Source organism: Drosophila gunungcola, chromosome 3R, assembly GCF_025200985.1.
Source record: "Drosophila gunungcola strain Sukarami chromosome 3R, Dgunungcola_SK_2, whole genome shotgun sequence".
Lineage (NCBI taxonomy): Eukaryota > Metazoa > Arthropoda > Insecta > Diptera > Drosophilidae > Drosophila > Drosophila gunungcola.
In genome coordinates this window covers 6,335,113-6,761,377 of record NC_069139.1, presented here as the reverse complement: position 1 = coordinate 6,761,377, position 426,265 = coordinate 6,335,113, and the positions used below count along the sequence as shown (strand labels likewise).

The 426,265-nt window shown below is 40.0% G+C and overlaps 59 protein-coding genes and 3 long non-coding RNA genes across 123 annotated transcripts; 25 read left to right on the top strand and 37 right to left on the bottom strand.

Moving 5' to 3' along the window:
- Positions 1–2,589: 2,589 nt before the first annotated feature.
- On the bottom strand, positions 2,590–3,125 carry LOC128252860 (uncharacterized). Of its 2 annotated transcripts, none has more exons than XM_052981010.1 (2): positions 2,833–3,125; positions 2,590–2,785 (listed from the first exon to the last, which is right to left on the bottom strand). In XM_052981010.1, the coding sequence occupies exons 1-2, from the start codon at positions 2,978–2,980 to the stop codon at positions 2,724–2,726; spliced, it is 210 nt and encodes a 69-aa protein (XP_052836970.1). In that variant the 5' UTR covers positions 2,981–3,125; the 3' UTR covers positions 2,590–2,723. The 2 variants fall into 2 exon arrangements, with proteins under 2 accessions (XP_052836970.1, XP_052836978.1); XM_052981018.1 differs by having other exon boundaries at positions 2,590–2,772.
- A 2-nt stretch (positions 3,126–3,127) lies between these two features.
- LOC128252760 (uncharacterized) lies at positions 3,128–7,151 on the bottom strand. 2 transcript variants are annotated; one of them, XR_008267336.1, is made up of 3 exons: positions 5,490–7,151; positions 5,184–5,248; positions 3,134–3,264 (listed from the first exon to the last, which is right to left on the bottom strand). XR_008267336.1 is itself a non-coding variant. In XM_052980808.1 (2 exons), exon 1 carries the CDS (start codon positions 6,628–6,630, stop codon positions 5,515–5,517), a length of 1,116 nt encoding a protein of 371 aa, XP_052836768.1. In that variant the 5' UTR covers positions 6,631–7,151; the 3' UTR covers positions 3,128–3,264; positions 5,490–5,514. The 2 variants fall into 2 exon arrangements, 1 of the variants encoding a protein (XP_052836768.1); XM_052980808.1 differs by lacking the exon at positions 5,184–5,248 and having other exon boundaries at positions 3,128–3,264.
- A 112-nt stretch (positions 7,152–7,263) lies between these two features.
- Positions 7,264–7,978, bottom strand: LOC128252850 (thyroid transcription factor 1-associated protein 26). Its single transcript, XM_052980981.1, has 2 exons — positions 7,795–7,978; positions 7,264–7,728 (listed from the first exon to the last, which is right to left on the bottom strand). The coding sequence occupies exons 1-2, from the start codon at positions 7,915–7,917 to the stop codon at positions 7,495–7,497; spliced, it is 357 nt and encodes a 118-aa protein (XP_052836941.1). The 5' UTR covers positions 7,918–7,978; the 3' UTR covers positions 7,264–7,494.
- A 46-nt stretch (positions 7,979–8,024) lies between these two features.
- Positions 8,025–8,639, top strand: LOC128252833 (28S ribosomal protein S18c, mitochondrial). Its single transcript, XM_052980942.1, has 2 exons — positions 8,025–8,128; positions 8,184–8,639. The coding sequence occupies exons 1-2, from the start codon at positions 8,095–8,097 to the stop codon at positions 8,570–8,572; spliced, it is 423 nt and encodes a 140-aa protein (XP_052836902.1). The 5' UTR covers positions 8,025–8,094; the 3' UTR covers positions 8,573–8,639.
- LOC128252819 (uncharacterized) lies at positions 8,571–9,396 on the bottom strand. The gene has a single exon (XM_052980917.1). The coding sequence runs from the start codon at positions 9,245–9,247 to the stop codon at positions 8,663–8,665; it is 585 nt and encodes a 194-aa protein (XP_052836877.1). The 5' UTR covers positions 9,248–9,396; the 3' UTR covers positions 8,571–8,662.
- Positions 9,397–9,826: 430 nt separating this feature from the next.
- Positions 9,827–12,665, bottom strand: LOC128252742 (RING finger protein 37). The gene is made up of 3 exons (XM_052980734.1): positions 12,388–12,665; positions 11,606–12,327; positions 9,827–10,971 (listed from the first exon to the last, which is right to left on the bottom strand). The coding sequence occupies exons 2-3, from the start codon at positions 12,308–12,310 to the stop codon at positions 10,213–10,215; spliced, it is 1,464 nt and encodes a 487-aa protein (XP_052836694.1). The 5' UTR covers positions 12,311–12,327; positions 12,388–12,665; the 3' UTR covers positions 9,827–10,212.
- Positions 12,666–13,609: 944 nt separating this feature from the next.
- LOC128252728 (sphingomyelin phosphodiesterase) lies at positions 13,610–16,300 on the top strand. Its single transcript, XM_052980708.1, has 4 exons — positions 13,610–14,673; positions 14,997–15,717; positions 15,850–15,999; positions 16,061–16,300. The coding sequence occupies exons 1-4, from the start codon at positions 13,637–13,639 to the stop codon at positions 16,193–16,195; spliced, it is 2,043 nt and encodes a 680-aa protein (XP_052836668.1). The 5' UTR covers positions 13,610–13,636; the 3' UTR covers positions 16,196–16,300.
- Positions 16,301–17,029: 729 nt separating this feature from the next.
- On the top strand, positions 17,030–20,168 carry LOC128252733 (sphingomyelin phosphodiesterase 1). Its single transcript, XM_052980720.1, has 4 exons — positions 17,030–17,156; positions 17,519–18,410; positions 18,985–19,852; positions 19,909–20,168. The coding sequence occupies exons 1-4, from the start codon at positions 17,030–17,032 to the stop codon at positions 20,026–20,028; spliced, it is 2,007 nt and encodes a 668-aa protein (XP_052836680.1). The 3' UTR covers positions 20,029–20,168.
- Positions 20,169–20,225: 57 nt separating this feature from the next.
- Positions 20,226–30,530, bottom strand: LOC128252783 (corticotropin-releasing factor-binding protein). Its single transcript, XM_052980830.1, has 7 exons — positions 30,127–30,530; positions 24,312–24,387; positions 21,676–22,010; positions 21,511–21,617; positions 21,329–21,447; positions 20,697–20,860; positions 20,226–20,638 (listed from the first exon to the last, which is right to left on the bottom strand). Exons 1-7 carry the CDS (start codon positions 30,175–30,177, stop codon positions 20,396–20,398), a joined length of 1,095 nt encoding a protein of 364 aa, XP_052836790.1. The 5' UTR covers positions 30,178–30,530; the 3' UTR covers positions 20,226–20,395.
- A 664-nt stretch (positions 30,531–31,194) lies between these two features.
- On the bottom strand, positions 31,195–32,439 carry LOC128252801 (uncharacterized). Of its 2 annotated transcripts, none has more exons than XM_052980854.1 (3): positions 31,700–32,439; positions 31,440–31,642; positions 31,195–31,376 (listed from the first exon to the last, which is right to left on the bottom strand). In XM_052980854.1, the coding sequence occupies exons 1-3, from the start codon at positions 32,115–32,117 to the stop codon at positions 31,230–31,232; spliced, it is 768 nt and encodes a 255-aa protein (XP_052836814.1). In that variant the 5' UTR covers positions 32,118–32,439; the 3' UTR covers positions 31,195–31,229. The 2 variants fall into 2 exon arrangements, with proteins under 2 accessions (XP_052836814.1, XP_052836825.1); XM_052980865.1 differs by having other exon boundaries at positions 31,703–32,439.
- Positions 32,440–32,636: 197 nt separating this feature from the next.
- LOC128252719 (calcium-binding mitochondrial carrier protein Aralar1) lies at positions 32,637–44,481 on the bottom strand. 3 transcript variants are annotated; one of them, XM_052980673.1, is made up of 10 exons: positions 44,113–44,481; positions 37,404–37,556; positions 36,418–36,580; positions 36,265–36,356; positions 36,004–36,198; positions 35,717–35,940; positions 34,522–34,688; positions 34,339–34,457; positions 33,669–34,278; positions 32,637–33,507 (listed from the first exon to the last, which is right to left on the bottom strand). In XM_052980673.1, the coding sequence occupies exons 1-10, from the start codon at positions 44,176–44,178 to the stop codon at positions 33,209–33,211; spliced, it is 2,088 nt and encodes a 695-aa protein (XP_052836633.1). In that variant the 5' UTR covers positions 44,179–44,481; the 3' UTR covers positions 32,637–33,208. The 3 variants fall into 3 exon arrangements, with proteins under 3 accessions (XP_052836633.1, XP_052836652.1, XP_052836643.1); XM_052980692.1 differs by lacking the exon at positions 44,113–44,481 and adding an exon at positions 41,607–42,022; XM_052980683.1 differs by lacking the exon at positions 44,113–44,481 and adding an exon at positions 37,817–38,030.
- Positions 44,482–45,056: 575 nt separating this feature from the next.
- LOC128252752 (STAM-binding protein-like A) lies at positions 45,057–48,032 on the bottom strand. Its single transcript, XM_052980777.1, has 5 exons — positions 47,540–48,032; positions 46,872–47,426; positions 46,047–46,362; positions 45,878–45,990; positions 45,057–45,811 (listed from the first exon to the last, which is right to left on the bottom strand). The coding sequence occupies exons 1-5, from the start codon at positions 47,653–47,655 to the stop codon at positions 45,646–45,648; spliced, it is 1,266 nt and encodes a 421-aa protein (XP_052836737.1). The 5' UTR covers positions 47,656–48,032; the 3' UTR covers positions 45,057–45,645.
- A 476-nt stretch (positions 48,033–48,508) lies between these two features.
- LOC128252687 (neutral ceramidase) lies at positions 48,509–55,254 on the top strand. 5 transcript variants are annotated; one of them, XM_052980631.1, is made up of 6 exons: positions 48,509–48,608; positions 52,250–52,405; positions 52,469–52,792; positions 52,856–53,722; positions 54,213–54,823; positions 54,883–55,254. In XM_052980631.1, the coding sequence occupies exons 1-6, from the start codon at positions 48,522–48,524 to the stop codon at positions 55,064–55,066; spliced, it is 2,229 nt and encodes a 742-aa protein (XP_052836591.1). In that variant the 5' UTR covers positions 48,509–48,521; the 3' UTR covers positions 55,067–55,254. The 5 variants fall into 5 exon arrangements, with proteins under 5 accessions (XP_052836591.1, XP_052836620.1, XP_052836613.1 ...); XM_052980660.1 differs by lacking the exon at positions 48,509–48,608 and adding an exon at positions 49,097–49,858; XM_052980653.1 differs by lacking the exon at positions 48,509–48,608 and adding an exon at positions 49,097–50,047.
- A 442-nt stretch (positions 55,255–55,696) lies between these two features.
- On the top strand, positions 55,697–75,409 carry LOC128260561 (prolyl 4-hydroxylase subunit alpha-2). Its single transcript, XM_052993689.1, has 9 exons — positions 55,697–56,039; positions 64,472–64,664; positions 70,972–71,280; positions 71,409–71,596; positions 73,565–73,734; positions 73,791–74,273; positions 74,341–74,406; positions 74,858–75,023; positions 75,087–75,409. The coding sequence occupies exons 2-9, from the start codon at positions 64,480–64,482 to the stop codon at positions 75,170–75,172; spliced, it is 1,653 nt and encodes a 550-aa protein (XP_052849649.1). The 5' UTR covers positions 55,697–56,039; positions 64,472–64,479; the 3' UTR covers positions 75,173–75,409.
- Positions 64,673–70,539, top strand: LOC128260558 (probable basic-leucine zipper transcription factor R). Its single transcript, XM_052993675.1, has 2 exons — positions 64,673–69,755; positions 69,919–70,539. Exons 1-2 carry the CDS (start codon positions 68,352–68,354, stop codon positions 70,252–70,254), a joined length of 1,740 nt encoding a protein of 579 aa, XP_052849635.1. The 5' UTR covers positions 64,673–68,351; the 3' UTR covers positions 70,255–70,539.
- A 923-nt stretch (positions 75,410–76,332) lies between the features above and the next one.
- LOC128251921 (serine protease 1-like) lies at positions 76,333–76,568 on the top strand. Its single transcript, XM_052979181.1, has one exon. The coding sequence runs from the start codon at positions 76,365–76,367 to the stop codon at positions 76,566–76,568; it is 204 nt and encodes a 67-aa protein (XP_052835141.1). The 5' UTR covers positions 76,333–76,364.
- A 514-nt stretch (positions 76,569–77,082) lies between these two features.
- LOC128264372 (C-type lectin domain family 4 member M-like) lies at positions 77,083–78,157 on the top strand. The gene has a single exon (XM_052999817.1). It carries the CDS (start codon positions 77,100–77,102, stop codon positions 78,093–78,095), a length of 996 nt encoding a protein of 331 aa, XP_052855777.1. The 5' UTR covers positions 77,083–77,099; the 3' UTR covers positions 78,096–78,157.
- A 682-nt stretch (positions 78,158–78,839) lies between these two features.
- Positions 78,840–79,735, bottom strand: LOC128266508 (serine protease 1-like). The gene has a single exon (XM_053003080.1). The coding sequence runs from the start codon at positions 79,704–79,706 to the stop codon at positions 78,900–78,902; it is 807 nt and encodes a 268-aa protein (XP_052859040.1). The 5' UTR covers positions 79,707–79,735; the 3' UTR covers positions 78,840–78,899.
- Positions 79,736–80,749: 1,014 nt separating this feature from the next.
- LOC128266395 (serine protease 1-like) lies at positions 80,750–81,637 on the top strand. The gene has a single exon (XM_053002887.1). The coding sequence runs from the start codon at positions 80,790–80,792 to the stop codon at positions 81,594–81,596; it is 807 nt and encodes a 268-aa protein (XP_052858847.1). The 5' UTR covers positions 80,750–80,789; the 3' UTR covers positions 81,597–81,637.
- Positions 81,638–82,286: 649 nt separating this feature from the next.
- LOC128251920 (prolyl 4-hydroxylase subunit alpha-1) lies at positions 82,287–84,135 on the top strand. The gene is made up of 5 exons (XM_052979180.1): positions 82,287–82,474; positions 82,546–82,709; positions 82,772–83,742; positions 83,798–83,963; positions 84,035–84,135. The coding sequence occupies exons 1-5, from the start codon at positions 82,287–82,289 to the stop codon at positions 84,133–84,135; spliced, it is 1,590 nt and encodes a 529-aa protein (XP_052835140.1).
- On the bottom strand, positions 84,118–88,963 carry LOC128266206 (prolyl 4-hydroxylase subunit alpha-2). The gene is made up of 6 exons (XM_053002556.1): positions 88,703–88,963; positions 86,194–86,348; positions 85,979–86,135; positions 84,612–85,467; positions 84,375–84,540; positions 84,118–84,319 (listed from the first exon to the last, which is right to left on the bottom strand). Exons 1-6 carry the CDS (start codon positions 88,873–88,875, stop codon positions 84,219–84,221), a joined length of 1,608 nt encoding a protein of 535 aa, XP_052858516.1. The 5' UTR covers positions 88,876–88,963; the 3' UTR covers positions 84,118–84,218.
- Positions 88,964–89,581: 618 nt separating this feature from the next.
- On the bottom strand, positions 89,582–94,122 carry LOC128266350 (prolyl 4-hydroxylase subunit alpha-1). Its single transcript, XM_053002816.1, has 8 exons — positions 93,838–94,122; positions 92,765–92,919; positions 92,559–92,706; positions 91,769–91,986; positions 91,544–91,692; positions 90,609–91,112; positions 90,380–90,545; positions 89,582–89,693 (listed from the first exon to the last, which is right to left on the bottom strand). The coding sequence occupies exons 1-8, from the start codon at positions 94,014–94,016 to the stop codon at positions 89,593–89,595; spliced, it is 1,620 nt and encodes a 539-aa protein (XP_052858776.1). The 5' UTR covers positions 94,017–94,122; the 3' UTR covers positions 89,582–89,592.
- An 845-nt stretch (positions 94,123–94,967) lies between these two features.
- LOC128266351 (prolyl 4-hydroxylase subunit alpha-1) lies at positions 94,968–97,447 on the bottom strand. The gene is made up of 6 exons (XM_053002817.1): positions 96,966–97,447; positions 96,704–96,894; positions 96,472–96,632; positions 95,771–96,193; positions 95,518–95,692; positions 94,968–95,090 (listed from the first exon to the last, which is right to left on the bottom strand). The coding sequence occupies exons 1-6, from the start codon at positions 97,445–97,447 to the stop codon at positions 95,068–95,070; spliced, it is 1,455 nt and encodes a 484-aa protein (XP_052858777.1). The 3' UTR covers positions 94,968–95,067.
- A 257-nt stretch (positions 97,448–97,704) lies between these two features.
- On the bottom strand, positions 97,705–100,469 carry LOC128266349 (prolyl 4-hydroxylase subunit alpha-1). Its single transcript, XM_053002814.1, has 6 exons — positions 100,068–100,469; positions 99,338–100,013; positions 98,837–99,286; positions 98,721–98,780; positions 97,948–98,113; positions 97,705–97,890 (listed from the first exon to the last, which is right to left on the bottom strand). The coding sequence occupies exons 1-6, from the start codon at positions 100,256–100,258 to the stop codon at positions 97,793–97,795; spliced, it is 1,641 nt and encodes a 546-aa protein (XP_052858774.1). The 5' UTR covers positions 100,259–100,469; the 3' UTR covers positions 97,705–97,792.
- A 119-nt stretch (positions 100,470–100,588) lies between these two features.
- Positions 100,589–102,633, top strand: LOC128266542 (prolyl 4-hydroxylase subunit alpha-1). The gene is made up of 9 exons (XM_053003131.1): positions 100,589–100,788; positions 100,842–100,975; positions 101,032–101,182; positions 101,242–101,441; positions 101,498–101,625; positions 101,682–102,125; positions 102,178–102,222; positions 102,286–102,451; positions 102,507–102,633. Exons 1-9 carry the CDS (start codon positions 100,589–100,591, stop codon positions 102,569–102,571), a joined length of 1,533 nt encoding a protein of 510 aa, XP_052859091.1. The 3' UTR covers positions 102,572–102,633.
- A 34-nt stretch (positions 102,634–102,667) lies between these two features.
- LOC128266545 (uncharacterized) lies at positions 102,668–103,625 on the top strand. The gene is made up of 4 exons (XM_053003133.1): positions 102,668–102,882; positions 102,940–103,091; positions 103,149–103,287; positions 103,335–103,625. Exons 1-4 carry the CDS (start codon positions 102,668–102,670, stop codon positions 103,546–103,548), a joined length of 720 nt encoding a protein of 239 aa, XP_052859093.1. The 3' UTR covers positions 103,549–103,625.
- Positions 103,602–104,883, top strand: LOC128266543 (prolyl 4-hydroxylase subunit alpha-2-like). The gene is made up of 5 exons (XM_053003132.1): positions 103,602–103,896; positions 103,946–104,097; positions 104,147–104,297; positions 104,348–104,547; positions 104,606–104,883. The coding sequence occupies exons 1-5, from the start codon at positions 103,691–103,693 to the stop codon at positions 104,881–104,883; spliced, it is 987 nt and encodes a 328-aa protein (XP_052859092.1). The 5' UTR covers positions 103,602–103,690.
- LOC128266541 (prolyl 4-hydroxylase subunit alpha-1-like) lies at positions 104,778–106,972 on the bottom strand. The gene is made up of 8 exons (XM_053003130.1): positions 106,672–106,972; positions 106,461–106,615; positions 106,259–106,409; positions 106,005–106,204; positions 105,352–105,956; positions 105,255–105,302; positions 105,037–105,202; positions 104,778–104,977 (listed from the first exon to the last, which is right to left on the bottom strand). Exons 1-8 carry the CDS (start codon positions 106,878–106,880, stop codon positions 104,916–104,918), a joined length of 1,596 nt encoding a protein of 531 aa, XP_052859090.1. The 5' UTR covers positions 106,881–106,972; the 3' UTR covers positions 104,778–104,915.
- A 64-nt stretch (positions 106,973–107,036) lies between these two features.
- Positions 107,037–109,046, bottom strand: LOC128266540 (prolyl 4-hydroxylase subunit alpha-1-like). 4 transcript variants are annotated; one of them, XM_053003126.1, is made up of 7 exons: positions 108,847–109,046; positions 108,636–108,787; positions 108,429–108,579; positions 108,178–108,377; positions 107,485–108,119; positions 107,256–107,421; positions 107,037–107,202 (listed from the first exon to the last, which is right to left on the bottom strand). In XM_053003126.1, the coding sequence occupies exons 1-7, from the start codon at positions 109,044–109,046 to the stop codon at positions 107,096–107,098; spliced, it is 1,611 nt and encodes a 536-aa protein (XP_052859086.1). In that variant the 3' UTR covers positions 107,037–107,095. The 4 variants fall into 4 exon arrangements, with proteins under 4 accessions (XP_052859086.1, XP_052859087.1, XP_052859088.1 ...); XM_053003127.1 differs by having other exon boundaries at positions 108,429–108,576; XM_053003128.1 differs by lacking the exon at positions 108,847–109,046 and having other exon boundaries at positions 108,429–108,592; positions 108,636–108,713.
- A 250-nt stretch (positions 109,047–109,296) lies between these two features.
- On the bottom strand, positions 109,297–111,410 carry LOC128256192 (prolyl 4-hydroxylase subunit alpha-2-like). Of its 3 annotated transcripts, none has more exons than XM_052986378.1 (7): positions 111,182–111,410; positions 110,974–111,122; positions 110,769–110,916; positions 110,523–110,713; positions 109,788–110,464; positions 109,565–109,730; positions 109,297–109,513 (listed from the first exon to the last, which is right to left on the bottom strand). In XM_052986378.1, exons 1-7 carry the CDS (start codon positions 111,379–111,381, stop codon positions 109,407–109,409), a joined length of 1,638 nt encoding a protein of 545 aa, XP_052842338.1. In that variant the 5' UTR covers positions 111,382–111,410; the 3' UTR covers positions 109,297–109,406. The 3 variants fall into 3 exon arrangements, with proteins under 3 accessions (XP_052842338.1, XP_052842327.1, XP_052842348.1); XM_052986367.1 differs by having other exon boundaries at positions 109,299–109,513; positions 110,769–110,919; XM_052986388.1 differs by having other exon boundaries at positions 109,399–109,506; positions 110,769–110,919.
- Positions 111,411–111,448: 38 nt separating this feature from the next.
- LOC128251919 (prolyl 4-hydroxylase subunit alpha-2) lies at positions 111,449–114,106 on the top strand. The gene is made up of 9 exons (XM_052979179.1): positions 111,449–112,021; positions 112,085–112,236; positions 112,301–112,457; positions 112,515–112,842; positions 112,898–113,374; positions 113,437–113,499; positions 113,667–113,742; positions 113,801–113,890; positions 113,952–114,106. Exons 1-9 carry the CDS (start codon positions 111,837–111,839, stop codon positions 114,104–114,106), a joined length of 1,683 nt encoding a protein of 560 aa, XP_052835139.1. The 5' UTR covers positions 111,449–111,836.
- Positions 114,107–114,300: 194 nt separating this feature from the next.
- Positions 114,301–125,175, bottom strand: LOC128263504 (J domain-containing protein). 4 transcript variants are annotated; one of them, XM_052998594.1, is made up of 5 exons: positions 125,110–125,175; positions 124,244–124,376; positions 120,671–120,772; positions 116,912–117,067; positions 114,301–115,841 (listed from the first exon to the last, which is right to left on the bottom strand). In XM_052998594.1, the coding sequence occupies exons 2-5, from the start codon at positions 124,328–124,330 to the stop codon at positions 115,599–115,601; spliced, it is 588 nt and encodes a 195-aa protein (XP_052854554.1). In that variant the 5' UTR covers positions 124,331–124,376; positions 125,110–125,175; the 3' UTR covers positions 114,301–115,598. The 4 variants fall into 4 exon arrangements, with proteins under 4 accessions (XP_052854554.1, XP_052854563.1, XP_052854547.1 ...); XM_052998603.1 differs by having other exon boundaries at positions 125,011–125,133; XM_052998587.1 differs by lacking the exon at positions 125,110–125,175 and adding an exon at positions 124,632–124,650.
- Positions 125,176–126,585: 1,410 nt separating this feature from the next.
- LOC128252246 (uncharacterized) lies at positions 126,586–131,280 on the bottom strand. Of its 5 annotated transcripts, none has more exons than XR_008267294.1 (5): positions 131,092–131,280; positions 128,492–128,978; positions 127,286–128,113; positions 126,889–127,022; positions 126,586–126,742 (listed from the first exon to the last, which is right to left on the bottom strand). It is a non-coding gene; the product is annotated as an uncharacterized LOC128252246 (long non-coding RNA). The 5 variants fall into 5 exon arrangements; XR_008267291.1 differs by having other exon boundaries at positions 126,915–127,022; XR_008267295.1 differs by having other exon boundaries at positions 126,915–127,017.
- A 126-nt stretch (positions 131,281–131,406) lies between these two features.
- Positions 131,407–183,997, top strand: LOC128252244 (tropomodulin). 16 transcript variants are annotated; one of them, XM_052979818.1, is made up of 10 exons: positions 131,407–131,519; positions 132,000–132,386; positions 175,881–176,033; positions 176,103–176,615; positions 176,683–176,934; positions 177,297–177,444; positions 177,605–177,948; positions 181,365–181,593; positions 181,955–182,352; positions 183,182–183,997. In XM_052979818.1, exons 2-7 carry the CDS (start codon positions 132,165–132,167, stop codon positions 177,934–177,936), a joined length of 1,620 nt encoding a protein of 539 aa, XP_052835778.1. In that variant the 5' UTR covers positions 131,407–131,519; positions 132,000–132,164; the 3' UTR covers positions 177,937–177,948; positions 181,365–181,593; positions 181,955–182,352; positions 183,182–183,997. The 16 variants fall into 16 exon arrangements, with proteins under 16 accessions (XP_052835778.1, XP_052835777.1, XP_052835779.1 ...); XM_052979817.1 differs by lacking the exon at positions 131,407–131,519 and adding an exon at positions 131,714–131,858; XM_052979819.1 differs by lacking the exons at positions 131,407–131,519; positions 177,605–177,948 and adding exons at positions 131,715–131,870; positions 178,760–179,045.
- On the bottom strand, positions 156,650–161,729 carry LOC128252245 (uncharacterized). Its single transcript, XM_052979833.1, has 2 exons — positions 161,331–161,729; positions 156,650–157,555 (listed from the first exon to the last, which is right to left on the bottom strand). The coding sequence occupies exon 2, from the start codon at positions 157,344–157,346 to the stop codon at positions 157,203–157,205; it is 144 nt and encodes a 47-aa protein (XP_052835793.1). The 5' UTR covers positions 157,347–157,555; positions 161,331–161,729; the 3' UTR covers positions 156,650–157,202.
- Positions 183,998–185,590: 1,593 nt separating the features above from the next.
- LOC128263376 (sodium-independent sulfate anion transporter) lies at positions 185,591–189,614 on the top strand. Its single transcript, XM_052998406.1, has 3 exons — positions 185,591–186,431; positions 187,845–188,934; positions 188,985–189,614. The coding sequence occupies exons 1-3, from the start codon at positions 186,066–186,068 to the stop codon at positions 189,557–189,559; spliced, it is 2,031 nt and encodes a 676-aa protein (XP_052854366.1). The 5' UTR covers positions 185,591–186,065; the 3' UTR covers positions 189,560–189,614.
- On the bottom strand, positions 186,541–187,828 carry LOC128263403 (uncharacterized). Its single transcript, XR_008268439.1, has 3 exons — positions 187,386–187,828; positions 187,280–187,321; positions 186,541–187,152 (listed from the first exon to the last, which is right to left on the bottom strand). It is a non-coding gene; the product is annotated as an uncharacterized LOC128263403 (long non-coding RNA).
- Positions 189,615–189,757: 143 nt separating the features above from the next.
- On the bottom strand, positions 189,758–191,232 carry LOC128263387 (26S proteasome regulatory subunit 8). 2 transcript variants are annotated; one of them, XM_052998426.1, is made up of 3 exons: positions 191,129–191,232; positions 190,876–191,032; positions 189,758–190,817 (listed from the first exon to the last, which is right to left on the bottom strand). In XM_052998426.1, the coding sequence occupies exons 2-3, from the start codon at positions 191,030–191,032 to the stop codon at positions 189,766–189,768; spliced, it is 1,209 nt and encodes a 402-aa protein (XP_052854386.1). In that variant the 5' UTR covers positions 191,129–191,232; the 3' UTR covers positions 189,758–189,765. The 2 variants fall into 2 exon arrangements, with proteins under 2 accessions (XP_052854386.1, XP_052854380.1); XM_052998420.1 differs by having other exon boundaries at positions 191,095–191,231.
- Positions 191,233–192,004: 772 nt separating this feature from the next.
- LOC128265194 (sodium-independent sulfate anion transporter) lies at positions 192,005–195,741 on the bottom strand. Its single transcript, XM_053001059.1, has 4 exons — positions 194,381–195,741; positions 193,420–193,722; positions 193,207–193,352; positions 192,005–192,755 (listed from the first exon to the last, which is right to left on the bottom strand). The coding sequence occupies exons 1-4, from the start codon at positions 195,510–195,512 to the stop codon at positions 192,423–192,425; spliced, it is 1,914 nt and encodes a 637-aa protein (XP_052857019.1). The 5' UTR covers positions 195,513–195,741; the 3' UTR covers positions 192,005–192,422.
- A 6,303-nt stretch (positions 195,742–202,044) lies between these two features.
- On the bottom strand, positions 202,045–212,038 carry LOC128252168 (phosphoribosyl pyrophosphate synthase-associated protein 2). Of its 13 annotated transcripts, none has more exons than XM_052979728.1 (8): positions 211,943–212,038; positions 204,753–204,989; positions 204,403–204,691; positions 204,177–204,343; positions 203,221–203,277; positions 202,805–202,949; positions 202,581–202,727; positions 202,045–202,513 (listed from the first exon to the last, which is right to left on the bottom strand). In XM_052979728.1, exons 2-8 carry the CDS (start codon positions 204,947–204,949, stop codon positions 202,355–202,357), a joined length of 1,161 nt encoding a protein of 386 aa, XP_052835688.1. In that variant the 5' UTR covers positions 204,950–204,989; positions 211,943–212,038; the 3' UTR covers positions 202,045–202,354. The 13 variants fall into 13 exon arrangements, with proteins under 13 accessions (XP_052835688.1, XP_052835706.1, XP_052835636.1 ...); XM_052979746.1 differs by lacking the exon at positions 211,943–212,038 and adding an exon at positions 211,914–211,932; XM_052979676.1 differs by lacking the exon at positions 211,943–212,038 and adding an exon at positions 211,753–211,907.
- On the top strand, positions 206,350–210,437 carry LOC128252150 (cytosolic carboxypeptidase 6). Its single transcript, XM_052979652.1, has 5 exons — positions 206,350–206,619; positions 207,039–207,604; positions 207,666–208,040; positions 208,518–208,833; positions 208,887–210,437. The coding sequence occupies exons 1-5, from the start codon at positions 206,559–206,561 to the stop codon at positions 209,498–209,500; spliced, it is 1,932 nt and encodes a 643-aa protein (XP_052835612.1). The 5' UTR covers positions 206,350–206,558; the 3' UTR covers positions 209,501–210,437.
- Positions 212,039–212,442: 404 nt separating the features above from the next.
- On the bottom strand, positions 212,443–214,656 carry LOC128252141 (uncharacterized). Its single transcript, XM_052979640.1, has 2 exons — positions 214,581–214,656; positions 212,443–214,523 (listed from the first exon to the last, which is right to left on the bottom strand). Exons 1-2 carry the CDS (start codon positions 214,595–214,597, stop codon positions 212,576–212,578), a joined length of 1,965 nt encoding a protein of 654 aa, XP_052835600.1. The 5' UTR covers positions 214,598–214,656; the 3' UTR covers positions 212,443–212,575.
- A 672-nt stretch (positions 214,657–215,328) lies between these two features.
- LOC128252160 (prolyl 4-hydroxylase subunit alpha-1) lies at positions 215,329–217,271 on the top strand. The gene is made up of 7 exons (XM_052979664.1): positions 215,329–215,517; positions 215,584–215,877; positions 215,931–216,130; positions 216,192–216,739; positions 216,825–216,881; positions 216,940–217,084; positions 217,146–217,271. Exons 1-7 carry the CDS (start codon positions 215,348–215,350, stop codon positions 217,178–217,180), a joined length of 1,449 nt encoding a protein of 482 aa, XP_052835624.1. The 5' UTR covers positions 215,329–215,347; the 3' UTR covers positions 217,181–217,271.
- Positions 217,272–217,471: 200 nt separating this feature from the next.
- LOC128257971 (prolyl 4-hydroxylase subunit alpha-1) lies at positions 217,472–219,562 on the top strand. Its single transcript, XM_052989310.1, has 7 exons — positions 217,472–217,664; positions 217,723–217,874; positions 217,933–218,083; positions 218,139–218,332; positions 218,437–219,056; positions 219,125–219,293; positions 219,348–219,562. The coding sequence occupies exons 1-7, from the start codon at positions 217,528–217,530 to the stop codon at positions 219,428–219,430; spliced, it is 1,506 nt and encodes a 501-aa protein (XP_052845270.1). The 5' UTR covers positions 217,472–217,527; the 3' UTR covers positions 219,431–219,562.
- A 148-nt stretch (positions 219,563–219,710) lies between these two features.
- On the top strand, positions 219,711–221,741 carry LOC128257955 (prolyl 4-hydroxylase subunit alpha-2). 3 transcript variants are annotated; one of them, XM_052989280.1, is made up of 7 exons: positions 219,711–219,930; positions 219,987–220,138; positions 220,190–220,340; positions 220,398–220,591; positions 220,648–221,294; positions 221,353–221,521; positions 221,581–221,741. In XM_052989280.1, exons 1-7 carry the CDS (start codon positions 219,734–219,736, stop codon positions 221,676–221,678), a joined length of 1,608 nt encoding a protein of 535 aa, XP_052845240.1. In that variant the 5' UTR covers positions 219,711–219,733; the 3' UTR covers positions 221,679–221,741. The 3 variants fall into 3 exon arrangements, with proteins under 3 accessions (XP_052845240.1, XP_052845248.1, XP_052845257.1); XM_052989288.1 differs by having other exon boundaries at positions 219,791–219,930; positions 219,987–220,124; XM_052989297.1 differs by lacking the exon at positions 219,711–219,930 and having other exon boundaries at positions 220,002–220,128.
- Positions 221,742–233,688: 11,947 nt separating this feature from the next.
- LOC128251910 (uncharacterized) lies at positions 233,689–233,953 on the bottom strand. The gene is given in 3 exon segments (XM_052979168.1): positions 233,689–233,768; positions 233,822–233,863; positions 233,866–233,953. Coding segments are annotated over 3 exon segments (210 nt in total).
- A 9,497-nt stretch (positions 233,954–243,450) lies between these two features.
- Positions 243,451–244,840, bottom strand: LOC128254349 (uncharacterized). 4 transcript variants are annotated; one of them, XM_052983424.1, is made up of 2 exons: positions 244,606–244,840; positions 243,451–244,557 (listed from the first exon to the last, which is right to left on the bottom strand). In XM_052983424.1, the coding sequence occupies exons 1-2, from the start codon at positions 244,642–244,644 to the stop codon at positions 243,493–243,495; spliced, it is 1,104 nt and encodes a 367-aa protein (XP_052839384.1). In that variant the 5' UTR covers positions 244,645–244,840; the 3' UTR covers positions 243,451–243,492. The 4 variants fall into 4 exon arrangements, with proteins under 4 accessions (XP_052839384.1, XP_052839392.1, XP_052839368.1 ...); XM_052983432.1 differs by having other exon boundaries at positions 243,451–244,540; XM_052983408.1 differs by having other exon boundaries at positions 244,610–244,840.
- A 16,473-nt stretch (positions 244,841–261,313) lies between these two features.
- On the bottom strand, positions 261,314–265,897 carry LOC128251909 (uncharacterized). Its single transcript, XM_052979167.1, has 14 exons — positions 265,629–265,897; positions 265,272–265,574; positions 265,017–265,210; positions 264,443–264,966; positions 264,257–264,385; positions 264,031–264,196; positions 263,919–263,969; positions 263,410–263,674; positions 263,051–263,353; positions 262,798–262,985; positions 262,237–262,748; positions 262,047–262,181; positions 261,822–261,987; positions 261,314–261,758 (listed from the first exon to the last, which is right to left on the bottom strand). The coding sequence occupies exons 1-14, from the start codon at positions 265,832–265,834 to the stop codon at positions 261,658–261,660; spliced, it is 3,243 nt and encodes a 1,080-aa protein (XP_052835127.1). The 5' UTR covers positions 265,835–265,897; the 3' UTR covers positions 261,314–261,657.
- A 700-nt stretch (positions 265,898–266,597) lies between these two features.
- LOC128257513 (prolyl 4-hydroxylase subunit alpha-2) lies at positions 266,598–269,214 on the bottom strand. The gene is made up of 8 exons (XM_052988558.1): positions 268,774–269,214; positions 268,149–268,451; positions 267,903–268,090; positions 267,718–267,848; positions 267,184–267,645; positions 267,072–267,125; positions 266,798–266,963; positions 266,598–266,735 (listed from the first exon to the last, which is right to left on the bottom strand). Exons 1-8 carry the CDS (start codon positions 268,965–268,967, stop codon positions 266,674–266,676), a joined length of 1,560 nt encoding a protein of 519 aa, XP_052844518.1. The 5' UTR covers positions 268,968–269,214; the 3' UTR covers positions 266,598–266,673.
- A 277-nt stretch (positions 269,215–269,491) lies between these two features.
- On the top strand, positions 269,492–270,278 carry LOC128261445 (uncharacterized). Its single transcript, XM_052995157.1, has one exon. It carries the CDS (start codon positions 269,569–269,571, stop codon positions 270,253–270,255), a length of 687 nt encoding a protein of 228 aa, XP_052851117.1. The 5' UTR covers positions 269,492–269,568; the 3' UTR covers positions 270,256–270,278.
- Positions 270,279–293,163: 22,885 nt separating this feature from the next.
- LOC128257002 (serine protease 7) lies at positions 293,164–294,956 on the bottom strand. The gene is made up of 3 exons (XM_052987791.1): positions 294,822–294,956; positions 293,861–294,392; positions 293,164–293,802 (listed from the first exon to the last, which is right to left on the bottom strand). Exons 1-3 carry the CDS (start codon positions 294,880–294,882, stop codon positions 293,217–293,219), a joined length of 1,179 nt encoding a protein of 392 aa, XP_052843751.1. The 5' UTR covers positions 294,883–294,956; the 3' UTR covers positions 293,164–293,216.
- A 15,724-nt stretch (positions 294,957–310,680) lies between these two features.
- On the top strand, positions 310,681–313,383 carry LOC128263460 (uncharacterized). The gene is made up of 2 exons (XM_052998517.1): positions 310,681–311,878; positions 312,417–313,383. The coding sequence occupies exons 1-2, from the start codon at positions 310,772–310,774 to the stop codon at positions 313,263–313,265; spliced, it is 1,956 nt and encodes a 651-aa protein (XP_052854477.1). The 5' UTR covers positions 310,681–310,771; the 3' UTR covers positions 313,266–313,383.
- Positions 313,384–314,713: 1,330 nt separating this feature from the next.
- Positions 314,714–316,619, bottom strand: LOC128263489 (cAMP-dependent protein kinase catalytic subunit 2). Of its 2 annotated transcripts, XM_052998576.1 has the most exons (5): positions 316,213–316,351; positions 316,064–316,142; positions 315,418–315,583; positions 315,081–315,358; positions 314,714–315,018 (listed from the first exon to the last, which is right to left on the bottom strand). In XM_052998576.1, exons 3-5 carry the CDS (start codon positions 315,466–315,468, stop codon positions 314,805–314,807), a joined length of 543 nt encoding a protein of 180 aa, XP_052854536.1. In that variant the 5' UTR covers positions 315,469–315,583; positions 316,064–316,142; positions 316,213–316,351; the 3' UTR covers positions 314,714–314,804. The 2 variants fall into 2 exon arrangements, with proteins under 2 accessions (XP_052854536.1, XP_052854527.1); XM_052998567.1 differs by having other exon boundaries at positions 316,064–316,619.
- A 165-nt stretch (positions 316,620–316,784) lies between these two features.
- Positions 316,785–318,887, bottom strand: LOC128263468 (cAMP-dependent protein kinase catalytic subunit 2). 4 transcript variants are annotated; one of them, XM_052998529.1, is made up of 5 exons: positions 318,501–318,887; positions 317,707–317,936; positions 317,476–317,641; positions 317,152–317,429; positions 316,785–317,085 (listed from the first exon to the last, which is right to left on the bottom strand). In XM_052998529.1, exons 1-5 carry the CDS (start codon positions 318,675–318,677, stop codon positions 316,830–316,832), a joined length of 1,107 nt encoding a protein of 368 aa, XP_052854489.1. In that variant the 5' UTR covers positions 318,678–318,887; the 3' UTR covers positions 316,785–316,829. The 4 variants fall into 4 exon arrangements, with proteins under 4 accessions (XP_052854489.1, XP_052854497.1, XP_052854515.1 ...); XM_052998537.1 differs by having other exon boundaries at positions 316,786–317,090; XM_052998555.1 differs by having other exon boundaries at positions 316,953–317,090; positions 317,142–317,429.
- An 8,877-nt stretch (positions 318,888–327,764) lies between these two features.
- LOC128256126 (uncharacterized) lies at positions 327,765–329,283 on the bottom strand. Its single transcript, XM_052986245.1, has one exon. It carries the CDS (start codon positions 329,148–329,150, stop codon positions 328,152–328,154), a length of 999 nt encoding a protein of 332 aa, XP_052842205.1. The 5' UTR covers positions 329,151–329,283; the 3' UTR covers positions 327,765–328,151.
- Positions 329,284–342,038: 12,755 nt separating this feature from the next.
- Positions 342,039–344,215, bottom strand: LOC128252505 (neprilysin-4-like). The gene is made up of 2 exons (XM_052980277.1): positions 343,131–344,215; positions 342,039–343,061 (listed from the first exon to the last, which is right to left on the bottom strand). The coding sequence occupies exons 1-2, from the start codon at positions 344,136–344,138 to the stop codon at positions 342,129–342,131; spliced, it is 1,941 nt and encodes a 646-aa protein (XP_052836237.1). The 5' UTR covers positions 344,139–344,215; the 3' UTR covers positions 342,039–342,128.
- A 2,647-nt stretch (positions 344,216–346,862) lies between these two features.
- LOC128252511 (uncharacterized) lies at positions 346,863–421,121 on the bottom strand. Of its 3 annotated transcripts, XR_008267310.1 has the most exons (6): positions 420,992–421,121; positions 420,592–420,918; positions 418,860–419,093; positions 418,539–418,801; positions 417,932–418,107; positions 346,863–346,999 (listed from the first exon to the last, which is right to left on the bottom strand). It is a non-coding gene; the product is annotated as an uncharacterized LOC128252511 (long non-coding RNA). The 3 variants fall into 3 exon arrangements; XR_008267311.1 differs by lacking the exon at positions 420,992–421,121 and having other exon boundaries at positions 418,860–419,078; positions 420,592–420,695; XR_008267312.1 differs by lacking the exons at positions 346,863–346,999; positions 420,992–421,121 and adding an exon at positions 414,803–415,335 and having other exon boundaries at positions 420,592–420,728.
- Positions 355,841–357,991, top strand: LOC128252506 (protein qua-1). Its single transcript, XM_052980278.1, has 2 exons — positions 355,841–356,843; positions 357,146–357,991. The coding sequence occupies exons 1-2, from the start codon at positions 356,011–356,013 to the stop codon at positions 357,687–357,689; spliced, it is 1,377 nt and encodes a 458-aa protein (XP_052836238.1). The 5' UTR covers positions 355,841–356,010; the 3' UTR covers positions 357,690–357,991.
- LOC128252507 (uncharacterized) lies at positions 373,378–374,696 on the top strand. The gene has a single exon (XM_052980279.1). It carries the CDS (start codon positions 373,493–373,495, stop codon positions 374,363–374,365), a length of 873 nt encoding a protein of 290 aa, XP_052836239.1. The 5' UTR covers positions 373,378–373,492; the 3' UTR covers positions 374,366–374,696.
- Positions 375,278–376,186, bottom strand: LOC128252510 (MD-2-related lipid-recognition protein-like). The gene has a single exon (XM_052980281.1). It carries the CDS (start codon positions 376,141–376,143, stop codon positions 375,670–375,672), a length of 474 nt encoding a protein of 157 aa, XP_052836241.1. The 5' UTR covers positions 376,144–376,186; the 3' UTR covers positions 375,278–375,669.
- On the bottom strand, positions 376,870–377,481 carry LOC128252508 (MD-2-related lipid-recognition protein). Its single transcript, XM_052980280.1, has one exon. The coding sequence runs from the start codon at positions 377,460–377,462 to the stop codon at positions 376,959–376,961; it is 504 nt and encodes a 167-aa protein (XP_052836240.1). The 5' UTR covers positions 377,463–377,481; the 3' UTR covers positions 376,870–376,958.
- On the top strand, positions 401,436–425,223 carry LOC128252504 (zinc finger protein 1). Of its 2 annotated transcripts, XM_052980275.1 has the most exons (5): positions 401,436–401,969; positions 410,039–410,199; positions 410,494–411,258; positions 421,368–423,333; positions 423,402–425,223. In XM_052980275.1, exons 1-5 carry the CDS (start codon positions 401,876–401,878, stop codon positions 423,593–423,595), a joined length of 3,180 nt encoding a protein of 1,059 aa, XP_052836235.1. In that variant the 5' UTR covers positions 401,436–401,875; the 3' UTR covers positions 423,596–425,223. The 2 variants fall into 2 exon arrangements, with proteins under 2 accessions (XP_052836235.1, XP_052836236.1); XM_052980276.1 differs by lacking the exons at positions 401,436–401,969; positions 410,039–410,199; positions 410,494–411,258 and adding an exon at positions 420,946–421,107.
- Positions 425,224–426,265: the final 1,042 nt, after the last annotated feature.

Below are 426,265 nucleotides of genomic sequence, written 5' to 3'. Positions count from 1 at the left end.
TATAACGGTTAAATCTCAATTAAATTTATATTGATCGTTCACATTTTGTAATGCCGTTTTATAAGAGCCCATAATAACAAAACAAAAGTATTTATTATTATTTTAAAATAATCACCCCTCATTGTCCTTGGTTCATCTCAAAACTATTATCCCCTTTCAAACAGTGTAGAACACAACAAATTCAGGACAGTTTTTCAATAAACCCATCAAAAGGTACTAGTGCTGACGCTTTGAACCCTCAACCATGTAAGTTACCCCCCTCCCCAAAATTTCCACCGCCGATGCCCTCTGGCCAAAATCATTGTAAACGCAATTTGATTTATGGACAATGTGGAAATTGAAAATTGTCGCATGGTCACTTTAATTTGAGAGTTATGCGACTTTAAACAAAGTTATTTGGGGGATGTCCCTTGCTGATGATGCGGCAGGAAGTGAATTATGTCATGGCTCATTGTGAGGTTATGTAGCGATGACACGAGTACAGTCCCGCCCCCAGAAAACTATGGTTTAATAAGGACAACTGTACTTGAGCCTGGTTGCGTGTGAAAACAGGACGTGGCACGCGTCGCTTGTTAACCGCTCGCTGTTGCAAGTTAAAGAGCAATTTTGGATGGGACAGGGGTGACCAGTCACCCTCTTTGTCTTATTTTTTTAGGGGTTGGGGTTTATATTTGATGTTTCCTATTCAGTGTTTACCGCTAGCTGCTGAAGTGCCTCAATGGTTTAGTGTCAGCTTATAGTTTTGACATTTGTCGCCGGTCTAAAGCTGATTGCAGATGAATATCGGAAGTGAAAGTCCTGGCCAAGAGTATGATGGATGTCCTGGGTCTCACTTGCGATCTGCTGAAGTGTGAAATATGTCATTGAGTAGCCTCTGTCCACTTCAGAGCTTACTATAATCTTAAGCCTTTTTGAATTAACAATTTTCTCTTCACTTTTTAGTCTTAGAGATTAAATACTTATATTTACTTAGTTGAAAAAAATTTTGATCCTTGGAGATTGAAAAAAAAAACCTAATACGAAAAATATAATACTTAAAAAAAACATTAACAACCTTTCGGTAGAATGAAAAAACAATTAAATCAATTATTTACACGTATACTGAACTATATTTTCTAAATTATTGTCTTTCAACTTTTAAACATTTTGTTTAAGCTACAATTTGTTTAAAAACGTTCATGTTTTTGGCGAATTACCTTAGTAATAATGAAAAGTAGTATGTAGATTAGGTGCTTAATAAATGTCAATAAAATTTAAGATTACTAAAGGCAATGATTCATTTCACAGACAGTGATGGATGTCCAGTTCGTATTCCCCAATCGATGAAGTGTGAAATCCACCACGAGTGTTCACTATTCACTCTACTGAAATTCCTCGAGGGCATTTAAACCCTTTTGTTCATTTTTCTGGGGGTGCTTGACAAAGTTTCACTTATTCTGCAATTATTGGAAATATTTTCGAGTTTTAATTGAAATACTGGTGGCTCTGTCCCCCTGATTTTCTGGACCACTTTCATGCATGCCTGCACCTGCTGCTATCCACAATTAAAATTGCCTCCCATCGAATAACTTTTCATGGTTATCACTACGCTCCTGTGGGGGATTTTATTTTTCATGGCTTTTCAATTTTAATTGAAATTTATGTGCCAGAACTCAAAGGATTCAGTTCACACTACCCCCTGCCAATTTTTATGGTCACGTGTACGACAAAAGTAAAAATTGTTGAAAATTTCAAAATTTACAAGGACAATTCGCCGGGAGAAAAACAAAATAAAACAGAAAGGGGTGATGAGGCGGAGTTCCGTGATTTACAGCCCGCACTTTCGTAATTTATGAGCCAACAGCACTTGAAAAACAAAGCCAAAAACCGAACCGAACTGAAACAAACAAACGCCCGAAACACGAAAAGTGCATGCAAAACATTTTGTGGCGCCATTTTTATTGTCCTTCGGCTTGTTCATGTGTAAAATTTGAAATTGTTGTAAATAATTACCCTAATGGCTGCCGCCGCCCCATCATTGCCATGTCCTTATCCCCCGGAAAATTCAAGGACCTCGCAGTTAATTCGGAATCCCCGGCATCGTCGCCATTTGTAATTAAGCCTAAACCGTTAATATTTCAGCCAGATAAGAGCAACTGCATCCCCATCTCCATGCCCAAAATGCCCATAAATTCACAGCAAAAAGTTGGTCCTTCCTCCGCACAGGATCAGGTCGAAATTGTTGGGGAAACATTTTACGGTTCGGGTGTTAATTTCCAAGCAGATTTTTTCTTATCTCAGCCTAGTGAAAGTGAAAATCCCCCGCATCCTTTGGGGCCACTTGTTTTTCTTGCCTGCATTGGCAAGAATTTAATTAGCATACCGAATCGTTAACAAGATTGGAAAGCCAGTGAGTTATGCACAAGTTTTGCACTTAAATATCAGGACAAGAAGAGTTAAATTAGTTCTCTAGATATAAGGAAAGCTGAATGCAGATAAAGACACAAAAAGTGGCAATCTAAATTTGCAATACACACAGTGGTTAAGCTTAAAAAGAAGCAATCAAAACATTCTTATCAAAAAGAATATTCAAATAAATAAATATATAGCTATGTTTTGATAATAGAAACGACCATGATTATTATTTCAATTGTTTTGTTGAGTATTGTTTAATAAGTTAGCTTAAGTATTTTTTAAGGGACCATATAATGGCGACACATATAACTAAAATAATGTAACAGCGACTACACTACAGCTTGTTTAATTGAATCCAACGCTATCCGATGTGGATGTCTGAAAATATAATCTATTTTTAGGTTAATCTTCTATACAGAAACTCAATTTAATACTTACTATTATGATGAATATTTATGTTAATTTTTGGAAGTTTCGGAAGATGGATTTTTGGCTTGGCTTTTCGTTTTGGGGCCGCCTCAGCGTTTTGCGAACAGATGAAGAGCACCACAACGATGAGTAGCCAGTAGAACTTGAAGTATTTCATGCTGATAATAATATTGTCCGATGGAATTGTTGTTGAGCAGAGAGTTTAATTACGACTGAAGCTATGGCGGGAATGGCTCTTAAATAAGTACGTTATCATGACATCAGTGTGGCTCATATCAGCTTGGATTTTACCATAGTCATAGCTCAGCTAGTCGTTCAATCGAAAAGGGAACCCCGGCAGCTCTATGAAAAACCCAAAACAGCTGAACCGGCGTTGCAATGATCATTCATAAGTCATTATTAAACTGAGGCGATGTCGTAGAATTAAAACAACGGGGAATGCTAAAATTTTAAATACAAATACCATTTAAGAAGGGTTAATGAGTGGACTCAGTTAATAAATAAAACATCTTGTTATTGTTGTATATAAATGTTTATTTTATATTGTTTTGTGGTAAAGCAGGCAAACTGAAAATATTTCACAGTATTTTTGTGGGTATTGTTGTTCTTTCTGGGAAACCACCTGAAATCAATGAAATATGTTGTCTTGAAATTGTTCAACTCACCTATGGATTAGATTGGATTGGATTGGATTCTATCAACGGGCGTGTTTTCCTCAATAAAATGGAAAGTAAAATATGGTAAGCCCTTAACCCATTGTCACCCCAAAACACTCCATAACTACTCGAACATAAACATGCATAAATTGCATTATAAGCGACCCAAACAAAGCATTACAATCGGATCCCCTCGAAGCAGCCATAACTATTCATTATCGACGCATAAACGACCCTTTGAGCACTCATAACTTCAAATTTTTATTAAATAAACAGAACAAAGCAATGGCCGGAAAAATGTCACACACTAGGCTATACCATATATGGCGAAGAAAGGGATGTGGATGTGCCATATCCTTCTGACCCACTAAATTGAATCTGCGAATTGCAGGAGAACCCTTTCCCTTCCCTTCAAATCCCTCCCTCATCCGGTGTAATTCAATATTTGACTAGATGAGATTTATGGCCACAGGGCGCAGAGACTTCCTGCGAGGCATCCTTTCGCTATATTTGTGCAAAGTATAATTTTTGATTTAGTGCGATTTGTGTCAACGGGTTGTGCAGCCCAATAGTTTGCCAATATCGCATAAGTGAAAGTTTTGCCGGATTTTGTTTGCTTTTCCAGCGGATATGAGACCGCATGCTGATTGTCAATCTGAAGTGAAGGGTGGATGGAGTTGGAGTTGGAGCGGAGGTGGCAAAAGTCTTCCCCCCTTTTCAAGTCGGAAACGGATGTTCTGCCAACGGAATTCGCATAAAACTTTACTATTATGTTGAATATTTTGGCGAAAATTGAATCGCGTGGCTGCAGCAGCAAATTGCTTTGTTCGCCAAATCGCGAGGGAATCGGAGGATCTACGAGGGTGACTGTACAGCAGGTACAGGATTCAGAACTCAGGATGCTAAGGATGATAAGGCTGAATGGCAGCAGGCCAATTTGCCGCCAAAATTTGCATAGCCGGCCGTCGAAAAAAGGGTTGTTTTGCACGACCGGAAAGGCGCGACAAGCGAATTTATTACAGGTTGCATTAGATTTAATTATCCAGAGGAGCGTGCACGGAAAAGTTAATATTCAAAACACCCAAGAGAGCTCAAGTGTCACAGTATAGCTTGATTTTAGAGGCACACATTTCCCCCATCATCATCATTTTGGTATTCCATTTATGGATGAGTTTACTATGTATAGCTTCCAATCCTAACGTTCTTTAAAAAATTATAATGATATGCGACACTTTGAAGAGAGAATTGATTGCATAAAATTTTAGTTTTTCAGTGGGAAAACCTGAATACATGATAGTATAATAATAAAATTTAAAAACCATCTGAAAGCAAACATGATAAAAACACGTTAAGCTATTGGGAATATAGAACCATTATTCTATAAATTCCAAACCAAGAGATTCTAACTTACAAAGTTTTGATTATGGTTACCCTTGAATGTCTTTTTATGTAACCAGTGTTATTGTGCCACATGCTGTAAGCCAAGTCAATTTGATCCATTTGTGTAACCAGTGTTACGGTATTTATGTGTCTTGACCTAAATTCTCCTTAAAACTTTGAATCCTTTAGTGTAACCAGTGTCACTGTATCAAATGCTGTAAGCAAAATCATTTTAAGTAGTGCGTAGTCTTAGAATCAATATTGAATTTGGTGGAAGTTGAATGAGTCCTGTATAAATGTCTACTCATTAAAAACTCTAAATACCTCTTTTTCTCGAGATCTCAATAGAAATTTACCGATCTCTGCTGAACTTTTTTGAAATGAAATTCCTGAAAATAAAGCTCGTTAGTGGATAATATTTGTAAATACACTGATAAAAAATGCTAAAGTAAAATTAATTAAATGTGTCTATTGAATTCACAGTTAACTTAAACTAAATTAAAAAAATAAATAAAAAGTCAAAAACTAACTAAAAACCGTATAGGATAAAAATCAAACCAAAAAATAATTAAATTTAAATTGAGAACAAAATATTGGAATTTACTACGTTTTTTCTACCAGTGAACTTACATGATTTGTATTGGACCCTTTTTCATTAGTTATCTCCATGCCAAGGTGGTCGTCCGGTCAGCCATCTATCTGTTCCAGTCCAAAACGCAGGTCCCAAAAAGTTTGAAGGACCCTCCCTGGGATTAGGTGGACCATACCTGAAGTTTGGTGGATGATCCCATCGGATCCATTGATTATCGTAGGGATTCCATGGGCCATTACAATTGTTCCATGGACCATTATTGCAGTTCCATGGACTGTAATTTCTCATTACTGGTTCTTCAACTACAGGCGCACCACTTTGGATTGAAGGAACTTTCCCCGGGGTTTGGCGTTCGGTTGGTGTTTTATCTTTTGCTTTTATCAATTTGTTACGATCTGTCAATCCTTTCATACTCAGTTTTAAACGCCCAAATCGGAAGGATATTATTCCATCTAGCTCCACCAGTTTCTTCTGCGATTCATTGTCAACTGCCATGACAAGGAGCAAAAGTTCTCCATGAATAAGCCTATTAATAACCCTCCATTCCCTGGTGGACACCGGATTTTGAGCCTCTATAATATCCAGGACCTTTTTATTGGTGGTTGGTAGGCTGTCTGGAAAGTAGCCACGGATCACATTTTTCCTCGGCAGTTCCTCCTCTGTCATTAGCTTGAGTTGAAGGGCTACTTTGGTCTGGATGTGACATAAATTGCCTATGAGCCACTGGGCTGTGGAGAAGTTGGCACAGATAACCATGAGCCAACCTCTTCGAGCCAAACAAGCTTCGAACTGGGGCATTTCGCTACCTGAGTGCTCCACGGTGACATCAATTATGGCCTCCTTTATCCTGGACATTTGATCGGTTGTGAGGAGAGTCCCATCAGACTCCGAGGCAAAACCGAGTTTTACACTTTTATCTAAACTAGAGTTGGGCCTATTGGTCGGGTTTACTATCTCTTTAATTCCACAAGGAGCTGGTAAAAGTCCTCTAACAACAGGAGTAGCTTGTACTATTCTTAAAGCCCTTGCCCTGGTTATGCCTTCACGAAGAGCCTTTCTCAGTAATTTTTTCTGCTTGGTTTTCAGCCTGACAAAGCCTGGACCCGAATCCACTTCAGGATTCTGGATTGGTGATGCTTTGGGAGCAGCATCTGACTCTGAAACTATAAAACTATTCATTTGATTCCCACGAGTGCACGGGAAAGGAGGTCGCCCACGCCAGAGCCCGAGGTGCCGCAGGAAGTCTGGATTGAAACTGCGTGTCGACAGGTGCGCAGAGTTCGCCCACTAAGAACCGAGCTCCCCCTCGGCCACGCATCCTTCGACGCCGGCTGTTCCGTCTTGGATTGGGGTGATCTTCAAGAGTTGTCTTCTCTGCGCCCGACTACCATTCGCCAGCATTCCTCGGCAGAGACATGACCTTGCCGAAGGACCTGTTTCCAGCCGCCCTCACGTGGAGAGTGTAGTCGCACTTCCGGGTGTACAGACAGTTACGGCACGTCCACTTGGGAACTAGGTCCTGAATGGTACGCGTTGGTCCCCCTGTCCATCACCCAGCTGACGGCCATTATATGCATGGGTTAAACTAATTAAGTCTTTGTATTTCCCCCTATTCAGTAAGGTTATGATGGTCTTATTCAGCCAGGCTCTTAAATTTCTTGCAGTTTATCGATAAAATTAGAAAATCGTGACATCTAAGTGACCATTGAAAAATAGGTCTACTGAGTTACACAAAAATATTAAATTTCTTTGGAATTAATTTTGAAAAAATATTTATTAGGGCTTGGTCCTTTAAATTGTTTCAAACGAAAATAGTTTTTGAAATCAATTTATTTAAATTAAGAATAAAGTAAGCCTACTCTAAAAATAAACAAATCTTCGTTCGCCTGAAGGAAAGCCCCTCTTAACCAATGAAACAATATTAAGTTTAGTGTCAAAGTGGTTCTTGGGGTGTTTAGATTCTGCCGAGTTCAATGGGGATATAATCCCTACTCAGAGGATGTGCAAGTGTTCATTGGGTGGTATATTTGTCCTTTGACTCACTTAGTGGCGCTTCATCTCCTCGATTTGTTTCAGGAGCAACTGCATCCGATCCTTCATTAAAGGCTGCCCTTTTTGGGTTTTCTTGCTGATGGCCTTGGTTTTCTCCAAGCGCTTGTGTTTATAGGCTTTTATTCGTGCATCCCGTTCTGCCCGAACTTTCTCCCTTTCCGCCGCCTCCTGGGAAGCTTTCTCCTGGCGTTTCAAGTTACGGATCTCGGGTTTATTTGGCTTATCCTGAAAATATTGGGAAAAACATGTGTGTGTACCTACTGAGTAAATGTACTTCGATTATTCACTTACCGTCTTTGGGTTTTGCTGGTTTTTGTTTTTAAAATACGGCTTTTGATTGTGGGCCACCTTGCCAGGACCTTTGCTAGGTCTTCCATTGGGTTTTCCTTGAGTTTTCTGGGATCTTGGTTTCATTTTTGTGTTTTTAATAATTTAAGGCAGCAGAGCAATAAAGGTGGAGAAACATTGGTTTCCCATCTCTAATTTGATACCTGCGGAGGATATCGATATATCGATTGCCAAACACATGTTACATACAAGCATTTACCAACACTGAACAAAGACTGTTGTTTTTTGGCATACAAATAAAAAATGTTGAAACTAGGTAAATTTCTGGCGCAAAATGGTGAGTTAAAAAATCGGGATACACATTAAAATTGTACTAAATATGCCTTTTTAAGCCACGTTGGTCAGCCTAGTGGGCAGACAGCAATTGGGCTCCACCAGCCGTTTTTATTCGGCTTCCCCTAAATCTGCCGATTCGGATCTTCCAATTGACATAACGAATCCTTATGAAAAGGACCCCCAACAGTGCATCCTGTGCAAGCACAGCATCGAACCGCACTACAAGAATGTGAAGCTCCTTTCGCAATTCCAATCCCCGTACACAGGCCGCATTTATGGGCGTCACATCACCGGATTATGCAAGCGCCGGCAGGAGCAAGTGGAGCAGGCCATCCTCCGGGCACAGCAGTGTCTGCTGATGCCAGGCTATCACAAGGACCTCGATTTCCTGCAGGACCCCAAGCTCTTTGATCCCGAGAGGCCCGTGCGCCCACACAAGTACTAGTTTGTCTTTCAGTTTGAGTTTCCCTTCTTTGTTGAAAGGAAATACAGTTTCTTAATGTTAAATCTTATGGAAAACTATGTTTAACTCAAGTTATTCCTCCTCTAGGTAGCGCAGCATGCTAAGGGGAATACCCAGTTGGGCGAGGAGGTCATTTTTCGAGAGTCCTGGCTCCACCATCGTTAGAAGATCGTCCACAGAAGCTATAAACGCCTGGCGCCAGATTTCTATATCACCCTTGAGCTCTGTGATTTTGCTACTTTTTGGACTATCCTGCAGCTCACTTTTCTTAAGATCCTGTTTCTCGTCCAGGTTCACTTTATCCTCCACCTTATTGCATTCCTCTTGAGAACCCTTCTTCCTTTTATTCGACTTGATAGCTTCCTTTTTTGACGATTTCTTCACATTATGATGCTCCTCATCTTTGAATTCTTGCGTCACAGCAAACTCCAACTTCTTTTTGGTCAACTCTGTTCGGTTTTTAGACAATCCTATCCTTCGGGCGCTCAGTGATAAAGCCAAAGTTTTCGGGGTCTCTTCGTTTTCATATTTGGGTGTATTTACAGAAGATTCCGCTTTTTGGAGTCTCATCAAAGGCGCGGATTGACAACCACGCCTACCAATTCCAAGTCGCGGTCTCCGCCCGGACTGGGGCGTGATATTTGCATCCCCGGGCATCTAAATTCCATAAATATGAAGAAATGCCTGTTTTAAAATGCCCATAAAAAAACCCGGAATGAAAACAGCTTGTTATCCACTCGCGCTATCGTTATCGATAGCACACAAAAAAATCGACATATTTGAAATATGCCGTCAGGGGCGCCACTATGTAAATAATCAGCACTAAATGTAGACAATTCAAAATCAAATGTAAAATGTTAATTCTAAATATTTATTGAAGAAAACTATTAGAATTATTAATTCTAACAAGTACAAACAAAGGGGTTAAGAAAAATTGGAAATTTAAAGAACACCATTGTAACACAAATCAATGTCGTATAAGATATTTTTTATTGAGAGGTAATAAAGTAAATTAAACACAATAAAAAGTATAATAATAATAAAAGTCAGCTTATTGTGCAAAGTAAGCGATAAACTTAAATAAATAATTGCATTTAATATATACTCAATAGAAATTGAACAAAAAGTATATCTAACAAAATTTAGACTTGCATTAAAATGTATAATTTGAACTAAGCAAAAATGAATATTATAAATTTGCTGACATCGCCACTCTCCACTGATTTCACAATCGACTTTAGTTTTTATTGTACTTTATTCTAGGTATAATTGGTATGAATATATAAACTCGCGCTGAACGGTCCTGTCTTTTGGGGACTGTATATAAAGTGTCTACAAAAACTATGCGCGCACTCTCTATATGCTAATCGGTAATCCGTAATCTGCTCTATGACTAAACGGTGACCTGATACTGATACATACTGCCGAATCCGGAAAGACTCGCGCGTGTACACATTTGGCTTCTCTGCGACCAGACCGACTCTGATATGACTATAAACTAACGTAGCCTAGGGGCTAAAGCGATTGACTGGCTTACAAACTGAACAAAAGGGGGGGGGAGGACCAAACTTATTGCAACGATCGATTTTAGGGCGGCGATCGGGAAAAGTACGGGGAAGCTCTTAAGGATCCAGCTTGTGGTACCGCTCAACATCGGCGCCGCGGAAGAAAACCTTGCAGACGCACTGCTGATCTCGCGAGAGGAGCACCAGGCATTCCCGGCAGACCAGATGGCGGCAGGTGCGTATCTCGTAGCCGAACTGGGCACTCCTGCAGTTTATGCAGCTGGCAGGAGCACCACCTGCTGATCCCGATCCCGCGCTGGAGTTTGCTGCGAGCTGGCTGAAGCGCGTGACCTTCTGCAACGCCTGCTGGATGGCCTGATCGATGGAGGTTGTGGCCGAGGTCACGGTGGCGCAGGCGCTGCCATGGTGGCTGTGCCTCGCTCTCTTGGCCGCCGGCGGCGAGTGTGGGGAGCCCCCAAAGGATGCCGCTGTCGAGGAGGATGTGGCCGTGGCGGTGGCCCTGCTCTTCCGCTGCTGCTGCTTGTAGGCGTTGCTTAGTGCTGAATAGGTCCCGGCAGCCGGACTGAACTGTCCCGGCTGGCAAGTGCTGCTGGCGAACTGAGAGGCATGGCGGCGGCGCAGGCGGGATGTGCCCAACGAACGCGGCACCGCCTTAAAGTGCTCCGAGTGCTCCATGAGGAACTTCTCTATGCGCGCTTTTAGGGCCAGGTTTAGGATCGCCTTGCGCTGCAAATTGTACTCCAGGCCTGTGAACGGATCCGAGGGCTGACGACCCCACTTGGTCTCCTCCTCGGCGTGCTTGTCAATGGTGGACTGGTCCACCACTTTTCCAGAGGGCAGCACGGTGGGAAAGATCTGGATAGAGGAGGTTAAGCATTAGAAGATTGATAAAAGACACTAGCCTAGGGAGAACTACAGAACTACTACTAAATAAAACACCTTATATTTAATATAGGAAAACGATCAACCACAATATTTTATATCATATCTTTAAATGAATCATGTTACTAAATGATTTATCAACTGATATTTCTTGCTTAAATGAATGACGACTCTAATATTTCTTTGCAAAATATTGATAATGAAACGATTTCAACATTTGGGACAATGATACAGAAAATTTATAAAGAATTATATGTTCAGTCAAAATCACTCTTTCTACCATGTGACTTTAATAAACGTAAAGAGGATTTGGTCAGGTTAAAAAAAATATATAGATAGAGACAAAAAATATTTGTACTCAAACTGACATATTTTAACAACATTTTATAGCCTAGAAAACAAAGGCAATGTTTTCGTTTTAATTGTACATTATTTATGCGAAATTAAATTGACCTTGCAATGATGTTCTTGCGGAAGTGGAATCGACAAAATGGCTGACGCTGATTCATGGTTATGTATTCAGTCGCATAAGATCAACAACTCAAGAAGCAAGGAAGTTTCTCCTGCTCGCCTGCAAGGATGTGTTAAACTCAAAGGACTTCATTACCATTAGCTCCCAGGTGATGGAGTCGAGGAACTCCTCGGGAATGGAGAGTGTGGACTGCTCCCGCAGCTCTGGAACATGTCGCGGCGGGGACCTCTGACCCGTGGGCGTCTGGGCGGCATCCCTCTGCCCGTAAGGATCACTAATCTCGCTCCAGATGCTCTTGACCAGCTCTCGATCCGCTTTGTCCAGGGAACGGGCAGGTAAGCCCCACATTTGCACTTTGCGTAGAACCGGAGGACACCTCTCCGTGGCCCGGATCACCACTTTCACGCTATTGGTGCTGGCCAGGATCTTGTGGGCGGACTTGAAGAAGAACACCTTCTCGCTCTGCTCGGAATTGGAGCTGCTGCGCGAATTGTAGTCGCTCTGGTAGCAGAAGGTCACCGAATCCACGCCGCGTCCCAAGTCCCGGACAAAGGCCACTCGCTCCCAGATGCCATCATGTCGTCCGTGGAGCTCGAAGGCGGTGGATCTTAGGGCACCGCAGGAGGGCCACAGCTTGATGACCTTCATGTCCACCGCCTTGGGAAAGTCGAACACGATTTCAATGGGTGGCTTGCACACGGCGAAGCACATGAATCCGCGTTCCAGCTGCTCGACATCGTCCGCTATGAGATTGGCTGCAGTGTATCCATCCTCGCAGACCGCATCGCTCTCCACGGAGGGCTTCAGTTTCGGATTGAGGAAGTTGATCAGGCTGCTCATTCTGGCTGGCTGGCTGGCTGCTTTTTCCAACGGCTATTACACGGGTTTATCTCGTATATCTTTTGTGTGTGCCCCACCTGCTCGTTATTCGCACAGAAAATGGCGTCACTTCTCGGGAGTCTTTTGTTGTTGCCTCTGGCCCTGAACTCTGCTAATCCTGCCTCGCAAATCCTTCTGCTAATCCTGCGCTGCGCTACTTCCAGTTCTCTGCTGCCGATCCCGAACACCTCACAGCCTGTCCTGGACTCCGGCTGGCATTTTATGACGCTGCAATGGTGACAATTATCGCCCTGCCTTTTGGAATATTTATAAATCACTCGTTTGGGGGGGGCAGTGTGACCGTGCGCAGGGTGAGACAGTGGGACCAGGCAGGGTGGCCGGATAAAGCTGGTGTTTGCCGGGTACTCGAGCATGGTCACATTTTCTCCCTGAAGCGCCATAAATATTTCATTTCAAACGTTAAGTACATACATTTATATGTTTACTTAAGTTAACTTAAATTTTTTTACTTTTTAAGATTTTTATTAATGTTAATATTGAGTAACTAATATTTTATATTAAATTATCTGGTAAACATGGTATCTTTTACATGGTGAATTTAATTTCAACCATTAATAGTTTAGCTGCACATTAAACATTATTTAATATTAAGCAGGTTATGTGGAATTAAAATCCTTATTTTCCTTTATTAAAAATATCAAATTAAATTAGCCAAATAAGTGTCTAAAATAAAGCACAATATATAAAATTAAATATAAGCTTTGTAAATTTGTTAAACATTAAAGCAAATTTTTCAAACATTTAAATACCAAACATAAATAAATTAATAGTTATTAAAAGTTAGCATTTTTGATTAAGAATGCCAACGTCCTAATCTTGCATACCTAAATAAGCAAAAATTATATGATAAGGTGTTTTTTCTTCTACGAAAACACATGTTCATTTTCATGTGATGTCCTGATAATTAGTTTTGAAAACGAGGTTAAAAAGTAGGTACAGGAAGAACACATTGATCCTTAATCGGCAGCTTAATAGAACATTAGAAATCCTAGAACTGACTCTGCCAATTTGTGGTGAGTTGCCAAATTAGCCGTGTTTACGATGTGTTACTAAGAATTCAGCAATCTGCCCCACCGAAGGCAGATTATGGCCACTTCTTGGGCGGAATATAAAAATCTAAAAGCTCCAATATTGGTGATTAGGCTAATCTCTTTGGTGGTTGGGTTTTTCCGCTCTTGTCAATGGATTGGCCAGCTGGTGGAGAGATAACCCTAGGCTATAAGTGGCCTCACCGACGATGGTTACGCTCCAGTTGCCCTGCGAACCATGAGGGGAATCGGAATTCTGCTGTCGGTGGCTTTGACCTGCGGGTTCCTGGTGGTTTCCGCCGTAAACCTGCCCGGAGTACCCGTCGACTTCGATGTGGACGACAAGATCCTGTCCGCCATCGCGGATGACATATCCGAGCGTCTGGCCACGGAGTACATAACCTTTTTGAAGACCGGAGTTGAGACCCCAGAGTTCCTGAAGCTCACCAACCAGCTGGCCAAGTCGCACAGCCCCAGGGATATATTCACAAAGAATATGCCCGATCTGGAGCCCAGGGATAGCTTCTTTATGTGCGTGGCCTGTCGATCGGTGATGCGGGTGCTCATCCGCACCATTCGCGAGGAGGAGGGCGAACTTCACGGGGAGAATAGTTCCGCCCTGATGAAGGGCTTTGCCATGGATGTGTGCCGCCGACTGAACCTGCAAACGGAGGAGGTCTGCAAGGGCTTTATCGACTCCTATCAGCCGACCGTGGAGTACATTATGCGGAATTCGGAGAGCGATTCCCAGAGCTTCTGCTCCCTGTTCATGGAGTATAGCTTCTGCAACACCGGTTCCAATGTGGATTACAACTGGACCTTACCTGTGGATAATTCTGGAGCGGCTTTGAGTGGACCCAAGTCCGACACTCCTCGCTACAGCGAGGATGACATCAGGATCTGCCAATTCTCCGACATTCACCACGATCCCTTGTACGTTCCCGGCAGTCTGGCCACCTGTGCGGAACCCATGTGCTGCCAGAGGCACAAGGATACGGCTGAGGGCACAAGTGAGGCGGCTGGCTACTGGGGTGACTACAGGGACTGTGATCTGCCCTGGCATGCCTTTGAATCTGCCCTGGATAGCGCAGTGGCCAACTCGAAGTGCGATTATGTGTACCAGACTGGAGACATTGTCGACCATATGGGGTGGTCCACTTCCGTAGAGAAGAATACTGGTGTCCTGACCAAGGTCAGTCAGCGCATTAACCAGGCCTTCGGAGATGTTCCCGTCTATCCCTGCATTGGAAACCATGAGCCGCATCCCCTGAACCTGTAAGTAATCATACATTTTTATAAGCGTAGAATTTCAATTTCAAAATTACAAGAATTGTAAATCTAACTCTTAGATTAGCTCAGAATTAAAAGGCTCTATTAAATCCATATCTTGGATTTCCTTTCCCGTATCACCAAATAATTTATAATGTTTTGACCGCTTTCACTACACAATCTACATCGAAACAAATTGCAAGACTAAAAATATAAATCTGACTATTAAATTTAAAATTGTATGTTAAATATTAAAATTAAAGGGAACATTTTTGGATTTACTACGTTTTTATAACCAGTATAATCTCCAATCGACTTTTTAATTCCAGTTTCAGTCCCGAGGGAGTTCCAGATGACATCAGCACCACGTGGCTGTACGAGCATTTGTACAATGACTGGTCAAAGTGGCTGCCGGTGGAAACCAAGGAGACGATCCTGAAGGGAGGATATTATACAGTGGTGCCCAAGAAGGGATTCCGTATCATCGCTCTGAACAGCAACGAGTGCTACACGGACAACTTCTGGCTGTACCACAGTGGCACAGACAAGATTCCCCAGCTCCAGTGGTTCCATGACACCCTCTTGAAGGCCGAGAAGGCCGGGGAGTACGTGCATGTGCTGACCCACATCCCTTCGGGCGTTGGATCCTGCTGGTCCGTGTGGGCCCGTGAATTCAACCGCTGCATCACCCGCTTCAGCGCCACAATCAGTGGCATCTTCACAGGACACACGCACAAGGACGAGATGTTCGTTTACTATTCGGAGGACGAGGGACATGCCACTGCGGTGGCCTGGACCGGAGGTGCTGTGACCACCTACTCCAATAAGAATCCCAACTACAGGGAGTATGCCGTGAATTCCGAAACCTATACCGTGAGCAACCATTGGACCTGGATGTACAACCTGACGGCAGCCAATCTGCATCCAGATGAACAGCCCGAGTGGTTCCTGGAGTACGAGTTCATCAAGGAGTTCACCGAGGACTTGAGTCCTGCCGGCATTGACAAGCTGCTCGACGAGCTGGCCGAGAATCCCACGTTGATGAGAAAGGTAAGTTAAGATTTTCAAGACTCTTTCTTTAAAATATTAGCTTCGATAGGATAAAAAGAAATACCAAGTTAATGAAAAGTTGGAATTTGTTTTGGTTTTTTTCCACCCATATAACACACATTTTTCTTTCAGTACTGGCGCTTCCGTGTGACCTCAGCTGATCCCCAGGTGAATGAAGGATGCGATCGCAACTGTTTGGCAGGATCTCTGTGCCGTGCTGCTGTGACCATCAATACTCAGCGAGGACGTTGCGAGGAACTCCGGGCTAAGCTGTTTGCCTCTGTAAGTTACTTCTAATAATAGGCTTTACAATCAAAAATAACTTATAAATCTTCCCCTTCAGCTGGACAATGAGGAAAGTAGCAGCACCACTCCTGGTGACGATAATGACGACGAAGATGGAGGAGCCTCCACGTTGGGACTTCTCAGCATTGGCTCCTTGCTGGCCATAGTCCTCTCCATCCGCCTTAGCTTCTAGAAACGCTCATCTTGTACTCCCTAAGTTATATAAGGCGATTGGATTCCATTTTGAATGTGACCACTCCCAAGTGGCAAATATAAGTGTTTGCTTATCCCAATCTAAGTTAATCAAGCATGTTTATTTCGGGGGGACTTTGTTTTCTTGGCGATTGCCTTATCGACTAATGCCGATTAGCGAAAATTAGCCAATTGAATCGTGCTGGCTATAAAACATGCAGTTGGCTACAGGTTTATGGCCAAGTCAATTGCTGATTCTCAACGCACGGATAAATGTAAGCACGTGCAAAAGAGTTTTAGTTTGGGAATGATTTTCGAGTGGAGAAGTGGAGAATCATGTCATAAGTTGACTTACTTATAATTACACTAGCAAATATGAGCCATATAAATATAGTAATAAAAAAAGAAAGTAAAGTAAAGTACTTTGGTAAATTTTTTTTTTTATTTCTTTGAAAAGTAAAATAAAAACAATTTCTTTTAAAGGGTAAAGGAAGTAAATATTATTCATATCAGTACTTTAAAAACAAAGTTTATTTGAAATTTAGTTTCCCTTTTGCCATTAGTGGTAGTATGATAGAATTGAACATTAAATAAAATGCTTAAATAGTAGTAGTAGTGGTGTGAAAATCGTAGCCTTTTGAGGGATGCCAATAAAAGCTACCCTTAACCGATTAGCGGGTAAGGAAATCTGCCCCCGAACTTAAATTAGTATGGTCTGTTGACCGCTGGCATTTCGTTTAGGCGATATCACCACATCTGATAAGCGGCTAAAGTGATTGTGGTTATATTAGCCTATAAATAGGGGCCCGTTTCCAATCCTGGGCCCAGTTCCGTCATGAAGTCGATCTGGAGCACACTTCTTTTGGCGATCGCCATCCTGATCGTCGGATGTGGTGCCTTTAGCCTGCCCAATGTTCCCGATTATCTTACGAAGGAACAGCGTTCCGCAGCCATTGTGTCGGGTAAGTGGATGTAATCAAAGTTAATGTTCGGATAAATCAATTAATTCAGGCCATAAAATGTTTTGCAGTAAGAAATAGCTTTCTTTTATATTATCTCAACCAAAAGATTCATAGAAAATTTTAAAAATCGAATTATTATAGAGTAAAATACTATGCAATTGATTTAAATAAAAATACTAAGTGGATGGTATCCACCGTATTTGTTATGAACTATCACACATATCATTATATGAATGAACTGGTTTCGGTAGTCAGATAGTCAGTAAGTCGAAATTGATTGGAGTACTCCCACAGATAACTTCCAAATGACAGCTTTGAGTGCAGATATTGACATCCGTTATTGCGTTTTTGCGTTTTTGCAGCTAGTGTGGTGGAAGCGATAAGCCGTGAGTACCTGAAGTACCACCGGACTGGCATCGAAACGGAGAGACTTCAGCAACTGGGACAGGATCTGCGGAACAGTCACAGCAAAAAGGCCATTTTCACGGAATCCCTGGCTGATCTGACCTCCACGGATCAGTACTTCGTGTGCACCCTGTGCAGATCTACCATAAATGTATTTGCCAGAACTTTCACCGACGGTGAATTGAGTGGTCCTCAGAGGGATGAAGAGGCCAGGAAATTGATGTTGGGTTTGTGTGATTACTTTGATATTACCACTAAAGAAGTGTGCTCTGGATTGTTCGATCTTAACTGGCCCATTTTCGACTTTATCCTCAACGAAACTGTGGCCGATTCGCAATCGTTCTGCGGAATGCTGCCCATTCCCATTTGCCAGGTAAAGCAGGATGAGTTCAATCTTACTTTGACCATCCGGGGCGATTCACCCACCGAGTCAAATGCGAATTTACCCGCCAAGAGCTCTGATGATATTCTCATTCTGCACCTCACCGATATCCATTATGATCCGGAGTATGCCGTTGGCAGCAATGCGGCTTGCGATGAGCCCATGTGCTGCCGCAATCCTTTGGCCGAAGGATCTGATTCCTCGGCAGCAGCTGGCTACTGGTCCGATTACCGTGACTGCGATGCCCCCAAACATCTGATCTTGAGTGCCTTTAACCACATCAAGGAAAACCACAAGATCGAGTGGATATATCACACCGGAGATGTGCCGCCCCACAATACCTGGTCCACCACCAAACAGGGAAATATGGACATGCTGTCCGAAATCGATGGACTTCTGGCCGAGCACTTTCCGAACACGCCCATCTACCCTTGCCTCGGAAATCACGAACCCCATCCAACAAACGTGTGAGTACCCGTAATTTGCCGGCCCTCAAATGTTATTAAGCTAATGACACAGAAAAGAAGAAAGTTCAAAGAAACGTATCCGCAATTGGGTTGAATTGGGGTAAAAAGAAGTTATTGGGTTATGCTTTGCATGGAAGAAGATTTAAATATTATTACTTACGCAAAAATACCAATGAGGTCATGCAGATACTACGCACTTTTACTCAGGTTACCATTAAAAGTAACAAATAATGCATACATGCATCTAAATGAGCTAATGTTCTGTCTGAGCACAATATTAACAATATATAACGTCCCTTTTAATAAAATGTTATGCAAAAACGATTTGAGGACTTCTGTTTTTTCCGACAATATAAAGTTTATTGTAAGATTTTCGTACAGCAAAGCCAATTAAGTGTGATACGGACACTAGTAAATATTTACTACTGCTTATTAAAACAACTTTGAATAAATGAATTTTATAGCTCGGCAGTGTTTTATACCTTTACGATATATGACTATGTTTATTAATATTTAATTTCTAGTATCTTTTATTGATGTATAAACAAACTACAATATTTATTCCATCTTAAAGTTTCGGCAATGATGAGGTGCCCACGGCTTTGAAAGTTGACTGGCTGTACGAACACGTATGGAGTTTGTGGTCCAAGTGGTTGCCCGCTCAGGCGAAGGATACTGTCCTTCGAGGTGGTTATTACACTTTATCGCCGAGCGAAGGACATCGGATTGTGGCCCTGAACAGCATGGACTGTTACCTGTACAACTGGTGGCTGTTCTACAATGCCTCCTTGATTCAGGAGCAGCTGCAGTGGTTCCACGATACTCTTTTATCTGCAGAGCAGAATGGTGAATCGGTCCACATCCTCACCCATATTCCCGCTGGCGACGGCGATTGCTGGAGCAGTTGGTCCAAGGAATACAATAGGGTGCTGACTCGTTTCAATGGCATCATAACTGGAGTGTTCAGTGGTCACACCCACAAGGACGAGATGAACCTCCATTACTCCGAGGAGGGTTATGCCACGGTGGTCAACTGGAATGGTGGTAGCTTGACCTCCTATTCGAACAAGAATCCCAACTACCGGCTGTATGAACTTAATCCTAATAACTGGCAGGTGCTGGAGCACTTTACCTACAAGTTCAATCTGACAGAGGCAAATTTGAAACCCGATGAGCAGCCACAATGGGAATTGGAGTACCAGTTTACCAAGGAATACACAGAGGATACTAGTCCTGCGGGCATCGATCGTCTGTTGGTGGAAATGGCTGAGAAACCCGATTTGCTGCGAAAGTTCTGGCGAAATAAGTTCACTAACTCGGATCCCAAATTGGCAGGAGGTTGTGATAATAGTTGTCTGAGTAAGACAATTTGTAGAATTGCCACTAGTAATTACCAGGAAAGGACTCGTTGCAAGGAACTGCAGGCTATTCTGGAGGAGAGTGTAAGTTAGCTACAAGATTCCCTTACAAACTTACCTCTAATCTGAAATCCTTTCAGCTGGAAAATGAACAAGAAACGGATACAGATGATAATGGTGATGGAGGAGCTTCCGGATTGACTGCCATTAGTTTGGCAACTTTGCTGGCAGTCATGACTGCATTGAAAGTCCTTGGATAAGTCTTATCAATGCCCCCCGTCTATTCTTGAACCATATGATTAAAAGCGATAATCAAGCTCATAAAACGGGTTATAAAACTACTAAAGAACAACCCGAAACCCCTGGAGATAAATATAAACGAACAATAAACACACACGATTCTTGTAGTCAACACTCAGAATGTTCGATATACATGTATATATATATATGTGTTACCTAAGATGCCTCTCGGGTAGCGAATACTTTGCGAATTAGCTGGATTAAGTTAAGAGTTAAGTTTTAAGCACTACGATGGAGTCCGGGGAGGTGTCGTCCGCTGCTCTGGATTCGTTTACCTTTTTTTTTTTTACAAACATATACATTTTCGGACAGAGTCCCGCTCGCCACTTAGAGCGCACAGATGAGCGTGGCGATGTCGATGTCCTGCTCCTCGGCCTTTCGCAGGACGATGGCCGCCTGGTTCTGGTACCTCCCGGATGAAACCAGTCGCACGGTGCTCACCCCGCAGAACATCGCCTGCTCCGGTCCCAACTCGCTGGAGGCTCCGCACACGGCACTGGCCTGCTCCATGCCGATGGAGTCCAGGCCAGCAGATCCTCCAATCTCCAGGCGATCGCTGGGCAATTGACACTAGGTGGGGGTTAAGGAAATTAGCTGGGCACCGCGGGACACTCAGGATTATACCCACATCGTAGTTGACCTTTTGCTGAGCTCTCACACTCTTTCCGCCAATCCGCAAACTGGCCAAGGAAACCACGGCCGGAAAAAGCGCCGAGATGGTACAGTTACGAGCCTGGCCAAAGTTGGTCATCTTGTACATAGCAGCCGTGTCCTGGACCAAAACATTGCAGGCTGAAATTATAAAAAAAAGAAAAACTTGAGATCTGATATCCTTTATTAAAATATTATATAATACCTGAATAAAAATAAAGTAAAGTTGTCGATAATGAATTGATTTTGTAAGGAAAATTTTTTTCTTTTATTAAAATATCTTTTAATATTAAAATTCTTCAAAAATTATTCTAGTTGGATTTTCGAATTGTTCAACCTAATTATGATATTAAGAGAACTAATATCTTTACTTCAACTTTTGTTAAAATAAATATTTTAAAATTAAGTATTTATTAAATGATAAGTATTTTAAATTGAGTATTTATTTAATAAATATTTATTTAAATTCTTAAAATTGTAATTATCTAAAATTATTGTTTAGAGTGCAGTTTTTTTTCTTAACGGCACTAGCTTGAACTAAACATTGTTTGTTACTTTCTAAAAACTGGGCTACAAAAATATTATATTTTTAAAGAGTTCTATACTCACGTTGCGTGATCTTGTGGAATCGCACATTGGCCACAAAGGAGCCGCGAACAGGAATGCGGTACTGCAGCAAAGCGGCATTCTGACTCGACCGGAAGAACTTCTTATTACTGACACGGGGCCTATACAAAAATAAGGATAATCCCCATATAAACAATATATATTAAGATGTAATCTGTACCCACCATTGTCTGTAGTTGTTGCAAAACTCGTAAACACGCTCCTCCAACGGTCGATGGTGATCCTTTATGCCCGGAAAGTACTCGCCATTCAGCTCCCAGCCATCAACAAACTATCCCGGAAAATGGGTCACACTTGGGCATAATTTAGTGACACTTTGGAGCACTTACCGCCATTAGGGCTCCTGTCTCGCAGTTCGCATCGTAGTGTTTCATTGTAATCTCCACAATCGTGTCTGGCTCCCCAATCACATAAAGCCCACAGACTTCGGGCTGCAGCTCCTGGACATTTGCCCCGCTACCTGTTCCTGTTCCTGCTCCTTCTCCCTCTCCTGGAACCACTTCGACTCCTGTTCCCACTCCCACTCCCAATCCTCCTCCTGCTCCAGCAGCAGCTGCTGCCGCCTCCAGCTCGAGCAGAGCTACCTCTCGATTGAGGGCCGAACTCAGGGGGTTGAGCTTCTTGAAGATATAGTCACCTGCCTCGGAGGCCACATGCATGCAATCTGGGGAAGGGGTGAGAGTACGGGGTGAGACTTAATGGCATTGCACAGGGGGAAAAATTTTCATGAAATTTTCTTCAGACAAGAAGATATATTCATACAGTTTGGGAATTGAACTAGATTTTCATTGATTGTAAGGATGATTTCAAAACTAAAGAGGGTACCACCGAAAATACTTAGGTTTGAAACTCATTTATAAAGGTGTCTAAAAGTATGCATTAAAAAGTAGAACAATGTTTTCTAAAATAAATATATCGGACTTTCGGACTAAAAATTATGTGTTGCATACTTTTTGGCATATATCTACGAGATTGCACTATCCTATTGATTTTTTTGGCACTCCTTAAAATATATGTGTTTCAAAGTATCAAAGTATCATATAAATAGGTGACAAAGTGTGGGATACTCAAAAATTACTTTAAACTTATGATGGAAATAAAATCTAAAAGAAAGTTTTATAGTCAAACAGATTTTAAAATTGTTTTTTGTTTGTACAAGCTTAGGACAAATTTCAATAAAACAATTTTAAATCATCAACCTCTATAGCCAAATATAATTTATTTTATAACCAAAATGCATTTTCTCTTGTTTTTCCTATTTAATAACTATTTTTCATAGTGTGCCGAATGCACTTGACGCCCTGGAGCACTACGAAGCGCACAAAACCGTATCCGCAACCGAATTCGAAACCAATTTGCCTTGCCAAATTTCCTCGCGTTGCAGGAGAGGTCGAGAGATAAGGGGAAGGCAATTGAAAGCCCCTTTGATTGTTTCTAGCTTGGCTTCTGGGCAACAATTAATTTATCATGCGCATCCACTTAATGCCGGCCATCGTTGGCTGATTTATGGCCAGCATTATTAGCCGTGGCACCCACATGCTGTACGATATGTGGTCTGCTTTTTATGACCTCTCGCCTTGTGGTTGTGGCTTTTGCCAAGCCCGGCCGAAAAACAATTAAACTACTGTTTGACTTATTTTTTGACATGCATGTCACATACTGGCAATGTACCCGTGTGGGCTTCGCCATGAACGTGAATCCCTTGATGGGGGAATACTCCTCTGGAAGGATGAGGAAATGGGGAACTCGAGACCAACTCCTGTCACTTGGCGCCAATTTGTTTATGACACTCGCTAATTGCTTTCAAGTGGCGGCTTTTTCGGCCTTTAACATTTCTGTTTATTGCAGCTGACAATTAAAATGGCACTATTCATAATTGAAGAGGCATAATGGTTTAATAATCATAATCGGAGTGGCTGGCAGTTAACGAGAATTCATTAAATATTAAGCTATTTTATTTACCTTGTTTAAAATTAAGTCGACGGAAAAAATTATATAAATAATTGTACATTTTATTAATATTATTTTGAAAAAATAAAATATAATAATGTTTTTCTAAAGAAAACTAAGACATATTATACAACATACCAAAATATGATTAAAAAATTAATATAGGTATAAGTTTTAGTATCAATAAATAACTTAGACTTTAGCTTGTCTTTGTAACTAAAAATTTTTTTTTGAACTGCAAAATATCGATACGACATTGTTTATTCCCTTGATTAGAGTGGTTCTCCGTTTGTCCTTCGATTCGGAATTTCAATTTCTGGTAGTTACGTCACAAAGCTGACCCACCACCCGAAAAACCATCCTTTCCCTGTTGTCCTGGCTATAAATAAAAGCAATTATAAATCGGCATAGCCACAGATTTGTTTATGTTTCACCTGATGCTGATTGTAAGACTGATGCAACTTTACATTTCCTCTGACCTGACATGCGGTTGCTTTGACGATTTCTTCTTGGGGGATGGGGAAATGGTTGGAAAAATTTGGTGGTTGGGGGTCTGAGGGATTAAGTCAATTGAAGTTGGCTTGAGTTGCCAGCCACCCATAAAATTTATTAAGTTTTCGTTCCTTGGAATCAGAGTATTTTTGCTGTATGACCACTGAGTGACCACAAGTTTGTTATCATTCATTTCCATTTGGACAGTTTGGGTCACTTTTGCAGTGCAGAGGGGGAAATATGGCAAGTGGGGTGCACTCTGATTTGAATTTTAATGGGCAATAAATTCGTGTTGCTTGGCTGTAAAAACTGCGCATACGTCCCCCGGTTTCCATGGCGGAGATGAGATGCTTCAAGAAGCGCTCACAACTTATGCAGAAATCAATTTGAGAGACAAGTAAACAAGGTTTTGAAAGCGCTTTAAACTTGTCGCTACCGCCAAAGTGCATTTTCCATTTTCAGCCGGGGGCACTTGACTCAAAAGTTTCCCCTTCACGTTGCATATGAGTGCAGCTTAACTTACCTGAGACCGTGTGCACATTGTGCGGCACCGCTGGGTTGGGAAAGAGCTCAAAGGACCGTTTCACACTGGGCCAGGCCTGAAAAAAAATTACGAAGAACGTAAGGCAGTGCACTCGAAGAAAAGTTGTGGTGATATTTCGTAGAAATATTTTAATTCAGCGTTTTGTACAAAGAAACTTAAGGCATAGCTGTTACTTTTAAAAACATTAAGTGAAATCGCTACAGGAAGTCACATGATTTATTGGAGTTTCTTAATTAGCTTGATAAAATCTATTGAGAAATTAGCGATTCCATCAAAGATATTCAAAATAAAGCTTATATTATACAATTTTTCCTTTTCCAATATATCTTTTTTTTATGAGGGTTTAAATTTATTTTTAAATCCACTGAGAAATTAGCCACCCCCATAAAGATAATCACGTATATTAAAAATTGTTTTTTTTTTTTTTTTCAACATATATTTCACTTTTATTTGTGAGGTTTTTAATTTGTTTAGTTATTTATTAAATATAATGTGTTAACAAATATTTGATTTCTATGTACAGTTTTAAGCTTCGTTTAAAAAAAGTAGTACAAACAATTTTTTTTGGCGTAGACTTTGTTGTGGCTTTCTTTAACAATATACATTTTTAATAAAACTTGTTCCGAATATTATGTTTTTAGGCATTCCCCCGGGCTGTTTGCAATTGAAAGTGGCAGTACTCCTGCTAAACAATCCGCACAAAAGACAGACATTCAGACCTGGAGCAAGGGGAATCCCTGGATGGGGCATGTCCTAGCCCCCGGATCAGCGGGATGTCCTTCGCGGCTAATGCCCGCCGACTTCTGTAGTTGTATCCAAAGAAAGAAATCATCGTGGGGGGCAGCTAATGCGGCACTTAAGGCTCAGCCCACAATGCAACTGCAGAGGATTGGCAAGGGGGACCAGAGGTCATCCGGGACAGAGGACAATAGCAGGTTTTAATTAAACTACCACACACGATTCTACAATAAACAGGAATCGAGCAGATGACGCTCTGAACGTGCTCAGCTATGGAGATATATATATGTATAAAATCTAGAAAGTCAGGAAAATTTTAAGCATGACAAATCGGGGGCAAAGTTAAAACTTTTTATTAAGAAAAGCAACTCAGCCTTCGACCCCATTTTTTTTTTTTGTGGCCAGTTTTTTCTCTTTTTATGATTGATTAGAGGTAATTTTTTCAGATTTTCCCGTTAATTGAAATCGCACCCAGCCTGCTGGGAGGTTGATAAATGGTGACGCATTGGCCGCGGGCTCAAATAATTGAGTTAAGGCCAAAAAGTTTTTGGCTTTCTTAATTCGGCTTTTGGGACATTTGTTTGCGCAACACTCGAGCTTTGGCTTTAACGAGTCGTCGGGGCGTTATGAAACTGTCAATTAGTGGCGGTTTAGGCCAAAGCAACTTTAATCCTCAGCTCACAAAAAAAAAAAAACTCTACAAAAAATACCGATTGCCGCCCCTGACGTCACAAAACTTAGTCAAGAATCGGCGGATTCGAGAGAGAGAAAGAGTCTGGATAAACTGTCAACAGGCTGTAAATAAATAATAAACATGATCCCTTTGAACACACTTGGCGCTGCCTCATTTGCATAATCACAATGCCTGGCATCGGATTTTGGATTTGTGAGGGGTGAAAAGTGGGCAAAAAAAAAGCGCTGGACGCCTTTTGTCAAAGCAAGCGAGGCGCAGGATGCGCCAGCTGCTCCATCAAAAGGTTCCATTGGGACCAGGATTGCTATCCGAAAGTTGCCACGGAGATCCAAGCATTCAGGCTATTGAAAGTAGCTAAAACTTTGTGGGCGATGGGGTGGCATCAGAAATAGAAAAGTTCTGGGGGCATTGTGACTATATATCGCAGAATCCCCGTAAGTTAACGCCTTTCACTTCTACTGAACTTGCATTTCTGCATTTATTGCCTATTGAATGGAGGGTTTTTTTTCAGTATTCTCCTTGAGGTACAATTTCAAACACTTCTAAAATTTAATGCCTTTTGAGTATTTGTTGTATTTGCTTAATTTAAAATTTAAGTTAAATATTAATATGTGTTAATAATGTTTTTTAACTCTTTACAAAAATGTCTTAAACAATAAGACAATCAACAATAATTGAAAGATTTTAAGATTTTTTTTTTAATTTTTTGTCTTTGAAGGTTTATTGATTTGATAAAGAAAATGTAAATTAGCTACTTATTACAAAATTGTTGTTTATTTTGTGAAAAATTCGCTGGTCAACTTGGTTTTTGGCTTGGTAATTTTAGACAAAGGAATTCTTTTGAAAGCTTGGCTTGAATTTTAAACGAAATAATTAATAGAATGCTGTCTTTAAAAAGTGGAATATTCAACTTTGGCTTGTTCTATTTTAAAATGTTCATTCATATTTTGGCAGCCTGGAGTTCGGGTGAATTGATTAATGAACCTGTTGTTCACAGAGCAAATTCAGGAACGGGAACGAGAATCAAGGTCGTCGAGGCGTAGGATTTCTTTGTTCCTGTCACTCCAGCAGCCGCTAATTAGCCGGGGATATGCGAATCAGGTCTTCACATGCCACTGCCGGGAATTAAGCTGCCAGAAATATTTGTGACTTGATTAAAAGTTCGCTTGCCAGATGAAGGCGACACCTAAACGGGCTTTTTGGTGGGGGAAAGACCTGAAACATCTCACGAAATTCGAATCCTTTTTTGGGGATCAGGTAAATATTGACTTTCGGCACTGAGGCAGGAGATCCGGTGGTAATCCTTCAGCTAAAGCAAACAATTACAATTGGAGAGGGAATCTTTGGTGGCGGAATGACTAAGTTATGAGACAGCTTCAAAGGATACGGCTTTAAGAAAGAACTTGGCACATTCCTGGCCATAAATAAGTGATGCACTCGCTGGAGTCCAGTGGAGCAACAGGCTGCCATTGAATTTTGTTGACCATCAAATATTTAGACGTCTTTATGGCTGGCGTAAATTTCACTGAAAGAGTCGTCCTAAAAGGATTCGTCTCACAGAGTGATTATGGCTCAAATATGCGCATAATGCCGGAAGCTCAAGAAATATTGCCATCTAAGCATTGCTTGAGTTGGAATTAAGTCAAATGAATTGCCGCAAAATGAGCAGAGAACGGAAGGACTCAAGAAGAAAAAGGATTCCCTGGAGACTCCTCAGAAAATTGAGTTAAATTACCTCTCTTTCTATTTATTTTCAATTTTTTTGGCCAGTCTGGCAATCGCATAATTTGTGTCAGCAATTTATTCAACTTTACAATTAAAAGTTAAGCTAGACGATTGTCAGAGCTCATTGTCGTCAATCCAAGGATTAACGAAGAATGGCGCAAATAAATTCGATTACGCATACGCACTGTTGCACGAACAGCAAGTGGCGTGGTTGGCATTAATCAGCTAATTAATTTAACGCAACCGCAAATGGACTGTAAAATGCAATCTGGCGAACTTTTATTTTTGCCCCGTCATTTTGAGTTTACATATATGTTAGCTGCAATGAGAATGTAAAAATGGTAAGATGAGTGTTTCCAGCACGGAAATTAGTTCTGCCTTAAATGCTTCGGCTTCCTCTGCTTCCCGATATTTACTGAACATATTGCATCGGAGATTTATGCAAGAGTTCCGCCATAACGGAATTGAATAGACGGCATAAATTTCGCGCGGCTGCTGCTACATGACGAAAGCAATTTATGGAAATTGGAGGGATCCTAGAACCATATTTCGGTGCCGATGGAAAATTCATCTATTTAACATAAGATATGGTTAACTTTCCATATGTGGCGGTCTCAATAACTCTTTGGAAGAAAGAAAATCAATTTAAGGCCATCAAAATGGGAAGCAGTTTTATAAGAATAAATCAAATAAATACCGAAAAATGTATACACATGTCTCTCAATATAAAAACACTAAATGCATTAAACTGCAATATTCCTTCTTTCAGTGTAGCCATTTTAGATTATTTAGGGAAATAAAGGGTGTAAAGCAATATGTCCCACCTAGATCCACCTAAGCCAACCATTTATGGCTGCTGCAATTAGAGGTCACCTCTGATATTAAAAGCTTATCACTCATGTTTTTCTCGCCTCACAGCTCCTTAGCACCCTATTGCACCCGTTGACATTCATGGTTTAATTGTTGTCGTTCTCACACGTTGCCAGAGTGAAAAACGAAGCTTCGCGGCGGGGAAATCGAGGAAAACAGGAAAATGCGAACGGAAATGGGACAGCAGGGGTGTGGCTGTCATGTCCTGGCTTAAATGGCTGTAAAGTGCCAAAGCGTCGGTGTCACCATTAAGCGCACATCAAGTGCAGGACTCTCTGGAAATCGAGCAGGAAGTGGATTTGTGGGCGGAAAGGGGGGCAAAAGGCTGGAAAACATGAGCAAATCTCGTCCATGTCCAAAGTGAGTGACCACACAAGAAATGAGTCAGTTGCAGTTTGCAGTTTCATTGCGATTGCCCTGCCCATAACACCTTCGAATCGTTTGGTATTTCTGCTCTGGTTTTGCTTGCCAGTGACTGTTGGTTTTCCCAACGCCCACGGCTCAATGGCAGGTGCGAAATTTACATTTATCCTTGTCCATTGAAGTGGATTCCTGGTGTCCTGGCTTTCTGGCTTCCTGACTTTGCCCACAATGTTGCCATTAAGCAAACAGATCGGAGCTATGCATGTGATGGATGGCAGCAACATAGAATGAGAAATAGTACCCTAATCGGCTACAATTTTCGATTATTTTCATACCGAAATGGCTGCTGTCTGTTCGCAGGCCAACATGACTTATGGTGGTGTTTTAATAAATTTAAATGTCTTTGCCCAAAGAAAACTAAATATCTGTTTAAGTCACACTTACTTTTTACAGAGTTAAATATAAGGAAAAGTAAAGTTTTTATCTAAATCAATATAATTTTATTAGAAAGGATTGTGCAGTAATAAAAAGCAATGGTACAAATCGATTTAAATAAAAAACAATTGTTACTTTTCCTGTGTCAGCACCCTTCCCATTTCAACTCTAACCTTTTCCGGGGAAGATGGATTCGATTGGTTATTTTTGGCGGCTGCTATCTTATCTGACTTGGAAGCGTTTTTATCATAATTAGCTGATTTGTCACCACGAGTTAAATTTATGTTTCCCTTGCAACCAAATGTCACGGGAAACTTTTGTCGGATTGGACCATTACCATCCACAAACTTTGACCCGTTGACCCGTTGTGACTTTCATAAATTGATTACTAGCCAAGTCTGCAAGGCGAGCCTAATGAAGGTAATCAGTTCTAGCATAAGCCAGAACTGAAAGGCTGCCAAAAAGTTTGGCAATAACACCAAAGACAGCTAGAATCAATCAATCAGGGTAAAAATCTCGGCCGAAAAAAAACTTGATCAAGTCATTAGGAAATCATGGAAACAAAAGTTGGCCCAACTTGTTGATCAAATTACAAGGAATTACACGCGTGACTTTGTCACCTATTGCTGCACAGAGAAAAAAAATATTTTCTTACTTAAAATTGGTTTTTATTTTAGGGTTCAAAGAAATCGCTTCAGCCTTTGATTTAATTTATTTTAAAAATCTCTACAAAAATCAATAGAAATCATAAACATATCATTTTATAAACTTAAAAAAAAATGTTTAATAAGTTTACTTTTTAACCCAAATAAATAATTAAAAACAATTTAGGATAGACTAATTGTATTGGAATTTACACAAGCCACATGATTGGGCATATAATTCTTAAACTTTTAAATTTTGCTATGTATAACTCATTTCGGTCAATAAAACTCCTTAAAAAAATGTATCCTTTTTGACGACACTCACCTGAACGCCCAGAATAATCATGGACAAATAGAGATAAACGACAAGCTTCATCGCGACTTTTGATTTTCGAAACCGAAGATTAAAATAGCCAATCCCCGCGGGGATATTGAGATTCAGAATTTGGAGGGTGAGGCGACTTTTCAATTATCCCGCGAGTTCCGGAGCGCCTTCGTTTGATCCTTGGCCTGTCCAGAGATTAACGCAGGAATCACGCACCCAATAACTTCATTAGAGCGTGGAATTAGCGACGGAGGCACGCGATTCTTATTTGGCACTCGATGCGTATACTTGATGCGGGTTTGAAATTGCGCCGGGGAAACCGTTCTTATTATTACAGGGTGAAAGAAATCAAGAAACCGTTGCAGGACGAAGACGAGGACGATGCGTCAACGCTGCCGCACGACGACCGAGTGTTGGCCCTTATCAGCGCCGCATTTCCTTTTATAGCCAGTCAGTCGTCCTTGTTCAGAGTTCTTAGTTTTCCTCTAACTTTTCTGGGCGGTTTTCCCTCAAGATATTGATAACCGTGTTGTTTGCTAGTGTCCTAAGTTTTCTATAACGTTTTCCTGCAATCTTTTCTTCATCATCATTTTCCTTGTTTGTAATTTAACATTAATGCTTTTGTATTTCCATTGCACTTTTTTGAAATACTTGCCGCTGTTCGGTTGTTAACTACCATAAGCTTTTTGGTGAATTCTCTTAAGGCACTGCCAACACAAATAGCTTAGGAAAAGCTTAGGGGAAAAGCTCATTCAAACAGAAGACAGTTTTTGTTTATATAAACTTAAGTGTTTTTTAATCTTAAAAAAGTAATCTAAATCTAAAGTCAAACGGAACTTTAAGTTGTGCTCTTTTTGTTTTCAGTGATTTTATGAAGGCACTTTATTGATAAATATATAAATATTCTTAGAGTTAAATATTCCTAAAAATGTTACAAATTGTTTTTTAGAAAAGAAGTTTAGAAGTTTTACTAATGAAAAAAATTCAAAGCTTACATTAAAAATAATTATTTTTATAAATTGAATTTTAATGCGCACAAACTTGTGCTGCATATAAAGGTTTTACAAATATAAAAGTTCTTCCCACCTTCTTCAAAAGTGATCCTATTTCAATCCCATATCCAAAGTTGGTGCAACAGCCACCGGAATAGGCACATTTCTAGGGTGGTTTACATCCCCTCTGTCATAGTAACCTCCTAAATGCTCTCCTGGTACATGGTAAAGTCCATAATGTAGTCCATTGTTGGCCACCTATAAAACGTTTTCGGAGAAATATTAAAATAGAGTCAACTAAATATTTTGAAGTTTATATACCCTTTTTAATCCATTAATGGAAGCTAAGAGCAGGGCCATCTTGGCCAACAATAGTGCTTTACCGCTCACTATAGACAGCATTTGGAAGCCCATGGGTACCAAAATAGCTCCCAAAGCGGTAACACCAAACATCATCGTGATAATCATGTTATAACGATGTCGTCTCAGTCGGGCACTTCCCACAGGATCGGTGTCAGAAGTCTCTAAAATAGAAGATATTCAATGTACCGAGAAAGAGGTATAAATTGTCGAAGACCCACCACTATTTAGATATCGCTCAGTAAGTTTGCCCAAGTTCACTTGCAATGTGTGGGTGGTTAAACCCTTGGCCAAACTCACAGCTAGCTGATCAAACCAGGTAAGATGCTTTAGATCCTTCCGCTCATCTTGGGGTCTTGAAGAGTTATCAGTGACATTGGGTGCAGATACCAGACGTACTCCATCGTATAAGGAAATCTCTGGAGCAGACATTACGTCCTCGAAGATGTGTAAGCTTTTTGAGCGGAAACAAGACCACAGGCTTTGATTGACTTCAGATTGATAGCAGTTGCGTAGATCACTGCGCAGTTTCTTCAGCTGGAATATCCATGATTTATCCGTATGATCCTTTCCACTCACAAAACGATCACTTAGGATCGCTCCAAGTAGGAATAACACCAAGCCCGCCTGCACTCGCATTGTTCTCCCTTTGAAATCCGAAATGAAACTGCAGCAAATATGATCGCATCGATGCAGTTTTTATAGCCCATAGCTGATCAGTGATCGGCGACCGATCTCGTCCAGTGCACCCGGTCAATGGGGCAGATGTGGAGACCCTCTTCTCGGATCTCTAACGGTTTCTTTTAGCGGTCATGGTCGGCAGACAGTTGTTGACTTTGAAAACGAGTGTGGGCAACCCAGAAAATCAAATGGGCTGTGCCTAAAATTAACTTGTCAACATCGATTTGCAAGTGGCCACGATCGCTTAATTCTAATCAGATCCGTTTCGACCCTGTTTACTCTCAACAGGCCATGAATTAGACGCTCGATTGCGTTGGTAAGCAGCATTCATGGGGCGTAGACTGTCATCTGTAGGTTAATTCGAATGAGTTCAGGTAAAATGGGCTTGGCTTCGATTTGTAAGTCATTGTTTAAGATGATTCCAAAGGAAGCATTAAAAGATTTGGTTTAAAGTCAATTAACGGATTGATTGAAATATGATTGTTTTAAACATTGAGTTTTATTTTAATTTATTCTTTATTAGCTAAGAGGTCATTCATTGCATTTCCTTTGCTTGATAATTGTTTTGAACAAATTCGTACTAACATTAAAAGGTTTTCGCTTTAATAGTTACAATGAGTGCAAAAGTTGACGTTCAGTGATTGGTTGTTGCTCTAGACTTTAAACTAGTTAACAAAGTTTACAAAAAACAGTTCTACACTTGCCTAAATATATATGCAACCGCCAAAATCGATTCTATAATTTTTAGAGGGATTTCACAATTTTTTGTTTTTTTTTTTTTTGGTTTTGAGTGTGGTAAAAACAGTTGCTCAGAGCCGGGTGCCCAGAATTCGAAAGCCCTGCTCTTCAGATACAATAGTACTATAGATACGGCGCTGCTCCTCCCTGATTCTCGTTAGAAATATCCTCAGTGCTTCTGTGTGTATTTTGTGTAAACGCGTCCTAGCAAAAAATATATCTCATCTCATGTGATTTGGAACCCCCAATCCTGCCTCCATTTCGCTTCTCCTTGACTATGTGGCGCTTGGCAGGCGGTGGCGCCAGTACAATCAGGATCCCGTGGCCGTCGAGGGCGTGGCAGCGGCTACTCCGCGTCCGAATCGTGGCAGGTACAACCCGAACTTGGACTCCACGCCGGCCAGAAGAGGAACTGCCGCCTTGTAGCCACCGATGTGGTCCAGGTTCTCGGTGCTCACCGACGCCGCCGCCTTCTCCAGCGGAGTGGTGATCTTGTGCGCCTCCGATCCCTTGGGATGGCTGCCTCCGAAGTCCACGTAGAAGAGCCGCTGCAGCAGCTCGTAGGTCACCAGGGTCACGCCGAACTGCGGCGAGGAGCGGAACACACGAGCTGTGGGAAAAGGTGATAGATATTAGTACAAATTTACTTTTAAGATATATTGCCAAGAAACTAATAATGCTCAAATAGCCTTAAGAGGTTAGAAATCAAAATCAAAATAAATCATGAAAATTCAAAATGAATAGATAACTCCTAGGTTTATTCCGACTTACCTGCAGTGCCTTTCCAGAAAGCCCTAGGTCCCTCTTCCGCCATGATCTTCTTGGTGGCATCCCAGACGCCATTATAGGTGGTCTGGCCGGAGCGGGCCACCACCTGCAGGCGGGTCTTGATGACGTCGGCGGGCGTGACGAGGGAGGCGGCCGGAACACCGGCAATTGCGCCGGCGGCCAACAAAGTGAGTGGGTGGTTGTAGCCGTCCTTGTCGGCCATCAGGGCCTTGGTGTGGGCGTAGGTCGGGAAGTAGATGGCCGAGAAGGGCACATCGCGGAGAAGGCAGGCCCTGGCTCCCTTGTAGAGGCCGAATAGCCCCAGTTCCCGCACCACCGACCAGGCACGGATCTTGCTCCCCGTTGCGATTTCTCCCGCCACTTGAAGACGGATCTTGACAATCTCCAGGGGATTGGTGAACACCACTTGCGAGGCACCTGCACATCCTCCGGCCAACACCTCTGCCCAGGTGGGAATGTTGCCCTTCTTGTCGGTGAGTTTGTCCCTCACCAAATCGTTAACCGTCAACTTGATGGCTTTCTCGGGTGCCACGCCCATTAACTGGGGCAGCAGACCTCTGTACAGGCCCATGAAACCCTCGTGACGGACAACCTGACGGTTTAAATTGATAGGATTAGGATTATTATAAACAAAATATTTGAGCACAATCACCTTTTTGAAGCAATCCAACGAGTTCCGGTAGGCAACTTCACCAATATAGGAGCCCGCGCGCTGGTTCTGCATTCGAGTCTTGACTAGATCGATGGGGTAGACCACAGTGGCACCAACAGCTATGGATAAATTAAAAGTTAGTGAGTAAAGTTATTGTAAGGAAAATCGGGATAGTGAACTTACCGCCCGCAAAGGATCCCAGAGTGAAGCGGTAAGAGCTCTCCAGAAGCATTATAAAGGCAGATCGGTCGGCAGGACTCTCCACCGCCTTGATATCCGCCAGACGATGTGTCATATGTTTTGTATAATGTTCGGGGGCGATGTTGCTCAGGTCACTGTAGTCGATGCGGCTGAGGAACCAGAGTATAACAATCAGTATTTATTTCCATTAAATATATATATATATAAAAGGGTAACTAAGAGACACCAACTGGGTTAGGTTTTTGGGTTTTTCGGGAATTCTTGGAGGGGGATATATAAACAAATAAAGAAGCGGAACTCAGGCCAAGGAAGGACGAGATCACTTGCCTACTCGGAGTTATCTTTCTCCTGCGCTTCCACCAGCTTGAAATTGCAATTGCGAGTGCAGCGCAGAGAAATTGTGAAATAAAGAGAAACACAGAGAGAAAAGATACAAACAAGCAACAGTTAGCACAAAACATTTGACATTTGTTTTGGGAAATTCCCTGGGAAACTCATGCACTTTCTAGGAAATGTATAACGTAACAAAAAAATCGGACAGACTTAAGCAGTATTGCCAACTTTACTGAAACTAGTTACGATCAGTAAAATATATTTCAGTATACTGAATTCTTTATTATTGTCATAAATAATATTAAATTCCCGGAAACTGTCTAATTAAGTCAAAATTTGTTTCACACTTGTGCATTTCAGAGCCCTCATAAATAACACATTAAATACACGTCGTATGTTACAATCAAAACTACGTTTAAAATAACAATTATATTAAATTAGATCATCACTAATAGAAGGCTTCTGTAAATATATATTTTTGAATACTTAATAACACAATTAGTCATATTAAAGGCCTCGAATGTAATGTTTGTGAAGTGAGCTATTTATGTGAACTGTTATTATAGTAAAAACTGCAAAATAAGAGCCTCAAATGTATATTTCCTAAAAATCTATAATTTTCTACTTTTAAATGCAAAATCAGTAAATATCCAAAGCACTAAAATTTGAAGTACAGAAAAACTATAACTGAAGTTCATAAGGAATCATTATAAAACAAGTAAATGTAACTTATCCAGCAAAAAAAATGACATTCAAAATTAAACAATTATATTTTATAGTTTTGCTAATTTATGTCCAAAGTTGGCAACACTGAACCCGAAGGCGTTTGTTTCATTTAACTCACCCTGCTTGATGGACGGCGCCCGCCAGATGGAACAGGATATCGATTTCCAGAGGCGTGATCTGACTCATCGTCTGGGCAGCGTACAGGATCTGGTCCTTGGTGATCATGTCCGTGCGACTGCCTTCGGTTGCGTACAGGTATACTTGTTTGATCAGTTCCATGTTATTCAGCAGCGAGGTAAATGCGATGAAATACGGGAAGCTCACTTTGTGACCCTCAGTGACCTAAAGATATTAAAAACAATTTTCAGTAAGGGCAATCAGATCAAAGAAACCACGGATAGCTACCGAAACTAGGTTGTCCTTGACGCCGGGGGTCAGTAAATGCCGCTTAACATTAACGATTATGTCCTGGAAGTCCAAGGGGGAGATGAATCCAGTGCCAGCTGGATCCTTGCTGCGGAACGCCTCCATCGCGTGCTCCTCGTGGAAGTCGTGCAGCAGTTGCGTAAACTCAGCATAGTTGATAAGGCGTTGCTTCTTCTGTAAGTCGGGAAGATGTTTAGCTTATTAAACATATTAAAATACATGAGATTGCAATGCACTTACATCACCAAAGTAGCGCTTGATAAAGGGGCCGTCTAAGCTAAAAGGTATCTTTGAGTGCAGTTCAGTTTTTTGTACGACATCAGCAAAGTCAGCTGGAATGGGTACGAATTATATTAAAATTAGATTATGAATTAAAGTTGTTTTCTTTCTCACCATAGGAAACGGTGCCGTTGCCATTGCGGTCGAACAGCTGGAAAGCGGTTCTGTAGAGGGCGTCGGGAGTACAGAGCAGACCCTCGAAAGCCTGGAACTCCGAAAACGAAATAAGTCCATCCTTGCTCGTGTCCGCAATGTTTGCCAGCAGGCGGACCGATTCCTGTTAAAGTAATATTGTTGTTAAACAGAATTTTATTTGAATGATTGTAAACTTATTTTTGTAGATTTTTAAAAAGAATTTTTAAGGGTTGTCTGTTTTTAAATGATTCATTAAGTGCAGATTCATTATATTACTTATGCGGTTACAAGATTAAATTATTTATTAATATTTCAATGAGCATTGACTATATGTTTTTTAAATTACAATTTTTGAAACAATGTGTTGAGTCGAAGAAACCCTATAAAACTATAGATAAGATATCAGAATAATTAGTTTGCAATTTAAAATTGAGTCTGTCAAACACCTTTGGGACCCAAATATAGTAAATGATTAATAAACAATTTTACATTTTTTTTCCAGTGACAGGTTAATCTCTTTTAATTGAACATTAGACCCAGTAGTCACTCTCAAATAAGATGAGATAAACGCGGGCCGTAAAAGAAATTGCCCCCATAGACTTTGGCACCCGTTTGAATCAGTTCCAATATGCGGGGGCACCTACGATCAGGTTCAATTCGGTTCTCAGATCATAAAAAACTGATAAGGAGGCCCATTAAAGTTTAATCTGTGACGTTGGCCGTTAGACACGAGGCAGCCAAGTGATTGCCGGGTTATTTTGTTTATGATGTGTTTGCGGGTGGGTCAAGGTCAACCCGTGAATCAGAGTGGCAAAGTTGTGGCACCGATTTATGTTTATAAGTTTAGTGTGTGGCGCCGCTCAGGCATGAGTTATCTAGCGATAAGATATGGCCAGTCTTATCGGGCAGACTATGCAAAATAACCTTGCAATGACCCGCGAGTGCAGCAAATGCTCGATACTTACGTCATTAAATGCAGATTCCGAAAAGAGTCCCAGGAACTTGCGCACGAAATCCTCGCTGGTCATATAATGCTCGCCATTCTTTTGGATGGAGGCGTACTTCAGGAACACCTCTCGCAACTTTTCCGTGCCGGCGCGCTTTAAAAGCGTCGGAGACTGCAAAAAGAATTGCAGAGAAAACAAATAGTTGAATTAGTTGGGATATGATAAAATCCATTATAAAACTTTCATTTCACGGGTGGTTGATAAACATTTTTAGCACGTCAATGTATGTATTTATTATGCATTTTTTAAGTGGCTGCGAAATTCAACCCCCTTTTATCCGCCACTGTCTCACTCTCTTTCAACTCTCCCGTTGAAGCTCAAAGGCAAAAGCAACACGTGTCAGCCGCTCAAGAATCCCAATTCAAACTCACATTTGGCAAACTCTTGGTCAGAGGCATTCCTGTTTTTTAGCTGTGTCTACTTCTGTTTCAATGTTATTTCCGCGATCAATTGCGGCATCTAATTAGCTCATCAATGCAAACCGATCTAATCCACAGCGCACCGCCAGACTGCTGCGCTACGTTTTTTTTCCGCGATTAACTGCGAGTGGTGCGGAATTGGCGAGCACCACCAGCAGAACCATAACCACTGGGAGAGAATCTCTGGGAGAACAACAAAAAGAGAGGGCAAGAGCGGTAATTTTACCTTGGCCGCCACTCTTAGTTTTCTGGCTCATTATCAATGTCAATGACGTCTCTTAAAACAGTTCTCTTTATAATTGGTGTATAAGGTAAACACTACATAGTAATTGTATATTTATTGTAGGATTACAGGGGAGAGCCAAATTCTCAAGACATCATAGAAATTTTTAAATCATAATATATTTGTATACATTTAATAATGAGGTACACTAAATGAAATCTTGTTGTAAAGGGTATTTTAATAAAGTATCTTTAAAAAATTGCTCAAACAAATTGTCAGAATTTTGAATGGTAAAACATGAGTATTTTATAAAATCTTTAGAATATGTCTCTTGCTGTTTTTAAAGGTCACAGAATTTTAAATGAATATTCTTTTTAGCTTAAAAAATATATGAAATTAAAAACACCAAAATTGTTTTCCACCCCCTTTTAAAAATATTAATGTCTAATATTTCTAGGTGTAAAAAAGTTTTGTTGATGACAAAATGCGAAGGATATTCATATGTTGGAGTTGATCACCCCATGCTATGGGGTTGTAACACATTTTAACATCGATTGTGATGGCTTACAATCTTTAAGTAATTACTTCGAGCTTTATTTTCGCATAGCTTGTTTGAATTGAGGATCTCATACCCTATTTCATGTCATTACCACTTGTTTACTAGCTTACTTCGACGGTTCGATGCACAATTCAGCTTGAACAACAATCGCCTAAAGGTCAGCAGCTCCGTCAACAAGTTCAACATCGATGACAATGCGCCCGATTCGATTGCCTAGCGTTTATCAATTGGCTCATTGACGTAATACGATTAGCACGCGATGAAATTGTAATTTTCCTCTCTCGTTTTTTGCTGGGGGTCCCTCTACGTTCTCTGATTCGCTTGTTTGTGCCAGAAAATTGCTAAAAACAATACCAGATTTCATAATAAAATCAGCGAAAACACGAAAATATTTATGGACCCAACACTCATGAAATGTTTGCAAAAATAATTAAGTTAATGCTGCGCTGGCAGCATCGTTTGATGGGTTATCAAAGTCAGATAGCTTTCGGTTAAAATTGATTATAATATGGACTAAAATAAGAGCAAAAAAAGAAGGAGTGAAATCCCTTATGACTGGTTCGGATTCAAAAATATACTGAAAGAAACTTGTGTTTACAAGTTCCTCTTATAAATGAGTATAAATCTTTATAACCAAATAAATCGAATTGGAATGTAACAACATTACAGCCATGTATGTATGTATAAATGTTAGGTCACAAAAAAAGCTTAAATGTGCATTCTACATTTAAGTTAACTCTCGTTTCGTTCACTGTTGTTGTGGTTTAGCTTAGTTGGAATTGGATTTAAAGGATTGGGTTTTTGTACCCCCTGCTTGTTAGTGTCTGTTGGATCCATCAAAGTGTCGCATTGACCTTTCCCAATCGATTGGCTGTGGCAATAAATGAATTTGTTCGTCGGCAATTTGCTGCACAATTTGCGATGCCATCAAGAATTCATGGGCGGCAGCGAAACTACGAAAATTGAATTGTCCCTTTGATGAGGATTTATATATATATCATATTGATGCTGGGACAGGGATGTGCAATTTCGCTTTATCAGAAACTAATTAAATCACCATGTTTGTAATGTGATTTTCAATTAACATGCATTGTTTTTCTATTAATTTGGGAAGCATGTAGATTTGCTCTGATATGATGGGAAATAAAATATTTATACGAAATTAACTTGAATTAATTAAATTTCAGTTAATATACTTCAAGTATATACGTTAATATACTGATTAGCATTGGCTTATTTGTTTAAAAATATTATATTTGCAAAACAACTCCCGTTATTTTCTTTTTCAATTTTTACATTACAATTTTCCTCTGGAAAATTTAAGCTTTGTCCGATTCAGTGGGCATGAAATAATCCAATCCGAATATAAGCCCGATTCAACTTGATGCCATTGCACACTGAACTTGTAAAACCCCCGAATGTACTTTCTATTCATGCCCAGTAGAAACGGTTTTTTTATCTTCCTTTTTATTCGGGCAGTGCCAACAAGCGGAAAATGTTACACATACGACCCGTGTGACGCCACACAAGAGCGATTTGTTTGTTTGTTTGCTTGGGTTGTGTGTCTCTCTCAATGTTTGTCCACCCCGCTTCGCGACTTCTGCCTTGTTGCATTTGCATAATGAGTTCTTCTTGGCCATGGTCGTCGGCCCTGCCTTTCGCCAGTCAAAGGTTGCAGGCCCAGGCCGCTTTCCCTCCCATTTTCCCCTGGTTTTCCTGCCTTTCATACCGCTAAGCTGCCTGCAGCGTGTGGTTGTCACTGTTATTGTTCATATTGGTGAATACATATAAAAAGGATGAATCAGATCATGAAATGCAAGTTGGAATTTTAATTCCGGTAAGAAAGTGAATTGACTTTACAAAAAATATTAATGTTGACTTTAAGGACTACAAATATGATATCTAAATCGTTAAGATTTATTCATGTATAAAACTATTTTTATGATAACTTATAAATCAAAATTAATAAAATTGCCAAGAAGAGTTTTTTTTCGGATGGGTTGTATGAGATTTTTATCAGCATTATGCCATTAAAATTATCGGACTGTATTGTAAATAGCAAAAGCTGGCGCATGTGTAATTTGTTGATTTAAATCTGATATAAAAAGTTAAGCTTATATTTTTTTTACATTTTTCTCTGTGTTGCTTCCAAGGAAATTTGTTGCACGAGCGGCCAAGTTTTGTTATTGTTTGCAATATCCGTCAAGGTCAGACCGGCTGTTCATTATCGCTGTGGTTGTCATTGTTGCTGGGATTGGATGGGGTAATTTTTGCCCACCCCCACTAACTGAAGTCAAACAGGAAAATGAACAACTGGAAGCTCGAGGAATTCCACCCAAAGCAATCAGCCAAAAATGTTATGAATTTCTATGACTCCATTCAGTAAATTTACTTTATACAAGCTGCCAATAATTAAAAAAAATTAAGGGAAAGGGTGAATTGCTGGGAATTTAGCAACAACTGCACCACTGGCACATTACGTATACGCAGGTTGAGCCATGGGACCACAGTCAGCTGGCTAATTGACGACAGCAAACGAAATCGAGAGAATCCAAAAGCTAGAGAGGTATCTATATAATAAGAGATTTTAAAAAACAAGCGGCTGGAATGATCGGTAACTGCAAACTGAGAACTGCAAACTGAGATTCTCCACATGAGAATAGCGGTGACTTTTCCAAAGTCGTGAGCAGAGAAAACTGGCCACAAATCCGTTGGGTTTGAAGGTGATACGCTGGATGTGCGGAAAGCTCTCGCTTAGAATGATATTGTTTTATTTCTTTATATAATTGTTTGGACTGTGAGCTTTCCGAGATATAAAATATTTATCTTTCGACTATTTCGTAATGTTCTCTATCGCATCCAGATGCGGGTTCCTTATTGATATTAATTAGTCGAGGCACTTCCTTGATCGGTCAGTTATCAGTCCAAATAGTTAATTAGTTTCCTGAACTGAACGTTACCTCATCCTTATCTGGCATATTCACTAATTTGTATGAACACAATCGAAAAGTCTTTTGGATCTCCGCGAACTTCAGGCACGTTCGCGTTATCTGGTTATGTGGACGTTAAACTTATGTGTCAGATTAACCGTAGGTTTAACTAGTAGTTTAAAGGGTTTTTATGCAGATACTGGTAATATTATGCTGGTTTCTGATTTTTGATAGTCGCTCGAGAGGTTTTTATGTTTTGTTTAATACTTCGAGGGTTTTCACTTATTAAATTTGGTTAATCGAATAATTTTCCAATCTTCTAGACGGATATATATATTGCTAAGCGTAGCAATTTTCGAAATCGTCTCGTGATGTTGTTTTTCAGAGAGACGCGCGCGATTTTCTCGATTTGTCATCCGCTGGCGTCGCGCTGCTTTTCCATTCTGAACTGTCGGAATTATAGAATCAAGAGCTTTTCCGCTTTCAGTAACTGCGGCAGCAACGTCGACCGAGCGAGAGAGCCGCAAATAAAATACAAATAATAAATAAAGAGAACCCCTCGGCGATTGCATTTCAGATTCATATTAATTTGGAATCTCATTTTGGTTGGCTTTCGTTCTGTGCCCGGGACGTGCGCTTTTTCTTGCCAGTGCAATTTTACAATAAACAATAACATCGACTATCAACTGCAAAAGCCATAAGCAGGGGGTCTAATCAGGGTGGTGTGATGTGGGCTAAAAGAAGTGTTTTTCTAAGCCCAAACAATACCTATTTGATAATATAAAAGTGCACAACGATCCATGTGTGCAATGTTTTCACGGAAGTAATTTCCTTCTAAGTGGCCTCAAGGTGCGAGCAATCGCTCTTCTTCTCTCTATCACACTTTTCACAAATGCGACTAAGATTTTAAGAATTAAAAATTTGGATAAACATATTTTATACAAATTTGTAACGTTTTGAACTTTTGAAGCCATCTAGCTAGTTAAAAAAAAATCTTTCTGAACCTACCAGAATCTTAAAATGCATTGTAAATTTATAAATTGAATTTTCAATTTCCATTAACCTTAACAGTTGCTAAACATGTGACCCCAGCTGTTTTTTCACATGCATGGCTGGCAAGGTCACCAATTTCGAGCGTGCCAAGTGGTTGACGATTTCACGTTGTGAAAATTTCTTAAATCTAGTTGCATTCATTCACAGCTGCTCGAGTTTCTCTGTTTACAATGTAAACACGTGCTGGGTGAAATTACACGAGAAAAGACCGAAAGAGAGCGGTTTTTTTTTTGTTAGAGAGGGTGTGAGACGAAAGAAAGCGCCAGAGACATTGCGTATACGCATCGTTGGCCATCTGCTGAGGGCACGTGAATGAAGCGTGTTTCGGCGCGTATAAAAATAGACAAGCGGGCGAGATAATTTCGTTGTTATTTTAACGATATTCTGGGCCAGAGAAATGCCATCTCCGCCCTCTAAAGAGTTTTTAACAAGGACGTCGCATTTTTCGTTTTTTGGAGGGGTGGAGTTCGTTGTTCGTTAAATAAAATGAACAATTACGAGCACCAATCATAAGCAGCAAGCTGCACGAAACGACAGACTTTAGTTATGAAGGTTAGCCAAATGTCAGTTCAGTTTTCCCACTCCCCGACATGGGTGTCCTTTTTGTGGCACGACTGGCACCAGCTCAGGGATTCACAAACACAATCGCAGCTCCGTTTTCCCTTTGTCCCTTACAAAGGCTTCTGTAGTTTAACACTACTTTTTCTATACTTTTCAGTTGAAGAGTGATGGATGAAGGGTACCAAATGCACAGTCAGCTGTTATCAATTTGTATCTGTCCATCGCGTTATCCTTGCTCTTTTCGATTAAGAACCCTTTTACCTTTTAGGTATTTCTATAAAACATTTCTCTATTGCCTTCCTTTTGCACCTCAGGGAAAGATTATCTATATATGTTCAAACGGACTTGTTAATTGTTCTTGATTTCATTTACAACGCACAAGTTAAAGTACTATCTACATACTAAATGCTCTTTCTTTTTGAAAAACATCATTTGTCTGTCCTTTAAAATACCAATTACTGCTTTTATTAATTAATTATTAAATTGATAATTTTAAGTCCCTATTTGGACTAAGAAGACACTTATGATAGATGAATATAAGTTCTAGTAAATTAAGAGCATAGAAAATTATTAAAGTATACTTTTAAAAACAATATTGTACATTTAAATCTAAAAATTTAAAATATATTTTTTGAGATAATTCTTTTGAAAGGTATTTTATAATTATCTGAATAAGCCACATATGCCTTCCCAGCTTATTTATACTGTATATAGTTAGTCGGCACTTTTGCTCTTTCGTTTCCTTTTCAGAAGCACTTATTTTTAGATCCGAGCACCTAATCCGCCGCCTCTCTTGGTGGCCAGAGGGATGGTTTCCCCAAAGGGGTGGCTTTGGTAATTAAAGCGCAAACTGGCGCCCACTTGATGCAGAGGGTAGGGATTCTACGGAAGACAAAGGCTAAGCTCCAGCGAGTGCACTTACTTCTTGGCATCGGACGGCTGGCAGTGCGGGTATCCAATTAAACGGAAACGGGATGTGCATTGACATTATCAGCGGCTCAGCGGGTGGGTTTAACTAGAAAGCGCTGACTTTTGGCGCTTTGGCTTCAGCAAATCCAGTGGGGATTATGGGGCTGGTTTCCACCTGACCCCAGGTGGGTGGTTTTAAGGAGCTGCTCTTTTATCGATTTTTACGCACTTAATTCCGCCTATCTGGCGGGTAATTCGATTCACTGCCACTCGGATTATCACTTGGATTTAACTCTCGATAGGTTCCTGTTCCTTGAATGCACCCAGAAATGAAAGGCGACAGCTGCTGCACTGGGGACACCTTGGAGAACAGGACCGTGCCAGTCAGTCGAGGAATCGCGCTAAACTGGATGACAACATGGAAAACATGTCTTAACAGGGGCCCCAAAAGGTGGTTGTGGAGGGAAATGTTAGAAGTCGAGCAAAATGTTAAGTTTTCCAACCCCTAAGTCTCTGAGAAAATAATATAAACTTGTTAAAATTGCAAACTGTTATATCTAAATTTCATAAGTTTTGTAGTATTATATATGTAAATGAACTTTTTGTAAATTTTGTTTTAAAAAATATGCTTTGCTAACAGCTGTAGTTTATGTAAAGCGGAAAATGTGGTAATTTTACAAAGGGAAATTTCCCAGCTGAGCAGCTCGGAAAGTCGAAGCGCCATCTTGTGCCTTGAGTTTTCATTTTTAAAAGCATTTGGTAACGTTTAATATATTTGACTGAAAATATAAAATCATTACAGGTCTTAAATTATAACTCTTAAATGTTGAAAATCAAAATCAATAAAAAACACCAAGAATATATTGAAATCAAATTTTTACTTCCCTTATTGGACCTCCTAAACAAGACTTTTTTAAGCTCCAATCTTGGTTAGAAGTAACCATTAAAAGTGAAAAATATGGTCAGCCATAAACCAGTAGTCATAAATATTTATTTGTTTTAGTACAATAGGTAAGCATGCACAGTTTAATAATAGCATTTCATGATGATTCGTCTTTGAACAACAGGTTATTGCAAGTAGTAAGCAGTAGAAGGACACGACTCCTTTTTGGAGCGTCCCGAATAATTTGCACTGAAGCTGCATGGGTGAGTGTGTGTGTGCCTGTGTCCGAGAGTGTGTGTGTGTGGGTATGTGAGTGCCGGGTATTGCCCGACAACTGCCTAACATATTAAATATATAGTAGATAGTAACGAACGCAAGGGTTAGCCACAATTGAAAATCACATAGGGTTCTTAAGTGAAATAATGCAACAAACGGATAGGCCGGAACGCAATAAATAACAACAAATGCCGCCGAGTGCTTAATGTGATGTGTCGACGATCCTCGGGGATCAACAGCTTGCAAAAATACATATCTCTCTCTGTATGCCGAAAATAGTTACTTTCTCTAACTGCCTAAATCTCTGTAATTTCCATGGTTAATCACTCTTTGACACCCGAAATTGGAGCTATTGCTGGATCTGCGGAATTCGGTGCATTTAAGTGACTATCTGCGCAGATCGATGACCTTGATCTTGGCCTGGTTGTCCATCCGTATGTGCTGGGCCTCCATGAAAAGCGGCGGATCATTTGGATGCGGATGAAAGCCCGACTGCCGACACTGCGCAATGTAGTCCAGTCCGTATTGTGGCGTGAGTATAAAGAAACCAGTGCTGTCGGAGGAAGATATGGTAACAAGATAAGCAGGTGCTATCCAAAAAGACTCATGAATGACTCACGTGTTGTACTTGGGGGCGCACACGATGGCCAACGCTTCGGGCATCATAATTTGATAGGAGCAATGCGTGTGCAGGTCAACGGAGGACAAGAACGCAGTCTGGGTGGGATGGGTCTGAAGAAGGGCAGACAATAAACAAAAAGTTTACAATAAAGACATTTAATACCCACATGTATCCATCCCAGCGTAATCAATTGCATCTGATCCTGCACATCGAATATCTGCTCCTCGTGCATCGTGTTGCAACTATCCGGAGTTCCCTGCTGTTGCGGCGTGATGATGTGCGTGATGTTCAACTGGTTCTGCGACAGATGACCAGCCAACACTCCGCATGTCTCAATGTTCTTCGAGGTGTTGGCAAGGGCCAGTTTTAGGAACACCTCCATCGTATCACCGGGAACATGAACCAGTCGCAAAGAGCCCGCCAGCAGAGAATCCGTACGGTTGTACGACGGCTTCTGGTTGCGATCGAAGCTTGGCTTGGAGCTGAAACAAAGAAACGAAGTTTCAGAATTGCAGTCTATTGAAAAATGAATTATTTCTTTGGTTAATTAAGCTACTCAATAATTGGAAAACAAAAACCCAATCCTAAATATTATTGTTAAAGTCGTAAAGATTATGCAGTCCAACTGTTTGACGAAAGTATCAGTTTAATGGGCCTGACAGTATTCTTATCAAGTTTAATTAAAGTGGGATCGTTTTATCGTTTTATCGACCATCGTTCGATAAGCCAGCCTAGGTCTTATGTTTGTTTGAGGTGTCCTATTTCAAACCTCAAACCAGGGGAATGCAGATTGTAAACAGCAAATTTACAAAGCAGTGCAATTATACTGCGTTGTCGGGAAGGCTACTGTCGACGTTGCTTACAGAAATTCTTGGGTTCTCATATTTTGAAAATCAAATAGGAGATGACTAATTCTGGATAACTAGACTGAACAAGGGATTTCTTTGTGCATGAATTAGATAACTAAGCTAGAATCTTCTTTGAATCTCACTTGGCTGTCTTGTCGGCGGCTGCTTCATTGGCAGCGGGCAGCAGGAGTCCCGATCCCGGCAGACTGCGATTGGCGCCCGTGGGGAAGTCATTGGGATAGACGACCTGGTCGAGCAGGTCCAAGTCCGGGGCCGATGGCTGGTTGCCCTCGTCGATGAGCACATGCAGGTTGGCCGGTATGAGAGACGGCACACCGCTAGCTCCTCCGGCCTTCTCCCTTTCCTTTTGCCGCTGGCGCTCCTTTTCCCGCTCACGTTCCCGCTCCAGCTCCCTCACCCGCTCCGCCTCCTTGCTGGCCAGGAACTGCTCGTACTCCCGCTGGTAGTGGGTCAGCAGCTTGGTGCGCAGCTTCTCCGTCGTGGGCATTATCTCGTCCTTAATCTTCTTGTTGATGTCCCGCACCTCGGCCTTGACACTGCCATAATCCGGATGCTGGCGGATCTTCTCGATGAAGAGGGTCATGTAGCGCAAATAGAGGATGAAGGCGTTCTCGTGGTTGCCCTCCCGCAGGTAAACATTGGCCATGCGCAGCATCTCGGTGCCAGAGCGATAGTACCTGCAAGGACATGGCGAGTGAGTAACTGAGAACCCCAGAGTCCTTGGCCACACAAGGTCGCAGCCTTGGTGGAATTGACCGTGGAAACGAACGCCTTAAATCGAAGGACTCACCGCGTAACGGGTATGTTCTTGTCCACCTCAATGAGATTGCCACAATGCGACAAGTGCTTCATTCGCTCCTGCGGCTCCACGACGCCCATGCTCATGTTGTTCACAGCCTTGGACATGGTTTCACTAGCTCCTCCTGCTGTTCCAGCTCCTTGTCTGTGCTCCCACTGCCTGTCTCCCTTTCGAGTCCTTCAACTTTTGTCTTGGGTTACTGCTGGCATCGATTTAGACGCACGATTCCAATGCTATTCCTCAATCTTCTTGGGTGGAGAATTACTCATAATTACGCAGGTGGCGTCTTTTGAAAAACAGCTGTTCTTTCGTAGTCAGCTGTGGAGGGGTAGAAACATCGATGACAACATCGAAGTCATCGATACTTCCCACCTCTAACCTATCGATACTATCGATGCTAATAGAAGTGCGAGGGGTGGCGACCTTTGCGAACGTTACTTTTGAATTTGAAGTTAAAAAAGTAATTTGAGTGTTATAGCTTGGACACTACAGGTAAGGTTTGCTGATTTCGAAACAGTGGGAATTCATTATAAAAACCTATACTGACATTATAGGCGTATTAATTATAATTCAATTGTGATCTAAAGAAGTCTAAAGATTCCAACTGTTTTGTTTAAATTTTTGCAATGTTTTTGTGCCTTCGCGCGTGCCGAAACATAAAGAAAAGACTTGCTTCAGGTGTTTAAACAAAAGAATAAGCAACTTAATTTTCCATTTTAGAGAATGACCAGCTAAAAATACAAATAACATTATAATATAAAAGATTTGACATTGAAGTTTTCTTAAATTAAAGTTTTCTAATTGTACGTTGCAAATTTGTATTTCTAAAAAGCAAACCGTAGAATCCCAATGGAATTGCACATTCCTAATCCGTATCGCCAGCAATATAAAACACGGGCTAATCTAGGCAATTCTCTTAAGTTTTCGCGATAGCTGCTTTTATCAATTGGTAATTTTAAGACCCCTCAGCTGGATGGATTGTGAACAATCTTTGAGCGTTTATTCAGTAGTAGCTAGTGGGTTGATCCCTAAAGAAGTCGACAGGAAACTTATTTCTGGGGTAAGCCAAATAAAAAATTCGAAACAATTACTGGTGCAAATATCGTTTGCTGGGGTCAAAGTGCACACTTGTTTACCCAAGTATATTAGCACTAAGTGGCCCAATCTAATACCCCTGATCTGCGGAAACTAACGAGGCGATATGATAAGCTATCGGTGGATTATTTAAAGCAAGCAGATCGGGCAAAACCAACAGTGCAGGTGGGATAAATGGGCAGAGTTAAAGGAGATTGCGTTATAAGATAAATACTAATCTAGGAACAATAAAAGTGATAAACGAATTTAAATTTCCAAAATAGTCTGTAGATTGAAAAATACATATTAATCTTTACTAAACAAGTTTTTAGCTTTATTTTAAATAACTAAATATTATTTAAATACTATTTTGATTGCCGTATTGAGTGGCACTATTAGAATTATGGATAATTAAGAATGTAAGGTTGACAATACTCTTTTTACTCTCTTTTATAATGTGAGTTAATAAAAGCTTAATACTTGATATAGTTTTTGCCAATTCGTGCGCGATAGCTATCAAACATGTATTTGTATGAACGAAAATGTATTGAGAGGCCCCTTGTTTGATTGACCGCTTGAGCGACTGACCAACTGACTGATGGATGGCACGTACGCCCCCAAAGCGTCCAAAAAAATAAAAACCGAGACCCGAAAACCCATTCACAGAAGCAAGCGCCGAAAGCCGAGGTCCCCGATTCGGGTTCGGCTTGAAACTGAGTTTGGCTTCCAGCCGAAATGGTTGGCTCGATCAGTCGAGTGCCAGCTTGGGCGCAAAACGGGCCACAATCCACGGATCTCGGTTTTAATTCGAGATAGTTTCGTTTTGTACATGTTTCGAGGGGAGGGGACACAAAAAAAAATAAAAAAAAATAAATAAATAAACTGTCGCGTTCGTGGAAAGATAAATAAATCGAAAAAAAGTGGGGCCCAGCGTGTTTTGAAATCGGCTCTTGGCATCGACAAACACCGAACTGCAACTGAAAACGCTGCACATTATCCATTAATTGAGGGGATAAAAAGCGTGTGATAAGCGCAGATTAATTATATCAATTATTTTAGCACTAATAAAAGGCCCAGCCAAGTTTAAACCATAAATGACAGTGTCAGTGTTAATAAGCCCTGGACAGTTGCAGTGAATACAGTGCCAGTTTAACACAAAGGAAAAGGAGTTCACATTGCATAAACCTCAAAAACAAAAACAAAAAAACAAGTCCAAGCATCCCTAAATCAGTGCAAGTAAGCACCTCAGTGAGAGATACACATATATCGTATATACTTATCTTATAAAAGGCCCATCAAACGAAATCTTCTGTAATTTGCTCAATTGGCGCGTTTGTCCGGCGATCAGCGTTTGGCGGCCCGTATCCAAGAGATACTTTTGCAGTATCTTTATGGTATATACAATTTGATTGCTCTCTTTTTCGAGTTAGCGTGTAAGTAAGTGTGTGCGTTACACTTTTGAGCCTCCAGGCGATTGCAAAAGTATCTGAAATCGAAATCCGCACAAAAGATACATGTGTTTGCCGGGCCATTTGTATCTGTATCTTGTGCGATGGCCCTGCAGCTGATAGTCGCTGTTTTATCGTCGAGCATATTTATTTAATTTTCGTTTTCAATGTCAGGCCCGTTGTGTTTAAATTATGCAAAGTCTACGGACTAATGGGGGTCGGGTGGTCGGTTGCTCAGGTGGCTGAGCCACTGGCACTGCTTTACATTCACGGCAATTACTCACTCGATTTCCTACTTAACGCCTTTTGCGGGAATCCAGGAAAGAAACAGAGAGTTCTATATGGAACCCAGTGCGCATACAAAAGAAGTCGATTCATCATTTAATTCGAAACAATAGCAAGCGGAAAGAGTAGGAAAAAAACGAGGGAAGAGAGGGGTGGTGCTAATGCGCGGGAGTGGAAAACCCCAACTACTTTTGGTTTCGAGATATACAATGGCGGTCAACATAAAAGTATATACTCTACTACATGTGCTCAATACGATGATATGAACAATAAAAATCAAACAATATTAAAAAATATATTTTGAATATTAATAATAGTATTATCTAATATTGTTGTTATCTTTAACTGAAATCGCCATGTATTTTGACAATCCATACTTCCTGAAATTACATATATTTTGTATACTAACAATGATATTTGAAAACAAAATTGCATAATATAATAATTTATGTAGGTCAGAATATAAAAAAAGATTTAAATAATAATAAATAAGATTTATGGATCAAAGATATTACAAATTTATTAAGCAGTTCTATTGTGTTGACCGCCTCTGTAGCAACCATTGAGCCACTGAAGAAGCCGCTTGTGTTTCGCAACTGATAAAAACCGGTTCCGAAGACGGGCATTGATATTGCTATTGATAAGAGATCCCTCGCCTGTCATCTTACAACTGCGGGTCGGTTGTTTGTTTTGTTATTATCATTATTACTGTTATTGTTATTGTAATTGTTATTGTTATTGCAGTTCGGCTTGTTATTGTTATTGTTATTGTTAATGCCATTGTCGATGGGTCTGCTGGAGGTCACACCCGCCCAATCTTAGCCCCATTCGAAGTGCGATTGCCAACGACCGCGGGGGGAATTTGCATTTGTCCGCTTTATCTATAGGCGACTGATAGATGAGGGCCGGATGGATCGTTTTGGATCCAGCTGTCCGGTAGTCCGACTGTCCGACTGTCAATCGATTATCGCTTTCGTCACCATGTCGTTTTGTTGCAGATATTTGCAATCTACGAGCGGATTGCCAAACACGAGCGCGGTCTTTTGATTTACGCGTTTCTGAGTTGCTATAGAAATGATTATAGAGCGGAAAGATTACAGATACTTATATTGCAATTACACTGGTTTTTTCATTGATCAGAACTTAAAGGAAGTGATTGAATTAACAGTGATTTCAGTAATAAAAATTCACTTAAAAGAGTAAACGTTATACTAAATAAATTAAAAACACTTTTATATTATCTAATATTTGATTGGCGTTTAGTTTTCGGCAATCTTAAATGCGGTCTGAACAAAATTTGATTTACAAATTGTTTATGGTTATGAATTAACATCTTTAAAATCTGCCGTTAATTTTATTGGATCTTGGCTAGAGGTCTATTTGCTTTCTGCTAATTTGACTAATTAATTGATGTTTAGGGTATAGTTTGTTATCTACTCTCATTAAAAACCAATAAATATTTATGACTCATTTGTGGCCATTACTTACTAATTGCAGAATAATGTAGTTAAAATTTGTATAATTTCAATTACAGCCATAGAACTGTAGATACATTTTTCAGCATTTTAAATTGTAAATATTTATGTCAAAGATAAGGTTCTCTAATTGCATAGCGTATCTATTTATTTAGGTAACTATACTGATCACGAAAGGCTAGCTTTTGGTATTAAACATGCCTTTACATATTACTATATATTTTGCTTTAAATTAATGGAAGTTAAACAAATAAGGAAAGGTTAAGCTGCTGCTAAATAGTGTTTTGGCTTAACTTTTTCTTAAATATATTTATATATATATATATATATATATATATATATATATATATATATATATATATATATATATATATATTTATATATATATATTTTTTTTTTTTTAATACCTATATTTTTAGATCAAAGTCAAGTGCCACAACCCGAATATGGACATTAGCAAACTAGCTTTCCTGTCCCTTCTGGCCCTGAGTTCACTGTGCGGATTGGCCAGTGCCACCTACAAAGTGGGCGTGGGCCGAGCGGACATCACGGGACCGCCAGTGGAGATCAATTTTGTGAGTATCTCCCCATAGCATTTTTGATTTCCATAGATTTAATTCGTTAATCTGCTCTGATAGATGGGCTATGCCAACATCAAGCAGGTGGGTCGTGGCATCCACACCCGAGTGTTTGCCCGTGCTTTTGTGGTGGAGGATGGGAAGGGCAACAGAGTGGCCTTCGTAAGTGCAGATGCCGGGATGATGGGCTTCGGCCTGAAGAGGGAGGTGATTAAGCGTCTGCAGGCACGCTATGGCAATGTCTATCATACTGACAACGTGGCCATAAGTGGCACCCACACCCACGGAGCACCGGGTGGATTCCTGATGCACCTGCTCTACGACATCTCCATTCTGGGCTTTGTTCCCCAGACCTTTGAGGTCATGTCCCAGGGGATTTATTTGGTGAGTGTGTAATATATATTATATAATAACATAAATTAGCTATTGCAATTTCTATTCCCACAGGCCATTAAACGTGCCACCGACAACCTGGTGGATGGTCGCATCTTTCTGTCCAAGACCACTGTGCTGAATGTCAACATCAATCGTTCGCCCACATCCTACCTGAGAAATCCCGCCGAGGAGCGGGCCCAATACGAACACGACACGGACAAGACACTGACCCAGCTGAGATTTGTGGATTTGGAGAACAATCTGCTGGGTGCTTTCAACTGGTATGCAGTCCATGCCACATCGATGAACAATACCAACCAGCTGGTGACCAGCGATAATGTGGGCTATGCTGCTCTCCTCCTCGAAAAGGAGTACAATCCGAACAAGATGCCTGGAAAGGGTAAATTTGTGGGCGCGTTCTGCTCCTCGAACCTTGGAGATGTTTCCCCCAACATAATGGGTCCCAAGTGCTCCATTTCTGGCAATGAATGCGACCTGCTGACCTCCCGTTGTCCCGCTGGCGAGGGCGAATGTTTTGCCTCCGGACCGGGAAAGGATATGTTCGAGAGCACCCAGATTTTGGGCCAAAGGTTGTCGGATGCTGCACTGGGATTGCTCAACGAACAGAGCCAGGAATCCACTGCTCGGGAGGTGACTGGAGACGTGAGGTTCATCCACCAGTTTGTGGATATGCCCAATTACAATGGTAGCACCTACAATCCGCTGACCAGGAAGATCGACAAGGTCAGAGGTTGCCAACCCGCCATGGGCTACAGTTTCGCTGCCGGCACCACCGATGGACCAGGAGCCTTCAGCTTCGAGCAGGGAACCACCACGGACAACGCCATGTGGAACTTTGTGCGCGACTTCATTGCCGCTCCCACGCAGGAGGACATCAAGTGCCATGAGCCGAAGCCCATTCTTTTGGCCACCGGCAGAGTGAGTACCCCAAAAAAGATACACATATGGAAGTTCTAATATATATTATATATAAATTATATATAAATGTATGAACTTATAAAACTAACATTTTAAACTTGAAATATTCAAAATGGTTATATCTTAAATATTTAGTTTCATAATATTTTTTCGATCTGATTACGGCTACTACATATTCTATCAAATGACTTCTAATGCTTTTATCATTACTATGTATATGTCTTCCCATAAAATGTAAGCTGGAATTAATGAAGGCATCCATTTTTATGATGTTGCTAGCACAATTAATGACTTATGTTATGACTGACTGAATTTAGCTAACATTAAGTACAGAGCAGTGGTCAGACAATAAATCACTAGGTTATTGGGTCATTTATTCCTACTTGTCATTATTCAGAATGTACTTAGAATGCTTTCTACTTACATGTTATTATTAGCCTGAGTGTTTTGCAAGCCCATTAAATCTTTATTGATTTAATTGCCATTTTAGGCCACCTTCCCCTATGAGTGGCAGCCAAAGATTGTCTCAGATCAGCTGCTGAAAATTGGAGATGTAATTATTGCAGCCGTGCCCTGCGAGTTCACAACGATGGCAGGACGACGACTCCGAAATCAAATCCGTGCCGCAGCCTCCGCCGCTGGAGGCATTGATACCGAGGTGATCATCGCCGGACTGACCAACATCTATACCAGTTACACAGTGACCCCGGAGGAGTACCAGGCCCAGCGTTACGAGGCAGCCTCCACGATCTTCGGGCCCCACACCCACTCAATTTACATGGACGTATTCGAGCGACTGACCAAGGCAATGATGCGGAACGAGACCGTGGATGCGGGTCCGAGTCCGCCGTACATGAACGATGTGATGCTGTCGCTGAATACCGGAGTGCTCTTCGACGGACACCCCATAAACACGGACTTTGGCTACGTGAAATCACAGCCCAACAAGGAGTACGGCATTAACGAGACCGTGAAGGTCACCTACATATCCGGAAATCCGCGAAACAACCTGTTTACCGAGAAAACTTACTTCACCGTGGAGCGAAAGATTAACGAGGACCGCTGGAAAGTGGCCTACACGGATGCCAGTTGGGAGACCAAGTGAGTTTTAGCTGGCTCAATCAGAAACCTAGTTATTAACCTTATGTATTTCCTTTCAGGATGGTCTGGCACCGCACCAACACGATCCTGGGCTTCAGCGAACTGGACATCTATTGGAACATAAGTCCGCAAACGCTTCCCGGGGAATATCGCATCCGACACTCCGGAGAGTACAAGTACATCCTGGGCGGAAAGTATCCCTATGAGGGCCTCACGCACTCCTTTGCGGTCAAAGAGGATTAGGTGACTTGCACCGAGACATCCCCATGGAGTGATCCTATAAATATTCCTGGCCAGGCAATTGTCGGGTCCATCAAACGCAAGAACCAACACTGAATCCATGTATTTATTTACCATTTGTAAGTGACGAAGGAAAAGCTTTATTTTTGCTAAACGCGAATAAAATAGATGCCAAATTTTGTTGAAACTAAGCATTGCGTTTTTGATTATATTTATTTATTTCATAAAAAAAAAAGATTTAAAAAGAATCAAGCTGCTTGACTTTGTGGGTTACCTTTAGTAAAAATAACTAATCGATATATCATTTGATTGCCCTATATCTCCGCTAAAATTACTCTAGTTTGTAAAGAAAATAAATATTAATTTAATAGTTTGAATCGCCCGCCAAAACTTCGGTCAACAGCTGATTGCATGTTATTCAACAGAGACTTAACAGATCTGAGCCAAATCAACCACAGCGCCATCTATGTGGCGTTGCGTGGTACTTTAAAGTACGTAGTAAAAAATACGGCATTCTCTGTCCGCTCTCTGCCTCAACAGAGATGTTGGGAATGATTTAACATTTCTGTTAAAATGAATGGGAATGAAACGGTTTTTGGTTTTTGTTTTCGTTTTTCGCCGTCTGTACTGACAAAGCTGTTTTCGCCGTTTCGCCGTTCGGTCGTGCTGCCTCTGCGCGCTCGTGAAGAGAAACAAATAAAACCTAAGATATAGTAATATTCCAGAAAAGAGAGGCACCTGCTACTCGAGACAAAATAAATCAATCCTGCAAACATAAACTAAAATATCTGAAAGATACGTGTACTGAGTACTCCGAGTGTGCTGTTCCCAGTTACCAGTGGAAATGTATCTATAAGATACGAGGTGCGGGCGTGCGATGCAATCGAGGTGTTCCCCAAGAATTGTAAACAAAGAAGGCGGCCGGATTCATTGACATCCATCGAGATCCAGCAACAAGTTCATAGCAAATACCAAAGTGAGTAAAATCAATCCCCCAGATACGATTTCCAGAACTTCTGACGTGTTCCTGTCGGCTTCCGACGTGCACTGATAACAATAATGGGGTCTTTACGGAATGTGGGCCAGCTAAGCTGAATATTCGATTTTGATTAGAGAGAAATGCTGTGCTGCGACAGAAACTGAACTGATTTTGTGTGTACATATATGCATTTGTTGTCACCACATGGTCGGCGATTCAATTGACCGCTCGGTGCCCCCACATATTTCCCACTTCCTACTGACGCTCCTCCTCTCTCCGCTGGCGGCGATAAGCGTCTAAATATCTGGACTCGAAAAAGTCTGTCGTCCATAGACACATATGGTATTTTTACGACAGTCTGGGTGTGTTTATGTAATGGGGGCTGGATGGACTTGGGGGGCAAAAAGAAGGAAGCTGCCGCTGTCACGTAGTCAATTGTCGGCATTTGTTTTGGTTGCGTTTCTTTCTTCAGCCTCATCGCTTTGCTCTCTGTTGTGGTGCGCCTTTTCGCTGGAAATCTATGAAATTCAACCCCTAAATGGGAATGGAACCAGTCCTGGAACTAGTTCGCTGGATGAATTGCCAACCATTTAAGAAAAGGATGTTTTCGGGCCATAAACCTTTTCTCAGATTTAAAGAATTTCGTAGTTTATTTCAAAATGTTAAAAGTATTTTAAAAATCTATATTTAAAAATATTTTGGAGATTGCAGATAAAAAGGAACTAGTGCAAAGGATGTGATTATAATTTGGTTTAAGAAAAGGATAATTTCCTTTTTAAAGGGAAATAAAAGACCACGTTTTAAACAGACAAAAACCTTGCACAGATATTGTCCGCAAATAAATGTTTTATGGAACTTCGACGAGTTAGAATTTTAATTTAATAAAATAAGTCTTTTATCAGAATTGTATAAAGGGGAACAAATACTTATATTTTCAAATAGCAAATATTTTTTTTTTATATTGGATTTAATTACCATTTAAACGTTTTTATTATTATTTTGCCATTAGATTAAAGTAACGTTTTAGGACACTAAATTTCCCTTAATGACAAGTCCCTGTTTCTTATTTCCCCTACTTACTCCGGACACAAACCTTGTTTAGCGACTCCCATTAGCGGATTTTGCTTATCTAATTGGAAACACCTCACCAATTAGAGTCTGGTTTGGCTGATTAATGCGTATGCGTATTTTTAAAAACACAATCGGCGAACGGCTTCAGTGGCTACAATTAACTTACGACTTAGGTGTGTTAATTTATGATTTTTATAATTTAGCCACGTTCTCGTTCGTTGCTCTCCGCTCGCGTGATTTGGCTTTTCGGCTTTAAAGTATACCCATTCGATCAGTATTTGTTTGCTAATTAGTCCGGCAATGACAACCGGCTGGCAATAATAGAGATGGATGCGAAATCGAAAGTCTCTGTTCGGACCGATTCGCATCCAAATCCAGATGGGGAATGCAATGAAAGTGATGGCAGTGAGGTCTACTTCCTTGTCTGGTCATTTTTTTCCTATTTTTCCCAGCTCATCTTTCGCTTTAATGATGTTCAGCATAGACTTTGAACCGGTTTGATATTGCGATTTCCACCTGCTACGCCGTTTATGCTTACATTTCAAGGTGAATTGTAAAATTTATGTGTGCACACGCTTCATGACGGCATCTGTCTGGCATTGCCATGGGTTAACAAGGTGGCCAACGGGGTGTTAAGGGGGCGGGGGCTGTGCTGTGAAGAATTGTCATTCATTACTAATTACCAAACTCGCTGAATGCACTTGAATTACTTTCCCCCAAGTCCCTCTATCCTGTCCAATGAATATTTAATGTGCACTCCGTTTTCCCGGCACAGAAAGAAATTAATAATCCAAAATTAGCATTTATTCAATATATTTAAAGACATAATATAAGCTAAGCAATATTAAAGCTTCTTTATTTTGATTACTAAACCACTTATCAATAGTGCTTTCGATGATTCTAGTGATTTAGAATGTTTTAAACGGCTGTGCGATAATATAAATTATATGTATATAATTACAAATATTTATTAGTTTGCCAGTATTCTTACATATTAATATATTTAAATTATACTACATTTACCATAAGTGTACAAACAAGCTTCTTATATATAACTGTTTGCTAGACTTACAAATCCCTCAACAAATTTCAAGGTTATTCTGGTTCTCTTCCATTTGATTTAAGTTTCGAAACGAAAATTGTCTAATTTGCTTAGCCTTTTTCAGCAGTGTTTGTTCTGTCTTGGGGTCGTGGGGTTAGACAAAGTTGTGGCAATCAAATTAACGCTTATGGAACTGAAAAGTTTATGCTCGGATGTCGTTCGGCTGTGAGCAGAACTTTTGCAAGCAGACAAATCAAATTACCCCCGACTTGGACTTCAGTTCGGGGTCGGGATCCAATCTCTTGGAGGAACTGCAACATGTGGCCTAGAAGCTGCCACGCGCTCTTGGCCACCCGGCCAACTCAATTACACTTAACCAAATTGTTTGCATAAATTGCACTAACTAGGCAGGCAGTCCGAGACCATGATTTCCCCACTCGGAACTATTTTTCCATGTTTATGTTCTCAGTGACTGCAAAGTGGCGGCGAGACCTCATTCGGTGGTTAGGGCAAAGTTTGTGCTGCTGATGATGATATTAAAGCCAATGATGATGATTAAGTGGTTATGGCGAGGCGCGTCTAACGAGGTCCATTAAGTCAGTGAATTAAAGAAAAGCTCGGAATCAAATTACAGTGCCAACGATGAACGATGAAATCGACGATTCGATGCGATTTTAATTATGCATTCGATCGACGAGAAGAGCCACGCAAATTGGCCAAAAATGAATGGGCAAGGGGCCATAAAAGGGGGGGGGGGGGGGGGGGGGGGTTTCGTTGAGGAAGCCGTACCCTCAGTGGATTCCGAATGGGCAAATGTCACAGCAGACATGGGAAATAGAGAAGAAGTCGCCGTGTGGAAGGTCAGTTAGCGGGGCTGGGGGCCTGACATTTAGCACTTTTCAGAGGGAGCAGTTTGGCGACTTCGTGCCACATTAACAGCAACTGGCCCAAAGAGACAATGTGGCCAACAGAGCTCCACAATTTCCATCAGCTTGCCACCAAATGCGCAAATGCCAGGGCCCAAAGAGCAGCCACAGTGAGAAAAGCCATATTTAATATACATACATATAATTTAAATTAAATATATACGTAGACCCATATTCAAACCAAAGATAAATCTGCAAGCATATCTTCTCTGAAAGTCTTAATTAGTTAGCAACATCTCTTCATTATTTTCATATACAAAAATTTTAACATTAATTGTTGTTTTATTAGCCTCTTAATAATATTGCAACAGTAATAAAGAAACAATCAATTTAAAGTTAAAAAAGCTCCACCCAAGAATGAATCAAGTTTTGTGTTTAGCTTTATTAATTCAAGAAAACTAGTTTCCTAATAATCTCCAAAGAGGAGGTAGAAAAGTCGAAGACATTGCCAAATTGTGATAAATGTTTGGATTAAATATTATTTAACTAGACAAATTAATGCTTGGTTTTTAAACGTTTCAAGTTCCATTTATTTATATCACACAGTTATTAATTTCATGCAATATTAAGAAATAATTAATTGTTGACCCCCAAAACGGAAGAAGTGTTCCAATGAAACATTTTGCATTCACAATATTTAGTCAGTTTTATTAAGCGTAAGAGATAAATATTTATAGAATTAAATATGCTTTAACTAAGATTAAGTCGAACGTCATTAGGAAAACTTGTTTTAAAATAACGTCTTATTTAAATAACAAGAATGCGCAAGCTTACATTCAAATGCAAAATCGTTATTCGTCTCAAAATGTGTCACTTCATGTCAGTTATTAGTATTTTTCTCTGTGTATGCTAAGTTCAAAATTGGCGGCGGATGCACAGTAATGGTTTCGCTTTTGGTGGCTCATAAATGTCAGTGGTGCTACTGGGCTACTGGTGGATAAGTTATGGCTTTGGCCCTGTCCATCTCGAAATCGCTTCAGCAGCTACCTCGACTTCTCCGCTCATAAAATTGATGGACGACATTGTGGGGCCACGACAGACAGACAGACCAACCACCTGCCAGTCGGCCTTGCCAATGTTGCCAACGCTTCACACCCATCCACCCACTCAGGTGGGGGAGTACCCGTAGCATTTGCACCTGCACACAAATTGTCCCGTTGCATTTTATAGAATTGCTGCCGTTTGCTGACAGCTTGATTTGAACGAAAGTGACGCAGATCTGCGGGAAAATGTAGTGCAGCTCCCCAGGAAACAGGTGAATATGCTGCTTTCGATGGCACAGTAAATTGTCCTCGAAGTGGACAAATGCTCTGACAAGAGGGTGACAGTGATAAGAAGGGTACTAGTCGCTTACCCTAAAAGGGTGCTGAATTTCAAAACTTTAATAGAATGCTTACAGAATATTCTAAGAAGTCATAACCTTTTTGTGAATAATGAAAAACTAAATTCTTAAAGGTATTTAAAGACGCAATTCGTTAAAAATTATAAATAAATAAAGATATAAATTAAATTGCAAAGGATACCTAGCTGAAATTTGTTTTAAGTAATCTTTGAGATCAAATATGCCAAACGATTTGAAACGGTATACTTCGTGTACGTATATGTTTGCTAAAAATCAGTTTTTTCATTTAATAAGAGATATCAGATGTATCTGATGTGAGATATCATATCATATCAACAAATATTATACTAAAAAAAGAATTAAAGTAAGAAGATTTCAAACAGAAACATCACTGCCTTAAGTCGATATACTATAGCCATACCAGTTCGCCATTTGACACTTTTCCACTGTGGCAGCAAGGACACATTTTTTTTTGCCAGGTAGGAAATTGTTGCTGACTGCTAGTAATGCTAGTTCGCTGTCACCCGGCATAAAAGTATCTGCGTATCTGTAGCCGTGGAGCAACCAACCATTTCCATTTCCATTGCCCATTCCATCTCCATTTTCATTTCGCTCGCCGCTTTTCGCAGTCAGTCAGTGGGTCGCTCAATGAGCTTAGTCAGCGCTTTGCACACAAAATATTTCATAACTTAATAGTTGCCGGGCAAGAGATAACATACTTTGTCGAACAAAAACTGACTCCAAATTTCATTTTCATTTTCTCCCTTACTTTTCTTCGGAAAAGTGCAGTGAAATCATAAAAAAAAAAGTAGCGGAGGCATCGACAAATGTTGGCGGATTGCATAAGGCACAGAATGCACGCAAGCCAAAAAATTGCCGAGTTAGCTTTTCTGTTGCGTTTTTGATGTTGTTGTTGTTGTTGTTGTTGCCTTCACTACCTCTCGGGGGGCGGACTGCGAAATAGAGGCGTGGTCGGTGTGGAAAATGCAATCCGGTGATGACGAAAGTCCATTTTATTACACCGCAATGCGCGGCACAAGATGTGCAAAAAGTGTTGATGATGAAGCGTGAATCGAAATTGATTGGGAGATTAGTTTACCCAACTAACCAGAAAAGAAGATGTGATGAAAGTGTACGAAGAGCAACATCTTGGCTTGGTTTGAAATCGAATTATCCCCAGCCAGGCATTCATTTCCGTAACCATATCAACTTGCTGCTCTTTTCCACTCGACTGCAGTTTGTAATTTGCTTGCAATTAGTTTTGCGTAAATCGAATTTCAGCTTTGTCCAAAGTATTTCCTCTGAAACTTTCTTTCAAGCCCAATCTATGGTAATTAAAGCTGCCTGACATTTTGCAGTCATTTATCCCTGCTCTCCGTTAAATATTGATAATTTTGCATATTCTGAATATGCGGTTCATTTGTATTCCACTCTGACTTTATTGGCCCATCAGTTTGATCGACCAGAAATCAGTGAGCAATCCCGTGTTGAGCGTTTCACACAACTTGGCAGGTGCTTCTGCACAAAAAAAATATATATATAGATTGTTTTATTACCTTTTCTTGTTTGCCTCGATAAGTAGTACATAAGCTCGATCGCCACTCGTAAATTGTATATTTTACTGAATGGAATTGAATTTAATGTCCCCTCATTCAAACAATTTTTTTAGCATAGTCATAAAGATGTTATATTTAATACGGCCAAATTATTGCTAATACGCTGACAGTTATATTTAAGATTACTTCGAAAGCCGACACAATATGACAACCGTCTTAAGCCTGCTTAAATTGAGTTTTGCTTTTAGGATTTTAGTATCTGATACTTATAAGTTTCTTTAGCGAAACCAAAATGGCAATTTTGTTTAGCAAGAATTTATAGTACAATACATTTTGAGTTTATGTTAATAAGGTAGTTTTTGTAGTTGTTCCATAAAGAGTAAAATATTCATTACTTGGTAATGCCCACTCTTAATCAAAAAGCGCACCTTTCTTCAGCCATTTCTGCATGGGTGGTCGCTTTTTCGGGCTGTTTTAAATTCCTTGGCTTTAATTGTGCAACTCATTGCAGCAAACATTGCCTCTAAAAATTTCAATCCATTGCACTGGAATTCTTGTAAATTAAAGCAAATCATTTGGTCCACACTACTATATATATGTGGAGAGCAAAGTTCGCTGAACTTGTCGAAAGCAGAAATTCATCATCACGAAGCACGAACTGCAGATGGATGTCAGTGGATTGAATGGCGGTTCTCTGGATGAAATAATATTTGCATTTCAATAAGTTTGATTGTGTAACGCGGATTGTTGGCCAGGGGATGGGGAGTACCGTTAAAGGTTTGGTCATCATCACTCACTCACAACGAAAGGTTTCTGTTGTGTTTCTGTTTCTGTTAGGTTCACCGCTGCAGCGACGCGTATCTGTGAGATACATTTGCATATATAACGGAGTTCTTTGAACCCCAATTAATTAGCCGTAGAGATGCAGGGCCAAATAAGACTGAAATACAGTATCTAGCATCAGGAACATCAGTCTAAAACTGGAAAGTTAAATGGAATTGAATGACCGGGTCGTAAAATTTAATGGCTGTTGCCCTCGTTCTGATCACAGTTTCGAAACTCCCCAACTATAAATGGAAATCATAGAACAAAACCGGTCTGGGCGAGATTATTTAATATTTGGTGACAGGCGGGTCCGCTTTTAACACATGTCAACTGACATAAATCGCCTTTGGCTCGGATCATCCATAATTCCGGCCAGAAGTGGCCGAGAGTGTTGGCCAAAATGCCGCATATTAATAACAGATCTTATCTTGCGAGTGAGTGATTGATGTGACCAATTACCTGCTCAAGTACGACTCTGTCTTGACTTTGCCGAATTAATTACTGCTGATTAATTATTCAACCCTCATTCCCTTGAAGGGCATACATCAGCATCAGACGTAATTTGTCCTTGCGGTTTTATGGAGGACTTTTCGGGCGGCCAACCATTGCAAACAAACCTCTTCAATATGCAAATCGAGTGGCAGTGCGGCAAAAACATAGCCAGCGCTCGTTTATCTTAAAGATGCGAATTAACAGCGCGCGGCTAATTAATATCAATTAAAATTTATTGGCTCGCTAACTAAGCCGCAATCTATGTAGTCCCGCCCCGAAAAACGGAACTGGAAACAAACTTGAATTCGCTGTTCCTGTCAGGTGAGACTGATGGCGGTACATTGGCTTAGACAAACATGTATGAAACTTGATACATCTCTCGGTGGAAAGGCTAAAGGCGGTTTCCAAAGGTGAATTTACAAGTGATTAAGTGCTTGAACGGGTTGGTTTATAGGATATTTACTTGTTAATATTTTATGGGACTTAACAAATTAATTATCTGAATGATTGCTGTTCAAATAGCCAAAATTACTTAAAGATGGGAAAACTTAAAACAAGCTGACTAAGTATCTTCCATCAACAAATTGATAATATAATTACCATAATGATTTTATGATTAAAAGCTAATTGTTGTAAATTCTTCTTTAACAACCCAAATTGCAACTTAATATTGATTGTAAGTGAAATACAAGTCAAAATATATTTGCATTGTAGCAAGCCAAAGCTTCTCTTATTTTTTGTGCCACTTCTGACTGCTACAAATTGTAGTAATGAAAATATTCTAGAGGCAATAAGGGCGACATATAAATTGCAAATTGTGTCCGGCAAAGGAAACACTGGCACTTAAAGAGCATCTCCCCGTTCAGTGGAGTGGGAGGGCAGTAAAGCAATCGCCATAAAACAATTCGTTCGATGGCAGGTCAAATTAAAAAACGCTCATTAAAATAAATTGCCAACTGCCCAAACTCAAGCAACAGCTGCCTTCTTTTCGTACAAAAAGTCTGTGTTGCGGCTAGGTCGGTAGTGATATTAATCAATAACAAAGTCGATTTCGAGTTCAGTGAGCTTAGCGCTTCGACTTTACACATGGCCGGAGATTTAAGGGCAAAAACTCCTACCAATTTCCTATTCTATATATATTCTAACACGTTTCAAGTTACTATATTTATTTGCAGACTTTAAAATGGCAGCGGACTGGCGATTAATGTTCCTGCTCGGAATCCTGCTTTTTGTGGGTGTGCCTGTAAATGGGGAGGTCTACACGGCCTTGGCTGAGATGGAGGAACTTCTTGAGACTGAATCCGTACTGATTACCAACCTGGAGGGCTATATTCGAGTGCAGGAGAACAAGCTGAATTTCCTTAAAAAGTGAGTATGCATTACACGAACTGACTGGCGTTAATTGGTTTTATATAACATACAAACCAATTGGGAAACCATACTATTAAAAAAAGTGTATAAATATACTGACAGGCGAACAGTAAATAAACTAAGCTTGCAGCAAAATTTATGAAATCCCACAGCCCAAAACATAATTAAATTGGAAAATGAGCAACAAAATTTTTTGTTATTGCATATACTTATTTTGTAATTGACCTATTGAGAGCGGTTAATATTTTTCCCATTTGCCAATAGCTTAAAAACACAAATACAATTAGTAATTAGTTGCTTTGTTTACCAGTAGGCAGCAAAACGTTCCCTTTCTATTTAATTGTCTCTAATGAATGTGGCCTTTCAATTTGAAACTTATTGTTGCAGCCTTGTTTAAATAGTTACCTTTTAATTTAATAAATTCAAAGCAGTAGCTGTAATTATGCCGAAACAGTTGAAGAGGTGCTCCAATTAAATTTATTTGTATATTCAGGGTGAGTGGATAGAGCTAACTGAGGGCTCACTTTTCGCGATGATAAGTATTAATTGAAATATATTATTTCATGAGCAGCGGTCATAATTGTGAGGAACTGTTTTCTTGTAATATTTAACGAATACTTTTTTAAAAGCATCAGGCAGAAATATTTACATAGGTGGTTGATACACAATTGTTTTTTTTTTTTACATTTTCTACAATTTGTGTTTATTATAGGAGCATGCTGAGATAATGAAAAACTCTTGTATTTAAATGTATTAATATGTTTTGGTCAAATAGAAAGGGCTTTCTTAAGACTTACTTTTCATGTTTAAATGCCTTTTAACATTTTACAATCGTAAGTTTAAGTCTATAATGCAGCTGGCCTTGATATTATAAAATCGTTTGAAAGGTGTTGCAATTAGAGGAATTTTCACAGTCACGGTGAATTTAAAGAGTTTACTTTGTATAGAGAGACTTTTGCTTGTAAACATAATAACAACATTTAAAAATAGTCATTTTTTATTTAAAAGCAGCAGGCATAATTATGATGAAAGTTTTTCCACGGAAAATTGTTAGGAGATTAATTGAGATTTTATTTTCCTTCACCTAATTTATACTTTTAAAAGTTGAATTTCAATATATTTAGAAACGCAGTCATAATAATGCTGCTAGTCTTAAAATATTGTTGGAATCAGTGAATGGTGAGGAGAAAATAAAACCTCCAGTCTGGTTTAATTTAAAGGTCTGAGCTATTTAATTTGAATCTTATGGGGGAACTACAAGCCCTAGGATCTGAAAGACCAAACCCGAAGATGTTTAGCATAACTACTTTTTATGCAAATGGTGCCAAGATGTTGCTAGTTCGTTGATGGGGGGACTACAAAAGAGGTTCAGGTAACCGCCTGCATTCTGGTAATTACTTTTGCCACGTGCGAAGGGGCAGCTGTTGCACGCAGCACCTATCCACCACTATGTGTAGATGTACTATATCTGCATTTGTATCTGCATTTGTATCTGTATCTGTAGCTGAGGTGGCGCCCCTTACACACAGGACAGCAGATACATATCTTTTGCTTATATACGAAGGGGATCTATGTACTATATACCATATACTTAATGTGTGGCAACTGGTAGCGGAAATAAAATGGGGGAGAGGAAAGGAATGGAATGGGGGGGAGAGGAGGGGAGGGGAGAGGTGCAGGATGCGGTGAGACAACTCCCCTAATCAAATAATGCCAGTCGCATTCAGGATCTATCTTGTGCGGCTGTTTCTGGTTCTGGTTCTGTCTCTGTTTCTGTTTCTGTTTCTGTTTCTGTTTCTGTTTCTGCACTTCTACCTTGGCTTTGTCACAACAAAGGACGAGACAGGATCCTCGCAAACAGCTGACAGCTGTGTGCCTCCTGTCTCAGTCTCTGTCCCTACTTCCAAATGCGATATCCTTGTGCGCTGTCATTGCCCTGCCTTTGAGTATCCTTCGGATGCAGCAGACTCATCATCTCCATCCCACTCATCATCTGCATGTGTCGCGTGCCGTCTGCCGGCGTTTAAGTTTTACTGCCGCTTAAATTTGTCCCCTGCCCAGCTGCTGTTGGTGCCTCCAGTTTTCGGCTAATCCGCTTGCCAGTTGCCCTCTGGTTGCTCTGATTTGCTTTTGGCTTTTGGCCAAAATGCAATTAAATTTGGACACCACAGCGGGACAAAGGACATCCCATCTGCGAGGCTCAGAGGCATTCAGTATGCATGTGGGAGATCCGGAATCGGGATCCACGTACATAGCGTTTGGCTCCGCTTTCCTCTGGCAACCAAATTGTAACGGTCGCTTGGGCAGCAAAAAGTAGGGGAGCGGCTGCCTTTAGGGAGGGTTTTCGGTCCTCACAAACAACCAAGTTGAACAAGTATGAATTTAAAAGGGAAGGGATCGACAATAAAATACCCAGCGATTTAATTAAAGAAATTTCATGTGTGAGGCATTCAATTAGAAATCAAGAAGTCAAATGACAAATGACAGCACAAACAAAAAATAAAACAATTACTTCTTTTAGGCTTTTAATGCCTGTGGAGCTTATTTACTATTGAAATCATTTAAAATGTGATTCAGGTCGCTGATTTTAGCTATTCTGGTGTCTAATTTTACTTTTGCTTTCCCAAGCTAATGATATGAATCCAAACAATCAAAACAGCAAACAATCTAAAAGTTTATTATTTAATTTTTTTACTGAAAGAAGGTTGAACAAAATATGAATGAAAAACTAGAAATGCTTTGGACTTTGCAAGCTCTAGTTTATGACTTGGCACATTAATGGCAAGAATATGTGCATATTTAACTAAAATGTTCTCTAAAACTAAGCATTTCAAGTTTATTTGATGTGATGCAAGCATTTTTAAACAAAAACTTGATAGCTAAACAAATAATATTGAAAGTTTAGAAATAAATACTTTTAGCTAATTATGCATAAAATTAAGCAACAAATTCTACTGAGTTCTAGAAAAAAATCATACTATGTTAATATTGTCATCTTTCTGGTGGCGACAGTGTGCTGATATGATCTAGTCTGCACTGGCCAACACATAATCTTATGTGGACTTAAATATCACTAAACAGCACACATCATAGCCTACCCTAACTTCGCTTCTAAGTGGCATCGAAACGGAATTAAAGCCACGAGGGAGCGTTATGAGTTGGTAAATAAGAATTAAAAACGCTGATAAAGCGCACCGAATGAAACGCCGGCTGCTCCTGCAATTCGACAGGGGTTTTTAGGTTTTTAGGTTTTTAGTTTTGGTCGCAGTTGAAATGTCTCAGTTGGCAGTGCGTTTCAACCCTCATTTCGATGGCTGATCAGGAGCAGATGTTTCTGTGCGTTCCGTGTTTCTGTTTTACCGGCTCAATGGAACGCGCCAAACACAGTCGGTCATTGTACGGGTGTCTTATGTACAAGTAAATGGTGTTTGTGTTTTATGGGGTTGGGGTACCGCGGCGCAGCACGATCCACTCGACTGCGCGTCGGCGCAGGAAGTGGAGGAAGTTGAGGAGCTGCCGTCTGGAACGACTCTTCAGATCAGTTGAGTCGCAGTTGCCGAGGCGAGCGGATCGCAGATCTACAAAGCGCAGTACAGTGAAAAGTGTGTAGAAAACCCAAAGAACACCCGAAGAACACCCCTCAAAGGTTGTGGAATAACCAACAGTACAGTACACAGTGCCAGCATGTCGCAGCATAACTATACGAACCCGGCATTTTGCCAAAACAGCGAGTTTTATCCGGTGCCCAGCAGCAACAACTCCTCGCGAGTGGACTCCATTTACAATCGGAGTCTTCAGATGAATTTCGGGGCAGCTGCTCCGCGTTCTGGACATGCCACGCCCACTCGAGATCCCCGCGAAGGTCCCCTGCGTATGCAGCGTAGCATGTCCACGCGATCGGTGACGCGGAAACAACATCAGCAGCAGCAACAGCAGCAGCAACAGCAGCAGCAACATCAGGCACATCAGCAACATCTGGCCAAACAGCAGCAATATCAGCCGAATCAGCAGCCATCATCTAGTGGCCGCTATGCTTTGGTTCCTCTGGAGGAACTGAACAGCAGTAGGGCCAGCAGATATGCCATAGTTCCTGGCCAGGCTGCCCAGAGATTGGCCAGATCGCAGGATAACCTGGATCGCTACAGTTCCCGGCATGGCTTGCATGAGGAAGAGGAGCCGCACTCCTTCCACGAAGAGCCCCATCAGGAGACCCAGTTTGCCAGCTTGCCGCCCACATTGAACCTGCCACCCAAGCCCAGGAGCCATACTAATAATAATAATAATAGCAACAAGCCAAATGCCAATCAAACGCAGATAAAGCATGCCTTTAGCAGTGATTTCGGCAGCAAGACCTTTCTGATAGTGGATAAGAATAGCAACCAGCGGTACCAGATGGTGCCCACCGCCGAGGATGAGGAACTGGTGGACGAGAATCAGGAGATCATACAGATGCACAACGGCAGGGCCCATCGCTATGCCATGGTGCCCACGGACGCAGATGAGGATGATGATTTGGAGCAGGACCAGCAGGATCAGCAGGAAACCTGCCTCAGCAACATGGAGTTGAGTCAGCAATATGCGGCCAGAACTTCAACGCCGCAGCAGAGGAATGCAGCTGCTGCCACGAGGGCGCTGCATGAGCTGCTGACCACGCCCAGGAAAATGCAGCCGCCCCCGAGATTGGCCCACTCCACGCCCCGCAATGCCGCCCATCATGAGCAGTTGCAGATGGAGCGTAGACTGGAGATCTACAAGAGCCAGCAGATCTACCAAAGCCAGCAGGTGGCACCAGCTTTGCCCCTCCGACCGAACCGACTTTCCCCCCAGAGACTCCACTACGAAACGGTGAAGCCCCTGCCCATGCAGATGGCCGATCGGTCCATGGCCGTGATAAGTCCCAGGGTTCAGGAGCAGGAGCAGGAGCACGACCGAGAACAGGACATGAGCAGCATCCAGGGAAAGGGAAAGGACAAGAACTCCTACCCGCAGAAAATGGCCAATGCCACCATCACCTTGGCCATCGTCTCCCTGATGCTCGTCTTGGGCAGCACCACCAATGCCGGACTCATCATCTACATGATATCACGAGTAAGTACCTAAAAAATATTTTTAAACTCGCTCCAAAACTAAAAAAACTATCATTGAAGTGTTAAAAGAAAATAATTTAATAGTTTTCAAAATCTTCAGTATGTTTTTCTGTACCTATTTATTATGACAACACATTTTAATGACCTCTTTTTCTCCTCTTCAGCTTGGTAAATCTTTTTACCTGCAGTTTGGCCTGGTGGCCTCCTTTTGTGGAATGGGACTCGGCTTCCTGGGATTCAAATCGCGCCAGTGTGACTGGTTGCCGAATCGGAGCTATAGTTCCGGATATGTTCTGGTGACCGTGTTTTGCCTCTTCAAGTCCTGCGGTCTGCTGGTGATTCTGGTAATGGATCCCTTTCCGGGATTTCCTGTCCACGATGTGACCACTGGAATTATCCTAGGACTCTCCACCTTCACCATGTTTTTCATCGGATTGGGAGTGATGGGAAGTCTGTGGTGCCACCGACCACCGCCGGATAACCGCGTCAATGTGGTGTAATCCAAAAATAGTAGTTAACTTTTAGTCTTAGTCTCTAATTAGTTGTACACCATCCACTTCGACATCAAGAACTTGACACACCGAACGGCTAAAAGACCAAAAACCATGCATTAGATTTATAATCAGAGGAAGATCATCATCCCCCAAAACGACTGTATATAATAAGTGGGTTGTACTTATTTCTAGATCATAGTTTGTTTAACTTATTGTTCACCCTTAGAATAAGTGTGTTTCGGTATAAGAATAAAATAAAGGCACTTCAATACCAACTTGTATGAATTTGTTCTAAAGGGAAATGGTAAAAGCATAAGTCACAACTGAAAACTTAATGAGTTTTACTTAGTAAACGATTTTTAAATTGGGTCAACGCTATCAGCAAAAACACTTTTCTTAGGATGTAAACAATTTTTGCAGTGAACAAGGTCACTAGTTAAGCAATCCATTAAACTCAATACATTTTTAAGTGGAACAGTAGGCAAACATTGCAACTTTCTCTACTTTAACTTATTGTTTTTGCATTTACGTATTGATAAGCATAAAAGTTACGCCGTCTTGTTTGAGCTGAAGCTTATTTTTGCCACAGGACTTGTGATGTTCTTTCTGGCCAAGTTCAAGCTTCAGCTTTCCCTGCCACGAGTTTGTAATGCAATTTGCCTGCTCGCGAAAAGCACTTAGCGAACTGTCTGGTAACTTTTTGCCACTGCCTTTTAATTCCAGTAAAATGGACGAGTACCAGCGGGAACACTCAGATGCCTCCAGTGACATTACGGCCTATGTATCCAACCCAATTAATGCCTATTTGCTGACCAAACGGCTGACCACCGATTGGCGCCAGGTGGAGAACCTCATGGAGCACGATGTGGGCACGGACTTTCTGCAGAACATAACTCAATATCGCAGCGTTCTGAAGTTTCCCTCCGACGAGGATCTCAATGGAGCGGCGGTGGCCCTGCTCCGCCTGCAGGACACCTACCAACTGGACACTTCAAGTGTGGCAAGGGGAAAACTCAATGGGATTCAGTACAGGTGCGTTTCAATTAGTTTAGATCAAATAGTTTTCCTTATATTAAATAATTGCAAATACCAAACAATAAACAACTTCGAATGGCAACAACAGCCCTGGCATTTCACCTGACCAATTTATTCTCCCACAGCACGGAAATGTCCTCGGACGACTGTTTTGAGCTGGGCAGACAGTCGTACGTGAACCACGACTACTACCACACGGTGCTCTGGATGAACGAGGCGATGGCCCGAATGCTGGAGGAGCCGACCAACCACACCCAGAGTTTCACCAAGGCCGACATCCTCGAGTACCTGGCCTTCTCCACCTACAAGGAGGGTGAGTGCACTGGCCATTTTTTGTTTTATTTTTCCGTCCCCAGAGTGCTTGGTTGCACTTGCAAAAATCACTGGTATTTGAATGCATTTAAAAGATGGAAAAGCCTTTAAGAAATTCCTTTAATATCAGTGCCATAAGCATTTAACTTAAGATCAAGACAGATCCGACAAGAAACATATGCTCAATGCAGCGGCTTAGATTAAATAAAGTCAATTCAAATTAAACAATAATGCTTCACTTAAAAACACAAAAATGCGGAAAGTTTATAAACTAAAATTTTTTATTTGCCATTGTTTTCCATCCTTGAAATGCGTGTTTTCAAATATCCGTATTTCCATCAAATTCAATCGAATCTAAGAAGAAGTATTTATTTTGAATACTAGTCCACAGGTGTAAAGTAGCTGAATTCTTCTACAGATCTATAGCAATTGCCAAATTAAAATCATTTTTATTTGCTTTCCAAGAACATGAATATATATTTTCCATAACTAAAAGAGCATAAGCTTGCTCCATAAATTATAAGCAACAATTTCAGAATAGGTATTAAGGCATACTGAAACAAGATATTGTCCTTAAATTTCGGTAATTAAATTCTCAGAGTGTGTTTTCTGTCCCATCTCGCTGTTGTCCTATCTCGTTTGCATGGCACTTTCGAGGTCCATTTAGCTGCAGGAAATTGCACTCTTTCCCCGGCCACTTGCCTTCTGCCCCTCTGCTTTTCCTACAATTTCCACAGTTTCCACACTTTCCACCCGGAGCCGCTCATAGGGTGCTCCATTAAGTGCGAGAAAGTGTTGGCCATCTGCAGCCGGTGCGACAATGTTGTGGCCAAGAGGAGCAATCACGTAGAGTCAGCCAGGATGGGCAAAGCACGTCCTTTTTGCCAGGTAGCCGTGTGCTTTATTAACGTCTTATTACCCCGGTAAGCGTCGCCGTCCGTTGATGAAAGAGCAGTGTCTGTCTCTAGTGGGTGCTCCTTAGTTCTAGGAGATTCTGGCTCAAAACACAATCTATGGACGTGCCCCAGGGGGCGTGGCAGGAAGTGCCGCCATATTGTGTTGAGGAACGACACCAAAAAAAAAAAAAAAAACACACCCAACACAAATGGGGCCGCCGTCGAGGCAAGTGACAGGCTTTCTGTCAGCCCAACACTCAGATCCCGCCCCCCCTTTTCCACACACACACATGTGACGGGAGATGCAAATTTAAATTCCTGTCGCCGACAGGACCTCAAAAGTTGGATTCCCAAGGTTGAAGGCTGTAGGTTAAAGCCAGAGTCCTTAGCAAACTGGCGGGCAAACTTATTACTGGGGGTTAGGGATAAATGACTGGCTGGACCTGGACGCAAATGAATAAATAAGTGCATAGCCGGCAAACTTTGGCAACAATCCAATCGACTTTCAGGTCTCGGGTCTCTGGAAGTTCGAGGTCAGGCGGCAAAACTTTCAAAGAAACTGTGGCATACTTTCGGGCGGAGCCATGTTTACTGAGTGGGAACTTGGACCCTGATGAATTAATTGTACGGTTCGCCTAAGTGCTAAACTCTTGGCCTTAAATAAGTATTTCACTAAGGTGCTGGTTATATATTCATGTTATTAAAGGTCACTTAATGGACGGCTCGCTTTGATGTTTTTAAGGCTAGTAGATGCAGAGTTAATATTAAATTATTCTGGGTTGCTTTAAAGAAGAACGTTTAAGAACATAATTTTCCAAACCGAAATTAAGGCCTTCATTTTTAATGACCTAAAGGAAAATGCTTTGATAAACAACGCAGCAGTTAACATTTTATCGAGCTCAAAACCTTGAAGTAATTATGATAGGTTTACAAGTCTACTGAAAAGAACAAAAAACTTAAAAAAGACTTTTAAACGGTATGAAAGTAAGGATAATTATAATAATAAAATAATAATAAATAACAAATATATAAAAATTAGTTAATCTAACGATTTTATTGACCTCTCTTTTTAGGCAATATTGAGAGTGCTCTGACCATGACCAACGAGCTACTCCAACTTCTGCCACATCACGAGCGGGCCAATGGAAACAAGCGTTTCTATGAAAAAGAGATTGCCAGCCAGCTGCAATTGAAGAAGATGAAGGGCGACGACGGCACCGACGAGATGCCCATGTCCGATTTGGTAAGATAATGGCTGAAAAATCAAAAATCTTTCAATACTTGATATCCCATTTGTAGCCCGTGGCCAAAAGTGATCCCTCGGTTTTCGATATGACTGAACGCAGGGCCTACGAAATGTTATGCCGGGGCGAACTGAAACCATCTCCGTCGGACTTGAGGCCCCTGCGATGTCGTTATGTCACCAACAATGTGCCCTTCTTGCGATTGGGCCCCTTAAAGCTGGAGGAGGCCCACATGGACCCCTATTTGGTTATCTATCACGATGCCATGTACGACAGCGAAATCGAACTAATCAAGCGGATGGCACGGCCACGATTCCGCAGGGCTACGGTCCAAAATTCCGTAACCGGAGCCTTGGAGACGGCCAACTACAGGATCAGCAAGTCCGCTTGGCTGAAAACGGAGGAGGATCGGGTGATTGAGACCGTGGTTCAGCGCACGGCGGATATGACCGGATTGGACATGGAGTCGGCCGAGGAGTTGCAGGTCGTTAACTACGGCATTGGAGGTCATTACGAGCCGCACTTTGACTTTGCCAGGGTGGGTATTTGCCCCACGAATTATCCAATTATCCAACGTTACCATTTTGCCCCACCACTGTTTTTAGAAAGAGGAGCAACGCGCCTTTGAGGGTCTTAATCTGGGCAACCGCATTGCCACCGTTTTATTCTACGTAAGTTGGTTTTAACTGAATAATCCGAAACATGCGTTTGAATATTAATTTTCCGTATTTTAACGCACGCGCACGTCCTACACAAATTTCTGTAAAGCTTAAAAACTACTCTTTATTTGCACAAGCCAATAGAATCATTAGTAGGGCTTTTATTTATAAATAGAGATGCGTAGGTTGCAATGCCATGGAATTCCATTCACTTCCTGGCTGTGGATGCAAATTGGCAGAAAAACAGATACTAAAAGCAAAGCATTCTTGGAAATGTGGTTTGCTGTTGTCTATAGGATCCTTTCTTGTTGGCCAAGTTATTGTTAGACAATTGTGGGCTTTGAAGTTTATAAACTAGTTAGTTTAAAGCTGCAGCTATTATTTGTTTTATTAAATCTTTGTTTTAGCTTAATATTACAATTGTTAAATCTATTGATTGTCTTTAAATTTTCAATTCGAATAGATGAGCGATGTGAAGCAGGGCGGAGCCACTGTTTTTACTTCCCTTCATACAGCTATTTTTCCCAGAAAAGGTACGGCTGCCTTTTGGATGAATTTGCATCGAGATGGAGAAGGCGACGTAAGGACTCGTCATGCAGCGTGTCCTGTACTAACGGGCACCAAGTGGGGTGAGTCCTTAAAAACTTATTAGGTTTTCACAAGATGTATTAACTTAAATCCACATGAAACAGTGTCCAACAAGTGGATCCACGAACGGGGTCAGGAGTTCCGCAGACCCTGCTCCTTGGACGAGGACCACGGCGAGTTCGCCATCTAAGCCGGAGTCTAGTTAGTGAATGCAACGAATCTTAACAGCGGAATCTCATCTTTCGACATTGGCCATCGACTTCCTATTGTAAATAAAGCATTCAGCCCGATTAAGGTCGCATCTGTTCTACTTATCGGTTCTACATGTGGAGCCACATCTACCTAGCTATACCTTAGAGCTGTATAAAGTTTATCTACTTTTGTATATTTGCCTAGTTTAAGTAGTAGAAAAAAATTGCAATAAAATCTGAAATTAAAAGCAAAATAAGGAATTTTATATGGTATGCGGAATTACAATTCACAAGATAGGTATACAAAAAGTGGAATTGCTTGCACTAAATACTTAAACAATTTTCTAAAATCTATCTGCTACAAGTACATACTTAACAATTTTAAATAGTGCAAAAGTGGCGCTGAAACGAATTGAAATAGAAGCGTCGACAGGGAGGCACTCTGATGTTCGATTAGTGGGTGGCGATCCATCAGCCGGAGGGCTCATCCATCAAATGTGGTAAGTGAAACTACTGCTGTATCAGCTGATAGCCGATACGAGTGTTTGAGGGTGTGCGTGACTGTGTATCTGTGTGTTTGCCCGGTTGAGTGGATACAAATCGGCTTATCCTTGCTGCACTCGCCGCATTGCGTTGCATACTTTGCGGCGCCCGGAGAAATTCAATCGAATTTGGCCTGCAATGCAAAAAGAGGAGGTGATAGGTGACAAATATCCAGCCGAATTGCACTCGACAGAGCCATAGAACAGGGCTTGGAGATATTAAATTTTAAGCATATATTTATACAGAACAAATTTTATATGAACATGTAAACAGGTAGGGGAAATTCATATATTGGGCTTGAAAGCGCAGGACGATATTTCTGGTCGAAAAAAATGTGTAGCATGCTTCACTTTCCATAGTAATGCAGAATAATAGCTGAAAGTATTGAATGAAAACTGCTATCTGCTCCGGATGTCCAAGTTCTATACTGTTTTTCTAGTAAAACATTGTTATCAGCGGAGATACGCATGTATTTATGGTGGCTCTCAACTGATACGCCAGTACATTAATAATCATAACGCGTAGGTATTTTAAGTGCATTAAATTTAATCGAATAGATTTAAATCTGTGTTGCACAAGATATAAATAAAGAGTAAGTATTGCTTTGAATAGGGCGACTGCAGCCGCACCTGGTCCCTGCACGAATTCATGATCTGCATCAACACCGCCGGGGGCAAGTCCACCTGCGGAGGCGACTCCGGTGGTCCCCTGGTCACACACGAGGGCAACCGCCTAGTCGGAGTGACCTCCTTCGTCTCCTCCACCGGCTGCCAGTCCGGAGCTCCCGCCGTCTTCACCCGCGTCACCGGGTACCTGGACTGGATTCGCGACAACACCGGCATCTCCTACTAGAGTTCAATGTTTTCCCTTGCATTTTTTAATAAAAGCGTAAATACCATTGTTAATGTTATAAATGATAAACTCTTATATCGCTTGAATTTCATAAAATCGATCTGACACAAATATTTATATATACAGCTTAGAATATACCTGCAATCTAAGCTTGCTGTAATCTGTGGCTGATATTGGTGCTTACTGCCAGAAGCCAGGTCAGCCAATTATAAGTTTACAATTTTGAGAGTAGAATACAAATAACTATCTTTTAGGGCTCCAACCGTTTATACGGAAAGTTATATTTCAAGTTTATAAGGACGACTTTCCTGGAATGGAAGTGAATGCGAATGCGTACAATCACCATTTGACCCCTAAACCCGGGTTTTTTCCCTATTCGGTTATTCCCAATTCCGTTTCCGAGAATCTTTTGTTATGCTGCAAATCTACTACCGCTTATCAGCATCGCTTGAGTCTTCATCATTTAGTCACCAAATTTATAAGATGCAGTATAGACCAAACGTTGGTCGTGATCAGTTGAACTTATCCAAAATGTTTAAGTGGGCTTCCTATTTTTTGTGCAGCTTTGCTGTTCTGGCTTCCAAAGGTTCATGGGCAACCTTGCAGGATAATAACCAAACCGTGTGTATATTAAAAGACGCTCCCAATCAATGTGGAAGTTTCTGCCTCAGTGCTCTAGACCCGATGCAGACTAATCTGGATGCGATCGAACGCAAACAAGGTGTTATAACAAGTCAACTTTGGGCGTTAATATCCAGGCAGGATGTCCAGCAGAAATCCCTACCCAGCCTGGATTACGAATTGAGGAGGCACACAGAGATGCAAGAAAAACATATTTCTCATCTGCTGGCAGTACAATCTGAAATGCAGGCACTACAGAAAGAAATGCTGCACAGTATCCTGGATGTTTACAAAAAGCTGAACGCCCATCAAACCCTTGTTCAGGAATCCCTTGACAAGAGCATCACAAAAGAAGTCTTCGAGAATCGACTGGAAGGTGTGGATAAACAACTTTTGACGATTGGGTCCACAATGGCCATTTTAATGAGCAGAAGCGTGGACCAACCTCATACGGTGCAAAATCAATCACTGCAAAGCCCACAAGCGAGTCTTCAAGAATCCCTTTCGGAAATTGGTTCGGAGCCACCCCAGTTCGAGCAAATAGGTTCTCGCCACTTCTTCATCGAACATAATCTTAGGCTGAATTGGACAATGGCTGCACAGAGGTGTCGACAGATCGGAGGTCATCTTGCTTCATTCCAAAACAGACTGGAATTTAATGCCGTGACAGCAAAACTTCTAACAGGCGATGTCTATTACTGGATCGGCATGAATGATCTGGGCCAAGAGGGTCAGTTCGTTTCTGTGGCTTCCGGGAATCCAGTAGCATTCTTTGATTGGGGCTACGGCGAACCGGACAACCTTGGAGGCAATCACGACTGCGTTGATATCGCACATGCAAAAATGTGGGACTCTAAGTGTGCGGATGAAGAACGTTTCATTTGTCAATCGGATAATGAAGTGTAAAGAGCTTAATATTATATAAAAGCAGTAAATAAATTGATGTAAAGATATTAGCTCAAGAACTCTATTAAATAATTGTCTTTTCGACTTGGAGATCAGGGTCTTAATATGGAACATATTTCGTATTTAGAAAGTACAGATGTTTATGTCACCTTAAGGGCAAACACGTCGTTTAGCTAAGGGAACTATTAGCCAAGTAAAATGTGGAAAGCAAAAATTTTTAACCAAAATCGACCGGTCTAGACTATCATTTATAGTAGTAATCTTGGCAGCTGATTAACTTTCATTCATAAATTGTTGGACATTCCAGAAAGTACTACGATCTGAATCGACGAAACTTATCAGTAATTTCAAATACTATTATTGTAGGCTACCTGCTGAGAAGGCAACAAATTAAACTGATAGTCGGTAATATAAATTTACTTTTCTTATGTCAAATTAAAAAATATATTAATCTGTATATATGTCTATATAACATTCACAGAAATCTAGAACAGATTTATATTAACTTAAGTTAAGGGGAAAAGTTTTAAAGGCCAGAAAAGGGCAATGTTCGTTATTTTGTCTTTCTTATGTGGACCATGTTGTGCCATTTATTTGTTACACCCGATTATAGTAATTTTAAATATCATAAAAAAAACAATGATGTTCACCTCAATGTTTTTCTTACTCGAAAATACAACATCAAAACGCGATGGTCGAGTCCCTTCAACCGTTCTGAATTTTTCAATTATAAGAAAGAATTAATTCATTTACTTGAAACTTTTATTGATAACACCCATTAAAACATGTGAAAAGACTGAACTCTTAGTAGGCGATGCCGGTGTTGTCGCGGATCCAGTCCAGGTACCCGGTGACGCGGGTGAAGACGGCGGGAGCTCCGGACTGGCAGCCGGCGGCGGAGACGAAGGAGGTCACTCCGACCAGGCGGTTGCCCTCGTGTGTGACCAGGGGACCACCGGAGTCGCCTCCGCAGGTGGACTTGCCCCCGGCGGTGTTGATGCAGATCATGAATTCGTGCAGGGACCAGGTGCGGCTGCAGTCGCCCTGGGACATGATCTGGACATCGATGGCCTGGAGCCAGTCGGGCAGTGGGCTGCCGTCGTAGATGCCGCCCCATCCGGAGGCCAGGGCCCACCAGCCGGCGTAGTCCTGGTAGCGGTCGTTGTAGCTGGGCAGCTCCACCTTGTTGACCAGGTGCCAGAAGTCGACGTGCGGGGTGCGGATCAGGGAGATGTCGTTGTGCAGGTTGCCGCTGTTGTAGTGGTGGTGCTGGACGAAGTTACCGCTGCCCACCCAGTGGGTGTACTGGGGCTGGGTGCGGATGCTGGCTCCGTAGTGGATGGTCACTCCGCCGGCTCCGTTGGTGCAGTGAGCAGCCGTCAGGACCCAGCTGTTGCCGATGATGGAGCCACCGCACCACCAGTTTCCGTTGCCGTTGAACAGCAGACCCACGATGTAGGGCACCTTGCCCTCGTAGGCTGGGTAGCCGTTGGTGATGCGACCCTGGATGTCCTTCACCGGAACGGGGGTCAGCTTCTGATCCTTCTGCTCGGGTGCAGGGATGGCAGTGGCTGCGGCCACGGCCAGAGCCAGGAATACGAACAACTTCATCTTGGCTAAGTCTTGCAACTTGTGCTGTTTGCCGAAACTGAGCAGCCTTTTATACTAGTCCCTTATCAATTTCAAGAGTTCTTGTCGCGTGTCAGCAAAATTCGCTGACCATATATTTTGCCAACTTTCTGGAACGAAATGTTAAGCCATTCGATAAGACCTAACTTATAGCCTGCCCTTCACAATTGATGTGTGGAATGTTTTCCATAAGTGTGCTACCTGAATCTAGCAACCCATTATCCTCTAGAAAATACTAATCATTTGAAATTGAAAGGCACAAAATCTCTGGCCGGGTAAATTGCGAATTAAAGAAATAAGACAAAAATAAATCCTCATAAACCACAAACTCTTAATCTTATCATATCAGTTTATAATCGAATATATTTATTATAATATATTACACTTGCGAAAGCTCCTAGAATACATCTGCACAATAGAATGATGTTTTAAATTAATCTCGTTTCCTTTAAACATTCCAACTGTAATATATTGAATACTATAAATATTTTTAATAAGCGGAATTTGTTTTCAAAAATACACGTAGTGAAGTACAACGCCGTAAAATACATATAAAATACATATATAAAATGTTTGATCTACTACTTCCAGAATTCTTATGCTAGTTCTATCAACCGTGACTTTGAAGTCCCTTATCATTTTACTTTGTTGTATTGTACTGTAAACTACACAACTGATTTATGGTAATTAATGTAGGTACTTGATTTGCTGATCATAAATGAATTAGTTTCTTTTTTGAATGCCTGATTGTGGCGTTCCTTCTTCATTTTTTTAAAACTTTCAGATTAAACTACATTTTTTTATATTTGCACTATTCTTTTTGGTTAATTTTTAAGCCATAAGCTTATTAAAATAATTTCAAATTTAACAAATCGTAGATGCAAGTCATAGTTTCAGTAAGGAACCACTTCCTCCAAGCTTATCATGCTTGTCTTACTTGGCCATAATATACAGCCGGCGAAATTTCGGACCCAAGAACCGTTCTCAGGGCTGATAAGGCAGTGGTTTCCGTATAAAAAGACGGTCTGCTTCTGGAAAAACCATGAGTTGCAAGACTTAGCCAAGATGAAGTTGTTCGTATTCCTGGCTCTGGCCGTGGCCGCAGCCACTGCCATCCCTGCACCCGAGCAGAAGGATCAGAAGCTGACCCCCGTTCCGGTGAAGGACATCCAGGGTCGCATCACCAACGGCTACCCAGCCTACGAGGGCAAGGTGCCCTACATCGTGGGTCTGCTGTTCAACGGCAACGGAAACTGGTGGTGCGGTGGCTCCATCATCGGCAACAGCTGGGTCCTGACGGCTGCTCACTGCACCAACGGAGCCGGCGGAGTGACCATCCACTACGGAGCCAGCATCCGCACCCAGCCCCAGTACACCCACTGGGTGGGCAGCGGTAACTTCGTCCAGCACCACCACTACAACAGCGGCAACCTGCACAACGACATCTCCCTGATCCGCACCCCGCACGTCGACTTCTGGCACCTGGTCAACAAGGTGGAGCTGCCCAGCTACAACGACCGCTACCAGGACTACGCCGGCTGGTGGGCCCTGGCCTCCGGATGGGGCGGCATCTACGACGGCAGCCCACTGCCCGACTGGCTCCAGGCCATCGATGTCCAGATCATGTCCCAGGGCGACTGCAGCCGCACCTGGTCCCTGCACGAATTCATGATCTGCATCAACACCGCCGGGGGCAAGTCCACCTGCGGAGGCGACTCCGGTGGTCCCCTGGTCACACACGAGGGCAACCGCCTGGTCGGAGTGACCTCCTTCGTCTCCGCCGCCGGCTGCCAGTCCGGAGCTCCCGCCGTCTTCACCCGCGTCACCGGGTACCTGGACTGGATTCGCGACAACACCGGCATCGCCTACTAAATGTGGAAACGTAAAACAATTGTTTAATTTCAATAAAATTGTCTAGCAAAAGTTGTCTGCAGTTTCAGTGGGGTATGACTAGCGCTTTTACTTTATTTTAAGGCAATTCGAATTCCTATGTATGTTTTTTTTTGTTTCCCGATAGTTGCTTATAAAAACTTAAAATTCTCACATGTTTTCACGTCGTCTAAATTTTAAATTTATTCGAAAAGCCTTTTTTTTAGACTGTTGGCATTTAGTCGAATTTTTAAAAAAAATATTAATTTTGTTACCTAAACTTGGTTTACCAAGGAAATATTGAACATTTTTTTTATATGGAGATTATTATTACCATTACAAAACATTTAGCTCTTCTTTTGCTGGGAACCGATTAATGTCAAAATTAAATTAAGTTTCTACGAATACTGAGCTATGATAGTACATAGCTGCTATAAAATGTCCATCTGCACATGTCTAAAATTTTGGGGCAAGAGAGGGAGAGATTTGGAGAAAGAACGAATTGTTTATTTATTAGCATTTGTGTGTGTTTCTGCGTTTGACACCTTTGTTTGCACAGCGTTTTTGTCTGGATACGTGACAGTTTTCAGATGGAATATCGTTCTATTTTGCCCAATCCCATTTAGATGCGAAGCTACCTTTGCCCGAAGCAGTACCCATCAGTCAGACTTGATTCCCAGTTCCCAATATACAATGTCGCCTCGAAGTTGGTACTTGGTTTATGGGATTTTCCTGCATGTGATTTGGAGTGGAGCAGCCAAGGTGGAGTTTTACTCATCGGTGGACAGTATGCAGGATTTGGCACAAGTGGAGCAGGAGCTCCTAAATGCCACGCGTTCGTATTTGGAAACCCAGCAACAGCAGCTCAACTTTTATCGCAGGTTATACAATTTAATACCTAAGTACTTATTAAAACAAAATACATCTAAAAAGTATATCTAAAATTTTACAGATATGTGGATCAAATAAAACGGGAACATGAATGGGCCGTGGGCCAATTAAAACTGGATGAGTATCTAGGTCATCCATTGCACGCTTTCAGGTTGATCAAGCGATTGGTTCAGGATTGGGATGCACTTATCTTTGAACCCATACTCACCAACCAACCCAGAGAAGGTAAATTGTATTATACTTTAAAAGGGTTATAAGTTATGCAAAATAAATCCCATTTTCCGCAGACTTTCGCCAGTTTTCAGATGTACTGACAAGGGATTTGGGCTACCCCGATCAGTCGGAGCTGCAAGGAGCCATCAAAGGTTTGGCCAGGCTACAGAGGGTCTATAATCTTTCGACCTCGGATCTGGCTGGCGGCGTTATTAATGGATTTTCTTACGACTCGGAGTTACAATGGCGTGAGTGCTATGAAATAGGTGCACAACTATTCGATCTTGGGGAATACCAAAGATCACTGGAATGGCTTCAGGTGGCACATGTACTCCTCCGAAATCTAGAGGACGAGAAAGACAAGACTCACTACCTATCAGATATACGTGAATATGCAGCTATGGCCAACTTTGAGTTGGGTAACACCAAAAGAGCTGGAAGACTTCTAAATCAGATCCTCAAGCCCGAACCCACACATACCGCTCAGCAAACTCGGAAGTATTTGGAAAACCATGAGCCAGGAAAGAAAATCCAAGAGAAGAATCCCTCGTGGTATGGCAATTACACCAGGCTATGCCAGGGCAAAAGATTACCAGAGGAGAGTAGTGGTAGCCCCTTGAAATGCTATCTGGATGGAAAGAGACATGCATACTTTACCTTGGCGCCACTTCAAGTGGAACCCGTACACCTGGATCCGGATATTAGTGTCTATCACGGAATGCTTAACTCCCAACAGATTCTGTCGATCTTCGAGGAGGCGGACAAGGAGGAGATGGTGCGATCAGCCGTAGCTGGCGAAGGTGGCAAACGCACTGTGAGAGATCTCCGGGTAAGTCAGCAAACCTGGCTGGACTACACAACTCCCATAATGGAGTCTGTGAGCCGGATAATTCAGTTTGTGTCTGGATTCGATATGGCCGGAGCCGAGCACATGCAGGTGGCAAACTACGGAGTTGGTGGGCAGTACGAACCGCATCCGGATTACTTTGAGGTCAATTTGCCATCTCAATTCGAGGGGGATCGGATCTCCACAAGCATGTTTTATGTAAGTTTTATACTAGATTTGTAGCTGGATATATTTTTAAAAAATATTTTTGCAGCTCTCTGATGTGGAACAAGGTGGCTATACTGTCTTTACCAAACTTAATGTTTTTCTGCCTCCTGTTAAGGGAGCCCTAGTCATGTGGCACAACCTTCATCGATCCTTGGATGTGGATGTGCGCACCTTACATGCTGGCTGTCCAGTTATTGTGGGTTCGAAGCGAAGTAAGTACACTTAGGGTCAATATATGAATAGCTTACTACTTGTTGCTTATCACTTTTTGTTTTATTTGCAGTTGGCAACATTTGGATGCACTCTGGCTACCAGGAGTTCCGGCGGCCCTGCAACCTTACCTCTGATAGCTACAAGTCCGCAGCCTATCGAAAATCAGTGTAGATTATACTTTTAATAAATTAATGTCTTACTTTAGTGATGTAAATGTAATGTTGTAATGGTTGCTTAATTTATATACAAGTGCATCAGTCAAAGTCCCTGTAAGGCAATGAGATTTCTTGGTTCCTTTGCAAATCACAGGGTCTCACTTGATCCTGATGGCGTTCTCGCACCCAGACATTGGCAACTGCAGATAAAAAGTCATTTAAAATAGGTTATTTTTAGGAATAAGTATAACTTACTCCACTTGCTGCCCTGAAGAACAGGACAAGCGGCATGCTTAGTTCGATAATCCTGATCACCAGAAGGATGAAGATTGTACCAGAAGAGCAGACTACCTCTTTCTGGGGTCACCAGAAGGGGCAAAAAGGGAAATGCGGTACCGCCACCAGCTTCAACATCGGAGAGCTAAAAACAAATAAATTGGGGCATAACAATATAGTGTTATTTATATAAAGAAAGTTGTATAGGAAACTCACGTAATATATGCCCGTGGCAATTCGATTTCCAGCATCATCCCCCTCTTGGTAAATGTGGTTTTCCGGAAAGCTGTCCCAGTGTGGTTCATAGTGACCACCGATGCCATAGTTGGCCACCTGCAGATCCTCGCTGTATTCCATTTCCAGGCCTGATAAGTCACCCACATGCTGGCCTAGCAGTTTGGCTACTGCATTCCTGGAGTAGTTGAAGGAGGCCCCTTGGCTGGTGCGAAAAGCGGCTGCAGTTGATGCTCCATTTCCGCTTAGCGAGTATACAGTGGATCTTTTAATCCTGGGTCTGGCAGTCCTTTGCAGGTATTCCGAATCTTTGGAGCTAACCACCTGATGCAGCTGCACCACTGGCGGATCCAAGTGCAGTTCCTCCAACTTAAATGGAGCATAGCCGAAGCGACTTTTCCTCAGGCGACAACGGAGTTGTCGTTGTTTGGAAGGCAGTGGACCCAGCTCACCACGACACACCTGTTCGTACATACGAAACTCCCGGGACTCATGGTAGTCCCCAGGTCTTCGTGCTGTCACATGAAGCAATCCATTTTTGTCTCCATCGGTGATTAGTTCCTCCAAACGCCGACGAGATTCTAGAAGATGACTCCTTTGGTCTGGTTCAATGGACAGCACGTGGTTCACCAGGCTCAAAGCACTCTCGTGGGCACCCATCTCCCGGTGATAGTCCACCACCGCCTCCATGAAGTCCAGGGATGCGGATTCCGTGCCATAGGACTGTTCCCCGAGCAACTGCATCGACTGCTGCAGCCACGGCACCGTGTGATTGTAATCCCTCAAAGCGTACAAGTGCTGGCCGAGCACAAAGCAATCCTGCCAGGACATGGCCGTTCTGGAAAAGAAAAACAGGTTTAAGCAGACACAGAAATAACAGTGAAAATAAAAATCGTTTTAATCTTTTATTATACAAGTATTTTGTATAATACTGTATGCTGCCCCACTTTATAACAATTCGTTTAAGTTGAACAACTTTTTGGGTCATTTCCTTTCCCACTTATGGGTATTAACAAACATTTCGCAGTCTTAAATTCACATAATCAGTGTGCTCCCGGAAGAGAAAAAGATAATTGCTGCTTTGTTATGATATGACACAATGTTAAATGCACTTAAACCTCAACTTTTTTAATAACCACTGTGCTAACAATTAACTTAAAGTAACTTACTAGCATTTGTTCAGAACAATTCTGCATTCTGTTAAAACAAAAGTTGAACCTACGTTTTTAATTTTGTATTTAATTAAGAACATTCGTGTTTTTGGGATACAACTATTACAGATCTAAGAACTCTACTATGGAATTCTTATTTAAAAATACATACAAGTGGCTTTATATACAAGTCCTTACCCATATTTAACGCCGTTTAGAATTCCACTGGCCAATTCGGCCACATCCAGTTGGTATGTCTGCTGAAGTCGAGTTAAAGCGATTGCCGATCCCACGAAATCATCCTGTGAAGGATAGCTCAGATTCTCCTTATGTCCGGCCATGGCTTCGAGATAGTCTGTAACGAAATGGATTAAGATTGTATCTAATGGATAATAGTTCAATTGTTAACTAACTTGAGCGACTTGAGTCTGATGATACACTGCCCTCGAAGGTCTCCCAGTCGCTGTGGAGGCGTTTAATCAGTCGGAACGCGTTCACCGGATTGTTGAGGTATTCATCGATGCCCTCGGCGGCATTCAGGTGCTCCACGCGGATAGCATCGATCTCACTGAGATTATAAACAAAGTAATCATTAATCAGACTCATAACTAAAGGAATTTGCATAAATTAAGTTTTTTTTGGGTGGACAAACTAAAACTAAATATTCTCTAATCTTTATACACTGATAAAATAGAACGTAGGCTAGGGAGTGAAATTAATTGGTTGTTTTAAGGGAACAAAATTGTGTAGGAAATATTTTTGAGCTAGAAGGCGACTTTTTAAAAAGATCAGAACCAGAGAATAGAAATAACTGCACTAAACCAAATATTTTATTTTATGTTAGTACCTTTTGTTTTCGGTTGCTTATATTTTTCAATATTCAAATTTAAACAAAATTATTCGAAACTCATTTTTCCGCAGTGTTTAAACCTTAAAGCACCTGCTGATTGAAACCATTTTTCAGAATTATGGTAAAAAAATTGCTTTAAAATATACAGAACTTCCAAAAAAAATTAAGCAAATAGAGGTTTATCGGTGGGTTACCTGTTTTGTATAATTAACGCATTTATTTTCACGCCTGTCGCCTGCATTGCGGCTCATTTAAAAGTCATTAAGTTGGGAGCGTAACCATAATCTAAATCTAGAAGCGAGTCACAACTAATTTGAGTTCAAGTCTTTTGTTGGAAACGGTGCTGTCTTGATGATTAAGTGGTAGCACTTGTACCCAATAAATCTATTTTATTATATTTTCAAGTGGACGCCATGCCCAATGACTAAGCCAAAGAAATTCAATTGTTTCGTTTCTTACACAATTCGAAAATAAAAAGACCAGTTTTCGCAGACAGCTGATTCAGAAAGGTATAAATATTATACTTTACAATTTGTTAACGGTTTCTTATTAGAAAGAAAGGAATCCGGTTTGCAAAATGCGCATGATAAAACAAAATAACCGCACACGTTACTGTATAATATGCATATCCGAGGCGATGATTGCACCATATTTTAGACTTCTAAATCTGCCAAGCCGATGACACTTATTTCTGAACAACAAAATAAACTAGCGGCAATTGTTTCTTAGATCCGGCGATCGATATCGGTGCTGGTAGCAATCGATTTTGTCGCAGATAATTAAATGCAAGGTTTCGAAATGTTACTGAAAGTGGTTGGCCAGCGATTTGTGCTTTATACGAGCCATTAATTAGTATAATAACCGGCGCAAATAAATCAAGCCCAAAAATTGGAGAAATTAGCAGACCATAAAATAAATAGCACCCAGCACAACCAAACAAATAGCATCGGTTAGGGAATCAAGCAATCTCCAATCGGGGACAAATCGATGGGTTGCCATTCACTTTTATGGCAACCGGTCCAATGAGATGGCAGAAATCTGCATAATTGTAATAAAACTAACTGAAGCTAACTAGAATTTAATATCTCGATGTGCCATCTCTCCCACAACAGACTTTAATTAGTCAACAAGCAGCCAACAGTTGAAAATCTGCCCACCCGAGTTCCATGTTAATTTTCAATTAACGTGGGCGGTCATCCACGCATATGAAATGAAAAGTTCATAATCGGATTCCCACCGACATATGTCAATTGATTTTTATATTATTGTTTCACGGATTGTGTGACAATCTCAAAAATAATATGCCTGGGAAATTTGATGGCCTCTGCGAATTCCGATTGGCCTGTGCGCGAAATGAGTTTCTCATTTGCATCTAATTAAAACTAACCATCTGGGTATTAGCAAAAACCAGCATGGATTAGTAGGCTCGGTTAGAACCTGAAAAACTTTCCATTTTAATATGGCTTTTGCTAGCTTGTCCATAGGGGAAGAATGTCCACTAACACTTTAAATTCTTTAAGTGAGTTCAATCAACTCTGAAAATAATATTTACATATATTTAATAGAAGTTTTATGAGCTGCTCTTATTTTCTTCAAAATGTCTTTTTTATGAGCTTGTTATATCACCATAAATAACACATAAAAATCTTTTTTAAAATGTATTAATATCGGCTGCACGGAATTTCAGATTTTTAGCTTGATTTTTTTTTTTTATTTGTATTTAAAGAGTTAGAAAATTTCTTATTTAAAGTCTGTTCTGAACCGATTCTTCATACATTAAATTTTAGCTACAGAAATTTGTAATACTATTTCTTATACCTTCTAATTTTTTTGAAAGATCAAGTTCATATGAATAGAAAATACTGAACTAGTCCAAAAATTATATTATAATTTAATGTTATTCTATTATAATTTTGAAAATTAAAATTATTTTTTTGCAATTTAAAATTAAAAAGTTTATATATAAGTATAGACAAGCAAAATCACTAACTTCAAGACTTTTTTATTTGAGAGTGGGGTATACACTACATTTTCGAAATTAATGTGCTGGCTTAAATTTAAATCACTTTTACCTCTGCAGTGCTTCTGCATGCTGATTAATTTCATTCACATAATTTTGCAGCTCTGCCAGGAGCACAACCTCCGTTTGGAACAACTTCTCCAGACCCGAGGTGGAACTGAAGAACTCGCCACGGCAGGATAATATCTGCAGCAACAAAAAAAGGACACACTTGGCCAAAAACATTTCACCCAACCGAAAACGTCACCGGCTTTCAAGATTGCGTATCGCGGTTTTTAGCTTGCTGTTCCAGCCGCGATTCGTTATAAACTGTTTTCAGTCGGCGGCCAAAGCGTCGATCTTTGGATGATCTGATGAAAAAAAGCTCGGGGCGTTTGCGGCTGCGCGATACAGCGGGTGTTGATCGAGCAGTTCCAGCTTTGGATTCTAATGGCATGGAATCTCTGGTCAAAGAACTGCCCGCGGGGGAGTCAGGTACTGCTTGAATAGGCCGCATTAAGAGAAGTACCCACTTCAGCGAAGTTCAATAAACTGAAACTGAATGTACATATGTACATTTACATAAGACAGAAGTTCTGGCAATTGTGGCAGGAATAGTAACTAAACGTTAAACAAATCTACCTAACTTTTCCAGCCGGCAGACTGAATTTTTCCCCACTAATTACTTTCACTTTGCTGCTCGCAGCAGTTGTCATTTCACAGGCCCAGATATTCAAATCAAATCCCACTGAAACTTTGCCCGTGAACTTGTTTATGCAAATAAAGCCGGCAAATGAATACGCAACTGGCTTTCGGCTCATCTCAAAGCTGGTCCGCTCCGTTCGTTTTGAGTGAGTCTGCAAGGCACTCAAAACACTCAAAACACTCAAACCGCACTTAACCCACTGAGCTCGTTCGAGCCAAAAAAGAGACACAATATTGGTAGCTTTACTATCACATTCTTTATTTGATTATCTCGTAGCCCAGCGAAACCTCGTGATCCCGGAAAACGTCGCAGGGGCGGGCAAAGGTCTGCGTCACCTCGTGTATCCAAACGTTGCCAACTGCAAAGATCAAGCCGAAAATAATTACATTAATTGCAGAGGTCAACTCGAGAGCAGGTGGAGATGGCTGATGGCTCCAGTTAAGCGCATTAAATCAAATTAACAGTCATTTTCGTATACCTGCTGAGCTTTAAGCGGCTTGGTAAAGAGTTAAGTTATTAAGTTGTCTTTAAAAACTGCTGGCACTTATCTTTAATTTGTATATTTATTTAAGCAAGCAGGTGAATTTAATTTAAAAATTTAATTTTATTTGGAGTATATGAAATTGCTGGCTATCGAGAAAGTGAAAAATATTTCTTTAAGTTCTATTATTTTACAATATTTTTCTGTTCAGCGAATTGCTATTATGGACTATTATAAAAATGTACGTTCTAGGAAAAAGATGATAATTTTTTTTTTTTTTTGAATATGAACGACAAATAATATTTAATGATATGAAAATATCAAGTTGCTATTTTGGAGGAATTTTAGGTTATAATTTTTTATTTTAAAGCTCATTTAATATTGTGACATTTCAAACTTTTAATGAAATCTCACTTTTTAGGATACGTATAATTTTGTTTGAAATATTAACTACAAATAAAATGTAATAATATTGAACATAATAATTTCTTAACAACTTAGCTATATAAGATACCAGTAATTACATAATTATCCCCATTAATCCCCCCTTGGATATAACTTACTCCACTTGCTGCCCTTGAGGACTGGACAACCGGCGTGCTTGGTGCGGTAGTCCATGTCCAGGGAGCGATGCAGATTGTACCAAAAAAGGACGTTGCCCAGCTGCGGCCTGACGACGATGTCCAGGAAGGGAAAGGCGGTGGCTCCGCCCTGCTCCACATCGGATAGCTGCGTGGGGAGAATAATTACTTTCACTAAATCATACGAGGGATTGGGACCATGTCCACTCACATAAAATATGGCAGTGGCAATGCGGTTGCCCTCCTCCGCAGGATAATGGCTGGGGTCCCGGAAGAAGTCCCAGTGCGGTTCGTAGTGCCCACCCACGCCGTAGTTGGCCACTTGAAGCTGCTCGCAGAAGGTGGTATCGAGTCCAGTGGCATCTCTCAGATCCTGCAGCATGCCCACCATAGTGGGATGCGATTCGTACTCCAGCCAGGCATTTTTGCTCACGCGAAAGGAGGACTTCTTTTTCTGACCCCCCGGCAGGGGATTTACGGTAGAGCGACTCATCCTTGGCACAGCCATTTCCCGGAGTTGGGCAATCTTTTGCGTGCTCAGCATGTCGTGGAAGGTCACCACATAGGGATCCAGGCTGTGCTCCTCCAGCTTAAGTGGCGCCAATAGGCGATATGGATGGCGTCCTTGGCTATAGCGACAGCGTAATTCCTGGCGGGGAGTGGAATTCACCTCCCCTCGGCACACCTTCTCGTATTGGGCAAACTCCTGCGATAGCTGGGGGTACAAAATTCGAAATTAGTTGCAATAAATATATATATATATATATGCTACATATTAATTTGTATATTATTTGCAATAAGGTTCTAAGAAACCACAGAAATCACTTAGGCTTAGAAACTAATTATGAAGGTGTGTAAGAGTATGCAACAAAATATTTAAAAACTTGAAAACAAATTAAATTTATTCCGGGAGAAGGCTTTAATTATTTTTTTTACTACTTTTTATGTGATTTCAATACCCTATTTCCTCCAACAATATGTACACTTTCCTATAACCTTAAGCACTTATGAGTTCGGTAAGTTACAAATGAAAATTAACCGGTTATCTATTTTATATTTTCATAGATTAAGTTTCAAGACCTAATCCAATTCCAGTTAATGCTTGCCAAATTTCACCTCAAACACTTTAAACACTTTCATACTCACGTTATACGAATCTGAATGTTTTGGTAAGCTATCGTTTTCGGTGTCCTCTGGAGGAGCAGCTCCTTTGTCGCCCAGATGCCAGTTTCTTATGCGTTTCGGATCGAATTGGAGCACCCGTTGGCTCAGCTCGTAAGCCGTATCGAAGTCGCCTAAAAATCGTTTGAATGAGTATCCTTAAAGTTGGCCCATAAATCCAACCCCCCTTCCCCCAAGTTCTTTGCTCACCCAATTGGAACAAACTCTTGGCCGTCGCCTCCATTTTGTTGAGGGTAACGGTATCCGGTCCGCTTGTGGGCGGTGAGTGGGCATGGGCGTGGGCGGGGCTGCTGTGACGTCGCAAACGTTCCATCGACTCCCGCAGCCAGACCTTGGTGTTGTTGTAGTCCTCCATTTCAAAGAGTTGTTGACCCAGCTCGAAGCAATCCTGCCAGCTCATGTCCGAACTAAAAATAGAAGCTTGAAATGCTATAATGGATTTTTTCGATTTTGATATGCCCTTATTTTGATATTGTTAGCCTTTTTCGAAAAATAAAATAGGCAAATTTAAGACAGTAAATTAATATTCATGTTGTTATGTCTTTAAAATTATTGGGTTTACAGATTTATAAGCTGAAATTAAAAATTCCATTGACGCACGAGGGGGCGATTTTATTCAAAATAATTATAATCAGGAAACTGATAATATTGAATATTTTGCAGTTCTGTTTCACAAGCAAAGTTTATGGTAGCTGACTTGATGTTTAATGGATCTGCATAACTGCATTGCTTAAAATGATTTTATACATATTTATTTTTGATGGTACTGTAACTTGACATTTCCCATAGACAATAAGTAACATATTTGCCTTAAAGTCAATATACTTTTCAAATCAGCCATTACAATGCCATCGATTGGGGCTCAGTAAGAAGGGGAGCAACACGTTTGCACTGGGATTAGACGGAATAGCTCTGTATTTTAAGCCTGGCTGGTTATTGCTTATTCGCTTCCGCCACCTAACCCACTTTGTGGTCTCACCCGTATTTAATGCCATTCAGGATGCCAGCGGCCACCTGGGCCACGTCCAATTTGTAGGTGCTCTGCAGGCGAACGAGGGCCAGGGCAGCCCCCTCCACGTCCTCCTGGCTGGGAAAACTCAGTCCATACTCCCTGGTTGCATTGAAATCTGCCAAAGAGAAATCGTTGAAACTAACTTTGTTTGAAAGGGCCAGTCTCCAACTCACTCATGTCCTCGGCTATCAGCTGAATTCGAGCCTCCATGAGGGACCAGTCCGTGTGGAGGCGCTTCATCAGGCGGTACACGTTCACCGGATTGGTCAGGTAGTTCTCCGTATCCGCCGCTGCCATAGAATGCTCCTTCTCAATAGAGGACAGTTCGCTGCGGATTGAACGAGTCTCGGATTAGAGTTGCCTACCAGTTTATCCGTTTCATGGGTCTTGTGTCGTCATAGGAGCTGACTTTGCAAGCCCATACTCGTCTTTCGGCTTAATTAATTCTAATTTATGTGTGATTCTATATTCATAATAGTTTTTATGATCGTTGCGATAACAAAAACGAGGCGAAATGAAATAAAACGAAAGCGAAATGCCAAAAATAAAGTCGAAACCTGATAACCAATATTTGATGATCCAACTGTCCAACTGTCAATAATAATCCAATATCTGTGGCTAATACTTGCGGCGTCTAACTACTCTATTTTGAGTGAAAGGTGGGCATTAATGATAATACCAAATTGAGATCACTGGCACTTCGCACATATAAAGCAGACATAAAGTCTGGCACCTCGTGAGTCGGTGACTCTCTGTAAACTAGTTCTCGAAAGGGGCAGTAAAACTTTAATGGACTTGCTAACGACAATAGGCTGTAATTAAATTAGCATTATTTCGAATATCGTGATATGGCTTAAAACTATTCTCTTTTCCTATTCCTCAAGGTTCGACTGTTAAATATCCTTTAATGCTTACTATATTCCATATACAATTTAGGAATATGACAAAGTATTCCAGTTCATTGATATTTTTTTTAATATTTACTCTCTGGCTAATTGGATCTATTCATCTGAAGGCGTGACTTAATAAAATGTATAAGTTAAATGTATAAATACGGGTTAACTACAATTTCAGGTTAAGCTGTATGTTCTAGAAATCTTTTAAATACGGCTATGTATATTAATGAAAACGTGAATTAAACCTTATCGTTTTAGGTAGTAATTTTTTAAATTTTGATTTAGCTACCTACTCTATTTAAGATTTTAAATTGATTATTGGATTGCATTTCATTACACTTGTTCCTCACCCCTCCAATTGTTGCAGAGAACTCCTGATTCCATTGACCTTAGACCTTAGTTCCTTTGTGAGATATTCTTCCGTATGCAGAAGTTCCTCCAGACCGGTAATGGATGAAAAGTAATCCGAGGCCAGAGATTCCTGACCCAAAAAGGACATAAGTCCTACCAGTAATATATATCCTCGCATTGCACCTTCTCAGTAGTGTTTTGTTTATGTAAATAATCCTTGTTTAAGTTCAAATCCTTGCTATGTCCAGTTTTCCCTCCCAGACCTTCAAGTCCGCCACCGTTCGCGTCTCGTGGCGAACTGATCTTCGGGTGAATCTTTGAGAGATCTCGATTCTGAGACATCCCATCCCATGATGCGGAGAGCAAACCGGCGGCGAGAATTAATTTCGCGTGTGCGAAGTCGAAAACTAGTTGCGGTGGCCTATGATTTGAAGAAAACTGTTTTATTAGCCAGTTCTGTGCATGTTCCGATGCGGAGAGCAGCGTACGGGTTTTGGCGGCCCGGCGTGTTTTATGGCTTGTTTTGCGCTGATTTACTGATGCTTATCGGCCGAGCTCGTTTCGAATTCTGAATTCGATCCGGGCCCAGATCGCACTCGGCTATTGTCTTTAGCTTGGGATTAGACCAGCCCGGCATATTAATACGGACTAATTGGCCGTTAGCTGTTTGATATTTAGGACTGCAGTGCGACTATTTAGCAGTTTTGGCTAGGGCCACCATCACGTCGTATTATGCCCAATTAACATTTCACATCCGACCGGTGCGACATTTCATATTGGCTTATTGGTTTATGGACTATTGGCTATTGTTTATGGATTCCCCTGGGGCCGCCAATTTGGAGCAATGATTTGTTAATGGGCTGACCACCATAACTCACACTGTTTTGATCCGCAATCGCTGCTGATTTATCGACTTCAGAGGCGGCCAACACACTTGTTTTATGACCCAATGTTTGACTCGCGGGTTTTCTATTAATGGCAAACAAACAAACAAACAGAAAACCGCAGCTTGAGCGCAGTTATGATTCGCAATGAAGCCTCCCATTTAAGCCTTTGTTTGCCAGACCCATTCACACCGGCCACTCCCAACGGGAAATAACGTAATAAAAGGCTGATTTTTAATCAAACGCCAAGGTCAACTTTATTTGATTCCCCCGCTGGCAATTAAAGCATTTGTATGTAGCACGAATCGGAAAAAGCATGGAAGTACATCAGTTTCGCTGTTCACGTCAATTGAGTCCTGACCACGCGGCTGCATGCGAAATTGAGATGAATAAGAATGGAAATTATTTAAGAGATGGTGGTAGTCGACTATAAGATACCCTATGCTAATATAAACTTTGATCAAGTTATGGTTTTAAAATAATTAATTTTTACCCTTTAAAGATAGGGTCTAGAAAGTTTGGTTTGTTGTATGTAATTTGCTGTTAAACAATCATTTCAAATGTTTCAAATAAAATACAATTTATATTGCAAAATGAGTTTTCAGTATGTAATACAATGGCATAATCCTATCGACTTTCTTTTTAGACTCACATAATTAATGTTTTAAAAAGGCGCAATGAAATCAAAATTTGACTACATCCAGCACTACGTTATACTATCTCTCAGCATGTTAAATTGACTGCGTTGGGTTGCAAAACTGAATCCCGGCACGCTCCACCCACTCCTCAACTTACACATTTGGACGCCCAGGAGCACGGGACAGACTGCCACTCCAGTGCGATAGTCCCACTCCGATGATGAGCCTCCGGCGGAGCGTGTGTGCCAGTGGAGCACCGAACCTCGGGGGACATTCACGCCGAGCTCCAGCTGCGGAAAAACCACGGCGCCGCCCATTCCGGGTGACTGCAACTAAACCGCGGTGATGGACCGAAATTTAATTAGTGACACACTACTCAATTAATTAGGGTTTGTTGGTTGGCCACGTACATTCAACATGGCACGTGCCGCATGTTTAAGTTCCGCGTTATCCTCCAACTTGGTGGTGTGCTCGTGGCCATAGCGACGTGCCATCCACGGATCCTGGTCCCCAGCCTCGTAGCCCAGGAGATTGGGAATCCTTCTCAGCTTCTTTTGCCCCATTTTGGATAGCTTTAATGGCTGATAGGTAACTCCCTTCAAACCCTCCACCTCATCAATAAGTTCCAGCATCTGATCGACTTGCTTTGGCGTCAGCACATTGTGATGCAGTACTATATGTGGGTCCGAGCTCAGGAACTCCAACCTTGCAGGTTGAAGAAGCGACCAGGGCGTACTTCCTTCCAAATGGCAGTGGTTGAAACGACTTCCTGTAGTAGTTTCCTGAGTAGCACCGCGGCAAAGCTCCTCTATTAGCAACTGCTCCGTGGATTTCTTAAGGGGTTGAAGAAATGATTACAGATTTGTTGGTATACTTAAGATTAAGTCAAGCCCTTTTTTAAAGAAATTTTGCCACTTATTAAACATGTGTTGAAAAAATTTAAATATTTATACATTATATACTGATGCCAGGGTATTCAAGGCTTTGCACTAATAAATCACTTCATAAATATCACTTGTTCGTTGAAATGGCATCACCTCCGGCTTGGAATGCTTTTCATTTTTTATTTTCCAGCCCAGACTCATCAGCTAAATTAGAAATTTTATCCGCCACTTACTTTTGTCTTTGTCTTCGACTTTTGGCCCTTGCCCTTGGGCAATTCCTTTTTGGCCAAGGCTTTTTCAATCTTTCTCTTGGCCTTTTGAACATTTTGGTTCATTGGCAGCAATAACAGAAGCTGCTCGGCAGTTTCCAAGGCTCGGGAAAGATCCCCTAACAAAATAAAAGGTGGTTACATTTCATAAGGCTGATGGATATTTGCACTTAATACCAAGCAAACCTACCAGCGCGGTATTCAATGTTGAGCGTTGCCTCTAGAATCTGCACCCGACCACTTTCACGTTCCCTGTGCGATTCTGTGGAGTTTTCGGAGGCGGAGGGCAGCTTTTCCAGGGCTGTTTCTAACCAAAATCTAGCCACCGAAAAGTCCGACTTGCGAGCCACTTCCAAGCAGTCGCCCCAGGACATGGCAGAGCTATAAGTATGTAAACAATTTTTGATTGCTTTGGTTTCTCATTTTCTGCCGGTTTCGGTTTTCTGCCTTACCCCAACTTTAAACCATTGACCACGCCCAACGAAAGGCTGGCGGATTCTAGTTCATAAACCGACTGGAGATGCAGCAGTTGGGAAAGGGATTCCTCGTAGTCCTCTTCCGTTGGCAATGTTATACCCCTATCAGAGAAACCTTCTCCCAAGTCAAACAAATAGGTGGCATTGGCCTGCTGTTCCAATCTGGGCCACACACTCTCAAATCGCTTAAGAATAGTCAGAACATTGAGAGGATTACCCATGTACTCCTCCACATTATCAACTTGACTGTGTATCTCCTCGATGGCCGAGGTTTCCCTTTGGATCTCCTCGAGTTGAAGTTCCAAACGTTCGATGTAATCACGCAACTCATCAATGAGTTGCGTTTCGGTGTCCAGAAGAGCCTCCAGTTTCTCCTCTACCCTGGCGAAATTAGCTCCAACCAACGAGCCCGTCACCAGAAGCAGCCACAAAACACTAACAGCCACCGGCATTTGCATAATTAGATGTCTCCGTTGCTTTTTCAGTCTTTTGCTCTTGGCCCTCGGGTCAATGACTAGAGATTTTTTCTATATTATGTATTGGAAGATTGAACCGAACGGAGAATGTTTGACTGACCGGCTTGAATAGTGGAGCTAAACTGAGGCCAAGGCCTCTTTTTCCCATTTAGCCTAAGAAAGTGTTGAATTTACTTTTTTAGTCATTCTGTTGAACTTTGTGCTTATACTATAAGTTATATAACTTGTGGTGAATTTAAAGAACTAGTTTGTTTTTCCCTGGATAAATATTTGTTTTGTGTTTTTTACAATAGGTGTATTTTTATTTAATTAAATCATTTGTTAGCCTCATTTGTGCTTCAAGTCAAGGAACTTTCCCTCATCGCTAATGAGCCCACAGGGTCGCTTAAACTCCTGGGCACCCACATGGAACCATTCATTGCATACTAAAAGAAATACAGCTTTAAGATATTGAATAATTTTAGTTATTTAAGTGAACTCACTCCACTTAGATCCTTTGAGAACAGGACAACCAGCATGCTTTGTTCGAAAGTCCTTGTGTGTGGAGCGGTGCAGGTTGTACCAGATCAGAAGACTGCCCTTCACAGGGGGAACAGCCAACCGGAGAAAGGGAAAGGCGGTGGCGCCCCCCAGAGGAACATCATTTAGCTAAAAAAATAAAAAAAGTGAATTTTTTGAGAATTTCTGAATGGTTACTTTATCGCAATTCGACCCCAAGTCAAATGAAACACGTTTTTGGATAGCTCAGCATCTAAGCAAGTTACGACTATCACTTTGTTGGTTAATTCAAATAATATAATTTTTACCATTTTGACGATTTTTTTATAAGGGGTAACATCACCTTTTTTTGCTTAAATTTTTAAAAAATAAAAATTTTGAAATTTGAATGCAGATTTATTTAGATATTCTTTGCGAGTTTAAGAAAGTATTACTTGGTAATTGTTTGGGTTGATTACTGATTGTTTATTGCGAAAATTAAGAATTTTTACTGGGATTTTGGTCAAAATATTTTTTTTTTTGAGTGATCCTTACCTGTAACTAAACCAAAATGAGACACAATTGTTTTGGTCTTTCTTTACAAGACCATCGAGATTAAACATTCAATATCTTAACTAAAATTTGGGAATTTGGATTTTTCTATGTGATTTTAATTTAATTCGAGTTCTTGATAACTTCATTTTAAATTAAAACTTTTGAGCGAGTTCAACTTATTTCAATTTTGTAATGTATAAACTTAGAAACTAAGAAAACTCACATAGAACAGTGCGGTCAATAGACGGTTACCCTTCCAGCCAAAGACAGAACTATTATCGTTCTGGGGAATAAATAGAGCATTGTAAACTGTTAATCCAAATTACTAGATGAACTCACCTCCACAAAGTCAAAATGCGGCTCGTACTGCCCTCCAATGCCATAGTTCACCAGCTGCAGTGGCTCCGCACTTTCCGTGCTCAATCCGGTGACGTCCTCCAGGCGCTGTTTGATTTTGGAAAGCCAAGGATTCGCATCGTACCACAGCCAGGTGTTTTGACTTGTACGGATTTCGGTTGTGGTGGAGTTCTCAGACTGACCCACTTTCGAACGCTCCATTTGACCCTTGCCATTCTCCATGATCAGTTCCATTTCGCTGTCCCTCAAAACTTCATGAACATAGGCCACATAGGGATCCAGATTAAGTTGTTCCACTTTGAAGGGTGAAAGGCGGTGGTATGGAACTCCCTGGTGGCTAAGCCAGCATTTAAGATTCCGTTGCTCTCGGGGAGATTGGCGAAGTTCTCCTTGGCAGACCCGTTTATACAGCTGGAAACTCTCCTTTTGTTCCTAATAAAATAACTTTTTTTAAATTTGAGTTTGGTGGCAGTAGCTACTTACTCTTTCTGTCAACTTTGGCAGTTCCACCTTTCTTGGTCTTAGACTTCGCTCCTTTGCCAGTTGACTCTCATACAAAATCTTATTCTTCAGAGCTTCCTCATGATCGGACTCCTTGTCCAATATTTCATTATTAAGTTTGTGAGCCAGTTTTAGATTGCCCAATCCGTTGAAAGCCGGTGAAAGGTGCTCAAGAATCTGGACATCGCTCACATTGGGTGAGATAAAGCCCAAAGGCATACCATGCAATCTTTTTCTAGCCTCCAGTAGCCACTCGGAGCCATAGGAGTACTCCTTAATCTGACAGAGATTTTTACCCAACTCAAAACAGTCACTGGCACTCAGCGAAGTGTCCAGTTCATTTTTATCGCCAGGAAGGAGGACTCCATTCGCCAACTGATCCGTGTGTAAATGGTAGATATTCTGCAGTCGGAGAAGACCCCTAGTGGCTCCATGTAGATCCTCCTGAGTGGGTCCTTTAAACTTGACTTTCTCCAGAGATTCACTAAGAGCACTCTTGTAGGTCTCGAAATTGCTTGTATCAAAGACAGGATCAAACACATTAAATTTCCAGTCGTGAACAAGTCGTCTTATGGTTGTGAAGGCGTTTAAGGGATTGCCAAAGTAATCCTCAAGATCGTCACGATCGATTTGCAAATCCTCAACCTGCTTTAAAAATCTAAAAAAAACAATGTACTTGACTTTTAAATTATAATTACCATTTAAAACAAACCTTTTAATATTTTCCTGATCTTGCTGAGCCCTTTCAAGATATTTATCGAACTTTTCTACTATAAAAGCCTCCACGTCAAGCAGTCGCTCCAGCTCACTTATGGCTGAATAGTAATCACCATTAACTGAAATAATGCAGAGTACTGAAAAAACTACACCAAGCCGACACATTTTCACTGCTCTGAGTTCCATTTGTTACTGTTCTGGGTTTCAGATAGACGAATTCGAAGACTGTCTGTCCACGATGAGTGCAGCTAAGCAAACATTGACACAGTTGGGTAATTTTCGGCATTTCTAAAGTGAAGTGTGGCTAACAAAAAGTAGGTGGCTCTAAAGATGCTAGAGAGGTACACGCTTATTGTCGATAACTCTAATATAAAGAAAAATGTTTACTTTAAGCTGACATAAAAATAAAATTATATCACGGCATGAAAAATCAATTTTCACTGCAACAAATTAAATCGAAAGTAAATGATGGGCTCTTTTTACTTGATGTGCTCCAGTTTACACAAGCATCTCGAAATGCCAAAAGCTAGCTCTTTAATTTCGCTATTATGCGTGTTAGTTTTAGCAACGAGCCATGCCAAAGCAAATATAGTAGAAAATAACTATGCCATATCCATATACGACATGGGAAAGTTAATTTCCCATGAGCATTACCTACTGAATATATTGGAGAACTTTACGGATCTACTGCAAAACAAAGTGGATACAATTGAAAAGTAAGTAGACAACTTTGTTCTATGAGTAATGAACATATTTGGCATCATTATAGCTATTTGGAAATGATGAACTATGAAGAAGATGAGAAGCCTCCGAACAATGCCGCTGAATATTTTCGTCTTATACGTCGATTGCACTTGGATTATTTGAATTGGGTGTGGTATTTGGAGCAGCAGCCTTGGGAGGGTAGGTAATTCCTCTGAGCAAGTCCTTTAAGAATCTAAATCATCCATTTTGATTAGTTCTTGTTGCGCATATAATTGCAATTGCTCCGCACATGCCCTCAGCGAAGGACATCCAGGAGGCTACCAGAGCAATACATCTCATCCAGATTGTGTATTCGCTTCCGACTGATAAAATGGTCGAGGGAATTTTAATGGACGTTCAATACAAGTAAGACTCCAATTTTTGATATTCATATTATATTATATAAACCTAATAATTTTTCAAAGTGCTTCGCTCAACCCAATGGAGTGTTATACCATTGCCAATGAATTGTTTAAGGATAGGGAATATGCAGCTGCCATGGAGTGGTTAAGCTCGGGTGTGGATATGTACAATGCGGAAACGGACAAAGAGGAACTTTATACACAACTGGGAGTGCCCTTGTCCAATTTCTACGAACTTTTTGTGAAGATACAAGATGCACAAGGTAGGATTTTGTAATCAAATGTTTTGTTACTCTGATAAAGACTAAAAACATTGCAGGTGGGAGAGGTTATGCCATGACTGAGCTGAAAACGGCCATGAAGACTTGGCCAGAACAGGTCAGTTTCAGACGGGCTCATTCTCGCTTAAAGATGAACATTCGCATCGACAAGGAGCCAAATACAGAGGTAGGTACTGAAATTTTTGAACATAGATTAAACTTTTAACTATTTGTGGCATGTAGAAAGCAAGGCCAGAGTTTGTGTATGCGCACTGTTGCACTCACGAGTGCCGTCCGACTTCAAAACTGTTTTGCCTGTACAACAGCACCACATCTTCGTTCCTCCGATTGGCCCCACTCAAAATGGAACTTCTGTCCCTCGATCCATATGTGGTGCTCTACCATGATGTGGTTTCCGAAGAGGATGTCGAAAGGATTAAGATCCTGGCACAGGAAGATCTCACCCGAGCCACGACCGTTCATGAGGATCAAGTTCTGAGGGAAGACCCATACCGCACCACCAAGGCCAAATGGCTAAACGACACCGATGAAGTGACGCAGAGGGTGTCCAGACTGATACAAGATATGACCAATTTCGACCTCAGTGGCTCTGATATGTTCCAGGTTATGAACTACGGAATAGGCGGATACTACGGCAACCATTATGACTTCTTAAGAAATGCGAAAGTAAGACTTTTATATTCACTTAATTAGTCTTTTAATATCGATTATGCTACAGAGCCCAAAGAACTTTGTGGATCGCATAGCAACCACCATGTTTTATGTAAGTTGTTTAATTTTTTGATTAATTAATATTATTATTAATTCATGGAGTAATCGTTTGAAGCTGAGCGACGTGCCTCTGGGAGGAGCCACAGTATTTCCAGTACTGAAATTGTCAGTTTTTCCAAAAAAGGGCTCAGCACTTATGTGGTACAATCTTCATCACTCAGGTGAAGGCGATAAAAGGACATTCCACTCAGCTTGTCCCACCATTGTTGGCTCCAGATGGGGTAAGAAGTAAAAAAAACAATTAGATCAGCTCCATTTATTTATTTTATTTCACAGTCATGACCAGGTGGATAAGAGAAATTCAGCAACTGTTTAGGAGACCATGCTTAACGCAAATTTAGAGAAATAATTTTGAATAAACACAAATTGATATCTTCACGGTATAAATATATTTCAGAGGAATTCATTGCCATAAACAGTAAAAAATTAAGTTTTTCATGCTACTTTGTTTTTATACCTTGTCAAAGCATTATTTTTTCAATTCAGCCATGTGGTTTGCTCTGCAACTTTCTCTTTTTTTGATTTACTTAAGTTTTCCCAAATGGGTCTGCACATCAAAGCTAAAAAATTATTTAGATCTTGACTTGCGGCTTATGACACAACTGAAAAGCTATTCTGAGGACCTGCAGGGCCAAATAGAAGTGTTGAACAAGTAAGTGATTTTGTTTAAATTACATTTCTAGAAATTTTGTTCTTTTTTTGTAAGTAGTTATATATATGAAAGAAGAGCCAAGCTAGCTGAAGCTGAGAACGATCGCGAAAGCTTCTTAGGAAATCCTTTTAATAGCTACTCATTACTTCACCATATGCACTTTGATTGGCAGTCTTGGCGAATGCTCATGGAGGAGCCCTTGGCTGAAGGTAATTCAATTACCATAAAAATAAAGAATAAACGCCAAAATTTTTTATCCATCCTAGAGCAAATCGACGAGATTCGTGACATGCTCACCCACATCCCAACAAAAGGTGAATTCATGAATTCCATTAAAGGAGCTATAGATTTCCAGAGTGGAGAAAACCCCAACTCACAAACAAATCGCGAAGATTTAAAATTAAAGTAAGTAAGAAATGCGAAAATAGCAATAACTGATTTTTTCAATAAAGATTTAGCCCACTGGAAACCCTGGAAATCGCTCAGTACGTATACGATCAAGAAAACTTTGAACAGGCAGAAATGTGGCTAAATCGTACTCTTAAGGGCTATAAAGAGTTTGGTCCCCAACAAAAGAAGCTGTATGAAGTAATAAGCCCTGTCAGTGAGAGTCAGGTGCAGGATCTTTATGAAAAAGTTTTGCAACTAAGAAAAAGTGTTGCTTAACATTTTTTTTTTTAAATTAAGTTATACAGTTTAAAATGTCTAGACAAATAAAAGCTTTAATTCTGTTCATGGCTTCAGCGTGTCGAATTCATTATTCAAAAAATAATTTTACTAAGTAGTGCAATATTGGCATTCTTAAACTATGTTCGTAGACATGAAGATTGTCCTTACGTTTTCATTTGGCTGGGTTATTGCTTATATATCTCTTTCAAAAGCTGAGACTCAAGAAAAAATGAAAGATGATCGTATCTTTAAATTTACAAATCTCTGGCAGCTTAATGTAAATTTGGTGGACCACTTAGAAAACTATATTAAAGCTCTAGATACAAAATTACAAATAATCAATGAGTAAGTTGTTCCTACTTACATTTCTTGTAGTCTGATCAATTTTTCTTAGAGCTCTTATCGACATGGCAACGTATCATATTCAGCACGAATCAGATAATATGAGTATTGTCTCTAGTCCTGTGGGTAGTTTCTCGTTAATTCGTCATATGCAGTCGGACTGGACTCATTGGCAGCTTTTCCTGCAGGAGGATCCAGGAAAAGGTAGTTAAATTTATAAAAAAATTTCTTTACTACAAAAATGGTGTTGCAGACGAAATGGAATCCCTAATTTCAAAAAATTCGTATTTACCCACTAAAGAAGACATTTCAGAGGTCTGCAAGAACATTTCCAGCATAATAAAAGCGTATGATTTACATCCCCAGGACTTTGCAAGACGTTTTCTTTCAGGAGTTCAGCTCAAGTGAGTCATCAAAATACAATATAAATTTCGTTAATGTTTCTCCTTCTCAGCTCCATGTTGTCTCCTCGCGATTGCCTGCAGTTGGCAGATCACAGCATAACTAATAAAGATTTCAATATGTCTGTGCAGTGGCTACAGGTTGCTATTTCCATGCTGGATAATCATAGCAATCAAGATCGAATCCACCCGCTTTTTCATTTAAATACTGCTGATTTATACTTAAAACTAGCTGAAGTCTACGTGAAGCAATGTAAGTAACGTAAACTTAAATGAAAATATTATAACTGTAATTTAAAATAATCCAACAGCTTTGTGGCCTCTTGCACTTCAAACTTTAGATACTGCTTTGAAGTCGCAGCCTTGGAATGCAAAACTACTCACAATGCAAGAGCATTTGAGCTCTCAGATTTTACTCGATCCCCCATCGTCTCCAGACTTAAGTATTAGATCCAACCAATATAAGTTGCAAGGAAACAGACGACTTTATTGTTTTTATCAACGCAAGAAAGAATATCCTTTTTTATTGTTTGCCCCCTTCAAGGCAGAGATTATCTTCCTCAAACCATTAATTGTGCTAAGCCACTAAGTTTACAGAAGTTCATAAATTACATAAATAAATCACAGTTCAACACAAGGCCTTCTAAACTCCTGTCCTAGATCATTTATCCACTTGCTCATAACTGAAAAAGTTAAAAGCCTTACAAATCAGACTTAAAACCTAAATTTTAATATCACTTACCCCATTTCGAACCCACGATGACAGGACAGCCGACGTGATGCGTCATTAGATCCTCATTGCCCTTGTTGTCCAGATTGTACCAGAAGAGAACAGATCCTGGCTGAGGGAATACAGTAAGGTTGAGACCTGGAAACACGGTGGCACCGCCTTGGGGGACATCACTCAGCTGCAGAATTATGCAAATCAGACAAGAATAATGGAGGAACACATATACCAACATAATAAAGCAGGGTGGCTATCCTGTCTTCGGTTCCATTAAAGCGATCCTGGGGAATACATTAATGAGGCAGTGAATTGGCCATCCCAAACACTTACCTCATCCCTTAGTAGCGTGTCAAAATGGACCTCAAAGACCCCGCCAACGCCATAGTTTATCACCTGGAACATCTCCGAATAGTTCATATCCAGACCAGTTGCCTCCTCCATCACATTGGTTAGCTTCTGGCTCAGGTTGTTTGAATTCGATTGGATCCAAACCGACTTTGAAGTGCGCGTAGTTTCAATCTGATATGTACCCGAGGTCATATTAAAGGTGCTGGACGCTATTAGGTAATTTTTGCTTCCCTTTCGAATACGCTTACGTTCCTCGAAGGAGACAATGTCGTGAAAAATAACTATATGGGGGTCTTTTGAAAGGATCTCCACTTTCAAAGGAGCAAGGCGATAGAAAGGAGAGGAAGTGGTATTATAAACACAGTATAGCCGAAGTTTTCTGTCCACCGGACAATGACCATTACAGCAGCGGGTGTACAACAAGTTATCCTGTTTGATTGACTCTTCTAGTTTGGAAAAGTTTAGATGTATTCCTGGTTTAGTTAGAACCATTGTTTCAGCGAACTGAAACTCTTTAAACAATTCCGCATCGTGAGGACTCTCTCCTAAGGCAGCTTGATAGGCTGACAAGCCTTCTTGAAGTTTATCTGGAATTTAAATGTAATATAATGTAACAGCCGTGAACGAATACTCACTCTGCCTTAGTTTATTTTTCGCCAGAGTCCTGTATAACAAAGATTTTTTTGGTGCTCCAAACAAATGCATCTCCGATTTAGTATCTGCCCGATCTAGAGCTGCAAGACCTGCATAAATCCACTCCTCAGATTCCAACCATCGGAAGTCATTCATTAGATATAGACCCAATTCCAGACATTCGCGAGCTGTTAAGGAGGAACTAATATTGAAATTCGTTAAAAGTTGTCCCCTTATTACAAGTATTAACACACACTTATATTGCACTCCATTTAGCAAACCCTTTGCCATGTCCTTTGTTGACATCCCGTATACTTCTTGCATCCTTCGAATGCCCTTAGCTGCATCCTCAAAGTCCCATTTCTGAGGCAAAGAGGGTTTCATGGACTCTAGATAAGTAATTTTGTCTGAAAAGGAGATTATTAATCAATGAAGATACTAACTAAAGATTTACCAACCCAAACCCACTGGCTTTTCCATGTAGATGCTCCAGAAACTCCAGTCTGACTGCATATGACGAATGAGGGCGTAACTATTTAAAGGGCTAGACCAAAATTTTTCTGATCTTCCTTGGTCCAAATGCAAGTGCCTATTCATCATCTGGTTAATACCCCTTTACAGTGGCATTAATAAATAAATGAAATTGGTGAACCTAATAAACTAACTCACTTGTTAATGGTATGAGCTTTCTCGGCCAAATCAGACGCATACTTTTCCAAGTTAAGGGCCAGTTCTTCGTTCAATTGCAGCAGCTCATCCATATTCACCACTGATCTAGCAAATCGCTTGTGAACTGTGAAATTGTAATGATCGGCCAATTGGGCTTGACTAAAACCCAAGGATAAAAGGATAACGATTAGCAAGCCAAAAGTATCCATTGTTAAGTATTAAAGTTCTAAAAAAGAAATAAGGTTCCTAAATCATGGTCACACTAGTAATCAACTTAACTTAACAATTAGTTCAGCAGCATATAATGAAGCGTGTACTAATAAAATTTGCATTTATACATTTCATTCGAACCTTTTTTATATCGATAAGTTCCAACATTTCATTGATTAATGTTAAAAATTGTAAGTCAAAATCGGATTCAGAACTATAATATAATTTTTTCAATAGATAAAGTATCCTTAACGTTTAAATTTGAACCAATGCAGGGTCTTCTAAACTCTTGTCCTCTATCGTATATCCACTTGCTCACAACTGTAAAGAAAACTCTTAACAATAAAACCAATTTGAGTAGTGATATTACTAACCCCATTTAGAACCCACGATGACTGGACAGCCGGTATGGATAGTGCGCATTTTCGCATTACCCTTGGTGTTAAAGCTGTACCAAAAAAGGGCCGATCCGGACTTTGGAAAAACCGTCAGGTTGAGTTTTGGGAATAAGGTAGCGCCGCCTTGAAGAACATCACTTAGCTGTAGAACAAAAGGTAATCATACAAGTATAACAAAGCTAATAGCCAAACTCGGTAAACTTACATAAAATAGTGTGGTGGCCATTCGTTCCGGTTTCCCTTTGAAACGGTCCTTTTTTGGAAGCATCAAGTCCATATGCGTCTCGAAGAAGCCCCCCAATCCATAGTTCATGACCTGAAATAACTCCGTACAGTTCATATCCAGACCAGTCGCATCCCCCAAGCGCTCAGTTATCTTCAGGGTCGCCTCGTTAAAACTGTTATTATATAAAACAGACTTTGACAAGCGGACAGAGCTGACCTCTAAACTTTTGCTCGCGACACTGTATACGGATGGCATCATGTTCTTTTTGCTAGAAGAACGTAGTAGCGCGCTTTCTTTTGGGGATACCATGTCATGTAGTACAACGATAAACGGATCAACCGAGAGCATTTCAGTTTTGATGGGGGCCAAACGTAGGAATGGTGCGGTGACATAGTTGTACAAACAATACAGTTTTCTTAGTTTTCGGGGAACTTCACACTGACCACTGCAGCACGATGGCAGATGTGAACGAACAAAAGCCTCTTCTTCAGCATTTTGCATATTAATTAGCTGTTCGGTTTCTGGAGAATTAAGAACATCTCTATCCATTTCTGAATCGTGGGGAGAGTAATTTAGGGCAGCTTGATAAGCCTCCAAGGCATCCTGATGATTTCCTAAAGACAATGGAAGCTTGTCTTATCATCAAACCCAACCAATGCAGTTGCTACTCACTTAGCTCCCTCCACACTTGACCCAGGGTCCTATAAAGTTCAGCTTTTTTTGGTCCCCTTAGCAATTGCATTTCCTTCTGATTACTTGACCGATCATACACTTCAATTCCTGCTAAAATCCATTGCTCCGCAGAAGTCAAATGTGTTTGATCCATCTGATCGCGACCCAATTCCAGACAATCAATGGCTGCCAGCGAAGAGCTAATTAAAGTCGGCAAATGCTTGAGCTTTATTGAAATCTACGATACTCACTTGTATTGCATTCCATCCAGCAAACCATTGGCTATATCACTCGCTAACAGTTGGTAAGTCCCTTGCATTCTTGTAATTCCATCAGCAGCGTCAAAAAAGTCATTTTCATTTGGCATCGTGGAATTTTTTGCTGCAATATAAGCCAATTCTTCTGCACAAAGAGGCTATCAAAAGTCATAAGAAAACCCAATAAATGGAAAAACGAACCGAGACCTATTGGCCTTTCCAAATACTGTTGCCACATCAACCAATCCGATTGCATATGACGGATGAGCGAATAACTGCTGAACGGGCTGGCCCAAAATTCCGATAATCCCGTAGTTATCTTATGGTGCACTTCTTCCGTCTGCTGAATACCCCTTTAAAACATACTGTTTCTTGACTAAAATCATAGTATTTAAAGCTCAGTTGAACTTACCATCTAATGGTTTTGGCTTTCTGAGAGAGCAGATCAACGAACTTTTCCAAATTGCGGACTAGATCGTCTTCCATTTTCAGTAGGTCGTCCATATTGACCACGGATCTTGTATACCGCTTTTCGGAGCCCAATTCAAACATTTGGCTGCGACTCAGACTCAAAAATAGAATACCCACGAGCAGCAGTCTATAGTTGAGCATTCTGAATCCCATAAACTTAAACTAAGACTAGGAACAGGATATATATATATATATATGTATATATATTTATTAGTATAATTACATTTATGAGGCTATTAGTTACACCTTTAAATTCAGCCTGACCTAAAGTTACTTAGCGCTGTGCACAAAAAAAAAAACAATAGAAAATCTAGTTTTAAAAAATCTTTACTTTAAGTTTTTTAAATATTCGATTTTAATATAAATGTAGTTTTAGACTCTAATAGGTAAAAGCATTTTATTTTTACAATAAGCCTTCTGAATTTGCTCCAATATTTTGGCTAATATATAATTCGATATATTAAAAATTATTTTAATGGTACATCACAAAGTAAAAATTGATTAGATTATAAGTCTTTCAATAGACAAAAATTGTTTAGCATTTGAATTCGATTCGATGCAGGGTCTTCTGAACTCTTGTCCTTTATAGTTTACCCACTTGCTGACAACTGCGGAGGATGAAGTAACTTTTAAGGTATAAACTGATCTATTCTACTTACCCCACTTGGAACCAACGATAACAGGGCAACCGGTGTGAAGGGTTCGCACTTGATCGTTGCCCTTCGTGTCCAAATTATACCAAAAGAGGGCCGACCCGGACTTTGGGAATACCGTGATGTTTAGTCCCGGGAAATAGGTGCCGCCTCCTTGAGGTACTTCATTCAGCTGGAGGATAGACATAAATAGGATAATAAAGATGCCAACCATATTTTAAATACCTACATAGAACAATGTGGTAGCCACACGATCATCATTTCCGTTGTGTCGGTTCTTATCCGAATGCAACATGTCATAATGCGTTTGGAAGAAACCTGCTAGTCCGTAGTTGATGGTTTGAAATGCCTCCGCATAGTTCAAATCGAGACCAGTGGCATCTCCCAAACGTTCAGTTATCTTCAGGGTCGCCTCGTTGAAGTCATTATGATACCACACAGACTTTGAAGTGCGGAAGGTAGCGATGTTGTAGTTATCCGACGTTTCGTCGACGTCAACTGTCGCGGATGGCAACATGTACTGTTTGCTAATAGATCGTATTAAAGCGTTCTCCTTTGGCGAGACCATTTCATGTAGAATAATAACGAAGGGATCAATCGAAAGGATCTCCGTTTTGATGGGGGCCAATCGCAGGAATGGTGCGGTCACGTGGTTAAACACACAATATAGTTTCTTAAGTTCTCTGGGAACTTTACATCGACCACTGCAGCAGGGCGGCAATTGCACATTGTCATCGGAATCGTCGGTATCGACGGAATCGTCAGAGTACTTCGACTCCTCAACGTTGTTTCCAGGGAAAGTAAAAATGGTTTTTTCCAAGCTTTGATACTCCTGAAAGGTTTTTGAATCGTGGGGCGAGTGTTTCAGGGCGATTTGATAGGCTTGCAAGGCACCCTCATGATTTCCTACAATCGAAAGATGCTTACCCATTTATTAAACCAGGTGCGCTCACTCATTACTCACCCTGCTGTGTCCTAACTTGTGACAGTATCCTAAACAGATGAGCCGTATTTGGCCCTCGAAGCAACTGCATTTCCGTCTGGGGATTCTTGGCTTCAATACCTGCAAGAATCCATTGCTCTGCAACTGTCCAACGCGATTGATTGATCAGATGATGACCCATAGCAAGGCAATCAACAGAGCCCAGCGAAGAGCTAACATTAAAATCCGTTAAAGAAGTTCTTGGTTTAAAAGGATCTCGATTGGTACTTGTATTGTACTCCATCCAGCAAGCCATTGGTTATATCACTGGCTAACATCTCGTATGTCGCTTGCATGCTTCTAATCCCGTCAGCAGCGTCGAACATGTCATACTTCCTAGGCAAGGTAGACTTCTTTAACTCCAAATAAGCCAATTCTTCTGCAAAAGTAGGAATTTAACCAATCAAATGATATCAACAATGTGAAAACGAACCCAAACCAACGGCCTCTTCCAAAAACACTTGCCACATCAACCAGTCAGCTTGCATGTGCCGAATGAGGGAATAAGTGTCGAAAGGGCTGATTCCAAATTTCGATGATGCTCCATACTTCTGGTGCCTTTCCTTCATCTGGTGGATACCCCTTTAAAACTACCAGTGCCTTAAGTATTCTTGATTGATAAGATAGACGGGCAGACTCACAATCTAATTGTCTTGGCTTTCTGGAAAAGCCGTATCGCGTACTTTTCCAGATTGAGGGCCAGATCAACCTCCATTTTCAGTAGATCGTCCATATTCACAACGGATCTAGCATAGCGCTGTTGGGTACTTTCCTCCAGAATCTGTCCCAAGCTCCTGCTAAGGAAGAGAATACCTACCAGTAACAACCCACAGATCAGCATTCTGACTTTCTCTAGCTCAAACTGAAACTAAAGTCTCTCAACTTTCAGACCTTGACGTAAAGTAATTTAATTTGTGCGGCTATTAGTTTCAAATTAATATTCAACTTAAACGACTAATGTTTATATACATACTAAAGTCTACTAAAGCCTCTAAATTTACTAAATAATAACCAAAGTTGTTTCCTATAATTGGGCTATCTAATACCATTTTTACTGATCACCAAGCTATGAGCTTCTGCTTTTTTCGCCATTTCCATATAAGACACACATTAGTTATTATCTAAGCAAAACCAGTTGCCGGCTCAACGAACTCGGCACTTTCCTTGGGTGCGTGTGAGAACAGGTTTAGGCACGACTGAATCCCCTGACTTCTTATAGCTTATGTAATGTTGTGAGGGGTCAAATGCCGGGATCAGTTGGAATCAAAGAGCTCTCTAGAGCGGATCTCTGAAAGAATGATGTTCCCGGTGTTTTCGGTAGTTCTGTTGGTACTACACCAACTGTTTGGATCCATTTCTGGAGCTGAATTTTTCTCCTCCGTATACGAGATGACCAAAGTTTTCGGTTATGAACAGAAAATGCTGCTGCATATGCAAAAGTTCTTAGCTGATAATCAGGAAAAATTGGATTTCCTCAAAGCGTAAGAAAAGTGGTGAACTTAAATGTGTTTCTCAATGTTAATATATTTAATTTTTAAAAATAGGAGACTGCGGGAGTTCGAAAATGAACGAAATGAGGCCCGTGAATGGGGTGCAGCGTATTTTGATAGTCCTTTAAACAAATATTTGCTTAACAAAAGACTGACGGTTGATTGGCAGCGAGTGGAGAACCTCATGGAGACATCAACAGGCGAAAGTGGGTAAAAAACAAATCGATTAATATACATTATTTAATAAATTCTAACTATTTTTCCTAACAGAAGCACTGAATCGTTTGAAAAAGCTCAGAAATCGAGAGATAATGCCAAATAAAGGTGAACTTAATGGTGCCATAGATGGCCTTCTTCGATTGCAGTATGTTTACCGGCTGGAGGCCAAAGATATCGCCAGGGGAATATTGGATGGCGTGGATTACGGGTGATTAAAGCTAACTATTTATTATGGTATTCTTAATAGAAATTTAATGCATTTTAGAAACCAACTTAATTCTGAGCTCTGTGTGGATATAGCCAAGTTAGCTCTAAGGGATCAGCATCCACGTTTGGCTCATTCCTGGCTAATTGAGGCTAATGATCGTTTGGCAGAAGGAGAAAAGGATAAAGAACTAAAGCCACAAATATTGGCGCTTCTTGTACAAGCCAAGGCGGAGTTGAAAGACTTCCGGGGTCTTAATGATACCTACCAGGAGCTTATCAAGATTCAACCAGCTAGTGAAGAGCATGCCAAGAATTACGAAAGTTTTTTGAAGTCTCTAGGAGAAAATGCTTTACTCAATGATTCGAAGCCAATACTAGAACATGCAGTAAGTGTTCTTCATTAAAATATTTCAAACTGGTTTTTATAACATAATATTTTAGCCCATTCCTGAGGAGGGTGAGCCTGTGGGCGAGTTCCAAGCCTTCAGCCTCACTTGCAGTGGTCACTGGAGACTCACTCCCAAGGAGCAGCGTCATCTTCGATGTGGCTACGTGACCGAAACACATCCTTTCCTGTGGATAGCTCCCCTCAAAGCGGAGGAACTTTTCCAGGATCCCCTGCTCGTCCTGTACCACGACGTCATATACCAAAGCGAAATCGATGTCATACGGGAACTAACCAAAAACAAACTAACTCGGGCCACCATAACTGGTATCAATGAGGCGGTGGTATCCAATGTTCGCACCAGCCAGTTCAGTTTTATCCCAGCCACAATGCACAAGGTGTTGGCCACCATCGATCAAAGGGTAGCGGATATGACCAACATGAACATGAAATATGCGGAGGACCACCAGTTTGCTAACTACGGAATCGGTGGACATTACGGACAGCACATGGACTGGTTCCACCAGACAGCCGTGAGTTGGGGATATTATTAAAATATTTTATTTCACTTTAATTCTATTATTTTACTTTACAGATTGATGCTGGTTTGGTTACCTCTCCTGAAATGGGGAACCGCATTGCCACAGTTCTTTTTTATGTGAGTATGCTAAATATAATATTGAGATTCGTAATATAACCCTGTTAATATATTTACAAATAGGACTAGTCCCAGATCGTTTAAAAAAATACCCTTAGTTTAGCAAGCTTTAGATCTAAGAAATACTTTTCATAACAAAAATGTAAAAGTTTTTAAATTATCCACAGCTTTCGGATGTAGCTCAAGGGGGAGGCACCGCGTTTCCCCAGCTGAAGCAACTTTTAAAGCCGAAAAAATATGCAGGTATTTCTCAACGCAATTTTGTTCCTTTTCCCTTAGTTAAACTTTTATAACACTCTAGCTGCCTTTTGGCACAATCTGCATGCCTCTGGAGTGGGCGATGTTCGTACTCAACATGGCGCTTGTCCCATTATTGCTGGTTCTAAGTGGGGTATGTTCTAAATGTTCTTCTTCGACAAACGTGACCAAGTTTTAATTTTGCTATTTTATAGTGCAAAATCGTTGGATCCGTGAGAATGATCAATCAGATCGCCGACCTTGCGAAATCTGGGATGATTCCTTGGTCACCTATGACCAGATTTTGGAGCTAAACAAACAAAATGAGGCTGCTTCTAAAAAAGTTGAGCAAAATGAATACTCCGAATAAGCTTAAGTTTTAGGTAATAACTTTATACAAATAAAGAATGTGATAACAAAAATTTTAAGAAATTAAGATGGGAGCTCATTTATTGTCCAAATATTAAATATACTTACTTTCCCGCTTTTATTGTCCAAATATTAAATATACTTACTTTCCCGTTTTGGGCTTCCGAGCCGATCCCCGTAGTAAATACACATGAATGAATACCTGAGGTTCCGCCAGGAGTGGAAACCCCTTTCAAAAAGTTGCTTTATTTGTGATCTGTTCGCTTGCTGCTTGTAACATTCGCCAGCTAAGTTAGAACCAACACTAATTAATTGCATACTTGCTAGTATTAGCTGAAGCCCCGGCTGCCTGCCCCTTCTTAAAGGTCAGGGTTCACACGGGGTCATGCCTTTGGCTTGCAGCTGTTCCTATCTGATCTGGATCTGGTCTGCTCTATCCGCAATATGTGTGTATTTGAATAAATTCAATTGAATATGTCTTAAAACAAACATTCATATGTAGTTGTATAAGTTATGCATTTAAATCCAGCAACAACATTTATGTAGTAATTAATTTCTGTGCTCTGCGCATAATAGTACAATAATAATGACAATAATTTTCTGCTATATGTATAAGTTTGAAAAGTTCACCGCTCTATCCATCAAAAACATTTATATAAATTTCTCTTCTTTTTTTTTTTGATTTTCTTTTGACATTTTCTCGTTTTGTTTTTTGTTTTTGTACATTTTTTTGGGAAAAATGTTTTTTATTTAGGTAAAATAGTTGAGTTTGGAGATTTTATCGCAACTCTGCATTTTAAAAGGACACCGAGTGAAAGTTTTTTGACTATGCAAATGTGTCATGTGTATAAAGGTTTAAATTCGCTAAATTATGTCATTCCATATGCTTTTATCCTCTGGTTGGTGGTGGGTGATTTGCTAGACTGTCACTAGTTTAGTAATATAGTTTAGTTTCAGTTACAGTTACAGCTTTAGCTTAGTTTTGTTTGTTGCCAAGGGATTGTCTTGGGGGTACATTCATGGTACGTTGAAACATCGATATACAAATACACTGGTTACATAAATATATAGAATATGGTGTGTATATTCTCATATGCATGACTGCGTTTAAAATTTGACTAAGTTACTTCAACTTAAAATTCTTGCCGCTCCGCCTGGGATTTTCTTTGGGGGAGTTTATTGAAATTACAGTTTCTTTCTCTTAAATATACGTTAGTTAATTACCATTTTTCTAGATATATATTTTTTTGTACACCTATAAACATCTATATAAGAGTATCTGTGCTCTGTAGTTCGCAACGCTTAATATACACATCAATAATAAGTTTGTTTCCCTTTCTGAATATTTTTGATATAATTGCATAACTTTTGAAAGTATCCTACCGATGGATACTCTCTATTTCATCTGCTCCCTCTTCGGCTCGACTTTTCATATGCTTGTGCAAATGTTTTTTTTTTTAAATTTAAACTTTTATCTGAGGCCAACTTTTGCCTTAGATCTCGTAGTTGCGGAACTTGTTGGCCACATCGGTGTTTTCACCGCCCCATTCGGCCTTGCGACTGCCGTAGTATAGGGCCGCCCCGCCCTCCGAGGCCCGCCGGTGGGCGGGGTTGGGCGAGGCTGCGGTCAGGCCACCGCTGCTGCATCCTGCTCCGGATCCGGGTCCTTGGGCAGCTGCTCCTCCGGCCTCCGGCAGCATGCGATCCTTGGTCTTGGGAGTCACCCAGTGCATGGACTTTGATTGGTTGGCAAAGAGGGGGTACAAAGGTATTAAATACGATTAAATTCCCGCGGTTGTGGTCGAGGACCAAGGCATTTTACAGCCCGCCGGATGCATTGGTCCCCCCTTTACGCATGCAGAAACACACACGGATACACATAGAGTTTTGGATGAAGAGGTACATTCAATAGAGGTTTACATTTGGTGGAGTTCGTCGGGCACTCAGGAGCGGGCTTATGGAAAGACACAGAGAAATAGGACAAACAGGGGGCTTGAACTGGGTATACTAATTACTAGTGGAATAAACACAGAATATTAAAGGAATTCATTCCATAGCTGAGGAGTCATTGTTGATTAAGAAAAATAATAATTTGATAATCCCATAGTTTAAAATTCTAGATAAGAGTAGTTTAATTTTAACTAAAGTTTGGTTGTCTTAATTTAAGCAGCGGTCAAAATAATTGTAGATGTGAAGCTTATGTTAATATAAATCAACAGAAAGATTGACAATAAAAATACAAAAAAGCAGATGCAGATTGCTAAAAAAATCTATACTGTAGTGTTTTGAAAAGTAGATTTTTAGACATTATCAAAATTTTTCAATCTCTTTTTAATTTCTTTCTTAAATTTGTTGAATTAAGAGGGAGTATTTCCGAGTTAGAGAACGTATTCACAGTGAAGTTTCAGCCAGGTGCCCGGGCTGCAAATTAGAAATGCAATGCGGATTTGGTGCGGTCATAGATGGATGGGCGACAACTTCCGCTGGGGCCGTCAACGGAAATTAACATCGAGCTCATGGTTTGGGAAAATGGGTGGCCGGGTAATGAATAATCGCGTTAATTGTGCTACAACAAAGGCGAACTCCGACTTGGCTTACAAATGTCATTAGGAGCGCGACAAACAAACCAATGAAAGAAACTTAAAACTGGGACGGGACAAGTGTTGACGCAATGCAGCGGAGAAAAGGATACAAACAAAGGATCAGAGCTCCCTTTGTGCCGGAGAAAGTGAGAGGGCTAGAAATAATAGTAGGGTCGGGACGACTACTTCTCTGGTTCGCTGAGTTCCTGGCCCATAACGCATACCTCTTTATCCACTTTCTCGGCAATCGTGTATCTTCTCACCTGACCGACATGTTCCTTCATGCCCAGCCACTGTTTGTAGCTCATCGAGATGCCGCTGTTGCGCCACTTGTCGTAAACGGCCCTTTTTTCAGGGTCACACAATGTCTCCTTGGCCTCCTGTGAAAATATATTTTAAAAAGTACATTTTTAAGAAAATTCGTGTAAAAAAAATTCTTTAACTCAACTTTAACCACTTTAAGTTCATGTTATTTTGTTGTATTATTTTTGTATTGAAGTATTCAAGCCAGAAGGGGCAATAAATTTTACTTAAAAATGTAAAAGCCCTAGTCCAAATAAAATAACATTTACAACCAAGGTCTGAATATCTTGGAAATAGCTTTTCCGGTGACCCTGTCTTTGGTATTTAATTTCTTGTTGTTGTTTTCCGAATTTTGGTTCCTTCTCATGAATAATCTGTGCCACAAATTCTGTGAAACTTCTCATTTTGCAACGCGTGTGTAAGGAAAAGCAAACTTTAATATATTTGGCTCGCAACCGAACATGAAAGGGGCACACAAAGCAGAAATCCCCCTTCACACCCCTTATAAAAGCCGATGAGCCCCATGAAAGTCAGGATTCGAATTTGCTCAAGTGCAAAATCAACAGCTGCACAGGTTTCGGATGCCAACCCATCCCCAAGATTCCTATTTTTCTGCCTTGGTCTCGCCAGCATGTTAATCAATTTCATGTGCCCCTTTATAGCACACTTATTGGCATGTATACACACACACATACACACACAGGCATAAGGGGAATACCCGCACACTCATACACACTCATCTGCAGAGAGGCCCTCACATATTTGCTCGCTCAAGTGATTTTGATAGCCTCGGCTGGAGCTTGATATATATCTTGACTACTTTTACGTCCAGACCCACAACACACACACATTACCACAGCGATAGACACCGACACACTTGGCGGCTGTTTAATACCCACAGAAGGAAAGCAAATCTTATCCTGAACTAATGTTACTTTAAGACCTTAATATATAGGTTGCAAAAGAGTTAACAAATTTAAAAATCCTAAAAATCCGAACATATTATGGTGGAAATTTTATAATAAATCCTTTCAAACAACGCTTAAAAACCAAAATAAGTAAAAAATTCAAAGAGAGTTTATAGAGAATATTCCACTTGGATATGAACTAAGCTAAATAAAATACAAATTGATAACATCGATATTGAAGCCTTTTTAAGCTGCTTTCGTACGGAAACGAATCGCTTTCGAATAAGTACGTATTTTTCTAAATCTATAATTATTTCTAAAGATTTCTGTTTAAATGCTTTGCTCAGTGTAGATACCCAGATAGACAGACACCCATTTATACACATGCACAATTGGCGCTCTGAGATTTTATCGTTGGCTTGCTGTTTTATTGCGCCGACTGCTTTTTGGGTCCTGTTTACATGATAATCAATTATTTCACTAGCCACTGATTATGTGGGTCAGCAAACAAGGCTCATACCGGCCGAAGAACTGAGGAACTGGATAACCTGGCTTGTTTGTCTTCAATTAGGGCAAACGTTTGGTTGCTTTTTGTGGAAATAATTCAAGACCCTTGGCGAATGGCAATTAACAGCTCGGAAGCGGTTCATCTGAACCTGAAAAGAATCAAATTGCAATTTTATATTCCGATCCTGTGCTAAGCCTTTCGTTATTATAGCATCCCCTGACGACCCGGGGGATTTAACGGGACAGCTTGACAACTGCAAATCGTGTTGTAAGTTTTTAGTCAAATAACATGATGATGAAGTCCCGACTCATTTGCATACTCCTCGGGGAACGCTGTGGAATTTGGCTAGGAAGCCGCAACCCTTCCTGGCCTTCGTTGAAAATCTCAACATTTCATTTTAAACGCTACATGGGCTCACACACAGGTTTTGTTTTATGGCCAACCATAAAGGTAAGTCCTCTTGCATATTCCGACATATTTACGAGCTGCGCACACATGCACGTCCAATTTTACGAGCCGTAAATTGTACGGCACATTCCCTCTCCGCCGGACAGCGGCACGAGCTTCCGAACAGACATAAGTATGATTACGACTCGGATGGGAAATTGCCTTAGTCCAGAACCAAGGACCAAGGACCCTCATGCATTTTTAAGGACGGGAATTCACGTTTCCCCTTAATTTGGCCTTTTGTTATTACAGAGTGTTAAAACTTCAGGTACGCGGGCGAATGGGAAAATATAAAAACAACAACCTGTAGAAAGCAACAATGAACAGAATCGCTGGGCTTATCCAACTAGTCAATATACTGAAAAACAATGAAATGCATTTCTCAGAAAAGCTTAGTTCTTGCGAAGTCCATTAAATTCATATATCTACTGCTCCTACATTTTTAATTCAAAAACCTTGCTGTGTTTAGTTGGAGATATTTAGTGGCGATACATTTTATTTAATCAATTAAAAATATTAATTTAAATTCAAATAGGAAGAAAGGTACATTTGTTTAAGCACTTTATTTTCCATGCCTAATTCTAACAAACTCTTAGGCCAAAAAATAATGTGATCCATTAAAGGGGGAATGCTTTAAAATTGTAACATTTTAGTTACTAAAAGGCTCGAGGAAAATCATCCCCAATGAAACAGGCGTTTTAACCTTAGGTATCCATCATTTTTCACCCACATTAATTTGATTTTGTTTTTAGCCACACATTAATAAGTTGTCAGGTTGCGACACGCCTTTTTTCCACCCTCTTACCCCAACCGCCCTTTAGGCTTTGACATGGAAAATCAATAAACGTTTTAAAAAAAATATATTTCGTATGGGTAATATATTTTATCTCATCGTTGCCGCCTTGTTTTTCTTTTGTCGCTTGGAAAATTCAATTTGAGGTCGGAGTGCGAGTGTGTGTGTGTTTGAGCCACTGAATAGTGAGTGTGGGTAAGTGGGTTAAGTACATGAGTGTGCGTGTGTAAAGGGCAGCCATTGTTTAATGCAGCTTATAACTTTAACCAACTGACAGACAAGATTTTGAATAGATGCGTGCGGTTGAGTGGTCCGTGAGCTAATTATAGAGACTATCAAGGGGAATGGTGGTTTTCAAGGAAAATCCTCTCCACAGAGTCAAGCAACTTATCAAGATAGGAAACAGAAAGTTCTGAACTGAACTTGATTTGTACGGATCCAAAAGACGACCAACTTCCACGGAGCTCAACTTTTAACACCGCTCGCCATTTATGTTTAAAGTGGCTTTCCTAGAATTCATCTTGATTGCAAATATGTTCTTGAATATGGGTTTTATCATATTAAAATGTTTTTTTTTATTGAGTTTGTCATCAAAGCAAGAAAATCATACAAATAATGTTTTTTCTTTTTAATTCCGGATAAAGAGCATCTCAGTTTGCCGATTAAATGTTTTCGATTGAAATCTCCTTAAAGAGTGGCTCTCATATTCCAACGATAAATGAAAGATATAAATTTCGCCCGAGGTACCCGACCACGTTCGAAGTTCTTCGCCTCCTGCCAGGATGTTTAAGCAGAATAAGTATCAGGTTTAAACAACTTTTAATTTTAAGCTCGCTGCGGTAACTTTCATCTCGAACATATTGCCCCACAGGCTGTCAAATTTACAGCACGCCACCCCATTCCCCCAAAAACATCCGCACCCCTGGAAACTTCATTAAATATGTAAAATGACGATACGCTTGCCTTTTTCTTTATTTCAGGCTGTTGTTCCCTTGGATCTTTTGCGTGTTTTCCTTTTGCCTACCTTTAGCTGCTGGAACTTGGCCTCCGCCTCCTTGTCGCCGGAATTCTTGTCGGGATGGTATTGGAGGGCCAGCACTTTGTACTCGGCCTGGATCTGCTCGGGCTGAAAAGGGAAAAAAAACGGAGAGTAAAAACGCACAAATTAGTTGGCCAAGTTAAGTGAATTGCGATGATGAATTCTGTTTGCCTCAAATTAACTAAGTATTTTATGGCATCAATTTTTAAAATGCCAACATCTTTTGTGACATAATGGTTGCGCACACAAGGATATAAGTGATGTGTGTACGTCTCCTGCGGCTTGCAGATTTCCAAGGAGACCGCAGCTCAGGTGAAGCTGTCACTTACAGTGAATCCCCCGCAAAATGGAGGGCTTAAGTCCCCAACCACCAAGCCCTACCACCGACCGAATAACGAAATAACAATAAGCAAACATTAAAACTTGACGAGCAAAAACGTTCGTGCGCAGTTGAGCACCACTTAAAGTAATAGAAAAGCTGTCGCATTATGCCATTATTGCGGCGACGGGGGAAAAACTACCATGGCAAAGTGCTTGCGGGGAAATGTGAATGAAAACTTTGAGGGTTTCAAATGCTGTTGCCAAATTAATTCACTCGTCAGTGTCCTTGACGCCGTCAAAAGGCTTTTGACACTTGCCAAACAATTGATATTAATTAAGCCGGAGTGTCTTTCGGGCAAAAGCAACAAGTTGACAGCAACCAGCGAGGATCTGATACTGACTTTTCCCGGGACCAGAAAAAAAATAATGATGGCGCTGATGCTGACAGTGCACACTAAGCGAAAAAGGTGGTTTTCTAGCTTGTATCTGGTCTTTTTTTCTTTGAAATTTATATATTATATTTGCTTAAGACAACATGTTTCTTTTGGTACGACTAGCGGATGACAAACTTACTCCAATTATATTCTTAACTAAAATATAAACAATAACATATTTATATTAAATACCATTTATTGTTAGCAGAGGGCTTATTGTGAACTTGGTAAATAAAATAATGTAAAAGGATTCAATAACATAACATTGTACTAGTAAGCAGTAGAAGTTTATAAAAAAATAGGTAAATAAGGCTTAAAGGCTATAAATTCTTCTTAATTTTTTACATTCTATAAGTGTTGTAACCTTTGTAACATTAGTGGCTTAAATATGACCAAAACTAAACCATTTTCCACAGTGGACTCCACACAAAGCTACTTGTTTATTGTCTTGTAAATGGAAATGGCTTTTCGCGCACCATCGGTCAGCTCACAAAGGACCAAAGCAGCCGCAGTGAGATGAGAATGAACAGCATGGGTCCCATTTTATTCCATTCGTTTTCGAGTCTATTGTTTGCGGGGGAAACGTCAAAAAGCATCTGCCATATAGCAAACATATTTGGGTCACCATGGTATTCGGAAAAATATATGTATCCCTGTTATGTTGACTAGTGAATTGATCGTTCTGATTCCCCGCTGATGTTTCTGGGACGCAGCCATCTCTTCCAGCAGCCGAAAGTGGATTAGTTGCATTCAGTGCGCTGAGCTTCATTTGCTGTGCCAACCGCACTGCAACGGTGCGTATAATTAATTTCAAAGAAATTAATATTGCTTATACGTCAGCGTGTACGTGGTCTAAGCAGCCGCAGCCTTGGGGTACACACACTGAGGTTGCTATTATTAGACAAATGAAATCTGCTCTACAGGCTTTTGTTGATTTTCGTGATCCTGTTACTCCGCATACCTTCAATGAAATGTGATTTCTAAGGGAAGATATACTCTGCTTCGCATCCACATCTATTACACAATTAAATGGGCTCAATTAATGCATAGAAAGCCAATTAATTTGCACCACAGTCGCAGCATCTTCATCGTCAGCCAAGCCAATTTTCATTTCCAATTCATTAATTCCCCCCATCAGATTGCACCCGGCCAATTAAAACGGCTAGAATCGTTTGGAGATCTCTGTAAATTAGTACTAAAACATTTGAAGTTTGTGCTGCTCTGGTTAGTGGATTGTTTGGCTTGCGTATGCAAATTCCCACAAACTAATCTGCATGAGAATAGAATGGCTGCATTCTCAAGTGGGGATGCCAAGTCGAGATAATTGTCGGGGCAATAGAGATAGTCGGCAATATGGGGCAAACAATGACAGCAGCGGGTTAGGGGGTCAGTAGCTACAGCTACGTGATAAAGGCCCGGCCATAATGCTTAGGCCCCCTCCGCACGGATTCTCTGCAAATATTTGATTTTGTTTACATGCCCAGCAAAATCGATTCAGGTCCTAGGTCCTCTGCCCTGAATCTCCTGCATAATTCAATAGATTCCCCACTCAAGCCAATGCAATCGACAGCTCGCAAACTGTGTGCCGCTCTGAACATTTTCCGGGCCAATAAATTTGATTACAGCAGGCTCATCCACCACCTCCTGCCCATTGGCAGCAACTGAACCCGAAAATGTGACAACTCAAGACGAATGTCAGGAGCTCGAGCTCGAGCTCAAGAGTCGAGAGTCGAGACTGCTGATGGGTAAATGCCATTAAGCCGCCCGAGATTGCCTGCCAAGCCGAGCTCGTTAATTCCGTTCAGACAGGAGTATACAAACTTCAACAATCGGTTGGCTTAGGAGGGCTCTCAACTTTGCCTTGTGTGGGCAAGTATCTGAGCCTCTGAACCTCTGACTCAGAGCTGCTCGAACTGCAACTGCAGCTGCGGCGGATCAACGCCAATTCTGCCAATCTACGATGGCTGACTGAGTAATTGAAACTAATTCTCAAAGCAAACCTCTCACCTTCGAGGCATACTGACAGAAAAAAGTGTAAAGCGAAGAATGGTAGAGAGCCTTTGGCAAAGATTTTACAGAAAATTCATTTAATTTAAACATAAAATGTCTTTGAACATGTAATAATTATTGACGAGCATCATCGATATGTCTGTATGGCCGAAATTGTAAGTTGTCTTGAAAAGTGTAAATAATATAAAAAAAACCTGATATCAAATTTTAGTTGCCTACTATAATATTTGCTAGCCAAAAGTTTGCTATACAAAAATAGCATTCGCGAATTTTAAAAACTCAATGGAAGAATGAACTTGATTCATAAGATAACACTATATTGAAATGGGTTTTTCACACCAAAACGAATAATAATAAAAATGTATTATGAACAAAACGAACCACCAACTACACTTATAATAAATTTGTTCTGCTGATCAAAGAGGATTTTAGTTCATGGGTTTCGTACACTTTTTCTCTCAGTGCCAAGTCACCACATAAATTGTATCTGATTTCATGCTAAGGTTTATATTGCATGCACGAACATTTAATAAAAACTTGGACTTTAAGGCTTACAAAAGCTGTCAATTTAAACCACCACATCTCAAAACTGGTCCAACCTAAAGGCCCCAATTCGATTAGTAGCACTTTTGCAAGCCGCAATTCAATTAGTATCTAATTAAATTCGTTGTAAAGTTTGATGAGCCAAGTGAGTTTGGCAGACGAGATTAGCAAAAGTTGAGGCCAACATTTTGGGTGAAGTTAATGTAAAGGGACAGTTTGGAAAAGATGACTGGTCAAAAGGTAAACTTACCGATGAGTTTTCATCGCAGTGGAGCAGACCGTAGAAGTCCTCGTTGGGACTGCGCTTGTAATTGATTATGGCATCAACGGCGCTCATTGCGTCAGTTTTTCGTGGGATCGGTCGGGAATATATATGTGTTTTTCTATATTCAGAGGAATTGGCACAAGGTCAAGGTTGGCGATTAATTTAAAGAAATTTATGACATTTTAAATAAAATGGTTAAGTTTGTTTCTAAATGTATATGATGTGTCGTAGTTGTGGGTCTTTCAGAAATGTATTCCTGCACATTAGATTTTTCCACAATGCATGTTTGTTTCATTTTAGAAATTTAAAGATTATTAAGTATTGTTTTATATGAGTCTATAATACAGAAAAATTAAATAAACTTTATATTCACTTTAATGTTTTTCAATAATTTAAACCTCTGTTTTTTCTAGGTTTAATTGGAGGATCCACAAGAAATTGGTAAGTCAGATTATTAGAAACTAAATCAAAATCAAGGCAAACGAAGGGGATCGCGTGACCTTCGATTTGGAACAATTGGCAGCTAAAAATAAGTTAATCACAAATGCACAAAAACGAAATCGCTTAGTAATCAGTTGAAAGATCTGGTTTTGTTTTGGTTTTGGTGTTTCATTTGTTTTGCTACGGTTGGTAGAAGCACTTTCACTTGTTGTTTTTCTAGAGCTCAAACTGAATGTTGATGGAGGGAAAACCGCTGTTTACTAAATGCACACCGCTCAAAATCAAATCAAATAAACTAAACGTAAACTTGCTTGCACTCAAACACTCTGTGTGATTTTCTCAGGTTCTCTAACTCCCACTCTCTGAGAATCCCACTCAGTAAAACATATATATATTTATTGGCTATATACTTTGGGTTAAGCGGTGCTCACGATGTTTCTGGCGCGCGTCGAAAGTCGAACTGATGGTATCGCCACCTCGCGCACTGGAAGAGCTTTAAGATTGGAGAAAGTTCTCTCTCGCAAAGCCCCCAGCCTCCCAATCACAGCACAAATGAGCTTTTTGGCTTGTCTGAGCGGGGGTTTCAAAACTTAGTTTTCTTGGAATCAAGTTCAAGAACTGGTTGACGAGGGAATTCAAAACACAGTTTGAATGACTCAACATGGCACTTCGGAGTCGGGAATCCCCTTACAATGTAAATTAACCAAAATCGCAAAATTTATTTTTACAATTTCAATTCACCACTTTATAATAGCAACATTTGTAAGTAAAAAATGTGTTGTAAACGTTTTTCAACATTTTATTTAATTGTAACCAAGTTTGTTTCCAGTAAGCCTTTCATTATTAAATTTTTTTTTATTTAAGCAATAAATATTTATTTTTCCAAATAAAACAATTCCTATTGTATAGTCGTGATTTTTTTCAGTTCATAATTTCTCAGTTCTGAATTATTGACTGCATTTAAAGCTTCTTAATTTTGGTTCTTGTCTTCACAAGTGCATCCAAGCTTAAAGCCTTTTCAAAAGCTTTGTGAACAAAGCTTCTGCCATAAAAATGACTTACCATAAAACCACAAACTCACGCCCACTTGTTGCTCTCAATCCCCCGACCACCAAAATTTTTGCCGCCTCCAAACAAGTTCTGCCGAATTTGTTAAAGGGAAATTAATGCTCCACCCGAAAAAGAAAAACTCATCAATCAGAGGCCAGCTGCTCGGCAAAAACTTTTCCCCAAATGAAGTCAAATCGAACAGCGAACTTAACCGAACTGAAAATAACCGAACCAGGGAAGCATTGGTTTTCAAATTAAAAGAGCCAGCCGAGTGTGAAGGGAAGTTTGCAGCAAACAGAAACGAAATTGAAAACTGTTGCATACTTTTGGGCGGAGTAGGTCCTTGAAAACGAGGTCTAGACCGAGAACCACCCACTTAACCACCCACTTTTACAGCCCAGAAAAGACGCACTGGGCGAAAAATGATTTCCGTTCATAAATCATCATAATGGCGAAGTGGGACCGGGCTTATGTATGTCTGGTCAGAAAAACAGAACCTGAACCAAATGAAGATGAAACCATTTGACCAACTGAATGAGGTGGGTTTTCCAGGGGGGCGGTGAAAAAGTGGGAGGGCTTGCGGAAAAGTGCGCCCGTACGTTTGTCCGCCACGCACACTAAGAAAAGAGAAAAACGAAACCAGTAGATCGATGGACGCGAATATATCGACTGCCAGATATCTAATACTTGAGGATACTTCTGATGTCAATTATATAATATAAATAGATTGAACCCTAAAAGTATAGAACATGATATATATTTACTTTACGACTGAAGATTGATAAAAATCTATATTGAATCATAATTGGTATTAAAACGTATAAAATCGCGATTTGTTGAAGCTTTAAAGAATAATTAAATATTTTAATGCTTATAGTGAATTAAATGGACATTTCTTCCATAAACTCATTATACCCCTGAGTCCTTCGAGTAATGGATGCTTACTCACACACACACACACGTGTGTTGTGCGTGTGACGTCAACAAATGGAGCTGGAACGAAATGAAACGTTTTAATTAGACAAAAGAGCAAGGCAACTATTTATTTCCATTTCTGCTTCAACTGTTTACTGTCCACAGCCCGCAGCATAGCTGCAGATACAGATACGACTACTAGCATAGATACAAATACGCAATACTTAGCAACTATTCCGGTAGAACCCACTTTTTTCGCCTGGGGCCTGCAGCTGATGATAAACCTCCTTGGCCAGAACAGTTGCAATGCCAACCATTTCCATTATTTCTAGCGAATCCTTTCTAAGTCGTTGCTACACTGGGAAAAATAAAATAAAAAAATATAAGGACCCATTTAAAAAAAAAAATTGAAATAATAAATACATTTCAAAATTGAACGAATTTAATTACTTTATTGCTAATAAAACCGTTTTTATTGTTTAAAACACGAGAAAGAAATAGTGTAATATTTAATTTGTTTCTTAAAGCATTTATTTCCTTTATTGTCCCTTTAGTATTAAAACTATAGTTTTTATAAAATGTATTTATTTAAAATGCAATTCAGAAAATGTTGCCTCTTACAAGTCGCTTTTAAGTTTAATTTTATTCCAGTTGCAATCAGAAAACAAAGCAGTATTTAATGGACAATGTAGTCTTGTTGTTTGGCCAGTGTACTTTTGCGGTGAGTGTTGAGACCCACTTGAATTCCGATAAGCGAACATATTACGCAGCATGCTGGCGAGGGAAAACATTGGCAATGGCCAAAGAATTGCTGGGAAATTGCTCATTCGCCGGGTGTACGGGGAAGACAGTCCTTCCCGAGAGTATTCGCCACTGCAGATTTATGCATTGCAGCGTTGTAGTACCTACCAGATTAGAGACATTCCAGCACACCCTGCCAAGCTGCACCCAAAAGTATGCTGTACGAATACCTCGTATTTGCAGTTTCCGTTTTGGTTTTCCGAGAACTGCATTCCACCCACCCATCAGCCCATCTGAGTGTTTGTCTGTTCCTTCATTTTCTGGCTGCTGCTGCTAACTGCATTTCGGTTGAGTTTAAAGGAAAATCGCAAGTCAAACATGTCGAGTTGCTGTGTGTGTGTGTCAGCAAGCAATCTGAACTTTTCAATGGTCGATTGCCAGCTGGTTTTCACAGATTTTCCACATTTTCCCTGCTTGCCCCCCGACAACCCAATTAATGGACGGTGGGCAATGAAAATTCTCCAGAAGTTGACAGAAATCGTTTTCGGGCCTTCCGCTTTGGCATGCCGGGACTTTCAAGACTGAAGTGAAACTTTTGTTCATTTCCCAGAATCATCTACACATGAATCTTGGCAAGACTGCGTTTTCCCCTCACATTGCAGTTCCCATGGTTTTATTTTCCCTCTAGGTCAGCGAGAGTCAACGACACTTGGCAAACGATGGCGCATTCAAAGAAAAGTCGAGATAAAGGAGCGGGAGAGGAGGGTTACACAAAGAACAAAATATTAAAATTCGTTAATCAATTTGTTGTTTATTTATACAAAGTAAACAACAGAGTACACTATGAGAACTTATTTTTTGTTAAACATAACGTTTATTTGTATATATCAATTTTATAAGTATTTAAATAAATAATGATGAACATAAAAATATACAATTGCATGACAATCTTAAGCAACAATCTTCTTTTGTGTATGATAAATTTTTACTGGGTAAGAATTTTAGTTGGCAAAGATCCTTTTTCTCTCTGTGTTAAATTCAGGCTACGTTAGCTTGTTGGCTTATAATAAAAAGTACTTCATTTACTTTGTGCAATTTACAACTGTGAAATAAACAGGGAAACGCCAAGGCCAAGGAGCTCTGAAAAGAGGCTAGGCGAAGTGGATACAGGGGAGTGCGTATATAAGCCTGGAAAAAAAGGAAGTGCGGTCACGCCCCGGCTGCACATGTCACCCCTTTGTATCTTTGTATCTTTGTATCTTTGCTGTCGTCGCTTTGTTTTATTACCCGTTCGCTGCCATTCAGAGCAGTACATCTCCTGCCAGTTTGTTTTTCTTTGCCTCTGCCCTATAATTTATTTATGCATGTATTTTATTAAAGATTTCCATGGCGTCGTTCCGTTCTTGTTGTCGTTATCGCCGCGGCCGTCATCTGAGGCCATCCCCAGTCTGTTGTTGACAAAGAAATTACTTATTAATCATATTTGAGCGCTGATTTCTCGACGCCAAAAGGATCACGAGCAGCTGTGATGGGATATATGCGTGCTCCAACAAATGGTGGCAAAATTGTAGCACTGCAAAATAAATAAATACGAATTATATAATTTAAAAAATGATATGGTCATAGAAATTTTAATTTTTAAATTTTTATTTTCTAATATTTTGATACATTGCTGGAAAAATAAAATTTTTATAAATTGAGTTTCCTTTTTAACCTAAATATTTAAATTCAGCAATACAGCAAAATGGGACTATTAAAAATATTACCAAGAGATACGCTTTGCATAGTAGGCTACTTTGAAAGAAATATAATTTTGATTTCAAATTTGATTGCACTACATTGTATTTAACTGAACTTTTTAACCTCTGCTGTGTGGGCGTGTGGGTGTTTGAGTGGATTTGAATGTGTTATCTCATGTTATCCTTTGGCTTTCGTTGCTGTGGCTTGTCTGTCATCAGCGTGGTTTTCCACATGCAAAACACACAATCGGTTACCGAGGGGGAATACGAAAGAAGTTCCTGCTCTATATTTTGTTGGCTCTCTTCATTAGCCAGCACCCCAACGCCCCTTCTCACCATCAGAACAACCCTAACAAATTTCACATAATTGCATTTGCTCATCAGAGACTCACATCCATTGGATGTATCTATATACAGTCATTTGTCCCGCATCATGTCGCTGCGTTTGCCAAGCTAAAAAGACATTTTCGAAAAATAATTTTAGAACATTTCGTCTTGCGTGAGCTTGGCGCTTTGTTTACACAGCGGTCGGGGGACAGAATCGGGGGGCAGAATCGGGGGGTATTCGAAACACTTGTCTTTCATATATCTTGCAGTCCGCGATGCGATACAGGAAGTCCGCACATCGCTGTCAAAACTAAAGCCCCCAAATGCCAGCAATTGAAAGCGTTCGCTAATCAAAATCTAAATCGGAATCAGCACAAAAAATCAGAAATCTGAAATCGAACAGAAGGCAGAAGGTGAAATCACTTGAGATAGGCGTCTTCCGACAGATGCCCCTGCCACAAGGCACCCTGTACGGGACCCATTGGATTTGATGCACAGCCTCCACTCAGCTGTCGAACGCCGGCCAAGCCAAAGGGAACAGAAGAAAAAATAAAAAGGAGCAAAATGTGAAAAAAGCAAAGAAAAGCGCATGAAAAAGGAAAAGACAACACCAAATGCCGTCCGGCCAAATGGCCATTCGGATCGGCCCAATATATTCCGCTCGATTCAGAGAATAGGGTATCGATGGAAAGACATGATTTACTGGACACAAGGGTGGGGTAAAAATGAGTAAATAACAAAGATGAATCAATAAACTCATGAATAAACACATTAACCTAAAGGTGTCTAAGGCAAAATTAATTGCAGGGATATTACTACTTACAAATATAAACTTAAGGACTAAGCACTTATAACAATGAAAATACCCTTAAAACTATAACTTAATGGTTCAAATAAAACATTGCATACTTTTTGGTGGACTTTAAAATGTTTTTATACCCCTAAGATTTTAATGATTTGAAGTAAGTAAATGTATTGATTAATTTAATTAAGTCTTTTAAAAGTTGTTGACCTTCAATGATTTGTTGGGCTTAACATTGAACAAGTTACACTAGTCGAATACTTAATATTTAAAATGGTGTATGAGCTTTTAATATCGATTGGATATCTACCATTTATTTTAGGTATTTTCAGGTCTAGAGAGTTTGTTTTTTATCATCATCATCCGTCTCTCTCTTTCTGGCTATTGTTGAATCTACCAAAAATAGCTCCACGCATATTGACAAGGAGAGTGTGTGAGTCTTTGACGGGGAGTATGGCAAGTATGGGGAGTAGGGATGTATAGGAGATAGCAAAAGAGGGGTGGTGGCAGTGCCACGGCAGAGTTTCACATTTTGACGGGCCTCAGACGTCCGGCAGCCGCACTAATTGCGCTCGCTTGGCCAAACGAAGAAATTGCAACAGGCGGACAATTAGCAAGCGAACTCATTTGCATTCATATTTCACATTCGCTCAAAGATAGAAAAACAACTACAACAAAAGCAACAGAACAACACAGAGAAAAATTGTATAGAAGGAAAAGGCTTTTAAAAGTGTTTAAGTATGCTAAGTTATGTTACAAATCCAGAAATCTTAGGATAACTCCCTAAAGATGGAGTTCTGTTCACATTAGGCACACACAGTTCCATTCTAAACTAGTTCCAAATTTATGTCCTATTTAGGTAACATTTTTCACAGTGTAAAGACAGAACAGCACAGAACGGAAAGCAACAACAATTTTGAAATGAGACGAAGATCAACATTCAAAATTGAGCATACGTCAGCAGTGGCAGAATATCGGAAGAGAAGAGAGTGAAGAGCAAGTGAGAGTGGATAGAGTGTGGAGAATGTTCTCTCCCAAATAATCAGGTCTCTAACTGTCCTGCTTGCACTTGTGCTTGCCGCACTTGGGGCCTCTGCCCCACTCATTCCTCCGGGACACAGGCCATCCCGCTCTGCTCTCCGGCGTCGGTTCCGGTGGCAGACAGATGAATTCTAACTAGGAGAATTAGAAGAAGCTAAAACAGAGGCAGCAAGTAGAAGACCCGTGATCGTGTAATTCGCCTCGTGTGCGTTCCTTTATTCCGTAATTATTCCGGATTTGTTTGCGAAACAGGCTGAAGTGATGGGTTTTTGATAGCTACATGCTTTAATTTGTTTCGCTTTCTCCCGCTTTTGTCATTACGGCTCTACGTTGTTCCGTTGTCCCATTGTTCCGTTATTCCCTAGTCTCATTGTTCCGTAATTCCCGTATTCTCGTTCTCCGTTGTTATCGTGTCTTTCATCGCCGCTGGTCGACGTTACGCTTTTACAGTTTGAAAATCAAGCACTTCCCGAGAGGATCGCAGGCTCTAGCCCTGCGTAAAGCCCAAAGGATCTATAAAAGCCCATAGCAATAACGCTATAAAGTCGGAATACAAGTTACTAAACAGCCAGCGCGCCGTGAAATTCAACTTGTTTATATAATAATCTGCGGCTGCCAAGAGAGCCCAACAGAATATACAAAATATATTAAATTTTTCTGGCTTCGGTCGTTTATATTTTTTCAGGCTAAAAAAAAGGAAAAAAATACAATAATTTCTGCGTGTTATGTGTTATTGTTGTGATCAGTGATCAGTGGAACGAACCAAGTGAAAGTGAACACAAGAACGAAAGAGAAAGCTAAGTGAATCAATTTGGGTCCTACCAAAGAAAAGGAATATAAATCAAAGATAATGTCGGACATTGAGGATGTTTTCGGTGGCTCCGCCGAGGAGACCAAGCCCGAACCCGATGCCCAAAGCAAAAGCAGTGTGGTCACCGAGCAAACCGAGGAGGTAATTCCCGGGGAGACCGAGAAAATGGTCACAGAGACCATCGATGAGGACGGCGATGTCGTGGAGGAAACCACGGAAGTTACCCGGAAAACGGTGAAGCGGACTATGAAGATCACTGAGGTGAGTAATTGGGTTTATTTATAAACGGAAAATCTATAGTACCTCAAATTGAATTTTAGAAATTGTATGGAGTAAATATCCCTATAAAATGTATAAGTTTCGCCTATTGATAAACAAATTATTAATTAATCAGAGTCATCTATGAAAATGAATTTTCAAAAATGGAAAAGCTATTGATAAAAAACATATATAATTTTTGCTGTTACAATGATTGTATTAGGTTTGCATTGACTGTTGTTTATGAAAAGTTTTCAAACTAATTGTTTTGTATTTTGAAGAATGTTTATTTTATTACATTTTTCGGCTTTAAAAAGACAAAATTTTTTAAAACTTCTGAAAGAATTCAATTAGCTTTAAAAACACTTGAGAAATTATAATCTAAAGTAGAGATTCACAAAGCTTTAGAAAAACAGTTCACAAATGATTTTTTAAGAACATTGAAATTTTCATAAAAACGTTTTTCTTACGATTGTTGTATACGTTGTTTATAGTAAAATATAATTATCTTAGAAACTTAGAAAAAGTAGTTTGTTCGATTAGTTTAATTGAGTTTTTAATATTTGCGAGAAAACCTAAAAATAAAACATCGATTTTTGACCTTTTTCCTGTTGCTAAAATAAGACTTTGGGAAATATAAATAATGGTTTTTGAAAAGGAAACGCCAAGTATAGAATGATTTCCTCAAAAATGTGCCACCCTTGAAGCGTTTCTCTTATGAAACACAATAAATCATTCTTCACATGTGCCAAAGGGATCTTCGCTTGTGAAATTGGCCAAAAACATGGCGAAGTCCGGCTATATTATTTATACCAAATGCCATTTCTCTATGTGCGTCTTAACAAATTGTTTATACGGTCCCACGAATATTATAAATCTTCCCTTACATTATACATCACACACACTTGGACACAAATATAGTCGGATATATAAGCGATTATATATATATGTACCTCTGGTTCGGCCACACTTTCTATAGGCGACGTAGTCAAAGAAAAGCCAACAAAAAACACAAAAAGAAAGGAAAGGAAAACAAATTTTGCAGCTGTTTGATTTCTGCGCAAATTATCACAAAAGATTTCGCATTTTTAGTCGCATAAAAAAGCAAGCAAATTAAATTATTATTAAGCAGAAATCACTTAAATACTCGATTCTGAATGATGCCACAAAATTCCCAAATCTCTGAGAAGAAATGGCAACAAAATTAAATGCAATAAATTCGGTGCCGCCAACAAATGCAGAAGGCAAAAAACAAATATTGGAAAACAACAGAAAAATAATATGCTTGTATGTTTCTTAAAAAAAGTAATAAACAGCAAAAAATAAATATTGAGGTTTCCGTGTCTTGCGGTCTGGCGCGCACTAAGGATGGAGGGGTAGTGCATCGTGGTGCGCGGTGGTGCAGGCTGGTGGTGCAAGTGGCTGCCTGCTGGTGAGGCAGCAATTAATTGCCACAAATCGTTGCACAAAATTACAAATTTGCATTTCCGGCTTGGCGCGGCAGCCAGGCATACAGTTCTCCCCGCCACCCATTTTTCCTCTCCCCCCCGGAAGAAATTCGATTTTCCCGCTACTGTTTTACGACTGTCTGGCTCTCACCCCAACACAAAAAAAAAAAAAACACCGCCCGTTTTTCTTTCGTCGAGTTTTATGGCAGCCAAATTAAATTTGCATTGCAACTTGCTTTTATTTTGGGTCGGTCTTTCGGCCTTTTTTTCGTTTTTATGGGCTCGAAATGGAAATGAAAACGCATGAACTGTGTAAGCCAGAGTCCTGTGGATAAGGATAAAGATATGCCGGGTCCCGGGCACACATATGTCCGTATATATATAGGATGCGTATGTGCTCCGCCCGGAGCAGCTTGCCGAACTAATTGCGCTGGTGAAGTCCGGGTCTGTTGCTGAACTCATGAACTTATGAACTACTGAACTTCCCACTCTCAATTTCACCGTCCGACTTTCCCCCGCCGGCTTTTCCTGGCTGAAAACCGGCTAATGAGTCACGTAGCGTTTTTGTCATTTTTATGCGCTTAACAGGTCAGAGTTCCAGCCGCAGAGCTACGTGACCAGAGTCGACTTCGAATTGAAAATGCAAAATTAGTTAAATAAAGTCAGAGCTCTGCTGGTGACTTTCCTGCTTTCCACTCCCATTTTCTTATCCAAAATTCAAGCTAACCGGAAAACTGTCATAAATTTCACAGTTGATTTAACCGTTGTCCGTTTGTTTGCTCATTTGATTTGCTCATTACACGCGGTTATTTCTGCGGTACAGGGTATGGTACATTATTCAGGATGTTTGTGGTCGGGATATTTATAAAATGTACTTATCTGTGAAACCTTCGCTCAGAAAAGTGTTTAACTGTTTAAAGAGACAGAATTATAAAACATTTTTACATTTGTTGGATAAAATGTATAAAATTTAAAATATATTTTAATATCCCAAATATAGACTAACAGACTTATAAAGTATTACAATAATCAATATGGGAATATAAAACGGATCTGTCTCAGATTTATATTTAAATTCCAGGAATATCAAGAATCAAGAAACTTAATGATAATAATTGACAAAGAACTTCATCAAAAACGAATTTTATGAAATTTGTATTTAGTTAATAAACCTTATAACGAGTAGTTTGTGGTCGGCTACTTTGTCCATATCATTCCTCCGGACTTCGGAATGTATTTAAGCAAATCTTTGCTCAGCTCCGCCGACCTGCTCAAATGGGGCATGCTAATTTGTGCAACAAGCCGTGAACTCACATAACCAGGCAGCACATACCTATTAGTCCGCATACGGACTTTGAGGGACAGTCAGGGATAATGGAATTTCCTGTGGCCTCCGAGGCTCGTTGTCCTGCTGTCTCGTGCAGGATTCTCTTGATTAGACATCATAATATTGAACAGAGATTAATTGGAAATCCACGAGGGGCCAGCTCAGCACCAAAGGGATTTAGATGCGGATGTTGGGGCTATTTCATGGGAAAACCATTCAGACTTTTCCGAGCGATTAGCCGGGCCACGAATCAATATCGTAGACCACATCGATTTCCCCGATGATTTCATTGTGCTCGCTGGCATATTAAATTGTTTTGAATTTTGCAAGCGCATGCCGCAAACTGCGGAAAGCCGCAGCGCTAATCAGAGCAGGGACAGCTGTCTCTGCACAAACCCCCTGCTGCACCACTAAATCACCCATCCACTACCCGAACAAGCTCCCATCGCCCTTCACCCCCTTTTCATTGACAGCTGTCAACGCGGTGGCGCCTCTTGAAGTCCAAACAAATATTTTACTGGTAGCCATTGAAACGTGCTTTGCAAGTGTGTCTGTTTCTGTTGTATATGAGTAAACTGGAAGAAAAAAATTATTATATATTCCTTTTAATTTTATATTTAATTTATATAAATCCAAGAACTTTAAAAGTGTCTTCGATATTGTAAATGTTTTTTATTTTATTTTGCTTTTATTCTATTCGTATTCGATGTTTCATGGGACAAAAAATATAAAGTGAATTTAAAACGTCCAAATAAAAAAGTATTAATTAAAAAATGTACTATAAAAAATAACAATAAGTTAATTTATAATCCCCTGAAAATTCTTTGGCTGATTTAAATTTAAAAGATTTGGACAAATTTAAATACAATTTTTGTTGCGGCGTACAGTTGCATGTCCTAAATGTGTGTTGGTTTTTTTGAAAGGCATGACAAAACACAAGACAGACAGTTCAATGTCAAGCGTCTCTTGGCCTTTGACGCTCGCTTAGCTTCCATTCACTTGTTGCAGTTCCCAAGGAGATTTCACCCTTCACCACCCCATAATAACCAAAGAAATAGCCCACATCTATTCCAAATTTCGAGTACATTTGGTCAGTTATTTATGCGCTTCGCTTTCATTTCATTTCGTTTGCGTTTCATTTCGTTTCGCCTTGTTCGTGGCTCTGGGTTTTATTTATTTGTGCCTTTGGCTGTTCAAACAATTTATAATTTTAATGCACACACTGGCCCCCGCCACTGAATACAATCGAAATATGTTTATATAATTGAAAAGCAAACGTTTTGCCTGAAAACATAAGGCGAATATGTGTGGGATATATGGTATAGCACTCATGCTGGGGTATATAAATAAAGCTGCCAAATTGTGTACACGGGGCGTATGATGAACGTGCCATTTATTTCGCTGAGCGATTTGCCATCCCTCGCTCTCCCTTTCTCTCTCCCTCTCTCAGTATATCTCTCTGGTAAAAATCCGCCTATGACTGGCATATATTTAATTCTCGAACACTTTTGCCGTTATTTATTTATCCAGATCAAATCGAGAATCGCTCCTTCGATTTCTTTGACCTGCCGCAACGGAAATTCGCCCATTGCTCAGGGTCTTGAAACCCCCTGGATTTTGCAGAGCGTTACATCTCAGCTAGAGCAACAAACAAATAATTTCATTGCCTGCCATAAGCTTCCGCCAACTTCGGGCGGATATTCTATTGAAAATTTATTTCAATTACATTTGAGCGCGCCGCAAAAATCTGAACGAATAAAATTCAATTTACAAAATGTTTTGCGTAGTTTTCTGCGTGCCGAGCCAAGAAAAGGAAAGGGGGTCAGTGGGGGTTAGAGAACATTGTTGTCTGTTGGCAATTCGATGAGGAAATTTTGCAGATTTTCTCGAGTACTTGTAAGCATCAGACAAAGGATTTCAAAGCCTCCATGTTGGAGAAGTCCAAATGCAAATGAAAACAAGGCAATTAGCTGAATATTGGCTGGCGTAAAGAGGTACAGGGATCAGTCTGATTAAATTGAAGGTAACGCTTCAGGTTATTAGCATTTCCCTTCAATTAATAGATATAGAGCCTGCGAACGCAATTTGCAAATTATTTCAGCTGAACAAACGTTTGCCTAACCCAATTCGACAATAAATTAACAACAGCTCGACGACTGCAAACTGACATTTGCTTGTTTACGCAAAATCATCTTGTGGTTTCTATTTTCCACTTGCAGCAAATAAATAATCCCCATAAATTTGTATTTCCATTTTGATGATGACCAAAGCAAGCGCACACCCACTGACCCCTAATCCGGTCCATAATTCCATATGCCGAAAATTGACATTCGGCCATGCCCTCAATTGACTTTGTTTTTCGTTAGTGCAGCGCAGAAAATATATTTATTTGAGTTCAAATTGACTATAACGCCCTTTGGCAAAATTTTGTCCACATAAAGTAGCTTTTCATAACCATAAGTCGGTTGAAAACGTATTTTAATTTACTGAAAGTAACTTTATGCAATAATAGTCCAAATTTAAGACTAAATTTTATAGTCTTCATTGGGCATCCAAAACATATGTGCCTTTAAATTCTTGCAGTTTATGTCATCGCCTTTTTAGGCAAGTTTTAAGATTTTACAAACTTAATTTTTCGCTCTTTTTAACAATAATTAATTTGAAAAAAAATTTTGTAAGCCTTATAATACCAAATTTAAGTTTTACCTTTTAATTAATTAAATATTTTGTTAATTCGCATACTTTCCAAAACGAAACGCGGTTTTTGCATAAATTATTCAGCCATCGTATTTCGTTTTTCATTATATGTTGTACTTTTTCGTGCACTGCAAATTAACGAATGTAATTATTGCAGTCTATCAGCAATTTGCGGTTAAATTGCCCATTAATATTCAAACGAAACGGGCTTTAATTGCTGCCAAGTGGCCATAAGTTCGAATTAAGAGCCAATCACTTGGCCCTGACAACGGCTGCCATTTCCGCTCGACAGCAAAAAAATAAATAAAAAAAAGAATGTGAAAAGCCCGCGAGGAATATTAGCGAGAATGCCAGGAATTTGTCAACAGCGAAAAATCGAAAGTTAACCCCACACATACACAGATATATATATATATACCTACCGATATATATATAGCGCAATAATATAGAAACAGCAGATACTCGACGTCAATTGGCACTTTGATTGCATTTCGATGCAGTTTCCGACTTGAATTTGCCTTTGCATTCAGTAGCATCGCAAAAGCCCCAAAACAAAGCAGCGCGCATCGACGCATCAATCGCATCGCAATCGGACCGAAACTATTGATTTATAGCCCCAGCTGGAATGGAATGAATTGACCAGTCCAGTCAGACAAATAAATAGATTAGTTTCGGGGCTCCCTCGGTCAATATTCCTCCCGCGATTCACCTTCTTGCATAGTTCGTGACGCGCGATCTTGTTCACCGGAGTGTGTGTGCGTGTGTGTGCCAGTGAGATCCAAAATATATATACACTGTTTACTATATATATTTTACCATTCAGTGCAGAACAGGAAAATTTCAATTGAATTTCAGCGCAATAGCCAAGATTGCCCCATTCAAGTTAATTTCGATTTTGGCTTAAGCGGATTAGACCCCCAGTTTCCACACTCACTCACCATCCGGAACAAAGAGAATACCACCCGAAATCCACCAGGAAGCCAAACGGTAGCCATGGCCATCACAGACGCTGCGGTAAGTCGCTCACGAGGAGGCACAGGACCGGGTCCGGATTTCGAGAGGTTCACCTATTGTTCTCGGGCTTTTCATATTTGAATATACATGTAGTGTTCATTGGCAATTGCGGGCTCAGGGGTATCCTCATGTGTATGCAGTTTTTATTAGAAAATTGATTCTATCGGGGATTTATATTGATGTGAAAAACGGGCTTCACCTTTTGTTCTTTGGGAGTTATTTGGATATATTGGTGATATTAGGGATTTATATGGTTGAGTTGGCTACTTTTACTCCAAAATTTTAATTAAGAAATTTCAAAAGAAGTTACTTTTTTGCAAAAAGGTCTATCACTTCAAAAAAAAAACATTTTAAGTATGGAGTTCCTAAATTTGGAACTTAAAAAACCCCTAAAACAATTACTTTAATGACTGAACAACTTCCATTTTAAGAGTTGCACCTTCTATGATAAATGGCATTTTAAAAGGTAAACTCCTCAATCATTTATCTAATGAATTACCTCACTCAGATTTCTCTAGTTTCCCTATTAGAAACTAACTATATATTTTGCCTTCCCCTTTCCCATCAACTCTTAAAGTTTTCCCACTCAATCATTCGATCAAATTCTGCAACTGGTCAACTTTTCTCTGGCCACCGCCACTCAACAAATTAAATCTGCACCAGGGTGAGAAAATCTATCGACTTAGCTAACTGAGCCACACGAACAATGCCCCAAACAATTTCCTCCAACAAAATTTCCAAAAAATAACCGAAAGAGATGGGTTTTCAGAGGGGGAGGCCAAAAAAACTCAAAACTTTTCCCTGTTCACGTTCTTGTTGTTGTTGCTGCTTTTGTGTGTTTTCCTGCGCTTGCCACTTAGGTGTGAAAATCACTTGTCAATCTTTTATGTAAAGAAGTCGCCGTCGTCGACGCTTTTGTCACCTGCCTCCCTGACACGCCCCCCCGCTCATCGCCGCCTCTCGTTTCGGTTGCTTGGCTCGTAAAATTTTGTCGTCTGCTTCCGTTTTCTCAGCACTTAATTGTGTCTGATTTGCACTTGAAAAAAATTCTTGATTAAGGAAAAACAAGCTTATTAATTTATAAATAATTCTTACCTAAGCAATTAAACGTAGTTGTAGATTTAATTATAAATCGATTCGAATATATTGCAAATAAAACTAAGTCTAAAAATAATATAATTTAATATATTAAATATATATAAAGCCTATTCTTTCTGCTACAATTTTTAAAAGTATTTTTTAAGTCAAAAACTTTTTAATTTTCGTAAGTGTAGTTGGACTGCGTTTGTGCGTGCGGTGTTGGATCGAGTTGTTTCTGGCGTTGTTGTGGTTCAAGGTGAGCCGACATCGACAACGACAACGACGCCTCGACGCATCTTTCAATCAGATATCCTACGCCTCGGCCCGCCCCCTTTTTGGGCCCCCGGGCGGGCAACCCGTTGAGTTGGGGCGAACATTTTGCCACTGCCAAGGACTTCGCTTCGGTCTCCCGCTTTTCTTTTTCCCTCTCTTTGATTTCGTGTCTTGGCTTTGGTCTGTTTATTTTGGCTGCGGGTTATTTTCTGCCTTCGTATTTTTCACTTAATAAAATTGTTTTCATTCGCTGCGCTTGCCTTCGACCGATGCCTTAACTTAACCGCTTCTTCTTGCCTTTTCAATATGTTTAAAAATAAACGTTGACTGCCTGCCTGCCGCTCTCGCTTAATCTCTTTCCCGCTCGGAGTTTTTCCTTATTACTTGTACTCTGAGCTGCTATCGACACACTTTTATATCTGCTCTGGGCCTTTGTTACTTCATCCGCCCTTTGCCCTTTTGCCCCGATCTTGTTATTTGTGCTTTGTGTTGGTTTATTAGCAATTTTGCTAAGCAGTTTGCGGTCTCCTTCGCAGTGTACCGCTTAAGCAGCTCAGAATCACATTAAAAAAAATATTCAAAAATATTTAAGATCCTCAAGAGCCTTTTAAAAATAACAAGAAGTTGAACAATATGTCCTGCACACTTAAGAGCTATTTAAATATTTATTATTTTTTTTAAAACACAATAAAAAAGGTAAAATAAAAAGGACTAATTCAATTTAAAATATTGGCATAAATCTATTTTTAAAGGTTTTCCTAAAAAGGGCATTTGTTTCATTTTTCATAACATTTTTTTCTGTTTCTAACAAACTGTTCTCCTTGAATTTCTCTAATGAACATCCGGCAAATATTTGTATCTAGCGCAGCTCTTTTTGTTCTTTTCCTTACTCTTTCATTTCAATTTTTAGTTTTATTGCTCCATCTTCTAACCTGTCTTTAATCAAGAAATGTAAAACTTTTTTTAGAATTACTTTTGAGCTGCTGCACACCATCTTAATCCCTCATTTTGCCTGCCTTTTGGCCTTGTTTTAATTTAATAAGTGCCCCCGTGCGAGCAATTGGGATTTGGAGGTGTTAATTTGATGAGTGCTCCCCGATGACTAGAGGATATTTTGGGGGTTTTGGAACCGCATGCATTAGATTGATTAAATGCAGACACCGGTCACTGCAAACTCCCACAAATTGGACAGATTTTCACACGCAACAAACTACTTTTCACCCACGGCCACCCACAGCTGCAGCTGTCATGAATATTTTCCCCCCGATTCTTTGGTCCCGTTCGTTGATTTGAACATTTCGGAAAATCATTTCCCAGCGCCATTTCCCCATTGTCTTATTCAGCTTGCAGCATTCGCGCAATCAATCAAAATGCGAAGTGCAGATGAGAAAGGGGTAGTAAAAAAATAGAACACGGAAACATAAACATAAACTTGTTCATATGCAACCAAACGACAATTTTATGCTCCTATACTCAGATATTTAAACATAAAACATAAAAACATTATATCAAACTCATTTAGGACACAAAGAGATCTATGTATATTGTTGAGAGTTTTAAAATTGAATTGAACTATTTGAATTCGTTACTTTATAAATATAGAAAAAATTGATTTCCATTTTTTCACTATGAAATTTTGTATGCATTTTAATTATTTGATACTTTTGATTTTAATGCGGTGATTTAATTCAATGAGTTATTTATTTAATTTAATTGAATGAAGCTTATAAATTCCATTTCAACCAATCGTTGACTGGTGGTTAACTTTATTAATTTCCAAGCCACTGCATTTTTATTTATTTATTTCTGATGACATGTGACATTGGTGATCCTGAAAGTATGCAATAAACAGGATCTTAATTTATAATAACCAATGGAAGTGCATTATGGAAAATTTATAGAATTTTCTTAGTCTTGCCCCTTGTTGTTTTCCATTTCTATTTTCTCAGCTTTCCACGCCTCCGCTCCTCTGCCTTTTGACTCCAAGTAGAACAAACAAAGCCAAGTCAGCGAATACTGTGGATATGCATAGAAATCGGAGGAAACGGCAAACAGGGAAAAAGCAAACAAACACCCACATATATGCATGTACTACAAACACAGAGATGGCTGACAGCTGAAAACGCTCGCAATCTATCACAACCTACAAAATATGTTCCAAGAGATTTTCAATTTATTTTCACTAAAACGATTTTCCCTGTTACCCCGACGATGGCAAATGCATTCGGCGATATTGTTGATGGTTTTGCAATAGAGAAAAACCGAGAGCATTGTGAACAGAAAATCAATGAAATGAAATAAAATTGAAATGCGCGACCAACTGCAAGTCCCATAGAAGTTGATCGCCACATGTGGCTCTCTAATTAGTTGCTTGCCTCAAAAAAAGAGGGGAAAAAGTGGGCGGGGAAAATGGGGTGGGGAGGTGGAAAAACAGGCAGAAAGAAAGAAAAACTGATCCCGGAAGTGGGCGACGACATTTAAACGCTAAGACATGTGAACAACTACAGTTTGATTACTAAATCGGTTCTGCCCCGTTATTCTGGGAACATTGGGAACACACATCTTCAATTCCGGGAGCGTTTAACAGGGCGTATGATTGATATTCGACGCACCGCTCGCTTACAAAACATTTTTCGAAATATTGTAAATATATGCAATACATTGGCAATACAAAACAGAAGGGAACTTTTTTTTTTATGAAAGCCTTTAACATTTTAGTTAAACAAATTGTATATAAACAAAAACATACGAATTTAATATTTTTAAACGATGATTTGCAAACTCTTTTCAGAGTTTAACGTATGATTAATATGCGGCCCACTGGTTGAGAACTATTAGCCACAATCAGAAATGCATATAACCAGGGACACAAACATCCATAAAAATGTCACATGGCTTTATATCTCATGCCCATAAATCAACTGCCCATTAGCAGGGACCAAATAAAATGGTAAAATTATAAATTTACACGAACAACAACATACAAGAACAACAGATGCAGGGAAAACCACTCGAACAGCTCGTTAAATGCAAATTGAATATTAGAAGTCGAAGCTGTATCTTTCTTCTCTTTCATTTTCCCAATCTCTGTCTCGTTTTTATGGCTGTCATCGTTTGATGATCATTTTATGGGCATATTTCTAATGGACTCTATAGATAATCCATTGCCTGGTGGATACTTGTTTGTAGGGGCTTATACAAACTATCAGATGTACACTTATAAAGATGCATGCTAATAGAAAAAAAGTGAACCCAGAAATTATGAAAAAAATGGTATTTTCACGAGTTCAATGAACCCGCCCAGTTGGTTTTTTTGCATTTGCAACTCATAATGTCTTTTAATATAGATTTTAATTTTATTAAACCAAACCAACTGAACAGATAACGCTTATATCTCGAGGTTTTTATAAATATGTTAATGCATAAACTACAAAATACACAAACATCAAGACTTTACTGAAAATTTTATGCCAGAAATAAGAACACTTTTTTAGATTAAAAACAATTTTTTTTATGAAAATAAATATTAGTAATGTCTGAACTGAGAATTTAGTCCAAAGCGTTACTCATTACAGAAATTAATTCGTTGATGGAATTTTGTAGGCCCAAGCTCATAATCCCTGAACTTGTTGGTTGGTCACCCCTCTGCTTTATTTGAAGACCCATCAACACACTTTGACAATAACAAAATCTATAAATATTCTGCATAACACTCTTCTCTCGCTGCGTGTTTTTTTTTTTGGGAGGGCGACCCCAGACGAGGTGAAATTCTTAAGCAACATTCTGCCTTCCATTTGATGTTTCGTTCGCTCTCTCGTTGGCGTTCTTTGTGTTTGATTATTTAAATTATAACCTACATAATTTTAATGGCTCGGAAAGAAACATATATAAAATTAAATAATATTTATGGGGCGTAGACAGGCACATGGTCAGGCGAGCCAAACATTCCTCTGCAGAATCGGATAATGAGGGGATTTGTGTGGGCAGGGGAAGTCTTGGGAATCTCTTTGTATCATAACCATTATTTGGCTTTAAGCACAAGCGAACCTTCTTACTTGGATTTCAGTTGTGGATGCTTTGAATGATTATACTTATACTGTATAGAATAATAAAAGGTATTAAAAACGAAAAACAATGTTGTTTTTGTGACTTCGTAAAAAAAAGAATCTAAATACTTTAACGAATTAAAAAAAAAAAATTCGAAAGTAGAATAAATTATAAAATGACGTTTTAATCTTAGAAGTTTTCACGAAAATCTGCTTTTATTAAAGTTTCCTAACGGCTGAAAATTGCAGAATTGTTTTTTTTTTTTAAATTTAAACTTCAAAACTCACCTCACCCGCGGTTAACTCACCTCCTCCATGCCGAAATTGGAATTGATTTACCTTGAAAGCAACGCGGTCACTCAGATAGAACTATGAATCAGGTGGGAGTGAGACGGGCACACCCAAACACTCACAAGCACATACACACTTAAAAGCCAAATAAAAATAAATAGAAATAAAAATAAAAAGAAATAAAAGAAAAGGCCACAGGGAAAGAAGAAGCAACAGTTTGCTCACCTCAAGCTCTTCAATTTTTTGTTGGCAGGAGCAGCAGGTGTGTGCGTGCCAAAAGAGCTTATTATCGAAGAGAAAGTTGCTCTTCGCGCACCTGCAACTCTTTAATTGTATATATGAGAGTGTGTGCGCGAGAGTTTTCGTTTGCGTATGTGTGCGTGTAGAACACCTTCAGTGCGACAATGTCAATGATCATTTCTGACATGAGGCGGTGGGCGGCCAAAGAAAATGAGGGGAAAAACTCACCTTGACTCACCTCGCCAGTGGCTCTCAAACTGCTAGTAAATTTTCCTATCTGTCGCATTTTCCCCCATTTTTCGGATCACGGGGTTAAAGCCCTTTAACGCCTGTCACACCCTTTCCTCCTCCGCTGATTTATTTTGCACCTATTGTTTGTAAACATCGATTCGAAAATGCCAGACTGCAGCCGTTTTCCCCCATTAATGCTTCCCATTTATCTAGCCTGAAATTTACCTTGCAGTTTTGTGTACTTTTCCCCCATTTTTTTAGCGCTGCATTTGCATCTGTGATTTTTACATCAACATGCTGCAAATCCAGCTGCGAATTGGAAATTCAAAAATCATTTCTCTGCATATTGATACACACACACACACACACACACACACACACACTCACTGCCTTGGGCTATAAATAATATTTTATTTTCTCGCTTTTTTGGGTGGAAATATCCGAGCGTCTTATTTTTAGCAGGCGTTGTGCCTACAAATCGTTTGTTGTTGTTTATTTATATGCCCCAGCTGGAGGGGACGGGCAACACAACTTTGTAGCCCCGAAAGAAGAAAAACTTTCTGGAGAGGGAGTGGAAAAAAGTAAAAGGCGAAACAATTAATTACACGGGTAAAAGGACAGCTGGGGATTTGAGATAAAGTCTTCCCTTATAAAGGAAAACCCAATCAATGCTATTTAAATTAAATGAAAATTTTTGTTTAATTAAAAGCAAACAACTCATTAGCCGACATTTGGCAAGAGTTGCCCCTTTCGGTGTCCGCCATTTGGGGCCTTAATTTTCTGACTGATTGCGAGATAAATCTTGGGTAGACTAAAATATCTTCCTGGTACACTGCAACGCAATTTGTCCACAGGCTTCTAAAAATACTTTTATTCAAAAACGCAATATGCACGCGACAAGGATGATCGGCAATCAGAAGGGGTGGGAAAACAAACGGGGGTTGACTGATTAACACCCGGGGAAATATCAAAACAAAAGGTGAGACAAAGACCAACAAAGAAGGCAAAGTAATCTCCAATTGAAAAGTATGATTCCCCCAGTCAGTTGGCCACCAAAGGCAGTCGCATCCACACCCCGAGATCGAGGCAGCCAAAAATCAAAATTCAAATAGGAAACTACATTTTTAAGTGCGAATATAATTCAGCAATTGGCTTTATTTATTTTTCGTGTTCGGAAAAATTGTGTTCACCTGTTTTGGGAAGTTCGCGAACAGCGAGAGAGTGAGAATGAGAAAAGTGGCATACAAACCGCCATATTACCCATACGAACCGTTGACAAGAGCCTCAAAGGGTGGCAAGCGAAATAAGCAAAAACAAATAAAAATATGATAAAAATTGAAGGCAAAATGTGGCAACAGACAAGATTTTTGCACACACATAAAACAAACAATAAAAAAAAGAAGACAAAAAATATTTAACATATAAGAGAGCGGGATGTGGCTTTTCATTTTAAAGATGATGAGCGAATTGTGGAATTTTTCAGCTCCCCGCGGCCACATTAAGTGTTGATTGTGTGCGCCGCTCTATTAGCCAGTTCTCTTTCCTTCAGTGAAAAACCTCACCCCGCTTTTCCCCGGATTTTTCACATATTTCTACTGGCAGCGGGCTAGGAAATTTCGGGCTAACTCAGTTCGTTCGACGCGCGTCTGTGGCTGAGGCTGAAATACTGTGCCCGACAAATGTTGTTCCACTTAAAAATTTGCATGCCAGCAGATTCAGCCAATAATGCCATAATACCCCTCTGAAAACCCCAGGGAGCCCACGCGCTATCAATGCAAATCGAAGCCGAAACAAAAACAGGCACAAAACACCATACAAATACAAAAACACCACAAAACGAAACCCAAAAAAGTGCAACACGCCACAGAAACATGCAACCCAAATCAAACAAATAATAATTTAACACACACCACAAAAAAACAACATCAACAACAGTGATACTAGAAACAATTCAATGCAAACAAATGATTTTCAGCGCCATTCATGCCAGCTGTCCATAAAAGTGCATTTAAATAAAAATGCTTTTGATATAATACACTTTTCACCACAAAAACTGTCACGAATTTAAGACCCCCTGAACACAATTCAAACAATTAAAACACCAAAAAACTAAAGCACGCGTATAAACAAAAGCCATCTGTTAATTGAACATTTTAATTCAAGAACTTTTACCACTCAACCAAAAATATTTCTCCAGCCAAAAGTTTATATATTTCACTTTGCATTTAGTGAGAATTTTAAGCCACTCCTTTTATTACACCAAATGACTCTGCACACAATTTTCGGATACCAAAAAGGAAAACTTTCTTGCGCAACCAAATTTAACCACAAGTTTATTGCCTTAGAAATAAAATTTTAAATGCCGAGACAAAAGCATTTATTTTACTTCAGATGCCTAAGATATTTGTCAAGTGAATAGAAAATACATTTTATTTTAAAATAGCTTGCTAACTATTTAAAAATATTTTTGTGGACTTAAACTCATCTCGTAACTTAAACAACAGATTTTCAAAACAATAAAAATGTAAAAGGATTAACATTTAACAATATTAAATAAACCCTTGTGAATATAAATGATTTAAATCTTATTTCTTTGCCTTTAATTTGTGTTTGAATCATAGCTGCTGTATTCGCGAACCTACAATTCCATTTAATGGCAATTTGGGATTTAAAAATTTCTTTACAAAATTGAGTAAAATTAAGTAAATTACTTCTACTTAATTATAGACAAAGTTTTCACTTAAAACCCACAAAATTGGTGCCCTGAAAAAAGGATCGATTCAGAGAAGGGTAAACACCGAGGAGGGGTGCTTATCCATAATTCATGAATGTCAAATTCGTATTTAATTTATGGATAAATCCCCCACGCCTCTGTCGGATTTATAAGTTCATAAATCTGCCTCCATTGCCGTTTATTTACAAATAATTACAGAACTTAATTGCCGGCCAAGTTTGGCGCACAAATTTGCACTCAAAATGGTTGTTGATGTTGGTGGTGAACGCGTTTAATTAATTATAGCCAAGAATTTCACTTTTCAAGGCAGCTGCAGCTATAAATTCGCACCGGAGAAAGAGAGATTTGCGAAAGAATAACAAAAATCAGCGGTCGAATCAAATAAATAAATAATAAATTATATTTTATTCATATTCATGCGCAGATATCAAAATAATAATCTAATGTGTTTCCAGTGAAAATGAGTGAGAAAAGATGTTCGTGAGTCACTCGAAGCGAAAGAAAAAATTCAAGAAAATTATACGATAATATTTGTGAAGAGAAGAGTGAGAAAAAAGCATTTATGCAAAGTATTTGGGACTAGAAAGGATTACAGCACTCTTAAAAACACACACTTACCATGGCAGACACTGCCAAAGACAAGGACGTTATCGAGGAGGAGGTGGAGGAGGAGTCCACCACCACGACCACGACGACCAAGAAAACCTCCCAGTGGCACAAAACCCGCACCACCAAGGTATGAAAGTGGAAGTGGAAACCTGTCAAACTGACAAATGCCCGACGGATTGAAAGTTTTACTCATCGTTGATATTTCCGAGAGAGCGACAGTGTGTCGCTGAAAATTCTTTATATTTTTTTAGTCCACGGTAGCGGAAAATGTCTCAAGACAAGCATTGTATAAATTGCTGTTTTATTGAGATTTCTGTGAGATCTCTTGGGGATAAGGTCACGAGATTTTATGTCAACAACTTATAGTTATTTTTGTATTGCAACACAAACTTAAAAACATTACTTTCAGTAATAGGATGCAGCTTATCAAAAACAATAAATACTTATGTGGTATAACTTCAAAGCGATGAAAATCACCTTTCCAAGAAAAATGTATTTTGCATTTAATTTCTAAACAGATTTTGTAACTATATTATCCTATTTTATAATTTCATATAATTATAACTTATAATTAAAGTTTTACCTAAATCAAAATTATAATTCATGGCAAAGTTTCGATACTCCTTTGGTTTATTCATCGATGGCTAATTAACTGAAGCATTTAGTGACGCTTTTGCGCCTGGCTGAGTACCCCAAAAATAAACAAAAACCGAGACACATTAATCACCATCGGAGGCAGTAAATTTCCCCCAGGTCTCGACTAATGTATGCACATACTTTTCGGTGGAGAAGAAAATTCTGGGAAGGAACTGTTCGACCACTAAAAGGGTTTCAGATTTGAAAAGGGAAGGAAGACGAAGCATTTCCAGGTCGATGGGCTTGAGAAGGATACAAGCGGGGATTGGGGAAAGTGGGGCGATAATCTTTCGGGGGGTGGGGCGGAAAATGGCCACCCCGCAATTGCCAGTTTGATTGTAGTTAGCCACATGGGATCCAATCTGGTGGTTTCGCTTGCTTTCCTTTCGAGGCTACGCATAAATTACGAGCGGGATATATATAAGGAGGGTAATTTGCGAGAGCTACTTAGATGTAAGAGATTCTGGCCCACCACCTGTCGCTCCCGGAATTCAAAATGTTGAAGGAGCAATCAATCAAGCTGTAAAGTATTTATTAAACGATATTATGAGGCTTACCTTGTGGGGGATAAAATGCAGAAAATTGAATGAGGAAAATCACCTATCCACTTTGCACCCATACATACATCGAATAAGAGGGAGCTTACATATTTTTTTTAATAGCTTCATTGTTTCGCCTAACAGGATTTCATTTCACTTAATATACCAACACTCTCACACACGCTTGTGGGTCCTTTCCATCACACCCATACCTATTTCCCGCCCAAGCCCCTCACCTTAGAGTTTGCTTGCCTGGCTGGCTTGTTTTCCCTGTGCCCAAAGGCATTTTGGCGCTGCTTTTCTCAAATCATCAAAAAAATAGGGAAAAGAACCGGAAAAGCAGAGGAAAAATGAAAAGGGAAGGATGAAAGGAAAAATAACATTCTCCAACCGACTCCAGCTGGCACTGAGCAGTCCTATATATGAGCATTCTTACCGACTAGCATTTATAAGCACACTTAAAACAATTATTTCGTTCTTGAGCCTGAAAGTTGCTTTTATATTATTTTATAAATATAAATACAAAAACTGATAGTAATGTTTCCAAATTAAGATATATTTTTGTCAAAGTAAAATACGTGTTATCCGTTTTAAAGACTCGTTTTATTATGCATTAAATTTGTATTAATATTTTTTATGTCGACTTGAGACTAAACAACAAATTTATAAAAATATATGTTGAATCTTAAGTCGATCATAAAAATTGGAATAAAATATACATTTTTTAGTATTTTATAACTATTTATATTTTATTTTTTACTTTCTGTGTACATCCCGAATAGTTGACTTTTTATCCGCAGGTTTTCATGGCAGGCAGCAATCAAGGTGCAACAATAACAACAGCTACAGCAATCCACACACACACTTCCGCTCTGTCGCTCTCTGACTTTTCTTTTTTTTCCCCATTTCACCTTTTTTCCTGACTTTCATCTCTGGGCTTTCCTTTGCCAACACCGGGCAGAGTTTATCAGAGGAGTGGAAGCAAGGCAGTCAATGCAGTCTGCGGATCGATTCAGTAGTTTAAAAAATGCAGTAAACAGGAATTCACAAAAGCAGAGGTAGAAGTGAAATCCGGGATGAGCAGGATAGTGATACAAACATCCGTTAAAGGAAGCCATTAAATAGGATTTTTAAAGTGCCACAGGTTTTTATTTGTCATTAAAGCATATTATATCATCAAATATTAGTCATTGAATGTGTGTTATTATTATTTCAAATTATGATGAAACTTCTTGTACATATTATAATTATTTAGGACATACAAAGCTTTCCATTTAAATAAGACCTCAAACTGGTTAAATGTTTTTATTGAGTTAAATTAAACATTGAAATTTATTTCATATTAAAAAGCATTTTAGTTTGATTTAGCTCAACTATCTTTAATATTATTTTAGTTAAAGTTCGTGATTAAAACCTCTATATCAAGGTTATTTAAATTTTGCACTCCTCTTTAATAACAAAATGTTGTAATTTGATTCTTAAAGTTTATTGCACTACAGATGGAATTTTATCATGATTAACATATTGTATTAAATTAAATTGTAATTGATTCAAGAGGTTTTTAAGCTTTTATTTCTCACACTTATTACAGTTTTCCATCTGGTCCTTTATTTTCCCTATCTCGTCCTGCGGCTCAGTTGCCACTTTGGCTGGAATTTCCCCTTGCCTCTCTGTGTGTGTGTTAATTTCTTTAACAGTTTCTCGTTCTTCGCTTTATGCGTTTTGACGCGTCACCTCCAAAGGCGCATTACCCCCGCCCCAACCTACCACGCCCCCGCCTCACTCACCTCGTAAACTGTTGGACAGGGAATTTTTATCTTTTAATTAAAAGTGATGCGACTCCTCCTCTGCCTTTTCCTGCGACACTTTTACCGGGGAAACCCGACTCCCGAACAGGACTGACTGCCCCTCTTTTGCACCTTCTCGCTTGTAGGTGGGCATTAATTAAGTACTTTACGATTGTATCCCATGTGAAACAAAAGCCAAGGGCCACAATGAAAATCCGAACCAGAAACATAATGTGGAGCCTCCTCAGCAATTTTGTTTTATTTGCCGACTCTAATATATAAATGTTTATATATGTAATAAAATAAATTATATGTTCTTCAAGTGGCTCCTCGGCGCCTGGCGGCAGCTGCTTTTCACTCATTTTGTGCAATTAACTTGGTCAGAAGAGAGAAGAAAGGGGCTGTCTGGGAATCATTAGGGTTCAGTCAAGAGGCTAATTGACTTTGCGCTGTTTTTGGCCTTTGAGGGTGCACATTTTCAATGGGCGAAATAATCAGATAATAAAACGTTTTATTAACCAAAAAAAAACGATATTGATGATTATAAAACGCATATATTTGTCCATGTTTTTTGGCAACTAATTTGCAAATTTTCGGTTCTATGCGTTTGCCTTATTCACATGGTCAGCTTTGTTATTGTTTTCCTTACCAGCATCAATTTTTGCATATAAATTGCGTTCATTTGAATTAAACGTGGGAAGAGACGCAGTATCAAGCGACATTAAAGTATAATAAATCAAGATTAATTTATGTAAGCTATATCTTTTATGGATCTTTGTGTGCGACTTTATATTTCTGTCAATCAGTTCGCTTATATATTAAGTGTACAAGTACGAAATTGATTTTAATAAACAACTATGTCGAAACTTCAAATATTTTTCTCGTGACAATTATTTTCATGTTTATTTCATATTCCCGCATAAAATAGGCTAGACAAACGAATTATTTAAATATTTTTTAATTGGGTTACGCGATATTTGCCGGTGTGGTTTTCAATAGATTTTATCAAATTATTTCTTTTGTAAGCACTTTAAACGCTGAAAGCAATTAATTTGTTTTAAGCTATTTATTGAGTCTTATATTTCCTTACTTCTTGATTAATATTAATTTTTGGAGGACAGATTTCCTCTAAATGTTTCTAAATTGGTTCTATCAGTATCTATTTATCAATTTAATTTTTTTGGCAACTAACGTGACCAAATTGGTTGTTAAATTCTCGAATTCAAGAATTTTAATTAGGCCTAAAAATATTTTAATAGCTATTTATCAATTTAATTATTTGTTTATTGGTGCAGCCATTCATCCATACAATGTATATATTTTATATATCGATATAAATAATCAACTAATTTTCGCTCTTTTCTTTGCCATCTCTTTGCAGGTAAGCAATTTTCTTCATATGATTATATCCACGCCCAAACTGTAGAATTCCCGAGTAAGTTTGGTATTCATTCATTTAAATGAACAAAGCGTTTATCCATTCATATGCTTGCTCTATTCTACTCCAACTCGATTCCAACTGATCAGATGGAAATATTTAGATTTTACTTATACACATTTCTGCTGGCCAAGTTAACACAGCTGGGAAAAGAGCAAAGAGCGATTCGTTTCGAAAATAAGACACAGACACTTGTACATATAGTCGCCGATCCTAATGTATTTGTGATTGTGCATGAACAAGCAGTTATAAATAATTTCTGGCAAAAAATCAGCAACTTTTTCCGTTGATCTCCAAGTATAGAGCGTTGGCACGATGCCAAAGCGAATTGCGCATACGCCGTGTGGTCCATTCCTAATTCGCTGTCAGTGTGTGAGTGTTGATAATATGTATGCGTGTTTTAATTTATATGTGTCTGTATTTATTCTCTCCCTAATTTTCTCTCTGGAGAATTTACTCTTTAGTTCGATTTATAAATTTAAGGGATCTACAATAAATACTTCTCTTTTGTTTGTTGGTTTATTATCATAGTCCACCTCAGCTGAAAGGTCAGGGAAGTGGGTGGTTCAGAAGGTGGGAAAATACCTCCTCCCCCTTTAGCTGTCCACGCTGCCAAATTGTTTGTCAGCTTCTCACATTTTCACATCGCATTTTCATCACATTTGTTTTTCTTCTCGTAGCGGCTGATGATATTCTTGGTGATTCTGTTGTGGCATGGCTCATTAATTTGCGTCTAATTAGTTTTGATTTTCGTTTGTCAATTGGTTGGAACAAGGACTCATTTTCCTTTTCCCTTTGTCCGCCCCCTCAATTTCCGCGAATCATTTTCCTCAGCTGACTTGACTTTGGCAAAGAACTTGTCGCTGCACAGATCAAAGTGGGCAGGCGAATGACACAAAATAAATATTAAATAAATACTGTGAGTTGTTGTCCATTTGGCCATACAGGCGTTGTGATTTTTCCCGCACCACTCTTGTGAATTGTTCCCCAACCTTCGACAGCTGTCGGCCAATGCCAAGTGAAAAATTGACTGTCGGCTGCCTTAAGCGATTTTCGATGGGAGATCTCGCCATAAGTCCAACTCATATTTTGGTTCTGCTTGCTCGATTATATATATGTCCGAATTTGTTTTTATTTTATTTATCTATGTACTATATTCAAAAATGGCCAATGCTTTATTTATTTTGAATGAAAACAGTCTGTAACTAAATTTGTTAATGCATATAATTAATTTTGATTATAAAAAAATTTTAATTTTGAAAATGGTGTTTGTTTGAATTTTTTTCTGTGCACATTTGTTTGCCCCAATTTCCCATTCATTTCATTTCATTTGTTGACCAAATTTGGTCAAGGCGCAGTTCATTGTAATGCAATAAAATTCAGCCAACGAGACCAGCGAGCATAACAATAACAAAAACCCATTTCGGTGGCATTTCAGCCTCCGCCACGGGTCTTTGTTTTTGTTGCTCATCATGTCCGTTGGTCTTTTAAAAGCTCAGACATCTTGGCATGCAATAAAAACAAACCACAGTGGCAAAAAGGGAAAATGCACCGGACCCAGGAAAATTTAAGTGGAGCGGATGGGATGGGTGAAAAAGAGGGCGGCACAAGCTTGTTGCATACAAAGAAAATTAAACAGATGGGGCGGGGCGGGCAGCTTTTCATTTGCATTTTGGCCGAGAGCCAAAAGTTTTGTCCGAGGACTCAGTGACATGACAAGCGATTTCTGCCGCTTCCCTCGCTCCTTTCAGCTAAATGGCTGAAATAATGTATTCATTTCTGCTCATGCCAATTGCCCAGTGCCATTTAACACTTCCTCAAGGGGCTGCAAAATGTAAATGGCGAGCGTTAATGGACTGGTCACTCAATTTTGAAAAAATTGCCAAGCCCATGGGGGTTAAGCTAAGGCGGGGCTAAGTGGGGTTAACCTCAATTATGGATGCTGAAAGAGTCAGAGGGAATCCCAGATGCTCCTCCAGGATGACTGCATTTCAAATTAGATGCAACTCTTAGCCTTTCTTCATTTATTATTCAACCCTCATTTCAATTATTTAAATTTGTAAGTAAAAATTAAATGAATGGCTCAGAGGCGTCTGGTGACTTTCCCTGTGGTAACCGCAAGTTATTGGTTAATATTTCTTTCTGGTGTCACATAAAAGCATTTAATTTTTTGGGCTTGCTATTTGGATTTATTGTCTTAAAAAATAGTGGCTTTGGGAAATTCTATGGGCTTGAAAGTTTTTTAACTTGTAATGTATTTTCTCCCCCCAAATAAAACTCTTGGTTACTCTCTTTTTCTCCAAAGAACATTTATTCGGTTTATTTAATTTATTTCGATTACTTCGATTTCTTTGATTTTATTGTTCAGATCTAGCTACAATATCGATACAATTGTATGGTTCGTTTTCTTTTTTTTGGGCTGCTTAGCACTTATCGATCGACGACTAATACTATTATTGTTCGAATGTATATATCATATATCTAAGTATGTATAGTAGAGTATATAACCGTACTCATAAAATGTTCCTCTATATTTAGTTTCCTTTTTAATGTAAAACGTTATATTTTTCGATTAATACATTTTGATTCTCCTTCGATATGGGGGTGTGTGTGTGTTGGCTGTGCGGCTTTTCTGCTTTAATTTCTTTTTTAAATTTTCAGCGGCGCCACTCGAAAAACTCTTGGTAAACTTGGCCCACATCCGCTTAGAGAGCTTAGAGCGTTTGATGAAACTTTAATTTCCATTTGGACACACTGACAGCAATCAAGTTAAACCTCCTCGCCAAGAGTTAAATGCCCGGCCACGCCTCCTCAGCTGCCCCCTTTTTTCCAGGGCCCATTGTAAAGTTTCAATGCTCGTTTTCAAACGGGGTCAAGTGTGTGTATGCCCCTCGAGGACTGAAGTGCTCAGGCTTAAAAGAAAACAATAAAACGCGCTTAAAAGAAAACAATAAAACGCGCTGCGGCGTGCCAAAAGGAAAAACAACCGAAAAATATGAAAGCGCAACAAAATATATATAGAAAGAAAAACAGCCATTGAACAAAAAGCAACCCAAAAGAGCTGAAATACAGCCGCCTCGAGTGGGGCTAGAAATCGATAAAGAACAAATACAAAACTCCGCCCAACACTTTTCAATTCTTGCGAATTAAAACGCCCCATTTAAAGCCTGCCCAGAAAGTAGGCAGTAAAAATTTTAAATGAAAATTTCTCGGTGTCACATTCAATCAATTACTTTAACAGCAGAATGTGAATTAATTTTATATACTGCTGCTGCTGCTGGCAAAAACAAAGAAAAAACGAGTATAATAATGAAAGACAAACAAGGTGGTGGCAACAAAGTGTTCAATGAAAAATGCAAAAAATTATGAAATTAATTTGTGCTTTTTTCGCGATGGAAACTTCACTAAATTCTTTAGCTCCGGCTGGTGGGAGTTTTTCAGTGGCTTTTCTTTGCCGTTACCCTGTGGACTTTTCACTGTGAAAAACTATCCTTGTGTATGCAATGAAAACCAACATAACAGTATCAGTTTCTTAAGAATTTTTAAAGAAACAATTCAATTTAATCGTTTAAAATTTAATTATGTTTTTAAAAAATTAAAATATCCATAAGAAATCTTCGGTATTAATGAAATTCTGATGTTTAACATTCTAAAATATATATGACCCATTTTTATGATATTTTCTTTCAGTGAAAGTGTGTGTTTCTGTGTGTTTTGTGTGCAGTGGTGTGTGGTGCGTATTGTGCACTCCTAAGACTACCGTTACTAATTAGCGCGCAACCTAGTTTAACAGTTCTTCGAGGGTTTATCTTCCTCCTGCGGTGATCCCCCCTTTGATCTCCGCCCCACCCCATAATTCCCCACCATTTTCCTCGACATTTTCCCCCTCGTTCCCTGCGCTTTTTCCTACTTTTCTCACTTGAACCCAGTTGAGTTCCTTTTCTTATTAAATGGAAACCACCGCGGCTTGACTTGTAGCCTTTGCTTTTGTAGCGTCTTCATTTTTCAACCTCTTTTTTATGTCCTCAAAGGTGCACTGAAAAAAGGAGAAAGTGTTGGACCTATTGCTTAAAACTAATATATTTTGTCAAGTTAGTTATGTCTTATTGGTAATTTTGTCTATTATAGTACTATGCCTATGAGAAAAAATAGTTTTTTAAATAATTAAAAATTACTTTCTGCGTACCTATTCTAATTTTGAAAGTTTGAAAACAATAATTAAATGGAAATTAGATGTATGCATATTCTATATGGTTGAATGGAAGATACAGTCTCCAATTTGTTCTAAAAACTTTTAACTCTTTATTGTTTGGCAATAAATGACTATGATTTTGTGACTTTTTTGTATCAGTTCAACTTTCCATTGAAAAATTCTTTCTTGAAACATTATTTTCTGTGTCTTTTGGGTGGTTCTCTGGTTGGTGCCTTGCTAGACAAATATAATTTCATTGCGCTCCGCTTTGTGGGGCGACGGCTGGCGTTGGAACGCGTAAACGTTGACGATTAACTGCGCCATGAAAATGAAGCAAAATAAAACGATTAGAACTAAATACAGAAAGATATCCCGCAGCATTGCTTGGAAGGAGGTTTTCACTCGGGCAGAGGCCAAAGCTCCAGACTCCGGCAGACTCCAGATGTCATGGCTCCGCTGCTGATTTTCCCGCTGTTGCTGATGCTGTTGCTGTTGCTTTTCCGGCTGCCCCTCGTCTCATTGCCTCATTACGGTCGTGCAAATGGGAAATGGGAAATGGGCAACGGAGGTGGAGATTATGCGGAGACCAGCTGCAATGAAAAGCAGAACGGGGAGTCGTGAGTAAAAAGCAGATGGAAATAACGCGCAGATTATTCATATCCCTCCATCACGCACGTCAGGGAAGGGGGAAAAATATCAGTGCAAGAACCAAAGCCAGAAAAAAAAACCCAGAAGATGGAAACATATTTTGAAAAGGCGAAAAAATAGAGTAAGGTACACGTCAAATCGACCTAACTAACACCAAATTACCTAAATAACACCATTAACACAAACTTCTTTACATCAATTATAATCTTAAGACAATAAAACAAAGTTATTTTAATTAAATTGTTCAATTTTCAAAATATTTTAAATTAATATCATAACTACATTTAAATTTTTAATTTGTTTTGTTAGACCCTTTTTATATGGATTTCAAAAACAAATAAAATAATAAATTAAAAATTGTTGTAATAGATAGTAAAGATGGGATGTTTCTACAGTACCAAACTAACCCTTTAGTTGACTTTTTCATGTTTTATAACACTGAAGCTCTAGTTTCCATAGAAACATAATATAATTAGAGGCAGACAAGGAACCCATACCTTGCACAATAAAAACAAAAAATATATATTTAATGTAGCGTATACAGTACAGTGATTTATCCAAATTATGGGAACAAGGTTACATGAAAAAATCGCAGGGAAACACAAAAAAGAAGCCTGGACAAAGGATTATCTCTGGCCGACGAGAATTCCGTTGCCTGGTTTCTGTTCCTCCTGCTCCCGGGTGAATTACATGCTGGGCTTAATCTTTCTTTTTCCCCAGCTGCCTTTTGGCAACACGAAAAGTTCTCGCCTGCTATTTTCCCTCCCGCGACTTTTGCGACATGGGGAACAGAACACAAATTTCGCATACGCCGCGTGGGCCATCGAAAAGAAAGGGAGAGAGAGGGGAGAGAACTGAAGACGTCCAACTACCAAGGATTCCCACATGCACGAATGTGTTGCACAATTGCATTTCTTGTTGGCAGATGCCACTGATGTTTTTTACTTTACTCTTTTCCCAACCCTTCATTCCGCTGCCATTGTTGCACATTTGCTCCTCATGTTGCCCAATATGTTGGCCAAGAAGAAAAAGGGCTCGGAATGGGAGTACGTGGCAAGGAAATTAAACAAATGAAATTTAAGCTGAGCGGGAACTGAACAGCCCACAAGCGGAATTAGATTCCCAGATTTAAATGGAAAAAGGCGGAGCTTTCCACATGAGCAACATGTGCTCGGAATGCATGCCACTCGACCTGACTCTTTGACGTGCCCCTCGAACTTCTACTTTTTCGGGGGCCTTCGCTCTGCATTCTCAACTTCCACTCGAATCCACTCGAACCGCTTTCAATTAGTAGGGGAATAATTTAAATAAAATTGCATCCCAGTTGGGGAAAAAAAACGAACCAAACTCACGAATAAAACTCAACAAAAAATACCCAAAAACACCTGAAATAATTGGACCATTTCCATTACATTTTATCTGGTCTTTTTCAAAAACCTTAATTGGGCTGTCCGGAAAATAATTCAAAAATAATTTGTTTGATATGCTAAAAGATATATTTTTTTTATGCTTTTATGTATATTTTTCTTGTATTTTTTTCTTTTTATTTTAACATGACCATTTCATGGCTATTTTCAAATTAACAACCTGTCACATTCAAAATTTAAATTTCTTTAAAATAACTATTCATTCTTTTTCGCTTTTTCGTATCATCCATTAATTGTTTGCTTTTATTTCAATAAAAAGGCCAGTTGCTACTTTGTTTTTGGTTTTTTTTTAGCTTTTAATTAGTTTGCCTTCAGGAATTTTACAAAATTTGAAATTCCTGTAAATTTATCCTGAGTGTAAGCCCATATTAAACGGTTCCAGCTTTAGTTAAAAAAAAGAACTATGCGGTCATGAGTTTACTAGCAGGTCAAAGGTTTTGCCATCTGCATTCGGGGATTAAAATGCAAACTGCCAAGTGCAATCATCAGGCATCCGGCGACCTGGAACGGACATCGCAGGGGGAAGCTTTTTTGCGCACCAAAAATCATGGAGCCGCTTTCAATTAAACGCTTATCGCAGCCGTAACACTCGCTGAATAAGTCTTGGTCCTCGACCCCGGGCTCTTCTACCCTATGTCCTATGTCCTAATGCCATCCCCCCTATACTCCCATCCCCTCCAGAGAAAAAAAACAATTTTCAAAAGGCCGTTCTGCCACATTCCATGGCTAGCACATCATTAGTCCGACTTTCGAAAGGGGCGGGGTTTTGAAACAAAGCGAAGCGCATCAAAGATTATGAAACTCATTAAAAAAGTTTCGGCGGGGCAACAAATCTAAGAAGCTGAAGAATGTGACCCAGCTGCCACGCCCCCACGCTTCCTCCTTTTCCCCATAACTAAAGGTCAACAGAAAACATAAAAAAAAAAGGGCATGGAGGTGAAAGTAAATGGGAGAGTTGGTAGCAAATGGTCAGTGGGATTTGCTTTTTTCCTTAAGCTCTTTATTTTTAGCTTTAGCAAAAAATGGAAGTAATAACAAAGTTAAGAGCATACATTTCCGATTTTTAAAGACTGCAAATATATGGAAACTTTTGAGTAGTTTAAAAACATTTTTTCAAGACTTTAACTGTTTCTGTTACATTAACTTTTAAATTTCAACAAATTGTAAAAATCAAACAATAAACTGAATTTTCTTATTCAAAATGAGGGAAACATTAAGTAAGTTTTGTCAGAGCAAACCTTGAATATTAAATACATGGTGCATAAGTATATAACATTTTTACATGTAATTTTTTGTTAATTTTTTATTTAAATTTGAGCAGGCTGAAGATGTTATTTACAGTTTTGCATTATTAGTTTATAAAGCCTTAATTAATTTTAGGGAATTTAAAAAAAGGAATTTATAAAATACTTATAATTCACTCAATCAGCATTTAGAATTGTATATTGTCCTCTGTTCCCATGATATTAAACTTATACAACATCACTTTTATTCCAACAGCGGTAGTAAATAAAACTAAACGACTACGTGATACCCCCTAATAAACGAGTCTCCAGAGAAAACTTGCAGCCTGTTGCTTGGAGCGGAAATGTGTGCCTGGGTTGGATTCGAGAACGCTTCATAAATTAGATGTCAAAGCCGAAGGATCAGACACCCATGGCAACACGCACATCTGGGCACACGTGTGTGTGGAAAAGGGTCAAAGGTTGTCAAAGGAGTTGGGCCAAGAATTCTTGCCTCGGGCAAAAGTTTGCGGCGTTTGGCAAACTTATTAAAGAGTTCGAAGCCAAAACAAATTGGCAGGGCGAGAAAGGAAAACTTGCCAGGGCATTGCGGCCATTAATTTTCACTGGCGGCGCACACGAAATGCAAATGAAACTTTGCGCCGGAATGTTGACAGTCAGTCAGTCAGTGCGTCAAAAAGGGGGCCACAAAAGTCAATGAAGTGTTAAATGTCCTGCGGTGTTTCGGGGATTATCCTTACGCCTCATGCCGCAGCGCACACACATGTCCAATTTTCTGCGGCTTTCCATTTGCATTTATGCGTGCTTGGCTTTCATAAATGCCCACATCAAAGTGGAAAGTTTTCGCAGTCATATAATTAAAGCAACAATGCCAAACAAACTCGCGGCATAAATCACTGGAAGTATTCCCTGGCTTTTCCCCAGCTTCATTCATGAGTTTTTCGGCTGGGATTCCATTCATGGTCAAATACTCTGCGTTCACGCACATTTATGAGAAATATTCTTCCCCTCCACGCCAACCAAAAAAAAAAGGATATACACGTTACCAATTTATGCTGAGCCGCTCGTAAACTGCCCAAAAAGGCAACAAAAAATTTCGCTAACGAGCCAAGGCGGTAAACTTTGTTTCCTTTATTTTTTATTTTATTTTTTCGTATCACTTCACTTGCAATTCTTTTCGGTTCAACGCGGCGTATGCGTTATATTTCGTTGTTTAGGCTTCGATTGTGGGCTCTTGCGGCCAATCGCGTTGTTTTCAGTTCGACGTTGCTGACGCGACTCCGGTTTTTGGCCGATGGAGGCCGCTTCTTATAGCAGCCGCCGTTCGTGGCTCCTGCTTCGTCCTTTATCCTTCGTCCTTAATCGGACGAGCCTCACCAGTTGAACCTTTGCTTCGGTTGAGCACTCGGCATTCGGTTCGTTATTTTTGTGCCGGAAATTGTTGTTCAACAAATGCAAAGAGTTCTCAGTCAACAGGCAGAAAAACAAGAAAGAAGTGAGCAGTGGGTGGTGGGCGGTGGAAAGCGCATTGCACATCCTGGTAGATCCTTGAGCAATCAGTGGAATTCACTAATGGTGATCTTATCAAAATTGCAGTTCGAAATTTCTGGTTTAAAGGGATGATTTTCATAATATAATCATACAAAAAAGCTGACAATTTTATACAATTGCAATGATCAAATACAAAGAATATAAACTTTTAATAATGTTTCTGTTTCTATAGTTATTATAATTTAATTTGGATATATTAAAGTATACAGACTTGAAAAATCTTCTGTTACTCTGTTATTCCTTATCGATCTGACAGTTCATGAAGGTCCTGCCCAAACTTGTTCCACCAAAATCCACAACCATCAATTTTTCTTGTTTGCACCGCCTTCCGCCATGTCATGTTTATATTTTCAGCCGCATCATAAGGCAAACATTTTAATTTGCCATAGCCTGTAGTGCCACGCCCCCACACAAATACCGCCCACGCACAGGAGGCGCACAAATATTGACACTCAACTAAGCCGGCAGGCAAACGCTGACCAAAGTCAACGTTGACACCCCCTGGATATCTTTTTGCAGATCCTTCGCTGATGACGCCAATCATGTACTTGTGTGCCAACCCCTCCCTTTTAAAAGGGAAAACAGGGGCGTGGGCCAAGGGGGTTGCTTCCCTGCCGTCAGTTGGCGTGACAAGCAAGACTTTCGACTTACAGGAAGCTGAGTGAAGAAGGGGAGGGGAGGGGAAGGCTCGGCAGACATCGGCACAGTTTGTTATTATTTAAATCAGGAAGTCGACGAAATTTCCTGTTCCAGTCGGCATGGCCAACAAATTGGCAGCTGACTTCCGCAGTCGAGTCAATTAAATTTTCCCTTTAAGTGATTTCTGTCGCCATCAAATGTCGCAGCTTTCCATCTCCTTTGGCCACCTTTCCCTCGGTTTCCTTTTCCTTTCCTCTAATGAGAAATCGATGTGTTGTAATTTGTTTAAATCCAATTTCGAAGTACGTAAACCGTAGTTTGGAGTCTAAAGTCCGGACGGCACACCTGGCACCCAATCGTCACTGAATCCTGCGCGTACACAGGGAAATGCCTACATTTTATTTAAAACTAAATTCCATTTATAAATAAAATACACAAATTTCAATTATGGTTTAAATTCAATTAAGTAAATAAATCTAAAAAGCAGAAACTAATATAGTTTTTATATACATTTCTGGGTGTTCAGTACTTCAAACATTACAAATTGAATTTTTAAGCTAAAATTGTGGCACACACATTGTAATACTTTTAACTTTTTTAATTACTTTTTAGAAGGTATAAATTTTGTAAAGGCACGACAATAGTAAATACAGATAGTAAATAATTTTTTTTGTACCTTTTATACATATTTTTTCTCAATACATTCCCACCCCCTTTCCCCTGTTTTGGGGGCTCGTTTTAATGAGTTTTTATTGCGCTTCAGGTGCTTTGATTGCGATTTTTAACTTGATTTACACGAGTTTAGTGAGAGGGTGTGAGGTTAAAGCCCACTATTGATTTTTCAATTAAGCTGGACTCCCCCTCAATCAAAACCGCTACCTCTCTTCACCCCTCCTCTGATCCCAATGCATTTTGCATGTTTTTCGCGTGTTGCCAACATTGGTTTTGTGAGAAAGCCACCGAGGAAGGACTGTCTTTTGTAGCAAGTTTTATGCGCCGCATCCTGTGCACAAAAAGCATAAAGCAAAGAGGGGTATACTAAAGGGGGGTGCTCACTGTAGAGGGGTGTGACGGGACGCGCCATACCGCGTTGTAGCGCAATTTATGCGGTAATTGCTTTTTTAAGCGCTTCGCATTTATCTTTTCGACACAAGTGAAATGAGTTTCTGCCTCCTTTGCGTGCCTTTTGTCGATTTGCCAGAGCAGCAACAACAGCAATAAGGATAACAGCCTGCTAGGATATCAACAACAACAACAACTAACGATGGCAAAAACAACGAAAAAACACAGAAACCGCCTGTCACAATGCCAACAAAAGCCAAAAAAAGAAAGCTCAACTACTTACAATGGCATTTTTATGACGTCTTCTATTTGTCTGCTCATCACGTTTTGCCCTTGCTGCCACGCCTCCTGACCTACACTACAAAAAAAAAAAATGTATTTTTTATATTCTAATACAAAGTGTTAATTTTAGTATTGACTTTGGTTCAAAGTTGAAAATCTCAAGTATCTTTTGATATGAACAAATTATAAAAATGGTTTTTAAATTTTACATAAGAGCTTTTTACCATTTTTTGAATTTTAAAATTTGATTTGTGTCCTTTTTTTTTGTTAATATATTTATTTTTAAAGTCTAGCTCGAAATCGAAGAACAATTTATTCCGAATAAAATAAAAAACTCTTTTATTTTATTGCTCTCATAGCCTAAGATTCTGATATCAATACTGACATTTTATGTAAGTAATATTCTTCTGAAAATTATTGCCCTCCATTTTTTCCAGTGTTGTTAACCCACTACCGCCCGCCATTTCCTCTTGAAAAGTATGCAGCACCTCCTGTTATTGTTTTCCTTGCCCTTTCACCGCTCCTGGCCCCCCTCTTCCAGTACCCTAATTAATTTAACGCAATTCGCTCAAAAATAACACAAGAAAAATTGATAAAATGAAATGAGAATGAATATGATATGCAGGACGGAAAATGGTCGCATTTGGATTCTTGGGACGAGCCGCTTGATTTATAGCCTGCATTCTGGATAATTTTAATTTTATGTTGTGCCCATAAAAATTACCCGTATGGAAAATTTGTCATTTTAGGTTTAAGCGAAATTGAGACTTCTGGGTAGCAGGTAATGGGTTTTCGGGCTTACGTGTATGAGTTATAATTATGATATTTTGTAACTCAAATTTAATAAAACTTTCGAAATCAATAGCACATTGATAACATTCAAAATTTAAATTTATTTTTTTACCCAAATTTAGTTTTTTATCCTTTTTTTAAATAATGATTTTGAATTTTCAGTGGCAGTAGAACTTTGGCGGTCATTAAAAAATAGTAGCTCTCAAACTGTAAACTCCAGATCATACAAACTCTCCGTTGTTTCTCTTAAACTCTCTTTATCTTTTTCTCTCTCTCACCTAAACATCAACCGCCAGCAACAACAATTCATCTTATTAAAATTTAATTACATAAAAATACCAAGATTAACTTGATGAAAAATTAAAGTTTATAAAGTATATACAATGAAATTAATGTTAAATCCAAATTTATTGTTTTGTTTTCTTACAAGGTTCAAATTTATGATTTAAAAGTCTGCTGGTTTTGAAAACTGCGGTCACATTGCTGAGCTTGGTTTGAGCAAGAGCCGCAAGTGTGACCGTACGACGATAACGGTGAAATAACACCGCTCTCAACCTTTTAGACAGTTTTTTATTATCACAGTGCAACGGTCACATATAGATATATCCATTATTTTGCAAAATTAAGTTTGTTCGTCAGTTAGCATTTAACTACTAGCAATTAAACAATTGCGCTGGCTGCGAATTGTTAGTGTGCTTCAGGAGATAAACATATTTCCAAACACGCGGGTTTCTGTCAGTAAAAGCAGTTTTCAATCGGTGTTTCTCGTGTGTCACGCCCAAAAAATCAAAAGCAAAAAAATTCTAGTGCGTGTCGAAAAACCAAAAACAGTGCAATAACAACAACAAAGGGCAGCTAACGGTGAACCAAACGCTCAAACAAAGTCACAAAAACAAAACAGCAACAACAATGGAGGTTAGTGGTGTAGTAATAGTTGTTGCCGCTCAAGTGTTTAAATTGTTTTTTCATTGATGTTTTTTTTGGGCTGTTTGCCTTGAATGATTTCATTTCATTAAATTATTTTGTTTGCTGGTGTTTTCTCTCTCACTCTCTATCTCCGCCGAACGATTACGTCAGTTTTGTCTCTCTCTTTTGAGTTCTGGAGTTTGCGCTCTCCGCTCTCTTTGTATCTCTCTTCGTCATCAAACATTTTTTTTGACATTCAACTTCAACCCCATTTTTACCTCATATTCCCCCTTATTTATTGATTCCCTCACCCATTCATTAACTCACTAATTTTAATAGCTTTATTATGTCATCGCACAGCTTTCTTTTCTTTGTGTCTTTTGTTTTGTGTCTCAATTTAAGCATATTTAGCATTTTTATATAATATCGGGGTAAATTTCCTTATCGTGCTGAAACAGCTGTTTTATGTTCGTTTACCGACATATTGCGACCTTATCTCGCATATCGAGTTACTCATTTCCCAGCAATGACGTTATAGATATCGGCATACCCACATTTAAGATTATAAACCCTTTAGAAACTTGTTGTGAGAGATTAGCGTTCTTTACGGCTGGCCATGTATTATATCTTTTATACAACAGAGTTATCATCTAATTACTTTAATATTTCATTAGAAGAAGGGCATTTAATCTAATGAATTACATACATATGTTGATCTAAGCACTAAGTAACTAAGTTATGCTTATTATGTTTATGTTTATTAAAAAGTTTTAAAATTTTCCAAAACTTCTTTGCTATTTAAAAACATATTACTTTCAATCGAAAAAGATCGGACTCTGTAAAAACAAATTTCGTGTTTGCGAATTTGTTTTTATTATTTTTTGAATAAAAACAGTACAATATTTCTGGATTAAATATTGTAAAAACTGGTACCGTCCAAAATAGTCCTTTCCTTTTTCGTTGCTGAAACAAATTCACACTTCAATTCAATAATGAGAGGCCACCAAAAGTTGATTAATAACTAAGCATATTTGATGTTCCATTTCAAGATATTCTTCAGGATATAGCCACAAGAGATCAAAATGTCCTGCAAATTAACACACCTTTTAATGACACTAGATTGCAATTAATAAACATAAAGCCACCCTTTTGTAACTTAAACCGCATTGTGAGGTTGTAAAGCAAGTTGTAAAATATGGTTAAGTCCGAGGGATTTAATTTTGGTAGGTAGGGCTTATTTCCCGTGGTCCGCTTATGAATTTGTGATTTCCCTAATTAAGTTTTCCTCTCGAACGTTGGCCCTTTACCTAAACGCGTGGGATGATCCCAGTTCTCATTTGCCCCCAATTAAACTGAGTTCTACCCTTTAAACCCTTTTACCTTCTTCGATACAATATATAAAACCGGAAGAAAAACCGCGTGGGCGTCAAAAGCACATTTAACTTCGCTGAGCTGAGTAATTAATCGCCTTTCCTCTGCTTAGGGCTTACTCTTTTTGGACGGATCGACAGCCTTCAAAGCAGACATGAAAAGCTTTTTTTCTCAGCCCCGGAATAGGGGCACGAATACAAAAATAACAAAAAAAACCAAAACAGCAAAGTCGGCCAACATAAAATTGCTCATTTCCGTCGTTTAATTGACGCCAAACACATGAAAATTGTCGAAAGAAAAAACCATCAGTAGCCACAAAGCGGGAAAAAAAGATTAAACTTGTTTGCCCATCGAGAAATCCACAACAAAGTGCTTATCTACAGTCCGTTTCGGTAGTGTAAAAGGGGTAAGGCCTCAAGGGTTAATTTTTATTTTGTAATAAAATATGAATGGGAGTTTATAAACATAAATTGAATTATTTTTAATTGATTTAAATTGTGTTAGTTTTCATAAGTATGGTTTGGAATTGCAAGTTTTCACAATAATTAAAATGAAAATGGTAAAAAGATAGATAAGCAATTTATTACTAAATTTATTAATGAAAAAAAAAAAATACGATCAGTTTTATCTTTGTTCGTATAATAAAATTTGCATTGTATAAAAGGTTTTGAATGACAAGCTTACTCATAAAACAAAATTATTATCAGTACATTCAAGTACAATAAATGTACACCTGATAAACTCACCCTTTGTTTACTTTTATCGATTCAATGAGCATCCGTTGTTATGCTGAATCGCTTATCAAATAAAAATTTATATTTACAACGGACTTGACAATAAAGAAACTTACTGTGTGCTTATAAATAGAAGACTGAAAGATGACATATAAAACGGTTGAGTTTTAAATCATAAAAAATAAGTGTTGTGCTAATACTTTGATTTCTCCTCCGTTCTGTGTATGCCCACACAATCGGCGAATTAAACCAAGCGAAATCGTACTGCTCTGTTCAATTAGCACCCCATCGTTTCTATATACTTAAATATGTGTATAGGGGTTTATATCTAAGTGCTGAGCGCCAAAGTTGATAATATCGTCGCCTAACGATTAAAGCTTTTTAAAATTGCTGTCCCTCAAACTGTCAGGCAAAGTTTTCGGAAAAGTTGTTGCCCACTTAGATTTTGGTTGTTAACAGGAAGGAAAAACAGACTTGTGGGTTTTTCGCCGTCTTAAAACTTCTGAGTTCCGTGGAAGTGCAGCTGGCAAAGACCACCGGCCCACATTTATTACCCTGGCATTACGCTTTTTCATAAATTTCCACTTACTCATCTGAGACAGGATGTCTGGGAGTCTGGGGGAGTGTGTCTCTGGCCTTATAACACGCTCCGTTAACCGTTTCTGGCTTGGATGGGCATTACTTCATCATTCGGCTGAAACTTTGCATAATTTTCATTTATTACCGCAACCGTTTTTTTTTTTTTTATTTTATGCGCCCTTGTATCTCTCCAATCTCGCATCAAAATCTGCCCCAGCAGAAGAGCAGGCATATATATTTATTATGATTCCCTGGGAAGTGACTGTCACGACAAGACCTGCCCGCCACTCCAATTTATCTTACAAATTTAATCTTTTCACATAATTTTCTCTGCGTGGCTTTCATGTAATTACCTCGGCCTCACTCCTCGATTTTTGTCCTGTATTGTTACTGTGTTACCTCTCTTCTGGGAAAGTTTTCAGCTGCCGCATTTTATCTGCTCACAATATACATAAATCTGACATTGCCTTTTTTGTTTACGACCAAAGTTTTCCCCTTTCACTTAATAATGCATTTTGTTCTTCTCGCTTTTTAATTGCAGGTGAGTTCGATGCGGCAGGTAGATGACCATCTGAAGGATGGGCAGTACATATATGGGAGTTTAAAGTGCTTGAAAAAGAGCGGTAATGTATGTGGGGAATGTTAAGGGAATTATTCTGACGAGTAATTCAATTAAACCACAAAAAACGAATAATGTAATTATATCGAATTAATTTATTAAACTTGATATAACATGTTTTAATTAGTTTGGATGGTATTAAATATTTTGTATTATCTAAATCTAATTTAAACTAAACTTATAAACGTTTTCCAAATAAATTTAACTATTAAAATTAAGCTTTAATAATTATCTTCAGATTTTCTCATGAATACCAAGCTATTAAAAATAAATGAAAACATGTATTCAGATGTAGTGTAATCAAATGCAGCTCATAACAGATATATGAATAGCTAAAGTTTGACATGTGTGGGAATTTCATATCTTACGTAACGCGATAAATTTCATCAGCAATTTTAATTTGACACTGTTTATTACATGCTGACTAACTGACTTGGTAATTTATTTATATATATATACTGTTGCATGCCACACTGGATGGGCCACGCCCACTTAAATGTGGGATTTGTGGTGGTAGAGTTTTTAGTCGCCCAGAAATCGCGTGCTCCCTGGCGACAAAAATCGCATGCAATCTACATTTAGTGAATTTTCTAATTTGGAAAACTACCACATAGTGGAAATTCTGATTCAAGAGTCACCGAACTCGCTGCACTTATAACTGATTGTTTAAACTATTCCCAGGGAGTGTGTAAACAAATGGTAATTATGGCCACCTTCCCAGCGCTTAGATATACACAAAGTCAAAGACCCCAAACCAGGGAAACCGAGTGAGAAAGGGAAAATTTACATGAATTTTTAATTAATTTACATCCAAATTTGTCTACCACTCAACTTTCACTGGCTGACGCTCATGATGACAGTTTGTCACATTACCCCTCCCCAAATATAACGCCCCGAAGTTGGGAAATGGGGAGGGGTTTCCCTATTATTTACAACATTCCGGGGCACAAAAACATTCGCCGAAACGTGACCCAGTGCAAAAGGCATTTTTAAAATTCAAAGTCAAATGTAAACTACATAAATTTGCGTACTTTTTAAGGGGACTAAGTGGACGGACTGAAGACCATAATTTATTATTATTTTGGCTGGATGGGAGGCTGGCTTATTTGGGCATCTTATTGATGTTTGGGGCTCAGTCTCCAACTGAGAATGCGACGCACGTTTCTCATTTTGTCTAAATGCGTCTGCTACTCAAATTTCACTTTTTCCCTCTGCAACTCTGGCGACATCTGTGCATTATGTGCGGATTCAATTTAGATCGGGAAAGTTGCCTGCACTGCAGCCAAGTTTTCTATGTTTTCTATGGCCATGCCAACTGTCAGTTTCTGCCAGCACCCCAGTGCTTCCTACTCTTTACTTTATTCCCCCCCTCTTAACCGCTTTGATATCGGAGATTTCTGGTTGCAACGATGCGGCAGAGACTTCGGTCTATACCCTGTATATAAAGAGAAATTGGGTATATTGGGTTCTGATGGTATAAGAAGTTTTTTCGGTGCAACTACCAAAAATTAGTCGGCCAAATACTATAATATATTTAGAATCTTTTGGTTTAATACCAGAGAGAAAAAATTGAAGAAATGTCAATAAATGTATTTTGAAAAGCCAACAATAATATATGTATATAAGTGTAAAGAAAAGTGTTTGATTGCTGTTTTGTATATAATTTCAATTTCGAGAGTATATATCAGTCGAAACTCTTGCTTTTCAGCCAAGTTCACTTGTTTTAAATGCAAGTGCATTGAGACGGAACTATCGACGTCTCAGTTTTCAGCAGTTGAAACGGCTGACTGAAGGCAGAACCAGAATATTCGCACTGACCAACCGAGGTCTCAACTTTCACGAGGTCGACTACCCCATCCGCACCCCGGTTTCCCCTTTTCCTTTTATGCAGCCTGCTGGTGGCATGCAAATTGCATAAAATATTGCCATATAAAAAGCATATTCGTGTTCACTGAATATGCAATTGACTGGCACTGGGAATTGGCTTAGAGGGAAGAACTTATTTTCCATCTTACCAGAGGCTGCACTTTGGGGACCGCCGCCGGGAGAATATGCAATAAAACATTTTTCACCCTTAAGGAATAAAACGTATGGGAATAAAGTTATGTGGCTTACAAAGCTGACAATCTATCAATGGCTAAGCAAATGGATTGTGGTTGGGATGTGCCATCGGGAAAACAGGTAAAACTGATAAATGAAAATGCGTTTACTTAAAAACCCATTCCCAAAGCTAATATACTTATCTTGAAGCAAACTTAAAAACAGTTTTATGATGTATGAAATACTTCAGCTTTTCGGAAAACGTACATAATTTTAAAGATCGCCCATTTATATGAGTACAATTGCGATAACAAAATGCAAGTGCTTTTGCTACTTTTTCCTATCCGAGATGTAATTTCCCCAGCTACGCATTTTTGCTTGACACTCGACGGTCATTTTCATCGGACGCATCTTTTCACCTTTGGTTTCTGGTTTTCCACGCGACTAATTGTCGGAATCGGATGGCCATAAAAGCAAGCTTGGTCGAAAATGTAATTAACGTTTCTTGCTCGAAATTTCCTGCTCGCGAAGTGCAATTTCCCTGCCTGTTACCCTCGCTTCCTACGCGAATTTCCACCAGTTGGTCATTAGCCGGGTCCATTTTCCTACCTGCTTTTGGGACGTGTCCGACCAACTTTTCATGTACAAAACTTTTGTATGCGAGCGCTTCTGTTGGTTTTCCACAGTTTTTCCGCTCCGCGGGCAATGTGAAATTTTTCGCTGTAAACGTGACCATTGCTGTTTGTCGCCGCTGGAAATCTGTGTTGTTGTTTGCCGCCTAATTAAATCGTCTAAGCACCTTGACCGTTTTCGCATTCAGTGACCACCAACCACCAACTACCGCCCATCCGTCAGATACAAGATACATTTGTGCAAATCACCGAAAAACATGTTTCACATTTCGCACAGCCGCTCACGGGCCCAATTTTGTGGGTCACACATGGCCAGGAGCAGTTGTTGTGTAGCCTTAAGCCGGATTTATTCCTGTTTGGGTTTCGGTTTTAACGGTATTCTATTGTCGGAGTAGATTTTTATATATTTGTACCCAAGCCGAAAGCTGGTACCTGAAATGTGTGACTTTAAATTATAGTAAAACGAATTGAAAACTTATACTCACTCAACTACCATACAAAGTTAATAGTGGATTTTATAAAATGCTGTTACATTTCAAATTAAATTATATTTTAAGACTAATAGACTTTTTGTGTCACTGTTTGAAATTGCCAAAAATAAATTAATAAGACCAAAACCAGTTAGAAATAGTACAAAGATGTTTTTCAATAATAAATTTAATATTAAATCATTTTTTTTTTATTTTTGTATGTATATACAAATGTTAACCATCTCTTTTGCTTTTTAAAATAGAGCTTTAGATTTTCCAACTTAAATAAATTAAAACTGACATGTATGGCAATAAACCATAAACATCTCAAAGTAAGCAAAGATGAATAATTCAATTTATGTTTTATGGTAACAACTTCCTTTCCATTATGTTGGGTCGAAAACCCAATAGATTTATTAAATATACTTAATATAATTTCAAACTAGACTTTAGTTACCATTGAATTGTTTTACTCAACCATTTCTGACTTAATGAAAAACTTCAAGATATATTTTTAATGCAACTGCATTAAGAAAGCTTGAGTGTATCTGAAGATGTTTTTGACGGAACCTTCAGATTGTTGCCAAAGCAAAGAAGCCGTTTTCTATTCATTTCAAACTTTTTTCTTGGCAAACACTTACTTTGTAATTGCATAAAATCGGATGACAGAGGGCGGTAAATCTGGAGTGCTACTCGTAAGTTAGTTTATTTCGAACTACCGTTTCAAAGGCCCGTTGCACTTAATGAGCCTGCCACTCCATTACTTCGAATCTCTAGGCTTACAGTTTATGCGCATCAAAACTTCTAATTGGCTCTCAGCTCAAAACACTGACAGATGCACGCCAGTTAACAGTTTTAAGAGTTTAATGTGTTGACGATTCGTATCTGACAGATACATTTCGGCTGGCGGCAATTTCCCGCCTAGTTTTCTGTGCGAATTTGCATGGTGGGCTGACTTTGGCATCAAGAACAGGTCTACTTTGGGGCACTCTTTTTCAAGAGGAGAATATTAAATCAGGAGACACCTTAAACTAAACTAAAATACTATATTATATTAATATTAAATCCAAAAAAAATACCAATATTTTTGCAAGATTAAAATTGGAAAAGTATTTAAGAAACTTAAAAACATGTACATAAATAAAAAGTTGTATGCATTTATGAAAACTTTTTCTCGACAGTTGATAAGTTTGAATTGAATGCTGTCTTAGGTCAAACAACTTTATTAAAACTATTAAATAGTAATAATAAAATTTTGTTTTACTAATGTTATTTTAGAGTGAATCACTTAATCCACTTGAACTAAGTGAACGCCACACTTCGACTATCTAAAATATGGACTTCATTTCTTGTTTTGGCTTGAATTTATTTGCTTGGCTCTCTAGCGTTTCGGAGTGTCTCCGGAGTGCCGTGAACTCAATTATTTTTGCAATTACTTTTTATGATTCTAGAGTTTACACTTGCTCCACCTCCAGAGGCCTTCCAGCAGCTCGATTGGATTGGATTCGAGTCGAGTTGTGGCATGGAGTGGACTCTCTGCGTTGCTGTGTCATTGCGGGTGTTTGTTCTGCCTGGGCCATGAATCAAGCTGCCCCCAATTGAAATGTCAACAATTGACTCCAACTTAAAGCGTTAGAAGCTGACATAATCGCAGCAGCTAGTGGTTGGTGGCCCGTCCCCGTTGACGAATCGCAGCGGAGAGTTGCAGAGGAGCACCACTCGGAAGTGGGTCAGTGGCTGGCATTTAGCTGGGTAGCTGTATCTATCAGATACACGTACAATATCTGGGAGCGTCATCTGCGCGGCCAAACTTGGCCATTTGTGGGTTTGTTTTGCTAGTACTTGCTGGTCGAGATGGTGGCTTAGCTGTACCTATTGTGGCCGAAACCGGTTTCCTGTTAAAAGCACTAAGTAAACGGCCGGGCAAAGTGGAGTTTAAGCCCCGCTTTTATGGCCATTGTCCGTCGCGGTTCCTTGGCACTCTTCTGCCCTCCGGTGGAAACCAGTTTTCAATCGGCTCTTGATTTGCCTGCACTAAATACCCCTTCTACTCGGTCACGCTTAGGTAGAACATCTATTCCGCCCTCCAAGTTTCGAGTCTTACAATTGCCCTATGTAAATCTATTTGACTGTTTTCCCTCCGTGTCTAATGTCGATTTCGTGGCCTTTCGACAACTTCCGCCCGGCTTGTTTATGGGCCACAATTTGTTGACTTATTTATTTGAAATCTGGCAGAGTTGCACAACAATTTCCCACTGAGAAGTCGTTTAAGTGCAGACACCACCGCGGAGAAGTCATGCCACAGTTGGCTGCCTCTGTCCCCCGCCGACTGCACCGGAAAAAATTTATATATTTCATAAGAAAATATAAAAAACCTTTAAATAATACATTAAGCCCTTAGTTAAATAAAAACTGATATAAGTTAGAAACAGGTAAATTTGTTTAAAAGATTTTCTCACTATTAGAACAACTTATTTTTGGGAAATTGTAATAAATTTTCTCCATAATAGTTATTAGTTGTGTGGGAAATATTAAAAAGATTAAACGCCTATATATTTTTTAATTATCGTTACAAGTTACAATATATTACATCCAAGCGATTTGAAAGTAAAATATTGAAAGTTGGAATTGTGAAAAAGATTTAATTGTGTTTTTCGTTGCCTTAGATTTTGCCTGTGTGCCTAATTTACATTGGCAACTCTACGGGCCAACTGGCTGAGTGACTCGACTTAACTTGGCCCGAACTGAGCTGAACTGAACGCCTGACTCACTGACTAACTGACTGAATGACTGAGTGGCTGGCTGGGCCTGAGCGATTGCAGCCTGTCTTTGGCTTGGCTTGAGCTCGAGCAAATGTTGCACGACTCTCGCTTCTGCTGCTTTCGATGTGGTTGCCGTTGTCTCGCCTTAATTCGGTGGTCTGGTGGTGCGGTGGTCTGGCGTTTCGGTGGGTCTCTCTTGCCAGTCAGTCGGTGGTGGAACGCAGACCCAGTCCCAAGTCGCAAAAGTCTCCGGCTGAAAGCTGTATAGCTGCTGCAAGTCGCCTCGGTGCATTCATAATTGGATTTGCCATATTCCGCATCTTGTCATATTCCGTGGTATTCCGTATCGATTGGCAGTTGTGACAAAAGCAGACCACATAATGGAGAGTGCCCTGCCGGTGGCCGAGTTCCAGCAGATAAAGCTGCGTCCGGTGCCAAAGGTCAAGCGCCGTGCTCCGCAGCCACCTGTGAGCCTACGGCTCAAGCAGAAAAATGTGCGAAAAGTAGCCTTAAGTACCTCGAAAGTTCCATTTTTCCAGACCTCGTAATCCCCTGAACTTTCGCTCTCAAACGAAAAGCGAGGAACTGAAAAGTGAAAAGTGCAAAAGTGAAAACAATGGCTTGTACTCCAAGGAAAAGGAGAGCAAAAGCATGGGAAGATTGCCCTGCGATTAAAGTGCAATCGTAACCGATCCTCACGTGTGAATATTTTCTTGGGAAACCAACCTGCATCTTGTGGGAATCAAACTAAATGTGCTTCGATTAAATTGAACAATTAAATAGTTAATTACAGTTTGGCTGGATGATTTCCACTTATCTGTAATGGGGCATTTAGATATAATAAATAAATAAATAGTATTTAGAGATAATATTAATTAAAAAGAAATTGAAATGATTTATTTCAATTTATTTTATTATTATTTCTTTACAAAAACTGATTTTTAGAGTCATTGTTGTATTTTATTTAAAATAAACGTTAATTACAATGATTTTAGAATAACGGATAACCAATCCTTCATTTTTTTTTGTAAATTAATTAATGACTTATTAATGACTTCTTATGTTGTTTTTACTCAAACAAATTTGTAATAACAAACTGCATAAAATGAATACCATTTTAAATGACAACTAAAATGTTTTAATTTACTTCCTTGCAGACTTCAGCCACCACAAAGACAACTACGCTCACCACCCCGGCCAAACTTTATGGCAAGGACCTGAGTGAGTACGACGATGTGGATGTGGAGAGCCTGCTGGCCCAGCTCTCGCCTGAAGAGATAACTATACTGGCCAAAGAAGTGGATCCCGATGTGAGTATCCTTTTGCGAAATATTTCAAAAAATCCCTAGCTCATTGTTCCTTTAATATTATTTTGATAGGACAACTTCCTGCCGCCAGACCAGCGCAACAGCTACGAGTGCACCAAGGAAGCCACTGGGCCATTAAACCGCAAGCAGCTGATCGAACACATCAACAAGCAGGCGATCGAGACGCCCGATCAGCCGGAATTCGAGCCTTTTGTCCAGGGCACAGTGCGCGGCAAGAAGTGGGTGCCGCCGCCAAGGGATGCCCGCGAGATCGAGGCCGAGGAACAGATCGCCATCGACATGGGCGAGGAGTACGAGCACGCCCTGAACGATGCCACGCAGGAGGAGATCATCGATCTGGCCGCCATCCTGGGCTTCCACTCGATGATGAACCAGGACCAGTACCACGCCTCGCTGCTCAACAAGGGACAGCCCGTTGGCCTCGGATGGGATGGCATCACAAAGTCCACCCAGCAGAAGCTCTTCCCCATGGATCCGCCAAACAGCACAGATGTGGAGGAGTCCATCAAGCGGGTCAAGGACGATGACTCCAAGCTGATTGACCTCAACTTGAACAACATTAAGGTTTTGCCCTTGGATTTGAAGCATTATTCTGTAACCTCACTAACGCATTTTTTTTCTACTTACTCAGAACATCTCGGACGAGAAGCTCGAGCAACTGTTTGCCGCACTGCCTCAGAACGAACATCTGGAAGTCCTCTCGCTGACAAATGTCGGCCTCACCGACAAGACAGCCCTCCTTTTAGCCGAGGCCATCGAGAAGAGCAAAACCCTGAGAGTATTAAACGTCGAGACCAACTTCATCAGTCCGCCCGTGATCGTTAAGTTGGTGCAAGCCCTGCTCAAGTGCCACACCATCGAGGAGTTCAGGGCCTCCAATCAGGTGAGTGGGCTCTTCAGTTGCCCCATAATGTGTTGCCCTTAGCTGGAGCGTGACTAATAGAAACTGTATGGTTCATTAAAAAAGATTTCAATGCCATAGCTGTAGGTGAAATATAAGATAATGGTTAATTAAACTTGGATTCACGATAACGATGGCATTAAATAGTTACTGCTCATCAAAAAGTAATATCAGATTTACACATTTACGAAAAGTTTTATTGTAAAGTTTCATAACAAATGATTTAAAATTAGTAAAATCTTAATTAAATATGAAATCGGAATTGGATTTACTAGTTTACCCAGCAAATGGCATTGCATAGTTATCATAAGCTTACCTAACACTTGTATTTTCTTTTCCACCAGCGATCTGCGGTGCTGGGCAACAAGATCGAGATGGAGATCACCGACCTGGTGGAGAAGAACTCGTCGCTGCTGCGCCTCGGATTGCACCTGGAGTTCAACGACGCCCGCCACCGAGTGGCCGCTCACCTGCAGCGCAACATCGACAGAAGTAAGTTGACCCCTGGGATTGACAGCCCGACCCGCCGGTTACTTCCACTCCCAGCGATCTGCAGCCGATCAGCGTTGGTTCCACTCGTCGTTCCACTCCTCCTCCCCTCGATAGGATTAGGTATTTCTTATTGACTGAGTTGCCTCACTCGCGCGTTTAGGTGAATTGCAACAAGGTATGTTAGCCAGCATCATCATGACCACCGCCGATACCACCACCACCACCACTGCTTCGCCATCGTCACAAACATCATCCAGCAATCAAACGCCAATCCATCCAGACCATTCTGCCGCGGCAGCCAAGGAAATCTCGCCCACGAGATTGAAGAGCCTGGCTGCCTTCGAGCAGTTCATCAAGGCGCGCACCTGGACCGATCCGGCAGATACTGTAATCCATAACTTGCCATCTTCAGGTCGTTTAGTGCGCAATCTTCAGGCAGAGGCATCTGCAGTCGCTTCCACGTCCGGAACTGGAGCTGAGAAGAAGATTTGAGGGCCGCATTTGGTAACCGAGCTCTACGTTCTTGTTGCGTCCTCCCCAGTCCCACTCTTCACTCACTTTCTCTATCTATTTTTCTTGTGTCTGGTAACCAGGTAATCCGTTCTCGGCCTTCATCAGCCTCATCGTCACTCCAGATCAGTCCAGTTCAGTCTTAACCCCATCGTGCCACATTCTCACATCGTCTCACCAGCCTTCGTTGCGTTATCGTTATCGTTCACGTTTCGTTATCACGTTATCGTTCGTTTTCACCTGTCGTTATCGTTCACTGGTTATCGTTTTGGGTTGGGCATCGCAAAAGATATTTTTAAATCGAATTATTTTATAGGCCAAATAATAGCACTGAAAAAGGGAATTTCATAAAATAGATTCTAAATTTAGCTTTAATAATTTACAGAAAATGTTTTTATTTAGAAAATGGAATTGTAATGAGTAGTAGTCTATTTTTAATGAAATGTCTAATTTTTTTATAATAACATTTAATTATTTATGTTCCTACATTTTTAGTGCTATTATTTACTACATTTTAATTTACATATATTAATTATGGTTAAAGGGTTCAGTACATATATCATTCTTCCATGTCAATTCAATGCTAACCCATGTGTTACCCTTTTAGACTAGAGAAAGGATCTCGCTAGTAGAGATCGTCAAACCTTTGTAATATTCTGTGCCTCCACCTCGTTTCTCTCTCGTCTCCCGTTTCTTGTAATTACCATAGACTGTAAAAGTGTCTGCGCCAAGAAGAACATTAACAAATATCCACTTGTCTGTTGTAAATTTGCAACGCTACTCTCAAACTCAAAACACCATACAGTCTTCCGCGTTCAGAAACTCAAGCCGAATCTGCCGAAGTTGATCCTGCCCGGCAATACAGAGATTGAGCGTGATCTGGTTGCCTATAACCGATCGGCCACGCCCTCTCCGTCGCCCTCGCCGCAGCCTCCAGTGGATTATGATGTGGAAGTGGATCCGGATAATATGGTAATCCGGGGCGGCGGCGATGCCTTCGATCCGGAGATCGACCCCGACAACATGGTGGTGCCGGGCAGTCGGTCCGTGACACCGAACTACGACGATGAGGGTGTCTACCAAGCGCACACGTGAGTGAGAGGCCGAGCAGCCACTGCAGCCGCACCACCGGAGCCACTGAAAAAACCACTGAATGCCACAGAATACCACAGCAAACCACAGCAACCACAAGTTCGAGCCATGTACAGACAGTCATTCGATCCACTCGCGCCTTTCCCTTTTCTGTCTCATTGGTTACGTAACCCCTCGATGTTGTCGTTGTCGTTGCCCAAAAAAATACACACCCGAACACTCTGGACTCTGGATGCAGTCCATCGATCTTGCTGACCAAGAACTTGTACATACCCCACAATGAATACCTTGCGGAGAAATACCAGAAAAATATCAGTTCCTAATTGCCATCGTCGCTTTTTCGTAGCAATATGGCTCTAAGTATTAAAAACAAATTAATATGTAAATTAGCTTAAATACAATACAATTTGAAGAATCAATTTAATGAGCCATTTTGAGACGAAAAAGTATCGATTTTTTGTACTGTGCAGAAACCGGAAACTGAATCCAGCACAAAACCTCTTTGTTTTTCATGTCGTCGTTGTCAGCCGCTTTTTCCATTTGAAATCGATCCGTGTATATAATCCAGCCACGATCCTATGTCATTCAGATCAGATGCGTGCTATTAACCCACACCCAAGCACACCCATACACACTCCCATCGCAGCACTCTGTGTTTTGTATCTCTGTGTCTTTCTATCTCCCAAAAAACAGACGAAATCAGATATATCAGCCAATAAACGATTCAGAAACTCAGTTTTCGAGACAGTCAAAGACTCATGATTATAATTTCTTCTCCTTGTTTTGTGACCCGTCTTTATCACCTTTTGTTTATGTGTTCTATTCTCTCTCTTCCCCTCTCTCTCTCTCTCTGTTTCTCGTTTTCAGTAAGAAAAGATCTTGAGTTGCGACTGCAGTTCAGATTTTTCAATAATCTGCATAGAAAGTCGACAAGAATTCAATAAGCAGACCAGAAAGCAAGCAACTAAACCATTTTTAAAGCGTTTTGTAATCTAAACCCAAAGAACCGAAGAAAAACAGAAGCACATAACAACGAAAGAACGTGTATAATATAATATATATAAAGAAGAAGGAAGCAGGAGCAGAAGTTTAAGCTAAAGATAAAGCAGCCGCAGAGCTTGCCAAAAAAAATATCTATATACTCTAGAGACTTTAACTAAGCAAAGCAAACTGAAACCAAAGAAACGAAGTGAAATATCAAACTAAATACATTATACCATATATATATATCGATAAAGCGCAGATCGAACAGGCTCATGAGGCATGGGTGATTGGGTAAAACCAATACTTATGTGCCATGAGTTGTGTTCGAAGTCGAGGCAGAAGTCTTCTATAATCCAGCAGAAATCGTTTAGGCGTCACGTGTATAATTTTCTCTAACGCTTAACACAGGTATCTATGAACACGGATTCTCCCTTCACTTCTTCTGCTAACTTGCAAGAACTGCCAAATAACCAAAGCCCCCACTAGCAACCAGCATTCTGCTATATATAGCTTTCAGATATATAGTTTATAACTAGCTTTCGCTGATTTTAAGATTAGAGAGAGCAACCTGAAAGTGCATTTGGCTGATTGTTTGCACAACTCAACAGCAGTATCGAATGATCACAGTAAACTAAACAAAGATCTTTTCATACTCTTGCAAAAAAAAGAACGTTTAGATTATTTATTGCACTTTAAATAATTTCAAATAAATACAGATATAGTTTTATTTACCAGGTTTTCAACTACATAAAGATTTCCGTTTTTCTGCAAAATTTGTGAATTCAAATAAATGTTGCCAGTTATAAGAGCCAAAAGTAATCATATTTTAAGGCAAAAAGTTTATATTTAAAATTTTCAGGCAAAAGGCAAAAAGTTGATATAGAAAATTGGTCAGGAATAAGCTTGTTTACTGTTTTAGAAATTCCTATTTTTTTTACAAAACATAAGAAAAGGATATTCTTAAATTTGTTTGGTCAACGTGTTAAGTTATGACTTCTACGTTTTCCTTATTTTATTTACAAAACATTTTATATGCAAGGGTATTTGCAGCTTCGGATATTCGAAGTTAGAGTTTCCTCTTATGTGTCTGTACTACTGATCAGTCATGAACACTAGCACCCCGCATTCTTTGTAACCGTTTATATTGATTTGTTTACTACTTAAGTTAACCATACATTGCATGTTTTTGCTTTTTACCCACCGTCTTGGCATGGTTTTTCCTCGGCCGAACCATTTGCATGCTATATGTGATCAAATCAGAACACGATCCACACATCAGACAAATATTCGCAGTGAGCTTATATTGCGGCTCTAATGAAGTTCTCTTCGTATAGGAATTAAACTGCGATGTATGATCTAAGTGAGTCCCCCAGATCCGAGTCAAAGTAAAACGATAATTGCAGAAACCCATAACAAACATAGTTTTGAGACACGATTATGATTCAATAAGAACCAACAACTAACAGCAGAAATGATAAATGAAGCACCACCGACAAGCAGAGCCATGAAAAAATCTACAAATATATATAAAACACGATGCATAATATGTGAAACAGATGAAAAGTTGGTACCATTCTGTCTAAGTAATTGTTGTTTGATCTGCGGCCGAAAGAATACCAACTAACCCTGAACAATATAACCCCAAAAGCTTCCACCTAATCGAAAGTTAATCTTAAGGACCCTTGCCCGATATAAAGCCCAGAAAACGTGGGCCAACTTGAATGTTGTACCTGCTACTTGATTGACTGTTTTATATTGATTGATTGAAGTTCGAAACTAACCCGAAAACTAAATTGTTGAATCCTTTCTATATATTTTTCACTCTTTGTTGCCACCACTTGACTAATGCCAATTTATTTGTTTCTTCTCTTCCGTCCCGCCCACGCACAAACACACTCTCGTTATCCTGTATCTGTGTTTCCAGTACGTGTGAAACGCCTGAACCAGCGTAAATAAAAAGACAAAAAACGAAATATATAGCAGCAACCAACCAACAACAACATGCCACCAACCCAAGAACAACAATCAACCAGAAAGCCATCTATATGTGTGTGTGTGTGTGTTTGTTTGTCCAACTCTTGATTTGATTTGATTACCAATTAACAAGCAAACCCAGCAAGACAACCACCAAACCAACAACACCACCAGCAAGCCACAACAACAACAACGAGAACATGAGCAATCACGGCAACAAGAACAACTGATCTATGTTAATCCAAACTTACCCCACCAACCGACCTCTGTACTCCCCGAAACCAATCCACCAAAAGAATCCAACCAACCAGCTGTGAACTAACACCGAAGAATGATGTGTGACATGAAGTACGTAAAGTATCTATTGGATAATACATATGCAAATAAATATTGTATGAATTTCACAAGCTAAGGTAATTTAGGAATTACTTAAGGTATTTTTCCGTAGTCAGGTTCTATTTGTAAAAAAAAAAGCTAAAGTGAATAGGAAAGTTTTTAGCATGACTGGTTTTTCACAAAAAGAGTTAAATATTATTTGATTTCTTATTGTATTAGTTCCAACTTTTAAACAATCCACTTGTCAAAAAATAAAAACAAATGTATACAATTTTAAACTGCCAAACAAATCGATTTAAAAGTGAATATTTTTCCTATTTCACCAAATGTAAAATCAAATTGGATAAATAAAAATTTAGACCAAAGCTAAAGATAAAATAAATGTACTTTTGATTATTGTTAGTTATAGATTTTATTTTATTATTTTTTGTCATTGAACATTTAGTTATAGAGTAGTCTAATTCAACTCACCTTGTAAGTAGAATTAAAAGTTAATGGGTACATCACTTAATATGATTTCACCAGATCAATTGAAGCATCATAAGTTAGCACCTAAGAAACCCTGGTGACCCCGTCATCAGAAAAGCGTAAATTTTAGCGCTATCAGCCGAGATTGGTCCGAAGTAAACTTTAACTGTTATGGTAAATATTAACGGAATAGGAAATCTGATTAGCGACTCTCTTTAGGTTAGTCTTAAGTCAACAACGGCAACGTTTTTGTTCAACTGTTGTGCGTCATGCTTCGTCTTGACCGAAATAGCTTAGCGTTTTTGGTGTTGCTTTTTTGGTAAAAGGAATTTATTGAGAATATTTCTAATCCTGTTTTACGAATGTCTTCCAGTTGGACGTCAGCGTCGCATGGGACACCTGAGCAGGAACTACACCATTGGCGTCTGGCAGTAGGATTCATTGAAATATGGAGTCCACATTTTAATCCCGAAACAAAAAATGAAATAGCCCAAACGTAGTGTTGTCATACTTGTTGTTGTTCTCACGCGGAGCATTGTTTTATTGTTTTGTTTAATGTTTGTTGCGTTCTTCAGATTGATGACTTCGGTTCGAGTTTGTGTTCGGTTCACCATATATAAGCATAATCATTTGTTTGTTACGAGTAAGACGAATGTTCATTGTCACCCACACACACACAGGCAGATCAAGGATTAACTTTCTATCTGGCAGCTCTAAAATAATACTTTCCTTAAGCAAAATCTTCACATTTACGCTGCAGCTACACACACGCCTTTTGCGTCGATCACTTTGTTTATTTTATTTTATTTTATTTACCTTCCATTCTGTCCCTGTCGTTTTTTTAGCCCCTAGATGGGGCCATGTTTCACAATTTTTAGTTTTAGTCGTGTTTATATCCACACATGCACACACACATGATACAAACACATACATAATACTTATATACACTTTATATATATGATACATATATAGCCATGGTCTCTGAAACAATTTACTGCTATTGAATTATGAAAATGCTTAAACATAAATTTAACTTATGGTTAAACACACAAATGAAAAACAAACAATTGTATAATGTAATGATATATCTTACTTTATATGACATAATGCAATGCTTTTAAAATACAATTTTTAAAAATCATGTAAAAACTATAAAATTAAATAAAAAAAAAATACAAAAAATATTTAACAGGTTTTGTTTCTGATTTACGAGTGGAGGATTCTTCTTAACTTGAAATAATGTACTTTCCAAAAATGGCTTTGCAGAACAGCGACCTATTATCAGCACTTCTAAGGCCATAACTTATCTTGCAGATATCCGATTTTGAAAAGGCAGGGCTCTATGGGTTTGTGGTTTTATGCTCTGAAAATCTGCATTTAAATGTTGGATTGTAATTTTGGGTCGATTTTCTTTTCTTTCAATTTTTCCAAAAATGGCTTTGCAGAAAAGTGACCTAATATCATCACTTCTAAGGCCATAACTTATCTTGCAGATATCCGATTTTGAAAAGGCATGGCTCTATATGTTTGTGTTTTTATGCTCTGAAAATCTGCATTTAAATGTTGGTTTGAAATTTTGGGTCCATTTTCTTGAAATTTTAATGATGGTACCCCTTAGCTTTTTTTCGAAAAATGGCTTTGCAGAAAAGTGACCTTATATCAGCACTTCTAAGGCCATAACTTTTCTAACAGATATCCGATTTTGAAAAGGCATGGCTCTATAGGTTTGTGGTTTTATGCTCTGAAAATCTGCATTTAAATGTTGGTTTGAAATTTTGGGTCCATTTTCTTGAAATTTTAATGATGGTACCCCTTAGCTTTTTTTCGAAAAATGGCTTTGCAGTAAAGTGACCTCATATCAGCACTTCTAAGGCCATAACTTTTCTTACAGATATCCGATTTTGAAAAGGCATAGCTTTATAAGTTTGTGGTTTTAAGCTCTGAAAATCTGCATTTAAATGTTGGTTTGAAATTTTGGGTCCATTTTCTTGAAATTTTAATGATGGTACCCCTTAGCTTTTTTTCGAAAAATGACTTTGCAGAAAAGTGACTATATATCAGCATTTTAAAAGCCATAACTTTTCTGACAGATATCCGATTTTGAAAAGGCATAGCTTTATAAATTTGTGGTTTTAAGCTCTGAAAATCTGCATTTAAGTTTTCTTTTGTAAATTTGGGTCGATTTTGTTAAAATTTGAATGATGTTACCCCCTTCCTTTTTTTCCAAAAATGGCTTTGCAGAAAATTTACCTATTATCAGCACTTCTAAGACCATAACTTTTCTTACAGATATCCGAATTTATAAAGGCATAGATCTATAGGTTTGAGGTTTTACGCTCTGAAAATCTGCTTTTAAATGTTGGTTTGAAATTTTGGGTCGATTTTAATTTAATTTTTTCGTAAAATAACTTTGTAGAAAAGCGACCTAAAACCAGTACTTCTAAGTCTATAAGATTGCTCGTAGAAATGCGATTTTGAAAAGCCACACCACTTAAATTTGTAGTTCAATTTTTTAAGAATCTGAATGTTATTGTTGTGGCGATTTTCTGGTCGGTTTAATAAAATAGAAAAAAAAATGAAATAGATAAAAAAATTGCTTTCAGAAAAGTGGTATAAAACCAGCACTTTACTTTTGCCTTTTATACGCAAATTGCTTTTGTCAACAAGTATAATTTAGTTAAAAATAGTAAGACATCCTTTCCGCCTTATAATCTTTAATTGCTCTATAAGATAAGTAAAGAGTAGACAGTATACGACTGGTACTAGATAATATTAAACATCTAAAATCCACCTTGCTGCTCTGTATGTCTTCACTTTCGATTATTAAGCTGTCGTTTAACCCGAGAAGCTAGCGCTCTAATTAAAGCTGGATAACTGTGAACATCAATATTTACCTGGCGAACAAGTAGTGCACACTTGATGATCGATTCCCAATAGATCGCTCTTGATTAATGGAAAAATTCCGATTATCAATAGGGGACAGTTGTGCCAGTTGGCAGGCCAGTTGACAATTCCAAGGCAAACATAGAAAAGGGGCGTATGCAATGGGGGTTTGTCATGAGCGATTTGGTGGGCTTACGGAACCGCTGTGGATCCAACTGAAAGATACAACCTGTATCCCGCTTCCACACACGACACGCGTCGAGGTCTGGGCAAACAGCCTCCGGAGATAAGAGCGCGTGACGCAGCCCCTTGGATCATCAGGTTGCGGCGGCGTGTCGTCCGGCCCATCAGTTAACGCAGAGATCTCGGCCAGAATGTCCACGCTGGAGAACGAGGTGACCTTCCGCAAGCAGGCGGAGGTCAATCAGAATCTGGAGGCGCAGTTCGACAGCTCCTCCACGGACTTTATCCTGATCACCGACCACCGCACTTCGAAGAGCAAGAGTTTGGAGCAGCTGGAGGCCTCCAAGGAGACGGAAAATGCCGAGTCCTGCTGTTCGCGTTCCGCCCGGAGTGTTTTCCGGATGAAGACCCTCAGGAGACGGCTGCCATTCCTCACCTGGCTGCCGCACTATAACACCAAAGACTGTATCGGCGATTTGATTGCCGGATTCACCGTGGGCCTGACCGTGATTCCCCAGGGATTGGCCTACTCGGGCGTGGTCGGTCTGCCGCCGGAGGTGAGTATCTCTACAAACAAAAAATATGTTTCTTTTGATATTCAAACCAATAATCTAAAGATATTTATTTAAAAATACATTGGTTAATCGAAGTCTTGTAAAATTTTGTTGCGTGTACCAATTGCGATTGGTCAATTAAGATGTTATCATGTTTTTCCATCTTATTAACAAGTTGAGGACAGCGGAAAAGCACCGAGATAAGTTTGAGGTGATTTCTCGATCATTGATCTTAAGTGCGTCTCAGGTGAAGCTGGTCTTCGCAGAGAAATTTGATTTGTATATATTATCCTTTTTTAAGATGATCAAAGATCCTTAAAAAATTATAAGGTGAAATTTTGAAACTTAAAAACAGTGGAAGTTCAATAACTAAAGAAAATCCTGCAATTAAAATACAAAAAAAATCAAGAATGACCCAAGAAGTTTTAGATCGCAATAGCTCTTTATTAGTTATAAAATTTCATGAGTAACCACTGGGTTTTTTTCCAGAAGTGAGGTCAATTATTCACAAACGGACTTATATTTACATGGTCTGATGAAATTTTTCGCTGGTAAACCTTCGTTATGAAAATAAGTTCCAAAACCAATTTTTTTGAGCATTTTCCATTTGTCTGTTCACTCGAATCCGTGGCTTCTTTCTTGTTCTTGGTTTACCCTTGTGATCGTAATATAGTTTTCCACCTAAGCTACTTCTTTTGAAACGCTTTTCCTTAGGCATACTTTCCTAATAATATGGATTAAAATTAGCATTATAAAACACTTAAAAAAATAATAAATTCATGGGAACATATTTTTAATCGTCGTTTTTAGTTGAAAAAATATGTAATGTGAATTACGAAGGGTATACAAACCTGTGGAAGACGAATGGGAGTTCCTAAAACTGCATAAAGTTGCTGGGAAAAAAGTGAACTATTATATTAGCAGGTACTCCTTTACCAAGTCTATCAAAAGATTTACCTTATAAGAATTATCAATTAATGGTGTTCCAAAGTGTTTTAATTGAGGATTAGTATTGTGCTCGTTATATTGTCCCTTGACTAGGAGCACTTCGTTTATGATGAAGAATATCAGGGAGTAGGTTCTCATTCTATCCGTCGTATTTGAGTTCCAAACTGGTAATGATGTTACTTACGTTAAAATTTGTGATGTCTCATGACTCTTACTCATGGGGAATGCGGTTATTGTTTTTTTTTCGTACTTGTTGCGTCAAAAAAATGTATACTCTAAGGATCTTTACCATTAAGTAGGGTCTTTGGCCTTACTTGACTTTGTTATTAAGGAAGTGTTAGAAAAGTGTGACTCGATACAGCATCATCAGATGAGTATTACTGTTGGATTTAGATCAGAAAAACCCAATTCACACTTTACTAAAATGTATTCAATTTGTAATATAGCTTTTCTATATCCCTTCCACAGTATGGCCTTTATGGAGCTTTTATGGGCTGTTTCGTCTATGTCCTTCTGGGCACCTGCAAGGACAGCACAATTGGCAGCACGGCGGTGGCCTCACTCATGACCTTTCAGTTTGCCCAGGGCTCCTGGCAGAGATCTGTACTCCTCACCTTCCTCACCGGCATAATTGAGATTCTGATGGCCATTTTTAAGCTGGGATGTCTGGTGGAGTTTGTATCTGGACCAGTGAGTGCGGGTTTTACAAGTGCCGTGGCCCTGATTGTGTCCACCTCCCAAATGCGATCGATGCTGGGTGTGAAGAGCGATGGTGGGTCCTTTTTGGAAACCTGGATAAGCATGTTCCGGGATATCGAAAATGTGAGGGTTGCCGACACCTGCTTGGGTTTTGGATGCGTTTTCCTGCTTCTAGCCATGAGAAGTTTTGGCAAGTTGACTATTGGTCCGAAAGATGGGACAAGGCGAAATAGATTCCAGCGGGTTGTCAATCAAGTTATCAAATTCGTATCCACCTCGCGAAATGCTTCCGTAGTGATTTTGTTTACCGTGATCACTATGTACTTGGATGCCAATGGAACAAATCCTTTTCGACTTACTGGAAACATACCAAAAGGAATGCCTGCGCCATCACTGCCTCCGTTCTCAATTGAAGCCCAGCCGGGAAATGAAACTGCTGGCATTCCGCCGGTGCCAGGTCAGAATTTCCTGGAAATGGTGCAGAGTATGGGATATGGACTCCTGATCGTTCCCTTGATGGCTCTACTGGAGACCATGTCGGTTTGCAAGGCCTTCGCCAAGGGAAAACAGATAGATATCACCCAGGAAATGATTGCCTGTGGTGTGGGTAACATAGCAACCTCTATTTTCTCCGGATATCGATGCAATGGTGGACTGGCCCGATCGGCAGTGAATAATGCCAGTGGATGTCGCACAAATATGTCCAATTTATACATTGGAGTGATTGTTGTGCTGGCCCTGAATTTCCTTACCGACTACTTTGCGTTTATTCCCAAGGCGGTGCTGGCGGCAATTATTATCTCCGCTGTGATCTTCCAGGTCCAATACCAGGTGGTAACACCCATGTGGCGCAGTAAACGTAAGTGTTACCCACCTAGTCAATCCCAATCTGACTCTTATTCTCCATAGGTTCCGATCTAGTGCCTGGAATCCTGGCCTTTGTCACCTGTCTGGTGCTGCCTCTGGAAATCGGCATCATGGTGGCCATTGGAGTGAACCTACTCTTTATCCTGTACTATGCAGCCAGGCCAAAGGTTACCCTAGAACAATTGGAGACTCAACAGGGCATCCGATTCGTTAAGATTACCCCCGATAGGTGCCTGATCTTCCCATCGGTGGAGTTTGTGCGAAATATGGTGCTCAAGTTGGGCAGCAAATCCACTTTACCGGTGGTCATCGATTGCACCTATATCTATGCCGCAGATTATACAGCCGCCAAGGTTATATCCTCCATTGTGGAAGACTTTCGTCGGCGGCAGCAGAAGATCATATTCTTCAACTTAAAGCCCAGTGTAGTGAGTGTCTTTGAGGGATTGAACACAAGGCTGGTGCTCTGCTACAACACCCATGCCCTCAATCAGGAACTTCGACCCGATGAGCCGGATCTTTCGAGATCTGTGGACTCCCTTGATCATGCTGAATCCGGTAATGGAGCCAGTGAATGCGTCAGCATGGCCAGCACTCTTTCCCTGGCTAGAAGTTAGTCCTATTATGATCTAAATAAAGTTAGCTTAGTTATCTATCATATTGCAAAACTTATTCTACTATGTTTCGCTTACTAAAACCAAAAACAATGATATTTGATAGTCCATTTACTTAAGAAATTTGTTGGAGAAACTACAAGTTTCCTTAATAATAATACCCTTAACATTTTAGAAAATGGAATATCTATTTTCTATTTATGGGCAAACTACTTCCAGAACTTTTTAATAGACATATTCTTTTCCGAGTCTTTCATCATCACCTTGGACACGGCCATTTCAAAGTCCTCCTGGGTGACATGGACGCGTCTCTCCCTCAAGGCATACATTCCAGCCTCGGTGCAAACGCCCTTTACTTCTGCTCCCGAAGCCCCAGGCATTAGCTCTGCAATCCTGCGGAGGTCTATGCCCCTGGTGAGGTTCATCTTGCGTGAATGTATCTTCAAGATATCCAATCTTGCCTCTTCGTTCGGCGGTGGAAACTCAATCTTACGATCAATACGACCCGGACGGAGTAGAGCCTGATCCAAAACATCAATGCGATTGGTGGCCATGATAACCTTGATGTTTTTGGTGGCCTCGAATCCATCCAGTTGGTTGAGAAGCTCCAGCATAGTACGTTGCACCTCTGAGTCGCCAGTTCCCGTTTCCAATCGGGCCGAGCCAATGGAATCGATCTCGTCCATGAAGATTATGGAGGGAGCATGTTCCCTGGCCATCACGAAGAGCTCCCTCACCATCCGTGATCCTTCGCCGATGAACTTCTGCACCAATTCGGAACCCGAGACCCGGATGAAAGTGCACTCCGTGTGGTGGGCTACAGCTCGGGCCAAAAGGGTTTTTCCAGTGCCAGGTGGTCCGTAGAGTAGTACTCCCTTCGGCTGGGCAATACCCAAGGCATCAAATAATTCTGGGTGCTTGACAGGCAGCTCGATCACCTCCTTGATCTCCTGGATTTGTTTGTCCAGGCCACCAACCATTTCGTAGGTGGAATCCGGAACCTTTTCCACCAACATAAGCGACACCAATGGGTCAACTTTGTTGGGGAGAATTTTGTGAAGAGTGTAGCTTTCATTTCGCAAGGCCACTCGGCTGCTGGGAGTCACATCCTTGATATTGATGGCCTTGTCCACATCCACCACGTACTTGCCCTCCGGATGGACCTTCACCAGAACCTTGTTTTTGTCCATTTGCTTTACAACCTCACCAATATAGCTTCCCTGATCCTGAAGCAGCAGCAACTCCTCACGCAGCAAGCGAACTAGGGTTTCCAGAAAAAAATCTTACGAAGGATATCAAAGATAATTGAAGGACCTTACCCTTGGAGTTTAGTTCATTCCTTTGAGCCTGCAAGCGGAGCAAATTTTTCTGGCGCTCGGTCACAGTAAACTGCAGCTCGGATATTTTCTGTGTAAAATATGAATGGAAACCGGGACCATTTTCATCATTCTCTGGAACTCCCACGTCGATGTTCATCTGCAAAAATAAATAAAAGCATTAATAGCGAAGAGGCTATTTATAAATTAAAGAAGGTTTACCTTTTATTAATCCAATATGATTATTTTCGGCAACCTTAAACTTTGATCTCCCTTCTCCAAAAAAATTTCACAATTGTTGAAATAATTTTGTTTATTTTTTAAACGAAATAAAAGCGGGCTGACTTGCTGAGCTTTTCGACAAAACAAGGGATGGAAAGTTGATTTCTCCGATAAGAAGAGCGGGAAAAAAAGGTTTTTGAACAGGCTAATTGTTTTTGAGGTATATGCTATCTTGTCATCACTGTTTAAACCACTCTGTTTTCACCTAAAATATATGCTTTAAATATTAATAATATACTTTACCACAAAACACAATAAACAACACCTATTAACACACAATTGTACAAGGGAAGTTAATATTATCCAAATGTCGAACGTTTAGACAAACCTATACTTTAAATAAAAGTATGTCTATCCATAAAATATTTCTTTCGCAAATTTAGCCCTATAATTGACATTATTTCAGACAGTTGTTAATTGGGCTCAAGTTTTTAGATGTCATTAACTTATCTTATCTTATTTGTTTTGTTAATGATGCATTCGCGGCCAAAGATTTACAGCCCACGCGAAGCGCCAAATTAAATCATAGCACGTCTTTAGGTTGAAGGTGGCCTCAAATCTTGGCCAAAATCGATTAGATATTTAATCTTGCTGAGTAGGCAATCAGGGACTCGAAAAATAGCCACACCATAATTTGTTCCAATAAATAATCTTCGGGATTGGGCCAAATTATTAATGGAGGAATTGGTAACAACTTTCCAGAAATTATTTTTTCTATAGCTAAAAACTTTTACTTTTAAAGTTTACAAATTTATCAAAACATCTAAATCATAATAAAAGAAATGAAAAGCAAACGTGAGGTAATTGCTCTTCTTTAAACTACATGAATTAAACTATTAAAACACTTGAATATTTTATATTTACTTGATTTATTTAAGTACTTATGCTAATACTCTTCGTTCGGTATTGGTAAATAATACTATGGATAGCGGCAAACTCGCGGGTGGGAGGAACTCTGGCTCTGATATTTCGCTCAGCGAAATTCACAGCTTTAGAGGCCGAATAAATATTGTGCAGACATCTGCGGATGGTCGAAGATGGCCGCAACTTAAATGCTAATTAAGGTGAGCTAGCCACATGGAATGGTACCTTCCACTAAGGCGATGAGCGTGGGCAGCCCAACAATTTAGTCGCTGGCCTCGGTGGGCAAAACTAAGCTAATACTAATTTAGAGCTTAAGTTTAAACAGAGACTTAGGGCGAGATTAGATTAAGACTATCGCATGACGAGGTTGCAGCGTTGATCTCCCTCCGGTTTCTTTGGATCCCTCAGTTCGACGACTTCTCCGAAAGTTTCGCATGCAGAGTGGTGATGTCGTAAATGACCACCAAATCCTTGTTGAGTCCTTCGAAAACCTGAGCCACCCGAGGCTGCAGGTTGTAGAAGAACAATGGCTGCTCGCGCAGCTTGAAGTCCATGACCATGGTCGAAATAACCTTGGCGGCTGTGAAATCCGCTCCATAAATGTGGGTGCAATCGATGACCACTGGCAGAGTGGACTTCTGACCCTGCTTGTTGATCACCTTGCGCACAAACTCCATCGAGGGGAAGATCAGGCAGCGATCGGGCGTTAGCATAAGGTATTTCAGGCCAGTAGTTGTCTGTAATAAAAAGGAAATTCTTAGTAATGTGAATTTATATTCTTTAGCTATTAAACTTAGTTTAAATTTTCAGCTACCATTAAATGTAAAATTAAATTGTCAACGCAAAAATTTTAACAAAATTGATTACCAAAATAGTTTGTTAGTTACATTATTTGCTATTAAAATATATTTATATAATGTTTAATGCTTTACTACTGGTATAAGAATTTTACATCCAAAGAAAATTATTTTTGAACTATTATCGATCTTAATTAATTAACTAAAACGTAACTATTTAAATAGATTTAAGCAAATTTGAGAAATTCAGTTTCAAATACCATTAAAACCATTTACTAACATCCTTATTTGTAAGGTTCTATAGCATACTTTTAGATGCAAACGTTATTCTTGAGATACTTGAAAATAAGATACAAAAGACCTTCTTATCAACTTAAGTGGGATGACTCACCGCCAGTGTTTCGATGCGCAGCTTGGGCCTGGCTGCCTGATAGAGAATAAAGACGACGTTGATGCCGATCCCCACGAGTATTCCCAGTTGCAGGGGCAGCACCAAACAGGCAAAAAAGGCGCCCAGGCCGGGAATGAGATCCGTCTCTGTTGGCAGGAAAATCACATAGTCACAAACCACTTCATTTTATAAATTGGTCTATTTTTAACTCACTCTTACTGTGCCACATGGGCTTGATCACTCGGTACTGGACCATGAAGATCACCGCCGCTATAATAATAGAGGCCAGTGCCGCCTTAGGAATGTAGTAAAAGCAGGGCGTGAGGTAGAGCAGTGCGATGATCACGATCACACTGGTGTACAGATTGGACAGCTGGGTCCTCACTCCACTGGCATTAAGGATCGCTCCTCTGGCAATGCCTCCGTTGCTCCTAAGTCCCTGGACAAAGGAGTTGGCCACATTGCAGACCCCGGAGGCTATCAGCTCCTGGGTGGCATCCGTGGGTTTTCCATCGGCTGTAGGGAAAAAACAAGCAAAGAAGAAACTATTATAAAGTCAAAATAAATATAAATAAATGTATAATTAAGGGACTAAAAACATGACTACATTTTAAATGACGAAGCACCCAATTCGCAGTTTGGATCACAATCTTAATTGTTATATTAATTATGATCGGTTTTAATTACAAAAGTGTGACTGCCGTCACGTTTTATTTATTAGCTTGGCGTCATAAATTTAATTTATTATTAAAAAAAAATTAAAAAAAAAATTACATATTTAAATAATTTTTTACAGAAAAACTACAAATAATAAAATTAAAGTAAAAAACACACACCCAAATATTTTCTTGAAAAAATCGATAAGGACATATTATAAGTTTCTTTCAAAATCCCAACCATTTAATCAATTCAAAGCGCATTTGAATAAAATTCGCACATGCCGTTAAAATGTTGACACTAATCGTGAACTACAAGCTCTGAGGGTTTAAACTAAAACACGTTGTTTTCGTCAGTCTGTTTTAAAAACAAGCTCTTAATGAAAACTAATTAAAGATGATTCATTTCCTACTCGAATTTTTAAGATGCTTGAACTTGTTGGGGAAGAACCAGATCAGAATCGCATTTTTATGAAAATGTATTTTCCAAATAAACCACAAATTGAAGTATAACTCACCAAAAGCTTGAACAACAGCCATCGTTTCCAGAAGGGCAATCAGGGGGACCACAATGAGTCCGGATCCCAAGGTACTGACCATGTCCCAGAAGCTCTGGGCCTCTTGAAGGATCTCTCCAGTGGTCTCGTTGATCACAGCATCCATGTGGAAGGGTGGTGGTTGGAAGGAGGGCAACCCCTTGGGCACGAATCCAACTGTCCTCACAAGATTCTCCTTGCCGTTGACAAACAACCAGTAGCCAAGTCCAGCAGTTCCACAAACCAACAGAGCATTTCGGGCCGTACCAATGGTCCAGAAAATGCCAGTTAGTAGTCTTTGGGTGGCGCTTTTTCCCTCCTTGGGACCCAAACTGAAGCTGGCTAAGGCTCTTAAACTCAGCAACAGGGTAATACAAATAAGACCCAGTATAAAGTCGGGCCAGCTGATGTTGTGTATATCATTTACAATACTAATCCACACTTGCAGGAAGGTATTTCCACTGGTTTTAATGCCTAAGAAATCCTTCATCTGGGAGCTGAAGATAATCAAGGATACGGCACTGGTGAATCCCGCTCCCACAGGTCCGGATACGAAGTCAATGAGGAATCCCAGCCGAAAGACACCCATCAGGATCTCTATGAGTCCTGTGAGAAAGGTCAGCAATGTGGCCACCTGCCAACTGCCTCCGGCAATTTGAAAGGATAACAAAGCCGATATAGCCGTGGGACCTATGGGCACATCCTTGCTGGATCCAATGAATATGTATATGAAGCAGCCCAGGAAGCAGGCATACAACCCATATTGCAGATCCAATCCTGCTATGCCAGCATAGGCCAGAGCCTGGGGAATCACAGTCAAGGCCACCGATATGCCAGCCACAATATCGCCGAATATGTAATCCTTTTTATACTGCGGCAGCCACACAAGAATGGGGAATCGCTTGTACAGCGTTTTCTTCCTGAAGATATTGGACCAGAGATTCGAGCAGCAGCTCTGAGTGCCCTCCAGGCAGCTCTCGTTCGGACCCTGCTCCTCCTGAACTATGCAATCCCTGGAGGTGTGATACAGCGTATTGGTGGGTATATCCAGGGACACCTCTGAGCCGCCATTAAAGCCACTGTTCGTGTGACCGCTGTCACCTCTTTGGCTCATTTTCAATCGCTTGTTAAAACTGTATTTGTGCGTCCTATGTTTATTTGTGGGATTTCCTTAGTTTCTAAGGCTTCATCACACTCTCACTCGCAGCGACACTGACACTGAACCTTAGTCTGAATCTGAATCTGAATCTGAGTCTGAACTGGGAAACCGATACGCTGACACCAAACACCGAACCGATCGCGTGGCCATCCACTGAGGGAATGATTTGAAGCCGCAGAAAGAGCAGCACTAACACCGCCCGCCTGCTGGGCACCGATTATATAGTAAATAGGCATCGTCGTGGGTCGCCGCGAAATTCGCGATTCGCTGGCAGCGCATTCGAGACTATCCGCCGGCTTTCGTTATGAGAAATCTTCGCTTCTCTCCGCTTCGCTCCACTCTCGATCAAAACCGAAACCGAAACCGGCTCTCCAACGATCACCACCAGCACCTCGGACCGGGGGCTTTTCATCTCGGCGGGCCAGTCGTGTAACCGCCCAAAGAAATGGAAATGACGCGGGCTGATCGGTAGCCCGCCGAGTGGGAGGAACATGGGACAGGCCCAGCATGTGAGACAAGAGGTTTGTGGGAGGTCTATATGGGTACAGATAAAAATGTTGGGTTTGGGTGCAGATATAAAGACAGCCGAAGTATTAGCAAAACATACACAAAATCCCCCTTTAATAAAAATAACTATAAACAAATAACAAAACAGTATAAGGGTACTTCCCATAATGGGAAACTACCTAGATAATTTATATTCTAACTATAATTTTTTTATGAAGTTAACTCAGGTATTTATAATACCTCTCTAATATGTATTTCAATAATTATTTCATTGTTAAACTTTCGTGGAAAAATGTAAAAGATCAACATTCCAGAAGATAATTAGGAATATTTCCGAATGCAGTTATCCACCTAAGTAAACTTATATCTCACTTTAATCTCATTATCAACAATATCTACTAGGCTTCTTGAGTAATTAGCTTCGAATGTACTTATGCATTTTATACTCCAATGAAAGCAAGTTGTTAATATTTTTATGGTTGTTTATCTGGCTAGAAGTAATCCTTCGATGTAAGATTCATATTTGATATCTACCTTGTAGATAAATGACACTGCCAATAAACATTAAAAAATTAAATAAATATTAATAAATATAATTCTTCCTGCCTTTCTTACAAATTCCAAACTTGAATATTTAGTAATGAAATCAAAAATATAATACATTTGTTATTTAAAGATGTTTAAAACATATATTTTATTATTATTTATACAGGGTATTTTCAAAGTCATCACGCCTTTGGTAGCTTTTTGCTTTGGAAAATCAACATTCTGTGTTGTGATTTTTCCGCACGTGCTGGCACTGAACATGGGAACCACAATGGAACGCAGCATTACGATTCCAGAAACGTATTTTTTTGCATGCTAATAAATCGGATTTTCACACCCTGGATTTCTTGTTAACCGATGGAGGCCAGGCTTAAAGGTTTCTTGGTCTGTTTTAATCTTCCCATGAGATTTGCAAATTTCTCAGGCTTTTTAGCACTTGCAATAAACAAATCGAATGAATATTAATGAAAAATGGAAATGCAAATCTCGTTGTGATTGAGCGGTTGTCAATGTGATTTTTACTTATTTTCAACAGATGTAAAAAGTCGAAGTATGGCAAAAAAAGTGGCCCAACTTCTTAACCCCCTATATCTTTATGGGCGCCTACAATCGCGTGCTACTGGCGTCTATCGTTTTTCGGCACGGGAAATCAATCAGTCATTGGTACACAGCGCATATAAATCAGTTGGAAGAGTGCGCTCCATAAATCAAGTATACGGCCGAGATAATGGCCGGAATTTGCCGGGAGCTCTCGAGTGCTCCACTCCGCCCTGAGCAGTTAAGATATTGACTATTTTGGCATCACATCGAACCGGTTAGCCTGTCAATCTGTCCATCAACTGTTGGTCGCATAAGTCATCAATCAATTAGCTTTGTACTGTAAGTTTGCCGTAGATATGTATGAGAAAACCCCTTCAAAGAGTCTTGTTTCCTGACTGGTTTTATCTGCGCGACACTTCTGGCTTGGATCGACCCCATTTGCATGCGAGGAGTTTTTCTGCAGAATCCAAAACTTGGGGAATCCAAATGTGGGGGTTTTTTCGTATGGGATTTTCCTCAACGACACGCTCTGGCTGCATGCCATCTGCTGTTTGTCTGGGTCAGTCTGGAAGCCCTCAAAAAGTGCTGCTTAAAGCCTGGCTGGTTATCAATCACTTATAACTAGTCACTTTGAAGTCCCGAGCACAGCCTTCTCCCCAAATGCAAGCACGCGTCAGGCGGCTGATCGATGGCGCAGAATCGAAAACGACTAAGTAACGAACTATGATCCAAACAGACTAATAAAAATTCAAATAAATCAAAATAAAAAAAAAAATTAATTCGAAGGTCGAAGAATGGTTGCCCTTCTCGTGGGAATTTCACACTGAACCTTCTCTTTTCAGTGTAACAATTCTTTTCGAGATTCCTCCTCCTGGGAATTTATAATACAACACACAATTAAGGAGAAAAAATTGGTGCTTCCATGTTTCAACACTTTTTTTTATTATTGTATCTTTTTTACGATTATTAACAATGAACCCTGTTACAATAAATTATCCATTTTCACTTTTTGGAAAATATTGCTTTGTCATTTGGCACAGACATTAAGTCTAGTCTGATGAAAAATTTGTACTTAATAGCAATATCATTAAAAATTAGGTAAAAGTGAACAAGCTTAAACTATCATCAATCAATTGAATTTAATTGAGCTTAAATTGCCTATGAAAGATTATATACAATAATCAGTCATGATAATTAATTGAATTTAAGGGGCACCATATTTTAACTGAAATATGAGCCTATATTTTATGTACAAAAAGAAAGCGTACATTTTAGAGATATCGCTTTGACCGCAACTGTATATCGGTCTGGCGTAACAATTGATCTCTGCCAGATCGGCATTGCTGGGATACTTTCGCGGCATTTGTTATGAATATTTATAGGTCGCTGACTTGTTCAGGTGATTGTGATTGGGCGGTGATTATGTGTCGCAGTGGGATATGTAACACTTGTGCGGTCAATTTGCATTACTCATACGCAGCGTAAGCCCCCCGAAGGGAAACGGTGAGCAAAAACACATTAGGCAACAATTAAATGTACATAGCTAACCCGCCAGCAAGTCAATTATAATTTTGAACAAATTTAATTTGCTTTTAATTTCGCTGGCGTGCGGATAATTGTGTGTTTAACGTTGAGCTGTCTCCCCGTTGTTTTCTCTTCTATCATCTTGAAAAACAAATAGATTCCGCACAGGTTTGAGGCCTCTTCTTGGGTCTTTGGACCTCCTCATAAATCTTCTCTGCGCGTGGGCGGCCTACTTAAGGTGAGATTATATATATGTATATCTGTATATATGTAATTGGGCGGCCCTTGAGCATGGCCAGATTTCGGCAGTTATCTGGCCGGTGAAATCTCAAGGTGTGCGGGTATGGGTATTATGATAAGGGGAAACTCATCTCTCCTTGAGGTCACATGTCGGAAAGGCTTGTCCATTTGTATGCACTGCTTAGGGCTCACAATCAAACATGGACAACACGTAGGTTAACTGTACTCGTACAGAGAGAAAAATCGTTACAATGTATATTCCCGATGGTCAGTAAATTGTTTTAGCATTTTATTTGTAGACTAAACATATTCAATAAGAGCAAACAAAATAATTTTGACACTAAAATACAATACTAACTACAAATGCGGTTTTCTTTGTTTGGATGAGCAATATATTTTTGAACAAAGAATCTAATGATTTTACATCATGATTAAAATCCAAAACCCAAGACAAAAAAGCTACAAAAATAAATGCATCACATAGAATATATTTGGATAGGAATGTAATCATTATTAGCGACATTTAAAAAATTTACAAATTTTATTAATTTTGCTCAGAAAAAATGATTTTTTTTAGTATTACTATATTTACTTTATTTATTAAAAATAAACAAATAATTTCTTTATTCTTGACTAATTCTTCCCTGTGCATCGGTATCTTTGGATCTGAGACTGCATTGACAGGCGGGTAAACAAAGTTTAAGTTAAGCTCAAACAATTGCAATGAATGACAATCGCTGCTTAAATAAAACTGTTAATTATGCATTCAGTTAATTGTAAAAGATCCCAAACATTACGCAATCCCCGACCCCCTTGCCATGGGCAGCGGACTGCATTGAAGCGTGTAAAGTACCCGACGTAAGGCTCCACGTGACTCAAACCCGTCGATCGGGTAACCAAATTCATGATCGGTCTGAGTTAACGAGACATTCTGAGGTCAGCCTGCGCAGCTTTCGGAGCATTTCGGATGGAGGAAGCCGACGGAAAGTGTGTCACGGACCAAGTTCAATGACGACCAGAGATCGGGGGCTAATCCTGGCCAAGACTGGACCCAGGAATCCCCGCCAGAATGACCAATCCATTTCCATATTGGTTGCACATCTCCTCACGTGATCCGAACCGCTTTGATCCGGTGAGCAGTTTGGGGGAGTGGAAAGAAGAGGCGTAGCTCGTTTATTTTTTATCACGGCATTAACCGCAGTGGCAACGAAACTGAATTAATTTGGTCACATGACCGAGCCAGAAGAAAACAACATGTAGATATATACCTCAGCAAATAAAATAAACAAAAACACATGGGCATCTGGCACTCGTATATTTTTATCCATAACACACACTCATCAGGGGTACTCAAAAGCTATGGCGAAAGTTGCTCGACTGTAACTTAACAATGGGAAGAGGAACACTAAATAAATGTTGTCAATAAACCAATATTAATATTTGCTTTTAAATAGTCTTTCATAGTTTTTAATAACGAATGTTTGGTTTTCAATTATTTGCTCAACCCACAAGCTGAATAAATCAATTTTAATTCATTAGAACTAAATTTGTTAAGTCCAAAACAATTAACTGACAGAACCCAAAAAATACACATTAAATTCTAGAAAAAACCCAAATATGATTTCTTAGAATTTTGAACTAAACCGAAAGACCTTTCCCGCATTGAGTAACCCCAGCGGCGATTATTTAAATGTAAAGCATATTTCATATCATCAAAATGGTAATTATGAATGGCCAGGTCGTGTGACTAGTTTGTTTTTGCCGCTCCATTCGAGTTTATTCGTTCTGCCAGACAGAACGCAAATCATCGGCATATTTGGGGAATACAATTCCCCCCGCAGGCATCCAATAATCATTATGGGCAGTACAGCCACACACAGGAGCCATCGGAGCGTGCAATCCAGATTATGACCCATTATATTTTAGACAATTGAGAGGTGCTAAAGCGTTCGCGTTCGAGCCAATCAATTTATGGGCCCAAAGTGTCGTGCTAATGAGCTGCCAACAAGCCGGGCAAATTAACAAATCAATTTCGGGGTGATAAACAAAGAGTCAAACAAGAGAAACAAAAAGCGGAAACAACAAACGGAGTCAACGGTTATCGGGTACAAACAATTGGCATTGCAATTGGAATGCTGTGCGAATGATAAAACAAATTAGCCGACAGACTCTATTAAATGTAAAATGTGATGGACTGTTAATGAGTGGTGTAGGTATAAATACAAAAAAAAAAAAAAAAATCCCCTGACGGAAGTCGGTTCAATGCACGCCAAAGCAAAGCAAAGCAAAGCAGGGCTAACATGGCGTATGCGCAATGCGGCTGCTTCACGTGACTCGTCGTAGGCGGCTGAGAAATTCAAATGGGAACGAGATACCCCTTCGATCTCAACTAGTGCTTGGTTTGCATTTGTTTATGCCACTCAATTCAATTCAAATCCAGCAGGTGCCTGTAATTTGTGGGATAAGCTTGGGCTTTACAATGTTTTTGTTTGCGACATTTAAAAAAAACGCTAAAAAACTGTAGCACAATTTCTGTTTGACTTTCTGGCGGGCAAACAGCTCGCAGTTTATCGCACTTGGCCTAGGCAGAGACCTGACAAATATGCGCCAATGGGCCGGCCCAAATATTGGGTCTATGAATCCCATCCAATCTCGTCACCGCCGCCAGAAACCGCATTCTTCAGTAGTCCCTCTCGAGGCATTTAGCAATGCAAATTTACCGACTTCGAGGTGCTGTAAGATAGGGACTGACATATCTGATGCTTGATTAATGGACCATGATTTATGTATGAGCCACTTGCCTAAGCGGGATTCTCCGGTTTTCTTGTCACGAGGAATTGCACGGCGATGGATGCGCTATCTTATCTGCGCTGCACTCGTTTCCGCAACAATATTTGTCAAATAAGACCGATGCGAGACATCTGTCTGGTACTTTATTTGCCGAACAGGCCAGCGCAGAATGCAAAGCGGGTGAATTTACAGCTGCAACTTGCGTCCGTCCATATGATGATTTACGACCTGGACGGGGCTACTCAATTAAGAGGTTTCCATTTCGACGAGTGCCATAAATTCAGACAAGCGTCAAGTGCTGCCCGATGGCACCTTTATGAGGCCACAAAACTTTCCACAGTTGAGTACAATCAGCTTTTATTTGGACAAAGTTGTGGGATCTTTGACTTAATAACTAGAAGAAAGTGATTAACCTTCGATGAACGCACAGTGTAGAGTATAGTGTGGGGCCTATAAGTATGCTACAGTATGTTGGATCATTCATTTTGGTTTTATTTGAGCAAACGCCCGCTGGGCGCACTTTCCAATGATGGTCTAAAAGCGATAAACAAACAAAAACCGGCCCATGACGGAGCCGGTTGCAACACTATTTTTGTGACTTCAAGCGGTGAACTAGGGGCTGTGAGTGTTTGTGTGTGTGGATATGCGTCCTAATCCTCCAGCGTTACGTTGCGGAAGAGATAGGACATCGACTCCTTGTTGTGGATGCGGCGTATGGCCTCAGCAATCAGAATGGAGATGTCGATCGTCTTGATCTTATGGCACTGCAGCTTCTGGATCTCGTGTGGAATGGTATTGGTGACAACGATCTATGATGGGATGCAATATAAAATCAGATATAAATGAGGAAACAGGCTTATTAACCCCCGGACCCACCTCATCAATAGGCGACTCATCCAGCTGACGCGGTGCATCCGAACTAAGCAGACCATGCGTGGCCAGCACGTAGATCTTGCAGGCTCCGTGCTCCTTTAGCATCTCGGCGGCGGCCACAAAGGCCTGGACATCGTCGATCAGGTCATCCTGGGATCGTAAAGGTAGGAATTAATAACGAAACCCTTAAGAAGCCATACATATTCCATAAGGAAACAAATACTCACCACCATGATGGCGATGCGTCCGCTGACGTCTCCCACAATGGTCAGTGGTGGCTTCACCTTGACAATGTGCTCCGGAACACCCACCGACACCGAGGTGGTTCGCTGCCGGGTGCTGCTGGTTGGGGCGTGTTGTGGAGTAGAGTTTCTAGTGGTTAGTGTGCGGCAGTTTCACGGGGATTGTGGTTCGAGTGGTGCAATGTGGTGCATTGTGGTACATTGTGGGTTGGTTTTTGTACAAGTGGTGGTGCATTTCATTGGTCGAATCGTTATCGAAACCAAAAAAGAAAAGAATCATGTGGGTGGGTGGGGAAATTTGGTGGAGTGGCGCGTGGTTGTTGGGAAAAAAAGTACAAATGGCAGTATTGATTAAAAAATTATAATTTAACTAAAATTAAACAATAGTTAAAAATACGAACCTAGGCGTCGCTGGTAAGCACATTTCAACTGAATTTCCTAATAAATTGCTATACGCACTGCATAACACAAATAAAGAGAAATTTCGATTGTTTTTCTGTTTCTTTGGATTTGAAATTTTGACAAGTGGACTGCTCCCCATGCCCTCAAAAAAGTTTCGAGGTTTTTGTGTGGCATGTATGGAGCTTAAAAATAAAACAATAACATTTCCAAAACGCAAAATACGAAAACACCTCAAAAGTCAATAAAGCGGTCGAATAGGATCTATCGGATATAGCAAGGAAGCCTACAGATTAAGTGTCTGCCTTGGCTGTGAAGTACGAACGGAAGCCACTGACAGAAGCTGCAACTATTATGTCAAAGGGATTGTGATTTGATGGTAACGTGCATTTTTAAATAATAGGCAAGTATGGGTACAAATAAACGCAAAATTAATAATAACAAGTTTAAAATAAGACTTCTTATCAAACTAATTAGCTTAGCAATTCATTAGCGGTCTTACAACAACAGCTAATAAAGATTATTTTAATCAATCAATATTATGTTACTCATTAAATTGAGGCAGTGACATATGTATTAATCAGATTAGATTAAATGCGTTTGCAAATTGTAGACATTACAAAAAATCTTGAGTCATTAATGCTCTATTTTTATTTTATATGTTTTAAAACGTGTCAATGTGGATAAAATATGGGTGATATATAATACTGAGTGAGGAATGGATGGTCGACATTCGAGTGCTCTTTAATAAACGAAACAGAATCTAGTGCAAAATGCAGGATATTTTATATCAAGGTCTTTCAGCTTCAGTCATAGAAATAAGCTTTAGGAACACAGAAAGCTAACAGCAAATCAAAACTAAATAGCTACTAGATCAAACAAAAGCCTTTAAAAAATTAACCAACTTGAATACATAATCAGCGAGGCCTGCTTTTAAGATTAGGGGAAGGCAACTTACCTGGTCGGTGGAGGGGAGTACCGACCGTCGACCTCATCGGCATCCGTCTCCTTCTGTTCTCCGTGAATGACGGCCAGGCCAAGACGCAGTCGCTCCGCATAGGAGTTGGCCTTTTTGGCCACGCCCGGATTGCGGGCCACAATCACCGAGTTGCGATAGTCAGGAATCTTGAACGAGTCTTAAGTTTAATTTCATTCGAAGTAATAAGTACCCAAAGAGTACTCACGCTCTCCTGAATGTATTGGAGCAGAAAAGGCGATGCCCTCAGATTGTCCACGGGTATGTCGAAGAATCCCTGGATCTCCTTCTGGTGCAGATCCATGGTGATGATGTGCGTCAGTCCCGAGGTGCACATCATCTTGGCCAGCAGCTTGGACACGATGCAGCCGCGCTTGCGCATCTTGCACTGCTTGGAATATGGCAAGTATGGAATCACTCCCACAATCGAACGGGCCGAGGAAGTCTTGCAGGCATAGGCCATAATCAGCAGCTCCATGATGTTATTGTTGGCATCCCTTTGATACAAAAAAGAAGGATAGTTAAACTAACGATAAGTATCAGTCGCATATTGCTTACTTAGTGCCCGTTTGGATTATGTAGATGTCCTTGCCTCTTACGGAATCACTTATCTCCACAATTGTCTCCCGATTGGACTTGTGGAACACGGAACATCCACCGTTCTTAATGCCCATACGCTCGGCCACCATGTTGGCCAGATCCGGATGCGAGTTGCCATTGATGATGACAATGTCAGAGGTGGAGGTGTTGTCCATGTCGCTCCTGCAACGCTTTGGTGGCCTTACGCTGCCTAATCTGTTAGGGATTAAGATGATTAATAAAATTTAAAACAATGAAAGCACAAATCAAAACCATAACAAAACATTAACAAGGGGTTAAGGGGTTAAGCTACCTGCGTTTGGACATGCTGTCTAGGCCTTTTTTTTTTGGGTTAAGACTTAAGCAAATGGGGTGTTGCCGGGTTCATTCACTGACATAATCGTTAAAGTAACACACACGCAGTCGTTACGGTGCCCACGTTGCGATGTGCGACCGTATCGATTAGCCCCAGTGAACCAAATAGCCCCCGGTTGAACGCAATTGGTCCTGCTGCCGCTCCTCTTGGCTGCCCAGCTCTGGGAACTGCTCTCGCTGCGGCGGAACCGAAAACCGCAGGCGAACCAAAGCCCCTAGCCGGAAACTACTGCGAATTATCGACCAAACAGCGGGCGACACACGTGAGTGGCGTGGCAACGTCAAAGTGCCAACATGCGAATCACGGTTCCGGAATCCGCAGCCCGGATTCCAAGGCAGTCAGTGCGGTGCGGAGGAAGCGGCGAGGACCGACCAGGAGCTGCCCAGGATTAGCAGATAGAGATCGACCTTTAGCGCCAAGACCTCGCACGCGACTTCCTCGTCTGGAAGTGCCCCACTCGAGCACTCGAGAAAAGTGAAAGGCCAGGTCGGAGCTCTAAGCCGGCGGTGGTTAATTGAATTTCTATTTTTGATCCTGCCCCGGGTCACTGAGCTGACACTCCAAGGAAATCAGCCTCAAAGCAAAGAGAAGTTTATGGGTTGAGGTGGAGGCGTCGAAATGGGCGATTCAGGTAAGTGAAATGGCCATAAATGTGCGCCAGCGATAAGGAGTTTGAAGGGATTCCGCCAGCAGAACGAGGATTAAATGCACTAAAGTGAATCATAACCTATCATATGTTTATGTCAATTACTCAAGTAAAATAAAAGCTAAATTTACGAAGCTAAGCAAAGAATTATTATGGATTGCTTCCAAGTAAAGTATGTGATTATTTTAAATTGAAAAAAAATTAATATGCAGCAGAAAGAATAAGAAATAAGTTTTTTAGAATTAAAGATTTTCCAAACAATATTAATTTAATTTTTACCGAGCCATGAGGTGTTTTTTTATCAATACATTGACTTGACCCCAAGTTAGAGTAAAATGAAGCTATTTCAAGACCTTTCAAACCTCGAGACATTCACCACCGGCGGCTCAACTCAGAATTGGTTTGGTTTTAGTCTGGGGGCCGACGCAACCGCGAGGCGACTATTCAATTTTAGACGTTTGACGTCTCGAGTTGTTCGAAGCTCAACTAAAAGGCGTTGGCAGGTGCAGCGAATGCAACGGAAACTTGCGGCACGCATATGTGGCACAATGAAGGTAGCAGCGGGATGAGGAGCAGATGCCTTGGTTTAAAGATAGCAGCTGGGTGGGATTTAGGAGGACTGGGCTCCCCAGGCCAAGAAAGTTATGACAGGCCAAGCTAAGGCAAAAACCTCGAAGGATTAGGGCCACTTTACTCGACTCAGTTGCATTAGAAGAACATAGATTTTTGCCAGAGAAAGACGCATTAGCGGAGAAGAATCATCATGTTGGGAATAGCCTGCGATCCACTGCAGCACACGAGCATGTACGAACGCGGCTCAGATGGTACTAAAAGTGATCAAAGTTTAGAAATTTATTGATGCGAGCTCCAAAAGTGGTAGTCGCATAGATTACAAAGGCTAAGATCAAGAACAAATTCGTATTTTCGGAAATACACTATCAGTTTAGTTTTTGATACTTATCAACAAGTTGAAAATAGAATATGGCAAAAGTTCTAAAATCAGAATGTATACATATTGAAATTTTAGACTGTTTGTGCTTAGAGAACTGATTAAGATTTCCAAATTCTTAAATTTGGAAATACCCTATCAATTTTGTTTTTGATTCTTATCAACAAGTTCTATAATCAGAATGTGTACATATTGGAATTTTAGACTTTTAGTGCTCAGTTTCTCTTTCTGAATTTTATTTTCATTATGAAGAATTCCCATATCTTATTCCTTTGAGTTTATGTTCCTTTACAGATAGTGAAGACAGCGATGGAGAGGGCGGCCTGGGCAACGTTTCCCGGGTTATCATCCGACCGCCCGGCCAAAGCGGCAAGGCCAAGAGAGGTCATCTCTGTTTCGATGCGGCTTTTGAAACGGGAAACCTGGGGAAAGCGGAGCTGGTGGGAGAATTCGAGTACGATTTGTTCCTGAGACCCGACACCTGTAATCCACGCTTTCGCTTCTGGTTCAACTTCACCGTGGACAATGTGAAACAAGATCAGCGAGTGCTCTTCCACATTGTAAACATCAGCAAGAGCAGGAATCTGTTTTCATCCGGACTGACTCCGTTGGTTAAAAGTTCCAGTAGACCCAAATGGCAAAGGCTGTCCAAGCGGCAGGTGTTCTTTTACCGGTCGGCCATGCATCAAGGGCACTATGTGCTAAGCTTTGCTTTCATTTTCGACAAGGAGGAGGATGTCTACCAGTTTGCATTGGCTTGGCCATATAGCTACTCCCGTTTGCAGTCGTATTTGAATGTAATTGATGCCAGACAGGGAGCAGATAAGCGGTTCACTCGGAGTGTGCTAATTAAATCGTTGGTGAGTCCTAAGATGATCTTGCTTAAATTGATTCCCAAGATTTATAATTGTGTTGTGCTAGCAAAATCGCAACGTGGACCTGCTGACCATCGACCATGTGACCTCCAAACAGCGCTCCACAAATCGCTTGGATCGCAGCTTTATCCGTGTGATTGTTATCCTATGCAGAACGCATTCCAGTGAAGCTCCAGCCTCCCATGTGTGCCAGGGTTTGATCGAGTTCCTTGTGGGCAACCACCCCATTGCCGGGGTATTGAGGGATAACTTCGTCTTCAAGATTGTGCCCATGGTGAATCCGGATGGGGTGTTCCTCGGCAACAATCGCTGCAATCTGATGGGCCAGGACATGAATCGCAATTGGCACATTGGGTCAGAATTCACGCAGCCGGAATTGCACGCGGTGAAGGGCATGCTGAAGGAGTTGGATAATTCAGATGTGAGTTTAAAATTTAAGGGCAGTATTTCAAGTAGTCTCGTGATACTGGTTGTAGCATAACGAAATTATCAGCCTAATACTAATTAGTCATCAGCTTGAAACTTTACAACGTTATCGTCGCACCAAAATGATAGCCATGGCTTGTGACATGTTTTAAATTATCAAACAAAATTCTTTAATAAAATATTAGGTATTTTGTGAATAAATGAATACTTTTTACTATCAAATCGACAAGTTAATTTTGTAATACTTCCCAGTTCGTTTTAAGTTTGTTTTTTGAAACGCGGTTAAATTGTTTAAACCATATTTTAATTTAGATAAAAAAAAAACAAATTAATTTGTTAATCTAGCTATGTTCAGTTATAGAACCAAAAAAATTGTCTTGTTGATTTGAAATACTATTAAAGTTTTTTTTAGTCCAGTATCACAAGGTTATCAACGTACTCACACAATCTAACTTTTTGACCATTGTTTCAGACCTATCAGATTGATTTTGTGATCGATCTGCACGCTAATAGCAGCATGCATGGCTGCTTTATTTATGGGAACACTTACGAGGATGTCTACAGGTACGAGAGGCACCTGGTGTTCCCGCGACTCTTTGCCAGCAATGCTCCGGATTACGTGGCGGATCACACGATGTTCAATGCGGATGAACGAAAGGCGGGCAGTATGCGGAGATTTAGTTGCGAGAGACTCAGTGATACGGTGAATGCCTACACTTTGGAGGTCTCCATGGCGGGTCACTTCCTCAAAGATGGCAAGACCATATCCCTGTACAACGAGGATGGATGTGAGTATATGTCGGGGAAATGTTCTACCAAATAAAACCCTTTCGGCTTCCAGATTACCGAGTTGGCAGAAATCTGGCAAGGACACTGCTGCAGTACTACCGCTTTATCAATATCCTGCCCATGCCGATAGTGACTGAGGTCCGGGGCAAACGTCGGGGGCGGAACCGGCATGCCCACCACTCGAGATCCCGCTCGAAAACCCGCTACGAGGTGAAGCCCCGACCAAAAACCCCGCGATGCCACGCCCCCATTGCCTACACCAACCTCAGTATCTGCTACGATTCAGGGGGCGGCGGTGGCGGAGGAGGAGGAGGAGGAGGTGGTTCCTCTGACGAGGGAGGCTTCTCACCCGCTCGACCTTTGGCCCCCGGCAGCAGCTGTTTCAGTGGCTATCGAAATTACAGAAGGGCGGCCACAGCAAGTTGCTCCCAACATCCTGGACACGATCAGTACTCCCCCTTCGCCTTGGGAGCCCTAAAAACGGGGAGTGATCATGGAGGGGGAGGTGTGGTGAAAGGCAAGAGGTCAGCAGCGGTCACCATCGAAGTTCCTTTGCCCGTGAATGTACCTCCCAAACCATATCTGTCCATCATCGATTTAAATCAACTAACCAGGGGAAGCCTGAAACTAAAGTCCAATAGTTTTGATGCCGCGGACAGAAGATAGGGTGAGTGGTGATATTGGACAAGGGTTAGTGATCGTTCCATCGTTAAGGATCCGAAATGGGTGATAAGTTGTTTTAGATATATTCAAGTCTTTTTTATGCCTCTAGCTTGTTTTTCTAAATTAAAAGTTATAACAATAAATCCATAGACAATTGTAATTGAAATGGCCTGTTGTTGGGTAGGATCATAATATCTTAAATATTAATAGGAGTTCTTTTGGGATATGTAATGATTTTCATTAACCTGGTTAAAATGTTTTTCTTTCGAATAAAATCTGACCAACTTTGAGATTTCAATCACAAGCTAATCTTGTACTAAGACAAGTAAAATTAAAACCAACAACGCGTAGGCAAAAATAAGAAGATATTTTTATTTATTTACAAACAGATCGCCTTCATCAAATAGCAATGAATGGAAATTTCTGTAATATTTAAACAAATATTTTGTTTTATTATACAGCAATCGCAACAGTACTGCAATAGGTTGTGTTTATAAATAAATATCTTCAATTTATAAATTCACAAACCAATTCCTTAGGTTCTACCAATTCCATAAAATCGATCAAAGTAAAGAAGTGTCCATTCCTTCCTTAAATGACCGCTTTACATTAGTACAGGTTTATTTAATATACTCGACAAGAATTCACGCAAGTAAACAGAATGATGGGATTAAAGTCTCGTTTTTAAATGCAATCAAAATTAATTCACCCTCTCCTTTGTGTCCTTCTAAACAAACAGTTATGCGACCACTTTTCACTCGGAAGAGCGAAGGGCAACAAGTCGGGCGATTGAGTGATACATTTGAGTGATTTCGCTTATCTCCACTAGCTTTGTTGTTGTTGCCTATTCTTAATCTGGCTCGAGACCAAAAAACAATAAACACATATTGCACTCAATTGGCTACATGTGAGCTTTTATCACACAATTTAGTTATTTAGTTACATACATAGTTACAGCGAACAAAGAACAGTGAGGCAATTGAGTGATCCTAAATTCCACTCGCAGCGCACGTGAGTGTGGAAGTGTCTTAGTCAATCACTCAACGCTAATTAGATGGATTAGCGGTCATTTTTATCTTATCTTTTATCAAACACGATATTTTTATAACCTCCTTGAAAATGGAAATGCAGTATACAGCAGATTCACTCACGCAGGGAAAACACGCGCGAAAAGTGTTGATAAGAGCGCAACTCGCTGGCGACTGACCAAAAGTGAGCTTCCCGACTGATTAACGCTTTTAATTAACACCGATTCGGAACCCGAATCAATAAAAAAGCCAGTGCGACGGCACTTTTTTACACTTCTTTTTCTTATAAATAAAAGCGAATGACTGTGGGCAGCGTGGAGCGCAAAAAGCGAGGGCTGTACAGCGTTGCCAGATCGCTGGAGTGAGGTGGCGATGGTGGGAAACAGCTGGTTGCCGTTTTGAGTGGAAACTAGCAAGTAACTGTATAAATTACTGAGCAATTGGAAGTACTAAAAAGTAAACAAAATATATTTAGTTTTATTTTAAGTTATTTAAAGGGTACTCTTATGTTAGCAACTATTTTGTTGTAATAGGGGATAGTCGAAACGTGGGCATTAGAAAATACAGAACAAAACAAAAAGCAATGAAGAGTGTATTCTCTCTTCTAGTTTTGTAAGCATTTGTGAGATATTGAAAAGAACGCTGACAAGCACTTAAAAATTACTTAAAGCAAATTGTACCATTTATTATTGATGTATATACAAATTATAATCATATAGGATGGCGTACAAAATGATAAAAAAATAAATTAAGAAACATCTTTCGGTGTACTCTCTTTCTAAACACAGAGAAGAGAGAGAGAGAGAGAGAGAGAGAGAACAGAAAATGGAGAGCAAAACAAAGGGGAGAGACAAAAGGCGATGAAGTAACGAAAACGAGAACGGCAAAAACAACAACAAAAGCGAGGCTAAAAATAAAATGCAAACACAAATTCCAGTAGAAAAAGTACAAAAAGGGGTTGAGGTTTATATCTCTTGTTAGCACGCAATTGATAAAAAATTGGTTAGACAAACAGAACATGTAATTGAAATCCATCAACCTGGTTAAAATCTTCGCGGGCACTGGAAAAATACGGAAAACAGGTTAAAAACAAAGTTACGAGGAGAATAAAGAAATAGAAATAAATAGGAGGCAGACACACGCAAACAGCGGGACACTAATTAAATTACTCATGGAACACACAGAAATAAAAGGAAAAGCTAAGAATTAGCCGCTTTTAAGTTTTACTTGTTCCGCTGCAGCAGCATGTTGTATTTTTTCTGTCGATTTCACTGTACTTTAGCGTTTATTATGTTATGTTAATGTTTTTTTTTCCTTGTATCCTGTTTTTAACTGTTTCTAGCCGGCAGTAAAAAAGTATAGAGAAAAAGAGAGGCACAATCACACACTCGCTATCAACTAGAATAATAGTAATTACTCTTTTTTGCACGACACTTCCGAAAACGTTAAAAAAATGTTTGCGAATAATTCGGTTAGATTTTATCGATTAGACAGCTGTTTTTTCATCGATACCTCAAGATTTGTTCAGTGATGGCCAAACGAAAGCCGCGTTAATATCGTATTAGGTATGCTTACAACCCCTTCACACTGAAGCGCTTCGACTGTCATTTATAATATTGTGTATATCATTAAATAAAATATATGTTTACATTAACGATAATTAACATTATAAGCAATGTAGATTTCAGTTTAATTTTGCAGATTTTGAAGCAACTAAAATTTGGAAAAATCCAATATCTGCAGGCACTGGGAATGATGTGTTTTTTAATAAAAAAAATCCAAGCCCTCATTATTAAAAGCAACAAAAAAGTAAGTAAAGATAATTTCTTTAAATACTTTTTCGATAAATTATACATTATATAAAACTCGGGCAAAGGATACAACTAAAGCTGTCATAGGAACGATAGGGTCAAACTAGGTTACTTCAGTTGTTAATCAATAAAATTGCGTAAAAAGTAAAAGTTATTTATTGCCGACTTATGTATATTTTTATTAAATTGGTAAGACTATGTCAACGTAAAGAAATTAATAAAAATATAAAGCACACATATTATTCATCAATATCTTCTTCATCACTACTTCCAGAAAAGTCAATTGCATTTTCACTGTCCTCAGCCTTGGGAGTTTCTTTTAACAATTTTAAAGCCGATTTCGGCACTTGACGACTTTGCTTTTGAGCTTTCCAACAAAAGCTTGAGAGTAAAGGATCTGAGCTCATGAGCAACCTATTAAAAACATCCATATTTCGTGCTTCCTGGGCTTCTTCAGTTAGTTGTCCAATTGGTAGCAATGCATAGTTAATTACTTCTGTTCCATGAATGAGCAATTTGTGCAGAGTCAGTGGCATATAATACCACGGATAGAGTGTAACAAAATTGCTAGCAGTTTCCAACGCATATTGTCCGAATTTTTCCTCATCAATATCCTGATCAACGACGATCAACACAGTGTGCATTCTTTTAATAAGGTCAATATCTAAGTGCGTGATTTCTGCTGACAATTCAGGGCTTTGAAAAAATTTTCTGGAAGTATTGCCATCACTAGTACTAACAAATCCAGGCTTCGGATCATCAACTAGTAATCCTAATTTTTCCTTAAATTCCTTTTGAATACGTTTTTTGTTGTTATTAACAATATCTTTGTCCTCGGCCGATTTAACTTGCCATTTTTGAATGGGCAATTTATAGGCCACTTGCAAGAGACATTCAAAAAACCGTATCCACAAATGTAAGGTTGAAAGTCCAAACCGCAAATTGTTGGTGCTCACAGGTCGTTTCAACACTTTAACAATATTATTGAATTGCTTGCTATTTGATCCGCATATGTAACAGGTTCGTGTGGAAGTTGTTTCGGTCAACGCATTGCAAACTCTCCCGTCAATCATTAAAAGCATCAGTTGATGGCTTACTTCAACCACATCACCTAATATCTGAACAACAGTCTTAGTTAGCTCACGAATTTCTTCCGCTACTCGGTTACTTTCCTTTGGCGCAACACTGGAATTTTCCTTTGTAAATTCAATTCTCAAAGGTCTACAAAATCGAGCTGAGCCAGGGCAAGGATTTTTCCATATTACGCGGTTTTCGCATGTCATTTTAATGGGCACTATAGAAGTGACAAATACAGACGAATCGCTGGCTTCTGAACTGTGATCGGTGCTTCCATTAAATCCCCACTTTGTAAAAAGACAAACTTTTTTCATCAGGCTCGGGCTCAAGGTGTCGATATTTTTGCCTTCTAAATGAACTATACGCATAGCAGTATGATCGAGAAGAGCTTGAAGAGAAATTTGTGAAAATGTCTCACCTACAACAATACTGTCTGCAGGTGGATAACACTCTTTTTTCGCCGATTGGATAGCATTGTATGATGGGAACCTGTCGGGAGCAGAATTCCTAACCACTTGGTATTGGAATCGAGAAAGTCGACCCTCGACCAAAACGGCCAGCGCTTCGGCCTTTGACATTTTGGTATCGACCGGTGGGTCGACTTCTCCTTTCCTTCTGTGGCTTCGCATATGTCTCTGGAGAGTTACTTTCAGGATAAAAGCCTTCGGGCAGAAGGTACATTCGAACGGTCGTTCACCAGTGTGGATTCGCAAGTGTGTCTTGAGTTTAAAGTTTTGTGAAAATGCCTTTGGGCAGTAGGTGCACTTGAACGGTCGCTCGCCTGTGTGGGTTCGCAAGTGTCGGCTTAGGCAAGATTTCTTTGGAAAAATTTTAGCACAATAAGGGCACTGTTTATCGTTGCCGGTTGGCTCGTAATTATCACCATAGTCATTGTCTGACTGTAATTCATCTCCATCATCATATCTATCTCCTTCTACGACGGTTTCCGTTGCCTCAACCTTCACTTGGTCATCATAGGCTGGTTCTAATTCGGAAATATAGAACACCTCTTCTTGAATTGGTTCGCTCTTCACCAGAATTACTTCTTGCTTAACGTCGTCGTCCGAAACGTTGCACACTTCCTCCTGGAGCAAGTCCTCGTCCATTGCACTGCAATACATTACAAATATGAAAAATCCTTACTGTGTTCTAATTTTACTGCCTTACAATCGAGTCTGAGACATATTTTCGAGATATTCCGCGATGTTCGGCTTGTTTACTTCATTAGAGATGTGAGTGTTGTACTGGCGAAGGAACATCGATGTTTTCAAAATATCGTTTCTATTGGTGTTCGACAGAGACTATCGATATGTACCCGTTTCCTACGATATTTTCTTGCTTATCCATTTTGGCGGGAAAATTGAATTTTGTTTTTTCTTCTTTTTCTTCTTTTAAGGTCTGGCAGCACTGTTTGGGAAGATAGCTCCGCTAACCAAATGGTTAGGTTCGTGTCTCTGCTAGGTGGACTACGCACTGAACAACAATATAATTGTTTACGAAACCCCGAACATTTAATTAGTCGGGTGCTAAAATATTGGTGTTACCCTCTTAAAAAATTAAACTCCCTGTGCGGGGCTCTACTTTTCACTATTTAGCTCAACAGTTTTGTATTTAAATATCATAAAAAAAAAGCATTGTTAATTGTTTTGGGTTTTTCGATCGCCAAAATTGGATACGAACTTGATCATTAAAATGTTTTACAAGAACATACAATCTATACATTTTTTCAGTGTTTTGTAACCACATTGTTAAAAAAGAGCTGAAACGAATAATGTACCTCATTACAGTTTTAACTTTCTTGCTTTTTAAAGACTATACATGTATGAACATAAAACGTTTAGTCACAGATATTAGGCTTACGCTGGTTCATTAAGTTCCTACACAGGTGTTTTTTTTTCTTTCCATATCAGTTTAGCTTGGAACACCTTATCGTCATGGCTGTACCACTTGCGCCACTTATTCTGCTACTCATCCTGGGTTGTCCCACTTGCAAGGCCTTCGATGAGAAGCGGGTTCTAGGAATGCTGAATTTAGAACGCGATCTCCTGCAGATTCTGCGTGACTATGCCGAAAAGCTGGAGGAAAAGATAAGCCTTATAAACAAGTGAGTTTGTAAATAAAACTGAGAGCTAATTATACTGATAAGAAAATAATCATGTTATTTACTCAGTTCTTTGGAAGAGTACATCGAAGATATAGACGAGGCCAACCATTATCCAGAAGAGTACCTTTCCAATCCGCTAAATGCCTTTCGATTGATTAGACACATGCATCAGGACTGGGTCAGTTGGCAGGTTTATATGGAGGAGCAGGTGGGCGCCGAGCAAATAGCCAAAATGGAGCTACTACTACCGCAACTCCCTAAAAAGTTGGCCTTTAAGGAAGCGGCCAAGGACGTCAATAGTTTGAGCCAGTTCTACGACTTTGAACCCGCTGATCTAGTAGAACAAAATGAATTCAAGAGGTTTGAAATCCATGCTGAAATATTCAATTGACTGAAAATTCTTTTTCTTAAAGTCCCCTGCATCTTTCGCCTTTGGACTGCTATCACTTGGGATTGGAGCTGTATGAGGAGCATGATTACCTGGGGGCAGCCAAATGGCTCGAAGTGGCTGCCCATAACTTTACCCACTCAAGGTACAGTGATCTGTACGATCTACTGGGAGCACCACGCTGGCAGGTCTATCGAGATCTGGCAAGGACCCTGTTCAAACTGAGTAAGTATATTTTATTTGATATTTATTGAACGAAATATTAAACCTTGCCAATCAATTGCAGATCGAGAAGGCGTATATGATGCTTATGGATCAGCACTGTATTTGAACTCCCAGAATGTGCATCTGATACAGGAGTTTAGCCAGATGGAGTTGTTTAGTCTGAGGGACCCCATGGAACCCATACTCCATCCTGAACAAGATCCCACCGGTCTGGAGAGCCATTGTCGTGGCGAATTTTACGCCCACAAGGCCGAGTTGCTGTGCGAATATAATAACTGGGTTGATCCATTCCTGGCATATGCTCCCTTAAAGTACGAAATGCTTGCCCGGGATCCCTACACCATCATTTATCCGGACAGCATTTTCGAAACGGAAATACAGCACGTGGAGAACGCCTACGAACGCTGTCCACGAAATGTCCAGTTCGAGCTTCAAAAGGGCGTCGTCGGGTGTTCCATCTCCGATGGATACAGTCCGGTGATGAAGCGCATCAAAGAGCGAGTCTTGGACATGACGGGAATGGAAAATTTTTGGGAAACCTTTTACATAGTCGAATACGACCAGTTGAAGACATTCGAAGTCTTCAATCTCTTCCGGAACACCAACAAGGTAATAAAACAAAAAACTATAGGTTCTTTAAATTTTGATTGATTTGACTTCATCATTGACATGTACTTTCCTTTCCAATGTTTAGTTTCCCAAACTCAAAGTTTTCGATTTGGAGGATGTTGAGGCGACTGTAATGATATTTGTAAGTAGAGCTGACATATGTTTTAAGCGATCTTCATAATTTTGCACTTGTTGTACAGCTTAAAGACGTTCCTTTGGGTGGGGCCATAACCATGCCAAATGAAGGCATTTTTGTGGAACCCAAAAGGGGAAGCGTGTTGATCACACTGGATCATAAGGAACATTCAACTACGGTGTGTCCAAATATCATAGGCAAAGGATTAGGTAAATTCCGTAAATAAACCTATTAATTGTCTTATTCTTACATTCTTATCTTTCTTTTCAGTTATGATAAAGTTTATTTTAAAGAAAGATGAATGAGCGATTGCGCTTTTGGAGCTGGGGAGACATTTCACTTATATATAGTGCATAAAATTGCCCTTATAAGGCTCAATAAATACTTTAAACCATCTGCAAACATGGATAACTTTTTAAAATCCTGAATAAATCGTTAGATTTTTGGAATAATTAGATTCGTGGATGTTAACCCCCTTTTCCTTTGCTTATTTCTTTTTTAACAGAAAATTAAACATTAGCTACACTTCTAATGCATTAAACATGCTTTAAAAGCCCTTTTACTGTCCGATATCATTAGTTTCAAAATGACGCTGCTCGAAGGTGTTCACATTTTCATATTTTTGCTATTGTGTTGGAAAAGTCATGGCTTCATGGAGTTAGATAATCGCAAGGAGTTCCTCATCACAGAATCAGCGAAAATGGATTTGATGCAATTGGACACCGAATTGATCAGCAATTTAAAGAAATATGCCGAACAAGTCGAGGAAAAGGTGGAAAAACTACAGAGGTAAGTTAAAGCAAGTATATCTTTGAGATACAAAATTGGTAATTGCATTTTTTAACAGGATTGTTCGGGAGATAAGACAGCCACTGGAGGCAGCAAGAGGTATAGAAGAGGAGTATATGGGAAATCCTCTTAACAGTTTTCCTCTTATTCGACATATGTATCAGGACTGGAAGTATCTGGAAGAGTTTATGAAAAAGCCAGTGGGGGAAGGTAGGAAAGAAAACATATAAAGATTCAAAATTACCTTTCTATCTCGCTTTGTTTGCAGAACAAATCGATTTTCTAAAAAAGAAACTACCAGAATTACCCTGGCAGGCGGATACAGATGAAGCGACTGCCGCCATGTTCCGAATAGCAGAAACCTATGGAATGGAGCCTTGGGAAATGGCTAAAGGTCTTGTCGATAACGTTCAGTACAAGTAAGTCCCTAAGTAGATATCGTTATATATTATCTAATATCCGATCAATCCATAGATCTACACTTTCAGCTTTGGACTGCTTCCAAATTGCAGGAATGTACTTCAAGTGGGGGTATTTTAAAAAGTCATTTGAGTGGTTGAAAAACACAAAAAGTCGGATGAAGAAACTGTATTCAGATGTCCATGAAGTTCTGGGAGTGACTCATAAGGACGTAGCCTTGCTGCAGACACGATGTTTAGTGGAATTAGGTAATTGTATCTTTATTTAAGGCCCTTAGGCTGTCATATCAATAATGCTCTTAGTAATGCCAGTATATTATTAAAAATTACCTTTCAAATTGTTGCTTTCTTAGGTCTGAAAGATCAAGCTAAAGAAGTGCTGTTGAAGCAGCCCGATCTCGCAGAGAATGCAACTGACTTGCTGGCCCAGTTCGAATCTAATCCCTTCAAGGCAAATGATTTGTCGCCCATTTTGCTAGATTACTACAAAGAGCTGTGTCGTTCCTCGTTTGCACCAAAGCCTTCGAGGCTCCACTGTCGATATAATACCACCACATCACCGTTTCTAATCTTAGCTCCGCTTAAAATGGAGGAGATCTCCCTGGAACCGTATATAGTCGTATACCATGACATTCTGCCTGATAAAGATATAGAGCAGTTAAAGCGCTTGGCGGAACCGAAACTGAAGCCCACCCAGGTGTTTAAAAATGAAATAGGTACAGTGAGCAGCGGACGCACCGCTTTGGGAGTCTTTCTGCCATACAAAAATATGGATCCAAATAGTGGACCTGTGTTAGATCGCCTCACCCAGAGGTTACGTGATATCACTGGCTTGAAAATCCACGACAGATTTCCTGTGAATATCATCAAGTACGGGTTTGGGGCTCACTACGCTTCACACTATGACTATTACAACGAGTCGAACTCGGATACTAAAGTCTTAGGTAATAGGATCGCCACAGCTATCTTTTATGTGAGTTCATCATCGAGCTAGTCATTTGCAAACCATTTATTTAAAGTCATTCCTTTTTCTTGTTTTAGCTTAATGATGTCCCACATGGTGGTGCCACCATTTTTCCGTGGGTAAAAATTAAAATACCAGCAGAGCGAGGTAAGGTTTTGTTCTGGTATAATTTAAATGGAGAAACGCACGATGTGGAACAGAAGACTTTACATGCCGCTTGTCCCATTTTCGGTGGCTCCAAATGGGGTAAGTACATAAAATTGTATTTAATATCTGGCTAATAATGTAATTTATTTTTAGCCATGGCAGCCTGGATACACGAATGGGATCAGATGTTTATTCAACCCGTATATCGGAAAGGAAATCAAACATTTGTGGAATAGATTTTACACTTTTTTCAATTTAATTATAAGCGAATATCAAGTCCTGTGTGAAAAGTGGGATCTAGTAAGATCTTATCTACAGTCTGGATACCAACATAAATATATTGTGAAATCATTTACCTTTCATTTGTACATATATAACCTATTCTGGATTTTGTTCACCTACCATTTCATCTCATTATTTTCATTCTCCACAGAAAATCAGACATTTGTCACACTTTAATCGCTTTAAACATGCAGCTTAAACCCTGTTACCGACCGAATTCATAAGGCTCTAGATGTTGCTGCTCATGATACCTAGAAATGATAAGGAGTAACCTTCTGTTTATGGTTCCTATCATCCTTGGACTAACCTCGATGGCTGTGGGATATAAAGGACGCATAAACTACGTAACTTCAGCGGAGGCGAAAATGGAATTGCTGGAAAAGGATAAAAAACTTATTATCCTACTAAATAGTTATGCGGTGAAGCTGCAAGACAAAATCAACGTGCTGAAAAGGTGGGGAAAATTATGAATGTAACGAATAAATAAATAAATTTATTTATTTTTTGTAGGATAGCTAAGGAGTTCAGAAAGCCTTTGAAAGCAGCCAAGGGCAGGGAAGAGGTGTACCTGTTCAATCCTTTAAACCACTTATCCCTCATCCGTCAAATGCATGAGGATTGGGAGCCGGTGGAGAAGTTCATGCAGCAGTCAGTGGGTCAAGGTAAAATCTGTGATCTTTCATCAGCTAATTTAAAGTTTTTATAAAATTCAGGACAAATTGCGTCAATTGAGAAACTGCGTAGGGATCTTCCATCGCAGAATGATTTGGATGAGGCTAGTCAGGCCATGTTTCGCATAGTTGATGCGTATGGCTTAGAACCTAAGAAGGTGGCCAGAGGATTGGTTGATGGAGTGCAATACAGGTTGGTTACCCCAAATTATTTGCTAGAAACCATTAAATCAAGAAATTTATTATATAGTGGCCACCTATCCGCTAGTGATTGCTATGCCTTGGCAAAGTTCTCTTTTAAGGCGGGTAAATACCAAATAGCCTCCAGTTGGCTAAATACGGCCAACAACTTCTTGTTAAAACAACCGCGTAAATACAATGAGGTTATTGGGGTCAGCAACATGGATATTACTTTGCTGCTTGCTCGCTCTCTAGTTGCCAATGGTGGGTATTTTAAATTGAGAAGGGATTATTCCAATCTATATATACATTTTCTTCAGGAAACGTATCCATCGCTCGTGAAATGCTGGTGAATGATTCCAATTTTGGAGAAGCTGGTAATGCTCTTGCTCGGCACTTCTATGAAAATACCCCAAAAACAACTGTCAGCTTGGAGTCTTGCGAATCAGGAGGAGTATTTAATAAACTCTGTCGCTCTGGGAGCAGAAGACAGTTGAATGAATCAAAAACCACGAGGCTTCACTGTCGTTACAATGCAACCACTTCGCCATTTCTGAGACTAGCTCCTCTTCGGATCGAAGAACTATCGCTAGATCCTTATGTAGTGCTCTATCACAATGTTTTAAGCGATGCAGAGATCGAAAAACTGGTGCGGATGAGTGGGCCATTCCTTGAGAGGACAATGGTCTTTCGAGTCGAAAACAGAACGGAGCAAATTGCCTCCAGTCGAACAGCCGATGGGGTGTGGCTTCCTCATAAGTACACGGAATACTATGATCAGGAGGTTTTAAGACGCATTAATCAAAGAGTTGGTGACATTACGGGTCTTAATATGCGCAGTGCCAAAAAAATGCAGTTTATGAAGTACGGATTTGGGGGTCATTTCGTGCCACATCATGACTTTTTCGACCTCAAGACCTCGTACTTGGAGGCCGTTGGCGATCGCTTTGCCACTGTTCTGTTTTATGTAAGTTAGAAGAACGACTTTTAACTTTTTGGCTTTAAAATAGAATTTTAATTAACAGCTAAATAATGTGGAGCACGGTGGAGCTACTGTATTTCCCAAAATTAATCTCATTGTGCAACCTCAGAAGGGATCGGCTTTATTTTGGCACAACCTGGATGGCGAGTCCTACGACTATGACAAACGGACCCTTCATGGCGCTTGTCCTCTAATATCTGGCAACAAGTTGGGTAAGCTTGGCAAATAAGTAATTCTTTAATATAGCATATTGAATACTAATTTCTTGCAGTTATGACACGTTGGATTTACGAACTAGATCAGATGTTCCTACTTCCCGCCGTGCTTCCTCCTCGAAGACGTAACTTCAGCAAAACGATTTCAAACTAAACATAAATTAAACAAACACAAGAAGTGGAACGAACTAAATTAAAGCCAATATATAAAATATTTCAATTTATTGTGTACTATTATTAAAGCTTGCTTACTCATCTTTATTTATTAGTTTTTTTCTTCCCATCTCTTATTAGTTTTCCTCTTAAGTTTTGCTCCATACCTTGACTTCATTTGGCAATTCGATTCGTTTTCTTGGCTGGCATTGGTCATCAGCTCATTGCACCATTAAGTGGGCAATTAAATTCAATTAGCCGCAACTTCCCTGTGGTTCACCGCTTTGCCATTTATCACGCCTGGCTGAAAGTAATCTTCCCTTTGCCCCAAAATCTGCTCCCATTCTCTTCGAAAGTTCCTTTCAAGTTTGCACTTCGATTTCGATTGGCGCTGCTAATAATTTCGCAGATTTATTGTTTGCTCGCTTCCTGTTTGCTTGGCTCTATAAAGGAAAGTTTTCCAATTCCATTGCCGTTGCCGACTTGGGTTTCAATTAAGATTAATGGCGTGCACTTCTCTCCTTGAAGAGTGCAATGCATTTGTCTTGATTTCACCTTCCCGGATTGAGTCCTTTCATCTGCCAGACAACATATGTATGCAGGTTTTTCGCCCGACAACTGTTGGCCAAAAGGTAACGGCGGCAATTTATCAAAATTTGCGCACACCCTGCGGATGAGTGATGGGCGCAAAGGGCAGGAAGATGGCTAAAATTGGCATGCGTGTGCCACTGTTCGCGTTCATCTGTGTGTTTTCTTGCTTAAAGTGGGGGGAAAGGAAGTGTGTTTGCAAGGTACTATTTTAGGTGATTTATTTAGTGAAAAAGTACCATTCTTAAAATTAACGGAAGGCCTTTATATAGCTTGTTGGTTTCTAATTAAGGTTAGCTATAAATTGATAGTATTTTATGATTTAATAAAAAATGGCATGTTTGATTTCGCCAAAATTTATATTTAGTAGTTTGGTAGAAAATGTATTAATACATTTAAATTATGTAGCCGTGATAGGCTAAAAAGTACTCCAAATTTGGTTCCAAAATAAATCTCCAAAATCAGTTCAGTACTGATTTCCAACTACCTACCTAGCGAGTATACCATGTACTTCTTCCTACAGCTCTGTTCATGACTTAAATTGCTTTTTTCAATGCCAACGGCTGCTCCTGTACTTGTTGTACCTCCTGCCCTTCGTGTTCCTTCACATGCTGTCACATGCGGAGCCAAATGTCATTTCAGCAAAATCCCTCAAGTCGTTCGTCTGCCCTTTTTGCTCCTGTGTGCGTACGAAAACATTGTGCAAAATATGTTGGCAACATTTTTCTGCGGCTGCTTAAATTGCATTGGGAAATCGGTTGGGGAGCTGTACAAAAGACAATGAGCTTCTGTTTCTGTGGTGAAAGGTGCATTCGTTACATCCGGGGAATTCCTGCTTATCATTTTGGGCATCTGAAATTTTAGACATAATTTATATGTCGAGTAAAATCCCTGTCAAGTAAGAATCTAGTAATTTCAAATAATAAACCGAATTTGCATATGAGTTTTGATACTAAGTACTTTAGTTAAATATGTGTAAGCCTATAAAGCCAAGTGATTCCCCTTAATTGCTTCTGTATCGTCTATCTCAGAGCTAGATCTTCAATTTAAAATCCTTTAAGGGATTTTCTTATGATGCTTGTTGCTCCTGTTCTAATAAAATTAAAATGCCAACCATTTGCACTCGACGGCGTCTCCCCTGAAATGCGATACAATCTCCGTCTTCGTTGACTGTTAAAAAATTAGCAACAATTTTTCAGCATCGCATCAAAACGCGCCCGACTGTCAACCGCATCCCGGGATGAATCCACCCCCAGCCAGTGCCCACTTATCAAGGAGCTGACTTACTTTGGGCTACACCTTGTTACACCCCCATCCTCCGGAAACCACGCACTTTGTCATCTGGTTCCATCTCCTCTTCCAGCTGCGGGGTAATTTGATATGCTGTGGCTTACATTTTTTATCCGCCATTACCACAAAACGATTTACTTCCGCGTAGCAATTTGCTTTAAATTTTTATTTAAACAACAATTTGCTCAAGCGCAGATTGAGATTTCCGCTGAAAGATTTTTCCACAATGTGGTGGGATGGAAAAGGAAGGGGGAAATAGTAGATGGGGAGGATGGGGAAAATAGGAAAATCTTTTCCACATTGCCAACTCATTGATGCACCTTCAGAGTGGCCTTCGTTTCAAGGCTCTCTGGCTGCAACGGACACTCGACAAATTAATTTGCTCTAGACTGTTGAGACAGCTGGGCGTGGTCCTGTCCTTGCTCCTTGATGAGTGTCCTTCGAGTGTCTAGGGTTCTATCTCCCCTTTCTATACTCTTCTGGAGCGGATTTATGAATTTATTGTAAGCTTGGAATTGCATTAACGAAATAAGTTTAGAAAATATTTATACGATTTTATTTGAATCACAAAAATCATTATTTAATTGAATTTATTTAATGAAATAGCCCAGCTCTGCAATCATATGATTAATCAATTAATTTAAATCTTATACTTAAAAGTTAAAATTACAGATTTATATATTTTGTAAATTAAAATAAAATTACCTTTAAGGGTTCATTATTGTGTTGTAGTTTTTTTCGTTTTGAAACCTTAACCATGTTAAACTTAAAATGAATCGATTACACAATAAAGACATTCATTTTAAAGAGTATATATTTTTGGGTTATATAAACCAGGCTTTTAATGACTGTCTTTTTTTTGTTTTTCTTCAACTTAAATTGGTTTCGTGTTCGCTGGTGTTTTTGTGTGAAACCGACCCAATTGGGAGGGGAGTTTACCAAAAATATATTCAATCTTCAAGGTGGAGTCACACCCTCTTTTTTATTGTTCGTTGTTGATTTCTTCGCTGTTTTCTGCGGTTTTTAATTTAATTTCTTGCACCTTGGCTAATTGACAATTGGATGCGCTGATGTTGCTGACAGTTTCCACTCAAGCATTTTCACCGCCCCGAATTTAAGCGCTTTAAATTATCCCCAAGGAAATGCGGAGGGGGCGAAGAGAGGGCGGTGGCTGGTCCGAGCTCCTGGCGTTAATGGCTCTTTTATGGCCGCCACTGTGCGGTCCCCGCTTTTGTGGCAGCTGCAAATATTTCGCCACTGCACGGGGATCGTGGATTCCCGGAGAGGCAGAGAGGCGGACAGGGGGGCGTGGCCGGGTGCCCGGGTGGCGGCAGCCTGCTTCAGCTGAAATCTAATCTATGCAAGTCCCGCCACACATCCCTCGCATACCGCTCCATCAAGCGAGACAACTATTTTTTTCGCTTGATTTTTCACTTTTTTGCTGTCGCTGTTTGCAAGCTTAACAGTTAATTGCCCCTTGAAGAATACCGCTCCGGAGCTTCAGAGCTCCACTGTATCGGAGTGGACTACGTTGCGACTACCTATGCATACACAAAAGGACACGGCCGGACAATGGAGCTGAGGTCCTGTCTGTGCACTTGTTGTACCCTCTACTCACTTAAAGTTTAAATTAGGGGTATGCTGAACACTTTTTTTTCTTAACAACTTAAATTTATGTGAATAGAAATCTTTTCCAAAAATATCACATAATACATTTTGTACCTTTATGTTCATTTTCAACATTTTAGTCATATATCTACGAGAAGGGTTTTACAAAATTTCTGTACCTCTTGCAATTCCGAATATTTTTCTATTGTTATAATCATCTTATTGAGCTTGTGACATTTTTTATCTCACTTCTATTCATTTCAGCTTATATTTGGCTACCAACCCAAATGTTCTTTTAAATGGGTATCTCCTAGTCTGAAGCATAACTTATCCATCCGGACTTGTCTGTCCCTAACCCCGTGCGTGTGTTTTAATCGGTTTGACTTTGTTGCCTGAACTGCGTGAATTCAGTGAAAAGGGGATGTGGGCATGAATGGGGCTGTAATTGGGGTGGGATGGGGTCATAGGATAACAACAACAAGGACAAATAACGTAGCCAGTGTTGCCCGCAGCAGCAGATTGAATCCTAATCGAGGTTTTGACTTTGGTTACGTTGCGTAAACACGCAACAACCGGCGGACGGAACAACACTCACACTCACTACTCCCCTTAAAACAGTGCATCCTGGTTCAAGGATATTCTATGGGTAGACCTCTTAAGTGCTGTCCCTTGTCGCAGGCCTTACTGTACCTAGTGCAGTACAGTTTATTGTAGCATACTTGCAGGCAGCTGTTGTTTGCTTGTCCTTGGGGCTATTCTATGGTGTGGTCGGAGAAGGTGATTAGAGGCAGTTTAAACCTTTTTATCCTAAAGTTTTTACATGGGAGTAGAAAGTTTTATTTTTATTCCACGTATAGTTATGTGTCATTTAGTTAAACCAACTGAATTGCAATATTTTCTCCGGTGTGAAAATCAAAATTGTAATCAAAGAGCTAAGCGCTTAAGGTGAGCTTCCAATAAAACAGAGAATGCAATTCCTTGTGGCTAAGCGGCTTTCTCTCCCCTTAACACCACATTCTGCACCCTTTAACCTTTTATCACCCCCTATTTTCACGGCTTTTAATGCGCTTTTAATAGCCGAGTTGTTGGCCAGAAAGTTGAATCAATATTGAACTGCATTTGAGGAGCAGCTGTTGACAGGCGGCCAAATGTGGAAGCCTCACGTATAGACAGAGACGGGTGGAGGAGGGGAGATAGAGATGGGTGCAAACAGCTAGAAAGAGATGGCCAAACTTTTGACAGTTTTAAGTTTGACTAGGGAACTCCTCGTGGAGTCGGGAAATATGTGTTGGCAACTTGTGACACAAAGGCGCCGTCTCCATCTTCATTTTCACAGCCCTTCCCTTTGGAGTTTTCCCGTTTTCCAGGCTTTTCTTTACATATGCAACAATGCGCTGACTTGACTTGTCCAACTCCTCCTTGCTTTTTCCTCCCCTAACCTCCCTGCGACCTTCACACAAAACTTAAACATCACGTAAGCATTTTCCAATCCCCCCTTACAAAAGAGTGTTCCCTCCCTTTTGCAACGGACCCCGCACATTTGTACATACATCAAAAATTTTGTTATGTCTTCGTGCGATTTTGCTTAAATTTTGCTTTTACTTTTCAACTTCTGCTGCTGAAAAGGTCAGACATTGTCAGTTAAGTGTCCATGTCCAAGTCGGAAAAGTGTTGTCCAAGATTTCGAGTGCTTTTCAGAATTTTTTAGAGCCAACCCATGGCTCCTTCCAATTTTTTCTCCGCCTTGTCTTTTGGCTCTTATTGAACGCCTTTCGGTTAGGTGTCAATGTGCAAAGCAGAATTATGGCAAATGGTATTGGAAAACTTTGCCAGCTCTTGTAGTAAATGGATATTACAATTCTGCTCAACTAAGATGAGAGTAAGGGCGGACGTTGTGGATTTAGGTAGTGCAATATGTGTGGAAATTGGATGCATAAAAAACGTTAAGGAAAAGATATAGATTTTTTCAAAGAAATCCAATATTAAAAAGGAAAACCTGTATGATCTTAAGTTGCTTGGAAACAGTTTATTTAAATACTTTTGATTTTTGTAATGGTAACGAAACTTTCTAATTTATCAGGATAGCAATTTTTAAAGTGAACTCTTGCTCAATTAACTTTCCCAATTTGAACTTTTGCCTTATCAGAAACCCAAAACACAAAGCAAAACCACCGTGACATAAATCAGAAAATCAACAACTAACACAAAACGGTATAAAAATCAAGTTATGGGGGCGAGCAATACATATTTTGATTTATTGGCTGCTGGCGTGACTCTTTATCTGTACCACCAAACCCCTTATGGGTATATACACCAAACCCCCTAAGTAGACAGCTCAAAGGCCTAAACGAAGCGAAGCCAACAAGAAGAACATGCGAAAACAAAAACATACAGAGTGGAACCAAAACCGAAGCCAAACAATGGCGAGCATTTTGATTTGTGACTTGCGACTTTTCACGTAGCATTCTCACAACCTCACAACCTCACATCCTCACACACACGCACCGGGAAAATCTCCATAAAAAATATGAAAATAAAAATCACGCAACAGGATATTGAAACGTCACACATATGCCACAAGTGCGAGACCTTGGGAGTGGGTGGTGGGAGGTGGTTGGGGGGTGTGGAAAAAAGGGGGAGTGGCTGGGCAGACAGGACTTCATTCGGCATTAAAACTGTCAGTGGCGCAGATTGCCTGCGGTGGCTAAGGACACCTTCGCACATGATTTATTTGCAGCTGCATTTATTTGTTATTTGGATGTGGATGTGAAAGTGAAATGGAGCAAAAAACTGCGCGAATTTCCCGTAAACAGTTGCAGTTTTCTTCGCCTTATTTCGTTCCCCCCAGCAAGCACGTGCCGCTGCGGAATGGGCGAATGTCCTGAGTGTCCTGGCCAATTGTCAGCCAGACGGCAAAAGGCACGACTGATTGGAACTTTGAGCCTGCAGCTTCTGGCTGCGAGGACGTGCAGCGAAAGTTTAAATAAACACGACCAGCAATGCGAATTGGTGGGTGAATTTTCCAAACAGAGTGGGAAAACAAATTAAAGTTGCTCAGAAAGTCAAGCATTAGCTTCAAGTGCAAACGCAACTTAAGCTAGGAAAAATGTAGAGCAAAATTGGAAACGATTTGGAGATTTCTAGGATAAATGGGATCTTTTTTGTAGATTCAATTTGATCGATGTGGATAGATGGATTAAGTTTTGTAGTGTATAAAGGACTCCCAAAACCCAAATATATTTAAAATTTTTAAAAAACGTTCTCTGCCTTAAAATGCAATTCCTATAAACTTATATAATAACTTAACGTAATAAACTCATAGAGCTGTACTTTTTGGACAACCACATCTTTAAGGATCTTTACATGTGCTGTGAGTAAACAAAGCAATGCCCTTTCCTCCGATTTCGTTCCACCTCCTCCGACCTTATCGTGTGTGCCTAGCCTGAAAGCATATCCATTTCACGCCCAAGTGCCGTAGATGCCTGGGAACCGTGTGTCAAATCCATTAACCTTCTGTTTACTTTTCTACGTCCAGTGGCCGCAGTAGCAGGGAAAAAATCAAAAGGAAGCTGGCGATGCCGTGGTGAAAGTGTTTTGTGGAAGAAATTTGATACTTTCACCAAATTGCGTTGCACACTTGAGGTCCTTTGAGTCAAGAAATGACTACACTCCCCCACACTCCCATAAATCTTACCTAGGCGTTTCGAGTGGTGCGAGAAATGGAGCAGCAAATCAACCTCACTGGACCACCCATTCGGCATACCCAGCTCCCCATTCACACACATATCCTTGGAGCAGCCGAAAAACTCTTGCCCAGAAATGAGTATTAAGTTGACGTAAATTGCGGTCCATTACATTAACCATAGAAGGAGGGACTCTGAAATTGGGGAGTGAAGGTCGGGGGCTGCCAATTAACCTCGTGTGTTTGTTAATTGCTTTTGTAGTTTCGCTTACAATTGAACAAACATCGATGGCTTATTTATGGGGGTAGCAATTGATAACAAAAGTTATACGTCAAATAAACATGTAATATTTCAGTGTTTTATGCTTCTTTTATATTGGGTTAGCATTGGTTGTTTAGTGGGTACATGGATTCCAAGTACCAAATATCCAAAAAAAAAAAAAACATGAATATTTCAACGAAAAATATTTTCAAGCTATATTTTTTAAACAAATCTTGGGGCGAAAACTGCACTTTTATGTATTCTTTCACAGATGGCTTAACATTCTTAAACGTTTTTTTTTTAAATTGCCTTTACTCCGTTTTAGTTTACCGTCATTACCGCTGATGGTAATCTTAATCTTCACCTCAGAAAAATACGATCTAATGGAATTAAAAAACATAAATCCGCATTTGAATCTTGCGTTAAAACAAAAACTCAACGCAAGCATTAAGCAAATGAAAACCACACCGAAGAAAAAATAAAGAAAAGGCAAGGAAAACGTAAATGATTTAAGAACTTTATCGGCCATCAGCGACCAGCAGGAAAAAAGTGGCCAGAAAACAAGGAGCTACGGGGATGGAGAGCAAAGGACACTTGCCAGGAGCTTAAATAGAACGCTTGTAGGTGATTATGCAGCACATAATTTATGCAGGCAGCCAGGAGTCAGGACAACAGAACAATGACCATCCTGCAAAAGTGGGGGAAAAAAGAAGTTGGCGACCTGCGACGGGCGAAACTGATTTAATTAAGCAGGTGATTAAAGTTGATGCCGGTTATTTGTAGCAGCCAAAAGAGCAACAAGGAAAGTTCACTCTGCGTCCTGTTGCTCCGTTTTCCATCGACGGCCCTAAAAAGAAGCGTGAAAAGTGCGAGCAAAGTTTTCATTTGGTCTCCTCCCAAAAGGGACAACAATGCAAATTTGGTTGGCTTGTTGCGGGGCAAAATGGCGTATGCAAAACTTTTCTGTTCTCTCTTTTCGGAGAAAGGTCAACAAGTGCCATCAATAGAAATTAAAATTCGATTAGAGGAAACAGTTTTTTGCGACAGAGGAAGTTTAATGTTATGAATGTATAATTATTTTGTTTATATTTGGTAATTTATTAATTTGGTAAATTATCACAAACAATAAAGAACTGTCTTAAACCAAAAATCAAAAACATCATAAATTGACGTTAACAAAATTCATGGATTAAGGATAAAATGCCACAATATAAAACTGACCCTTTTCTTGTACACTGCCTTACTTTTGTGCACTTCGAGTGGATGGCGTGACCCTTTAATTTTCTCCGCTCCCTGGACAAATGCTTTATCATCAGTTTTGGCACTTATATTTTACACAAAATCGATTCGGCTAAGGACAAGGCCAGAACGCACTCGACAATAAAATGCAAGAATCAACAATTATGTTAATTTCCTTTGTGGGTCAATGTCTCCAAGAGTGTGAGTGTGTGTGGGTTGTATTTTATGGCCATATCTTGGGCCAACTGTCAGGCGAAGACAGCTGCAGTGGCTAAAATAAATTAACATTATTTATGAATTTTTCTTTTGCATTTTCGCACACGATATGGGGCCATGTTAATAGCTGCCCCTGAATTTCCCCTGCTGTTAGTTAACAGCGAAAGTTTTTCCGTATGTCGAAAGAGAGTTTGGCACTGCGCATGTCCTTTGCTCACACCTCAGAGAATGTCTCGACACGTGCTTGAAGTCTGGCTGAGATATATATAATGTACCTTACGCATCCACCAATCTACCTGCGTCAGGAGCCCCCCCCCTCCCCTCGCTCCCCATTTGTGTGTATATATGTGTCTATATGTACCTGCTTTAGGTGTTGGCCCATCGTCTTCGTTTTGGCCTCGTTGTCGTCGTTTTGGCTAGAAGAGTGCGGCATGCCTAGATGTAGGTGCCAGCTGCGCTGTTACCTCTCTCTCTTACCTGTGTGAAAGCCCCCATCCCTAAATTTTCCACCCCCTTCCCAAGATTTTCCAGCCCCCCTTTGAGTTACCCAGCTGCAACCTCAACCGCAAGTTACAGTTGTTATTCGTCGTGCGTTTTTCGTTCGTTAGCTTCGCTCTCACAGATACAATCACACACACAGCCACACACATACACACAGATATTCTGGCCAACACACACACAATCACAGCCAGGTTGTTGCCTGTCCTGCTGTCTCGCTTGCACTCAGTGCCATATATGGCCGTGCTACCTACGCTTTTTAAGGTGAGCACGAAAATGTTGGCAGCCAACCAAAGCTAAGCACCTTCGAGGGGTTTTCCACTTGGGGGTGGGGCTCCATGTGTTTTTCCGACGGCCAAAAGAAAATCATAGCTGCAAATTTTCTCTGTGATTTATGCCACTATAAAACTATAACCCTTTTCTTGATTTCTCCGAATAAAAAACGTATTACCCTTTGGTTTGATTTTACGATTTTTCATTATTTACCCCGGTTTTATTTTAATGTTTTCTTTAGCTTCAGCTGGCCACTATTTATTTCCCATATTGTACTTATTTTGCTATATTTCTCCCGCACTTTCCTCTGTTCTTCCCCCATCTTGCTTTATTTTTCCCATCAACGTCATCGTCATTTTCCCTCGTCGTGTGCTCGTCAACGTCGCCTGTTCTCATCTGGTGGCTCGGCTTTCACCTTTTCCCTGCCGCTTTTCCTCTGCCTCCTCTCCGCCGCTTTTCCTCCTCCGCTTTTCCCAGTGTGCGTGAGTGTTTGTGAGGTGCTCTCAGCTCGTCTGGAGTTTTTGTGTAGCGCAGGTTTAGGTGCGCAGCTTTTGCTCGTTAGGTACTCGGTTTTTTGCCAGCTTTTCCTTTTCCTTTTTTTTTATATCCACTTTTCCACTGCTGTCTTAGGTAAATACAAATGAGAAAGCGGGAGAAAGAGAAAGAGAGAGAGAGAGAAAGCCGAGAGAGCGAAGCAGGTGCGCCGGGAAACTCGAGCTAACTAGAACCCAGCCCCTGCTCCTCTCCACAAATGAAGGTGTGTCTCTCCGAGTGCGTTAGGTGCTCCGCTTCGTCAGGAGGAAAATGCTGGGAAATGCGGAAAATGGGGGGCCGGGGGTAACTGTGATTTATGCCAGCCAATGGTTGAGCTCCTGGCTACGTGTGGTAGGTAAGTAGGTGTGACACCAGCGTCGCTCCGTCTCCGTCGCTCATACGCCACGTGGGCTAAAAAATGGCGACTCGGCTACTCGCACCTATGAGCGCGAAGCTACTCGCCCGAATGGAAAGGGGAAAACTTTTCTAATTAGCCAGTGGCCAAAGGGATGAGAAGCAGGGAGGGAGCGGAAAAATAGGAGGCCACACACAAAAGGAGCAAGGGAAAAACTTTTCTTTTCGGCCCCTCGCAGACGCGCCTCTTTATGGATTTTTCGACTGCCCGCTGCTTTATTTTTCCCCTGTTTCTTTTCTTTGCTTTCCCTCCGCTTTGCCCCTCACACTTCCCTCCCATTTTCTCGGCGGTGTCAGTGTCCTCGTTAGGATGCTGTAGCATTTTCTTGTGCGCAGCGATTTTCCTTCTCTCATTGTTGCAGATAAAATCGATAGCACTTTATGGCAATTTAATATGACCTTCGTGGTTTACTTATACACATAAATTCTGTACTTTTGCTAGGCTCTTTATGGCCCTCCTCTCTTCTCTTTTCTCCACGTAGGCTGTTTTTGTTTATAATTCTGCGTTTTTATTCGCTTCTTTTGGGGCTTTTTGCAACTGCGACTTTCGACTGTTTCAACAGGTCGTATGCGCAATCTGTTGCCACCCATTTTTGGCCATCCTCTACCAGAGGTCAGCGATTTGACATTGAACTCGAATCATCATTCCTTCGGCTGCTATTGAACTCTTTCTTTGTGGCCTGAAATCGACGCGACCATCATAAACAGATATCTCAAGCTATCATCAATGTTTCGGATAGATCGAAGATTAGGGGCGTTATTGTTTCGATGCCTTTCTTCGGTCGGGTTCTTGACTCGAACTCCTCAAGGAATGTTCAGAAACGCAATAAATTTTGCTAAAGTTTGTTATTGAAATTGTTACTACAATTGTAAAAATAAAATGCAACTATTAATTGCGTTATTTCATATTTGCACTTATTTGGCTACCCCATTTTACAAATTAAACTGTGTAAATTAATATCATATAAGCTTATGAGTTCGATGTTTTAGGCATTTTAATCGAAAAGTGTTTTTGCAGACGGTTTTTCCTTTAACTATTTATTAATCTATGTAAGAAAGTCATAAAAAAATGATTTTCTAGGCCCAAAACTTGATCAACTAAAACTTAAAATATTGGTATTTAAGTTCAATCATTTTTATTTCAAATGTCTGACAAAAATTGGTTATTTTCTTAAGTTTTAAATGATACAACTCTCGTAATGAAAGTTTTGATTAATTTTTACAAATTATTCTTTAAGGCTTCTATAGAACTGCATGGTACTCAATCAACTGATGTGTGAAAGGCTTAACATTCCCCAATCTAAATCTATTTACTCCAATTATAATGTTCTGAAGATATTAAATATTAAGCCTTACAAATATAAGACCGTCGCATGGCAAACACCCTCCTTAAAAGACTGACCCTGGTTATGGCTGCAGAACCCGCTTTGAGGTTTGTCTGTTGGCACAAGAACATGTCCCACACTCACTCATTCCAATCCTTTCCCCTAAGTTCAACAATAAGTCAGGGCATTAGTCGCTTGAGAAATTGTCTGTTTACCTTGTTGGCCAGTCGCCGTTGTCGTTGCCGTTTCCAGTTTGCAGTTTGCCAAATGGCACTCAAAGCGTTGAAATATGAAAAATGAGACGCAGGAAGCGAAATTACAAGTCATGGCCAGGAGTATCCTGCCATGCAGGCGATCCGGCAATTCTGCAGCACCTCGAGTCGCCGGGAAAACCCACAGAGTGGAGAGACCCAAATGAAAAGTTGAAGTAATAATTGTGCGGCGGTGGCGACGACGACTTCGCCAAGGGGCAGCCTTACACATTTTCATTTGGTCATGTCCGGTGGTGTCCGACGATGGGTAATGTTTGTCCAGACGACCCCAAGTAGCCCAACACACGTCTCCACGACCACTGACTCATTCAGCTGCTTCTCCTGGCATTTTATACTTGGTAATGGAGGTATATAAGGGTATATTGGAACCTTAATAACTAAATTTAAAGAAAACAGTGTGAAAATAAAAGAAATAAGAAATTCAAGAATTTGGTAAATTTAAGACTGAGCAATAAAACCAAGTTCAAAAATTCACCTTTAAATTGGAAAGGCTGAAAATTGAAGTAGTAAAAATGTATTTTAAAGAATTTTTACAAAAAGGTTTGAATTAGTTAAACAAATTTTACAACTTCAGGAGCTGAAAAGAAATATTTACTTAAGAGTTTAGATAAAAAAAAATCTTGGAGTAATTTAATTTAAATTTTTTCCCAGACGATCATGTACCAGGTATTTACATATTCGATGTCCATAATTTTATTGCTCTTTCGCATTTTTTCCACTCTACGCTTTCCATCTTCGTGTTCCTGCACTCTGTCAACGGCAAATGTTGCCAGGCCTTGCTGACCACTGTCCATGCGAGGAGGAGCAGGGAAATGGAAAATGAGCAGGAAAAGCCAAAGGGAAAACGGGGGAGGAACGACGAGAAAGGACACCTCTAAGTGGGCTTCATCAGTTGCGCTTCGCTGGGCGCCGGCAGCGTCATAATCGTTCTGTCCTGCTCATCATCTTCTCGCCAATTCTTCCTCTGCGTCTTTGGTTTGTTTGCTGCCTTTTGCGGTTGATGTTTTTGGGGTCAAAGTTCAGGTTTGGCTCTGAAAAGTCCTCCGGTCTTTATTTATCTTTAAGATTTTCAACTCAGTGCACAGGTTTTTTATCCACACGCTGACTTATGACCACAACAATGCGTCAGTCTGGCTGCTTGAATGGTCTTAAATGTGCACTGGCAGAAAATAAAGAGGAGGTGCTTACAAAAAAGGGTTATTTGATAAATGCAAGTCAACTGGAATAGAACTAATACCTGAAGATTTATTTGTCATAAAAGAATGTAATTTAGCTTATGAAAACATTTTTATCCTTAAGTAAATAATGCTTTAAAATGTAAGCACAAGTCACAATGTCTTATACATTTTTAAAGACACTTAACCTTTATGAATAAAGTGTGATTGAAAATTACGGGGTATTTAAATGCTTAATGATTTGAAAGATTTGAATTTATGCTAGTAAATATAAAACTTAGAAACAAGTTCACTCATTATTTAATAGCACTTACAGCCTCAACTATATCATATCCTTTTAAAATAAATCTCTGTTAAATGATTCAATATCTTTTAAAAAGAACTTTTGCAGTTCCTTTTAAATTTTTTCAGTGCATTTTGCCCGAGGTTTTTGTCACTGTCCACTCGCAGCTGCCACTAACAGTGTATCCTGGCCGGCGTGTGTGAGTGTGTGGCGCTGGACTTGGACCAGCGCTAAGTGGAAACTGTAGTTTTTCTTACTTATGTCCTGGCAGGAGAGCGCGGCTCATAAAGATTTGTGTCTGCGCTCTAATGTCATAAGTCAAGTGCTGGTCGCAGTTCAAGAACTCACGTGTTCGAAGGAGTAAGACCACCTCCATGACCCCATATCCTACCACTTTTTCCTTGGTCCTCCCTTGAAAACAAACTCCTTTCTGGAGTTTAATTGAGAGAGGGCATTAAGCAATTACTGCAACTACCTCTGGTGGACTTTTGGCTTTAATTTAATTTGTCACACTTTGCGAGTGCAGACAACTTTATACTCTGGCCACAGCAAAGTAGAGCAGCTGGCAGGATCTCCAGGGAAAAGGGGGAAATGGGGATTGTGGTCTGGCGAAGCCATTTTCAATTTGACTATGCCGGAAGTTACCTGCTGGTGCCAACATCTTACACACACACACACATAGAGGGTCCGACACTGAAGTCATTTCCTGTGCACAGGACACTCTCACGTTCCCTGGGTCGTGAAGTCCTGCCAGTGGCTTTACGAGCAAGTGTCCCATGTGGCCAACAGGGACTAGATTAAATTGGCATCTTTTGTTGTGTAGTGACTTTGTTCTCGCAAATGAGAATGTGAGCAAATTAAAAGTTCGCCAACTAGGGAGTAGGTAAAGTATAATAAGTGGCAGCACAGCCTTTCTCGGTGCTTCTCACTTTGTCGAAAAGGTCAAGCCATCCATCAAGTGAACTCTTATTAATGCCTCGCATTTGCAGACTTTTCCGGCGATTAATGAAATATTTACAAGCTCAATTGGGCAGGCAATGAATGCTAATTAATTTGCCGACTGGATTTCTTATCTTCACGGTTGAGGAAAGCTCGAAAATTGATTGAAATTAATGCTCGAATGCCCGAATTTAACCCTTTGTTGGGCGAAGAAAATATCCAAGTATAATTGAAAAAGTTTACACCCAAAAATAGTTGTCAAAAAGATGGGAAACAATTCGATAAATGCTCGTCTCAGTTGCACTTGTACATTTCGTAGATGCGGTTTATGTTCGAGCTTCAACTTTTCTTACGAGCTAAAGTTTCCTGTGGCTTGTAGGCCTTGGATAATGCAATTTGGGGTTTGGCTCAATCTGATTTCGGTCGGTGGTGGTGGGTCAGCAATTTATGATACGCACACTTTCAATTTCCCTTTCGATTTTTCTGGCCCACACTAATTGTCCGATACGCTTGGCATACTATATGAATCGAGTTGAGAGGCAGACGGAACAAAACAAGTTAATTAAACGCTTCCGTTTTCCTTTCGGGTTTTTTTCATGTTATCATAGCCCTGGCATCGCTGGGTCCTTTAATTACGGAGATTTGTATGCCGCTGCGGACTTTCACTTCTCTGCATGTCTCAGTTTGCGTCTCACATGCTTTTGGGGACGATTTTATATGTAAATTTATTATTTATTAACATTAATTATGGTGGTCAGTCGTGTAATTGAAGAAGCCCCTTGGTTTTAGTTGGTAATTCAGGGTTGTCATCGGGTTTCAGCTGCTGATGTCAGCGCCCAAATTAACTGGCCATTTGTGTGCCACACACTCTTCGACTTTTGAACGCATAATAAGAATAGCCACATTGATATGCTTAGCATAGCTGAAACTTCATTTGAATGCTTCATAGATGGGGGATTAACTACTGAGATTTATAAACAGCATTATTTTATTTCACTCAAGATAGAGTTATTACTTGAGCTTGTTAATCCCATTTTTATATTTTATGTTTCTTGGTGATACAAAATCCAATATGTTTAACTAAAACTTTAGAGTACTGATATTTTTTCTTTTTTCTAAAGATAGTCAAAACTAAAATTTTCCTGCATTATATTCTTAAGATGAAATCGATAGCATTTAAAAAATTTTTTTGGACCAGAATTGTTTAATTTATTGAAATTTCTTTACATAATTTGAATGCTCAACAGATCCTATATCTCAATCCTAAATTACTTCGCTGAAAAGTAGGCAACGCTTTGAGTGTTCTAAATTTGCTCACGCATTAAACGATTTCTCACGCAATTAACACGTTTAAGCTTGCATACGCACTTGTTGTCGTACGTGTTAATAAAACTAATTTGATTAGCTAACTAGTGTAAGTAGCGGTTTCCACTTGTCTGTTTGCCGACGCCAGCCACTAAAACTCGAACCCCCGCCTATTTCAAACCCATCTGCCGTACATCCTGTGTGTTTTGCGATACCTAAAACAACAAGCGAGTTGTGTTTTGGTGGGCTTTCTGGGGTTAAGAGTGCGTAGACGGGGGTATGTGTGTGTCGCACACGTTTGGCATTAATTTAATCCTTCCGCAGAATAAAGTGATATCGCCACTAACAAGGCAAACACATTAAATATTTATGCAGACATCAGCATACTTGGATACACATGTATATGTGAAATTAGTCCTTTAAGGCGTGCTTGTGTGTGTGTGTGTACTGTGCTTGTGTGTGAGAGACTTTTAATTGCTGTCGTCAAAGGCTGAGGTAAGAATAATTGCAAGATTGGGAATAATATGTTAAGTTGACTGATGTGAGGCGGTGGCTGATTACATCAAAGAGCCGCCACACAGATACTCACGCAGACAGTCGCACTTTGAAGTGTCAACAGGCAAAGGACGAAACCAAAAAGGAGGCGACAAAAACAACAACATCGCCTGTTATCCATCATGGGATCTTTCACTTTTGTCAGCGAAATAACAATGGCCTCTTAATTACACCACTGTGTGCCGCCCTCCCTAGATGTGTGGGTATTTTTTTTTGTAAGTATGGGTGTAAGATATTAAACACTGAGCAAAATATACAATAAAATTCAAGAGATGGTATATTATTTCGGTGCTTAAGGTTGTTAGAAAATTATGTTTTCATTTTCTATTTTAGTACATATTAACACAAAATATCTTATTTATTTTAATCAATCTAAACTATGCTAATCTCAACATGAATTATTTTCTTTGTGAATTCTCCAGGCTAAATATATTTAAAGCTTCAAGGCAATAGTTTGAAAAGCCTCTAATTTATTATTATAATATTGACATTTAAACAAGTCATCAATAGTTTAAATATTACTAATGGTAGCTATTCATCAATATTAGGTAAAACACTTTTCTCCTACTGTATTATGCAGGCATGTGATAGTGTTTGTTTAGTCAGATGTTTGCTTGACACTTTCCTTTGGCTTTGTCTTTGGTTGCCGGCTTTGCTTTTGGCCAGCACTTGTTGGCAAGTATTTCTTTTGGCCTTTTTTGTCGTCGGCTGCCGTTTCCTTTTCTTTCCTTTTCGGTCTTTGACTTTGACTTCGCCTGGTTTGGTATAATGAGCACACATCTCGGAGGAGAGTCCGCATGTGAGGATCCTGCGACAGGATGTTAATTTCAATTTAAATGCCGGCCAGCTCCTTGAGAGCTCACTCAATGGTCCTTGGGCCGCAGGCGAATGTCTCAAGCAACTTTGCTCCAACCAGCTTGGGTCAACTTCCTTGGCTCACTTTTGACTGCCACTCTTGACCGCCCTGCAATTGCATTGACCAAAAGTCGAGAGCCTGCGGCCTTGGCCAGTGACTTTAATTGGATTCTTTGTGCTGGTTTATTACTGCTCCAAGTTGAGATGAATTCATTTTGTGTATTGACTCAATTTGGCTTCCTGGAAATAAGCCCATTGCTGATCTTTGGCTACTCATTTTGCTAATTAAAATGGCACGAACAAACAGAAGCTCATCCATTTACATTTATAAGTTATCGGTTCGAATTTAGCACACCGTCATGCCACGCCCCCACACTTCTCTGACAGCTCATAATTCACACATCGAACTGGGGGTTACGGGCTAAATCTTGGAACAGCCGCGGAAATCACGTACAGCCAGGGCCAAAGTTGCCGGATCCTTGGCATTATTGTCTTTTAAGCTAACCCAGTTTCCCATCCCCATCGACCACAACAGCTAATTAACGTTAATTTATTAAATCAGTGAGCAAGTAAAACATCCGAGCAACTTTCCTCCAAAGGGGCACCGAGGATTGGGGCAGAGACAGCTCCAGCGGCAAGAGCTGCCAGAGATAAAAGTTGCACACGACTTCGCTCGGATCCAAGCTCAGGCTTAAGCACTTTGGGTTTTTTCTATACCCAGCAGTTGAGGAGTTAAATGGTATATTGTGTTGATTCAAATATATGGATATGACAGAAAGGATCTTCTTAATTTATGGTACTTTTATTTATTTATTTATTCTCCAATAAATAAATCCTTATCTGGCTATCAGCTTAAACTTAACTTAAAACTAAGTATTAATTAAAAAATATTCCCCTTAGTAATTGCCTAAGCACATGCTTCTTGGATATACAAGATACCAGATACCAGATATAGAAGTTCTAATAGTAGTTCGAGCTTATACATTTGGTAAACGGACATATTTAATTATAATACACATTTTAATAACGACTTTTTAAATCGTTGATTTTTATTTTATTATTTTTTTTTTTTAATTTTTTAGGAAAGTTTTCTTGGGTAACCCATTGTCGATACGCTTCGTAAGCCATGCCAGGCATTCTTACTTGTCTTAGCTGGAAAAGCATGAAAACCACACGCAGCAATTATTAATTCAATTATTTTAGCGCAAACAGCCACCTCAGACTAGGAGCGAGAATCCAAGAATCCAAGAATACGAGAGTCCAGGACCAAGACACAGGAAGCTGTATGGCATAAATGAGTTCTCTTTTTTGTTTGAGTGGATGAAATAGAGTAGCACAAACACAATTAAGACGGCACTGTGAATGGAGTGAGAAAATGAGGAAAAGAAAGAAAGGAGGGCAAATAAAGTGGCAAATTTAATTAGGAATCAGCAGAGAAAGCAGAAGTGCAGCACTTCGAGTCGAGTCGGGGAATACCTGATGATAGCCCACATCAGTTGCCGGACATGTGAATTAATAACAGCATCCGTTTCCGGTCAAAAATGGAGCCAACCCGCAGCAGGAAAAGGCGGATTCAGTGGCACTGGAATAATAATAATAATAATAATAATAATAATAATGTTTATAATGAGTGGCCAAAAAAACAGACGGCGGACAGCGTGTCCGTAACAACTTCCGGCATGAAGTTGGCCGTTTTATTGTCGCAGGAAAAGTTTCCCCTGGGGAACAGCGTAAATGTAGGTAAATTGTAAATTGTAAATTGTAAAATGCAAAAGTTTCCAAAGTTGAAGTCACCTGCTCGGGTTCCCAAACTACTGAAAGGGCGGGAGAAATCGAAATAAAGTCCCTTTTGTTTCAATTCACGTCCAGGACAATTGGCCAAGATCCAGACAGGAAGGCCAGGAGACCAAAACCGAAGCTCATCAGGCATCAAGGTATAATTTGGCCGGGGACTATTTCATTTTACGGCCAAAGTGGCGCATTTGCATAAAGTTTTATTTTCTTTGACCCGCACTTGGGGATTTCTTTGACTGCGTCTTCGTCCTTTTCCTGGCTGATTTCCATTTCGTCTACTTTGTCGCCAGGAAGTGATTTCCTGCAGCTGCAGCTATTGAAATTCAATATCTTTTGCCACCGAGGGTGGTGAACAGCCCCAGAGGGAGTATGAACATTTTTTAAAGCCTCGGATCAGCTTTAACAAGTGTTTGCACCACATTACATCGTCACATCGTCACAACGTCACACATCAGTCAGCCAACCCAATATCCTTGGAAGGTAATTTGAAAATCAAACAAGCAGGCAGCGACTCCCTCGCAAATCCTTTCAATTGCTGCAATTTACTGGATAAATAGGATCAAAATCGAATTTAAATGGCAAACAAATTTTTCCTGATTTCGATTTTGTTGACAGAACTTTTCACTTATGCTGCTGAATAAGCAGATTATGCCGACAAGGGTAGTCTACTAGATATATCGCACACCTCCAGCCCACAAGAAAGTAAACAAATCCTGGCGCCGAATTTCAAATATGGAAATGTAGCGGTACGGGCGCGTTTTTAAACGCCTCAGAAATATTTTAATTAAATTTCGCATTTGCACTTGAATGCTTATCCCTGTGGCAGGCAAAACTATTTACGTGCTTGGAACAAAAGTGAAATCAATCGATTTTATTTATTTTCACTCGAAACTGAAAACTTTTCTCCACTTTCCTCTTGCCCCCTCCCCCCTCCGCTGAAAAGAAAACTTGCGCAAAAAGGCAACCGAAAACTTTTAGAGAAAACTTTCTTGGCTCTCTCCTCTTCCACAAACATAAACAAGATTAATTTCACATGTTTTCCAGGGGTGGTGAGCGGTTTTTTTTGGGAGAGGGCGCAAAAGCTGCTCGAGTTATTACTTTGATTATGTTTATTCTAGTCATGAAATCCAAATGCCCGTTTCATGTGCACTTCATTTAATAAACCCATGCTCCCAAGTGAAAGCGCGAAATGATTTCCATGGCATTTTTGTTTGCGACATGCAAGTTTTCTCCAGTTTGTGTGATTAGCCAAGTGAAAAAACATGAGATTAGTCAACTATTTCCAACTTCATTTGCCTATGGATAATTCGCGTGTGTGGGAATTATCATACCTCATTACTTTCTCATTTTCAAATGTAATGATGTGAGATACGCGTCTGGCTTAATTTTAGAAGTATTATAAATGAAGAAAGTATTTTATAAGAATTATGACAGAATGATATTAATATCACTGAGCTACCTTTCAATACCTTTGAGCTGGTATAAAAGCTAAAATCGGATTTGTATTCTGTGTATCTTGATTTGATGTGATTTTTCTACAGGAAAAATGGAGGCCCAAGGCAAAGCGCTTTAATATAGCCACTAATCTAGACACTGTCTGTGATCTTTCCACTATCTGCCAATTGCTTGGCAAATTTGGCCGCCATCCAATGTATTTTTCACCATTATGCCTTCACTCATCCTCTTGGCCTTATCTATATCTCAGTCGGTGCGATCTGTGGCGACTCTTAAGTGCTTTTAATTATGTCCACTTAAGTCTCAATATCGTCAGCTTCCGAAGCACGCAAATCACACAAAACCACACGCATCGGCAATGCGATGGTTCAGGAAACTGGGGAGTCGTGGAGGGATCTCGGTGGAAATGCTCTTCCAACAAACGCTCGGCGCACTCTAAATAAAGCATAACAATTTATGAAATTGTAATTTTTACACTTAATAACACGTCAAGTTATGGGCGCGCCAAGTGAAACGGGCCAAGCGAATTCGCCAGTGAATGTGGGCAAAAGAGGCGGGCTGAGAAATGGCTCGGGGGAACTTTCTTATAGAGACATCAATGTGAGACGACCGGGCAGGTGGTCCGGGAGTGGGACGAACTGCGGTGCAACTTGTGTGGCAATGCCGCAGACGTTGGGCGCAATTAGAGTCGCTCGATGCCCGCTATATTTGGCACCGATGGACTCGCGGATTATGCCATAAGTCGACGTGTCTCACGTTTAGAAAATTCACCGAAAATAGTGCTGCAATCCAAAACTGGAAAAGGCTATTTCAATTTTTAAAGTTTGGTATAAATTAAACATTTCTCCATCAGCTTAGACCATCTAAATATATGTTGACCAATACTTTGATTTAAGAAAAGTTACAAGCAACTAAATAAAAATCCATCCAAAAATATTTGTAAAAATTATTATTAAAATACAAGACTAGGGGGACATCTTAGATATACACAGATTTCTGAAATACTGACATACACTTGTCGCAACCCAAAAAATACATTAATTTCTTGCACAAACTGAAGTAAACTCTCCATTCAGTTCGAAATGCTCCAGTCAAGAATTTTCAATTTCAATTAATGAGCGAAGAAAATTGAAAACTCTTGGCAGAAGATTATGTAATATGATTCCCCCGTCTGTTTCTGTTCCTCAGTTTTTCTCTAAGTGCACTCCCGGAACGTTTAAATTTTGATATATTTTCTGCGGTCTTTGGATCAATTATGGCTGCAATTGCTGGGGCTGTCCATTGGAGATCTCGATGGCTTGGTTAAGATCACCGAGCATTTGGGCCATAAGTCCCTGTTGCTCCTCTCGAAATTTGGCCTTTAGACGCTGATTTTCCACAGACTGCCGGAAGACCAGAGATTCAAGAAGGTTCTTCTGTTGCTGGAGGTCTGGCTCCACACACCCAGGACGTCTGTGGGCAGCCACTGGAGTACTGATGCTTTTTGGCTCGTTTAATTTGGTGGTTTTTGCTGGGGGCTTTCTGTTTGCAGGCGTGGCCTCAGTTTTCTTGGTCAAGTTCATGCGTTTTGGGGCCACTTTTACATCACCGTTACCTTGCCTTTGTACAGGAGTCCGAGTTTTGGCCAAATTAGGCGAACTGGGCACATTTGGAACAGTGATCCCCTGACAGGGAATCAGTTTGGGAATTAGGCTGGGACCCTTGCCCTTAGACGCCCTATTGCTTTCAGTCCTGGTAATCTGTGGGTCACTTTTAACAGCCAAGGTAAGCTGCAGAGTTGAATTCTGTATGGGGACTCTACGCCAGAGTTGGCGGTGCAGCCTGAAAAAATCAGGACTTGTGGTGCAGCGCTGCAGTGGCTCTGTGACTAACTCCCTTGATGGGGTACTTTTAGTCCTTGGTGGATCCAATTTGGCTACCCATCCGTTCTCCGAGGTGGCTAACTTTACGGGTGTAATTTTGATAACAGCTCGCTGTGGTGGAGTTTGTGGAGCATCCTCCAACACCAGCTGGGAAGTCTTCAAAATTGGCAAATTTCTAGGGGCCGAAATCTGTATTACCTTATTGGCAGTGTGGTCATAGATCATGGTCTCCGATTGCTCTAACTTTTGATGAAGGCGACCTAACACAACCAAAGATGTATTTTCGTGAAACATTTGAGTACTGGTTGATGCATCCTTTTGTTCAGTTTTTGGCGCCGTTATTAGGCACTTAACTGATTTATGCGGACTACATAACATGTTTCCCATGAGAATCATATGATTGGCCATGACGCCCAATTGATGGCCTACCATTTCATTGCTGTTCGAGCAGGTGATCTATAAGGTTTTTAAATAATAAAAAATATTATTTTGAAAGAAAATTACCCACAACCGGAGACTCAAATTCACGACCGCCAATACCATCCAGATCACATTCGGGGATCAGCTGTTGTAGTTCTTTGTCCATTTGCAGCAAATTTCGTGAAGAAATTTCAGTTCTCGAAAGATATGTGTTTTCTATCAAGAAATATTTTCAAGAATTTATTTGTTGTGTTATGTGTAGAGTAAAGGAATGGAATGAACGAGAAACGGAATGTGAGTTAAACCAACAGTTGACAGTTGTGGAATGAGTTTGTTTGCTACGCATACCTTTCCGCACTTGAAGGGCGGTAAAATACAGTTAAATACAAAATATCGAGCTACCTACGCTGAACTACTTCCGGATATTATAAAAAAACAACTAAATAGTTAGAAATTTAACAAAATACAAATATAATTTACATTTTTATATTCCTTCAATAGAGAAGCAATTCGTTAAAGTAACAGACCTTAACATGTCGTATTATTTAACTTTTACCCAAATGTTCTTTAATTTTTCTCCGAGTGCACACCACATGCAATCCCCCATACATTTTTCAGTCTGTCCGTACTTTTGTGTCCCAATCCGGACGGAGTCTGACAAATGCGCCGCTCGTCGCCGGAGCGTGCCGCAAAAGGTACGGGCAGTCGAGCGTAGAGCGACAAACAAGGAGCCCAAATAAAGTCCACTCCATTACCGACAGGACGTTAGTCCTGGCCTTACAAACACATACACATATATACCGTCTGGAAATTTGTCTTGGCCGGTTGTAGGTGTGATTTGTTTTTTAAATTTTGCACTGCCTTCGGGTTCGCTGTGCTCCAGAAGCTGGCCAATTTGTCTCCCCCATTTGGTTGACTTTTTATTTGCAACGGAGTCACGTAGCATTTTCACTTGCATACTCGTATTTGGCCAGCGACATGCGGCAATTTTCCACTAAATTTGGCATGTCAAACATATTTGGGACGAACCTGCTGCTCCTTGGCTCATAAAGAATTCAAATTAATACATTAACAACTTCAGATAAGCGACCTTCGGGGAGGAAAGTGGGCGTGGGACTCGGTGTTCTCGGCCGACAGGTAATAAACGCCGAGTTGTTCGTGCCAAAGTCTCGAAAGTTCTGCTCCAAGGCAATTTGCTTCAAGTGGCAATTCGGGAGCGTGCCAAGTGCCTTGGTAACGGTAACAGCCCACGGATTAAAAAAACACGTCAGCGGGGTGGGCCCCAGTGGGTTAAGGCGGGGCACTCTACGGTTAACCGCCAGCACCACAAAAGGTATTTATCTCATTGTGCGCAGATTAAGAGCTACTCTCAAATTAGGTGAGTGTCGTCACGTGACACAAGACGAGATCTAGATAGAGATGAGGTTGGCAAGGAATGTAAGATAGGTGAACAATGAAGGGGGCTACTTGGTTTGAAATGATACTACAGTAAAATGCTTTAACTTGTACTCCAAATTCAGCAAGCTTTAAAACTGTCCTAACTGTTGTATTGATAGATTTATTTTTTACATTCCATTCCATTCCATTCCAAATACAGGTTTTTACGACTGTGTTTTTACTCCTAATTGGCTAAAATATAAGATTAAAATTTTTCCAAAAAAACGATACGATTTTTTTTTAGTTTTTAGGTTTTAATTTGGGTATAAGAACTCATCAAAGTAATGCAACTTTAAGGGGTGTCACAAAAACCTGTAGTTCTTCAATAAATTCAACTAAAGCCCTCGGAATTTCACATCCACCTTTGGTTATGCAAAGCTTAACCCTACTCCGTTCTTTGTTCACAAACCGAGCCAGACTCCTCTCCGGTTACACTTCATAAATTTAAAGAATTATGAGCCGTGACCCAGACGGAAGCGGAATGCAACCGCAATGGCAGCACGTCCATCGCCAAGTGGCCAGGACACAATGAGTGCCCCAAGGAGGTGGAGGTCAACAGGTAATAACGGTTGCACGATTGGTTGGTCCTGACAATTTCTGTTAAATTTACAGCCCCCGTGGGCTGGGGCAGATATCAGAGTATTATCCCCCATATTGGACTACAACCATACTTTTTTTTTTTATATCCCCGTTTTATGGGCGGACAATCGATGAAAGTTGATCATTGATTTTCGCTGATTCTGTGGGAAGTTCAAGAGTCACAGGCTAAAGTTCAAAGCGTTGGCATTCGCTTTAATTGAGTTGCCTCGAGCTCATGCATATGCAGGGCTCAATTAAAAGTGCGCCAAGAAAAACCCAGAAAGACAAACACAGGCAGTAGGAAAACTCCTTGGAGGGGTGAAAAATGTCTGCAAGTGACTCAAGTCGAGTCGAGTCTCCTGTCTGTTGACATTTCGCGGTATGGAAAAAATTAAATTAAAATGCAAATTAGGCATTCCCGAGGAGTCTGGCCTGCAGTCTGCGATTTCCCCTTTTTGCGTACTTACTTTTTTTACTTCAACGTCTTGAGCAAAAGTGACAAATTGTGGTAAACACAGCAAGTTACGTATACGCCTCGTGGGACCTCGACTGTCACCTACGAAAATGTGGGGCTGGGGCTCAAGAGGACGAAAAGAGAGAGCTTTACCTATTGTATACATATTTTAACACAGCCAAGAAGTCCCGACTTAGGGCCAAGATGAATGTTTTTATTTCTGCGCCTTTCGCCGTCCTTCTTTTTCTGCGGTAAATTATGCAAAGTAGTTGCGTAATGCTCTTGTTACAATAATTTAATCTTGTAATCTGTTTCTGTTCGACTCCCGGCAAGTGCCATAAATAATTCAGCTGGCCTGCTGCAGATGCCGCCGAAAGCCAGCGAAGGAAATATCTTTGAAGGAATCTTTGCATTTTTAATTTCAAGGTAAACAAGCGCAGATAACTTCGCCGCCAGAAACGGAATCCTAATGAGCCTCTTCTCAAGGTGACTTCACCCACTGCCTTTAGTACTTTCGATTGACATTTCAGCGGGGCTGAGCCAGTTAATTCAATTTCCGCAAGCTGAAACAAAAATAAAAGAAGAACGCACAAAGTTTATCCAGGCAACCCCTTTTTTGGATTCTTTTGCTGTGGGGAATGGGGCGCTAACGAACCCCATTTGCGGCAGGCTAATTATGCCATGAACATCCTTTGAAGAGCTCTTTAAAGAGCAAAGGTTAATATTTCCACATAAGAGAGAAATGTATTTGGTAATACGATTTTCTTCAATTCAAGTTTTTTCATAAGCTAGGTTATTAACGATTTTTTCAGATAATTACCCCGTCGCATCCTTTGTGAAGCTCTTTAAGGATCCCACGTCAGGCCATAAATCAGCTGTCACAAAATGTAAATCTACCGGCAAAAAAAGAAATCGCAGACAATATAAAATTTCAATAACATTCCCGGCGTGTCTTGTCCTTTGGCACAAGGTGCACGGCGCACACAGAAGCAATAACATCACGAGGATACGTTTTTTTTTTGGGAAAAGGAAGGAGCTGGAAAACAGGATCCGAGCGGAAGCAATACACGTTGACACGTCGCACGGATACAAAATGTGGCGCTGTTAGTTCCGCAGTTTCGCTGGAGACAAAGGACATCGGCGTAATGTAACGGAAACTCTATTGAATTGCGATAAAAATCGCGTTTGCCAGCGAGCACCCTTTGAACCCCCGCCCAGCCTCCTTTTCGTCCTTGGGCTGCTGGAGACACGGGTTTAGCCGCTTTAAAGCATACTTTGCGGCTTGTCAACAGGCGGCAAAATTTATTGCAAATGTACGCCAAAAGAGTTGCACGAAGCTAAAGTCGTTTGTGTATCTAGTCGTGTGGTTGCACTATCCTATATAAGTTTATTATATAAAATATACAAGTAAGGATGCGTCTACAAAAATAATACAACTCTGATACTTTTACATAACAATATTAACTTATAAAGAGAAGTACAACTCTTCGAATTAGTGTAGAAAATTTAAAGAATTAAATTTAAAGCCAACTAATTTGTATATTATTTTAATTGTCTGCAACCTATTGTATCGTTTGTAATATTTGGATAAGTCTTCTATTTTCTTAGCTGTTAGCTTAATAAATAAATGCATTTAGCTTTAGGCAAATCAAATTATAAGTATATGTCTTTTCATACAAGAATTTGAATAAGTGGTTTTTTTAAGAGTAACTAATATTCGATGACTTTTGCATTGACTTTCCATCTCCACTTTGGAATGCCTTTCCTGCTGACAATGTTATCGTTACGGTTATTGATTGAAATTTTTTACACTTGCTTGTTGCCACATTTCCTTCCCCTTAGCCCCCTGTCACCCAAAGGGGCAAGGGTTAAGAGAAAGCGACAGCTGTTGCCAAAGGTATCTACTTGTTCGGTTTTTGTCTCGATTTCCAGCCGAGTGAAAAACCCAAGGAGCAGTCATCATATGGGGCAGGTCCTAGTCCATTCCCCTTTGAATCCATATGGTTCCGTTCTGGCTTACACGCACATCCTGTCACTGGCAGGACCTTCGCCCAAGTATCCTTCACATCACCTACACAATGAGAGCGGAGACGCACAATGGCCACATCAATTGTGCATTTCATTTAACTTGCCACGCCCGTGTGACTTTTAAGTGTTGCCGTGTACGGTGGACTAACCCCCCTGAAAATCTCCCTTTGACCCCCTTTTCCCGGGATTCCCCGAGTGCTGGACATGACAGCTTCTGCATGAGCAACTCGCTCTCCAAAACTGCCCCTATGGCAAACATGTTGCTGCCAAAAGGCCGAAAGCCAAAGCCCGTTGTCTGTAGGTTTTTAGGTGTGTTTAGGTATTATCTTGTGCTGGGTGTGATGAGAGGGAGGGGGGTGGTGCTGGTGGTGAGCATGTGGCATTTAGCCCCACCCACAACCCACCCACCGCCCACAGCAAACTTTGTGTGCGTTTGTGTCATTGTTAAATTTTGCGCTCGAACGATCTGCAACGGATGACATCCGTATGGCAGGCAAGTTACTTTTTGATTTACAGTATGCTACTTTTTATACTCCTTGCTTAGAGGCAGCAGGGGTATATCGATTTTGGGATGAAAATTAAAGCAATATAATAAACAAGCAGTAATACAAAACTAATCAAAGGCATGTCACATTTCTTAATGTAGTGTTTTCGTTATCCACAAAAACTATAAACTCAAAAAAAAAAATAGAAAAATAATATTTAATTTTTTATTTTTGACTGAAAGCATCTTTTGGTGTGGTGTATTGTTCTTTATTTTTTTAGGCAGCTAAGCTTTTAAAATTTTTTAATCATTTTTAAAAGTTTGTATGAGTTTGAATGAGAAATCAAACAAAATATTGAAATAGTAATGAAAAATATTTTAAGTGTTAATAGAATACTTTGTATACAGTTTTTAAAGTTTTAAAATATTTTAGTCCCTATACTATCTGATAAAAAATTAAGAAGCTGATTAATGGGTATCTAAATGGCATCAAAATTCTTTACAAATTTCTAACTTGTTGTTCATCAAACGCCTGGCTGCCCCGCCTGACCTTTGACCTCCAGAGCAGCATCCTGACCCCGCCATCCGAACCCCGAAAATTCGCCCTGTCCAAGGTGCAGCAAAGGTTGTCACAAGTCGCCCGCCTGTCGTTTGCTGGTTGTTGGCTGTCGGTTGTTGGCTGTCGTTAGCATTTGGTTTAAATTGCGCAAAATGCGTGTAATTGCTGGAACTGACGATTGAATGAGCCCGTGTATTAGAATGAGTTGCAGACCGAGATGGCAGTTGGAAGCCAGTCCTGACCCGTCCAAGATTTAAAGTTTCTGATTTGATTTGAGGCTGAGCTCTATTTTCATCTGTATCCTGAGTCCTGAGTCCTGAAACCAGAATCCCCTTCCCCGATCAAACGGCTGACTGTAGTAATTATGAGCGCATTGTTGTGCGAAAAATTGAGTTTCAGTTTCGGAGTTTTCGAGTTTGTTTAGCTCTAAACTTGTGCCGCACTACTTGGGATTGAGGTTTGCTGGAGATGGGGTTGGTCTCCATCTGGAAGTGGACTCTGGCAGATGTTTCCGTTTCCGTTTCGAGCTGGCTACAAAGTGAAAGTGTCCGGAAGGCCAGAGAAAAGGGATGAGAAACTAGTGAAACTTAAGAAAATTGATAAATTGCTTAGAATGGGCTACCGAATGAAAACATGACTCATGGCTAAGTAATTTCATAAATTTAAGAAGTAACAGACTAAGTTTTGTATTGGGCTTACGTTTTTAAATAAGCTTCTTGCTTCTAGAAAACTTTAAATTAACAACTTAAAAAGAAATATATATTATTTATTTAAATCTAATAACTTTATTAATTTTGTATACCTCTACTAACATCATGTTTTTTGACTTCATGTATTTTTCCTTTCAAATATTAACCTTTATAATGTAACCTTCTCCCCATTTTCGTTTTCACTTCATGCTCAAGTAGGCGCAATTAAAAAACTCCTTTCCCTGCACTTTCCATTTTTGCATTTCCATTTGCATTTGCAATGCCTGTTATTATTGCTGTTGATAAAAGATTGCACAATGTTTACTCGCACCACCCACATCTCCCCAACCCCCAATTTAAACCATCGCATTGCAACATTTTTCGCAGTGTGCAATGCAAATTTGCGGCCGATGCGGTAATTGCCGCTCATTATGGTCAGGCAAATGTGGCCATTGCCATTGCCATTGCCATTGCCATCGCCATCGCCATTTGCCAGTTGGCTGCGAAAAACTGGGAATATGGCCCGAACCGAGCTGATAAGACAAATGCAGTTCCACCTGCCACGCCCACTCGGCACAAAACGCCCCCCTCGCTGCACTCGCATTTAATGCAATTTTTACATTTCGCCCTCGCAAAAGAGGAGCTGGCCAGGAATCGGTCCATAAGTCACTTTAATGGGCTTTCAATGAGGTGTGCCCCGGGAAATGGGATGGGGCTCAAACATTACCCAAATGCATTAATGGCATTTTAATGTTGAGGTATTCGTCTAGGCCTGCTGCTGTGTCACCCCCACACCCAGGTAAGGGTTAAAGGCTAGCACCCAATTTTCAGTAATTTAACCAAAATTACAAAAAAAAGAACACAAACTTTAAATGACCATAAAACAGTTTGACAAAACTTGAAGCCACAAAAAGGTAGTTGTCGTCCCAGGAAAATGATAAATTATTTCTAGCCAAGGCCGCAGGAATTTTCTGCTTGCCAAGTGAAAAGTTAAAAAGCCTAAAAGTGTGTGCGCGCTAGTGTTAGGTATGAAATTCGGGAATCGTTTCCCAAGAGATTTATTGGGGGCTTCGGTTAACCGAGGTTCGTTGGAATTTATGCGACTGCGTTTGTCATCTCGCCAGGGCAAAAGGAATTCCAAGGATTCACACCTCCAAAAAATATGCATATGCCTTAAAAATTCTTACCCAAACCACATGTCCGATTTAATTTGCTGGAAAATTTAAACAATGAAAACGGGGGAAGGCATAGGAATTAATTCCCAGCCACGGAATGAACTTTGACACCTCGTGCAGCAATTTTGTGGTGGACAAACCTTTTTGGGACTTTGCAACTTTTATGCTTCTGCTGTTTTTTTTTTTCGTTCGTTTGTTGGGATTTAATGAGCCCGGACCGATGTCGACAGCAACATTATTATTCCAAATAAAAGCGCATTATGCTGGATTATCAACTCAAGTCCGGAGTGGAAATAGAGCGGGTCCCATATGGCGAGAAAGGTAGGAAATGCGAAAACTTAATTTCCAGCTGGCACGCCATGTATGAGGCAGTCGCATTCCACTGCCCTGGATAAAGGACATTGGACACTGGACACTGGACACGAGACACGGGACACTTGACCATTCCCACCCCCTTCAGAGGGTTTTGGCTTAATGAATGTGCCGAGTCGTCCTTTCCACATTTTCCTGTCCCTGGCCACATTTTCCTATCCTGTCCTCCCCGCTTTGCAATTAAATGTGAAAATGTTGAAAATAATTTGCATTACGTCCCTGGCTTATCGCCTGCAATTAAGGTAGTTTCTGGAAGGGTTCTATTTACTCCATGGGAGGGGGGAATGATTTTTTGGGGAATTTAATTACTGCAAGGATTTAATTATGTCATCCCCGGTGGAGCTTAGTCCCACATGTCAGGGAAATAAAATTAAAAACGTAAAAAATCAAAAAAGTAGAAAGAGACCAGGGACCAGAGAATCTGGCAAATTGTTCAATGAGTCGTCAAGTATTTTTTACTGCCGACAAATTTGCTTGATCTGGTGGCCAGAGGACAAAGCCCGAAATCCACACTCAATTTACCTGCATTGTCCTGGATGCACTGACTCCAACCCTGGATTTCATTGGGTCCATTCGCACTTGAGATTGCGTTTTTCATGGCCTCTGTGTGTTCGCTTATTTTAAATGCAATGCAAAAAATCGCGTGCTGACAATGAGCGGAAATGAATTATGTTTGAGGCTCGACACCTCGTCCCCGGCTCAAAAAAACCAGTCCTTTTGCCCATTTTTGAACCACCGCTGAGGTGGCGGCCATTGTGCTGCATTGTGCGAGTGCATTTCGCGCTGCACAGTCCCAGTTTATTGTTGCCACGCGGAGGCAGACAAATAAATCAATGACAGCGCGACTTTATTGTTTCGCTCACAGAAATATTGCCTTTATAATATAAAACAGCGGACAGGCGCAACTCCTCCCGATCGTGCCTGGCTGATAAATAATAAAATACCTATAGGGAGTATCCCCGCGGGAGGTGGGGATCGCCTGCCGAACCGGGCTCCCTTTATATAAATTAAATGGTCTGCGGTCTGGCCATCTATTGACAAATTTTGAATGATGTACTGCAATAAAAATCCATTAATTGTGGCGTGCCGAAAGAGAGCTGAACCTGATTTCCTCATGGGACTTGAAAAAGTTCTAAAATATGTTATAAATCAATAAGCTTCATAAAGTAAAATTGTCAAATATAAACGTTAAGTTTTAAGCTAAAATTATAATAATATTTTGGACAATATTCTAATAAACATCTTTAGGGGCTTACATATTTTTGTAAAATTTGGTTACTAAAATTTTAGATATTCTAGGGCATGTACGATCAAAAGTTAATTTTAACTTGTTAAAGCTTAGCCTGATTTACTAAAAACAATTGAACTAAATTGTATTGTATTCAAAATAATTAACTTAAATTGTTAAAAACATACTATAAAGTAATAAAGCGTTTGCCAAATCCCTATTCCGAAAATCATTTTAAATTGTTCCACTTCCCTGAGCTTCTTTGCTTTAACTAGACAAAACCGAAACCTCAAGCAGATCTCGGCCTTAATCTAACTAATACGACTCAATTTAAACACCGCTAAATCAACAACTGCCACTCAGGAGAAGTCGGGGAAAAATGCGGAGAAAGTACCAAGGAAATCCCTTTCCAAATTCCAGCTCCGAAGATTGAATAAACTGTGAGTAAAATTAAAAGTGCCACAAGGAGCGGACGGAGGGAGCTTCGGTCGAAGGACGAAAACGAAGGCAGCTGAAGTACAAACTCGTACACCTACAGGACATCCTCCCACGATTTTGAACAAGTTCCGTCAGAGTGCGCAACATTTTTACGCTTCTTTTGGTTCATTTTCAATGCATTTAACTTGAGTGACTCTTTAATCCTTGTAAGTATCTTAGCGGGAATATACGTGAGGGGTGCGCAGGGGGTGGACCTTCTTTTCCTTTTTCCCCACCCCCTCCCTTGCCCCTGGCATCTTTAGCTACAATATTTATTTACCTTGCGCCTTTTGTGCCCACGTGCAGTTTCCTTGGGTTTCGTCTTCGCTTTTTCCTTCATCTATAGTATATTGCCCGACTCCGCTTCCTTTCCCAATTTTGCTGTCGTCGCTTTGCAGCTACGTGTCCTGAGTCCTTGAGGAAAGTCGGAAAAGGGGGTGGGGCTGTCTGCCACTTGGCATATTTTAAATACATTTCATGCGCTCCTGAGCTCGGTTTTCCACTGCCGAAGCTGCTGCTTTTCCTGCTCGAGGATATTTACTTCTTGAAAATATGTTTACTCGTGTTGTGCATATTTTAATCGTTTACTTTGCCACAGACTTTTCGGCAGTGCCTTCCTTCCCCGTTTTCCCAGCGTCTTTTATATGTATTTTTCCTGTTTGAGTTACGTTTAAGTTAAATAAGCCATGCGAGTCCTTTTCCTGCTCCCATTTCCTACTTGACTAATTTGGGCTGGGATTTAAGCTTATTGGAAAAATAAGTCGTTTAATTGTTGGTTTTTGGCATTTTTTTTTTTGGCCAGTTATAAAGTAAAATTAAAAGAAGCGAAAAGTTTCAGGTGTTCTAGCTAACAAATATATGATAAAAATAATATAATAATGTTTTTAGTTAACTTTTAAGATGAACACCATAGAAGTAAACTGTATAAATAACTTGAAAAAAAATATTGTTTACTTTAAAAATTTCCTTTAGCACATTTTTTATTATCTAACATTTTAGTTGTTTTTTAATTTTTTCCAGCAAATTGCTATCCATCCAAAGAAAACAGAAAATGAACCTCACAAACAGGTGTTTATTATTTATCTGCCCTGGTTATTCGTTTCCTGTGGCTGGCTGGGAATTTTATAATGAATTCTAATGAGCTGCAGCAAATACGAGTATCGCACTTTAATTCCAGGAGTCTCGAGGCGGTTTGTTAGCTCACGAGATGCGCTTCGACGCGTTTTATCCGCGAGGTGAGCATTGGCTGTTGTTTAGACGGAAAGGAGGTAGGGGCTTTAAAGCGGACAAAGTTTGGCTCACAAATAGCCAAAGGCTCCCTTGAGTTGTCTGCCAAAGTTTGCCCTTAAATGTCTTCAAATGGAATGGAATGGAATGAGATGGAAACGAGACTTGAAGAGAACTGCGGGAGGAATTGACATGTGTATATCTTTTGGCAGCCCTCACTTCATTGATACTTATCGAATATTAAAGGTAATTCCCATACTCATATACTGAAAATCTTCACCCCTTTGGCGATTTCTCTTTGATTGCTCAGTTTGTCGTAAAACTTTGGGCTCTTTTGCCACTCCCACCCTCTAAAAGCTTTGATTCCCGGCGAACGCCTGCCGAAATTATTTCAATTAAGTTTCTTACAAACCAACCACTCCTTCCAAGGACTCCGTTACGAACCCCCTTTTGGAAACCTTCCGGGCAGACTTTCTTTCATTAGTTGCGCTTGTTTTTGTTTCGCCCCGAGAATTTATTGTCAGGTTCGATGGCTGGCAAAGTTTTTATTGCACGCGCACGGAGTTTGTCTCTTGTTTGTTGGCTTTTGATTATTCAAATTAAGCTTAATTGTTAAGGTGGCCTGAGTTTCATTGGGGGCCGATGGGCCATAAAAGTAGTCATTGAGTTGGCTTAGATTGTTAGGCGATTATGATCGTTATTGGGGCCGAGCACTTCGGTTTAGTTTTCGCTGGAGAATTGATTCCGCTGGGATCGATTGTTCGGCCAACTAAGTTCGGTTTGAAATCCACTTGCTCCTGTTTGCAGTTGGAAGCCCCAAAGAGCGGAAACGTTTTCAGTGCCAAATATTTTTTTGCTTTTGCCTCCAGCATTTTGCGGTGTACCTTTTTGTGACACTCCCCTTTCCGGTGGCCACTCTCAAATGAGCACACAAAAAAAGGATTGTTGTTGGTTGAGTTTTAAGACTAGAGAATACCCTTCGTTCTAAATATGTATTCTATTTTTTTTTTTGCAAGACATGTTATATTTTTGAGAATATCTTTTAAGGCAAACGCATTAAAAAAATAGAACTAATAATTCGCTAATCGAAATGGAAAGCTATAAGGCAGCCACTTTACCTTGAATAGTTTATATAAATCCCCTTGGTCAAAAGGTCACTTGAAGATAAAATGTGTATTTAATGATTTTTAAATGTCTTAACACTTTAAAGTAACTAAAATTGGCGATGTCTTCAGCTTTTGTTTTCGGACTATGATATTCCAAATTTCTTTTCCAACTGTACTTTCACCTTCAAATATTACAGTAAGCCCTCAGTTTCCCACAAAAATCTAGGGTATTTCAAAATGCAGCCCAAAACACAAACACACACTCGCTCACAAAGTTGACCATCGGGAATGGCGCGAAATTCGTACATTAAATGGAGTGAACTTCCGGTTGGTGAAAGCTGCGGCATCGAGTGCCTTCTCCTCCATCGCGGGTATTTCTGGTCAGAACTCGGGATAGATGGAATCAACTGCTGAATTTATGCCCACTGGCCAATAATCCATTTTTAGGGCCATCAACCAAACCGAAATATTGGCTCATCCATTGTTTCCGTGCTAATTGTTTGGGACTACTTTTGCCAGCAATTTGCCAGTGAAAATCCGTATTTGATTCTGCCTTTTTTCCCCACTCACAGTACCACCCACTTTTCTATACTTTTTTTTTTTTTTGGGAATAGGGGAAGGAAGGTGGATGGATTTGCGGGCACAGCTGCTGCGAAGGCTTGCAATTATTTTGCAAACAATGAAATTGTTGCTGCGTGTGCAAACATAAAATCAAATTGTGTGTAGGTGTGTGCAGCTGTTGCGGCACAGATACGGATACAAAGACCGAAAACAGACGCAGTTACAGTTACAGATACAGATACAAAGATACAAAGATACACTCGAGAAGGTGTCGCATCTGCGGGCAAGCATTTGCCTTGATTTGATTTTACCCTGTTTTACCTATTTTGGGGGAGTCCATAGTCCATAGATATGCAAATTACTTGTCGGGCGGATGGCAGGTGATGACTCCATAAAAACCGTAATCAATATGTCGCCCAAGAAAATCGGGGGAAACGTGTGCCATTACACTCACATTTACTTGGCAGTTGGGCAAATGAATTTAAATAAGCGCATTCAGCAGGCTGAGATTTGCTAACAAAGTGCAAATCGAGCGAAATAAATCACGGGCCCGCGACACGGAGCCACAAAAACTCCACGATCTGGCTAAATTAATCACGTGGCCATACATCAAAACAAACAGATCATGACAAATGCAGAGCGCAAATCGAGCAGCGACTTTCCCGTCCCCCGACCACAACTCCTTTTTATTCTTTGCCGGGGAAGGCACCTCGTTCATTGTCCGTCGCCTCAACTCTTTCGTTTTGATACTCTATAGGGAAAAGGGTATCCTTAAGTTGTCAAGAAAGCAGCACTCAGTTTTGTTAACAACATATCTATAATATTGACAGAATATGTATTTTATAAAATTATAGATTTAAAAAAGAACTTGTTCCTTATTTTTAATATTAGTTAACATCTATTTGTTGTGTCATATATATAAAAATAAATATTCATAACTTGAGAAAATATTTCGAAATTTATTGAAGCTCTATTTACAGCTGTGAAAAATATTTTAAAAATTGTGGTAAAAATTGTCTTTTGTGGTATATTTTAGGTGATTTTTTTTGCTTTTAATTTTATTGGAGTAGAAATGTTTCTTATTTAGTTAATAGAGTTAATAAGATATTTGAAATTAAATGAGTTCAACCGCACAAATATTCAATATTAATTAACCCTTAGAAGAGCACTTCCTATTCGACTTTCTTTTAATATCTTCCCTTTTACTGCTGCTGCTTTAATTAAAATAATTTTTACGTTTGCTGGCTGTGCTTTTTCCACGTGAAATTCCTCCACAGAACAAAGAGGAGACCCAGACGACATAGTCGCTGTCATGTTCGCTTGTCTAGAAATGTGTCCGCTGGCCAGGTTTTTCATTGCATCCAACACCAACTCCATTACCAGCCATTCCCTGTAAAGTGCCCAGTCCCTCCGGCCAATGCCAACGCATAAATTATGCTTCGTTGTCGTTGCGGGAAAAAGTAGAAGTAGAAGTCGAGTCGAGTCGAGTTGAGTCTGAGGTGACAAAAGGTACCGAGTACTGAGACCAAGAAATGGGAGACTTGCTGCGGGAAATTTCTTGGCAGGCAGAAAATAGATTTCCCTTAGCGACTGACTGCCTGCCTGGTTGGCTACATTGTCCGAGGCGCAATGGAGTTTTAATTGTCCAACGGGGCCACATAAATTTTGGCTGCGCGATTTAAGATTTTCTAAGACATTTGAAGTCAATCTATCGCAGCCCCTTAATGGTCAGCCAGGTGCCAAAAGCAGGAGCAGGGGCAGCCCAGACATGACCGCAACAGAAGGGCAGAAGACACAATGTTTTGCTGCTTCAGCAAAAAAGCAGAAAACATAAACTTTTGGCCAACAGCCAGGCCAGACGATGGCGATGTCGGGACAGGAAAACTCTTAAAGTGTCGCCGCCCATGGAACCAAAACTGTTACTCGGAATGGGCAAATGTTTTGCATTTCAAATTGCATTTTAATCGCATTTCAACCTGAAATGCCATTAGACATAATTCGTTTAGCTGCATTTGTCATTGGCCCTGCTCTCTGTTGCTCTGGCCAAATCATTTCGATATGGCCATAGTTGGGGGTTTTCGGCACTGTTTCGCTCCAGCGGAGGACAATTGACGTCCGCACACGTAAATCAACTTTGGCATTGATTTCCACTGGCTGACTGCCTGACTGGCTGGCTTTACGTCCCAGGATGATTGCGATTTGTATGCAACTGTCCAGATTATGCAATCACTCCCCCATGTCAAATTCGTCCTGCCGTAATTGATTGTGAGCCGTCGCCCGTCCACTGGCATTTAATCAATTTATGCCCGGTGCCCAAATCGGTATTCGAGGGTGCCGAATGAGTCCGTCGAGCATCGAGCATCGAGTATCGAGTCGATCGATGCCGGTGCACTGCACCTGATGCTCTGCCTTGGCACCTGTCACCACCTCCGATCGAATCATCAATCTGCACTGCACCAAAAATAGTGCCAACGAGATGGGTGGAATGAACACAATGTTGAACACCAGGGGCTAATTTGTCACTTCTTCCACTAGTTTTGTATCTGACATTGGGTATGGGGTATATTATTGATTGCTCAAATTTAGTTTTCATATTAAAATGTATTTTAAAATAAATGTGCTTAATTCTTTGTAAGGAACTACTATCCCAAAAGAAATTACACTTAAAATACGAAAAAATATAAATTTAAAAACCACTAAATTCTCATAAAAAAAAATTTAAATTTTAAATGCTGCCTCAGAAAAGATTTGAAAAATGTTATATTGGATATATCGGCTTTGTATCACTGTTGGTTGTCTTTACAATTTATTTAAATATTTAAACAAACTAAACAAAAGGTATTTTGCACCACGAATAGCGGGGGCAATGTCTTTTTTTTTTCTGTGACTTTTTCAGGTATAAATAGACCACTCACCTTGCCGATGAAGGTGTTGAAAGGCAGGTCCATCGATTGATCGACCGATCGGTGGCATATCTAGATTTAAATTTAAATTAGCTCGACGCAACTTATCGATTTACCCATGCTGACCCTGAGTTTGGCAGAGATATGAATTTCTTTCTTTTACATTATTTTCTTTTTTTTGTGCCCGGCCAGCTGCTAGAAAAACTCAATTTCCTGCGCGAAGACTGGGGAACCCATCAAATGCTTTACGACGGCAGACCGCAACTTGAAATTTAACACACGTTGCACACACACAGAGTCGGTTTTGACCCCTTCGGTCTGTCTGGGCTGTGCGCTGCTACTTTTTCATTTTTCGCATGTAATGTGTGTAATCAAAGTAACAAAATCCAAATCATATTTCCTTCATTGACCACAAAATGTGGGCGGCCAACCCTTTTTCCCTGCCTCACCCAACCTAGCCATTCATCTTCGGTGCGCATATAAAACATTTTACTAGATTTATACAATCAATGCTCTCCGCTTCGGAACATTTCTTAACCTTGTTAGATACGTTTTTTCCTCTTTGGGCTGTGGGCAAAATTATTGGTCTGCGCATATGTAATCATCTCTGTGGAAAAGTGGAGGTTGGTTGGGCCGAGGACACACCATAAAGTGCACACAATCAAATCGAAATTCGTTTTTAGGTACAACTCCTTTGAGGCTGCGGCTATATGCGACTGCCTTGGGTTCGCTTTAGGGTTATTCCTCTATCATCCTTGATTTCCTGTACAGGACACTCTAAATTCTCACAGGCCGACTGGGTTTGCATTTGGCCACTTGATAGGATAGCAAGACTTTTTCGCATATGTCGGCAATTTTTTATTTATTGACATTGCGCTTTATTAAAAGGTGTTGGACGGCCAACCTTTTGGCATCCCCCACCATAATTTTGCCTTAAAAGATTTTGTTAAAGTCATTGATGTATTCGGTTTTTGCAGAATATTTATTTTTTTCCCCAGGGGAAACCTTAAATTAAGTAGATGTTACAGCGACGAACTTATGCACATGCAAATAACTCAAACAAAAGGTGACTTAGGGAATGGGATACGTTTGGTTTAACTAACAAAACTGCCGAGTCAACTGGTTTAAAGGTTGGGGGCTAAAGGTCTGACACCAACACGTCGCTTGGCGGTGGGCGAGAGTTCATTATTAAAAGTTTTTAAAAGCAGATAAGTGCACAGACTGATAGAGATATACTCGTATCCAAGCTTGGCAAACACACCCAAATACACAAGCAAAAATTAAGTAACACTGAACGAAAACGTCTAGTATTTTACCTACATTTTGTAAAATGACAAATAGCTTTTATTTTATTTTGTCTTCTATAAAAATAATGTTGAGAGCGGTGGGCTAAAAGATTGTTTGAAAATATAGCTCTAATGAAATAAGAGACAACAATTTCTTGTATTTCAAAGTAAAGGTAATACAAAAGGTAATAATAATTTCAAAAATTGTAATTAGTAGTTTATCGCAGTGCAGTGAAGCGATAACGATAGCCTCTGCTCGGGCGCCACTTCACCTCTAATTGAAACATTAAGTTGCACATCACGTACGCGGTGTCAGACACTAGACGCCATCGAGGAATCGGGGAAGGAGTTCGCCTAGGAGTATGCTAAAATGCGGCTGCGGTGGCCTTTGGTTTTACCTTGGTCCTGGAGCAGCAGATGCCGCTCCTTATCCTTGTCCCCCGGACTATCAGAGACTATCAACCACTCAGCACTTTATTTTTTCCGTGTTGGCATTTTAAAAAGGCATTTAAGCTGAGCTGGGTGGGTTTTTGTTAAGTGTGCAAAGTGATTATGCCGGAAATTTGTTTGTCTATGATTTCGTTCTGTTCAGTTTCGAAGAGGTTCCCTTGGCGCGGGGCAAACAGGGTCTGATAAACATTTGCCGCCATTCGCGTATCCACTCGGTCATCACTGTCATGAGTGTAGGGGTTAAGCGAGGTTTATGTTCGGGTTAATCAATGGCACGGAACTCACCCCATTTGGAGCCCACAATCACTGGGCAGGCGGCATGTCGAGTGCGGGGATCACCGTACCCATTCGTATTCAAGTTGAACCAAAAGATGGCTCTGCCAGCACGCGGATATACGGCATATCCTGTTTTCTCGAAGACCGTGGCGCCACCCTGCTCAACGTCAGTCAACTGCAAGGGCGGGGGAAAATTGAAGGATCTATAAAGAACTATTAACTATATCTCCTCACATAGAAAAGCACTGTGGCAATGCGATCACCCAAAACAGTTCCCTGGCGATTACGATTTCCCGTAAAATTAGCTGAGGCAAAGTTAAAGTAATCCGAGTGCGTGTGAAAGTGTCCACCAATGCCATAGTTAATAACCTGAAAAAGATTATGATAATTACAATTATTTTTAAACATAATTATACTAAAACACTTGAAATTCCTCCGAATCGGTCAAGTCAAAACCAGTCATGTCGTGAATCCTTCTACTAATGCGTCTGGTTAGCTCGTTGTTTTCCTTATTGAACCAATGGCCCTTGGCTGTCCTCCCTTTTTTTTTATTTTTCGTAGTACTTTTATAGATTGTGGCCACTTTCATTTTGCGAGAGGCACGACTTATCAGCAATGACATTTCTCGTTTGGAAAGGACTTCGTGATAAAGCACTATATATGGATCCAATCCGATCTGCTCCGTTTTTAGTGGTGCCAGACGAAGGAAGGGTGTGGTGGTAAAGTTGTAGAAACAGTGCAGTCTACTTGATCTCTCGGATATTCCCCTACAGCTCAACTTATATTCTTCTACGAATGGAGTTTTAAGCGTTTTTTTAGGAGTTAGTTGACTCTCTATAAAACATAATGTTTTTAGCCTGAGTCGCAGAACAGCAGCATCGTGGGGCCTGAGCTTCAAGCAGTTATCCAGCAGAGAAAGAGCTTCGGCATAATTTTCTAGAATAACCTGATTAGATTTGTCATAACTAATGATGATACAACTAACTATGATTCACGTGCAACTCAGCCAGTAATTTCAGGACCTCCACCTCGCCAATGGCCAGGTGCTCTGGTAAAAGTTCATTTTTTAGGCGTCGGGGCACCTCCTGCAGCCATTGAAATGCTTCCCTTGAACTTTTTTCCTCTAAAAGATGCTGACCCACTGCAAAAATATCTGCAGAACTCATGCTGACACTTTAATGGGTTTACCAAAAATATTAACAAAAATTTTAAGACAAAAACTGATAAATGGTACCCACTTATATTGTTTTCCATCGAGTTTACCGCTGGTAAAGTCACCTATTCCCAAATTGTAAGTGCTCTGAATGCGGATTATTCCTGCGCAAGCATCCCACAAGTCCAGTTTTGAGGGTAACTCAACCAGCAAGTTGTCCAAATTTTGGATCTGAAGGATGCCTACTGGTTGCTCCATGTATTTGCGCCACTTACTCCAATCCTGATACAGTCGTCGGATGAGTGAGAAGCCATTTAGAGGATTGGACAGATAGGCAATGGGATCCAGTCTGCCTTTCTCATTTTCCGCACGCATCACGTCGATATGACTGAGAAATGGTGTAATATTTGAAATGGTGAAATATTATGTGACTATTATATTCACCTGCGCACAATATGCAGCTTTAGCTCTAGTGCTTTGGTATAGTTATTGAGGTTTTCGATCAGCTTCAACTCCAAATCAAGCAGCGGCACCATTGTCACCAATGACAACGATTGACTCCTTTCCACAGGACAATTTCCAAAGGCCAGAGAGGTGAGAAACAAAGTCGCTACGAGAAATCCTCGCAAAAGCATCCATTGTTGTTCTCTTAACGCCATGTATGTATTTTTAAAAATATGTACGCTTGTAAATAGGTATTTAGCCAGGCCTACTTGATATATTTAGTTTGCATTAGCTCCAGTTTTAGAGATTAACGATTAAAATTTACTTACTTTTTAAAGATTTTAAAAATTTGTATATTTTAATCTGACAGTAAAAATTTACAAGCATGTATTTAAATATTTTATAAATAACTTGGTACATCATTGCATATATAACAAGGTGATTTCTTTTGAAAACTTAATTTTCTAAGGAAACTTTTCTTAAACTGCCTGTTTATGTTGAGGGTTTAAGGCAGGGCCTGAGGAAAACCTGACTCCGTTCACTAATCCACTCGCTCATCACTATCAAAATATTTAAATTAAAGTCCTTTTAATAGGGATTGATAATATCAACTAAGCTTACCCCATTTGGAGCCCACAATCACTGGGCAGGCGGCATGCAAAGTGGAGGGATCACCTTTCCCATCCGTATGTAGGTTGTACCAGAAAACTGCACTTCCAGCTTGGGGATAGACGGTATAACCTGATGCAGGAAATACTGTGGCTCCACCCTGTTCAACGTCAGTTAGCTGCGGATAATTATAAATATTGAATTACTCTAATAAATACTATATTTTAAATGCAAATACGTAAAAAAGAACTGTGGCCAGACGGTTTCCCAAGAATTCACTCATGCTGTTTTTCGTGGGATGGGTAGTTGTAATGTTAAAATAGTCCTTGTGCATGTTGTAGTGTCCACCAATACCATAGTTGATTATCTGCAAAGAAAATTAAATGGATTCAGAACAAAACAGTGAATTTAGTGTAAAACTTGCCTGAAACTTTTCTGAATCGGTGAGGTCGAGGCCCGTCATATCACGTATTCGCCGTGTAATGCGCCTAGTCAGCTTGTTCAACTCCTTCTTCACCCAACGAGCCTTGACAGTCCTCATCCGCTTTTTGTTTGAATCATTAATTTTGACAGTACCGCTTACACGTAAGTCCGAAACAGCAAGGTCTATCAGTTGTGCCGATTCTTGTGGGTAAATGACATCATGATAAAGCACCACATATGGATCCAGTCCGATCTGCTCCATTTTAAGAGGCGCCAGACGGAGAAAAGGTGTGGTACTGAAGTTGTAGACACAGTGCAGCCTGGTTGATCCCCCAAGCAACCCTTTACAGCTCAACATTAAGTTCCTTGCCATCAGACCTTCTGGCTGTTTGTTTTTTTTCAATGAAGGTTTATTCTGGCTTTTTATGAGGTCTTTTGTTTTTTGCCAGAGTCGCAAAAATTTAGCATTGTGCTTGTAAAGCTTTAGGTAATTTTCAAGTAGAGTTAAGGCTTTTAAGTGTAGATCTAGAAAACTTAAATAAGATTTGTTATCTCTAAAGGTATGTTCTACTAACCTTCTGCCAAATAGTTTTCCGGCAGTAATTTAAGGACCTCTATCTCCCCAATCAATAGGTGCGCAGGAATAATCGGAAGTTCCTCCTGGAGGCGGGGGTAAACCTCTTGCAACCATAAAAAAGCTTCTGTCGATTGTTTTGTCTTCACCAAATGTTGCCCCACCGCAAAAATATCTGCAGAGCTCATGCTAGCACTGTAGGGAATCGACAACTATTGCAATCAAATACTTAAGATATAAATACTAAGTTACTCACTTGAACTGCTTGCCGTTTAATTTACCCCTGATAATGTCTTCAACTTTAAGGTCATAAATGTTTTGTATGCGGGCTATGCCGGCACAGGCATCCCACAAGTCCGCTTTCTGGGGAAGATCTTTCCTCCAGCCTTTAAAGTTTCTTAACTGAACAGTGCCCACTGGCTGTTTCAGGTATTTCTGCCATTTGGGCCAATCTTGATGAAGTCGTCGGATGAGGGAAAAGCCATTCAGAGGATTGCCCAGGTAGGAAATAGCGTCAAGACGCCCACTTTGGTTTTCCTTCTGCACAATTGGGATATAGCTAAGAAAAGAGTTGTTAGAAAAAACTATATCTGTTTCTCAGTAATTTCCTCACCCAAGAAAGACCTGCAGCTTCTTTTCTAAAGCATTGGCATACTCTTCGAGGTTGTCGATAAGCTTCTTTTCCGTTTCAAGAAGCGATGCCATTGAAGCTACCGATAAAGCATGGCTTTTGGGCCCTGGACCTTGGCCCTCGGCTAATGTAATAAAAAGCAAAAGGAGCAGGACGAATCCTGATATTAGCATGTATTTGCTGTTCATTAGAGCCGTGGGACACCTTTAAATAATACAAAATTTTACAGCTTATCAAAATTTGTTTGTATTTAGATTATTGTGGCTTGATCTACTCTGACACAAAAAATAATTTTGCGTTTTCACATTAAAAATGGCGAAATGGTCTAAAGATGAAACATCTTACATCGGTGAATTCGTCATTAAATTGCCAATCAAATGGCATTTACAGTTAAAATTGTTTCAGTTTTTCACATTTTTTCAAAAAATTATGATAAACAATGCAAAAATTGGTCAACAAATTAATTTTTAAAAAATCGATTTTTAGAAATCGGTTATTGAATCAAAACAAAATTTATTTTTCTAAATCGATTGTGGGTCGGTAGAAAAGGTCGCCAGCTTTAGAAAACAGTCACTCTTATGACTATACTTCTAATTTTGGCCAAGTTACAACAAAAGGACTCTTTAGGATTTGGTTTTTTTGAAAAGTCTCCAAAAAGCCAAAATAACACCTAAAAAAACTGTTTTAATATCATAACGCTAAGAAGAAACATATATTTGTTTTCATTTGCTTAAAAAGCACTGATAAAAATTCGTTATCTTACAATTAAAGTGCAAGCTAAGTGTCAAATAATTGCTGATGTATAAACACTGATGTCCCCGCAATGTGGCAGGTATATACACTTGTTGATTATGATGAATGAGTCTGGGTGAAACACCTTTAATTATACCTCTTGATTTCAAATTGTTCTTATCGCGAACAATAAAAGTTTAACTGACAGCACGATTGATTTCGGGTTCACTTTATTGAGTTTCATAGTGGGTGTTTAATATCACATTGCTAAGTTTAGTTTACTTGAGAATCACATTCACTTTTTAAGGCAAGGCCTGCTGAATAGCTGATCGCGCTCTCGAATCCATTTGTTGCATACTATAAAATTAGAACATTGGATATAGGATCGAAAATTTAAGTTTAATACTATAACAACCTACCCCATTTAGAACCCACTATAACGGGACAGGCGGCGTGAAGAGTTTGAGTATTGGGTTGACCGTCGTCCTTGAGGTTGTACCACATTACGACTGATCCACGTTGGGGGAAAACAGCTTTTTGAATATTTGGGAAGACCGTGGCACCGCCCTGCTCTACATCCGTAAGCTAAAGGTGGGGATATATGCAAAAACAATTTAATAAAACTATTTGTGAATATCACAATCTAGAAAAAGAAATTTTAAAAATATAATTTAAGGCCACTTATATACTTACATAGAAGAGTACAGTGGCAATACGATCGCCACTCATGGCCGTCAGATTGGAATTCTGTTAAGGAAAGAAAATGTATTGTAAATCTTTTAACATCTGAAATATAATTACTTACAGTTTGGTTGAAGAAGTCGTAGTGCTTATCGTAGTGGCCACCTAGCCCATAGTTCATTAGCTGCAGCATCTCAGAGCCGTAGAGATTAAACCCGGTCATATCGGCGACACGGGCATTTAGGCGAACAGTGAGAGGGCTATAGGAATCGGGGAACCAGGCCACCTTAGAGGTCCTGGTCTTCACCACTTCGTTGCGACCGGAGGAGGCCTGGAAAACAGTGGCCCTTTTGAGACCCGGAGTGGCCATACCTTGGAGTTCCTTAATCTCTTCAGCAGAGACCACATCGTGGTAGATCACCATGTACGGGTCCAGACCCACCAATTCCATTTTAAGAGGAGCGAGGATCAGAAAAGGCGAAGTGGTGCTGTTATAGCGACAGTGGAGCCTCCAATCCGCGGACGGTGGAAACTGACCACGGCAGCCCATCTGGTAGGCATTCGGTCCCACAGCTCCCTGCTGAACCTTAAATGGGTTCGATTTCGGTTAATTTTAGCCCTATCTGAGTGGGCGACCTTATCAGTCAGTCGACAATACCTTCGGCACATTGTTTTTGGCGCCCGTCCTTATCATCGTTTCAATTTCCGACTTCTTCATCAACAGTTTAATATCATGCGGCTTATCAGTCAGTGCAATGTTGACAACTTTCAGGGCATCCGCTTGCTGGTCTGTTTGGAGTTTACTATTAAAAGCATTCCCTTTGAAATCCTGAATTGACTCACTCATTTTCAGCAGGACTTCCGCATAGGCCATTTGAACTTCGCTTTTGGAAAGCTCCAGGGGAGATGTAAGTGTGTTAAGCTCCATCAAAACTATCGACTGATACAGCCAGCCAGCAGCTGCCCAATATCTGCTTTGATCGAAGAGTATTTGACCCATGGCATAAGTGTCCAAAACATTTAGACTCACACTGTAAAAATAACATATTAGTTTGTGCAGCTCACCAACATTAAACTATTATAGCTTACTTGTACTGTTTTTCATTGAGCAGCCCTTGGGCAATGTGAGCCATTTTAAGGCCATAGGTGCTTTGAATGCGATCCAAGGCGGTCACAGCCTCCTCCACATCTGTATTAGTGGGCATATGCTCTCTAAGCTCCTGAATCTTCTCCACCTGCGACAGACCCACTGGATCGTCCATGTAGAGCTGCCACGTCATCCAGTCTCGATTCATGCGGCGGATCAGGGAAAACGAGTTCAGGGGATTGGATAGATACTCCTCAGTAGAGCTTCGAGCTCTGTCGTTTTCCAAACGCATTTTGGCCATGTTCCTTTAAAATATAAAATATTTTTTGAATTTCACAAATAATTTAAAAAATCGTCATCGAGATGAAAAAATGAATTACAGACAGTTCTTTTTCAATAAGAAAAAGTCTTAAGTTGTTTTATTACTTGTAATCCAATTTGCCCTCTTTTAAGAGTGACTGTAAAAGCTTTTTGTTATATTGACATTACTTTAGCGGAAAAGTAATCGAAATTGGTAGCTTTATTGATAGTTAGGGCTTAAATAAAAACAATTAAATTAGTTTAAATGTTTTATAAACGCTTAACAATTTTTTGTAGAGATAAGCTATGGGCTAGATTATTACGCACCTTTTTACATTCTCTAGCTTTTCTTCCAGTTCGCCGGCGTAATCTGCCAGGTTATCGATAAGCTGGGCCTCCAGATCGAGCAACTTAACCATTCCCGCCACCGAGGTGCAGTGGCTCTCCTCACTTTTCACCTGGTGATGGAGGAGCATCAGGAGCATCAGCATCAGCGGAAGCAGCCACTTGGAAGAGCGCATCGTTGGGTACCTTTCTGTCCGGGGTTCCAATTGGGTCTACGTGCCAACGCCAACTGTCACAGCCAAAAACCGTCGAAGTTGGCAGGTTAACATCGGGCCGAGATAAATATTCACCGTTTTTCGTTTATAGCGATTCTTTGGCCCGCTGATAAGCAGCGCATTGATAGCGACACGCACCGATTTAATTAACCCAAGAGTACCGGAACAAAAGTAACGAGTTGGCGCTACGTGCTCGCGAATTGAGCTGCGTCATCGAAAGAACGTGCTCGCCGAGATCACTGACCACCGGCAAGTTTCTATAGTGAGTGTCTTTAGTGTCTGTAATGGTCAAAAGGGGTAAACACCCACTCAAAAGTGCTGATAGCTGGAAAGCTAGTCCCATTCTGCTGTAATCTATTATTGACAAATAAATATAGAACATAGGTACATATTTGTACGTCAAAGGGCTTGTAGATAAAAGAGTATGGTCTTTGTTTTCAAAGTATTTATGTCACTGCTTCAGTTGTTTTGTATACTTCATTGGCTTACATTTCACAATTACAGTAAAAACACTTTAGTTTGATATATTTTGTACCCACAAAAATTCAAATCCTAGGTCGACATGATCAATAGATCCGTTTATTCTTTTTTCCGCGGACGGGGATGGCAGTCATCTGCTGAACTTGATCTCCTGTTAACCCCACCTGAAGCCCTGCGCCCAGTGCTGTTTTTGTTTTACACCCTGGAAACGGTGTTCAACATGTTCTGCATGGGATATCACATAACGGGCATGGAAACCATTAGCTGGGATGGAGAGGGGATTCAATATTTGTACCTGCTAACTTTCCACATTTTCATGGTTTGGACCCCCTTCCAGAGCATCGCGATTTGCACGGGTGACAGGCCCAGCGTTTGCTTGGAGATCTGGAAGTCATTGGCTGGCACTTTTGCCTTCATCCTGGTATCGTTGACTACGATGTGGGATGCAGAGCGTCAGTTTCATATGTTTTTCGATACCTCTGTCGAGGAGATAAAGGGTGAATACAACGCACTCGTTCCCATCCACCAGTTCTCCTACTACATGCGGGGTCAGTCCATTTCCTCGCTGACCTGCGGACTTCTCTACATGCTCCATGCCACCATAATGATCGACGTCAAGTTGACCTCGGATCTGTACAACAGCGGAAAAAGTCCCGGCCCCATGCCCATTCCTTTATTCGTCATGGGCCCTGTTGTTCACAATAAGCTGAGTACCTACGAATGGTTCCAAGAGTTCTGCGGGAGCTACAGCCGAGACATGCGAGCCTGAAATTGTAGATTGAAAGTGTTGAACCGGTACATTAGTTAAAAATTAATTAGTATATTTTACTAATAAAATAATACATTAAAGACTTAAGAAGCTGGTTGCAAGTGCCCAAATTCCATAGTATTGAGTAGCTGAAGTTGTGCCTAAAAATTGTTTAAAACACTTGTTAACCAAGATAAAGTAATACAGCAGCCAAGGATTTTGATTTAATTAAATAACTTTTTACCCTCAGTATTTAGAAGAAAGTTTAGTCATAACGCATTATGTTTACTTAAACAATAGTTATGTTGATCTCGTAAGCAAGTTACATTTCATTCAAAAGATTGATTAGAATTTAAGCTTGTCAAAATTCTCCAATGCAAATCATTTCACTTGTATTCAAATGTCTAAAAATTGCAGTCACTTTATATTTGTTCGTTTTCTCAGTTATTATATTCGAAAGGTCATGCGGTCGGGCGGTACCAGCCTGATCGTAATTCCTCAAGCAATATTACAAAAATTTTTATAGTTCTAAAAATAAAAGAACCTTTAATTACTTTTTAATTAATGGCTTTACCCTTTAAACGCCTATTAATTTCGCTGCTAAAAAGTTGAATAATGTAAATAGTAAGCGGGTATCTCCCAACCGAAGCACTGGACCATGCGATTCTTATTGGTTAATGCTCGCATTGCTGAACAATTGCTATCTGCTTCAGCCATGAGTGAGTCCAATGAAAGGGTTTTTGCGCAAAACCTAAATACCGTTTTGTATGGGGACCCACTTGTTGTGTGTGTGCCAAGGTATGGCAAAAAAGGCTTTAAATTTTACACTTTTATGGAGCGGCCAATGCCGGCGAATAATATGGATGGGGGCCGGGTCATATGTCCTGCCGTTGATATCGGCTTAACTTTGCCATAAAACTGTCAGCGTCATGCCTTTTGCGGGGTCGGGTTGTTGGACAAATGAAATAAATTTTACAGCCAAATGGACAGAGCAGCCAAACAAAAAGACCAAATGCACGAAGGCCCAGAGATTTGTGTGCGTTTCTATATAGAAACGTGTGGGTGGGTTGGGTGTGTACGGTGGGGAACGGAAGGCAAATCTAATGCGGACAACAAAAGCACCTGTGACCTGGAAAATGTCCGGCCGTCCAGCCGTCCAGCCACCAAGTTTATGTCCGTGACCGTAGACGGTTCCGGGTTGGCTTTACGGGTCCGCTGTCAACAGCTGGGCGGCCCTTTAAGCTGCTTTTGGGCCACTTTAAGCCAGACATGGACAAATATTTGCTCGAGGCATTGTTGTGCCGCCCAGAGTTCTCCCCCGGCTCCAAATCAAACGAAGGCAGGAGGATGTTCATCAATTAAGTGTCATCAATCATTGGCGCATGGATCAAAATCAGTGAGTACAGCGACGGGCAAACATGTCACGGTACAAAATATCGTTTAACCTAAAATGCCAGGACCACAAAACCTATTTACTTCAGACAGTCAGTTTTTGGGGAGTTGCCTTCTCAGAACCTCAGATCATCCCTCAAACGATTTAACCATTTCGAACACCTAAATACACAAAAGTAAATGCACTTTTGGGGGTTCGTATTTCGATGGCACCTTTGAGGACATATCAATTACAATTGCTGACCCACTGAATTCCATTGCGAGCATAAAATTCAAAACGCTTAAACTTTGAATGCTCGCCACTTGCTAAAGTTTGGCCATGCTTCATGGGCCGGCCACTAAGCTCAAATCAAGCGGAAATTCGAACACTCGAGTTCGCAACGGAACGACTTGTGAAACAATGCTCCATTAATGGCGCCCAACGGTCCGCCCGCCAATCCTTTCCAATTCGAAATCAATGTCGAGCGGTTGCAGTTATGATTATTGCAGTTGTGAAAACTTTTTTGGTGGAGTGGTAGCAGTAACTGGTGATGGTGGTGGTGGTGGATAATGGGCTGGGCAAACAGAAAGCAAAAGGTTTATGCAAATTCTCAGCAGGACTTTTATACACTGGCAAACAGACAGCGAGCGAAGGCGATGGTTCGCTAAAAAATGCTTATGACTTGTGTAAACAATTTGGCCACAGTTCCGTGGTCCTTAGAAATCCAGTTACGTGTAGGTATGCGCCATGCCGTCCCCATTCGCAGGACTCTGCTGCTGCTCCTGCTCCTGCTCCAGTTTGTAGAAGACCGAAGGAGTATCTACAGATCCAGATCTGGTGTGTAAAAATATTTTATGGACTTTGGCATTTGCTGGGGAAAAGTTACTTTGCCCGATAAGCGAGCGTGTGTGACTTCCGTTTGTCCTTGCATGTCCTTCTTTTGCTGAAGAGAAGCACACACACACACAAACACACGAACAGTCACAAGCTCGCACACATTTTTATGCATTTTCTTAGCGGCCATTTTTATGCCCGCACACGTTTTCCATTAGACATCAACAGGACTGTCATTTCCCTATTTCCCTCAGCTCTTCCTTGTTTGAACTCTTAGCATGGGTTAGACGCCCAGGGGGTGTGGATTTTGGACAGGCCAACTTAAAACCTGTCACTCCTGCTCCTAATTGAAAACTGGGTCAATTGCCGCGAAGCACATTAATCAAATCCAGAAGCCCCGCATCGTTTTGCATTCGTCATTAAAGCAATTATCATGTTGGGACAATTACTCTTTGTTAGGAAGTTCCCGTTGCCAGCGATTGACTGGAAAACTGCTGGCTGGCTGGCAACTTCAAGCTGGGAAACTTCAAACTGCGAATCCATCCGCCAAATGAGAACTGAGCGCCAAGGTGGCATTAATCTTCATAAGCGTGACAACTTCATTAGAATAGCAAACACGGCATTCATTTCCTACTTATCTGTTCCCCCATCCCCGAAATGTGCTACCCCTTGATGGGCTGCTAATTGAGAATGTAACTCCTCTTGGGCTTATGCAATGGCTTAATAATGATCAATGGGAGCAACGATTGAACAACTATTACTAGAAAACATTACATAGTATAAAGAAGGTCAAGGACCTTTTTATTTTTATATTTTGTTAAGCGGATTTTAACTGACTAGGGAAAAACATACTTATTTTCCCATGAAATATTTTATTTAAGTAAAATTAATAAATATTAAATGCGATTGAATTATAATGTTATTTAATTCATTTGTTAAAAAAAACGCAAGATATGTATTTGCATATTTAAAGATAGAACACATATAAGTTGAAAGGTTTCAGATTGCCTTGTCCTGGATGGTCACAACTTTTATGCAGGTTGTTAAGCAGGAAAAGGGTATGTAAAAATTATCCCTTATCGCCTTCTTCTACCCACTATATTCCCCTTATTTTTCACCGTGGTTCGCATAATTCCGCGGACATAATTTTTTAAGCGAGGCGCTGGAGCGCGACGCGTATAATGCGCATAATTTCTATGCCACGTTGGTCACCCGAAAAGTAAATGTAGACACAGCAAGTCGGCCGGAGACGGAGACGGGCAGCCACCGAGGTCGACCTTTGTGCCAGCACCACCCCACCACAACGCCAACTAGAACAACAACAGCAAAGGCTTTTGGCAATGGCTTTTCCACCGCGTGGCGAAAATGGTGCAGGGGCAACTGGGAGCTGTGCCCATGAACAAAAGAGGTACATGCGAAAAATAAAACCTATTACCGGAATCATAATTATCTTTTATGGCCGCGTCTGTCATGACGACATTATGGCGTGGTCTGCTCCTGGTTCCCCAACCTTTTTGCTCATTTGCACAGGGAAAAAACAGAAATAGATATCAATAGATTATCATATCATAAAAAAACAGTCATATATTTCTCATTTACCGTGGCTTGTTATTTATTTTAAATTGATGTTTTTAGTTTTACCGAAGTGAGTTCAACAGATTAAACAGTTTCTCACATAGTTTATGAAATTAAAGTTAATTATTTTAGATCACTTGACATATTAGCTTATACCAAATAGATTAGGTTTTTTTAATTGGGTTTTCAGTGCATTGTACTAAATCTTTTTCTCTGTCTATCTCTCTCTCCGCACGTAGCAATAAAAAACCGCGAAATGCGGCCAAGTAGCGGCAGAAAAAGTAACATAAATTACACACAAACCCCCAAGGCCCGTAGTGGGGTTAAGTTGGTAGGGAGGGAGGCTGGGGGGTGTGTGTGCGCGTGTTCGGGGGTTCCACAAATTATGTAGTCGGAATAATATTTTCATTACGGCCAGGAAAACAGTTTCGATTCCCCCTCGCAGACATCTGTCGCCACTTTTGCCTTGGCCGGCTAAAAACAGGTGTTTCCTAATTTATTGGCTTGGCCTGCAGACATCCCCCATTCCACATAATAATTGCCATCCCACCACTCCGGATATAACTTGTACCTCTTGCGAAATAATTATTAAAAGTGGAATGGGCGGGGGAAAACATTGTCTGCGGCTGGCAGACAAATCAAAGTGCCAACATTGCTTGTCATGTGTTTTTTAATTTCTAATATTTCACGCGTCACACCCACACCCAAACCGGGAATGTGGAAAGTGGAAAGTGCACCCCATCCAATTTTCACCACCCCAGCGTATTGCTAATGCCTGGCTGACAGAGGCCGCAGCCATTGTTGTGCACTTTGCTGCAAATTATGCGAGACACGTCGCCCCAGCCGCATTATTCGCATCTGAACAGATCGAAAAAGGCCAGCACTCTGGAGTTTTTTGCTCTGGAGGTCTGGACATCTGGAGGTGTGCCCGAGGTGCATTTCTCTTTGCAGAAAAAACGGAAAAGAAAAGCACAGGGAGTCGCACTCATCCCCAGGCATCAGTGTCAGGGACAGCTCTACGTGTGATAATCCAAGCCACGCTAAAGTTTTTTTTGCTCTTGAACTCGGTTCTAAAGAAATCTTTATACCTCTTAAAAAAATTTGAAATTTATTATTAATCTAGTGGCTAGTTTAGTTTGGAACACTGATATAAAATGAAATAATACATATACTTATCTGGGTATTGAATTTGTTTTTGTTTTTTTGTTGGTTTTATTATATCAATTTCAAAATCGAAAAGATCATGACCCAATTTCACTACGCTCATTCAAATATTTTTAGTAAAAGCCATAGTGATTTATAAGTTATTTAAAAACTGTATTTAATAAATAATATTATAATATAATATGTAATTTTAGGTCCTATAAATAATCAGTAAATTGACATATTTCTATATTTTTTTATCTTCCCCAAGGAACTTTTATGAACTCAAGCTTATCATAGTCTAAGTAACTCATTCTACCCTATAAAATAAACAGGGAATATGAGGGTCTGTTGCGGTAGCTGTTCATTTCGCCCAAGGCCAAGTGTGTGGCATTCCCCTTGTTAAAAGCGCAAAATGCACGTGCTGCCTTTGTGCGATTGCTGTTGTTGTTGTTGTTGTTGCTGTTGTAATTGCTAGCCGCCGCCTGTTGACAGGATACTTCAACTATTGTTTGCCGGAGTCCCCAACTCCTGTTTAATTCAGCATGAAATTGGTTTGTATTATGATTTTGCAGTTGCTCGCCTTTGGCGCTTTGCAAACACCTCAGCAAGTGTCGACCAGTCTTAAAGCTTTAACAGCACTCTTCTGCTGGACAAAAATCCATAAAAAATATTTTCCTATATGGATATTTACTGCGCAAAAAAGCATCGCTTTGATGGTGCTTTAATTAAAAACTGCGCGCTTCGCGTAACTAGCACTTGATTAATTTTTGGTTGCACGCAAAAGTAACGCGAAAAAATGCAAAGCAAAACAGAGACAGAACCGCAAAAAGCGATGCAGAGGAGCGGGCAGGAAAAAAGGATTCAAATTAATTATGTCCATGCTGTGCTCCGGGGATCCCGTCCTGAGTTCCATTCCGGGTTTTTGGACCGCTTCCACTTTACGTTATCAGCGCGTGCTCTGCATACGAGGTGGTTTAAGGGGCCAGGAGGAGGAACCAGTGCCAGGACTCAAATCAGGATGAGGACATGGCACGCTGTGCCCCCAAGCACTCGCTGCCATTCATTTCGGCGAACTTTGCAGCTTAGTGGGCGGTTGGCGTTGATATTGAATTTCCGCGTAATGAAATACGCAAGCTGACCACGGGCAGTAAGAATGCTGTAGTGCAGGGATGGGCGTGATCACCGTTTTTGTGTGATTTACAGGGCAGTCAAATTCCACGAGCTAAATGGTCGAAGGAGGAGGAACCTAACTATATTTCAAAGTTTATAAACGATCAAAGCACTGCTATTGATTGGAATGAGCTCAAAAAACTGTTTGTTCAATTTAACAAAATTCAATTTTAAGATTCTTTTGGTATGCGATAGTAATAGTAATATAGAAAGTTTACAATAAAGTCACTTACTTAGGTGTCTAAGAACATTCTTTAATATGTTTAGATTGAGGCAACCCAATGAATAATTAGATACCATTATAAGTGATTTAAAAACCCCAGTGATTGATTGTTAATACCAAAAAGATCTTTCTTAAGTAGCTATTTTGTATAAAAGAACAGTCAATAACAAATTAATTTATTTAAATAAATGTGCTCAACATTTTATTGACTAAATATATTTCTTTGAAACTGTACAATGGCATTAAGTTAATAATAACATTTTAAAGGAGCATCAAACCGTTTCCCATAATATGATTTACCTAACTCTAGGAAAAACCTGTTTTTAAGGATTGTCACTTAAGAAAGCCGCGACATGAGTGTAAGTCCCGTCAGATTCCTTCTGCTGTCTATGCCCACGTAGTCCTCTAACCTGAGCCAACGCATTTGCAAATAAATAAACCACCACAAACAGATACAGATACAGATTCAAATTCACATAAAGACACAGGCTCTTCATTTGGCTTCGGAGACAAAGGAAACGAAGTTCGTCCCTGCTGCTCAGATATTAAATACAATATTAATAATCTCATATGTGCGAGTGGGTGGTTCACGGGTGGCTTTTTTGGATGGGTGTGTCGACAGCAGCCGCCAAGAGCCATCAGTCATCCACTCAGCCACACACACACTCGATTTTTACCTTACTCGGGAATACTTCTAGACTTTGAGCCGCAGACTGGCGCCAGGCCAAAACAAAGAGCCATCAACAAAAGCGAGATACTATACTACCCCAGCCCTTATAATCAACCCCTAGCCCTTTTCCCCAAACGCAACCAACAATCGCTAATGTAAATGTTTGTCTGCTATTTGAATTTTAATTACTTTTCGCCGCGATGGCAGAAACTATTTGATATCCCCGCCGAGCTGAGCCAAACCGAACTCACCTAAACGTAAACTTTTTAATGGAATTCCTGGCCAGAAGACCAGAAAAACTTTCCACTCCCCATACGCCAAGGCCAATCGGTGGACCAGGCCCAAAGCCAAAGAGCCAAGATCGTAATGCGCCTTAATTGAAATAAGTCCCCGACCAATTGTTAGACGCGCAGCCACTTAAGCTCGTCCAGGCCAAGGTGGTACTTACAGAGAGAAAAATACTGTCAGAAAACTTGTATTTCTTATTTTAGAAAAAATTGTGATAGTATTATAGCATATGCCCAAAATGTAAGTAAAGTCATTTTTCTTTGAAATAAGAACCTTTATACAAATAAGAAATTTTTAAAATATATTTATACATAAAATGTATGTATTAAAATGTACATAATTTGGAAACATAGAATTCCTTCTTGCTATAAACTAAGACCCTTGCTTTATATTTGGTTAAGCCCAAAATGTATCTCTTTTATATCACAGTGTACTTCTTTCTGCACTCCCAATTGCACAATCAAGAATCAGCCTCAGTCTCCTTTTGGGTGGCATAAATTTTGGAATTGTTAGCCTGGGCCACTTGAACGGAAACGACTAATTCCCGTTGCCCAGATTGAGATGGAGCTGCCCCACACTCCCGATTCACTTTACCCACTCCAGTTTTGGCCAGCTCCTTTGAGATTTGAGGCTGGTCTGGTGCCTGGTGCCTGGTGTCTGGCATCTGTTCCACAGACAGAGCTGAATCGCGCTTCCTTGGGCGGCACAAAAATATTCGGCTGGCTCCCGTGACTTGGAAATGCTTTTTATCGGATTGAGACGTGCAGTGTTTCTTCTACTTCGCCTGCTGCGGTAAAACTTCGCAGGAAATTCAATCAAAGGTACAAGTTAATCCCGCGTGAGTTCATAAAGTTCACAAGCCAATTTATTTGCCAGGCACCATAAGTTTCTGGGCCAGCCGAAAGTTGTACCTTTAAAAAAAGCCAACAAAGGTAAAGAGAAATTTTTTAAAATGGTTGTCAATTTGTTTTTTCTTTATAATCTTTCAATAGCTTTTAAAGTGTTTGCTTATACTCTTAAAATTTTTCTATCAGGTTACAGAGAAATTTTCCATTTAATTATGTTTTTGGAGTCTTGTAGTGTTAAACTTACGGTCGAAAACGGGTTTCTTCCCTTATTAAATTTCCTCTTTTAGAATATTTGATACAGTGTTGCTTTTAAAGACCCACTTAACTTGATTCTAGCATATTGAACTGATTTATCGAAAAGCACGCAAAGGAGTTTTATACTTTCTGTGATATTTCTCAAAGCAATGCAGCATAAATCACGCGCCTTTGAGCCTTTGAAGTCTGGAGAAAACTGCGCGGATTTTTGGCTGCTGGAAGACAAAAGAGTTAAGGGGCTAAAAGGCGGATATTCTGGAGTGTGCTTCAATTGTGTCTTCAATTAGTGTTAAGAGCTTGTCAAACAAGCAGCCAGATTAAAGCAAAGTCGATTTCCCGGGCCCGAAGTTTTGCCACCATCCTTCGGTTTTCCTCTGCTAACATGCAACTAACCATAGCGAACACGTTTCGTTTGTGGGTGTATCGAAAAGGATGGGGGGGAATAAAGGACTCTACTCGACTCGACTCGAATCGAATCGATGGCCACCAATAGCCGTGAGCTCATTTCACCTCCGAAAAACCAACAAACTGGCAGACGAGGGCAAACATCTAATTGCCTGGACAGAGCAAATAGAACAAGGCACTGGGGACTACTTAGGACTCGGGACAACGATAAAGAGGTGAAGGATTAATAGCAAATAAATTGATGTTGAAAAGGCGATTACCGAAGAAGGACGAAGGAAAAACATTTCATTTCGTTGCTGGCCCATAAATCACAGGGAAAATTTACCTATGAAAGGAAGATGTAGGCGGGAAAAAAGCTGGAGAAAATCTGGATAAAACAAATTCCCATTCAGATATATTATCATATGAATTTCTTTTCTTCGCTCACATCCCCAAAAAAATAAACAACAAAAGCCAAATGTTGCATAAATTCGGCTGCCACTTGATGTGTGTATTACAACAAAAGGTGAGCCAGTCCGAAAATGAGGGATGATATACCACGGATTGACCAATATTTTTGGGGCACCCAATGTCGGACAATGCAAATCTTGACCAAAGAGCAGAAAGCGAAGCGAAAGGCATTGCTTGCATAAATTTTCATAAATTTCAGGCTTTGATTTATTTTGTATATGGATTTTTTCTGAGGGAGGTTCTTGGTCATTGATCTTTTGGTCAGTTCTTTTTTTTTGAATAACCTTTAATCAAAGTTTCCCCAAAAAAGTGCTCACTTTTCACATCCATTTCCGCAGTGAGAGTGCTTAGGCTAAGGCAAAAAGGAGAAATTGTTTGCATGTCCAACAGAAACAATCAAATCGCAATTTACTGGCTCATGGAAAACCGATTTATCGTTGGCGAAGTTAGTCGGTCATAAAACATCCATTAACTTCATGTCAATGTTGCATACGCACACCATACACCCAGCTCCGCACATATATATCCCCTGGATTCCGATTCCGATTCCTGCCGGACAAGCGTTCATTTGTGGTATTTTTCACTGGGAGGGGCTTTTCACTTTTGGGCGTTGCAGGGCGCGTTTCCGGTGCAAATTTCTGGGAATCGAATTCGGAATCGGACGAAACTCAACTGTGGCCTCTGCAATATGTCAGCGTTTTGTTGTGGGAAAAGGTTAAAGGGTAGCAGGTGTCGTCTCGGCATTATATGATTTTACGAAGTCGATAAGAGGGTTTTTTGTTTTTTTGTTGGCTTTATATTATATTATTAAGATTAATAAGAGTAGTGTACAGATTCACATTTTGATTTGTTCGCAATTTTTTAACCATTTAAGCTGAGCATAAGATCATACATAGAGATATATATTTATATATATATTAGATGTACTTTAATAATATAATACAAAATAAATTGTTTTGTCATTTAAAACGAAAGAAATTCATTAGACTTAAGCCAATTTAATGGGAACGTAAAGTTCTCAGTTTAAACAGGGTATTTTAAAGTTGTTTCTTGTACTTTAAGCACAATTTTTCCCGCTCCATCAGGCTCTTGCCCAATGACACGTGATAAGAAATGTCGTTCGGTTAGACTGTTAGGGAGGTGTATTGTGTAATTGAGGGCCGAAGGGCAATAAACTGTTGCAAAAAACAATTGCACACGTAGGCAAAAGCAATTTGCCAATTGCCGCAAAGGAAATGTCGCCAAATGTGTCTTGCACTTTTTTTTGGTAAAAGGAATTTCTGAGTTTTGCCCCCCTTTCGCTGGTAAAATCCCCAACCATTTCAGCCAGAGAGAGTTAATTGCTGGCGTCTGAAGTGAATACTTCTCGCTGTCATTTGCCATGCCAGAATACCTACTGCCATCCAAAAAGGGGGCGGAAAACTGGAGGGGGAGCGGCACTTAATGTGAGCCGCCTTGGCAGAAACTTTTGAATTACCTCAGTTACCCAGGAGTGTTGAAATGGGTCCAAGGATGGGGAATCGGAATGGCAATTGCTACGGTTACAACATTCAAGCCTCGACGCCGTTTTCATTTATGCCGTTTCAAGTTGCTCAGCCAAGCATTGAAGTTTCCCGGGCGGGATGGGAAGGAAAATGTTTGTCTTTCATTTGGCTCATCCTCCGAATTTCCCTGGCTGGTGGTGTCTGCTTAACAAATTCTCTACGATTATTACCTGCTGTTAAAAATTTCATAATCTCGCAGATAATAATTTAATGCGTCGTTTTAGTGGCCAACATTAAAAAGTTTGCCAAGAAAACTTCCTGAGATAGGGAAAATTGAAAGGAAGTGGATGGGGCAGGGGGTGGCGATGAGGTGGCGGAAGAACCTTGTCTGGCATTTAATATTGTTGTAAGCAGGTAATTCCGTTTCCCCTTTGCGGTCTCGGGATGATAAGCAGCTGGCCCTGGACTGGCTCCAATTTAAACTCCAATTCATAAGCCAGTCGATGCAGTGTTAACCTGCTGGGGGTCAGATTACTCTCTACAATACTCTTCCAAAAGGCATCTGTTAATTTTGATATAAAAACAGAAATTAAAAAAAACATTAATAGGATTTAATTTCATTAGAAAATATTGGGAATAACAATATTTTAACTTTGCTTTGAACACTTATTTTTTTGAGATTATAGCTCTTGGAGTACTTTTAATATGTATAATAGATTAGAAATTGTTAAGCTGAACATTTAATATTCCAAAAATCACAGAAATCTCTCCCAACAAAATTTGGTTGGGAATCGAAGCGAAAGTTGCACAAAATGTTTTATATTACTGGATCTCCTGCCAAACATTTGATACAAACTGACAGGTTGATAGCAAGTTTAAAATCTTTTCAAAACAGATCAGATTATGTCTATAATTGTTATTATTTTGTTATCCCTTTTTATGAGAGTAAAAAAAAGGTCTTTAAAAATCTATTTAGCCTGATCCAGCGAAGAGTAACTGAACTTGCCAAAGTTCCTCTATCCCTTCTGGTCCCAAATGTGCGAACATTAGCACGGCACATCGAAGTTTATCTATGACCAGGAGGACCACCACCTTCATTCCACCAATCCTTTCTGCAAGAAGGTACGTGTATGTGTCCTTGCGCCTGTCTGCCCAGCATGTGAACTTTTCAAAGTTATGCGCATTTCTGCTGACCATTGGCATTTTGCAGCTTTTGTTTTTGCCCGTGGACAGGAGCTACTGTGGATAGAAAGTTGGGGGAGCGTACCGTCGTCCCTGGACAAAGACAAAGGTCGAGGGCGGCAGATGTTGCCCAATCGTTTTGTCTGCCGGCGCATCCCGGCATCGGTTGTGGGATTAATGCCTCGCCTGCTCCTTTTTTCCCAGGTCCTGGTCCTGGCCAGTTTATTGAAAAGGTGACGTTGCTGCTGCCGCTGCTGCAGCAAGAGCCAAAGTTTTGCCAAAGTTTGCTGAGTATGGCTCCTTTTTTTTGCCTTTAGCCTCCGCCAACTGCTGTTGCTGTCGATAATATCGATGCGGAACATATGTGAACATGTCGTTTGACACATTTGTCAGTTGGCTTAAAGTTTCCGCAGGAGAAGGGCATTACGGTAGGAAAACGAATCGAGTTAAGCTGCAATTGGTTGGGCAGCCGATGTGGGTGAATGTGCGGCATTTGAAGATGATTATTGGAGTGATTTTCAGGAAAGCAAACAGGTGTAAATCATATTGATATTTTGGGCATGAACTTATGATTTTACGGCTGTTATAAAAGTAATATGACGATGAATAATTAATTTGTTGATTATTTTTTCAGATGTTTACGAAAAAGGTTTTGAAAATTGTATTTAAATGAATGCCATCAGGTATTCAGGTAACATTTCAACTTTTACGACTAAAAAATGTAGCTAAAAACATGTATGTTATTCAAGTTGTTATATTAAAATGATAGGGTATACTTTTGGCTACATAAAGCTTAAAAGATTAAAACTTACACTCTTAATTTGTATGTTAACTGTAAAAATGTTCAATCAAAGTGTTGGCTACTACTTACTCTATTTACATATTGGAAGAAACTTAAAGACCAGCTTTGAACCCAACTATTATCGACCAAGTGCACACAGCCAGGACTAAATTTGCATCTAAGCAAGCACTTACACTGGCAAGTCAAGGCCGAATTTGCAGCTACTTCACAGCAAATTAGATGCTTTCAACAGCTTCTCACAAACACTCACACACACACAGAGGAAAAGATATAGAAGGGGACTGTGTCTGTGTTCACATCTGTTGACAAATGACTGGCAATGTTCAACGGTGTTTGGCAGCACTTGTGCGCCTCATTATGTGGCATTTTGGGCTGACCGCTTTAATTAGCCCAGCCCACGGACACAGATACTCACACACACACACACACACACACACACACTAGAGCAGAGTGCAGGATGCAGGATGCATTGTCCTGTTCGCCGGCTGACCAACAAAGCCACTTAAGAGCCACCATGCAGTGAAAATCCTGTTGAGAGCTCGAAAACCGTGCACCTCTAATTGAGTCACAAATCAACCAAAATATATTATGCACCGCAAATTGTGCGGTAATTACACGCACACACATTCGGAGGATGGGTGTGCAAAGGCGGTGGTGGTGGCAAAGGGGGTGAAGCGGAGACAGTCGCTAATTTATGGCGCGCAGTGTAGCATACTTTCCAGCACCTGCACAAGACATCGACTCCACGGCGACAATGGCGGCGTTAATTTGCCTGCTAATGAGCCACAAAAACAAGCACAGCCAACTGGCTTAATTATGTTAATTTCCCCCTGCTGTCACCCACTCTATCGGAACACTGAGCAATAAAAATACTACTATACAGTCAGCAATTTGGAAACGCAAAATGTGATTTTATATTTAAGAAACCCTTGTAAAAATTAAATTGCATTAAGTCGAATGGAATTTATAAAATAACAATACATTATATATATCATATATTTTGTATATGTTTCTCTATGTTTCTATGTTTCTAAAAGGGGGTTATTTTAATATTAAACTTTTAATTTGTTGTTAAATAAATTTAAAAATTACAAAACGTACAATATGTATATTTCATTTATATACATTTAATTAAGTAATATGATCAATTAATGTTTAATAGTATAATTTTATTTTCTCCACATGCACTGTTAACGCTGCGTATGCGAGATCTGGCTGACATCAACTTTTAGAGTCTGCACTTTTCGGGATTTCTTCGCATTCAATCGTCAATTCGTATCAAACGCTATATTTGCACTGGCGCCAGTCGCAGTCAGGAATTTTCTTTAAAGAACAAATTATTTTGCGAGGGTTGGAAAATGGGGGAGGAGTACTGTGTCAGTTTTTAGCTTCCTTTGCTTTCATATTTTGAATACAAATTGCTTTATTTGCGCTGCTGCGCCAATTTCAAAGTAGAGCCCCTCCCCACTTATCTTTTTTTTTTAGCCACCAACCTCCATCTGACTTGTCAGATTTGCGCTGCTGGAGTTATAAACAAGTGAGTTGCCATTTCATACCTTTTTCCGCTCTCCACTACTTGTCAGACTGGTTTTGAATTTTATAACACGCCACAGGGAGGTTTTTTTTTAATATAGGTGTATTTTGAGTTTTGGGGACACAACAAGAGAAATTGCTCCCCAGCGAGCGTTTGTCATGGCAAAGTTATTTGCATGCCATTGTCCCTGGTTTACATTATGTTGTGTTTTTTTTTTCTACTCTCTCCCATAATAATTGAATAATATTTGATACTTGACAAATCGTCTGATTCTAATTTGACATGCTGGCTGACAGGCGAGTGAGTGAATCAAGGTAATGGGACACAACATTGTTGGCAAATGAATCTTATTGCTGGCAGAGTTTTATGCGCGGATTAATGTCATCTGACTTTACGATTCCGCATCTCTAATGCAGCCCCCCGGTTTCCCCTCCTCTAAGACAACTTTGTTGTGTTTGTGCCATAAAAAGAGATGAAAATGGGGAAAAGCGACGGCAAACCGCAACCAAATTAGCTCTGGTTTATGGCTTCACATGCAGATCCGCTGCCGTGGAAGTTATGCATTGGAAATTCTCTTTTAATTAGCTGCTGACAAATGCGAGAACTACATTTCGCGTACGGAATGTAGGTTAGCTTCAACATTGTAGCTCTAAAACATGCGCTTGAACATAAATTTAGACATTTGTGGAAAAATTAAATTGTCCACATATCTGAGTAAGTCGGAATAGTTTTAAGATTTTAGAAAAATTTTTAAAGGAATGTAGCTGACAATTAATTAAATCTATTCTTTTTGTTATATGAGCTGATTTCTCATTAAAACTATATTTATATTCTAACAAAACATACGTTTTTGGTTAAAATCTGTGAAGACTGCTTTTGGCATTTTGTTTTGTCCCCAATATTTAGACTTATGTTGCATTTCATCTACTTCCAAGGATCGGGAAAAAGCAAACGTACTTGAACACATACTGATAAACACTTTTATATATATTTTGGGTGCGCAAAAAACGAAAACATTTTTATGAGCCGCCGTCTCCGCGGCTGTAGAGGTTGTATAATTTTATGACAAATTAATACAATGGTCCCGGCCAAAACGTATGCTATATATGTATGTACCAGAGGGTATCGGGGCCATTTATGCGGTTATTTATCATTCGTGGCTAATATCGAACGAAACATTATTATTATTATTATATTTTGCACATTGCGCCTCATAAATGTGTGGAAAATGTTTACGCCGAGCGAAAATGATTCATACAATTACCGAGCGAATGTTAATATTGTTTTTGCCCCGCATAAATATCTAATATCCAATGGAAAACTGAAACCGAACGATCCAAAGGTTAACAACATTAAATGGGCTAGGCCATAAATAAATAGATGATTTAGAGCCAATAACTCATGACGCAGTACACTATAAAAAGTGGAACTGAATTATAGTGGAACATAACATATGTATAAAAATTAATAGACAGTCTACAAGCGAAGCTCTTTTAATAATTTGTTGATGATTCAGTTAAACATCTCAAAAAGAGGGCCAAGATATGGCTTACGTTGTTTTGGTCCAATATCGTAAGGGGAAAATGCTGTTTTACTAACAGATTCTGTTTGGTCACTGTTATATTTCTCTTGACTTATTTGCCGGATGATGCCAAAATGTTCTCTTTGCTTTTAGTCGCCAGGCGACCGTTGGAGCAACCACAGGTTTTCATATAGAGTGCACGATTTCTAGATGGAATGACACAAAGTATCTTGTCATTTGTCGCCACATCGATGGGAAAAGTTTTGCTATTAAATACTGCCAATTGCTGTGATTCATATGCTGTCAGGAGAGCTGGCAACTTTTTATGACAAACGGAAGGCACTTGAGCAAAGTTTTTGCCCATAAAAAGTACAACTCGACCTGTCTCAGCTGCTGATTTTGGTTAATGGCAAAGCCTTTGAACTATTGATGAGCCATTTGATACAATTAGCCACCCTTGTGTAGAGACAAGTGTTTCCTTTGCGACTTTAATGCCCGAAAGTAGTCTCCCCGTTTCTTTGTCATTATTTATGGACTTATTTCGCTGGGTAATACTTGAAAAATAGCCACATTTCGCGCACCTTTTCGCTCTTTTTCCGTAATGAGTTTTACTCCTTTTTTCCCTGCTCGGTTTCTCCATTCCCGGCACGTTGCTGCATCCATCTACTTGACAGCCGGTCGAATGATTGAACGCGTGTCCATCAAAAAGTGCGTCTAATTGCTTTTTTCCCGCTCCAACAAAAAACACGAAAAAAAGGAGAAAAAACGGGGTTACATTTCTGGGCAAAGGTAATTTTTTTGGTCTGCCATTTAGCAGCTGTCCTATTTTGTATATTTCTCGAAATTTGAACGGGGTTCTAATTTGATTTGTTTTGGTGGAGGCATATCCGTTGGGCAAACTTTAAAGGGTTAAGGATTTTTTACAAAACATTTTAGCATTTTTTGGGAAACGTACCAGAAGTTAATAAATATAAATAATAAATTATGAAATGGAAGGCTTTTTTGCACTTTAATGTTGGGTCAAGGAAAGACCTTGAGCAAAAGCGAAACAAAACGTTTTCCATTTTTCGGTTCACTGGGTAAGCTTGCTGTATTATTTTTCCATTTACTTTATAAGTCATTATTGATGTACACTTTTTAGGGTATTTATAGCTTAATAGAGCTAATAAGTATTAATTTCACTGAAAATTTAATATAACATGTTTAAAAAAATACAAAAAATCGTTGTAAAAACATCTACAATTACTTTTAAGCAATGAAATATATTCTTAAATTTCTTAAATTGGGAGCCTACTTTAAATGGTTATATGCTTGGTGTTAAAGCAGGCAAAATGGCCAACGATACCAACAGCTGCGTTTCATAGGCTCCTTTTCCCTGAGGTCCTTCCTCCTGACTCCTTTCCTTGGCCTCGTGTTTATGTTATGTACGTAATTTACCTCAACTACAATCTCTGTTTCTGTGCGTGTGCGTGGACTTAATTTACTGCCTTTTGCCCTCACATTTCCCTCTCGGTGCTAAACACATTTACGTGTTATTCAATTTTGCAAACTAAACGTAAAAATATCGTGTTTCGCCCACTCCTGCCCCAAAAACAAACCAGAAAAACAACAACAGGAAATAGGCCTGGAGAAAATCTGTGGGGGACTTGGGTGGCAGAAAGGGAAAAACACTTTCACTGTGGCAGAGTGTGTTTGTGCGTGTGGAAAAGTAAATATCAGGTTAATGGATTTGACGCCGCAGTTTGAGTTTTACTTTCACTTTTGGCCTGCCTCCGTTTTTCCGCCGCTTCTGCTTCTGCTTCTTTTGCTGCAGCATTTTCCACTCAATAAATTCGCTCGACGGCTGCGGCAAAATTTTCCTGCCGATAAGCAATTTTCCCAGCAGCTTGCTTCATTTGTTTCTGCTTAGCGCAGCCATAAGCTAGCGAAAAACACCTTGGATATCATTGTCTTAAACGTTGAAAATTGCTTAATGTGCCAGGAGAAATTGCTCTAAACAAGCAGATCAATATTAGATAATGTAGGAGAGGCTCGAAAGAAAGTGGAAAAAATTTAAAGACACCAAATTTAAAACAATATTTTTAGCTTTAAGTTGAAAAAGAAATCTGAATTTATTTTAAAAGTGTTGATACCAACAATAACCAAATAAATACTAAGATAAATACGCATTTAACATAACTCAATCACTTCTTTGCACATTTATTTAGTTTTAACATTACAAGTACGGATTGTATTACTATGTATTTCATCTTTCTTACCAAACAATCATTAAATTCTTGCAATTGATAATACTTAAAATGAAATGGATTTTTGAACTTTATCAGAATTGAACACATGCGATGCTTTCAATTTCACAGAGCCATTTCTTCAATTTCTGGCATCGTAAACTGCGCTTATGTCTGGTCATCATATACCACCCTCCAGCCTCCCATTCAGGATTCCCATATGCAAAGTAGGAAAGGATAATGGAGATGGAAAAGGGCAAAGGAAGGAGTGAGGGCGGAACAAGGTACAAATCACACGCGATCTCCTTTCGATGCGAAAAAGGAGCTGAGGCAGAGGAGTCCGCCAAGTCGCTAAGTCGTTTTAATGGCCAATAAAAGCAAAATGTTGTCACTTTTTTCGAATTTGTATAAATTTTCATTGCCCCGGATAAGCCGTTCTGAGCGCACAGTTCTCGCTTTTCTCTCGCTTTCCTGATGCTGAAATACTACGTGCAATTTTTGCCCGCCCTGTGGAAAATCGCAGAAGGGTTGCCTGTTTGTTGTTGTTTACGATGTACAAACTCTGTTTTTTTTTTTTTTTGCAACTTATCGCGTGCAGCAAGTGGGATTTCCCTTCGGAGTCTTGCCCTGAAATGGGTGCTGACTTTTATGTTTGCCTGGGCTTTGATTTAGTTTCGGCGGGCGAATCAATTTGTTTGCATGCGAATAAATAAATAAAATTCCAGGCGCTTGCACAAATCGCCATCGGAGGCCAATTTGATCGGTTTAAGCAGTTTTTACGACTCTCGCTCGTGGCTAGATTTGTTCGCATTATGTCGCCATGATTATAATTTATTATTATCAATTGGCAGTGTGCTCTATTAGCCGTTTTCGGATCGCCACCCTGCCACTTTTCAATTGCCCCAAATCAACCGCTAAGCGGCGGTTCCACTTAATCCGTTGCATACTTTGGGGCTCCGAGTTGGGCTTGAAAAAATGGCACATTGAGATATTAAAGTTGTAATATTTTATTTTCACTTATCATCCTTTTAAATAATTCATTAATAATGGAAAAATGTCTATTATACACATTTAATTTCTCTTAATAAGCTTATTTTTTTACCAACATGTTACCATTGCTTTTATAATAAATTTCTATATAGCTTTATGTATTTAGGTAATATTTATGAATTTAAAACAATTTTTTTCGATTGATTTTCTAACAAAGGATTAAACATTTTTTTTGTTAAAATTTTAAAGACCCAAAAATGGTATATTAATCTCAGAATATAGGCAATGAAATATCTTGACAAAAAATGTTGTTAGCCAAGAACAGATGCCTCCTAATTTCATCATGTTCCTATCGTAAATATCCATGCCACATCAATTTACCTTTATTTAACGAAAGCCTTCCTGCTGTTTTTACAATCCAATCAAAAATTGCAAGCAGGCTTTAAAGGAAATTGTTGTTTATACCACAATCTTTACATAAATATAATAATATCTCTTTTACCTAAGGGCATACACAAAAGAAAGCAGGTTTATGAATGTCATAAATTGCCGTTTGCCGAGAACCTGCGACCTTTGGTTTTCCACATGAGTTTTTCCAATATGGGGAACGCAAGTTTATGGCTTTTTAATGGATCGAATGCGAAATGAGTTTGCCATGAGACTGAGGGCTGAGGGATTGATAATGACGCTGGTGCATTTAGCTAAAACGAAAGCGAAATTAAGGCAAATTAAATGAGCATTTCTCTGCGCTGGTTTTTGCGTCTCGCCGACGATTTGGCCGCGTTCCAAAATGATATGCAAAAGTGTTTTTAATTCGCGGCAAGTGTCGCTGGCTGACTGCAATTTATGGAACTCATGAAATAGTCTGGGGGAAGCCCTCCGCTTTAGAGTTCCTCTGCTTAACCCAAACACTTAACCGAATTCAGGTTGGCCACCCTGCCAGCATTTTTAATTGATTGAACCGACCATGTTCTCGAACCGAATGCTCTTCGTTATCAATTAATGCGCTGCATTTTATTGTTAAGCACATTAACGCAGTCACGCAAAGTTACCCCGTTTTCCCACCGATTTTCTGGGATAATTGCGCCTGGTCGGAGCGTGTAAATTTTAATCCAATTGTGTGCTGCCAAGCTTTCATACACACATACCGTATATATGTGTATTTATTTTTCCTAGCAGCTTTTCCGGCCGAATGCATTTGATTGTATTTTTCACTGCACCGCCCCCACCTCTGACCACGCCCCCTTGACTGCATGATGCTGTTCATTGCGTTGGCCAACTGCAATTTGTTTTTCGGTTTTCGCCGCCCAAAGGTAAAACAAATGGGAGTGGTTTCGGGTTAAATAACGAATATCGTACATCCTAGCTTTATGATAATACTATTTATACTAGTTATAATGAATAAATTTTACTATCTTAAATTGTAATTGAAAATGTTAACAGAGTTTTAAACTTATGATGTTTATTACCTACCTAGTAAATGGGTAAAATTTAAGATTACATAAGATAAATAAAAGAAACCTCATTTAAGCGGTACCAAATCAATGTTAGTTGAGAAAAACATTAATTAATCTTAAATTTACCTAAATCGTTTAATTCCTAATGATTTAATACTCCCATCGACTTTGAAATGTACCGTGTGAAGGGACAGCAAACATTTCTGGTCGATTTTCGGCATTGTAAACTACATAAGCACCAGGAATTGAACCCGGAAAATAGAGGGAGTAGGGTGGTTCAAAATCCGGCCCTCCATATGCTTCACTTTAATTTAATAAGGTAAACTGCCTCATTAAATTTACAAAATCTGAAAGCTAACTAAGTGGGTGGGTGAGTCACCGAAGGAACATAATACCATCACAGCAATATCCCTGTAAGAAGTCACGCACATGATATTTTACCCTGAGGAGAAGTACCTTATATCTTGCATCCCCTCTCATTAATAATTCCGCTTAAATGCTCTCTAATAATTTCCGCATAATTCATGGCGGCATACGTGGAACGTTTTATGCGTCACTTGCGATAAGGTCGTCCTTTTGTCGTCGACACCGCAGATCCTGTCGCTGTTTGCTCCTCACAAATACAAACACCATCCACACACACACCCCACTGACACCTCTGCCACCTCTTCCACCTCATGGATATACCTATATTCATAGCCGATTGATAACCTTAATAAAATGCTTCGCATTATGCCAATCGATTGCACACCATGAATGTGTTTATCCTTTGCTCAGCTTCGCTCTACTCCGTTCTCCTTATTGTACTCCATCCCCTCCCCCTTTAGGGCCTGAGAATGTGGGCGGTTGGAGAAGTTTGAGCGGGGGCGTGGCACACATCAAAACCGGCTGTTGCCAACAAAGGAAACAATGATGATGGGAAGTTGTAGGTGCACAGAACAAAAATTATTCTAAAATCAGAGTCAAATTGTAAAAATTATTATCCTATTTGTAATGCTTAAAACTTAATTTAATTATTTTTTAAAAAGTAATTTTTAGATATACTTAACAAATTGTGGTTTGAAAACATTTAAACAAGTAATTATGAAGTTATCAATTTTTACCAACCTATAAGTCAATCATAAATTTTGTTAAAATGAATAGCAGCAAGTATACATACATTTTTTCTTAGTTTGAAAATATAAAATATAAGTATTATTGAATTTAGTTCTCTGTGTAGAAACTCTTCGTGTGACTACCTTGTTGGCCTATCGAGCGGCTCCCCTATATCCTTTTCTCTTTCCCGATTTTTCCACGCTCATTTACTGCTTCTGGGGAAAGGGAAATAAAAGTAGAGGGGTCGGCACGGCAATTGTGCAAAAAGTGCCAATAAAGCACATTCTTTGTTCGGCTCGCAAAGTGCTCAACAAAGCGGGCAGGAGGATAACGTGTTACGCAAGCTTAGACCACGTCTGTGTTGGTGTGTTTGTGTGCAAAAGTGTGTGTGGCTGAGTGTGCAAGGATAATAATAATAACCTATGAATAGGTAACAACTGTGGGAGAGCTTCATAGAAAGGTAGTGCCATTGATGCCCTGGATAAAAAATATAAATTTGTAGAATAGGAAAAGTAGTAAAAAAAAGGAAACTTATATATTTACCTTTTAATATATGTGAAAATTATGAGGGCCTAAGTACCATATTTATTTTTATTGAACTTTTGAAAAAAATTGTTGATTTTAATGATAATTGCTTAACTGTCTACGTATTGCTTCCAGCCAATGGTTTTAATTTTATAAAAAAAAGACATTTATAAATCTATTTATTGTGACATTTAGTGCAGTAAGCTTATTTATAGAATATAAATTCCTAGTACATATAATAGTTTCTGCGTTGTATAAACCAAATCCCCTGCTTCAATAAAGGGTATCATTTGAGGCTGTCCTTTATGGATTGGGTGGTTCACCGTGGCTCAGCCCCCGTCGTTGATTGCACTGTAGGTGGCTCCATCTCCAAGCCCCAGGCCCCACTCCAAATCCAGATCCCCTTTTCAGCTCCTGAACCTGTGCTTGATTGTTTAGCTGTTGTGTCTGTGTATCCATCAGATACCCGATTGTTTGCCCAGCCTCTGGACGTGGATTCGGATGTGGCTGTGGATGTGGAACCAGAGACGGAACTGAGGTGCAGCAGTCAGACGCAGACACACCTCATTGATTTTATTGTGCTTTTTTCGCATTGAGGCATTGAAAACGCTCATAAAAATGCCCACACAATGAAAATGATGATGCGGCTGATGGTCCTGGGATTACGATTAGGGCGGAGATGGTCGAGGGGAAAATTTAACCTGTATTTTAGCTCTTCAATGGACAATGGCCAGCACCACACCAAAAGTGTGCGGAAAGAAGCATTGATATATAGCCGGAGAATTTGAAATCTGCAACGACCTTCAATTTCAGCGTAGACAATAACCAGTTTAACAAATGTACCAGCCTTTTAAAATATTTTATTTAAGTAAATTCATAATACATAATCATTTACTGTATTGTTAAGTCCCACAAGTAAACTTAACCCTTTTAAGGCCTCATTTTTCCCTTAATCCAGTCATCATATGCAGTAACGTTCGTGTAAACCGATGGCCAACCTACTTGTCCGCAATGAGTTTTACCAAAGGACACAATTCCCTGCAGGACCCAAGTACCTTGACGGTATGCCATCAGTGGTCCACCCGAATCCCCTTCGCAGCTGTCACCTTTACCTAAGGCGCAAATTTGACTGGGTGCCAAGGCGATGTACTCAGATAAGTATCTCCTACGACACATATCGTAAGCCCAATAGTCGACATGGGCCTCAAGTTTAGTGGGACTTGGTAAGCCATTCTGAGTGCGACCCCATCCTGCCACGGTCAGCTGCTGACCGGGTCGCAATGTCACACCGCCTACAGTGGAGGGAAGGCATATTGGCCGAATTGTGGGCGAATAGGCAACCTCATGCGCCAAGCGGATTATGGCAATATCGTGCAAAAAATTGTTGGATCCGGCATAATAGGATTCGTGAGAAAATTTCTCTTCAATGGGCACCGTTATAACGCCTGGTGCGCATATTCTTCCTTGGCAATCGTGGTCTGTACGAGTGTCATGCTCGCCCAACCTCACAGAGACACTGAAACAATGCTATTGATAGTACTAAACCAAAATGTGGTTATAAAGCAATATCTTACAGTTTTGCGTTGACTGGTTCCAAGCAGTGAGCTGCTGTTAAAACGTAGCGATTATTGATGAGTGAGCCCGCGCACTTGGGTTCCAGATATTCTCCGTCTGGGGAAAGGTACTCCAGCAAAGCCATCCAGGAAAATTTAGTTAAAACTGTTTGCTTGCCTTCGAAAATTAAGAGGCTAACGATATCACCTCCACAAGTATCTTGCTGTGGTAGCGAAATAGATACTCCGCCATATTGCTGTGGAGGCGAATTATATCCTCCGCCATATTGCTGTGGAGGCGAATTATATCCTCCGCCATATTGCTGTGGAGGCGAATTATATCCTCCGCCGTTTGGACGAGCAACAAGTCTTCTTTTAAAGTCGATATCATCAGTACAGCAAACGAAGGTCCTACTGTCCGGGCTATAACAACGAGAGGCATCAATGAATTGCCACTGCGAAGGGGTCTTCATCCGCCCGGAATTTAGTGGCGAACACCGGGCTATATCCACACAAATTCCAGTACGCTGGTTGGGATTGCGGCATCGTGAAACTGTAAGAGAGATTTAAATATAATCCTTAAAAAGTTATAAAATGTATTTATTCAATTTGTACCATGTACTTAAAAAACCTGGACTTATAACCTGAATTTAACAAAATATTTAAATATTTAAAAACGTATCTTAACCTTACCGTACACAATAAATATACAAATTAAGAACTCATTGAAATCAAATCAATTTGCAAAGAGGCGCTGTACTTCCTCAATTTTAAATTTCAGAAAGTCTAAGTTTAGTTTACTTATTTGATGCACTTAGAAATTATTTATTTTTTAGACGGAATATAAAATATTTAATTTAAATATTCAACGTTATATTTTAACAATTTAACAAACATTACGTATTTCAAATTAAAAAACAAACATTTTTTTTTCACTTAGTTTTTTCTTATAAGTGTAGCTTAAAATCCGCTTGTCACTCACTCTGTAAACGAGCTTCGCGAACAATCAAAATGCACAGAAACACTCCAACAAACACTTTCATTTTTGCTCTGAACACGACCACCGTGGAATTCGATGTGTTCCGTACTGAAAGTTAAATCTTATACACTGCTCTTATAGACAATGCCTTATCTGCTACATACTGCTGGGTTTCGTTCTTCTTTTGAATGTTAATATTTTATGTCTTATAACACGTAAAGTATAATCTTAATGAGTTTATTGGGAATATCAACACTATGTGGGTCAAAGGTAATGTTTTTACGTTCAAAACTTGGAATCTCCATATAAAAATATAAAACTTTCAAACTTCCCAGGTTGGTAAAGATAAGCGTGTTTGTAATGTTCGCCAAAAACAAACCAACAAAAAATGTTGTGTGTTGAATTGCCGCAAAACCATGTTTTGGATGATGATTTATAGCACAAACAACACCTTATCAGGGGAGCTGTGAATTAGTGACTTATTTGGTTTGTTTCCAAAAAACTAAATCATTGAATTAAACATATGAGCAACTACCCTAAATCTAATTTTCTGTAAGTCAAACTAATTTCCTTAGCAAAAGGTTTTGGTTAATCCAATTGTATTTATAGCTTTAAGTCTCTATAAACCGAACAACGGCGTTTGCTCAAAAACGTCATGGTTTTGTATACCACGAATTAAATTTTCAATTAAATATGAATAGCTACAACAAAAAACATTTGTTAAATAGGTTAGATCAAACCCTGCTATGTTTCACACTAAAAAAATTCCAATTTTTTTATATATAGCTAATCTTTAATAAGACTTTGGCCTTGAACCTATCAGAGCAGCACATTTTCTTAGATTAGCGAAGATCGGAGGCTAGACGCGCGGAGAATTCATTTCTATATTATTAAAAATCGCAAATATTTACCTGAAGCCGGGAAAGTGAGAAATTTGTAAAACTTTTATTTGCCTTTCCGAAGTATAATTACTTTTCGCTTTACATGTTAAAGTCATATTTTTTGTTCTTTCTATTCCAGCGGCAAAGAAACCTGATGTCTATTTTAGGTAGTCCCCAAAAACGGCAGCTGCTGAGGAAAGCAGAGAATCTTTTGGCTGTCTGCCTGCTCCCATAGGATTTCACTGGGTCTTTTTGGAGATAGACTGTCAAAACCGGTACGTTTTAGTGCGATTCCCCTAATGAGCTGGTCGGCCAAATGACTTTTTGTAACTCACACGCGGCTCGAATGAAAATGAAATGAAAAATGCATTTTTAAAATGCCAAAAAATGCCGAAAAAGCGAGAAAAGTTTGCAATTTACAATTTGCAATTTTCCTGGCCAAATGAGTTTTGAAGTCTAGACCCGCTTGCAGCAACTACAATGTTGCCGTGTCTTGTTGCATCCTGCTGGCCCCCCTCTTTCCCCTCTGGTGTTAATTTGTTAGCACGCTGCACTCGGGGCAGACAGTGATTAATTACACAACAAAAAGCCAGCAAAAAGCCGAAAATAGTCAGGCGAAATTCAGCTGAACCAACTTTAAAGTTAATTAGTTGCCATGTCCAGAAATAACGCACTTTGGATTTCAAATAGTTTCAATTCCCACAGATGCGTGATTTATTTCTGCACTTTTCCGCTTTTCAGTGGCCGCTCCTTTTTGGCCGCTCTCACCTGGCGGGCGGGAAAAAATTTTTAATTCTGTCCCGACCGCACTTTCCGCATTAAATCATTTCCAGGCCATTTCACAGCCGCCGTTGCCACCGCAATGAAATGGCGCCCAACCACCGAGAACAACCAGAGTGCACTGCACGAAATTCTAAAGTTTTACGCTTCGTTAGTTCAATATATAAAAAGTTAGAACTGCGATAATGTTATAAAATAAAAAGGGTATTTAAAATTATTTTCCTAAAAAAAAAAACTTATCACTGTATGAATATTTTCGCATAAAATACATGTTCCGTACTTTAAATTTTATTTACCTCTGTGTACTCATACTGCATTCAGGCATTCATTCATCCATTTGCTCGTTCATTCATTCGTGGCGATCCGCAGGTGAAAGCAGCCACGTGGAATGCCCCACGCCATGAATTTTGGCGCTGGAATATGCAAAAATTACACAGTCGAGTGCATCAGGTGGTGGATGGGGCCTTAGGTGGTGCTTGGCTGGGCTGCAGCCTGGTGGTACTGGCCACTTCAAATATATCACGCGTGAAGCCTCCTGTCTGGCGCTTGATTGACAAACGTTTTCCCCGCCATTTTCCCCTGCCATGCAAAAGGTGCATCCGGCGCGTTTAGAAAAGATAAATTTAAGTAATTGTCAATATTTCAAGCGGCGTAATTGCTCTGGACTCGGTCACTCCTGCAGCGAAAAAAGAGACAGCATAGAATAAATCCCATTGCAGAAGTACACTCAAACAACGGGTCCCATTCCGCTTTTTCGTTTTTCCCCTTTTCCCGCTTATTCCACTTTTCCAGTTGCGGCTTTATGCAGTTCTATGCGATTTTACACTTGACGTTTTACCAATTTCAGAAGTCTTTTTATTGTGCACCCAGCAGTTAAGGCAACTGGTAGGTATGGACTCTAACTATGGACTATATTTTAAGACAATTTTATATTTTCAATTACAGACTTTAAAAAATTTACACCAAATATAACGATAAACATTTTGTATTATTCTATTGAAAATGCAATTACAAAGTAAAGTTGATGAAAATCCTATCTTATCATTTATAATTTCATAGATATATGACATCAATTATATATTCACATAATTACATCTAGGGTATCTTTAAGTTAATAATCCCCATCACATGTAATTCACTGGATTCGATTTTTTTTTGTTGACACTTTTCCTTTTTTGTTGCTGGTCTTCATCGTTTTTTGTCCGAGTTTTTTAGCTGCAGTGCAGCAGACAATTTTGTTGCGTGTTAACAACTGCAACAATTTAGGTTTAATTGATGCGAGTTGCAGCGGCAGCAGCAGCAAGTTGAAGTGTCGGACTCGAACTCGAACTCAAACTCTTTTTGCCCCCTGGGCTCTGCCTTTTTTTTTTGGCTTTTATGCCACTTTTTCGAGCGCTTTTCCGTGAGGTTTTTTGGCCGCTTCCGCTGTGACGAGAGCTGTTAGATAAAAGCTATTTACATGTTGTTATTTATGATTTTGCAGCTAAAATGCTCGGTGAATTATTCCACCCGGCTTGATGTTTTTTATTTATTTGCCACTCGTCTGCTCCTTTGCCAGCTTGTTTACACCTTAAAACTGGGAATAAAATAGAGTGTATGCAGCAGCAACAGTTGGTTATTAAAAAATAATATTTAAAAAATAGCAAAGGACCTCTGGCTTTATTGAACACTAATCCATGTATGAGCATGTTACATTGGAGGATAATGGCCCTTTGAAACCCATCCCCCGTCATTCAGATTCAACTTTATTACTTTCCGCTGACTCATGAGAGTTCTATGGAGAAATGCGGAGAAAGAAAGCGAAACTCATGCAAAGGTTGACTTGATTTATCGCCACTCTCCACATGTGCATGACTATTTTCTCCTTTTTTCGCTTTTTTATGAGTTGTCGGCGTGGCCCACGGGGCGTATGATGAATATGTAATGGCAGTGTGTTATGCGTTGAAACTTTGATTTACTAACTGCGAAATAAATATTAAATTTTCAATTACACAAAGGGCAGTCGCTCGACTGCAGGCCAACTTCGGCTCTGACTTTTTCCATGCAATTACCTCCGGACCGGCATGTCCTTCCACTTCGACAGCACAATCAAGGAGCCAAGGAGCCAAAACAGGACCTGCCACAGGTTCGACTTGCTTGCAGTTTGTCTGGCCATTAAAGGAAATTGTCTGTAAAAATGTGGCCGTATTTCTTTTTGCAAGGTACTTAAAATTAAATTATTGGACACATTAACGTCTTGACTTTGCCGTTGCAGTAGCATCAGACAAGGGCAGACATAGTGGGTGGATTTTAGTGGGGTTGATGGTTGATGCTTGGTGGTGGTGCACGTAAATGCCACGTAATGACGTCATTAAAGCTAGTGAAATGTGTTTTTATTATTGTGGCGTTTGTCGACCAGACTCCAGAACACTTTCCAATGCCCCCCATCGGCCTGATCCAGTGCACATGCTCATTAATCTTAATAAAGTTAACTGTGCGACAAGTTTATTAAAAGCGATCCAGTGGCGCCAACGCTCAAGGTGTTTTTGAATAGGATTCAAAACCCAGACGGTCGCCTTTAAAACCTCAAAGATGCACTGTCATCGTGAGTCGAGATATGGCTACTTAAACCTGGAATCGAGGACAACACATGCTCATTAGCATAAGCTAACGAAATGATTAGAAATTTCATTAGCCATCCGGCAATCCACCCACTTAGCATTTCGCCACCCTCGTGACAACTTCTCTACCTCCGAAATTGCAAATCGAATCAATCGAGGGGCGAAAAAAAACAGGTTCGATTATTATGAATGGATGCCTGGCAGACTATTCCCTATATATTTACACTGAAAAATTAGCTATAAATAAAAAATACAAATAGAATGAACATTTGTCAATATTCATTGTCAAGTTGAGAGCCCCTTAAAAAAAATATACTTAAATAAATTCAAATGGAGTTTTTAAAAAAACATAATATTTGCAGTAAGAAGCATATTTGATTATTAGGAACGTAATTTTTTTAAACAAATGTGTGCATTTCAATCTTTAAATCTTTTTACTTAAAATACAGTTTTATCAATAATGTAAATATAAAGATAATACAAATAAAAAAATTGAAATTTGTTTCCTATTCAAAAAATGTGTTCTTGATTTTTACCATTAAATATATTACATTCAGGAAACAACTCCCGTTGAGAGCCAGCAAATGAGGCGTAAATGGAATTAAATGGCAAATGTATGCGCGAAAATTGTTGCTGCCGCTTATTGGATTACGGCCACTTTACGTGTGTGAGGCCTCCGAACAATGTGAAAATTATTTGGGCAATTGGCGGAATTAGCTAAACACGCAGTCAGCTAAAAGTGACAAAGAAATTCGCGGATATCAATTGAGGAATTTCAATAAGAAGAAGTAAACACTCCCCAGTATTTTTTGTGTCTGAGGCCTTTAAATCATCAAGCACTTTAAGCCTGCCTGCAGCACTCGAGAGTCAAACTTTCTCATGCATCCCTGTTTGGGACAGGACACGTCACACACACCCACACACACCCGCACTCTGAAACTAAGCAAAATGTCTGCAACTGTTTATTGTTGATAAATTGCTGCTGAGGAATTAGTGCGACTGCGACGATGATGGAAGACCAGGGCCCATCCTGGAAGGCTCTTTTTTGCTCCGGACTGTGGGCTTTCTAAGCTTTCTGCTGGACTGTCCTGGACAGTAACTATGCACAGGAAGAAAAAATACCTCATTATTTCTATGAGCAATAAGATAACAACTGTTAGGGATTTATTGAAAAATTAAGATCCGGAAATGGTATAAATACAATTATGTGAGCAATTGAAAAGCTTCTTGACAACTCTCCGTTTTGAAATGTGGCTTAGGGTAGAAAAGTCTAACAATAGCAAATATTGAAATATATTTTTCTCCCTATGTAAACGCTCAGCTTTTGCCACCAGCTACACCTCACACTCGCCAAAGAGTTTTTAGAAAATGCAAATTTAGCATACTCCCAAAACAGGGGGGTAATATAGAACTGGAGGAAATGAAAATGGAGAACTGGAGGCCCGCAAATCTTTATGCCTGCTGGACTGCAGAGTGACACATGTCGGCAGCATAGAATCCGGAATCAGAGCGCTTTACTTTTTCTGAGCGATGGCCAGCAGAGCCACAGATACTATACGTAATATCCACCCATTCTCAGCCCCTTAGACCCCCTGATCTCATAATAAAGTTAGCTATGCGGCCCCAGGGAAAGTTTTCGGTTTGTTTTGGCATTTATTTAGTTTTAGTTTAGTTTTCGGAGTGGAATGATATGCAAATTTGAGTAACTGCAAAATGCAATTGAGGTGCCTGCATAATAATCGAGTTGGCCACATTCTTTCGACCCGTTTTCCCCCAGAGAAAGAGTCCTTAAAGTGGCTTTAAGCCCGGACGCTTGTGTCCACTTAACCTTAAGTGATCAGGTATTAACTGGGGGTAACTTGCCTCAATAAATCCCGGGCCAGCAAATCGTCGAGGGCATAAATCTTGCACTGTCCACTTTTGTCACTGACCGGAAATGTCCAATAAATTGTAATTTTTCCCTAAGCTTTTCGCTCTATCTGAAATGTGTGTGTGTGTGTGCGTGTATTTGTGTGTGGGTTGCAGCTCAATCATCGTTTAATATTTATGTGCTGTTCGATTGTGAAGTTTATTGGATTTGTTGCTCTTGTCGAGCTGGACTTCTGCTTCGATAATTGCAGCGTTTGTCCTTAGGAAGTTGCAGGTGTGTGCCCGGAATTTATTGAGGCTCTTTTTTTTTGGGGGCGGTGGAAAACGAGTCGATTTCAGCTCAATTGGCTTGTTTAGTTGTTATTTATTTGCTTTTATACGGGATCTATTTGGGGTTCAAGGGGATGATGCTGCAGATAATTGCTTGGTTATTGGGTGACATTTGTTTTTTTCACTGCCAAGAAAAAATAGCAAACTCAGCTGGGCTCTCAATAATTCCCTGTGATCTATGAGCCCTTAATTATATTTGTGAAACCCTTGAAGCTTCAAAACAACTGACTGAATATTTAAAGGTAACCTTTGAAGTATTTTATTCAACCTACTTTAATACAATTCATTTAAATACTATAAGAATTTTCAAGTAGTACAGTAATTTATATAGCGTTTTCTTGTAGCATACTTTTAGATTTTGGATTTTGGATTTATAATAATGCCATAAAAAGTCATAACAATTTTAAATTTAATCAGGTTTTGTTCTACTTAATTAAATATATATAATTGCAATCAGTTTTCTACAGTCTCCAACTTTATAGAATAGCAATTTCCCTTTGTATTGTCTATCCTTTTGTGAAATATATATAATCAAAAGAGAATTATGAACAATAATGGAAATAATGAAGCCATTCTGGATTTGATAGGTTTGAAAGTGAATTGATTGTACCTTCATTAGGCGGCAAGTGTAGTGGATTGCCTGCATATGTTGCATGGCCTTTATGGGAAGTTTTTGGGGATGGGCACTGCAAAGCGGCCCACAAACGTGTCACATCAAACGGAATTGATTAAAATCTAAAATGAAATAGTGCTCGGTCTTATTGTCGTTTATACGGATCTCGGATTTTCGGTTTGCGGATACGTTTCTGTTATTGTCGCCGCAGCACGTACTCAACGATTGCCCCTAAAAGTATGCACACTCCCACTCGAATGTGAATCCTTTTGTGCGACTGAGGGGGAGGGGTGGCAATTCAAATTTCAATCAAATGCGACCAATACTCGTACCTTTTGGGCACACATGCTGACCACAAAGTATTGTATCATTTGCTCTCGCTCGGGGACATCCATCCCATTCCCCTTAATCCCAGCCCCACCCTATTCGATCCGAAATCAAATCAAAGGCCGGAGCAGAAAGGGTGCAACTATTGCCAGAATCAGATAAAATTTTCATTACCTTATGGCCGCACATTATCGGCATGCGGCCATCGTCTCCTTGGCCCTGAGACTCCGGATTTTGGTTCGGACTTGGAGACTATTTCGGTTCGGCTTGCCCGGGCACAATGTGCTGCTGATGACGTCGAGTGGTGCTCCTGCAGTCGCTGCTGTTGTTGCTGTTGCTGATGATGCTTATTGTGTGAGCCATAAAAAACAAGCGGAAAAAAATCAGGCTTGGGAGGTAATTTGCAGACTAGCGACTAAAGAAATACCTGGTGTTTCCTAGGACCCCAAAAAGTAAAGATAAATGTATGGGTTCATATGCTGAAATAATAATATGCTTATATTTAGTTGGGAATTAATCTACAAATTTATTAACGTTTGTTTATCGGTACCAACTTTCGTGTATTTTTAAACGTTATGTAAAAAAGATTTACGCCTTATAACAGGATGTTTGGTGAGCTAAATAATTAACTTAACAGGAGATATTGCAAGTAAAAACTGTGATTATAAATGTATTTAAACTGTAATACAAGTTTTTAGAAGTACATGTAGATTTTGATACTCTCAAGAGCCTTCGCGACAACTTTAACTTACCACAAATAATTGTGTATGTTTTAATAGTTTTTGTAAATAAAAAAATAAATACTCTCAAAAGCTTTTTAACATAACTCACTTAAAATTTTGTGTGCGATTTATTTATATATTTTTGTAAATAAAATATACCCTTTTAAACACCAAAAAAGGGTATCAAAAACTCAGAGAAATGAGAAAAGTAAAGAGGTGGAGCAACAGCGGCGACTTTTTATACAACAAACGACAAACGGAAAGTGTCCAACAGGAAATAAACAGGCGACGGCGACTCGGACTTGGTTTTTGGATTTGGATCTGAACACGGTCTGCAGCTCCATCTCCAACTCCAACTTCATCTCCCCGACCATCTTCAGCTGCTGGAAAAGAAGACCGACACGGATTTGAATTCGGACAAATCCCAGCGAGCAGCGGCGAGAATAAAAAGGGTAATAATTTTATCTAGCATTCAGATCAGACACACGTCTGTCCAGTCATATAGTCCCAGACCTTTTTTGTTCCCCGGTTTTTTTTTTACTTAGTTGCGGTGGCTACTTGAAACTTTTTTCAACAGCCACTTGCAATTTTGCATGAGCCAGCTTATGAATAAACGAACTCCTCTGGAGTGTCCTCTTCGCCTGTTATTTTCTATAGATTTTCCGTGGGACAGTTCGTTCACCGCTCGGCATTCAATTACAAGTACCTTAAGCAGCGGTAAGCTGCAGTGACAAACTGAGGCCACTAAATGGAGGGTCTTTCCCCAAGGACTACAACTATTTCCGTGGGCCAATCTATCAACATAATTGATGGCTTCGATTAGTCACAAGGCGTTCTGTTTTTGGGAGAAATGGAAACGAAGAGTTATAGAGAGCTCAGTGCACAAATCGGCGATTAATTAAATATTTACTCGGCAAGCTCAGCGAGCCAATTAATCTGGCACGGCGATCCGTATCCGTAGGAATTATGTATATCTTTGTGTTCGACTAATGAACTGATGCGGTGGCGATGCCGATAAATGGAAAACTTTAAAGGGTTTTCCCCCCATCCGGTTGGCTTTTCCAGCTTTCTGCCCGCCATTTGTCATGCATCTCGTGTTCAACTGCACGGAAAAAGAAAACTCTCGGCAACCAAGGAGTTTTCCTTGGTCGCGGACGAGAAGGCCTCCCCTTACAAGTATATAATTTATAATTTTCGCAGGGCGAAAGGGGCGGGAAATGGGTGTCGGCAAAGTGCGTTTGTCGCCAGAAAGGGAAGGGATGCCGCTGCTCATCATCTGGCCGTCCCCCTTGCACTTTGCCCCGCAACAGGGGGGCCATAAACACACCAGGGGCAACGGCGGCGTCGCATAATTCCGCCATAACACCATTACATTTTGGCCAGGACGACACTGCCACCTTGGAACCGGAGCTGCATTGAAGTCAGACACTGAAAAAAAATCTCTTTAATGAAAGTCTTGGACTTACAAAATGTATGCCCTGTAGGATGTAGTTTATTGAAAAAAAATGTTTTAATTGTTAAAAGCTTTCGACTATTTAGGTACTTTTCATATGCTTAACTGGAAAATTTACAAAAAAAAACTTTAAAATTAGATATTTTATTATATTAAAGGCTCTTAGTGGTTTTATATTTTGTTATTTATAAACAAACCAAGGTGTTATTAAATTTAATAAGATTGTTACAAGTTCTATTACCTGAAAAATTGAAGAAATTGAATGAAGGCTGAATAATAAATTTGTTAACTTACTTATATACCGTTATAATTTTATGATGTTGAATTTGAAGAGATGATTTTATTGTTATTTTTATCTTCTTTTTGCTAAGCTGAAAAATTATAAATTGTTAAAGAAGAAGATATTAATGTTATTATTTTATTTTCGATAATCTGAATTAAGACTTAGATCTGATTTTTCCAGTGTATCCCCAGACATGCCCGTAGTCATTGCCATTGTCGTAGTCGCTGTCGTCTCGACCGTGTACCTTGGTGTCATAAAAGGAAGCAGGCCAGCAACTGCAGTATGAAGTGGCGAAATATCGGGGTTTGGATCGGAGTCTCAGTTCTGAGTTAGTTTCCATGTATCGCTGCCCTGTTGGCTGGCTGACAAAATGTTAAAATGTGGAAATGTCCTGCTGCTTGCTCGCCCGAGTTCAAAGTCAATTGTAATTTTTATGGCAAAGTGCTACGCAATATGAATTACATCGACCATACACTTTCGGATTTCTGGGGTAGCATTCGCCTGTCGTCAGGTGGATGTTCGCAGTAGCAATCTCTCCTGCAGAGTGTTTCACAGTCGAATATTCTATTTTTGCCCATTACATTTGACTTTCTTGGCCCATAAAAATGGCAATAGTAATGTGTGCGAATTTGTTGGGCAAACAATGGATTGCATTGAAGACAATAACGATGGATAAATCTTTTTCCTGGCCTTCTTACCCACTGTCACTCTTAATTATAACCTTTCGGTTCTGCTTATCTCCCCCAGCAGCCAGAAAATTGAATTAAAAACCATTTTTTCACGTACTTTTACTAAATGAAGAAAAAATCTGGGCTTAGAACTAGCTGAAAAAGGTGGAAAATGCGATAGAACTCAACCCTTAAGCCGAATCCTTTGAAAAAATCATGAGCGAACTAATCCTTTTAAATGGCTTAAAGCCCGAAAAATTGCTGAACAAAAATATTTCAAAGTAATGAGAAATCCGTGCCTTCATTATTTTGATGGCTGATTCAACCTGACGATTCTACGAGGGCCTTTATCAGCCCATTCCCGCCCCTGCAGATGGAGTTTAGAGCATTTTTCATTTTTTTTTTTTGTTGAGTTTTCCTCAAAAGTTTTCGGACAACACGTTGTTTTCATTGCTCATTAGCGGCGACAGCGCGAGTTTAATTAGCAGTGACGCAGCGTCTGAGTTTCGCAGGAAACCCTTTGAGAAGGGTTCGGCTAAATTGCTTCCGGCAGCTACCAACCCCTGCATCCTGCCCAGAAATCCACAACAACACCTAGGCCTTGAGAAAAATTGAGCAACACTTTGATTCAATGAGCGACCAAAGGTCGAAAGTTGGACTTCAATTTGGTGCTTTCGGAGGTGTGGGTGTGTGTGTGTGGGTGTGGGCACTTCCTCCACGGAGGGTTGCTCCAACTAATTGCCTTTTCGACATGCATTTAATCTCTATTAGAGCGGAGTGATAGAAAACTTTTCCAGCATACCGACGACCCACATGTGGAGAGTGGTCTTCATAAATTATTAAGGGGTTCGGGGTGTTCGATTGTCCGGCCCTCACTTATGGCATTTAAAACAAATTGTTGTTCGACGCTAGTTCAATTATTTGGCCCCCAGGGGATAGCCGGGAAAAGCGGAGACAGGACTACAGGAAAAGTTTCCCTGCAGTCTGTCTGCCTGTGAGTGTGTTGATAATGATGGAAGTCATCACAAGTGAGGAGTTTTTCTCGGTTTTTTTGTTTTTGGGTGGGAAGGTGTGAGCATGCTTCGTACATATCAATAACGTTTTAGGTAAGCCAACCCCTGGGCAGCAGCTGTGTCGACTGCTGATGACCTTTTAATTGAAGATCGAGCTTTTGTTTTCTTTTCTTAGGGAATGTAATTCCATTAGATTTGCTGCTGCTAATAGCCTCTGCGGAATTTGCAGCCATGCACACAAAAATGCAAATAAAGGCAACCACTCGGCATTCAATAACTTGCGTTCTTCAGTTGCGAAATCAAATTTTACGACGAGCCACGGGAATCCCTTAATAAACATCCGAAATCTTTGCCAAAGTAGCGAATTCCCGGCCACCCAACGAACCCCCAGCCAACCGTTAATTAAACCCTTTTCGGCTGCTGGGAAATCTGTGGGCAAAGTTTTTCCATTAAAGGAAAATTTAGCCAAGGCAGCCGCAGGCAACGAAATCAAAAAGTAAAAATTTATGAAGCGTTTAATTGAATTAATTAAAAGCAATAATACCTTGAAATAATGGCGCCTAATAGAAAAACTTTGCCACCGATTGCCAGTTGAAATGCAGAGATACAGATACAGATACAATGGCACTTAGAGATACAGAAACAGATGGGCTAGATCTTGGGCTTCTGTATTTGGGCCGAGTTTTGACTGACAGAGTTATGCGACAAATCCTGGACCAACAGCCGCACCAGCCATAAGTCAAAATTATCAACAAGATGGCCAGACCACCAGGAGCAGGACCAAAATCAGGACCAGACCGAGATGCGAAACCAGGACCTCCAGCCAGTCAACTGTCACGCACGTAGGCCACGCAACATTGCGAAAAATATGTCTTTGATGTCATAAATCAATTACGAGTGGGATTGCCGCCACGTTGGCAGCAAGTTTTTGAGCCCAGGACGAGGACGCACCAGGATTTGCTCCTTCCGAGCAAACAACTTGTTAGAGGGTATTCCCCCTTTGTGATTCGTAGCCCCCTTCCCCGTAGGTTTTAAGTCTCGAGTTTAAAACGTGACTAAATTGAGGGAACAAAAAGTTATTTGCCAGCGGAGTTGGCCGAATTATGTGGAGCAAATGAAGCACATGAATTCCGCCAACTGCTTTAGACAACCTCCTCTTTATAACATACTTGAAAAACTGAAAGAAAATCAAGGAACTGTGATTTGAAAAAATAAAGTGGCTAAACTTGTAGGTTTAAAGACATTGCTAATTCTAATTATCGTATAGAATATTCTTAAATTTTGTTGTATTAAATTTCACTCAAATTCTTAAAGAAAAAAAATGAGTTCTGTTTGTAGCCAACTTTTAAATTGAAAACTATTTATTTACTATATGGACTTTATCTAAAATAAATTTATTAGTCATTAAGGATTTATTTGTCAAGAGTATTTTATTCCGAATATGATATGAGCTCAACCTTCTAGAGATTTAAAAAATATTTTTAAGCCATCCAGGAGTTTAATTTCCCTTACTACGATTAAGAAACAATATCAACTTCCACTTTGGTAAATTTAAATATATATACAATTATTTTTGTAATCTGTTTCGTACTGTTGAAAAATTATCCAAATAATGCAAGTCGAATTACCAGTGATTGCAAGTCTCGTTAAAAAATATATATATATTTTATAAAAATGCATGCAATATTTTTTTTAGTGTGCCTTACCTTTCCTAGCTCCGCTCCCCTGAGTCTTTTGTTCCGTAATTATGTCGCACACATGGCCGCTGAAGGAGCAGGGGAAGATTCATCACCTCGAGTCCTGTCGAGTGCTAAATGTCAACGTGACATGTGGGAGAATAAGGGGGAATGAGATCCAGAGAAGGCCTGTGTTAGTTTATCAAACATAATTAAGAAGTTCTGCGAGGGCAGAGGAGAGCCAGAGAGAATAAACAGAAGTTTAATTATTTTGCAAGTTGCTACGGCCCGGGGCAAAAGCAATTGAGCCATGGGGCTCACCTTTTGACTTATGATGTATTGCGTGCTCCATGACAGCTGACAGATGACAGCTCACCTCTTGACAAATAGAGGGAATCGGAAAAGGATTCCTCATCTCTTAAAGCAGCCTGGTCTCGGAAAACTTTCTTAAAGAGAGCTTCCACTAATTACTAAAAGTTGAGAAGCAAGTTTTTCAGTACATTTGCATAAATCAAACAATTAGTCACGCCGTCTATAAAGAGTAATTCGAATGCCTGAGACCCGAGTCCCAACTATTATCATCCCACAAACTATTGTCCACTGCTAGGAATCTTCTTATTTTGGTCCTTAATGTCTCCCCGCGGTGTTGTTTGAGCCTCGTCTTACAACGTATTTGGCTGGAAGAAATCCGGGGAAGGTGTCCTGCCGGATTCCTCCTCTAATTTATGCGACATTTACTAGTTTGCCGTTTTGCCATAATAACTTCTAATTCACCTAACCCGGCTTTCGACCCTTTTGGGGTGCTTGGTGCGCGTGTGAAGTCGAAATGGAAGCCTCAACCACTCACCACTTGGAGAGGCACTAATTTATGGTTTTGGGCATTGAAATTTATGGACAAAAAGCTGAACAAAAATACAAAATACTCGTATTTGTTTCAAAATATAACACCAGGCCCAAGGTGACAAACACCGAAAAAGTTCTGTGAATTTCAGTTGTTAGTCGAAACGGAAATACTCTAGAAAAGTATTACTCACGCAATAGTTTATACTCCTAAAAAAAATAATTATAATAATAATTCTTAAAATTTAGGATTTAAAATACAAAATTGTATATTTAATTTATCTAAAAAAAAATCAACTGTTTAAGGAATAAAGTATTTTATGTGTTATTAAAAATATAAGACTCCAATCGCATACTAAAAAGCCTGTACCGTCATAAAAAAAATAAGAACAAGAGAAGATTAATGACATTTAAAAATAACTTTAACCAAATAAGTTATATCGATCTGGAACCAATTCCAATCCGTGCTAATTAAACTGGATTTTTACCACCTCTGATTAATCAGACAGTTCAGTAACCTTTTCTCATTCGGAGAGTATCGAGAACAAATGCGGAACTTGTCGAATAAATTACATAAGTCGTTCAGTATCTTTTACTTTACTGGTTCTTTGTGGGTCTCTGGAAAGTTCGCTGCACTGGCGACTTACTTTATCCCCACATCCCCTTTGAAAATCCACCTCTCTGTCTTATTAAATTGTGCAACTTTTTGCCTGACTCGTTCTAAAACGGAAAAACTTGTTTACAAGCCTCCAAAAAGAATCAGTGTTTGTTAACCGTGCTTTAATTTAGCTCTTTTTATTAGCAAGTATTGGCCTCACACCTGGTACTAGCAGATACACTTTGAAAAATCTAATTTAATTATTAAGTTGCTCAGAAAATAAAAATACAGTGTTTAGAGTATAAATATTGTGTTGGATAAATTTTAAGCGCAATAAAATAATCAAAACTATGATTAAAGCCATGATTTACTCTTTAACCTTGCTAAATAAATCCTATGAATAATTAAAGATATGTTTTAAAACTCTTCAGTTTTAGCTTCCTACCATATTCCGGTTGATTGCTATAAATAAAGCTAGATAAAAGGCTTAACATTTGTCACTTTACTAGTTTCTATAAATTTTTTCTCTGTGTTCGGTACTTGCTTCTTACCATATTCTCGATTTTAGCCGCTTTCGCCCGGCCATCGTATTTGGTAATCAGCAGCAGAGGCAGCAACAACAACTGCGATGGCCAAGTTCAGTGGCCTCGAAGTGTGTTGAAACTGTTTTGGCCAGCTTTTTGATGGCTGGGATATGATTTGTTCTCGTGTGTCTCGCCACTCGATTGGCCAGAAAAACTGGGTTAAGCGTGGTCAGGTAGATCCCAAAATTGCCAAATTCACAAAGCTCCATGAGGCTGTGAGGAAATCTCCATCCCGTTTCCAAATTGTTTGTGCTGAATTTCGGGGAAACGATTGCCACACTATGGCGGCACAATGATAAGTAAAAGAAAATGCAATTAACCAGCCAGAAAATCAAATGTTAATCACGTAGTTTGTCGCAGTTTGGAAACCTGTTGTTGGCTCTCCAACATTTCAATGACTTTGAACTTTTGTTTGCGCTGGTTTCTCGTAGTTGTTGTACAGCATTTACATATTGATTGTTGGCGTGACCCATTTATTCGGGGCCCTCGAGAGCGGCCCACGCCACTTCCACTTTCGTTGGCTTTCTTTGTCCGACGGATCGATCGCGGCTTAATCAAATATATATATATCGTGAAGCCTCTCTGCCGAAGCCCCTGAGATCGGCAAGTTTTTCTTAACCAGTTTGGAGCTTCGTTCTCGCTTAGTTCTCGGGGCCTGGCTTTCATAAAAAGTCTTTGGCCAACTTTCTTGGGCTTCATTCGCGCTCGTCGTCACCATGAAAGCGGTTCACTGCGCGATTTTCGTCACTATACTGGCCACCTTTGGCCACAGTTTGCCCACACAGCTGGAGGATGAGGGTCAGGGATCCTTTGCCGGCAAGGTTTCCCAGCTGATTGCCCTGCAGCTGCTAAAGTTCAACAAGGACATCGATGCCAACCAGGTGCACTCACCACTGGGAGTGGCTTCCATTTTGGCTGTCTTGGCGGAGGCTTCGGAGGGAGATACCTACGCGGAATTCCAGCAGGTCTTTGGCTACCCCAAGGATCGGACTCAGCTGAGGGATGCCTACAAGAGAATCCTGGGCAACTATCAGAACAGGGATGCTGCTGTGGCTCTGCCCTCCTTCCAAACTTGGTTGTACATCTACCGGAACAGTAGTGCCCGGGAGGAGTTTAAGGATCTGCTCGAGAAACACTACTATGTGGATGTGAAGGATATCAGTCGGCAGGAATACGATTGGAATGAGCCCAACACCTCACTGCAATTGTCTGAGGAAAAGGATAATGCGGATTCCGCTGAGGGCAGCACCGAGCAAAGTAACAGCAAGGATGTCATTGGATTCGAGACCCTCAAGAGGATTAACCTGGACGATGATGATATCCCTGCCATTTCAGCTGATGGCTATGGCCAGGAAATCATCGACAAAGAGGCCTCCAAGTTCGATCGCGACATAGATGACAAACAGTATGTGGAAAAACCAGTTGCCCAGGCTGAGGCCGACCAACTCCAAAAAGAACAGCAGCCACAGCCCACCACCACAGCAGCAGAATCGGATTCGGAATCTCAGCCTGAGGCCACCACTGTGGCTGTGGAAAAACAGGAAAAACCTGACATGGCAGCCGAGGAAAATCCAGCCGAGAAGCAGCAGAGCAAGCGCAGCGACCAGGAGGAGAGCCAGATCAAGAACCTGGAGGAGAACGAGACGGTGCAGGAGGAGGAGAAGCTGGACAAGATCATGGCAGCACCCGCGGTGACCGCCGGTGAACCCGAGAAGGTGCGCCTGCCACTCCAGAAGCTGGAGAGTGCCGTGAAGGCGGTGGCCAAGGATGGCGCCGATGAAGTGATGCTCGCTCTGGAGTCCCACCTGGCAGCCGTTAGTCGGGTGAGTTGATATAACAAAAATCTTTACCTAAATAAGTCTTAGAACAGGCAAGCAAAACCAGAGTGTATACAAGTATTTAAAAGGTTAACTAAAGCAGGGTACATTTTTTTAAAGAGTTAAGTGCTTTGTCAAAAACCAATTTAAATTTTACAGTATATCAGTAGTAAAAATGTTAATACATTTATCGCAAATTAAGGCAATTTAGGTATAGAATATAGGGTACATTTTCTCATGAATGAAGTGTTTAGTCAAAAACAAATTTAAGCTTGTATATTAAATCTGTATTTAATACTTAAATACATTGGTCGCAAATTTAGGCATTGTAGGTCTATACTTTCATATTATCAACAAATATGTCTTATGTGTCTTATATGTCTAATTACAAGACTTTAAGTCTTTATAATAGGGTAAAACTATGTTTTCTCTGAGTGATATTTAGTTTTGTAGTTATCTAAAAATATGTGCTACATTTAAAACCATATAATATATTATTAAATATAATATAAAAAAATTTAACATTTCAAATTTCTTAATTTAGATCTATGGCGCTCGTAGTTTGTTCCGGCAGGACGACATCGCCTCCGCGTTGAGTGCCAACTCAATTACGGGTCGTTCGGCGGGATCCAAGTCCAAGATGCTGCTCTTCAACGGACTCTACTACCGCGGGAGCTGGGCGAACCCCTTCTACCAACTGCGCGATGGCAGCGACGAGTTCTTCTTCATGACCAACGAGGATGCGATGAAGGCGCCAATGATGCACGCCCGCGGAAAATTCAGGGTGGCAGATCTTTCCCAGCTCAAGGCTCGAGTTCTAAGCTTGCCCTATGAGACATCTCGTTACACTCTGTGCATCATTCTGCCCGATGAAACGGAGGGACTAAGTGATGTGATATCCCAGCTGCAGACCAGTGATTTCCTACTGGCCCATAAGCAGTTCCAAATGAAGGACATGCATGTGTCTCTACCCAAGTTCCAAGTGGAGGAAACCTCTCGCTCCGAGGCGATGCTTAAGCAGATGGGTCTGAAGAAGGTCTTCTCGAGGACCGAAGCTCAGTTGGGCTTGCTCTCCGAGGACGCCGATGTTCATGTAGATGAAATAGTGCAGTTTGTGAATGTGCGAGTGGACGAGGGAGGCAGCAGTGCCAATTCTCTGTCAGCCGCCACCACGCAGGCTCGTTCACCCAGCGCAGAGTCCACTGTACTGCCTGTGCCAGAGCCAGAGCCCGAACTACCGGGCGTGGAACGCTTCGAGGTGAATCGTCCATTTGCCTACTTCATTGTGGACTGCCAGGAGCAGTTTGTCCTGGCCTCCGGAAAAATCTACACGCCCGAGTTCAAGGAAGATCTGCCGCCGGTTTCCGTCGAAGTGGAACTGGAGCAGTCTTAGTCTGCTATCTTAGTATCTCATAAGTTTCGTAACGAATTTTCACCGATCCATGCAATAAACGTGCACAATTCATTTTCCAAAAAAAAAAAAAAAGAGAAACTTTCCCAGCGCAATCAAAACAACAATTAATTCGCTTACAGATGAGCAGCAACTTCAACCCCCGAAATTCAATTGTCCGTCCGTAATGTGAAATGTATCTGAGGCAGGGCATCGCTAATTTTCGGAAATTTGTCATTGGGTGACGAGTTATGCGAGTGAAACCAGTTACGGCTTGCAAGATATTTCTCAGGCTAGTCGAGCATGAAGCGCATCCGTGCCACGTGCCCAAGCGAACATCGCTCCGGAACGAAAGCTGACAGCACTCTTCAAGTGGTCAATGGGCTGCAATTAAAATTCTCATTAGAATGCATGATGTCTTACTACCATCTCTGATTCGCAGTCTGGCCAGGAAGTGCGAGCCCCTTGTTTCCTGCGAAAACCACCGAAAACGCATGCGAAAGGCACAAAACACAACACGGAGAAAATGTGTCTGGAAGTCTGAAGCCACGAGAAGCCATAGAAAAGCTATCACAGGAGGGGGAAATCTGGAGGTCTGAAGGTCTGGAGCTGAAAGTGGCGCCGGCCTGGCGGGCGCCAAAAAGCAGAGGTAAAAACAGGAGTAAATGCGTGCCATGATTACAGCGATGACGACTTCCACCCCAAAGGAGGAAAAGCGAGGAAAACACAGAGTGGGCGAAAACTGCGACGGAGACGATGATGTTTCATCTTTTCCACATGAAAACTCACGTAACAAAAATTATGATAATCATAACTTTTTCCACCCACATCCACTCCGCCCACTGTCGAGTGCCTTTGTTTTGTTAGCCGGACAAAGGACGACCCATGGAAAGGTATTCGCTTTGGACCTTGGACCATGGAGCCTGGACTGGCGTCTAGTTTTTCTGCCGTCTGGCCATTGCTCTATTTTTATTAAGTCTTTGCATATAAATCAATGTGGCCCGATATGCAGAAGAGCAGAAAAAGGTATAAAAGATTTATGACTCTGTTCTGTGTGCCGCAGCTAACACAGAGCTCGTTTAAATATTGTTTAACATAATTTCGTGCAAAAGTTTCCAGTTGAAGACGAAGAGGGGGCGAAGAACTCTTTCAGCGAAAGCTACACCCACTTGGAGATAAATAAACAAAGTGGCCATAAATCCATCCAGTTGCATCAGCGACAAAAGCACAAGATTTATGGCACTGCCTCAAGTCTAATTACAAGTCAAGTTTGTCGAATTGAGAATAGGGGGCTGCCCGCCCAGAAATCGGGAAAATGGCGCAACAAGTGTGGGAAATCACAAAGTCACGCAGAGCCAGCTGTTTTCTCAGAACAAAAATCAAACGGGAAAGTATCCCCCTCTAAATTCAGAGCTGTTGACATTACACATGTGAGCAGCAGCTGTGGCATATCGATGAAAAATTCGGGTGATCTTCAGTTGATTGTTTAGCTAATGCTGCCGAAACCTTACAAAATCAAACTTATCACAAGTTAAACACAGTTTAGAAATCCGCAAATGCCTCCTCATGTCGCATGGTTTTGGCCTTGGGCCGAGGTTTATCAGAGACCTTATCGAAGTTGGATAAATCCTCCGGATTGCTGATGTTGGGCACATAGGGTGCATTAATCGTTTGATTTAGCAGGGGTATCCACTCCACGTCCTTGAACCATTCGTGTTCCTTGATGTCCTTGTTGCCGTTGATCAGGTTGCCATAACTGAAAAACAAAGATACACGATTGGGGTCATCAATTTAAATATTCAAAAAATATATATATACCGCTTTGAGAGATCCACCTGCAGCAAATGATCCACCAAATGACGTAGAGCCCCACTGAAATAGCTGGGCATCTTGTAGTCCCCCTCGCAGATCTTATTGTACATGCTCATCACATCCCGATTGTGGGCGGAAAATGGCGAGTGACCGGCCACAAATTCAAAGACCAGCACGCCAAAAGCCCACCAGTCCACGCTGGTTCCATACGGCTTCGATTGGATGATCTCCGGTGGCAGGTACTCCGGCGTGCCACACAAAGTCATTGTGCGCGTTTCCACTTTCTGTAAGTTGGTTATGACTTTGAAATATTTCTTTAATATGGAAATTTTAGGTGGTAGACCTTGGCAAATCCGAAATCCGTCACTTTCAAATACCCGTTCTTGTCCATCATTATGTTTTCGGGCTTGAGATCTCGATAGAGCAGACTGCAATGATGCAGGTACTCCAGAGCCAAGAAAACCTGGGCAGCATAGAAACGAGCTTGCTTCTCAGTAAACTTTCGAACTCTACAGAAAAGTATCAAAGCTTGGTAAATAGCTAAACTGATAAAATAAAAATGAAGTTGAATTGCAAAAATAAATATTTGCCTACAATGAACACAACAATTTGTGTATATTTAAATAAATAAATAAATATAAAATCATAGTATTAATCAAGCAAATCAAATTGCAAGATTTAATACTAAACTATTACAATTAATGTGGATAATATTATATTTTAAATAAATAAATTGTAGCTAATTTAAATATAATTTAAATTTAAACTATACTTTCAGATATTAAAATCACTTCCAAAAAATTCAAATACAAAATGTAAGAAAAACATTAATATTTTCATAAAATAACTAAAAATCGCATTAGATGAAAATCAAAGCGAAAAATATTTAAATTAAGTATAAAATATTATACCACGATTTTAAATTTACCGTGAAGCTACACTTACTATTGCTTATATCTTTGCTTTCAATGTTCTGATTGATTACTCACTTTCTGTGGTAGGTGAAAAGCTCTCCACCGCCAATTAGCGGCAGGACTAGGTACAGGCTGTCGTAATCCTTGAAGGAGGCTATCAGGTTGACCGTGTTCGGGAACATCATTGATCGCAGCACGTTCTTCTCGCTCATCACGTGGCTCACCTGCTTGGTCTTGATAATCTGATCCTTGCTCAGCTGCTTGGAGGCGAAGTATGCCCCGGATTCCCGCTCTTTCACCAATTGCACCTTGCCAAAGGAACCGGATCCCAGGGTGGCCTTCACATCGTAGTCATCCAATCCCCTGCTGGGCGATGGAATGTTGAGTTCAAACTTCTTGTTGAAGTCCTCGCGCAACTTGTCCAAGATTAGGATGTAGTCCACCTTGGGACTAAAATGCATTTGCGGTTGTTCTGGTGACGGTCCCATTGCAACTCCACTTCCCTAATTTCGCTTTTTGGGCTCTTAGCTCTAATTGCTACTATTAAATTTACCAGAATTTTGAATTTTTTATATTTTTTTATATCATTATAAAAAGTTTGCAACGCAGTTAAATATTAAATGACTTAAATAAATTAGGCTACTTGGATAATAGAAAATAGTTACATAACCATTCTCAATTTATGAATTACCACACATTCAACACCTATTTATATATAACAAATTATTTGATTTATTTTTAAAAACTCATTTTTGTTAAGAGTTGTCTAAGCATATACTAGAGTATTTAAGTTTTAAACATCTTTCCTTAAAAAAACACCACACGTTTATCAATGCCCAAATTAGATATAAACTGAAAAAACGACAATTTCTACGGACAAACATACATTTAAAAATTCGCAAATAAATCGGGATGCCGGTTTATTCGGGACTTCAGGCGGTCCTTGAACTGGAAGTTCTCGAAGTTGGACAGATCCTCGGCGCCGCTGATGGTGGGCAAGTAGGGGGCGGCCACCTCCTGGTTGAGGATGCCGTACCAGTCGACTCCCACAAACCATGGATGACCCTTCACATCGATGGCGCCCTCTTGCGAGTTTCCTAAACTGAGGAGTGGTGGCATGAGCTACTCCTGGATGTCCCTGACCCACTCCCACCTTCACTCACCGCTTTGAGGTGTCCACCTGCATCAAGCTCTCGACAAGATTCTTAAGCTGGGCAGTAAAATAGCTGGGCATCTTGTAGTCGCAGACACAGATCTTGGAATACATCAGAATGACATCGCGATTGTGAATGGCAAAGGGAGAGCGGCCCGCCACAAACTCGTATACCAGGATTCCAAAGGCCCACCAGTCCACCGACTTGTTATAAGGCCTGAGTTGCACAATCTCCGGGGCCAAATATTCCGGAGTTCCACACAGGGTCGAAGTGCGGCCGTCCACTCGCTGGGGTTTTAAAATTAGTGTATTCATAGGGAAATTCTTAACCCACCTTTGTAAAACCAAAGTCCGTGAGCTTGATATAGCCTCGCTGGTCGAGCAGGATGTTCTCTGGCTTAAGGTCCCGGTACATGAGGTGCATTTTGTGCATATACTCGAGGGCTAAAGCCACCTGACAGGCATAGAAGCGGGCCTGCTTCTCGTTGAACTTGCGAACCCTTTTTGTTTGGGGGAAGATCCATTAATCCTCAGTCTGCAAACAGATGGAACCAGGGATACTCACCTGCGATGGTAGCTGAACAGCTCGCCGCCATTGACTAGGGGCAGGATCAAGTAGAGGTAGTCGAAGCACTTGGTGGAGTCCACCAGGTGGATGAGGAACGGGAATCGGGCGGCATTCAGCACGTGCTTCTCGTTGTGGACGTGGGCCACCTGCTTGAGACGCACCAGATCCTCCTTGCTCATCATCTTGGCGGCATAATAGTTCTTGCCAACTTTCTCCTTGACCAGCATCTAAAAATGGTATAACTCCCTTAAGTTCAATACGCAAATTATATAAAAATCTTATATTTGAAAATTTTTGACGGTTATGTAAAGGATTTTGTATTTAATTTATTTATTTTGAATATTTAGCACAACATAGAAAGAGAAGTACTTATTTTATACAATAAAATTCAGATTTATATGTATTTAGTTTTCCACTTTTAGTTTTATTTTACAAAGAAGTTGAAAAAATTTAAAATTGAGTTTAAGCATAACATAAAAATATATGTTATACAAAAATAGTCAGATCTATATTTATTTAGTTTTGAAAAAAAAAAACCCAAAAAAATTTAAAGCTCAATTAAAAATATTGAAATTTTTATAAATAATTCAAGACATTCGTATTTCGGTTCAAAGCTATATAAGTTATGGACTCAATTCAGTAACATTGGGGCTTAAAAGAATTGAGGACAGGTTTTTTTTTTCAGAAGCTTATGGACTTCTCACAGTGCCAAAGCAGCAATAGAATCTCTTTGGAAATTTTTTGGGTTAAAAAAGTTGGGGATAGGCACGATCACTGGGTTAAGGACTCACCACAGTGCCAAAGCTGCCGTTGCCGAGGACAGCACGCGTTACATAGTTCTCCAGATTGGTGTAGGGCGACTGCGTCTGGTGGTTCCAGCGTTCTTCAAACTCTCGACTCATGTTTTCCAGGGTGGTGTTGTAGTCTTCCTTGGAGTTAAAGGAGTACTGCGTATTGTGCTGGCTCATAACAGCAATCCGCTATCCGGCCAAGCTCGCATCTTAACGCGCCTTCGCGAGTGGCTTCCGTTGCGGAGCTGAACTAGCGAAGCGATTTTCAATGGTAACTCTATGTGGTAATGGGCGCTTTTGGTGCTCGATACACTTGAAATTTGGAATTTCATCACATTTACACAATAAACAGATGATCAGTGACAACGGAGTCAAAGCCACAGTGGAAAATTCTGGCGTAAGAGGAATGGCTGTGAGTATTATTCTGGCCAAAGTTAAAGCAAATAGAAGTAATGGTTAAAAGATCGAAGGCCATTCATCTTTAAATTCGCCAACAAATTTCCAATCAAATAGAATTTCTAGCTTAAAGTTTAAATTTAATTTATTTTAATTTTTATTTAAATTTAATGTTCTCCAATGCAATGCATGGTCTCTTTTTAATAAATGGTTGGAATGAAATTTGCAAAACTGGCAACATTTTTCTTTTCTAGAAAAGAATCTCTCAAAGTCGCCATATACGTTTTGTAATTAATTTTCCTAAATGTATTCACTACGTTTTCAAACTTGGCATAATTCCTATGCAGTAGTTATACTTCAGGTAAAAGGAACTTCAAGAATGTGAAGTTCCTGAAATCTGTGGCCCAAGTCAAGGACCACTTCTTTCAATTAGCCGACAGAGCCTTTTCTCAAGGTATGACAAATTCATCTCCTCCTTCCAGGACGCCTGAGAAATGGCAATTTCCTGCGACTGTGACTGAGTCCACACACATGTGTGTCTGAGTCCGACTTCTCGACATGTACTGGTGCTGGTCCTAGAGTCTGGAGTCTGGAGTCTGGTCCTCTCGTCCTGTTCTGGCTGCCTCCTGGCCGCAAAAGTAAGAAAAATTGCAAAACGTCCGCTTGATAAATGATGCTAACCAAGATTACATAAGTTGGTAATTTTCTAGTACATTTATTTCCACATGTCAGGCCAGTCGAGTTCGGAACTCCAGACCGCATCTTCATGTTGATGGACATGTGAGTGGGTATCCATGGGATGGGATGGTGTATTTGGTAGGCTTTGGGCACCGGATGCCCGAATTGTTGCAGGCTTTTAAGGTAACTGTCGACCGAACCGTTTATTGGCCATTTCGGGCCGAGTGGGCCAGTCTGTTGTCATTGTCCCACCTAAATTGACAATTAATCATTATCTTTTCGGCCGGGTCGGCATTCAGATTGGCAGATTGGGTCAGCTTTGGTTTAGTTTGGTCCTTATGTGACATGTGAAAATGGGTTTCTAAATACGCTTTGGCCTGGCCTAATGCCCTGGCATTTATTCTCGAGTGCCGGAGAACTTCATTATTGATTGGCAGGCAATATGGGATTTTTTGTATCAAGGGGTTGGATGAGCTAATGAAAGTGGCCAACTGACTCATCTGACTCTAGATTTTAATTCGCTTAAAATGAAACAAATCGTCACGTACTTAGGAACTTTCACTTGCACTGCAAGCGGCGGGAGTCGTGCAAAAACTAAACAATTTCACTTAGCCAATGTATGTGAATGGTATAGTATATTCCATTTGAAATCCCGGCTCATTTAACTTAGAGCCCAGTGGCCCAGAGCCCACAGCCCACAGCTGCCGCCAGATAAACTCCAGTTGGCTAAGATATGTTAACGACGGCCATAAACAAGCGGATAATATCTGGAAGGCCTAGTATCCTCCATATCCCCCACATATATGTGTGTGCTAAGCGGGCCAAGAGCAGATTAAGTCGCACGCTCACGTTTCTTGGCCGTTTCTTTTGGCCATAGTCGCACTTAAAATTCATTTGTTGTCTTGAAGGACTCAATCCGCCGTTCCCCTTTAGGATTCTGCCCAAACGCTATGCAAAGTAATTGACGCCTCGATGAACTGTTGACACACATGGCATTTGTCTTTGGCCGCCTGGCTAATATTTGGCTTAGTTATCAGAGGCCATTTTTTGGGCTTAAGTAGGTGAATGTCCCGGGACTATATGGCCAAATTCAATTATGCTGAAAGGTTTCAGTTTTCCAACCCCCTGCCCTCCGACCACTGAAAAAGAGTGCCGGAAAAGCAGCTGCCGGCGGACTGGCCTCAGCCATTAGCGCTAATCTCCGCACAATCGGGAATAAATCAAGGCACGCTCTGCATTCGCTGGCCGGAAAATGCATTCGGTATTCGGTATTCGGCTTTTGGACATTTGGCATTCAATTCAGCTCACAGTTCAGCGGACAGCAACAATGTAGCTGCCACCGGATGAGAATCCCGGCGCAAAAACCTTCCACCTCACCGTTTGCGACGTGTGCTCGAATTCAGAAGGTGTAACTAATCCGCTGGGCATGTGACTTTCTGTCATGCGCCGTTGTCAAATACTATGCACGAAAATCGACACCCGACAGCCGATGAACCCTTGCCAATCGGATGGCAAAGGTTTTCCTTTCCACTCGATTCCACCCCGAAAACACACGGCCCAGCAGCGGCTTTCCACCTTCAATCAACGAGCCTCCAACTCCACCCCCATTTCAGGCAGTCCGATTGATTCCATCCAGTGTTCGCCTCGAATTGTCGCTTGTAATCCCTTGATTTGGACTTGCACTCGGAGAAAATATGGTTTCAAAATACTAGGATTCACAAATAACAAGTCGTTTATCTCGAATGCTGCTTATGGTATCGAAAGACAGCAGTTTTATTTTTATTACTCTGTACCAATCAAAAGTTTAGCTCAGAAAACGAACACATAAAAGATTTTGGTAATTTAAATAATACAAGTTTTTTTAACAAATATTTTCAGAAATATAAATATGTACAGAAAGCTGATGAGGTGTAAGATTAAAAAAAAAGTACAAAAAATTAGTACAAAACTAAAATAAAGGAATTAAAACATTTTACATTAAAATAAAAAAATTGAAGAAATATTAAGAGATAATTCAAATACAATTTCCGAATTGATATGAAAACATATGGCACGCGTTATTAAATAAAGAGTTTTATTTTAGAAAGTAAAATGCTGTCTGCTCTTATTGGTATTTTCGTTTCTCCCAGTGCAGACCCAGAGTAATCACCATGGAACTACTCTGCGGGTGGGCCGATTTGACATTTTGCAGTTGGCTGATTTCGTCCATATGAGGGGTATTCCACCGGGCGGTGAACTTTTGGCTTGACAATAATTTTCATAATTTCCCTTGCCCAGCTGGAGCTACCTTGCCGGGGGCAAATTCATAAATCAGCCACGAACTATTGACACAACCCGTTGGCCATAAATCAGTAGGATCCGCGGACATCAGGTTCACACACACGGCCAGCAGCGTTATAGCCATATTCTAAACAAATTGCCCCCAAATCGGCCGAGACTATATCGATATTGGGGCGTATTCGTGAATTTTCCGGCATGCCAAATGCACGGACAAATAATGGCAACAAAAGCGCGGAATAAAACAATTGCCACAGTTTTAACATTTTGCTATTTGCCATAAATAAACATGAACCGGTTTTGGGTATTTGGTTATGGGTTCTGGTTGTGATCCTAGTCCCAGGACCTACTCCACTTCCTCTTCCGCCGGCGAGTGCAAAATGCTCAACATTTTATTGAAATTCAATTAAAGTCGTATTTCAATAATTGGTCACGCATGGTGATCATTTCCGTGCCAGTCCGCTTCTAAATGCCGCTCCACAATTTATGACTTTTCAATTCGGTTTTTTTCTATATTCGGGGGGCAATTGAAATGCTGCCACTTGGCCAGAGTCCTTTGTCCTTTGTCCTATCGTCCCCGCCGAATGGAAATCGGAAATTGTTGTAAAATTTAGTTGTTGAGGAGATGAGTCTGCCTGCATTAGGCTGCAAGTTCTTATCAGTTTCTGGGCTCACCCTTGTCACGCTAAATCCCCATCCCCTCAATACAATTTTTTCCTAACAATTCACCCTCACGTTAAGTGTGCAGCATTTTTGCGTGATTTGTGCGAATTTCTCTGTCTCTCGTTGAGGCTGATAAAATTTAGCAAGGACGGGGGGAAATGCGATACGGGGTGGTTAGTTTGCAGCCACTGCCTTTGTTGATGTTGTTTAGTGCCATAAATTCTTTTTTACTTGTCATATCTGACTTCGGTCTCTCTCCATTTAGGCACAGATCATTAAGTTTTGCACTGCGTCTATCTGATTTAAAGATGAACAGGCGAACATGTGTAGCCATATATATATATTCGGCCGCCCATCCCCTGGATTTATCAAAATGTCAATTGCCCCGCAGACTGTCGCGGCTGTTTAGTTTTAGCTCCACTCGACAGGCGGGCATCCTCTAATTAACGAGGCGTTGATGCCGCGTTTCGGGGGAAATTATTTAGCAAAAAATCAATTTGATTCGAGGCAGCCCATCGCCTCACAGACTGTTGCTCAATTTGGTAAAATCAGTGCAGACCAAATGAAATCCATCAAAACATCAACACTGTCAACGAAGAGCAGACAAAGCGTTTGATTTACATCTGTTTCGGAAATTGTTCATCATTTTAAAAAGTTTGTGTACCTTGTGCATTCATGAATTGACAATTTCGTCAATTTAAATAACCTTTTTCTATAAATGCTTACAAAACAACTATATTTTTTATTGCTCACAATAGTCTTGTCAAAATTAAAAGGGCTACAGAGACATTTCTCCTTGTTATGATATAAATAATTAAATGATATTTATAAACATTTTATAAACTTTTTAAGCAGTAAGATCCCTTCGCACTCAATTAACACATGTTTTTACTACGCATGAACATCATTAGAGATGCATTTGCATTCCTTTCGATCTCGTAAAGCAGTCCCAAAATGCAGTGCAAATAATCAACCTGAGGCATGATCAAAGTAATGTTGACAACGACATCTTCTGGGTGTGTCCCATTCGCGAATCCCTATCCCGGATCCTCCCTTTTGGCATCTCGCAAAAGAAAACTTTGGCCATATTCCGGGCATCTTTATGATCGCCTTAGATCTCCGCTGGCTGCCAACATATTTTTACACGCCAAACATTTTATTTTGACAGGCATGCGATTTGCACGCTTAATTGAGACAGGTGCATTCCGCAGAAGGGGGTGAAAATGGAGGAGTTTTAGGGGTAAAAACGACGAGGATGAGGTGCAACCACGGGAAGTGCGGCCAAGCTGCGACATGTGTTCCCTTATGGTGTCGCACAAATGCGGAGATTTATCATCGTGCCACATGGCACGTGTGTTTTCCATTTCGTCGCCTCCGCTCCGCTGCGCTGCGATTTTCACGGGAAAAGCCAGCGACGCTCGCCAAATGCAAAATTAACAACCTAATTAATAGTTGGACCCGGCCAGGACAGGTCTCCTCCCATTCCCATGCCATCCCTGCTCCCTGCTTCCTGCTCCCTGCTCACAACCACCCACTCTGATCGCTCTCTGTTTCAGGCAGCTGCTCCCAGAATGCTGCGCATTTTTCGCTCAGTGCATCGATGCCAAGAGGCGGTCACGCCCACCCAACTTGTTGGCAAATGCAACGGACTCGAATGCTTTTAATGGATTTGATTCGGGGTATGATGTTGCAGAAGGAAGCCATGTTTTTAAATAGAATCATAAACATCATTTGACTTTATTTGTTTGACAAAGCTTATTTATGTAATGAAAAACGTAAGAATTTGCAAAGCCATTAATTAAATCCAGTTTAAATTTTTTAAGACCAAGATTTAAATAACTTTAATAATTTTACAATTACTTCACCCAAAAAAAAGGTTTAAGTTTTAATAAGTACTAATTAATTTAATACTAAATAATATAACACCTTTATAGTACTTTGAAGTTTCATATCTATACCAAAGAATCTTAAACAGTAGTCTAGGGCCTTGTTTTTAAATTTTTTCAGATATTTCCGTGGTAATTTAATTATTATTTTATTAAGACATTTTCAATACCCAATATTTTAAAATTTATAAAGCATAAATTTGGTTTCTATGACAAATTCTGTTTTATTTTAATATCTATAATAAACACTTATTTATTTACAGATTATTCAGTTCTCAAATCGTTTCAAAAATAAAGATTTCGTTTCAGTTTTATCTGTAAAAAATCAGATAAAATAAAAATTTTTTTTTAAATCAAAAGACTCCATTTGTTTTGAAGGAATTATGTATTTATAATTGCTAGCAATTAAAGTGTAAAATATACTGTATGGATTACTATAGGTATCTCTTAGTCGGAGAACACGTCTACAAATTGAGGTCGTGTCTGTTTTTGTTTTTTAATTGGACCCATCTCGGATCCCTCCAATTTTTCGAGCAGCGGAACCGCAAACTAGGAGTAACTAACGGCCAGCGGGCGGCGCTGTCAAAGTCAGCTGCTCCTACATCCTTTATAACATATCCCATAGTCCATAGCCCACATTGCCTATTCCCGCTCTTGGTAGAAACGTCTAAAACGTTGAAAAATTCCAAATTGACTGCCGGACCCCTGGATGTCCGAGACTCCGGCTATTGAAGGCGTTTGCGGTTGGACTTCTCGTTACGGGCCGGACGTTTATTGAACATTTTTACTTGCGGTCGGGGCCCCGGAAAAAATGGTATATGGCGGGCGAACCAGCAGGCACTTTTATTAATTTTTGTGTGTGCTCGTCTCGATTTCACGGACAGCCTTAAATGCAAATCGCTGCAAATGGGATTTGTTGAAAAAGAAGTTTACGGGCTGAAAGCTGAGCGCTGAGCGCTGAGAGCCAAACGAAATTGGCCAAAAAAATGCGTTAAATGCAAATTGGATAAGATGTCGTGTCAGAGAAGAAGAGCAGTGCATGTGGCTGCCAAAAGCGGATTTCCTTAGCCTATCACATGAATGGGGCTGAAACCGAGACAAGAAAGCCGAGGAATGGAAACTTTAAAGTGGATTATATCTCGAGGATGTGACCCCTCATCGCCCCCTCCACATTTTCCAAAAATTTCCCAAGTCCTATCTCCTGCGCTTCGCAAACATAAATCCGTGAGTTTTTGCGAGCGAAATTTATGGCGCTCGCGACACTCGCGAAAGTTTTGGCTATGGCGATGGCGGCGGCGGCGGCATTGTTGTATTTATGACCGCGACATGACCTGCTCACATAAACGGTCGACTAAGGCGAGTCCTGAATCCTGAAATCCTGAATCCTGAGATCCGAAAGTGTTGCAGGCGGCCGCTCCACTCCGCCGTACGTGCGAGTCCTGCTCGGAAATTGGATTTGCCCGAGGATACGGAGCATCTTAAGCGAGCTAAGCTGCCGCCTCTTAAATCTCGACGCCTGTCAATTTATGCTTTTGATCGAAATTTATGTCCGCTCTCGCCTAATGAGCAAAATGCAGCGTAGAAATTACAAGTATACCAGGAACACATTCAGGAAACGAGGAAAACAGGAATCTGGCATTTTGCCCCAATTCCAATTGAAGTTAATTACGTGGAACATTCACAGTTCAATCTAGCGATTTACATTTTACCAACCCCACGCGTGGGGAAAAAATGGTAGAAAAATCCATTTGACCGGATGCAGGATGTCTGGATTCTGCTTATGACTGCACAATCTATACAGTATAGTAAGTGTGTTTGCCGAAAGTCTCCGGGCCAAAATGGTCAGTCCAGAATGTAGCAGCCATAATTATTGTTATGTTAATGGCGACCATCGGCAGGGGAATCTTTACTAAGAGCGGCTTTCGGGGTTGATTGGGTCTCTCGGCCATAAAGCCATCATCATGAGTTTGGATATCGACAAATGTTGTTTGTCCATAGGTTTCCACGTCCTGTGCTGTGTTTGCCCTGCGACTTTGCATAAAAATGGATGAGTGATGTCGTGGTATGGGCACATATTTATGAAGCCTTTGTCAGAAATCAAAGTTTACTATTTCAGTCAACGGTTTCATGCTTAGAGCATTTTATTTTTGTTATAAACTATTTGTAGGCAAAGTTTTGGGAAGTAGCTATTATAATTTCTTAATACATCTTCTTGCAAAAAATTTTACTTGATTAAAAAAAGCCCTTTGTTCACCATAAGTTTGAAATAAGTTTTTACAATACATTTTCTCCAATTTAAAGGGTAAAAAATAATAAAATAATAAAATATAATAAATGTAAACAAATTTCTCAAGCTTATCATCTGATAATGAGAACCGTGGCGAATGTCTTAAACTTCTTTTTCAGTTAAGTGGCAAAAAGTGTGCCTGAGATTTCTGGCTCAGCCATTAAGTTCACTCACACTTAACTTGAAGATGGGGGGCGTGGCATTCACACTCCTTTTTTTACGATTCGCCATAGCTTTTGAAAGGGGGCAAAGGGGCGATCTGCATCTGATCCAGGCGTCAGCGGTCCTGATAGGTGTGACACGTTCCGTGATTGATGAAATGTTTGCCCATAAACCCAACCGAAAAGAGGAAGAACCCGGCGAACTTGGACCGCCAACTAATTTCCACATTTTTCACATTTACGAAGACAAATTGAGGTGCGAACTTGGGTCGAGGCAATAAAAGTGCCGAATATCAAAACAACCAAATCTTTCGCCATAAAAAAAGAGGTAAGGGTGTGGGCTGAGGGGACGGATTTTCCAGGGGGAGGAAGGGTTGTTGGACTGGCGGTGGCAGGCATGCGAAAATCCCGAATGCCAATTGTTTCTCGATTCTCAAGGAGATGGGCATCCGCCAAAATCCCCGAGAGCTGAGCATTTGCATTATGAGCCGGAGAAAAAAAGGGAAAGGCATCGAAATCGGACCACTATAAAAGTCGATATCTGGGACAATAAATTGCGACTCCTTCGATACAGTTACACTCTGCTTTTGAGTTAGAGTTCGTGGCGAATCGTTCGCCATTTGAGTTTTCCTATTTCGGTTTAGTTTTCCATTTCATTTCGTTTTATATGCCCGGCTCGACAAAAGTTGTCAACGGCCATAAACGTCGGCCCACCAACCACCCACTTTCCTTTGACTTTTCAATAAAACGCAACACCAGCCGCAGACTTTGCCCCCCATCCCACCCCCTGGTTTCCATTAGCATAATGTCTGATTCGACGATCTGATGCGGACTTTGATTTCCCTGGCTCTCACTTTCGATTTGCCACAATTCTATTTTATTTATTTGCCGGCCAGCGAAATTACATTTTAAAAAGTTTGCTTCTCGTTTGTTTTATTTGTTTCTGTTTGGGAGTACAACAAATTTTTATTACTAATGTATGCGCATGGGAAATTGATTCGGCCCCCCTCCCCAGACCAGATTTTCACCAGAGAGGTGGAGATTTTTTTTCCATCTTAATTCTGCGCGACCTTGGATGCTGCTGCGTTAATTGTTAATCGAGTGCCAATGCCATGTCAGCGGCGACCTTGGCCAGAAGTAGGGGATCCATTATTCTCGACAAATCTGGTTCAAGAGCAGAAATCGAGGGAAGAAAGAGCTGCGAATTTTGAGGCTCAGCACCGAAATAGATTGACCACACAACATCTGGTTCGTATAAAATCGAAATGGAAATGGAAAACGCTTCTTTTCCTTTCTTTTCCCTTCATCTCAACTTATGAAAAAGTTTACGAACAGCACACTGATCTTCGGGATCGATGGCTCCGCTGGCCACTTGATACAGTAGAGCCTGCAGTATGAAGGGCATCCGCTCGCCGTGATCCAGGTGGCACCAGGTGATTCTCCCCTCAGTTCGAACAGTGCGTTCTGAGGCCCATGGATAAGTCTTGTGAAAACTCTTGTTGAAAGTTAAACAAAAATTTTCGTAAGGAGTTTCCTTCAGATCGTCTCCTGTGAAAGCTTTCCACTGAAAACGCAGCTTTTCCGCCGGCTTTAAAGATTTCCAAGATGGTGCATTTGGCAGCTCCCCAACATAGTTTTCGTATATAGCCCTTGCACGATGTTCATGGTTTGCCAGCTCCTCTTTAGTTGGTGGATTTTCATTAAAGCTTATGTCGCTGGTTTCATCTTTTCCTCCACTTAACCTGCAATTTTTCATACATTTTCTTTTGGGGAAGAGATTCTTTACAAAGTACAAAAGCCTTGCATTTGATTCTTCTGATAACTCATCCTCTGAATCTTCTTGAGGCCCGCAGGTCTCTGCGGATTGACTTGTCTGGCAGCCTTTTTCCTCGTTCTCTGGAGTATACTTTATGTCTACCTGGTCAGGACACTGTATCTCTGGCTCCTCTTCACATATTTCTTCACACTTCTCGTTTTCTTCGTCCTCATCTTTAACATCCTTTAAAATTTTTTCCATTTTGCTACAGCTTAAGTCCGAAAAGCGAATAAGACGCGGCTCACATCGCTCCTCACCATCGTAGGTGATCAAAGGACCCGGATAATGGTGTCTTATTGTATAACTAGGACGCGTTACCAAACGAGATTTATTATTTTGTCCCCTAACTTCAACATTTCCCTTCACTTTCTTAGTAGCAAATTCTTCATCTGTATAAGAAGTTGAAGATCTAAAGCCAAGAATGCTGAAAATGTTTTGAACCAAACAAGACAAGTCGCTGCTCAAAAATTTGCAAATGACATCCATTGCACTAAACCAATATATAAAATATTAAAAAAGTTACTTAAATTTCGTCTGTTTATGGTAGAAAATTTTCCTATGTTTGTTGTATTACTTTTAACTGATTACTATAGATTGAAATTTGTCATGCAACTCAAAGCTTACTGAATTCTTGTAGTTTATGCTTACCGAAAAACGTTTGGTAAGATTTCTCGTAATTTTTCCTGTGATTGCGTTGTCAAAGGAATCCCAATTTTACCCAGCTTAATTTAGTGTTCATGAAAATATATGGACCCGCATTATAAATGCGAAAAACGCTCGTTCACATAAAAATCAGACGGGGGGCGAGACAGAATATGACAACGAATTTCGCTATATTAAAAATGCTGCTGTAGCTGCAAAAAAAGAAAAAAAGATGGAAAAAATATCAGAATAGAAATGAAATAAAAAGAAGAACGGAAAGGAAAACATTTGGATTTCCACATTTATTCGCTTCTTTCCTCGTTTATTTATGTTTTCTGCTTATTATCTGGGGCGGGGCTGGGATGGGCGGAATCGCAATTGGAACGTTCATATTCATTCTTCCGATTAAGCAGTTTTCATGGTCATCGCCAAACGTTCGCGCACACTCGCCTCATCGCGAATCATGGCCGAAATAAAATAAAATAAGTGGCCTAAATAAAAGCCAGCGAGGGAGGGGGAAAAATAAACCTTTGTGAGAGCATTGCCCACCGATCCGAGTCCCGAATAAGCTGCAATTATTAAAATTAATTTCATTTATTACATCATGAAAATATTTCCCAGCCAGCGAGCAAAATATTTTCGCCACACGCTGTCCTTTGCAATTAAGGATTGGACATTGACTTGTCTGCCCCCGTATTTTCAACGTTTTTGTGTGCGTAATTTGAAGTTAATAACGTTGAAATAAAATCCCCATTCGATCTGTATCGTCCCCATTTAACAGACCAACGTTTAGCAATTGTCCAAGCCAAAAATATGACCACCCACTGACAGAAAGGACTTTGTTTAAATATAAATTAAATAACATTAGAAGAAAACTATTTGGACATTTATAAATTCAATAAAAAAAACCACAAAAAAATGATTATAAATATCTATAACATGACAAAAATCGTACCACAATAAAGATAAGGTTAGTACGTGTAAACAATATCAAAAAAGGTATTTTCTACTATTTTATAAAAATAACTTAGCTTAAAAAGTATATTGTAAAACATTTCAGTCTGTACTTTATTTTTCACTGTACTATTATCAAGAGTCATGAGTATTTTGGTTTACCACCTATAAAGTCTGCACTTAATTGCTATGAATACGAATATTTCTTCGATATGTCATCATATTTTTCGGGGAATTTATGATGAACATTTGGGATAGATGGGGAAAAAATACCATTTAATAATTTCTGCGTATGCTATAACGATGTTCTGCAATCTCTGGAGAGGCTACCCACGCCTATGGAAAATTCTGCATTATCCGATGCGATTCCCCCGGCGAAGATGAGCTATTTCCTCACATTTTCCGTTTTCTCCGATTTACGATGGGTAGGTGAGCTGGAGTGCCGTGTTGCGAGCTAATGGCGATGCGTCGGCCACAGCTCCCAGAACAATAAAATTCCCATTTAGAAGTCGCGTGAAGCTTTCGCACTCCCTTGCTCCAGTTTTCCCAAAAAAAAATCCGCCGGAAAAGTGTGGCAGCAGCAGTTTTCCTCGGATGTGTGTGTGTTAGTGTGCTGCGTGTTTACGTGGAAACAATTTTTATGGCATGTCAAAAACCTATTTTAATGCTTTTAATGAAAGCGAATTTTATTGCATTACTTTTCGATTTTACTGCCCCGCCCACCCCCGAAAATCGTCGGGGGGCGTAAAAATGCACTCAACTCAAAATGTTGACAAGATCGTAAAAAGTTTCGTACGGTGGGGAAAACAAGAAAAACAGGTGACAAAGCAAAAACCGAAGACACCGCAAAAATGGAAAACTTGCTCATAACAAAGGCCACTTAAACTGCCAATTGCGGTGGCTTTTCTCGAGTTTTCCTTTCCGCAGAAAAAACATTTTTGCATAAATTCGAAATTCGCTGGCGGCGGCTCCCGAAAGTATACTTTGAATTTTTCGAGCTGGCTGCTACCTTTGCCAAATTCATTTGACCAGAAACTTAAGTTATATTTTGGCCAGCAGCCAGTAGTAAAAAGAGCTGGGATGGGGGAGGGAGGGGGTCCCAAAAAGAGACATGTTTAGTGGCACGGCAGCAGCGACAAAAGCTTTCAGCCATAAAGGATGCAGGATGCAGGATGAAGGATTCGGGGGTAGGGGCCGAAAAGGGAACCCAACACACGTCGCCTGTCGGAGCACTCAATGTCAGCAACTCGGGGCAAATGCAGTTCCAGTCCGGCGAAACAATGACATGAGTTTTGGACGCACTTTTGCTCCCTGAAATGAAAAAAGAGCCCTGCGACAATCCATATTGCATGCATTAAATATCTCATATATATGTGGTGGAGCAACCAAATGGATTCGGGGTCGCCAATATTGACAGGGTCAGTCATGCATTGTTGGCCGGCCAAAAAAGCGGTCGGGATGTCAACTGCAGGACAGCTCACAACTTTTGGCCCGGCCCATTGATTCGCGGAGGCAGGAAAATGGACGACTGAGTCCTAAAACAAAAGGAAGATTCCTGCTTAAAATCGACGCACTCGAATGAAATTAAGTTTTTAGTAAACACCGAAAGAATGTCCTGGAACATTTTAAAAAGTATATAATTGACACTGGTGCAAAAATTAATGTTTTAATCTCATCCTCTTTTTGATAAGTTAGTAATTAGTAATGACATTCCCTAAAAAAAAGGGCTAAGAATCGAAAATTCCAATTTAACAACAAATTTTAAAGTTTATATTATGAACATATAAAATTAACGTAAAATGTTTTACAATAAAATTTGTAACTGAATCTAAATGGAAAAGCCCCCATATATTGGTTTCTTGCTTCTTAAAACTTATAAAAATTTGTGCAGAACAACTTTAAGAACTTGTGACTATATTTATCAAACAATTTAAACTAAATATAGCGACTAAGCTTGATTTAGCCAAGCTTTGTATCTTAGCTGTATTTTTTAAGTGCATTGCAACTGATTCGCGAACTTCTCGGGGTGACTGTGAATGGGAACCAATTCGCAGCCAGATACTCGTATCTATGGCCTTCTCAGCTGTGTGACGAATCCTCCTCTCATTCCAAGAGAAGTGTCATTAGCCGGGATTCGTTCGTAAAAAGCAATGGCAAATGGCAGCCGCAAGTGACAAAGTTAGAGCACCGAATTCGTTTCATTGGCCCATAAAAAATAGCGAAAACAAAATGCAAATGAGTTTTGAGGCCCGCGAAAAAAAGGTGGAACACTTTTGCAAGTAATTCTCGCCGCCGGAGACCCTTGACATTAGATGTCTCCCCCTCCCCGTTCCCCTTGCCATTCACTTCTCCGTCGCATATAATTACAGTTATTTGTGTAGCTAATTAATTGCTAATCAATCATAGGACGAAAGCGAGACAGACCCACAGACCCACAATAAAAAAGGGCGAGCCGTTGTTTGCCTGTCAGCCAGACCCAAAGGACATCTCAATCCCGGGACTTCTAAGTATTCCCCCCCTCCTATTCCCTATCATCACCGCCGACCCAACTTTTGTCCAGAGACAAAAGCCCGGCGAAAACAAAAGCTTAGCAAAAGATTGATCACAGCAAACTGGCGAGCTGCACCTGTTTGCTTACTCACGGTTATTAGCCAGGACACGCAGGATCTGCGAATTGAAGGGGGAGTTGAGAGGTGATGGCATGCAAATGGCCAGCGGCACAAGTACACTGGAAAAAATGTAGCTTTTTTAATTAATTAAAATAATTTTAATCAATTATTTTATTTCGTGTCATATTCACATTCATTTCAGTATAAATTTATAGTTTAAAATTTATAGTTTAAAGTTTTGAAAAATAGTCACTATTCGTTGTTTAAGTTCAACGGATTTTTTGTTTTGTTGTATTTACACTCCTGAAATAAAATTCCGGTAGGAATTTATAATTTAAAATGTTTTAAAAAATTAAATCTCTTTTCGTTGTTTAAGTTCTATGTATTTTATATTTTTGTATTTACACTGTTGAAATAAATTTCCAGTATAAAATTATAATAATAAGTTCAGTGATATATTCAATCACTTTTCGTTGCCAAATTCCACAGACTTTCTTTTAGTAGATAATTATAAGAATTTGTAGGACCAAGTTGTCTAATTGAGGACTTTACTTTTTAAGTGTATTGCTCAGTTTCTGAAAAGTGTCAATCCTAGCTCGCTTTTTTGCACCTTGCCAGGATTGTCGAGTCCTCGAGTGAATCCTTGGGCCCACTCCATTGCCGATGCCCTGCTCTTGTCACTGTCACTCAGAGCTGACGTCAGCCTTCGAAATCCCCCGCCATTATCCCTTTGGCCTAGCTTTTCTTTTGCCTTTTTTTGGCGCACATTTTATTTTACATAATTTGAACATTTAAGACGTGCCTCGGCATAGACAAGCGGCTTTAGTCTTAGTTTATGCAGGCCAGTCGAGTCGTGGGTCCTGCTCCTGTCCTGTCCATCTCAAGGAGAGCTGGTTCCACCCAATCGTGGGCGCAGTTTTCGTCTCATTTTATTATTAAAAGGCATTCGCATCCTTTACGCCCCAATGAGTTTTATGAGGACCTCTCGCCATCCCCGCAGGATACTCGTTGGCCTGTCAATCCGGGATGTCTTCATCTTTTATATAGGAAATCAGGATGAGGGCTGAGCGCGTTTAGTGTTCGCAATTCACATTTGTATTTGTCAAAACTTGCACGTTTGCCGTTTGCTGTTTACTGTTTGCTCTTTTGGCCTGCAGAAATTTTACAGTTAACCCAAATTGTCGGCAATTTGGCCAAGATGCTGTTCAAAAGGCTCCTCTAACCAGGACTCACCATTTGATGATCCTTTCAATTCAATTGTTTGACAGTGGAAAGGGGCTTGCGTAAGTGATAGTAAAGAGCATCCATAACGCTTTTGATGGCTTCATATGGATTCGGATGTAGTGTAGGGGGAAAACATCGCAACAAAATCAAAGAAATAAATATATAAACGATTCTAAGATTTTATCTTTGGTAAAACTATTTTAGAGGATATATTTTAAAACATTTATTGAGCTTGAATCAAAGTTAACTAAAATATTATTAGCTACGAATATTAGCAAAGTCAAAAAAAAGTTTAATATTTACTTTCTGTTATTCACTACTTTTATTCCACTTTTATTATTTCCAGGATATTTTAAACCTAAAAGATGCTAATTTACAGTATCTAGTTATCGTACAGGTTCAAAGGTGATGTCACAACTTGCAATCGAATTTTGGCAGGGGATGGTTGGTTACAAGGATGGGGGATGCGTTTTGACCCTCTGCCAGGACACTATTGTCCTGGCTGATTGGTAATTCGATACAGTTGTTCGATGGCTGTTCGCTTTGTTTGCGCGAATCTTTGGAATCATTTGAAGCGCATCGCCAATTGAGGAAAACTTCTCCGCTTTCCCACTCGAGCATCCCCTGTGCGATTTCCCTCGTCGATTTTCCATTCCCCCTGCTTATATTTTTCGTGGCTCGTGTCTCTTGTCTCCGGTTGGCACTAATTTTCCTGCTTGTCGCGCCGTGCGAAACGTATAAATAATTTTATTTTATTTTTGTTTTCATTCCATATCAATACTATTTATGAACTAATGGATTTATGGCCGCCACGCACTCCTGCCCATCTGATCCCGCTTCGATTGTATGGTATATCAATCGTTGTCATCGTACGCGGCACGTGTGTTGTCCTCGTTTCCGGATCCTTTTTGCGCTTTTCTGCAGGGATGCACATCCTTGATGTCCGTGCAATTATGAATATTTCGTGTGGGAACCGCCTCTAGGATTTTTACCCATAGCCCGCAAGAGAGTTTTCTTGGCGGCTTCTTATTATTCTTTCATTTTGGCAAATTGTTTTCGTTTTATTAAATTTCTTTTCACTTGATAGTCCCTTTTCGCTTTTTCGGTTATTATTATTATTCCTACGATTGGCCAAGAGAGAAAGGTTTTGCCTTTCCTTCTGGCTTTTAATAAATGTCCAGCCAGCAGCTGAAGCCGCTCGTATTTCGTCTGCCAGCAGCTCAAGAAATATGCACAAATTAATTTTCTTTTATTCCAGCAAAGGCAAAATTTAAATCAACCAAGTCGGGGGGGTTGCGAGTTGGAGTCCAAGGAATACGTCATGTCCACTGGAGGGAAAACAAGAAAAGGGTTTTCGTTCTCCCTCCTTGGGCCATGGTTGTTGTTTTTTGGGTCCGCAGGACACAACTGCTGGCCAAAGTCGACGGATATCCACACAAAGGCAGAGCTCCCCGAGCCCCGAACCCCGAACCTCTTCCCCGCCGCTCCAGTCTGTTATGAATGCAAATTAAAAGTATACAAATCTAATAAGTTCCATTTAAGTTGCTTTAATTTCACTCGTTTGCCTCCTCTGCATTTGCATTCGAAAATTGTTGCTAATTGTTGAGCTTTTAGACAGCGAATTTTTAATGCAAAGTGCACCATTCCCTTTCTCAGACTTTTATTAAAATCTCGGAAATAAAGCATTTTGCATTTAACATTTGAATTTGCTGAGTGCATTTTCTTCTTGCAAATTGGAAATTAATCAGGGGCGCTTTCAACTCGTTAGCTTATATTGGGAACTCTGGGTTGAGAAAAGATTTGATTTTAAAAATACATATATTTTCTCTTTTATAAATATAAATAAAGACTCTATAGCATTTATAAATCTACGCAATCAATGATTAGCTCACCCCTGCATTGAATTTTATTTACCAAAACAGTAATAATAATCCTTAAAGAATCCAACCTAATTATTTTCCACTAAAGTAATCGAAGGACTGCAGTCTAATTTTTATTTTGCACTTTTTGGGGGCGGCAAATGAGATGCGCCCCCAAAGTATCCTTTGATTGACTAATAAAACGATACGTGAACTGACTCCAGAAGGCTGCCAAAAATTGGCCACTCGGCTAAGGTAATTCTCGCCTCTCGTTTTTCTGCACCAAAGGTAATTCCCCGCCAGTGGGAAAAAGAAGGCGGCTGGACGTATGTGACGCACATATTAAAGCAACTCCTGGACACCCTGGGGCATCCTGGGCAGAATCGAGAACCCCGAGAATCCACCATCCAGATGTCACCCGAGAATTGGCCGGACTGATGATGATGATGATTCTGATGGCTGTTGATGATGCCAGGGCGAAATAAACTTTGTAAAATGTTGCGACTGGCATAAACAAAGTGGTTGTGCCCTTGGGTGGTGCGGTGTGTGGGTGGTTGGGTGGTTGGATGATTGGGTGGTATCCCACCCTCATACCTTTCGCCCTCACTTCTGACCATATGCTGCCAGTTTGCCCATGGGCTGTCGTAGGTGTAACTGCGTGCGCCATAAACTTCGGTAATAGACTCTGGGCATCCCAAAAAGGGACACGCTGCTAATACCATGGCTGGATACGGTGGCCACACCTTAAAGGAGCCGGCCATCACCTCAGGCCCTCGATTCTGCTGAAATGTGCACAAATTTTCATTGTCGACCGACAACCCAAAAAACCAAATCTCCGTAGATGTCCGCACATTGTCCTGAGCCCTCTCCTTTTTTCGTACACACAGAGAAAACAGTAAAAAATTTATTTTAAATGAAAATTTTTGTGTAATTATATTTCAAGACTATTCAATCGTAAGCTTATTGTTTCCCCGTTTGAGTGTAACCATAGCTTGGCATTTGTTCTTGTTGTAAGCAGTCTGACTATATAAGCAATATATGATCAAAAATTAATTATATTTTTTCAATATAGTAAAAAATCCATGAAATACTTTTTATTAAAAATAGGTCAGATGTGTTAATGTTACAAAAAAAAAGTTACTTAAGCAAACATAGTTTGCTCACGAATAAAAGATTTTTAGACAAACAAATAAAGTTCATACTTTTCCAGTGTACAAGTGTGTGTCCTTTATAGTTTTGTTCATTTCATAAATATGCGTTTTGTCCTTTTTTTGGGGGACGGAGGCAGCCTGCGGCTTTCATAACTTGAAGGAGCTGGGCTCACCTTTTAGCCGTCCCTTGTCCTTGTTTTGCCCATAAGCAGATTCATAATTTGATCCTGGGGTAAATACATTTTATTATGCTTTTATGTGTGAGCCATCTTGGAGTGGAGTGTCCAACCTTGGGACAGGTTGGCCATGTCCTTTAAGTGCAAACTTATGAATTGGTCAGGGGACATGTGTGCCAGAATGTGTGGGGGTAGTTCAGTTCGGTTCGGTGTTTGTCTTTAATATTTTTGCCTATAAACATATTTTTATTTATTTAGGTCGAGCAGAAAAACGTACTAAAATACGGCCTTACCTACCACAGCTGCACTTGACGGCCCATACATATCTGCTATATATAGTTTATATGGCCTGGCATACAGCACCCCGCAACATATCCTCTTGTACTCGAAGGTATTGCCTAGCGGCAGGCAAGCAAATCACTTAACACTTTCACTTCAACGCTAAATTAATTAAAATTTATACTACAGCGGCGGTTGAGAGCGCAAAAACAAATAAATTAAGTAGGCGTTAAAATAGTTCATATTTCATGTGGCCTGGCGCGCTTTTTTCCCTTTTTTTTTTAGGTTTCCGTGGAAAAGTCCAATCCAATCCCGTCGACGTGGCAGGAGACCAGGCGAGAACAATTGGCCAAGTGCTGACAGGCAGATACGAATGCCCCGAAACCGGCACAAAATGTACATACAAAGTCTAACTTTGGTCACGCCCCGATGGCGGTAGTGTCTTCTTCTCGGGAAACTGCATCTGGGCACTTGATTAATTTCCTGCAGACAGCGACAATGTACCAAATGAGGTAGACGAAAGAGCGGGTCCACCAATTAGCCAGAACAGGCCGTCTAATTGGCCAGTGAAATAGAGATCCGAGAGCCCAGGGCCAGAAGCCCTCGGGCCCCAAGAAATAGAAAACCAATGCGAGGAGATGGCATCACGTAGCCGCATCGCCGTATGATTTTGCACTTTCGGTTTTTATTTCACTCCGGGGAGCTTGTTAGCCAGCAAAACGTGAGCTAAGACGCAACCGAATGATGTGTGCTTGCATTTTAGATGCCCGCTCGTGTTGCGTAAGTCGATAAAAATTTCATATTTATTGACCATTAACACCTAGCGCCCAGCTGAGTTATCACATCCATTGGGGAGCCGCATCCACAGACATCCACATCCTCATCCTCATCCTCATCTATGCATCGAATGCTGAATGTCGACGAATGCGAACAATTCGCGTCGACATCTTGTCTGCATAATTGCAACACATACTCGCCGGTGTGCTCTGGGAATAGCTTCTATATAGCTGCCAGACGACGATGGTCTATATGGTCGGTAGTCTGGGACTACGAAAGACTGACACTGACGCCAGCATGTCGGCCCGCCCCCTGTCACTCCCACCGCCACCGCCACCGCCACCGCCTCCCCACATTCCCGCTTCATCCACCCTTTCGAGCACCTCGCGCGTCAAACTCCCCCCCAAGAAAGTGGCACCTTTGGGCCGCCACATACTTAGGTGGCGTCAACCTACTTCGCCAGACAGTGAAGGTTCTTTATATGAACCTCTTACTCATAAAGTATTGGGTATGTGAAAAACAAAACCTTAAAGTAAACTTCAAGGACTTTAAAATGTGTATTAATCAATCAAGAGTGTGTTTTAAAAGTATTATTTTATTAATTGCGCCGGAATTCGGACATCATTTATACCAAGACTGAATTGGGGAATTTAAACGTATTATATCCCCAATTTTCCTATCAACCCACAGAATACTATATAGCCATCCCATTCCTTGGTCGAAAATAGTTGCCAACACGGCCCACAAATAATTGTCATTGTCACTATACGGGTCTTGTCGGCATTGTCGCACCTTTCGGATTGTGGCGCTTTCGACATTCGAGTGGCGCTGCGATAATGCCGATGTGATGTGACAGATGCAGCAACAAATGCAGCGAGTGCAGCGGCAACTGCAACAATGCACCTTGCTGCGGAAAGGTGCTGCAACCACTTAATGCCGCATTATTTGGCACATTTCAACGGGCCGAAAAATCGGGGCGACTCTCTAGGTGTGAATTTCCCCCAAGCGAGCGACAATTTTCCCCGGCATTTTCCTCATTTGCTGCTAGGGGCGGGGCTCGCAGTCACGTTGGCGTCGCAGCGTCGGCGAATAAGTGAAAAATCATTTTATTTCAATTCATTTTCACTTAAAATTACGCCGTACACTTTTCACGTACACAAATCAAGCGGGATCGAGCATCGTATAGTATAGTATATCGCATCGACTTGGAAGAGACGGGGCGGCAATAAATTCAATTTTCTCTCAACTGGCGAAAAAGCCAAACGCTGAAAAACGTGGAAATGCAGCCCTAATCGAAGGCGATGTGAATTTATTCCGAGTTTTTCCGCCCCCCGCTTTTCACCGTTTCCCGAGTGGCAGGCACAAATGAAGCGCGCCGTGTGCCACACTTTTTCCACCGAAAGTCGAAATGCGTTTCCAGTTTATTTTCAAAATGTTCAATTTCAATAATTTTTTAATGGCCCCAACGCACGCACGCACGTCCAGGGCAACTCTATAAAGCACAGCTCCCTATAAACCCCACCCACATAACCGATCCGATCCGTACCGATCCAATCCGAACTGAACCGTTTGGCCAATTAGTCGAGATGTTTGCACAAATGCCAGACGAGTGCCGGCGGCATATAAAATTTCAAGCTCATCGCGTCCGATGGGCGCCATTGTGCAGATCATGATCCTAATGGGGTTGATCTGTCCAAAACACCGGAAAAAATATTATAAGGTTGCTAACTAAATGAGTCATATTATAAACAAATTTTATACAAGATTTTTAATTTCTAAGTCTGAATTTAATATAGTTCAGGTAATCTTAAAACGAATTGATTTATGTCCTCCAGGGACTGAAAATATATATTAGTCCCCTTTATTTTTATAAGACCAGTGAATACTTTCTAATGTTTCTAATTTGGCATATTTAATCTTATTTACTCCTAAAAAATTTTTTTTTTGTTTGTAAAGTTTCTAAATGAAAGTTACAGTAGTTCTTTTAAACTAAATAGTCATAAAAACGAATATTTAACTCGTTGATTACTTACGTTTGACTATAAACAAGTGTGTATTAATTATACTTCATGTTATTCCGAATTACTAAAATAAGTCAAATATTTAAGGCAACTTTTACAGCACACGACAATGTCCATGCCAAATATATGTCACTGATATGAATTAAGTAATTAGAGATCAACATACAAAAAAAAAGATGACAATTTTATTTACTATTTACCCATAGCCACGAATCAATTGTTTTGACTTCAATTTATTAGTTGCTTAATTATTACTAAGCTATTATATTAAGAGTGTTATATCACAGGGGATTAGGGAACTTTTAAAGCTATGTTTGAATTAAAAGTGATAAAACGATCTCCAAATATATTCTCGTAATTTAATTCAGAAATGCGGTCATCATTTTGGCAACAATTTATGCACAGTGCACATTTGTATCAGCCATCGGAATGCGCCTCGATTATTTGTTTGTACACGGGCTTCAAAGCAGAATCCCCAGTTTTATATCGGTGTTTGATGCTTTTTTCCGCTTTCGCTGACATCTCAGAGCAACATAAACTGCAGAATCGGGCAGAGAAAACACCTTTGGCCGCGTCACCTATAAAAATGTCCGATCTTTATGATCTTTTAGCCCCACCGCGGCGAATGAGAGACCGAGTTTATATGGTCGGGCGACTTCCACGAATTCCGCGCCGGAAATTATGACCGCGCGAACGGAGGTCGGCCTTTTGAGGCGACAACAATGTTGCCAAACATTAAAATATGAAAATTCACTTAAAAACGTAAACAACACAGACTCTCGTTTCGTCTCTGTTTTTCTCCATTCTCCGCGCTCCCCATTTCGCCATAAAATCAGTCAGGGGCTGAAAATTGAAAACTGAAAAACAGAAAAAAACAGAAATATACAAGTACACAAATACACAGAGTCACAGAAACATTGGAAAGGCAAAATCCGAGTGTCCAAGGCGGCAGCAAACGCTTTACGATCGATCGTTAAACAAATTGGCAAATAAATGTAAATGAGGCATGGTCAAAACTAAACAACTCCCCTTTCCCACAAACGCATCCATCAATGGCGGGTCCGGCGATTTTTTTGACGGAACAATCCGGCAAACAGTCGGGCAGGTCAGCCAACCAAATGGCTCCTCGAACGATGCCGTGGAAATGTGAATTATAACTGAATTTGCATATCATGTAAGTTTGGGAACGCGCATAAATCACATTTCTCAATGGGTTTCTTTGAAAAGATCGGCGAGTCAAAAAGAGCTGATAGATGAATGGATCCAAGATGGGCCCAAGCGATGTAGCTACATTTAAAATAAAAGTCATTTAAAAATGTGTTTTGGTGTAAGCAGGTACCACTATTTACTCTACGAACAACGAAAAAAAAATACGTTAATTTTGTTAGTTCACTACATTTGCGATAAGCGGGTTTAGAAACAAAACAATAAAGCAGAACATTAGAAAATTTTTGAACATAGCTCGGTTATCACATTACCCAAGAAAACAGTTCAGGCCCCTGAACTTAGAAGATTATTTCACTGCCACTTGTTTTTACAGAAAAAAAAAATTTTTCATGACAGAATTTCAAAATCCGATTTCCGTAAGTTCTAAAAATACCTACCTATCTATTGTAAAAGTAAGTCATAATCCACTTAAAAAAGAAAACAATATAAAGATATATATTTGAAAAATGTTGTATAAGAACAGATAGCAACAACATTGGAACAACAATTTTGGAACTCAATATCTATATATTTGAAAGTAGTTATATTACAACTGAAAAAAACAACTACCATACATGGCAAGTTTTGGCCGCGGGACGCATGCCACTTCCCACGGGGCAGTTGAAAGCCTGGAAAAAGTCCTCACTGTTGGATAAGGCGCCCAGAACCCGGTACTTTTCGATGGTGTGTTTATCGTTCAGATGATCCCAGTAGTGCTCCTCCTTGTAGTCGGCGCAATACAACTGAGCAAAGCCCAAAAAGAAAAGCTGATCCGGCAAAAGGTCGAGTCCTGGCATCTGTTCGCTCGTTATATCCCGTCCGGGCTTTTCCAGCTGCTTTTGCATTTGACTGCGATAGGCCTCAAAGGCTAGTTTTACACCGCCGTTGTCGCCGAGGTTCTCTCTGGATGCAATCTCGCCATCTATATGGCGATTTATTTCCGGTATGAGGTATTTACTATAGTGATTCAAATAGCACATGAACACATCTGCATTTGCTTCGTTAAATTCATGCGTAAGTTCGTGACCCACAAGGAAACCCAGTGATCCGAATTTCAGGGAGAGGGGCCATGATCGATGATAGACGGGTGGATACAGGAGGCCGGCGCCGATAATAATAGAGTCGTCGTCTTGAATGTAATTGGCTTGCACTTGCATCCCCAACAGTGTATCCTGTGGCTTTGTAAGGTTGGAAAGTTCCTCGGAGTGTTTGCTGCTGAAGTCTTTGAGGTCGACCTCGAGTCGATTCAGATGGATGTTAGTCGTCGCGTAGCTATCTTCAAAGATTCTCAGCTTGCCAATCTCCCGGACTAAGCGATCAGCTAAATCGTCATCCCTGAAAGCTCCAATACGGGCCACAATGGCGGATTCTTTGAGGAGGGCCTTCGTTCGAGACTTTGGGTCCAGCCAATCGGCTTCCTGAAGCGACTTTCGTAGGCTCATCCGCAGTTCCCGGACAATTTCAGACACTTCCAATACATTTTCCTCAGGCAAATACTCCTGTAAGCAAATGAAATACACAATAACGCTTGTAAGTGTATTTTCTTATTTTGGGTCTAAAGTACTCACCGCCATATAGAGCCTGTCGAAGAGGAACGACATGGATGTCATCAGTTTAGCGGCGCAATAATCCGTTTGGTACTTGGACGCCGAAAGTTTGGCGTCAAAATGAAAGAGCAGGTCCATGGCCAGATAATTGGCCAAGGCCTCAGAATGCCGGACGCAAACCTCATTTAACTTGTCGGTAAAAGTAGACAAATCTGTTTCCTCAAAAATCTGCAACGCCTCTCGCCAGAAGGCAAACACTCCTTCGATTACCTGAGCAATTTTTTCCTCTGACAGTTTAAAGGCTCTTAGATAGCCTCGCATGCGTTCCTCGTTGGCTCGATAGGAGCGAGAAGTCTTATTGTCGATGTTGTGCTTGTTAACTTGAGTGTCAAAACCAAAAGGCGACCACACGATGTACGAATAAAATAGTGTGACCTCTCTATGAAACAGACCTTTTGCCCCATAAGCGATTATGTCGTCGCTCATGTCCCTCCATTTAAAGTTGGAGGCATTCCAGGCGGCACCATCGACGGCGGGAAAACCTCCGATCGACCGAATGAGGCTTAGGTAAGCGGGATCGGCTGCGGGAAATGGATAGAGCTCGGCCCCCAGACAGGCATTGTAGAATCGCTGGGCCACCATCAGCTCACTGGACACATTGAGAGCCTCCGCCAGATCCATTCTGCCCACCAGTTGCCTGGTGATGTCAGCCAGGGTGTATCTGATGTCGGCCATATTGTACCTCCGAGTTATGGAGTCCCGGTCACTCTTGGCGAATCGATAGTTTCCGCAGGCGTACTCATAAAAGTCTTCACAGGGAGCTACACTAAAATTCATGTAGGATTTCATGAGATTCGAATAGGATTGTAAATAATCCGCAGTTTTATTTTCTTTTATGTTCGCTTTATAAGGCACATCTCTAACGGTTCTGGTATCGCCTTTGCCAGAAAATACTAGCAGAAGAAAGAAGATCAGTGCTCCACATAATCCGGCGGAGGTAAAGTTAATCGAACACAAAAACTTGTTCATGGCTTAACACACTCTTATCAGCACATAAATGGCGTTCACAGAACGCGGAACCTATTAAAGGTGGACTGCTCGCTTCAAAAGACGATTCTAAACTGTTTGCTTACTAAAAAACTACATTTTGTTTCATGAGTATATGGGTTAGACGCGTGAGAGGGTAGAGCATACACTGAGAGAAAATGAAGAAACTAGTTGAAGAAAGCGTTCCGACCCTATCAAATATATATGTCCCTGGTCAGAATCAAAAGCTGAGTCGATTCCGTTTGTCTGTCCGTAGAATTTAGAGACTATCGAGCTATAGATTTGGTGTTTTACATCCAGCTTCCAGCTATGCTTACGCAAGCGCATGTTTGTTTTCAAATTTAACCACATCCACTCTAGCGCCCACAAAAATCTTAGGTTCAAGTGACTTACCACCTTATAGAGTTTGTCGAAGAGAAACGACATGGATGACATAACCTAATCGCGCAATAATTCAGCCTTATAAATCAATACATAATTATGTTGTTCTGTTTTGAACTGTGTATTTTAAAAAAGCAGTTTGTGCTTTATACTATATTCCATCTTTTATGAGAAATCAAGACCATGTTGAAGAATCCGGTTTTACAAATACCTATTGAATTATTTTCCAATTTCAAAACTACAAAAAAATTTATTGGTTTTTTTATTCGTTCTATTTAACATTTTAACATAATTTTAATCAATTTAAGCTTTGTAATATAAATAAAATGTAATAAATATAAATGCAGGCTTTAAACGATTAAAATTATAAATCATATTTTTATTGTGAAAAATATGATTTTATTCTCCTTGGCTTTGTATACTTTCTAGCTTCAATCAGTGAAGATAATGGCTTTGCCATGCGTATGCGTTGTGCCAGCTGACATCTGCTCATCGAACTTTATCGGCGGCCGTAAATGGGAGGAGCCACTAAACGCATATAGTTGAATATTAATGAACATGATTTTTACTGGGCACTTGGCCACTTTTATCGCCCGCAAGGAGGACACGGCTAAGTCCACGGAACTCGTCAAATGGCTGGAATCACTGCAGCAATTAAAGTGGATTTATGAATCCACCAATGACAGATACGAAGAAGGAAGCGATATCTCAAAGCGGAGCCCGCCAATATTGTATTAAAATTTTGCCATCATAAAGATTATTATTTTATGGCGGGCATCCACTCCGCACCCCCAACATATATATGCTGTACTATATATCTCGGAATATGGCCACGCGTCGCAGGCAGATTCAAATAAATTTTTAATGCACTCGTTCCGTTTTTGGTCCTGGCGTCGCACTTTTATTATTGATATTTACAGCTCACATATCGAGTGTCATGATGCATTATTCATTCAAGAGTCGCTGACGTCAAGACATGGAAGGATGGTAGTAGTAGTATGGCACCCAACCGACACATCAACCCACCGGCTGGGCTGCCTTGCAGTGTTTGGTAATTAATGAAGCCATAAAAACTAAACCCAATTAATTAAAAATGCACACACACTCGAGTGCTTGTCCCCTTGAAGGAGGGAGTAAAATCGAACATCGGCCATCGAATCGGGCCATGGAAATCGAGCGGTGCCAACTGTAAAATGTCTTTTACGACGCGATCTGCACTTGATGGCCATTACCCATTACCCCCGCCCCAACATCTATATCGTCTGAAGTTGAGTATTTCCCCGAGTAAAATGGCGTCGGCCATTGTTAAAGTTTTTATTACAAACTCGTAAATGTCAAATGTAATTTAAGCAAACATGTGTGCGAGTCCTCGAATTAATAGTAACTTGATTGAGCCCTGACCACATTGCCCATTGCCTCTATTTTTCTTGGCCAAATGCAACATGTCCCAAGGCGTTTCCAGCGGGCAAAAGGCAAAACAACTCACTCGAGCTAATCAAAATATTTGCAGAGAGACAAAACTAGTCTGAAAGGTGCCAGCGCCGCTTCCATCGCACATGAAACAGTTGCCAGCTGTCAAAGTCGGAGAAAATGCAGAAAAAATTTTAACTCAAGTGCAGCAGGGAAAAAATAAGTAGAAAGGGGAAAGTCAGGTTGTTGAACAGAAATAAAACATTTTCTACTTTGAATGTTTGAACTTAAAAATGTAATTTCATTTAATATGTACATTTTATCCACACATATTCACCAAACGGTTTTTTTTTTAATTTTTTATTTCAAGTTAAAAGAAATAGATTTTTAACAAAAATTTAATTCTACAAAAAATAAAATCAAATTAAAACTAAAGGGATTCGTGATTACCAGGGCAGTTCTTTTAAGTTTTTTACGGATTATGAGTAGAACCTGTGATTCCAAAAATAGGCAAATCAAAAGTTTTAAAAATTGTAAATTTTCATGTTTAAAATAACTAAAATTCGCATAACATAAAAATCAAAGCAAAATATATTTAATTTGAGTAAAACAAATTTTAATTTAATACGTTTTTAGTTTACCAGTGTACGTAATTTTCGACAGCTTAATTATTAAAATACATTTTTATTTTTGTTTTTAAGGATGCAACAGAAAACTCTCACAATGCAGGTTTCTCACGCTCCGTTCCCACTCGAAAATATCGAGTCGTAAGCCTGCATATTTAAACATTAATTAAATTAAACTACTAACAACAAAATCGTGTAAACAGTGCGCCCTGGGGACACAAGACAGCTCAAACACTCTCATAAACACTCGGCGGACACCTTCAAAACTGACGGACTTAAACACAGGGATGCGGACAAGGACACGTGGCACCCACTGAGCGAATGGACCAAATTAAGCATCTCTGCGACTCCGGGTTTCTTTTTCTCCGGCGGACAGCCGCGTGTTGATGAGCAAAGCAAACCGTAAATCGTCACATTCCCCAACCCCTGGAAAAATGTAATGAAAAAAAAGGGTGAGTGATCGAATTTTAAATACCTCTTTTAAAAACCCAATGTACGGGATAAAGAAAACGTTAAATTGGTAGATGTGAACATCTTAGCAATAAGAAATTATCAACTGGTGGGTTATTTAAATTATTGTAAAGCTCAAAATACATCATACAAAATAAGTAAATATAATTTCGTGTGATTTGATTTTAATGTAATAAAAATATATATATATCATATAAACAAAAACTTTGTTTTGTTACTAAAGCTGGCCCAATACACCCTTCGTAATGTTAACCTTACCAAGAAAACATTAGCAAGAAAAACGGCATGGATTTCAAGAAACGTGTGTCATTTGGCATGTGACCTGACCCACCCATTTTCCATTTCCCAGCATGAGTTCTCTCCAGAGAACAGTTGATTACTCAGCTCGATGACAACTATCAGGAGTTAGAAGCCGCACCTGCCGCAGACTGGGAATGGGATTGGGATAAACCCAAAACCGGGGGAGATCAACCCGCATTTATCAGTGAGTTATCCCAATCAACGCAGAGAAACCCCAGAAAATGTGAAAATAATTTGAATAATTTCCCAAATATTTTCGCACGTGCGTTTAGCTGGCTGGCTTGGTGGCTGGCCACCCCTTTTGTGGATGATAATGAGGCGCTCCTGAAATGTAACCACTTTCTGGCCTCGAATGGCCAACTGTCGTCGCTATGACGGATATGCATTGACATAGCAAATTAATATTAATTTCTGACACACGCGCCAGTGACACTTTTCCAAGTTTCTGAGCATTGCTGCAGCAAAAAATAACACGAAATTATTCTCAAAACATTTATTTTGTCTGCGATTCCAAGGGCAATGATGAGGCTGTCTGGGTCTGGATTTTGGAGTTCAGGGTACGGGGTTTGGGAATGCGATTGGGAAATGAGAACGGTCCTAACTGGCATCCTGTGACAGGACAGGATATCAAGTGAAATGATGCGCGCGTCCGACGGAGCGGCTTGAGTAATTAGTTTGGATTTTGTGGCATTATAAAATCTCCTTTTTCGGGGCGGCTGGGGCACAAATATTTATTCAAGTGTTAAAGTGTCTGCCGCGCAAAAAGTGTTTTCTTTTTGAGCACTCACTCTGCTCGCTTCCCTTGCTCTTTATTTTTTTGTATTTGTTGGTTCGTTTTATATTTAAAAATTTCATTGGCCCTGGCGACAAAAGCCGTCAATCTTTGCGTTCTGTCTGTGCTTTCCCCTCGAAGATCCCTCGCAAGTTCCATGAAAAATTAGACACCTTATGCATCTTTGCATTGAAAAGTTTTCCCAGCGAGGGAAAACATCATTTTCATACACAATCAATCCTTGTAATTGGCCGTTACGCGCTTTTCTCCGCCTCGCGCTTTTTTCTAGTTTTTCCCATGAAAAACGTAGCGCTAAATGAAACTGTCGGACGGAAAAAAAGAATAGGAGAAAAGAAAAGCGACGCCATTTTTTCCGCGGCCAAAAATCAAAGAGCAGATGAGAAAAGCAAAACTCACGCACAGCAAAAGGGAAATGCCAGAGAAAAGTTTAATTTCACTAATCACAGCAGAGTAATTACGTGGAAAATGAATTTTTTTCCTTCCGCCGCCAAGGAAGTTCTCGCGTTTCGAGATGGAAAGGTACCGGAACTTCGGGGCAAACAAATAACTGGCAATTTGTACGATTTAATTTTTGTGTGCATTTTTGAAAAAAATTTCAATTTTACTTTGCTTATTAATCAAACGGAAAAGCTGCCCGAAGTCAAAAGGTTTTAAGGGAGAAAAAAACTGTAGAGGTCAGAGAACTTTGAACTATTGATTTTCTGACAGTTATATGGAATAAACCTTTTTTAGGGAGAACTTAAATTTGAAATTTTTTTTATTGATAACCAAAGAAATTTTTGTTTGAGACATTGAAGATTTTCTTAACATCTGAATAATGTTTAAGACAACAAAAATATACTTCTATGTTTCTATGATTCTTATATAAACCTTTTAATGTATTATAGTTTGCAAAGTATTGTAATTATCTTGATAATTTATATGCTTTCGCACTGCAATTCTTAAATATTTTATTTGTACGAAACTTCTAACTTTATATTTAAACATTTTTAGGCAACTATAATTATTAATTCTCAATTTTACTTCTCAATGGTAACTTGATTTTTTAAATTACACTTCCTATTTCGTACATCAAATCTTTAAATTAAAGTTAAAGTTTTGCAACCATTTAAAAATGTTGCTTATTAATCGACGAAGCCGTCAGAAGCACAAAGGTTTCTCAAGGGGAAAAGGCAAGATGAATAGTTGGGGGGTCAGACAAGTTTGAGCTGCGGATTGTTAGACACTTTCGAGTGATCCACAATGGAGGTGGAGCGGGGTGGGAAGACACTTGTTAGTGCCACGTCTGCGGCACACATGGCTCTCCAATGAGTTTCCCACATTTTCGTCACCCGCTCGGGACGGGCTGCACATAAATCGCTCGGAAAACTAAACACGCAATTCGAGAGTCTAATAAAGTTGCGCAAACAAATGATGCGGTGGCCCCTGGAACACCGAAGTGGAGCACCCCAACCCCAATTTTAGCCCCCCTAATGCACAAAACAGGGACATAGATACGGATACTGCTGCATAGATACAGATACATTCCGCCACTTCCCCTTCAATAAGTAGACTTTTTTTAATTGCAACGAGAGGCAAAGTGTTAAAGAGTTTATGTGCAACATTTAAAGGGGGCGGGGCTCAAGTGGGCGGAGGGGTAGGGGCCTCCCAGACACACTCACACAATTATAAATGCAATAAAATACTTTTCGAGCGAAACTCATAAATTTCCAAAAGCGTACGAACCTCGATGGCGACACACAGAAGACTTTGACTCTCCATCCCGGAGTTTTGAGGAGAATACCATTACCCCTAGGTGCCCCTCATCCCTTCCGAATCCGTGAGAAATTCCCGGGGACAGGAAAACCCCCTTTGGAGCTTAGAGTCAAGAGTTAATCACACCAGATGTTAATGGGTTTATGGAGACGTTTGCTATATGGTGTAGCATTTACTCCACAAGGTGACATCATCATAAAGTGAACCAAACGAAAGAAGTAACTTCTCAAGTGGATTTTATTTAAAATAAAATGTAATTTTAAGGTTATATTTGCTGCTGTTTCAAAAACAATGGCCTTTAAGTTTTAGGGAAATATATTGAAAATTCTTTTAATTTTATTATCAACTATCCAAAATTAAAATTTGAAACTCAAATAATCAGTAAGGCTTAAAAATAAATGAATCGAGTTAATACAATAAATTAATGTTTTAGAAACTTCTTAAGATAGTCGTGAGCATTGTCTCAAAACTACACAGGTTCCTAAACAATTTTTATTGTTAAATTTCATTTTTTATTGTTATATTTATTTATATTTTACAGTGTAGCCAAATTAGATAAAACTCCTTGCCACACTCTGCTTATTTATTAGTTTTCAGCGCTGTTGAATGATTTGCGAGGGACAAAAACACACAAAATGGCAATTTCAGTTCGGGTGTCTTCTGTTTCTGTGACTGTATCTGTATCTGCATCTGTGGCAGCCGTGATCTGTGATGATAATTATCCATTGAATCGCAACTAATCTCCCAGGGAAGTCGCTCAGTCTGAGTGTAAGTAGTGCAATCAATTACTGGCCACAATTGCCGGCGATGCACATGCCACATATACGAATAATGCGAGTACCCACCGAGTGGTTCCAAAAATAAAACCCAGCAGCTGAGAGCGGAACCACTCCTCAGTCCAGTTCGATGGGGCCTTTCGCCCTTCGGCTTTCCCTTCCTTTTTCCTCTGCGCACATGGGAAATAAATTGCCAAACAAATATCAACATGACAAATTGATAAATTCATGTTATTATTCCGCTGATGGTGCTCGAATGTGTCTCGGAAAATGCGGCAAAGAATAATGCGGCCGAGGCATATTTAGTTTTTAGTTCTAGTCACACATTAACCAAATGAAAATTCGGTGTTGACGCATTTGTTTTTCCCACTCTCCACAGGAAAACGCGACAAATGAGCCAGGCGGTCGGCAGCTGACAAGAAAAACAGGGACAACAAGTACACCACAGAAAAGAAATGTGAAAATGGAAATGGAAACGGAGACATTGAGCACGTTGCGGCATTTGTCAACGATTTCCATATGGCGAAGTCCACACCGACCAGCGATTCATCTCAGCCCATCTCTTCTATTGGAATTTTAATGATGCGCGAAATGTTAATTTTTCATCTTGATCGCTGCTCAGGGTTTGCTCCGAGTTCCGTCAGCCTCCATTCCCAGTTCCATTCCCATTTCCCAGCCACTTAATGAGCCGCCGGCTGAGTCATCCGCGCTGACTTTCAATTAACGTTGATCACCTCAATTGAGGCACGTCGCCGTCAAAGGCACTGCAAAAAACATTTGTGTTCCTTTTATAAGTTTAATTTAGAGGTCTCTAAAAAAACCAGCGTTTGTAAAGTGGAGTACAAGAGGTCACAACAACTTATTCCATGGAAACTGTCTTGTATAACACGAGCGTACTTCATTTTTCAAGCGGAAAACGAAATATAAATAAAAATATGAGACAATGCCAAGCATGTGCAAAAACACCTTTTATGCTTTTTCTTTACTTTTAATTTTACTATTTTATTATAAGTTGTAGTGAAGATATCTCTCAGTGTTTGATTGTCCCCTTTATATAGGGCAATTAAGGAATATAGCTGCTCTATCTCCTTCAACTTCAGCAGCAGCAGTTGGCCCGCGATGTGGGCACATTCCTGTGCAGGGTGCATTGCGACCCGACTTGGCCATATAATTCCTGCTAATTGAACCGAATGGCTAGAGCAGATATTAAGTTACACCCCGAGAGGCGGTGAGGTGAAGAAGAACTTTACGACCCATCCAACCCCCCTGCCACAAAACCAGCAGCTCTCGAGGGTCGCGTGTTTAATAATAATTTCTTTGGAATATGTTTATGGTAAGCCGTGGTCTAATTAAAATCAATTGCCTTAATTGAAAGTACAACAAAGCTAAGGAACTCTGTTCGGCTCCCGCGCTCTTGTACCATTCGCACAATCGACAAATCGACGCATGAAGGTAGCAATTTGATCGCCGGCATTATTTATGGCTCCGCCAAAAGTTCTTTGGAGCGTGTGGGAGAACCCGACTCCAAATGGCCATAAATCAGCATCACTAGGAGTATCAATTCGGCATAAATCCAAAGCACTGACCGATACAAAGAACTATATATGGCTTGCATGTTAATTTTTCAAAATGCCGCGACAGTTTCTGCTGGTAATTGCGAACTTGGCAAGTGCCATATATTATATTATTTGGCCAAAGCACTTGATATATGGCCTAGCAAATGATAAATCTCAGACGATAGTTGCTCTTTATTTTATACCCACACTTTGTGTGGGCTTTTGGCTTTTGTTCTTCGGCCATAGAGTCGCCAACTTGGAGTATCCGCGAATATTCCTCTTTTCTTATCTTGGCCCGAACAACTCATAGAAATATCCCTGTCATTTCATATGCAATTCTGTTTATTGGCCTGCAAGCCTTTGCCTCGATGTTCTCAGCTTGCTCTGCCAATTGTCTTGCATCGTAAATTATGTAAATTGTTTTGAGAATACACTCCGTTGGCAGTTTAATTAGCTGACATTTTGCTTGGCGGATGGGGATAAATGGAGTGGGAAGTATTTGTCATTTCTCAAATTATTCTTTGAACTAGCTTACAAAAATTCTGGCTAAGATCATAAGACAATAAATAATAATAATTTTGTATATTTTGGGCTAACTCCATTTTTATAAATAAGCGGATGTTCTGAATATAATAATAAAATATGAAATGCTTCGAATAGAAAACGAATTACTTAAAAAGGTACATACTGTCTACCAAGACTTTACCTTTTTAACCCCAATCGCCATTTTAATATTTACAAATTTAAATTCAAGACTAGTTAAACAAATAAAGTGTACATTTTGGCAAACACATAAAACCTCAAAGAGAACGAGTGATTGCTTATCCTACACTTAATATTTCATCGCGAACTTCAACCTCAATTATGAAAATGAAAAGGAATCGCGACTGAGCTCGTATCTCTTGTCCTACCCTTCCCAAATAAAAAAAGGAAAAAACCCCAATAGCAAACCACTCCACCCCGTAGGCAATATTTCGTGAACAAAAACCAGTCGAACATACCTCAACTCGGGAATTTTAAAATGGTTCAACGCACTTACGGGTATGAACAAACGAGAATGTGCACATAACATTAAATGGGTTCACTTACGGATACGGGTTTACGGGGATAGTGAACATCATATGTGGAAAATGTACGACAGCGGGGGCAAAAAGAAAACAAATTTCAATTTAGCTTAAAGATTTTGCACATAAAATTTGTAACACTCAATTAGTTTAAACGACAACGAAAAATGTTGCCAGACCGAGTCATAACAAAAGCTACCCCTCTATCTGTTTTCGGGTTCTTGGCTGTTTTCAGAGGTCTTTCGCAAATCGCATAAATGCGGCGACGTATGAATTTCGCTTAATATGATTAGTGAGCGGTCCCTGCCACACCCCCTATTTATGCTTAATATGTGAGGTACTACAAGTGCACTAATGGAGTGAAACTGGGGGAGGTACATGTATGTAACGTTCACATATTGGCCCATAAAGATATTTACGCTGCATACTTGCGGGAGTTGCGGCATAAATCAAGCCAAGGACATCATTATGATGAGCTTGGAATAGAGAGTAAGGATGGTTAGGTGGTGGATGGCTCGAAAACATCCTCGAAATCAATTTAATTTCGCTAATGTTGTGTAATACTAAAATCGTTTACGCTTCTGTGCCAATCAAGTGGGATTCCCCGATTAGAAACAAATGCTCTATACAGCATAAGGGGGTTGCTGTCCCCCGTCTTTCGACCCCCTCAGAAAAATCCCAGCTGGCCGAGGTGGGTCAGTCAGTCAATCACCAAGGACCAAATCTTTATTAATTCTGATCGATGAGCTTCGCTCGAGTCCTTTTGCAGTTGCAACAATCAAATGATTGAGCGCTTACAACAAAAGCCCTGGGATCTCGGCGAAATGGAGAATGGCCACTTTTAGCTCATACAAATTCGACAGCTGAAAGCGTTTCCGTTTCCGTTTGCTTGTCTCTGTTTGTCCATACATCTCCTTGCGGCCCTTTGTTTTGCCCTCGCCCCCACAAAAACCAACAAACCTCTCCGACCCCCTGATATACCACCTCAATAGTATAGCTACTGTCCATCGATGATGCAATGAAGCGCGTTTATTTGCTGCTCGTAATTTATATACTGCCCAACTTCGTGCACTTCGATTCCATTCGGATAGAACCATTCAAACGTCTCCTCTGTGTGTCCACTCGCTCACTGAAACTTGTTAGTTAAATATTGCCAGAAGCTGCAACTCTTCTTGCCGATGCACTCGGCAAAACAAAGTAAATTAAGAAGCAGGAACTTTAAATCTATAAGACCCATTTATCTTGTTAATGAAAATAAGTTATAATTAACTATTAAAAAAGGCTTTAAAAACAATGAAAGTTAACGAAATCGAATAACAGCAGAAGGGAATGTAGCAATCAACATATTTTTAATTGTACAAATAAACAACATTTATTTTATGGAATTTTTTTTACCTTCTCAAAACTTGTATAAAAATATATTAAATTTCTTAAGTTGCATATTAACCTAATGATTCTTTAAAAACTTTCTTAGAATTTTTTTAGGTTGTGAATAATTTTTCTTAAAAATATAGATTTAGATTTCAAAAAAACTTTAGAAAAAATTTGGCTGTTTTTTTTTAAGTGCCCTGCCTGCAAGTGATAAATTAATCGCTACATCAGTTTTTAATTCCGTGTTGCTGGCGATTTATCTTGGGCTCCATGCGTTGAGTCGTTTGAAACACTGGGGCAAGGTTTTTCCTGAACAGAGAGGGAGATAGTACGGAAAAAAGGAAAGGGTAAGAGCTTTGAATGAAAGCCAGGCTGTGGCTAAAATACAGTCATGCCTCGCTCCTCGCAACCTTTACGCCATCCCCAAGCTGCACTGTTTAAAATGATGTATGGCGCAGATTTTGACAAATGTACAAAAATGAGTCATGAGTTCGCGGGGCAAACAGAAAGCGTTCGTTGATGCTGCTGCAGTGCCTCATGTTGCTGTTGCTGCTGCTATTGCTGTTGCTGTTGCTGCTGCTACTTGCCTGCACTATTTACTGTTGACTTTTTCATGTACTGGCTGTTGCTGCTTTTGTTGGCGTTATCCATAAAACAAACACAAACTGGCGGAGAAGATGGAGCTGCTGCTTACACATGTTTTGCAAAATGTGGAATGGGTCTGGAGCCTGGCGCCGTAATTAATCATTTATGGTTTACCTTAGCTCAGAGCTCAGTTTTGCAGCAGATTTCCATGCAAGCTTGGTTGTAAACATTTCGCTTTGCACATAATATTCTGCTTTGCTTTGAGTCATTTGTTTATTTTATTTTAAAAAAATGTTTTAAACATAAGATTAATTGTCTATGAATCTTGAATGGCATTTTGAGAAGCTAAATCATTCGCATATCGCACGACTTTCAATTAGAATAATAGCTGGCTAAATTATTTTAGTTATTCATTTAAACCTTTCAAATCTCACGACATATTAAAGTTTTTAAGAGATGTTGAACCAAATTCTATAATAGCTAAATTTTAAATTTTTACTTAGGCAGACTAAAAAAACTTTATTTTTTTATTTATTTTGTAACACATATTGATATATATATAGATTAAGTTAATTCCAGAGGTGTTGAAACTAGTGTCAGTGGGCGGTCAGAAAACGAGTAGGAACCTTGTAGCTCCGATTCCAGTCGCTCGTCTCGCGTAGACTTATCAACAGCGTCTGGGATATCGATCTCCAGACATTTCCTACAGCGTTTGGAAATCCGCGTGTAGGTACATATATTTTTGTAGGTTCGGGTTTAGGGCTCGATGACCATGGCCAATCGCTCCAGCCAGCGGGGTCGCGAGTTCAGTCGTGACAATAATAATACTAACAATAACAATCACGATAATCGGGACAATCGCGTTAATCAGGACGATCGTAGTAATTACCGTGACTTTCGCAATCGTGACAGGGATCGTGATCGCGAGCGCCAAGTGCCCACGGATCCACCTTTCATCGCCTATGTGGGTAATTTGCCCAAGGGTCTAGTGCAGGGCGATGTGATGAAGATATTCTCGGACTTTGAGGTGAAGAATGTGCGTTTGATCAAGGATCGTGAGACGGACGAGTTCAAGGGCTACGGTTACGTGGAGTTTGAGACTTTGGCCCAGCTCAAGAGGGCCCTTTCCTGCAACGGTCGCATCAAACTGGATAACTTTTCGGCGCCATTGCGTATCGATATAGCCGATCATCGGCGACAGACCCCAGGAGCTGGAGGACCCGGTGGCTCCCAAAGTCTGGGCGGTCAGGAAAGAGGTGGCGGCAGAGGAGGCGGCAGCGTGGGTGGTGGCCATCCCTACTACCAGAGGCGCAACTATCGGCGGGATGACAGCGTGGGATCCCATCAGTATAGACGAAACGAAACGCGCAGCAGCAGTACCCATCAATTGTCCAATAGCAGCCCCACCCAGAGCACGTCGTCCATAAACCACCAACGCACCACGAGAGGTGGCTACAACCATCGCGGTGGTGGCAATGGCAACGGGAATGGCAATCGTTACCAGGGAGGACCGCCACGATCCAGTTTTGAAGACCGCGATAGTCAACAGGCGTCCAGTAATGGAGGATTCCAACGCAACCGCAACTTCAACTTTAATCGGTAAGAAAAACATCACGTAGTATATATCTAAGAAATTAAATTTAAAATTGATAGTACACATTTAGATATTAATGTTTAATGCTTATTCAATCAAAAGTTCTTAGATGTACAATAATTAAGTTCGAATAAGCCCAACATTGATTAAAGTCATCGCGAGTTTTTTAGCTTCACTTGATATTTTTTTTTTTTAACGATTCCTCTTCAACTATTTTTTGTATTTATGGCAACGCAATTAAACTATAGTGCTTATAATTTGTATAACATATTAATGAATATTATTATAATGAATCTTGTACCCCTAGCACCTTCAACAACACCACTGGCGGAGTGGGCGGTGGCGGAAGAGAAGGTAACGGGAACGGAGTCGGCGGGCTTGGAATCGGCAACCTAAACGGAAACGGCAGCTATAACAACTTTTTTCAGAATCGCAATCGCGATCGCCGAGGTCACTACAATCCGAACAACGCTGGCAATGGCAATGGGAATGGCAACTTTGGAAGGGGCAACAAGAGTCCTGATTCCGTGGTCCTGGAGCCAGGATCATTGGGAACTGGTCCAAGTTCGAGTAATCAATTTGGGGTACTCGACGATGATGATAGGCCCAAATTGGTTCTTAAGCCGCGGACAGTGACTGCCCCTATTAACTCTCTAGCTGAAACCAAACAGGCGGCTCTGATTTTTGGCAAGGCCAAGCCTCGAGATGATAATGCCACGCCCCCATCCTCACCGCGCCAGGATATGGAGTCCACTGTGGATGCTTTAACCGGAGCCTTCAGTGCTTCACGTCCTTTCGAAGGATCTGCAGATGCACCAGATGATCCAGATCCATGTATAAGCGATGACTAAATTGCGTAGTCCACCTTTAGCTGTGAATAGCACCCATCCCGCCCTTTGTATATTCAAAACTTATCAATTTCGATGGCAGTCTCGGCGGGATATTTCATTAAACTTTTCACAGGAAGTTTATATTTTATTAGATTTGTAACCAGTGAAGTTAGGTCGTACAGTTTGCCATCTAAATCAGTACACAATCGCAAGCCTTTTGGTTTCAAAAGTATTCAAAATTATTATTTCCGCTTTACTTATGCTTTTGTGATTAGGAATACATACAAATAAATAGTCATCAAATAAAAATATGTAAATTCAATGGAAGAGGCAAATTTTTAATAAATTATGTATGTTTACTGTAAATTAAATTAAATTTCAAAACAAATAACGATTTAAATCCTTAATTCCATTAATTGAATGCATTGCCTAAGGCCAATTATTATAATAAATTCAACGAATTACCTACCAACCGGGAAAGGTTACTTACCTAATTAGACTCTGATCAGCCTACGATAACCATAAACATCAAGACCCAAACCACTCCACTCAGAGTACCCATAAATTGCAAAAGTTAATGCTCGGTGACAAAGTCGCGGCAGGAAGATAACTCACCTCCGATGGACAAAAAGGACATTCGCGGACACTTGGAACGGCATTAACTAGTCAACTTGAGCTAATTGAATTGAACGAGATTAAAGAATTTTACGCCGAAATAAAGACGTTGTTGGCAGTGAGGCGAAAAGGAAACGAGCTGGAGGCCCTGGTATTTATGGGCCAAGATTTACGAGCCACAACAAGTCGCGTCCACTTTTTAGCTACGGCTCCTGAAATTGAGCCGCACATCCTGCCTTGTAAAGGCAAATTGGCTTAATTTCTTTTTAATTTGCTGCCGGGTTTTCTCTGCTCTTTCTCTTCCACTTTCCCTTTCCTCTTCGGCCTTCTATGGAGCTCTCGAACCTAAATTCAATTTAAAGAAGTGGAAAAAATAAAAGTGCGGATGTGAGGTGACCTAGCCACGCCTCTTTCCATTTCAATTTCTGGCCGATATGGAGAGCATCCCCGGCCCAAAAGCCAATTTACGCACGAACATTTTTTCAATTTTCGCGGAAGAAACCGCAGTGACCCCCCGTCTAATTTTCTCATCCTCCCACCCGGCTGCACTTTATAGAAATCCCGCGGAAAATTCACGGCATTAAAGGACTTTTCTTTTCTTTTCCTTGCGTTCCATTTTTTTTTTGTCGTTCCTTTTCTTTATTTCTTTTGAAGTTCGCCCACTGGCCACGAGTTTTATTTGCCTTTTTTCCCTGGCTGCTCAGGCTTTCCACGCTTTTCACGCCGGACTTTTCCCGTTAATGTGTCACACGCACTTTATAAGCAATTGTTGTTGTCGGAGTTGTGGATGGAAGGGAGTAGGGGATGGCGTCTGGAAAAGTTGACGACGCCGTCGACGCCCATGGCGCAATTATTATGATTATTAGGTACAGCTGCACTTGCCCATTCGCTGCCACTTATAAACAAAAAATTGTAATTTACCTCAGCGTTAGAGCACACTGAGAAAAACAATTTTTCAGTACGGCGAATACTTTAATAATATTGTTGATTAATTTCGGCGCTCAGAGAAATTTATACCTTTATGCCAGGTCTAGCAGATAAAAATGCAAGCGGAATTTTTTTATAAATAGTCAAAGGGTATTTCAAAAACTTAGCACCTGAAAAAAAGTGTCTTTTGGCTTTTTTTTTTTAAAGAAATAGAGCTTATATTCCTATTAAAAAAGTAATTTTGAAAATAATTTTAATTTAAATAAATATTTTTCGTGATAATATTATAGGGTTACGATTAAACCTTCAGAAAACCTTCAAAATTGCATCAAAGTGGTCAACTATTTTTCTTGTTTTTAATTTCCTTCTCATGTAACTAGCATTTTATAAAAACTCTTACTGAGTTTTCTCTCTGCAATAAGAAATTTGTTGTTGTTGTGGATTGGGGTGGACCTGAACCTTCATCCGCTTTTGACCGTTATGGATGCTGTGCATCGCCTTGGGGGTCACGCGTTAATAATCGCGCTGAATGACTTCATAATGAAAATATTAAAGGTGTTTGTTGTTCTTATCGTTGTTGTTGTTGCTGTATGGTTCTTAGCCGCCGGCCAGGATCAGGTTACGTATATAAATACATATACAGGGAACGCCCGCAGGACTCGCTCACACAAAAGGCGCAAAGTTTATGTTTATGTCATGCGCTCAAATGAGGTCGATGAGGAGATGAGGGGGTTTTTCTTTGGGTTTAATTTAATAATAATGCTCCCTTTTTTTCATTAAATGTAAGTGCAGAAGCTGCGTTAAGTGGCAGGCTGAAATGATCTAAGTGGGTCTTGGTAAAGGTTGAAAGTGGAAACGTAACATTGAAGAAAACTTATTCAAAAGGTGTATGACTTTCCTAAAACGAAATTGAATTTAATAAATTAAAAGTATAAAAACAACTTCGATATATAAATTATGGCCGTTAAAACATAATATTAATTTAAAAACTAGAATCTTATAGAAATGTATTTAGCAATCCCAATTATGACTTTTCCATCCTATGTAATAAAACAATACTTTCAGATTCTTGTCTTCAGCTGAAGGAATTTAATTTCAGATTTTTGCTACGCAAAGGGTAACCACCATAGTTTAATTTTAAGCAAACACCACCAAGTCAAATACACTTGCCAAATCAAATATATAGTTAATGATGTCAAAACAATCTCAGCTTAAGCCCTTGCTAAGAAACAGTTTTAAATTCTAAGCCTAAGAAGATTGAAAAATTACAAACTGGCTTGGCCCTTTTAGCATTCTCGGCCAATAGTCAATATTTGGTATATCAGCAATCAGATAGTGTTTGCACTTTCAACAGTAGAACCCAAGAAACAATTAAAGCTGAAACAGGATGAAGGGACTACAGGACCACAGAACCAGAGGTCCACAAGTTATATTTTAAATGTAGTTTCGGGCTAATTGTCATGCCATCGACGGCGTCTTATCGGACAGCAGCAAAACAATTTGGGTAAATTTATGCAACACAAACGAGCTGAGAATGCCCCAAAGGGGCACAGAGCACACACAGGACATTCAGGATGCCGAGATACACAGATACAAAGATAAGCCGGGACATATTAAGTCAAAAATGCTGCTATTAAAATGCTAGCATTTGCAGGTCTATCTAAGAGACAGTGAGTGGTATCGACAGGGTTTTGTAAAAGTTACGCAAGGAGGTGAGCGGAAATCTAGACGTGGCCATTAATGAAGAAGGAGGAAGGACGACGGACGACGGACGAAGTGTCCCCGTACATTGGAGTCCATTAAAAAGGACTAAATGGCAATTAAGCATGAGAGTCAAAAGGCAGAGGCTGAGGCAATTAAGCCTCCCTTTTTCGTTGCAAGGACACTGGGCAATTAAGCTGCCGGACCAAAGTTGGCCAATCCCTCGACTCGACCTTATCCTTTTCACCTATCTTTCTGGCCGAGGAAAACTTAAATGAGTTTTCCGAGTGGAGAGAGTCCCGCTGCGAGCATTTAAATGACTGCAACTTTGATTGGCTGGCCGCTTGAGTGGGCAGAAGATTTATCTCCGAGCCCCCCGATTGCACATAAATCCCTACGACGACGATACCTACACCCGGCCATCCAGGGACCTAGCCATAAAAATATTTGGAATACCCAGCTACCAGGCAGCAGCACATGTTAGAGGGACGACACATCTTCGATATGCTCGTTTAAAATAATTTATTGCACTGACTTGACACCCATTGAACGTCTGCCACCGGTTTCTAAGTACTATATTCCTGCGACACACAAGATAAATTGCGCAAATAGAAAAATGTTCTAATTAAAATTATGCACAAATATTTTGGATTTCTTTTCGCTGTCAACCATCGATGGGGTGCCAATTAAAATTGATTGGAAATTCCGGGCTGGCATTCCTGGCATTTCTACGGCACGTGGGCGTTTCTCTTTTCCGAGTAGCAGCTGCCTGTATCCTGCATCCTTTAGCCTGGCATTTGCATGCTGGAACCCGCTTTTGAACTCGAAGACTATCTTTCTATCCTGACCATTCCGGTTGACTGCTCACTCTCTACGAAACCAATAAAAAAGAAGTCTCAATTAACACTTTTGTACTGGCAAAATGCAGGCAGATGGCTAAATGCATGCATTTAAGGCACCACCCCGGCCTCTGCTAATGTAGCAAATAAAACGGTCACCTTAATGGATTTCTGTTACGCGGTCTAGCTTCGATTTGGACAGAAGGTGACGAGGCACAGGCTCCGGGTTGCGGACTCCGGACTCCCAGGCTCGTGCTGTTCCATTGATTGTCCTTGAATCGCCGCCGTTCGCCACTTAATCCAATAGCGCACATGTTGAGTCCTAACAATGGACTCCTGCCCACCCTCCGCCACCTTAAGCGGCTTTCACCTTGACGTTGCCACCACCAACAAGGGCAACATGAAACAACACCACCAGGAATAGCCGCGGATTCGGCATCCGGCAACTTTTGCCTTGACTTGATTTTCGCACTAGCTTACACTTAAATTCATAATTTTTTTTTAATTTTAAAAAAACATCTGTACAGGGAGATACCTGAAAAAATATACGAAATTTGGCTAGAGGTTTATGACTCCATAAATTTAACCCATATACAACTTTTGTTAGTAGGAAACAGTTAAGAATTTTTTGACATTCAATAGCTCTGTAAAATATATTTATTTTATATTACAGCTAAAATTTGCGAATATTTTCTCCAGTGTAATTATCGCTCTGGCATGTGAGGAAATCAAGGCGAAAAACGGGGGGAAGTCCTGAGGGTTGTGCATTACCAACTGTTGTGAAAATTAGAACGTGTAGTTCGGCGCTTTCCAGGACTTATCACACACACGCACGACCGCACCACTGTAACACTGAACCACTGCACCACCTTCGTGGGCCTTCTGCGATGACTTACGATGATGTATTAGTAGTGGAATTAAAATTAAAAGCACCACAGCCCAGAGAATTTGACAAGCCCGATCAGGTTGCCGTTGCCCCTTTTAATGAAGTCTTTGTTGGGAGTGTAGTGCCACACAGTCCATACCTAATTAATCCCACAGAAACGGCAGCAACCCAAGGAGAACTTGGGCAACATCTGGGCGATGTGACTGACATTAACTAAAGACCGCCGCCACTTGAGGCACAAATTCGGCCGAATTTCAAATTGGGGCTGACAAGCGCGAACGGAGAATACGAAAAACACATTTTGGGCACCCCGAATGAAAGATCATTCAGCTGTCAGAATCATTAAGAAATGTGAAATCGTTTAAATATGGTCTGCAAGAGGTTCCATCATTTTTCTTCCCTAAACCGAGCTTTTTCTGTCGAGTAAATGGGTTGAAGGTGGATGGGGTTGGCGCCGATAGAAACACATGGAGATTGAGCTTGAAATGTAAGACTAAAATATGAAAAAGATAGTGGTTTTTTAAGTTTTAAGCTCGAACTGAAAAGACAAGATTCTTAAGGTGATATACCATTGTTATAAGTCTAAATGTTCTTAACTAAAACTATTTAAAAATAATGAATTAATTAAATTTATCAATACAAATGGTACAACATGTTCTTATTGATAAACTAGCTATGAATTACTCATCCAATTCGAAATGCTTTTTTTCGTAAACACTTGTGAAATGAGATCAACTTGTTTCCCCCAAATCTTTGACACTTCCTTCCCCGCGTCAATCGCTCCTCTTTGGGAGGTAAATAAAAATTTTCAAAAATTAATGCCTGTCTTTCATTTGCGAGGCCGCCTTTTTTTGCGTTTCCGCTCGGAACCATTCCATTTTAATTTCGCTCCCCAAAATCCTCACTTCTGGCCACACGTTTGCCAGTGCGAAACATTTTTATTACGAATTCGTGAGTTTCGCTGCAAATAGCAGCTCGCCATAGAGAAATGTATAGACGGTCGGGAGATATATGTCTAGTTTTACACTATTATGCACGGAATCGCGAGCGCGGGGTATGGGCAATAAAAATACCCGAGCATATCAGGAACAAAGTCGAGGATGGGGAATAGCAATACGAGGATGGTGCCGATATTCTAGGCAGGCAGCTGCCTTCGGCGTCGTGTGCCATTCGACACACCCACAATTTTCGATTGTCTTACTCTAACACAGATACAAGCACACACACAGTCGTTCACTACACCTAAAGAAATATCTTAAGACAACAATAAACATTTCACTCTATTCATAACGGAGAAAAAAAAAGGTTTTTAAAAAAATGTATTTTGGATTTAATTTATCTTAATATTAGTAAATTGATATTGAAGCAAATGTACATGTTTTCTAAGATTTTTAACCACAAAGTAATAATACAATAATATAATGATAACCAATCAAAGGTAAAAAATTTATAGTAATAAATAAACAACAAAATGAAAACAAAAAGTGGTAAGAAATTAATTAAAATATTAATTAAATAAAAATAATATATAATACAGAAACTAATTATGAAAGCATTATTTTGATTTTAGATTTATTTCTATACAAATTAAAATTAAGTTTCTAAAAACGTTTAAGGCTATATCTCCTTCATTGTTTTCAGTGCAGAGAAGCATTTAAATTTCGGTGCGTTCATTGAAATATGAACGATGAGTTGGCGATAAAAGTGGACTAGGAAATTTTCATATAAAGTACCTTTTGTTGGCATTTTAATGGTGCGCTTTATGGAAGGATTAAGCACATAAACTTGTCAATAACTCGAGTGCCGCACACTCTCATATACTCATATTGCCTGCGACTCTCTTCCAATAATAATGTCACCGCACTTTGACTAAGAAACCCAAATGGAGTGAAGTCGCCGAGGGGACAAGCGATTTTATTTATGAGCTCAACGTTAAATTGTTGCCTCATATGTCGAGCGGTCCTGACAACAGGGGAAAATGCGGGGCAAAGGGCAGCGACTTATTAAAAACAATTGTGAGCCAAACACCAGAAACAACTCTGAGCCCTTGGAGCACATTATTGATAAACACACAAGTCTTGGGAAGGCGGGAAATCGGATTATAGATTGATGGGGTGAAGGAAAAATTCTCATAAAATTAAGTGAAAGGCGATAACGAAGAATCATACTTTTATAGGTGTACGTCAAACTAGATGTGGTTGAATTATAGAGATTATCCTGACGGTAAACTCAGAGCCAATAGGGAAGACATGAAAAAAAATCATAATTAATGGATAATCTCCATTAAAGATTTAAGTATCCATTTTGTCAAAGACATATTATATATAATTTTGTTAATTAAAATATCATTATTATCACAATTAAGCCAATAGACTCACATATAAAATATGGTTCTTCTAAATTACAAAAAGATTTAAACCTTTGCACAACTTTTTTAAAATAAATGCACCTCTCCTTAATAAACAATCAGCCAACAATCAATGAATATCTCCTAATAAACTTGTTTTGTCGTAAACTTCGGGATTTCCAAGTACGCCAAACATCCATAAATATTTCCCTTGGTAAGCCAGCATTTAGGAAACCTTTTAGCTTCTGCAAGAAAAAAAAACAAAATCAGGAAAAAATGGTAAGCCAAATTTGGGCGAAATGAAAATTGCAAGCCACCCAAACCGAGAAGATTACAAACCCCTGCGGCAATTATTTTACGATGCACAAAGGTATTGTTAAATCGAAGGAAGGAAGAAAAAGCGAGGAGCAAACAAGCCGGCAGCCAAAGCAAAGCCAAATATGTTGAAATGCGGCCAGGACCAGGAGCTGGACGAAAATTCGAGCCAAGGATACAGGGGGAAGTCCTGGATGCGAACGATGCCGCAGTTCAATATGCAGCGCCAGGCAATATTAAAATATCTTAAGGATATTATGTTATTACGCACACATTACACAGCAGGCTGCGGGCAGGATGGATGGCAGAGGCATCGGGGCAAACTCCACTCAAATGAGATAATTCCCTGTAAAATAATAATAAAATAAGCAACCTTCAGACAATATTCAACCCCTCTCCCCGCCCAAGGTTTTTATGATTTTCATATTTTCGCAACCCCCGCCGTTTAAGTGCTTTTCAATATGAGTAAAGTGCATTAAAGGTATATTTTTCGGATTTTCCCTTTTGGCCGCCGGCTAGGCAATCTGAAATGGCAGGCGGGGGGCGTGGCAGATTGGCCAACTCAGGGGGATTTTCGTATTAAAACAAAACACATACCCACAATCAAGCTTCGGGGCCCAGTGGTAAAAATAAAGACGGACCAAACTGCGATCTGCCGAATCAGCAGAAAAAAAGGAAGAAAGCCCGTACAAATGAGCCACATTCGAAGTAGAAGAAGGCAAATGGAAGACAATTTTTAGTTTTGATCTAAATGCGTCAATAAATTTTAACACTTTCAGTCGTTCGGGCGACAGAAACAAAAGTCATTTCGAGGCTTACAATAAAAAAGGAGCCGGCAAACGAGCGGTATAATATACCCTGGAATAAAGCTGATAAATGAATGGAATACTTTTTGGTAAAAAGATCATTCAAAAACAAAATTTTCCGTCATAATAAAAATGTACTTAGATATGTTAAGTTTAATAAAGTATCAGCAAAGTGAATTATTATTTTTAAAAAATATTCTTTGGGTAAATTATTTAAAATATTTCACAAATATTTATTACGCAAGAACTAACTAATATATTTTTGTTAGAAATCTAAGTTACTTTAAAATTCTAGAATTTTTTAATCTTTTTTAGTTTTTGGTAGTTAATAAAATTCTCTGAACTCAAACCTAACACCAATTTAAATTAAGATTCCAATTTTAATAGTGAGTACCTTTTAGTCGACCATTTGATAAATCCACACACGCTCCACTTGTTTTTTGGCCACCTCAGCATTTTCTTTAACTTCTCTGCCTGCTCGGTCTTATCAATGGGCTCATTTTAAAATCAACGCCTAGCCCAGAGACTCCTGCGAATCCTGCTTTATTTACGAGAGATGCCAATGACTGGGCTTGCGATTTTCTTAGCCCGAATTTTCCAAGTTTTTCATTCCGTTTATGGCTGTGAATTGGGGCCGGGCAAACTTATCGCCCCATGTGCATCTTCAGTGGCACATTCAAAGGGCTTTTGCGGAGGAGGTGGTCCCAGTCCCAGTCTCAGTCATTCCCTCAGTCAGTCAGTCAGTCAGTCAGTCAGCAAAGGACTGTTGTCCTGTGGACCAGAAGTAAAGCATCCGCAAAGAGTTCGCACAGAGTTTTAGCCCTAATCCAGCAACGGAGGCCATGGCACATGGACAAACAGTGCTGCCCTGGCAAATTTATCGCCGCTGATAAGCGTTAATAAATTAATTAGAATTATTGAAATGCGTGGTCCGTCGAGGTCCTGCCACCGCATATCCTCCTGCTCCTGTTTCTGCAGCTAAATGCAAACACAGCCATGGACATGGGCATGAATATGGAAGTGAATTGGGGATTGGACATTGGACATTGGGCTTCGTAGAAGTGGACATGGGATGGCAGCCATTATGCGCTGATTTGTGTTGCGTACTTTTGCGGCACAGGACAAAAACAGGACGAAACACAGTGCCACATTCGAAATCCACAGGACACGCACTTTTGAATTAGTTTGTTTGAACTCTCGGGCCTTATCTCAAGTTGTAGATTTTGAACATTTTGTAGTCATTTCCGGCTGCACTTTGAATTTGCATTTTGTGCTGCCCGCTTTTATCAATTCAATTTACGCACTTGCATAAAGAGGTCCTAGCAAAAACTTTACAAAAATTATTTGAAAACAAGGGGAACACTTTAATTTACAATCGCCGCCTAAATTTCGAATGTTTTTGAAGCCATTACAACAGTAATTATGATTATAGGTTTAAAATTAATGATCGATTTGATGCTTGATTTTAAATCCGCGAAAAAAAACTTTAAGTTCTAAGTAATTTAAACGAGACATTGAAAATAAAATACTTGTACATACTATTATGGAATAATAGAATCGTACTTTTTAAGCCTAAAGCTCACAATTTCTGAACCTTTAAAGTTCACTCTTACAACAACTAATTCCTTTTTTCAAGTGTCTGGTTGGCTATTTTTTTCGTCTTACCTTTTGGGCGGTGGCAAACTTTCCACGTCTTGTAGCGTCATTTTTTCGCTCTCTAATGGCATTAAAAAGTTTGTCCGCCGCTGGGCAAAGTTCTCAGCACTAAGGTGCCTTTTTTATTGGCGCCTGGACGTGTTTGCCCCGCAGGAATTCACTTCCCGTTTCCAACTCCCAAGTCCTTGAGCTTAAGGTGCAGGTCGAAAAAAATAAAGGGAAGCGAAAAAATTAAATAAAACTTTTTTAGCTCACAAATGTTTTGCTGCTAATTGAAAATATCTGTTGGGTTCAATTAGACGATGCTGCACCGTGCGGCGGCTTAAGCGGCTGACTGGCCACGCCTCCCTCAAACGTTCCTTCCCCCAAAGAGAAAAAAAAGGCAAAAAAAAAAAACTCGCTGATTTAAGCAATTTTTTGAGTGCAACTTTTGCGCTTGTGTTGCGAGACTTTTCAGCTTTTCACCGAACAACTTGCAGCTGATAGATCAACTTGACGATGGAGGGGAATTTGATTTCACACAATTCTCAATGCAGAGGGAAAGTTTTTCCACAGTTTAGTGGCATACAAATGAGGACAAGCTTCACCTGCAGCTGAAGTATTATTTTTCCAAAGGAAAACTGACCAAGAGAAGTGAAAAAGTTCTGACCAAAGGTTAATTGGATAGTGGTAAAGTTTAATCAAACTTGTTCGATTTTCTTTGAAATTAAATTTTAAAAATATTCATTCCGCAGATATGTAAGTTATTTTTAAATATATTTGAAGGATATCCTTTTTTTCTTTCTCTAACTTTAAATGAGAACAGAAAATAAGACGGACTCGAGGTGGTGCTAGGCCTTGAATCTTATTTAAATTAAACAACAGATATAAACAGGTTAAAAAACAATTTAAAATTGGTTCTTTTGTTTTAATGTCTTTAAATATGATTTAACCTTAAACTAAATACTTCTTTTGTTATACATTAATAAAATATATAAGCAAATTGAGTACGTTGTATCCGAGAGATTAATTGGGGGTCTCTTTTTGTGTACCCTATTAAGTACATTAAATGAGCCGACCCACACACACAATAAATAAACAAAATCAGGCATCAAATGGCCAAACACAAATTGTCAATTAAAAGGTATTTAAGCTTAATACCCAGGTCACCCAGCCACGTCGAGCGCTTAATCCACGTAAATTAGTGCAAAAATCAAGTGGATACCTTGATACCACGATTGACCCCACACGCATGAGCCCCCCGGTTTTCCAGGAGCGGTACAAATTGTGAGGGGAATGGGGGACAAAGGCCACAGAGCAGGCCAACCGACACCAATAAAGCCAACAAAGCGTTTTTAGGGTTAAGTCCATGTCAAAGTGTCAGTTTAGTATCGGTATCATGTCATGTTGTCTGCTCGTTCATGGTGGGGAAATTGTTGTTGTTGTTGTGGGTGATTTTTGGAGGCAATGGGTTGCTGTGGGTGGTGGGTGGTGGTGGGAGGTTTTAATTTCGTGTGTGCTATGTGGCAACATCAGGCCAAACAGACGTGTGCTCTCTGACCCTCTATCTCTGCGTTGAAATTGCGCTGAAGGTGCAACGTTTTACTAATGAATTTAACAAGGATGCTGGCTGCAAAAATTGGGTGTGAAAAATGGGTGGGTGCACGGACAAAAAAATCTTGAAGGCTGCTCTTATTAAAATGGCTTACCAAATAAATTAGATTATAAAATGTTATTGTTAATATTAAAAAAAAAATACATAAATTAAACAAATAAAATACAATTATAAAATTTAAAAATAAAATTTAATTTAAAATTATTTTTTTTTTGTTAAATAGGTCCATTCAGTGGTGTCACTGAATTATCTAGAATTTTAAAAGCACTTAAGAGGTATACTGCCCCATATTTTGAAAGTCCTATGGTTAACTTCATAACAAAGAATTTATATTTTACACACCCTATGTTCAGACAGCTTTTAGTTTGATTTTGAAAATAAAGGGATTATTTTGACAGCGTTTGAGGAGTATTTTTTTCTCTGTAGAAAAAGGGGTAAGAGTAGCACGTTGCAGTGTTGCATGCTCATTAAAATGTCAGGGCAGCAGAAAGCAGTCTGGAGAGTCCAGCTCGTCTGGGGGCATCAGCTGCACTTTGTGGCCCTGCTGTTTATCCTGCCAACATATTTTTCAAATGTTCCGTTTGCATAAGTGAAAAGGCCAAAAAAGGAAGATAACACACACATGCGAAAGAAGAGTACGTGGAGCTGGGGGTTCCCAACATTGGCGTCAACACAACAGGGGCAACCAAGGGTTAAGGAGTGGGCCAAAAATCTGCCAACAATGGCGCGTAAATTTACGACTCACCTACGCGACTAGACGGTTTTCGACCGGGCCAAATGCACTCATGGGGTGGTCCAAATTAAGGGAACGGGCATAGCACATGTGTGCGGCATATTTAAATTTGTTTTTATCCACATTCAGGTTGCGCCTGTTAATCTAATAAAATTGCGTAATTAAATTTGCGCTTCATTTGGCGTTTGTCATGTTTGTCGTTGCGGTGACAAATTTTAAACCTGTTGTCTGCCAGCCTAAAATAAAACCCTTTTTCCCACTCCTAGTCGCAACAAAAAAAAAAACTGAGCTGAAACCAAAATTGTTGTACACGTAGTAATTTTTCAATTGCTGCATAATTGAAGGCAAACCAGTGGAGAAATGCGCACCAAAAAAAAATTGGCAAAATATTGGCAGCAAATTGTCGGCATGACAAAGTGGTTCAGGACCAAAAACCCCTGCTCCCATTTTTCAGCCTGTTGATGTGTGGCTTTGTTTGCCATTTTTTATAATTTTTTTTTTTGTATTGTTTGCCATAGATTCGTGTCCTCTGGGGGAAAATGGAAAGTTGACTAGCAATTGTGTGAACGGCAGATGAAAAATGATTTTTAATTGTTGGGCGTTGAGTGTTGAGGGTTTTGTGGTTGGAGAAAAAAAGGGTGAAAATCAGTGAAACTCTTCCACATTTAGCGGGCTTTTTTATGCTGGCTGACGGACGAAGATAAAGCCATGTGCAATTGTGAAATTGATAAGCGCAAGTCTGCGACGACAACACACGGCACTTAATGCTTCCGGCCCTTTGGAGCAGGGGCCTCAAAGGAAGTCGATAAGGACCATAGCCCGACAGACCCGATAAGACCAGTGCATCGGTCGACGATGCAACAGAACTACGATTATTCAAACGCTCCTCACATGGCGGCCGGCAAACTTGAAAGAAGCTGACAATCTTTAGCTAGAGCAGCAGCCACACTTGAGAAAATTTTCATGTATTAAACCGTTCAATAAGAAGTATATTAATCAACCTTAAAGAACAGAGGATTGAGAAAATTGAATATTGAAGACTTTTAAAAATTTTAATTTTAATTTCTGTTTTTTTAAACTTTCCTGTCACATCTTTTTATTTTTAAGCATGCCATATTTCTACCTTCAGGTGCCTTCTATGGTCTAAAACACGGTTTTTTGATTCATATACCTTTGATAAATTGCTTATTTATTCCCCAAAAACCCCCAAATATTTTGTAATCATGTTTTGTTTCCGTTAGAAGCATTTTGTGAGTGCACGGTGCCACGAGTGCCAAGCACGGAACGTCACTTTTCTTATCAGCCCGCTTAAGTTCGAATTGCGCCTCGGTTTTTAACGGTTGGCAATGGGATAATGAGGTTGGTCGGCTCTACCATATATTTTCTTTAGAACAAAGCTTCACAAGCCCCTGTTCTTGGTTTTTTGCGTGTGTTCGTTTCACATTATTCACTCAATCTGCGTTTCACATGTACTTGCATTCATAATTTGCGCAGTTTGTTACTAATCCACAACCTACAGTTTATTTTTGTACTCTTGTAAAAATAAATTAATGGATGTGTATCAATTTTCAATTGTATAGAATTTGTTTACATACCTAACATAAAATCGAAAAAAAAAACCATAACATACATTTTTCAAATTTTTCTATACAAAAATAAATGCCCCACCTTTTGTTGGTTTTCAGAAATATTTTCTAGAGCATTTCCAAATTCGGATTGAACGATTCTAGGGCGTCATCTTGTCTCCCAGTAGCGTGACTCGATCCGCAAGTCGTCTGTGATAACTGCGAAATGCGTCAAAAGTCGACATCGGCTTGTGCCACAATTTTGACGATTAAGCAGAATAAAGAGGGACCGGGACCGGGATCGGGGGTGTATATACTACAAAATATGAGTGTGTGGACGCTGGCCATAATGATGAAATGTAATTTGGAGCACTGAGATGAGAGGCTGTCGGGCTGTTATCGCTGTCGCTTTTGCTTTGAGTTTAATTAAAAAGTTTCGTTCTTTGTGGCAGCAGCCACAGCCGAAAGCACACTCCACATTCAAATGCATATTTTGATTTAACTTTATTTTTCCTATATATAATTAAAATACGTTCACGAATGCATTTTTAAGGCGTGTCTCTTTATTTTCGCTTGTGGCCAGCTGGGGAAAAAGCGAAGATAAACCGAAGAGCAAAGGATGCGGCAATATTAGTGTGTGCAAGATATTAACAGCATATTTGACATAACAATATAGAGAGTGTCCTGCGAAGGCAACAGCACCAGGAAGCAATTTCTCATCGTATGCTAGTTTTTATTAGCCCACTCAAACCATCCACTTACACATCCACCCACAAAGAAAGCACTCTTCTTCTGGCAGGCAGGCATTCAAGGCATCCTCATAAGGATACAGCGCTGCCACCAAGATTCTTGGCTTTGGCCAGGACATGCCGGGCAGCTCATAAGACAACATAAAGTATGACAGACATTTTGGCAACACTTTGCAGACCGTTAGCAGCCCCGGCTTTTTAAATTGTTAATGCCAGTGCGACTAGTTGGGGGTGTGGGAGTGGGGCTTATGCCCCGGAAAAGACAAAGGAGCTGTCATAATTCGCTGCAAAATATTGTCACCCAGCTAGCTGCACACTCATATGAGGCCAATTTGCCTTGGCCTGCCATTTCTTGGCTCCCTTTCTGGCAAGACATTAGTTCGCCATTATATGGGCCCTGCTCCCCAAATCCTTTCCAGCTTTTCGAGCTGCCCGGAAGTGCGCGCCATTTTCTAATATTGTAACGGAAGCAATTAATATGATCATAACAATGCGAGAAATCTCTGCAACAGTCTTCTTAATGGTAATGCTCTCCATCAAGCTCTCGTTATGAGTTGGAAAACGAATAGAAATGTAGAGGAGTGGGCTATGCTGAGACAGGATGTTAAATAACCCTTCAAGAAGTGAAAAAATATAAAGGATAGGGGCATATAAAAGAAAAGACATTTCTTCGGAACTAAGCATTATGAAATTAACAAAATCCCACGACAAATAAATAAATAGCAAAAAAAAAGGCGCTAAAACTTTGTAAAATGTATTTAACAAAATGTTCCCACCATAAATATTTGCCAAGTTTTCAGATTGTTAAAAAAAATACAAGCCGTATTGGAGTCATAGGAATTAAAAAAAAGCAGACACCTTTTATAATTTACAATCCGGTTATTGAAAAGAAATCTGTTCAAGGCTGTTCTTTCAAATCAGTAAAGAATTAAAATAGCAATATTTGTAAGTTTTTTATTTACATTTCGCTTAAAACAAGCTATCCATATTTTAAAAATCAAGTTCAAATTTATTTCATTTGTTTGATTACTCTTGATGTGAAGTAACAATACTCCTAAAATTACACAATATTATAAGTTTTCGACAGCGAAATGTCCTTTGCCATCCAATTCGATCGATCCATGCTGGTGGAGTACGGTGCTGCCTTTATGTATTACATTGAAAAGTACATGTTAATGGAGGTAATGAGCCGACTTCTAGCGGAGATTGCCGTTGCGGATGGAGTGACCGATGTGCGTCGGTGGATGGGCGAGAATATCAAGCGGATCGGTGTCGATATATATACCAAATCGTTGGACGCCTTTCATAGCGGAGTTGTGGGAGATTTCTACCAGCTGCCGAGGAATTTTTACCATCGCATCGTGCTCCATGGCAGACCAGGATCGGGTCGAAGCTCTTTGGCCCATGTCTTAGCTCAACGTTGGAACTTACTCATTCTGGATGCCGATGTCTTGGCCTATCACAGCATAAATAGTCAGAAACAGGATGAGCACTCCCGATTGCTGCAGGAAGCCATTGAAAAGGATTGTGTGTACAAAAGGTCCCAGGCAGTTGGGAATCTCATTCAAAACAGACTCCTCAAGGATGATGCCCTGCACAGGGGTTGGATACTGATCAATTACCCGAACAATAAGTGTGAAGCTGAGGAACTCTTCGAGGGCTTCACTGTGCCCCCAAATCGATTTGTCTTCCTGCAAATCGATGAGCGTATGTCACGCATGCGAATTGTGCTGAATAGTTACTCGCCAGGACCTCAAGCTCACATTAGCTTTTTGGATCGCCAGATGGCCCAGTTCCGGAAAAGTGAACCTGCTCTTAATGCCTATCTTAGTCAGCGAAGAGAAGTAGTGTATGTGGATGCCTCACCTTGTTTCGAGCAAGTCAAATGTGAAATCATCTCGCAACTCACTAAAACTCCCTATGTTTTGGGTAAAAAGTATGGCGAGGCCAATGCCAAAATTTGAATTTGACTACAAGCTCTTCAAGCATCCAAATTGAGTAACAATGTGTTCTTTAAGTCCTTTCTCTGATTACTCTCGTTATTATTATTATTTGCTCAAGTGTCTGACGTTGTTTGTGTTATTATTGCCTTGCTTTTTTTTGGGGTCAGGCCTATCAGACTTCTGACCGATTCCCCATCCACCCAGAAAAAAAAATCCTACGTTTTCGTTTAGGTAAACAAGAAACGCAAGAGACACTAAAGTGGAATGTGGATGTGATAGAAAATATTTGGAAGAAACGATACCCTTTAAAAAAGTTTTGATAAGCTGGCTACCTGAAGAATAAAAATATGTTTACCCAAAATATTTTTTTTAATTATTATTATAAATTACTTGGAGCAGCAGGACTCCCTCAAATATGTCAATACATAAATGTTATATTTATCTAATTCCTTTAAACAGTTATCTATTTCTTATATCTGGATTAATATTATCTCAAAACGTAATAAAGAAAAACGCATGAAACAATACACCCTCATCCTTTTATAACCCTTAGTAGGAAAAGTGATTTGCTATTTGAATTTTCCACCACTGAAAAATGTGAACAGAAAAACAATAAAACTCCGAAAAAAATGAGAGGGAAAAAAGAGAAAAACAAATGATTTTATGACCACAACTTAAGTGCTCAATTTTTAATTGTTTGACGACGCTGATAAGACCCGCCGAGGAAAGCTGACAAAGGCGGGAGAGTTTTTTTTAATGGCACCCAAAAGTTCAATCAAAGTTTTATACATTTTCCCTCTTCTGCCCGCGGGGCCTTGGGGTTCAAATTAGTCGCCAGCAGGTTGATGATTATTGGAGTAAATATCTTTATTCCTTGAGGCTGTCCCCAGTGGGCCGTAGCCCGGCACACAAATAATTAAAAAACGCACTAAATCGTTAACAGAAAATAAATTTATTCACCACAATCTGGAGCTCAATGCGAGAACAGAGAAACACTTTAATCAGAAGTAGATAATACACGAATTTTGTTTTTAAATTTAATTTTGTATAATTTTTAAAACAAACAAATTATAAGTCATATAACAATATCTGTCAATCTTTCTTTCGTCATATATTTTTCCTTGAGTTATAGAAAATTTTCGACATTGTAATTATTAAATTAATAAAGACTTTGCTTACATAATTATGTTCACATTAAATCAAATTTTGTATTTTTTCTGTTTACTGTGTCATAATTTGGAAAAACACAAGAAAATTTTTTCAACGAGTTTTTGTATAGGGTTCAGAGAAGGCCTTTCAGAGCTTGCGTATTTTTCAGTATCGTTTTAGCGAACCACCTTAATGTCGTTGGTGAAGCAGCAGCGTTTTCCGCTAACGGGATCCTTGAAGGACCAACGGATGGTATAAGCACTCAGTGGAAACTTGGCCTCGATGGGCACATCGGTGGTGTAGGTCTGCGTCACTCCGGATCTCAAGGGGCACGTGGTGTACTTGCAGGCGTCTCGATCCATCGTGAGAAGTGGCAGTTCCTCCGTCTCAGATTTGGCCCATCCCAAAGTGGCCTCCACTCGGTCAGCATCGAAATTGGGAGTGAAATCGAAGCTCATCTTAGTGCTTCGTCTCCGGCGAACGTTGCAGGCTAAGTTTTGCTTGGCCTCGGGACACGGCGTCACCCTCACCTGCTGGATTGTACAGCTGTCCACGCTGTCCGGACACGTTTGGAAGTTGATCACTTCGGCGGAGACGGATCCCAAGATCAGGACCAAGGCGACGACCAGCAGCGAGCTCAGACGCAACATGATGGATCGAAAGTCGGACACGGAATGTAAGCACAGGCCACGATTACGGGCTTCGAAACGAAAGCGGCTAATCTACGGACCCGTTGACCCCTAAAACCGGGTCACATCTGTGCCTACAATCATAAAGCGAAAGCGGTCAACGCGTGTACCAACTGATTGCAAAGGAATTCCTTATCAAAATGTACTTTAAGTGTAAGAGAAAAAATTTTAAACATTTGAAAAATTAAAAAAAATATAAAATTACGAAGAACTAATTTTTTACATCATAAATTCAAAGCTATCATTTTCCAACACATCTTCAATACGCTTTTTAAATGATATCAGATGACTGGAAAGCCCTCTCTGAAACATTTTTATTTTTAGATTGTAAAAGATAAAAAGCCAATATATTTATATTTTCTTTATTTTAAAACTAAGAGATTAAAATAATTAAAAAGAGCTTCATAATATATTTCATAAAAATTTTAACAAAAACTGGGACTTAATTTAGTCATATATATATTTCGAATTAAAATCTTTGTGCTTGGTAACTGGAATTCAGACCCGGATTCATTCAAATAGCAATGCTCTATTAATTAGTCACTTTAAAATTCTAATTCTACCTTATCAGCAGCATTCTTTTGTTCTCTGTCATTAAACTAATCGCTTTGTGGTAAAGCGAGCCTAATTAGCCGCTATAATGTGGGGAGAGTACGACACTGAGGAACAAGAAAATTCAACGAGCAATCGATTTAATATTTTTGTATTTCAATGCTTAAGAAATACAATTAACTGAACTCTTAATATTCTTTGCCGCCAGAATTTGGAGTGACCTCTTAGCGCACAACCTTGATGTCGATGGTGAAGCAGCATCGCTTCTGGGAGACGGGGTCCTTCAAGGCCCATCGGATGGTGTAAGGACTTAGCGGGGACTTGGAGTCGACAGGCATGTTGTTGGTGTAGTTGTGCGTCACTCCGGATCTCACGGGGCAACTCGTGTACTTGCAGGCCTCCCGATCCATCGTTAGCAGTGGCAGCTCCACCGTCTCCGATTTGGCCCATCCCAAGCTGGCATCCAATTGATCGGCATCGAAGTGGGGCGTGAAAGTAAAGCTCATCGTGAATCTGTGCCTCCGCCGGACGAGGCAGGCGGCATTGAACTCCGCCTCCGGACATGGCGTCACCATCACCTGCTGGATCGTGCAGGTGTCCACGCTATCATCGCACATTTGAAAGTTCACTATTTCCGCGGAGACGAATGCCAAGACCCCGACGAAGGCAATTATCAGCAGCAAGCTCAAACGCAACATGGTGGATCGAAAGTCGGACGCGGAATGCATGTTCTAGCTACTATTGCGGACCAATCGATAGAATTATGATAATAGAAAAATTGTTAATCGGAATGTACTCAGTTTAGGAATACTCTCGAAAATAAAGCATATTGATTTATTCAAACAACTGTTTAAATGGCAAGTCAGTTTTTGTAATTAAATTAAAAACAATCGGCTTGTGGAAAATATTTCTAAGCACAATCAAAGAAGTTTTTAAATCACTAGAGATTTTTAATTCGCATTATTTTTCAATTAGTAAAGAATTTAAATTATTTAAAAATTGTATTACCATATTTTTATTAAATAAATTTAACCTCAGCTTTACCATAGGGCATATAAATTATACAAAGACACATATAGGGCATATAAATTATACAAAGACAAATTTCAAAATATTTATTATCAACAGCAGGGCAGTAAACATTGTGTTATCACCAAGCAGATATGGACAGGGAAAATGGACCATAATTAATTGTTATATTATAGGAAGAGAGTTCATTATAAAAACTCATTAAATACTACTGACAAGCCGAGAATTTGAACCTAACAGAAGAGTTGAAAGCAAAGCAAATGTAAATCCCAACATCCAAGACAAATGATGTCCAGTTGAGGTTGTCAATGCCCGTGTCGCAGATCTAAGGCATCTGCCCGGGGACAAAACCAATTGATTCCTACACCCCGCGCCATATGCCAAATAAATCGTCACACTTTTCAGTGTCGGAACCCCGAGATGGAAACCGACAGTTGTCAGTCAGGGAAGCCGGAGATGAAAATGCAGAAAAAGATGAAGCCCAAGTCGAGCACACGTCGTCTGAAACACGAGACGAATCCCGCGGGTCTAGAGTTAGAGGTCCCCAGATATACTTTCAGTTTGACTATCGAACTGGGAGCTGTCAATAGGAGGCACCCCGACAATTGCACGGCTCATTTGCGGGAATGCATGTCAACAATCAGAGACAACAAACAACCGGCAGGGCGATTGACAACCTGACACCCCCAAGCCACCACATCCCCCAAGTACACAGTGAGAAAATGGCGTACATAAGCACGTTAAAGAATATTTTGTTACCGAAATGAAAATAGTGAATTATGAATAACAATAACTGCTTTAAACTTGTATAGTTTACAGCACAATATGATAAATCTAAAATAACAACTACTAATTATTTTTATAAAAGGAATTTTAATTTGTATTCTTAATATTTTTAGCCTTATCGCAACTTTATATATTAAAATAAATCAAATTTAAAAATAAATAACTCATTAAATAAATCAAAGCTCTTTTCCCAGTGTTTTTCAGCACACAATGCAGAAATTGCAATTTGATGCAGGCGCTTTTCCCACTTTATAGAGGAAACCCCAGGAGAACGCAATTAGCCGCTGAGGATAACGGCAACATTTTCCTTATTTTTCCTCAATTTTCCATATCTCCGTTTTCATATGCAAAACATGTTTTCTGCGCTCTCAAATTTATATTTCCAAAAATTTATAGAAAAGTTTTGCAGCCAGCGCATAATTAACACTCGACAAACGCGTTTCCCCTGCCGCCGGCTACCCCCAATGTTTTTTGCATAAATTATACAAAATATTCTACCCCCTTTCCCCTGGCACATTTCTTCAGTTTTATCGCCAGCGACTTTTGTGCCTTTTTTTATCAAAGTCCAGTGAACGGTGAATCAACAGAACCGAAACCAAAACAGAATTAATTCATTAAAGAAATATGCAAAGCATTAAAAAACAACAAAAAACAGCGACCAGAAAAAAATGGGAAAAGTATCAAGAACTTGATGACGGGGTGCTGAAGACCAACGAAAGAAAAAATTAAATTTATGTTTTATTACTTAATGAACTTACCGCAAATTAAGCCAAGGGTGGACGAGGGCACAGGCCAGAGGAGGGGGAAAAATCGGACTGAAAGATGAGGCCTTGTCTTCAATTAATATGCAAAAAATGTCAACATCGACGGTCGTCGCTGTTTCCGCTCATCAAAGTGGCAAAGGAGCAGGAAAATCGAGAAAATCCAGTCCAGAACACTTGAGACACCAAACAAGGAAGTGTCCGGACTGCAAATTGGTTTGCAATTAATGGGTACCATTTTTTAATTGAACACGCAAGCGGCAGTCAACGAAAAATCGGATGAGGGGACTTTTTTCGGGGTATTTCATGGTGAGTTTCAAATATCGCCTAAGAATATCATACAAAACGTTAATTTTTATTTTTTATTCACAAGTAGAGGTTTTAAAATAGGTGTTTAGGCTCGGACAAAAAAAATCTAGTTTAAAAATATTTAAATTGCTTCATTGCAACATTATTATAAAAACTTTCCAATAAAAGTAAAGGTTTAAAAGGTTTTTAACTCTTAAACTATTAAATATTTATTTAGTAGCTGCAATTTAACTTTTAGTACAATATCCGTTAAAAATACAAATTAGGTTTGAGTAATTAAAATCTTACAAAAGATTTCTTTAAGCCTCCTTTTAATTTCGTTTTCTTTGGCCTTTAGATTTCGGTATCCCGAAACTCTTTCATAAATTGCAGATGATGCCAAAGCCGGCCATCATTTGCGGGTTAAATGTAGCTTGTGATTTGCCCAGATTTGAGCTCCACTAATGTGACACCCCAACCGCTGAACCTCAACCCCTGCCCTTTTCCTTTAAATAAACCCCTATACCCCTGAGGTTTTCCTTGAAATGGGGGCGGCGAACTTAAGCAAATCACCTCAAGGGTCCATAAAAAAACAGCGAGCAGCATGCCAAAGCGAATGGAAAATACAAATAAAAATAAGCGCCAAGCAAAAGCCGCCACCAAAACGAAAAAATAATGAACGCCCAGCTAAATCGCTGGGTTCTCTTATATCTGTTGGATTTTTATTTCTTGGAATAATCTAGCGAGCACACGACTAATCTTCGTTTAATTTCATTTGCGCCAAGCAAACTGAAATTGAAATAGACGAAAGAGGAAAGTCGAAGGGGGAGTGGCGGGTGGAAATACCTACATTTACTCGGCAAGGACAATGTAAGGACATTTCGTCGAGCAGTGCAACATTTCATTGGCTGACGGGGAGATCAAAAGTATGCGACACCGTGGCTTAATTCGATTTTAACAATTGCAGCCAGCCAATGGCAAATGGCAAAGGACCTCGAGGTCCTGGTCCTGGTGCCGCCATTCCATTCTCCTCTAATTGAAGCAAAAGCGAGGGCGAAAGATGTCCTGGAGACGCTTTTCCTTGGGGCACATAAAATTAATCCGACGTGTGGCGCCGCTTCTTTGTCAGCGTCTTCAGCGATTTGAATTTAAATGTCGCTGTTGTTTTTTTATTCGCCTTTTTATTCCCACTAAGCCAAGGAGGAACAAAATATAAATAAAAAGAAGTCGAGTCAAGGAACCTTCGCGAATTGAATTAAACGTGTCCTTCGCCCCCCGGCACAATTTTCCCTTTTAGGTGTGGACAAAGGGATATCAAATGAGCAGGGGGCCCAACCCACCATCATCATCATCATCATCTGAGTGCATTGAAAATTTTATTGCCTGGAATAATTAGGCGAATTAAGCACACAAATTAATTGCCACTCGCAGCATATGTGAGAGAAAAATACAAGAGAAAAGTAATAAGAGGAGCGCAGTTTGAGTTCAAACTGATTTACTTTTATAGGCACAAAGCCCTGGCTTTGAAATTTACGAGTGCGTTGGTTATTTTTTTCCTTCGAGCTGATAAAAATGAACTTATCACACTCGGAGACAATTGCATTAAAAGGAAACGAGCCGAGTGAGCTCACTATCTGCTGATGTCTAATTGATCTAACTCATGCTGAACGTTGTGTATATTCTATATGTTCTTCTTGTGCTGACTAATCGGATTTCGATGTATTTTTGGTGACATCTGGTGACTGGTGATATATATATAAGTGATAAGAAATAAACCAGAATAAACTAATGATTCACTCGAAAAAGATTGTCTCAAAAGCTGAGTTTTTGAATTCTAATTAACACAGATGTTGAAATTAAACTTTAAACAAAATCATTTCTATTTCTTTGTAGGCATGTGATAGTTCTTAATTTAAAAATAATATTAATCTTATTTTTTCCTTATTTACCTTTTATTAAACAAAAATCAATTGTTCCCTACATTTAATGATACAATGAATTTCACAAATTATTCAAAATATAAATAGTTGTAAAAATATTCAATTGCCTTAAAATACAGTTTCACAATCTGAATCTTAAGTACATATATCATGTCGAAACCCTTTCAATTAATATCTGACACTCCCCATAATAATTTTTTACTTGACAGCAGTGTCCAACTTTAGCCCAAGTCTTGTCTGTACAATGTCTGCTTATCCATTTGCTTTTAAAACCCCCAGAATTAGTGGAAACATATGCATCATGCTTGCAGGCAAACAAAAACATTTTATGCAAAAAAGGTTTTTAATTTAAATTTCCTGACTTGACGTGTGGCATGTGCCGACGTTGTCGTCTTTGTGTCCCTTGATGTCTGAGTCTCAGTCTCAGTCTAAGTCTGGAGATCTGAGTCTGCACAAATGTGGGCAAACTGTCTCGGGGGCGGAGAAAGGGCCAAAGAAACTACCCACATACACATACTCGCAGTCGTACGTACATTGGCCATGCACAATTGACGCTTACATTGTTCTCAAGAATTATTATGTGGTTCCCAGCATGTGTGCTCCTGGCCTCAGTTCCTGTGTTCCCCACTCCTCGCAACCTTATCACTACTTCACCTACAGCAGCAGGCGAAATTGGTTACAATCTCACCCAAAAGAATGGCCGTTTTATCTGGGCCATCAAGTCCAACACACATGTGGCAGACCCTCAGCCTTAAATTGAATCCCTTGGCGAGCTGAGGCAGAGGTAAGAGTACTCCTTAACCCACTCAACCACTTACCTCATCCCTTTCAGGAAAGGAACACTCTAAGCACTGGAAAAATGAAACCCATCTCATAACCCTGCTTAAAAAATTTTAAAACTCGAATATTTAACATACTATTTATAGTAAAATAAACCTTTAAATGACTTTGAACCTAAAAATAATAATAATAATTTTATAAGTAAAATTTGTGTTTAATCAAAGTTTGGTTAAAATCAATGTCTTAAAATCGGTTTTCCTCGGTCAATTGTTTCCAATAAAAGTCCGGTTGGGATCGAATGTTTAAATGACATACTGATTATGATACAAAAAAGATAATTAGTAAAAATAAAGCATATGAGCCTGAATCATAACACAATGTACAAAAAATAAATAATGGAAATCTTAGGAAGAAATTAAGCAAAACTTTAACTTTTTTCATTCTTCAACCCTTTTGTTTCAGTGTGCTCCTGTCTCAACTTGTGGCTGGCCCAAGGCAAGACAAATTTGCCTAAAGCCTTTGAGAGGCGACCACTGCCTTGGATAAGCCGGGGCCAATTAATAAGGCTAGAAAACGGAGGCACACATTTTCCTCGGGTCTTCGCTCATGTGTGACCCATAAATTTTCATTTTATTGGCCAAGGTGCGTGCGCTTTCTCGAAAACAGCCCCAAAAACTTTTAATTGTAATTAATTTCGAAACATTTCTCGACGGCAGCGCGGGTGGTCGCGACTTTTGGGATTAGTCTGCCGATTTATATGCTGATTCGGTTTTGGATTTTTGTTTTCAAGTGCTGCCAAAGTAAACACCGTCGGACACGGCGCACTATTTTTGCCAGCATTGAGACGCTATGGAAGCAGGGAATTATTGTGTCTACACATGACAAAACTAACAAGAAATTCGGTCAACAATCCAACACACATTAAGAATCTCAAATTTAAAGCTTAACATGGTGTCTAAAAGTGTGTATAAAATTTGTATTAACCTTAAAATATTGCTGTTCATTTTTATAAGTTAAAATTTTATTGTATTGGCTTCGGATATTTTATACGATTTTGAATCAACTTTATATATACAAAAACTTATGTATATGTATTTTGCCAATTATTTTTCCTCGTGCAGTGAAATGTGAAATGCAAGGCAGCAGTTCGCGGTTTTGCCCCAGTCTTTCGGACTGACTGACGTTTTGTTTGCGTTGCAAAAAGCCAAACGCTCTGGGTGGCCGTTGAAATGCCGAGAATGAGACATTTTGGAGGGGAGAAAGGGGTTCCCCCGGTGAATTTCCAATGGTTTGGGGCCTTACCAGGTGATGTTGGCACTTGAACTTGATGCGGAATGTGGCCACCAGATCTGACAAGGACACACATTCGGTTGACAGGCAGCCGAGGTGAATGGCAAATGGGTGAACAAATAAATATGGACGAAGTTGCAGGAAATTCCTCTCATTTTTTTCATTTCATTTCATTTTTACCATTACTACCTCCTCAAAATTGGGTATCATATCTCTCCATTACTTCTCGAAGCAACAAAACTTGTCAGAAACTTTCAACCCTCGTATGCAAATGTCTGGCTTCTTTATCGCGCCACAAAGTTTCACATATCCCGCAGGACATAAAGGACATTCAACAGCAAAATAACAAGATTATAAACTAAGAGCTCAAGGAACGGACAACGGACAGGACAAGCGACAAGTGCGTGCCGTGTTTTGATACACTTAAAAAAATAACAAATAATCATTTAGTTTGGAAGAAAATAAGTGCTTACTTACATTTATTCATTTTATTAATAATAAATGTTATATTTTCCTTATTTTTCCCGTTATTGATTTATTTTTATCATTGTATCTTTAAATGTATTAATTTCCCAATTCTTTACATATTTTTCCACTTTTCCCCTAAATTAGTGATTTTTTTAAATGTATGAAAGGATGTCCATTTCAGCTGGGACTGTACTGATACAAATTTCTTGGGCTCAAAGGTGTTGTCATACCCTCAACCTCTAAAGAAGCTACACCATTTTGAGACCCTTTTACCAATTTATAAAATTTAACTGGCCGAAATTCAAGCTCATTAAGGAACGAAAGCATAGTTAGTCGTTAAACTATTAAGACTAATGAGGGTTGCCCTATTCCCTCTCCAAAAAACCGAACCCTGTCATTTATAGAAACGCAAATTTATCAGCCACATGATTTCATTGCCGGCCATAGCTAAAATCTCCCCAGCTGAGCCCCTGAACCTGAATATCTGGATCTGAATCCGAATTTGAATCTCATCTGTCCGAGTCACGTAAGAAATGTCGCATGTGGGCGTTTCGTCATCGTTCCCTTTCCCCATCTTCCAGATGCCGAATATAAATCTGAGTCTGAATCAGAGTCTTTGCCACCAGCTCGGTATCGTCATCACAAGGTGCCGCCTTTAAAAGTCTGAGTTGAGTGTTGAGCTAGCAGATTTCAGCACGTTTCGCATTTCTGGGCTGTGTGTTTGTCTTGTGCTTTCCGCGAATCACATATTGGGTGGCCGAAAACAAAGGTTCCCCTGTACAGTCTCCGCCTTAGTCTTTTCTGCCCAAAAATAAGTAAAATCATAATGAAATCAAACTTGCCAAATAAAATGCAGTCAAATACAAAGTTTCTTTAGTAAGCTAATGTCTTATGAGCTTCTAAATGTAAGAGTGTAATTTTGAAGATTTAATATCTAATCCATTTACATCTAGATTTAACTTATGTATTTTAATTCAGTAGAAAAACCCTTATAATTTATTAAATACAAATTATTTTCAAAGAGTGCTAAGAGTGGTTTCCAATATTCACAGAAATAAATTCCATTATTTACTTAATGCAGTACCCAAAAACAGAAATTCCCACATATCTTAACGTCAGCAACTTTGACTTTTATTATTTGCCTTTTACTGGTCGCGTCCTTGTCGGGCTATCACCTATCGAAAGCCAAGTCTTAACCGCAAAGTGTTGAAGTTCCTATATGGCTTACCTTCCCCCTCAGGTCCCCTCCAAAAAAGCAATTTGCGGACGTGCATGAAAAACTTTTACTGGCAGCAAATTGAAATTAATGTGAAGTTTCAGTAAAAGTGGCTTAAATGCACACACGGGCCGCATTTGGGGAATTGCTGCAGGAGAGGACTTGGGATAGAAAAGTTTCTGGCAGGAGAGTGCGGGGATCCCATAAGATACTTATGTTATTTTGAAATACTTAGACGCTCCCACACATATTCGAGATAGTTTTGTGCCTTTGGCAGTTGCTGAGCCGCCAAAGCTGTTGATTATAAGTTTCTTTTTCGGATGGGACACCTTACACTTCTTCTGGCAGTTGGTATGATACGGGAGTTCTTGGGAGTCTTTTTAACCCATTAAACCCATTGAGCAGGGACTCTAGAACATGCAACAATGGTATATATACAATGTTAGCAGAAATGGATTATTGAAATTCAGGGTAAGATTTTAATTCTGAATCCAATTGGTAAAATTATGTAAAATTTAGTTTTTGTTAAATCAAATGCAGATTATTTGGAGGTTATGCCACAAACCTTTAGAAGAATTTGAAAAGGATATCTTAATGGGTTTTACATATGTAGGTTTAGGTAGCATTTCAGCAGAAATTAAAATTTTCAACACCATAAAAATTGTCCAAAAAAGTACTGGACGCACAACCGATATCAACAATTTTCAAACAATTTATGTTTAAACAATTAGACCTATTTTATTAGAGATATTTTTTACCTACAAGTTAACACAATTTTAAAAGTTTATTTGTATAGAAGTCGAATTTACTGTTAGTAAAAATGTGCAATATTTTATGGCGTATTTAATGGGTTAAGGCTTTCGTCCTCGATTTCTCGAGTCGTTCGCCTGAGGTTGAGCTAACGATTTGTGAATTGCACTTCCTGTCGGTAAATAAGAGAAAACTATAAATTCCTAAAATGTTCTCCAATCCTCGAGAGCAATTTGCATGCATGTGTGATGCTTCTTGGGCTTCCCTTCTTGGGCGGCTCCTTTCTTGGAGGTGCTTCCACTCACTCGTATCTGAAGCTGTAGCTCCATCTGTATCTGAATCTGCATGTGAATCTGGTTTGGTTGTGTACTTGCCCTGGCATTTGTTGGTTTAACTGCAAAAGTTTGTCTTTCAAATCGAAAACTAGAAAAACGTTGCATTTTATGCGAGAAGCAGCAGTTTGTTCTTCAAGGACCTTAAAGGCAATTTGCCCAAGACCAACTTTATTAATATGTATGCGCGCTGCCGATGTTTCTTTTTCCGCCAAATGTTTGCCCTTAAAGTTTGCTTTGATTACTCAGATATATGGCTTTGGAATAACCTTACCCACCCACTCAGGTTGTGCCCCATCCACACAAGCCCCAATAAATGCCCGATATCGAGCTCACTCAACTGATCCCAATTCGTTTGGCCCTCCTTTGCATTTATATTTGCATTTAATATTTGTTTGTTTGCTTGTTTGTGTTTCTGTGCAGCGCCCAGAATCCTTTGTGCGGCGTGTTTGTTTTAAGTGAATGATGCAAATTTGATGCTCTTATATAAGCGCAAAACTTTTGCACATGAACATGAATAGAAACTGAAGCTGGCATCTCGAAGCTGGAAACTAAAAACTGGGAATCGCAGTCGGAGTCGGAGTTCGAGAACGAATGGAGCATTGAGGAGATGCAAACTTTTATTGCGGACTAAAATGAACTTCCGCCCGGGCAATGGCAAGGAAGTTCATAATTTCAGCTGATTTGCGAAAACTTTTCGCCACATTCGCTGCTCCCCCGCTCTAAGCACATATATTGCCCCGCTCTTTGCCAGTTTAAAGGCAATTTGCCTGGCTTGGCTTAACTTGGCTGCACTTGGTTCACTTCAGTTCGGGGCTGTTGACGCTTGTTGACAAAGACATTTGCCGGGTCAATTCCAACTCTGTGCTTGTTTTTGCGCAGTCGATGCACTAAAAAAACAGCAACATAATCTTTAAAGTCTAAGAACACAAAGCCAATCATAAAAATACTTCTTAAAGCAAGCCACGTTTAGTTTCGAATTGTTTGGCCGAATATCTGGAGAATTAGTATTTGTTAATTAACACAATGAGTTCAGCAGGTTTTCAAAACCATAAAAACTAGTATTATTCTCATAATTCACAACTAAAATAAAATCAATTGTCAAATATTTAAAAAGAAAATTTAAAAGCTAAACTTGAAATATTTATTTGAATATAAATAAGTATTACAAAACTTTTAAAGAACCTATTAGACAATGGTAAAAAAAAACAACTCATACAAATTAAGATAATTCAAAATACGTCTTTTTCAATTACAATTTTATTTATAGGAAATGATCTCATCTTCAGTAGATACCAAAATTTCCCCAAGTGTGCCCTTGTTTCTCTTCATCGTTTAGCGCGAGACAAAACAGCAAACACGCAGAACATTTGATTTGTTTACACAAAGGATAGCAGGAGGATTCATATGCGGGGCAGGGGGAGAAGGATCGGCAGCAGTGACCAGAAGGCGTAGGTACACACAAACTGTATCTGAATATCTCACGGATACGCAGCCCAAGCCCGACTCACGGATACATTTCTGTACGTCGGTATGGCGATGGCCATGTGTTGGCCAAATGTTTGCCACGGCATGTGAAAAATCTACCTCCCTCCACCGCTCGAAATCCCTCCATCTCCTCACCGAGGAGAATTCTCCCCGTGAGGTGTGAATCCGCATGGAGCTGAAAACCGAGGCTGAATTTTCGACTTCGACCTCTCGCAAGGCAAAAGCAAAATCAAATGCAGACATTGCCCTCGTATGTGATAGCGCTATCCTCTCGGCATCCTTTTGCCGCAATTTTATTTTAGGTACAAATTTCACACTTTGTTTGTGCCAGGGCCCGCCTGCAGTGCGATCTGTTCGGTTCGGTCCAAAACCCTCTAAACCTCTCCTTTGTCCTGCATCTCGTGCCAATTTTACCAGGCGCACCGGCGCTTCCAACTGACAAGGCTGAATATGGGCGTTAAAACCCTAACTCCCACTCCTTTTCGCTCCTGAGTTATGAATTCACACATTTTCCGGCCACCGCATGAATAGCTAAAGGTCTTTAAAGCCCAATGAAGGCATTTAACACGATTGGCGAAAAATTTGATGATTATAGTTCCTGGAAAAAGAATAGTTTTTATAACGCAGGATTTTGTTTAATACCAGTCATTAAAAATGTCTGAGACGCTTTATAAGCAATGTCATATATTTTATAAACAGTTTACATCTTTTATTGATTTCCATTAACAATTTATTTTATAAACAGTTGACATCTTTTATTAATTTATTTCCAGTATTGTTAAAAACATTAATTTATTCGTTTTGCTTATAGTGTAGATTTCTTTCTACTCCAGTACATTCCAAATCGAAACCATTTGTGCATTTAAAAAGTGTGGGAAAACGCTCGGTATCTGCAATTAAGCAATCTCAACTTTCTCGGTGAACTGCATCGATCATTCAGAACAACTGAGACTCAGTCTCAGTGACCCAGTCTCCTCACCATTTGCACTTCCCGTTCATCTGGATGGCCAAAGTCCAAGTTTTGTGGCTTTGGTATTTCTCGTTAATTAGACAAGATGCACCAAATGCAACGGCCGCGATCATTTGTCTTCATCAAAGATCCGTTGATAATGTCACTCGTAAGCTGCTTTTTCATTTCTATTCCAGCAAGAGCAGTGTGTAAAAATTTGTTTAGGCGCCAGCAAATGCATTAAGTTTTTCTAACCAATCGACTGGCGCCTATTTCAAGTTAAACAATTAACATTATATGCGAAAAGTGACAAGTGGTTGTCGCATACCTCAATTAGCAGCCGAAAGGGGAGCTCCACACCACCGCTGTTTCTATGCGGCCCCCTCAAACCCAACTCTTCCACCCTCTTCCCCCTTAACCACCCACTCCTCTCCTAATTACAACGGTTACAAAATATTAATGCAATTGCCAACGTCTGCCGGCTATTTTTAGACGGCAAATGACGACATGCCCAAAGTGTCAAGCGTTTCTTCACGCTTCTGCACTGCAAAACAAAATTAATAAAATTACAATGCGAAAAATGAAATGAAAAGAAGACCCTTTTTAGAAAAAATAGTTTTAAGGTACTCAATACTTACAAAAAAAAATTTTAATGAAAGTCATTTATGCATGTAAGTTTTAGCAATGATCAACTATTTCAAAAAAAATGCATTGATTTGAATAAAATATACTACCATTAAAATATTTTTAATTTAGATTATTTTATTTTCAAAAAAAGTTTCTTTAAATAAACTACTGAATTGTAAAGTTTATTTACATAGCTTGATGTTTTTGTTTCTCATCGCATTTTTATGAAACTTATAATCCAAAATTGTAAATTTCTTAATAAAGACTTAAACCATTTGGTTATATTATACACCTTTTTTTTAAAGTCGCAAATTATTTTAACGTTATCAAATAGTGAAAATATTTTTATTTGTTTTCTGAACTGTATATTATTTACAATAATACTAAGTCAAAGCTCTGTGAAATCCAATGCTGTGAAGCAATTAATTTCTCAGTGTGTGAGTGTTTAATTAAAGCCAATCCAGTGGGTTGAAGTGCAGCTTTGCCAGGACATTGACTTCTCCCCGGCGGAACGGAGACCAGAGAACTGAGAACAGAAGCGCATGTGAAGTGGCCGCTGTCGAATGGCGAAGTGTCGAGCGGAATGCGCCGCCGTTGGAGGAGCGACAGCTACACATTACACAACAGTCAATTAAAATTAATAACTTTCGTAGCGGCAGCACGGATAAAAAAGTGAAGAGGAAAATGTTGCAGCCAACGCCGCTTCACATGTGTCATAGCAGCCCCCCAAAAATGCATCCGACAGATACGTACAGCGTTCAGAAAAGTCCGCTCCAGAGGCTTCAAAAAGCACGCACACGCGTGTTTTCGCCTTTAAAAAAATGAAGTTTCTCGCTTTCGTTTTATTTTATTAATTTTGACGCGTCATTTTTATGAACTGCCGCCAGAGAAAGTTGCAGAAAATGAAGCAAAAGAATTCCCAAAGCCCCCCAGTGGAAATAAAACCAACATGTGGCGGCTTATTGACGTTGAGCACTTTATTAGGCCCAAGCGAAATGGAAAAATCAAGCAAAACGATAAATCACAAGGCTAGTAAAATTATTTTAACGGTGAACTGAGCAATGAACTTAAGTGTATCTCAAACATTTAATAGATCTTAATAATAAAGAAATTTAATTCAATTTATTAAAATCTCAAATATTTTTAGGTCCACTAAAAAATGTTAATTTACATTTGTTGTGCATTTAAAGAAATATTGAAAATACGACAAAGACAAACAGTAATTTAAGTGTTACTAGAATAAATAGGTTACATAAATAAAACTTTAATTTACAACTTACAACTATATTAACACGCACAAAATAAAAAACTATAACTAAAAAAAAAACTTTTTAACCGACTTTTCTTCGAAAATTTTTTTATTAAAATTAAATAAAATATATTTTCAAAAATCAGAAGGGCATTTTAAGACAAATGTTATGTTTTAAGCAATTATGTTATTTCACTTCCACACTCCTTATTACATTCCAATAGTTTTTATTGAATTACTCTCCCGTGCAGGCTAATCCAATATAGAACACATTTCAATACCACTCTGATTGAGCCACTGTAAATAAACCAGTCCAGACAAAAACAGAAAAGCGAAGCGAGCTGAAAACTGGCAGATGATGACTTTCGCTTGGTTTAACAAAATCCGTATTATTTACACCTCCGGCTACATGGATCTGAGTCCGGGACTAAGACCATTACGTCGTGCAGCGACGGAGGCGTAAAAACAAGTCGGAAAACACGGGCGGACTATGCAACAACTGTGACAATCACCCCAGACTGTTCGCATTTCAATCAATTAATCTAATTTAAATTTTCCCTTTTGTGGCAAACGTTTTTTTTTTTTCTTTTTGCATTTTTCAACGGTTTGCCCTTAGCCACCACCATTAAACGAGTTCTTTTTTTTCAATTTTGCATTATCATGCGCTGCCAGGTTGAGTGTCATTAGCGGATTCGAGTGGCTAGGGGTTGTGTATGGCCCGGGATTTCGACAATCGGTTTACCTCTAGCCAACCCTTGGCTAGGTAAAAAAAAAAAGTGATGCAAAAAAATTCGGAAAAAAATCCAATTGAGTTATGCCAAGCCACTGAAGAAGCAGTTTCTCCTTCCCCCAACGATTGAAAGGAAAAAACTTCCCGAAGGAAATGCGCCTTAAATGCCTTTTCAGTGTAGCCAAAGTGCAATGAGCCATTTCCTGGTTTTTGCAACAAAAAACTTGGCCATAAATGTTGAGCACAACCACAGACATACCAACGAACATGGGGCGATGGGACCTGCTCTCTAAAAAAGTGCAGACGAAACCAATCTGCTGGCCGTACACCCGCCCACCCGTTCAACTGACAGCCAGCCACGCCCACTGACCCCACAAAAAAAAAAATAGGTGAAAAATCTGCAAAAACTGTAACGTGTGCCACAGCAACAACAAGGATGCAGTCGATGCGTATCCATATCCACAGCCACTTTCCCATCCCCAAAACTCAAGGATTCATCCACAGGAGGCGGCTGCAGGACATGCCATCTGTCAGGCAGCATTTGAGAAGCCAGCAGAACAAAAACAAAGTCAAAGGATTGAATCTGCCACAGAAACTGGAAGGAGGAATAATAAAGCGGGAAAGATGCGGGAGCAAAAACGCATCAAAAACTCACTCGAGATACAATTGTATCATTGAATTGGGAACTGATTTGTATGCCCTTTCATTGGGTATTCTACCTATATGGATTTGTTTTCTTTTCTGTTTTGGGAGGAATGGTTATCATTTGTCTTACTAAAATTGTTTATATTTAATAGACCACCGTTTAGTAAAACTATACGAAATATAGGAATTCTGAAAATATAAGGATGAAAGTAAATTTTTATATATCCATATCTAAGTCTTATTGGGCTCTAAATATAAATTAAATACTATTGTAAATATTTAATTAAGATATTCTATACTTTTTAAAACGCATATATTTCCATTTACTATATATATTTTACATTTTCAGAAAATTTTAGTTTTTCCTAAGCCAAAATTCTACTGGCATATTACCAAAGTATTCCAAGCTTTGGCTTGTTTTCTTTTCCATTTCCTAAGCCTAGCCACTTGACTTTCCACTCGTGTGCAGAATCCACACCTTGGCCGATGTTTATTTCATAATTCCGAGGCAAAACAAGGACTCAGAATTCATCACAATCGCGATATGGCAACAAATACGCTCTAATGCAGGGGTTTGGGAATCCGAGACTACCCTCACATTGAATCCAGGGATCCAGGGGATCCATGAACAATTGAACAATTGCAAAAAATGCGAGGGCAACAGAAGGATTAATGCTGGTCGTGCTGCATGCGTCGGGCATGCGTCCGCTATATATCCCTTCTATATCCCATTTCAGATCCTCCCCTGGCAAAGGTGTCGCTCTGAAAACCCCCGTGTCGCTATATCGCTTTGCAACCCCAAATTGCATTCGCTTCCCATTCTCCCTCCCTTCATCATTGGCAACTTTTCATTATGCTAAACCGTAAATGAAGAGGGTTGATGAGCGATTTGGGTGGAATGGGGTGAGGTGGTGGTGCCGCCAGGTAAATCCCAAATTCGAAGGTGGAACCAAAACAGAGGGGTGCGCAGAGGGGGACGCGGGAGGGGGAACACCGAGCGTGACAGATTAGCGCATTGCAAAATGCTGACATACGGGCGAAAGGAACCGGAGTACGCAGCTACGGAAAGCTGTCCAAATGCGGGGCAATCTTGAATGGCAAACTAGTCATCAGGCCAGGTTTACTACCCCCACCAAGGTAGCCCTGCTGAGTATTTCCACACTTTAAAAAAATATACAAAAAGGGGCTTAGATTTTAGATTTACAAGTTCTTGTCACCCTCTTTTATTAGCTTTAAAAATATTACAATTTGGTTAAATAAAGCTAGGCTTTTGGAACATAAATAGTCTTTTTTATAAAGACTACATTTGGAATTTTATTCAACAAAAATATTTGTATATATAAAGTTTTTCTCAAAAATGATCAATAACATAAATAAAATAAATACATATAAAAAAGAACAACACATCAAAAGTATACATAAAATTTAGTCTTAGACTCCAATTTTTTTTCAGCTAACTACTTAAAATATTTTTTGATTATATATAAATCTTTGAAAAGTAATTTGAGTTTTATTGTATTGACCAACCACAGTTTAATATCTTAAAAAAATAGTACCTCGTGAAAAAGAAATAAATTATATTAAAATTAAACTAAGGGAACTATCTATAAGATATTTCTGTAGATATACAAAATTTAAAACCTGCAGCACAAATATTTTTAAAGGTGCATTGTGTTTTATTGCATACTTTGCGGCAGCTTCCGCACTTCCGGCACTTTGGCCAACATCCGCTGCCAACGTGCGTTGTCTCAGCTGCAAGGGCTTACCTTCCCCCCAAACCGCCAGTCCGCTCCCCCTCAGGAGTCCCCTTTCCCCTTCCCTTACAGATAAACAGAGATAGAGAGCGTCCAGCAGACGCGGCATATTTATTTACCTTTTATATCAGACAGACAGGAGTGCATATGAAAATTATTTTTATTGCTTTTATACCCTGGCCAGCACTCAATAAAGGATCAACTGAAACGATGGCGGAAAATAAACAGCGTTTTATATTAAACTGGTTTATTTGTTCATTGGCACTCAAAAAAAATACTGTTAGTTTTTAAGTAAACTGCAGCATTAAACGTTTAGCTTCGATCTTATATCGTAAAAGAAACACAAAAATTATAAAAATATTTATCTCTACCTCTTACATATTGTTTTCCATCTGAAAACTATTCCTAATCTTTTCTTAGACAGTCTGCTTTTTATCAAGAACTTCCATTTCCCAAAGGGGATTATTTATTTTTGAGTGCCCCGATTACCTATGTACAATACCATTCCAATTAAAATCTCACACATTTCTTAGTGTTTTGACTTTAAGAGGTTGTGCGTCAATCAAATTCTCTGGGGAACCGATTAGAAATAAAATAAAAAACAAACAAAAATATAATTTCTTTGAGTTCTTTCTTTATGACCCTGGTTCCCATTGGTTAAATTATGTTATAGTTTATATATATTTAGGTTTATATATTTAAATAAAAAAATAAAATCCAACTGATTAGGAACTATGTTTCTCTCATGACATTTTTGAATGTTTTTATAACCAACATTGTTATAATTAATTTTTTTAAAATTCTGTCTTTATAAGATTTGTTATCTTTTAGAACTAACTTCTAAAAATATGTTGTCTAAAGTTGAAACATTGTAAAGCGACTGAGTTTATGTGGTTACTGCTTAAAAACACCAGGGTATTGGCAAATCGTTCCTACGCCAGCCTTTTTGCTCATTTTCCTCTCTATTTATCCTTTGTTTTCATTTTTGCAGCCCTTAAGTGGACAGCTTTGCAGTTGCTCCAGCGTTAATCATTAAATCTCGGCACGCACACATGGCCCAGCAGCGATAAAGGTGCACAAATGAAGCCCCACGTTCAGTGAAATATTTACAGCGTAAAAAGGTGAAAAAGCTACCCTCGGATGGACGGATTCAGTGGCTAGAAGACTACGCTTCCCACGCCACGTGATGACGACAGCACCCACGGCGAAACTCCTGCGCAATTTCGCAAAAAATAATTTCGGGGAAAAAAATAGAAAATCGGTTTTGGGCCAAACCTAATGAGTAAACGTGGCGGCTGCCACTGCGATGACGCACATGTTGTCGCCAGTTGTCCTTGACGCCCGCACTTCCACCCATCGATGAGGCTGATACTGATGATGATGATGACGGCGATTACTTACAACAAACTGAGGTAGCTGCCGTCGCACGCTGCAGGCCAAATGGCCAAATGAGGGCTGATCCTTGGGGGAAAACTACCCCACAGGATTCGCTCGCTGATTTTCGTCCCTTTCGCGATGTGATGTCAACAATGCGATCTCGATTCCAGTTCCTGTGCCCCGGCCGATTTTACTGCTGCAATTGAGGTGAAAGAACAACAGCAGCCGAAAGGTGGAAGCCCTAGTCACTCCTCATCCCTCAGTTCTCAGCACATTGTGTCCTGTGTCCTGCGTTCCATGTGCACATGTGACTGACTTTTGTCTTCTGTCTGACTGCCAACCAAAGAATCCACCACCAATCACAGAAAAAAGGTGACTGAAACTTGTTTTTTCGCCCGTTTGCTGGTTGCTCAAAAGCCACTGTGGTTTGAGTTTAATTAGAAAATGCATTCAGGGAATTAATTTACGAACTAAAAAAAATATAAACTGAAATTAACTATGATTCTTCTTTAAAACGTAATATAAATGCATTTATTATTAAGGCACCATTCCTAGCCGAAACTATTAATAAAACCACCAAACATATATTTTCGAAATAAAAAATAAACATTTTTAAATTTAATTTCTTAAATTGATTTTCATCCGATTTAAAAATGTAGTTTTGTAGAATTTGCAAAACAAAAACATGAACTGCAAGTGAGCCCTTAAGGAAATAGCAAAAAAACTTATGATCCACTAAATTATTATAATATTATATTCAAGGTTTTTAGAAAACTTCATTCAATCTTAAAGTTTTCTCCATGGTTAATATTCTGATTTTAAAGTTTATTAATCCAAAACTGAAATTTTTATAAACAATATTAAACAGTTTTTTTATGTCTTAACTAACAAAAAACCCTTTTTATTTTGCAATGCAATTGTTGCCATTTCGACCCACTGTTTTGAATCTGAATTTGCTTTGATTTTACTGCTCGATTGCTCTGCTCGCGAGTCCTGTATTTTTCTTTTGTCCTGTGGTAGGTCGCCAGACGCGTGCCGCAATCTCGTTTTCCTCTCGTTTTCCCTCTGCCCGTGCATTATTTTTTTCGTATTTTTATTATTGTGCTTTTTCGGCGAGCGTTCATTTGCTTATTTGTTTGTTCACTTTGTCCGCTGATGCGGCCGCATCAAGGTAAACTTCGGTTGGTGAGCGTGTCCTGATCCTTTGGCTGTTTGTTATTGTTTTCATTGAACGGGCTGCCGGCGGCCAAATGGGATTTATTATTATTTTTATACTTTAAATATTGTTACAATAACGGAGGCAGCAATTTCATTTCTGCATTTTTTATTAGCTTTTCGAGAATTCCTGGCCAAAGAGTGTGTTTAACCTTTTAGCAGCTAATGTTACATCCTGGTGAAGGACTGCTCTCGTCAAAAGTATATGTATATGCTCAACCTTTTCGAAATCGACTCAAGTATTTGCTCAGCTGAGCGTGAGTTGTGTGACGTGTGCCCTAGTATCTGTTTCAATTTTCGTTAATTTCCCTCGAACGCAAAGCAAACAGTTTTTGCGTAAAATAAACACTGGATAGAAAATATTAAATTACCAGAACTGGAGTGGAGAAACGGTAAAGTTTTCCAAAACTATGCGGGCTAGCTAGCTCTCATTCTGGCACTCACTCCTCCAACATTTTCAAGCCCTTATTTTATAACATTTTCCTCGACAGTTTTCAGGTAAACCGTTAGGCTGCTTAGGACTACAAAAGCCAAACCACAAAATCAATGCCATACAACGCACACGTGCCCAAAATTTTCCCAATGTATCTCCATCTCTCTTCCACAAGGACCTTTTCCAGCTGTTTTTCGTGAATGAAAATGGGCAAAATGGGTGTGAGTTTGAGTTTGAGGCCTGTGCCCAGACATTCAAATGCAGTTCGAAACAAGAGTCAACAATTGACAGTTATGAAAACAGATAACGATGATCGGTCTGACAATGTATAAAATGATGACGACGATGATGATGATGATGATGATGATGTTAGGGTTGTCAAGGGATAACAGTTGTTGTTGGCACACTTTAAGGATGTACCGAAAAGGATTTTGTGGAGAAAGAAAACAAGAAAGAAGTCCGCTAATTTGAATCAATCAATGTTTCTTTTATTGATAGAAAAAATCAATGAATAATTGAATAACATGAGAAAACAAACAAATGTTTTTATTGATGAAATATAAAAAAGGATAAAAACTTGTTTCATGTGAATTGCTTACAGATTTTAAGTATATTATAATCCTGATATTTCTTTAATAAGCCGCACACCTTAAATAATCCTTTTAGAGATATAAACAAAATTGTACAATAAAAAAAAAAAAATTAACTTAAGTTGTGAACATATTTTTGTACATTTTTCACCACAATGATACAAAATATTATTTTTTCAAGTAAGCTAATTAATTGCCTCTATTAAGAGTAACTGTTGGTCTCTCTGTAAAATATGTTTCAATAATTTCTTGAGTAACAACCCATCAGTTTACGTTGCTTTCCATGAAAATCAAACCAGGAATCGCACTTTACGCCTTAGAGGAACACTTTTCTTGGGGGGGGAAAATCTTCCCACACAAAGCCAGGCACTTGACTAAAATCGCCGCCCCAAACGAGTTATACCCTTTCGATACTTAGAAGGGGAAAATGGGGCTTAGACTGCTGTACATGCATTTTGGAGACGAGGAGGAAATTTGACATTTCCCCGCACTTAAATGTCACATAAAGTGTTAAACGAAATGAGGCAGCGGCGGCCGCAGAACAGAGAACACTTGAGATTTCGATTCTGAGAGTCCGATGTTGTGGCGACCCCAAAATGTGCATCACTCTGCACCACCACCACATTCTGTACAATATAGCACCACCGAACCACCACTCTGAAATGTGTTTATGCCGTCATTACTATTCGGTTCGGTTTTCGAATCGAATTGGTTTCGGGTTCGTTTCTCTTTTGTTTTTCGGGCCGCGCAAAGTTTACTGCTAATTAAAAATTGTGGAAAAACGAGAAACATGCATGCAATGCAATACGAATGAGTGTGAGAAAACGATGACCCATCTGGAGAGCTCCTCTAGGATCTTAGATTTACAGCCACCCCTCCAAAAGGATTGATTTTCCCAGGGTCCTTTCCACACTTTTCGTCTATCCGCCAATTGTAAAGTGAAATTAATTGATTTCTCCAATCGATGACGGCAAAGCGGAACCACCAAAAGTACTTAGTTAACTTTGTTTTATGTGGGTACCAGCAGCGGTGGGTGAGAATTGGGAATTGTGAGTCGTAGAAATAAAAGTGAGGAGAAGGAATCGGAAAATGATCGACAAATCCAATTTAAATAAAGAACTTACAGTGGGTGTTGCCTGTGAGAGCCTGGGAAGAAATCCTTGTGCGCGAATGCGGGACGCGGTAATTGAAGGTACTCGTGGTACCATTGAATTCGGATATATATATATTTCGATTCGGATATGTGTCAATTACGTGTCTAATGAGGGCAACTCCTGGGGGAAAAGGAAGTGCTGGGAATTTGCAGTCGAAAAGAACGATTTCGTTTTGAGGAAGCATGAAGGCGGATTAAGATCTACAAAAATGGCTAGAGCCAGGATGTTATGTAGGCCCTTAGATTTTCAGATGCTTAAGATAATAATAAAAGGCAGATATAGAATTGTATAAATGGCAGACCATTAAACCAACTTCTCCTTGTTCAATACTTGTTCGTTAACATATGCATTCAAAAGTTTGCATTTCTTATTTATATTTAATTTTTAAAATTCAAAATAAGTAAAAGTTTTTAGTTTGAAAATATTAAAGCTTAATGTGTTAAAATTTACTTTAGATCTTAAATTTAATCCTAAAGAAAAGACAAATGTTTATTCTTTTGCTCATAAAGATTAAGAAATGAAAACAAAAATCTTGGAATGCAAAATTCCAAAAAATGTTTTGCATACAGTCAATACAGGCTAATAAAATCAGTTTTGGTTACAGTATCTGATTTAAGGAATGTGATGCATAAGATTTTTTTAATAATTTTCTTGAACTATATCTGCTTAACCCCACTATTTTAACCTACACCACCCTCTAATTTTTACACCTCGCGTTTCCGTGTCCCAAATTTCCCACATTTCCCAGGGGCTTTTCCGCCAATCGAGTGAGCGCAACAGGTGCAACCGAATGACGACCAATGTGCGCACCTTGCTCGCTTTTCATTTAACACCCACGACACCTCACACAGATACACAATACACGCCAAGGCAGACACCCACACTTACACACACACACACACGATGGACGGCAACTAATTAACATACAAAATGAATGAAACAAAACAACAAAAAAACGGCCTCTCCCTCGCTATCCCTCTCTCGTTCACACTCATTGCTTTCGCTCTCTTTCTCACGAGCGTTCATTTCAAGTGAGCAAATTATGAAGCTCCACCTATTTTACACTTATACACACGTAGCCACCTAAGTGTGTGGGTGTGCGAGGGAGAGGGGGGACACATGTTAACCGCATTAAAAATTAATGTACAAATTGTTTATTATGTTGTTGAGTCTGCTTTTTGTTTTTGCTTTTTTTTAAAGAGCATTCATCTGTGTGAGTAGATTTTTGGACAATATTTGTGTTTTTTGTATCTGTGAGTTTGTCTTTTTTTGACGTTACTTTTGACTGCACCAAGGAAAGATTCGATAATTAGAATTATTAAATAAAGTTAGTTGATCCACAAATAAATAAGAAAAATCTTATAGAAATTGACAAAATGATCGGAAAATATCTTTATATGAAGTACACATTGAAATTGTAATAAATCATATACGCAATATTTCATGCGTTACTAAAAATATATATTTATATTTTAAATTCTTTTTATAATGGAGTTGTTTGAAATATAAATTTAATAGAATGTTATTTGTACTCATCCCGAAACTTGTTGATGTATCCAACGAATTAAACCATTCACATTCTCAGCTCCATAAAAGAAATTTTTCGTTTCTTTGTAGATTTCTGCTCCTCCGTCATTTTGTAGACGTGTCCATTAATGGACATTCTCAAGAAATCGCCTATCAGCAAACGATTTTATTAATGTGTGGCAATCGCGGAATGAATTCGGTACTTATTACTCAGAAATCACAGCAGAGAAAATTTTGCAATCGCAAGTGCAAATGAGTTCGTCCGTTAACGCAACGATATGGCCAGGAAAGGGTTAAGGGATTCCCTGGAAAAAAGTTCCCTTCATCTTGTACCGCAAAATTCCCCAGAAGAAAAACGATCAAAAGTTTTCTTATGTGAGGGGCTTTATCAAATAACTCCCACACAGGGGATATTTCTTAAGAACTTTGATTGATCAGAGAAACTTGACGATAAATATTAATAATTTTTACACGATCACTTGAGTTACAAGTGAAGAGCTCATTGGAACTACATTTTAAATGTCTTTAATTTTGTTGGCTTTTTTTTTTATTGGTTATTCTTAAAATCACTTAAAAAGGTAAATCATATTTATTATTTTTAAATTACATTTAGAACAAATTTATAATTAAAAAATGCGTCCTACAAATATTTTTGGAATCCATTTACAGCAATACCATCGACAATGTTAAATACTTCAGCTTAGCAATCTTAACTAAGCATGAAAATAATAAAACCCCGAATATTAAAATGTTTAATGAAATTTCTAATACCCAATTAAAACCGAATTATAATTGTGTTGTTGGCGAAAAAGTTAATGGATAGACTCATAAGTCGCTTGGTCAATAAAATGAAAATACGAGCAAATGTTAATATAGTCAAATCCCTGGCCCAAAAACCCGTATCCCCGCCATATGTTTACGAGTAAGAGCACACCCTTACGTAGTGTGCTTACGTCGTGGGACTTACGTGAGGAGAGGCATTTGTACCCTTAACATTTACGATATCGGAATAACAGACTGATGTTATGTTAGAAAAGAGAGAGTTCTGTGCCACCACCACCACCACCACCACCACCAGCACCCCACATTAATACACCAACACACAACCCACTTCGTGTCCATATCACCTCGTATATCGCAACGGTGAACCGTTACACCGTTATATTATGCTGGTGGTGGCTATATCGCAGGCACACCAACACCCTCGCAACGCGCGCTCGCTCTCTTTCTGTCTTTCTCTCTCCCTCTCCGGCTAGCTGCGTCTTCTTCTCTCCGTCCGTGGAACCCGTAGAACCCCGAAAGCAAATCGTTCAGTTCGCATCCGACGGATACGTACGGACGAGGACGTCGGGGCTTGATGCTGCGAAAGTTGTATTTCTGAAATTCAGTTGCATCTCAGACGTCGCGACGGCAGCACACGCGTCGCTCCCCCATAGAGAAAACTCGATGAACATACAGTAGAAAACCACGCAGAGAACGCATATAGCGATTGTAAATCTGAAAAATTATCCCAACAAATAACAAAACAAACGCGAAACTCGCAGCGTTGCCAAAAAAAAATAAGTGCTTCAAATGTTTAAAAGATAAAGATAATAAACCCAAGGCCCTTTGCCGTTTGCCCAAATGGCCGCCACACGCGTGTGCTTTATAAGAAAGAAATAATAATACAAAACAAAAACCCAGAAGAACCCAGACCCGAAACCTCTCAACACAAAACTATCCGAATCAAAAGTAAAGCAAAAGTGTTACAATAAGCATTCCAAATGTTGTCCTGTTTGGCGCCGTCGTCTTCACGTTTCGGCCAAGAGGATACCATCATTCAGCAGAGCATGCCATCCACAGCCTTCACCATGCAGTGTAAGTGATCCCCAGTCGACCAGATCAGAGATAGATCATCATCTTCCCCACCACCATCATTCATCTCGATCCCGATTCACGATGATTCATCCAGAGTTCGATTTCACTATCAGCTAGGCAATGCAATTGAACTTTGTTTAAACTGGGCGGTGTGTGTGTGTTTGCTCAAGTGATTTGCGCGCCAAAGAATCGGGAGCCCCGATCCAAAGATCCAGATTTGAATGCAAGCTTAGCAGTTTCTTAGAAACAGCGCCATCTTGAGCGGTACCAATATGTGTGGTCTTTACCTCAGGGGATCACAAAAACAAAAAAAAATGAAACTGTAGAAAAACAAAAACACATAAAAAACGAGTAAGGATCGTAGCAGGTTTCAAGTTACCTACTCCTACGCAGAGAATGAGTTCTCGTTCTTTAAAAAGGAGACAGATCTGCACACCGAAAGAAATTTTAAAACCCTTCAATGTTAAAATAACTTGTATTTTAATATTAAATTTTTGATTTAAATCTATTTATCTATAATGGTGAAAATTTGTATTAATGTCGATATTATAATGATATATAGAAAATGAGTTGTTGTTCTTTTAAAGGATAGAGTTCTGGACACCGAAAGAAATTTAAAAACCCTTCAATATTAAAATTACTCGGATTTTATTATCAAATTTTTAATTTATATATTTTGATTTGAAATGGTTAAATTCTTTTGAACATAGTAATTTCCATAGTTATTTCATTATATTCAATATAATCAAGTAATGTCTTTACTTCGTCAATATTTCACTTTTTTTTAAGAAAGTTTAACCTATAAAGTTCCAGCAACCCAATTTCCAATCTCTATTGCCACTTGAAATGTTTTGACTTATAAAATGTTCTTAATGAGAAATTTTTAATAAGAGATTTTTAGCAAAATCACATAATTTAGACATTAAAGCATCCAATCGTTCTTGAATAATAGCATTATATTTCTCATCGCTTACGAGAGATATAGCCACCTCTCTTTTTCTCCTATTTGCCAACCAATTGCAGCCACATTTCAATTTGATTTGTTGGCACCGCCGAAACAGAACCGCTGCCTTGGCAATAATCTCCACCCACCCGAGAACACAGGTAGCTACCCCTAACGCAGAAAACCGCATGCGCAGGCAAACAGGTAGAATACTGCTTGGCCACCTTTTGAGGTATCGCCTCCATTGAAGAACCTGTTTTATGGCCATATTGCTGGTTCGGACCTCAAAGATCTTAATCGAGTGTAAACAAAGCATAAAACTGTCAGTGGCCAGAGCTCATCGGTTTAAATGGAAGGTGTGAAAGACTGGAAATTAATTGCAAATGCTTAGCGAGGAAAACTTGGGGATGGCGCAAGTTCTTTTGTGGGAGGGCGGGATAATGTCGACGCCCACGTTTTGTTTTATTCTCCAACTGACAATTGATAAGCCAGCTAAAGAGACGGATTAATTGCACATGTTTGGAAAAGAAAGAAAAAGCGGCAACACCGCAGCCATAAATTATAATTTATTGCTATTTAAGCAGCCTCGTTTCTTGTGGGTGGAACTAAAAGCCCTCGAACAAGATAGTTCGGCTAATCGATCAGACGCCGGAGCACAGGTTGGCCCACTTACTTTGCAGATACAAATACGAATGTATCTATATACTTTCCGGCTGTATTTCCCTGGCCAACTTGATGGCGCTGGGCAGCTGTGTCTGCGATGGATATTAATCGCCGGCTACATACGAAATTCTGTTCTCTTGGCTTTTTGGAAAAGACGGCCGGGGAAAAACGCCAGCAACTTGTACTAATTTTCCGGCTGCCACGGCGTGTGTTATGTCGCATTTCGAAATGGCTCCAAAATGCCATAAATCAAACATTTTGCCCTGGCGAAAACCTGTCGCCCGTTATCACCTACGGTTACGCCCCTTTTATACTATATATACAATATATTTATCTATAAACTCGCGGCCACTAAATCAGCGCTAATTTCCACCCATCAAAGTTGTTTAGAATTGAATTTTGTTTTGCATGAAAATTAAACATTTTATCTGACTTTTGCATCTTTGATTGGTCCTTGGTATACATAGTATTCCCCAGAAATGGGATTTCCTCCGGTCTAATTAATCATTTTGGGCCCTGTCAGTGGATGTCAGTTTTATATGCTGGTGCTGTCGGTGCTGCCATTTATAACTCCTGGCTCATCCTGCATCTTTCACCGCCGACAGGACTTTCTCCGCTCTCCACGCCAGCTGGTAATCGAAATTAAACAAACTTGGCCCCAAACTATCTGGCAACTGGCATGCAAAGATGATTAATTTTGCCGATGCCTATCTCAAGTGGAGTTCGAGGTACTTGCTTTGACTTTCCCCAAAATCAACACATTTCTCACTTTGCCTTTGCCTTTAAATTGCAATTGAGCGAAGGGAAAGGCGCTGTGCAGAAAACAAAAAAAGGATCCTCGACAACACACAAAAAGACAATAAATCAATGAGGGAAAAGTCCTCTTTGATATCCTGTTGCAGATTCCCTTTATACTGTGTTCAACCTGCCGCAGCTTTGGGCAAATTATTTGCCACATTTTATTTTTATTTCGCATTTTGCCCAAAAAGTAAATTGTTTGCCAATATTTTTTGCTGCTCCCTTTTTTCGTGCTACTGCTGTTGTGCACACAATTGAAACAAAGATAACTTTGAAACAGTTGTAAAGTGAAAATTGCACGGAATGCGCCCGCCTCCTTGGGCTTTCTGCATTTTTTGTGAATATTTTTTCTTATTTATTTAATGCCAGCCGCGCACCACGAGACAACAATTCCCGTGCTACCCCCGTACGGAAAAAAAGTGCCAAAAAATCGGCGCAAACAAAAGGGTGCCGGTTGGCCCCAACTCTTCTACCCCTCCGAAAAAAAGGTGTTGCCAAAGGGCAGGCAAAATTGCAGCGCCAAAAAGGAGGCTCTAAAAAAAGAAGTGGAATGAGGCCTCAGCAGGCACAATTTAACATGTAAACGATTTTGGTTAACGGGTAACTGGCATTGGGAAAAACTGGAGTGAAAAAGCCAGTGAAAAGGGGGAAAAATAGGGACAGAGAGGCACTTCCCACTTCCCTTCTGATTGGCGTTCAATTGCAATAAATTTCGCACAATTGCACAATAATTGTTAAAAGTTTTAAATAAACAAAAATAGTCAACAGCTCTATTGTGGTGGCGGCAGCAGAAAAAGTTTCAATTGCATTCGATGGGCTTTATTTCGGAGTTTTTTTCAAGACCTCAACGATTGGGCGTACAGTTTATACACGGACAGCGGACGAAGTGAATATCAATTAGCCAAGTTAAGCTGAGCCTTGGTTATATTTTCCGAAATAATGAAGTATTTTTCACATGGTTGAAATATAATTTTATTTTTAGTTTTGCTTATTAAGTGTTAAAGAATTTTATGAATAATACGATAAAGTTATTTGTAGAACAAAACAAATCATATTCATATTTTGTTAACTGAAACCTTATGAACACTCGAAAGTTATTAAAACAAAGTTTACAAATATTGATGAATTGCAATTCCAAGAAAATACTTGTAAATATACTTCAAGAGAAAAAATATCATATTATTTATTGACTCCTATAAAAAAATGCAAATTATTATGCCACATAAGTTAATGCATTTTTCAGATTCTTGGAAATTCAAACTATTAAAATTCATTATTTTGGAAAAGTTTGTTTAAGTTTTTGTCACACAAATACTGGGAATATACTTTTGTTTTGCAATTCGCAGAAATATATTGACATTTTATTTAACTTTGAAATCGTATCTTCTGCTTTCTTTGAGGGGATAAGCTGCTAAAATATCTTATGGTTGGCTAGGTTTCTTTTCCACATTTCCTCCTCACTTTGAACACCTCTTTGGCATATTTCTCTAATTGCATTCTGCTCGCCAACGCACTGCAACTCCAATTTCAAAACGTAAAACGCCCACATCCCGACATCACACGCATTTCTGCATATTTTTTCAAGGTAAATCGCAGAAATACTTCGCCCCGGGACACATATGTTTTTCCATTCCCTGCAGATACACCTCCTCTATATACATATATATATATATATGTATATACAGGGTATAGGGGAAAAAAAGGACAGGGACACGAACACGGACACGGCTGGCTTGGCTATTAAAATTTCACACTCAGCAAAGCAAAATGCTACAAATAAAATAAACGTGGCCGCAGCAACTAGCAACGTGCAACGTGCAACATGCAGCATGCAGCAGCAGCGCACAGCATCAGCTTGCTGAACAAACAAATAAAAGCAAAAGGGCAGAAAGGAGAACTCTATTTATAGGATCTCGTCTGGCTCCGAATCTGCACCTTTGCATTTGCCACTTGAAGGGGCACAACGTGGGCACCTTTGTGCCCATTCCAAAAGTGGAGTGTAGACCAGGGCAAAGGTGCTACACAGAGAAAAAATAGTATCATTTTGGGTCATATTTTTCATAGGTTTTAAACTAATATAACCATCACAATGAGTATGAAAGGGGTTGCTCCTTTAATTCATTTAAAACCATGTCCTTGTTGAAGATTACATCATCATCATTAAAGTGGAAGTATTTTTTAAAAACAATAATAATTAAAAATTAACCTTATTTTATTACCTTTACTTTAAAAGTACAACAATTTTCATGACTAAAATTAGCATAGAATATGTTAATTTTCTTCTAATTTATTTTCAGTGCATTAATCTCTAGGTAGTTGGGTCTGCAAAAGAGTATTCCAAATTTAGAGCGATTATCGGGACAATTCCATATGCCGCTCACATGTGTGTTTAAAACCGATTGCCACTTGAGATCGGACCCTCCGTAGAATTCCATTTGTCAAAAGATGGGTTTCCACTCGTTTTGCGACCATATAGTAAACTTTCGCACGTCTGAAATACGAAACAGATCCAAAACAACAACTGGGACCTGAGCCTTCCCACAGGTTTTCATTTACAAATTAATTGCGACTGTCTGATAGTGTCGTTTTTCAACTGGCAATTAGCTAGCTCTGTACTAAGTGTTTTTGCACTCGCTCATTTGCAGCCCGTTTTCGATGGGGAATTTATATCATAAATATGCTAACCACGTTCATTGACTGCAAATGAGTGCAGGCCCCGGAGGTCTGTTTATATTTAAGTGCTAAAATTTATGTTTATTTGCATTAAATATCATCGAGCCGAGCAGCCCCCCTCCCCTCCCCCCGCGCCACTCCCCCCACCCCACCAGCAGGCGCCACCTGTCGTCCATTTGTCTGCAACTGCGTCAGCAATCGCTAAACAATTTTCCGGACCCCAAGAATTTTCCTCACCTGACGGCCACGCGGAAAATTGTCGTGACAATCGGCTGTCAGTGAAATATTAAAAAACACTTTGGCCGCCTGAAAACGGAGGGGTGGGGGATGGAAACATGAGGAATGTGTGGAAAGTCAGGTGGAAAATAGGAAAGGCGCTCGCTAAGCGCATAAATTAAATAATGAAAATATAATTTTCAAAAGCAAGAAAATGGGGAAAGAGAAATAAATAAATTTGCATTAGCCGGGCTTAGTCGAAATATGTCTGGCTAATAAAAGTTGGCAATAAAAAAAACACATAAAATTAGTGGGTGTATCTTGGGTGTCTTTGCCGCAGATACAAATGTATCTTTCGGCACTGGCTCGGATATTTTGCCATTGATTTACGTCGCCTGCCCATCTACGTATTATATATAATATTTCGACCTCCCCCCATTGCCCACATCCGCCCCCTATTTTCGCCTATTTTCGGTTGCTCGTTTTTTCCACCGCACAGGTGAACCAATAGTACAAGCAACAGCAAACACTTGACATCTTTCCAGCAGATTTCCTCGCAGCAGATTGTGTTTGCCGGCGTTTTTGTTTTGTTTTTGGCAAACCTGTGGCCACCCATAAATTTTATCCTAAATCCAAAAAAATAAAAAAATTATATTGCTCGCAATCAAAAATTTGGCAACTGTCAAAGCAGCATATTCTTTGCTTTTATTTTAATATCTTTACCTTTTTAAGCTTTTGGGAAATATTTAATTTACTATATACTAATCAAGGTAATCAAATTTTATCCACATTTTGAATATAAATCTTTTAGATTTGTATCAATTTTGTTATATAAATATAGAGGTGCCCCAGTAATCTAGGAAACTAATAGAAATTTGCTTAATCTTGAAATTTATTCAGTTGGATTTCATAACCTATTGTTTTTCCTGCATATTTTTCGCCTCAGCTTGCAGTTCCTAGCAAATTTTTGTTTAATAGATTAAAAATACCTTTTCCTTTGAAGAAGTCAAATGTTTGAGACTCTCTCTCTTTCGATTTTTATGCCCCACACCTAACACACTATCAATCAACTTCAATTGGTTCGCGTTAAGCGCAAAATAGTTGAAAGCCCTGGGGAGAAATGAACTGAAAGATGAGACCAACATATAAAAATACACAAAAAAGCGCTCGAGTTCCGTAGAAACAAATACAAGAAATTCCTTTTCATTTCGTTTCGGCAGCGCATAAATTGAAATTAATTTGCGGGACACTTTCAATATTTCAATACCGTTACGGCGACGGGGTGAAAAAATAAAAGTGTAAAAGCGATTGCGTTAATAATTCCTCACTCGAGTTGAGTCGAGTCGGTTATGAAGAATTGATTGGGCTAAATGAGCTGGTGACACACTTGTTGAGCTTCACGTTTTTCCCCATGAGCATTTTCCTTTGGGGCATTATGTTGATGAAACAAAATGTTGGGCCATAAAAAAGTGTTGTCGTTTTACAACTTTCAATAAAAAATGTCATTAGGCAGGCGAGCGAAATAAATTCTTGGTCACGGAATTATTAACTCTGCGATCTGTTAACTATATATATATTCAGAGATATATATCTACGTGTGTCATCTGTTGTCCTATAATGGCTTTTAATGGCTTCTTAAGTGATAAGGTGGGAGGCATCGACATCATCATCTAATGATCATCATTTATAAATACTTTTTTGATCGGAGCCCGCATCGAAGTCAATTAGGATTGCAACTATTGAAAGTGAAAACGTGCAATGAACTTTCGTAGATTGCGCTTGATTGCCCCGACACATCCCTCAGATACAGATACTTCTGGCAGAAAGGTGGCGATAAAACAGGGTTCATTCATTCCGCTGCCCGTATGTGAGTATCTGAGTATCTGGGTATCTGTCTTCGTCTGCCGCCAGTTAATTGGCTTAAATTAAGGTAGCGATCAAATGGCAACAGAGAACAAAGACTCGCTTTGTTGGGCACTCTACTATATAAGAAAAAAACAAACAACCAGCCCAGAGAACAGAAAAACTCCATTTTGTGAAGTATTCTACCTTCTCAGATACAGATACAAAGTTTCAGAGCAAGAGTAAGAGTAAGAGTGAGAGTGAGAGTGAGAGGGCAATTGAGTGACCCTCGGGGGAACAAAGCAATCTTCTGGGGCCTCTTCCCTCTCTTTCTCCCCTATATTGCCCGTCTCTTTCTTGGCTGCCATGGTTGAACGCTTTTTTCAACTGATTAAGTCAACTCTTCTCTTTCAAGTGTGCGTGTGTTCTTTAATTTTTCCACTTCTTTTTCTCCTCCGGTTCTTTTTTCCGTTTCTGTTTTCTTTTCGGTTTCTTTGGCGGATCGAAAGAAACCATGAGATCATCGTCTCTCCGGATTTCAGCCTTGCGTGAAGGCCTGCGAAGTTGATTTGCCACGAAATTAAGTCGATCCACCAGTCCCTCGAAGCACAGAACAAAAATATGGAGAGTTATAATGAATTAATTCATATAATTTTACCCAAAAAAATAACACAAGATTAATTCTGAGAAAAGAAATTTTTCAGAATTTTAGGGTATTTTGTCACAAATAATTTACAAATAAAATTATCTCAAATTCTTATTAAAACCCCCGAATTTCTCTATGTGGACTCTGCAGCACCTCAACCATTCCTTCTGTGAGTGGGGCTCACAGTCCATACTTCTCATTTGGTTTTCAAGTTTCTTTCGCATATTTTATGGTTCTTAAACAATCTGGCAGTTAATTTGTTTTCTTCCCTCAATATTTTCTCCACAGTTCCCTCGCTGGCCTCCACTTTGCTCCACAACCAGTCGCCGAAGCACAGCAATCCGGGATCCAGCGGGATCCAGGGTGCCCATCCCAACCAGCCAGGTGCAGCTGCAGATGCCTTTTTGGTCAACTGCACCCAGTGTCACAAGCGCTTCACAGAGTTTCAGGTGAATTTTATAACATATTTAATGTAGTTTTATACATAATTTACCAAGAAAATATTTTATATAACTTATAAAGTCTTGAAGGTAAAAATATTACCAAAAAATTCCTAATAAATATTTAACTAAGATTGGGGTGTGTTTGAAGACACAAAAAACGTATTAAGATAAAGGTTAAAGGTTAAGGCAAGCTTATCAAAAAATCAGACAGCTTAATCATATATTTGAAATATGGATTTTAAAGCCAAGTTATATAATAAATCCCAATTAATATATTATTTTTAATTTTTTTGTATATAGTCTCTTAGCGAGCACATTGCCAGCGAACATCCCCATGACAAACTGAATTGCGGAGCGGCTCAACCTGAAAGCGATGCCGAGGACGAGCAGAGCAACCTGAGCGGTAGCAGTAGGCGGTATGCCAAATCGCCGGCCACCAGCAACAGCAACAACAATAACATTAGCAGCAACACCAATGCCAACAGCAATACTCAGTCGAGTAATAACAACAACAGTGAGCTGGCCAAGAACCACAATAGTACGATTAAAATGTCGCCAATGTGCTCACCTGTATCGCTGACACCTGGTGACCTTTTCGCCCAACTGCCACACCCACCAGCCCATCTGCCCGCCCACCTGCACGCCCAATTCTTGGCGGCCGCCGCCTCTCTGGCCATGCAATCCGCCCGATCCGCCAGTTCCCCCAACCAGCAGCAGCAGCAGCAGCAGCAGCATCAGCATCAGCAACAATTGCAGCAACAACATCAGCAACTGCAACACCACCACCAGCAGCAGCAGCAGCAGCAGCAGCAACAACAGATGGCCCTGCAATTGCTGCCACCTCAATTGCCGGGCAGCAACAGCAGTGTGGGCAGTAACTCTGCCTACGATCTGGATCTGAGTGCCCCGCGATCCACCTCGAGTCCGGGCTCCACAACTGGTGATCCGAGTGGCGCCTATCCCTGCATGCAGTGCACCGCATCCTTTGCCAGTCGGGAGCAGCTCGAACAGCACGAGCAACTGCACTCGCCCTGCGGACAAACAGCGATTACTAATGTCTCACAGGTGAGTTTGAATTTACTTTAGTTTAGTTCCCATGAAAATGCCAAATACGTAATTTTAAGCACACTACCTGTTTATGAAAACTGTTTGTTAAGTGTTCAACTTCTAAGCTTTCCTAAAATATTTTAAAAGCTATACGTAAATTAATATTTTCAACAAGTAGAAAAAACCCTCCATATTAGTTATTTAAAGATTAAATACGTATTTTTAATCTCCATACAAATTTATTTATTAAAAGTCGTATTTCCAAATATTTCTAAGAAATACCCATGTGCTAGAAATATTCTCATTGCGGGCAGTCATAATAAAAATAATAATATTTCTGTAAGCCCCTCTTCCAAACCGCTCCCTCAAAGATAATCAGCACAAAAACCCCTGTCACCAGTGACTAAACCTGAATAATGCTGTGAGAGGATATGAGTTCCTGGAAGAGCTGATAGCAGAGTTAGTTGTTCTTCTTTTAACTCTTACGTGTTAGGGTTCGTGGACTGTTACTCATGCATAATCAGACTCCGACTTGGAAAAAAAAAAGTAAAAAAGAAGGGAGGGAGAGTGAGGGGGAGGGGGAGGGGGAGGGGTCGGTACTTGGGGGGCACTTGATCTTTGAACACATCACGGCGCGTACAATGCGTGGGCTTTGTTCTCGGCTAACGGGAAATGAGCTAACCGATAACGGGACAGCGGTGCCAAGTACAGAATCCAATTCAATCCCATCCCATTCGAGAGTCTCGAGATCCCCAGTCAAACCTTATGCATATTTCCTGTTGACAAATCGTGTAAGCCCCCTAACCAAAAAAACAAAAATTAAGATAAATTTTAATTTAATAATGACATTAATTTTGTTTTGAAAGCGACTTAGAGGTTGACTCAGAGCTCGTTAATTTTATTTCATTTGAGAATAAATATATTTCATCAAGTTGAATAATTTTATGTAACAAATATCATATCGTTTATTACTTTTTTATACATTTTTTTCCGTGCAAGCATTACAATACTGCTAAAGAAACGTTTAAGAAACGAACCTTATTATTATCGCCTAGCGCCTGCCTGCCTGCATTCAACTTTTGTTTTATCGGTCTGAAACAACAACAACAACAACAACAACAACGGTACAACTATGATAAGAGGCATAAAAATAAAACGTAGGCGTTCACCGAACTAAAGGGAAAAATAGTAAAAACGAAAATTCCCCAATGACGACGACGGAGAAAAACAATTGGGGGTGTTATCAGAAGGGGGCATATATGTATAAAAACAAAAAAAAACGTATATAAAAATATGGGGGGAGACTGTCAGTCACACGCTCATAACTCCCAATTGTGCAGTTGTTGTTTCTTATATTTTTTTTTCTAAGGCCTGCTATTGTGATAAGGCATTAAAATAAATGTTGCTACAGGCAAGTGGAACCTGATAACACCTAACCACACGCCTCCGCCCACTTGTTTTTTTTTCTTTATGCCTTCGTTTTTTCTCTTGTCCTTCGTCGCCATCTTTTCCATATATGGTAGGCTGTAAAAAAAAAAAACGGAGAACCCAAGCCTGTTTCAGACGTCACACACGCGATAAGGAGAAAGTCAGGGGATGGGTCAGGGGTCAGGGGTCCAAGAGAAGAGTGAGGAACAACAGTAGCCACCGACTGGTTCACCTTGGAGCTACCCAGCGGCTATTAAAGCCACATAAATTATAATTTTGTTGCACTCCCCCCAGTACACAAATACAGAAAACCGCCCCCGACCAAAACTTTTGCTCCAACCCCCTCCGTTGGTCATAAATTCATATGGCTAGTTTGTTGTTGTTTTTCGTGTATGGTGTTCTTTTTTTTTTGGGACGGGGGCTCATCTTTTACCTTCCTTATATGAGAGCCCAAGTGAAATGAAAAAGTTTGACACCACCCCGAAAAAAAATACGAGATGAGATTTCTGATTTTTTCGGGAAACAGTGGAACATTTTCAAAAGATACTGAGACTTAAACATAAAATTATTTAATATATTCAAAAAAAATCAATCGTTATGAAGATAGCTATAACTTTTACTTTTTTTCTTTTAACTTTTCTTTTAAATCCATTCAAGCATCGAATATATTATATAACTTCACATGGTGTTCCACAAAAATTATCCAATTTTCCTTGACCATTTCCACATTGACAGCCACTGTACAATCTCGCTTGCTTTACTTGTTTTTGGCTTTTTTTAGGACTGCCTGTCCGTTATTAATATTTACCTAAGCTGCGATGATTGCCAGCCTGGCAAAAAGCTAATAAAGTTGGCCAAACTCGAGCGCTGAGTAGCAGGTTTATGAGTTGCAACTCCATTTTTATACCTTTTGGGCGGGTGCCCGGTTTCGGGTGCATATAATTTACGGCTTTGTTAATGACATTTAAACATTTAAACACATGCGAAAAGGCCAAAATGGCAACAGCCACATTGACAGATGGCCAAATAGGCAAACTACTCGCCCCGAAACTCTGTACGAACACAGACCAATTATAATTGATGTGGCACATTGCATTTATTTAATATTGTTGGCCAATGGCTTTACACGTGTTCGCCGTATTAAATTATTATGTGTGAAAACAATTAATTATGCGGCAAACAAAAACAGTGCCAGAAATAACAATAATGCCGCCGTCGCCAGTGAGACAAATGGCTCATTATGGAAATCAGGCTGTCGACTCACAAAAGTAGGCAACAAAATGCTTTTTTTCCCCCGTTTTATTGAAAAAGCATTAAAACGGGGGGACAGGGGATATCAATCCGTATTGGTGGCCAACATTGTTGATGCAACATTTAACATTTGTTGTTAAGGTCAACATCATTAACCGGGGAAAGAGTCGAAAAAGGGGCAGACGGTCGAGCAAATGGCAGGCCATAAATTATGGGCAAAAGCAAAACAAAAAAAAAAAAAAACAAAAATAACACAGAGGTCCTGGCCAACTTTCAACAGAAAAAGTGCAGCAATTAAATATTTGCTTAACTGCAAACGCACATGGCTGCAACTTTTTGGCCACAACTCATTTGGTGGGTTGGTTTTCTGCTTTTCCACTTCCGGTTGCCACCTTTTTGGCCGCCACAAAATGGAGCAGGGCAGACAATTCAAATTGAAAAATTATATGCACTTTAGGTGTAGTCCTGCGAATCCTGCGAGTCCTGCGAGTTCACAACCACATGGGTCGTCGTCTTTTCGGCGCCGCTTGACGAACCGAGCGAGTGAAAAATTAATAGCAATTTATTTCACTCCCCTTTCGCTCAACCCTTTTACTTTTTTGTCTACCCACTTTTAAATGTATTTTTATGTATTTCTGCGGACACTGTAAGGTCAAAGGTGAAGGGGAACGGGTATTTACTGCTGTTGAAAGTTTCAAAATTATTCGCAATTAAAGCAAACAAATTAAAAAACTTTCTCAACGCGAGGATTTAAACAAAACGAAGTTACAATTTATTGTCAGTGGGTTTTAAATAATATATAAATTATTATAATTAATTTGAAAACGTTTCACCATATGACGATAAATTTTGAACAAGTAAGAACAAAAATAAAAACAAACAAATGCCTTTTGAATAATTTTCCAATGACTGTAATTAGTTGACAAAAAAATAATTTGTGTTCACAATATTGAAGCATCTCCAATTCCACTTTGGTTAAAACCCCACTTAAAAGAAAACCCCTGTCTTAAGATCATTTTTTATGTTTCCCATTCCCCTTAACACATCATCATCATCATCATCATCCATGGGAGTTCCTGTTTCCTTAAGGATATCCCCTCCTGGTTTTCCCAGTTTTCACCTGCACTTTTCCACATGTCAGCCGGTCGACTATAATTTAAACTTCTTGTTCCTTACTTTCGGTTTTCTTGGTTCATTCTTTCATTTTTAAGTTACTCCTGAGATTTATATCAACTTTCACCGTGAGGGCCATAAATTATGTGGCTCCGCTTGTGGCGCAGTTTCTCACATGGAAATTCCTCAGACGATATCCCCTCGACTGCTCTGAATTTTCCTCGCTGCAAGTCCCGTGGGTTTTTTCACTTGTGACGTTTATTGTGCGGTTGTTACTTGATATGTTTAATGAGAAATGCTCTGCTGCGAAGGGAGAAAGAGAATTGAAAAGTCGGGGGTAAAGTATATAGTACTATAGTACTTGAGCACTTGACATTTCATTGGGCAGTCTGATTGTGAGAAGAGATTACACTTGAAAATGACTCCTGAGAAAAGTTTCTAGATAAGTAACAAAATGCAGTTGTAAATGATTTCAATGGAATTTCTTAAATGGTTGAAAAATTAAGCAGACTATCGTTGTAAATGACCTTTAGTGATTAAAATTATTACTATCTTTGACGCGAAACATTTTCAAGTTTTTTTTGGTTTTAATAAAACCTAAAAGACTTATTAAAAACTATTGCCCAAATAAATAAAAGGAAATAATGAATTAAATTCATTTCCTGAGACACTCGTATATTAAAAACAATTCCAGCTAAAAGTGATAACGACTTGAACTGTCACGAAAACCTTTAAAAAACCACACTTAATAAGAAAAAAAAAATATTTCTCTGAAAAGATAACTAGGAAAAACCTCATGTTGCACTGAAACAAGTTTGATACAGATGTTTTGAATTTACAAAAGTAAGCGTAGCAGCTGCCAGATTTAAAAATCTTAATTATCCACGACACGTTTCTTAATTCCCCAAGACTCAGGCTTTTCTAAAGGGTGATAAATTTAATTTATACCGCGGCGTCGCCTAATTTATGTTTTCCTAATACGCAACTAATTTCGCAGGTCTCTTGTCGGCGGGAAAATTCAGGGCATCATCATCATTGAGAAAAACGTTTTATTTATAAACAATTAAATTTGATTTGTCGCTGCGTTGGCAAATGAAAATCGAAAACGAAACCGAAACAGAAACAGAATTTCAGTTAAAAAAGTTTTCCCAGAGCCTGCGATGAACTCGAGATGATTTATGGAAAATTAATAATTTTAAATCCCAACGCTGCTGCAGATAATTTTGGTCGTCTGCACAAAGCCAACTGGCCATAAAATATTGAGAAATACGGCAGCAAAGTGACCGCAATGGCTAAAAGTATTTCCCTGTTAACGGCGCGTGTTAATCAATTTCCCAATGGAATTAATGCAGAGATGATCGCGCCGCGAAAAGTTAATGAACCCGCCCAGCAATACTTAATAAAACCACTCATTGTTCTAGCGCAATATTAATAACAAATTAACCGATCTGAAGTCCAGGCCGAAGCTGAACCTCCGTATTATCAGGTTTTTCATTCCCAGGCGCGATTTGTGGCGATAACGATAACCCCCACTAACCTTTTCGATTCCACGAGGTACTACAATTAGTTCTCTCTCCGTCTCCGCTAAAAAGGTACGTCAATGGCCCGACTTGGGGATTCATTCATTTGAAAACCCTAATCACTCGTAGTCCAGATTCTTTCAGCTCTATTTTCCTGTGCGTCGGCAGCTGCGATGCGATAAGCGACAAAAATTGGGTCGCGTATTTCGCTGCTATAAGGCAGTTAGAGATCAGACATCATTATGTTCGTCGTATTTTTCACTCGCATCCTCTCTTTCGTTTCATCTTTTTGCGCTAAACATTTCTTTGTGGCGTCGTTAATAATTTTTGTTTTTTTTTTTTTTTTTTCGCCTGACCTCAAAAAGAATCACATAGAATAAAACAAAAACAGAAGCAGAAAACTTTGAGCTTGTCGCTTGTTGTTATTTTTGTTTACGCATTTCGTCAGGCGACAGGTGCGCCTCTATATCTATCAGATACAATATAGACAAGTTTGTGTGGACAAACAAAATACAGTGCGTTTCGAAACTTAAAGGTTCTTATATCTTTTTCTAAAAAAATTGGTCTTTTACTTGCAATACAAAGTTTAGTTTAAAAATGAATCTACCGATTTGTTGATATTGTGATTATGGTTTCAAAACTAAATTGACAAGATTTTAATTGATTATATCTTTATTTTTAATTCCCAAACTCAACTCACTATTAAAATTAATTTTCCAAATAACTTGCTTTCTGTCTTCTGCTCTAAACTATAAACTATTTCCACAAAATCTATACATCCTCGAGCACCACTGTATCCATACATAATATTCCCCCACCTCGACATCGCATGGTATTTTGTCAGCATTGTTTGCTTGCCTTTGGGGTTGACACTTTGAAAGCCGAACGATCTCCCTTTGGTCGATCTTTTACGATCTTTTACGGCCAATTATGCGCGCTATTATGGCCAAATTCCCATGTCACTCACTGCATAAAGCATTTGTTCAGCGAGCAATCGTGAAATACGTTCACAAATTAGCTCTCTGTCTGCGACAAGACATTATCTTAGCTGGTCTCGTTCGTTTGATTTGTCTACGATTTTGCTGGGGCTTTGGCGTTTTTGGCCTGGTCCAAACAGGCGCCCACCTACGTTGCGTTATAATTATAGCCAAAAGGCTTGTCGCCTGCAATTAGCCAGGCTGAAATGCAACCGCTGGACCATCCGCACGGGAGATGCTCGGTACAATTAAACTTGACGAGCGCTTTGAAGACAAGATGCCGCTGTGTGTGGTCGCTAGTTTCCCGTTCGATTTTTGGGAATTTTGGGACCGATAAGTTGGTTGATAAGCAGCCAGCCTCCCGCTGTCTTCAATATATGTAATATTTATTTTTGTGCTCACCTGATCGAGGTTATCTGCAAATAATAGAGATAGGCAGGGGTTGAATATTGAGTTCGCTGACTAATCCGTAGTTTCCATCCGATCTGTAGTTCCCGACCCTGATCTGCTTTGTTTACGAACACACGCGCCTCTTAGGAATCGATTGAGTAAACAGATAGTGCGTTCTTATCAGCGCTCTGAAATACCACGAATATTAGTGGAACTTTAAGGTGAATAGTGAAAGTACACTGAGGAAAACAAGAATATATTAAAAATATACAAATAAGTTCGTTACAAGCCTTCCTGAATTTAATACTCAAAATTCTTGTTTCCATGCAATCGAACAATTGAAACAAGATGCGCAACTTTTGCTGGGGTTTCGGCTTGAAGGACCAAATGGTGCTGCCGAAGTTCAAATCTTGTTCAAAAATTCCATAAGCAGTATAATTTTTTGTGTGTACTCTACTCAATCGCTTCAGCCTCTTACATTTCGTACAGTTCAGATGAAATTTAATTAATTAAGCAGCTAGCAACATGTGGTGAAGGAGGGAAACGAGCGGTACGGACGGACGTAGTACGCACGTACGCGTGGCTTATCGACAATAATGCCACCGAGGTTAGACTGTACCTTGAACACTCGAGTGGTTTTAGCTTCCATTTCCATGTGCTCGGCCCATTCGCTTAGTGGAATCAATCAATTTTCAACTTTGGCTCGAGTGGCTCCCCTGAAATACACTTGAGTCATGCACACAGTCCCTCCGTTTGTCCATAAGTCCACCCATCCATCCATCAGTCCATCAGTTAACCCCCGGGGGCGGGCATCTTCATGGGGCTTTGTTAAAGGTAGCTTCAATTGGCATTTCCGCTCATCGCAAATATAATAATAACAAACTGTAACAACAAAAGCGCATAAGAAGAATCCGGCTGACGCATCACAAATGGAACTTACCTTTTGTAAACGTGTGCACTATAGGTACATACATATATATAAAGTATCTGTATATAGTATCTGTGTGAGTGGTGTAGTATCTCACGGCTGCCATTTTCATTTCCATTTCGTTTGCGCTGCGCCTCGTTTTACATTTAATTGATAACGCCGACGACAACAAAGCGCGTTCATTGTGGAGCTGCGGTTTAATGTCCGCTCTGGGAGGTGTGTACAGTGGGTCTTTGATAGTTGGTTCTGGTTATTCGATTTATAAACTACTTAAGATTTTCATTTAAATTAATGTTAAGGTTGTTTATGGTAAAGAGTGTAGAGATTTTGTGACTTTAAATTTAAAATCTAAGGAACATTTTCCCAATATCTATTAATTTTACCAACGCTTTTGAATGTATAGTATAGTATAGTATAAATTGTACACCAAACCGAATTACTACTGTTCCATTTCTAGGTTCTGTGGTCCTACAATTTCTAGGTAGGCGTTTTGCGGTTTACAACCGAACAACCTGATTTAGAGCGTTAGAGAGGAACGGAGATAGCCTGACTCCACGATGGCTTCTGAGATAACGGGTTTTTCGTGTGAGTGTGTGCGTGTGGAAGTGAGCCAGCAGGTGGCCATTATGCAGCTATGTATGTATTTATCGCACTCACTCACCTGACGGACAAATGGCCGCCAGAAAATGGGGTTTTTCTTAGCAACGGTAGTTCGGGGATGACGTCACAGGTGGAATAACAACGGAAACGGAAATTGTTATTGCTGTCGAAATGGAAAACGAAACAGGGGAAAAGCATTTTCGGTTTGTTTTTTACCAGCAGCAGCAGCACAAACAAATTAGGAGGCCCGCGCTATAAATGTATTATTTTTCCCCAACACGCTTAAAACAATAAACACCGTGTCACGTTGGCGAACAAACTAATTACAATACATTATAATAGTTTTGGAGTGATCTCATCTCGAGAGTCGGTAAATTGGTTATGCGTTGATGATAATGACTAATGGCGTAAAGCGCGTTAATTGAAACTCATGAGTAACTGTAACCTCAAATGAGGTGTCAAAGTCAAAAAAAGTACAGTGGAACTAATAAACAGTTACCATTTTCGATGAATCATTAAAATTGCTATGGTAAAAGTCTGTTTTCCAAGTACAGTGATAACGATCTGGAATGTTATGAACTTACATATGTACATATGTAGCAACAATAATAAATGGAAAATGCTGGAAGCGAAGGTGAAACAGCAATAAATGAAAAGTTCAACGGCTGGACGGTAAACAACCCACTCGATAGAAAGTAATTGGGCGGCGTGGAAGGGGCACAACAACACGTGTTGCCATCTGTCCGCCAAAGTACCGCAAATCTTTCAACGCAGCCGCTAAGTGGAAAAGTGGAAGACAGGAAAGCGGGAGAAGCGGCGCTGCACTTTCGTTTTTAATTCCATTTCCACCTTTAAACAACAACAAAAAGCGCCTGCATTTGATGCGTTCAATTTGTTGCCAAACAAATCAAAGCGCAGACAAAAGCGCCCCCCCAAAATTTGATTAGCATCAGCTGTTGAAACATATTGATGTGATGCGCCCTGTTGCACTTTGTTTTGTTTATTTCAGGTCGTTTTGTTGATTTGTTTTTTGTATCGCAATTTTCCAATTGAAGTTAAATTTTTATTGGAAGGCGCACAGCTGAGTGCAGCTTGCTCTTCTTCCTCTCCCTTGCTGTGGGGTCATTTTATGTGCTCCTCTTACCTTTTGTTGTTGTTATTTACTGTCACTTCACCTTCACTGGAAACGCGCCATCTCTTTCTCGCCTACCGCGTCTCTCTTTGGTCCTCTTTTTCACTTTATTCTTCGCGTTTGTTCGTGCTGTGCGCGTTTCGCTTCGCGCATCTTTTAATTCTAGTTTTTAATTAAAGTTACTGCGTATTTTTATTCGAAATCGTTGGCACAATTCACCAAATATCAAAATATCACAAATATCCGCTTTTACGATTCGGAAACACACAAGAAAGAAAAAAATGGCTCGTTTTCGGCGGTCGCTTTTGATTTGGCCCGCTTTGTGGTCGCCTTTCTTGCCTTGAAACAAATTAGAAAGCAATTAAATTTAAAACAAATAAATACGCGTGTTGTTTTAAACAGTTTTTATTACCTGTGCGTTGGTGTTCCGTTTTTTTTTCTCACTTTGCGTGGCCCCATAATACAGCAACAACTAAGACAACAATGTCAGCTGCTGCTTTTCTCCTTTCTACGTCTTCATTGGAAAAGGTAACCGGGAAAACAAAAGATCGTAGAATGAGAGACGGGACAGCAAAAGCTGTAAATCTAAAGATGATAGTTTGAACAACAATACTATCGATATCTTACACTCTAAAAAAACTATTAAATAATTAGGGCCTAACGTTAGCATATTCAAAATTACTTATTTGGCGCTTTCTTTTTTTTAACCAAGGCAATTTGTAAATTACCAATAACTCTTATTTAAATTAAACACCTACTATAATTACATCCTATCTGTTCTTTTATAGACCTGCCGAATTTGCCACAAGGCGTTTGCGAATGTCTACCGCCTCCAGAGGCACATGATCAGTCACGACGAGAGTGCGCTCCTGCGGAAATTCAAATGCAAGGAGTGCGACAAGGCCTTCAAATTCAAGCACCACCTTAAGGAGCACGTGAGGATCCATTCCGGCGAGAAGCCCTTCGGATGCGACAATTGCGGCAAAAGGTTCTCGCACTCGGGTAGCTTTTCCTCGCACATGACCTCGAAGAAGTGCATCAGCATGGGTCTGAAGTTGAACAACAATCGTGCTTTACTGAAGAGACTAGAAAAAAGTCCCGGCTCTGGATCCACGGGATCGCGCCGATCTCCCTCTGACCATGGAAAGGTAAAGCTGTCGGAACAGCAGCCATCGCTGCCGGGACTGCCCAATCCCATGATCTATTTCGCCAGCGATGCCCAGGGACAAGGTGGAAATTCGGCGCCTGCGCCCTTCCAACCTTTCAACCCCACCAACTACATGAATGCCGCTCTTCTGGCCTTCCCCCATAACTTTATGGCTGCTGCGGCAGGAGTTCATCCTTATAGCATCCAGAGATTGCTGCAACTGTCGGCTGCTGGTCACCAGCATAGGGAGGAGGAGCGAGAGCAGCAGCAGCAGGAGGAGGAGGAGACCCCCGATGAACCCAAGCTGGTGATGGACATCGACGAGCCCGAGGTAAAGCAAAGAGTTCCCACACCTGAAGTCACAGAAGAAGCAGCTCCCATCAAGCGGGAAGCCAGCAGGGAAGCCTCACCAGCTCCAGAAAGTTACCAGACATCCTCTCAAGCGATCAAACAGGAGCAGGAGCCTCTAAGTGTGGTACAAGAAGTTCAATCTCCCGTGGAAGAAGCGCCACAAGTAGAACAACCCGCTGATCTACGTTGCAGTCGCTGCTCCAAACAGTTTAATCACCCCACGGAGTTAGTGCAACACGAGAAGGTCCTTTGTGGCTTGATTAAGGAGGAGCTGGAACAGCATTTCCAGCAGCAGCAACAGCAACAAGGCAATTCCTTTGCCCTGGCCTCTGCCAGCGAGGAAGATGAGGAAGACGAGGACATGGAAGAGGAGCCCCGGCAGGAAAGTGGCGAAAGGAAAGTCCGTGTGCGAACGGCCATCAATGAAGAGCAGCAGCAACATTTGAAGCAGCACTACTCCCTGAATTCCCGACCGAGTCGAGAAGAGTTCCGAATGATTGCCGCCCGCCTTCAGCTGGATCCCCGTGTGGTCCAAGTCTGGTTCCAGAACAATCGCTCCAGGGAGCGAAAGATGCAAAGTTTCCAGAGCAATCAAGCCGCCACACCAGTGGCCAATGAGTCGCAGACATCTCTAACCCGGGAGGATCAACCCTTGGATTTGTCTGTGAAACGGGATCCTTTAACACCCAAAAGTTCACCTCCTTACATAGCTCCTGCGTCGGGAGAACCAGCAAACCCCGAAGCCATCAATCTGAGCAGGAAGTTCTCCACATCCGCATCGATGTCCCCAGCCTCGATTTCACCCTCATCCGCGGCAGCCTTGTACTTCGGAGCTGTTCCGCCGCCTTCGCCTCCAAATAGCCAACTGGAGGCCACTCCCCGCAGTGGTCAGGCCTTTCCGGGATTACCCTACATGCTGCCCATGCCGCTGCCTATGGAGGCGCTGTTTAAAATGCGTCCGGGTGGAGAGTACGCCCCTAACCATCCCCTGATGAACAGTATTAAGCTGCCCGATTACCGGGGCACCAGTTTGAGTCCCGGTGGATCGGAGAAGCGATCGTGGCGGGACGATGACTCGCGCATCTCGCACGAGGATGAGTTTGGAGGTGGTGGCTTAATGCCACCAAAGCCCAGGAGGGGCAAGGTGGAAACCCACGGCCATGCCGGCGATCCTGATCTGCCCTACGTGTGCGATCAGTGCGACAAGGCCTTCGCCAAGCAGAGCTCCTTGGCGCGTCATAAGTACGAGCATTCCGGTGAGTAAACTTAGATCGTATACTGTTGAAGCCTTTACTAACTATAGTATTCCCCTCCGCTTCAACAGGTCAACGACCCTACCAGTGCATGGACTGCCCCAAAGCCTTCAAGCACAAGCATCACCTCACGGAGCACAAGCGTCTGCATAGCGGGGAGAAGCCCTTCCAGTGCTCCAAGTGCCTGAAACGATTCTCGCACTCGGGCAGCTACAGCCAGCACATGAACCACCGGTATTCCTACTGCAAGCCCTACAGGGAATAGGTAAGCGACACCTCAGTGCCGCCCACCTGCCAACCAGGAGCAACAGTTCCCTCCCAACCGCCGGCGACGATGGCCAACAATCGTGGGCGTCGTCGGGCTCAGGTTCAGGCGGGGAATCCCACTTATCCGCCGCATCATCAGCATCCCCACCATCAACATTTGGCGGCCATGGCCGCCTTTCAGCAGCAGCACCAGCAGCAGCATCATAGACTCCCCTGGAACGGAGCTGGTGTGATGCTGCCGCCACCCAATCAACAGCAACATCGTCCGCCAGCTCCACATCCACCTCCATTACTTTCGGGAGCGGGATTTGGTCAGCCTCCGCCGGCGCAGTACTTTCACCATCATGCGGGACTGCTGCCTCCACCGCCGCCGCCTCTGCCGCAGACCACGCCCACGTCCACGCCCGCCTTCGACTTCTTTAATGCCAAAATGTTTCCAAATTAAGCTAAGCCAGCACTTACAGGCTGTACTTAAAAAAACAGACGAACAGAAAATCTCAAAATGTGCAGGAACACACAGAACAACACCCCCAAAAAAATTGCACTTCAGACAGAGTCAGTGTCAAAAACGAAGAGAGAAATATTTTTTATAGCCATTTAACCAGAAAAATGAGAAAACGTAGTTAAAAAACCTTTCGTATGAGCGAATTTATTATTTTTACAATGTTGAAACCACTTTGTTTTTAGTATTTTATTAATTTACCTTACCGCCTAAGTTCGAGATAAGGTCTAAATATTTTTGTTTGGCCCCGACTCGTTTAAAGATATCGTTTTAACTATTTTTTTATGCATTAATGTTTTAGTTTTAGGAGCTGGAGATACCAGTACCAAGTACTGCAGAATACTCAAAACTTAAATCGTTAAGAGCCCACTCCTAAATGGAATAAATGTATATTTTATACGATTATGTATTCTTTTAAGTTGTAACTTTTAGTTTCGGTTAAGCGTTTAAAGCCAATGCAAAGCCGCTTGAAAGGAATTTTCCACCCACAACCTCCGGACCAAACAGAAAAGCAAAGAAAACAAAGAAAGTACTAGCAGACAATACCGAGACAAGACCAGAGATACAAAAGTATTAAGCAGCGAAACTGTATTAAAACCACCACATTGTAAAGTCCACGCCCACACCGCCCCAATTCGTATATAGTTTATGTTAAATGGAAAACCCACCGCTTGCCGCGCGTTTCAAGCTCTCTTACTTACGGAAGAAATCTTTCTCGAACTACGCTTTAAATTTCCCTCTTAAAAACCCATTCGCGAAATGAGCACAAAACACCTACAAGATCATTCCATTTGGCCAGAGCCGCGCCCCAAAAAAAAGGTGCAACTGATGCATTTAAGGCCTCCGGCTGCCGCTTGCCACTCGACAACCCACTAAATCTAAAATTTAAATCTAATGCTAAATTAAAACTAATGCTAACTAATATTTAATATATACGAAACGAATACAAAAACTTAATTTGGCCTTATTAAAGATTATTTAACGATTAAAGAACGTTTCAGAATATTCAGAAAATACTAGCATGTAAAAATGAAAAGAAAACCTTTGGAAAAGTCTCGCGAAAAATCTATTAGCAAAATTCCATGTGCGTATTATATGTAAAAATCAAAAACGGAAAACCAAAAGACCCTATTAACTATCGAAATGTTTGCCATGACAATAAATTTATGACTAAATAATTGATAATGCTTTCGATTTCTGCGCTAGCCAAAAAACAAAAGAATCAAATCAACTTTCAATTATAATCGTTTCTTACTCAGCCACAAACTAAAATTAGTTAAAGAACAAACAACAAGGTTTCCAGAACAACGAACATTTCTTTTTTGATGTTTAACTTGTCCAAGGAATTTTCGCCCATGATTTTTTTTGCTTTTCCAGACAAAAAAAAACAAAAACGAGAACAACAACTCACAAAAAAATGCATTTAATACTTAATTAATTTTTATATATTTGTATTTTTAATGAAGTGGAGAACGGATTGCATGGTCGAAGTCGATCATAAGTATATATGTGTACATACATATATTTTTTGTAAATTATTTCGCAAAAACAAAAGCTAGAGAATCCAAAACCAAAACAAACGCAAACTGTTATACTCGAGTTGAAATTCTTCAGATTTCAAATACAGCCAGCACACGTTAGCATAAATTTAACAATAATTACTATTACATCCGTAAATACTTAGCCTAGTTAAAAAAAAAAACCCTTAACAACAACAGAATGTTAACTTAAACATTAAAAAAGAAACACTTATTTTTAAGCGCAAATTTGCACTCTAGGGCCTTATATGAAATACACTACACTACATAACACTCACGTACATAAACATAAACAATTGTTAGTTATTTAAATACGATACACACTTAATTGGAGGACGATCGTTTTAATGTGTTCCAAACTCCGAAACTCCATCTTTTCTATTGTCCTACCCGCAAACTCTGTTAAAGTTGTTCACCTCACTCTATGTGTAAATATGCGGAGCAGAAAGTACAGTATACTTGTATTATTTGTTTAATTTTTATGTCCAACAATAGCGATCCTAAGTTAAGAACCTGTTGAAACGGCATCGAATGTTAATTTTATTGCTCGACAGAGAACACCAAAAATCCGCTAACAACATCCAAAACAAATAACCAAAAAATATTGAGAGATGATTCAAGTAACTTA

Coding starts and splice junctions, on each gene's coding strand:
- LOC128252860 (XM_052981010.1), bottom strand. CDS start 2,980: ATGAAATACTTCAAGTTCTACTGGCTACTCATCGTTGTGGTGCTCTTC. Junction 2,786..2,832: donor CATAAATATTCATCATAATA/GTAAGTATTAAA, acceptor ACCTAAAAATAG/ATTATATTTTCAGACATCCA.
- LOC128252760 (XM_052980808.1), bottom strand. CDS start 6,630: ATGAATAGTTTTATAGTTTCAGAGTCAGATGCTGCTCCCAAAGCATCA.
- LOC128252850 (XM_052980981.1), bottom strand. CDS start 7,917: ATGAAACCAAGATCCCAGAAAACTCAAGGAAAACCCAATGGAAGACCT. Junction 7,729..7,794: donor ACCAGCAAAACCCAAAGACG/GTAAGTGAATAA, acceptor CAATATTTTCAG/GATAAGCCAAATAAACCCGA.
- LOC128252833 (XM_052980942.1), top strand. CDS start 8,095: ATGTTGAAACTAGGTAAATTTCTGGCGCAAAATG. Junction 8,129..8,183: donor TAAATTTCTGGCGCAAAATG/GTGAGTTAAAAA, acceptor TGCCTTTTTAAG/CCACGTTGGTCAGCCTAGTG.
- LOC128252819 (XM_052980917.1), bottom strand. CDS start 9,247: ATGCCCGGGGATGCAAATATCACGCCCCAGTCCGGGCGGAGACCGCGA.
- LOC128252742 (XM_052980734.1), bottom strand. CDS start 12,310: ATGAGCAGCCTGATCAACTTCCTCAATCCGAAACTGAAGCCCTCCGTG. Junction 10,972..11,605: donor CCATCACCTGGGAGCTAATG/GTAATGAAGTCC, acceptor TCCTCTATCCAG/ATCTTTCCCACCGTGCTGCC.
- LOC128252728 (XM_052980708.1), top strand. CDS start 13,637: ATGAGGGGAATCGGAATTCTGCTGTCGGTGGCTTTGACCTGCGGGTTC. Junction 14,674..14,996: donor GAGCCGCATCCCCTGAACCT/GTAAGTAATCAT, acceptor TTTTAATTCCAG/TTTCAGTCCCGAGGGAGTTC. Junction 16,000..16,060: donor GGGCTAAGCTGTTTGCCTCT/GTAAGTTACTTC, acceptor CTTCCCCTTCAG/CTGGACAATGAGGAAAGTAG.
- LOC128252733 (XM_052980720.1), top strand. CDS start 17,030: ATGAAGTCGATCTGGAGCACACTTCTTTTGGCGATCGCCATCCTGATC. Junction 17,157..17,518: donor TTCCGCAGCCATTGTGTCGG/GTAAGTGGATGT, acceptor GCGTTTTTGCAG/CTAGTGTGGTGGAAGCGATA. Junction 18,411..18,984: donor GAACCCCATCCAACAAACGT/GTGAGTACCCGT, acceptor TCCATCTTAAAG/TTTCGGCAATGATGAGGTGC.
- LOC128252783 (XM_052980830.1), bottom strand. CDS start 30,177: ATGAAGCTTGTCGTTTATCTCTATTTGTCCATGATTATTCTGGGCGTT. Junction 22,011..24,311: donor CAATGTGCACACGGTCTCAG/GTAAGTTAAGCT, acceptor CCCCTTCCCCAG/ATTGCATGCATGTGGCCTCC. Junction 21,448..21,510: donor TGCAACAACTACAGACAATG/GTGGGTACAGAT, acceptor ATTTTTGTATAG/GCCCCGTGTCAGTAATAAGA.
- LOC128252801 (XM_052980854.1), bottom strand. CDS start 32,117: ATGCGAGTGCAGGCGGGCTTGGTGTTATTCCTACTTGGAGCGATCCTA. Junction 31,643..31,699: donor TGAGCGATATCTAAATAGTG/GTGGGTCTTCGA, acceptor CTTCTATTTTAG/AGACTTCTGACACCGATCCT. Junction 31,377..31,439: donor CCATTAATGGATTAAAAAGG/GTATATAAACTT, acceptor AACGTTTTATAG/GTGGCCAACAATGGACTACA.
- LOC128252719 (XM_052980673.1), bottom strand. CDS start 44,178: ATGTCAATGCACATCCCGTTTCCGTTTAATTGGATACCCGCACTGCCA. Junction 36,581..37,403: donor CGGAATCTGCATTTAATGAC/GTAAGTATCGAG, acceptor TTACTTTAACAG/GAATCGGTCCGCCTGCTGGC. Junction 34,689..35,716: donor GGCGCCGTCCATCAAGCAGG/GTGAGTTAAATG, acceptor CTGGTTCCTCAG/CCGCATCGACTACAGTGACC.
- LOC128252752 (XM_052980777.1), bottom strand. CDS start 47,655: ATGTCCAAGGCTGTGAACAACATGAGCATGGGCGTCGTGGAGCCGCAG. Junction 47,427..47,539: donor AAGAACATACCCGTTACGCG/GTGAGTCCTTCG, acceptor ATGTCCTTGCAG/GTACTATCGCTCTGGCACCG. Junction 46,363..46,871: donor GCCGCCGACAAGACAGCCAA/GTGAGATTCAAA, acceptor TCTTTGTTTCAG/CTCCAAGCCAAGCTTCGATC.
- LOC128252687 (XM_052980631.1), top strand. CDS start 48,522: ATGGATTGTGAACAATCTTTGAGCGTTTATTCAGTAGTAGCTAGTGGG. Junction 52,793..52,855: donor TGTCCCAGGGGATTTATTTG/GTGAGTGTGTAA, acceptor CTATTCCCACAG/GCCATTAAACGTGCCACCGA. Junction 53,723..54,212: donor TTCTTTTGGCCACCGGCAGA/GTGAGTACCCCA, acceptor TTGCCATTTTAG/GCCACCTTCCCCTATGAGTG.
- LOC128260561 (XM_052993689.1), top strand. CDS start 64,480: ATGGCAGCGGACTGGCGATTAATGTTCCTGCTCGGAATCCTGCTTTTT. Junction 73,735..73,790: donor AGATGCCCATGTCCGATTTG/GTAAGATAATGG, acceptor TCCCATTTGTAG/CCCGTGGCCAAAAGTGATCC. Junction 74,274..74,340: donor CGCACTTTGACTTTGCCAGG/GTGGGTATTTGC, acceptor CACTGTTTTTAG/AAAGAGGAGCAACGCGCCTT.
- LOC128260558 (XM_052993675.1), top strand. CDS start 68,352: ATGTCGCAGCATAACTATACGAACCCGGCATTTTGCCAAAACAGCGAG. Junction 69,756..69,918: donor TCATCTACATGATATCACGA/GTAAGTACCTAA, acceptor TCTCCTCTTCAG/CTTGGTAAATCTTTTTACCT.
- LOC128251921 (XM_052979181.1), top strand. CDS start 76,365: ATGATCTGCATCAACACCGCCGGGGGCAAGTCCACCTGCGGAGGCGAC.
- LOC128264372 (XM_052999817.1), top strand. CDS start 77,100: ATGTTTAAGTGGGCTTCCTATTTTTTGTGCAGCTTTGCTGTTCTGGCT.
- LOC128266508 (XM_053003080.1), bottom strand. CDS start 79,706: ATGAAGTTGTTCGTATTCCTGGCTCTGGCCGTGGCCGCAGCCACTGCC.
- LOC128266395 (XM_053002887.1), top strand. CDS start 80,790: ATGAAGTTGTTCGTATTCCTGGCTCTGGCCGTGGCCGCAGCCACTGCC.
- LOC128251920 (XM_052979180.1), top strand. CDS start 82,287: ATGTCGCCTCGAAGTTGGTACTTGGTTTATGGGATTTTCCTGCATGTG. Junction 82,710..82,771: donor CACCAACCAACCCAGAGAAG/GTAAATTGTATT, acceptor CATTTTCCGCAG/ACTTTCGCCAGTTTTCAGAT. Junction 83,964..84,034: donor TATTGTGGGTTCGAAGCGAA/GTAAGTACACTT, acceptor TTTTATTTGCAG/TTGGCAACATTTGGATGCAC.
- LOC128266206 (XM_053002556.1), bottom strand. CDS start 88,875: ATGTTTTTGGCCAAGTGTGTCCTTTTTTTGTTGCTGCAGATATTATCC. Junction 85,468..85,978: donor CTAAACGGCGTTAAATATGG/GTAAGGACTTGT, acceptor TTTCTTTTCCAG/AACGGCCATGTCCTGGCAGG. Junction 84,541..84,611: donor TTGCCACGGGCATATATTAC/GTGAGTTTCCTA, acceptor ATTTGTTTTTAG/CTCTCCGATGTTGAAGCTGG.
- LOC128266350 (XM_053002816.1), bottom strand. CDS start 94,016: ATGCGAGGATATATATTACTGGTAGGACTTATGTCCTTTTTGGGTCAG. Junction 92,707..92,764: donor GCTGATAGCCGAGGACATGA/GTGAGTTGGAGA, acceptor TCTCTTTGGCAG/ATTTCAATGCAACCAGGGAG. Junction 91,113..91,543: donor AACATTCAGATTCGTATAAC/GTGAGTATGAAA, acceptor TTGTACCCCCAG/CTATCGCAGGAGTTTGCCCA.
- LOC128266351 (XM_053002817.1), bottom strand. CDS start 97,447: ATGCAAATGCCGGTGGCTGTTAGTGTTTTGTGGCTGCTTCTGGTGACG. Junction 96,895..96,965: donor GTCAATGGTTTAAAGTTGGG/GTAAGGCAGAAA, acceptor ACATACTTATAG/CTCTGCCATGTCCTGGGGCG. Junction 95,693..95,770: donor CGGCACGTGCCATGTTGAAT/GTACGTGGCCAA, acceptor ACCGCGGTTTAG/TTGCAGTCACCCGGAATGGG.
- LOC128266349 (XM_053002814.1), bottom strand. CDS start 100,258: ATGGAACTCAGAGCAGTGAAAATGTGTCGGCTTGGTGTAGTTTTTTCA. Junction 100,014..100,067: donor GATCAGGAAAATATTAAAAG/GTTTGTTTTAAA, acceptor TGTTTTTTTTAG/ATTTTTAAAGCAGGTTGAGG. Junction 98,781..98,836: donor CGCATTTTGACTTTGTGGAG/GTGAGTTCATCT, acceptor TTTATTCCCCAG/AACGATAATAGTTCTGTCTT.
- LOC128266542 (XM_053003131.1), top strand. CDS start 100,589: ATGCCAAAAGCTAGCTCTTTAATTTCGCTATTATGCGTGTTAGTTTTA. Junction 101,442..101,497: donor GAAGATACAAGATGCACAAG/GTAGGATTTTGT, acceptor AAAACATTGCAG/GTGGGAGAGGTTATGCCATG. Junction 101,626..101,681: donor ACAAGGAGCCAAATACAGAG/GTAGGTACTGAA, acceptor TGTGGCATGTAG/AAAGCAAGGCCAGAGTTTGT.
- LOC128266545 (XM_053003133.1), top strand. CDS start 102,668: ATGCTACTTTGTTTTTATACCTTGTCAAAGCATTATTTTTTCAATTCA. Junction 102,883..102,939: donor CAAATAGAAGTGTTGAACAA/GTAAGTGATTTT, acceptor TTTTGTAAGTAG/TTATATATATGAAAGAAGAG. Junction 103,092..103,148: donor GGAGGAGCCCTTGGCTGAAG/GTAATTCAATTA, acceptor TATCCATCCTAG/AGCAAATCGACGAGATTCGT.
- LOC128266543 (XM_053003132.1), top strand. CDS start 103,691: ATGTTCGTAGACATGAAGATTGTCCTTACGTTTTCATTTGGCTGGGTT. Junction 104,098..104,146: donor GCAGGAGGATCCAGGAAAAG/GTAGTTAAATTT, acceptor ATGGTGTTGCAG/ACGAAATGGAATCCCTAATT. Junction 104,298..104,347: donor CTTTCAGGAGTTCAGCTCAA/GTGAGTCATCAA, acceptor TCTCCTTCTCAG/CTCCATGTTGTCTCCTCGCG.
- LOC128266541 (XM_053003130.1), bottom strand. CDS start 106,880: ATGGATACTTTTGGCTTGCTAATCGTTATCCTTTTATCCTTGGGTTTT. Junction 106,616..106,671: donor AAAGCTCATACCATTAACAA/GTGAGTTAGTTT, acceptor GCCACTGTAAAG/GGGTATTAACCAGATGATGA. Junction 105,957..106,004: donor GAAAAATAAACTAAGGCAGA/GTGAGTATTCGT, acceptor TTTAAATTCCAG/ATAAACTTCAAGAAGGCTTG.
- LOC128266540 (XM_053003126.1), bottom strand. CDS start 109,046: ATGCTCAACTATAGACTGCTGCTCGTGGGTATTCTATTTTTGAGTCTG. Junction 108,788..108,846: donor AAAGCCAAAACCATTAGATG/GTAAGTTCAACT, acceptor TATGTTTTAAAG/GGGTATTCAGCAGACGGAAG. Junction 108,120..108,177: donor TCAAGTGTGGAGGGAGCTAA/GTGAGTAGCAAC, acceptor CATTGTCTTTAG/GAAATCATCAGGATGCCTTG.
- LOC128256192 (XM_052986367.1), bottom strand. CDS start 111,381: ATGCTGATCTGTGGGTTGTTACTGGTAGGTATTCTCTTCCTTAGCAGG. Junction 110,465..110,522: donor ACAAGTTAGGACACAGCAGG/GTGAGTAATGAG, acceptor TTTCGATTGTAG/GAAATCATGAGGGTGCCTTG. Junction 109,731..109,787: donor TGGCTACCACATTGTTCTAT/GTAGGTATTTAA, acceptor TCTATCCTCCAG/CTGAATGAAGTACCTCAAGG.
- LOC128251919 (XM_052979179.1), top strand. CDS start 111,837: ATGATGTTCCCGGTGTTTTCGGTAGTTCTGTTGGTACTACACCAACTG. Junction 112,022..112,084: donor AAATTGGATTTCCTCAAAGC/GTAAGAAAAGTG, acceptor TTTTAAAAATAG/GAGACTGCGGGAGTTCGAAA. Junction 113,375..113,436: donor ACTGGTTCCACCAGACAGCC/GTGAGTTGGGGA, acceptor TTTACTTTACAG/ATTGATGCTGGTTTGGTTAC.
- LOC128263504 (XM_052998594.1), bottom strand. CDS start 124,330: ATGAGCGCCGTTGATGCCATAATCAATTACAAGCGCAGTCCCAACGAG. Junction 120,773..124,243: donor ACTGCGATGAAAACTCATCG/GTAAGTTTACCT, acceptor TTCCCTTTTCAG/CCCGAGCAGATCCAGGCCGA. Junction 115,842..116,911: donor CCGAGAAAGTGGATAAAGAG/GTATGCGTTATG, acceptor AACCAATCAAAG/TCCATGCACTGGGTGACTCC.
- LOC128252244 (XM_052979818.1), top strand. CDS start 132,165: ATGTCGGACATTGAGGATGTTTTCGGTGGCTCCGCCGAGGAGACCAAG. Junction 132,387..175,880: donor GGACTATGAAGATCACTGAG/GTGAGTAATTGG, acceptor ACTTCCTTGCAG/ACTTCAGCCACCACAAAGAC. Junction 176,935..177,296: donor AGTTCAGGGCCTCCAATCAG/GTGAGTGGGCTC, acceptor CTTTTCCACCAG/CGATCTGCGGTGCTGGGCAA.
- LOC128252245 (XM_052979833.1), bottom strand. CDS start 157,346: ATGCTGCGGGATATCTTTCTGTATTTAGTTCTAATCGTTTTATTTTGC.
- LOC128263376 (XM_052998406.1), top strand. CDS start 186,066: ATGTCCACGCTGGAGAACGAGGTGACCTTCCGCAAGCAGGCGGAGGTC. Junction 186,432..187,844: donor TGGTCGGTCTGCCGCCGGAG/GTGAGTATCTCT, acceptor TCCCTTCCACAG/TATGGCCTTTATGGAGCTTT. Junction 188,935..188,984: donor ACCCATGTGGCGCAGTAAAC/GTAAGTGTTACC, acceptor TATTCTCCATAG/GTTCCGATCTAGTGCCTGGA.
- LOC128263387 (XM_052998426.1), bottom strand. CDS start 191,032: ATGAACATCGACGTGGGAGTTCCAGAGAATGATGAAAATGGTCCCGGT. Junction 190,818..190,875: donor GAATGAACTAAACTCCAAGG/GTAAGGTCCTTC, acceptor TGGAAACCCTAG/TTCGCTTGCTGCGTGAGGAG.
- LOC128265194 (XM_053001059.1), bottom strand. CDS start 195,512: ATGAGCCAAAGAGGTGACAGCGGTCACACGAACAGTGGCTTTAATGGC. Junction 193,723..194,380: donor GGCTGTTGTTCAAGCTTTTG/GTGAGTTATACT, acceptor TTTTCCCTACAG/CCGATGGAAAACCCACGGAT. Junction 193,353..193,419: donor GCCCATGTGGCACAGTAAGA/GTGAGTTAAAAA, acceptor TCCTGCCAACAG/AGACGGATCTCATTCCCGGC.
- LOC128252150 (XM_052979652.1), top strand. CDS start 206,559: ATGTTGGGAATAGCCTGCGATCCACTGCAGCACACGAGCATGTACGAA. Junction 207,605..207,665: donor GTGTGCTAATTAAATCGTTG/GTGAGTCCTAAG, acceptor GTGTTGTGCTAG/CAAAATCGCAACGTGGACCT. Junction 208,041..208,517: donor AGGAGTTGGATAATTCAGAT/GTGAGTTTAAAA, acceptor CCATTGTTTCAG/ACCTATCAGATTGATTTTGT.
- LOC128252168 (XM_052979676.1), bottom strand. CDS start 211,772: ATGCTGCTGCAGCGGAACAA. Junction 203,278..204,176: donor TACTCCCCTCCACCGACCAG/GTAAGTTGCCTT, acceptor TGTGTTATGCAG/TGCGTATAGCAATTTATTAG. Junction 202,950..203,220: donor TGCTTACCAGCGACGCCTAG/GTTCGTATTTTT, acceptor ACTAACCACTAG/AAACTCTACTCCACAACACG.
- LOC128252160 (XM_052979664.1), top strand. CDS start 215,348: ATGGCTGTACCACTTGCGCCACTTATTCTGCTACTCATCCTGGGTTGT. Junction 215,878..215,930: donor GAACAAAATGAATTCAAGAG/GTTTGAAATCCA, acceptor TTTTTCTTAAAG/TCCCCTGCATCTTTCGCCTT. Junction 216,740..216,824: donor TCTTCCGGAACACCAACAAG/GTAATAAAACAA, acceptor TCCAATGTTTAG/TTTCCCAAACTCAAAGTTTT.
- LOC128257971 (XM_052989310.1), top strand. CDS start 217,528: ATGGAGTTAGATAATCGCAAGGAGTTCCTCATCACAGAATCAGCGAAA. Junction 217,875..217,932: donor GAAAAAGCCAGTGGGGGAAG/GTAGGAAAGAAA, acceptor CTTTGTTTGCAG/AACAAATCGATTTTCTAAAA. Junction 219,057..219,124: donor TCGCCACAGCTATCTTTTAT/GTGAGTTCATCA, acceptor TTCTTGTTTTAG/CTTAATGATGTCCCACATGG.
- LOC128257955 (XM_052989280.1), top strand. CDS start 219,734: ATGATAAGGAGTAACCTTCTGTTTATGGTTCCTATCATCCTTGGACTA. Junction 219,931..219,986: donor AAAATCAACGTGCTGAAAAG/GTGGGGAAAATT, acceptor TATTTTTTGTAG/GATAGCTAAGGAGTTCAGAA. Junction 221,522..221,580: donor AATATCTGGCAACAAGTTGG/GTAAGCTTGGCA, acceptor AATTTCTTGCAG/TTATGACACGTTGGATTTAC.
- LOC128254349 (XM_052983408.1), bottom strand. CDS start 244,687: ATGGACAAAGAACTACAACAGCTGATCCCCGAATGTGATCTGGATGGT. Junction 244,558..244,609: donor GTGAATTTGAGTCTCCGGTT/GTGGGTAATTTT, acceptor AAAACCTTATAG/ATCACCTGCTCGAACAGCAA.
- LOC128251909 (XM_052979167.1), bottom strand. CDS start 265,834: ATGAACAGCAAATACATGCTAATATCAGGATTCGTCCTGCTCCTTTTG. Junction 262,986..263,050: donor CTCGATGGAAAACAATATAA/GTGGGTACCATT, acceptor AACCCATTAAAG/TGTCAGCATGAGTTCTGCAG. Junction 262,182..262,236: donor CCGATTCGGAGGAATTTCAA/GTGTTTTAGTAT, acceptor AATCTTTTTCAG/GTTATTAACTATGGCATTGG.
- LOC128257513 (XM_052988558.1), bottom strand. CDS start 268,967: ATGCGCTCTTCCAAGTGGCTGCTTCCGCTGATGCTGATGCTCCTGATG. Junction 267,646..267,717: donor CCAAAAACAATGTGCCGAAG/GTATTGTCGACT, acceptor AACCCATTTAAG/GTTCAGCAGGGAGCTGTGGG. Junction 267,126..267,183: donor ACGACTTCTTCAACCAAACT/GTAAGTAATTAT, acceptor TTTCCTTAACAG/AATTCCAATCTGACGGCCAT.
- LOC128261445 (XM_052995157.1), top strand. CDS start 269,569: ATGATCAATAGATCCGTTTATTCTTTTTTCCGCGGACGGGGATGGCAG.
- LOC128257002 (XM_052987791.1), bottom strand. CDS start 294,882: ATGAAAGTGTTTGTTGGAGTGTTTCTGTGCATTTTGATTGTTCGCGAA. Junction 294,393..294,821: donor TCGCGAAGCTCGTTTACAGA/GTGAGTGACAAG, acceptor TCTCTCTTACAG/TTTCACGATGCCGCAATCCC. Junction 293,803..293,860: donor GAACCAGTCAACGCAAAACT/GTAAGATATTGC, acceptor GCATTGTTTCAG/TGTCTCTGTGAGGTTGGGCG.
- LOC128263460 (XM_052998517.1), top strand. CDS start 310,772: ATGAAAGCGGTTCACTGCGCGATTTTCGTCACTATACTGGCCACCTTT. Junction 311,879..312,416: donor ACCTGGCAGCCGTTAGTCGG/GTGAGTTGATAT, acceptor TTCTTAATTTAG/ATCTATGGCGCTCGTAGTTT.
- LOC128263489 (XM_052998567.1), bottom strand. CDS start 316,476: ATGGGACCGTCACCAGAACAACCGCAAATGCATTTTAGTCCCAAGGTG. Junction 315,359..315,417: donor CGGATTTCGGATTTGCCAAG/GTCTACCACCTA, acceptor ACCAACTTACAG/AAAGTGGAAACGCGCACAAT. Junction 315,019..315,080: donor CAGGTGGATCTCTCAAAGCG/GTATATATATAT, acceptor TTTGTTTTTCAG/TTATGGCAACCTGATCAACG.
- LOC128263468 (XM_052998529.1), bottom strand. CDS start 318,677: ATGAGCCAGCACAATACGCAGTACTCCTTTAACTCCAAGGAAGACTAC. Junction 317,430..317,475: donor CGGACTTTGGTTTTACAAAG/GTGGGTTAAGAA, acceptor TTAAAACCCCAG/CGAGTGGACGGCCGCACTTC. Junction 317,086..317,151: donor CAGGTGGACACCTCAAAGCG/GTGAGTGAAGGT, acceptor TCCTCAGTTTAG/GAAACTCGCAAGAGGGCGCC.
- LOC128256126 (XM_052986245.1), bottom strand. CDS start 329,150: ATGGATGTCATTTGCAAATTTTTGAGCAGCGACTTGTCTTGTTTGGTT.
- LOC128252505 (XM_052980277.1), bottom strand. CDS start 344,138: ATGAACAAGTTTTTGTGTTCGATTAACTTTACCTCCGCCGGATTATGT. Junction 343,062..343,130: donor TCGACAGGCTCTATATGGCG/GTGAGTACTTTA, acceptor ATTTGCTTACAG/GAGTATTTGCCTGAGGAAAA.
- LOC128252506 (XM_052980278.1), top strand. CDS start 356,011: ATGACCATGGCCAATCGCTCCAGCCAGCGGGGTCGCGAGTTCAGTCGT. Junction 356,844..357,145: donor CGCAACTTCAACTTTAATCG/GTAAGAAAAACA, acceptor TTGTACCCCTAG/CACCTTCAACAACACCACTG.
- LOC128252507 (XM_052980279.1), top strand. CDS start 373,493: ATGTCCTTTGCCATCCAATTCGATCGATCCATGCTGGTGGAGTACGGT.
- LOC128252510 (XM_052980281.1), bottom strand. CDS start 376,143: ATGTTGCGTCTGAGCTCGCTGCTGGTCGTCGCCTTGGTCCTGATCTTG.
- LOC128252508 (XM_052980280.1), bottom strand. CDS start 377,462: ATGCATTCCGCGTCCGACTTTCGATCCACCATGTTGCGTTTGAGCTTG.
- LOC128252504 (XM_052980275.1), top strand. CDS start 401,876: ATGTTGTCCTGTTTGGCGCCGTCGTCTTCACGTTTCGGCCAAGAGGAT. Junction 410,200..410,493: donor AGCGCTTCACAGAGTTTCAG/GTGAATTTTATA, acceptor TTTTGTATATAG/TCTCTTAGCGAGCACATTGC. Junction 423,334..423,401: donor TCATAAGTACGAGCATTCCG/GTGAGTAAACTT, acceptor CCGCTTCAACAG/GTCAACGACCCTACCAGTGC.